The sequence below is a fragment of the Lissotriton helveticus genome, chromosome 7 (genome assembly GCF_964261635.1).
Source record: "Lissotriton helveticus chromosome 7, aLisHel1.1, whole genome shotgun sequence".
Taxonomy (NCBI): Eukaryota; Metazoa; Chordata; class Amphibia; order Caudata; family Salamandridae; genus Lissotriton; species Lissotriton helveticus.
In genome coordinates this window covers 351,983,839-352,481,127 of record NC_136068.1, presented here as the reverse complement: position 1 = coordinate 352,481,127, position 497,289 = coordinate 351,983,839, and the positions used below count along the sequence as shown (strand labels likewise).

The 497,289-nt window shown below is 45.8% G+C and overlaps 1 protein-coding gene across 1 annotated transcript; it reads right to left on the bottom strand.

Annotated features, from left to right (window-relative positions):
- Positions 1 to 15,719: 15,719 nt before the first annotated feature.
- Positions 15,720 to 335,662, bottom strand: GGT7 (gamma-glutamyltransferase 7). Its single transcript, XM_078652164.1, has 15 exons — positions 335,403 to 335,662; positions 229,020 to 229,246; positions 212,025 to 212,176; positions 178,781 to 178,898; positions 177,245 to 177,312; positions 161,820 to 161,893; positions 152,129 to 152,322; positions 147,519 to 147,606; positions 124,413 to 124,540; positions 92,839 to 92,927; positions 90,536 to 90,688; positions 84,150 to 84,267; positions 83,692 to 83,829; positions 52,084 to 52,183; positions 15,720 to 17,141 (listed from the first exon to the last, which is right to left on the bottom strand). The coding sequence occupies exons 1-15, from the start codon at positions 335,572 to 335,574 to the stop codon at positions 16,978 to 16,980; spliced, it is 1,983 nt and encodes a 660-aa protein (XP_078508290.1). The 5' UTR covers positions 335,575 to 335,662; the 3' UTR covers positions 15,720 to 16,977.
- Positions 335,663 to 497,289: the final 161,627 nt, after the last annotated feature.

Below are 497,289 nucleotides of genomic sequence, written 5' to 3'. Positions count from 1 at the left end.
CCCCAGGGACCCGGCGCCTTCCTGCCCGCACCGGACCCTGCTGCCATCTACGACTCTTGTGGTGAGCCCTGGGGCCTGTTGACTGCTGCCACGGGAGTGCCATTTGGACCGCGGAGGTGGCCGCCCTGACGGGCCTTTCCCACCGGCGCTGCATTGCTGACTGAGAGGAGGCTGCGGGTGACGCTGGTAGTGACGACGGGGAGGCCCTGTCTGCCCTGGCGACCCCGTCCTCTGAGTACCCGGCGGAGGGACGGAGGCGGCCTGCGGCGGGGGTGGCCTGGCTTGGGGTCTAATGGCCGGCCCTGTCGTGGCGACGTTCCTCCCACTGCCGGCTGGCAGCCATTGAGCGGCCTGCACACGCCGGTCCGACTGCCGGAGAAGGCCCGGAACTCCTGGGAGTGGAGCTGACCCGTGGACATCTCCGCCCTGCTGAGAGAGGATTGAGGGCCCGGAGGGCGCTCTGGTGAGTGACATTCTGAATCCTGACCCCCCCTCCGCGCTGCATTACCTGTTCTGGGGGACGGCATATCGGAGGGGACTGGTGTGTGGTGTGGCTCCACTTCTCCGGACTGAGGCTGATGGGGCCTGGATTTTGACCCATTTCATGCTTTAGGGGCCCGCCCAGCGTCACTACATCCCTGTGCCCGCTAACTGGGTGTCGCCTGGACCTTCGGTTCGGAGGGTGCCCAGTGCTGTTACTACCTGAGGGGCCCCCCCGAGTGGCTGGCGAGCGCTCTGGGCACTAGCCATGCGTAAAGACAAAATGTCGCGTGCCACACAGCCCAACACCATCACCCAATACACCACGCAGCGGCTGCCCTCCCAACGGATTACGCGCCAATCGGGCCAGGACGAGGGAGCGGGAGACCCTGGGGAGCCAACACGGGCGGAATTGTTGAAGGCCATCCAGGGCTCACATACTGCGCTAGAGAGGCAGATCGAAACGGTCTCCATTGACGTCAACCTGCTGCGTACTGACCTTCGTAAGGTTGCCGATAAGGTCACTGATGCTGAAGGGAATATTGCGGAGCTACGGGGTGAGGTGGCCACTCTCAAAAAGACAGTCACACACCTCACGGCTGCGACGCGGGCTCTGGAGCGGAGGGCTGAGGATGCAGAAGGAAGGACCCGCCGCAGAAACATTCGTGTTCTTGGGGTGCCGGAACGGCTGGAGGCGGGGAACGCTGAACGCTTTCTAGAAACATGGATCCGTGCAAAGCTGTGCCCGGTGGGCCTCTCAGTTGTCTTTGTGATCGAGCGAGCGCACCGCGCTCTGGTCCCGCCACCGCGCCCCGGAGTGCCCCCGCGAGCCTTGATTGCCAAAATCCTGAACTATAAGGACCGCGATTGTATTTTGCGGGCGGCACAGGAAACGGCGGATCTCACCATCGAGAATAGCCGGGTGTCCATCTACCCTGATTACACGCAACAAGTGCAGGAGCAGAGGAAATCCTATTTGGGAGTGAAAAGGAAGCTACGCGAGATGAAGCTGCAATATATGCTATTGTATCCCGCAAAACTCAAGGTGCTCTCGCAGGGGAAGGCGCACTTTTTTGAATCTCCAGCGGAGGTTTGGGAATGGCTGGAAATCCGAGGAGACGACCTACCACCCGGAGAACGGGGGGGACCCCGAGAGACCTGGGGAACACGGCCTTCACGGAGACGCCGTAGCAGACGGAGGCGAGGATCTGGGTCGGCTGACGCAGTAGAACCTAGGATTATGGTGGGCAGGGACGGTGCTATGCTTCTGGAGCCTTGGCCAGGTCCGCCTGACTTGGGGGACCCGCATCAGGTGGATCCCGAGGAGATCCTGGTCCCTGACACCTTGCAAGCCACGATACAGAACACGCTCCACACTGCTCCTGTGATCCCGGAAACTGGAGGGACTGAGTTGCTGCAGGTACCGGTTTCATCCTGAGGTGATATGGCTCCAGGCTGTTCTATGTCTTTGACCTGCTAGCCTGTGTGTGGGCCGCATTCCTGATTGAGGACTGCTGTTGGCAGCGTTTGACATTTGCGGCCTAACTGCCCTGAAAGGCCTCCTTTGTTTCTTTTTCCATATGAGAGGTCTGTGGAGAGTTTTTTTGGGGGGGGGGGGGGGTTACTTACCTGCTGGAACGATACTTGCGTTGTGCTGTTCGCACGGGGAAAGTACGACTATTCTTTGTTGGGTTCGGTAGGGGGCTGGGGGGGATGGTTGTTGTGGTTGAGTGTGTGTGTGGTGGGGGGTGAATGGGGTGGCTGTGTACGTCCTGGCACTGGCAGGGGGAGGGCGGGGTGGCATGTTTTGTTGTTGCGCTACTCCTGCTCGTGGGAGGGGGAGGGGGGGTTTCTTCAAAGTTTGAGTGGTCTGGCAAACTGTGGGGTTGGAAGGGGTTCCGCGGGGAAACTGTTTTAGGCATCGTGTGTACCATTGTTCGTGCCCCTGGAAGGCTGCTTGCGGATGCTGGACTTGGTTGCCCGGATGGGCATGGCCAATGCTTATGGGATACAAATGTTTAACTTGGAACGTGCGTGGCTTGGGCACTTGCACGAAGCGTCACAGGGTACTGTCCTTTCTCCACCGCCATGGAGTCTCTATGGCTTGCTTGCAGGAAACGCATCTGAATGAGGAAGGTGCCCTTAAGTTGGCGAAGAAGTGGAGGGGTCAGATGTTCCATTCCTCCTTCTCTACCTATGCTAGGGTGGTCCTTATCTGGGTGGCACCCGGGGTTCCCCTGGCGGTCCAGTTTATTGAGGCAGATATTGAGGGCAGATATGTCCTGTTACGGGTGAAGCTGGATGGGAGGGACTTCCTGCTGTTGAATTCTTATGCGCCCAATGTAGATGACCCGAATTTCTTTTCCACCTTACAGGAGCTTACAGTGTCAGATTTAGATGCCCCCCTCCTCTGGTTTGGAGATTTTAATTGTGTACTGGATCCACTTCTGGACAGGCATCCTCCCCGCGCGGGCACGAAACCACGGATGACGGCACGTCTCCGGGAGGTGATGGATAACCTGGGTGCGGTCGATGTGTGGCGCCTCGGTAATCCGGGACTGAAACTGTACACTTGTTATACCCCCATGCACAATACTCATAGTAGGCTCGATAGAGTCCTTGCTGCCAATATCGATACATCCTTGGTCTTGTCGGTCACTCATCAGGCTAGGTTTTTGTCCGATCATTCGCCCGTAACGTGCGTTGTGCAATGGGTAGACTGGTCCTCCCGTCCGCGGACCTGGAGGATGCCGGGAGATCTCCTACAGGATCCGGTAGGACGGGACCATGTGGAGACGACCCTACATACTTATTTGGATCTGAATTGGGGAGATAGCACCATGCCTTATGCGACCAAATGGGACGCTCTTAAGGCGGTTGTGCATGTATGGGCCTGACTTATGGAGTCCGGAGACAGCTGCTCCGTGAGCTCGAGTGTGCTGAGGAGCGCCTCTGCCACTGTCAATCCTTGTCGGAACCGGATGGGTCGGACCTAGACTCTGAAAGGACAGCCCGTGAGGGCGTTCACGATATCCTCGCCCGGCTGTATAAGTTTACTCTCGCCCGATATCGACAGCGACTCGACCGTGAAGGAGACAAATCGGGCCGCCTATTGGCCTGGATCCTCCGGAGGGAATCGGCACCTGCACGGATCGTGGCGTTGAGGAACCCCGCTGGGGACCTGGTGCACTCAGAGATGGACCTCCTCGCGGTGCTTCGCACGCACCTAAAGACGGTGTATACCGCGGACCCCTTAGTGACGGTGGCATCATATCAGCCATACCTTCGAGGTTTGACTCTCCAGACCCTCTCTGGGGAGGACGCAGAGGAACTGGACGCTGCGTTGACGCTTCAGGAGGTCAGAATGGCGTTGGCCGCCCTACCGACGGCTAAGACACCCGGTGGAGACGGTTTTCCCCCGGAGTTTTATCAGGCATTCGCGGATACCCTCGCTCCCTGTCTCCTCCAGATTTACCATGAGGCGCTGGAGCGTGGCAAGCTCCCAATCACCATGCAACAGGGTGAGGTTTGCATGATTCTGAAGCCGGGAGGGGATGGCTGTGATCCCGCGGCCAACTGGCCTATCACTCTAATTAACACTGATGCCAAAGTCCTCACTAAGATCTTGGCCACGAGACTGGCGCCGCATATGGTGCACTTAGTCCACCAGGATCAGTGCGGGTTTATCCCGGGCCGCAACACCGTCATGAACCTTCGGCGCTTAAACCACGTTCTCCATGAAGTGCATGATAGGGAGGTTCCTCAGGTACTGATATCGATAGACCTACCTAAAGCCTTTGATACTGTCAGCTGGGGGTACCTTTTGCAGGTGCTTCAAATGGCTGGGGTGGGGCCCCTCTTCTGCGCCTGGATCCGACTCCTCTATTGTGCGCCTACGGCCAGGGTCAGACTCGGAGCGGCCCGATCGGAGGAGTGGCAACTGGGCAGGGGCACCCGCCAGGGGTGCCCCCTGTCGCTGCTTCTATTCGCGCTGGTGATTGAGCCCCTCGCGGTGTCGCTCCGAGCGGAGATGGCCCCCTGGGGGATTCGGGTGGGGGATGCAGTGCACTTGGTCTCGTTGTACGCCGATGACGCGCTGTTCTACCTGACCTCCCCCCGGGAATCGCTCCCGCTCCTGTTGCAGCACTTGGATCGCTTTGGTGCGGCCTCTGGGCCGCGCCTTAATCCTGCGAAGTCCTTGATCTTCCCTCTTGCGGGATGTGGCGAGGACCCAAGAGTGGGTTTCCCGTCCCTGGGACTTAGATGGGAAACAGAGGCCTTCCGATACCTGGGAATTCAAGTGGCCGCATCTGATGAGCAGTTGCTGGCCCGGAACGCCGACCAAGTCCTCAGTTCCTTACAACAGTCCATGTCCTTTTGGAATACGCTCCCACTTTCTCTCATGGGACGGTTGGCCGTCTCGAAGATGGTGATGTTGCCCAGAGTGTTGTATACCTTGCAGAATACCCTGTGCCCTCTCCCTCCTCGTATATTCCGCACACTTAATACGCTGCTCACCTCCTTACTTTGGGCGGGCAGGCGCAGCAGAGTTGCATTGCACACGGTGGTCAGATGCTGGGAGGAAGGAGGCCTAGAGGCCCCGAGGTTTGACCTATACTATTATGCGGCCCAGCTGCTACCTGCCGCGCGCTGGCTTGCGGGTACAGACAACTGGGAGTTGCGACTCCTGACGGGTAGAGCGGATGAGAGGGCCCTACAGGTGGCCCAGATGCGAGGTAGGGGAGCGGATCCTTCCCTGCCATATATTGTTCGACACACTGCCGGGCTTTGGCAGCGAGTAGTGGAGAGAGTGCTGAGGCGGGCCCCATTTCATAGGGAGCTGCCGGTGTGGATATTGGCACCGGTGACGTTGATGGAAGAACACATGTCGTTCCGGGAATGGCGCGACGGCGGCTGTGAAACTTTGGCAGATCTGTACCCCGACGACTCTTTCGTGACCCTGGAAAGGGCTACGGAGGCCTTTGGTCTTACTGGGGGTCAGTATCTCCATTATAGAGCCCTACAGGACATGGCGAGGACGACCTGGCCGCAATATCCGGAGGCGCCCCAGGTGTCCCATACTTTGAATATCCTATTGTCCTGTGGCAGGGGACGGCGTCTGATAATGCTGCTATATACGGCGATGAGATGTGACTCAACCCCCCCCCGATCTCCCCCTCCTGGGCAGCATGGGAGGCGGATTTGGGGGTCGCTTTAGACCCCGGACAACGTCAGCGAATAGGGACACTTACCAGGAAGGTGTCGTGTAACGCACGTTTCAAATTGATCCATTTCAATTTTGTACATCGCACTTACATAACCCCAGTTGCTTTACACCGCATTGCCGCGGATAAATTGGATGCCTGTCCTAGATGTGGTGCAGTCAGAGCCGGATTTCTCCATTTGGCTTGAGAGTGCCCGCTTGTCGGAGACTTCTGGAAGGCAGTGGTAGTCCACATTAGGAAGATCACGGGCCTACATATTGACCTAACCCCACTTCACTGCTTGTTGGCCCTAGTCCCCAAACCTAGGAAGAAGACCCTCTCCTATAAAATGTTGCAGCTGCTCTTGGTGCTGGCTAGGAGACGGGTGGCTATTACTTGGATGGGACAGAGGGCACCAGACATGTCATTGTGGCTCCGAGATGTTGGGGAATGGACTTTGGCTGAGGAGACACACATGCAGCATACGCGTAAGGATGAGCGGCTGCAAGAGGACTTGCTCGCATGGAGAATGATGTGCACTGTGGGGTCAGGTGGCAGCGATTCCGAGGCAACTAGTGCTGAATTGTTATTCTCTGCGGAATCGGAACCGGAGGATGGGGAGGCGGGGGGTGGGGAGGGAGAGTTGGTGTTGGCGTAACGCCCTAATGACCACGCACAAGGTTCCTTAACGACAGTTATATATGATTGCTTTGCATCCCAAGGATTTGAATCTTGTATCTACTGTTATATCTGCACCTGCTGGAGCTGTACTGGGACTATGAAATGTGTACACTTGTATTTTCTTTCTATCGATGCCAATTTTGGGGGGACTATGTTGTTTACTTTCCTGAAAAAATAAAGTTTATAAAAAAAAAAAGATAGAAGTAAACCAGGCCCATGCCTAGCCCTGTACACCAATCTCCTGTAGCCACTGCAGTAGCACTTTGTGGGACACCGTATCAAAGACATAGCTAAAGTCCAGCAGAATAAGTGCTGTGGAACCTCCCTCATCAACGGTTTGTCGCAGATCCACAGTCACACTAAGAGGAGAAGATTCAGTGCCGTAAGCAGGTCTAAACACATTCCGCGAAGGGTCTAGCAGCTGATTCTTCTCTAAGAAGTCCACCAGAAGATTGTTCACGTGTTTCTCCACCAGGTTGGCCAGAAGAGTAAGGAGAATGATGGGCTGATAATTTTCTGGCAAGGTGGGGTCCAGCATGGATTTTATATTGGCAAACAAGGAGTTGGGGTACTAAGTGGCTCCTGTGCAAATCACTTGGTCTGCCAATGACAGAGTACCGTTATTTTGGTAACTGATTAAAAGCTGGTACTATGAGCTGTATTAAAGACTGGACATTTGCATTCAGAAAAAGGTACTATAGAAATAGGCAACGCTTAAACTACTAGTTGAAAAAAATAAGCAATTGGTATTTGGCTGAGAGAACAATGATTTTAAGATAGATTTTGACCTTTACAGAGGTTCAGGAGTACATCAGTTAGAAGAAAAGTCAGCGCATTTTTTCTTAGCCATGGCACCATGCTTTGGGTAGATTTTTGAGGCAGAAAAGAAAAAGCCATTTTAAGAAACACACTAGCATAGTTGTCACCAAGTAATAGCAAAAAATATTTTTTTGTCAACACCAGGATAATTGGCTGGGGTGGGAAAAAAAATTATCTTGATTTTTGGGTTACAGCGCTTGGAAACTGACATGCATCATTAAAAGGTATTGCCACTATCTACTTTGAACGCTGTCAACTTCCAGTATTAAGCACTGCTAACATATAATGCTCTCAAGTGACCCACATTTTTAGTATAACAGACAAATGGTATCCTGCTCTGACCACCTAATATAAAATCCTATGCACAGCAATGGAAAGGTCATATTTGACCAACATTTCAGAGAAAACAAGTTACTTACCTGTACATTGTGGTTCTCCAGTATTGATATATTTTATAGATTCACATGCTTGAATCTTCACCCGTCGTCATGGTGGAAGTCCCACAGTAACAGTAGAAATAGCAGAATTAAAACATTGCCGTAGACCTTCATAGAACAAAAAACTCACTTAAGTAACCTTTCAACCTTATTTCATAACATCCGAAGTTCAGCCAATCACAGCAGAGACTTCAGAGTTCCCTTAACCCTGCAGAGCCACCATACATCAGATTTCGAGCACAAGCGTATAGGTATACAAAACTCTGAGTTAACCAGTGAGCCTATTCAGGGAGGAGGGAGGGTCGCATGTGAATCTATAAAAGATATCAATACTGGAGAACCACAGTGTACAGGTAAGTACCTTTTTTTTCTCCAGTATTGTATCTTTTATAGATTCACATGCTTGAATCAGACTAGTAAGCAGTATAACCACAATAAGAGAAAAAGAAAGGTGGCAGGTAGGCGAACTATCCCACCATGATGTAAAATTGGAATATTAGAAAACTAGAAGAAAAGAAAGAAAAAAAATACGTCAACTGTCAGTATATGCATACAGTTTTACAACCACATGCAAGTATAAAATAACCAACCAGTAAGTTAATAACAAACAAGAAAAGAGGCATCAAAGTGCAGCTTGTCCAACAGCAATATCTGCCATCTTCCAAACATCGAGGCAGTAATGGTTCATGAATGTGTGAGCAATTGCCCATGTTGCCGCCCTGCATATGTCAGGGAGGGATGCTCCTGCAAACAGGGCTGATGAAGTCGCCAATTTCCTAGTTGAGTGAGCTTGCGGCCAGCCTTTTCATGACAGAAGACAATCGTTGAGGTGACCCAATGAGCAATACTGGCCAGTGTTAAAGGCTTGTCCTTTCCTAGGTGCCGCAAAGGAGATCAGTAACTGAGAAGATTTACGGAAGATCTTTGTTCTTTGTAGATAAAACTTTAAACAACGATTAATATCCAGTGAATGCAACGTCCTTTCCGCTGCTGAGGATGGATTAGGAAAGAACGTTGGTAAGAAAATCGTCTCATTGAGGTGGTAAGTTGAAGGCACCGTAGGTATAAAAGAAGGGTTAGTGCGTAGGATAACCCTGTCCGGCAAAAATGTAAGATATGGTTCTTTTATAGTGAAAGCTTGGATTTCACTGATACGTTGGCTGACGTAATGGCCAAGAGAAAAGCCACCTTCCAAGAAAGGAACTTTAATTTGCATTTGTGTACTGGTTCAAATAGAGGATGCATCAGCTGCAACAGGACTGTATTTAATTGCCACAGTACTGGAGGAGGTTTAACAAGCAGAAAAGCTCTAAAGAGTCCCTTCATTAATTCTTTGATGAGTCAAGTAAACCACAGGAAAGCTTCATCTGAGCACCTTCTATATCTAGAAATTGACACAAGATTAATCTTTATGGAAGAGTTAGAAAGTCCTGACCTGGCTAGGTGCAACAGATAAGGCAGCACCTGCTCCTGAGATGAAGAAAAAGGATGCAATGCTTGAGAGATACGCCAAGCCCAGAATCTCTTCCATTTAGCTGTGTAACATTTCAGCGTGGAAGAACACTTCTTGGAAAGCCTCAAATCCCCAAATTCAGCGTGGTGAGGAGCCAAGCTGACAGAGAGAGAATCTGTGGATGAACCACTTGGCCCTGGTTCATGTAGAGCAGATCCTCCATGGGAGGAAAGAGAATCAGAGCACAATCTGATAGGTGATGCAGCTCGGTGTACCAGAATTGTGTTGCACATCCGGCACTGAGAATGAGCCAACATAGCTCTTGCTTCATTTTCTGAAGTACTCAAGGAATGAGTGGAAACGGGGGAAAGGGGTAGGCAAACATCTCCGTCCAAGGAATCAGGAAGTTATCTCCCCACGATTTTGGATGAGGATGCCTGCTTGCGAAAAGAGGACACTATATGTTGAGTAACGTAGCAAACAGATCTAATGTTGGGTAACCCCCGGATTGGAAGACCACCTGCAATTGTTGACTGTTGAGCTCCCATTTATAACATTGTTTGGCCCTGCTGAGAGAGTCGGCCTTCTCGTTGTGGACACCTGGCACATGCTCCACTTGCAAGGAGATGGGGTTGGCAAGGAGCCATCCCCAGATCTGTTGAGCATGAAGGGAAAGCGCTCGAGATCTCGTGCCGCCTTGCTTTCGGAGGTAAAACATTGTTGTAGTATTGTTCGTCCTGATAGGTACTGACAAACCCGTGATCTGAGGCAGGAAGGCTTTCAGACCCAGGAATACTGCCTTGTGTTCCAGAATGTTTATGTGGCACTACGGTCCTGTTTGGACCACTTGCTGTGTAATTCTTGAAGGTGAGCCTCCCATCTGTCCATTGACGCATTTGAGGTCAGCACCAGTTGTGGCACAGTGCGGATGAAAGAGAGCTCCCAAAAGGTTTTCCTTGATCGTCCACCAGGTCATTGCAGCTGAAATGTGAACCTTGTCGTTGAATGAACCATGAGACTGAATCCCCTGTGCATTGAGCTGCTCCTGTAGCAGTCACATGCGGAGATGGCAATCAGGGATTTGCTGGATGCAAGAGGACATCATCCCCAACATGGACTTGTACTGTCTCACAGAAACTAACTTTTTTGTTGAAAGACGTTTTGTCGTACTCTGAATATGTAATATTATCTCTCGAGTGGGAAAGGCTGTGTCGAGATCCGTGTTGAGAAATGCACCCAGAAAAATCATCGTATTGGCAGGAATAATGGATGATTTTTCCAGATTGATGCGAAGACCTAAAGACTGGAAGAGATCCTGACAGGCTCTTGTTGAAATTTCAGCCTTTTGAAAAGTCTGAGCTTCTATGAGCCAATCACCAGGTAGGGAAACTCCTGGTGACCTGAACGTCTTAAAAAGACCGCTTTGAATTGGTAATGGCGCTCTGCCACTTCGAAACCTGAGAAATTTTCGATGCTGAGTGTGGATGGGAATATGAAAATAGGCTTCAAGGAGATTGAGAGAAGCCAGATAATACCCTTTGTCCATGAGAAGAAGAATCTCCTGAAGAGAAAGCATCCTTAAAGATTGTTTTTTGATGAACATGTTCAGCATTCTGGGGTCCATGACCTGTCTCCATTTTCCTGTTTTCTCTTTGATGAGGAAGAAGTGAGAATAAAACCCCCGATTTTGTGGGCTGAAGGGTACTTCCTCTATTGTCTGTTTGAGAAGAAACAATTGTTTCTCCTTTTTAAGATCCGGAAGTTGATGCAGCTGAACTTTCCTCAGTGGAACATTTGGAGAATGAAGAATGAATTCCAGGGTGTGGCTGTGCTGGAAGATGTCTAGAACACATTTGTCTGAAGAAATGGAGCCACATTTCTGAAAGGATGTGGAGAAGACTGCATCATGGCCTGAGACTATGGTGGGAGGGGTCTGATGAATGTTTTTGTCTCCTATTGAAATCATGGGACTATTCAGCAGATTGCTGCCTCTTACGTCCTGCTGGTCTCGAATAAGACAGGTAAGCGTTGGATTGAAAAGACCAGTTGCATGGCTGATTGGTATTCTGAGGATATGGCTGATACTGCTGTTGAAATTGTGGATGGGATAAGAAGTGACCCGCACTTTACCCCGAAAGGACTGAAAACAGCGCTGCTGGAGACTGCCTAAGGCCTTGGCCATGTCCGCATTTATGGATTTTAGTGCATCTATGTGCTTACCAAACAAGCACTCTCCATCAAATGCCATGTCGAGAACTTTGGCTTGAACCTCCGGACAAAAGGTGGTTGCCCTTAGCCATACCAGGCGTTGCAGAACTGCTGCTCCTGCCATTTGGCAAAACGCAGTAGAGGAGACATCTGTGGAAATTTCAATGAGCTCCGAAGATGCTATTTCTCATTCCAACATGTCCTTAGCCTCTTTCTTTTTATCGTCCGGGAGATACTCCAACAGAGCAGAGATGTCTGACCACATCTGTCAGTCATATCTCCCTAGAATGGGTATGGCATTAGATAGCCGCCAATGTAAAGAACCTCATACCGATATTGTCAAGGCAGCACCCCTCCTTGTCCGGTGGAGCTGTACATGGAGATGCTGGATTCTTGGCTCTTATTTGCTTTGCCTGCATAATGACAGAATCGGGCCTCGAATGACCAATGAGTCATGCGGGCGAGTTATCAGGAGCCTTGTATTTTTTATCCAGTTTTGGAATTACAGCTGGAACGGAAGCAGGTGTTTTAGTCCTTCTTGCTATAGAAAATCAACTATAAGGATTGCTCTTACAGACCGTTGTGTGCCTGTCTTAAAATCATATAGGAAACATTTGGTGTGTTTAGCCGGCATTGGCAAGTCAAAACATTTGGAGGCACGCTCCGGAAGATCATGAAATCCTCCAATATCTGCAGGAGGTGAATCCGCAAAAGGAGGGATGAGAAATGGTGGAATGGGGCTATTTAGTCATCCCATTCATCATGGTCATGGTTGTCTGTGTGTATTTCTCCTTCCTCTGTCTGTTGTTGTTCAGCATCTTGGGTATCCTCCGTGATAACTGTAGGAGGAGAGAGAACTTTTTCCCTGGTGGATTTGGGAGTGCTTTGGCCAGCTAGAACACTAGGAACCTATTGAGGAAGTAAAGGCCTCTGAGGAGCATTTGCGTCCAAGAAACGTCTGTAATAATTTTCAATCATATGACGGAGATCCAATACCAGAGAAACTTGAACGTTCACCGACAGCTCCCTAAAATGATGACGCTCCTCCTCCCTATCATCATAAGGGTAACGTTCCTGGAATGAATCCGGCTGCTGCACAGCAGAAGTATCTCTCTCCACAAAAGAATATTCTCCTGCCAGCTAAGAAGATGGATCATTGTCATCAATGTCCTCATCATCAGAATCTTGGCATTTGACCCGTAACTGTGATGCCCTGTAGGCAGGGCCAAACAAACTTTCATCCTCTGACTCTTGGAAGTCCAAAAAGCGAGCAAGGAACAAAGGAGAAATCTTGGAGAAACCATGGATTTGCTTGGCTGAAGGAGGCCCAATTTTCCCCTCCGTTGATGGTCCCGTCGATGGGCTCGACGATGGTGCCGTTCCTGATGTAATTATCAACAGTGCGTGGACGATCTTTTGACTGTAAAATTCTTGTCAACGGAGAAGGCCTCAAGGACAATGCTGTTGTTACCGTCTGAGGTGATCCCACCAATGATACAGCCGTCGATGGTACAGAAACCTGGTCCCTGACAGGAATCAGAGAAGCAGAAGGTGAAGAACACTTTGAAGTCTCTACCTGAGGTTTTTTGTGGTGTTTCATCTCAGATTTGTCCTGGGCTTGGATCTCTTAGAGCCCTCATGATGGGAAGAGGAACTGTCTTCCTTACTTTTCCTTCAGGAAGAATGGGACTTTTCCTCAAGTTCAGACTCCGAGTCTGAAGCAGCCTTCCTCTTCCGGAGCCAGAGTAGTAGCATACTCTCCCTGCTCTTGAGGGTTTTAGCTGAAAAAGTGCGACAATATTTGCATTTGCTGGGTTTGTGGTCAGGGTAGAGGCAATATGAGCACTGTTTGTGGGGGTCTTCAGAGAACAGCCTACACTACCCATGGGCCTTACAGGGCCTAAACAGCCCTTTTTAGACTCCCAACAAGAAGGAAAGGAAAAAATATATATAGTCCAGAAGTACCTTGAAAGTAGCAGAAGCTGGGACTGGGAGTCAAAAGTTGAAGATAGAATATGGTAACTGAACAGAGCTCAGAGAGACTCTCTATCACACGAGGTGCGGTAAGAAATCTGAGGTATAGTGGCTCTGCAGGGGAAGGGAACTCAGAGGTCTCTACTGTGATTGGCTGAATTTTGGATGTTATGAAATAAGGTTAAAGGGTTACTTAGGTGAGTTTTATGTTCTATTGAGGTATATATATGGTGATGTTTTAATACTGCTATTTCTACTGTTACTGTGGGACTCTGACCATGACGACGGGGAAGATTCAAGCATGTGAATCTAAAAAAGATACAATACTGAAGAATCAAGGGACCAGCATTACATCTTAAAAACTATGAACATGAGGACCTACAGAGAATGAAGAAAGCTTTAGTGACAATAATAGTAATGTCAAACCCAAAAAGAAGAATCCGTAATTATATAAAATCTCTAACATAAGATGGAAAAAAGAATAATGACTATAAATCTAAATCAGATTAACCCTAACCATTAACGGTCTTAACCTCTCCCGTAACCAAACATTGAGTCTAATCCTAAACCTTGCTTACTTATATGCTAACTTGAATAGTAACCCTTAACTCACGTCAACTTAAAACTCGTATATTTTTAAATATATGTTGAAGTGCTTCATATATTTGCCATAACAAAGACACATCTAAAGTGTCTTTTTCTCATAAATACATAAGAACAAAAGTTCATGATCACCAATTTCCCTCATACTGCTTTTGAGTTTGTGGGTTTTTGCATTCTAGTTTCTCATACTGACATAATTCTAGACATTACACATCTAACAAGGCAGAGGCAGTGTTTCTGTCAATTTACCCTCCCTTTCTTGATTAGCTTAGAAATGTGGAGTCTTTTAGTAAGTTTCCAAAACGTTATTTCTGTCTTCAGAGAAGTAACACTGTTATGAACCAAGCAAAGTCCTCAGTACATTACATTATGCATCCTTTCTTCATGAAAACACCATGTCACAATGATGGTAGCCCCACCCTAAACAGGGCAAGCCAACCGTCACTGAGTTTCCCAGTGTAGGGAAGGTAGGGAAAACAAACAATGGCCCACTCACAGGAACACCAATTGGTGTCAGGGTATTTTGTTTTTTTATGCAAAAACTTTCAGTTTAGGTGTTTGTAAAAAAACAAAATAAATGTCAGCAGGCTAAAAAATCCACACCTGGCTGTTTTGCGTTCGCTTGAGCCCCTAGTGCACCTACTGCAAAGGCAGGTACATTTAACACTCAGAGATGCCTGCCAGGCAGGTGGGGATCTCCAAGCCTGGAAGGCTGTCACGCTTTAAATGAGTCCAACAGTACTTTTCATTTCTGTGCATCCTGACACATCCTGCACTGTATTTATAATGCAATAGTCAAAACTACAAGTGACAGAATGCATAATAAAAATGTAGACTTAGTGAACTACAGACACCTTCGATCATAGTCAGATGCATTTCACCTGCTGAGAGACAAAGATGTTCAATGTTGTGTATATTACTTGGAGATTGTGGAGCTCAAAAATATTTATTTAAAAGAAAACACTGAAAATCCGATGGTAGAGAGAAAGAACAATAGCTCACGAAAACATCTCAGAAATATTAGTGCTCCAGGACTGTAATAATACACAGTGACATGGCTAATGTTTTCAAAAAATTATAAAGGATAGACTGGCCCGTCCTAAACTAATTATTCCTTGATGGCTGAATGGCCAAGAATAGGCCACACTGGCTAATCTCAATTCCCATCTACCATGTGGTTTCCATTTATACAGCATATCTATCCACAAAAACACTCTGCAAAGGAATTAACAGTGAAGATTGCTACCATGTTAAAAGCTCACATGTAAAATATTAATGCCACACTATGGAGGCACATGTAATACACGGTGGTGCTTATGGGAGTGAATGGGCTACCCTGTAATCTTCTTAAAAGTCATGGTACAATTCACTTTTGTCAGAGTAGCAGTACCTCACTCAAGCAGCAACCCAGCCTGCCTGCTCACAATATATCCAATGATTAGGCTTCCTTCTGAGGAGAGAATTTGATGATTACAACCACTTAATAAAAACCGAAAACCTCGTTGCCTGTAAGGTTTCGTATTTCAGCAGCTGGCTAAGGCAAGCCAATAGTTTAAGTAACGAGTATCAGAGAATATCAAAGTTACAAAATCAATTCACATAAAAAGGCAAGCAGGTCTGTACCATGCACTAGTGGCACAAGTTGTAGTCAATTGAAAGCAAGGATGAAATGGGAACAGCCTGCAGGATGCTACAGAATCATCTGGGTACATAATGGAGGGTCAGAGTGACGTCATAACCAGCAGGAGCGTTCAATCACATCAACCCCAAGCCAATAGAACCATATATATATATATATATATATATATAAATATATATATATATATATAAATATATATATATATATATATATATATATATATATATATATATATATATATATATATATATATATATATATATATATATACACCCACTAATCTTCTGTCATGCAATGTCACCACCAGAAAGCTGGATATTCTAGATACAGAAATGCATCCACCTATATGGCAGGGTGGGGCACTGGCTTGGGTGCCACTGGTCTACCAATGCTATTAGGTCATGTTTTTAAGCTTTGGCACAAGCTGGCTACAATCACCCGCTGTAGTTGGGATTGCACTACCTGTATCACATTGGTTGGTTTACCATCGCTCCGAAGAAGAGCGGTCTCAGAAGATGATTCGTCCACACGCAGATACTGCAGTGATAGTTGGAATTGTGAGTGGGATTGCAGGTCTCCACCAAGATATCACAAAATGGCGAACACTGCTTGCCCTGGAGTGTAGCTTCAACATGCAGGCACCCAGCCCTACCAGCATCAGCAAACACGTCTTCATAACTGGCATACTCTTCATGAAAGTGTACAGCAAACATCTGTAGACCATGCATTTGGCCCCTGTTTGTGTCTTATGTAAACCTGAAATTTATAAGCACTGCGCTCTTGCAATTCAAGAAGTCTAATTTGACTGCTTTTTAAACTTGCAGCTTAAAAATAGATGACTGGAATATAGATCAAATAAAACTGCTGTCTGTTTGGTAAACTTAGGATCCTCACTTCCAGGAGTCTGCTGCCAGCAACAGCTCCAGCGGAACGGCCTCGAGGGAATAACCAGCAGAGTTGAACTCTGAGCCCAACAATATTGTGAAAGGGATCACAGAGTTGTAAACACACCTATATTCTAAAAAAAAGTAAACGAGTGCAGAGTGATGGCAGCATCATTTGCAGTGCTATCATGGAAGCAATGCATCTGAAAGTAGTAACGTTAGAGTTACTAGAGTTTGGCCTGGCTAAGGGACCTGGGTGTCCGCCATGCATTACTATAGACTTGGCAATAAAAATCCAATTTAGAATGAAACTGGCAAGTGCGTGGGACCGCACTTGTGAAAGAGGCACAAGGGACTGCTTGTAAAACATATACCTGCCCCATCTACATCCAGGTGTTCAGACGGAGTGCAGTTATTTACTCTCCAGAAAAAAAACATTTGTGAGGCACAGGCAACAATTCCCAACAACCACGGAACACACTGCGCCTCACATGCCAACATGAAAAGAGCTAGGGTGAGTATTGTGCAAATCATCCAATTCTGGTCTGGAGTGCTGTTGGCATGATGTGGAGTACACACTAACACGTTTCGAGGCCTAAAGTACTGTAGCAGCTCCCGCGTCAGTGCTCCGTGGGTCTTTGACACCAATGATAAGGTCGTTGCTTCTTCTTGCTCCATGGACCAATGATAGGAAATCGACTCTCTTCACAAGGTGACCTCTAGCTTGCAGGAACTCAACATCGTCCTGAAGAAATTCATCTACAAGAAAAAAGCACACACAAAGAAATCTCAGTCGAAAGTAACTCTTATCTGTGGCCCACTACAGATTGTTGGTTAAGCCTGAACGGTTTTAGATAAACACCCTTCTTTTTAAAAAATATTTATTATCTTCTCTTTATTTTTAAACACAGCAGTCAAATTCATAATACATACATCGTTAGCCAAGAGGAAAAAGACAGAACATCATTTCTGCGGAGTAAAGGAGGAGGGGACGGCAACTGGAGAGATAATAACAATATGGATAGATAAAACCCAGAATAGTAATGATTATGATTACAGCAGGACCTAATCATTCCACTGAAATCTAGTCCATATGTTCTTAAATTTCTTAACTGAACGCCAGCCCCTGACTTTAGCAACTGCTCATTCACACTCATATATCTGTCGCAAAGATACCCACTAACAGTGGGTGGATATGGATCAATCCAAGCCCGGGTGATGCATAATCGGGCACAAACAATTATAATTGTAACTAGAGCGCCTAGATGTCTATCCGGTCCCCCTTCATATCCCAAGATCAGGTCTTTTTTCCAGCCAGAGATCACACTCAATCCAAGCTGTCAGAGTTAGAATCACTTCACTCCAGTAAGTTCTGAGTTTAGAGCACTGGACAAACATATGGGGCAAATCGGCAGCTAAAAGATGGCACTTTGGGCAAAATGTCTTCTTTGAGGATTGAGTCCGTGTCCACTGAAAGATACGACTGGGTGTGTAATATATCATATACATGATTTTAAATTGAGGTAACTTAAGAGTGACTGATACCACCGATTGATCTAGTACCTCTGGAGCCTTCTGAATCTCCGTGACAGATACTTCAGTTGCTAAGAGTTGTGTCCACTTTGAAGCTGTTCTCAAACTATCATCCGAGACGTCCGAAAGTAGTTTCTGATAAAAAAAGCTAATAGTTACTGTACTGTATTAGATAAGGAGTTTGCAGGTAGATTCAACAAAGACCCGTTTTGCGAGTCTTTAATAGCGATTCATAAGGAATCGCTATTAAGGACTTGCAAAACAGGATTCATGTAGGAATCGCTAAATAAATTGCGATTCCTACACATTCCTTATTTGCGATTAGCAAATTGCTAATCGTAAATAAGGAATAACTCCCCATTCATTCCTATGGGCCTACAGGCCCATAGGAATGAATGGGGAGTTATTCCTTATTTGCGATTAGCAATTTGCTAATCGCAAATAAGGTTGCGATTTCAAGGGTGCTAGGGGTGTCCAAAGGACACCCTGTAGCACCCCTGAAATGCACATTTACACAGGTGTTGCGCACATACATGTCCAAAGGACATGTGTGTGTGTAACATGCAACTGAAAAAAATGCATTAAAGTGCTTTTTTCTATTTTTTCCGCTATTTACCACGAAGTCTGACTTCGTGGTAAATAGCGACCAAATATTGCGAATTGGCAATTTAAAATTGGTTAATGAATTGCATTTAAGGAATCTCAAATAGAGATTCCTTAAATGCAATTCCTCGCAAATATGCGATTTCGCTATTACCGATTTTTGCATTTGGGATGATGAATCCCAAATGCAAAAAGTGCGCTCGCAAAGGGCCAGATTCTGAGAATCTGGCCCTTTGCGAGCGCAATTTCCTTTCATGAATCTACCTGTTAAACAAGTAAGAATTACAGGGGGATCATGATCAACAATCAAGTTAGAGCCGCGGGCTAAGTAATCCCTTACTTGAAGGTACTTAAAAAAGGAACTATTTGCAAGCCCGTACTCTTCCTGCAATAATGTGAAGGTCCTAAATAAACCCTTTCGAATCATACAGTTGCCTGAGCTTATATAACCCTTTTTGTAGCCACGTCTTTACAACCAAGTTGTGAAAGATATCTGGAAATAGGGGATTAAACCATAAGGGAGAATGCATTTGTAAGGTACGAGCGAGTACCTAAGAATTATCTCCCGCCAAATCCTAACTGCATCTCTAACTACCTTCAACCTAACCCTTTTGTAGCAGTTAGGGTCCGTCATTCATTGGAGTGTATATCTGACATCTGAACCAAGCGCTAGCTGATATCCAAGCATAGTTATACCAGCCTCAATTCCTGTCAAAAGCCTTCGTATCCTACCGGCGAACGCAGCCCAAAAGTATAACTTAAAGTCAGGTAGGTTAAAGCCCTCTTGCCAATACTGAAGTTTAAGAAACATAATGATGCGCCTTGCCCTCTTATAGCCCCAGATAAAGATGCCGATTATACCTTCAAGCCGTTTAAAAAAAGAATCAGGGGTGCAAAGTGGTATTGCATGAAATAAGTATAAAAATGTTGGTAATATATGGATCTTGATGACATTACACTGCCCCAAGATGCTGAGAGGTAATCGAGGCCAAGCCTGTAATTTCACAGCTACAGTTTTCAACAGAGGCTGATAGTTAAGTGGAATAATCTCTTCCACAAGTCCACTTAACCGAACACCCAAATAGGTAGCCATCACCTACGACTGAATATGTGCTTGAAAGTTCAATATAATCTGTGTTTTGGACAAATTAAGCTTATATCCGGAGAAAGAGTCAAATGATTCCGCTTCCCTTGATATACTCTGCTGTGATGCCAGCGGATTGATGGCGAATATTGCAATGTAATCGGCATAAGCCGAGACTTTTAACTCAACTTCGTTCATCTTTATTGACTGTATACTATAATTTACCTAAAAGATGTCTATGGTTCGATATTTAAAGCAAATAATATAGGGTATAATGGGCATCCCTGACGTGTGCCTCTGTATATAAAAAATTGAGAAAAAGGGATTCCCCCAATGATAACCTTAGCAATAGGATTTTTATAAAGCTTCTGAATCATTGTAATGTACTGGGTACCAAATCCAAATGTGGCCAGAGTTTCCCATAGTGTTTCCCACTTAACCCGGTCGTTCGCGGTTTCGGCATCTAGCATTATCATGCCAGTTTAATTTTTCAATTTCCCTGCCACATCGAATGCTGTTATTGCCGTTTAATATGAGAGACTTTACTCTATGAGGACCAAATCTATGTTGTTGTATAGATACCAAATTATGTAAACAAGGAGCCAATCGCATCGCCAAGATTTTAGAGTAAACCTTGGTATCATTATTTATCAGTGATATGGGTCGGTATGAACCTCTATCCTCGGGTGTTTTGTCTTTTTTAAAGAACACTACCAAGTTGGTCGATCCCCAAAAAGCCGGAGCATCCCCACCATTTACCATTAGGCTGCATAAGTCATGGAATTCCAATATTAGAATGTCTTTTAACACTTTATAGAATTCAAGTGGTATTGCATCATCCCCAGCAGCCTTATCAACCACGAGATTATTAATGGCCTCTTCAATCTCATTGGGGGTTATATCTCGTTGGAGTATCTCTTCCTGCAAAGTATCTAGACGGGGTAGATCACTCCCTGTCAGATAATCGGTCAGCATGTCAAAATCGAAGCCAGAGGGCTTACAGTAGAGTTCTTGATAAAAAAAGCCTGAATTGTTCCACTATGTCAGTAGGATCATCAGTACCCCTTATACGTTTGAGGCAGTTCTGTGCCCTTTTATCAGCAATTTGATGAGCTAAGAGACTGCCAACCTGGTCACTGTTTTCATATTGGTATGTTCTATTCTTCTGGCAGCAAATTCCTCATTCAGGCCCCTATTAACCTAGCACTTACCCGAACCTTTTTTTAATTCAAAGGACAATACTACCAACAAGTACATGGCACCTCCATGGGGAGTACCTTCGCTCCCAATCTGGCCTGTCTGTATGTCCATGCCTTTGAAGCAGAATATATCCAAAGTGAACTTAACCCATTTAACGACAATATACGGCTCTGGAGAGCTTTAAATGATGATGTTCTGGTAATATGGAAGGGCACACCAGAAGAAGCCACAAACTTTGCTACCTGGTTGAATGCCCTTGATCTACACCTATGATTCATGATGTCAATAGGGGGAAATGAGCTACCATTTCTAGACCTTTTGATACAAGCAGAGAATGGGAAGCTAATAACTGAGGTATATTACAAACCTAAGGACCGTGGCAATCTGTTACATTTTGACAGCTTCCAGCATCGTACCCTGCGAGAAAACCTACCAGTAGGTCAGTTTCTCCGGCTACGACGTAACTGCATGGAGAAAGAAGAATATAGAACACACTCGAGCAAATTGCGTAAAAAACTCCTTGAGAAGAATTACCCAAAAAGAATAATAAGAGCGGCTGACAAAAGAGCCCTGAACAATAACAGAGATCAGCTTCTGGAAACCTGGAAGAGATAAAAAAATGATTCTTATTTGTGTGCCAACCTATAACACACTATCCAACTCCTTCGAAAAAATAATAAAGAGGAATTGAAGGATACTGCCAGCAGGGGGTCTCATGATTGAGAAGTCCATGTTCTCATTCAGAAAAGGGACAAGTAAAAGATCTTCTGAAACACACACGCCCCAAAAGAATCCCAGAAAAAAGCTCACAGTCCACACTATGGAACATCCCTCCACCATCCGGGCATTAGCCATGAGGCAAGTGTAGAGTATGTCCCCTGACTAAAAAAGTAAAGGAGTTAAATATTGGCTTAAGGACACCGTGGAAGTTAAAAAAAATCGTACAAATTATAATTAAAAAATGTGGTGTACATAATCAAATGTCCATGCAATCTTTTGTATGTGGGTGTGACAAAGAGACAAATCCGTACCAGAATAGCAGAGCACCATAGTACTGTCCAGTGCAAAAAAGAAGCCACCAGACTAACACAAAATAACATAGAAAAAGGCCATAATGACGGAGAGATGGAATGGTACGTGTTAAAAAAACGTACACAAACATGCCTGATATGAGTGAGCCCCTTTTTCTATTTGAACAAAGATGGGTCTATAGACTCCGTACAGAATTACATGGTCTGAATGACAAGATTCTCTGGGGCAGTCTAAAATGATGAAATCAAGTTCTTTTACCAGATTCAAGTGGGGATTTTCCAGGAATAACTGTAAAAACATCATTTATTTTCATTGAATCTACACAGACCGGTAACCCAATATAAAGATTGTCGGGGTAGAAATTGTAAAGTAACTAACAAACCCCCCTCCTCTTTTAACACAACGCTGACTAGGAAACTGCACAGCACAAAGTGAGAATTAACATGGCTGATCAATATATTTTGGATCCATCAGAAAACTTCCGATGTAGAGGCTTTCTTATAGGCTGAAATTGCTCCACTTTTAAACACGTGAGCGGACATAAGCCAGATAGGAGCACTACAACTACCATGAGCACACGGGACCAGGAATAACGTCTGGGTCCCAGCATCATTTCCTCTCTTGATCGGCGCTGCTGAAACAATGTGATTCAGAAAAGGGGGTGGTGATGAACAGGCTGAAATGCCAGAAACCGGTCCCCGGTAGCTTGTCTCCTTTCTGGTGAAGAATTGGCTTGGTAGTTTGGTCTGCCCTGTTCCCATGATGCACTGGGCCAGGGACAGACTAATTTGCATATAGCCAGGTTCTGAGCTGGGATGGGGCAGTGAGCTAAATAACGGTGATGGATCAAGCCCTGATCTTTGGACTGGGTAAGAGTGGTCTGCTTAATTCAGACACTCTGTTCATCACCACCCCCTTTTCTGAATCGCTGAAACAATGTGCGCACGCTGAAGCGCCTATAAAAAAAAAAAACAGTGCATGCTGCTAGTCGTACCATTGTCGAGGTGGGTTCGCTTCATCCACGATATTTTCTTGATATGGAATGGGAATAAAGAAGATCTAGACCGATTCCATGAATGGTTAAACGCTTGCACTCCGGACCTTAAATTCACAATGAACTGCAGCAATGATAAAATTAACTTTCTGGATGTATGGATTCTCGATAATGGTGGTACACTAGAAGTTAGCCTTTTTACTAAGCCCACGGATAGAAACACCTTACTAGACTTCTCCAGTGGACACCCTAGAAGTGTCAAAGAGAATTTAACATATGGGCAATTTTTGCGTATTAGGCGCAATTGCTCAAACAAGAATGACTATTTTAACAATGCGGAAATTCTTGTGAATAAATTATGCTCCAGAGGGTACCCGAGGAAATTAGTGAAAGCCGCCCTTAAAAAGGCGTGGTATACACCTCGGGAGACTTTATTGACCCCGAAAGAAGGAAAAAGTGAGAAAACTGCCATGACCTGTGTCTTAACATTCAATGTTAAGGCGAACAAAATCAAACAAATTATCTCAAGAAACTGGAGAATCATTGACCATCTTAAAATCCCGCCACCACTGTTTTCTTTCCGTAAAGGAAAGAACATTAAACAACATCTTGTCAGACCCAGTAGAGAGCCCAAGATTAAAAAGGATACCAGGAACCTGCTAGGCCTGCCGGCCATAATAGGGCATTTTCGTTGTATGAATTGTGCTATGTGCCCCAATTCTAAAGACTTAAAAAGTATTGATGTGAATGGCCAGAACCACACCATGCGTTCGTTTTCAAACTATAACACAAAGAACGTTGTGTATGTGGTATTCTGTCCTTGTAATTTAGCCTACATAGGACAGACCACACAAGCCATTAAAATGCGAATAGGCCAACACAAATCGAGAATTAGATGTAAGACTAGTGGGGCCCCACTAGTGCAACACTACACAGAATGTGGACACAATGAAGAGGACCTGACTTGGGCCGTACTTGTAGTGGTGACAGCCAAAAGCAGAGGAGAGCTAGAACGGAAGCTAAATTGTACAGAAGCTAGACTAATCGAAAGATACCACACGGCGACCATGGGTCTTAATGACCGTGATGAATTATGGGCATTAATTTAAGGTTGTTCATTGACTCTGACTGGATCAGTGGATGAGTGCCCCTGATGATTCCCCTTTTGTCGGGAGTACTCTCTTAGGGCCCAGTCTGTGAGGAGTAGCTGTAGAAATGGAACAGCAGATGTAACGAGTATTCCCGTATGAAATATAGATTGCTGTTCGACCATGCACATTGTAAATTCAGATTTTGTGCTTTTTATATAATCACGGTGTCATTTGTACCATGTATTATTCTTTTTTATGCATCGTGATTCTAGTTTATATATGGAGATTGTTAACCCAGATGTGTTGATGCAATGCCCCATGTTTAAAACTATGCACATGTTTAGGTGTTGGTATTAATTTCAGTTTTATTACTTTTCCTCCTTGGTTTTTTCTATCCTCGAGTGGATGTGTATGTAATCATGTGGTATAGGAGAGATACAAATAGATATGACGCCCGTCTTCAGTCCCTCGTCCTTTCTAACATGACGGCCCCCAGTCCTGTTTCTGTGTTTGTGATCCCCGTGCGCAGAACAGAACGTACATCTACACGCCCATTTAATGACGCCGTGCGTCATGACCGCGAGACTGTTGTTTGACTCTCGGACGGCGGATCGGCTTAACGAACGCTGAATGTTTTTCTAAATTGCGTGTAATCTGGGGAGCTGTAGCCACAGAGGTAAGCTTTTTTGGTCGTCACCTTGCGTGTGGATTTATTGATAGTCCCGAGTAGTGTACATGTGTACACGTGGGTAGTAATGCGGTAATGCGGAGTGTGTCTTGTTTGTTTCTTCTACCCCTGACTACAGGTAGTTCCTGGTGACCTCATTGAGGGTGTGTGACAAGCCCAGGTGTGCGTTAAAATACACACCTATGAAATAATCTAAACCTTTCACCCAGAATTGATAATTTTGAAGGTAGGCAAGACCTTCGCATGTGGCGTGACTTGCTCTAATTATTGTCGAAGTAGGAGATTATGGTTATGGAGCAGGACACATATGTTCTGAGCTTTGTAGTTTACATGTATGATAGATTTGAATTTTGCTCTCTCTCCACATATCTTCTAGGAGAGATTGAACTGATTGGCCCATAGGAGGAGGTCGTTAGTATCCCTCAGGGTGGTGCCCCCGCATTCCCCCGGGGGGGGGGGGGCACTTGTACTTCATTTCTCAGGTACTTAGACCCGTGGTGGCTGCTTTTTCCTAGTTGGATTGGGTTGACATATGTCTGATTGCATGCCCTCAGATACCTGATTGTAGGCACATGGTGGATAGGAGAATGTGTCCTTGGTGATTGGGTCTTTATAATCTGTGTATTCTTTCATCACCCTTTTGAAGATTTGGTTTTTTTGTTTTCTTGCTTTTTCTTTTATAAATGACAAAAGGCCTTTTTAGGCTTGGGAGTGATCTCATTAGTTTCACGTTTCTAATATTCTGGTGGTTATTGCATCGTCACAAATGGGTGAGATTATTCTTGCGGCATAGTGTGTTTTTAGGAATTGTATAAATTGTATTATGTGTATATATATATTTTTTCAGTGCCCTTGTCCTGACGAAGCCACAAGATACTACTGGTGGAAACGCGACCGCGACTGCGTCGACAGATAATTAATTCTGTTTTCTTTACCCCCCTGTTTTTCTTTTTGTTTAGGGTACATAGTTGTATATTTTGTATATATTGTAATTACAAGTCTTGATTACTGTATATAGTCTGGTCACCTCCCTTTTTGTGATTCAATACTTTGTCCTTCGTAAAAATCATATCATTCATTGTTGATAAAAAGATTGAAGAAAACAGGTTAATAAATTGTTTCCTGTTTTGAAGTAGATTTTGCTTTATTTGTCCCTCAGTACCTTTCGTTCTACTTTTTCATCCATGTGATGTTCCTTGCCCAGGTATGGGAGGGTAACTTGGGCAGAACCCCTGTTCATTACGTAGCTAGTCGTACCATTGGCGCAGAGTGGGGACCGGAGTAGGTAATATCGATGGGCGTTCCTTTTGACAAAGTAAGTGGGGCTGAGATATCGAGTGGAGGAATTTCTCCTATGTTAAACGCTTGACTCGCGAAATGAATGGACAGAGAGAACTTCGGAGCCCAACTAAATACTCAAGAATCATTACATTTACTTTTTGACAAAAACGGTATACCGGTTCACTAATGCACAAGTTACTACTTGTGTAACGATATATCTGTAAGAGACATTAGTTAGTATTAGATTCCTTACCTTAGAATATCCCCAGGCGTCAGACTGGATCCGGAAACTTTTGCGTAGCAGTACCCTTGCGCGTCGGTAGGCGTCGTCTGCGGCTCCGCGTCCGTCGTGATGACGTCGTCGGAGTACTTAGACGCCGCTTCCGCGTGCTGACATCAGTTCTTAGACACAGCTTTTCCACGCCAGAAACGCAGAGCCATGTTAAAAACCAACACTGGTGCCATTGAAACTAGGGCCCTGAAAGGGGGTAACCCTAACCCTAGATATCGGTTCGCAGAACGGGGAGGATGGGTGGGTCGGTAAGGAATCTAATACTAACTAATGTCTCTTACAGATATATCGTTACACAAGTAGTAACTTGTGCATCTGAAAGACACGTTAGTATTAGATTCCTTACCTTAGAATAGATACCCCAGCAATACCAACCCCGGTGGTGGGTCTGCGAACCAATAATCACACCAGAAAGTCCTGGAGGACAGAACGGCCAAAGAAGCCATCCCTCCGGACTTGGCTGTCCAGGCAGTAGTGTCTTGCAAACGTGTGCAGTGATGCCCACGTAGCTTCCTGACAGATGTCTTGTAAGGGCACCCCCCCGGCCCAGGGCAGTTGTAGTCGCCGTGGCTCGGGTGGAATGAGCCCTTAATCCAACAGGGGGCTCCTTTCTAGCCAAGGAGTAGCATGCCTGGATACACAAGATGATCCACCGGGAGATGGTCCTCTTGTGCACCGCTTTCCCCTTCTTAGCGCCCACGTAACCAACAAAGAGTTGGTCTTCCACCCGGAACTGGCGTGTGCGATCCAAGTAAAATGAGAGCGCACGTTTTGGGTCCAGACGGTGGAGCCGCTCTTCCTCTTTAGAGGGATGCGGTGGCGGGAAGAAGGTTGGCAAGGTGATAGACTGCCCGATGTGGAAGGCCGTGACAACCTTGGGCAGGAAAGGTGGCTTAGTACGCAACACCACTTTGTCCGGATGGACAGAAAGGAAAGGTGGAGTACAAGAAAGGGCCTGGAGCTCACTCACTCTCCTGGCAGAGGTGATGGCAACCAGGAAAGCAGTCTTCAGAGTTAGAAGGCGGAGAGGACAGTTGTGAAGTGGCTCAAAAGGAGCGCACATCAGAAACGTAAGAAACAGGTTCAAGTCCCACTGAGGCATCACAAACGGAACAGGAGGGAATGTGTGTGTGATGCCTTTTAGAAATCTATTTACAATAGGGGACTTGAACAAAGAAGGTTGTTCAGGCAGCCTCAGAAAGGCTGAAAGGGCAGAAAGGTAGCCCTTGATAGTGCCCAGAGCAGAGCCCTGCTGGGCAAGAGAAAGAAGGAAGAGAAGAACCTCAGAAAGAGGGGCAGCAAGAGGATCCACAGCCTTTGCTGTGCACCATGCCACAAATCTGTTCCACCTGCAGGCGTATACCGACTTTGTGGAGGGACGCCTGGCTGCCAGAATGACGTTACAGACTTCAGGAGGCAAGCCAAATGGCCTCAACTGTCGCCGCTCAATCTCCAAGCATGGAGGTGGAGACTGGACAGGTTCGGGTGGAGGACCGTCCCCTGCTGCTGCGACAGAAGGTCCTCCTGAAGAGGCAGACGAACCGGGGGATCGACTGACATACTGAGTAGCTCTGGATACCAGTACCTTCGAGCCCAGTCCGGAGCCACAAGGATGACTTGGGCCCGGTCGCGCTTGATCTTCTTCAGCACTCTGGGCAGAAGTGGTATAGGCGGAAAGGCGTACAGTAGACCGCAGCTCCACTCGCGACGAAAAGCGCCTCCGAGCGACTGCCGCCTTGGAAATTCCAACGCGCAGAACTGATGACATTGCGCGTTCTCTTCGGTGGCGAATAGATCTAACCAAGGCTCTCCCCATTGCTGAAAGAGGCCTTGCGCCACGTCCGAGTTCAGACGCCATTCGTGATCCATCATGCACCGACGGCTGAGCTCGTCCGCCCTGGTGTTCAGAGAACCTGCCAGGTGTTGAGCCACCAGGGTCACGCCCTGGCGTTCCAGCCATTGCCAGAGGCGCAGAGCCTCCTGGCAAAGGGTCCACGACCCCACCCCGCCCTGTTTGTTGCAGTACCACATGGCGGTGGTGTTGTCCGTGAACACCTGCACTACACTCCCCCGGACAGAGGGGAGGAATGCTTTCAGTGCTAGACGAATCGCCCCTAACTCCAACAGGTTGATGTGGAGCCGGGCCTCCGCCGGAGACCAGAGGCCTCTGATCTCCGCCTCTCCCATGTGGCCTCCCCAGCCCTGGAGGGACGCATCCGTCACAACTACGTGCTCCGGTTGGGGGATGCTGGGCCCACTGAAACTTCAGGTCCCACTGCAGAGCCCGCACCCGCCACCTGGCGTGATGCACCAGCAGGATGCAGGAGGCCATCAGCCCCAGAAGCCGCAGCGTCAACCTGACCGAGACCCGGGATAATGGCTGAAAGATGGGAATCAGAGTCTGAATATCCCGGACCCGCTGTTCGGGTGGATAAACCCGAAACCGCGCCGAGTCGAGGACCGCTCCAATGAAAAGGAGCTTCTGAGAGGGGCACAGGTGTGACTTCGGCACATTGATGGAGAACCCCAGCCGGTGCAGGAGATCTGCCGTAGTCTGGAGGTGGCTGACGACTGTCTGGGGCGAGCCCGCCTTCAACAAACAGTCGTCGAGGTAGGGGAAGACTGAAACCCCTAACCTGCGCAGATGAGCTGCGACCACCGCCATCACCTTTGTGAACACCCGTGGGCGCTGGTAAGGCCGAAGGGGAGCACGGTATACTGAAAGTGCTCGTGGCCAACCGTGAACCGCAGGTAGCGCCGGTGGGCCGGCAGGACGGGGATGTGGAAATAAGCGTCCTGCAAGTCCAACGCTACCATCCAGTCTCCTGGGTCCAGGGCAGCTAGGACCTGAGCCAGTGTCAGCATCTTGAACTTCTCCTTCCGGAGGAAGCCATTGACGTTCCTTAGGTCCAAGATAGGGCGTAGGCCCCCTTTGCCCTTCTTGGGTACCAGAAAGTAGTGGGAGTAGCAACCACACCCTACTTCTGGCACAGGAACGCGCTCAATGGCCCCCTTGGCCAAGAGGGCCGTAACTTCCTCCTGCAGAAGTCGCAAATGATCCCCGATACATGGTGGTTCTGCGGTGGCATGGCTGGAGGAGTCGCCTCGAAGGGGAGGGAGTAGCCCCTTCGGAGGATCTGCAGCACCCACCTGTCCGAAGTGACGGTGCGCCAGTGGAGGTGGTGATGGCGAACCCTGCCCCCCACTGGCGTCACATGGGCCTGAAAGCACGGACTAGGAGGGTTTTGAGGCGCATGTTGCGGGGGAAGGCGTGGACTGACCTCGTCGTTGTCCCCGACCGCCGGGACGGCGGTTCCCACGGCCGCCACCGCGTTGGGTATTACCCTGCGGAGCGTGGCTGGCAGCACGTGTGGGTACACCCCTTCCGTGGCCACGAAAGGAATGAAAGGCAGCCGATTGCTGGCGCGGGGCGAGAGGCCCAAGGACTTGGCCGTAGCCATGGAGTCCTTAAAGCGCTCGAGCGCATGGTCTGCCTTGTCGCCAAAGAGGCGACGGCCATCAAACGGCATGTCCATCAAGGTGTTCTGGACATCGGCCGAAAAGTTGGCGGACCTCAACCAGGCGTGACGTCTGACCGCCACCGTCGTTGCCATCGCTCTACCCAGTGAGTCGGTGGTATCCAGCCCACACCGTATAGAATATTTGGCTGCATCCCCTCCACAATGGCTTGGACGAGTTTGGCCCGTACCTCCAACGGACACTCTGGCAGCACTTCCGCAACCGTATCCCACAGAGAGTGGGTGTAGCGGCCCAAGAGGCATGCGGTGTTGGAAGACCGCAGTCCCAGACTAAGGGACGAGAAGATCTTTTTGCCGTACTGCTCGTACCTCTTGGATTCCCTGTCCGGCGGTGCCGACGGGAATGCGGTCTGGGAATTGGAGGCCTGGATGACCAGGCTCTCGGGGGTAGGGTGGGTGGACAGGAAACATGGGTCGCCCGGTGCTGGGCGGTGGCGTCTGGCCACGTTCCTATCTACGGGCGAACCCGTAGCGGGCTTGGACCAAGTGCCCAGAAGAACGTCGGTCAAGGCCTCATTAAAGGGCAGCAGAGGCTCAGCCGAGCTTGACTGCGGAATAAGGACCTCAGTGAGGAGATTAGTCCTCACGGCCGCGACGGGGAGCTCAAGGCCCAAGGCCTTGGCAGCCCTCATCAACACCACACTGTAGGTTGCCCCCTCCTCCGAAGCCACGGTAGGAGGGGAGACAAAACCAGTGTCTGGAGAGGTGTCCAGGCCACTGGCCTCCCCAAGGTCTCCTGCCCAGTCCTCATGAGACTGACACTCTCGGGTCAGAGGGTCCTCAGACCCCTCCCAATCCCCTTCATCACCCATCTCCTGAAACTCAGGGTTCTCAACTAATGGGGCCTGCTCATAGAAGTGAAACTCCCCAAACGACATCTGGAGCGGCGCCCATCGGGGCCGTCCCGACGTCGGAACAGGAATGAAGGGGGCATCGGGGACGGCGCCGCACGAGGACGGCGCCGGAGGCGACACCTGATGGTCCGACGCCGGGGAGGTCGTAAGGTCCACCGGCGACGATCCAGATCCCGAAGAAGGTCTAGCGGCGTCCCGCGGCGCCGGACAGGAAGGCACCGGCGGCGCCGGGGCCGCTGTATCCTGCGGCGCCGGGCCCGAAGGCACCGGCGGCGTTGGGATAGGGGGAACCTGCGGCGCCGGGCCCTGAGGCGTCGGCGGCGTCGGGGCCGAAGCACCCGACGGCGTCGGGGCCGAAACCCCCGACCCGCTAGAGGCCCCAGGCGGGTCCGCTGGGCCCGAAGGCGCCGCGGAGCCCGTCGGAGAGAGTTTCCTCATGGCCATGAGGAAGCGCTCGATATCCTCCGGCGTCGCGTTGAGCCCAGGGACCGGAGGGTGTGGAACTGAACGCGGCGCCCGCGACTCCGACGAAGCCGCGTGGGCGGTGTCGCCCGAACCCCCGGCCGCATCGCGCGAGCGTCGGGGGGAGTCCGCAGAGCGATGACGCCTCTTGGACTTCTTGTGCTTCTTACCTGACGACGACTTCGACCCGGAGGAGTGCGGCCTACTCTCGGAGCTGTGGTGGCTCCGAGCCCGCGACCTGTCCCTCGACCTCCCGTGGGACCGAGACCTCTTGCGGCGCGGGACCGACTGCCGGAGTTCGAGTCGCCTGCGGGACCGCTCCCGCCTGGCTTTCGAAGAGAGGGCCCGGCAGTCGGAGCAGGCCTTGTCGTCGTGATCGACACCTAGAAAAGTTAAACACAGGTGGTGAGGATCCGTGACCGACATCCTGCGGTCGCAATCCTCGCAGTGCTTAAAGCCGGGCATCCCTACGGCACCAATCGGAGTCGAAAGACTTCGAGAAATGATCAAAAAAACGATCAAAAAGTTCGTCAAAAATTGACTAGGGTTACTGCTTTTTCCAGATCTGCGCTTGCTGGCGCGGAAAAAAGAAGAACTGACGTCAGCACGCGGAGGCGGCGTCTAAGTACTCCGACGACGTCATCACGGCGCCCACAACGCCGACGACGGACGCGGAGCCGCAGACGACGCCTACCGACGCGCAAGGGTACTGCTACGCAAAAGTTTCCGGATCCAGTCTGACGCCTGGGGATATTCTAAGGTAAGGAATCTAATACTAACGTGTCTCTTTCAGATACACACACCAGTGCTGTTCTGTCATGACCAGAGGGCAGACTAACATCCTTGGTGTGTCTCACTGGCATTTTTTATCAACAGGGTGCACACACTGACTGTCTGTATTGTTATATGTTCAATACTTTTGGAAAAAGGTTTGCTACTTTAACGAGATGTTGTAGAGAAACCTAATTTAGTCAGTAAGTACAACTGGCACAGAGGGCCTATACTGATATACCAAGAGTCTAATATGAATTAATCAGCCAAGCACTATCTTGCAAGCAATCTCCCCGAGAACGAGTGGAAGACTCATGACAACACTGAGATTGTTTTGATAGCTGTTGAACACTATTTGTAATCCATCTACTTATAAGAAACTTTTACAAATGTCTGCGATGTTGACTAGACAAGTCGGAAGCAGAACACAAATTACAATGTAGGAATGAAACAGATGAGAATCTCCTTCATTACCTTTTTGATTTATTTTTATATTTGTCTTTTTGTTGTGGTTCTCTCTTTGTTAGTGTGCAACTACAAAGGACCCTACCTCCTCTGTGTCCATGATGCTAGTTATCCCCTAAAATCTAGGGTAAGGGACATACACGATACATGTCATGTATTGTCCACAACGCTATAAACTACGAAAATAGATTAACACAGTCTATAAGCCATAGCACTTGTAGCACGATCCTAGAATTCTTCAGTAATCTGATGACTTGATTTTTTCCTAATGTACAATCGTGTCACCTTTATCATCCTTGTATCTTGTTTTGTTTCTCTTTTATATTTCTCGAATGTAGGTTTCAAGTTTCCACTAACTTACTAACAGGTAGGATAGTGTGGTAGGGCCTAAAATTAGGAGACCTCCCTGACCAACCTAATTAGTCTGAACAGGAGATTAGTTAGGAATACTTCACCCTGACAAATGCCCCATACCTTACAGGCTATTAATGATGGGCAGAAACATGTTGGCAGGTAGCAGATGGGTGTGAGTCATTGTACTCCATTACCCAACCAATATTGACTTTTTAACCATACCTAGCGTTCCACTGAATAAAGGTATTTCCCCTAGGCACTCTCAGGTATTTTCTAAATATTCATCTGGATCCCCTGTCTTGTGGTGTTGTCATGTAAGATTTATGTAAGAACTCCCTGCTATCTAGTCAGTCTTCGAGGAGGTTGAGTCCGCCTTGATGGTGCTGTCCTACCAGGGTGGGGAGAGGATTCCTATGATGAAGCATGACACTAACAAGTGTGTGACGTTTCCTCTTCCAGTAAGGATCACTCTCCACAGACAGTAATCTAAGCTTTATGTTTTGCTCAGTCTATATAAGTGTCAGAGCCAACAATTTTGGAGCACCACTGAGTAGACGGCACTTTATTTTTGATAATAATTGTCACCGTACACTTATGGTGTGTTAGATGTTATGCGAAGGAACTACGGTGTCATACCCTTCTCTTCTCCCTAATTGTGTTTTGATGTCATACCAATATTCAGAAGTCCACCAACCGGTTATGGTGGAAAACTTTGCAAACCCAAAATAAACAGTTAACAGGGCTCAGGACTACAAAAAAAAACAATATATTAAAATGTGTGTATACACTACCCCGAGAAAAAACTGGACTGAAAATGTTCTGCAAATGTAAAAACATTGAGGTAAGATGTGCAGTATGTATATGAAGATACAGGAATAAATAAACCTAACCAAGAGTGAGGCAAAACCATGTTCAAGTATGCATGCTCCAGGGGATCAAAGACGCACTTCCCCTAAAGCAGATGGGGGCCTATTGTAGTGGTCTATTCTTTCCTAGTGGGGATTCTCGGGCTTGAGGTGCTCCGCGAGTAAAGTGTGGAACTGTGGATATGTAACAATAGAGCTTACCTTTGAATGTGTTAACGGCACCAGAGAGCAGTTGATTGTAGCTGTCGGCTCCCGGAGGCCCGTCTTCCTTGTCTGGTCGAGTAGTTCAATAAATTCGTAGTTTACATCTACGTGTAGTTCGTATAATTTACTGCACAATTATTGGCGACGATCTCGGCCAGACCGGACCCTCGCATTCGTCTATTTCCTGCGTTTTGAATGAGTTTGGCCGCAGCCAATTGAAGATTATTGGCAATTTTTTTGCCTCAATAGCTATTATTGGTGCAGCGATCCCCACCTGTGCATCGACCGTTTGCATTGGTCTGCTGCACAGAAACCGCGCCTTCGGATAAAATGACTTCCTTCTACAACGTCTACAGTGAGGCACCTCCCTCTTTAAGATCGTATAATGTTGAAGCGTCTCCGTCCCCGTGAAATGCATTGTACGTCAGTCTCCTCACTTCACCTATTCATTGAAGAAGTGAGTTTGATGAGCTGCGTTGGTGGTGAGTTCTCGGAGGTGTCATCCTACTATTGTGAGGTGAGAGGTTACTTGAAATTGACTTACTCAGCTACTTTTTCTCTCTTCCACGTTTTTTGGTGCCATATTTGACTGTCCAAATTCATGATTTTCTCGCTGTGGTGTGAACTTGTATCTGCAATCCGTGTTTTCGTTGCGAGTCATTCGCACAGCATTCTACTGTTTGTTTTTGCTTATATTTAACTTTCCTTCTGACAATTCAGTCGCAGATTTGCACAACTTTTCCAAGTATTATTACTTAGTTGATTTTTCTTTGCGAATCCAGTGAAACTCATTTTTGTACGCTGATTCGCACAGCTTTCTACTGTTTTATTTTTGCTTTTTATTAACTTTCCTTCTGCCAATTTATGCGCTGATTCTTCCAATTTTTATTACATGTTTCATTTTTCTTCGCGTATCCAGTGACAATAATTTCCATTGATCTGGTCAGTATCATATTTCATTATTAACTCAGAATTGTACTCCTTCGGTGTTATATTTGGTTGCACTTCGTTTTTCCACTTTTGTACAGTTTACCATGTCTACTCCTACTGCCAACATTACTGTTAACCCACCCAAGGAATTTATGTGTGTTCCAAGAGATCCCCCTATTCCTGGGCTACAGTAGGAAGAATACTTTATTAATTACTTATTTACTATTGACCATGCTAATAAATTATCAGCAGACAGAAAAAAAAACTTTATTAATGCATAGTTTAGGACCTGAATTGCTAAGAATTCACAGCAAACTTAATAAAGATACTGTTGCTGGGGATGAAAATGTTTTTAACCAGGCTATTAGACAATTAGATAATTACTTTTTGCCCAAACAACTTAAAAATGAATTGTTTGATGATTTTATTATAGCTCTTCAGAAACTTGCTATAGATTGTAGGTTTGGCGTTATAGAAGAAGAGTTAATCAGAGACCAAGTAGCGATGCATGCATTTGATATGTCCATACAAGACAGGTTATGGGTAACGGTGATAACTCTCATAAAGATGTTCTTGCTGTGGCTAGAAAAGCAGAGTTATCTGGTAGGTGTGCCAAAGCCCTCAAGAATGAGAAATTGCGTACAACAAGAAACGGTTGCCAGGGTTCTTTCTAATAAAACCAAAAATCACCCTTCTACAAAATCTTCTGTCAAGAGAAATGTATATTCCAGTGGTAAGGAATTCAGATGCTACTGTTGTGATAGTAGACAGCATCAAGCTAAGGATAAGAACTGTCCTGCCTTTAGACAAAGATGTTCAGTTTGCAAGAAAATTGGTCATTTCTGCCATGTTTGCCATACTAAGAAATCTGGAAAAGATAAAGTCAAGTGTATTGAGGAAGGTCATGTTTCTTCTCCAAATGAAGAAAGTGATGATGAAGGTTCTTTTACGTCAAGCCCCATGGGTAATGTTGTCCTCAATATTCTGCATGCTAATGATTCCAACAAACCTATTTGTTTAATATCTATAGGTGTGGCATTGCCATTCACATTGCAGCTGATTCAGGGTCTCCCTTCACCATTATGAATGAAGCTGTATGGTCTGATAAATTTGTTACGAAACTTGGTCCTGATTTACTTCAACCTGATATCGCTCCAGAGAGTTACACAGGTGAACCTAATGATCTTCTTGGCTTTAGGAACCTTATTTTTAGATTCAAGAATAGAAGTGGAGGAGCCTAGCGACGAACGAAGATGGCCGCATAAGCTCTCGGCTCCGCTGACCTCCGCCTGTAGCTTGAAGATCCTGAAATATATCCTGCTTTCGCGCCTCACCCCCGTGCGGGGTAATCTTTGCTGACACTGGCGGTGTGGTCCCGAGACCTTTTCCACCCGGATCGGCGGAGTTGTGTCGTGTGAAAGATCCTGGCCTGGAATCGCCTGTAAGCCGAGACCTCGCTCCGTGACCCGGCCGGGTTGCTGTGCAGCGGCGGCGCTAGTTACCCCAGACGCGGTCCGGACGATTGACCTGGAGGGTTTCCCAGCCTATATTGGTGAGGTGCCCGAGGTCCTCTACTCACGGCGGGGGTGTGCCTATCCTGAAGGTGGCTGAGAGGTCGGGGATTCCCTTCCCGGAGGTTGGCCGCCTCGCCGGGTTGGTGCTGCTGACCGAGAGACCCCGTCCCTGCTCTGAGGTGAGCCTTCGATCCCCGCCTGCCCGACCCGCACTTCGGTTCTCGGGAGAATCGGGTGCTCTGCACTCTTATGTCTGGAGCTGCCTGTGTGGAGGCGGTGCGGGGTACTACAGAGCCGTCTTTGAGGACCTTGATGGCCGCCATTAAGAAGCTACGATCCTTCATGGCCTCTACCCTCCAGAAGACTATCGCGGATGTCATCGAACCTGCCCGTTCGCGCAGGAACCCTGCCCTGCCTGGTGCCCCTAAGCTGGCTGTTTTGACTACACTATTCCCGGTACCTACGAATCGAGACTCCCTTCATGTCGCAACATCGCAATTGTCGTCTGGAACACGACGTGCTAGTGAACCTATTGTCCCGGAGAGATGCCCGCCATTCTCGGCGCATCCGTCCACAAACATGTTTCTGGTTTTCTCTTCTCCTGAGTCTATGGCTAATACGACCCGGCAGATGCTGCGAACGTTACTCGATTGCTTTGACTTTGCCCAGAGTTTGAGATCGATATGGTCGTATTTTGGCTGGCAGACTGCAGGTGTCATGGCGGCTGTGGATCGTGACGGACTGTGGTGCTTGATCGGACTCCTTCTGCAGGTTCACAGACTGGCTGGGACTTTTCCGGGATACGTGCTGCTGCAGTTGGCGGTACTCACTGTGAACATTCGAAGGGGTCAAGGGTGAGACTGCTGTAGATCTCGACTTTAGGGGTACATGAAGATTGGGGGATCCGCCATTTTGCGGTGGTGGGGCGGTGTCGGACGCCTTCCCTGGGTTTTAATTTAAATAACATGCTTATTGAATCGCTAGGCTTAGGACTGGGGCTTTGCGTTGCAGGGGAGGGTAAGGGGACCGAGGGCAATTGTGATTTTTCTCCTCCTCCGTCTTTTTCTTTTTCTTCCTTTTTCCTTTTTCTATCTTTATATATTTCCCTTTTCTTACTATATTTCGGGTTTTTGAAACTGGGCGACAGGCACGCTGCTAGGGGGGTAGGCCATGGCCATCTGCAGAGGTGCAGGGTGGGGGGAGGATGGGGTATTATTGTTTTTTCGTTTCTTGTTTCTATGGCCTCTTTTTCTTCATTAGTTTAATTGGATAGTCGGTCTCTTTTCTTTCCTTTTGGGTGCTGGGATCGGTACAGTAAATTGCCTGATTTTGACTTCTTGACGGTAGACCGTGGGCTTCGCTTATAAGTGATCCTCGTTATTCCCCTCCGTGTACGGGCAATGGCCGGGTGTGCTTAGGGTTTGATTGCATGTGTATACTGACTGCCCGCCTCAAAGATGCTGATCGATATGTTGTGTTTGCTTCCTCCCACGCCCGATTGTTTTCTATGATCTAGATTCTGTGACTGATCCCTCCTTTCTTTCTTTCTTTCTCGTTTTCTGCTCTTTTTGTTATTACATTGAAATTCATTCCTTCTAACGGTCAATATCCTGTTTTAAAACTTTTAAAATTAAACCTCATTCATCCTGTGCGCAGATTCATGAGTACTGAAACAGTCCTGATCTCTAATCCTGCTGCCGTGCCTCCGGGATGTTCGGCTGAATAGCTGTGTGCGCCCGTTTTATAAATAAAGGTTTTCAAAAAAAAAAAAAAAAAGGAATAGAAGTGCGCTTTGGAAAATTTATGTTTCCAAGATAGGTCCATCTGTTCTTGGATGGAAAGATAAGAGGAAACGTAACATTATCCTGGATCCTAATAGTATTGAACAAGTTCTCGTGTTGGATAAAGGTGAATGCTTAGGTAAAATGTTATGTGATCATTTACCTGTTGTTTTCTCTGGCACCTTAGGTAAATTAGAAGGTTTTGAACACCTAATTCGCCTCAAACCTGATGCTTCTTCCAAAGTTCATAAACTACACAATATTCCTTTTTCTGTTAGGGATGAGGAGGAGAAAGAATTAGGTAGGTTGGTCAAAGATGGTGTTATTGAACCTATTGAATCCTCCCAATGGGTTTCTCCGTTGGTCGCCGCTAGGAAAGCCAACGGAAAGCTCAGATTATGCATTGATTTATGTCATTTTAATGATGTGTGGTCTACTTCATGCCAAGAGGAGTTCTCTGATATTAAGAACGCTATTGCTTCTGCTCCTGCCCTTCATGGCTTTGATCTGTGTGGTAAAAAGATACTCACTACTGATGCCAGCGCAACTGGTATTGGTGCTGTTTTAGCACAGATTTACAATAAGGGTTTTGAATCCATTGTTGCTTATACATCCAGGTCTTTATCTCCTGCCAAGTGTAAATATGCTGGCATTGAGCGTGAGGCACTCGCTTATGCTTTGGCTCTAGAACATTTTCGCACATTTGTTTGGGCAGTAAAGTCACTGTTAAATGAAATCACAAGCCTTTAGTTAAAGTCTTATCTAAGGTTGGTATGGTAAATGTTTCTGCCAGATTAGCACGCATTTCTATGAGATTATTAGATTTTCTATACAAAATTGAATACTTGCATGGTGAAAAGAATGCTGTTGTTGATTTCTTGTCTCGCTTACCAGTTTCAAATGGTGGGGAAGTAGGATGATCTTATGGATAATGTTCAAGTTGCAAGGTTATGGGACCATGGTCTTGATTCCTTTCAAAGAGAGGAGTGGAACGAGGCTTTGACTAAAGATGACTGTTTAAAAAAGATTTTGAATTTTTGAGCACTGGTTGGCCTCGCAAAATGGATGTTAAAGATGTAAAACCATATTGGGAAGTCCGAGATGAGTTATCTTCTCTGGATGGAAATCTTATGAGAGGTGATAAAATTGTTCCTCCATCTGATTTAAGAAATAAGATTATTTCATTATGCCATGATGGACATTTAGGTATTTTAAAAACCAAGTGCATTGTCAAAAGCAGGTATTGGTGGCCTGGTGTGGACATTGAAGTAGAGAGAGTTATGGGAGATTGTGGATTTTGTCCCTCTGCTGACAAAACTCTTAAAACTTTAAGGCCTCCTATGAGTGACTTTATGTGCCCGTAATCTCCATGGGAGTGTGTTTCTGTGGACATCATGGGTCCTGTTGGCAGTTCTGGAAAGTATGTTATTTTTATGATAGATGTATGATCTAAATGGCCTGTACTCAAAGTTATCAAGAAATTGGATACTGATACTGTGATAGCGTTTTTTGATAAATTTTTCCTTAGTGAAGGGATTCCTGCTGTTATCATTAGCGATAATGGTGTACAATTTATCTCGGAGGTCATGACCCAATATTTATCCAAATGTGGTATTCAGCACAAAACCACCTCTTTGTATAATCCCAGCGGAAATGGTTTGGTGAGAGGTACAATAGAGTTTTGAAGGGCGCTATTCAATTGGCTTTTAAGAACAACATTCCCTAGGAAACACAAATGTTTAAAACTCTCCGGTCTTATAGAGTTTCAATTGTTGATTCAACAAAATGTTCCCCTTTCGAGCTCATGAGTTGGAGAAAACCCAGAGCTAAGCCGTACCCTGGTTGGATTAAAAGTTGTGGAGAAGTGAATTGGTCTTCTTCTGATGTTAAGAACAATCTTCTTCTTAAACATGACAGGTACAAAAAGTTCTATGACACGAAGCATAACACGCATAGTGTTAAACTTTCTATTGTCCAGTGGGTCAGAGTCAAGAAACTAGGTTTTGTACCAAAAAATGTAAGTCGATTCTTTGAACCACAACACATTGCCTAATTAAGGAAAAATGCTGTTATTCAGGAGGATGGAAAGTGTTGGAATCTCAAGATAGTCGCTTTATGTAAAGCTCCGTTTGTATTCAATTCTGATGTCAATAAGTCGCCAGTTTTGCATGATTTTTCTGATTGCTCACAGGATCATCCTGCTCGGAAAAGTGAATCTATTGTCTCACATGATGTTTCTCTGGATGAAGACACCAACACCCGTGGAAAAAGGATCATCAGATGTCCAGTTGTTTTAAGTGGCTATGTTTGTAATTAATGCTTAATTTGTTTGTAAAGGAGGATATGTGTAGTGTTCTACTCTTTCCTCATGGGGATTCTCGTGCTTGAGGTGCTCCGCGAAGAAAGTGTGGAACTGTGGATATGTAACAATAGAGCTTACAGTTGAATGTGTAAACGGCACCGGAGATTGTAGTTGTCGGCTCCCGGAGGCTCGTCTTCCTTGTCTGGTCGAGTATTTCAATAAATTCGTAGTTTACATCTACGTGTAGTTCATATAATTTACTACACCTATATTCAGCTTTTGCATGGGTAAGATGAACACTAAAAATTAACGCCCCCCCCCCCGCTTGCTATACTTTTTTTCAGGCCAAACAGGCACGTATACCAAAACAAGACCTACAACAAATTCAGACAACTTGTGATAGATTCATATGGCAGAAAGGCAAACCGAGGATGGCCAAAAATGTTTCGCAGAGTTAACGGGAGAGTGGAGGTCTTGGTCTACCAGACTTAGAGGCCGATTATGATGGCGGACGGACCTGACCACCATAGAGGAGGAGGGACCGTCCGCAGGGGCAGTGGCGGTCCTTTCGTGCTAATTAGGATGTGACCGCCACCCTGGCGGTCACATCCTGTATCTTTATCATTGCGGCGGGTGCTGCTTGAAGCAGCACCCGCCGCAATGATAAAAATGTATGTTGTGCATTTGCATGCACAAAGCGGCAGGCACCTCGCGGTGCCTGCCGCTTTGTGCAGGCAAATGCAGGGGGGTACCATAGGTACCCCCCATGTGCACCCCCCACCCCCCCTTCACCCCTGGGGGCCCACAACAGGCCCCCAAACACAAATCCGTATGCCTTTACACGGCGGAAATGCCGCCGTGTAAAGGCATCTTTCTGCAGGAATCCTAATATGGCTGGCGGTGTCTGATAGACACCGCCAGCCATGTTGAAGCTTTTCCGCCGCGGACGGAAGGCGTCCGCAGCGGAAAAGCTGCGGACTGAAAAACGATCCCCCAGCCATCCTAATCTGGCGGGGGTCTTTTTCAGTCCGCAGCGGTTTTCCCGCATCCTCCGGGCCGGCGGTGGCTTCCGCCGGCCCGGAGGATGCGGGAAAACCGCAATCGTAATCAGGCCCATACTGTGGCAGTGACTCACACACAAAATACTTACTATGGAGCCACAAACATGCTTGTTGCATGTCCCGAGGAATTACTTTCAGATCAAATTTGAAGTCATCAGAGGTTATCAGTTGACCAATATACTATAGAGTAAACTGACCAACTGTGAATTGTATTTACCCACTCAAGTACTTACCCTTTTACCAACTGTGAATCTGATCTACCCTCTCACTATGCCGAAGCCCACCTTCACATAGAGTTTGCCTGGTCTCTCAGGGAGACGAAGAAACACTAAGCCATCATTAAAATACATTTGCTGGGGAAGTCCCTGTGGGGTGTGCTGTGGTTACCTAAAAACGTAGGACTGAAAGTAATGTATGTTTAAGATGTTACGAAAACCTCTGATGGTGATGTGTATGGACTGGCTAATCACACTTCCATAACGACATACCGCTTCCCCTTTACACACTTTTGCATAACCCAGACTTCGCGACCATCACGAATGCGACCAAGTTTGAGACATGGCGTAAAGGTGACCTTGCCACGCTCATAGACCCATTCCAGGGCCAGGAGTTCAAATCATTCACAAAATGGACGTCAAAATCCTAGAGAACAACAGGCTTATTTATTGGCAGGCACGCCACTAGCATTTACACCCATTGAACAGACAGGAGGGGACAAGGGAATTGATACGTTTTAAAACATTGCTACCTGTTGTAATGAAAGATGTCACATAGCCAAGTCATGTAGATTATAAGATGTAGATATACTGTAGGAGAATCACTTAAGTTACAAGTTAAGTCTAAATAGTCCCACCAGGAGCAGCATCCTTGCTGCTAAGCCCACTCTCTCCAACATTCCTACCAACCAGGCGCTCATCAACATTCCATTACATCACACTTGCTGAGCATGAGGGAACTGGGGACCATGGAGAAAATGCATAGCAACAACCACAGGTTACAACACATCTCCTCCCTGTTATGTATTAATCCACAAGAATTATTATATTTAAATTGAGTTTATTCGTAAATGAAGAAGCACTCTTCGCATACATCCGGAGGCTCCAGTCGTTGACAGTAACTGAACCCCGGTGACAGTTTATACATCCAATATATTCAATACAAACAGTAATCAGTAGCGAGACATACTTATTTAATTCATAACATATCACGTGAATAATTCAAAGGGAAATACATACACGCGCGGGTCGCGCACAGTGAACAGGCAATAGAATGGTGTAATGTGTGCGCGACACTGGAATGTAGGCACGAGTGTGAGCGCGTGTATGGTTGTATACATAACACACCTTCCTCCCTTATAAAATAATGAAAGAAAAGAAAGAAAGAAAAAAAAATTACAAATTTTTTTTTTTTTTTTTTTTTTTAACTCCTGCCAGATATGTAAGCAACAAAATCTGACAACCATTTGGGTTTTTTAGTTGTTCTTTTGGATATAGATACATCATTTTGGATATCAACTTTTTGATTGTTGATGTCATTGTTTTGACAATAAGTTTCTGTGGTTGTATTTTGTTCAGTGTAATTACTATTTGAACAATAAGGTGTGTTAGTTGTATTATCACCTGTGTTATCTTCATTTAATTCTCCATCTAAAAATGACATATCAGTATGTTCAGGATTTGGTTCTTTATGATAAATATCCTTATCAGCTTTGAGAATGGCAATTCTACTGAGATTCCAAACTTTATTGTCTGATAATCTCACTGAATTCTTTAGTACTTCTATTACCTCAAAAGGACCCATGAATGAACTCTCTCCTTTTTTGACCTTCCATGGTTTTTTTACTTTTACCAACATACCGATTTCTACTGTAGGGTCTATCTTTGAACCAAATTTTCCATCAAAGTATTTCTTATTTGTACAATGAGTGCGAATAAGATTTTCTTTAACTACACTCAGATCAACTTTTGAAGATGTAGAACTAATCAACCATGATGGATTCACAATAGTTATAGGAATCCTTCCTCTCATAATTTCAAAAGGAGAATACCCAGTCATGGTATTTACATTTGTTCTGTACATCCATACTTTTTTAAATATTTCAATTTCCCATCTTTTCTCATCACCATTGGTAAATTGTATGGCACTCTTGAGGACTCTATTGAATCTCTCTATTATACCATTTCCACTGGGATTATATAAGGAAGTGGTGGAATGAGTAATCCCAAGTCTGGCAAAATAATCATTGGCTTTCTTAGAACAAAATTGTACACCATTATCAGAAATAATTCTAATTGGTAATCCTTCTTCAATAAAAACTCTATCTAGGAAACTTAACACAGAGTCAGTGTCTATTTTCTGAACAATCTTGATAATGGGCCATTTTGAGAAAATGTCAATTGCTGCAATGACGTATTTGGATTCATGACCAATGGGACCCATGATATCTATAGCAATAGTTTCCCATGGATTGTCTGGAATGTTGTGTGTACTCATATTTGGTTTAAGAGTCACTAATGATTTATCAGAATTTGCGCATACAACACAATTTCTGATCAATCGTTCGACGAACATGTCCATACCTGGCCACCAAAATAAATTTTTAACTTGTTGTTTGGTTCTGACCATACCACTATGACCTTCATGGCTTTGTAAAACTACATCTTTTCTTATACCCGTGGGTGGGACAATGCGTTCCCCTCTTTTAATGATGTCTTTACAACATGAAAGTTCTGTTCTTACTTCCCAGAAGCTTTTTAAATCTGAATCTAAACACTTCTTATCAGGCCAATCAGTGTTGATGTAAGTAGCTACATCTCTCAAAACTCTATCGTCTTCAAATTTCTTTTTCCACAGAGTTTGATCAATTGAAATGGGACCTTCATCATGAATTAAAGCAATTTGGAAATCATCCCATTCATTATGTAAATCTTCTTGTATGGGTAGTGGCATTCTAGACAAAAAATCTGCAGAAACATTTTCTTTACCAGGTACATATTGTATATTATAAATGAAGTCTTGTAAACGCATGGACATGCGTGCAATGCGAGCTGAGGCTCTCAACATACCTTCTGTAGTGAGAAGTCTTACCAAAGGTTTGTGATCACTCCTTAGAATACATTCTTTACCCCAAACAAAAACTCTGAAATGCTCCAAAGCCCAGATACATGCTAATGTTTCTCTTTCTATTGTGGAATATTTTTCCTCAGCCGGTGTAAGTGCTCTGGAAGCATGTGCAATGACAACCTCTTTTCCTTTATCTGTTTTTTGAGTAAACACAGCACCTAAACCCTTCGAGCTGGCATCAGTAGTAATGATATTTTGTAGAGAAGGATCAAAACAGGAAAGTGCATTCGCGGAACAAATAGCATTTTTCACATCACAAAACTCTTTTTCACATTCATTTGTCCAGTCAAAAGTAACTCTGTTTTTGATTAACTGTCTAATATTATACGTTCTACATGAGAATTCAGGCACATATCTGGCGTAGAATTCAACTAAGCCTAAAAAGGATCTTACATCATCCTTTGACTGAGGGTGAGGAGCGGATTCAATAGCTTCTAGAAGTGAAGATTTTGGTTTGATACCATCTTCACATAGTTCATGGCCCAAGTAATTTACAGAATGAACGCCAAATTTACATTCCTCATGCTTGATGGTAAGACCATGCGTATTGAGTGCACTTAAGACTTCTTCTAAAGTAGCAATGTGTTTATCTTTGTCATCATTGAACACCAAAATGTCATCTTGAAAACAGATGGTATTCTTGCAATCCTTCAAAATGTCTTGCATAACTCTCTGAAATATTGCTGCTGCAGATGCTAAACCAAATGGCATTCTGTTGAATCTGAAGCATCCAAAAGGTGTAATAAATGCAGTCAGGTCTTTACTTTTGTCATTTAACTCAATCTGATGATACGCTGCTGATAAATCAATTGTTGAAAAAAACTTTGATCCTCCCACAACAGACAGCATTTCTGAAATACGGGGAAGTGGAAATTGATCAATAATAATATTATTGTTGAGGTGGCGAAGGTCAATGCAAAGTCTTACCTTGCCATTGGTTCGTCTGGCAACAACTATGGGCGAAACCCATTCAGATGATTCTATCTTCTCTATTATGCCTGCTTTGACTAGAATGTCCAATTCACTTTTAACTTCATTCCTAACGGCAAAAGGAATATTCCTGGCCTTGTGTATTTTTGGACAAGCATTTCCTTTTAAACGGATTTCATGTTTAAAGTTAGTTAATTTTCCAATGTCTTTTGAAAAAACTTTTGGAAACTTATTCAACATCAAGGAAGATATTCCATTCTGTTCATCAATCAACATGACAGGGTTGGAGCTATTAGGATCAAGTACAATGTCAAGTTTACCACAGTCAAACCAGCTAAGTACTGAAGGACCCTTTTTTGAAACATATAACTTTGCAATACATTTCCTATTCTTAAATCTGAATACCAAGGTTCTGAAACCTAAGATGTCTATTCTTCCTCCAGAATATCCTTCAGGATTGATGTCACTTTTCTCTAAGTGATTACTTAATCTCGGTACAAATAGTTTTTTCCAAACAGATTCACATACTATAGAATAGGGTGAACCAGAATCGGCATACATGTTGATTTTTACCCCTCCAATAATCATATCACATAACGTTTTTTTCTTAATAGTTGTGTCACTTACATTCAATATTGTGGACTCCTTTATGTTTAGTACATAAGAACAGTTGTTGGAATCATTTGTAAAATTTTCATCATCACTATTGTCACTCAATTCAATACATTTTACTTTTTGGTTGGCTTTGTTCCTTCTGCATGCAGAGGTAAAGTGCCCCATTAAACCACAGTTTGTACATTTTTGTTTTAAGCCTGGACAATTTTTGCTATTAGCTAAATGTGATTTGCTGTTGCATCTAAAACATTTTAAGTTATTTTTAAAATCTTCAGAATTTCCTTTGGAGGGAAATGTTTGTTTCTTTTTAGAGAAATCCTTATTTTTATTATCATATTTATGATTGATCTTGGAAACAATTTCTCTACTAATGGAAACATCTTTATGTTTAACCTGTTGTGCACTCCTACAAGAAAGTTCAGCTTTCCTAACAATGGATATTATAAAATCTAAATTTTCATCACCGTTTATCCACAGTCTTTCTTGTATTGTGTCATTACTGGAATGCATAACAACTTGATCTCTGATGAGATCTTCTTGTAAGTTACCAAATTTGCAATCTAATGCTAATGTTTTAAGAGAGGAAACAAAATTATCCACAGATTCTTCTTTTAACTGTTTTCTCTGAAAGAATTTATACCTCGAAATTCCTATGCATACTTTAGGGGAGCAGTATTTATCAAAGTCATATATAGCTTTATCAAAAACATTCATATCATCACTTGCTTGTGAGGTAGGTAATTGATTGAAGGCTTTTAATCCTTCTGGTCCCAAGCAGTGTAAGAAAATGCCTTTCTTTTCTGGAGCTTTCATTTTTCCATTGGTATCTAATGTCTCAATATAATTTAAAAAATAAGCTTTCCATTCGATCCAGGGCATACAAGGAGAGCTACCAGCTGTCCAATAACTTTGTGGTGGTGAAAGGGTGTAACCCTGAGCACACATAATGGTGGAAGATAAATTCAAGTTATGTAAAGTATTTATAAAATATCTTTTTTGTAATTAAATGAATTAATATTTGTTTTTAATAAAAACAAAATTAAATAATAAGAGTTACTTGTTAGTAGAGGAGTCAGTCCAACGATCTTAGAAAGAAGCGAGCGTTTTCCTGTTTCAGTTGATGTAGTTTTTCATTCGTGTCATGTTTAAACTGGATTTCAGCCTCTTTGTCTGTAACTGGGGAATCACCGTTGAAACGGGTGCCGATGGTGAAAATGAAGTCACCTCTTTAGTTTTCGTTAATTAGTAGAGGAGTAGCGTCCCAACAGGAAGTGTAGTTTTCGCTTCCGCCTGAGTTTATTCAGACGTAGGGCGGATGAAGACTTTCATCGGTGCAAGGGGAAAGCCGTTACACAGACGCTCTGCTACGCGTGAGAGGAAACGAAAAGGTATTCCAGATCTGGGGTTGAATGTAGTTGCTTCCGTTGCAGATATCAGGAATCGTTTCCGTTGTTATCAAGGAGGTGTTCCAACGATCATGTAAAGTGGAAGTAATTATAAAATCCAAATTCGATCGTAAACTGCTCAGAAATGCTTCTTCTTAAGGGTTTAAAATGCTCCGTCCATCGTCGCCAAATTGTTATGTATTAATCCACAAGAATTATTATATTTAAATTGAGTTTATTCGTAAATGAAGAAGCACTCTTCGCATACATCCGGAGGCTCCAGTCGTTGACAGTAACTGAACCCCGGTGACAGTTTATACATCCAATATATTCAATACAAACAGTAATCAGTAGCGAGACATACTTATTTAATTCATAACATATCACGTGAATAATTCAAAGGGAAATACATACACGCGCGGGTCGCGCACAGTGAACAGGCATTAGAATGGTGTAATGTGTGCGCGACACTGGAATGTAGGCACAAGTGTGAGCGCGTGTATGGTTGTATACATAACACTCCCCTTAGAGAACAAATTGAAAATACCAACAGAAGAATATTGGAAATAAACAATTAACCAGTCTCCTAATTATTCAACCTAATAAATCATCAATTACAAAAGGACAAAAAATGGAAGTAAATGATCAATCAGTCCTATAAACATTTGACTAATAAATAATCTAAAGAGGTAATCCTTAACCCCCTAGGAAGGACACTCGTAGAATCACTATCAACACACACTCACCCTCTACTGCCCCTACTACACACAGTTAATCCTAAACCCCATAGGAAGGACACTCGCATCGTCACAAGGGTGTAACACATACCCTCACCCTATACTGCAACACATGCCCCCCTAAACTTCTCTTTAATCCCTTAGGAATGACACTTCGCAACACTAGGGTGCAACATACACACTCATTCGATACTGCAACCCACAATCTTCACACCTAACCACTTAAAATGTATAGGTTGCCTCATACCTTTTGAAAAAACTCTGACCTTAGTTTTGGCTGATTTTTGGTCTACTCCATTGTTAAGGTCGTTCTGAATAGCAATTAGTGTTGATTCAGCTCCTCTTCCAGGGCAGAAATAGTTTGTTTTAAAGTCAGAGAGAAAGGAGCTATCATCAATAAATGTTGAAACCTAGGTGAAAAGTGCTCTTTCTATACATTTGCCACGGAATAGCTAATTTGCTATTAGTATGCAATTGCTGGGCTCTTGGGGGTCCAAGTTGTTTTTCTTTAGTAGTGGGCATATATATACTGTTTTTTAAGTCTTCTGGGAAAGCTGTTGCTAATGATTTGCTGATCAGTTTTCTAACAGATACAAGGATGTTCTTGAAGAATTGTGGGGAGAAAGAGTTGTTAGGGCAGCCGACTGGTTTTCTAGCTTTCACAAGATCTTGATATTCAGCCATTGACAGTACGTGGAAAAATAGCACAGGTGGTATTACCCTTACACTGGAGCTGTTTATTGCAAGTAGGTTGGGGCATTATTTATAAGTTATTTTCTTGTGTGTTAAAAAGGTTTGGTAGCAGTTTTGACACTCACTAAGACAAACCACAAGAATATTTAAGGAAATGGCTTATTTTATTAATTAAAGTCTTTAAGGAATGGTAGTTCAATGCAAGATGAGAAATTAACAATTGTATTATTTTACTGCTCAAATGAAAATGTCTGCAGAACACATTACTTACATTTAATAACACTTTGTGGTAGAGACTCTATATAACTGCAATTTCCTCACCTAAGAATATTCCTGAGACTTCAGAATGGATTTATAAATTCTGGACCTTCGCGCGCCGATAGGTGGTGTTGATCGGGTCCTCTTTGGAAGGAATTTAACGGTGCACATATAAGCGTCACCCTGGTGCGTTGACATGTGACCATTTACATGTCAAAAATGCAGAGCCATGTAAAAACCAATGTTTTGACCAGTGTGCAGCATCTAATGGGATCTTTACGCTGAAAACTAGTTTGCATAGTGGGGACGAGGGTCGGGTCGGTGAGGAACCTGTGGTTACATACAGTCTCTACCAGAAAAGGCATTATCAAATGTATGTAACTTGTTCTTTTGATAGAGACCTGTGGATTCCTCACCTTAGAATAGATACCCAAGCAGCACCTCCCCAGAGGAGGGTCTGTGAATTGGCTCAAACCCAAAGGTCCTGGAGGACCAAGTGGCCAAAATGCTCATCTCAACGGACCTGACTGTCCAAGCAGTAGTGCTTCGTAAATGTGTGGAATGATTACCAAGGAGCAGCTTGGCAGATGTCCAGGACAGGTACGCCACGTGCTGACAATGTAGTAGGTGCCTAGGCCGCAAGTCTTCAAGAGGCTGCTTCTTAGCTAATGCATAAGACACACAATTGATGGACGGAATGCAGAACAAATCAAAACATTCACCCCCAGTTAAGAGATCTGGGTTAAATCCATCATTCTTTTGCTCACCATGCCACCCCAGTTTAGACCTGGCCATATGCAAATCAGTCTTGACCCGGTGCCTCATAGGAGCAGTCCAGCCGGAACTACCAAGTCACGTCCTCCCTGGACCGGAAACAAGCATCAAGCTATCCTGGCTGAAGTGGGGTGAAACCCCTAAACCAGTCCTAGGATGCTTGTTTCCACTTCAGGGAGGACCTGGCTTGGCAGTTTGGGCTGGACTGTTCCCATGAGGCACAGGGTCAAGCCGGATTTGCATATGGCTGGGTTCAAACTTGAATGGCATGGTGAGCAAAAAAATGATGGATTTCGGCCCAGATCTCTGTACTGGGGTGAATGTACGACATTGTTCTGCGTTCTGTCCATCAACTGTTGTTTTTGCATTTGTTACGCCGAGTGGGACGGGTATGCCCAGACGTGGGTCACGTCCTCCCCATGCCACTGGAATCAAGCTATTCTGGCTGAAGAGGGGTGAAACCCCGAAAACGGTCCTAGGATGCATGTTTCCACTCCAGGGAGGACCTGGCTTGGCAGTTCGGGCTGGACTGTTCCCATGAGGCACAGGGTCAAGACTGATTTTCCTATGGCTGGGTTCAAACAGGAATGGCATGGTGAGCAAAAAAATGATGGAAATAGGTCCCGATCTCTGTACTGGGGTGAATGTATGACATTCTTCTGCATTCTGTCCATCAATTGTTGTTTTTCCTCTTAGCTAATGCATAGCAGATTTTAATGCAGAGTACAATCTATCAAGAGATTGTCCACTGCTGCACAGCCTTGCACTTTTTTAGCTCCAGTGAACCCGATGAAGAGGTGATCGTTGACCTCATAGGCTTTGGGGTGATCAAGGTAGAACAATAGGGCCCTCTTCGGGTCTAAACAACTGAGTGTCTCTTCTTCTTTGGAAGGATGAGGTGGAGAGTATAACATAGGCACAGTGATACTCATGCCGACATGAAACTGCTTGACAACCTTTGGTAGAAAGGAGGTCTGCTTCCGAAGGACCAGTTTGTCATGGATAAAGCTGGTGTACAAAGGGTGAACTGACAGACCATCCTGGCTGATGTAATGGCCACTAGAAACACAGAGGCAAGAGCTGCAGAGAACAGCTGTGTAGGGGCTCAAAAGGAGAACACATGCGAAACAGGAGGACCAGATTGAGGCCCCACTAGTGGCTTTAACAGAGAGGGTTGATGCAGTAACTGCAAGAAAGCTGAAATAGCTGGCAGGCAACCCGAAACAGTGCCCAGGGTAAAGCCTTGCCAGGCTTGTGTGGGTGGGCCTAGGGCCTGCGACAGGGGAGGTCCAAAAACGTGTAGATACGGAGGGGGTTTCACAGAGTACTCATAAGCACAATTTTTAAAATACGATTTTAGGCTGACTCTGCTTTGGGCACCCACACAAGTAAGGCATCATTTTTATCGGGGGGGCTTGAGGTGAACACTAGGTGGTAGGAAATTTGTGCCGGTGCGGTGATGCCAGACAGAAATGTGAGGATAATGTGCTTTTTTTAGACTCCCCCAGGTTTTCAGAAATGTCTAGGTTTGGAAGGTTTCCCTAGATGGTTTCCGAGCCCTGGACCAACGACGCAGGAGACTCACTTGCAAAACCAGGTCGTCTTGTGCTAGATACTTTTGATGTCTCCATAATAAGTTCTGGGACGTTTCCGTTCGCAGGCACACAAGTGAGGTTCCATTTTTATCAAGAGACTTGGGGGAATGGGGGGTGGACGTACATTTGTGGCTCCATGCAGATTGCAGAACTTTCCATCACTGAAATGTGAGGAAAATGTTTTTTTTAGACAAATCTGGAGGTTTGCAAAGGATTATGGGTTACACAACCTGGTGAGAGCCGCACAAGTCAGCACACCCTGGATTCCGCAGGGTGTACAATTAAAAAAAATTACAGGTTTGCTAGGTTTCCCTAGATGATGGGTGAGCTAGGGCCCAAAATCCTGAGCTAGGCACATTCCAAAAAAAGGTTCAGTTTTCAGTGTTAAAATGTGATGTGTCCATAAAGTGTTCTAAAATGAAGAACACTGTGCAGCGAGTGCTGTGGATCCCCTACTGGAACACAGAGGCTAAATTAGATAATACTAATGCTCATTTTGTGGTAGTCTGGGTGAGACATGCTGACAGATTACTTCCGTTGTAGTAAATTGACATGATCACGGCTGTTTAGCATGCAAAAATTAACAAACAAACCTGCACCCGTTTTTTACAGTTTCAGCCCATTTCAGAAGTTTTGCATTAACACTATAAAAGAAAGTTCAAATGATCATGGACACATATGTATACTCACTGTCAACTTGTAAGATGTTGGACTGAAGTTGAGGGTGAAGACGACCCACGGATAGGCTGTCACTAAGATTCTTATTGAACGCTAAAACATTCATTAGAACCTAAAAAAGAAAAAGAAATTAAATGCCTTATAATGAATCACTACTAAAAGGTGAAGTGCACAGTGGTATAGATGGAAAGGAGCTGGAACTTTGACATGATACAAGGAGGCCAAAGGCGAGAGGCAAACGTTCCTATACAACACACTCTTTCAGTAGGGCGGGCAAGGCATCCAATGGACCATTTACTCCACCAGAGTTTCAACAAATGAGTGATGAAGAAGGGTGTCTACTCTGTGTCAGAAACAGTTTAATCATCAGAGTTAACCCTCCCTGTGGCTATCTGTAACTTCCCCATCTACAACTTCAAGCCCAAATCCATTTAACAAGCTTTCACTTTTGGTCAAAGTAGATTTGGTGATAGTGCACTAGCCATTTGCTCGATGTAACCAGTCTCTATGTAAATTCACTTCCGTAGGTCACTGTCTCCTCAGTGTTACTAATATCCATTACACTAAAACATGAAACTAATGTCCTACACATGGATTTCTGTCACCTTCATCATCTGTAGATTCTTGCCTAAAAGAGTGATATATCTTCGCATGTCGCATTTGCTTATCTGGCTGCTTTAGAGTTTGCCAGAGCATGGGAACCTTTATTCAACATAGTTAATTTTTGCCACATATCAATTCCCTGTCACTCCTATCTTTAGAACCGTCCTAAAAATCCCTATATCAGTTTGCAGACTTTTAAAATGATCTCAGTCGAGGATAGTTAGGGGTTTTAGTAATCACTCAAAATCTATCATCTAAGTCACATTGTTAACAATATTTTGATCTTCATTTGTATAACCAACTCCTTAATATTCCAAATTTAGTTGAAAAACAAAGGAAATCATAGTAACATTAAACTGTATCAACCACGTCCACAAATTGCCTATTTTTTCCATTAGCAAACAGAAAATACAGATTACATGATTAGATGTTAATTTTGTTCAACGGCTGGTTGCTTTGCAGATGCTGATAATTGGGGGCACTAGAGAGATGACACACAAGGCGGTCGCACTCCTGTGGGGCTCTGGCAGTCAGAGGCTGCAATCCAATTGACCCCCGGCTTAGAGACTGCGGGTGCATCGCTATTGTTAGGGGCAGAAACCGAGTAAGTATAGACTACATTGGTGCTTCAGGGGGTGATGTAGGCAGCTACAGTGTAAGATCCTGACTACTGCTTGGGATGGCACTGCTGTCATGGTGGCGATGAGGGTCTGTGGACTGGGTCACACCACTTGCAGATGACAAGATCAGAGCCGGCTGGATCAGACTTCTGCCTGAAGCATGCGCTGCCCATTCTACATGGAGAGCAGGGAAGAGCCTCTGTGCTTGAGGCACCCTGGGCAACTTGCAGATGGAGATTGGAAGGCCCATGGAAAATACACTGGAGTAGCCCACCTGAGGTCCAGCGAGAGGGTGGATGACACGGCGCCTGCGGGGCGCAGCCACTCAAGGAAAATGGCAGAATCCTGTTGAGGTAGGTCATGGCCTTCATATGAGGCCTTTATTTAGCTGGAAGCCAGATGCCCTATACTCTTCGTTAAGTAGGGGACCCCACCAAAAGCAGAAGCGCCTTCAGATCAGAGTAACACTGGCTTGCTGAGTGAGCTGTGGAGACCCGCTACTGGGGTGAGAGTGTAGGAGATGAGTCTTCTGCTGCTCCCCCGGGACTACTCCACACTGCATGAACTGCACAGTGGATGAGGCAGGACATGGAAGGATTGTACACCACCCTGGTGTCTTCCTGCTGAGTCCACCCATCCTTTGTAGGAACTGCTGCTGCCAAACTGTTGCCAATACTTTTTGGAGGGTCAGAAGTGGGGGAGACTTATATTGTGAGGGCCACACACACTCTCTAACCTGCGCATCTTGGGAGACTGGAACTAGACGCAAAGGAGTGCTGGGGTAGTCCTCGTCGACCTTACTAACGGTGTACGAATGAGATGGGGAAATCAGATAACAAACAGACCAAACTGCACTTTGAGGCTCGCTCTATGACACCTAGACCGTCCACACCTACGGAAAAGGAAGCCTAGAACCACAGAGCAGAGTGCAGGAGGGGCACCTCAAGTTTCCACCTGTGAAGCAAAAGTTGCAGAACACTAATATTCTGTATGTCATGTTATACCCTGCCAGGCTGAGGATTATATTCTAAGGGAAAAAGCGCATCTTCCAAACACTGCAACAGGCCACTGAAAACCAGAGGAAGCACCCTGGGATATGCCTAGGGGAAAGAGCGACTGCAGGATGACTCAGAACCTTCTCTCCACTGCCTGTTCCAGACTAGTGCATGAAGAATACGGCGGCCCAGGTATGGTGGGAATACAAGGCTGCGCCATTGTCGAACTGTGCAACTACAAGGTGCCCCGCCCATCGCCCCATGGGTAGGCGATAGCAACCTTTCTTGCATGAATGATTCCAATCTTTATCATAATTCTTTATTCGATTTAAATGAAACCGTAAAAGACGATAAAAATACAGTATCATTGGTAAACATATTAAAACATTATAGATAAATCACATATATACCATAGTAAAGGAGATATCCTGGGCAGCAAACACCACATAATGGATCAAAAGAAAATACAATAATTCATAAAATCAATCTATAATCATAGTATTCCTCATTTTGACATCTGTAAATGTAATAAAGTGGGCCCGCTTTGACTAAAATTCTAACAAGAATAGGCTTTAAAAACCTTTTGCGCACACTAGAGTAAAAAGGCATACGATCACATAGACAAGGAATACCATCTGCATCACTGGCCCAAGCTTAGGAACTCGTAACAGATGGTGTATTAAATTGAACCTAAAACGGGGCAATAAAAAATAATGAGCACTGGCATCCCATATCTTAAATAAGATTCTAAAGAAAGTGTAGTTTTCACTACGAAATAGGAGCTTACAGAAGACATAGGCAGGGCACTGCATTCCCTTTCCTCCATTTTTAATAGCAAAAAAAGATTTTTAGGGCCCAGACTACGTCCCCCTTAACAATAGCTCCAGGCTTATGAAATAGATCAGGTCGGTCTAATAAATAGAAACAATCCTTGACTTATTTGAACCACGGAATTTTAAGGGTGTGATCCAGATTTATCTTTAATAATTGATCTGTTCAGAGAGAGCTCAATCTTGCCATACAGATAACCACAAAATGAAGGGTCAGAGTTGAATCAGAGATGTAACCAGTTGCTAACTCTTTGTGAACATTATAAGTAGACACTATGGGCAAAAAAAGCAGTCGCTTAAGAAAGCTGTTCTCAACTGCTTGGAAAAGAGTTACATTTGTGTACCCCAAACCGCGCTGCCATAAGAGGCAAAGACGAGGCACGTGGCCTAATAGAGTTTAAGCAACAGGTCAACACATCTGTGCCCTAACCTTGAGCCAAATTAAAAATCTGAGGCAATACTTCTGGCAAAGGCATGACTTCTAGCATTAACCAAAGGAGACCAGTTGACCAAGGAGTCAAAGAGAATCCCAAGATATGGAAATGTTGTCGCCTTCCTCAGCTTATTGCCCTGGATACGATGGGATCTGCTCTTGGTATTTTTAGAGCCGATTACCATGTTAGTTTTGGTAAAATTGGTGTTAAGGTTGAGGCTGTCCATGAAATTCTCAAAACTGTCCAAGAGTCGTCGTAGGCTCAAGGCAGTACCGGAGATCAGCACAGCATGGTTGGCAAACAGCAAAACGGGCACTGCCCAGCTTAGCGAAAATCTCGCCCTGTCGTGGACAGGTCACTGTCCAAATGATTAAAACAAGGTGAATAAGAAGGCAGCTAATATGCAACCCGTCTGACCACCCTTTTTAGGCGAACTCCGAAGCACTCTCCCTTGGATCCATAGCAGACAGACGCTGTCAGGTGCATGTGTAGATAACACAAGACGGTGTCAACAGACTATTCCCATGCCCAACATAATGTTCAAGTGCTTGTCCCAATTTACCATGTCAAAAGCAGCCCTCAAATACATGATCCCCTGGTGACAAGAGCCCGCCTTAGCCTTAGTATGTATTTTTATAAGATGATAAAGGTTAAGCATTCCCAGATTGGAAGCTATATTGGACATCTGTCAAAACTTGATGATTGTGAACCCAGATCATCAGCCTTTTAATGTGGAAATAGCAGAAATTGCCATTAGCATAAGCTGAAGCCATTTTAGATGTCGCATCCATTTTGTTAAGTCATGTGATTCTGCCGCCTTCACTGTTGCCTGCCTTTCTATTCTGCTTGAGTCATCAGCTTTAGTTTACTCCTTCTACTCTAAGCCAGAGCAATGTATGAGCTCAGAAAGGCCTGTAGCTGCTAGAATGCACCTGTTTTAGAATGTAACTGTCAGGGTATTCCAACTGATGTAAGCAGTTCTGTCTCCCCTCCCACTTTGCTGACCAAGTGAGATCTGTCTGCCCATGTTAGTCGATAGCTATTCCTGTGTATGCCTGTACCTTCTATTTTGAGTCTCCATGCTTACTCAGCAACAAGCTAGGTATAAAAGACCCTTGGTTTCTGTATTCCTTGTACTACCTCCTACAGTGCCCGAGGGTGTTTTATTGATGTAGTCCCACTCATGAGTGATTAATAAACTTGTTATTTGATATTCCAGCTTCAGTGCCAATCTCTATTTTATTGGTTTGAGGACCAGTGGACAGATAAGGGTGAACCCCTGCACCGGTGGGCCCCTAAAAAGGCTAATTTCCACATTAAAACCATTCTCCCCACAGTGGAATCAATTAGAGAGATAGCGAGATAGCAACATGGGTCACCTTTATGACCCTTTTTGAAAACAGGCACAATGATGGAAGTAGACAAGGAAGATGGAAGTTGATGTCCAATGACTGTATTAATATATAGTGTAAGCAACGATGCCCACAAATCGATATTGGATTCAAACAAGTCAAGCGGTACAGCATTAGGTCCAGGGGCTTTGTTCTTTGGCAGCTCTAGAATGGCATCCCTGACCTCCTCCCAACTAAAGGTAAGTGATGGAGCCAAGCAAGAAGAGGATGAGTTAACCAACTAGGTGCTTAAAGAAGAAACAGAGTCAGGGGCATCATAAATAATTAAGTATATTGCACAAGAAACGGGATTAATATGTTGTGAGAGTAAATTACCAGCTGAAAGTGCACAAATGGAACAATTAATGATTTCCAAAATGTTGGAACTAACCCTGGTAGAGAAAGATGGTATCAGATTTTCCAAGGCCTTTTGCTGTTTCACAGATTTTCTTTTCTTGATCGCTAAATTATATTTGCTACAGCAAGAGAGAACTTTAACCCTGCTCCTAGGCTTTTCTTTTAAAGCTTCCAGATGTTCTTTGTCAGTAGTGGAACAGGAATGGTCAAACCATCTACATACAACTGGCGCACTGGAGCTGGTGGTAGTTAAAAAAAGTCTACCCTTATTACAGATGGTCAAAACAAAATCAAGATTTGTTCACCCAGAGGTCCATCTTCTTGGCAGGAATGCCATAGGGCACTCTCTGACCAGTTTGTTATAACATTTCTTAGGGATAACCTTATCCCAGCGAACTCCTCAAACTGATCTTTAATACTTTCCTGCCCGCACAAAGCAGGATTGCCCGCCCAAGAAAAAGTAGCACACAAGGGATTGTGATCACTTCTAGAGTCCCAGGAAAACACATAATTCAAAAGGAGGAAGCTAAGCTAGAGGAAACAAAAATGAAATCAGCTGTAGAACAACAGCCTTGCCCAGTAAATTTGAGCATAGATTGAGAACAGCTTACATCAGCACTATTTGGCTCAATAAGAACCAAATTATAATTACTGAATGTGGAATTTAACACCTCTCCCAAGGCAGAGTGTCTAAAGTGTGGGGCAGCAGGAGGTAAGGGCAACCAATTATCAACTTTCTGCACAATAGAAGTACTACATAGATATGTACTGAAATCTCCAAATAGCACCATTGAAACACTACCCTTTACGAGCTTGGCATATCTATCTAGCAGACCTCTTCGATAGTAAACATTAGTGCCCTGAGAATGACTAGGGTTAGCATTATAAAAATTAATTTGCAGAATACTGTAAAAATTCTGAAAGAAAAGAAAAACTGGCAATAGTTAGGGAGAATCCTGTTTCCTTTTGTTTAAGATTACGATGGATTAAAACTTAAATAAATTAACACCAGTAGGCCCACCGTGGCGCTACCCAAGCTGGAAACTATCGCTGGCACAGAAACCAGCTTGTAGCCCTCCAGTAAAAGCCTGTCGGACATTTCCCATGTTTCTTGTAGAAAAATCATAGTATAGTTTGTCTTTCAGAAACAAAAGCCACCCAGCATCATCTTTGTTTCCCACTATGCCCACTGCATTCCAGCACAAGATAGTCAGAATGTCCTAATTACACAGTGCCCTGCTATTAACTATTAACAACACTTCCAGGGCTATGGTGTTCTCAGTAACCCTGGGCGGTGAACTCCCCTCCGCTCGCGTAGTTTGCTGAGTTTTTTTACTCTGCATTACGCAGAGCTCGCGGAGTTCCGAAATACTCTGCTCCGTGGAGCAGAGCTTTTTTCCTGGCTCGCATCAACATCAAGTTGGCGAGTTCGAGCGAGGAAAATCCACCTCCGGCAAGATTTTTCCTCGCTCGCAATCATTAACGTCAGGAGCGAGCATGGAAAATGAACCTCCTGGCGAGATTTCTCAACGAGGGCAGTCGGATTTCTCACTGCAAGTGCTCGCGTATGCTTGCGACCGCTCGCGTTGAGAAACTGTCTGTTTGCGTTGAGAAAGCTGCCGCTCATGTAAAAAATCTACTCGAGCTGAAGAAAGGAAGCAGCACCCGCTTGCGCTGTGCATGGCACCCGGCACTGAAAATCACCGTAAACAGCATTTATCTAACGCACTCCGCAGCTTGCGGAGCTCCGTGTAGTGTGGCAGAGTTTTTTTTGCACTTCGCGGAGTTCCATATGGCGGAACTCCATCCATGCTTAGTTCAGAGGTCAGTCAATTGTTATCAATTACTGAGCACAACGGACCAAATCTATTGCTGGGGGGAATGTCAGAAATAAGTTCTTCATGGTATGAAGAAAATAACAGTTGAAGAACAGAGGGCTTATAGAAATAACCCAAAGGAAGTTCAAGACATCAGTGAAAGGTGCGTGGGATGTTGACAAGACCAATAACAAACGGCCAGTAGGACATGGATTATTAAAATTTAACAACAACACAATCTCCATCCATGGTTTTAACTGCCTTTCCTATCTAGTTAACACTACACACCATATTGACACAACAATAGAAATTCTAATTGGCACCAAGGCACCTGTCAAGTTAATGTACCAGTCTATTTTTAACTGTGAGTGATGTTCAACCGCTCCGGTTTTTATTGGAGGTGCATTAGCAGAGCTTTTTTCCTGGCTCGCGTCAACATCAAGTTGGCGAGTACGAGCGAGGAAAATCCACCTCCGGCAAGATTTTTCCTTGCTCGCAATCATTAACGTCAGGAGCGAGCATGGAAAATGAACCTCCTGGCGAGATTTCTCAACGCGGGCAGTCGGATTTCTCACTGCAAGTGCTCGCGTATGCTTGCGACCGCTCGCGTTGAGAAACTGTCTGTTTGCGTTGAGAAAGCTGCCGCTCATGTAAAAAATCTACTTGATCAGAAGAAAGGAAGCAGCACCCGCTTGCGCTGTGTATGGCACCCGGCACTGAAAATCACCGTGAACAGCATTTATCTAACGCACTCCGCAGCTTGCGGAGCTCCGTGTAGTGTGGCAGTTTTTTTTGCACTTTGCGGAGTTCCATATAGCGGAACTCCATCCATGCTTAGTTCAGAGGTCAGTCAATTGTTATCAATTACTGAGCACAACGGACCAAATCTATTGCTGGGGGGAATGTCAGAATTAAGTTCTTCATGGTATGAAGATTATAACAGTTGAAGAACAGAGGGCTTATAGAAATAACCCAAAGGAAGTTCAAGACATCAGTGAAAGGTGCGTGGGATGTTGACAAGACCAATAACAAACGGCCAGTAGGACATGGATTATTAAAATTTAACAACAACACAATCTCCATCCATGGTTTTAACTGCCTTTCCTATCTAGTTAACAGGTGGACAATGGGGAGTCAGTGGCACTCATATTACTTGATTTGAGTGCCGCATTTGACACCGTCTCCCACTCCATCTTGTTGTCCACCTTGAAATCTATGGGTGTCGGTGGCTCGGCCCTGGCCTGGATTGCTAATTTTCTCCTTGATCGCACTTTTCAAGTGTTTTCTCCCACTTCTGCTTCATCCATCCTTCCTTCTAAACACGGTGTTCCACAAGGGTCCATTCTCAGTCCCCTTTTTTTTAATTTATACGTGAGACCCCTGGCCTTTTTGGCAGAGCAGGCAGGTCTCACGATTTACTCCTACGCTGATGACACGCAAGTCATCTATTCACTCTCCGCCAACAAAAATTCTTCTTCCTCGTCTCTTCAAAATGGACTCCGACAAATATCTGCATGGATGCATGATCATAAATTAAAATTAAACGGGGACAAGACGGAATTGCTTCTGTTTGGTCAAGATATTTCGTTATGGGGCCCACAGCACTGGCCTCCGGAGATGGGTCCTCTTCCTACTCCAACTACGAATGCTCGTAATCTTGGAGTCCTCCTCGACAACCAACTGTCCTTTAAGCAGCATGTAGTGAAAGTATCCGCCACCTGTACCAACATCATTAGGTGGCTGAGGAAAATTAGGTGGATGCTGCCTGCTGACACCCTGAGGACGGTAGTCCAGGCGCTTGTCATCTCACGCCTGGACTACGGGAACATCTTACTCTTGGGTGCCAGTAAGGAGGTAACTAGGAAATACCAGGTGGTACAAAATATGGCGGTTCGCCTTATTTGTAACCTTCCTGTTAGAACTTCGACCTCGTCTCACATGCGCAACCTGCATTGGCTGCGTATTGAGAACAGGACTAAATTTAAGGCGTTGTGTCTCATGCACAAAATCCTGACTGGAACAGCCCCCAACTATCTATCTGTTTTAGTGCAGCGTTATGTTCCATCTCGCGCACTCAGGTCCTCTACCCAAAATAAAGTGAAAGTACCGCGAATCAGGAGAGCCAAAATGGGTGGTCGGTCTTTTTCTTTGCTAGCCCCCTCTCTTTGGAACTCCTTACCTTTATTTCTTCGATCGGAAAGGTGTTTTCTGACCTTCCATAAGGGTATCAAGACCTGGCTATTTGATATGTAAGCTTCTGCCTTTCTGTCTCCTTACCTTGTGTCTACTTTAGCGCCGGGAAACCTCCGGGTAGCTGCGCGCTTAATCAAGTGTAATTATAAATAAATAAATAAATAACACTACACACCATATTGACACAACAATAGAAATTCTAATTGGCACCAAGGCACCTGTCAAGTTAATGTACCAGTCTATTTTTAACTGTGAGTGATGTTCAACCGCTCCGGTTTTTATTGGAGGTGCATTAGCAGAGCTTTTTTCCTGGCTCGCGTCAACATCAAGTTGGCGAGTACGAGCGAGGAAAATCCACCTCCGGCAAGATTTTTCCTTGCTCGCAATCATTAACGTCAGGAGCGAGCATGGAAAATGAACCTCCTGGCGAGATTTCTCAACGCGGGCAGTCGGATTTCTCACTGCAAGTGCTCGCGTATGCTTGCGACCGCTCGCGTTGAGAAACTGTCTGTTTGCGTTGAGAAAGCTGCCGCTCATGTAAAAAATCTACTTGATCAGAAGAAAGGAAGCAGCACCCGCTTGCGCTGTGTATGGCACCCGGCACTGAAAATCACCGTAAACAGCATTTATCTAACGCACTCCGCAGCTTGCGGAGCTCCGTGTAGTGTGACAGTTTTTTTTGCACTTTGCGGAGTTCCATATAGCGGAACTCCATCCATGCTTAGGTCAGAGGTCAGTCAATTGTTATCAATTACTGAGCACAACGGACCAAATCTATTGCTGGGGGGAATGTCAGAATTAAGTTCTTCATGGTATGAAGATTATAACAGTTGAAGAACAGAGGGCTTATAGAAATAACCCAAAGGAAGTTCAAGACATCAGTGAAAGGTGCGTGGAATGTTGACAAGACCAATAACAAACGGCCAGTAGGACATGGATTATTAGAATTTAACAACAACACAATCTCCATCCATGGTTTTAACTGCCTTTCCTATCTAGTTAACACTACACACCATATTGACACAACAATAGAAATTCTAATTGGCACCAAGGCACCTCTCGAGTTAATGTACCACTCTATTTTTAACTGTGAGTGATGTTCAACCGCTTCAGTTTTTATTGGAGGTGCATTAGCAAGTACAATAATAATAATGTACGGTGTAGCAGACATAGGCAAATCGAGTGTAACATTATTAGTACTAACGACACCGTCACTTTCATAAATATTGGTGGGTTTCCCAATAGCATTACTGCTGTTGAAAGGTAACTGGCGAGTCTGCTGATGATTAGGAGGAACATGCATCTGTCCCTCCAAGTAATCGTGGCCTAGGATTGCAAGAAATGGCGGAATTTGAGCCAGAATTGCTAAGGTTGGGATCAGCTGGTTGAGTAAGATTAGTCCCGAAGTAGAAAGAATAGGTCCCTGAGATGGCAAGGGTCGAATTATGGAGAGCTGCATACCCTCTAGGGAGTACAGATGAACAGGCTGAGACATCAAACTGAGAAGAGCATCGTCTCATTTGTTGAGCCTCTGGCTGCAGGCTGTAAAGCATGAAGTGATTATATTTTGTAATATATTGAAATATTTGGCCAGCAGAGTGTCCCTAAAATCAGATGGCAACGGAATGCGTTTGGAGGTATCTGGGGATACCGCAGCTTTCTTTTTCCGTAAGGGTTTTAAAGAAGCAGCCAGGTGTTCTGCTGGAGGTTGGTGTCTTAAAACTTCCACTGTGGGTGAATTAGCATCCGAAGCTGATGTAAGATCACATTTATTTCTAGGAGCAGCCCCCTCAGATATCGTGCGGTGGGCCAAAATTGCACTGTCCTGCAGCACAGCAGAACAGAGTCCCAGCTCCTCTTCTACCAATATCATTTAATTGGTTATAACCTCAAATAGATTGGTCAGGTATGTTAATATATTAGAGCCACTACACAGGTGTTTTTGAGCACAATGATTCAAGGACTACTTGCTCTTACCCATATCACAATACTAGAAAATGAGGCACAAGCGACCTACTGCAGGTCAAGACTGCAACAAAGAAGAAAACAATGGCAAATTAACAAAAATCCAATAACAATATAGCGACACAAACAGACAGAAAGAGCCTCCAAGCAGCATTGCTGTTTGACAGAAGAAAATGTTCCAAATTACATTACAGGAAGCCTTTTGCAGCAAATGTTGGGGGGTGGCGCAGCCAAGCCTCCTCTGGGCTCAGATGGGCCTGCCCTTGGCCCGGGTGTGTCCCACACTGCGGGACCCCTCAAGCGCTTTAGAGCACATGGAAAGGTGTGTGGTGTGCCTTCTCCAGCCCACTCCACCAAGGGTTTTGGAACTTGCAGTCCCTGCAGAGGTCCAGTTTTTTACCTTACACTCTTTGGACCTTTGATTTGCTGTCCTTGAACAGTATTTAGAGGCGAGCCTACAACGTATAGTGTCACAGGGTGAAACCTGGCAGCCCTGCCCAGTTGGGAGCGGTCTGTGCTCTATTAGCTACACTACTGAGACCTCTCCCACCCTTGTCTGCATGCAAGGATTTTGTCTGGTGCTCTGACACATCCCCAATGGGTCAACCTCAATGAAGACTACCTATGTTGATATAATGTAGGGAAATGTCCTTTTTGTCCTGTTATAGCCCAAATGCATATGATCCAGGCTTTTTTCACCCCCTCGGGGGAAACAGACTCTCCATACATTTACAAACTTTGATATAGGGGAAGATTTTAATTGCGTGCCTTAGGTGCACCCTGACAAGTCACACATACCACCTTGTTATCGTAGTCTTTGCCCATTTTAGAGACACTATTGAGTATCAGAACTTGATGTTATGTTATGTTATATTTAATTTATACAACACACGGCTACTCAAGAGTGTCCCGGCGCTTGCTCCAGAAAGAAAGCTGCACACGGATCAGAAGCTAAAAGAACAACGTTTTAATTTTTTTTCTTAAAAAGCAATGGATCCTGGGTGCCCCAGAGTACCAAGGGCAACATGTTCCAGGCCAGACCGGCTTTCCGAACAAAGAAGCTCTCACCAAGACTTTGGCGATTGAACCTGGGGGTCCGTATCAGTAAGTGATCAAACGAACCCAACTGTCTCCTAGATTTATAAAAAGCAAATATCTTCTGAAGATAAATAGGACCTGAGCCATAGAGGGCCCGATGCTCGATGGACACCATTTTGAATTTTAGCCGAGACTCAATTGGGAGCCAGTGCAAGTTACACAGGTTGGTGCGATCACTATATCTAGATGACAAACCCAATAGCAGTCTGGCTGCCGCGTTTTGGACTACTTGCAATTTCTTTGCAAGATAGCCTGGACTACCAACCAAAAGACCGTTGGCATAGTCCAAATGGGACAAGATCAAAGCACGGACCACAGTTTCCTTGGCACTTACAGGCAGAAGGGGGAAAACTTCCTCAAGATTTTCAAAGTGCCAAAGCAGGTCTCTGCCAATTTCTTCACTTGTGTCAAAAAGTTCAAATTTGCATCGAACCTGACGCAGAGATTTTTTGTGGCACTCTTTCCCGCAGTGGGCCGGGGAAAGCTAGGAGGCCACAGTATTTCTCTGAAGTCCGCCGGGAAAGAGCCATACAGGAGCACCTCAGATTTTCCTTTGTTACACTTCAGCTGTGCATTCGCAAGCCAGTGAAACACAGAAGACAAACAGTGCTGCGCAGCCACAACAGAGTCGCCCCCCTTTCTCCAGGGAAACAAAAGCTGCGTGTCATCCGCGTAGGGCATCACTTTAGCCCCTAATGACTACACGAGATAAACCAGCGGAGTCACATAGATGTTAAAAAGAAGGGGGCTAAGTGATGACCCCTGCAGCACTCCGGTTGTCACCTATATAGGCACGGAGGCACACAGAGGGAGCCAGACCTGCTGTGACCGGCCTTCCAAGATGGACCTGATTCACTACAGAGCCGATCCAGAAATACAAATTTCTAATAGACGATCAAGGAGCAGAGAGTGGGGCACAGTGTCGAATGCCACAGAGAGATCCAGCGTAACCAAAGATGCCCTCCCTCCGGCATACAAACACTCCCGGATTGCCTCTGTCACCTCTAACAATGCTGACTCCGGACTATACGAGGTGCGGAAGCCAGATTGTGCTGGATGAAGCAGGCCTGACACCTCTACATAGTTGGTTAGCTGAGACATGACCACCTTCTCACAAACTTTAGCCAAACTTGGCAGGACCCAGATAGGGCGGTAGTTCTCAGGTAGCAGAGGGTCAAGTGACAGCTTTTTGAGTTGGGAAGAATCAGCGCCTGCTTCCACGACAATGGAACACACACCTCACAAAGCGACTTGTTGACCATTAGATTTACCTCTGGATTGATAGTGTCTGCCACTTCGGACAGAAGCCTAGCCGCACACGGGTCGTTAGGTGATCCCGACTTTAGTGCCTTGAGGATTCTGACAGAGCTAGGCAAATCATCAGGTCTAAATGTGGAAAAGATGGAGGCAGATTCTGCCACCTGCTTCCCTAGCGAGGCGACTATAAAGTTTCTGGAAGCGGTCGAAAAAGTATCTTGTATGCTAATTATTTTGTCCCTAAAGAATTTCGTCAAGATTTTACACCAGGTATCTGAGGCAGGTGCCACAGAGACCTCGGCGCTGGTGGCCAAGAAACTCTGGACAATTGCAAACATTTCTTTGGAATTGTTATTGGCCCGATCAATGCGTGCGGAGTAATGCTGGCCTTTAGCCACACCAATAGCAGCGTAATAGAGTTTTTGTTTGGCTCTAAGAGCAAGTTTGGCAGTGAAACAATAACCGCTGGAACGCCATGCTCTCTCCAATACTTTACAAGCATGTTTCAAAGTCTTCAACTCAGGGGTAAACCAGGGCTTGGAGGGGAACTCTCTCCTAGGCTTTGGCTGACATGGTGCAGAGAGAGCGCAAACCGAGTCAGTAATCCAAGCTGCAAACCTGGACACATTTTCCTCCAGGTGTCCTAGAAGAAAAGGCTCCGAGGCTGCCAAAGAGCTGCTAAGCTGCTCAGAGTCCATTTTCCTTAAGGTAGGAGGCCGATGGCGGCTGGCTAGTTGTGATGGACGCTTAATATCCTATGAGAAAAATATGGTAAAATGGTCCGACCAAGAGACAGGTAGCGGCCTCACAACCGATATAGGGAAATTAGAGCAGATGGTGTCCAAAGTATGCCCTCCTTGAGAGGTAGGATACCTAACCCATTGGGAGAGCTGGGCTAAACGGAGAGAGTCCAGAAAGGCCGCAGAGTCAGTCATCTCCATATGATCAAGATGGAGATTGACATCCCCAAGTAGCACATAGTTCGAGAAACGCAATGCTCTATCTGCCAGAGCGTCCCCACAAGTTTCCAAAAAGACACTAGCTGGTCCTGGTGGTCGATATATCAGGGACCCCCCAAGAGTGAAATGAGCAGAAAGTTGTAGGCTAAAATCCAGGACCTCACAGTCACCCCAAATAGTGGATGTTTCACTATGCAGGGTCCAACATTCCCTATACAAAATGGTCAAACCAGCGCCTCTGCCGACTGGGCGATCAACCCGATGGACTTTATGGCCAAGGCCACGATGGGGTTTGAAAAAACGTCGAGCCAGGTCTCAGTAATGAACAATAGATCTAAAAGATTATCAGAGACCAGATCAGCAACATCTACATCATGCTTCCTCAGAGATCTGGCATTGATAAGGCAGGCAGTGAGGCTCTCGTGCATGAATGAGTCAGCAGACATGTTATTCAAAGAGAGTTCCGGTGTAAATGTGTACCCGCAATCCACACAAAAAGAAACACTGGTAGGACCTACCGAGTTAACGCTATGTGACGGGCATAATAGAGGTCTAAAGGATTTTAAAAACTCACTTGAAAACTGGATGTTGTTTCTGGTCCCTGAATCAGATTGGGGTGAGTGACTCGCCCTGAGCACTGACGGGCGCAGACAGACTTGCCTTAGGTGCGCCCGCTGCGCGTTCGACCAGAGCCCATTTAAATAGGGTATGGCTAATGCAGGTGTGCAGCGTGCAACGATTGGAACGCTATCCGCGATCAGCGCGAGTCACATCCAAGATGGCCGCTAACCGGCAGTAGCTTCAGAAAAGTGCACTACAATGGCGTGGAGTATAACACACTCCAAATGAGGTAAAAGAGGATGCCAAACACAATAAAACAATTTTTTAGTTTCAAAATATCATCTAGGATCTTACAAAAATTGCGAAAGAAACATCCCCCCAATTCCCCAAGCCGTGACGAGCTACAAAACTTTGCCGTGATTAGATTAAAAGGTGATCAAATTGACCTTTCTAAAACGCAGCACAGCCGGACTGAGCCCAATTAAATATAGTTTGCCCGATGCCGGTGTGCAGCGTGCAACGACTGGAACGCTGACCATGATCAGCACGAGTCAAATCCAAGATGGCCGCTAACCAGCAGTAGCTTCAGAAAAGTGCACTATAATGGCGTGGAGTATAACACACTCCAAATGAGGTAAAAGAAGATGCCACACACAATAAAAAAAAATTTTAGTTTAAAAATATCAGCTGGGATCTTACAAAAATTGCGAATGAAACATTCCCCCAATTCCCCAAGCCGTGACGAGCTACAAAACTTTGCCGTGATTAGATTAAAAGGTGAGCAAATTGACCTTTCTAAAGCGTCAGGACACGTACTACTATTGGGTGCATAAAAGGCTGGTCGAGACTTGACTACTGCCTGTTGACACAGGATGTAGGATTCTGGCCACAAGAATTCGAATGTCTGGCACATACCCTAACTGACCACTCACCAGTGCTCCTGCGGCTGGTGTTGCCAGAAGATGCTGCAGGTTGGCGACTCTCGCACCTTTCCCCTAACATTCTACTAGACCCTGTATTTGCGAACGAGATTCAGGGTGAAATAGTCATTTGTTTTTACCAGAATGATGACACCGTAGCCTCTGAGGGATCTCTCTATTGGAGGTATTCAAGGTCACCATGCGGGGACCCTGTATTGCTAAACACAGTGGTGTTTGGCGTACACTCCGGTCAAATCCTATAAGCGCTATGCCCAACTGCCGGATCCTCGCCTACTTACAGTTTATGCAGAAGCTTGACAAACCAGAATCCCCCTGCAGTCCCTGAAGGAGGCGGTTATCATCATGCTGCTAAAACAAGAGAAAGCATCCACCTACGCGACTTGTACTGTCCTCTCTCCCTGATAAATTGCAATGGAAAGATACTCGCCAAATTGATTGCCAATTGCTTAACATTACTGATGCCACAGCTGGTGAGACCGGACCAGTCGGGCTTCATTTCCGGCCACTCCACCTCATATAACTTACGTACTTTATTCACCCTCTTTGCAAGATTTGGATCCGGATCTCAATGCACTAGTGATGTTCCTCCATGCCATTAAAACAATTGACTTCCTAGATTGGGATTATCTATTTCCCATTCTGCACAGAATGGTCTTACTCCTAAATTATATCCGATGGATACAGTTGCTACACAGGCAGCCCAAGGCCAGGGTGAGCCTGAACAGGAGGTATTCTGAGCCATTTGAACTGTCACGGGGTACTAGGAAGGGATGCCCACTTTTGCCCCTTCTCTTTGCGCTAGGCGTGGAGCACCTGGCAGCCAAACTCAGACAATGTTACTCAGAATACTCCTTGAGCTACACTAGCCATCATTTTCTTATCTCACTCCATGCCGATTACACTACCCATTACCTGTGAAACCCCAATCTAAGCATGAATGCCGTGCTGCATAAATTCATTACATTTGAAGCACTTACTGGATTCCATATTAATTGGCAAAATACCTAGATTTTCCCTCAGACTGACAACACACCACATTTTACACCGGATTTCTCCCTGCGTTGGTGTGCGAATGAGCTTCAGTATTTGAGTTTCTAGATCCATTGAGATAGGGAAGCAATATTAAGAACTAACTATGGAACAACGTTGAACACTATTAGTTACCAGCCTACACAATAGATCTCGTTGTCACTGGTGGGGCGTATAAGACTGATTAAGACAGTGCTCCTCCTGAAACGGTTATATTTATTTCTAAATATTCCATTGCTGCTCACAACAGCCTTCTTTTCTTCAAAATCCAGCGGGTTTGCCTGGCATGGTTGGGTAAGCAACCAATAACAGAATGTGAGATGTTTACACTGCCATTTCACCATGGGAGATTTGATGCCCCGGAAATCAAACAATACTATTTATGTGGCCAGTCCCAATATGCCCATCGCTGGAATCACCCTACCCCTTTTCTTCCTCATTTGGTTGTTGAAACGGATGGCAGGTCCCTGGTACCTCCTGCCTTCTTCCTAGGAATACCAACAAATAAAACATTAGAGAACTATCCGTGGTGAGCTGTACAGCATGAGCATAGTGGCGATTGGGTGAGGAGGGGGGTGAGAGCTTTTCTACTCCCCACGTCTCATAATCATATGAAAGATCACTTGTGGTCTCTGGAAAACACCTCAGAATGGTGGTAGGTCATTACTGTTACCTGTTTCCTTATTTAACAGCGAGCACAGAGGCGCATGCACCTGGTTGCACTGTGAGGTCATTTGTGACTAAAGGCATCACGAATTTCGCTTTCCAGGAATTGACATTGCGTTTATTGCGATGACACTTATTGTTTATATTGACTTGACAATTGTAATTTCCTCTCTTTTTACTTTACTTCTGCACTGTACTGTAAGTTTAAGGCAAAATGCAGTAAATAAAGTTTAAAAAACAAAACAAGACTGATAATGCCACACTTTATGTGCTAGATGTCTTTCTTTAAAGTTCGCAGGTTGGGGATTTCTCACTGGTCACAAGAGAAGTCATCTTAAAATAGAAATAAAATATATTTGAATTCATTGTAAAACCCTGAAAGATATGTACCTAGACATGAAACAAGAAAAAAAAAATCACTTTTTGAAGGTTGGGCCAAAGTAAAATCCGGCATTTAACATTACACTGTGCATTGCCACCTAAACTGCATTTGAGAACACCAACGGACAGGACAGTGAGACATATTGCCTGTTTAAGGTCGGTATCAGGAATCATTCAGAAAAAAATATTCCTAAAGTATACACTGTATTTTTTAAAGGTTTGTTGGTTGTCAATGACTGCAGGTCCCTTTGGAATGCAGGCTATTACCCAAATGTTCTTAAGTGAAGTCGTTGATCCCCACCTACAAAAGCAGAGACAAGTCTAGTCTCGTCTGAAAGACTTCTGGGCAATACAGAAGAATATTTGAAAATGACTATACTGATGAGAGAAAATACTAATGTGTGCTATGAAAAGCTATATTGACCCCGCATTGTGCCTTCCCCAGTGCACACAAGCTCTGAATTCCATACCTGGCAAATGACCAAATCTAAGTGAATTGGCGATCTATTCTACCCCCACAGTGACTTCCCAAACCAATTATGGCCTACCCGGTACAAGAAACTGACATTACACTGCAGTTAGACACTGGGTAACCCAACCTTTTATCCACCCTCATGCCTCCAGACCACGGACAAGATTTAAAAAAATGGCTTTTCGCTACATTTGACTATAAAAACCTGCATTCTGACATCTATGACTTTCTGAACATCTCGACAGACACAAGCAAAGCCATAGCACAACAGAGATGGGAATCCGGGTTGGAAATCAACTTCACACCCAAGGAATGGGGCAGTACTGAGGTTCCGTGATTTCCAACCAGACTCCATTTTGTTTGCGTTGTTCAAGACGCCATTTTTTGTTGCCCTCACGTAGGCCCGTGGAGGTAACCGAACGAATAAAGTTGCGTGGGCTTCGTTGTTCATATACATATTAACTAGGCCTTTTCTGACTTGTGAGTGAACTGCAAAGACGCTGACCCCGTCACCTGAAACTGACCCTTCGCGAGGCCAATTTCCCTGGCTGATCGTTGTCTGAGATTGCCAATCAATGTTCAGGATATCGTTAACTTTTAGTTCTCTTGCACATATCTTATCCTACTCAACATCTGAATTACTTCTTTCCTTATGACTTTTCATTACATGGGTAGTGCTTTCAATTATGGGTTTGTCCGGCTCGTGGAAATTGAATTTGGGACATTCCTAATAATTAACTTGTGGGTTGGTACAATGTAAAGTGAGCTTTTTAGGATGTGATAATGTGTGGGAAAATGTATTCTATTTGTCAGTGTTTGTCGCAGTGGGTGTGCATTAATAATGAGCAAAATTGGGATAAAAGGTGATGTCTTGCTCTACGAAAATTGAGCAGTTTCCTGAGTTGTACACCGTGTTGGATTGCTGAGATTACTGTTACTAGCTGCAGCTAATAAATTTGATCTCTGACGTCACCTAGAAGTATTCCGTGTCTCTGTTTGCCAAGACAGGAGAACCCGAAGACTTTGGGCTCGTACATTTACGAGTATATCGATAGTTGATAACCCCTTGAAGTTTGAAGATAGACTAGTGAGCTTTAAGATGCCTGTTTTTAGTAAATTTGGGAAATGGTTTAGTTGTGGTTGCAACAGGGATTCCCGATTGGAGGATTCATGTCCGATACCTCCGGTTGGAACTCCAACTTATGAGCTCTATTCAAAACACAGAGTGGGTCCCATTGCTTATAATGCAGAGTGGGTTCGCTATACAAAGAAAGATGGTGTTTTACGATGGCCCCAATATGGTAGTTTCGAATTAAATATTTTAGATAATCTGGAAGTTGCGCTGTTTAAGAAGAAAGCCCGGCCGGCGATGTTTGACTCGTTCCGCCTTTGGCGTAAGGAAGCCAAACAGCGAGAAATTAAGCAAGCAAAGAGAGATAGGAAAGATAAGAATATGTCAGTACTATAAGCTGCTAGGCAGTTTAAGGAAGATGGAGAAGAGCGTACGAGTGAAGTCTTAGATAGATAGCCTTGCATGGCTATCGATAAATGTTACCCGGCCTTGCCGCCTTCCCTTCCAAAAGTGAATGAAGACCCTGAAAAAAATCCTTTGATCTCTCATTTACTGAGAATACCACCTCCTTATGTGCAGGGTGCTACTGCACCTCCATTACCCCCGGTTGTTGCACCCCTTGTTGTTCAGCCTCTTGCTGTTGTTCAGCCACCCGTTGTTTCACCGATGGTTCTCTCTCCTATGGTGCAGCCTTCTCTAGGGCTGCCAGCTTTGTCATAAGCTTTGCCTCAAACTCCTTTGTCTTCTACTTCTGTATCTCCGACTCCTGCTACTCTTGTCCCTACGCCTCGTTTGCCTCAAAATACTCTTTCTCCTGTTCTTATGGCTACTTCTTCTCCTTCTGCTCGAAAACGAATGACTGAGACTGTTGCTAATCTTTTGTCTCCACTCTTTGGGTCATTGAATATGACCCCTGTTTCGGAGCGTAGGCGGAGTCGTAGTCAGTTTCCTAGTCCCGAAGAGCGGGCAGTGTTGGATCTTTTGGCTCGAAGATGGGTTTTAAATGCTTCGAGGTATAATTTACAAGCAAATATGGATGTTTTCTTTAAGTGGGCACCACCGAAGCAAAGGTATGTGTTTGATGTGATGTGTACCTTTCTTCATCAGGAATGGGAAAATAATGAGTTGGGTCCGATTCCGCAGGAAGTGCTTGATGTCCAGTTAGAATTTGCTCAAGGGACGATAGTGGAGTCCGATGTTACAGATGCCGTAGAGACGATACTTGTTTACAGATCTAGGCTACCGCCTCAGACATTGTACGAACCTGATTCCTACGTTAGGAGGAAAGTGAAGCAGTATCCCATGAGAGAAGTTCCCCTTGTATGGAGAGAGGCAGTTGCTGCTAATGTAAATTTGGGTATTCAAGCTGAGCCAGCTCATTTCCAGCGCGTATGGGCACATGACCCTTGGAAAAGAGCAGAGGTCTTGGCTCTTAAGCAGACCTTACCTAACCCCCGTAAAAATCCTGCTGGTTATTACAAAGAGTTGTCTCAGACAGTTGATGCGTGTATTATGAATTTAGCTGACATAGATATGTTGATGGGTAATGTAGTCCCTCAAACTTTGTGGGCGAAGATTCGTCATGAGAATCATGCGCAAGAATTAGGAGATACGTGGGTTAATATTGTTGCTGCAGATGGTCGGCAGGTAGGAGGTTCCAAACCTGAACCTTTAGTTGCAGAATTACCTGGTAGAATTATTAATTTGATGAAAACTATGATGCCTCCTTTACAAGTGAATTGGGATAAGTTAGCAGCATGCAAACAAAAGAAAGATGAAAGTGTGTCTGATTTCTTCACTAGGTTTGAGGAAATATTTATCGATCATAGTGGTCAGGATATGAGCACTGAAGGTGGTCAAAGGTTGTTCGTGGACAAATTTGTCTTTAATTTGCTTCCCGAACTTTGTAATAAATTAAAGGATTCTGAGAGTTCATGGGCTGTTTCTTCGTCGGCCCAGATATTGGCTACTGCACAATATTATGAGAATAGGGATAAAGATGAGAAGGATAAAGTAGAGAAGAAGACTAAAGAATTAAAAACAAAAGTTCTTTTGCAGCAAGCTTATCCTCCTCATACGAATCAGCCTCAGTTTCAGCAACCACCAAAGTTTCAGAGACTGTTACAGAAGCCGAGTTTTTCGCTCCGCGATTTCTGTCCGGACCTAATCAGTGTGCTTACTGCAGAGAGGAAGGTCATTTCAGGAATAGTTGTCCGATTTTGTTACAGCGTGCGAATGGTGTATCTGGTCAAAGAGGTCGTGGTGGTTTCCAACAAGCTCCTAGGGGTAGGGGACGTGGTGTGTTTCCCCAGAATGAGCGATCCTTTCCCCCTCAGAATTCTGCGAATTATTTTGATAGACAGAATGTTCCGACTGTTCAGTCTGCCCAGTACTACGCTGATGATTATTGTGTCGAGAGTGAGAGTGCTGGTTACAATGATTGCTAGGACAGCCATGGGCAAAGAGAGGGAGTAGTGTCAGTTCCAGTAGACCAGAGTGGACCTTATGTTGAAGTGATTACATTAGGTGTGGCAGAACCTTTTCTTTTGGATACTGGTGCGACGAAGTGTTCTATTATGCACTCTAAACTTCCTGGCGTACCTTTTTCTGGCTTGACCAACGTTTCCGTGGGATTTTCAGGCGCCCCAGTTCGTAATCCGGTTTCTAGTCCTTTGCCTCTTTCTATTGGTCTGGGTGAATTGGAAGCTCCTCTTATTTTAACGACTGGTTGTGGTGAGAATCTGTTGGGTTTGGATTTGCTGAAAAGATTGCATGCGACATTACTTTGCTCTCCTTCGGGAGTACATCTTACGATGGGTAAGAAAGTGATTTCCCCAATATATTTGTCTAAAGATTGTCTTCCACTGGAATTGCGTTCTCTTCCTGATACACTTTGGGCTACAGGTCCCAATGATGTTGGTCTCTTGCAGATTCCACCCTACGTCGTTACTCTCAAGTCGAATGCTAGGCTACCTCGTATTCCGCAATATAGAATCTCGAGTGATGGTGAGAGAGCTCTTTTGGCGATCATCTATGATTTAGTTGAGAAGGGTGTAGTTGAAGAAACGAGAGGTAATGTGTGTAACAGTCCCGTTGTGCCTGTCCTTAAGCGTACTGATGCTTCTCAGCCACCTGTGTATCGGTTTGTGATCGACCTTCGAGAAGTGAATAAGATTGTCGTGCCACAGTTTCCTGTTGTCCCGGATATCACTGCTTTGTTGACTATGATTCCTGCTTCAGCTTCTTGGTTTTCGGTTATCGACTTGAAGAACGCTTTCTTCAGTATTCCGATTGCTGGGGAGAGTAGACATATTTTTGGCTTCTCTTTAGGAGGCCGAAGCTTCCGGTTTAAGCGTGCTCCTCAAGGTTATTGTGAAAGTCCCTCAATCTATAGTCAGGCGTTGAAAACTCAGCTTGATAATTTTGTGTTGCCTTCTGGTGCTACTCTTATCCAGTATGTTGACGATGTGCTGATTGCTGCTGATGACGAAGAGATTTGTAAAGAAGCTACTCTTTCTTTGTTACGAAATTTGTCTGACCTCCATCATAAAGTGTCGCCTTCAAAGTTACAGTATTGCCGCCAAGAAGTGACCTACTTAGGTCATCTCTTGTCGAAGGAGGGACGACGATTGACCCCAGAACGAATTCAAGCAATTGACCAAATGACTGTGCCATCCACGCAGAGAGAAGTGCATGCCTTTTTAGGTATCACTTCGTATTGTAGACAATGGATCCCAAATTTTTCCCTCTTAGCAAAACCTCTGTTGGCACTGACTCTGAAAGATACTCCGCATCCTCTTCCTTGGTCTGATGAATGTCAGAAAAGTTTTTTCTGAATTACGCAATGCATTGTGTTCTGCTCCGGTGTTGGGTACCCCGGACTACAGTAAACCTTTTACATTGTATGTCCACGAGAGAGAAGGTTGTGCGTTGTCAGTGTTGACGCAACAATTTGGAGATAAGCAGCACCCATGTGCGTATTTTTCAGCTATGTTAGATCTGGTAGCTAAAGCGTTGCCGAGTTGTCTGAGAGCTACAGCGGCAGCGGCTGTTTCTATCCGACAGTCTGCTGGTTTGGTATTTGATAATACGTTGATTGTGATGGTCCCACATGCAGTGGATACCTTATTAAATAGGACTAAGACACAGCACCTTACTAGTGCACGTTTGTCAGGTTATGAGTTGACGCTTTTGGCTAGCCATGTGTAAATCAAAAGATGTAATGCGTTGAATCCAGCTACGTTGTTGCCGATTTCTGTAGAGACAGATGTTCAGGAGCAGCATGATTGTTTTCTTCGGACAGAGGAAGAAACAAAGGCTAGAGTTGATTTAAAGGATACTCCTCTTTCGGGTGTTGATGGTACCCTATGGGTAGATGGTTCATGTTTTAAGCTTTCGAATGGAGAAACGATTGCAGCATATGCTGTCACAACTTTACATACAGTTGTTGAAACAGCACATATTGCACAGAACTCAGCGCAAGCAGCCGAGTTAATAGCATTGACGAGAGTGTGTGTGTTGTCAGAGGGAAAGCGAGTGAATGTTTATACTGACAGCCAGTATGCGTTTGGTGTGGCCCATAGTTTCGGACGCTTGTGGCGAGAGAGAGGATTTCTGACTTCTCATGGTACGAAAATTCAGCATGGGCAATTGGTGAATCAACTTCTTGAATCACTTACTTTGCCAAAGCAGATTGCGATTGTGAAGTGTAGTGCGCATAGAAAGGTTGTGGATGATGTGGGTCGAGGAAATGCGTTTGCAGATGAAGTTGCGAAAGAAACGGCGAGAGACATGGCGAGTCGAATGTATGTTGCGGGCCCTGCAAGATGGGTTATGGCAAGTGGAATGTGTGAAGACACAATAGAAAGTGTGAAGTTGATTCAGGCTGAAGCTACTGAGAAAGAAGTGAGTACGTTGAGAGAGAAAGTACGGGTATGTTGGATTCGATAGGTTGTTGGGTTGAGTTGTCGGAGCACCAGCGATGGTTGTTGCCTGATGCGTATGTGCTCCCAGTGGTTACTATTGCTCATGGAATGGCTCACATAAGTTCGAAAGGGATATGTAAGCTGTTGGCTCCAGTATGGCAGAATGCTGGAATTCCTAAATGTGCTGAGAATGTGGTGAAGCATTGTATGATTTGTCTGATGTATAATCCTGGAAAGGGAACTCCAACTCCAGCGGGTCATTTTGCCCCTCCAACGTATCCATTTGAAGTGATACAGCTAGATTACATTCACATGGAGAGATCCAATAGTTTGAAGTATGTCCTTGTGGTTGTTTGCGCCTTTTCCAGATGGATAGAGGCTTATCCCCTAAAGGATAATACTGCCTTGTCTACAGCCAAGGTTTTGCTCAAAGAGTACTTCCCTAGGTACGGTTTGCCGAGAATTGTATGGAGCGACAATGGGAGTGAATTTGTGGGCCAGATCATGAAGAAAGTGTGTGCGGGTTTGGGTATTAATCAGAAATTCCATGCTGCAAATCACCCCCAGTCAGCTGGACTTGTCGAGTGCTACAATGGCACTCTGAAGTTGAAGTTAGCTAAGATACAAGCGAGCTCTGGTCTTACATGGCCAGATGCCTTGCCATTGGCTCTTTTTTCAACGAGGACGACAGTACATTCTCGTGTGGGACTTAGCCCATATGAAATTGTGTTTGGTCGTCCGGCCAATGTTTGGCGAGTCCCAAGGCCCAAGAAATACAGCGACATTGAGTACCCTATGTTGGTGGATTACTTACATGACTTGACTGCTAAATTACGTGTTCTCCACCAACAGGTCTATGACAGTTTGCCGACAGTGACTGCGGATCCAGGCCACACGATTCAATCTGGCGAATACATCTTAACGAAGAATTTTCAACAAACTAAGAACTTGGAGCCAAGGTGGACTGGACCGCATTTAGTTTTGTTGTCGACTCGGACTGCAGTTAGAGTAGCTGGCAAGAAGAATTGGGTGTATGCCACCCATTGTAAAAAGGTTCCGTTGCCCTTACCGTATGATAAGTGGGTAAGGGGAGGTATAGCCGATTCCGAGTGTGAAAGACTTCCTAGATTCGTACCTTTAGTGATGCACATTTGGAATGGACTCAGTCAGAACGTGCAGATGATGAAATCCTACAAGCTGGTGGGCCTCCGCATCTGAGACTTGACACGACGGATCCAGAAGTGCTTTTTCAGGAACAGACCGTGTCTGGTAAAGAACGCTACAATCTGAGACCGAGAAAGGACAAATAAAGTTTGAGAAAGGATGAATAAATGGACAAATAAAACTTGATCAACAGAATATGGGGCCCACGCATCCGCTTTCTAGCCCAAGACTACTGAGAACTTACCTGCCCTCATTATCTAAAGGTGCTTCGATTTAACGGGGGCAAGGCTGGTATTGAACATGCCGGGGAGATCCCCCTCGCTGCCTCTGCTGAAAAAACTGCACTGGCTGCGCATAAGGCAGAGATCTATTTTCAAGGTTTGCTGCTTGACCTTCAATGCTCTCCAGGGTCAGGGCCCTGTCTACCTGCAGAACAAGCTGGTAAAACATATCCCGAACCGCTCTCTGCGATCTAGCTCGCAGCGGCTACTACAGGTCCCTCGAATCAGACTCCACAGGTCAGGGGGCAGGGCTTTTTCTTATTTGGCTCCCAAGTATTGGAATAGCCTTCCTATCTCCTTGCGTGTAATTCCTTCCTACCAAATCTTAAGAAAACATCTAAAGGCCTTTCTTTATTAGTGGCTCTGCCCTCTCTGGTTTCTTTCCCCTCCGGAGTACGTTCTGAGTAAGCGCCGAGATGCCTCACGGTGAGTCGAGCGCTATACAAGAAGGTATAACATAACATAACAAGGGAGGTGAGACCCAACACAACGGTGACTCGACTTTATTCACACCTACTGTTCTGCCTACTAGTGAATCCTGCACTACTCTATGACCCTTGCCAAGGACTATGGGACCCGTCCCCTTTCCATTCTCCCTTCCCCATCACAAGTTTTGCAAACCCCCCACAATGCCCCTGGCTGCCCCAATCCCCCAAACCCCTCTGAATGTTCCCCCTCCCCCTCCAATAACTTGCCTCATCGGCCTTTGGATGTAGGTGTGTAGATATGTTCCATAAAACTCCAATAGAAAGATTTGAACCAAAAAGGCAATGATACAAAAGTGATCACAAAAAAAAGAGTGTGTTGGTAACAACTAAATAAATGGTTTACCATGAACACCCTAATAAACGAGCCAATATATATATATTTTAAGTTTTCAAACTCCACTAAACACAATGTATACATTTACTTTTATGGTAAATTCTAAGAAATTATTAGAAGCAGTTATGTTAACTCCAAAACAGGCTACAGAATTATTTAGATTCATGTAACAGACTGCAAAACAGGAATGAAGGGCAGGGGTTACCTGTAGGACATTGCGGCAACAGGTGCCAGCCACAAGGTGTGTCTTGTTCCGGTCACGCTTGCTGCACGAGATCTGAGAACTATAACTGGAGGTCCAATGATGATAAGACCATCAGAACCAATGCTAGCTTGGTAATCCAATATGCCACATCGCCTTTTGGCAATCAAGACTTTTTTTGAAACCGCAGTGACTAGCATATGCATTTTATATCAATCTGTTCAGTAGGAAATTACATCTAATTTGAAACCCAGTTATTTATTACTTTTATGAAAAAGCAATGCAAAACCAGAGTTGAAGGCGTGCAATGGGCAGGCATTGGTTTGCAGCTTCCCTCACATCTGAAGAAACACGAGCCAGTTTATGGGTTTAAGTGGCTGAGAATTTGCTTGGCGGGTTACTGTGCTGTTCTATACGTAGAGAAGAAGTGGGGATAATAAATATTTTAACAAATCATAGTTATGACTTTGGAGACTTTCTTGTTCACTCTTGTATTCCATAACTTTTCAGCCTCACTCCATCACAATTCAAAACAAGTGATATGAATCCGCCAGTGACGCCCTGTTTGATTAATCCTGATGATTTTCAGATTGAGATGTCAATACAGTTAAACACGTTTAAGGAAGAAAGAAGCGGGATCTCCAGGTTTAGGATTTAGATGGTATTAAACTGGCGAAGCCCAGAGCAAAAAAAAGGCACCCCAACTGAATGAAAGCTATTTTGATGGACTACTAGAATACTAAAAAAACACATCAGAAAAAAGTTGCTTACTTTTCAAAAACACTCATGGTCAAAGAATGCTGAGCATACCTCCAGCAAGTTACCATCAGTCCTGGGGAATCAATAAGCTGAGGAGAATTTGTATGGCCAGTTCACTATGAAAAACCTGATTATTTGTATGCTGACAGCACGGACACCCTCCATAATGCCAAATGTTTATTTAGATGGGTAATTTGTAATTGGGGAGATACTATACGGGGCCTCATACTCGGCAGGGAAATTAATTATTCTCAGTTCAAAGAAGGCCTGTGCCACATCTTAGATTATACTACTACACTCCTAGCGCAAACCTTTGGACTGTGAGACCAGAAATGGAGGGTGGATGGTTAGCACATACTAACGGACCAGAACCGGTGGGTGGGTTGTTAGCACATACGGATGACTTACTTCAGAGTTTATACCGTATTTGGCACAAACCTCCCAACCCACACTTATTGTATTCTTGTACAATTGAGGTGTGTTACCTCAGTCTGTAAATAATAATTGAATAAAATAAATCTTCATGTTTATGTAAAGAATAGCAGCTGCACTCAACCAAACACCTATGATGTTAATGTTCCATACGGTAAATAGCACAAATGGTTGATGCAACAACTGTAGGGTCGGTAGAACCCAAAACAAGGGCTAAACAAATGTATTCACTTCTGTTTCTAAGGTAGCTAAAGAGAGTACGTATTGTACTAAAATGCATCAGTATATAAACAAAAATAGAGAAGTAAATGAGGCCAGATTGAAAAAGAAATTCAATACGAATGAAATAGTTTTAAAAAGAAAACACACAAAAGCCACTGATGATACAATAAACACTGGAAACCTCAGTAGGTACATTATTACCATTTAAATCTTCAACAAAATTTAAAAAACCTACTGCAAGCCAACATTGTGGACAAATTGCCTGAACTAAAACGACATCAGTCTTCAAGCCAGCCCATTGGGTGCGTGTTTGACAGGTCAAGATGTAACCCTTCTGTTCCTCCAGACAATCGAAATTTCCTCTGGTATTTTCTCCCACTTGCAGGGATCATCAGACATTTGTGATCTTATTTTCAATTATATGCAAAGAGCAACAAGAAGGTGGTAAAGATGAAGCAGGGTGCCAACAAAATTGTCTACCACATTAATTTCAGCTTGTAGCAGAATGTCTGAAAAGAATTAGATGTAATGGAAAGTTAAGAGAATCTAGTGTAAGGTTAGGTGATTGGAGGAGTCACCAATAGTCTTCCTGAGACTTTGCGCTTAAGGTGTTTAGTGAATGTATGAAGGATTTAATTTTCACTGGTGAATTGTCATCATTGTAACCAAGGTAAAAAGAAGATGATACATCCACCCTGAGCTGGATAACACCAGGAATAGAATTTGAAATATCTAATTTGACAGTGAGAATGCACCTGTGACTAAGTTTGCCACGCTCCTGAAAGACCTTAACTCACCTTTATAATTTTGGTATTTACTGAAATTGCAAATAGAAAGCTCTGTTTTAAGTAACTACAGAAACAAATGATTCATTGTCGTGTCTGAGCACGAACGCTCTGGTGTTTGCACGTCACTACTTAAGAACGTAATTCTCAAAGGGTGTAAGATATTACAACTGTGGTATTGAGCAGAATCGGCATTTCAGGCTGGGCCAAGAAAAAAGGATGCAGATTTGCTTCTGTTTATCTTTGTGTACAACCTCAACCTAGCTAGGGGAGTGCACTCATAAGAGGCAAAGCATAGGTGGTGGTTTGATGTGTCTTCACTAGGAAAGATAGGACACGTAGACTAACAGAGAACAGACCTTACATGTGCACAATGCACAAAATGAGCACATTCACTAAAGCAAGCATTTGCACAACAATGGGCAAGCGCAGGGGTCTGAGTGGGAATCAGTGTACCAGTTCAACACCAACACTCAGTGTGCATGCACGCTTTTGTAATGCAACACAGCAAAGCGTAAACCTTGTGCTTGATAAGCAATGGGCACGTGTATACACTTAAAAAAACAGACAGCGCCTACCGAGGGTGGAATCACCAGAATCCCTTATACTGCCGGTACCACTCAATGCACTAAATAGAATTATTCAGCTAGACAAATGTGCAAATGGCAGGGTGGGCGGGGGGGGGGGGGGGGGGGTGCTGGACCTGTGCTGGTTTTGTTATGGTTAACTTGGCTGGACCTGTGCTGGTTTTGTTATGGTTAACTTGTTTGTTTTCCTTTTCTCCTTATTTTGATTATATTATTCCTATTTGGTCTAGAACAGCATTTACCATGAAATCTAATCTCATCCATGTATGGTCCATTAGGGCCGCTACCGTACCAAATATAAAAATGTAACACATTTGTTTACAAAAAAAAGCAGACCGTGTATCAAGTACTATTATCAGTGGAAAACTAGAAATTAGGTCACACTCTTCACCATAAAGTCAAGAGACGCAATTTACACAATAGGATTTACAGACGATCACTGTACTTAGACCATAAAAACAAGTGGCAGATGATGTGTGAAGGCATCATAAAAATGAGCAGGAGATGGCGAGGACTGAAGGTAAATACAGAACAATGTTTGAACTGAATATTCTATTTCTGGGTCTGTTTGGGGGAAATGGATTCCTGTGCAGGGTTAATAACTTTTAAGCTGTCTGCAGAAGCAATGAAAACGCACACGCTAAAAAATGGTCGTTTTTCATTTGATATTTGTTGTAGATGAGCTTTCCTGTCTATGCTGGTATGTTTTTTAAGAGATACTTGAAAAACCCATCTGGTGACTATTTTGAGCATTGGAACTCGGATTATTAAATAACATACAATAGCGTATGGAGCCACTCTTGGGTTCATTGAGTTTCTGTGAAGCAAAAACATAATAATAATATGGCCATGTAAAGGCAGAAATCAAAATTAATCTGTGGGCATATATGTCCTCGATATGCCATCTATTAATCTGAATTTCCCTTGATTCGATACTGAAACCAGTCTACAGTCACTTGCAATACTTGACTAAAGAAACTGATGAAAGTATCTGAAATTTAGAAAGCCATCATTCCTTCTTATTATTGACACAAGCAAAGTCCAGCTAAAAGAGTGGTTGAAGGCTGTTTTAGTGAACAGGAAAGACTAGATGCTGTTTGTGGTGACCATGACAAGGTGACAAAGTGCCCTTGTGGGGTGTGTAGTACACGAGGGGCATAAGAACTGAGGAAAAGAGTTGTGTTAAAATAATGAAAATGTAGTAGCCGGAAGCATCTAGTTTAAATGGTGTGGGTAATCCTGACGGTAGGTGCACTTTGCTAGAATCTTTTGACAGAAAAAATATAAAATGGCAACATGAACTGTGTTGATGATGGAGATGGGATTAAATTGGGGCAGAATGCGACTCCACAAGTAAGCAAATTTGATCATCCATGGATGCAAGCAATTTGTCAAAATATCACGTTTTTAGTGGATTTAAATCTGCACAATGTTACCGGTGTGTTAGTAAATATAGAGAAATTGGTAGCATTTTCTTTGTAAATTCATTTGTATGTATATTTGCATGTATGTTGCTTTTGATTTACATTTTAAAGAAAGGTAAAAGGTGAAACATTCCTTCAGTGCACATATCCACTTTCATTCTCCAAGACTGAGCAAAAATGTAATGTTACTATCAGCAGCGTACATAGGTGTTAATGGGTTCTATGAAATTATCCAGCAGAATCAGAAAGAACATATATGCAACAAAAGTCAAACAGAAATAAGTGTTGTTGTAACATCACACTAATAACAAAAAAAACCTGTATATGTGTCAACTTTGAATCATTGCCATTGGAAGAGAATCACAAAAAAATTCACCTGTGTGATGCCGCTCAGAGCTCTGTCACCATTAGAACCCCCAAGGGATAGGTACGTCCCGCACAGACCATGGGCAGGTCGGACAATGGTGGGCAGTAAGAAGGACACTGGCCTCTTTCCTGGTTGAATATTGTTCCTCTGAAAACAAGACATCGTAAGACTAAGCACAAGAGACTGATTTCAGCTTTCCATTCATTGACAATGAACAATGACCAAACATGACATTTACAAGCAGAAGAAGAGTGTGAGGAAATACACACAACACTAATGTAGATGTTTCAGTGGAAATCAAAACAGTCAGTATGATAGTTCGTTACATCTTGATACATGGGGAAGTTGTGTGTTCAGCTGGCAAGCAACAGAAAATGGGTTGTCAAGCCAAGCAGAGGTTGTATTCTCAGAGGAAACGATGCTAAAGGAACATTAAGACTGCTCTTATAGCAGGCGGGCAGACTTACTGTACTGTACGTGGAGTGATTGGCTGTGTTATTCTGCCAGGAAAAGTCCAACATCTGACTGTTCAGGATAATACCAGAGGGTGTCATTATTCCACTTCCAAAAGGACGATTCAAGGAGCTGCCAAGGAAAAAAAGAAAAAAGAAAAACAGCTCATTCTAAAGCAGACCAGGAGCAAATGCTCAAGCATGTGCATGATAATTGAGAGCTTTGGGCTGAGCACCAGGCTCTTAAACATATGAGACCCAAAAAACCACAATGACTATGCTTGTTTTCAGGATCAGATGAGTCTGTGTACAATGACATACTAGGGTTCAAGAGTTTTGGCATGCCATCAAGAGTAGCTTGAAGTCCTTAGATGTGGCTACAGGCAGCCAAGCCAGATAAGGTGGGTTGGATAATGGTAAACTAAACACAAAACATGGCTAAGCAGTGCCACAACTCCAGACCTCTCTTGTGAAACAATATTGCACAGCTGTGAGAAAAGTGTGTAGGAGTGAAGCTGGAGAACTGCGAGTTGAAAAATAAAGCCAACTTGGTCAAAAAAGGAAATGTCACTTGCCATTGAATCAGTTGAAATCATTTTGTGCAAATATTTTTGTCTGAAATGATATTGTCAAGGTCATATTTACAACTGTATATAGCATTTTCGCTTTCAATGCCTCACTTGGAGACCAACTACATGTCCAATCTCATAACTGGTTATAGTAATCTCAGTATTGGAACTGTAATGAAGATATAAAAACAGCTTGAATCTTACAAAAAGGATACTTCCTGCTAGAAAATTAAATGGGGTGTGTGATCAATAAGAACATTACAAGTTCAAGGATCACCATGTTGGAGGATCAAATGAACACTATGCTCCTGAGAGTAAATGAGGCAACAAAAGATAAAATCGTTTTAGAGAATAAACTCGAGGAATTTGAAAATCATCCTCGACGTTCGAACCTACGTATAGATGGGGTACCTGAGGGGAATTGAGTCATTTATTAAGCAGAAGGTCTTGCCCGAATTTACTGGAGACCTTACCATAACAAGGGCACATCGAGTTCCCTCAAACACTCTGCCCAATTCAAAGATCCCACGTACTATCTTGATTACCTTTGTGGACTATCGCATTAAAGAGAAGATTCTGGCTAAGGCAATACAGCAGAGACAGTTTTCCATCAATGAGGTCTCAAAATGTCAGGTAATTGCTGATATGTCTGTGGTAGCCGCACACAGGCGCAAAGCATTTGTGAAACTATTAGATCTTTTTAAAGCTCAAGGGGCTCAGGCTTCAATACCCCAGCAATCAAAGCTTCCAGTCCTCGTGAGGGGAAATTCCATATGTTCTCCAATATAGAGGAAGCCCAGGATTTGCTGAAAGAGATCTCTTCCTCAAAATGAAAATGTACATAGTTTGACGGTAAGGGTCTCCAGGGCCGGGGGACGGGGGGGTTACCTAGGGTGTAGCACCAGGGCACCCCATAACAAAGTAGGGGGGGGGTGAGATGTGGCCAGCAGGGGTTTACACATTTGGGGGGGGGGGGTTGTATGGGGTTGGGAGGTCGGTAGTGGCGGGGTGTATGGCAGTAAAAAAAGCAGTAGCAAAGGGGACAAGGAAGAGGAAAACATGGTTTTGAACTCGAATGATTATTGTCTCAATTTAAATCATAGAAATGGTTAGTAAATGTCGTATTATGTCGGTAAATGTTAATGGTATGCTAAACAAAAAAAATATGGAGGGCTCATAAGATGGCTGGCCTCCTTTATGCCTCAAGTTCTCTTTCTCCAAGAACCTCACCTTAAAACAAATTCACCTAAGCTCTTTCTCTCTAGAGTTTTTTCAAATGCCTTCTTTGCGTCAGCGTGGATGCCTATGAGAGGAGTAGCTATTTACTTCTGTAAAAGTGTGGCATAGGAATTTGTCCAAGTCCTGAGAGATCCTCAGGGAAGATGGTTATGGGTCATGGTTAAATTAAATGGGATTACATTACATTTTGTTAACTATTATGGCCCTATCATGGATGACCACTCAGCTTTGATGAAGGTTAATGATCTGCTCAGGGGAGCTCCCGGACAGATCATTTTTGGAGGGGATTTCAACTACATCCAAGACCTGAGAAAAGGCACTCCCAACAAAAATATGAAACAACTGAATCCAAAGACTAAAAATGTCCTAGATGCCATAATACATGATTATCAGCTGATTGATCCATGGAGTAAAGTAAATCAGGTAGCATGCGATTATACATGCTACTCCCGTCAATTTCAGACAGCATCTCGTATTGATTTTTTTTTTAACATCTCGGGCTCTGAATTACGTACATGCAGAAATTGGGGCTCATTAATTTTCAGACCCCTCCTTTATTAAGCTAGATCTAGATATTGAAGAGGGAAGGAGGAAGAGATCCAGGTGCAGAGGGATCGTCTCCTTCTCCTAGATCACCAACGGGTAGCAGGCTTAACTGAGTGGATACACGATTATTTCAGGATCAATGAGGGGTGGCGGAACCATTAGTAAACCAAAGAAAGGGACGCAGTTCCTAAGTGACAAGGTAGTCACCCGACTCCACCTGACCATGTGTGTCTGGTGGAAGGAATAAAAAAAGAAGAAACAGGGGCTGATATCAGGTGTAAGAAGGAGGGGAATTCCTCCTTGTGGAACTAGGACTCTCACACATCCAGCAAGTTAGGTGTCATGCTTCATCATATGAGCCTGCTCCTCATTGGGCTGGCGCTGCAATGCCCAATGGGCACCCTTAAAGGGGCTCTTTTTCGGAGATCTTTTGTTCCGCCATAAGGGTGCAGTGGGGGTGAGGGGCCTAGCCTAGTGTAGATGTCTGTGTGGTGGATTAAAATTAGGTTAAGGATTCCTCAGTGATGCTTTATTCAACTGGGCACCTTACCTATGTTAAAATGGAATAGGGAGGGTCATCTGTTCTCTGTGTTAGGTACAGGAAACTTTACTCTACTCCCTAGAGGTCAACATGCTTCTCGCCATCTAACTGTCTAGGGGAGATATGGGGCGATTCTTCAGGACCGTGTGAACAAATATTAATGAAGGTGTGTGTGCTATCTACAAATGATAAGTGGAAAGTCCCAAAGTTATACTTGCCACTTGCTAAGTCCACCTAGGGAAATCCTTCTAGGGAAATTAGGCCACCTAAATTGGTGCTAGGTCAGGCCTCATCTGGAAGCAGCGGTATGGAGACACACAACAGTAGTGTCCCTCTACAAAATGCAGGAAATGCCTTCTCGACCTACCCCTACCGCCGCTCATCAAGGTAGAAGGTAGTGGCGGAACCATTTTCAGTTTGGGGGGGGTTCAAGGCGGCTGTGCGTGGGCAAATGATCGCCTTTTCGGCAGCTCAGTCCAAAACACGAAGTATTAAAATAGCTGAACTCCAGCAGGTAGTCAATGGTGCCTTGAATCAGAGAAATGCCCATCAACGGGGAGAATGGGTAGCAGCGAATCAACTCGAAAAGGCTAAAAAGGTGTTAAGGGAATTTTTCTTAATAGAAGAACTCATCAGCTTCCGTACTTTTCAACAACGAGTATATGAAGAATGAAAAATGGTTGGTAATTTGTTAGCCGGGTCAACTAAGACCAGACAGGAAGCAGCCTTAATTACAGAGGTCGTTGATCCTAAGACCAGAGTCGCAGTGGAGATAGGGGCGGGATTGCTCAAGTTTTTATGGAGCATTATTAACAGCTCTACGTGACTAAATATGCGGTCAGGCAAGACTCAATACAGAATTACTTCGAGGGCGTTAATCTACCGAGTTCGTCCAACTCCCTCGAGGAACAGATTCAACTTGACATATCAGGCGCTGACATTTTGGCAGCCCTGAATTCAATCACAGGAGCGAAAGCCTGTGGAAACGATGGAAACGAAGAATGTTATAAGGCCTTCGCTAAGGAATTGATCCCCTACTTGACAAAGCTTTTTAATTATATAAAGACTGGTAGCGCTGCCCCCTCAGTCTTCAAAGAAGCCGTTATCGTTAGCTTTGTGAAAAAGTGTAAGAATCCCAAGGAGGTCAACTCCTATAGACCAATCAGCCTTCTTAATGCTGACTACAAAATGTTAATGAAAATTTGGGCTCAGCGTTTCACTCCCCAAGCACAGGAAGTGATCCACAGAGACCAGTCTGGGTTAGTCGCTGGGATGTTGATGTCTTTGAATACAGTGTTTTTAATACAGGCTCTCAACTTTTTTAATAATAATTGTACTCCAGCACTCATTATGATGGTAGACTGCAGAAAGGTGTTTGAGCTGGTAAATTGGGATGCCCTTTTTTATGGTCTGGGTAGGTTTGGTGTCCCCCTCCAGGTCACAAAAATGCTCTGGAATATCTATCAGGGGGCTAGGTGGTGATGAATGCCAACAGAGCAGCGATAGTAAATATAAACCATGGGACTAGTCAAGGGTGTCCGCTTTCTCCCTTATTATTTACTTTCTTTATCGAACCCCCTGGCTATTAAAATCCGCGATAATGTAGCAATTAGAGCTCCGATTCCAGGTATGGCAAAATTAAAGTTGTTTGCAAATGACATTATTTTATATCTCAGTCCCAAGAGGCAGAATTTAGACCTGGTCTTAACAGAATTTAGTCAATTTGATTTGATTGGGGGCTATAAAATAAGTCAAAACAAAATAGAGATTCTAACTTTAAATACTGATAGCGATTTTCTTCCTGCAAATCTCAAACATCAAGCCCTTAAGTCGGATCCAAAACATTATTTGGGGATATACGTCTTGAATCAATATGGGCAGCTATATAAATTGAACTATGAAGTGATGCGGGGTAAAATAAAAAAATTGCTGGATAACTGGTCGCTTTTACCACTAACTCCGATAGGCCGTGTAGCCCTCATCAAAATGTCCATACTCCCTCTACTTGTCTTTCTTTTTACAAATATACCCATAAAAATGAATACTAGTTATTTCAAAGAGCTAGAAACTATGGTTAGAGAGTTTTTCTTGAGTAAGAAGACACCCAGGGTTAAACTCTCGGCGCTACTACTGGATATCAATCAGGGTGGGCTAGCATTACCGCAAATTCGTACATATTATGAAGCGGCTAATTTAGATTTAACAGCTCGTTTGCTGGACTCAAATGATTTATTAGACAACCTTTGAATGGATAAAATGGTGCAGGAGTCTGGTTCGCAGATCCCGATATTTCTAAAAACATCTAAACTCCCCAAGAGGACTAGATATAAGACTGTGCAGGAATATTCCCTTAGATTGCAGTCTTTTTTTAAGCAAGCGGGTTCTTCTGGGTTTTATTATCTAGAATCAGGGGAATGTCTGCGTTAAGGCGTTCTGCCCTCGATGCGACATGTAAGCGTGAGGAGCCAGTGCTATCAGTTTCTGAGGAGCTAGTGATAACGAGGCCGACCGCAGATTCCCAATGTCCTGCAACTGTATGGTGCCTGATCCTAAAATGGCGGTCGTGTAAGACGAAGTAGATCGCTTTATTTTCCTGATGACGGGCTTGGTGTAATAGGTGTATAAACAATGACAAGGCGGACTGAGTGTACTGTGACTGGACTGTGGAACAGTGCGCTATAAAAAAGTTTGCTGTGGCTAGGAAATACTTAGTGAATCTTGAAACTACGATGGAATAGAAGTCTTATCGATATTCTAAGCAGTATTAACTAATCTTAAGGCTAGGGTTAATATCTTAACAGAAAAAAAAACACATGTAATGGAATTTGGTATATCTCGTGGAGCTATTTCACTTGGTAAAGGATAGATTGCCCTGGGTTTTCCCGTGTACTTTAGCACATTAGAATTGCACACCTGTAAAAAGTTGAGATATTAACTTAAGCATTCTTGAAAAATGGGTATGCTGCCAGATTATTTTTTGCAATACGTCTCTTTGCATTTTTAGTGTACTGGTTTTTATTCATGATTTGTATGTTCTGATCAAATGGTGTTTTTAAACTCCTTGTTATTTATTAGCATTATTATGTCCCTTATGCTCTGCTCAATAAAAAATAAAAAAATAAAATAAAAAACATTACAAGTTCAACTCCTGTCACAGGCTATAGGTTGGATTAAAATCAAGACCACTGGAATTACGAGATTTTGCAGCAGCGGCATTTTCTGCACAATTATGGATTCTACCGCATTTTTCAAATAATCCATCATCTATTGCACAGTCTGCAGAGTTCAACAAAAAAATTGTGTCTAGCTCAAACTGATAGAAAATGACTAAAACGCAGTGGTACGTGTTGGTGTGTAGTGCAATGGTTGACTGGTCAGCTTTCTGTTGCTTATTGCTAATGACTCCAAATGTGAAATGCGGCTTTTTTTCTACTTACAACACGAGTATCCAGTCTTTAAGTGTCCTGCAGATTTTTTCATCCGATTAACACAAGGTCATACGTTACCTTACAACAGCAACAATGAAGTCATCTGGACCAATTACAAGGACTTGACTGGCAGCTGGGCCACTCTCCATGGGTTCAAACGACATGTAGTGATCAGTAGGTAAGGACTGAGAGTCATTGATTAACTGTCGCAGGAAACTCGCCTCGGATTTGCTGCGTGGAACAAAAAGGATAAGAATGGAGTGCCTTATTGAGAACTAAAAGGAAAGGGCAAAGGAAACAGGTATATTGAATGCGCATTGAACACCAAGAAAAAATAGAAGCAAACCCCAATACAATTCAATACAAACAAAGAGTGGCAAAGCCTGAGCACATAAGTGTCCTACCAAAAAGTTCTATCTCAAAACAGGAGCTCCCAAACAACTTATCAACAAGTAACAACTACTGACACAAGCACTGGCTGACTGAATGAAGTCATGGAGAAGGAATTGATTATGAAAAAAGCATAGCTATGAAATAGTAGACGAAATTGACTGATACAAGTTTGCTCCTAAATGACACAGTATAGAAAGCTATATACAATAAAAATCAGAAAAGGTGAGAAAATGAGAACTGGAGGAGCCAACCAAGTCAAAGAATAGAAGCTGAATGAAGACACTGGTAAGTATACTGACCACTGCTGTTGGGCTGAAAGGTGAAATTATCTGCCCCCTCAATCCCAAACAAAGCACACATTTCAGTTCTTAGATCAATAAATGTCATTGACATACTACCAGTGTTTCAACACTAGTGAATTGCAAGCTTTGAAACTGGAGCTGCGAAATACGTTTGTGTAATGTATGTGATAAGATTGATTGTGTTTGGCTTTGCATACGGGCCATGTTGCCATGTTTCATATCAGTTGGGATTTTTAATGTGGTATTGCGTTACTGTGACTAGAACTAGAGTTTTAAAAGAGCATTGACCTCAAATTAACACATTTTGACAGAATGTATGCTAATAGCAATGGGAACTAGTGCTTTCTGGATTATTTACCTTCTGAATGGAAGCCTCCACTCACCACCATCTTCATCCACCTAAAACTCTGTAACTGCTAAGGAAATCTGGAATTTACGTTTCACTTTGCCCTCTGACCATGGGCAGCCAGGAGCCAATATCAGCCCTCAGATCTCTGCACCTCCACAGCACAAAGCCAGAAGGTTTGAGGATGAGAACCGATGCCGTCGAGTGATATTTTGAGACCGCCGCTGCATGTGAAATAGAAATAAATAGTGCTCTTAGAAGTGGTGTTCCGACGAATGAAGCACAAACCACTTACAGTTCAAAATCTGGAATATAAGAATCCTTGTTCCAGAAAAAACCACCGAGGTGATTTACGTACTTCAGTGTTCTTTGGGCCTGACTACTCCTGGCCCTGTGTTAAGGGGCAACCGTTTGCAAATATATTAGTCCTGATGATGGTCTTATAGACGTCTGCACCGAAAGACCGAAACGTCGACCATATCATCATCTCCAATGAAATTCATCTTTCAAAGAATATACCTTTGTTCAGCAATGGACTTGGCTACACTTTAACAAACAAAGGAGTTGATGAACTGTTATGTATTGATTTGTGGATTTAATTGTAAATCTATCTATAACTTTTTTTTGCTTATATTGATTTGTCTATTATATCCCCGTAAATTCATTTCTGTGATTTATTCAATACAATACCTTTTCAAATATAAATTTCTCGTGTGCTCTTTTCCTCTTTTCCTTCCATTTTTTGGTATTTTGAATGTTGTACTGATATAAGAAACTGTCTTCTCTCCAAACAGCTACTCATCATCGTAGGGCATGCCTATGAAGGCAGACAATGATTTCCTCGTACAACGTTGACAGGATTCATGAGAGTCATAGTGCATAGTACATCTCATTGGCCTGTACAGAATAAATTTGGAGGACTAAAATCCAGCTTCAATAACTATGCAGAAGGTCAGGTGCCTGTTATGGATTTACAAGAATAAATTGCAATACCACCCAACACCTTGCTACTCTCTTGTCCAAATTACTTATTTTGTGCAAAACTGTTTGAGACTTGTTGGTCCAGATTTCACAGTCATGAGAAATTAGGGGTCAATTTTTCTTACGCTGTAAATAATCAATTAATTTGCTTCTAGATTCCAATCAGGCTGGGAATGGGTAAAGTTAAAAGAAAATAATGGTACTGTTCTTAATTTAAACAAAGAATTTACATGCCTCTGAGAACTTGCTAACTTGCAGGAGATGTAGATGGCAGTTGCATTACAGTGCAGATCAATCAGAGGTTTACTTTAACACTACTATCAGAAAGAGACGGTTAAGTGTTTATGTGTCACACCTACCTCAGGATCTCCTCAATGTAGCCAGGTAAAGGTGGATCATTTATGGGGTCGCCCAGTCTGCTTGCTGTGGCTAGAGCAATTTTCAAAGTCTAAAGTGAATGAAAGAGAAAATAAGAGTTACTAGAGACATGCTGAGTTGAGTAAAGAGTAGGGAAAGACGGAATATATTTTGGGGACAGTGGTGAAAACAGTTAAAATTAAAAACATTGTGTCCCTAAACCCACTGTCAATTATGTGAAGCTGCCACATAATTTACTCAACACTGACACTTATCTGCAGAGGTATCAGGTGCCGCTCCTCTGGTCAATCACTGCAAACTGCAATGCGTGAATTGGGAAATAATTCTTATGGTGCTTACTGTATTTTGTGCCATTAAAATAATATTAGGATTAATGTTTCACTGTACTTCTGGCTAGGCGTAGTATGAATACAATTTGAGAAGTAGAGGGTTTAGTAGTGGGAAAGTCCAGTGGTTGCCCATTTCTAATGAGTGTATGCCAATACTTTCTCATACCAAAGTGCATATATCGTCCGCTCCCTGTGGGAATTGTTCTCTGCTCAGGAAGAGGGGAAATCTGAAGCACAGCAAGTGATCTGAGCCACACACATCCATACAAAGCTTCTTAAACACCTCCCTGTCCCTTGGTCTACAGGTGAAAAAGTGGCCCGAAGCCATGGATGTGGTCTGCATGGCAGAGGAGGGGATAACAGAAGGACGTTCTCTATATAGACCCATCAATCAACTACATCATCTCTGGCTCCTTGTCACAGTAAGTGGTCTAGCGGGCCTTTAATACATTATTGTGGCAGCAGGGTGGGGCAACTCTTCATCTTTCTGGGCAAGTTGTGCAACACCACAGTTGCTTGGTGGTAGCACATAGAAAGGGCAGGTGTGCAGGGATGCTGGCATAGACAAGAACACTGGTAAATGATAATGAACTGCAAAATAACAGAATAAACAGTTCAATATAAAAAATGAATAATTGAAAGATCAGTATAAAAAATGAATAATCAAAATATAGAAATTTAACAAGAGGCCCTAAAATACTCGATTAAAGCATGTAAAAAGCAATAGAATCTGAATACTAATTTGAGGCATTTTGAACTTTCCAGAAAGTGTAACTGGGAAAAAAGTATGAACACTGAGATCATTACCAACCACAATAAATGCAGCAGCTGATACTCGGAGAAGTATGAAGCCATATAACAGTGAATACAACAGCTTATGAACTTACTGTTTTGATCAAAAAGCTTTAACGAATGTGCAAAAAATTAATTGCATCCTAAAAAATTCCAACCTCTCAAAAAAACAGAAGCAGCTCCCGCAAAATTGACAGCTCTGTTTGAAAGTGATATTGGTTTCATCAACTAACCAATGTAATTTAATTTTAGCAAAAGCAAATTGCCAAAAACACTTTGGAACATGGTTCCTTGTAGCTGTGTAAATATCTTATTTAGCAATCATTTACAGCTCCAACACATGCACTGGTACAGATGAGATTTAAATGCACCATTAGCTACCTAGACTTCCAAAAATAAAAGGAGCGTTCCTGGAGGCTCCATTTCAAAATGCATTCTTTTTAATATGAAATAAGTTGGTCTTGATGCTTGTACGTAAATCCCTCACCCCCACTTTGTTTCCCGCCTAATTTAGAGGATGGCGAAGGCAGTGTTCCTGACACCAGACCACCACCTTCCCCTATATGGACTACCCGTTGGGCAGCTGTAGGAAGGTTGTATATTGCAATGGACCGGGATATCCAAGTGTCCAGTCTAATGTAATTTCCACAAGTGCCTATTCTGTGCAAGACTGCAATGATACATTGCACCGAAAGTGAGAAAATTACATTTAAGATTTATGAGAAATCTCTCAAGGGTGTCAGATAAATTTGAAATATGGGTCCAAGAGACGTACTCCCTCATTGAGGATACATTTCCACGACCACTTGGTCCCAAGAAAGGGAGTGAGACCTGAGGGTAAGCGCACATCTGCATTTGGTGGGGCCGCCTTGAGAATGTGTTAGTGGGGTGGAAGTTAGAAAAGATTTCACGCCTTGAAGTGGCTCCCACCATGAAGAGGCCCAACACACCGTTGGGCTCCACATAACCTGCTTTTTGTGCAATACAACATTACAGAGACATAGAGCATTCCATTGCATTTCTACTTTCTTTAACATGACATTTCGAAATGTAGTTAAATTTAGGTAGCTTGGTCATCAATTTTGATAGTTTTCTAAAGATTTCTCTCCTCGGTGCAAAGCAAGGCCTGCTGCAATGGTTTGGAACTCTGTTAAAGGTTTGAGAGTATACATGAAATAAATATGTCATGAAATTTGAAGCAATGTAGAGCTTGATTTTAGGCACCTGCTTATATTCAGTAGCACAAAAGTGAAAAGCATTGTTATGTGACCACATTAGATCCGGGCGAGTACTTCACCATTTTACATGCTCACGTTTTCAAGTTAACATCTTTCTTGAACGTTGACATTTGACAAACATTTGCTTGCGTGACAGTGAAATGGCTATGCTTACTTTTCTTCATAATGCAAAAACAAAAATTGATGGACAGAATGCAGAACAATGTCATACATTCACCCCAGCACAGAGATCTGGGCCTAAATCCATTGCTTTTTCGCTCACCATTCCATTCCAGTTTGAACCCAGCTATATGCAAATCAGTCTTGACCCTGTGCCCGAACTGCCAGGCCAGGTACTCCCTGGACTGGAAACAAGCATCCTAGAACCAGTTTCAGGGTTTCACCCCTCATCAGCCAGGATAGCTTGACTCTAGTGGCATGGAGAGCACGGGACCTTCTGGACATTTCTTTGTAGGCATATTATCAGAGCCTTGAACATTGTGTGCAAGGGCTAAGTTTACTGCACAAAATGTTATTATTCATCGCTCAGCGACAACCCTGTAACAATAGAGTCAATAATGGCGAATCAATAATGGCTTCGGCATGGTATTTAAATAAACAACATAACTCCTTTGTTTAGACAGAGGAGCATTTAGCTGACACAGTCGATGTCGCACCATGCTGAACTTCCGGCACAGCTGAATCCTGTATACCTCCAGAGAAGGATGGCGTCCAGCTCTGCACCAAGACAGGCTCCCAGATTAAACATACCCACATGTAACTGGGGAGTTAGATCATCCGACAGGCATTCTGGCAGATTCACCCACACTGGGCACACTAGGATAGGGAGCGCTAGGTAGGAGCACAAATATAACTATACTTATATGGAAACATATATTCTATGCAACAGTACAACGGCTGAACAGTTTTTTTTCCTTATCATTTTTGTGATGCTGATTACTCCGTTTTGTTTTATTCTATTGATATTTGTGACGCACGTATTTTACACAAGAATCTTATTGCTTCAATAAATATTTGAAATGCCAAGTCGAGTATTTCTTTTGTTTTCCTTTGGGCATGCATGAGTTATCAAATGAAAGGGTACTAGATCTGTTTTCACGATTTCCTTGGGAAGTCAGGGTTGTCATGTTCTGAGGTTTCACATACCACCGGTTAACTTGCTAGGTTAGAGGTACTGTGCGTGGACTCAGTCTCACATAGTTTTGATGTTTATGTTGTCTAACAAATGCACTGTTTTACTAAGAAAGTATGAACCGTATTACATCAGAAACAAAATACTAACTTACACTTTCTGAAGGTCAATGCTTCTTAATCTAGTTGTCAGAACTACCCCTTCACACCACAAAAACAAGTTACCAATAAACAGCCTGTTCCACAAGTTTAGTGGACACAAACAGATTCCACACATTAGCAAATGCTCCTTATATTCTAATATATTCTGCTTCATTATAGGCCTGGACATCTGAGCTCTTTTACAGGATTTGCTCATTCACGCAACAGACGTTAGTACCCATTTTTTAGAACTGTAAGGAGCGTGGAGTCACAAAAGTGGCTTTAGCGTTTAGTGAGGCGCCTCCCATAACAAATTTCAATGCTGCAAAATTAGCACTTACATAATGTAAATTGGAAGATCCCTCATTTGCATGGAAGCATTGCCCCATACAAATAGAGGAAAGTTTTTGCCTGCGTGAAAGTTCCACATTTTAAAGAATGGTGCTTATGGCCAAAGGCCAAAAAAGGCCAGACAGAGAGTTAAATGTTCCCTATCAGGAATGCACTGAACATTCAGCGCACCCCGGAGCATTGTTTGGCAGGAGTCACAAATGGAACCAGGCTCCTCACTGGAGGGGGAGGATGATACACAGTAGTTTAAATTGTGGAGCTGTGAGCTGCTCTCTTCCAATTGGTTGGCGGGGTTACTCCTCCACAGAAATGAACTGTGGAATATGTCCATGAGTGACCAGCACTCTGCTCCTCAGAGGTATCTTTTAGGTCTGCTCCTCAGAGCTATCTTTTAGGTCCCAGAAGTGTGGACCCTGTCTGTTAAGAATGCATCTACCTTTTTCGGAGTGTTCAGGCCTCCTCATGTTTTGGGTAATGCAGAAATATACCCGGGTTGAGACAGAAAAGTCCTCTACATGGTAATGGATACCTCTGCCCTGAGTATGCAACTGTACCGATGTCTGGATCCCTAATGCTGACTTTTGTTGTCACAGGCAAACACGAACCATGTGTGCACAGCATGATATAGTCCTGTCTCATGGACTGTGGTTTTCTTGGACCTGGAAGGGTGCCTAGACTGCTACCCTCATAGTGGGGGAAGGCTACTGCCTTCGCCAGGAGGTAATCTGTGTTACTAGAGTGAGGCCTACAGACTCACTCACTTTTAAAAGATCTGCTGCTGCATGCGTACCTCACCCTTAGCCTACATCAGGTTGGTGTGAAGTGGTAGAGAGACAAAATATCGAAATTAAAATATCGACATACAATAATATCGATGTTTTAATTTCGATGGTATAGAATATCGATGTGCAAAATACCGATAGACAGAATATCGTTTTTACTAATATCGAAGTTTACTAATATCGACATTTTGTTTAGTGTTATGTATTTTATTATGTTGTTTATATGTTTGTTAAATATGTTTTTTAATGTATGTTTGGAAATTAGTAATTTTGTGTACATTTTGCCTTTTAGTATCAGAGCGGGTTGTGGGTTTATAGGGGAATAGGGTGGGAAGTAATTTAATAATAATTAATATTTTTAATTTTTTTTTATAATTAATAATTAATTGGTAATTCATTATTATTAATTAGTTAATTGAATTAATTAGAGTTAATGTAGTAGTATTTACTATTTTTTGTTATTTTTAATTAATAATTAATTGGTAATTAATTATTATTAATTAGTTAATTAAATTAATTACAGTTAATGTGCTAATATATTTAATTTTTTGTTATTGTTAATTAATAATTAATTGGTAATTAAATATTATTAAGTGATTAAATAATGTGATTTATTTATGTGTAGTGGGTTGTGTGTTTATAGGGGAATAGGGTGTGATAATTAAATTTAATTAAAGAGATTGTATTTATTTATTGGTATTTATTGTTAATTAATTGGTAATTAATATGTGTTAATTAGTTCATTTATAATTACATCAATTTAATAATGTTAATTATTATTAATTGATATTTATATTAATTGTGGTTTTTTTGTATGTGTAGTGTGTTGTGTGTTAAAGGGGGAGTAGTGTGGGAAGTAATTTTTATCCCATGCTATCCAACACTTTCCCTGCTGTTGCACCCTCTGGAGTGGGAATAGTAATTTTTACCCCTATGCTATCCAACGCTTTCACTACTGTTGCACCCTCTGGAGTGGGAATAGTAATTTTTTACCCTACGCTATCCAACGCTTTCCCTACTGTTGCACCCTTTGGAGTGGGAATAGTAATTGTTACCCCTACGCTATCCAACGCTTTCCCTACTGTTGCACTCTCTGGAGTGGGAATAGTAATTATTACCCCTACGCTATCCAACGCTTTCCCTACTGTTGCACCCTCTGGACTGGGAATAGTAATTTTTACCCCTATGCTATTCAACGCTTTCCCTACAGTTGCACCCTCTGGAGTGGGAATAGTAATTTTTACCCCTACGCTATCCAACGCTTTCCCTACTGTTGTACTCTGTGGAGTGGAAATAGTCATTTTTACCCCTACGCTATCCAACGCTTTCCCTATTGTTGCACCCTCTGGAGTGGGAATAGTAATTTTTACCCCTACGCTATCCAACGCTTTCCCTACTGTTGCACCCTTTGGAGTGGGAATAGTAATTTTTACCCCTAAGCTATCCAACGCTTTCCCTACTGTTGCACTCTCTGGAGTGGGAATAGTAATTTTTACCCCTACGCTATCCAACCCTTTCCCTACTGTTGCACCCTCTGGAGTGGGAATAGTAATTTGTACCCCTACGCTATCCAACGCTTTCCCTACTATGGCACCCTCTGGACTGGGAATAGTAATTTTTACCCCTACACTATCCAACGCTTTCCCTACTGTTGCACCCTCTGGAGTTGGAATAGTAATTTTTACCCCTACGCTATCCAACGCTTTCCCTACTGTTGCACTCTCTGGAGTGGGAATAGTCATTTTTACCCCTACGCTATCCAACGCTTTCCCTACTGTTGCACTCTGTGGAGTGGGAATAGTAATTTTTACCCCTACGCTATCCAACGCTTTCCCTATTGTTGCACCCTCTGGAGTGGGAATAGTAATTTTTACCCCTACGCTATCCAACGCTTTCCCTACTGTTGCACCCTCTGGAGTGGGAATAGTAATTTTTACCCCTACGCTATCCAACGCTTTCCCTACTGTTGCACTCTCTGGAGTGGGAATAGTAATTTTTACCCCTACGCTATCCAACGCTTTCCCTACTGTTGCACCCTCTGGAGTGGGAATAGTAATTTTTACCCCTACGATATCCAACGCTTTCCCTACTGTTGCACCCTCTGGAGTGGGAATAGTAATTTTTACCCCTACGCTATCCAACGCTTTCCCTACTGTTGCACCCTCTGGAGTGGGAATAGTAATTTTTACCCCTACGCTACCCAACGCTTTCCCTACAGTTGCACTCTCTGGAGTGGGAATAGTAATTTTTACCCCTACGCTATCCAACGCTTTCCCTACTGTTGCACCCTCTGGACTGGGAATAGTAATTTTTACCCCTACGCTATCCAACGCTTTCCCTACTGTTGCATCCTCTGGAGTGGGAATAGTGATTTTTACCCCTACGCTAATCAACGTTTTCCCTACTGTTGCACCCTCTGGAGTGGGATTAGTAATTTTTACCCCTACGCTATCCAACGCTTTTCCTACTGTTGCAATATGTGGAGTAAGTATATATATTAATTTATATGTAGAGTTTTTAATTGATTTTAAATGTATATGTATTAGTTGTTATTTTTCAAATATGTTTTAATGTTTATATTTAATATTTGTAAAATTATATGTATTTGTAAATTATTTTTACATTATTAATACATTTAAAAAAACGATATATTTAAATTCGATATTTTTGTAGTACGATATTTTTTTTCTCGATATTTTTGTACTTACCTTTATGAAGATATAACTCCGATATTTTTGATGTTGATATTTTTGTGTCGATAATTTTGTATGTAGATATTTTGTCTGTCGATATTATGTCATAGATTCGTGTGAAGTGCTGTGCAGTACAGAAGGTTTATTTACGCTGGGTGTATGTGTACCTTGGGAGGGGTCCACACAGGCACAATGCAGTACTGAACAGGGCGTGCATGGTGTATGCATGTGCCTGAAGTGCACGTGCCCAGGAGTGGAACACTACCTGAAGGATGTAGAGCTGTGCAGTGTGTGCAAGAGAAGTACATGTACTGGGTTTATGTGAACCTGTGTGTGGTACAAGACATAAAGGTTGCAGTATGTGCATAATAGGTGTATGTGCTTGGTTTATGTGTGCCTATGAGCAATACAGGACATAAAGGAAACAGCACTTGGCAGTGGGCACATGTTGAATGCAAATGCTAGACGTATGTGTGCCTCTGAATGATACATAACACAGAGGATACAGTACTGTGAAGTGCGTGTATGATGTATACATGCACTGGGTGTATGTGTGCTTGTGGATGGTGCAAAACATAGAGGGTCCTGTGATCCATTTTATGAGAACCAGGCCTGCATGGTGAAACATGGTGTGGAGATAGAGAGATCCCCATACAGATTAGTAGTTTGCTGCATTCCTGTAAGCTGGGTGGGGCACACACTGGGGAGAGGAGGACCACACTTCCCCTGTACACCTCAAAGGGGGCTAAATCATTCAGTGAGAGGTCACAAGGAAGAAGCCTGGGCACATTTCAGGAAGGAGATGGGGCTGATAAGAAAATCATAAAGAGTGGGCTGGGAGCTCGGGGCTAACCTTTAATGCACATATCACTATGGCTGACATCCAGGTGTGAACTCTAGTCACTCCCATTGCCTGTGCTGTGGGATTATCAGCTTTGGAGACATCTCTTGTGTGACAGACTGCTTTTCAAGAGGAAGAGGGAGCAGAGGACTATGAACTTCAAAAGAAACAGAACCCCAACATATAACTTCAAAAACTCAGACCCTAACTTACATTTGGTGTCTGGAAATGGACTAAAAGAAGGGGAGTTTAAGACTCCAAAAATTATCATCTGCCAAGCAGCCAGACGAGCTGTGTTAGGAGCGGAAGCTCTTCAAGACTTCTGACTGTGACCAGGATTGGTGGCCAAGGCCAGTTAGTCTCCCTGCTGGGTGAAGGGACACCACCCAGGGAATCCAAAGCCATCTGCCTTGAAGCCTGGAGCACCATTGGCTGCCTGCTTGGCAAGACCAGTGTGCCCTGTGAGGAAGAGAAGAGCTTTGTAGGGAGCAAGTTTCAGGAGGGAGCCGGGTCAAGTCACTTCCCTGTGCGAGATGTCAAGTAACGGTTGCTGCACCATTCAGATTGTAGCCCATGTGCAGGACTGAGTTGGCAACCCCCCCATATGCCAGCAGACAGCAGATGGTAAACTGCTGCGCGGTCAGGGCCAAAGCCTTGTGCAGTAGCGGTGCAGGACCCTGTGTGCCAAAAGGGGCTGCCATGGTGAAAGACTGCCGTGTGCCAGGGGTTGCCGCCTTGGATAACTTTGCCACCTTGGCCAGACTAGAGCCCTTGGACAGCGAGCAGTGGTGATCCGTAAGTCACAAGAAGCAACTTTGATTGTGACTGGTTCGAACCTGTAGGATACATGAAGAGGTCGTGGGAGCACCATCACTCAAGCATGGGACCAAGAACAGGAACACCTCCCCACAAAACCACCTCCTTCGGGAGTGCGAGAACACTTACCCCGCAGGAGAAGCCAAACTACACCTACGATCACTGCACATTGCAGCATGGCAAATGTCCAACACATGGATGCCTGAGACAATGCAGTGGAAGCGTCCTTTGTCCTGGTGGAATGGGCTCTCACACCTTCCCGGGATTTCTTCTTGGAAAAAGCATAGCAGAATCTATTGCAGAGAACTATCCAGTGGGAAACTGTCTGCTACTGAATCGCCCCTCCAGGAGCTGGAACAACCCAGGAAAATGTGATAATTTACCTGAAACTTAGTCCTGGCAGCATAAAAACTGACAGTCCTTGGAAGATCCTGACTACATAGCACTTCCTTTTCCTTGGTGGGATGAGGAGGGGGGTAAAGGATAGAAATGGTCATCAACTCACTCACATGAATGGGAGAGACGTCTTTGGAAAGAGGGAAGCCTTTGTCCACAAGATCAGCTTGCCTACAAAAAATTAAGTTGAAGGAGGATGAATTGACAATGCCTGGACAGAGCTGACAAGATGAGCTAAAGTAACAGTGATCAGAAGACTGTTTTCAATGTGAGCAGCCTCAAGGGGCATCCATACAGAGGCTCAAATGTGCCAACATCCGGAAATTGTGCACAAAATTCAGGTTCTACTGTGGAATAACAATAGGGAATTTAGAAACAAATGCATTAACTGTCCGTACTACAAACTTACAAAAAGGGCATTCTGGATGCTAAAACTGAGTTCTACACGAGCAGAGTAATGGCAGCCGAGTCTCACTCTAAAGAAATTTTCTCGACTGTCCATGAACTCGCATCATCCGGCAGAGCCACAGCGTCAATTCCTCCCTCCCAGTCCCTCTGCAACTCACTCAACGAGTTCTTTATCGACAAAGTTGCAAAAATTAAACTTAACATCCCCCTGCATTTACAAACCCCTCCCCTCACGGTTTCCAAACTGTCTTCCTTTCCTCTGTTGACCACTAATACTCTCTCACCGCTGTTGGACCGAGTAAAATCAGGATCTCCCCTGGATTTCGCCCCAGCCCACATTCTTAGGGAAATTTATTTAAACTGCCCTATCCCGCCTTTGACCCTTCTCAATGATTCACTCACTAACGGCACCGTTCCCAGCCTACATAAATCAGCGGTTGTCGTCCCAATCCTAAAAAAACCTGGCGCCGATTCATCTTCCCCTTCCCACTACCGTCCTATTTCCCTTCTGCCCTACCTAGCTAAAGTCCTTGAGACTCACATCACGACCGCCCTGAGTACCCACGTAGAGGCAAACCACTGCCTCTCCTCCTGCCAAGCTGGGTTTAGGCCCCTGCATTCCACGGAGAAGGTGGTAATCTCGGTGATGGACAAGCTGCGGGAGGGTATTGATACCAACGTACCTCAAGCCCTGATACTTTTAGATCTGTCCGCCGCTTTTGACACGGTGGACCATTCCATCCTCCTCAGCCCTGTCAGGGCGGCGGGCACAGAGGGCTTAGCCCTCTCGTGGCTCGAGTCCTTCCTGGTGGGGAGAACTCAAGCGGTCCATCTGGCCGGCTTCGCCGCGGCCTCCCGCAAGGTGGAGTGCGGGGTTCCTCAGGGATCATCACTTTCCCCCCTTTTATTTAATTTATACATCTACCCCCTCATTTTTATGTTACAGCAGCTGGAGGTCACAGTGTTTAATTATGCTGATGACCTCCAGCTAATCTTTAACCTCTCCCACTCCCCTTCATCTGCCCAGAATGTCCAGTCAGTCATGACATTTATCCAAGATTGGATGAACTGCAACCACCTCAAACTCAATCCAGACAAGACCGAGTTGGTCTTGACCGGAGGTGGTTGCAGTCCATGGTCCCCTTCCTTCTGGCCCCCCTCACTCGGTGTCCCTCCACTTCCCGTTTCCAAAGTTAAAACCCTAGGGATTTTCTTAGATTCACAACTTTCTATCCACTCACACATTGGCTCGGTTGTCTCTTCTTGCTTCTTCTCCCTAAGAACAATTAGGAAAGTCTCCCGCTTCTTCTCCCTCCCGGCTTTGAAAATCATTGTCATGGCCATGGTACTGTCCCGCATCGATTATGGCAATGCTATATATAATGGGGCCCCAGCTTACGCGATCCATCGTCTGCAGCTGGTGCAGAATCAGGCTGCCAGCCTGATTCATGGCCTCCCTAAATACCATCGGGCCAGCCCACTACTTAAAGCTTTACACTGGCTGCCGGTGCGAGAGCGTGCCCTTTTTAAGCTTGGCTGCCTCACTTTTCAGGCTAGGTCAGGCACCGCCCCTGAATTTCTTTGCTCTGCCATTGTGCCCTACCTTCCAGGCAGAGAATTACGTTCCTCCCACTCGGCCCTCCTAGTCAACCCCCGTTTTAAAAAACAGAAGGCAGGTGGAGCGAGGTTCGCTGTCCTGGCTCCAGCATTCTGGAACTCTCTTCCTGTTGGCCTTCGCACAACGCCCTCCTACACTCAGTTTCGGAGGGAACTCAAAACCCTCTTGTTTGCGCAAGCCTATCCCGTCTAAACCCCCTCTAACTGCTGCCGTCCATCGCAACCTAAATAGCGCCATGAAACCGCTGGGTAAAAGTGCGCTGTATAAATGCTTTTAAATTCAAATTCAAATTCAAAAAATTAACTCCTTCAGAAATCCCATAAGAGACTGATCCTGTAAACATCAGAAGATCAAAAGGAATGACAAATAAACTTACCAGGACCCAGAGCAAAGCCTTGCTACGCAAGAGGGGATCAACTTCTTTCTCAGTGTACCAAACAATGAAACAGGACCATCACCCAGAATAGAAAGACTCTGTACAAGAACATCAATCTGATATGATGATGACCCCAGATTCTGCAGGCAAGAAAAACAAGCTTGGATTGCTCAGATCACTCTCCAGTAATGAAGATGGAGGCTTGCCCCTCCCATTGTGAGAGGAAGTTTGCTCAGAGCAGAAGGACACTGGGATAAGGACAGCAGATCTCAGCTACACACCTTAAACTCCGGTATGATTAAGACAATCTGTGTGTGCTCTTGATGTAGCATCCTCAGAACCAGAGGAATTAAAAGAACTGGGAGGAAATGAGTAGTGGAGACAGAAGTCCCACCTAAGAAGGAACGTGTGTCCCAACATTCCCTGCAACAGAAACTACAGAGAGCAGAAAAGCAGGCAGTGTGAGTTCTCATCAGTGACAAACCCTTCCACTGGACAGGTTCACCAGACTGCAAAGATAGATAAGATGTCAATGACTGAAACCATCAGCTCAAATGCTCAGGAGCCTACAAGATGTTTCACAATCAGCAAGACATTGTGAGCATGAGACCAAGACTGTGTGTGTGTCTATCTTTCCCTCCCTCCATTCCTCCCTACTCTGTTTTGTCTGTTTGATGCATCTCTGGAGAGCACAAGATTTTGAGGGAGCACACCAGTGGCGTCTCCTCCGCTAAGGCAGAGGAGCATCGCCCCACTGGTTTTAAGCAGTGTGACTAAAGTAAAAATAAAATGATAATAATATTAATATCATTTTATCTGTTCCAGCTGCTTTGCAAGCGGGAGGGGCTGCTCTTCAATCACAGCAGGGCAGGGGAGGAGTGGTGGGCACACTGAAGTGCGCATGATGCTTTGGTCAGCCCTATGGGGCCAGCCAAACAGTAAGGCGGACCTTCCATGTTTTCCATCCAGGTTGCATTACAGCCTGGGTGCAGAACAATGCCAGGCTCCCAGTACCCATCTGAGAGCCAAACCAGGGTGCTCAGACCAATCACAACAATGCATTGCAGTGTTGTGATTGGTCAGGGAAGCCTGGGTGTGCTTCCTAGTTCCTGTTCTCACGATGTGGAGAGCGGGAGCAGAGACGTGGGATGCGGCAATAAGGTAAATGGCTTTTATTTTAGTTTTTTACACTCCCCTTCCTCCTCCACCGCCCCCGATCTGTGCCGGCCACCGCTGGAGCAACTAGTTTTGGTTACATTACAGTTTTTGAGATTCAGTAGGACTACTCTGAAAACATACATTCCATCCCAGAGTGTGACTCTAGTTCTACAATGTTATTCTCAACCCAGGGTAGCTTTCATGAAGGTAAGTGCAATTGTGCAAACCATTCTGATGTGACCCTGGAGGCAGGACCTGGGATGTTTTAAATTTACTCTCAGTTTTGACTGACTGTTTCACAACATGATTATGTTTTGTTTAAGTGCTTTTTACTACTTTTCAATATGGAAATTGAAATGTAAAATGATCGCCAATACTGTCCATTTGGGATTTCTGCCGCCTGAGCATTTCACATACTTCAGTTACTAAGTACGGCTAGGAGCATATCTACATTAGGTGATCATTACTTTTTCTATTATAGCATTTGGTGAGCTGGCATAGGCCAGCAACACGCTTCTTCACTCTTCCCATACTCCCCTTTACTACTCACCTAACCAACTCTGCCCCTAAAAGCCTCAGTTCCCCAAATAAATGCATTATTCCTGTGGCAAAGACAGCACATGCTTGCAGTATGCTACCTAAGAAAAATAAAAGATGGTCATCACTTTGAATTTCCATACTGCAGCAATCAAGATAATAGGATGTAACTCCCCAATTTAGAACTTGGGTGGCCCATAATGCCAGTCTTTATCCTACTTTTAAGCACTACAAGTTTTGACAAATGAGCGAACTGAGGCACAGGGAGAAAAAGTGACGAAAGGGCAGAGCCAGAATTGGAAATGTGCTCCTTTGGCTCCCGTTGTGCTTATCTACATCTCAAGCTGAAGCTGTGCAAGTGTTACATCTCTTTCTTAATGCCCTTAGCCCATTTTACAATAGTGTTCTTCAATACAACCAATCTTAGTAAATAGCTGCAATTTCTTAAACAGGCTAAATATTTTCTTTTAAAATGTAGCATACATGAATATGAAAAAATAAATAAATAAATACATATATATATGTTATACACATATATACACACATATATATAATATATACACACACACACACACACACACAGGTTACAGTGATGTTATAGTTAGGAAATAGATTTTTAAAATCCTTAGAAATTCACTGAAAAAAACACAGGTTACAGGGACGTTATAGTTAGGCTCAGATTTCACTCATACAAAACCAGTGAAATTCAGTATAGTTAACTGAGCTAACTGTAACTCACACCCTCGCAATGCACTGCCTATGACCTCACATATTACATCACTGATGACATGGTCAGTGACATAATTGATGACATCACTGATGACGTCGTCCAGTGAGTGAGTGCTTTCTAAACGTTTATGAGTGTTAAACATACATACTAAGGTACTACAAAAGTTAAAGTAGTATACTTTCTGTACTAATAAAGTGTGATACTATTTCAACATATATTATGCGTGTGTCTGTGTGTATTTGTGTGTGAGTGGCTGTATGGTTCTATAAATAAGTGTGTGAGTCGCTGTGTGGGTGAGCGGCTGTGTGAGGGACTGTATTGGTGTGTGAGTGGCTGTATGAGTGGGTGAGTAGGTGTGCAAGCGACTATGGGTGAGTGAGGGGGTGTCTGAATGGCTGTATGGGTTAGTGCGTGGCTGTTTCAGTGGGGTTTTGGTCAAGTGAGTTGGTGGCTGAATTGTAGAATAAGTATCTGTGTGAATAGATGTATGTCTGAGTGAGCAGATGTATGAGTGCTTGTACCGTTGGTTTTATTAGAGTGAATTCAGAGCTTAATTATAAAGTCGCTCTAATCTTTTTTTTAAGGGGATTTCTAAGTTTAATTTTTTGCTGTTTCCTAACTGTAACCACTAACCTTTGACAGTGAATGTGTGAGTGAGCACATGAGTGTCTCAGTAGGTCTGTGAGTGGGTGCGGGAAAGTCTAAGTGGGTCTGTCAGTAGGTGTATGAGCGTGTCATCGGGTCTGTGAGTGAGTACATGAGTCTCTTAGTGGGTGTGTGCGTGAGTGCATGAGTCTCTGAGTCAATCAATCAATTGTTGGTAAAGAGCGCTACTCATCCATGAGGGTCTCATGGCGCTGGGGGTGCAGCTCCGGTTCAGTCGAAGAGCCAGGTCTCGAGTTTCTTCCTGAAGATGTCCAGGGTCGGAGAGTGTCTGATGTTAACTGGGAGCTTGTTCCAGTTTTGCCTGCACTCCCGCCAGCTCTGTTTCTGCAGATGCGGGGGTCTCTGCCAGGGCGAGGTCGGCGGAGCTCAGGTTCCTTTTGGATATGTGGAAGGAGACACTCTTGTTGAGGTATTTGGGTCAGATGTTGTGGAGGGATTTGTAGGCGTGGGTGAGGAGTTTAAAGGTTATTCTCCTCTCGACGGGGAGCCAGTGGAGGTCTCGTAGGTGTTGGGTCATGTGTTCGGGCTGTGGAGTCCCGAGGACGAGTCTGGCTGCGGCGTTCTCGATGGTTCTGTTGATTCCCGCGTAGAGGGCATTGCTGTAGTCCAGTCTGCTGGTTATGAGAGCGTGGGCGGCGGTTTTTCTGCATTCTGGGAATATCCATTTGAAGGTCTTTCGGAGGATGCGCAGGCAGTTGAAACTGGAGGAAACGACGGAGTTGATCTGGCAGGTCACGGTGAGGGCGGAGTCAAGGATGATCCTAAGGTTTTGTGCGTGGTCTGTGGTGGTGGGTGGATTCCCAAGGGCGAAGGCCACCAGGTGTTGTCCCAGGTGGAGTTGGAGGGTGCTAGGATGAGGACCTCGGTCTTCTCCGAGTTGAGTTTCAGGCAGCTATCTTTCAACCAGGCTTCGACATCCTTCATCCCTTCCTGTAAGCGTAGTCTGGTGTCTTGGGGGTTCTTCGTGAGAGGATGAGCTGGGTGTCATCAGCGTAAGATACTATGCTGAGTCCATGCTGTCTGGCGATGGCAGCGAGGAGGACCATGTAGATGTTGAAGAGTGTGAGGCTGAGCGATGATCCTTGGGGTACTCTGCAGTTGATCTCTGTGGGTTTGGAGAGGAAGGGAGGGAGACTGACCCTCTGGGTTCAGCTGGAGAGAAAGGATCAGATCCAGTTGAGGGCGGTTCCTTGAATCCCTGCGTCGTGAAGTCTGGCTGCGAGTGTGCGATGTGAGATGGTGTCGAAAGTTGCGGAGCGGTCTATCAGGATGAGGGCCGCAGTGTGTCCCTGGTCGAGTAGCATGCGGATGTCATCAGTGGCAGTGGGGAGGGCTGTCTCGGTGCTCTGGTTGCTGCGGAATCCGGACTGGGAGGAATCTAGGATGGAGTTATGTTCGATGAAGGAGGTCAGCTCAGCGTTCATGAGTCTCTCTGTGACTTTGGCTGCGAAGGGAAGGAGAGAGATGGGCGAGTAGTTTTTCAGGTCTGTCGGGTCGGCTGTGGTCTTCTTGAGGAGGGGCTTGACTTCTGCCCACTTCCAGTCATCTAGGAAGATGCCGGTTTTGAAGGTTTTTATTTGAAGGCGGCGTTGATGGTCCGTCCTAGTTCGAGTGCGATGGCGGCGGCGGCCCTGTGGTAGATGTGAGGGCGCAGGGGTCAGTGGGGGCTCCTGAGTGGGCGTTTTTCATGGTTGCGGTGATGTGCTCTACGGTGGCGGAGTTCCAGGTGGTGATGGTCGGCTCGTATTCGGCGGTGGGGAGGGGGGTGGTGTCCGTTGTCTGTTCAATGAAATTGTCGTAAGGCCCTTGATTTTCAGGTGGAAGTAGGAGCTGAGCTTGTTGCATAGTTCCTGGGATGGTGTGACATCCTTGGCTTCGCTGGGGGGTTTGGTGATTTGCTGTATGACGTTGAAAAATTCTTTGGCGTTGGGGTGGATTTTGTTCTTGATGAAAGTCTGCTTGGTGTCTCTAATCCGCTGGTGGTATTTCTTCAGAGCGTTCCTGTGGTTGTTCAGGTTTTCTGGCATCGCCAGGTCTTCTTGAGGCGTCTGCAGGAGCGCCTGACTTCTTTGAGTTCGGTGGTGTACCAGGTGGGCTTTAGGGGGCATTGTTTGGCGGGATGGCGGAGGGATGCGAGCTTGTCCGCGAAGTTGGAGATCCAGCGGTGAAGTTCTTTTGCTGCGGAGATGGCATCTATCGTGTCTCGGGGGGTGGGGGGGGGTCTAGGAGTAGGGTGGTGTTGAGGTGTTCCTCTGTGATCTTGTTCCAGTTCCTTTGTGGCGGGCACAGGAGGGTTTGGGTGCGGTGGTGGTTTTGAAGGTGAAGTGTACGCAGTGGTGGTCCATCCAGAGGGGCTGCATGGTGAGGCTGAAGCGGACGCTGGTCCCTCCTGCGAAGATGGGGTGGATGGTGTGTCATGCCCTGTGCGAGGGGGTGGTGACGAGCTGCTTCAGTCTGAGGTTGGAGAGGTTGTCGAGGACGGAGGTGGAGTCGGGGTCGCTACGGTTGTCAAGGTGGAAGTTCAGGTCTCCAAGTAGGATGTAGTCCGTGGAGGTGATGGCTTGGGATGCAACGAGGCTGGAGATGGTAGTTGCGGACTGGGTACGAGGTCCCGGGGTGGGTGCATGAGTGTCTCATTGAGTCTCTGAATGGGTGTGAGTGTCTGAGTAGGAGTGAGTCACAGAGGTCTCGCCAGACCTGGAGGTCTTCCTCCACTTTCTCATCCTGCCTGTTTATATTTATGTGTGTCTCCTCTGCCAGTGCCCACTCCTGTACGACCCTATGCCTGTGTTTGAGCTTGGGTGTACGTTGGCCCATCCAACTGATGACCAGTGCTAACTGCAGGAATTTGTAGGTATCTTAAGGCCCTTTGGCCACTTAACATAACCCAGTAGGCAATTCAAAGGAGTGTGTTCTATTCTGAGGTGGGTATTCCTCTTTAAGTCTGTCATCACCCGAGTCCAGTTGTCCTGCATTGTCCGGCATTGCCAGACCAGATGCAGAAAGTATGACCCTAACGCAGTGTGGGCAACCTTACCGTTGATTTGAGGATATACAGTGAATATCTATGGGGGTTAATTAGGTTCTATGTAGGAAATTATAGTGTACAGTTTGAAGTAGGAATTACAAGAAACTGTGTGGGTGAGGTCACAACTTTTGGTCCATTCCCCATCTTCCAATGGAGAGTCTTAGTTGGCATCCCACGCTATGCAGCCCAAAGCGGGGGCCCACCGCGTCTGCTCACATTGCCTTGTGTAGTAGTGTGATCATATGCTGCCCTGCACCACTGGACATTAACATGTCCACAGTGTGGGTAGCTAGGGTTGGTTCACGTTGGGCCAGGTCAATTTGGCCACCTCAGCTAGACCAGCATGATGTTAGGAATACCCGGGCCAGAGTGCAAATTCCTTGCAAGCTTGTTCAAAGGATATGAAGAGCTCGCCAGGATATAGGTCTCCCAACAAGTTACAAACAACCTCCTTCCATGCTTGAAAGGAAACATTGTCCGTCATTTGACTAACAGGCATCAAAGTCCAGATTGGGAGTTCTCAGTGGAATGGGGCTCACTTCAAAACTGTCTAAGCAAAGCGTTACCATATATTTGTGGTCTGATGGACTACGTATGGCATATGTCTAGCGATTCCCTCTGTTAGTACTTTGGGTAGGCAATCAGATTCCACCAACCCTTTTAAAAAAGCACTTTCCCTAGTTTTCAACCTCAACCAGTCACTGAGTCGTGTTTTGGAGGTGCGTGGCACAATAGTACAGATCAAGTCTCAGCACCTCCAGTCCTCCTCCTTTGTACCGCCTGGTCAGCGTAGTCTGGGCAACTCGGCTATGTCGACCCACCAACAAAAGTGAAATATGGATGGTGTTTTGGCTATAGATGGTGAAATTTACACATTTATGACATGTTCAATACCTCCACAGAGCTATGGTGCATACGAGCACATGAGTTTTGTAAACATTTAGATCAATTAGCTGGACAAAGGCTGTACAAAATGAGGTGGAGCAGTACTATAGTAGTTACCCTCCACTACATAAAATATATAACAAACTAACACACTCATTGGATGACTTCATTTGAGCTGTCATCAGTGATATCATAAATGATGTCATAGAACATATTAGCGATGTTATATGTGAGATCAAAAGCAATGTATGGCGGGGCGCAAGTTACAGTTAGCACTGCTAAGTATCACTGGTACATTTCTGTGTTTTTTTCTTTTTAATAAATTCTATAATATTACTTTAACCTTTGTTTTTTTCAGTGACTTTCTAAGGTTTAAAAAAAACCAGATCCTTTTATCACACCTACCTATAAGGTTGGTTTAACCTTAGTTTTTTTCAGTGAATTGCTAGGGTTTTTTTTTTTTTTTTTCAAAACAATTTTTATTATTTTATTTTTTGGTGTTGAAGTGTTGCAAAGGGGGCACTGCTCTCTGATTACCAGAGGTGCCGTGTACAAAGAAATAATCATCATCTTCAATCAGTACAGGCAACATTCAATTGGAACACCCATCCCCGAACTCCCATCCCCCCACCTCCCGTCCGGATCCCACCCCTAGCCCCTCACAGTGTCAACGTGGTCCAATAGCAGATACAATCCAGTAACAAAGTCCGTGTGTGTATCAGTTCACCCCAGTTCCACAAGTGAGTGCACTGCATCAACATCTCGACATGCTGGCGGCTCCAGCCACAGCCCCCTATATTCCGCCCACCTTTTCCAAATTTTAAAGTGCTTTTGGGGGCAGCCCCTGGCAAGAAACACCGGGCGCTCCAGCCCCATACAGAAGTCCAATCCCCTTTTCCACACCCCTAGCAAGGGAGCCTTGGGTCTTTCCAGGCTCGGGCGATATCTCGTTTGGCACTGTAAGGCCCAGAAGCAGTAGGTGGCGTTTGTAGATGTTACCTCCCACCTGTTCCATAACATGCAAGAGGCCCAATTTCGGTGAGCGGGGGAGGTCCTACCCCAACACTTCAGACAGGCAATCCCAGACACCAGTCCAGAATCTCAACAGTTTATCACACGCCCACACCGTATGCACAAAGGTTCCCATCGCAAGGCCACACCGCAGGCAATCGGGGGAGGCTATCAGACCCGCCCTCCACAATCTGTCTCTAGTATAATAGGCCCTATGCAAGTATTTAAATTGAATAAAGCGCAGGCGAACCGCTATTGCCGCCCCCCTCGGGGCCTCCAAGGCCTCTCTCCAGTCCTCTTCTGCCAGTTCACCTATGTCCCTCTCCCATGTAGATCGCAGGGCATCCAGAGATGAGGAGCAATGTGTGACTAATGTCTGGTATATACTTGAAATTTTCTTAGTGTCTATCTCACCCATGAAGACCCTAGCCTCCAGTGGGCTGAATTCGGGCAAGGAGTCTAAACCGACCAAGGAGGGAGACAAAGCGTGTCGGAGTTGTAGATAGCGAAAGAACTGTGTTCGGGGCATATCGTATTCTTCTTGCAGGGCTTGGAACGTCTTAAGAGTCGTGCCTTTCATTACATGGCCCAGGGCCGAGATACCTATAGCGTCCCAGCCACTAAAGCCCCTCAGGGATGCCAGCGCCGGCAGCTGCCCATTGTGCCAAAGGGGAGTCTCCCTTGTCAATTTGTTCCACCATCCCATGCGGCGCAGCGCACCGCGCCACACCCGAAAGACTACCTGTGTGACCACCGGAAGCTTCCTCCGCGCCGACGCTGAATACAAAATGGTGTGTAGCATATCTGGGTCCATCAAATACCTCTCAAGGGCATAGGCCGGATCGCTCCGATCTCCATACCACCAGTCATTCAGAATCAATAGATGAGACGCCTGATAGTAGGACAGAATGTCCGACGTGGCTAATCCCCCGCAGTAAGTAGAGAGGAAGCATGTGCGGAGTGCCACTCTCACCACCCCACCCGCCCAAAGGAACTGACTCAGCGCTGAGTTCACGCGACGAAACCACTGCGGCGGAATCGGGTAAGGGTGATTTTGCAGCTGGTACAGTAGGCGCGGGAGAGCCACCATTTTGAATATAGCCGAGCGGCCATAGATGTTCAGGGGCATTCTGGACCATGTCGTCATGTCCGAGCGCACACGGTCCCAAACAGGCAGTACGTTGCATGCCCACGAGATCCCCGGGACGTCCGTCAGGAATATCCCTAGGTAGTTAATGCCCCCTGCAGCCTCCTGCAGAGCATTCGCCCAGGGCCCCAGACCCCCGCGGCCCCCCAGTGTCCACAGCGTAGACTTCCGTACACCTCACCAAAGACACGCATAATTTCCAGGACCCTCGGCCCCGATCTATTTAAGTCTGTAAGAAAGAAGAGGACGTCGTCGGCGTAGAGCGCTATCCTGTCGGACGGACCCGCCTCCCATTCCACGCCACGCAGTTGTGCGTCCATTCGCTCCCATGCCACAAGCGGTTCCATCGCCAGGGCGAAAGGGGACAGCCCTGGCGGGTGCCCCGGCCTATAGGGAAGGGGCTGGACACTGCTCCCGCCACTCTCACAGAGGCTGTCAAGTCGGTGTACACCAGTTGTATATAGGAAAGAAATTGGGGCCCAAGGTTCAGGCGAGACAAGAGGGCACGTAGGTAGACCCAACTCAAAGAGTCAAATGCCCTATCGATGTCCGCCAGGAGAAGCGCCGCCGGAATCCCGGCCGCTCGAGCCGCCTCCACCACCACCTGTGCACGCCTTATATTGTGGCGTGTCGCCCTACGTGGCATGAACCCGGCCTGGTCCGGGTGAACCAGATCTGTTATGTATGGGAGCAGACGATTGGCCAAGGCCTTTGCCAGCAGCTTCGCCTCCACATTCAGGAGCGAAATCGGCCTGTAAGTCTCATGTTGTTTAGGAGACCTCCCAGGCTTACAGAAAACCACAATTTCTGCGTGCCGCCAGTCTGCCGGAAGGCGACCACTATCTATCCCTGGCCGCCTCCAGCGCTCGCCTATAGTAGGCTCCCAATTGAAGATGAAATGTCTTCATGAACTCACAGGGGAAGCCGTTAGGCCCCGGGGCCTTGCCAGTATTCAGTTCTCCTAGCGCCGCGCCCAGCTCTTCGGCTGACAACGGAAGATCAAGTTTGGCACGTCCCTCATCGGACAGCGCCCGCGGCGGGAGATCCGCTAGAAATTTGTCTACATCCTCCGCCGGGAGGGACTCCCGAGGGGAATACTGGGTCGCATAGTAGCGCGCGAAGCTGGCCGCTATAGCAGGTGGGGTCATCACCGCCTCACCCACCTCATCACAGAGGCCCGCTAGGGAGTACGCCTGGAACGTATTTTGACAGAGCCTATATAGCATGGCACTGGATTTGTCCCCCCACTGATAGATCCTACTTTGCGTGGCCAACCAAAGTTGGCGAGCCTCGTCCATCAGCAAGGAGGTATATGATTGCTGCATAAGGAGCAGCTGACCTGCGACATCGGCAGCATCCCCCGTACTACACTCCACCTCCAGGTCCTGGACCCCACGTGCTGCAGTAGTTATAGCTTCCCTACGGGCCACTCGGGCTGCAGCACACCACGCAATATCTACGCCCCGAAGCACGGGTTTCAAGGCTTCCCAGAGGGTCATTGCATCCGTTTCTGGCCTGTCATTATCGTCCCAGTATTGAGCTATTGCGTTCCTCATATGCGACTGATAGCTATCCTGCTGTAGATGCCATGTGGAGAGACGCCACCGAAAAGGCTGCCGTCTCCTGTCCAGGTGCAAGTCCATCGCAACCGGGGAGTGATCAGAGAGACCACGCGGGAGAATGGACGTGGAGGCCACCCGCCCTATCCAGCCATGGGGGATGAACAAGTAGTCATGTCTAGAGAACGACCTATGGACTGCAGAGACATAGGTGAATTTGTGGCTATGTGCATGCTGATACCTCCACGCATCAGTCCAGCCCATCCCCTGCACCATGCCTTTCAATCTAGTTGGGGTATTTGCCAGTTGGCCCCCTCCCGGCCTGTGGCGATCCATGCTCCCATCCATCACGTCAGTCCAGTCACCCCCCACTATCGCCATCACATTCGGGATTTCAGCCCACACATCAAACAATTTATCAACAAGCGCTCCCTGCAGTGGAGGTGGGGCATACACACTCCCAAAGACCATAGATTCATTCCCCACCTTCCCTTTAATGAAAACATATCTGCCATGGCTATCCACCCATTGCGCTTCGTGTGAATAGGACAGTCTGCGGTAGACAAGGATCACAACCCCCCGTGACCCCCGCACAAACCCAGCGTGATACACCTGCTGATAACCATAGCGCTGTAAGCTTAGAGTCTTGGTTCCCAGAAGGTGCGTCTCCTGTAGGAGTAGCACGTCTGCCTTCTCTCTCTTTCCCAGCCGCAAGACCGTGCCCCTCTTGATTTTGTCAAGCATCCCCCGCACATTCCAGCTCAAGACGCGCAAGGACGCCAGCGGGGGCTCCGCCTCAATTGTGTCACCCGCCATCGGGGGGCAAGTAAAGCAAGGCCCTGGATGTCATGGACCACACACACACATAGGACTGTAGGTGGACTCGAATGGACACTGTGTTAGAACAAGTTACCCCAAAATCCCCATCTTCCCCCTTCGCCCCCCACCTCCCCATGCCACCCCAGCAGCATCTCCATCCCTCCAACACCCCAGTTCAAACCCACAACAACCCATCCACCCCCCCACCCCATACCTCACAAACATGGAAGTACCTGTCGCGGAATAGGGCATCAGCAGCCCCCAACGGGAGGCCAGGTACCTACTACCCCAATGGATCCCCACCAACTACCCACTCTAAGTCTACCTAACCCTCACCCAACTGACCTAACAGCCCCGTGGGTACGTCCGCCCTCTTTCAGGCATCCCCCAACCCACGTCCTCCCTGTGCACATGCTACATGGAGCACACAGTTAAGCGGGAAGTCACAAGTAAAAACTGCGCCTCCGATGCAACCATGTTCCATTAGGACAACTCCTGAGCCCCATGTCCAGGATTGACGAAGTGGCGCGGGGTCTCAAGACGCCGACGGTTGATTATCCACCTCCTCAGCTTCCTCCGTCTCTCCATTGCGGGAAGGTTGAGTCTTCCGGGAGCGCGAACGCCAGTTGCTTCTGCTGCGTGACCTCCGGGGAGTTCTCGAAGGACCGCCTGTAGAAGAAGAGTCAGAATCACGACCCGGAGGAGTATGCACCCTGATGCGGACCGTTTCATCTGTCCAAGCAAAGACCTCCTCCGGCGAATTAAAGAACTGTGTCCGGGACTGAAAGACCACCCGGAGGCATGCCGGGTAAAGCAGGGCATACTGAATTTTCAGTTCTCGCAGACGCGCCTTTGCCGCAGTGAAGGATTGTCTTTGTTGCTGCACTAGTTTAGTATAGTCAGGAAAGATGAGGATCTTATGATTGTCATACATAAGGGGCTCCTTCACGGGCGCCTGGCGCAAAATAACGTCCCGGTCGTGGTAGTTAAGCAGTTTGGCGATCACGGGCCGGGGGCGAGCACCCACAGGCGGCTTCGGGAGGAGTGCTCGATGCGCCCTCTCAACCACAAAGCAGCGCGACAGGGATTCCGGGGGGAGCCACCCCTCTAACCATCGGGTCAGGAACTCCGCCATGTCGCCTTTCTCACTATCCTCCGGAAATCCCACGAAGCGTAGATTGTTCCTCCGGGCCCGCCCTTCTGCGTCCTCAACCCTGAGCGCGAGGCCCTTCTGAATCCCCTCCATGGTAGCCACCTTCTTTTTAAGGATCACCACGTCGTCCTCAACCTCAGTGATTCTGGTTTCGGTTTCAGTGATGCGGGCCACCGCATTGCGCAGATCCTGCCGGAGCAAGGTGACATCAGCTCCTACGGCCCCAATTTTTGCATCTAGCATGTCTCTGGACTGCGTGATAGCAGCCATGAGGGCCGCGTTATCCGGGCCTGGACCCTGTGAGCCCCCCCGCGGCCCGGCCCCGCCACTCGGCCCCGTGAACTTGTCAATAGGGCATTGTTTTGCAGTGCTGCCACTATTGCCTCCCCTCGTCATGATGAGCCACTAGTACAGGTATGTAGTCCAATCAGGTTGCGGGGGGCGCCGGAGCAACGTCTCCCTCTCACCGGGTATGGGCCTCCAGAAGCAGCCACTCAGCCCCTGCAGGCGCCACTGAGGTACGAATAAGCTGCCCAGGGGGACCAGTCACAGCGCCCACCATCCCAAGGTATAGCGCCAGTATGCGAGGTGTGGTTCCTAGCATCACGGATACACAGCAAGGGGGCAGCTGCACACCCCGGCTGCCGGCCAATCGTCGCAATATGTCCTTGTGCTGGGGCCTCCGCTGTCAGGTCTCACAGGCCGCGCCCCGGCTCTCGGGCCTCCACCGGGGGGGGGGGGGGGTAGGAGGAAGCTCGGTCAATGGTGGCCAGAGGGGCAAAACACTCGAGCTCCCCCCTGCACCCGGGTCACCAGGCTCCCGCGGTCCGACTAGGCCGCCGAGTGGAAGCAGACCCAGTCGAGGGCAATACCCCTCCCCCCGCAGCGTCTCTTACCCGGCCTCCGGTGGCAGGCTGGCCTCAGGATGTCGCTGGGATCCCCCCGGAACGGCCGTCAGCAGGTCTTCATGCAGCCCCAGGTCTTTCGGCCGCCAGGCTCGGGATCCGGCAAGCCCCGCTCCGCTGCCCGCCGCGCCGGCTCACTTCCGGCCGGGCGCGGGCAAGCGTGAGGTCCCGGCTCTCCTGTGCGGCGCAGGCCCCTCGGCCGCGGGTCTCGGATCTTCGGCGTACACGCCGCAAATGCGCCCAAAACACCACCGGAGCTTCCTCAGCACCTCCGGGAGTCAGGCTCTTCACCAGGGCGGTTGTGGGCTAGGGCGATGTAGGATATCTGCAGGATATTGCGCCGGCGGGACGGAGCTCTCTAGTGTGCGTCCGCCATGTTCGCCGCCTTGGCCACGCCCCCGCTAGTTTTTTTTATGTAAAGTAATACTTAATATACATTCATATATGCAACCCCCACTGTGCACGTCTTTTGGCAGGGGGATGGCAGCAGGGGGATGGCTGCAGGGACTGGCCAGTAGCCAGGCCCTTAAGCCAACACCCCTTTATACAGTCAGCTCAGTGAGTGGTAGCCATAGGGTCTGGCCCTGAGGACCCCATTCTCCAGCCCCCTCCCCGGTCTTAATTTGGCCACAGGGACTAAATCTCCCGGGGCCCGGCAAAATTTTATAGGAGGAGGGGGGCACACGGACCCCCTCCCAGGACTCATTTTGGTCCTGGTGACCCAATAACCCCGGGCTCAGTGATATTTATATGTGGAGGCGGCATGTTGCCTCCCTCCCTGGGCCAATTTTGGCCCTGGGGACCCCATCCCCAGGGGGCCTGGTGCAATTCTGAAGGGCAAGTAGAGCATGCGCCCCAATCCCCAGACTGATTTCGGCCCCAACGACCCCTTCCCCACGTCCCAGCGACAAATTAAAGTAAATGCGTCATAGGGAAACTTCCCCAGGCCGGCCTTGGCCATTGGAACCCCATCACCTGGGCCAGGCGCAATTTTTATGGGGCAGGTGGGCAAGCGACACCCCCTCCCTGGGCCTGGCAACATATTGAAGAGAAGCGTGGCTCAGTGGTTAGAGGCGGCAGACCCGGAAGCTGAGATCGACCGTGGACCAGGGTTCGATTCCCCACCTCGGCGGGTCTCGGGCTCAAAATTCCACGGACTCGACAATTCTCGCTCCGGTGCCTACTCGAATCACGGGGTCACACTCTGCAACTCTGGGCAATAGCTTGCTTAATCTCCACTACGGCCCCTCGCGGCGGGATGCCTGGCTTTCACCTTGTGGACACCCTGCCGGGGTTTCTCACAGGGGAATACCAGGACGGGTTCCCTAAGCAAGCGCCAGGATGCCCTTTGGGTGACAGGTTTGCGCTATATAAGTACACCTACATTTACATTTACATTTACATTGAAGGGGAGTAGGGCACGTAGCACCCCTCCCCAGGTTGATTTCGGATCCAGGGACCCCCAGGAACCAGCTGAAAAAGGGTGGGTGGCCTGGTGCCCACCCAGGGCACCCACCACACTATTATTGGAGTTGCGGCAGGAGCCCTGTGGCACCAGCGGTCTCCTCACTTCCAGCGGGACCCAGCACTTTCCCTCGATTAGGGAATAGCTAATAATGCGGGCATGAGCAATATTTAGATCTGTTTCCCTGCCCGCATCACTGTGGGCATGGAAACAGCTCTAAATTCGGCTCCCAGTGGGCGGAGGCATTTTTGAAGCTCGTGCCAGCTGGGAGACAACTTGGTGTTTGCTCCCGCGTAGGGGAAGATTAACAAATGCTCCTGCCAAGCGAGAGCAAACACAGGTTTCCCTGCCTACGCTACTGCGGCAGGGAAACCTCTATGTCGCAGGGGTGGGCATCCCGGGATGTAGCTGCTGAGCCGCCCATGGGGGTAGGCTCCTCAGGGCCTTTACAGACTTAGGTAAGGGGGCTGCCAAGGAGAAATAGATCACGGGGCCAATCAGAATGCTTTGTTTTTAAACTGGCACTCCTGCGAGACTCTTGCGAGCTCAACTGCGAAAATATACAATTATTTTTTACCCTTAATTTCTCAAAAACTATTGAACGGATTTACACGGGGGGGAGGGAACGGGGAGGCTTTAAGGGAGTTGGGACGTTAGTGAACGCAGAAAAAGGAAAATGTAAATGTTTGCAATGTATACTGAAATATATGTCACAACGTGGAGAACTACTGTACGAATGTCTATACAATATACAGTGACCTAACTTGCAAATAAAGAAATTTTCAACAAAAAAAAAGAACGGATTTACACGAAATCACAATAAGAATACTCTGAGGACCAAGATGTAGTTTTCTGGCCAATTTGGTGTAATTCCTTTTAGCAGTAAACCTGTCTTAAAGAGGTCTATGGAAAATGCATGGGGATTTTACTTTTTGGGGCCCCCTTTTTCCTGCTTGACGGATCACCTCAAAACTTTCCAAGAAGGAGCTGAGGTGGATGAAATTTTTTGGGGAAGTATTGCCAAACCAAAAAAACGCCCCGTCTATGGAAAAGAAGATCCAACTATAGCTACCTAGTGGCGACTGCCACTAGCTGATATATATACATATATATATATATATACATATATATATATATATATATATATATATATATATGAAATAGAATGTGTGCAATGTGTGTATTTGGCAAGGGCAATTTATTTTAAAATCTCGCGGTAGACAACATTTTTTGTTTCATTTGAATCTGGACGGAGAATAAATTGGTTTTGAACATTGCCGGACCTAGAGAGTGCGACATATAACTGTCCATGAGTGAAGCAGTCTTCTCGTAAGTCAATGCCTATGACTTTGTACGTTTGACCTTGAGATTTGTTAATGGTGGATGCAAATGCAATGTTAATAGGGAACTGTAAGCGTTTAAATTGAAATGGCAGATCAGTAGGTATCATGGGTATGCGTGGAATGTGAGCTAACTGTCCAGCAGCTGGGCCTGAGAGAATTGTTGCTGTAATGATATATGGCAAAAGAGTTTTGACCTGGAGGCGCGTACCATTGCATAGTTGGAGTAAATGAGGAGGAAGTCCGGAAGGGTTAAAGGAGTTTAGGAATTCTTGAAGATAATGCACCACGTGTAATTTTATTTAATGAGAGAGCTGAGTGACAGCGCGCAGGAGATGCTGCAGTAATTGTCCCCGCAAACACGCTCAGTCGCGTGTGCCCCCGCTTGAGGCCCAGCGGCGAACGTATAACAATTAGAATTGTGTGAGCCTTGAAAGTTTTTCTCCGCTCTTATTATTTGTTTAGGACCCACACCGACGGTCTTCGGACCGAGTGTTTTTGATACGCACCCAGGGCAAGGCCCACACTGTATTCGGCCCTTTCAGACGCACCCAGTCCAAGGCACACACTACATTTGGCCCTTTGAGACGCACGCAGGCCAAGGCACACACTGCATTCGTCCCCAGTATGTGTGAGACAACGGGCAGTCCCCCAAGGGAGTCGAGCAAACGGTTACTTACCACACCTCCAGGTGAACGCAGACGCCCATTGAAGGCATACGCCCAGGTGCGCGATTGGTATCCTATTTTTAGAATGTGTGGCGGTTGGTGGCTGCCGATTGCAGCGCACATTGTGTACGCCCCTTGCTCCCGTGCAATCCGCAATTGCCTTGCCCACTGTCGTTTGTGACGCCCATTGATGCGGCGCAATTGCGTAATTGGCGCGCCTCCAGCTGAACACAGACGCCCATTGAACGCTCTTGCTCCCGTGCATTTTTTGGTCGCTGTGTGTAAATTAATTTATGCACACAGTTGAGTAACAGCGCGCCGGAGACGCGGCAGTAATTTTCCCCGCAGACACGCTCATTCGCGTGTGGTCTCGCTTGAGACCCGGGCGCAAGCTGCGAATGTGAGCCTTGTATTATTTTTCCGATATGATTATTTTGTATGTACGATACACATGGCATGAATGGCGGAACGTAGCACACGCCCCCAGCGTTTGTCATGCCCCCAGTGTTTGTCACGCCCCCAGCACACGCCCACAGCACAACGCAGACACGCCCACAAGGGACTACTTTGCTGGCACGGTTCTTTTACCTTTTAAATGTATATGGTGGGCGTCTGCATAGCCTATGTCCTTCTGCTGCAACTGCCCTTTCCAATGCTGTATTGGGTGTTGTGATTGGTGATGTAGTTACTGAGATTACCCGCCTCAAAGGTTTGGGCTGTCTCTTTATAATCATATTGTGAACTGGTGCCACGTGTGTTATTAGGTAAACAGAATATTTGAATGTCTTTGTACTTTGTCTACAATGGCAGTGAGATCAATACAGTACAGGGCGTGCATATCGCAGAAAGACAAACTGACAATCACTTGCCAATATGTTTCAGATTCATAGCTTCACATGCTTGCCATTCTGCTGTCAGTATGTGTCAACTGTGAATATTAGCAGCATGCAAGAAGGACATGGCATGCACATGCTCGTTTTTTATTAAATCCAAGTGCCTCTCCACGCCTGTTCCTTGCATTCCACCCAAAAGGTGCTCTGATAAAATTATGGCGCACACATGTACAGATATTGGTAGATGGTACTGCAGAATACACCAGACTAATTTACAGATGTTGGGAAACCATCTCAAAGCAAGGTTGATTTAAGTGACAGTTTGATCCTTGGTTTTCAATGGCTCGATGTACACTTTTTTGGGTGGGGTTTTAACGTGTCTATTTGGTTCTTAATATAGTCCGATTAGCCACTCTAACATAGTGAGTTTTGCCATGGGGTACTTGTTTGTTTTACATGTATAACAGCCATTCAATGGAAGGTAAGCCATCAGAAGTAATGATGTTGTAGAGGGGAGAGTGTCAGAAGGGGCAACACGACCTCATCACAGTTGTGATATAGGGAGAAATCGTGGTTGTAGGATGAGTAACAGGGGTTAAACACAATTTCTAGGTGGTAAAGTGTAATGGTATGTAGAAGTGTTTGATGCAGAAAAATAGCTTGTACTTTGCAAACTGTGTGGCAGCTTGAGGTCAACTTGAAAGGAACTCAAGTATCCTACAGGAAGCTTTCAACTCTGTGTCAGTGATACAAAGGAAAGTATAATAAAATAAATATAATAAAGCTTGACCCAACTGTTAAAGTGAAACAGATCTTCTATATGAGGGGTGTAATGTATATACTGTCAATAAGGGCAAATATACTACTCATTTGGAAGCATTTCCACACAGATTGGTGTGACTAGCACATATGCCTGCTTCAATATGCAGATGACAGTTTTGTTGTCTGACACAACTTCAGGCTTACAGAGAGCTCTAGGGAGTTACAACTGATTACAGAATCTGAAATAAGGTTTAACAAAAAGACCAAAATGTTGATATTTGGGTGATGAAATTGTAAATTTCATTAAATGTTGCTTTAATCTGAGGAAGGCACCTGTGGGATTTTCTAAACAAGTTATTTTTAATTTTATAAACAACCAATTCTATGAAGCAGCCCATATCTGGCATATTTTTCTGTTAGATGATTCAGCTACAGGCTACAGATTTGTGGTCGAATATTCTGCCATACTTAGCCTTCAAGATGGCTCTTACGAAACTAGTAAAGTTGGTTTTCATATGACCCAGATCGAGAAAACTTTACTAGATTAGCTACTAGGAAATATATTGGTTATTCTCAGAAGGGTGTGAGACTTCAATTAGATCGTTAAGGTCCTTATTGAAATCTGTGAGACATAAATTTAATTGGTTTAATATCAGGTAAAACATTTTTTTAAATATGGTATGATTCTCAGAGCTGTGAAATGCAGGTGCTGTTGTTGTTTGTTTTTGTGGTACATTTACGGAAAATGGAAACAAAATGTTACATATTTGTCAGGGATTGATTATAGAGAGACGTAGATGACTACAAATACATATTGTAGGTAACAAATTAGGTTTATTATTTAGATATGTTTATTTTGTAATGCTTTAAGTATTCATGCAACTAAAATGTTATAGTCTGAGCTATACGCAGGGGGCCCTTGCCTGTCCAAGATTTGTTTGGTTTTATGAAAACTATTTATTAATTCTCTACTTCACCTCAGACATCCAGTGCAAAGCGTTTTCCCGGGATGCTTGGCTTGTTAAATTAAACCCCTCGAGGATGTTGAGGGCTGTGATCAGTGCCGGGCCGACATGTGGAGGTGGTGGAGTAAATACAAGGTGACCTGAAAGAGCAGTAGAGAAAGCGAAAAAATACAAGTTAGAACCTTAACCCAACAATGAACATTTTTGATCATCAATCCTTCTTCTTTATACTGGACTAGGTACTCCCAGATGTGCACTGCGTGGAATCAGCATTAGTGTTTGCACTTTTACATGTTTCCTTCTGGGTTGTTAAGAAAAATCACCAAGTGTGATCAATCATATGTATGTTAACTAATGCTTGGTATTTGTATGAGGCCAAATCACCAAATCGTCAAAAGCATCTTCCACTGGAGAAATGGAAATTGAGCCTAGCAAATAATGGCAAGACAGAAAGGAACTATTGGAAGATCCACATAGATTTCTTCAAAAATAAGATCTTCAAAGTTCAGTCAAATGGTTAACAATTGTCTGTTTTTCCTTAACTAGTTTCACATTGATGTAACAATTCATTGATAACCCCAAGCCCCTAGAACATTGAGCTGCCTGCATTTGTTTTTGCAATTAATTGCATCTGAAATATTTTGGACCCTTTCCCACCAGCCAGTCCAGTTAATTATACAATCTGGTCCCTTTTTTAGATTAGTTTAATCCACTATCCATCATGTCCAACTTTGGGCAAACTATGCTTTGCATATACGCAGAAGTGATTAGGCCTTTTAAGTCTGTTGTCTGTGTCTGTCCACTCAAATAAATGTCATGAGACTAGAAAATATGTGATTGAGGAGCATGAAAGGTTTTATGCATGCAAGGTTTTATGCATAGCAACACACACAAATAAATATTTTGTATAGTATTTGAAGGTACGTTCTATGGGGCTCATTAGGATGGCGGATGGACTTTCGTCCGTCCGCCACCCCAGAGGAGGAGGGACCGTCCGCAGGGGCTGCGGCGGTCCCTCCATGCCAATTAGGATGTGACCGCCACCCTGGCGGTCACATCCTGTACATTTAACATTGCGGCGGGTGCTGCGTGAAGCAGCACCCGCCGCAAGGTCAAATATGCATGCCTAGCATTTGCATGCACAAAGCGGCAGGCACTGCGCGGTGCCTGCCGCTTGGTGCACGCAAATGCAGGGGGGTACCATAGGTACCCCCCATGTGAACCCCCCACCCCCCCACTCACCCTGGGGGCCCGCAACGGGCCCCCGAAAAAATCACCGTATGCCTTTCCACGGCGGAGAATCCGCCGCGGAAAGGCATCTGTTTTCCGCCATCCTAATATGGCTGGCGGTGTCTGATAGACACCGCCAGCCATGTTAGAGCTTTTCCGCCGTGGTCGGAAGGCGACCGCGGCGGAAAAGCTGCGGACCGATTTTGAGACCCACCGCCATCCTAATTTGGCGGTGGGTCTTTTGTGCCTCTCCAGCGGTTTTCCTGCATCCTGCATCCTCCGGGCCGGCGGTGGATTCCGCCGGCCCGGAGGATGCGGGAAAACCGCGATCCTAATCGGCCCAAAAGTTCGAACAGTTACCCCACTTTTTAGACCATTTGTAATATGATGCAATAACATCAAATAGGTCAATCAAGCTGTGCAATTCAATGTTATCATAACATTGCACAATTTATTAATAAAATGCATGAAATTGAAGTGAAAAATATGTTCATACAGGTCTGTAACCTAGTAACTGCCTCATCAAAGACATCCGAAGTGGTATTTAGAATGTACTGGGACTTCCTAATCAGAATGCCTTGAAATACAAATACTGCCTCCTGTTTTCGATTGTAATTCCGATTTTTTTTTTATGGAACCTAATATAAGTATTAGAGTATGCTGGTACACATTAGGCACCAATGCACTCAACTAAGACCAAATTACACGCTGCCCTGGAGTTGCTCCAATATGGGAAAGCCCCATGACCTAATGGTTTTCCCATCACGAGGTTGAAGATAACTGCGCTACAAAGTCTGTGTACATACGGAAGATGATTGGGAAGCCGGTTATGTGTAATGGGCATACTTTGGACTTGCCAGTGGCAGTAATCACTGAAGCTCCTTGCCTATTATTAGTCAATCTCTTCAATTAAATACTGAAGCCAACGTTCTCGCAAAGGTGCTGGTGAATCAACTGCACTGGGTTAATGAATCTCCAGACTCACCCGGGTCATAATGGATTTATACTGGCCAAAAAACACAGCAAGACATGGGTGCCTCCAAAATGTACTGGCTCATCGACTAGAAGTTTCTCCTGATTTAGTTCCATTAGAGTACTTTGATACTTAAGCGTGGGACTTTATATTTGTGGTGCAGTAGAAAAAATGTTAAGCTCCTCTGAAAGCAATCGAGAGTCAGGATCAAGTAAACGGATTCCTGACTCACACATTCCCCATCCTGAGTGGTACTAATTGAAGACTTTACTCAATACTAAACAAAAAGCCAAACACTAGAACAGGGATTGATCAACCTACTCACACAGAAAAGATTCAAATGCAAGATTCAACGCGGAAGATCAATTAGAGTATTGGGAGTTGAGCTCAGAAACTCAATGCCCAGATCTGATAAATCAACCAAATCTGACAATGTTCAAGAAACAACTGAAGACAAGGCCTCTTCAAAGAGACCATCCCATCTCAAACCACAGAAACTCCCTGCGTATAAAAAGTGCTCAGTCCTTCCAAGTGCGTTTTAACTCACACTGAACATCAGATCTGAATGTTCATATGAGATCCCTATTTCTCAACAGTTTAGGCCTTTCCATCATAAGTGACTAATATTGGTTGACTCAAGAACTGCCTTCAAGCAGTCATCATTGTTGCTATGTGGGTGTTTGTCAGAAGTAAGCAATTTACGTAAGATTTAAATATATGTGTCAAGAGTTAAAAGGGCAGTGAAGGGATTGAGAGGACTGTGGTGGGGGAGACAAAGGTATGTATACACATATGTTTAGCAAAGCTGTCTGACTGCCCCATAATTGTAACACAGAGGATCAGAGTTGCTTCTATTCTTGGTTGACAAGTCTCCTGGGTAGGTAAAGATCATCAGAAAATATGTTGTGGAGAGGGTGATAAATAAAGTGTGCTTTTCCTAATCAAGCACTTTTCAGCACTATGTCCAAAAATTCTCTTTTTCGCTTACTGAACTTATCTTTTGCAGATTTTTTCGAACCTGTCTTCCATGCTACCTGGTATATGTATAACCCATTTGTCAATAAAAACGATCACTCCATTACGATCCCTCCTGGCTTTTTTCTGAGCCTCTGGTGTTTTGCAACTGGTCTAAAAGGCATCTAGTAAAACGGCACGGGGGTTCAGGCACGGGATGCAGGGACCAGCGCAGCTAGGCCCAGTCCAACCCTTTCTATGGCACGGGGGAGCATGGAAGCATGTAAAACAGCCTCTCCTGGCCCCACATGTCTTCTCATAACCTTGCCTCCGATGCTGTGGTGGAGCTCCCACTTACCACCAAAAAGTAACAGAAATCGAGCCAGTATTTGTCCCGGATAAGAGATAGGCATTCAGTTTTTGACCGAGTAAAACCAGGTCAGTATGTTATTCCTCTCTCAATGAAAAATAACTCTTAAAAGCCAGATGTAGGTGGGGAGTATTGGCCAGAAATGTTAATTCTGGCCAATTAGTACCCTAGCTGGCCAAACACGTGCTCAGGTGCTAAGTGGCCAGCTTGTTCCCAGGGTATTTGATATTCCCATTTTTAACTTCATCTGAAAACATAAGCATCTTGCTGCATTCCCATGTGTGGAAATAATTGCATGAAACAGTATTGCACTTTCAGCAAAAATCTAATGCCCGCTTACTAATCGTCTTTACTCCAAATGGCATTTGAGAGTCCAAGGATTCCATTCATTGTTCACCAATATATGAACCTCAGATATTTCTCCCAGCCTCTACTTTTTTTTTACACATTGTAGACTAATTACTTTGTAGTTATGAATTACTTTTGATATTTATAAAGTGTGAACTGCTTAAGAGTAAGGGTAAGATCATTTTAAAGCTTGGAAGATTTACATTTATCAAAGATCAGTAAGAACAGTGATACACTGCAAACAGATACTAAAGGTTGGCTTGCCAAGACAGTCTTGCAATTTGCCAGTTCCAGAATACAAAGAGTTCTCAGGAAGTTCCCTTAATTATTTTCAGCATCTACTACACTGTGAACCGACACACAAGTGAAAAATAGCAATAAAAGGCTTAGCATACGTTCTGTTTACTCATCCTAAATCAGTTATACTCTTCATACTTCCTCCTCACTCCAATCCAAGTCTCCCCATGAGTCCAAACAATCCACATACCAGCAACAATAGCATATCTTGAATGGAGGAGCAACACATTCAATCAATGGGTGATAGAATCTAATATAAGTCACTCTATCTTGCCAAAAGTGAACCATGGCTCTCCACAGCCGCTAAACAATCATTTTCCCAATAACTCTAAGTCTAAACTATATTAAGTTCCAATATATTGGAAAACAAGTACAGTTGGCATGGCTTGTTGATCCGTGGACAGACACACCGGCCCATACGCACACTCTCAGATCACTGGTAAAGAAATGTTATATATATATATATATATATATATATATATATATAACCTCAGTTTGTCTGATCTCAATCACTACACCACAGTGCTCTTCTGTCTTCCGTCACTACGGATCACGTTAAGATGGTGGTTTGTATGAAATTAGGTACTAACCTTTCTAACGCCAGTATGTTTGAAAACGCTAAAGAATGGGGCTTAAAGCACCCAACTGCAACCCCTGGCTGTACTGAGCTCAATTACGGAATAACCTTGTTGTAGGATTTGATTAAAAACATACACTCCAATTCATTCAGGAGACTATGAGGTATCTTAAACAAAGTCATATTTCTATGAGATACTTCATTATCAAGGGAGGAAAAAGGTGCATTATTGATGCCTGTCCAGTCTTAAGAAACTTCAGGCCAAATTTCTTTAAAATCTTGCAGAAGGCTCTTTCAAAACAGTGGGCTACCACAGAAGGAGGCAGTGAATCATGTAAGGCAGGAAGGGAATCTTTACGCTTTAAAGCCTTATGGCAATTCGGAGTGCTACTAGATGCCGGCTTCTCATGATAATGTGTGTATAAATGGAAGATAACTAGGGATAGCTGGGGAGGACAAGTGCTACCCCTAGCAAAGCTCTTTGCCTTAGAGGTCAGGAAAGCAGGGGGAAAAACACTAGCAACCTGGTTTACCATTGCAATTTCAAATGCTTGCCCTTCTCCCAATCTCTCAGAAGCACAGAGAAGGTCACTGTAGGTATATACGGGGAAAATAGGAGGTGGAATAGCAGTGAAATATTAAATGAGAGGAACGTGCTAAACGTGGCTAAGAAGACGAAAGTCAAATAAATCTACCTGGGCATTTCAGATGCAGTGTGATTTAAAGATATATAATTTGGGAGAATATATAAAACAATTAGGAAATATATAACATACGCACCTCTTTACAGGCAAAATGTGTACGATGTGAGAGATGTAAAATGAAAGCATGCAGTAATTTTTACATCGGGGAGCAGTGAAAAGCAATTATTGGTATTAGCAGAGAGAAGGAAGGGTTTTAAATGCCTAATGCAGGTCTGGTTAGTCCTAGTACATTTCTGGGCAGAGGTCTTTTAACGGCTGTAGAGGGCTATCAAAATCAAATCGAAGACTCTTCACTGAGACTTCTACTAGGACACGTTGACTAAATAGGAGTGTTTGCTGGTAATTAAGAGATGGATAATGCCCAGCAATTTACTTTTATTGGAAATTGGCAGAAGAAAGAGAGGAGTGAACTACAGCTGGACGATACTATCAAGTAAGCGTACCTTAAAAGACTTTGCATTAATTACAGGCACACTCTATTTTTAAGGAATCATTTAAGTAGTGGTAGACAACCACTGACCGTCCACTGTGTTAAAGGCAGTATCCCAGCCAAAGCTGCGGAAGGGAAACCCCAATCCTAAACAAGTCCACCTGGAATGCAGACATTTTTCACCCGGAAGCAGCTCCTGATATTACTTGAGCAACTTCTGGGGCAACACAATCAGTGATGGCAGATCCTCCATTCTATGCCAATCTGTCCTCGCGTAGGTTATCCCTACCAGTGCACCCCCAAGAGTCCCTTAAGTGCCATGAGGTTTTTCACAGTGAATGGGGGAGTGGGGTACTTTTAGAGGTTTTATGTCCTGGACCACATTGTCATGAGTTACACGGAAGTCCCAAACGCAAAGGATGTCAATGACCACGGTACGATATAGGATTCCTTTGTTAGGCAGCTGACCCTTGGACACAATTTCAATTTCCACAGGCATTAGATCTTTGACAGGGTGCTCTCAATGGCCGAGCCAGTGAAGACTCTGCTGTTGGCAACACTACTTGCTATGGCAATGTAAATGAGGTGGGAAAGGGTAAAATGGGCAGTTGAGACATCATCCACAGTTTTGGGGGGATGTTCCATTATCGCTGACCTCTATATAAGGCCCTTTTGCTGCTTTCTGTAGCTGTACTGCTGAATGAAGTAGAGGTTACTGATATGAAAACAAAACTGTTTGGTATTTCTATCTTGACCTTTGGTCCCATTAAATGCTTGTTAAAAGCTTTTGAGTTTTCCCCTGCGCTCCTTCCAGTGCCCAAAGTGCTAGATAAAAAAGAATTGCTATTGTCTAGTTTATTTTATTATCCGATTATGTACAATAAATGTAATAATGAAAAGGCAAATGGCATAGTCTTAAGGGAGGATTTAGCGTTTGTGAACTTAGAATCTCAATTAACACGAAAGGCTACGAAATAAGGAAAGAAATGGGTAGAACATTCAATTCTTAAAACAAAATATAGGAGGTCAATTCAAGACTATGAGCAATCGGGATTTCAAAATGAAGAGCAGGTTGACACATTTGTTCATGCATTTCTGAGTTTGAAGTGAGCTTCGGCTAACGTGTTATGTTCAGCTATGGTGGACCAGTAGATCACAGAAGTGATAAGGTAGTATGAACGAGAATGTGCAACTGAAGAGAGTACAGTGAGCACACAGTGTTAGGTATATAGTGATAAAAGATAGGTAGGGTAACATCTACAAATTGGCTTCTTTAGAAACAAAAGTATGCATATACCCTTTATTAGTGCACCCCGTAGTCTTGCTATCCCACCACAGTTCTTGAGATCAATAGATGCTTAAGGGTTATCAAATAAAAAGTTACATATTTCATTAACTATATTTCTGGTGATACTCCTTCTTTAGATTCCTTCTTTGGTTCCTCACCTAAGGAGTATCACCAGATGTCAGACTGGATCTGGAAAATCTCCCTCAAGCAATAACTCCCCAGCACCATCAGGTGGTGCCATGTGACTCAAGCCCAGCGCCACCCATCAATAAATCGATGACACTACTCTATATATGTTGATGCCTGGCACAGTGCCATCAATTCCATACATTCTTCCCATGCTTTTTTAATGCCCAATTAAGGTGTGTTAAGAGCAACTAAATACAGGTTGGAGAAATTTAAACAATAAAAGAACAAGAATGAACCATTATATTCCTTGCAAACTTATTAAAACCTTTAACATCACAGACGGGGAGGATGACTAGCAATGAAAATCTGCGGAAAGATAGCCTTCGTCTAAAATATCATTACCAAAGGTAAGTCACTTTATTTTCTGATCGACTCAAATTTCTGCAGACTTTTCCCCTTATGAATGAGTCCCAAAGCAGTACCCGTTTAGAGGCATGTCTGACTAGTACTGTTTAATTCAGAAAATTAAGTACCAAGTCCCAAGCAACGTATCCATTAATGCGCATGAGCCACAGTAATCTTTGGCAAAGATATATAAAGAAGACAATGTGGCCTCAGCCTCCCGGCATATACTAGTCACAGGGATATCCTTCGCGAGAAATGTGGAAGCTGCTATGGCCCTTGTACATACTTCATGAATGTCAGCCAGTGGGTCCCTGTTAGGCAAAGCATAAAATATCTTAATGGAAAGAGAATACCAATGCAAAATAGCACACATCATCCCTTCTTTACCTTTCTTGGCTGTAATGGAACCTGACTGTTTGCCTGCTTAGTAGGAAACAGGTTATCAAGGGTCTGCTGTATCGAGGACTTTACACATTTGTAATAATAGCAACTTGTAAGTAATCGAAAACCCACTGCCTTGCAACCACCGTACTTAGACATAAGTCGCATGTTAGTTTATGACAAGAATTCATTGCTGGTCTTAACGAATCGCTACTTTGAGATTTGCAAAAGAAATCACTATTTAGCAAATTCGCCAGCATTTCTATTGTCTTTCACCAGCCTGTGGCTTAAGCTAACTCCTGTGGTGGTAGTTAATGAAACTCAGTAGTGCTTCATGCCTTCAACAGAGATGGGAATGCATTGTACCCCAGTGCCGAACACCAGCTGTGAACGCAAGGACATTGTCAATAAAAATGTGTGGATCATCTGCAATGATATGGGGATATTAGCATATGAGAAAAAGAACGTCAATGGCATTACATAACTGAAGTCATTACCTGCCTACTACAACAGACTACCATGTCAGAACAGCTAATATCAGGTGCTGTAACAGCTACAGCACACGTAAGAGGTACAAGCTGAACTCAATATGCTTTTCCACATACATGTTACACTTATTTTTATGCATGTTCCAGTAATAGACACACATTTGACACCCATAATTAAAAGTTTGAACAGTTATTTTAATTAAAGAAGACACCTTTTAAAATTATTTTATATAAATAAAAGCGAGTTTGTAATTACAGATTTACACTGCTTAAGATTTGCAATGAGCAAGTCATCTTTTTTCCTACAGTTGAAGAGATAAATATTGAATTTTGGTCCTACTTACGAATTATCCTTTTTAAACTCTTAAAACAATCTTTGCTTCAGCTAATACAATCTGAATTATCAAGAGACTTATTAGTTTACTAGAAAATGCAGGAGAGAAGAGAGATAAGAGAACTAAATAAGCCACTGGTATGTGCACATGGTGTACTGAGGACTATACAATTCATAGAGCCATATTTGCCTATGTATCTGATCTAAAGCACAGGTGCTTATTAACTAGATTTAGACTGTACCAGATTCATTGGCTTCTGGGTCATCCAAAGGATTGGAATCGGGTTGAAAATCTGGGGCCATGCAATAGTGATATTTTGTTAATACAGGACACTATGCGCTTTATGTTTTGTGTGCACCATAATGCACTTCATTAAAAAATATGTATAACCTTGATTGAACGAGATGAAATTCACTCAGGTGAAACCTTCTCTGATGTACTTACAAATGTTACCTAATTAATTTGTGTGTTTTTAATGTTGTCTCATTTTTATCTGGTGCCGTTAGACTGAGATCAATGATGGGTAATTAATCAAAAAAGAACATCTGTGGGATTGGAACTCAACGGATGCTTGGTGCTTTTAAAATGTCTCTTGTATTTTCCATAAGACATGCTGTCGTAATTGTTTTTAGTAATGAAGTGCTCTTTTTAGATGCTTATTTATGAAACCCATTGTATGTAATTTTATTAGTTTTCAAATCTTTTATGGTTTTTATTAATCAAATAATGATCTGCTTGACTACTAGAAAAATGCATTGAAAACCAAGTCAATGGTGATTGGGAGTTTTGAGTTGTGGCAGGGTATGTCGCCAATAACAGTTATAGGGACTGTCTTCACAATTTTGATAGAACATTCATAGCATGTTGTCCTTTAGAGAAGTTAGCATGACTAGTATAAAGATAAAACAGAACCAATACATGTTTTATTTATTGAGTTGGACTGGAAAGTTATTGAAAAAAAATATTCTTGTACTTTCCCTTATCGATCACCATTTCTTAGAATAAATGGACTTTGTTAGAATGGATATTAATATATCTTATAGATTGATCATAGGTTGAATGTATATGGGTGAATCAGATCATTTACTGTGAATGGATTGCCACATATTAAGTTGTAAAGGTTTCCCATAGATATAGAATATAGTTTTCAGAGGTTTTACAGGTTCATACCATTTAAGCTAGCAGGATAGTTTGGTGAGGGAACCGTTGTCACTGTAGCATCTAATCTGCAGGGGGTCTACATTCCTGCAAGGTCGACTCAGTCTTTGGCCCTTTGAAGTTAATAAGTTGAGTACCATTATTTGGGTAGAAATAACACCTGCTGATTGCAGTGCTTGGACAAGACAGGAGTATGCCAACACGCTCTATATACATTGGGTCTGATGCTCAAAAGAAGCTGAGCGTAGTGCACTTTTTACCACTGCACTTCAACAATTCCCCCTTCTGTAGTGAGTGAGAGGGATGGTAAAAGCCCCGGCAGTGCAAAAGGACTATATGCAAAAATCACAAACCAACCCTCCCAATTAAGATTAACTGGCAAGGAATTTAGCAATTAGAATACTGGAATGTGGATCTGCTGTGCCATGCAGGCCTCGGTTCCAACGTTTGCAAGTATTCACAATTATATGCAAATCTATTCCTGTTTCATCAATAATAGCCTGGTGGTCACTTCGATTTGTGGAACTTTTTTTAGAAGAACCCATTTTGACTTGGAAGGGAAGCACAAACATTCACTAACTCTGCACTGTGGCTCTGATTCTACTTTTTTCCATTGTGAGATGAGACATTTTTAAAGTAGTCTGTACTGACTGTGAACACAAAGTTTTTGGTACATTAGGGCCGTCGCTCCTCCTCCTCCTTGGACGGATGAAAATTTGAAAAGATTGATGGGAGGGTGGTAGACTGGTCATTATGAAAGGCGAATACCACATCTGGCAAAAATAATGGATTTCCACACCTACTCCCTCACAAATAGCCAACTGGCTCAGAAATGTGTCCCAGATCTGGCTGACACGAAGGTCCATTCAATGGCAATGGTGGTTACCCTCTGCAGGCATGCCTGGACAGGCTGTACTGGATTTTGTGGTGACGTCTAGGCTGCCATAACAGAAATGCCCTTTGACATGGAGAGACTCTTCTGCGGACAAACAGACTACACTTTGAAGTGGAAACACAAGCTAGAGTGAGCTTGCTGTATCTAGCCTCCCCAGCCAAGTAGTTCCACATGCATTATTGTAACTCTCACGTTTTCTCCTGGGAGCATCCTTCCCTTCAGCGTCAACCCTAACTGCTGGTTCAGACATTCAGGTTCTTCCAAAACTTCGAAGGAAAGGTGGATCTAAGAGATGCCAGAAGCAACAGAAACCGCACAAGCCCCCCGCTTCACTAAGTTCTGCATCAAAGTCACCCTGATTTGCCCTTCCTTCACCATAACCTTCTGATCGAAGGAAAGGTCTCTTTTTTTGGGCCAGTTTAGAGTCGATCACAATGGATCACTCACTAGGTGCTCTTGCTGGTCCCCAAAGGCTACACCCTCCCCTTCCTATCCACTTTTCCAGGTAGCCAGCCTTACACCGGGAAGGGCATTCTAGCTCAAGCCTTGATTTTGGAGGCAGACATTCTTTCCTTGCTGTAAAAGGAAAGGGGCACAATATTCTACTCCTTTAACTAATGAATCTTTCGTTTGTGAGTACAAATTCAAAATGATTCCTGTGTATGAAGTATTTCCTGCCCTTAATACTGAGTATTGGATGGTGTACACAGATCTCCAGAGATGCTTATTTCCATCTGCTGATACTCCCTTCTCACGAACTTCTGGATATTACGTCAGAATCCATTAATTCCCCAAAAGGTAAATACATTTTTAAGTATAGATAATTATTACATTTAAAAAAATGCAATTGTAATATATTTAATGTAATTTTATTTTAATATATATTGTTAAATCAATGTATTTAATATACTGTTGTTTTTAATTACCTATGTAATGAATTTTTTATATTGTTAAAAATGAATTTAATATACTGTCATTTTAAATCACCCACTCTGAACCCTTAAACCCCCTTACTACCGCTCAACTATATCCCTAAATACCCCTTAACATCCTTAAACAATGCATTCCCTGGAACCCCAAGAACTCCTCACGACCCCTAAACTCTACCCAACCCTGAAAATCACGAACTAACTTAACATTTCACTTCGCTGAATCCTAAAAAAAACCTGTACTGTGCCTTAACACTTAATCTTAACACCAATACTATGCATTAAAATATACATTTTAAAAACAAAAATTAATTTATATTTAGAAATAATATTCATATTTTGTATTAATATCTATCCTTTGAAAATAAATTACCTTAATTTTTTTTTTTTTTTTTTTTTATTGACAAATTCATAGTTAATACATAAAATTCAAAAAGAAGCAGAAGTAAGTATAACAGTTGATCACATATCTTAATTAACAGAACTATTTATACAATATCAAGTGGGATAATAACACCAGAGAGGACAAAAAGAAAGAGAAAAAAAAATAAAAAAATAAAAATAAAAAATGACAACAGAAAAATATAAGCAGATTAAACGATCAGGAATCTGAGAAACAAAAGGGGTGTCCATTAATCATTGGCAGAACCTAATTGGCGAACCTCCTTTGTGTACCATCTTGTAATCGGGTCCCAAATCTGTGCTCCTATTGCTTTCATTTTTCTCCCCCTAGTAGCATATATTGCAATTTCTTGTTTATAGATTGCAAGAAAGCGACTAAGCCACATATGAAAAGTAGGGGGGTCTACGTCTTTCCAGCGAGCTGCCAAAATGATACGAAGTACGGCATACCCCAGAAAAACTACCGCTTGCTCCTCTTTATTATGACCCAGTGAGTCATCGTGGCCTAGTATACAGAGAGTTAGTGAGTCCCTTATCTGACGTCCAAAGACCTGGGCCCAGAACTCCAAAATCATGGTCTTTAACCGCATCAATTCCGAACATTCTGAGAACATGTGAAGTAGATTGGCCAGTGGCTGTTTGCATCTTGGGCAGTTGTCGTCGGCCCGAAGACCCCAAGCAAATAATTTTGCGGGTGTATAGTATAGGTTGTATACTGTTTTATAATATTGTGCTCTTAAATTTGAGGCTATAAAGTATTTTGCAGATAGCGCTAGTGAAAGATCGATATCAACATTAGGATTTGCCAGTTTTACAGCCCAAGATTGTTCTGTTTGTTCGATATCATCAGGGAGATTACCCATAAGAATCTGATACAAAGCCCCTATTCTTGTCGTTTTCTTACCAATAGCTTCAAGAAGTGGGAGTTTGTCTCGTATTATTATTGGTAAAGCATTGCGGATACATGACAGTATTTGAAAATATTTAAGAAAATCCTGCGTAGGGACACAATATTTTTCTTGAAAATATTCAAAAGATATAGGGATATTATGTCCTAATATGTCGCCAACTGTATTGATACCTAGATGTTCCCACCTCTGCGAGGTAGCATCATTAAGGGATGAGGGGATGATCTTACTATGCCAGAGAGGAGTATATCTTGTAAAATTGGGAATTGATAGGTATTTAGAGATTGCTTTCCAACCCACCCATGCGTCTAAGACTGTCTTCAATTTGATTTTTTTATAATACGAAGGCTCTACCTGTCTTAAAAAAAGCCCTTTACACTTATCACCGAGACTAAGTTCGTAGATCGATGGAATATATAGGTCTGGAGGCGTATAGGTATTAGTTTTTTTATCCGTAAGCAGGGGATCCATAGATTGCATCAGTGTTGCCCAGAGATATAATTTTAGATTGGGGATAGCTAGTCCCCCTCTATCCTGTGGAAGCGACATTAAGCGGAGGGATCTTCTTATCTTTCCGTAGCTCCACATAAATTTAGATATAGCAGACTCAATAGTCTTAATGAAGTTATCTCCCGCTAACAACGGGATCGCTCTAAAAAGGTAGAGGACCCTCGGGAAGATATTCATTTTAATATAGTTGGCCCTCCCAATTATAGATAGATGTAAGTTGTCTATTCTTTTGAGGTCTATTTTGATTTTATCAATGAGGGGAGTGTAGTTCAAGTGGATAATTCTCTCCACTTTGGTAGTAAGGCGTATGCCTAAGTATGTAGCTTCTTCAACTTTGAGAGCACTTTCATAATGGATATTATCAGTAGCTAACACCATGGTTTTGTCCCTATTTAACGAGTATCCTGAATATGTGCCAAAGGCCTGGGTAATTGATTCGATTTCCAGGATTGCCACCGTGGGGTTGTTAGTTACAACGGCAATGTCATCCGCATATGCCATGACTTTGGTGGAATATGGCCCTATTTTAATAGGCTGTATTAAAGGGGTCAAAAGTAGTTTCTGAATAAGGGGATCTATGTATAGTGCGAACAGGATCGGGGAGCATGGGCATCCCTGTCTTGTACCTCTGTGCACCTTGATAAGCTCTGACTCATTGCCACATATAGAGATTTTTGCGCTAGGATCGATATATAAGGCTTTGATGGCTCTGATGAATTTGTTTCCAAAATTCTTTCGTTCTAATATGTTCCAGAGAAACTGCCATGCTACTCGATCAAAAGCCTTTTCGGCATCAAGGAGAATCATCGCCATCTCGCCCCCCATGGTTCCCATGATATCAAAAAGGGTAGTGGCTCTCCGGTCTATGATCTGTAGTGCCCTTTTCGGGTATAAAGCCGTGTTGCCAGGGGGATACGAGATGTTTGATAACCCCGTTCAGTCGGTTGGCTAGTATTTTTGAGTAGAGCTTTGAGTCAGAGTTTATCAGGGATATCGGTCTGTAAGATGAGGGAAGCTGAGATGGTTTACCTTTTTTGTGAAAAATTATAATATTCGTTAGTTTCCAGGAGTCTGGTGGGGCGGAGTGATACTGCACTCCGAGAAAGAGATCTAACAATAGCGGGATTATTTGTTTACCTAGGATTTTATACAGTTCTAGGGGGATTTTGTCGGGGCCTGCCGCCTTACCATTGGAAAGTTCGGATAAGGCAATCTCTACCTCAGTATAGGTAATTTCTCTCTCCAGTATTATTTTAATCCTGTCATCTATCCTAGTATTTATGTCTTGATCTGGGAGCCAGTTGTTCAAAAATGATGTGATGTCCGAATCCGAATTTGTCAGATCGCTGTGATACAATTTCTTATAATATTTTTGAAATATGTTTAGGATATCCTGCTTGGATGTATATTCCTTGGCTTCATATTCAATCATCTTTATATTGCCTTGTGATTGTTTTTGGCGTGTTCGTAATGCTAAGTGTTTGCCTACATTCTCCCCTGATTCATATAGCTTATTTTTGTTAGCTTGATAGGTCTTGGCTGCTTTTTGGATCAAGGTGTTATTAATTTCATTTTTTAATATCAGTATTTTTTTAGGGGTTTCAGATGTTGCAACCCCCTGGCCTATCTGAGTGGCATGGAGTGTCTCAAGATCAGAAAGTTCCTGCATGAGCTGTGTATTAATATTGTCTTCCCGCTTCTTTTTATTGGCGACAAATGAGATAGTTTCTCCCCTTATTGCCGCTTTAAAACAGTCCCAGACCGTTACTCGTGACGCACTAAAGCGGTTACAATCGAAAAAGCCCTGTGCCCAATTTTTCATATGTGTTATGAATTCCTGATTGATCAAGAGTCTTCTGTCAAAGGTCCAATTACACTTTGGTTTAACCAGTTCGGGGAGATCGAAGACAAAGGTGAGCGCATTGTGGTCCGAAATTGTTTTAGGGGACTTAATCATATCGATCATTACCAAGCCCTCTAACGATGACATGATATAGTCGATCCGAGAGTATTTATTGTGGGGGTAAGAAAAGAATGTATAACCGTCTGTCTTTTTGCCTGACTGAACCCACATATCTAGTAAGTTATGGCTTTCCATTAATTGCCTAAGTGCGCTGAATACCTTTGGTTTGCGTCCTTTATAATTCAAAGTAAAACTGTTGTTGATGAGTACGCCTATGTCTATGTTGAAATCCCCACAAAAAATTAAGGAGCCTGTCCAGGAGGCCAGTTCTATCTCTAACTCTTGGAAGATGGTGGGATCATCCATATTTGAGCCATAGATTGCACATATTGTAAGACCGCATTTTAGTTGAGCTATCGCCCATCTGCCATTTTTATCCGCTGATCTGCGAGTCGGGGGGCCTATAATAGGTTTAGCTAAAATAGCTATCCCTCTAGTTTTAGAGGATTGGGTTGTGGCTACCAGCAGATTATATCCAGGTAATTTAAGTAATTCCCTGTCAGCAGTTACAATATGAGTTTCTTGCAGGCAAAGTATGTCTACTGGATTCTGGCGTGTTAGTTGGAATAGTTGAGCCCTTTTACTTTTATCGTTTAAGCCTGCCACATTCCATGAACATAGACTCACTCTCCCCATTTAAAAAAAAATACGTTCAACCTGGTTTTCATATATCGACCAAATGAGTCGTAACTAGCGTCAAAAATTATAATGTCTCTTGTTTCTCTGCCATATTTGTTGTAATCCACAAATAATATTTGCATATACTTTACTTTGCGAATGAATTTGTAAATTTTTTTGCATTTTCCCCCACCCACTTTCCCCCCCCCCTCCCACCCCTTAACTGCCCTCCCCCACCCCCCCGCCTCTCCCCCAATGAGGCATTTAGACTCTAGCTAGAGTCTGTTGTGATGGAGAGACATCCCTACCCAGTGCCACCCATATAAACTTATATCTTATAATGTCCTTTTGGAGGGCATAAGATAGGAGAAAATACATGGTGAGAATAGAATAGAGAGAAGAAAAAAAAAAAAAGAGAGAAAGAAACAAAAAAGAAGCAACAGTGAGTAAAATAGAGCCAGAGAACTAAAAGAGCAAACAGTGTGACCCATTATAGAACTTTATATAAAGAGCTAAAAAATCCTGTCTGGAGAGAGCAATATACATCAGTTCTATGTATATATTGGTTATCTTTTGGTTAGGAGAACTAGATAGCCCAAACGCTAGCACCCTAGGGATATCAAATTGTTAGAGTTTTTTTTTTTTTTTTTTTTCCCCCCCACTTTTTTTCCTTTTTTTTTTAGAATATTTAGTAGTTAATTAGTGGCTATCTCACAAAGACGTTATCTAATTCAAAGCCTTGACTAGGTGTGCTGTTTCCCTCTTGTTCCCTCTAGTTCCCTCTAGTCCCCCCTCTTTTTAAAGCAATAGGGCCTAACGTCATAGTGAAAAAGTACATCTCTAGTTCATGCTGTCAAGAAAGTCTTTTGCTTTGATTTCTGAAGTGAAAAACTTAGCATGGCCCTTATAGATGACTTTCAGGGTTGCCGGGTTATTCAGGTACACCTGGGCCTTTTTCTCCAAGAAAGGCTTAATCAGTTGTCGGAGACGCCACCTCCGCTTCACCGTGGTGTGGCAAAAGTCAGGCCTAACAAAATAGGAAATTTCACCTCTTGTCCGATGAGCATCTGGTCTTGCTTTCTCGGCAATAGCTTGGCGGAGGAGGAAATTTCCAAAGTACACTAAGATAGCCCTTGGATATTTAGACTGTTCCTTTGTGGCCCTTAAAGTAAATGGGGTTCTGTGGGCGCGTTGCACCTCTAGCTCCCAGTTCCAAGTGGAAAGTTCGGGGAGCGTATCCTTGAAGAGCTGGATTACAAACATACGCACATTTTCACCCTCAATTTTTTCCGGAACACCAAGTACTCGGAGGTTGTTGCGTCGCATGCGATTTTCCATTTCCTCCAGTTTCCACCTGACGTCTTTTAGTTCAGCATCATGAGCATCTACTTGTTCTTTTACAGCAGTGGCTTCAGCCTCATTTACCACTATGCGGTCCTCCATGTCGGTCAATCTTGCATTTGATGCAGCCACTGATTTAGAGAGTTTGCGTACAACTCCCTGGACTTTGTGGAGTGCTTGTTGAGCCCTGCGCCCATCTTTTGAAGTCTGTTCCCTATGGGAGGCAATTGCCTGAAGCACTGTGTCCATGACAGATGTCAAGGTGGCATTTTGCTGATCAAAAAAAGGGGAACTATCGTTATGGGGTCTGGAGGGAGGATCCTGCATGCTAGTATGAGGAGATTGGGCCCTAGGGCGACCACTAGAACCAGGGTGGCTTTTTTTCTTTTTTAGCACTGTGTGCCTCCTGTGTCTGCCCATAACTGCGTCCGGATCACTATCTTGTGAGCTTGCATCCGTGTTTGTACAGATTTCTGAGTCAGATTGGGGATCAGAAAGAGAGTAGGAGTCTGAGTCAATGTCTTGGTCCTGAAGCAGTATAGACTCCTCCGCACCTTCAGAGATGGTAAAAAACTCTGATGGTTCCTTGTCTGTATCTGACGCTAAGCCTGTCCCCAATTTGAAATCAGTTGCGCACTGCCCATCGTTTAGATGCTGCCGAGCGATGGTAATCTCCTTACCCAAGCTGGACGTAACTGTCTCAAGGGGGGTTGTGTATGCCTGGAGATGCACTGGAGCTGATTCAAGAGAGTTAGGCTCGACAGAAGAAACAGAAGAAACATCACTATGGAGGGTGTGCGTAGCCTGTGTTGGTTGAGATACTGGTGTGGATGCAGATGCAGGCCTTACCTCCTTATGAATCGGTGCCGACCCTTGCTGTGATGATACCAGCCCCGCTGATGTAGGTGCTATTTGCATTGTAGATTTTGATGGTATTGATGGTATTGCCTCTGTGCCAAGTGGTCCCCCATCCATTTGGGCCTGTGTATCAGATTGTTGCTGTGCGGTGGTATCAGCTGCCTCTCCAGCTGCCTCTCCAGCCTCAGTCGCTTCAGTGGAGGTCGGATCTGCCGATTTTCTGGCCTCTGCTGCCTCCGTCGGTTTCGAGCATTGTGAAGCCTCAGGGACTTCAATGGGAACCACTGTACCGGGCTCCAAAGCAAACACTGCCTGAGGAGAGAGCAGCGAATCAGGGCCGGCGGGAACTGCGGGAACTGCGGGAGCGGCAGCAATCACCGCCCCGCTTGTTGCGTGGTGAACAGGGGAGGAAGAAACAGCTGCTCCGGCGGGTAATTTTCGCAATAGGTCCACCACAGACGGCCCCGGACCGGGCCCCGGTGTAACGGGAGTCTTTACCAGCTTGGACTGACCTCGCTCTCTCTTGTGCGGTTGCTGGTCAGGGCAGGCTCCTTCCTCTGATACAGAACCGCAGGCGCGCCTTGCCGCAAGCTTCTGTTCCCGAATAGCCTGTTTAGCCGCTCGGGCTTTGGAGGCGGCAGTACCCGATGCAGCATTTTTTGGTGCCATCTTTGCAGGGATATAGGCGCCGTCCGTCCCCAGTCCGGATGGAGGGATTCTCTGTACCTCACTGCCTCCGCTCAGAGCGCTCGGAGCATTTGGAAGGCGGTGCCAGGAGAGAAGTCTCAACAACGCATAGCCGAGCACCGAGGCCACCAGGTGCAGAGATGGATGGGGCCGGTCTGTTATAGAAGGAGGATCAGATGCCAGGTAAGCTCCACGCATATTACTTCTTTCCTCCCGCATGTATGAGTTCTTGATTATATCTTTCTACCGCCAACGCGGATACATGTCGTTCTCATGTCATTCTCAAAAAAGGAGATAGCCCTTTGATTTTCCCAGGCACTGGGCAGAGGGTGTCTCACAGCGGTCTAGGGAGCCGCCGCCATCTTGCCTCCCAATAAATTACCTTAAAAGGAATTACTAAATATTTTTAATCTTCAAATTAAGTATATGTTTATTAAATTTAATACACTCTTACACATTGAAGACAACCTATACAACATATGTGATTAAACAATTATCTATATATGTAGTATATATATATATATATATATATATATATATACATATACATAAATATATACACATATAACAATAACAATAATTAGTCCACTTAAATTAGTTAAAAAATAATTTACCTGTGAAGTAAAAGACTGAAACTTTACCTGCAATGTTAAGACACTTGTAACCAGCGATTTAATGACTTACGATGTAAATCCAGCAAAGTAAAAGGTAACATACCCTGACCACAGGTGTTACATCCACTTGACAGAGTGCTCCCAGTACTACCAATATGAAGTACTTCCATTTGGTATCAGAACTGTTCCAAAAGTCTTTACCAAGGTGCTAGGTATGGTGGTGGATTCACGTAGGAGCCACTACCACAGAGGCAAAAATGTGGTTCTCCATGGAATCAAGTCCTTTTGATGGTGTTGGTGTTTAATTTTGCCAAAGATGCTCAAACTACCAAACTCTTTTGAGAAGGATGGGTCAGAAACAATTTAAGATTAGAAGGCGTAGGGGTATGCTGCAAGCAATCTGCCTGTAGACTGCCAGACTCAAAGAGCATTTCTACTTGCCCACTAAAATGTAACGGAGGGCCATTGAGACTTTTTGGTTGATGGAAAATGTGTAACGAATTGAGCATGATTAATAGTCAAAATGTATACATAAAGAGAACAGGAGTACACTAACTGAATGTACCCTGTTATTGTGGACAGTAGACCTATTGTTGTCATAGCAACTTGAAGAGTGTAACTGAGAAATTAGAGAAATTGTCCATCTAAATATAATACTGTGACATTAAAACACAGACGTAAGCGTGTACTGATTGATATCTTTCTAATATACAGAAGGATACCAGTAACAAGAGCATGATGACCCCATGTGAATTCAAATTGTCCTGAAGAAGGTGTGACCACATCTACAGCCTTAAACACCGAAACGCGTCAACGCACTACGTAATATAGAATTCAAGTAAAGCCTAGGGGGCTCCAGATATACCCCAATTTTGGACACTGGAAGTCACATATAATTTGTGTAAAGGCTATTGGATCTTATTAATCTGTAGCAACATCATTTGCTCTCTCTAATATAGTTTTTTTTTTTGTCTTTCTCGTATTTTTTGAAAACGTATTGTGTCATTACATTCGATGATTAGCTTATGGTACATATGGTTTTTTTTTCTGACATATTTGTTGTGTCATTTTGATGTAATATCAGATGTTTTAATATATTTTATTGCATTGTATGAGATGTCTCAATGTCAAATGTTTTCAGAAAAACAATTTTTCTGAAATTTTAACAAAAATGTTGTCTCCTACTGCATAGGAGAATATTGTTCGATTTTTAAATAAAAGAGTGTAAACGTTACATTTTAATCTGTGACCGATACTTCATGAGTACACCAATTTAGTATACTGAGTGAATGTTATATGGTGTAGACAGAATAGAGTGAATATTACTGTCCTTGAGCTAGTCCAGGGATATGCCTTTGACCTTCATTTCTACTTGCAGCCAGTACCAGTTCTAGCAAAGTTTTGTCAAAAAGCAGAAGATAGTATGTAGCCGCCAAAGTCAGATGCAGTGTTTCTCTAAGAATGTTGGATTTTGTTGTGGCAGAAAGAAGTGGGAACTCGAGCAATTACTTGCTCTGTTGTTAATGTGAAAACCTCCACAGAATGAGAGCCCAAAGGATAAGGGATACTACCTTCATTAGACACTTCAAGGACAGTGGATTTTAGAGGTACAGAAAGAGCCCTGAGTCTATGAGATATGGATGAAGAGATCATCAGATTTCGAATTATTCTCCTCCAACCTCTTAAAATTCAGGATGGAGATATCCAGCAAATCTAAATTCGAGCCACAGATTTCCTTCATATGTGCAAATTTCTGGATTCAGGGAAGAGGATCTTCAAAGGGCTGTTCCTCACAGGAGGTTTTCATCTTCTCTTTGACCACCTATAGAATGTTGTCCAATAGAGAAGGTGGAGGTGGTGTTGAATGTGACTACAAAAGCGACAGTGAAGATATATCAGGCCAGCGACCTAGATGGCTCGGCTTCTTTGGAAGTGGCGTTAAGGCCAAGGCCTATGGAGACAGAGTAGGGTTAAATATTAATTGCCAGTCTTGAGATGTCTGGCCCACCCTGGAAGCCAAAAGGGATCCAGAGGGAGGAGTGACAGCCAGTAAAAACGCCTGCAAAAATCCAATGATCTGAGACGGATAGGCAGATGGAGTCAGGAACGTAAATCAAACTTTTTTAATAAACTGTATCGCTTTGAGGAGTATGGGGAAGAGATTGTTATCAGAGATCAGCAACACCATCTCTCTCAATAGTCTCTGTTGTAGGACTGTTTACTCAAGGAGAGGAGAACTTCTCCTTCTGAAAGTGTTTTTACAAGAAAATCCTTTGATGAATCCCTTCCTGTCAGGAAACTTACCTGTGGGAGGGGACCATTTGGGAGTGTCCTAATGGGCCAGATGCAGAAACATTTTGGCTTTCTGCTTCCCGAATGCACTCTAATGGATGCATGAGCAAGTGTCACTTGCCAAACGATTGTGATCAGACCCAGACACCACATGCAGATGTCATAGGGACATTTCTTTGCAACATCAACAGGACTTGAACCTCAAGACCATAGGAGGTGACATATCACTTAATCCACTGAAGAAGCATTCTTTAAAATATTGACGTCTTGATAAAAATCAAATAAAAGCTCTAGACCTGTGTCAGCATGACATGGAAAAACAACAACGGATGCGAAAGCACCCGGCAGGACAGCTATGTAGGCTGGTGTTGTCCCTTCCTGGATGGCCGGCACTGGGAATAGAGTAACATTGCGTCTCCTTGTAGCACTGAAGGACTATTACTTGGGGAAAATTTTCCATCCTGGCAACTAGATACTTAAGGTGAATATTCTACAGGAAGAAATATCAATCAAAGCAATTATTTAGACATCTAATGAGGGCTATTGACCCAACTGCATGCAGGAGGAGACCTCGCTAAGAATGTACTTGTATTTTTGTATGTTACTTGCCCAAATCAGGAATATAAAAAAAGTCCAATGTATGAGAAATCAACAAATTGGAAAAAATATTCTTTTAATGGTGCTGATTGCACTCTGAAGTGGGGATGTTCACATGACATATTACAACCCATCTCTTTGCTTACTAATGCTGTCCTGCAAAAAGTGAAGGGTGCTTAATGTTCAGGTTTGTATGGGAACAGTGACACAGATTTCTACGTTAGTTGGTTGCCTGCAGGCATATGAAGTAAGAATTCTAATCACTGACAGGGTGTAAGACAAATGGGTCAGCAGAGCACCAAATACAGAGTTTCAGCTAGGAAGAAATACAGTTGCACAAGTTACTATTATGCGATGTGTGTCACCTTTATAACACCTTAAAAACATTTTCTAAGTAATCACTTGCTGTCACACAGAGGTGATCACACTGTAGTTACCTTGAAACACTCCTTGGATCGGTTTTTCCACCCGGGCACTGTAATTGCTAAAGTCTTCCTCAGACATGACCCCTCCATTTTCATGAATCTGTTGTAAACAGGGAACACAGTCAACCCATAATAGAGACATTCTGAACCTTATGACATGGGTGCTGGATATAAAACTTTAGGTGAGGTTAAAAAGAGTAACATAGCAGATGCACTTGCTGCATGTTGTAAATGCTATTGTGAGCATCGATGCTAACTGCAGTAAAAGATGGAGACCCAACTTTGCATAGCACTAGGTGACATTTCAAACAAAAACAGATAAACAATGCTATATTCATAGTTGGTGTTCCAGGGAGTAATGCTCAGTTGGCACACAATTCTAGGAGGCATGGAGTTTGTGAAACACTGATCCTAGAGGCCCAGGCTCTAGAATCATTTTTTGTGTTCTTAACATACGCCAATTAGTTCAAAATGCACCTTTGTCATCCTACTGAATCAAGGAAGGGCAGAACTGGCTGTAAAATGTTGTCCCAGCTGCAGAGATGCATAGCTGCAAGGGAACATCTTTTGAATGACTTCACAGCGTCTCATAACCCAACAGACATTAAATAAACCAAATTAGTTGAAAGCTTATTGTTAGAGATTGTTAGTGATATAGATCTGGGTAAAGAAACTTCTTCTTTCAAACTCACAGAATGCCCAATTTCATTGCCTCCTCTCTCACAAAAGAGTACTGCAGTCCACCTGAGACTCTTGGACAACAAAACATTTCATAGAAGTGAAAGATAAGTCCCAATCCTAAGATCATTACTAATTTTAATTAACTCTTTGCATTGGTGGCTTTCTCCCCTCCTATCCTGTCAGGTGTTTCTGTAGTGTTTCTGTAAATTTCCTCTTTCCTCTGTCTATCACTTAGTCTCTGCTGACATGTTCCCATGACTCTGAAAGCTTCTAACAAAAGCTTGGAACATTCACAGTCAAAAGGTCTTGCATATTTTATTACTACTGCTGCCTACCTTGTGTCTGGTCCCACTATGTTTCACCTCTCCAAAATTTAAGACATGACAAATATTGCTGTCTCTTAACTTACTTGAAACAAGAAAGTCCTCATAAATAATTTCATATTTAATACCTAATTTCCACATGAAAAAGGTCAATTTACCGATCACACTAAATATCTTACCCCATGGTAATGGTACTTACACCTGCAATTAGGGACACATACTCTATTGTCAGAGAGCACTTTAGACCCCAAACCCTGACTTCTGGGAAGAACCTCCCACTAACATGCAAGAAGGAAATGACCAACTGGGTAAAGTTGCTCTAAAGACGTGTCTAAAAGAAAACAATACACATGAGCATATCCAGTTCTACAGCAGCAACCAACAGTAATGGTATTGCAGTGGAGAGACACTTATGTATTGGCTCTCTCGTGCTCTTGCTTGCTGAAGTCACAAGAGGACATTTGAAGGGAACCTAAATGTCATTATGCAACTAACAAAAGTCTTTGCCACAGAACTGCCAAATTATGTTGCAACATCAACATGCAAGATAAAACTGCAATCCAATTATACTCTTTAAAATGCTAGATCTGAGCACAGCCAACACCAGCCTGCCATTTATTTTCATGGTAACTACTGGTAGCCTTCAGAAATTATGTATGCCTTGGGTTCTCAAAATAAGTTTATGTAAATCAAATAACCAAATCAACAAGCACCATCAATCAATGGACAATCCTGAAAGGCGTCAAAGGTATTTAGTAAAACAAAAACAACTCCACACTCTTCTTCACAATTTGCAGTGGTTCACACCTGATGAAGGACAGTTATCAAGAAAACTTCTCTGCAATCATAGAAGCCAGATGATTTCTACTGTGCTTGTCATCTGATGAAGATTTGGTTGCAAAATTTTAAAAGTTGTTTTTGCAAACAATGGAACGTGTGATATAATGTTAGGAATATGCTGTTTCACCTAGTACCTTAGAAACTTGAAAAGATTTCAGTTGCTTAGGGAGAGCTTCCAAGTCTGGTCTGACTTACTGTTTATGGAAATCGTGCTTTCATTTGGGACATCCTCAGGTAGAAAACATACTGAATAAAATAAATGTATTCAATAAAAAGAAGTGGCAAATACCAGTGAGAATCTTTGGATTTTGGTAATCTTAGACCCCCGAGAAGTACAATTGTGCCCTTGAGACTCTTTATGGTTTCTGATGATCACAACTGTTTTGCAGATCTCCACTCAACGAATACCCTCTAGCGCTGCCGGAGACGACAGCTTCTTCCTGTTATGTCAGGTTTCATTAAAAAAAAAGGTAACAGAGACCACCTTTTTGTACTTTAAATCAATCAATCAATCAATCAATCAATCAAGGCATTTATATAGCGCGCTTCTCACCCGGGAGGGTCTCTAGGCGCTGGGGGAAGGGGGTGTGCTACTGCTCGAACAGCCAGGTCTTGAGTTGCTTCCTGAAGGAGAGGTGGTCTTGGGTACGTCGAAGGTGAGTGGGGAGGGAGTTCCAGGTCTTGGCTGCCAGGTAGCAGAAGGATCTTCCTCCGGCGGTGGTTCTGCGGATGCGAGGTACGGTGGCAAGTGCGTGGCTGGTAGATCGTAGCTGGCGCGTGGGCGTGTAGAAGGTCATTCGGTCGTTGAGGTACTTGGGTCCCAGATCGTATAGGGCCTTGTGTGCGTGGGTGAGGAGTCTGAACGTGATTCTCTTGCTGACGGGGAGCCAGTGCAGTTCTCTCAGGTGTCCGGTGATGTGGCTGTGTCGAGGGATGTCCAGGATGAGTCGTGCGGAGGCGTTCTGGATTCGTTGGAGTCTTCTCTGGAGTTTGGCTGTAATTCCGGCGTAGAGGGCGTTCCCGTAGTCCAGTCGGCTGGTGACGAGTGCCTGGGTGACGGTCTTCCTGGTTTCAGTGGGGATCCATCTGAAGATCTTACGGAGCATGCGCAGGGTGTTGAAGCACGAGGAAGAAACGGCGTTGACTTGTCTGGTCATAGACAGGGAGGAGTCCAGGATGACTTCGGTGGCCTCGGATCTGAACGGAGGGAGGCGGACTCTCTGGGTTCTTCCGGTGAGGAACGAGATGATCCAATCCAGCGCTTTCTCTCGGATTCCGATGTTGCTGAGGCGCTTCACTAGGGTTCGGTGGCAGACTGTGTTCAACGCCGCGGAGAGGTCCAGGAGGATGAGGGCCGCTGTTTCCCCGTTGTCGATCAGGGTTCTGATGTCGTTAGTGGCTGCGATCAGGGCGGTCTCGGTGCTGTGGTTGGCCCGAAATCCAGACTGCGAGTGGTCGAGGGATCCGTTCGTCTCGAGGAAGGCGGCAAGCTGTATGTTGACGGTCTTCTCGATGACTTTGGCCGGGAAAGGAAGGAGCGAGATGGGACGGTAGTTCTTGAGGTCGGTGGGGTCCGCTGTTGGTTTCTTCAGGAGGGCGGTCAGCTCGGCGTGCTTCCAGCTCTCCGGGAAGGTGGCGGTGTGGAAGGAGGCGTTAAATTTAATCTTTATCCCTCAATTTACAAACGGAATTATCTTAAGTTCCCAAATACCTTTGCTTTTTTCCTGGTTTCTCTTGTTCTTTTTCAATTGGTGAAATAGCATCAACACCAAAACATACAATTCAACCACAAGACCTGTTTCCCGAACAAGTAAAAACACTGACAAATGCTCATTTTCAAGCATCCCATCTTGAAAATACAGATGTTTAATTTTGGCCTTTTTACATTATTAACAAACACAAATCATGGTAAAGGGTCACCAAAGCATGTTGCTGAAAAGCTGCAGTAAATGAACACTAAGGGCCTGATTATGACTTTGGCGGTCCTACAGAGGGTACGGCAACGCACTTTCCGCTGTAGGACCTTCAAAGCCGTGGTGCAACTGCTTGCCAGATTAGGAGTTAAATCCTGGTCGGTGGGCGGTCCTGCGGCAGTCTGACGGCGGCTGCTACTAGGCTTATAGAAGAGCCTAACATGTAGACCACCTCCGTCAGAGTGCCGACTGCATCTTCGTACACAGTGTGGTATGCATGGCACACTGTGCAGGAACTGGGGATACAAATCCAGGGGGGCACTACACATGCTCCCCAGGCCCAGGAGCGTCAGGTGGCCCTGTTAGAGCCCCCTTAGTTGCCTCTCTGCCACCCTTTTCATCGCGCACTCACCGAAATGGGCGGTGGACAGGCAACTTGTAATATGCTTGGCAGAGCGGCATCGGCACCACCTGCATTTTGCTGCCTTTAGCAGCACTGCCTCCGTCACACGGGATACATGATCCCGGCAGAGCTGACAGTCTCATGGAGGTCCGACCGCCACACTCAAAATACTGTGGGTGGACCTGCACTGTAGTGGTGGTCGGACCGCCAACCACGAGTACAGCGGTTTACTGGACCATCATACACTATCTCAGGCCCTAGGAGTCCTGAAGGTTTACTAAAACCATGCTAATCCAAAATCAGACATTGAAAATAGATACAAAAGGGAAAAAATGCAATGAAAGTCATTTTTCCAGTTTCCCTGCAGTGTTCATTTTTCATGTTTTAACAAACTGCTATGCTCTTTAATTTGAAAGCTACAGCACATTCTATCCATAGCAGTGAATCATATAGCAAACTCACCTCTGATATCATATCCTGTGTTAAGTTGCTGTTGTAAAAAGCTGAAACCCCTTTGGAGCCAACAAATTCCAAAATGTCTGCCATCTCTAGCCATCGCATGAACATTCCTGGCAGCAGAGGTTGTCCTTCAGGCAGAAAAGTCTCTCGGAACTGGTGGGAAAGGTTCAAGACTTTGTGTTCACTGAGCGCTCGGGCTGTAAAACAGTAGTAGCAATCAGAAGCTGAGAGTGTGTGGGACTTTAGGTGAGTAGACCACTTGCAGTAAGAGACAACTGCCTCAAGTATAAACCCCCATAATATGCCATTCACACAAAGTATACTCCACTGAACCTTCAAAGTTAAAACAAATAGATTTTTTTAAATTTTCATTTAGATATTAGTTACATTCTGGCTTTTTTTTAAACATGTCAACTAAATGCATCACACTCGTTTGTTTCACACAAGACAAACATCTTTATGGATAGCATTCTTCAGTATCAAATTGTCATTTAAAGTTTAACACTATAACATTCTTGCAGCATTTCTTTAAAGTACCCACAAATATACATTTTGTGATTCCCAAAACCAACCTCTATGGGGGAAGTTCAGGTTAAATACCCCATTTAAGATCAGTAGGAGGAGGTTGTTAGGGTGTATATTGTAACAGGTATAGTATTGTTTCTATGACATGCAACTTAGATTTTAAAATGCATACCGGCCAGCCACGCATTTTAGCTCTTTAAAATGACATCACATACCAGAGTGCACTTGATATTTCTGAGCAATAAAAGAAACATGACCAGCACTCGTGACATACATTTCCTAGTGTATAATAATCTTTAATTCTTCCCCATCACACTGCCGCAGACTAATTTCAGGTAAAATAGTATTAAGGGCAAATCATTGCTTGCGGGCCAGGCGGTTAGCCCAAAGATCTTTAACCATTGAGCTGACTGCCCCAACCAATGTTGGGAACATTGGTCACTACAGTAACCGCTTCTGGTGAAGGACAAATGGGCTTCCCCCAAGTAAAATCGTCCTTCATCAGCCACCAACTCAGGTTTTGAGCAGCTTCTTTGGAAATCCAAATGCGGTCCATATGAATTCCCTAGTGCTTGGCCCACTGAAAATGAACACATCACTTGAGTGTATGCATCATTCACCAAGTACGAGGATCCAGCAAGATGCTAAATAAAGACAAGCAGGCTAAAAACGTGGAGGACTTTCAGGACAGGAAGAGCAACTCCCACCCGAAACATCAAATATAGCCCTGAATATCCCCAAAATGCTGTGGAGGCAGCAGGTCTTGGGTGAGTCAATGAAAAGGAGATACTAGGACCGCCCGACCCTTCTTTGCTCCAACATACCCCATGAAGAGCTGGTCGTCCAACTGGAACTCTTGTGTGCAGTCAAGGTAGAACAACAATGTTGTTTTGAGAGCCAGAAGATGGAGTCGCTTCTCTTCTTTTAAGTGATGTGGAGGAGCGTAGAAAGTGGGCAAGGTGACGGATTGGCCCAGATGAAATAGTGTATCTACTGTTGGTAGGAAAGCGGCCCTAGTGCAAAGCCCCAGCTTTTCTGGAAATACAGAGGGAAATGGAGGCACAACCTGCACCTAACTCATCCTACGGGCAGATGTTATTGCCACAAAATAGGCTGTTTTGATGGTAAGCAGCTTGAAGAGATAATTATGTAAAGGCTTCAACGGAAGCACACATCAGGAATGTGAGAACCAGACTAAGGTTCCACTGAGGCATAACGAGAAGGGAAGGTGGGAACAAATGTACAAGACATTTCAGAAATCTATTTCTGATGGAAGATTTGAATAAAGAGGGCTGGTCCGGCAGCTGCAAGAAGGCAGAAAGATACCCTTTCAGATTGCCCAGAGCAGAGCCCTGCTGGGCAAAGTGTCAAAATAAAAAGTAAAATATCTGAAAGGAAAGCAGAATGAGGGTCAAGAGACCTTTCTGTACAATATAATACAAATTTCTTCCATCGGCAGGCGTTCACCATCTTGGTGGAGGGACGCCCTGCTGCCAAGATAACATTGCAGACTTCTGGAGGAAGGTCAAAAGCTGTCAAAGGTCACAGTTCAATCTTCACACAAGAAGGCATAGAGTTGACAGGTTCAGGTGGAGGACCATCCCCTGCTGCATGACAGTAGATCCTTCTGAAGGGGCAGCCTGTTCGGAGGATCAATGCTCATGCTGAGACACTCGGGATACCAGACTCATCGTGCCTAGTCAAGAGCAACAAGGATGACTTGTGCCCGGTCGTTCCTGATTTTCTTGAGACCTCTGGTCATAAGTGGTATGGTCATAAAGGCGTAAAGTAGGCCTATAGTCCACTCGAGATGAAAAGCGTCTCGGAGCAGTGCCGCTTTGGAAACTCCAGCACACAAAACTGCTGACATTGTGCGTTCTCAGCAGAGGCAAACACATCTAACCAAGGCTCTCCCCACTGCAGAAAGAGACCTTGTGCCACCTCCGGATGGAGATGCAATTCGTGATCCACTAGGCCAGAGGTCTTCAAACTTTTGTAGATTGAATCCCCCCAGCTCAATTATTTTAGCTGTTGGGCCCCCCCCAACAACTGAGAGAAATTTCTGCAATCTGGTATACTACATAATTGACCGCCGCGCGCATATCCTGGGCCATATCAAGCAAATAATGTTCAACATAATAAGAGTATTTAATAAAGTGCAGGTTTGTGAATGGGTGGGCTGAAATGACAGATTATTACATAGCTCAAAACACCATTTTCCTAGATAAAACATGCGCAAATTGTTTTTACTAAGATGCTTTGTTTTACACATGACATTGATTGATAACACCACTAACATAAATATGTCGGGTGTGCCTGTTTTTCGTCACAGACGGTCAATCTGTGGACGGATTTTTGCTCTGCCATCCTCAGGTAGTGTCCACATTCAGGGGCAGATTTACAAGGAAGTGCCGTAGCGTGGCACGGCAAGCCCTTTGGCTGCGCCACGCTGCGGCACTTCCGAAGCACAGGGATGCAACATATTTACAAGAATATGACGCATCTCTGTGCTTCCCCCTGCGCTGGCGCACAAACTGCAGCTATGCCCCCTCCCACATTTCCTCCTTCTCTATGAATTCCCTCACTACCACTCACCAACGATGCACCTCATCTCTCTTTATTTTGTTATAGCGCGACTCATTGTTTACTCACACTCAGTTCTGTGATCTCCATGGTACACATTCTATGGAGCAGGCACATTAACCCTCTGTGCTGTGTGGGTGGCAGGAGTGCTCATGTGTGCACCGTGAGCCATGCAACAGTTTGCGAGTAGGGTAAGAGGTGTGACTGCAGGGTGAGGAGGTGACCATATGAATTTGGTTGCAGATATAAGTGCGGAGTGGGACAAATGAATGTATAGTTAGTGGTGGGCTTATTTGAGTCAGATTGCAGATTGAGCAGTGAGGGGGACAGGTGATTGAAGAGTCACTTGACCGCAGGTTGTGTAGTGTGCTCGTGTGATTGCAGGGTGAGGTACAGGGTGAACAGTGCAAGTGCATTGTGAGTGTAGAGTGATCACTGTGAGTGCAGGGTAAGTGGGTGAATGGTGAGTGCATGGGGATCATTGTGAGTGCAGGGTGAGCATGAAAGTGAAGGGCAAGAACGAGAAGCGAGTTGTCTGAATGCAAGGTGCATTCCCAGACACTTGAAGTAACTCAGAATGTTATTGACGGCAGCGTAGGGTTTCAAATGTGTTAAACTATTGCTAATATGGCAGTAACCAGGGATCAGGGTTGAGGAAGTAAATAATGTGGTGATCCTGCAACAAACTCCCAGTCTTGTGATTAGGAGTGACAGCTTATTATTTTGATGTCCCAGGCGGTACAAAAATAAGCAGTCACCTAAAGCGGTTTTGTCAGTACTTGTCCATGCATACTTTGAACAGCAAATAGAAATAGAAATAATGTTTACTTGTGTTCCAGGGCTGCTTGAATAATCTATGGCTGATAATAAAAGGGTTTTTGTGGAGAGTCTGCGCAAACCGCATTTGAACACAGTAAACAAAGAATAATCAAGTTTCACTTAGTGAATGCGTGCAGCCCAGTTAGAAGGTAGACAGCCTATTGAACTAACACAATTCCTATGGTGGAAAACTACCAGTATACCAGATCCACAGCAAAGAAATACTGTATGTTATCTTCACATTAGTAATCAGCAAAATATCACAATATCTTCTGTCAGTTTAAACATTATTTTTTATAAGGTACTGAAATCGTTTTTCTTGTATTTTTCAAGTCAAAGAACTGGCAACATGAAAATCATTACATGAATTGCGAGTAATGCAATTATTTTACAAATAATGTGTAAACTAACAGAAGATATTGTGATCTTTTGCTGATTACTAATGTGAAGATAACATACAGTATTTTTTAGCTGTGCATCCGGTATACTGGTGATAAGAAAAGGGAACATGCAGTCTGTAAAAGAACACATGGCTGGCTGGCATTTTGCGCACCTGCCTGTGTAGTTTTAAAAGAAACTTTGTCTCCTTTCTGGGAAGCGCTAAACCTTCCAGGAGGGGGTTAATTCATAGAGCTGAAATGCTTCAGCTGCAGTGAGAGGCAGGATGTCTCCACTGCTTAAACTGAAAGCAAAGGAACAGACAGGCATTTCAGCTGCAGTGCGAGGCTAGGAGTCTCCTCTATAATAATATCGAATGTGAAGGCTGTCTTCAGTTCGTGTACCTTCAGTTTTAGCAGAGGAGACTTCCTGTCTCCTCACTGCAGCTGAAGCTGAATGGATTGACCCCCTCGAGGGACGGTACATAATAAAAGCATTGGCACTTCGTGCCCCGTGGAATTCCCCTCCCTCCTACCTTTCCGGAGTCCTCTAAGAAGACTTGCCAGGGAACAAAGGTAAAATTAGAGTGGAGTGCGTGCCCCCCCTAGGAAGGTGTCACACCCCCCCCCAAGGGGGGCGCGCCCCACAGTTTGAAGAACTCTGCACTAGGCACTGACAGTTGAGTTTGTCCGCTCTGGAGTTCAGGGAACCTGCTAGATGTTGAACTACCAGGGATATGTCCTGCTGTTCCAGCCATTTCCAAAGAGTACACGACTCCACCTGACCCTGTGTGTTGCAGAATCACATGGCGGTGGTGTGGTTTGTGAACACTTGTATCAGCCTTCCCTTGATGGAGGGTATAAAAGGCTTTCAATGGCACTCGGATTGCTCGGAGCTCCAGCATGTCTATGTGGAGCCCAGATTTTTTTTCTTTTTCTTTTTTTGCAGAGTTTTATATAGCGCGAACTAGACCCGAACCGAATCAGGTATCAGAGCGCTTTACATAGCACCAGTTACATTACATGAGGACGGACACACATTCATTTTAGGCACGGGGAGATTAAGTGATTTGCCCGGAATCACAGGAGGTTTTTTGGCGTCGTTACCGAGACTCGAACCCAGATCCCCAGGTCTTGGGTTGAGCGCCCTAGCCGTTAGGCCAACTCCTCTCCCCTGATTCCACCAGAGACCAGAGTTCTCTGATCTCTACCTCTCCCAGATGGCCTCCCCATCCCAGAAGTGATGCATCTGTCACTACTGTGAGATAGATCTGGTTGGGAAAGGGACAGGAGTCTACCTCTGACCTAATTGCGGTATATCAGCCACCACTGCATGTCTTTTGCAGTTCCCTCAGATAACTGGACAATGTAGGAGAGATTCCCCTGGTGCTGCGCCTATTGGAACTTCAGGTCCCACTGCAGAGCCTGCATATGCCATCTGTCATGTGTTACCAGTAGGATGCAGGAGGCCATGAGGCCCAGCAGCCTCAGTCATTCTCACCAAAACCCTAGATGGAGGCTGAAACATTGGTATCATACCCTGAATATACTGGACTCGCTGCTCGGTAGAATAAGTTCAAAACTGCACTGTGTCCAGAACAGCTTGGAAAAAAGGGACGACTGATGAGGAGTCAGATGTGACTTTGGGACGTTGATAGTGAACCCCAGTGAATGCAGGTTTGCCGTAGTCTGGAGGTGGGGTACGACATCCTGGGACGAGCCTGCCTTCAGCTGCCAGTAGTCGAGATAGGGGAAGACTGGCACCTCTGATCTGCTCAGATGATCTGCGACCACCTCACCTTGTTGAACACCCAAAGGTTGTTGCTGAGGCCAAATGAGAGCACTATGAACTGAAAGTGCTTGTGGCCTACCGTAGGTAACACCGGTGGGCAGGCAGGACTGAAATATGAAAATAGGCATCCTGCATGTCCAACGCTACCATACAGTCTCCTGTGTCCTGGGAAGACAACATCTGAGCCAATGTGAGCATCTTGAATAACTTCTTGAGCCAAAGGGGCAAATGAGAGGCCCAAGAACTTGGCCGCAGTCTGCAAGTTCTTAAAGCGCTCCAGTGCCGTGTTTGCTTTGGCTCTAAAGAGACGATTGTAGTCAAAGGGCATGTCCATGAGGGAAGCCTGGACATCCCCTGAAAAGCTAGATGTTCTCAGCTAGGTATGGCGTTTCAGCCTCACCATCATCGAAACCGCTCTGTCCAGCGAGTCAGTAGTATCCAACCCACATCTAACAGTGAACTTCGCTGCATCTCTCCAGTCCTTGACCGCTTGGGAGAACGTGATGTGGGCCTCCTCCGGGACCTGTGGCAGCACCTTTGCAACCGTTTTCACAGAGTTTGGGATTAGCGGCCCTATAAACATGCATATTTCGCCTACCCCAATGCAAGGCAGGTGGAAGAAAACATCTTCTTACTCTGTCCAGCCTCTTGGATTCAATATCTGGGTGTGCAGTAGGGAATGTGCCATGGGACGTAGAGGCTTGGACCACCAAGCTCTCAGGTGTGGCGTGTTGAGTGAGGAAGCTCGGGTTCCCAGGTGCAGGGGCAGCTGGCAATTGTCATGTTCACAGGAGCCCCTGTGCTGGGTTTGGACCAGGTTCCCAGTAGGACATCTGTAAGTGCTTCATTAAAAGGGAGCATGGGTTTGGAAGAAGAAGCTTGCAGCTGTAGCACTTCTGTCAAGATGTTAGTCTTGACTGCCACCGAAGGTACCTGGAGATCCAGTACCTCAGCTGCACTCTTCACCAACATGAATAGGATAGTCCCTCCTTCATAGCCACGGTAGGGGGACAAAGCATACCAGTTCAGGGGATATATCCAGACCATTGCCATCCCAGAGTTCCTCACACCAGTCCATATCACCTTCTAAATGGTATTCTAAAGTATCAAGTGACCCCTCCCACTCTTATCCCATGCCTAGCCCTTTAGAAAATGGCTTAGGCTTCAACCTAGGACCTAAGACGTGGGGTTCATATTGGCGCCAGGGAACGGCATCAGGCGATGTGGCTCTAACTCCGTGTCATAGGGTATCAGAATGAAGCTGGCAGCCGCCGGTGGGCTCCAGGAGCATCAGCGTCAGGGCCGGGGAAGGTCTGGGTGGCACGACTGGTGCTGTTCCAGATCCATGGGGTCTGTCGCTACATAACCCGATGAGGCCCCAGCTGACCCTGTGGGGCCAGAAGGCGCACCGGAGTGGGTCGTGCCAATCTCATACTTAGCGCATGGCCTCGTACAATTCTTTGACTTGAGCGGGTTGTTCTGGTGCCTGGAAGATATGGGAGGCTCAGAATCGGCCCAGGCAACAATTCTGAAGAACAATGTCTCGTATGTCGATGCTCCTTCATCATGTCGGACGACAGATGAGGGGAAGTCAAGGAAGCTTCGTCTTCATGTTCTTTTTGGAGCTTTTTTCTTGAGCTTCTTCCCCTAATGGCCCGAGGACCAGGAATGGAAAGAAGATTACTTGGTGCTCCTTCAGCAGTCCAGCAACCTCTCTCTCTTTCGGAACCAGGATCTCTGAGGAGTTGCACGATGGGGTGTCACCTGACGAACCACCAGCAGCTTCAGGTACCGCTCCCTCAAACCCTTCCGTCGCATGGCCCGGCAGTACGAGCATGACTTGGAGCTGTGTTTGTGCTCGAAACTCCACAGACACATGAAGTGTGGGTCTGTAAACAACATGGCGCGATGACAGACATGTCACAGTTTAAAACCTGTCTTCCTAACAGACATCACACTACACAGCAGGAGGAAGCATTTCCTCAAAAAAGGACTTGACAAAACGTTGAAAAAAGTCTGTCAAAAACCGACAGAGTGGTAGCTCTTTCTCTGGATCAGAACTAAGTGGTGCAGAAAGAAAAGAACTGGCATCAGTGCGCTGATGTGGAGCCTATATAGGTGACGCAGACGTCACTTTGGGCGCAGACAACACCACGCAGAGCCGATCGACGCCACCTATAGGCACACAGGGGTACTGTCCGTGACAAAATCTTCAGGATTCAGTCTGACGCCTGGGAATTCAAAGGTAAGGAATCAGCGGCTAGATGTCTCCATCAGATAAGCTGAAATCAAGCAAAAAGTAAACAATTTCAGTTTTAAAAGTGGCAGGTTTTCATCCAGGGCAAAATAACTCTGTAAGGGCTACTTTGCTGCATCCTTTAAAGAGCCTCCTTAGGGTCTGCTACATACCCACAATGTCCGACAGTGCAGAAGAAGAAGGATATAGCAGAACCCCAACAGATGTTTTCACTTGCACAATGTTTGGAACCAACTTAGAGAGTGGGACAGGCTGAGCTGAGGGGCAAGACACCTGGATAACTAAGTGCTAGAGAGAAGCGGGGCAGGTCAGCTACTGCTGAACATTAACCACTCGCTCACAACATCTGAGGAAGCAAGGAAGAGGGAGTGGGAACACATATAACTTAGAGACTAGTAAATCAGATACAGAGAGGATTCTGTAGGATATATCCAAAGACTGCTTATTAAAGGTTTTCAGATTTCTATTTCTTGATCCAACTTAGCAACATAAGGCAAACACCAGGCCTACAATTCTTTTTATATAGCCGCAGGGTTGTTTAATGAGGTATGCAAAAAAGTGATGGATGGATTGCTTGAATTAATCTTAGCCACTCTTAATTACTTGTACCGCATCCCAGTTCCAAGCCAGTGAGGACCTGGCCTAGCAGTTGCAGGCTTCACTGTTCCCATTGGAGCAGGGTCAAGACTGGTATGCATATCACTGGGCCCAAACTGAGGTGGTATGGTGTGCAAAATAACAATGCACTGAGATGCAGCCCGAGTAATTTCCAGTAGCTGAGAATATTTCAAGCATTCCTTCCATCACTTTTTTGAATATTTCAGAGGTTGCTTCGGCATAACATAAAAGCTTGGCCTTTTACATAAAAATACAAGGGACACAGCCAATTTAGGGTCAGCCCTACGGTATAATGAGCTTCTTTATTTAAGGGAAAATCCATCATTTCTTTATAAAAAATATAAGTTGCTCACTTCAGCGACCTCGCAATGGGACTTTCATTTCTTTTCGTGTGCCTCCACAGGAATGAAAATAGAATTTTAAAAGGCAAAGTACAGCTGTGTGCCTATTGAGAGCCACTTCCTCGACAAATATAATGCTGTATGTTGGGCTGTATGTGGTCACAGAGCTTTGATTAACTATACTGTGTGGTAGAGTGGTACACTAATGATGGCAGCATGAACTTCTTTAGATCAAGTGGAATAGTTTAAAAGGAAACCGTAGTAACAAAACGTGTAGCGAAAACTGGCTGGTAGATGCCTCGATCAGGATGACTTAGCTGTTCTGGTTACATCAAAACACATACACTGTCATAGTGAGAAACAAATATTATTTTATGCTCACCCAAATCATGTGTGACGTTGAATCCATCGCGTGCAACGCCTGCAACCAGAGACATCAGTTCAGACCAAGGCAGTCTGGTGAAGAAAACAACTTAGATTGAGTAACTGAACTTCCATTGCAGGAATACACCTCTAGCTCTGGTTAGAACCAACCCTTTCATCCAGAAATCAATCATTGTCTGAAATGACTTGCTAATTTTGGGTAATTGGTGTTAAGAGGAACTGCAGGTCCACAGTGAAGAGCGAAATATTTTGCAATCTTATTTTCTAATATTAGAGGCACCCTCTTTGGTCAATAAATTAGATTTAAATAGCTGGTTACATTTTAGAATGTAAGATTGCAAGTTTATTTCTACCTCTTTACTTGGCATGCTTCTTCCGTGATCAATAACTCTTTTTGATGAAGTATACTTCTTAAGTTATCAAACATATACACAAAGTCAATAAAGCAGATATTGTGTAAAGATGTGTCTGTCACTCTAGTGGGAGCACAAGGTTTACATTTTAGATCAATCACTATAAGGCCATATTTTCAAGATGGGCTGGCAGCTAAAGCTTAAATAGCATTTGTTTTGCAATACTAAGCTTCTGAATAAATGGATTTTTGCATGTTTATGTGAATCAAGCTCGGCCTAGCGCTATTGGAGAGCTTTACATGAGCACCAGTTACATTACACAAGGTCAGAATACTTTTTTGGGAGGGCACAGGGAGATTAAGTTATTTGCCCAGAGTCGCATGATATTGGGCCCATGCTGGGATTGGACATAGTTCCCCAGTTCCAAAGTTGGCAGTTCTGGCCGTAATTTGGTTTAACAGGGGGCCTCTAGTTTTGGTTTACTTAGCTCTGGTCGTAATGCCCCCAAGGTTCCTTAACTTCATTAAAGACCTTTCTGGTGGATGCTATCTATACCTGCAGATTCTTCACCTCTTAAATCTCATTCAGGCACCAGACTAGCTCCAGAAAGTTGAATTAGCTCTCCTGCTCTTGTTTCAGGAACCCCACTCAATATAGCATCAGGGAGCTTTACAAGGTGCCAGCCCTGTGCACTGATGTCAGTTTCCAGTCTTTGTTTCCCACACTGTCACAAGTGGAGACAAGGCTGACAACATTGACAGAAACTGCAATTTATCAAAACTAACTTGGAACTTATTAAAAGTATCATAACCATTCCTTTGAGTGGGGAGGCTGGCAGGACTGATGAGGAATCTGCATGTAGATAAAGTATTCATCTGAAAACTTGTTAGCGAAAGTCAGCAACTTGTTCTTCTTATGGGTACTTCCATTGGAAGATTACTCACCTCTTGAATCAATCAGTACCTCCAAGGTGGTGGGTCCGAGGAGAAGGTCAAGTGAGGATATTCTCTAACACAGATCTGGCAAAATGGCCATCATTGCTGACTTAAGAGACAAAGCAACAATGCCTGATAAAAGTATGAAAAGTCCTGTTGCAGCCTAGCAAATATCCAAGACAGAAACATCCTGGAGGACAAGAACAAGAAGAGTAGATATAAATAAAACACTCTCCGCAGTCAGTCCCTCGCAAAGGAGATCACTTGAGCACTGTGCTGACATAGTTTGTTCAAAACTCGAGGAATCAAAAGGATGGAAGGAAAAGAGTAGAGGAAACTGAAGCCACCCTTAGGCAGAGCACATCTCACAGGTCTCTCTGCTAAGGGAACTGTAGAGTGCAGAAATGTGGACAATGGGAGTTCTTGTGAGGTCCACCGAAGATTTGCCCCAATTAAACCACATGAAGATGCCACTTGTAATCACCACTATGACTACTACCAACAGCCTGCGCCTTCAAGGACCCTGCCACGTGGTTCACAACCGACCAGACATCACCGGCACAATAAATATCTCTACCACTGTTTCAGTTTCGATCAGTGCTTTGAGCAATGTTTTATGTTAGTTTAACTTGACCTGCGTGATCACTCACCTCAGAGAGCACTATAAACCTGTTTTGTAGACCTTATTTATATATTTGACAATTGTACATATCTTGTCAGTTTAATTTGATATTTGTATACATTTAAAAAGACGAGATAAAAATGTATCATTCTTTTTTTTAATAATACTAGTTAGACCTTTGTTGCTTTTCTGTAAAACTGCTGACGGAACGCAAGACTTTTTTTTGCGGGCCAGGTGGTTAGCTCTACGTTCTTCAATCATTGAGCTGACTGCCCCAAACAAAGGAGAAGACACTGATCACTACAGTGACCACTTTTGGTTGAATCAGTGATGGGCTTCCCGAATGTAAAATGGTCCTTCATAGGCCACCAACTCAGGTCTTGAGCAGCTTCTGGGGAAATCCAAATGCTGTCCATCTAAATTCTCCAGTTCTAGGCCCACTTTAAATGAAGACACCACTCAAGTGCACACATCATTCACCAACTGCGAGGAACCAGTGAGATGCTAAATAAAGACATGCAGGCTAAAAAAGTGGAGGGCTTCAGGACAGGAAGAGCATCTCCTTCCTGAAACAACAGATATAGCCCTGAATATCCCAAAAATGCAGTGGAGGCAGCAGGTCTTGGGTGAGACAGTGAACAGGAGATACTGAGAAAACTAGAGAAATGACTTGGGGAGGGGTCACATGTTGAGTGAAAACCCCAGGTTGAAGATTAGACTGATTGTGGCCTGCATGTGTTCCAACACCAGAAGATGTATCTTGATCACAGATAATACCTGTGTGAAGATTTGAGGGGCTGATGTTATTTCAAATGAAAAGGACTGCAAGTTGATCGTTGGAGGAGCCTGCCACAAAATGCAGGTACTTGTACGGCAAGGGGCACCATTTAGATTTTTAGTTCCAGAATTAAAGGGACTTGTACCAGAAAAATTATTTTGAACTCCTATTTGCAGAGGAAGATGTTCAGAATAAGAAAGTTGAGAATGGGGCAAAACCACCATCTTTTTTTACAACAAGATAATAAAAGAAGTAGCATCCCTGCTCGATCTCATTCTCTGAAACAAATTCAATGGCCACTTTGATAAACAGAGGGAGAAACTCCTACTGCAGAATGAGGGTATAGACTGAAAAGACAGAAGGGACAGGGGATAGGAGAAGACAGTCCTGCAGGGTAAGGGCATATCCTTGCCCTACAATCTGGAGGACCCATCAGTCATGGAGGATGGACAGCCAGTGCTGTAAAGTAAAGAACACCCTCCCCCCAACAGGCTTCAATTACTCGATCAAGGGTGACTTAAAGAAGTTTTGTGGGATAGGCCAGGGAGAACAAAGAAGAGGTCTGTCGTTGCTGCCCTTGAAGTGCTTTGTAGCCATCATGACCCGTGTAGCTGTTAAGGAACTTGTCGGTCTGCTATATGGGCTACGCTTGCTGGCACCACTGAAAATGCAGACCCCAAGATTATCCTATGAAATTTCAGTACTGTTAGTGAAACAGGAGAGTAGGGGAAGATGGTCTGAAGGTCCGAGCTGCAGCCTGGACTTTTTTTAAGCAATCCAGTGCAGAGTCAACATTATTTTTACAGGGGCATGCTACATCAAATGGCATGTCTAGAAGGTTGGCCTGGACATCACCTGAAAGCAGGTAGAATTCAAACATGTGTGGCAGAGTATGGCAACAAAAGCACCCATCGATCACCCATGTATCCAGGCCATGTTTTGCTCTACTTATCACACATGATCACAGCAAAAAAGGGAAAAACGTGGTTGGCGAGGTTCGGAATGACCATCTGAGACATTTCCAAAATAGCATGGGAATAATGGGCCAGAAGACACCTAGATTACAGACACAAATCTTTAGAAGTATCTGGCAAACTAGGAGGATTGAGGAGCGAAGAAATGTTTTGAATAGAAACCAAAATGTTCTCACATTACTGGACTGCTAATCTGTCTTTCTCAGGTGCAGTCCCAACCCTCTGGAATTCGTCCTCTTGAGGACATTAGATGTACTAATCACCTACTTTTATTATTGAAAAAACGTGTCATGCACCTTTTACACTTCAACTGAACAAGGTTTGCCCCCTCTTACTCAATCCTGAACCTTTAACTATCTTCTTACATGTTTGGTCTTTAAGTGTAAGTGTCTCAACACATTCACCATTACTATGCACTATACAGCTTCATCTTCCATTGCATATTAACAGGTAATTCTACTAGATTGATTTTATTATTTGGGGTCTAGCCCTGCATCTGGTACGCAAGGCCAGTGACAGGCTGTTGAACTGTTTCTATAGCATCCACCGGGACGCTAGGAGCCCTGTAGCGACTTTAGACACAATAAACCTGAAAATGTCATGGTAGTGTTTTTTTGGATATGAACCGGGAGGACATTTGCACAAACATAGCACTTATCATCTCTTTACGTTTTTTATTACACCAGATCACTATGGCACTACTGGCCACCATGCATTCCTGGCAATGTACTCTGTATTGAAACAGTAAGCAAAAGTTGATATATGTCTTATTTTTTATATGTCTTACTTTTCCCAGTAAAACAGAGAAAACTGCAAACATTTCAAGTTCCCAAAGCTCTACATGGTGCTAAAGGCACACGTTAGTGTGTGTTGGGCTACCCACGAGACAGTCTATGTGTAAAGTGTGGTTTCTGACAGCAGGAAGCACTGGAACAGACTACAAGCTGGAGCACTCCTTACATGGGCATAATGAAGTGTGAGATCTTCCTAAAGCAGCAATTAGGGACAAAAAATAAGCCAACAGAGGACTTTTTCTTGAAAAGAAGAATGTGAAATCCTCACCCCTGCTATCCACCATATGACAGTTGGCAGGAAGATTATTTTTACATCTCCTTAATAATAAAAAGTTCTCTTTGAATTTCCCTTTTTACTTCACTGGCTTGGTCTTTGCCCTCCAGCTACAGAAATGCAGACAATACACTTCCACTGTCTGGGAAGCTATGACCACCCTCATCTTGTGACAGAGGATAGACTGTTTGCCTGTTTGTAGGCCCTATCGAAAAGTACCTAAAATAGTATCTCACATGTAAATAATAATGTTCTTTTTGAAGCTTGTGTGCAGTCTCAAGAGTCTACTCTATATTATTTAAATTCTGCATGAGAATGTAGACCCTGACTTAAAACTTCTGATTGTCCCCTGTCTTTTTTCTTTGAACAACACTCTGGTAACTTTCCATTTTCTGAATGCCTACTGTCTCGGCGTACAACCTCCCCTAAGGCATGTGCATGTTTGCAGTAATCTCTACTATTCTTTTTCAGCAAATTGCCCAGACCCCATCTCAAAGATCATGACATTTTGGCCCTTTGAAAGTCACACCAGGCAAACTAGCAATACCTAATCTCCTCTAACTCATCTACTAATCATATCAGCCATCTACATTAACCTGCATACCTCTACACTAATGATCACACTTAACCCCTACTAATTTGATCCACCATAGACACTGGAGTAAATGCATGGAATGGTCTCCAACACAGCACACGACTAATTCCTGTAATCAATAACAACCAATAAGCACTTGATTATTCACTAACCTTGGAAGTAGCGTTCTGCTTTGCACAGAGTGCTTCAACACCTCATCAGTGGTAGTAATCGCTATATAAATGCAATTACAAATACATTTCATTCTTCCGGAGGCATTTTTAGTTAACATTTTTTCTACCAACATGCTGGCTCACCCGTGCAGCTTTGGAGCCCCTCATTGGAATGAGTACAACGGTGCTCAATGCTGTCACACTGTGAGCAAACGTTCCGTATCTTTGCATGTACACACAATGGCCTGTGTCGATTTAGTAAGTGGTGGCTTTGTGATTGAATTTATATAGTGCTTACTACCCAAAGTAGGTACTGAAGAACTTTAAGAATGTGCTCCAGTGCTGACCTCCAAGCAAAGCTCAAATTCTCTGACTCTGCACAGGGTAGACGTTCTGAGGCCACTGGCGCTTCTCCAGTCTACTGTCTGGTGTGTTTCTCAGACTGTATCAGAGGCTGGACTGAAACATCCAGATCACTGTTACCAGCCAACCTTAGTCAAAATCTCAGTTTTCAGGAGATAACGCCACTCAAACTCAGATTGCCGATCATACCAGTGTGCAAAGTGAGCCCCTCAGACCTTCCTAAATTGTTGTGAGCGTGAAGCCTAATTGCAATGTGGAGACCCGACTGTGTATAGTGAGTGTATAAAGGTAGGACTGTTTATCTTCTTTTCTAAGAATTTGATCATTGTTGTCATGAAATAGAACAACCACTTCAATCTGGGTAGAGTTTAATCTTTAATAAATGAAAACTGCTGGCTTGGGGTGTGCTTAAAGAACAAGTAACTTATCCTCCGTAATGTCTTATCTAATAGCCACAAAATTCTTGCCTTAGAATTATCCAACGGCGTCAGACTGGATCCGTACATTTTTCGTGAGCACTACCTCTGCGTGCCTGTAGGTGGTGTTAACTGGCTCCACATTGTGTCGTCGACGCAGTCTGTGCCGGAAGTGGCAACTATATAGTTGTCACCCAGGTACTCTGATGTCAGTTTCTTTTCACGACTTTCCATGCCTGGATTGCAGAGCCACAAAGAGCACTGCCCACTTTTATGAGAAATTGGGGCCCTGAAAGAGGCAAGCCCTGTCCCTAGAAATCCGTTCTCAGAGTATGGAGAATGAGTGGGTTGGAAAGGAATCTGTGGCTAGATAGAGTCTCTACCCAATAAGGTTTTACCAAAGATAAGTAACTTGTTCATCTGATAGAGACTTCGAGCTGCAGATTCCTTACCAAAGAATAGATACCAAAGCAATTCCTCCCCAGAGGTGGGTCTGCGAAGCAATTTCACACCAAAAAGTCCTGGAGAACCGAATGGGCAAAGTATCCATCCAGAACCGGAACTCCACCTGCTAATGCAGTGGTCATAGCCTTTGCTCTCATGAAATAGGGACTTAAACCCTCAGGTGGTTGCTTCTTGGACAAAGTGCAGCAGATTTTAATACAGAGCACATTCTATCGGGAGCTGGTCCCTTTCTGCACGGCCTTTCCTTCTTGGGCACCGACATACCCCACGATGAGTTGATTGTCTACCCGGAATGGTATTTTGCACTCTTTTTGGGCCCAGCCGGTGGAGTCTCTCCTCTTTCTTAGAGGGATGAGGTGGAGCGTAAAAGGTAGGCAAAGAGATGGACTGGACTACGTGGAACGGGGTGAGTACCTGCGTAAAGAAGGAAGCTCGGGTAAAAACAAAATGTAAGGAGGCTGAGAGGACAGTGCCTATAGCTCGCTGACTCTCTGGCAGATGTAATTGCCGCCAGAAAGGCTGTCTTGATGGTAAGGAGCCTAAGAGGTCAAGAATGAAGTGCCTCAAAGGGAGTGCACATTAAGAAAGTAAGAACCAGGTTAAGGACCTATAGAGGCATAGCAAAGGGAAATGGGGAACGTGCTGCCGGCCTTTAAGTAACCTATTTACAATAGGGGACTTGAAGAGAGAAGGCTGATCTGGCAGCTGCAGCAAAGCAGGGATGGCAGATAAATAACCCCTCAGTGTGCCCAAGAAGAGCCCTGCTGGGCCAGGTTTAGTATAAACAAAAGAACCTGAGAAAGGGGATCAGATGGGGGGGGGGCAACCTGTTTCTCAGCACATGAGGCCACAAATGTATTCCAACGGCCAGTGTATACCGTCTTGGAGGAGGGACACCGATCTGCCAAGATAACATCACAGACTTATGGCGGCAGGTCAAAAGCTGTGAACAGTCCCTGCTCAATCTCCATGCATGAAGGTGGAAGGTTGACAGGTTCGGGTGGAGAGTCGTCCCCTGTAGCTACAACAGAAGATCCTCACTATGCGGGAGCCTGATCAGAGGACCAATGGCCTGCTCAACAGCTTGGGGTACCAAACTCTCCGAGCCCAGTCCGGAGCCACAAGGATAACTTTGGCCCAGTCATTACTGATTTTGTTAAGAACTCTGCACAGAAGTGGTATGGGCGGAAAGGTGTACAGGAGGCCTGACCTTCACTCGTGATGAAAAGTGCCTCTGAGTGAAAGCCGCCTTGAAACCTCCAGCACGGGCACTGCACGTTCTCAGCAGTGGTGAATAGATCTAACCAAGGTTCTCTCTACTTCTGAAAGAGACCTAGCACCACTTCTGGGTGGAGATGCCATTTGTGATCTGCTAGGCATCTTCGGTTGAGTTTGTCTGTGAGGGTGTTCAGAGAGCCCACCAAGTGTTGCACCACCAGGGATAGACCAAGAGTACACAACCCTACCCCATCCTGCCCAGTTTGTTGCAGTATCACATGGTGTCCTCCATGAACACCTGCACTAGCCTTCCTTTGATGGAGGGTAGAAATGCTTTCAATGCAAGTCTGATCGCTTGGACCGCAAGCGGGTTTATGTGGAGTCCAGACTCTGCTGCAGACCAGAGTCCTCTGATTTATACCTCTCCCAGATGGCCGCCCAATCACAGGAGTGATGCATCTGCCACCACTGTCAGGTCTGGTTGAGGAAGTGAGAGGAGTCTGCTGTGTCCCAATCGCAGTTCGTTAGCCACCACTTTAGATCTTTTGCAGTGCCCTCCGAGATCTGGACCTTGTTGGAGAGATTCCCCTGATGCTGCATGAACTGGGCTCAGGTCCTACTGCAGAGCCTGTATATGCCAGCGGGCATGTGTCACAAGCAGGATGCAAGAGGCCATGAGACCTAGCAGCCTCAGGGTCATTCCCACCAAAACCCAGGATAGAGGCTGAAACATTGGTATCATATCCTAAATATACTGGGCTCCCCACTTGGCAGGATAAGCCAGAAACTGCACTGTGTCCAGAAGAGCTCTGGTGAAAGGGGGTGTCTGACAGGGAGACTTTGCCATGTTGATAGTGAACCCTGGCAGTGCAAGACGTTTGCCATAGTCTGAAGGTGGCAGACGACTGCCTGTGGCGAGTCCACCTTCAATAGCCAGTTGTCGAAGTAGGGGAAGACTGGATCCCCTGACCTTACCTTTGTGAACGTGTGAGCCCCTCAGGCGCTGGTAAGGCCGTAAGTGAGCACAGCAAACTAAAAGTTGGCCCACTGTGAACCGCAGGTAACTTTTGTGGGTAGGCAGGTCCGGGATGAGGAAATGTGGGTCCTGCAAGTCCAACCCTACCATCAAGTCTCTTGGGTCCAGGGCCGACAGAACCTGGGTGAGCAGGAGCATTGTGAACCTCTCCTTTTTCAAGAAGAGGTTGAAAAGGTGCAGGTCTAGGATAGGACAAAGTCCTCTGTCCTTCTTTGGCACCAGGAAGTGATGGGAATAACAACCACAACCTAATTCTGATGTAGGTACCCTCTCTATGGCTTCCTCGCTCATGAGAGCATGCACTCAAGTAGCAATGGTCCTTCGTCAGCTGATCGTAAGTCTGTAGTGAGGTGGTCACAAAGGGGAGGGAGTAGCCCCTCTGGACGATATGTAGCCCCCAGCGGTCTGATGTCACTGACTGCCAGTGGGGCAGATGATGATGTATGCTGCCTCTCACTGGGTGCGTATGGTGGTCAGAGGGGAAATTAAAGAGACTTGGAAGCAGCAGCTGCCTGCAGGGTGGTGGACTGACCTGAAAGCTGGCAGCCTGCCTCATGTTATCTAAGGGACTGGCGCCCATGGCCAAAAAAGGCTCAGACGACACTTCAACTTGGTGGCTTGGAGGGAATGGGTGCGGCTGGAGACCACTTCTGTGGCCATGAAATGGGCATATGGCAGATTGGGGTTGGCAAGGGGTCACAGACAAGCCCAAGGACCTGGCTGTATTTATTTATTATTTATTTATGTATTTATATAGCGCACTACTACCCGAGGGAATCTAGGCGATTGAAGAATTGGCGCACAGTGTACATTCAATGCCATATTTCCAGTCCTTACGCAGAGTAAAGAGCCATGTCTTTAGTCCCTTCCTAAAAGACAGCAGCTCAGAAGCAATCCTCAAATAAAATGGTAGCTTATGCCACCATCTTATAGTAATGCTGAAGAAACTTTTACCACCCTATCTCTGAAGACAGAACGTAGGCTCTGTGACTAACTTCAGTGAAGTCGACCGAAGTGTACGTTCAGGGATAAACCTTTTAAAGCGCGTTATCAGGTAGCTAGGACCTGAATTTGGTAATGCTTTAAAGGCAATGCATAAGGCTTTAAAACCTTATGCGTTTCTCCATAGGTAGCCAATGCAGAGTGCGGAGGGCATGTTGAGGTGATATATATGTGGCTAATCCAAAGAGCAGTCTTGCGGTGGACTTCTGAAGTACCTGTAGGTTTGCTACAACCGATTTATTTACTCCAACCAAGAGCCCATTGCAGTAGTCGAGTCTTAATAACACTAAGGCTGACACCACAGTTTTCTGTAGGTTTGTTGGATAAAAGAGGGCACTTTCCTCAGGATTTTCAAGGTGTAATAAATAGATGCAGTAAGCATTTTTAGATGCTGGGAGAAGGAGAGGGAGGAGTCCATAATGACACCAAGATTTTTAGCCTTGGTGACTGGGACGGGGACAGTTCAAATGTTGTATCCTTGCTGAAAAGTAAAACGTCTGTTTTATTTGAGTTTAACTTAAGTCAGTTTTGAGCCATCCATTCGCTATCAGTTCTCATGCACTCCTTAAATTTCAATGCAGTATCCTGTTTTTTGCTTAAGATTGATATAATAATCTGCATGTCGTCTGCGTATACCAATTCAAAACTAGTTTTGATCATACGGGCCAGGGGAGCAACACAAATGTTGAAAAGGGTAGGGCTCAGAGATGAGCCCTGGGGCACCTCACATGGGAGCCTAAAGCATTTTGATTTATAACCTCCTAATTCAACAAATTGTTTCCTATCATGCAGAAATGACTTAAGGAGTGCAAGGGCCGCACCACCAACTCCCTCCTCACAAAGCCGATTAATTAAAATGCTGTGGTCTACCGTGTCAAAGGCAGCTGACAGATCTAGCAGTATCAGAGCTGCCTTGTCAACTGCCAATCTGATTTCCTTGGTAGCGGTAAGCAAGGCCAGTTCAGTATTATGTTGGCCTCTAAAACCATACTGGGTAGGATCTAGGACCTGATTTTTTTCAAAAAAGGCACCTAGTTCCTGATTCATATGTTTTTCAAGAATCTTAGCCGGTAAAGGTAGGCGGGAGATGAGACGAAAGTTTCCTACATCAGTTTTATCTAAATTAGGATTTTTTAATAAAGGTAAAATAGATGTCTTTTTCCACAGCAAGGTGAAAGTCGCAGTTCCAATGTCGGTATTTAGAGCCTCCATGATGGGCAGGCGAGTGTTTCAACTTACATATGGCAAATTTTCTGAGGACAAGGGTCCAACGGAAATCCTGACTTAGTTGCTACCAGAATCTTTGCGGTTTGTTCATGAGACATTAGTGTAAAATTAAAAAAAACAAAGTGGAGTGTGTTCTTAGGCCAAAGTGGAAAAGCCTAAAAGTGGATTTTTGGTATCAGTTAGTGGAGCCTGAACAGTTAGTGTGTTGACATAATGAGCCGTGAAAGTGTTGTAAATAGCAGAGACTTTATCACAGAAATATGAGGCCAAATTGTTACAAAACGCTTGATCTGTTGTGCTTTGACTAGTCTCCTGCATATGGTTAAGTTTCAAAACTGTCGCAAAAAGCTACTTAGAGGTGTTTTGTGTCCCTACTATTCTTTCTGAATAATATCGGATTTTAGTGTTTTTAATTAGTTCTTTATATTGTGCCAATCTTGACTTGTATCTTTCTTTTTTCCCAGGGGTCATAATGTTTGCGCCAGCATCTTTCATGACTGCGGCAGAGTCTTCTTAATGATCTTAGTTCTTCAGAGAACCACGGTTCAGTAGGTGCAGTCCTGCTAGATTTTCCATCTCTCTGGGGGATGGTACTACGCGCTGCTGCTGAAATCCAATCATGGTATTGTAAGGAGGCTACTTCTGAATCTGTAGAAAGGCAGGGTTTGCTCTGATTCAATTGATCCTAAAAAACGTTTCTATAAAACCGTTGCCACAAGTAGCTTTTAACACCTTAGGAGCTTCGTAAACAAACCTCCCCAGTGCTGCGCTGTCCATTATCCAGTGCTGAACTGGACGTCCAGCGGTCGCACGCAGCACTGGGGAGGTAGTGCCCGTGACGACCGTTGGCCGACGGCAGCACTTATGGGGTTAAAGCTACTTGCTTGACCGGGCTTAGAGCCTGTTAAAGGTGGTAAATCAAGGGTTCGCATTACTGCAGAGTGGTCTGACCACGGTGGTTGCAAGTTACTACTGATTTGAGCCGAGGACAATCTGAAAAAACGACGTCCAAGAGATGGCCTGCAGTGTGAGTAGATCCTACTACCATCTGCTCAAGACCTGCACCTGTCACTAAGTCCATCAAGGCCTGTGAATCTTTGTCAGACGCAATGTCTAAATGAAAATTGAAATCTCCTAGAATGGTGAAGTTTTAAGAATTTACTTTGTATTCCAAGAGCTTGCCCATGGTTTTCAAAAAATTATTCCTGGAACCCGGCAGCCTATACACTAGCAGCCCATTGAACTAGAAGACATGACTGGCTGCTATCTTAAAAGAGAGCACCTCGGCATGTGTGTCTGTAGGGATAACATTAAAATATGCTTTTAGATGATCCCTGTAAATTATAGCCAGCCCTCCTCCCTTTATGCCGACCCGGTCCTTCCTAGCTATTGCAAACCCCAGTGGAATAGCTATCACCAGATCTGGGCCTGAGGATTCATCCCCCCAGGTTTCCGTGATGAAAATGAGGTCTAGGTCATTGAAATGAACAAAAAGGACACATTCATACCTATGTTTAATAAGTGATTGAGCATTGAACAGTGCACAAGATAATCCTCAAGGGGTTTTTATAATCTTAGGGTTGCTCTGATCCCTCCTTGTTCCCTCCTGGGGCCCTTTCTGACTATCCCTAAAATCCTTGTCTGAAAGACGCTTGATTTTTATGTCAGTTAGCTTCACTTGCAGTTCGAACATATCTGATCCCCCATGCTCTGAATACCTCCCAGAAGTGGCCCATAGAATGTATCACTCAATTGGGATAGTTCCAGGAGCTCACCTCTGGTATATGAGTGCGTATTTGCCATTCCTAACACGAAACCGGCAGCACGGCTGACGCTGAGCACGGATGAGCGCAGACGGGCAGCCTTAGGCGCGCTGTAGCTCTGCTGTCCTTACAATGCACCAGAGCTGAATCCGCCTTCTCTCCAAAGAGGTGAGAGCCATCAAAGGGCATGTCCATGAGGAAAGTCTGGCCATTCCTAAAAAGTCTGGTCGTTTTCAGCCAGGTGTGGTGCTGCAAGGACAGCAAGTCGGTCGTTTTGAGCCAAAAACGTAGGGTGAACTTTGCTGCATTTCACCAATCAGCAATAGCCTGGGTAAATATGGCTCCGGGCTCTTCCAAGAACACAGGAAGCACTTGTGCAACAGAGTCACATATTGTTTGGGAATAACAGCCCAGTAGGCACATGTTGTTCACTGGCCGCAGTGCCGGGCATGCAGAAGGGAACATTTTCTTACCAAAGTTATCCAGCCTCTTGGATTCCCTATCCAGTGGAGATGTAGGAAACACACAGGATTAATTCTTGACTTGGAGGATCAGACCAACAAGCTCTCCAGGGTGGGGTGCTGGATAGGGAAACTGGCATCACCAGGAGCGGGGCAATGGCAGCGGGTAATCGTTCTATGTACAGGAGCCCTTGTGCAGGATCTGTGCCAGGCCCCAATCAGGATGTCTCTGAGGGCTTCATTGAAGAAGAGTAGGGGCTCAGAAAGGGAGACTACCGCCTGAAGCACTTACGTCAACATGTTCATCTTAACTGCCATTGCAACTGAAGGTCAAAGACCTCTGCTGCCCTTTGCACCACCAATGCAAAAGAGGCTCCCTCCTCCGTAGCCTTGGTAGGAGGAGAGGTCAGGCCAGTGTCAGATGAGGTGTTTAACCCACTGGCCTCCGCCAGTTCCTTGACCAGTTGTCCTCTTCAATATATGGGAGCTGGTGACCATAAGGGTCTATAGACCCCTCCCATTTGTCTATCTCCAAAGGCCTATCAAACAAATATGGCACGGGCTCCGCTCCGGGAACCATGGACCCGGCTGGCACTGGAATTGCGTCGTAAGGCACCCATTTGACTGCATGCTGGAGTCGGGAATAACTGTGGGGGCGGTGCCGCCTAGGTGCGCCCGGGGTGCTGTCACCGGTCTTGCCAGCGGCTCCACTCCAGAGCCAACAGGAGATCAATGGAGACAGACTGGCACCAACGGCGAACCCGCAGGTGTGGGTCTAGTAGGGCCCCTCCCACGCCCGTGGGGCTTGAAGGTGCTCTAGAGGGGTTGGGCCACCCAAATATGAGGCGCATGGCCTCACAGAACTGCTTCAGCTGGGGGAGGGTCAATCCGGTTCTAGGTAAATCAGGGAAGCGAGGAGAGGACCTGGCAGCAGTTTGTGGCGACTTGCTGACCCTGGATTGCCGACGACTTCGACAGCTGTGTCGAAGTCAAAGACCTCTTCAACTTACTGGGCTTCCTATGTTTGTGGGACTTCCGTGAGGATTTCTGAGTGGGACAAAAACTGTTGGAAAGTGCTCCGCAAGCAGTCCTGGGATCTTCCATGCGATCAGGATGTTGAGCGTTGGAGAGTCGACTGACGTTGAGCAGAGAGGAACTTGAGGTAGCGCTGCCACAGCTTGGAATGCATGGCACGGCAGTCCTCGTAGGTCTTGGAATTGTGGTCATGCCTGGGTTTCTGCAGACCTGCTCCAAGCACCATAAACACACCAAAGGGGGCTCTGTCAACGACTTTTGCCTGTGAAAGGCTCCACAAGACTTGAAGCCAGCGGTTTTCTTGGGTGACATATCCTCACATCAGGGGAAAAAAAATTCAAAAACATTTAACAAAATGTTGAAAAAACCCAGTCAAAAAGTGACTGTGGGGTAGCTCAGACCGGACCAGTGCTATTTAGCATGGAAAGGAAAGAACTGACATCAGCGTGCTGGTGTGGTGCCTATAAAAGTACCCCACACAAGTCTCTTCTGGCACAGAAGATACCGAGCAGAACAACGTCACTTACTGGTGTGCAGGGGTACTGCCCGAAAATTTTCCAGATCCAGTCTGGCGCCTGGGGCTAGTCTAAAGTAAGGGATCTGCGGCTAGAAGATAAGTGTGGTCATAATTTAGGAGAGAAAAGTAAAATTACAACACAAGAAGCAAATTACAATCTTTTGATTTCGAACCAGAAATCAGTGCTTCAGGATGAAAAGCAAATGCTGAACCTTGTTAGAGGTAAGTTTAGTACCAATAGGTGGTTAACTTTGCTTTATACGTTACACAAATGGCCTTAGTCAGTCCGGAAGTGAAACCTCCGGACCCTTAGCAAAGCAGGAAGTCAAATGTGCTCATTAGTGCTCAGAACTGTACATCAGATACACAGATGGGGTGAACATTCCACAATTTAACGAGAAAAACTAAATAATAAAACTGTAATTTAGGCCAGCGTGACTTGCCTCCCATACAGCAGATGAGCCTGGTACACTCCTCTCAACATTCCTGGCACCCCCACCAAGAGTCCAGGCTGTTGAAGACAACATAGAAAAAACATCTTTTATATTACAGAAGTACAAACACCACACGTTTTAGAAAAGGCAAAATGTGTGTAGCTAAGTAACAATAAGGACAATTTCAAACAATTCGAGTACATATAATTCACAAAAGATATATGAATGATAAGAATTTGCAATCATACATCAACTGAATTGCAGAAATCACAGGAACCTCAGAAATATTATTTAAAATCCCTCGTTATTGTTGAATATTTACTAGCCACCAAATTAATGGTTTAGGAAATGTATATACAAATATTCTGCAGCGAAGCCCATACATCTAATTGTCCCGCCCAAATTCAAAATAAAGTAGATAGGCAGCAAAAAGCAATCATTAGTAACAGCTCGCCACACAGGAGAAATGCAGAATTTTAAGATGGTTAGTTGTTAAAATGTTGTGTTTGTTAAAACATGGCGTTATGGTTGGCAAATACTAAAAAATGATGCAATAACCACATTTACTATTGAAGCTATTCTCAGTGTAGATCAGTCACAGACTCGCTTAAAATAGGACAGTTAAAGAATTTTAGTGATTAATCAGAAATATATTAATATGATCCAGGAATAGAAATTAAGGTAATCTAGTAAAAATATTTAGTTCATGTTATTGTATTAACATCACAATCTTAGTGAACTCACTAGTTAGGTTTAGCCATTTTTTTGGGCTCGTGATGTTAAAAGTGACGCTGACAAATAATTTGATGAGATAGATTTGAGGTAATGTCTTACCTTGGGTATAACGCACTTGTGTCACGACAAAAGTAGGGAATAACCATACTGATCGTCACCTTCACTATGCCGCAAGATGGCTGCCTCAGGTTTTCTCCTTGGCAATATATATTTGTTATATCATCAGAGCTTTTTTATAATTGAATAAATACCACTAGTGAATCTGCTAAGTTGTGTACTTTAGATAAGGAAAAAATGTTAATGTACAGAAGCTCCCATTAAGAGGCTTATTATGTTAGAGGTCATCATAGCCTACCTTCAGATAACATAACTTTGCAGCTTTCCTAAAAAACAAAAGCCATTCTGTTATGCAGTGTGCACTGGCTCCTGAAGCTATCAATCAGTGTGTCTTGGCATGCACTATAGACAGGTACTCCACGGGAGAAGTGCACAAGTCACCTGGCTCACAGGGAGAATACGAACAAGCAAAGGACTCCAGCTGTTGACATATAACGGATAGGAAATAATACAGGGGCTACCCCTGTGACTTGACTGATGAGGTAGTCACTGCACTGTAGGCCGGCACTTTAGGCGGAGCTATGGGAGAAATGCAAATCATTTAAGCACAATAAAAAATTCTGTTAATCAACAAATGACCAGTTACAAACTTTAAACTGACAACCAATACAAGCAGTGCTGGTGCTCGTCATCCACGGAAGCAAAATGAAAGACAAAGGAGCCCTGGCATGCCCTGTGTCCTTTTTGCCTCACCTTTGTCTCCCAACTGCTTTTTAGGCTCTCTTCTCGGATTGCAGAGGGCGCTGTCTCCCGGAAATCGATGACATTGCTCTCGTTGGTCCTGATGTCATGTACTATCATCACTCCGCCTCTGTAAATGGAAAATCATACAGAGCCAGGTGAGTACAGATCATCTCATCCACCATGGTCATATCACAGGAAAATAGTAAATAAAAATAGCAAGTACCTGGATGATAAATTGTGGTATTACAGTAAAATAGTTTTGTGATGCAGAACACAGACTAAATAAAATAAAAAAATCAAAATGGCTTCACCGATTCAGATGAAAAAGCTTTTGTTCCCCGGCAAGCTGCCAATTTCGGAGTGATCGCTGGAGTTGCAATGATTTTTTGTCTTTGCGTAAAAGTCAGAGGCATAGTATTTGTGTTGAAACCTTTGACTTCAACATTGGCTACCATATTAGCTACCTCAAAAGTTGTGCTGCATTTCAAGGTTATTAAAATAGCCTGCGGTACTCAACACGTGCACCCATTGTTACTTGGTGTCTAGTACTCTGACCAGTTAAATCAAATTTAACATTTCTTGTCGCATTAACTAGTCTATTATCTCGTGAGCAGTGCAGCACACTTCAAGATCTACCGAATTAATAATAGTAAAGCTTCTCTAACCAAAAGACTGCTCAGCCAAGAAAGTGGGATTTTTCCTTATAGAGTGCAGCAGAGTGGGTCACAGCAGACAATGATTACTTGTCGTTACCTCCTGCAGTTCTACAACCATAAAAGAAAGAGTTGTGTTGGCGAAATAACAAGCTATTTCATGACAAAATCTTTGAACCTCGCGGGGAGGCGATAGTTTCGCACAACCCTAGAAGGAAAATTCTTGTGGTTAATAACAGAAGAAGCATGATTCCCTAGATCATTATGTTGCCCAACATCTGAAAACACATTGCTGTTAGATTCTTCTTGTGGGGTTACCACACCTTTAAACAAGGAGACTCTGTTTAGATTCCAGAAACTGCCACCCGCGACTCTGACAGCATTTTTGAAAACCTCAATAACTCGTTTGGGAACTGACCAAACAGGGAAACCCTTGGCAACACCCTCCTTTTTTATGCAAATTAAATCACCAACCGCAAATGCCCTGTTTGCTTACAGAAACCAATTTATTTTCGATGACTTGTTTCATTTTCCCTTTGTACGCTTCAACTTTATGTAGAACTATTTCATAGTCTACATTATTGAAATCCTTGCTTTCACCTAGTTTCTTCTTCAACCAACAAGGAGCTAGTTTTGTACTAGGTTTAAGTCCTCTCAAAAGTTCAAATGTACTAACCAAGGTAACAGAATTGGGTGAGGTTCTGTATGCCAATAACATGGATTGTAAAGCATTACACCAATTCAAACCCCCCTTTACTGAGAGTTGAATAGCTTCCTTCACTACACGGTTGAAACGCTCAACCTGGCCGTTAGCCTCGGGGTGGAAAACAGCGATTTTCCTATGAGCAATTCCACATTTCTTCAGAAAACATTCCATTTCCTTACTAACAAATTGGGGTCCGTTGTCTGTGATGATTTCTTGGGGAATCCCTTCCCTACAAAAAATGTAATCTAGAAACTCAATAACACTTTGTGAAGTAACCTCCTTAACCATCTTGACTTCAGGCCATTTTGAATAGTAATCAATGAGAACAATTCCAAAGGCTTCATACTTGAGTAAAACAAAAAATGGGACGATAATATCCAAACCAAGTTTGCGCCACGGACCAGAGGGAAAGTCTACAGGCTGAGGCTCATGGCCCAAAACAACAGCCGACTTGTCACTATTTGAGCATTTGGCAAAAGTATGCACAAAATGCTCAACACACACATCAATACCAGGCCACCAAAAAAATTCTCTAATGCGTCTCCTAGTGAAGAAGATGCCTAAATGCCCTTCGTGGGCAATTTCAACAATATACACACTTAAAGGGGTGGAGAGGAAATGACCCCAAGGAAGGGGTGAAAGTAAGCAGTGGCACAACTATGTGTTTTGAAAAACTGCCCTCACTCACACACAAATGTGTGTGACATGCTTCATCATCAGGTCTGCTTGCAAAATGCCCAGGCGTAGCCATGCACAGGGCGGAGCATAGGGAGGGGGAACACAAAGACGGAAACAAACTTAGAAGTGACAAACGATGTTCGCAACAAAAAGTGTTAACCCAAGACTGAGTACAGTGATAGAACAAAGTGCAGTCAAGTTTGTGATGTTAAAACTGGCTCATGGATACCTGTCATACCTTTATTCATAGGTTCCACGGTCAGGATTAAAAATTGAATGAAGGATGGTGGTGTTAAGGGAGGAAATCAGGATCCTGTAACACCCCTTCTTAAATTGCTAAAGTCAACATGTTTCGACCTTATGGTGCCCCCATTCAACAGGTCACGTCGGTCTTCTTCAGGACGTCTATCAGTCCCAGTCTCTTCTACCCCCTTACCTTAGTCAGGCGCTAAAAGAGGTAACAGGTGATCAAATCCATCTGGCCATGTGGAGGGAATTCCGCAAACACGGAATCTACATACTGGGGAGAGATTAACATAATTCTAGAAAATTTGATCCAAGCAATTGACATACCCTTATAAGAATGCTGAATCAACGTACCCTCCATCCACGTATAGTTTCCATACACAGAAATAATCTAGTGCCCCCATAGGCATCTAATTAGTTAATCAGTATGCCCCTTATCCACATTGTGGTTCTAAACATTACAATTAGATGTGTGTCCTTTATCTCATTACCGTTGCTAGAGTATGTTCTACGCAACTTTTGATAACATATCTGGCATAAGGCATGCACGATATTCATGGTATAAAATCCATGTTCAAATCCAACTGTAGAAGTAGCGTTCCAGCCCCAAGTCACCCCACACCAGAACTCACAGAGTTTATTGGGAGATTAAATTAGAATTGGCGTCAGACGGGAGGAGTTCCAAGGAACACAACCTGTGTTCAAAAGCAGAAAGTTGGAGGTCGGGAAAGAGTGTATAAAATGCACATACACTAGGATATACTACAACACATTAGCCTCCTCTCCCAAATATCCAATACGTGCATCCTGCATACCCCTCCACAATAATCAAATGGACATGCCCTGTAGCAATGGCCCCCATAGTGAGCCAAATGCCTCGGGAAACCATCGCCGCATCATTTTAAACAACGGAGTCTCTATATCAGCCAAACGAGGCACGCAACTTTCCGAGGGTCTTGATGCTACGGTCTAGCCCCCGGACCATCTCCTGCCCATACCATTAGTGCAAAAATAGTAAGTACGGCATGCCAGCGTCCCCATTCTAGCTATGATTCCAATGCCTGAGTCAAACTGCGGAATATGCCCGTCTGCCAACTTCAACACTCAACACCCCACACAGACGTCTTACTGTCCCGGTGGAGCCTCCAGCACCTCTTGTGCCCGTTCAGTGACGCCGCGAAGATGAAAGCGGAGAGTCAGCATCTCCATTTAAAGCCCTGTTCCCTGCAGTGGCTGGCCTGATTGTCGTCGCAGGCATATCTGCGTCACGGCGCGCCTGTGCTGTCGCGTTGCCACTAGCAGGAAACATGGGAAATGTAGTCCCAAAGACTGCACCACCTTGGCGTTCTCAGATTGGGATAATGCAACCATATCTATACATAAACTATGTAAGGCAGTGTGCCGACCCACAATTATAGACACTTAGCGAGTGGATGACCCAAACATGCCCATGGCTATTGAAACGTGAATCCGTACGAGTGACTATGGCGCGTGACACGACCATGACGTTTATAATTAGAATCATGGGAGAAGTAGTCTGACAGCCCAACCCACACCTCAGTATCAGTGACTATAGCGTTGGACATATATCCTGGAGTCATGGGAGGTGTGATCAAACCAGATCATCCAGCCACTCCATATCCGTTTTGGAAACCAAGGTAGGGCTATAGTACTGTCTGCAAACCAAATATTTTACGCCTCACAATACCCCCAATTGTAAACATACAGTATTTCAATGCACCCCAACCTTAAATTTCAATATCTCGCTTATCCCTCTGTACATAATCCCGAATGACAGGTACTCTGCAGAGGCTAGGCTCTAATGTTGTCTATATGCCCTTCTAGTTTGTTTACATGTATTCTCCGAAGTAGTTGTGGAGATGCCTATGTGATCAAGTCCCTCTAGATCTCAAGGCGAGAGCATTGTAAATATATGTAAATGCAAAGAACTTCAGGTATGACGAGGGTGAGAATATACATATGGTTAGATACAGTCGAGCCTGGGAGTCAACAGGTTGAATAGACGGAGGGCTGCAGAGACAAAGTCTACAGGCCCCTCCACCCAGGTGGACCATGGGGCATAATATTGCCAACAAAAAAATACTGCGGGTACAGCGTTGACCGTATGTATATTTGATAGACACACACATTAGGTGTGTTTTCTACTTTTTCTACCTTAATCTATGTTTATTCACAGGAGTGGCATACATGGGGCTGGCCCTCATTTTGTACTGAAGAAGAGGTGTAGGGGACACCTTGAAACATGTCGACAGGATATTGGGGACTATGATCACATAATAGGTATATTTCCTGTAACTACCACTTTTTAATATACCAACTAGGAGCAGGAATAAAAATTTAGCTTACTAGCTAGGTATTTTTAATTAGCACTAATCACCACTCCACCACACACTGCACTACACATAGTTTCACAAAACCAGTGCTCCGACGTATCTTTCGAAAGTTGCAGCACACCCCAAGCAGTAGATGCTTGGGGTGGCCCCAATGATGAAGCATGTCACCTAAGTGCAACCTTTGGTGAATGAGGGGTCTCAAGAAAATAACTTTTCTTTTCTGATAAGGCGCACCCAAATTAGGAAAACATACAATTTCTCCTTGGCTAGGTTCCCACGATCCATCATATACGGATTTTTGTGTTGTACTTTAAAGTTCAGGAGGCTGAACCTAGCTGTATCCTCGTTCTCCCTCCTTTTTGATAACTAAACATAAAATCAGCCATGGACAGATGCTGGAGAAGAGAATAAACAAGCACAACAAAATGTTAAACCTATGACCTTCTTTGTCAAACAGGTTATGTTCCTATTCTCAGAGGAACATTGTCTTGTGTTCAGGGAAGGACCGGAAGATACTAGAATCCTGAAATAGCGTAAGATTATTCATAATCAGAAATCAGCATTCTTTGTCTCCGTCTATTAGCTCCAGCCCAGCAGAGTAACTGTCTGTGGTAAAAGAAGAGTTACACAAATGTCTTTTTCAAGGTGAGTATTTATTCATATCGACTTCAACCACGGCATGGAGCGTTTCCCTGGTCCGAAGGTCGATCTGCAACTTCCATTGCCTTCAAACCTTCTTACCAGCGTAAACTCCATACAGAGGCCCACATTGTTAAACATTCCACATATTCTAATACAAGCCCAACACTACATCATCTTCCCCCTTATCAAGAAATAAACAAACAAAAATCCCAAGAGAAATCAAAATAAACAAAGTTCCAAATAAGGTAAACAAACAAGTTAAGATTTTACAAAATCAGTGGACCTAACAGGAGCTCTTCTGACCCAATGACTAGACTCTATGCTCAAAGCAGTAGACCTCACTACGGGCCCATCCACTACTGGCCCTGAGGCCCACAGAACCACCTCCAAACCTCCCTTCAACACTTTTCCGCTCCCTGTTTCCGTTTGCAGCAATGAGTCTGACCATGGTCATGCTCCTTCATCGCTTCCTTCCTATGCATAATGATCCCAAAGAAAAGCAAAAACTGAATCAGCACCCATCATTTGGAAAATCTCATTATAGTTCATTGAAACACAACATGTCCATGGTAGATAGTAGAAGAAGCAGGTCCAAACTTCACTTGTAGTCGAAAATAAGTGTTCTTTATTAGTTCAATATAATCAAACATTTAAAATCCAAAGATCACAAAAAGATTATTTTAGCCACGCGTTTTGTCTCTGTCGAGATTTCTTCAGGGCTCAAAATTCAATACTTGTGGTTTGATTGCATCCCACTAACAAAAAGGAAAAGTCCAGCGACACAAGTAAAAATAATACCAATAGTGATCTGAATTCAGTATACAGCAAACAGGTAACAGATATAGGCAGGGTAGCCAGCAGCAGTGGGAAATGTCTATACTCAGAATTTTTTTTTTATCATTTCCGAGTATAGACGTTTCCAACTGCTGTGATCTTTGGTTTTTAAACGTCTGAATATATTGAACTAATAAAGAACACTTATTTTCGACTACAAGTGAAGTTTGGACCTGCTTCTTCTACTATCTACCATGGACATGTTGTGTTTCAATGAACTATAATGACATTTTCCAAATGATGGGTGCTGATTCCGTTTTTGCATTTCATTGTATTTGGGTTTTACCCAAAAGGAAGTAGAGAGGGGTGTACTTCCTGGTTTCTGAGCACCATCGCAATATTATTAGGCCACTACAAGTGACAGGTGCAGGACCTTTGCCTCAACCCTCTGTGTGTTTTATTGTGCATAATGATCTCAGCTTGATCCTGCGTCACCTTCACCAACTGCCTATTAATCCACCAACCTTTACCTTCCATGAAAGCTTCCCCCTTACTGATCTTGCTAGCTTGCACAAGACTCGAAAATACAGAATCTCCTTCCTTACTTTGAGGGGCTTTTTAAATATCACCCAATCACCTACTGCCACATCTTTGCCACCGAATAACTCTTTATATCAAAATTTTCTTTCATCAGCAACTGCTTGGCCCTCACCTTATCTGCCACTCCTATTGCACCTAAATTTTCACCTATCTTCTCCATCCTTTTCCCCCCTAATCATGAAGGAAACAAAGTTGTGTGTGCCTTTCTGCCTCTTAACAGCTGGAACGGAGTAGCCTCTGTGGGGCAGTATGGTGACGTGTTGTAATTCCACACTTTCTCCTCTAGGAACTTTCCTACATCCAAGCCAGAGGCAATTGCTAATTGAATTCCTTCCTTCAACACCATATGACCTCACTCTAGTAATCCATTCGAAGTAGGAGAATATAATGCCACCTTGATGTGTTTTATATCTTGTTGTCTAACACAATATATTTTCTTACCAGGAACTTGCAGAGGAACAGAGACGCTAGTTCCCAACTCCCTCTCAAAGATACCACGGAAGTCCAGAAATATCTAGACTCCAGACTGCCCTCAAGGGGGAACGGGGGATGGATAAAATAATAAACTAAGAAGAGACTGGTCCTGGAACGGTGTCCTCTATGCTTCTTCTGTTTTCTTAGTCCGACCAGCAGACTGTTTTTCTTCTCTGAGAACCTAAATGTAAAACACAAGAATTATCTTCCACTCCTACTCTAATCTAATCCTACTCTTGTTCCTTACACTATGATTACCTACCCTTAGTTCCAAGATCTGTGCTTCTCTTGTTTTCTTATTTAGTATTCTTTTCTTCCTTATGTCTATATTACACAGCTTGATACTTCACCTATAAGACAAGATATTTTCTCTTTTATAAACTCTTAACCTTTCCTATTGGATGTATCTAATCTATGTATGATTCGCTACTTACGTCTCCTACTGTGTTTCTATCCTTACGATGCTTCTCTTCTGTTTTCTTATTTTATTCTCTTTTGTGATTGAAAAAGCTATCTGTACAGTGCTCTATTTGAATAACTCATTTTCGTCTTTTCTTTCTCTACAGATTTACAACTGTCGTTTTTTTCCAGGTTGCAGGTAAGTATATATACAATGTCCTTATTTGTCCATAATTAATAACTACAATTCTTTATTTATCGCCTTTGTCACTTAGCTTAGTCTTCTTTCTTTGTTTCTTCCCTTCGTCCTTCTTTTCCCAGGAAGTATCTGCGTGAGGAAATTCTCTGCCGTTGAAGCATTGCAGCCTTTTCCTGTAGCCAGGTTGTGAGGAGGAGTGACAACGTATTTCTCAGGAACGCTCACTCCTCTGTGGATATAAAGAAATTAAGGTCTAAATCATGAGCCGAATTCCCTACTCCTGACGGAAGCAGCGGAACGAAGAACCGGATGAAAACCCGACGAAAATCCTGAATACTCTCTACTAACACGGAGCTTCATTAACAAGGTGCCTATGCCGAAAATTCCTCAGTGAAGTGCGCATTGGTTTCAGAACGCGCGCTTCAACTAATCTCAATGCACCTGTAGGAAAATAAACTAGACCACTGCCTTGATTTCGAAATCGGCAGCCATTTTAGAATTCCGAGTCGAATTTAGCATTGCCCAATAATTGGTTTCTGGCTTTCCCTTGTCAGGCTATGATTTTACCTAACCATGTGTTTACTATTGCTAGCACACGATCTGGAGGTCTGACAACTGTATAAGCAAGACCTTGCACATTTATTCGGACACGAAGTGCATCCTTTTATCTGTGACCAATGCTCTAGGTGCCCCTTTCAACAAAAATACCCTTTTCAAAAATGCTATTGTATTGTCTGTATCCAGTGACTCTACAAATGTGTAATACATCCACTTTGAATAATAATCCATAGCCAAAATCCGATACTTCATTTAATTTGGTAACACAATATAAGGCCCAGAGAAATCCAACCTAATTGTTTCCCAAGCTGCCCCTGGAAATTGAGTTGGATGCAATGGTGTGTGTACTGTCTTCCAGTCTTTATCTGACAACAAACACGCCTCACTATTATCCACCATTGTCCTAACCAGGGAATCCATGGCATGCCACCAATAGTGTTGTTTTACTTTCATACTAGTTTTAGTAACCCCCATGTGCCCCATATGCGCTACTTTTATGATTGACTCGCGCAAATCAGTGGGAGGAACGAACTTGTCGATTTTCATTACTATGTTATCTTTCACTGATAGCTCATCTGCAATTTGAGCAAAATTTCTCAAGTCCCCAACCAAACCTCTCACTTTAGGACACTTTTGCTTGGCAAACTCCATTACCTAAACCAGAGTAGCACCTTTCGTGCTTGCATCCCTCCATTCACTTTCTGATATAACCAAGCCACACTTTTCAATCGCATCCACCACTGCCATGCACCCCACATCATCCTCAACAAGGGCCTCCTCATTATCCTTCTCCATCGACATTCTGGATAAACAATCCGCACAGAAATGTTTTCCCTCAGAATTGTGCCTCATTTCAAAATTGTACTCTTTGAGCTTTGAGACCAGTCAAGTACGTTTGGCTGACATGTTGCTTCCATTTACCTTGCTAAAGATAAAAGTTAAAGGCTTGTTATCCGTGTAGATTTCAAACTTGCGCCCCATATATACATCTTACATTTTTGAGCTGCCCAGACACAAGCCAGTGCTTCTTGCTCGATAGTACTGTACTGGAACTCGAACTGCTTTAGAGATCTAGAAGCAAATGCTACTCTCTACCCTCTGACTGAGTACTGCCTCCAACCCTCTCATGACCTGACTCTTCGGCTAAACAGATCTGCGGACCCCCGCCCCCCTCAACCCCCCCAGCGCCTTGAGACCCTCACAGGTAAGTAGCCCGCTTACAATGCCCCTGATTGGTTGATTGATTGATAGACTGCATCCACTGTTATAACTGAAGGACAGTCCTCACAAAAAGCATGGAGGACTTGAGCAGAAATAATGAACTCCTTCACCCTCGCAAACACCCCGTCAAGCTCCTCAGACCATACAAATCTTTGACCTTTCTTTAGAAGTCTGCGCAGAGGCTCCACTGTCTGAGCGCAGTTGACTACAAATCTGGCATAATATTTCTCCAGCCCCAAAAATTAGCCGAGAGTATCTCTATCACTGAGAGCCTTTGCATCTTTTATCGCTCTGATCACTGAGAACTTTGGTTTGATGCCTGCTTTTGACACCTTTTGCCCCAAATACTCCAATTCGTTCACCCCCAAATTTGAACTTATCCTCCCTTACCGTCATGCCTCGTTCCCACAGAATGGACAACAACTTCAATAACTTATGTTCTTCGAAACTTCGCAAAAATCAAAATATCATCCAAATATGCCTGCTCTCCCTTTGTGTCTCGAAATAGGGTGTCATTCAGCCTCTGAAAGACGCTGGCTGCTGACGCCAGGCCAAACGGAAGTCTGAGGAACTTGTGTGCCCCAAAAGGGGTCACGAAAGTCGTCAGTTCCTGTGACTCCTTTGTTAATGGCACCTGATGGTAGGCTGACCTTAGGTTGATCAAGGAGAACCACTTGGCTCCTCCCAGATTCGTCAAAATCTCCTGAATTCTAGTCAAGGGGTGGCAGTCCACCACAATAGTCTTGTTGAGGCCTCTATGGTACGCACACAACCTAATCTCCCCTGTCTTCTTCCACGTCACCACTATGGGAGCGACCCATTGTGAAGACTCAGTAGGTTGTATAATGCCCTGTGCACACAATCCTTGTAACATGGATTTTAACTCCTCCCTCACACTCATAGGTACTGGTCGCACCTTGTGTGCTACCGGTTGGGCACAAGACAACAGTTTAATTCTATGTTCCACACCTTTCACCAGACCTACCTGATCACAGAACACTGTTTGATATTCAACTAACAGCTCTTTGATATCCATCCTTACTTCATTCACATTACACACGGTCACATCCCTCACCCTTGTGGGATTGTCATCACCAGGTACCAAATACAGCCCCATTCTTGCCAGATCTTTCCACCCCACTATATTCTTTCCTTTGACGGCCACATACACCTTAGTAATAACCTCGCAACCCATAACTTGCACTTTGGCCAAGTACCCCACCATGTCAAAATCCTTCTTCCCGAAGTTCTTGGGGTTTACATCAGTCTTAGACAAAGTAAAGTCTTCACGCCAGTTGTCGTAAAATGTTGAATCCCTAAGGATCGTTATGGGTGACCCAGAATCAACCCAGGGTGGTGTGGAGTGGAAAAACGATGGATTTGGGCCCAGATCTTTGGACTGGGGTGAATGTGTGACATTGATCCACATTCTGTCCATCATTGTTGTGTTTGCAGTTACCGCTCTAAGTGTACTGGGGATGCTCAGACGTGAGTCCCAGGCACTCCACACCACTGGAATCAAGCTAGCCGGGCTGATGAGAGGTGTTACCTCGAAACCGGGCCGGTCCCCGGATGCTTGTTTCCGTTCTGGGAAGGACATGGCTTTTGTAGTTCGGACTGGACTGTTCCCATGGGGCACAGGGTCAGCGCTGATTTGCATATCGCCATTGTCTAACCCAGGGTGGTGTGGAGTGGAAAAACGATGGATTTGGGCCCAGATCTTTGGACTGGGGTGAATGTGTGACATTGATCCACATTCTGTCCATCATTGTTGTGTTTGCAGTTACCGCTCTAAGTGTACTGGGGATGCTCAGACGTGAGTCCCAGGCACTCCACACCACTGGAATCAAGCTAGCCGGGCTGATGAGAGGTGTTACCTCGAAACCGGGCCGGTCCCCGGATGCTTGTTTCCGTTCTGGGAAGGACATGGCTTTTGTAGTTCGGACTGGACTGTTCCCATAGGGCACAGGGTCAGCGCTGATTTGCATATCGCCATTGTCTAACCCAGGGTGGTGTGGAGTGGAAAAACGATGGATTTGGGCCCAGATCTTTGGACTGGGGTGAATGTGTGACATTGATCCACATTCTGTCCATCATTGTTGTGTTTGCAGTTACCGCTCTAAGTGTACTGGGGATGCTCAGACGTGAGTCCCAGGCACACACCACTGGAATCAAGCTAGCCGGGCTGATGAGAGGTGTTACCTCGAAACCGGGCCGGTCCCCGGATGCTTGTTTCCGTTCTGGGAAGGACATGGCTTTTGTAGTTCGGACTGGACTGTTCCCATGGGGCACAGGGTCAGCGCTGATTTGCATATCGCCATTGTCTAACCCAGGGTGGTGTGGAGTGGAAAAACGATGGATTTGGGCCCAGATCTTTGGACTGGGGTGAATGTGTGACATTGATCCACATTCTGTCCATCATTGTTGTGTTTGCAGTTACCGCTCTAAGTGTACTGGGGATGCTCAGACGTGAGTCCCAGGCACTCCACACCACTGGAATCAAGTTAGCCGGGCTGATGAGAGGTGTTACCTCGAAACCGGGCCGGTCCCCGGATGCTTGTTTCCGTTCTGGGAAGGACATGGCTTTTGTAGTTCGGACTGGACTGTTCCCATGGGGCACAGGGTCAGCGCTGATTTGCATATCGCCATTGTCTAACCCAGGGTGGTGTGGAGTGGAAAAACGATGGATTTGGGCCCAGATCTTTGGACTGGGGTGAATGTGTGACATTGATCCACATTCTGTCCATCATTGTTGTGTTTGCAGTTACCGCTCTAAGTGTACTGGGGATGCTCAGACGTGAGTCCCAGGCACTCCACACCACTGGAATCAAGCTAGCCGGGCTGATGAGAGGTGTTACCTCGAAACCGGGCCGGTCCCCGGATGCTTGTTTCCGTTCTGGGAAGGACATGGCTTTTGTAGTTCGGACTGGACTGTTCCCATGGGGCACAGGGTTAGCGCTGATTTGCATATCGCCATTGTCTAACCCAGGGTGGTGTGGAGTGGAAAAACGATGGATTTGGGCCCAGATCTTTGGACTGGGGTGAATGTGTGACATTGATCCACATTCTGTCCATCATTGTTGTGTTTCCAGAATCCGCCATGACCTGGAGCTGAATTCCATCAATAGTAGCCTCACATAATGGTCCTTTCACTTCCAAGGGTTCCACCTCGTAATCCAACGTTAGCACCACATTGTTACGAGATACTGCACAAAAGTCTGCTTCCACATCCACACTGCTCACCTTCACAGGCTTCTTTTAACTCCTACACACCTTTTGAAACTGGTCGATCTTCTTGCAATTTAAACAGCGTTTGCCTAAGGCAGGGCACTCAGTAGAATTACTAAAATAAAATTTTGAACCACACCTGTAGCAAAAATGTGGATCTTTTCTCTGTACAGGCTTTTGAGATTTATCCTTTTTGCCCATTGCATATAACCCCTCCTCCATGAACTCCTCCTGAGACGAAATCAGAATAACTTTAGGTACTGCTCCCAATTGCATTGCCTTTGTGGAGATTGCTAATCTCTTTATGCTCAGCGCTAAGTCAATGACTTCAGTCAGTGACGGGTTCTTACAACTCAGCAACTTCTCTTTGATCTTATGGGAAGCACAGTTAAATACAAACTGGCCCCTAATGTAGTCATCCAACAATGGTCCAAAACCTCAGGAGGCTGCAATACCCTCAAAACTGATATATTCTCCTCCACCTTCTCATCTTCCAGTTGCCTACGCTTGTAAAAGGTATGTCGCTCTAGCATTATATTCGGAGTGTCAGAAAATTGCTTCTTTAGCCTGGCTATTGCTTCCAAATACACGTTCCACTGCCTGTCCCGAGACTGCCCCTGAGGAGGAGGTATTGGAGACAAACTATCAAAAATAAGTTGCGCTGCTTGACCAAGGCTTCCGCATAATGAGGCAAATTTTGCACAGGCGTATATTCCATAGCATTAATGGCCACCAAATGGTTCTCAAATAATCTGAACCATTCAGGCCACATCATGGCTGATTTCCCTGGTTTACCAAGAAACAGAGGAGGTTGTGTGATTTGTTGTGGAATTGCCATCATATGGAACAGTCTATAAGCAAAACAGCCAATCAAAGAAACAATTAAGATCTACCAGGAGCCACTAGTTAGCTTAAACATCCCAATTTTGAGGCACCAATCCCACCACAGCCACCACACAAGTAGCTCTAGAGACCACACTTCCTTACTTCTACACTGCCTTACTTCCAGCTCCCCACCGGTAACGTGTCCTAATTTAGGATCTTCCGCTCCCTCTCTGCTACCAGATGATAAGGACCCTGCTGCCGGCAGATGACAAAGACACTAATCCTCTAGCTGCCGACGGGTGATGTTCCACAACAGTAGGGTCTGAGCTACTGTTACGTCACCCCAATGCCTGGCCCCAGGGTGGTCAGGCACTCAAGCGCACTCTCCGACGCTCGAGACGCCGGCTGAAGCAATGCGCGAGGACCATTTAATGCACGAGGACCACAGCGGCTAAGCCCCTGACCCCAAACGTGGGAGTTAGAGGAATCACCACCATATCCCCGCCAAACTTGAACCGCGGTGGCACTTGCCCACCTGTGCTTAACCGCTACTTTTCATTAAAATTCCTGCAATGCGTCGGTCACTGTTGGACCACTCCATGCGCCGGCGCTCGAGCGCGCACCTAGCCGCTCGATACACATTTGCAGTAATCTGTGGGCCACGGCGGCTCTGTCCCTCACCCAAAAAAAAGAGAGAGGGATTTCCACCATGTCCCGACAATCACGTACTGCTGTGGCACTTGCCCTGCTGTGCCCGAGCGTTGCTTTCTCTGGAACTTCTTGTGATGAGCTGGCCAGTCAGTGTGAAGTTCCTCGGTGGGTGAAGCAAAGTCCTGAATCATCGCCAAATGTAACTGAAGAGCTACACCGACGTCTACATCAAGGTGAGTATTTATTCATATCAACTTCTCCCACAGAATGGAGCGTCTCCCTGGTCCGAATGTCGATCTGCAACTGTCGTTGCCATCGAACCTTCTTACCATTGTACACTCCATGCAAGGGCCCACATTGTTAAACATTCCACATATTCTAATACAAGCCCAACACTACACTGTCAGTCTGGAACTCACAACAGCACGGCACCATGGTGATGGAATGCATTACTTAAAATTCTAGGCCTAACAACATGAATAAAAGTCTAGCTCATGAGACACCTCCTCTTCTCACAACAAACAACACAGAACTGCAGACACAATTACGAGGGAATAAAAACAAAAGGACGACAACACCAATACAAGACTACAACCTATGCAGACAACAACTACAAAGGAAATGGAGACAGAAAGACAACACCAACAAGAGACTGCAGCCAAAACCCATAATGCCCACAACATGAAATTACATGACCAAACCAACCCCCTGCCATTAACAAACTTTAAAAAATATAAAAATGAATACCTATAAAGCCAAGAAAATTCACAAAGGACAATCTAATCATCCAATAATGTAGGCAACAAAACTCTGCATCTAAAACGCAATTGTTCTCTTGTGAGAATATAATCATTAAAAAATATTTAGGTGCACATACTCTTCTCCCACTTCTACCACCACTGCCTTCATTCTCACTATTTTTTTTGTAAAACAATTTTTATTGCAGAGGTAATGTCAATGATACAGTATACCCACCATCATGAACCCCAGTACAACTGCAGTCACTGTCCGAGTATCGATTGTTTACACAGCCTTTGGGCCCACATCCCGGAGGTTGGGTGGCGATCCATCATGTAGCATGGTGCAGTTGGTTCATGTAGAAATAGCACAGCTTTACAATATTCTCCGCTTTTAGTTTGACAACGCCCATCGTGCTCCCCCGCTCTACAGTTGTGTATAGACTCTCTCCGTCTAAATAAACAGTTCAACTTTTCTCCCTTCCCCCCTCCCTTTCCCCCCCCGGCCCCCTGGTGTCTAAGCCTACCTGTCCAGTGTAAAATCTCGGGCAAATCTGTGTGATTAGGATAGTGGGAACAATACTTAGGTGCTTGTGTCAGGTGTCAGTGCAGGGTTCAATACCTCCTCCCTCGGGGCCTCCTGTGGTGCTACTCCCTCCTCCTCGTCACTCACCTCCACACTATCCCTGAGCGCCTGGACCAGGGTTTCCCATGCCAGTGCCGCTTCCTGAGCCTTTTCATTTGCCGTCCGCCTGGCCAATTGGTATCTGAGTGTACTTTCTGCCGCTGCCCATTTTAAAAATTCGTTCCGCCATTTATGGTGTGCTGGAGCTGTCTTTGATTTCCAACCCCTAGTAAGCTCCCTCTTTGCGATCATAAGGCCCATGTCAATAAATTTACTCGACAGCTTCGTTTTGCGCGTGTGTGGGAACCAATGTAGGAGGACGACCGCGCTATCATAGTGCAGTGTTCTATCCGTGACCTCATTTAGGGCGTCCCCAACTCCCTCCCAGTACTCCTGGATGCGCGGGCAGGTCCTAAGCATGTGTTGCAAGTCAGCGCCAACTAGCGTGCATCTGGGGCATGCTGCGTCAACTACGCCAAAATATTTCGCTATCTTATTCCGAGTGAGGTAGGCCCTGTGTAGGATATACAGGTGTATTAATTGGAAACGGGCGTTTCTGGTGCTTTTCCTTGCTCGCTGAAGCAGTTGGGACCATGTTGTGTCTGGGATTTCTCTCAGCAAGTCCTCTTGCCATTGTGTTTTGAGCCGTGTCAGTGGTGGTGTGTTTTCTGTATGCATTCTGAAGTAAAGACACGTAACCGCTTTCCTCGTTCCTGCTGACATCATCGTATATTGGCATGCCAATGAAGTCACAGGTTCCATCAGTCCCCCTCCCCAATGCGCCTGAAGCGCCCGTACCACCGCTGCATGCACCAAGTAGTCACCCCGCGGAAGATCATAGCGTTCTTGTAGAGTACGGAACTCCATCAGCACTCCGTCAGAATATAAGTCCCCCACCATCTGAAGTCCCGCCTCTTCCCACAGCTGAAGGTTCGACCAGTCCCCCCCATGTGGAAGTGCCGTCAGCATCCCCAATGGTATCTCTGGGGCATATGGGTGACCAAGGCCCGCACGCTTCTGCATGCGATTCCAACATAACCTTAGCGTCTTTTCCTCCTGGGACAGTCCACTCAGTAATAGTTTCTGCTGGAGGGCTACATAGGCTAGCACATGGCGGGGGGTGCCCGCGTCCCTCTCGTGTTCCGGCCCCCGGTACACTCTCGCCACTTCCTGCGTAAAGAATTGAAGCTGTGCCGCCAGATAATAGAGCTCAAAGTCTGGGACCGCTAATCCTCCCTGATCTTTGGGGCGCATGAGGGTCGTCAGTGCTATGCGCCGCCTGCCGCTTCCCCATAGAAAAGCTATTATGCTGGACTTCAGGCGCCTGAACACTTCTCCCGGTATCCATACCGGCAAGGTCCTAAAAAAGTATAAAAGTCGCGGTAGGGCGATCATTTTGAGGAGGGACACTCGCCCCGTCATGGACAGGGGGAGGGTAGCCCTGAAAGTCATATTGCCCTTCAATCCTCTGATACATCGCCCGATGTTCCCATCCAACAAGTTGGTGGGATCGTGATATATGTAGGTCCCAAGATAGTGCAGGCAATCAGGTTCCCAGCGCACTCTGTTGTTGGTCGTCGGGCATGTCTCCCCTTTCCGGAGCGGGAATAAGCATGTTTTCTCCCAGTTCACCTTTAAGCCTGACAGCGCTCCGAATCTCCGCAGAAGATCCTCTGCACCCCTAACTGCCTCATCAGCGTTATCCAAGAACAGCAAAAGGTCGTCTGCATATAACGATATATGGTGGTAGGTCCCTCGCATTTCCAGTCCGAGGTACGCATCACCCCGTCTAGCCAGCATTGCAAATGGTTCCATGGCCAGTGCAAACAACAGTGGAGAGAGCGCGCAACCCTGCCTCGTCCCCCGGTTCACCTCGTAGCGGTCCGATATCGTAGCTCCCACTCTCACCCTCGCACCCGCTCGTGCATAAAGCACTGTGGTCCATTGTATATAACCATCCCCGAGACCGAATCTCCTCATCACCGCATAGAAGTAGTCCCATTCCAGGCTATCGAAGGCTTTTTCAATGTCAACTGACAACACCACCGGGGCTAGCGCCGTTTGTGGGGGGTCCGCCAGCAGCCTGAGCAGCCGTCGAATGTTGTGGGTCGTGTTCCTGGTCGGGATAAAGCCCGACTGGTCCCTATGAATCAGACTTGTCATATGAGCGATCAATCTCCCGGCCAGAATCGTGCTCAAGATTTTGTAGTCTGTCGTCAGCATCGACAACGGTCGGTATGACGCCGGGTTCGCGCTGTCTCTGCGCGGTTTAAGCAATGGGATCATGATCGCCTCGCGCATCGATTGGGGCAGCTCACCCTTCTCCCTGGCCTCATTATACACCGTTCTGAGTCTCGGGGCCAGTAGTTCCATATACTTCACATAGAACTCAATAGGGAGACCATCCATCCCCGGTGTTTTGTTTCGCGCCATTTTCTTGATGGCCCCTCTGATTTCCTCGAGGCCAATCGGATCCCCGAGAGCCTTAGCGTCTTCCGGGTCTAACTGGGGCAGTTGGGTCTCCGCCAGTAGGGCTTCCGTCGCCTCGGGTCGGGTCTCCGACCCCTGTCTGTATAAGGTGCCGTAGTATTCTTGGAAGCACCGCACTATGTCCGGTTGCGTGTGATAGGTTTCCCCGTTCGCTCCCGCCAGGGACAGTATTGGGGTGGATCCTCTGTGAGGGTTGGCCAGCCAGGCCAGGAGTGTCCCCGTCTTATCCCCCTCAGCGAGCGTCCTGGTCACATAAGCTTTGTAGTCGAAGCAGCGTAGGCGCTCCACCTCAACCGCCACTGCTTCCCTTGCTGTACCAACTCTACCCTGCAATTCGGGGTGGCCGGGCCGCGATCGCTCGGCTTCTCGCAGCGTCCGTTCCGCCCTGTCCACGTCCTCTACTAGCGTCCGCCTCGTCCCCGCAAACTTCCCTATACAGTGCCCCCTTACCACCACCTTGAATGCGTTCCATTCAGCGGCCCTGGAGGAGGTGGTCCCCTCGTTTTCAGTAAAATATTGGGTGATTCTGAGTTCCAAGTCCGTTCTAAAGGGCGGGTCATCCAACGTGTCCGGCCTGAGCCGCCACGTTGGAATCGGTGTGGACCCGTTCATCCAGGCCAGTGTGAGCAGCAGGGGATTGTGATCTGATATTGTACGTGTGAGGTATTCTGTGTGAGCTACTGCCGGGAGAACCTGAGGAGAGCATAGAAATGCGTCAATGCGGACATGTAGGTCGTGCAGGCTGGAATAGAAGGAGTAGTCCCGCTCAGCCGGGTGTTGTGCGCGCCACACGTCAGTGAGTTCCCACTGCCCCTGCCAATGCATCCTATGTTTCGCCAGCCTGTGCACCGGGGAAGCGTGGAGCGGTGGGTGTGACCTATCCAGTGTAGTGTCCGCTATAGAGTTAAAGTCCCCCCCTAGTAATATTGGACCTGCGAAGTAGGTTGCCAAGCGCGTGGAAAGTTTAGCGAAGTAAGGCGCCTGTTCAGTGTTGGGTGCATACACGCTGCATAGCGCTATAGGACGGCCCCTGAGTAAACCCTCAACTGCTACAAAACGACCCTCCGGGTCCACAGTATTCCTAGTGATTTGGAATGGGATCCCAGCCCGAATCCATAGTAGCACCCCCCTGGCAAACGCCGAATATGTGGTGTAAAACAGGTGACCCCGCCACCTCCTTTGGAGCGCTACCCCCTCCTGTTTGGTCAGATGTGTTTCTTGTAGGAAGGCGATGTGAACCCCTCTGCGGACTAGGTAAGAATGAACTTTGTGCCGTTTAGTCATTGAGTTCAGACCCCGCACGTTCCATGACACACATTTTAACGATCCCACACTACCCATAATCTTGGCATTGAAGGCTAAGAGCCCTGTTCCACAGTGGCCAGACACCAGTAACGGCCCCCCTGTCCCCCTTCCCCAACCGGTTCGTTCCCCACCCCGTTCGCCCTAACTCCCTCCCCAGCTCTGCTCCCCTTCCCCGACCCCCCTCCCCGTCCTGAGTAACCCCAACATCTCCAGACATCCACCTCCCCTAGAACAGGACCTAACTGCAGATGAGTTACCCCCGTCCAAACAATTGAGCAAGGTGCTCTTAAAACTCACTAGTCCGCAGTCTGTATTGCGGAGGCCTTAGGGGCCTCTGGGTACGTGTACTAGCTACCGTAGCAAAAGTAGCATCCCTTTTCCCAATCACCCCTCTATGTACATCCAAACTCACGATTGAGCAGTCTCACATCAGCCTGCTCCATCAGCCAGGTTCGCCATTCCTCCAGGTCGACGCTGCTAGCCCCCACATCCCCCAGTTCAACACTTAGCTGCCGAAGACCTCCTCCGCCGTTTGCGGCGTTACCTCCGGGCCCTTCACACTGTCCATCTCCGACAGTTCAGTTTCGGACCCTGTCTGCTTGTCCTCCGAGATCGATTTCGAGTCCTCCTCCTGCTGTGGTGCCTCCGCTCCCGAGACCTCTTTCACCGCTTGCAGTGCTGCCTTCCTTTCCACCGTCGTCTGCGATACCGTCAGTCGCCTCTGATGTTGGCCCCTCTTCCGAATCCGTCTTGATCTCCTGACCGAGCCCCGCTGGAATTCCTCCGCGGCCGCCCTTTGGCGGGCCCCATCTGTTCCAGCCTTGTAGGAGTCCCACCAGTCCCAGGCATCCGCTGATGTGTTGAAGAACAGTGCCTTCCCATCCACCGAAATCAGGAGTCTCGCCGGGAACAACAGTGAATATTGCAGCCCCTCCGATCTCAGTTCCTTTTTAATGGAGAGAAATGAAGCCCGTTGCTTTTGGGTTTCAAAGGTGTAGTCCGGGAACAACGTGACTGCGCTATTGTCAACCTGGAACGGGCCCGCTTCTCTTGCTCGTTGCAGAAGCCAGTCTCTGTCCCTATAGTGGAGGATTTTGATCACCACCGGTCTCGGGGGGAGCCCCGGCTTGGGGGGTCGGGCAGGCACCCGGTGGGCCCTCTCCAGCGAGAAGAAGGGGGAAAGGCCCTCCGGCGCCACCACTGTCCGTAGCCAGTTGTCCATATAACCCAGCATGTCCGTCCCCTCGCTTTTCTCCGGAAGGCCTACCAGTCGTACATTGTTCCGCCGCCGGTTTTCCGCATCCTCCGCTCTCCTCTCCAGCGTCTGGATGCGCTCCAGGGCGTCCGTCAGTTTTCCTTCCAAGGCTTTCTGTCCTGGCACCACGTCCTTCAGGATTAATTCTGTGTCTTTGACCCTGTCGGCTAGTTTCCCATGGTCTGCCCGCAGAAGCCCCAGGCCCGTCGACACTTGGGCAATGTCTTGTTGCAAGGCGGTCCTCGTGGCCGCTATTGCTTCCAGGATTCTGTCCTGCATCGTTAGCAAGTCCGACTGGGTATGTGGCGTGGCGTCCGGAGCCTCTGTGGTCGTTCCTGCGTCACCCTTCGGACCCTTCGGCTTCCCCATGTTCCCACCGAGCCAACCGCCGGGCGAACGCGGAGGTGGACCAGACAGACAGGTCACTCAGCCGGTCGGCCGGTCGCTTCGTCGGTGTAGAGCCGTCACCGACCAGACAGTTGCAGTCCGCAGTCCTTGAGGCCAAAGGCGCTCCTCCGATGTAGGCCCGTCGTTATCCACTCCCCACCGCAGGACGGTGCCAGCCCTCGTGCCGCGCACAGGCGCTTACTTCTCCGCACCCCTCCACTACTGCGGGCTGTCAGGGCCTCCGCTGTCGTGTAGGGTGTCCGCGTGCAAGGGTTCCTTACTGCTGCCGGTGCGGGTCTCCCAGTGGCGGGCCTAGTCGTCGGTTCAGAAACAGGGTCACCAGCCACCACCGCCACCCAGCAGGCAAGCCACCCGCCGGTAAAATCCACTGTCGCCAGGTAGTCACCCCAACGCCACTGTCGGGGAGTGTCACAGCTCCCTGCTGGGCCCCAATCCACCCACTGCTCCAAAGTTCATACACACGAGCTCACCCCGCTGTGGCCGGGTGGTCCCCCTGGTCAGTACCACTCTGATTGCCCCCGCAGGTCGTCGCAGGGTGTCGCTTAGTCCGGCAGGCACCTCCCGGGTGGTAGGCAACCAAGCGGGGCAGTTGGGCAGGAGGGGGGAGGGTCACTGCCCCCAGGTTTGGGCGCCCTGCCCGGTGTCACAGTTCAGTGTCGGAGCCCTCCGGGTCTTCACCCTGGTAGTGCAACACGGGGCAGCTGGGTCCTCAGTTCGTGCCTCGTCCCCGCCTCACCGGCGCTGGGCCTCCTCTCACGTGTCTCCGGTCCAAAACTACACAGGCGCCTCTGATTGCCCGTGGAGGAGCTCTGCTTGCGCTCCGGGCTCGGCGGTTACCTCGTTTCTTGCCCCTGGGTTTTCCTCTCGCCAGCGCAGGGTCACCACCTCGGTGCTGAGCAGAGCCGCCATTCTCGCTGCCTCCCGCTCTCCTGATCCGATTCCGCTCGGGCGGTTCTGTGTGCCCGTGGAGTCGCTCCGCCTGCGCTCAGGTCTCGGCGGTGCCTTCGCTCCCTGCCCCTGGGTCTCCCCTCACCAGCGCCGCCGCTACAGCCGCTCAGGCCCAGAAGCCGGGTCCTCAATTTCGGAGCCCCACCGGAGTGCGGATCTCACCCTCCTCTGCAGCGCCGCCTCTGGGTTCGGCAATACCGCCGCTGGGTCCGCCAAGAACTCCGCTCCCAGATAGCTACTCAGGGCTCGCTCATATCCCGCTCGGTCGGCAGAATCCGATATTTGGGTGCTAGGTCCCCCTGGGCGCAGTCCGGTGGCTCTGGGAGTCTCACGCCGCCATTTTAGGCATCGGCCCGTCCGGGACCCGCGGGGGTCGCAGCACTGGATTCGGGCTACTCACACGCTTGGCGCGCTCCCCGGGCAGGCACCGATGTCTGGTGCGGACTCAACCCGGTTTTCACGGGGAGTCTGCGCTGTTTACTGGATTAAATCAGGATTTATTGGGGCTAGGGATGGGAGCCTCGATAGGCTGCGTCTGCTGGCATCGGCCGCTAGCCACGCCCCCGCCTTCATTCTCACTAGACTTTAGAATCAAGTTTACCTGCTCCTATGGCCTACTTAACCTGACTTGCTCTCTGACACAAATATCAAACATCTTCACCTTCTTTAAATCATCATGACTAACTTTGTTCCTCTTTGGAGTCTTCTCAACTCGCCTCTTTTCTTGAAACTCTGGGAATGTTTGGTCCCTTCCAAAACCTAACACGAAGAAAGCTCATTGATGGAATGCCTGCCCAGAGCCACACCTGTGGTGGAGTGGGGGTGTTGTGATAGCAAACTCTGTAAGCAACTGCCTCTTGTAGATCTCTCCCCGCCACGCTCGCCGCTTGGATAGTCTCCTTAAACATTTGGTTAACTCTCTCAACCATATGATCCCCCTGCAGGCTATAGAGAGCCATGGTTAGGTGCTTAACACCCAGCTTCCTCAAAAAACCCTCCATAAGATTGTGAAACAAACTGCATACCGTTGTCAGTAACCAAATATCCAGGAACACCTTCATTGTGAAATATCTCCTTAAAAAAGGCAATGGCATTGTTTGTGTTGGGATCCCTTAAGAACTTGTAGGCGAGCCACTTTGAATGGAAGTCAACCAAGTCCAACCCAAAGCTCTTGCCATTATTCAATCCTGCAATCAGGCCAATAAAGTCAATCCATAGTTTCTCCCATGGATTTTCAGGAAAGTCAACTGATCACAGAAGAATACTGCGCATGCATAAGGTTTTATCTGCCACCAAACATTCTCCACATCTTCTCACATACACGTTAACATCCAAGTCTGGCCACCAATACTATGACCTTAATGTTTTTTTCGTTCCCTTGGCACTTACATGACCAAGATGAGCTAACTTCATCTATCTATTCCTAAGCTCACATGAGGAAACCAGATAACTTCCTCTCACGAACAATCCGCTCTCTCCACTCAGGTCATCCTTAACATTAAAAAATTGTTTCAATTAATCAGCGAACAGTGCCTTCCTGGGCCTGCCCAGACAAATAACTTTCTTGAGCTGATTTTGACAATTGTCTTTTACTATACAACTCTCCCACTCCTGGAGTGTGATCACATCTTCTGCCATGGTTACCCCATCCACCATTCTAATCACATACTTTTCTTCATCCACCACACCGCCCTCCTCATCACGTCCCATCGGACACCTAGACAGAAAATCAGCTCAGAGGTTTTTCCCACCCGCATTATGCTTCATTCTGACATTGAACTCATTCATTTTAGAGAGTAGGCGGACCAACCTTGAATTGGAACTCCCACAACCTAGTATTAAATAAATAAACTAGGGGCTTATAATCTGTGATCAAGGTGAACTCTCTTCCCTATGAGTACATCACAAAATGATGCACACCCCAAACACATGCCAATGCATCCCGTTATAATGCTATAATTCCTCTCAGCTACCGATAAGTTTCTGGAAGCGAACGGCACCGTGCACTCTTTTCCATTCACCAACTAACTTAACACAGCACCCACATCCAGAACACTCGCAGCCACTGTAACTATGGAAGTGATGTCAACACAAAACAGAAGCAAGGCTGTTCCCTTAATGATAAGTCTATAGCATATTAAATGCTTCACTTTGCTCCTCTTCCCAAGCAAACCTCACCCCACATCTAAACAACGTTCTCAAAGGTTTGCAGTGAAAAGTGTTCATCAAATGATGAACAGTATTCACTTAGACCCAAGAAAGACCTCAATTGGTCCTTGTCCACATCATATGGACAATCCCTGATGGCTTTAATGAGGACCTCCTTAGGCCATTGCTGAGACCTTGTGTCCCAAATACTCCAGCTCCTCTAACTTAAAGTTGCACTTCTCTTTCTTCCCTGTGATTCCATGTTCTTCTAATATGCTCAGGACCCAGTTTAATTTGAGCAAATGGCTATGATGTGACTCTGAGCAAATTAAATTGCCATCCTGATAGGCCAAGGCACCCTGCTTTTCTCAGGCAAGAGCTGAAACATCAATTTTGAAAGACTGAAGCTGCAGAGACCAGCCCAAACAGCATGAGTAGAAAACAGAACACACCAAACGGGGTGATGATAACCATCAGGAACGAGAATTTTTGCTGAGCTCCACCTGGCGGTAGGCTGCTCTGATATCTAAAGTTGAAAAACCTCTAGCTACCCCCAACTGCGCCAACATTTCCTGGATCTTTGGTAATGGGAATCAATTAACTTGGATGTGCTTGTTCAACAACCTACCGTCAACAAAGAGCCTGAGATCACCATGTTTCTTCAGTGCTACAACTCCCTTTTTTTTTTAGGTCTCGGCAACGAGAACTATTGTCGCCTAGTAAGCTAGCAAGGGACTACAGAGAGGTGGACGAGCCGACCAGGGTCTGTGGACGCGCACAAAGGCAGGCAGGCAGGCAGGCATGCGCCAGACACACACACAGACAGACAGACACACGCACGCACGCATGCATGCATGCACACACACACACACACACACACACTCTCACACTCTCTCTCTCTGCCGCCCCCCCCCCCCCCCACTCACCGGGCTCTTTCCCTCCGCATCGGGTCAGTCACGGCAGAAGGCAGACTCGTGTCTTCTCCGGTGATCTTCAGCTGATGTGCACGCCCACGCTGCGTCGTGCGCGCCCACCACGCTGTATCGCGCCCGTTGATCCTCAGCTTGTTTACAATAGCGATCGTTTCTTCCGCTAGCACTCCGTGGCATCTCAGACGCACAGCAGGTAGCATTAGCACCTCTTGTTTTAAAATGCGTTTGTTTATCTAGGACGGACACGTTTACTGGTTGCTTGTTTTTAAGTGTTCTCATGACGGAATGGTTCCGTCATGAGCACACTTGCACTTGTGCTCATGAGTGAACCATTCCGTCATTAGCATGGAAGGTGTTAAAGCAGATGTTTGTAAATATTAATTCTGTTGAAAAAATAGAAGTGTGAACTGTCGAGGGAATATGAAAGTCATTGGAACGTCTCAATACCAAAAAAGAAACGGCGAGTGTGCATTAAGGCAAACCGAAGCCTGGACAGGGGATTTAGCAGGAAGGGAGCTACGCAGAGTGCGGGGAATGAGGAGATGTAGTTTGTAGGGGGAGGTGGACCACAGAAAAATAAATATGGAGTGCAGGGACACCCCGTCCACAACTCTCTCTGTCACATGAGGCGTACTGACAGGCCTAGAAAGAAATTAAGTGCACACGCTATTTTAGATGCGACGTGGACTGACTCTGACTCCCGCTGCGCAACTTCCTTTTATTATTCCCTGATGTCACCAAGGGCAAAACTAAACATGCACTGATGGCGGGGGTCTTCCACATGCACTACCTGTGCATTTGGTACCGTCGTCCGGGACGTGCTCCCAAATTTGGCACAAAAGTCGGCACTTGGGTTAACACGCGGGAAAAAAGATTAAACATTTTGAATAATCATATAGGTTTGTTTTTTTAAATAGATGTTTATTCATTTTCAGCAGGTTATACAATTGAGCTTTAACTGACATTTGTAGGTTACTACAGCACAGGTTACAGAAGCGGCTGTGGTGAAGTGTCTCACAGTAACTCAAAATAATATTTTTTAACCAGTATTGACAATTTATAACTTGGACGCAAAGCTTACTGTTTCTATCGGTAGAATTGCAGATAACTGAATATTTTCCTTCATCGACTGCCTTATATTCGGGAATAAGAACTGTTTACGTGCCGTCAGGTGTGGGCGAGCAAGTGTGAGGTCAGGGAGTGTCGGTGGAGGGGAGAGAGAACCCCATAGGCTGTGTGTGTGCCCACACAGCGCCTACACATCCATGTCCAGACAAGGGTTTGTAGAGTGTGAGGATATGCGGTATGTGTGGTGATTTCACTTCTACTTGTGGTGGTGCACAGGGCGAGGGAGCATTCTATGTTAGTTGAGACAATTGTGTGCAGCTTAGTTTCGATGGCAGTCAAATATTCTTGCCCTTGTCGGGGATTGATTTGTGAGGGTAGCCTAGATGCATCTAGTGAGTGTGACTCATGTTCTGCGACAAGTACTCTACGGAGGTCCTGGAGCCATAATTGGGTACTGGGGCCTGCTCCGACTTCCAAGACATAGCTATTCTGCGCTTTGCCTGCACCAGTGCTAGGTCCAAGAATTTATTGAGAGTCTTGCGCGGTGCGTTGGCGTTCGTTATTCCCAGCAGAAAATGTGGTCCCTGGGTTGTTATCGGGGTGCCTGCTGCCTTTGTTAGTGTCCCAGCCACCTCATCCCAAAATGGTCTGCGACATGGACACGTCCACACTATGTGGGGAAATGGTGCCTCTGGAGCCAGACATATGTCGAGGTGGGATAAATGCGTGCAAGCCTGTATGGTGTTAATTATGTATGGTGGCGATAATTGAACTGTGTATACTTCAGCCTAGCATTTGGTGATACAACTCTGGGATGATTTATGCATTGTGTCCATTGTTTATCGGTAATATTAGTGGACAGTGCTGTGTCCCAATACTCGTACAATGGGACCAACAGGGGTGTCGGATCAGGCCTAAAAGAGTTGTAAATCGCTGTGATTGCACACCTACCCTGTCCATGTGTTAATACGGTTTGCAGAGGCTGGGAAGAGGTAGGTTTGTTACAAGTGTTACCCCATAAGTATAAGAAGTGCTTTGACAGGGTGGTGTAGAGCAGGAATATCTCCGGTGGTATCCCATAAACGTCCACCAAACCGTGAAGTCCTGTAATTGCAAATCTGCAAACAGGTCTCCCCATATGTCCGGTCCCGCTGCCCTCTAGGCTTCGATTTCTGGGTGCCCATAGTAGGTGTAGGTTCCAGGAAGGACCTCCAACAGCAGATTGGGAGTGTACAGTGTAGACCACCCCTTGGGTAGCATGTATTTTAGCCAGCAGCATCTTGCTAGCATTAATAAATTGCCCTTTTTAGGTCTCGGCAACGAGAACTATTGTCGCCATGTAAGCTCCCAAGGGAGTACAGAGCGGTGCACGAGCCGACCAGGGTCTGTGGACGCGCACACACAAAGGCAGGCAGGCAAGCACACACCAGACTGACACAGACAGACACATGCACACACACGCACACGCACACACACACACACACACACACACCCTCCCTCCCTCTCTGCCCACTCCCTCTCTGCCGCCCCCCCCCTCTACCCCCACTCACCGGGCTCTTTCCCTCTGCAGCGGGTCAGTCACGGCAGCAAGCAGGCTCGGTGTCTTCTCCAGCGATCTTCAGCTGATGTGCACGCTCACGCTGCGTCTCCTGCGCGCCCACCACGCTGTTTCGCGCCCGTTGATCCTCAGCTTGTGATTACTACTCCTTCTAACCCGGATTCTAAATTACTATTTCTCGGTTCTCTAACTCCACTCTGTTGATTCGTAACAAACTGATATTCAGCACATTTCACAGTCTCGCTTTTGCTTCTCATAAATACAATAAGATTATTTTAAGCAATGTCTACCCTTCTTTTGGTTCTGTGCCTATTATGCTTCGGACTATAGAGTTTTAGAAAGTGTGGTGGAAGATTCCATGATATCAGCAGCGTGCACAGTGCAGAGTGAGTGTGCAGAGTAGTGAGTGCAGAGTAGTGAGTGCAGAGTAGTGAGTGCAGAGTAGTGAGTGCAGAGTAGTGAGTGCAGAGTAGTGAGTGCAGAGTAGTGAGTGCAGAGTGAGTGTGCAGAGTGAGTGTGCAGAGTGAGTGTGCAGAGAGAGTGAGTGTGCAGAGAGAGTGAGTGTGCAGAGAGAGTGAGTGTGCAGAGAGAGTGTGTGTGCAGAGTAGTGAGTGCAGAGTAGTGAGGGCAGAGGAGTGAGTGCGCAGAGGAGTGAGTGCGCAGAGGAGTGAGTGCGCAGAGGAGTGAGTGCGCAGAGGAGTGAGTGCGCAGAGGAGTGAGTGCGCAGAGGAGTGAGTGCGCAGAGGAGTGAGTGCGCAGAGGAGTGAGTGCGCAGAGGAGTGAGTGCGCAGAGGAGTGAGTGCAGAGTAGTGAGTGCAGAGTAGTGAGTGCAGAGTAGTGAGTGCAGAGTAGTGAGTGCGCAGAGTGAGTGTGCAGAGTGAGTGTGCAGAGTGAGTGTGCAGAGTGAGTGTGCAGAGGAGTGAGTGCAGAGGAGTGAGTAGTGAGTGCAGAGTAGTGAGTGCAGAGTAGTGAGTGCAGAGTAGTGAGTGCAGAGTAGTGAGTGCAGAGTAGTGAGTGCGCAGAGTGAGTGTGCAGAGTGAGTGTGCAGAGGAGTGAGTAGTGAGTGCAGAGTAGTGAGTGCAGAGTAGTGAGTAGTGAGTGCAGAGTAGTGAGTGCAGAGTGCAGAGTAGTGAGTGCAGAGTAGTGAGTGCAGAGTAGTGAGTGCAGAGTGCAGAGTAGTGAGTGCAGAGTGCAGTGCAGTGCAGTGCAGTGCAGTGCAGTGCAGTGCAGGTGAGTGCAGTGCAGGTGAGTGCAGTGCAGTACAGGTCAGTGCAGTGCAGGTGAGTGCAGTGCAGGTGAGTGCAGTGCAGGTGAGTGCAGTGGAGTGCAGTGCAGTGCAGGTGAGTGCAGTGCAGGTGAGTGCAGTGCAGTGCAGGTGAGTGCAGTGCAGTGCAGGTGAGTGCAGTGCACGTGAGTGCAGTGCAGTGCAGTGGAGTGCAGTGCAGGTGAGTGCAGTGCAGGTGAGTGCAGTGCAGGTGAGTGCAGTGCAGTGCAGGTGAGTGCAGTGCAGGTGAGTGCAGGGCAGGTGAGTGCAGGGCAGGTGAGTGCAGTGCAGTGCACGTGAGTGCAGTGCAGTGCAGGTGAGTGCAGTGCACGTGAGTGCAGTGCAGTGCAGGTGAGTGCAGTGCAGGTGAGTGCAGTGCAGTGCAGGTGAATGCAGTGCAGGTGAGTGCAGTGTAGTGCAGGTGAGTGCAGTGCAGTGCAGGTGAGTGCAGTGCAGGGGAGTGCAGTGCAGTGCAGGTGAGTGCAGTGCAGTGTAGGTGAGTGCAGTGGAGTGCAGTGCAGTGCAGGTGAGTGCAGGTGAGTGCAGTGCTGGTGAGTGCAGTGCAGTGCAGGTGAGTGCAGTGCAGGTGAGTGCAGTGCAGGTGAGTGCAGTGCAGGTGAGTGCAGTGCAGGTGAGTGCAGTGGAGTGCAGTGCAGTGCAGGTGAGTGCAGTGCAGTGCAGGTGAGTGCAGTGCAGTGCAGGTGAGTGCAGTGCAGTGCAGTGCAGGTGAGTGCAGTGCAGGTGAGTGCAGTGCAGTGCAGTGCAGTGCAGTGCAGGTGAGTGCAGTGCAGGTGAGTGCAGTGCAGGTGAGTGCAGTGCAGTGCAGGTGAGTGCAGTGCAGGTGAGTGCAGTGCAGTACACGTGAGTGCAGTGCAGTGCACGTGAGTGCAGTGCAGTGCAGGTGAGTGCAGTGCACGTGAGTGCAGTGCAGGTGAGTGCAGTGCAGGTGAGTGCAGTGCAGTGCAGGTGAGTGCAGTGCAGGTGAGTGCAGTGCAGTGCAGGTGAGTGCAGTGCAGGTGAGTGCAGTGCAGGTGAGTGCAGTGCAGGTGAGTGCAGTGCAGTGCAGGTGAGTGCAGTGCAGTGTAGGTGAGTGCAGTGGAGTGCAGGTGAGTGCAGGTGAGTGCAGTGCTGGTGAGTGCAGTGCAGGTGAGTGCAGTGCAGTGCAGGTGAGTGCAGTGCAGGTGAGTGCAGTGCAGGTGAGTGCAGTGCGTGCAGTGCAGGTGAGTGCAGTGCAGTGCAGGTGAGTGCAGGTGAGTGGCAGGTGAGTGCAGTGCGAGTGCAGTGCAGTGCAGGTGAGTGCAGTGCAGGTGAGTGCAGTGCAGGTGAGTGCAGTGCAGTGCAGGTGAGTGCAGTGCAGGTGAGTGCAGTGCAGGTGAGTGCAGTGCAGGTGAGTGCAGTGCAGTGCAGTGCAGGTGAGTGCAGGTGAGTGCAGTGCAGGTGAGTGCAGTGCAGTGCAGGTGAGTGCAGTGCAGGTGAGTGCAGTGCAGGTGAGTGCAGTGCGTGCAGTGCAGGTGAGTGCAGTGCAGGTGAGTGCAGTGCAGGTGAGTGCAGAGCAGGTGAGTGCAGTGCAGGTGAGTGCAGTGCAGTGCAGGTGAGTGCAGTGCAGGTGAGTGCAGTGCATGTGAGTGCAGTGCATGTGAGTGCAGTGCAGGTGAGTGCAGTGCAGGTGAGTGCAGTGCAGGTGAGTGCATTGCAGGTGAGTGCAGTGCAGTGCAGGTGAGTGCAGTGCAGGTGAGTGCAGTGCAGGTGAGTGCAGTGCAGGTGAGTGCAGTGCAGTGGAGTGCGGGTGAGTGCAGTGCAGTGCAGGTGAGTGCAGTGCAGTGGCATGCAGGTGAGTGCAGTGCAGGTGAGTGCAGTGGCGTGCAGGTGAGTGCAGTGCAGGTGAGTGCAGTGCAGGTGAGTGCAGTGCAGTGCAGGTGAGTGCAGTGCAGTGCAGGTGAATGCAGTGCAGTGCAGGTGAGTGCAGTGCAGGTGAGTGCAGTGCAGGTGAGTGCAGTGCAGGTGAGTGCAGGTGAGTGCAGTGCATGTGAATGCAGTGCAGGTGAGTGCAGGTGAGTGCAGTGCAGGTGAGTGCAGTGCAGGTGAGTGCAGGTGAGTGCAGTGCAGTGCAGGTGAGTGCAGTGCAGGTGAGTGCAGTGCAGTGCAGGTGAGTGCAGTGCAGGTGAGTGCAGTGCAGGTGAGTGCAGTGCAGTGCAGGTGAGTGCAGTGCAGGTGAGTGCAGTGCAGTGCAGGTGAGTACAGTTGAGTGCAGAGTGGTGTGTATTGACAATGTAAATGACAATGCCATTTATTTATGATTTAAAGGAAAAAAAAGAAATGTCATGAGCAATGCCAATAGCTCTACCTTTAATGATGCCGAGACCATTGCATTGTAAATGCTTGTTTTTACTGGCAAGCCGCCAGAGACCACGCCCCCTTCACTAACTCTCTGCAAACACGCCTCCTGGTGCAGTGGTGGTTGGGGAATGAAATTCCCTTGAATGCTGAGGATCTTTGGGGGCCAACAAGCACGTTGGCAGAGTGTTGGAGAAAAGGGGCGTGGCCACCAAACACCTCTCAGTAAACCCACTGTGTGGGACTTACTGGAGTTAACAGGAAGGCTTGTTGGCCTCCAGGAGGCAAGGGAACTTCACCTGGAAGGCCAACTAGGCAAGGGAGGCAAGGGAACTTCACCCCCTACTGGCGGCAGTGCCCCAGGAGGCACATTTGCATGGTGGTGGAGAAAGGGGCATGGCTTCTGACAACCTCTCAGCAAACCTGCTGTGTGGGACTTACTGGAGGTAACAGAAAGGGTAGTTGGTACTCAGAGACATCCTTGAGGGCCAACTACCCCTCCTGTTACCTCCAGAAAGTCCCACACAGCGGGATTGCTAAGAAGCACTCCTGGTACCTCCTGTGAGTCCTACATAGCGGGATTCCTGAGAGCTGGTTGGAGGCCCAGCCCCCTTTCTCCACCACTCTGCAAATGTGGTTACTTGTTAAAAAAACATGGAAATTCACTGAAAAAAACAAAGGTTGTAAGGACGTTATAGTTAGGGGCAGATTTCACTCGTACAAAAACAGAGAAATTCTGCAGTTATAATTACCTGAGCTAACTATGACTTACGCCCCCGCAATGCACTGTATATGACCTCATATATTACATCACTCATGACGACATCTGAATTGTACATGCTGTGGCAGCCTAACACATCTGTCCCTAGGGCATGCATGCAGTTAGGTAGACTCCAGTAGGAGATAGCAAGTGTGCCAGCAGACCAGAGGGCCAAAGCAGGCATGCACCCCGGTAGGCTTATTGGCATGAACAGGCTTAGAAGCAGTTTTGGCGCCTTATAGCTATTGATTCCCATTTAGCCCGACCGGGTGATGAAATTCACCTCTGATGTGTCCTCCATGGCCGCTAGCAAGTCCTCCCAGGCCCTTGCAAAGTCTGGGGGCCTTATACCACATTTAGCCTCTATGTGCAGCAGGGTGTCTTACGCTGTTGCCCACTTTTTCAACTCCTGAAGCCAAAGGTGGTGCACTGGGCTCACAAACTTATTTCAATTACGAGTATTTTTCAGTTTTGGTAGCACTTAAGCCAAACCAGTGAAGTATGTGGCAACTTTTTTAGCCTGCAGTCCAACAAATATCCCTAATATATACTCTGCTGGAGAGAAGGGTATATTGCTTTACATCACAGTAAGCATTTTGCCCAGTACAGTCTCCCAATACTCTCATATCCTTCCTTAACCGCATGCGGTTTTTTTTAAAACACCGCGTTACATGACAAGCTCAGCTCGTCATGAGCGTACGAGCCTCGTCACTCATGACGAGCTGAGCTCGTCATGAGCGAGGAAGGGGTTAACACAATGACCATTGCTAAATAATATTGTATAGTAGTTACAGCTAAAGTAAGAAAAGGGAAGACTAATCAAAAACTATACTACTGTGTCCACATAAAACACTAAGGAGGCCATCAAGCAATGGTATCCTAAAGATGACAGCTGCACTTATCAAAGAAAGATGTGTGAATGATACAATACAGGAGTTATTCTGATCTCAGTGGAATGACAAAGGGATCATGAAGGCAGTAAAGTCATGGAGAAGTAGTGAAGATGGCCAGGAGGATAGTGGGAAAAAATTAATAAGATCCACTTCACACTTAATTTAATGCTGACGATCCATGGGGGATACACTTTTCACCAGTTCCTTACAAGGATTGAAATATGTTTATTCACACTTTACTAGGAAACTATTACAATTATGACCCACTAACGCGGAGTAGCAGAGAACTAGAGTGTGAACTAATGCTGCACCTTACTCACCCTCCGATGCCAGAAGTGTGAGGGTTCAGGATCCCAGAGCATAAGACAGAAGCGATGGCTGCATCCACAGACGACCCCTGCTTGTTCAGCACTTCGATTCCCAGAGCTGTGCAACGGGCAGCGTCAGAGACTACTGTCCCCTGGTGGAAGACCTACAGGAATACATCAGGGTGCAAAGTTCAAGAAGAGGCAATGTACCAGACACTTCTCAGTAGAATAAACATTGTTTCATGAAACAACACATTTTTTCTGGGCATTTCCTTGTAATTCAGCAAACACGTGAATTGAATTGCAACTGATTTTGTTTAACACAAATTTAGCATTCTTAATATTCACCATGGGATATGTACTAATAAAGAACAGCTGAAGTATCTGTTATATTAATGCTACTGATCCTACAATGGGACCATGTTGAATGAAAATGTATGACTTGCGTGAGGTAAAACACAGTAAAAGCAGCATTTGTTTTCTTTAGCAGACATAATATCTAGGCATTTTGGTATTTGTGCAGTATATAGTATGTGCTTGTGAAACAACTATAAATCAAAGATCATGTAGCAGTGCAAGTGCCCTAGCAAGAGCAGCTAGTACACCTCCAACCTGTTGTAGAAGTTGATTGAATAGTTCAGGCTCAGAGCAATGTCACTTTTGGCATTCCTTTACACTGCTAACTGAGGTGTTAAACACTGAGCAAAATGTTCGGGTGAATTTGGTAGGAACTGAATGTCTGATTTAGTATGGCAGAGGGTTACTCTGTCATCAATGTGAGGGATATCCCGTCAGTCTTATTGCAAGTGCCATAGAATATAATGCACTTGTAATAAGTCAGATGAGATATCTGTCACAAAACCATGTCCAAAGTTAGCAGATGGGTCGAGAAAGAAATCTGAGGAAAAAGGGCTAAATTATAGTTGTGATACAAGGCTCCAAGTGAGCAAGACAATGGGAGGAATGGAGAAAATCCCAGGCTATTTACCAACTAGGGTGTGGGAAACCTATTGGTTGTATGGATAATGGTTATACGGCATGGTTGCCACATCTCAAAAATAATGTGGAAGTTCATTAGGAGACAAAGCTGTGCATTACATACGCCAAGTCTAAATACAACTAAAATGCATGGCATGAAATGCAAAAAAGCAATAGATCCAAAAGTCAGAGCAAGAAGCATTGCTGGAAACTTTGAAGGGGAAAATCAAGCAATAACTTCTGAGAATTGAGTTAGAACTCCAAACGAGGTCAACATTGAGTGGATGTAATCAACAATAGCCAATTAGAGCACTTCCAATCTTGTGCTGTGGCAAGCGGAAGTCTAATTGGAACTGCATTTGTGCACTGCTTGACATTGATAGAGAGTAGCCTGCAGAGCCAGGCAATCAGGCGCCCTCGCCAATTGCTCAGGTTCACTCATTGAGGTGGTTCAGTACTAACCTTTCTCGAAAGCCCACACAAAGGCATTTTTCGTGGCACTACAGCAAGTCATGCTGAATGACACAATCTGACAAAAAATGGAATGAAAGTGAATTGTGCATGAGAGGGAATCAAAGGACCCCAAGTATGGTCGGAAAGGGAAGCAAGAAATGTTCCTCACCAAGAGAAGACCACTACCATTCTCTTTTCCAAGTATATTTGTTATACCTTTTAAGTGTTGCCAAGAGTGATCGCCTGCAAACAGTGGTCTCTGGAATTCACTGTTTACATGCAGGAGTGCATTCACTGGTGGACTCAGTTTAGGATTAAGATGGAACCACATAAAAAAACTCTTCACTGCCTGTACCTGAGCAGGACTAAACCTTAGGACAAGACTAAACCATGCGGCGATAAGGTAGAATTTGAGAAGTCCCCCCGCCCAGCAAAAATGGCTACCATATCTGCCGTTGCTATTACAATTCTTCATCTTCTCTGTGTGCCCAGGAGCAGTGTAGTAGCTGAAAATCTCATTCGTTTGGCAATATGTAACAAGAGAGTCTGGACACCTGGGCTTTTGTCTGCAATTCTAAACAACCCTGGGGACTGTGGTCCTGTTTCTTCATTATGCAAATCTTCAGAGTTAATGGATGTGAAAGTGCTGTGATATTATTTCACATTTACGAGTGGCATTTGTAATCATGTTGTGGTAATCATTCATTTAGGACTACCAGTTGCAAAATGCAATGTAAAGGAAAATGTAAGGTCAAGACAAGATTTGACAAGGATTGGGTAATAGAAGCTATTATTCATTGCCATCATATGTACTTTATTTTTACTCCAATTTGTGACACTTGACTGAAAACATATGCAGATGAGAGTAGTGCTGGAGTCACAACATGGGATTTTTGCCACGTGTGCTGGATTTTTGCCACTTTAGAACACAGATATATGTAAACTGCTCCTCCCTCCCTCTAAATTCATTTTAGAGGGGACAGATGGAAAAGATTTGCTGCTTGAAGGGCTAATCTGTAATCACCTACAAGAGTCCTAGGCAGTCGCCTAGTACCACTGTGACTCCAACTTCTCAAGAGTGCTTTGTTCTATATAATTTCACGGAAGTTGAAAATGCAAATTTAGGAGAATGTGCTAGCGTGCCTCAAATAAAAAATTAGCGGGAATGTGTTGTGGCCGAAGGATGGGATTATTCCTGTTGTATAGAAAATGTCTACAACCTAACGTTAGGACCACTCATTTTGATAGGTAGGGATGTCTGCATTTTAGTCACAATTGATTCCCGAATTTGCTAGTATGATGTGGGAGATGAGGAAAGTTGCTTAAAAATTGAATAGAGGAATGGGGTTTACTTAGGGTGTAGAACGGCTCAGGAGATTAGGACAATTGCAAGATTATCCATTCAATACACAGAAAGTGCCAAATGTCAAAGTACTAGCTATGGTTTGTTAATGAGGATACTGGATAACACTCCAGAAAGATGAGCAGGGGCTGGTGAATGTTTGTGTGGTACAAGAAGATGTAAGGAGTCAGTAGGAACAAAGTTAAGGGCCTAAGAAAATTCAGCATGTGGGTATGCAGCTGGTAGAAAGTATGAGAATTAGAAGCTATCAAATCATTTACATAGTCAGTGAGAAAGGAGTTTTGTGACTAAGGTTCTTGCTGGAGTGGAATCAGTTAGTACTACCAAACTGCTTAAGTTAGCATTCAATGAACATCTTACTTGGACAGTTTTTGATGCCAGATTATTTATAACCAAATCTAGAAAGAAAGGTAGGGAGGACAACCAGGCAGTGTTCAGTGTGCGACAGCAATAAAGTTCAAATCATAAAAACACCTTCTACGGTTTGTTTGAGGTTACTAAACCAATAAGTATAGCCCTGGATATTTTTGATCCACAACATGTTTACTGGAAAAGTTCTTTAACCCTTTGGGAGCGGCTGGAATTCCCCCACCGTGCTGGCGAATTCCTCGCATGCGCTTATCAGACGACCCCTGGCCGTCCGACGCACATGCCCACCATGACATCGGACTGCCGGGGGCCGTCCGACGCATGCAATGGGTTAAAATATTTTGTAGTTAGGTGCGGGTGGAACACTTATGAAAGTGGCCCGAAACATAATTTCTGAAGAGAATTAAAACACAAGTGGTGACTGGACTTATTGACATGGTGCTCGACAGAGACAGTTTCTCTAATGAACAAGTTACTTACCTTCGGGAACAATGTATCTGTAAGAGATATATGTAGTTATTAATTCCTTACCTTTAGAATTACCCCCAGGCGTCAGACTGGATCTGGAGAATTTTTCTTTAGCAGTACCCCTGTGTGTCGATAGGTGGTGTCGGTCGACTCTGCATCTGTCGTTGGCGTCCTGATCGCCGGAATGATGTTGCGGTGTCTACTTAGACGCCGCCCCTGCGTGCTGACGTCGGTTCGGACATGACTTTCCACTGCAGAAGTTCAGAGCCATGCAAGACACTGATCACTGGTGCACATGACTAGGGCCCTGGAAGGGAGTCCCTATCCCTAGAAATCAGGTCGCAGAACGGGGAGGATGGGTGGGGCGGTAAAGAATCTATAACTACATATGTATCTTACAGATACATTGTTACCGAACGTAAGTAACTTGTTCATCTGAAAGAGACAGTAGTTCTAGATTATTTACCTTTAGAATAGATACCCTAGCAATATAAACACCGTAGGTGGGTCTGCGAACCAAGATCAGACCAGAAAGTCCTGGAGAACAGAACAGCCAAAGTAGCCGTCTCTCCGGACCCGACTGTCCAGGCAATAATGTTTGGTGAATGTGTGCAGAGATGCCCATGTGGCCACCTGATTCAGAAAAGGGGGTGGTGATGAACAGAGTGTCTGAATTAAGCAGACCATTCTTACCCAGTCCAAAGATCAGGGCTTGATCCATCACCGTTATTTAGCTCACTGCCCCATCCCAGCTCAGAACCTGGCTATATGCAAATTAGTCTGTCCCTGGCCCAGTGCATCATGGGAACAGGGCAGACCAAACTACCAAGCCAATTCTTCACCAGAAAGGAGACAAGCTTCCGGGGACCGGTTTCTGCCATTTCAGGCGTCGTCGGCCCGGCTTGCTTGAATCCTGATGGAGCAGTGAGCAAGGGACTCATGTCTGAGTATACCCTTCCACGCTTATGGTGGACAAAATGATTCAGAAAAGGGGGTGGTGATGAACAGAGTGTCTGAATTAAGCAGACCATTCTTACCCAGTCCAAAGATCAGGGCTTGATCCATCACCGTTATTTAGCTCACTGCCCCATCCCAGCTCAGAACCTGGCTATATGCAAATTAGTCTGTCCCTGGCCCAGTGCATCATGGGAACAGGGCAGACCAAACTACCAAGCCAATTCTTCACCAGAAAGGAGACAAGCTTCCGGGGACCGGTTTCTGCCATTTCAGGCGTCGTCGGCCCGGCTTGCTTGAATCCTGATGGAGCAGTGAGCAAGGGACTCATGTCTGAGTATACCCTTCCACGCTTATGGTGGACAAAATGATTCAGAAAAGGGGGTGGTGATGAACAGAGTGTCTGAATTAAGCAGACCATTCTTACCCAGTCCAAAGATCAGGGCTTGGTCCATCACCGTTATTTAGCTCACTGCCCCATCCCAGCTCAGAACCTGGCTATATGCAAATTAGTCTGTCCCTGGCCCAGTGCATCGTGGGAACAGGGCAGACCAAACTACCAAGCCAATTCTTCACCAGAAAGGAGACAAGCTTCCGGGGACCGGTTTCTGCCATTTCAGGCGTCGTCGGCCCGGCTTGCTTGAATCCTGATGGAGCAGTGAGCAAGGGACTCATGTCTGAGTATACCCTTCCACGCTTATGTGGCCACCTGGCAGATGTCAAGGAGTGGTATTCCACGCCGTAAGGCAGTAGTGGCTGCCGTCGCCCTGGCAGAGTGGGCACACAGTAACACTGGGGCTTCCTTCTTTGCCAAGGAGTAGCAGATTTTAATGCATAGGACAACCCATCGAGAGATGGTGCGTTTCTGCACAGCCCGACCCTTCGTGGCCCCCACATATCCCACGAAGAGTTGATCATCCACCCAGAAATCTTTTGTGTGGTCAAGATAGAAAGACAGTGCATGTTTTGGGTCCAGACGGTAGTCTCTCTCCTCCTCCTTGGAAGGGTGCGGGAAGAAGGGGGCGCAAAGTCTGTCCTATAAGGAAAGAGGTGACCACTTTGGGAAGAAAAGAGGGCCTTGTGCGAAGGACTACCTTGTCCAGATGAACAGCAAGAAAACGAGGTTTTGAAGACAAAGCCTGAAGTTCCTTCACTCTGCGTGCAGAGGTGATGGCAACAAGGAAAGCTGTCTTCAGAGTGAGGAGCCTGAGAGGACAGTTGTGAGTAGGCTCGAAGGGAGCACACGTAAGATAGGTTAAGACCAGGTTCAAGTCCCACTGGGGCATTATGAACAAGGAGAAAAGAGGTGAGTAATGCCCTTTAAAAATCTATTTACAATAGGGGACTTGAAAAGAGAAGGCTGATCAGGAAAGCGAAGAAAGGCAGGTATGGCCGAAAGGTAGCCTTTAGAAGTGCCCAGGGTAAAGCCCTGCTGGGCCAAAGAAAGATAGTACAGGAAAAGCTCCGAAAGAGGGACAGAAAGAGGATCCACAGCCTTTGCTGTGCACCGTGCCACAAACATGTTCCATCTGCAGGCATATACCGCCTTAGTGGAGGGATGCCTGGCTGCCAAGATGACCCTGCAGACTTCAGGAGGAAGGTCAAAAGCTGCCAACTGTCGCCACTCAATATGCACGCAAGGAGGTGTAGGCTGGACAGGTTCAGATGGAGGTCTCTCCCCTTACTGCTGCGACAGAAGATCCTCCCGAAGAGGCAGTCTGATCGGAGGAACGATGGGCATGCTCAAGAGCTTTGGGTACCAGACTCTTCGTGCCCAGTCCGGAGCCACAAGAATGACTTGGGCCTGGTCGCGCTTGATCTTCTTCAGCACTCTGGGCAGAAATGGTACAGGTGGAAAGGCGTACAGAAGGCCGCAGTTCCACTCGTGACAAAAAGCATCACTGAGCGAGAGCCGTCTTGGAAATTCCAACATGCAGAACTGCTGACATTGCGCGTTCTCTTGGGTGGCGAACAGATCTAACCAAGGATCTCCCCACTGCTGAAAGAGACCTTGCACCACCTCCGAGTGCAGACGCCATTCGTGATCCACCAGGCACCAGCGGCTGAGTTTGTCCGCCCTGGCGTTCAGAGAACCTGCCAGGTATTGAAACACCAGGGACATGCCCTGATGTTCCAGCCATGTCCAGAGACAAAGAGCCTCTTGACATAGGGTCCACGACCCCACCCCGCCTTGCTTGTTGCAGTACCACATGGCTGTGGTGTTGTCTGTGAACACCTGCACCACCTTCCATTTGAGAGAAGGAAGAAATGCCTTCAGTGCCAGACAAATCGTCCGCAGCTCCAGCAGGTTGATATCGCGACCGGACTCCACCGGAGACCAGGTGCCTCTGATCTCTGCCTCTCCCAGATGGCCGCCCCATCCCAGGAGTGACGCATCTGTCACCACTGTGAGGTCTGATTGGGAAAGGGAGAGGGATCTACCTCTGACCCAAGCTTGGTTCATTAGCCACCACTGCAGTTGGTGCGCAGTCCCCTCCGAGATCTAGACATATTCGAAAACATTTCCCTTGCTGACGTGCCCACTGGAACTTCAGGTCCCACTGCAGAGCCCGCATATGCCATCTGGCACGATCCACCAGCAGGATGCAGCAGGCCATGAGGCCCAGCAGCCTCAGGGTCATTCTCGCCACGAAAGGGGTGAAAATCAGACTGCGTGGGGTGAGAGGTTGCCGTGAGGCCAAAGGATTTGGCTGCAGCACTAGAATCCTTGAAGGGCTCGAGCGCCAAGTCTGCCTTGTCACCGAAAAGACAAAGGCCATCAAAAGGCATGTCCAGTAGGGTGGACTGGACATCCCCAGAGAAAACAGACGTCCTCAACAAGGCGTAGCGCCTCAAGGCTACTGACGTGGAAACCTTTCTGCCCAGAGAGTCAGCGGTATCCAGCCCACACCTCATGGTGAAGTTCTCTGCGTCTTTACCCTCTGCCACGGTGCGGGTGATAACGGCCCGGACCTTCTCCGGGCACTGTGGCCGCACTTGCGCAACCATATACCATACCGTACGGGTATAACGGCCCAAGAGGCATGCCGTGTTCACCGCTAAGCTGGCGAAAGAAAACTTCTTCTTCCCAAGGTGGTCCAGCTTCTTGGATTCCCTATCTGGGGGGGCAGTAGGGAATGCGCCCTTAGAAGACGAGGCTTGGACCACCAAGCTCTCGGGGTTGGGGGTTGGAAGAGGAAAAGTGGGTCGGCTGGGTGGTGGTGTCAGGCAATCATCCTGTCCACAGAAGCCCCTGTGCCCGGCTTGGACCAAGTGTCCAGAAGGACGTCAGTGAGGGCCTCATTAAAAGGCAGAAGGGGCTCCGAAGAGGCCTCTGCCAGTTGAAGCACCTCCATCAGAAGATTAGTCCTGACTGCCACCATAGGAATCTAAGACCCAAGGCCTCAGCTGCCATATGCAACACCACTGTGTAGGAAGTTCCCTCCTCCTTAGCCACGGAAGGGGGGGAGAGAATGCCGAGGTCTGGAGGTATCCAAACCACTGGCATCACCCAGTGCATCTCGCCAGTCTGGCTCCTCAAGCTGGTCAGCCAAAAGGTCCACAGACCCCTCCCATTCCTCCTCACCCTACTCTGGTTGCCACTCAGGGCAAAAGGTAGAACACCAGGGATGAACAGTGTATGAAAGTACCCTCTGGCGCCAGTACCGACGTCGAGCTACGTCAGTCCCTGACGTGTCCAAGTCGGGGTGAGGCTGGGGTCGACGCCGGTTGGGGACACAACCAACGTTGGGGGCGGGTGAGGTACCGTGAGGTCGACCGCCGCCGATCCGGATCCATCCCTGGATCCTCGAGGGCCCTCTAGTGCCGGAGCCGCTGGCATCGAAGGCCCAGGGCCCCCATCTGAGACCGCGGAGCCCTAAGGCACGCCGGCGGAGTCGAGCTGCCCAAAGATGCTGTGAAGCGCTTCGTAAAAAGCTCAAAGCTGGGCAGGGGATGCTCCGGCTCTGGGAAAAGGAGGGAAGCGCTGAGCCGCCCCAGAAGCAGGTGCCGAGGGCGGAGCCGGAGAGTGACAATGTCCTGTGTTGCTTCAGCCGACAAACAGGGCGAAGACAAAGAGCGACGGTGCTTCTTCGCCTTCTTCTTGTGCTTCAACTTAGACTAGGAGTGCAAAGACTTCAAAGACGAATGATGATGGCGGCTCCGTGACCAGTCCTGAGACTTTCCTCTCGCCTGGGACCTCGAGCTGCATGGACCCGGGCCTCCAGAAGCTTTCTCGACCGCTCCTGCAAAGACTTCGGGTTCATGGCCCGGCAGTCGAAGCACGACTTCAGGTGGTGGTCGCGCTCCAGGCACCAGAGGCACACGAGGTGCGGATCCATGACGGACATCAGCTTGTGACAGGAGTCACAAGGCTTGAATCCGGTATGGCAGGGGGACATCCCTTGAGCACTAGGAGTCGAAAACTCAAAAAAGGCATTGACAAAAGTCGAAAACGGTTAGTCAAAATGTGACTAAGGCGCAAGCTCTCCCCGGATCGGCGCTAGGCTGGCGCAGAAAAAGAAAGAACTGAAGTCAGCGTGTAGAGGCGGCGTTTAAGTAAACACAGTGACATCATCCCGGCGACCACGACGCCGGCGACCACGACGCCAGCCACGGAGTCGACCCATGCCACCTACCGACTGCTAAATAAAAATTCTCCAGAACCACAAATTAAAAGATAAAGCTGAAAGCCGTAACATGGAAAGCTTTGACAAGACAAGAAGATATTCCAAACAATTGTATTAACTAAAGTATTTGAGAAATGATGGTGTGAAACCAACACTGACCTTAAGACACATGACTTTAAACCAACTGAGTTTGCTAACTGGGCAAGATATGTACTGTGTGACACTGCCCAAAAATAACTAAAGGTAAAAGAGATGTGTCTGCCAAGTTTTTTTTTCAAAGAGATGTGAGAAAATTAACTAATTTCAGTTTACTAAAGTAAGAGCTTATCCCCTGCCCAAAAGTTCATTATGATGACTTAGTTTATTGCTGTACTTCTAAAATATACTGTTTGAACTGCACCTTCGGGGAGCACAAGCTTGTTCATGCACCTGTCATTCACTTTCATGTACTCTCCCATTTGTTTTTCAACTGAAGAAATATATAATTATATTACAAGAGCTACTAGGCTTTAGCCACTGACCGTATTTATTTCAAGGAATGACAAGCTGCAAACAAACGGAGAACACCCCCAAAGTGCAGGATGAATTTATTACATTGCTGTGAATTGCTGTTAGGTGTGAGTCACGTTTCGTTCGCTACAGTTTCTTTACATAGTTGTATTTGTTAAATACTATACAATATGACATATTTAACTTTAGAATTATATCTAATTTTAAGAATGTTTAGTATTCTAGTGTAGATATTACAGAATTGATTCTATTATTTCCGTATTAGGAGAGTACTGATGTCAATGAGAATCTAAAATGGCAGATGGGATATCAGCCACATTTTGGCAGATGTCTGTTCTGCCAACTCTAAAAAAGGCCCATAGTTCTCACCAAAGATAGTAAAATGTAAAACCTAGAGAAGGTGCTGGGACAGAAAAGTACTCTGCATGGCAGTAAAGACGTGTACACCTGCCCTGAGTGACAAACAGTACTGTTGTCTGGATCCCTAATACTGATTTATTTGAGTGTCATAGGCGAACATGGATCATGCAGTTGTGCCATGACATAGGTCTGTCTCATGAATTGCTGTCTTGTTGGACCCTTAAGGGCACCCGAAGTGCTACCCTCATAGTGCTGGAAGGCTACGACCTTCACCAGAATTAAAGCAGCATAATTGCAGTGGTGGCAGCATACCTTGTAGTGATCACTAATAGTGAAAAGGACCCTCTTACCATGTGTCACTGGGGTGAGGCCTTCAGGCTCACTCACCTTTTGAAAAGTTCTACTGCTGTGTGCTTCACTCAATCTTGGCCTACATCAGGTAGATGTGGAGTAATGAATAGCGCTGGGGTTGTGATTCTCCGTTGGTTGTATATGTGCCTGAGAAGGGTACAGTAGAAGGATGGTGCAGTACTGTGCAAAACAAGTGTGGTTAGCACATGTGCAAGGTGTATGTATGCCTGAGATGAATAGATTACATGAGAGATGTAATGCTGTGCAGTACGTGCGCAGGGACCCCATGTGTGTATGTGTTCTTGAGTGAAATACAGTACATGAAAGGTAAAGAGTTGTGCAGCGTGCCTAGTGAGTGTGTGCTCTGGCAGTACATGTGTTTTCAAATAAGCACACCCTGGTTGAATATAAGAAAGCTTCATTAGAGAACTGTGTGAGGAGACGGAGTGTGGGCAGTGGATGCATGTGTACATGTCAGGGTATAAAACATAAAGGGATTAGTGTTGGATAGAAAGTGTGCTATGAATGTACACTGAGTGAGTGTGCCTGCAATGGAAAATGGTTCATGGTATGGAGGACCCAAGGTTCCATTTTTGGAAGCCAAGGCCTGCCTGGTGAAAACTAAAGGAGGAGAGGAATTCCCTCAGACAGATTTGTGTATTGATGCATTTCTATGAGCTGGGTAAGAACACACTGGAGGTAAGAAAGAGACTCCCTTTACATATCAAAAGACTGTTTTTTGATTCATTGAGAGATCACAAGCAAGGGGCCTAGACACACCTGCTTGCCAAGCCCAGTGTGCCCTGTAACGAAGGGGAGAGTGTTGGAAGGAGCAAGGTCCTACCATGAAGACTTCCTGTGCGCGGTGAGAGAATTCTGCTGAGTACCATCACCCATGGGCAGGATTGCTTTCGGTGAGCCCCATATGCCAGGAGAGGGCCTATGTAGAGTGAGCCGTGTGTTGAGCACTGTGCGAGTCTTGCTATATGCATAGCGCCACACTGAGGTGACCTCATATGCCAGAGGGGACAACCGGTAAAGTATCCTTTCCAGGAGTACCAAGAGGTGAGACTGTCCTGGCGGGAGCGCTGCGGCTGAAAGAGCCTGCACCCTTATCACCATGTACCCGGCAACCCCATGTGCTAAGAGGGGCTGCCGGTACCAACATTGCCAAATAACTCAGGCCACAGCCCAAAGGAAAGACTTCAGGCTACAATTTGTGGGTTGGACATGTGCTGCGAGGAAACTGCCCCAGTCTCCCCATGGAGGACTGTTGGTGACGCAGTCACATCCACGCTGGCTCCAGTCTAGAGCTGGAGAAAGGATTCCCTACCTCCATTGCACAAAGTCAACTTGCTGCTTCTTCACAAGCAGGGAGCTGCTCTGACATCTGAGAGACCTCTGGTCCACTGCTCCAGAGAGAGAGCCTGAGCCGTGAGGTGCTGCGGCAAGGACGACAAGCAGCCCGACCTCTCCAAATTGAGAAGGACTTGCGTGTGCATGTTTGTGCATGTTTGAAGGTGCCTGTTGCATTGCTGAACTCTTCTGTGCTGCAAGAGTGGATACATTGAGAACAGGGCCTGTTGGACAACGGGGGAAATCCCTGTAAACTGTGCTGCAGCACTATAGACCCTTTTGACTAAGTTCCTACAAGGTCAGAAGTGAGAACTCTTGAGAACAGCCTATTAGTTTGCATTCCCTGATGCAGCCACCATTGAATGGGAAATAACATTGAGCATGTTACATGAAAAAGGGTGGGACAGGGATTCGCTTGACAACTACTAGAGCCACGAATATAAGGGGATTGTGTTGTGGAATTTGAATGTTGCATTTTAAGTAGAATTAGAAATAAAATACTTTTTAATTCATTTCCTCCGTTCACCCTCACCATCTCCGAAGCTACCTCAGTTGTGCTCCCATGGTTAGGCTGCAGTCAATCCACCCTATCTAGGCAACTGTATCTGTTTTGTGTACGAATAACCAAGGGTGCAAGAGGTTCTCCAAACCTGCCCTTATTTTTCCCACCCCCTGACGAGGGCCCAGCTAGATTCCAGTTTTGTTCAGTATCTGACCTGCGGCACAAGGGGCCAGGGGGATAGAAGTACGACAATGGGAGAGATTGTATGACTGACCCAGAATTGGACCGTGTCCACTCACAGATGTGGGACACAGTCCGTGTGTCCCTAAAGTTTACCAGAACATAATCTCCCATAATATTCTTTACCCTGTGACCCACCCATGACACCCTACGAACAAGCAAAATTTCACTACTTCTATGTGACGGGAGTGGTCTGTTTTTATTGAGCCAGTCTGTGACTTTGTTTTTTAGAGACAAATGGGATTCCTCGCTAACATTAGTCTGTTCTGGTACCCCGGTTAAAACCACTACAAACGGGCTGGATTCAGGGGGTAGATCAATTCTAATGGGACTAGCTTTACCACTTCGCTGTTGATATATAGATGGTTTGTTGTCCTTCCTTGATGTGGTTTGGTTTTGTGGGTGCTGTTCCTGATCATAAATATCAGCATCCCCTATCTGCACTGGTTTGGCCACTGTCGGACACCCCACCCCATGCACACTTTGGTCTACTACAGCAGACTTAGCTACGAACCTGGTGTTTGGATCAGGTGGGGTTGGCGATATATGCTTGTCACTGATATTAGATGGTCTAGTTTGTACCCCAGGATTCCGATCAGGTGCATTACTAAGGGATAATAGATTAGCTTCAATAGCAGATAATCTCTGTGTAAGGGGTAGCAGACATTCAGCAATTATAGACCCCACTCTGTCCCAAAATGCATTGTTCATAGAGGGGACCGGGCCATTTTGTATATCGGGAGCCGTCAGTACTGCTAATGGTGGTTCAGGCTCCGGCTCTTGACGGTGACCCACCATACCATACCATACCATACCCCCCCCCCCCTTTGACCATTCTTTTCCTTGGCCGTACCACTAGCCATCACAGGGAACAGTTTATTCAGCTTCCAGCTTTGGTGTAGAACTTACCAAACAGTAGTGCACGCCAATATCCCAGTCCGGACGTTAGGGAGCTGGCCCAGCCCGTCGAACGGGCTCAAACGGGCCCACCCTTGGCCCGGGCTTCGCCCGGCGCTCGTCCCGCGCGTGTCCCGCGAAGCGGGGGGTGTGACCGATAATATAGGCAGTGGGAGGAGCAGGGGAGAAGCACAGGTGATGGTGGTTGCTCTCCCTCACCCTCGGCGTCCAGGCAGCAGTAAGGGTCCCAGTGAAGCTCAGAAAGAACCGCTACAAGTGGCTCCCGCGAAACGGGGGCCGCGAGCGGTAATGAAGGCTGCAGGAGAGGAGCAGGGGAGGAGCGCAGGTGATGGTGGTTGCTCCCTCTCACCCTCGGCGTCCAGGCAGCAGTAAGGGTCCCAGTGAAGCTCAGAAAGAACCGCTACGAGCGGCACCCCAATTTTTTCTTATAAAAGCAGGTATTTGGATGGAAATTGATTTATTGTTTGCACTTTGAGTTATGAGTCGTGTCCACAGGCCTGCATCTACATCCCCCTCTCCCGGGACCTTGACTGCTTGACCACAGTCACCATTGAGAGTCAAGTGCAGAAAGGGGTATTTAGCCAGTTGAGAAGGGTCCATAGTAGGTAGAGTCCCGGGACATCAGAAGTAAAAGTCCTCAAATACCACTTTTGGGCCCAGCAACCCCTGTGTGCCCTGTGGCCCTCGGAAATGGGTTCTGACAGAGGGTCTTCCTTTATATGGATATGTATAGTGAATCTGCAAGAGAAGTAGGTATGTAGGGCTGCCAAGCCGAAAAAGAGGGAAGCATGACCCCAAGCTTCACTGTTTTAAGAACAAATATAACTGAACAAAAATACTTTGTGCTTTTATGATAACAGATACAAAAATATTGGAAGAAAGATAATAAAACATTTGAGGTCACAGGTACATAGCTTTTTCTCAGTCGCAAACGGGCTGATTTGCAGAATCGGTCCATTTGCGACTGGGAAAAATTCTTTTTCTATGTACCAAACCCTTTTTTTCAATTCCATAACCTATCACCGAATTGCAAAATAGGTTAGCGATTCGGTATTTGTAAAGGGTATATTAGGGGCATCCCTTCCTAATAGAACTAGCAGGGGTATGTATGAATGCTTTGTGACCGAAATGCATTTGCAAAACATTCACTTTTTACCATCAAATTCAATTTGGTGGCAACACAGTCACAAACAGGAAAGGTCCCCACGCAACCCCTTTCCCTTTGTGAAGGTTTTTTAAAAAGGTTTTAAGAGCAGGCACTTGTCCCACTGTCTTCTCTTAAAAAATGAAAAGAAAAATTTTCATCTTTCTTTTTGAAAGCATATCGTTTTCTTTTCAGGAAAATGGGCTGCGTTTACAAAAAAAAAAGTTGCTATATTTAATAGCAGACCCAATCTTGGTGGTCTGTCAACACCAGCAGGCCACCAACCCTGTGTTTTTTACTATTCCCAATGGGTCGCAAAATGCAACCTACCTCATAAATAATAATGAGGTAGGTAAATAGCGCCCCACTGTGAATGTTGTACATAGCGGTTTGTGATTTTCTAATAGTGAATAGCAAAACTTTGCTAATAGGAAATTATAAACGAAAATGTTAGTACATGTGCCCCTTGATTTCTAATGAATTTCTACATTTTCACTGTTAGAGAATGCAACATGGCATACGCCAAAATAAGTACTCCAAGTTATTGACATAGGCATCATTTTCAAACGCAATTTAAGCAGCGGGTCAGGTTTTCTTAAATTCTGGTACACATTGTGGACGTTATTCACTATTCTGATGAAGTTCTTCACATGTATTTCTGACGAAGTAAGACTTTAACTTCTAAGATGGAAATCATTATCTCTGAGGGTCTGATGTCCATCTTATGTAAGTGGTTTATCTGATGAAATTATGATATGCTGCAATATCATGCTGTCAGGACCTGCTTTTATTAATGAAAAAGCAGACAGAAAGGTAGCTAAGGGCTGTGTACAGGTCTGTGTAATATAGAGCCGAACTGACTCCATCCACTCGTTCCTGTTTTAGAGGCACCAACCGGTTGTGAAATCTCTAGCAATCTGTGCCAGCAAGGCTAGCGATTTAACCATCTATTCCCCTTTCAAAAGTATTGAATGTGAAAGTGCCTAATGCACAACTGACAGAGTTCTGAGAGGGTCAACAGAGCATCACACACTGTATAAATGGAAAAAAACTTAACTAATCAAATAGTAGATACGAAGAACCCATTCCTGCCTCTAGGAGGGAATTGAATATTTACAGAAGGCTCGATTTATCATGCTTGTGAGCACCTAAGTGGAACTTGTGTGTGCAAAAATATATCTGTGCGTGAAAATTCCATGACCCTGATGGACAGAAACAGGATTAGCACACATTTCTGCTCACAGATGGGTCCCAGAAATCTTATGTCTCAATCTGAGGAAAGAAACCCTATTAGAGCAAGAGGGTAAATTTCAGCTCAAGCACATTAAAACACCTGCCTTGCCTAGGAGAGACCAAAGTTTGTGAACTCGTATTGAAGGAGTTTTAAGGGCCAAGGAGCCACACTTCCCATTGGTCGTGAGTACTGCTATCTCACTGGGTAATCACTATTATCTAGAGGGTTCCAAAAATAACATAAACAAATAAGCGAGCCTCAAAAACTCGCCAGGTCTGCCCAAGGCAGAGAGAACATCCATCCATCCATCCATCTACCCACCCACCCACCCACCCACCCACACATCCACACACCCTTACCCCACGCTGCTTTCGGGTAAAGGGCGTGGTTGAATATCATGCACTGCACCTAGTGCCCCTTGAAACAGTGGCAGCCATACTCGATTTGACAGGTCAGGCACTTGACACAAAGAAAGGCCATGCAAAGCAAGGGCATTCAAAGGCAGGGTCACCGAGCAAAGTACATGACCTCAGACTATGTGATTTGCCTAAAAGTTTCTGCAGACAGGAGTAATTGGTTGTTCCCTTGCAATAAGCGACTAATTAAAGAACACTCAAGTGACGTCCTCCACCTTGAACACATATGGTTGTGAGCACCTTATTCATTTGTATTTCATTACTTTACTCAAAGAGCCCTGGGAGTGTCTTTCAATTTATCCAGATGGATTCTATAATATTAAAGTCAGGCCTCACATTTATGATCACTGGATATTGAGATTTAATACCTGAAATATTAAGGACAGAGACAGTTGCATTATTACAGCACACCGTGTCAGTAAGAGTGACAGCAAATATAGTGTTAATTGGTTACAAGTGTAGTAATCAACTTCTTAATTCAGTTGCAAACAAAAAAAGCACTTAAAAGTATCAACTTCACCCTGCCTCCAGAAAGAGCTCGTGACCTTGTACAGGAGATGAGACAAGGAGATAAAATTGTAGATTCGCCTTTAAAAAAATCAGTGTATTTCCTAACACGAAAATGGCTGAAATTATGAAACTTTAGGATGCTTTTTATTTTTGGCTCTAGTTCAATATGAGTATTATGATTTCACAACACAGTCACATAGACAAACTGCCCTGAAGAGAGACTTCATTCAGCCCAAATGCATTTGCTCCCTACCTGTGGGTCTCCAAAGTAAATCTGCATAACCAGTGCAATTGTGACCCCTGTTGCAAAGGTCAAACAGGCTGTGATGATAACAGTCAGGCCATCCTGGCGGCAGCTGCAGTCCCCAGAGAATGGATCTTTGGTGGTCTCTCTCAGCGGTGACACGTCTTGGCTGCCCATTTCAGAGGACGAGGAGGGAAGCCGCTGCAGACGAGCCGACTTCAAGAAGGAGTCTGGATCTTTGGTGGAAGAGAAGGAAAGAATATATTTAAAAAAAACTTCACATAGACCTGAATGTAGACATTGCATAATGTACTTTTATGTTATCCCCAATTCATTTTACAAAACATCAATTAAGCCAGTCAGCAGAGCATAAGAGAGGTTTATATCAGTGAAAAGATGTCCTACTTTTAATGCGGTTAGTTTTAAATGTTCTTCTTGCTTTTAGCTATCGCCTTGAAAGCTTTTTGCGTCAGACAGTGCCTACATAAGGTAGAGGTCTGCAACAGGATCCTCTTGTTTGTTTGAAGTTCTGGAAGAAGCCCATTTTTTAACAAAAGATTTACTGGGTATTAGCACTTAATCCCCCATTTCTGGGTTCTCATTTTACAGTGAGTTTTGGAAAACTTGAGCAACGCCTATGACAGAAATGTGCCACCATTGGGCAATATGCAGTCTGGTTAATCTTCACAGCTTGTTCCTAAACCACCAATCCGGGCGAACTTTCTGCTCCATTAATTATCAACAAGTGAGCTTTTGTCTGCAGGCATCCTCGGTCAGATGTGAAGGGACGTGGCCTTCTATAGCATAGTCTGGGTACAAGCATAGAGCAACAACATCAGGAGACCCCAGCACTGCCTTCTACAGGAATGACACGTCACGCTACCAGGTATACTTAAGATTCCCTAATTTAAGACACTATGTATTGAGGAAGTATTTCACAGAATATTGCATGAGCGTGATGATATGGCAATAAAAAATAAAATGAGAACATTTCCAACCAGCCATGAAAGCATGTCCAACACACCCTCTCTTTAGATTTCTAATCGTGTTCTGCTATGCTGCCCTGTATTGCAATTTCTACTTCAATAGCCATCTTGCTTTTAATAATCTGTTCTATTGAGGAAACTTATTTATTTAGAATTTGTTAATGACATTGATATATCTCCTGATAAAATTTATTTAATCAGATCCTAATTGCAATACCAACATCTGATGTTTTTCAGTGAGTTTGACGAAATGAAATCTGATAGGGGTCTACATTTTCTGTTCAATAGTAGGCTACTGACTGTCCACTGAAGCAGAGATAAATATTTACCAGTTGAGTACCAGTGTTTTACCTCTTCATTTTCTAACATTCTAATAACATGCTCCTCTCTAAATGGCGGATGATTGATTGTTTCAGGATTCGTTGGGAGGAGATCATCTATGTATTCATTGTACATCAACCAGAAGGCTCAACACAGAAACAGGCACTGGCAGAAGCACACCTAACAGAAGTGACCAAATGACTATTTAGTTCACTATTCATTTAAAACACAAACGATTCCAATCTTAATAAACCAATCAAGAAGTTTTTCAAAGATTAAATGGGGACAGAAATGTTTATTTAAGACAATTAGCAAGGCAACAAAATCCTGTAGCAGTACCATTCACCTGGTGAGCAGATATTCAGGAAAATTAAATCGAGGAGCTAGCATACTACTTAGGACTGTATTTCGGGGGCCTGGGTTTCTGGTTGAATAGTAAATGGAAAGAAACATGAAACTGCAACTAAAAAGGTACTGTTTACTGTCTGTCAAAGGATAGAACATTTGGGAGTGGGCATTCAATTTGTGACACGGGCTTAATAAACTCCCTTAATACACAACCACAGGCCTGTCACCCAGAACACTCTTAATTTAGTTTAAATGTAGCACTGGTAAGGTGATATGAAAAATTCTTATTTACCACCGGCCAAGTAATCTTTGGCTATTCACAACCATCCGAGTGTCAAAGATTAATATGGTACTCACACAGCAAACAATCAAACTATCGCTCTACCATCACCCATCAGCCAGTGTTTGTGGGAAAAAGTGTGGAAAAGAGAGTGAGCCCCTCACGGAAGAACCGCCAATCGGGTTTACCTGACTAGTAATTGTCAGTAATCCCAATTATCATCATTGGTGACTCACTCTCATAACAGTGGGAAAAGGAAACAAACACCAGAAAAAGACCAACAACATATAACAGTGCTTTTTCTCAACATCAGCCCCACAATCTGCTGACTGTTATTATCATCGCGGGTTGACGTTTTTACCCTTACTATGTTTGTGTGCACAAATAACACAAAAACGCAAAAAACCCCAGTGAGAAAAAAACTTGAATCTCACACAGTTAAAATGGAAGGATTCACTGGCCACTCTGAATTTATTCTGGGCTGTGAATACTCCCAGATTAAAAATGACTCACACCATATGCAGTCTCAGGTGGGTCATGGGTGCCAACATGTTTCGTTGCTATTATTTTCCGCAACTTCTTCAGGGCAAACGGGGGTTACCCACTGTATTTGCCAATTTCTTTCAACACACACCTGGGGTTAGCGACTTTCACGCATACCTGCTACCCCTTTATCTGCCAGTATACTTGTGTCCGGCAGGATCACGTATTGGTTCTGGGAACCCGCTATCGGCGGGTCTTCCGTATTCGGTCACCGGCACTGCTTATCCTCAAGCAGTGCCGGTGACCGAATACGGAAGACCCGACGATAGCGGGTTCCCTGAACCAATACGTGATCCTGCCGGACACAAGTATACTGGCAGATAAAGGAGTAGCAGGTATGCGTGAAAGTCGCTAACCCCAGGTGTGTGTTGAAAGAAATTGGCAAATACAGTGGGTAACCCCCGTTTGCCCTGAAGAAGTTGCGGAAAATAATAGCAACGAAACATGTTGGCACCCATGACCCACCTGAGACTGCATATGGTGTGAGTCATTTTTAATCTGGGAGTATTCACAGCCCAGAATAAATTCAGAGTGGCCAGTGAATCCTTCCATTTTAACTGTGTGAGATTCAAGTTTTTTTCTCACTGGGGTTTTTTGTGTTTTTGTGTTATTTGTGCACACAAACATAGTAAGGGTAAAAACGTCAACCCGCGATGATAATAACAGTCAGCAGATTGTGGGGCTGATGTTGAGAAAAAGCACTGTTATATGTTGTTGGTCGTTTTCTGGTGTTTGTTTCCTTTTCCCACTGTTATGAGAGTGAGTCACCAATGATGATAATTGGGATTACTGACAATTACTAGTCAGGTAAACCCGATTGGCGGTTCTTCCGTGAGGGGCTCACTCTCTTTTCCACACTTTTTCCCACAAACACTGGCTGATGGGTGATGGTAGAGCGATAGTTTGATTGTTTGCTGTGTGAGTACCATATTAATCTTTGACACTCGGATGGTTGTGAATAGCCAAAGATTACTTGGCCGGTGGTAAATAAGAATTTTTCATATCACCTTACCAGTGCTACATTTAAACTAAATTAAGAGTGTTCTGGGTGACAGGCCTGTGGTTGTGTATTATGATTTGAGTGGGGGGCGGCCTGTACCCTTCTCTCCCCCTGAGACTCCAATTAATTAGACATTAATAAACTCCCTTACCTGTTGTCCACAACCTCTAAGGTCCATATACTAGGTGATGTGCATCGCAACCTAGAATCCATCTTCGCTCAGTGGGCATGCATTGTTTTGGACAACATGCTGGTTGGTAACAAACCAGTAGCTCTTTTAGATGGCAGTGCCAAGTGCTGGGTAAACAAGCAGTTCCTCATTGGATGGACACGCAGAGGGAAACTGTGAAGGATGTGAACAAAGATGTAAAACTGTGACACGAATGTCTTGAACACTGAGCTATTAGGAGAAACTGTGCCAGTTCTCAAGGTACTTAACATTCAAAAAGGACTCCGTGACAGTGGAGGTGCCACTGTAGTGTTTAACACAAGCTGGTCTCTGATTTGGATTAGGTGTCAGAGGAGAGTATAACTGGTACCTCATCAGTCACTTGGATTCAAAAGATGGGTAGTGCAGCAAGTTATCCAGTGTCATGCCTGATACCAGAGTGGGTGAAATTTGGAAGACAAATATATAGGAATTTAAGAACGATTTGGTATTTTTCTTAGCACCTTTTATTGCTTCGTGTATTTATTTAAAGCGTTTTACACAGTGCTGCAATTTTGCCTTGTGGCAACATCAAGCCACTAGGAATGCATACAGTCTAGTAGGGAGCTGTGACAAGTCCAAAGCAGAAGAATAGATCTGGATTACAAACGAGAAAATTGAAGGATCTTAATGTTGATTGGGGCTAAGTCCGTATGATGGCATTAGCATTTAAAAGGGGACTTTCTTCAGTCTTTCCTAAACTGCGGCTAGTTCACTCGACTTTCTAAAGCTAGTTCGAATTCCTTCCAGATGTGGTGGCAAACGACTTAAATAGATTTTCTTTTATGCTTAAATTGTCTTGGTTTGCTTCGGTATAGGAGTGCATGACCAGATTCCACAGATAAAATTGGCCTTTTCAATGTAGTGCCTTGTCCGTGAGATACAGTGGTAGAGAAAGACTATGACTGCACTTAAAGGTGAGCTCACACTTTGAGGGTCGGAAACATTCAATTCGCCTGATTTTGCATTCATTTTCATTTTTGGACTCGTGATTCTTGGGAGGCCAGAATAAGCAGATTTGTAGTAGCTAAGTCTTGAAAGGACCACGGGTCTTAATAGTTCAATTATATGGTTGGACTGTAGAAGTGGGCAACATGTTTCAGCATGGATAACCGAAGGGTTGTGTTTTGACCACTGAATGTCTCTGGATGACAAAGGCCCTTCCAGTGGCAAAGATGATTGAAAGACGTTTTTATTTTATTTGTCATGTTTGGGGTTTGTCCCAATATAAAATGCCATGTAGGTAGGTATTTATTAATTTCTGTCATGCTGAAAATGAGCACATCTGTTTTAACCCAACTGAGGCAAAAGAAACATTCGGCATCTACAAAATTCTATGTTTTAGGTATTTAGTGAAGTTACTTTGGGCAGCCAGGCCTCCCTCCACTAGAAAAAGGATCTGAGAAGTGCCTGAGCTGAATCGGCAGCATTGATTAGAGAGTCTACCTGCGTAACTGTCCTCCCTTGCACTAATACTTTATTATAATTGAGCTGGAATGTAACAGAGATCCAATCTAAACTAAGCAACAGTCAGTGGGGACATTTAATTGATGAGCATAAAATGTGCATGTTCAAGGAAACGAGCCAAGTCAAATGTTTTCGGATGTGGGTTCAAGAGCATCTATATCCCAGCAGGTGCATCAGCAGCCAAAAAAGCATCTGGAGGTCTATTAGTGTGGCTTAAAGTTCATTTGATGTGTTCCATTGTCCAGCTTGACACCTGATCGGTGACATTTTGGATTTAATACTCACCTCGGCTACTAGCTGGCCTATGCTTGTGAGTAACATCTATAATAGAAGTGTTAGCTTCCAGAAAGACTCCTCCGCCTTGCACTTATTAAACAAAATACTACCTTGTACCACTAACAACCACTATGCAATCCTTGCAGGTGATCTACATTTTAACATTTGAGCCTTCTGGCATTATCCAGGCGCTAGCTGCTACTGACAACACTTTTTGGGCCATCCCTGAACTAGTTGCTCCACCTGAAAAGCAAGTCAAGTTCGGCTCAGCAAATGGATGACATAACTCTCACCTACAGCATTCATGCCTGCAATGGCGCACCTTATCAGAAAATAATGCTGCTCCGACATTTTGAAGGCGGACTTATACTAGTAACAGAGACTACATCCTCCTTGATGTCCGGATTTGGAGATCAATGAAGGATCTGAAGGTCACTTCTAGAGTGGAGAGTGGCCATGATCCACTAATCCTCACCATCCAGTATTTGTTATCCTTCTCTTAGCTTATCCAAGAGTTCCTTTGTAACAATGCTCTGGCGCGAAGTAATAACCAAAGAAATGTGAAATGGAACACCATCTACTCCTTGTCTAATTCTGTATCAAAAATATGTGGGCTAGTGGCTGTTACCTTGGGTCAATGGTTGAAAACTTAGAACTCCGCAATTAATAATTGAGGCACATAATGCGTTATTCACAAAACAGAAAGATTGGTTTCAATAAGAATTCAAAAGGGCATTCATATCTCACAAATCATAGGAAAGGTTCACCCCAGCTTGCAGAAGTGCTAAGAAAATTCTTCTTTCTACTCTAATGCTAGGATACAGGGTTAAGATGGAGCCCTAGGGAAGCCCTAAGACATGCCAAATCTGATTGGGAAAGCAGGAAGTGAGATGATCTTCTCGATGTGGCCAAGAAAAAAACACCAGAGCCGTCTTGCATGGCATATTAAAACGGCCCCTCGCAAGGCTCTGTCATGCCTCCGCATACATTTTCATTTGCGGACACAGAAGCAGCAGTCATGTCCCAAAGACAGGGAAAGGCACTCGGGCTGGATAAGATTCCTGTTAACATGTTTCACTCCGATCTTACAATTTAGGTCCCCTGTGTCAACCCGGTCTCCAACGCGATAGCCCCTGAAGCTGTGAACCCTGCGACTTGGAAGGGCATTGACATTGTTCTCGTCTTCCAAAAAGGTTGTCTAAAACTTCCCATCAAAAATTGTACCATTAGTCTTTTGTATAAATTACAAAAAATATTTTGCAACAAAGTGTTTGTGAAGCTAACAGCGTGGATCATGGACAATGATAACATACTTGCAATAGGGTTTCAGACCAAAGACAGGCACCATGGATCAATTCTTTCGTTTATTGCTAATTAAGTGGAAGACCGTCAACAATAGTGGTGGGAACCTTTTTGTTACTTATATTGACCTTCTAGTCACATTTAATTTGGTGCTCAGAAACAAGCTCTAGGAATTACTGGCTAGTATAGGTGTTCCTATCAACCTCTTTACTATTGCACTACCTGGAGGATAACAAAGCCCGGACACGGTGGGGTCCCTGTGGCGAACTCACCGAGAAAATCAACATTAAGGAAAGAGTCCACCAGGGTTGTGTGCTTGCGCCAACTCTTTTCCTTATGTTTATTAACAGGTGTATATGCTTTCTTTTGGACTGTGCTTATTCTCCAGTTCTGGCAGGGTAAAAGGTGTTCGCACGATTATTTGTGCACAACACCTTTTTATTTTCCAAAACTGCAGATGGGCTGCAAACTCTTATAAGCAGATGATTCTCACTGTTTTGCAAGCTACATAGGTTGGAATTCAATGCGTCAAAAACTAAAGTTATGTACGGCCAATACACAAACGGAAAAATTATAAGGAGACCATGCGCATAGGAACTAACAATTGGAGGGAGTAAAATAATTTGAATAGTTGGGGAATAGATTATCTGACAGAGATTCATAGTAGTCCCAAATCTCAAAGATCTCCTCGTTAATTAAATAAAAGCCCCCTTTCATCCTATTTTGCCTGAAATTGAGAATTATGCTCAGATCAGGAGTGCCACATTGTATGGTGCAGACTTGTGGGGTAATTTTAACATGTCAACTATGGGGTAGACGAAAGTAACTTTTTTTAGGTCACTCTTAAACTTGGGTGGGAAGGTGCCATATCCTGGTACCAGCAAGGATATTAGGTGGAGGGAGAGAGAGAGGGAACACTTTAAAGTTATGCTGCGGTTCAGTCTACTGGGGCCCATCAGTATCGCAAGCAAATAAGAGAGTTTGATGGATGTGTAATGTGATATGAAAGAGCACAGGTTTGGCGTGGAGTGTTTGAGTGCTTCCTGGTCCAGACATGCATGCTTACATGGATTGATGTTGGTTTCCTTTGTGTAGTAGGTGTGCTGTTGCAGGAATGGTGTTTCAAAGGTTTGGTTGGTGTGGTGACTTAGGTTACAGCATGTCCTCTGAGGAGGAGCAATGTGTCTGTGAAAAGGTAAATGACTAGAGAAGAAATTTGCTATAAACTAACAGGGGAATGTTATGTGAGGCTTTTTTGTATATCTATGCCTGGTGTAGAAGCGGTGTATGAGGTGATTAAATTGACGCTGCTTTGTAAGAGAACATGAGTAATGTATTTTTGTTGTCTTCTGTCTAGGAAAAGATGAGTACAGAAAAGTATTTTATTGCCATTTAATATTTTTGTATATGGTTTTCCATTTGCATGTAATGCTTCCAGAGGGTGTTTGTTAGATATTGTACTCATTTGTTATTCGCTAAAAACAGTGTTCTATCTGTGTGGAATGTTTCTGGTGGGTGGTCTCTTTGTGAGGAATTGTTTTCAGTTTGTGAGTCAATTATTCTAAGAATAGGTCATTCTTGCCAGTCTGATGTTTTGGTAAAGCAGAGAATGATACAGTCTCTTGGCTTTTTTGTATGATGCAGTAGAATTTGACAAAGGATCTGTATTACGTTGCTGTGCCTCTGAGCATGTCACTTAATAAAGTGGTTCTTTTCTAAATTAGAGTGTGTAAAGTATCATTCATGTTAAGACCTCCACAGAACCAGCTTCAACAGAAGACCTATGGCCCACTGTACTAAGAGGAAGGCCACAAATTACGTACTGAATTTTTGCAACCTGTCTTGCAATGCAACTAATCTACTAATAGGTTACATCACAATCTCTTCAGTCGTAATAGGTTGCACAACTACCTGTCTAGTGAATATTAATGAGATAAGTCGCTATTTGCGAATCCCTCTAATTGGCTACAAACGCTGGGATGACAGCCTAGAAAGAACCGTACAACCCCATCTTTAATATTTACATTCCCAAATGGGAAATTCCTCTCGCTTTTTTTTTTTTTTTAACCAACCAATGTTTCCTAAAGAAACCAGTGCTGCTTTAAAAAACATTTAGGTTCCTATTTGGAAAGATATCGGGGAGTCAGCCTGCAGTGGTCCAATGGACCATGCAGGCTCCCATTAAGCCCACTCGACACAATTCCCAAAGGTAAAGCTGTCCAACAGGGACAGCTTCCTCTTTTCAAAAATGTTACCACTTCTTCAAGAATCCGTAGCATTTTAATGGTTTGCGACCTCAACTGGGGTCACAAATCATTGATACATCTCATATCAAATCAAAATTAGGAGGAGACGCCGTTTTCATACCCCTTCCAACCTGCGATTCAGAATGAGTCCCAAGACACCTGCTGCATTTAGATAAGCCTTTTTAGAATCCCAAAAAGTGTTTAGGAATTGTTTACTAATTACTAATTGCTGTTGCAAACCCTGTGTTTCTATGAATCGGGGGGGGGGGGGGTGACAGCAAAATGTTGAAAACTTCCAAGGTTTCTCCAAAGCCCTGCTTCTATTTAACAAGACTTGTGTCCACCCTATAATGGCTATGTGGTAGAATTCCATGATATCTGCACTTCCTATGCTGAAAACATACTAAATATAGGTTTGCCCAACACATTGTTCTATACAAATCTTAGGATATTGTTTCCCCAGTTATTATGTTTATGATGAGGACCAAACATCTAGCTTTAATGCAGTGTGTGTGCTAAAACTACCAGTTTCGCAGACTTCGCACCACAAGTGCCCTTTAGGCAGCATCACAGCATGTACACCTTCAGACCTGCTGTACATAAACATAACTGTGGTCACGGACAACTTTCATGACAGGGAAAGATTAACTTGTGTTAATGCTCTGGTCTCAGTCCCTTGCTGTAGTTGGTATGGTCATAGTCAGATGTTAATACTGTACAGAGTTTCTTCCAAAGTCTGCCCCCTATCTGTGCTAGATTGCGGCTGAACAATTTTCCACCTTTGAGTAAAGGAGCTATTACAAATTGTAAAGCTGAAGCTCGCTCACAGGGTCATGGAGTATATCTGAGGAGAACCATTTTAAGGCAAACGGCGCCTTTCCTCCAGACAACTCAAAAGGCAGTCATCAAGACCTTAAACTTGATGGGCTTCCTCAATGGCATCTATTTCAACCACAGTAGGCGATGGGGGGTGGGGAGGATAGTAGGTGAAATACCTTGGCTTCAGAATGAAGAAGGAGCACACTGATTTCTCCTTAACCTGCTTGAGCCTCCTGATGGAGTAAGCCATGAGACCAGTGTAAAATGTGTTAGACCCAAGAATGAAAGATTCTGTACTGTGTGCAGGGGCGGCTGCCACAAATAAGGGGATGGTGAGATGGAAGGGGGAGCGGGAGGAGGGGAGAGATGGGGGTGTCGAGTGGGGGGGTTGAAATAATATATTTTTTTTTAAACGTACCTTTAGCCGCCGTCTGCTTCCAGCGTTGCGTTGCGTTCAACGCCTCTCCTCTTCTTGGATCCCAGCAGCCCCTGGGACAAACTCCCATCCAATCCCAGTGCTGCAGAGCAGCGCGGTGATTGGCCTGAGCGGGCTGAAAAGACACCCTACCCAGACCAGGGAGTCTGTGGGGATTTCTCTAGCCCGGCTGCTCAAAGCAGCAGGGCTGGAGAAAAACTAAGTGCGCATGTGTGTTTTGGTCGGCCTGAGATGACTGGCCAAACACACATGCGCACTTAGGTAGTGGAGTGCACGTAGCACTCCTCCTCCCATGCCTAGGCCCCGCCCCTCCCTACAGCGTTTATAGCCAAAGAAGGATTTGATCCCTTCCGACATCTGCCTCAGGACTCTTAACTATAGACCAAGGGTCGATGTGTACCCCATATTTCTCCCACCGCAGGCTGAGTATCACCTGCATACATCAAGAGATACACCTGTAAATCCAGACAATGCTGTGAAATTATCTCAACCAAAGTGTATGTATATCTATGTGAAAAAGCGAGTGTGTGAAATTCTCCATCACGTTCTGCCTCTCTCCATCCTGGATAGAAAGTATCTACTGACATGCTATTGTATACATTAATTCCCTCCTTCGAGACACCTGATGGTACACGGCCTCAAAGGCGGTCAACAAAGTCAGTATTGGTCATCAACCATCTCTTACTCTAGGTCTCTTTCACTGACTATGTTCCCATAAAAAATCAGCCCAATTTCAAGTACAGGGTCATTTATTGTCACTTAACGCCCGCATGGCTCAGTGGCACTGAAAGAAAAGATCCTCAAACAACAGTTTCCTGTTTAGGAGAGCTGTAGTAGATGCTATTATTTCCGGCTTTTCAAAATAGGAATCTTAGATATATTCTATCACTAAAACGTAGTGCTTTTCGTAGACAAAAACAATAAAATAGGGACCGGCATACAAAAATCAGATCAGGAGCCTCCTGTGCGGAGAGAGTTCCTTTGTAATGTTTTTGTCTGCTGATGTCCAAGGAGAGAAAGAGCTCAGCAACCTCATCAGAAACTGTGTGTGGCGTCAACCGAAAGAGTGTGGCGTCAACCGAATGCCCATTCACTGGCATATGGCGCCCTCTGCTGGCTACACTAACGATATGCATTTTACAGTATCGTTGAATCTCCAAGAACTCTTATTTTATTATTGTATGTAAAGAGTCTTGCATGGTGGCCTAATGGCCACTTCAGAGCACTATGGTGGAAGGGAAAACATGGTGATCTAAAGTCCTGAGACAGTCTTACTTTGCTCCAAGCCAATATAAAAAGTGTTATAGTTTGCAAAATCTCAAACTGGGGGATGTGCTTTCAAAGGTACCAAACAATAGTATAAACAAGGTCATTGATTAACCAGTTCGATGACTGCATTAATTACGTTGTTTATAAAATTGTTTGGTACCTAAAAATTAACATTATTTTCCTAAAGTAAAAACCGTGCAACTGTTAGCCTGGCGGGCTTTTGAGATAGCTTTAGCTATTATGCATTACTATTGTAGTTCCCTAAAACATACATAATGTTTATATTCTACATCAGTGATACTGACTGAAAGTAAGGCCTAGGCACAGCTTGCGGGCCTCTTGATCTTTACAAGTGGCCCCCTGGTGAAGAGCAGCACTGGACTGCTGTTTACTGGACTGAGCACTAACATTTAGAAACACGTTTAATAAATGGGCAAGCATATATTTACACACTATCTGAAGTAAAATAAGAACATAGGCTGTCCTGCGCAATTCAATCCTAGAAACACCTTCATTTTTGAAGACATCATGTAACAAATGTCTAAAAATATGATAAAGTCTCTTCACAATTCAAAAAATTGTATTTCATTAACATGCGGAGGCACTTTACCTTAGAACACCGATTATATCATTGCATTGAGAAGTATTTTTTTTAAGTGATAGTTTTCAAACATGAACATAGAAATATTCATGCCGCCCCCACTCTGAAAACAATGCTGATAGTGAACCAAGAGGCAAGACAGTTGTCGTGTGCAACGTCTGGGTGGTCTGGGCTGTTATTATACATGGACAACAATTATATTCTATTAAATCAAAAGAAAGAGAAGGTTTTGTACGGCGCATATCCTGAACTCATCTATTTCAAAGTTCCTCTATATGTGATTATGATCAAAAAAAGAGGCAAAGTGAAAAAAAAACAATTGTCTAATATCATAAAATGTTGTCAAGTGAGGAAGCTAGGATTGATCCCAGGTTTTCTGGTTTTACATTGTGCCATTAATCCCCAAGATGGGCATCTCTCATTTGACATCAAAAGTTGAGGTTTTGCCTTTAATTCTTGGCCCCTGAGTTTCGAGCCTGAGGGTTTTGGGTTTGAATGTCCAAGAGAACCTCAAGCTGAACCACAGTCAGGCACTTGGATCGAGCGTTCAGTGGCTCACCCATCTCTATGACATCATTGAAATTAGGGTGACACAGGCATAGGAAGGATATGATTTATCATCAAACAATTTGGCGGAGCAGGAGTACCAACACCAAACAACAGAACTCCCCCTTTTCAGATTCATATGTTTTTCACTACACCATATTTCACTTAGTGAACTATGAGACTGGGTGTTCTCTCCTCGATGGGTAAAATCAATTGATTGTTGAGTTCTAGTCCTGTTTTCTTATCACATACATACTACTAATGTTTAGTTTAATACAAGTGTATCCTATTTCTGTAAAAAGAAAAAAAAGAGGAAATAGGTTGAAATTGATTACTCGAGCATGCACAACTTATCAGAAGGGGCAGCAGAGATCAATTAAAAAAACATGCATTCAGGTTCCATAGTTTCCTTCTTGCTCGTTACACAATACATAGGCTGTGAGTGGCTTTGATTGTGAGACTAAGAGACTACCCTCATCAAAGAAATGCCACTATGCCCTGGAACCTGCCCAGACTTTAAATACAGAGTTAACCAGCATATCTTTGCAAAATAGTAAAGCCAAGATTAAACATCAAGTCTTCTAGTGCAATGGCACTAGCTGTGAAGGTTGGGTGTCTGCCCTCCACAGTGAATTACTCACCTCATTTGGTGGTCTTTGAAAAAGATTTATTTAATTGCACTTGCTACCTTAACTGAGGCTGTTTCTAAGCACTCTTAATGATTACACTAGAGGCATAAGGATATTTTGCAGCCTAAGATTCTATATCATTCAAATTCAATAGTCTAGTTACTTCATTTATACACTTGACTCACCTAAGGTAAGTAGAAAGGGTTTAACCCCAGGGAGCAGTAGGAGATAATCACTCAGATACATCATTAAAACAATATTGTAATATCTTTGAATCTTTTAGAGACTAGGGGCTTCATTTAGAGAGCAATATAGATGAGACGCCCAAAATAACTCCATAACCCACTGTCTATACCCTGTGGATGCTTCGCTTTTCACATGCCCACCTTATACCCTCCCAGACCCACTCTGCTTGCATCAATGCTGCCCTCGATCACACCACAAGCTATACATTTTGGCCCATGGGAACATGTTTGTGGGTCATTACCTTATACATGGTCAGTGTGTTTCATCTATTGACCTATTAAACTGTCACTCACACTTTGCTTCCATCTACCACAATGTGGAGCGGCCTACTTTACCATTAGCTCCCTTCACTTTCAGTGAATGCACAAGCTTGTGCACATTGATCATAACAGCCTGAAAATTGTTCCATTCTCTTCAGTTGCAAAGCTGGTTTAAATGTTTTTTTTATTTAATTTTTTTTTATATTAATTTTAACTACTGGATGTATAGTTTGACTGAACTCCTTTTTAAAGCTTATGTCATAAAGAATTTAGGGGATATTATTATTTTATAGTGGTCTGGGATCTGAGTGCTTGGTTAGGTGGTTACGTATTTTTTTCTCCCTCACAAAAAAAAAAAGTGAGGCACAACTGAAAGGTTTGTGGTTTAAATAATATCACCGGTAAAGCAGCCGCATTGGTGAATGTTTTCTGAAATTGTTATTGCAAGCATATGGTGACTTGGTTTACAATACAGCATATTTTCATTTTTCCCTTTTGATTTTTTGGCATAAGCTTGCAATGAAAAATGACAAATAAATAACCATCACACCAGCTTCCCGCACTTAGTCTATTGGCTTTTCCAATGCTTCTTTTTATGTCTCCAAGACAAGAGTATTACAGTAATCGCAACTTGAAGCAACAATGATTTGGGCAACCTCCACTTTCTCCCAAAAATGGTGTAACTTTGGGAACGGTTTTCTAAAAAAAAACACAGTTCTTGGTCACCCGATTTATGTTCTTAAATACTTCACTAGCGTTAAGTCAGCCAGCAAGCATTTTGAGTTTCTGTGGACCTAGGACCACTGAAACTTCTATCAGGGATGCCTACAAATGTCATAAAAATTGCCAATAGATTACCGGGAACCATCTAAAACTAGCTCTGTTTTTTGGCAGAGTCAGTTAGTTGATATTCGTTCCTGTAAGAAGCCTATATTACCATTTTGATTCTGTGAATGCTGATACATGTTCTTAGAGACCAAATAAATAGTTACTTACCTTTTACAATCATTTTTCTGGTGCACACATAATGTTACTGCGGATTCCTCACCTTTGGTTGACCTTTTTCAGCCTTCTGATTGGTCCAGAAAACGTATTTTCCTACCAATGATACTCCAGCGCACCAGGTGGTAATACACATCTCCGTCCACAACTCTGCTTCCAGTAGTGACAGAACTGCAGTAAGTTAGGACCTGATGTCAGTTCCTAAAATCCTTTCTTCTCCTCGTGAAGGTGTGCGTAGACCGTGAGGGCTTTGACCGACAAATATATCACAAATGTTTGCATGCCTAGTGATCTTATTAAGGACAGCATTTGCTCACTGTGGAAAGGAAGGGTGGTGAGGAGTCTGTGGGAAGATTATATATATATATCCCAGAAATAAAGTTACCAAAGGTAGTTTTTAGGTCGAGCCAGGGCAGAGTATGGACTTGAAGACCCGCCCACTCTCCGCCCATATTTGTCATTGGCTTGTGTCATTGTCCTCCCTAAATGCTGGCTTATGATTCGTTAATAGGCTTGTTAGTCCCTCCTTAGTAACGCCTTGTCTTCATTTGTAACCTCCCATGAGGACTGACTCTTTTACTTCAGTTGTTACATGGTACGTCTTATTTAGTCTGTAAGAATTATTTTCTTTAATGCGTTTCACGTAATGCAGGCATGACATGTTGCTGCAACATTCAGGGTGCCATTCTAACATTCACTTTCCAAGCAGCCGGGACAATGCCTGCTTCTTTGAAATGCAATAGGTCTTGCATTTACAAGAGTTTGAGCTATTGGCTTTGTAAATGACAATGCCTTTTATTTATGTGTTAATTATCAAAACAGATAAATAAAAGGCGTTGTTTAACACAAATGGGACCGCTCACAGTATAGTGACCAAGGTGTTTCACGTATTAAATAGTGAGTGAGGGCATCTCACAAAAAGTGATGGACTGGTCTTACACAGCACCAGGTGTCATGCTTTATCATCGACCAGTCCCCGCCCTCTAGAAACTTGGTTTGGTAGAGGGCAGGAATACACCTGACGACAGGGATGCACTTCTAAACTAAGTGGGGGCCCGTGAAGGAGTGAGTGAATTTAAAAACCATTATAGTTACCAAATAAGTTTTAATGTGACTGGCAGATATATGGTGTTAAAACAAGTGAACGGTTTGATGGGGATTTTATTGTCCTCCCACCGCAGTGAGTATGGTCAACATGTTTCTGCCGTTTGGCCCAGTTGGGTCTGTGGTATTCATCAGGACCTATACAAAATAGGGGGGCTCCATTCTTACCAAATTGCGGTGAGAGGGTACCACTTCGTGGGGTGACCTATGTCACTCTCCACTTCAAAAGGGCTAGCGTTCTTTAAAGCCCTAGGGCAGGAAACGACATGCCCCATAGAAGGAATAGGGAGGAAGACCCCTGTAGTCAAACTTACCTCAAGGTGTGTCTCCCTTGTCTGCACCTAGGTGTGTGCGCTCCTTTCCTCCCCGTCACTTCACTATTTATTGCTGGTCACTTCACTTCACTATTTATTGCTGGGCCTGAGGAAGCGCCAAGGATTGTTATGACCGTCTAGGTGCGAAACATGTCGACTGACCTTTTTAGTTACCAGGGCTACATCATTGCCCATAGGCGTAATGCACAACCTTTTGGATTTTTAGTATGGCAAGGGGACAGCCACAATAAAAGATATCTTCGCTCATGTATCATTTAGCTATTTTCATCGTTCACACACACCTTCACTGTGCACATAGGACCCACTCCACACACCTGCACTCATCTAACGCCTGTTCTCGAAAAAGATCTCTACTACATCGACCCTTCGGGGGACCCGAAGGGCACTGCAGCACCGGCCCGACGAGGAGCAAACGCCAAATGATGAAGCATGAAATCCTTCGGGTGTGTGAGGGCAACATGAGACAAGAATTGTTCTCCCCCTGCAAAGTGGGTCCTAGACCTAGGTCTACCCTTTCACGTTCTCCTCCCTCCTCTTTCCTCTCTCATCGGTGAGAGGGTGACTTTTCAGCACCCACACCGACAGAACAGTGACCCTCTTTTTGGTTTAACTACTTTGGGCCCCAGAGAGCCGGAAGGGACTCCTGCTCGGTTACTGCTGGCGGGTTTGCCCCCGACACCAACTGGACCCTCTGGACCCATTCCCGGACCCAGTCCAACGCTGGTCCTCCAGACACACATCACAGGGAAAACGCTGGAAAACGAACCCATTGTGATTTCCGGCTCTGAAATGGTGTTGCCTCAACACTGCTTGAGGAGGACCCTGATCAAGTAGACAACTGGTATGAGGAGCTATCACTGGACTGCCCAGAAGACATGGAGGTGCTCGCCTGCAGCAACAAGACTCCAGTAGTAAGCCTGCGATGGAGAAAGAGATTGAGAGAGAGAAAGCGAGAGAGAGGGATATCGGGAGAGAGAAAGAGAGGGAGAGAGCAAACAAACAGGTCCTCAAAGGCAGAGGAGGAAAAGCCATTGAATTTCAGTGAAGAGTAGAACACATTTAGAGTCAAGAAAGACATGCCCGATATTTGAGAACAACATTTGGATATAAGGGTAAATGATTAAAAACAATTATTAATAATCATCAATGTGGACAGCCCTTCACACAGAGAACAAAGTAACGTATTGAATAAAAGTACTAGCATGAGGGCATGGCCTGGATGCCAAGGTGGGGGACACAAGTTTGTGAGCTCCAGAACGAACAGCTCAACAAACCTGTTTTGCAGGTGCTGGTCTGGCTGAAGTCCGCGGAAGCAGCCACTAGCCCCTAGGCTAACACTGGTTGCCCATCCTTAGCAGTGTAGGGCCCCCTTCATACACCCCAGCTGCTGACTGTTGCCAGAGTCGCACTGCCTCCGCTGTGGTGAACAGGAGCTGACTGCCGGCTCTCCACCGATAGCGTAGCGAGTTGGACGTTCATGCTTGTGGGAAAGTAACCCTTCCTCTCACTGGGCCTCTCTTGGGTTGGCTACCCTGGTAGCACCCCTTCTCCCATGGGGGCCTGTTGGACTTGTTGAGCCCCGTGGGCCACATGGCCAGACAGGCGTGGACCACGGCCTGCTCTCTGGGCAGGCTGCCTGAACTAGCAGCAGCCTCCACTGCAAGAGTGTATGCCGCGATTCACTCTTCCCTGACCCCGGCACCATCTGGCATCTGCTGGGGGGCCCGCCGGCTCAGGGACTCAATGGCTGTTGCAGATCCACCCCCCATATTACTTTGCCCAGTCCGACTTTGGCTCCGGTTGGGGGGGCCTGGATTTGCCAGTCCCCAGTGGATTCCTGGGAGGGTACCCTCGAGTGGGGAGACATCTTGCGGGCTGGACGCCTCGCATGCCTTTGGTGGACTGGCCTCCCCATCACTCTATATGGCCTCCTGGAGTTGCAGCGTCGATCGGACCCGCTCCCACCTACCCAGATTTTGCACTATGTAAAAGGCAGCTCTCCTGCTCTGTGACTCGGGCAGTCTGTGCAATTTTAGCCACCGATTCTGGGCTGGACCGCCACAACTGGATCCTCTGCCCTCCCTTGCACTTGTGGGTGGGGCTCCGCCTTGGCCTGGGCCCTCTACCTCCCTGGTGCCCTATCTGTGGTGTTTTCAGCACCAGGAGAGAATAGCTGTGGTTGTCCAGGATGCGCCCCAATACTTTTAAGGGGTTTGTCCACGCTGCTGGAGCCACCGTGACTAGGACCGGTCCCTGACTACTCGGCCTGCCCGGTCTCTGTGCCTGGCGCAAGCAGATTGGCTGCTGATCAGGGCTGCCCATTGGTGCTTTCCACGCTCTTGCTGCAATCCCAAGAGTGAACTACCTTCTTATTAACCACCGCACCCTTCCTCAGACACGTGCCGCTTGGATCTACTAATTCAGGATTGGCCAGGACAAGAGCCAAACGGGCAAGGACAAGATGGATAAATACACAGCCCCCCTTGGGAACCTGGGGTACCTCGGGGACCGGATCAGAGCCCCACCGACTGAGGCCAGTACGTCTCTCATCCTACAAGCCATTAATTATTCTAAAAAAACTCCTGGAACTCAAGATTGGGGAGGTGCAGACAGATGTGTCTCTCCTGTGCTAGGACCTCCGTCAAACTAGTGAAAGAGTCTTGGAGGCAGAAACAAGGATTTCCACTTTAGAAGATACTGTGAAGCACCTTTCCTTGGATGTTTGACGACACCCATAGGACACTAAACTTCTCCAAGACCGCACGGAAGACGCCGTAAACAAAGCACACACAACAATTTACGCTATATTGGCTTTCCCAAGGGGTCCGAAGGCTAGTTCCCCTAGGGCTTCCTCAAACAGTGCATCCGCACTTGGTTGAAACTCGAGGAACTCTCCCCCTGCTTTATCCTCAAGCAGGCACATCGTTCCATGGCCACTAAACCCCCTCCGGGGTCCCTTCGCTGACCTCTGATTGACCATTTTCTAAATTATAAGGATGGTGATGTCAGGCAGGGTGAACATTGATTTTTCCAGAATACACTCGTATGGTACAGGCACAGTGCAAATCCTTTGACTAAGTCAAAGCCAAGTTGTGGACTATGCATATTTCCTACATGCTCCTCTACCTCGCAAGGCTCAGGATCATTTATCAGTCAAAAACTCTCTTTTTTGTAGCTCCAAAAGAGGCCTGGACATGGCCTACTGAACAACGTCCACTTGCCTCCAACTATCCTCTACCCTGGGGTGCCTCTCACCTCCCTCAGGCAGATGATCAGCACTGGGAGGAAACCAAAGAACCAACGCCAACGGAAGCAGTCATGCCACCGTCTGACAGACCAACTGAATATGGTGATACCAGGAAGTCTGAGGGGAAGAGGAACCAATGATGAGGGGATGCCATGCTTGAGGACATACAGTTCCGGATATCACCACCAATGAAAACTCTGGCTGACCGGTCTACATCCTGCTAAATTTCTGTTTGCACGCCAGCGCCGCTGTATCCTGCACAAATATTGTCAAATGGCATTTGAAAGCAACGGACGGGGGACTCTTTGTTCCACTCAGAATCATCTCCCTCGAATACTTCATTTTTTTTTCTTGATGGGAATGGGCGACAGATGCTTCTTCTAGGTGGGAAGTATAGGGTGGTGGAAGTTGGGGTGATTGGGGAATGTTCATTATGTTTTGGTTATGTTTGTACTGCGCTTATCTTTTGCCTTGCAAGTACCTTGGATGAGCGCAGATCTCGCAGTCCCCCAGTCGAGATCTCAATCCAGTGGTATTGCCACATGCCTTCCCTCCACTATCTTTGCCACTTCCTTCCCATCCCACACATGCGGTCAGACACTTATCTTTTTACATGGTTTTGACATGAAATGTTAATGGCCTACTACATCGCATTAAGAGAGGGGCCCTGTTCCAGTTCCTTCAGTGTCATTCCTCACATGCAAAAGACACAGCTCCGGGGCACCAACTGTAAACGTTTGGCCAGCCAGGGTTATGATAGGGTATTCCATGCCAGGGGTATTACATGCCACGTATGCCAGTGGCTCGGGGGAGGGGTGGGGGTAAGGGGGGATAGGGGAAGGAACGTCACTATTGTCCTGCAAATGTCCCTCCCGATGGTCGTCACCAGGGTCACAAGCGAGACACTCAAGTTAGGTATATCTTGCTGGAGGGCTCACTGGAAGGTATCCTATACAATATTTTATGCGTATACCTTCCCTCCACCATGCACAAAACCATGCTGAAGACCCTCAGGGACCTAGTGGCCGCCTTCCCCCAAGCAACAACAATATTAAAGGGTGATTTCAATGACATTATGAACCTAAATTACTGGTATGGCCTGATGGCCTCACTTCCAGACATAGCCTGGGTTTGTGGGACTGGACGAAGCAACTTGGCCTCTGTGACACATGGCGGGTGTGGCACCCTGGCAACTTGGACTTTACTCATGCTTTAGCTGCTCAGGACTCTCTCGCCTGCTTAGATTATTTGTTTTTGCCAGCTAATGATGTCCTTCACAGCTCAGGATTAGAGATCCTGCCTCGGGGGATATCAGACCATGCACCTGTTTAGCTCTGTTCGACCTGTCCCCCAGGTGTGCCCGCCCTATCTGGCGTCTTAAGGCTTGCTTCCGACAGTATGAAAAGTTCACTGAACACTTGTCAACCAAATTTCAAGCTTTTCTCAAGACTAATGGGGGCTCAGTTGACTCCGCCACAACCCTAAGGGAGGCTTGTAGGGCCTATATGAAAGGTGCAGCTTGCTCCTTTACCTGGGGAGCTGAGCGCAAAAGGCACCGCCGAATGGTTGAGCTCAAAACCTTGATAACGCATATAGACCACAGGGACAATTAAAGCCCTAGAGAAATTCCAGGTAGAACTGGATAGGACTTCACTGCACCAACCATGGCTGAAAGAAGCATGCAAATGCAGGATGGCTTCCAGGTGCCGGGGACGAATGGGGCGATAAGTGGAGTTACTTGTTACATTGGCTCGCCATGCTCCAAGCAGAGAACAGGGTGACACCCCGTGTTATGGGGAGCTCTAGGGCTTGGGTGGAATATTCAAAGGGGATTCCTGATGTTTTTGCCCAGCCTATAAAGAGTTTAATGCTCTTAAACAACGCCCCATGCCACCATGGCAATCCTTTTGGTGGAGATGCTTCTGTTGCCCTGTGTATCTCCTCCGGATAAAACTACTTTGGACCAAGATATTACTGCAGATCAAACTGGGGATGCGCTGCGGATCTCAACCAGGGGAAACTCTAAGACCAGACCAGTTCCCTGTGGAGGTTTAGGCCAGGCTCAGCTCTGATTTGGTTCCGCTTCTCCTCAAATTATACACCGAGGCAATATCTCATGGCCACTTCTGCCCAGAGATTGACCAAGCGGCTCTTGTGGTCCTACCCAAGCCGGGTCGCACTTGGATAACATGTGCCTATTTTCAGCCCATATCCCTCATTAATAGTGAGGTTAAACTGTATGCTCAGATTCTGGCTAATCGGTTGCTGAAGGTCCTCCAGGCCTTGGTCCATCCGGACCAATGCCGGTTTATTCCCCTGCATAGTACCAGACATTGCATCCACCATGTACATATAGCATTTTTCCATATCAGAACTCTAGGAGGCCCCGCGGCTTGGTGCGATGCCCAGGTGTGGGACTTCGACTGTGTGCTGGCGATGGAGGATCGAATAGCCCTATATGCAGATGATGTCCTCTTATTTATGTCCAAACCGACTGAAACTGGGCCTAGAGTACTTGAAATCCTTAATGTTTTTGAGGAGGCATCAGGGCTTCAGGTCAACTGGGGCAAATCCCTATTAGTTCTCAGAAAAGAGGACCATCGGGATGAAGCCTGGCAATCCATAATCCCAGTGCGTCGAGTTAGCTTTCCTTGCCTTGTGGTGTACATATCATGGGAAGCGGATTAGGCATGAAGCCTGACTCTCACTCCTGTGATGCGCAGAGCTGAGAAGGACTTCTCACGCTGGCTTTGTCTCCTTCTCAACACCATTGGTAGGGTAGCCTTGTACAAAATGATGACCTTGCCCATGACCACAGATTTATTTGGGCTGGATGGGCACCCAAGGTGGCCTTTGGGAAGGGCACTCAGGCAATGTACGACGGCGGCCTGGTCATGGCGGTCATACGACTATATTATAGGGCAGCTCATCTACTCCTCATTAATGACCGGATGGAGCGATCTGGTCTACAGGAGTGATTTGGCCCTGCTGGGTCTACACAATGTACTTCACATCTTTTATGGTGGCTCAATTCCCTCTGTCCCGGATGTCACCCAGGTAGCATTTAAAGAGTGGAAGGCGAGCCTCCGGTGGTTGGGGTGGGCTGGACTTGGCCCTTTTTGCAGGGTCATCCCTGAACTTCTTGCCTTACTCCAGTATTTTTTTCTGACCTGTTGTTGGCTGTTTTAGGGCACTTTACCACTGCCGATCAGTGCTAAAGTGCATATGCTCTCTATTGTAAATTGATTTATGGATTAGTGATTCCATAATTGACTGGTTGGTTTTACCTCTCAGACCCTAGTACAGTGCACCAGTGGTGCCCAGGGCTGGTAAATCCAAATGCTGCTGGTGTGCTTGCAGCACTGGTTGTGCCACCCACAGAAGCAGCCTGTAAATGTGTGTCTAAGGCTTGCCATTGCAGGGCCTGTGTGCAGTCTGTGACTGCCATGCTGACTGGGCAAGTGCACCCACTTGCCAGTCCCTAAACCTTCCCTTTTCTGCATATTAGTCACCCCTATGGGAGGCCCAAGGGCAGGGTGCATTATAGGTAAATGGTAGGACAAGCCCTGATGTGTGTGGCATGTCCTAATAGTGAATTACAGTCATTTTCGTTTTTCACTATTGCAAGGCTACCTGTTCCCCATTGGAATCAGTAGTTTGATTATTACATCTTATAATCCTAACTGACTCAGGGAACTAGGTAGAAATTCGAGTTTAGTATGCCTGAACTCGGAACGATAAAATGCATCTTTTAGGGATGTTGGTTTTAACATTCTGTGTTTGAAAATATCACTTTTAGAAAGTAGGTATTTTCTTGTCTAACTATCCAAGCCTGCCTCTGCTAGATTGTGTATTACTTGTCTGGAGTTCGAGTGACAGGGGCTGGGGGATTCCAGGAGACAGGGTGAGTCAGCACAGGGCTGAATAGAGAGATCTGCATGTAGATGGGTGGGAGGAGTTGCACCTGGGACCTGAATAGAGCTGTGCCTTCCCTCCACAATGCTGGCTCCACCTCCTGTGGTGCGTCTGATGTCCGTGCAAGGGTCCCTATTTATCAAAGGTACCTAACTCTGCCAACTAGAGACCCCCAAATCTAACAGGGTGTGATCGCAAACCTCCACGGACATCCAACTCTGGGTGGGTAGATGGTTCACTCTGGTGTCCTCTCTGGAGGAATGAAAAGGATGGGATTCTATTGGGTTGTCAAGTCTTGGCGATGTTTGGGGAAGACAACATGTGAAAATAATTATCCAAGAGCTCCAAACAGAATTTCCAATGACATCCTCTCAATTCTACCGTTATTTACAACTCGGGTACGCCCTGCAAGGCCATGCTGTTGAGCTTTGGGAGCTCCCCAAATGCAATCCCCATGAAACCAAAATTCTCATGGGCCACTTGGGCAAGGACGGGATATCCCAGATTTACAGATCCCTTGTGATACACTCATCAACTTCATTGCTTTTGCAGAAATAACGGTGGGAGGGCGGGATGGGGTCTTTAGACAAAGCTGACTGGAAGGACGCCTGCATGGCTCCTCACACTCTAGCTAGCTCATCCAGACCTCAGTTTATTCAATTCAAATAGCTCCATCAACCCTACATGACCCCTCTTCACCTGTGGAGGGTGAGGCTGATAGCCTCTCTGGCTTGTCGTTGGTGTGAGAACCCAAAGGAGGATTGTTTTCATGTTGTGTGGCAATGCCCTGTGATACAAAGATTCCGGCCTGCTGTGTTAACTGTGTTATCTGCTGTGGGGGATATGACTATTGATGTTAATCCAAAAATTGCTATGCCTGGGATCCTGGAGGAATTGGGTGGGTAAGGGGGACAGGACTTTGGTGCGCCTGGACACACTACTAACTAAACAGGACATCGCTCATGACCTCCTCTGTGGCCCCTTGGCTACAGGTGTGGACTGCGGGGATGGATCGGTGTTGCAAATTGGAGGAAACGATGTATGAAGCCAAGGGGTGCACCCACAAATATGATACAGTCTAGAAAAAATGGGCGATCTAACTACCATTGATAGCACCTTTTGTTTATGTGTGTGGGGGGGGTTACTTGGTGGGACTCGTTCCATCCCCATGTGATATAAATGCTGCTATTTGTGTCCGTTTTATTACAGTACACGGCAAAAGGTTTGATGTGAACCTGCAAAATGTCAATAAAATGTTTCTATTAAAAAAAAGTACTAGCATGTCTAGAACTGGTCATGGAGTCATACAATCTCAAGACCTTAGAATATTCCATGGACTACACGGCGTCCCAACAAAAAAGACTATCACATTTGGCTGCAGCAAGGTACAGCAGGTCCCGGACATTAAACCCTTCATTATAAATTGGCAGTAAAATGATGAGGTAATACCGCAGACGGTATTACTGATGCCGCAAGGTACTTGTCCCGTGCTGTATTCTCTTATCACTATGAGTTTCTGGTTTTCTGTGGGAAATAAACACGGAAATCTGAATTCTCGCTTTAACAATATTCTGAGCAGTTCTCCCCATACATATTTCCTTAGGTTTTATCGGAAGACATGTGAGATGGTACTGCTGCAACAATCGTAATTCCGATCTCGGCTGAAATGGGAGTTGCCACCAAAATTGGAAGTACCTCAGACCTCATAATGAGAAACTTGGAAAGATCAGCTGTAGAAACACGTGGCAAGCTGCAACCTGAATATTATACTGAATTGGTCCATCGACCAAGCTTGATACAACCTGCCAAGTCTACCTAGAGTGACAAGTCTGGTTGCAAGGAGGACTCTGCATATCCTATTTACTTAAGGGATTTTCATCAGGTTTAGGGTCTAGATTATCCACGTCATCTCACTATTTGCTAGTATAGATTTAATAAGACCTGCAACATGCATAGCTTTTTAACCCCTTCGACGCTGGTGACGGAACCATTCCGTCATCAGTCACGGTTGAGGTGTGCTGATGACGGAATGGTTCCGTCACGACCACACCCGCGATTGGAATGTTCAGCACAGCGCTGAAATTCATGCCGCACGGAAGCGGTTAACCGCTGAGACAACAATAAGTTCGCACACACAAATCAGTCGTGGCTTGCATCACACACAAATAAACCGGAAATGAGGCAACTACAGATCTGCTGTAGCCCATCTAGCCTGACTTGATTGACACTCAGATCGCTAAGTATTGAGGTGCCCAAAGAGCTCTTACAAAGCACCTCTGTCCTCACCTACACTATTAATTTGAAGCCCACTGATGAGATAAATAACTGACTAACATATCCACCACTAAAATTACTCTCATGTTTCACCATACTAATTCAACACTAATCCTGAGGGGTTCCAGCGTAGCGTGCTACTTGCGCTTCAAAACCCCATCAGGGGTAGCAAGCGCTATATAAATACAAACCTCTTTCCCTTTTCTATCCCGCCACCTACCCTTCTCTACCTAAATAACTGAATAACATATGCACTACTCAAATTACTTCATATTTTTACTATACTCATTTTCAACAGTAATCCTTTATGGGTTCCGGAGTGGCGTGCTACTCGCCAAAAAAGAGCTTCTACACCTATCAGCGGTAAAAAGTGCTATATGAATTCAAATCTTTCTTCCCCTTTTATCCCTCCGCTATCCTTCTCACTCCAAGTAACGGACTAATATCCACCACTGAAATTACTTCATATTTCACCATATTAATTCACCACTAATCCTTTATAGGCTTCCTGAATAGTGTGCGTCAACAAGCGCTTTATAAATACAAACCTTTGTCCGCCTCTATCCTTCTGCTATCTTCTAAATCCAAATAACTGACTAACCCCTGTCCACCACTTAAAATGTACTTGCATGTTTCACTATACTAATTCAACACTAATCCTCTATGGGTCCCGGAGTAGCGTGCTACTCGCCAAAAAAACGCTTTGATGCCTCGTCAGGGGTAGTAAGCGCTATATAAATGCAATACAATACAATACATCTGCAGAGCTCTCACGTCACACGGCTTTACTCCGATTAGGATACACTCTTACTTACATTACTGCTTTGTAACATTCAAGAGGGTCTTACAATGCGCGCCTGCTCCGACTTCATCTATGCACTAGCACATCCACAGACCTCCCACAATACAACTCAATCTAGATGTAAAGTATGCACGAATATTTGTACCTTATTCCTGCAACTTTCACAGAATTCTCACAGAACAACTCCGTTAGAACTTGCAGTCGTCAGCTGGCCCAGAAGTTCCGAGACACTCGCAGAACCCTTAACATATATTTCACATAATGAATTCTAGTAGGGGGTTTAAGCAAGACCGTTGTTGCCATGTCTGCAGGAGAATTCCACTTACCTGCAGGCTCAAAGCCCGGATCTAGGAAGGGCCGACAGTGTGTGCTTTCCATACGTCCGAAGCTGATAACAGGAAAGTAAATTACTTTGGGGAAGAGTGTGTGTGCGTGAAAGAGAAAGAGCGAGCCGCAACCTACAAGTTACATATTAAAATCCTTCCGAACACAGAGTACCTGCTACGGTAGCAATGTGCAACTGTCAGGTTCGAGGGAGGGGTAAAAAAGTGAGGAGGTGGAGTGGCAGGGTGTAGAAGAATGCGAGGGGCGGGAGGGGAACAGGTAAGGCCAGAGGGCGTGGGAGCGCTTATCTGTCTTCAGACACCATCATCAACTGCGCATTTTTGGATCAGGTTCGGTGACATTGAGGGCTGGGATTAGCACGGTCTTCTCTTCAGAGGGGGTCAACTAGGGTCAGCGGCAAACCAGGCACAGGTGCACGCCCGCCTGCCCTTGTATGTGTCCGTTTAAACATCTTTTCATTTGGCTTCAGCAGTGCGTGCAAAAACAATACTAATTATTATATACATTAAGACCTTGGTTGATGGCTTAGTACTGAGCCACTGCAGAGAAACACTTGAGATGTTAAAAACTTGTTTACTTCCTGTTATACCAGGGCTTTCAGCACGCTTTTCTGTATTTTGGGGAATTGTGGCATGAGAGCAAATCCCAAACACACAACAACCCTTCTTGTATTGTAAATTCTATCATAGGTGTGGATTGGTGTGGGGATGGATGGACGGACAGAGATAGTGTTCCATGGATCTGCACAAAATTTTCCCCAAAAAAGTTCATCCACTTTGGGTTCTGCATGGCAAGTTCTGTGCTCATTCTTTGCTCCTCTACTCAGAAAAAAAGGCTGAACAAAATTACACTCAACTTAAGATGCAAGTAGAATTCAATGAGGATCACCCAATCAAAAATAAGGGCCTATCACTGGACTAGGGAGGTTTTTCAGCCGTAGTCCATTGCAGATTCACAAGTCTAACTGTGGACTTGCAAACAGGACCGTCTTTAGCGCTGGTGGCACCCTGTGCAACAATGTCTGTTGGAGCCCCCCCAAGCCCCCCCCGACCACCTCTGCCACGGATTACCTCACTAGCACCCTTTAATAGTGCCCCTCAAGTCTCCATAACCACTGTCTCTCAGATTCATTTAGTTTTATAGCGCCACTCCTACCAGTGTAAGGTGTTGCAGCACTTTACATCACACACACATTGCACAGAGACAATCATACATGTGTAAATCGGGGGAGGAGCCAAGATGGCGATCGGAACAGTCGCATGAACGCTTCGCTCTGAGGTCCCTTCCTCCCCGCCCGCCTATCCTGTTGATAATCCTGAACGAGGCTTTTCGATCTACGTTGTTCGAGACAGACGCTCACTTACCATTAAGTTTTGGGGCTCCACCGTGCAGTTAATCCTGAGAACTGCCCTCGCCTGTTTGCCGGCCTTCGTGGCGCTGACGCCGGGACCTCGAGTGCAGAGATTGCCCGGCAGTGTACGTGGTGTCGGCGGCCCTGGTTTGGGTGAGAAATCGGTCAGTGGGAGCCTGAGAGCCACGAGCCGCGAGAGGTGATGCCGACCCTTTCCCAATAGTGTGTCGCCCGGGTGCCCGAGCTGTCGACGAGCCAGAGAGCAGCCGTGTCGCCTGGTTCCCCTTGGGTGTGACGCCCGCCCATGTTAATAGTCCCATCGGGGAACCGGCGGTTGGCTCCCGGAGAGTTGCGGGGAGCGCGCCAGGCCTTTCGGTGACTCTCCTTTCCGCACCAGACGCCAACTGCCGCCGATCAGCCGTTAGACCTGTTGCCTCCAGTGGTCGGGCTGGCCTCGGAGGTGGAGGGGAAGTGGCGGAGAACGGAGTGGTTAAGATGGCGGATGGCGCCTTGGAGTGTACCCCTCCTGGGGACGGAGACACCACTGATTTTGAGACCCCTGGACTTCGGCGGCATGGAGAGCCGCTTACGTACAGTCACGTGGTGGCTGCACTGGTTACCCTGCGGATTGCTCTGCTCCGGGGCTCCCGGGATTTGGTGGTACGGATCGCTGCCATTTCTGATCCGCCATTTTGTGGCGTGGTGGATTCCCCCCGAGTTGGTGTTGCTGAATCTCCTTCGGTTGCTGCGCCAGATTCCCCGGAAGAATCTACAGTTTTGAGGGTGCGAATGAATCTGGCCCCTGTGCTGCGGTGCTTCCCGCATCCTGTACTTTCCTTTCCGTGCTTGGCAGACCTGTTTCTGGACTTGGACTTGTTGGTGGTCGGTGTATTGTTGCATTCTGGCTGCCGCCGCGCATCGTTGGTTGTTCCTTGGTGGCTGGGTCGATTTGGTGCGGCGGCTCTGCCTGCTCCGCCTGGAAGGATTGAACTTTTCGTATTGACCTGTCTCCTGACTGCCAGACTGTTTAGCAGTTCTACTATTCACAGAAGTGGCCAGGGGTGACCTCGCTTGGGTCTTGGAGAGACGTCTTGCTGGTTACTGGGGATTTAAGGACACGTTTTGTGGGATTTTACTGATTGCGTTTTGTGCACTCGCTGCTCTTTTGTACTTCCTATGGCCTCTGTCTCTACGATTTTAGTTGCGGGAGTGGGGGGGACTGAGTGTCTGAATCGCCGGCTCCTCTCCTCGTTCTTTTTCTCTCTTGTCTTTTTCTCTCTTTCCTTATTTCTTCTTTAGGGTGACTCTGGGGCGACAGGCACGCTGTTAGTGGGGTAGGCCATAGCCATTACGGTGATGTAGGGTGGCGGGTGTTGGAGGGTTTTGTTATTTTAGTTTGTTTTGTTCTATGGTCCCTTTTTCCCTTTTTCCTCTTTCTTTCCAGGGGGTTGGCTATATCTTCTTCTTACATCCTTTTTCTGTTCGGCATCTGCACTTGTCTTTTCTTTTTGTCTTGTACGGGTGGGTTTTCCACACGATGTTCTTGCTAATTTGCTTGCCATTGTTTGATCTTTACTCCTGGCCTGCTTTCGGCGGGCGTAGGGTGTTTTTGGCCTTATTGCTTACCATTGAATTTTTGATTGCTTGGGGGGATACACCCCTCCCGTCTCTTCTTGTCTATTGTGTAGTGTAATGCCTCTGTTGATATAGCTGCTGCCTCCTTCTCCATATTATAAAAATGAAACCTCTATTATCCTTGTGTTTCGCTGTGCTACGACCACGTACTATGACTATAGCTTGCTTCCTCCTTTCATCATACACATTTACACTGCTCTTGTTTAGCTCCTGATTTTGCAGCCGGCCCCAGTGGTTGTAGGCCAGTGCCTGTATTGCTCTGCTTGATTTAATAAAGGTTTAAAAAAAAAAAAAAAAAAAAAATACATGTGTAAATCAGTGTATAGGAAATTTTACATCAGATAGGACTACAAGGTGTAGTGTAGGAGTGACATGCCATCTATCATGGCAGGCAATATAGTTTGAGTCCTTATTCTGGAAAAGAACACATTCTGAAGTTAAAAAGTAACATCATTGTTAGGGGTTCTCTTTAATAAGAAGAATTGTTTTCAAACCAAATGAGCCCTTTTCACAAGATTAGGAGGATAAAAGACTGAGCAAAAACATGTAGCTCTAAAATATACCTTGCAGTTTACATGCAGCTCTTTGATGACATTTAAAAACTTAGGGCCATATGTAGGTAAATTGAGAATACCGAATCCTTAATACCGAATTTTACCGAATCGGTATTAAGGATTCGGTATACGCGATGTAGATAAAATTTCGTTAAAGTTTACCGATTCGTTATGAATCGGTATTAAATACCGATTTCGGACAAATCGGTAAAAAATAAGAATGATATACCGATTCGGTTTTAAAGAATCCATTACCGAATCGAAAATACCGAATCGGTAATTCAAAAATTCGTAATTTGTTGAATCAGCCAATCCTGATTCACCCAATTACCTCCCAAACAGGAAGTGGCCACACCCAGCCAGGTGCACAGGACCTGGAGCTCACAGTGAGGCAGGCAGGCAGGCAGGCAGACAGCCTGGTGAGCTGAGGATCCAGCAGCAACACAGCCACACAGCCACAAGCAGGACTGCAAAACAACAACAAGCATTGAAATGGCAAGCCAGGACAGGGAGAAGGAGGGAGGTGACAGAAAGAGAAAACTCAAGTTTAGTGACAAGGAGCTGGAGGTCCTGATCCAGGATGTCAGTCAAGAGCACCACAAGCTCTTTGGAGCCCAGTCCCACCAAGTGCCAGAGTCACAGAAGAGGCAAATCTGGAGTGGCATCAGGGACAAGATCAATGCCATAGGTGTGACCCACCGCACCATAGAGGACATCAGGAAGAGGTGGTACGACCTCAGGAAGACAGCCAAACTGAGGATGGCAGAGAGACTGAGGCAGGCTGGAAAAACAGGAGGAGGGAAAAACAGAGCCCCAGTACCAACACCACTTGAACAGATGGTTGAATCCACCATCCAGCAGGAGAGTGTAATTGGCGTGGGAGACGCCGACAGCTCCGCCAGAGCAGCTAGAAAACAAGGTAAGAAGCATGCCCAGCATGCTGTGCTACCCCCTCCCCAACCCCAATCCCCATAGTGGCAAAGGGGCTCCCACTCCACCCCATGTCTTACTGGATACCTGCAATGCATTATGGGTGATGTAGTCAGAGGGAACACATGAATAGGACAGTCAGGCTAGCAAACACAATAGCATGGTAAAGTAATAGGCAATGTCAGGACAACCACTGTGCTCTGTAGGCATGTTGTTTAATGAAATCACATGGCAGACAGAGCAGTGAGTATATGTACATTTGTGTCATTACAGGCGAGTCATCTCGCAGTGCAGCAGAGAGCAGCCGAGATAAGTCAGCCAGGCCGGAGGGGAGGCAAAATGAAGACGCCAGCAGGCCTGCAGGGACCACAAGCTCTGCGTCATCACGGCCATCTATTCCACCACCACAGCCATCACCACAGCGCCAGGGAAGTCCACAATCCCCTCTCACACAGTCCCCACTGCGAAGATCACCAACACCCCCACCCCCACAGTCAGGCAGGAGGCATGCCGTGGCCACCCTCCAGCAGATGGAGGAGTCAGATGAGGAGGGCAGAGGGGGCGAACAAAGTCCCATAGGGGAAAGATCCAACAGGGAGAGGTGTAGGTCTGCATTCGAGGGTGCCCACATCTCATCCAGACGCCGCAGGGTGTGTTCGCTGGACTGGAAGGCAACATGCTGAAAGTCCAGCGCCTGCAATGGAAAGAACTGAAGTCAATGCACAGGGAGGTGGCACACATGAACAAGCATATGCACAGGATGGAGAAGGGCATCAGTGCTATGGGGGAGAACATGAGTGCAGGAATGGAAAGAGTGGCTACTTCGGTGGACAACCTCTGCAGCCAGCTTGAGCAGGACCGTCTAGCCAGGCGCAGGGAGAGACAGAGGCTCCAGGCCTATACCAAGTCGGTGAACCGGCTCGCCACTTCAACATCACTGATGTGTCGCAGGTCCATCGCCATGCAGGAGGAGATGGCGCATTGCAGCAGGGATGTGGCCAGGGGGATGGTGTCCTTGACCTCAGTGCTAGAGCAAATGCAGAATGCTAAGGCCGCCACAATGGAAGGGGGGGGGACAGTGAGGAGGCCACCAGCGGTGATAGCATCACGCCCTCACCCACCGACTTCAGAAGGCGTAGTGCACGTAACGTGCCTTCACATGAACAGTCCGACACACCGGACAGTGTTGATAGGGAACGGTCACGGGCAGCACGTGGCCGCAAGAAGTAAGGACCTATGGCTGTTGCCAAGCATGAGTTGGGTGATGTAACCCATGTCCAATTGGACATTGCTCACATTACTGGGGGTGTGCCTAATAAACACCTTGAAATGTAACAGAAACTGGCTCTGTGTCGTAACTCACTCAGAAGTAGTTTGCCGTTATCTCTGCCCGTCTCTGTCTCCCATCATGTTCAATAGCAACACCTGCTGCGCTGGGCTCTGGCTGAGGGTTGTCCTCGTCCTCGTCATCTGAGTCAGTCAGTTCCACTGCTGTTCCTTTTTTGATGGCCAGATTGTGTAGCATTGCACATGTAGCAATAATCTTGCAACATTTGATGGGGCTGTAGAGACGTGCACCTCCAGTTTTGTGGAGGCAACGGAATCTGCTTTTGAGCAATCCAAACGTGCGCTCCACCACGTTGCGTGTGCTCCTATGTGCCACATTGTATCTCCTCTCCCTCGGGGTGGTTGGGTTGAGATATGGTGTGAGTAGATACGGCCGGAGGGCATATGCGCTGTCACCTATGTACAGATGTAAGTGGCATTATGTTGTGTGATCAATAGCTTTAGCCAGGGTGTACATCAGAGTGTGTCACATTTACTTACCTAGTATGTATCCGTCTCCAAATTCACCTGCAAGCAGACGGGTATGGATGCCACTGTTCCGGAAGATGTACGCGTCGTGGCTACTCCCGGGGAATTTGGCCATGATGTCAGTAATTACGAACTTGGCATCACATATCACCTGTACATTGATGGAGTGGGTGGATTTGCGGTTCCTGTAAATGTATTCACTAGCTGCAGGTGGGCAGATGGGTATATGGGTCCCATCTATGCAGCCGATGACGTGTGGAAAGTGTGCCATTTGGTAGAACTCCAGCTTGGTCCTCTGCAGCTCCGGCTGTGTACTGGGGAAGGAAATGTAGTGTTCCATTCTGTCCATCATGGCATCTAGGAAAGTGTTGAAAAAACGGGACAGACAGCTCTGTGACACTCCACCCACTGCAGCTATCACACCCTGGAAACTTCCTGATGCAAGGAGGTGCAGGCAGCAGAGTACCTGGACATGGGTGGGGACAGCGTGGGCCCTTGGTGTCTGATGCTCCAGATAGGGTTTTAGGTCCCGTATTAGCTCCAGGATGGTATCAGGGTGCAGTCTGTATCTTTCATGAATTTCTGCTTCTGTCAATTGGAACAATGTGATGCGCAATCTGTACACCTGCTCCTCCCGTCTCCAGATCCTTAGTCCTGCTGCTCTCAAGCGTAGCCGCCTTGCAATGAGGTAGAGTCCCGCCATTGTGTTCCCACTGATGCATTTTGGGCCTGTTTTTATGCACTCCACCCGATTACCACATGCTCCTGAAAAGTGGTAAATACCGATTCGTTATTACCGAATCCGGTCAATTTCGGTAATACCGAGGTTTGCTACATAGCATTTTTGGGGATTGTTCCGATTCGTTATTTCCGATTAGGTAATATTTGTTTCGGTAATTTTTAATCGGAAAATAACGAATCGGTAATTTATTACCGATTCGTTATTAACGATTCAATTCGGTATTACGTACATCTCACATGGCTAATTACCGGTCGGTAACAACGAAAACTGGCCTTTTTCGGTGTTACCGACCGGTATTCGGCCACCTACATATGGCCCACAATGTTTTATATTAGGATCTTGACTTATAAACGACAAGTTACCAAAGGAGCTCTCTTACAGAAGCAGCAACACACAGACCTATTTACATCATATGCGCTTCGTTATCTGCATAATACACGTTCTTAGTAGCAGGCATTTTAACCCTCTGCGCTACCTTAGTATGAGTCAGACTTCCCCAAGGGCTCTTTCCCGACAGAAGATTAATAACCAGTTAGCTTGACATTTAAGTAGATGTCTGAAAATTGCTGGAGGCCAGGAACAGGGCAGCAGGTGCTTCTAAAATTAAAATATACTTTTTAAAAAATTACGCCCCCACCCCAAGTCAACGCCCGGTGCAGTGGCACCAATCGCACCGCCCTAGAGCCGGAACTGCTTGCAAAACCACTGCACAGCGATTGGCTGGCATTCAGAGAAAAGTGTCTGTTGCAGCCACCATTACCCAACAGGGTACAATAAATACTGTGTTGTGAAATATGAAAATAAAAAGGAAAGAGGAGGGGGCGGTGGAGGGATGACGTCCCCTTGCCACCTGAGGGCTTCAGGACTAAAGTGGACTCCTCCCCCCACAAGCAGCAGTGCATCAGGAAGTGCATTTGCAGAGTGGTGGAGAAAGGGGGCGTGGCCTCTGACCACCTCTCAGCAATCCAGCTGTGTGGGCCTTACTGGATGTAACAGAGGGCTAGTTGACCCCCTAGGACCCTCAAGAGCCACGGGGCTTCATCCTCCTACTAGAGGTGCACCAGGAGGCACGGTTGCAGAGTGTAGGAGAAAGGGGGTGTGGCCACCAAAAACCTCTCAGCAAACCCACTGTGTGGGACTTGCTGAAGGTAACCGGAGGAGTATTTGGCCCCCAAGGACCCTCAATAGCCAAGGGGACTTCACCCCTACTAGCAGTTCGCCAGGGTGTGTGTTTGCAGAGCGGTGGAGAAAAGGGACGTGGTCTGCTATCAAGTCTCAGCAATCCTGCTGTATGGGACTTACTGGAGGTAAAAAGAGGGTTAGTTGGCCCCCAAGGACGCCCTTGGGGGCCAACTATCCCTCCTGTTATCTCTAAAAAGTCCCACACAGCCGGATTGCTAAGAGTTCTTCGGAGGCCACGCCCACTTTCTCCACCACTCTGCAAACACAGCTCATGGTGCACTACTGGTTTGGGGCTGTAGTCCACTTTACTTCTGAGGGACCTTAGGGGCCAAGAAGCCCTCCTGGTACCTCCTGTAATTCCTACACAGCGGGATTCCTGAGAGCTCGTCGAAGGCCCAGCACCCTTTCTCCACCCCTCTGCAAACGCAACTACTAGTTAAACAAGCATTTGCAAACAGTAGGTCTCACATTTGCAAGAGTTAGAGCTATTGGCGTTTCTAAATATAATTGTTTTTTCTTTATGTGTTTTGGAGTGGAGTGGATGAATGTGGTGTGTAAGGGAATTATGTGGTGTGTTGTGCAGTTGAATTATGTGGATAGAAATTTTGTGGTATTTAGTGAATAGGAATTATGTGGAGTGGGATAGTGTGTTATGGAAAGTAATTATGTGGTACAGTATTTTGTGTTGTGGAGTGGTATGTATTGGAGTATTATTATGTGGTGTGCTGTTGTAATTTTGTGGTGTTGAATTATGTGGTGTGGATTGTATGTCTGTGGTGTTTTATGCAATTGTGTTGACAATTTGTGTTATGTGGTTTCTTGTTGAATTATGTAGTGTGTAACTGAAACATATTGAGTTTATCTGTGTGATGTAGAACTGAGCAGTTGTGTGTGCAAAAATAGATGTAAAGTTTAAAAATGCACTAACTCCCCCACACACCATTTGTAGGTATACATTTTAAATGTTGTTTGTGTGCCCTGTTTATTTAAACCTTTTACATTTTTTCCAAATAACAAAATATATTAAGTTTAGACACACTAACAGATAAGGAATACGTTCGTTCGTTCAAATAACTTTATTTCGATTTCTCAGAGGAAATCATAAAAGTATGCAAGTAAAAATATAACAACATTAAATCATAATACATTTCCAAAATAGAAAAAGACATCATAATACATTGTTACACAATTCTGATTTACACGATACAAATCAATAACGGTTTCTGATGGCAAGTGCCGCTCTAATGAAGCTTAATACAGCATTACAGATCTTTTCCGTAGATAATGATAACAAATATTCATAGCCTTCTTTATAATAAGGCGTTCCAAGGGATAATAATAGTGGTTTAATAAAGGAATTTCTTGGATCTTTGTACAAGGTACAAAATAAAATTAGATGTAGAGTGTTTTGTGACACTTTATTATTACAGGGACAACAGGGTAAAGTCACCTTCCAACCCCCCTGCTCTGGGAAAGCAAAAAGGAAGTGTAAGGTTCCAAGACGAAACCTAGTTAAATAAAAGCGTCCTTGCATTTTCAAAATATATGTTAAATAAAATGGGCGCACTAATTTTCCCTGAACACGTAGTACCTGTTCATTACCACCGATGGATCCCAATTTTTGGCTGTATGCTTTTTTAATGATAATTTTAGAGTCCTTTTTCAGGATATCACGATTTTTAAACATAATATCTAACCCAATTTTATCAAAGGTATCTCTAACATATCGAAGCCAAGGGATTTCATCAAAATGCTCAAGTTTAAGACAATCTGTGAGAATATCTTTCGTCAATTTCAAATCATCAGATTGCCAAACTTTAGACCATAGTACTAAGGGTGCAATGTGAATAGTATCACAAACAAACTCAATTCCAACCTCACTATGACAAAAAGAATTTGATGTACCCGAAGGAACGCATAATAGGCGTTTTAAAAATTTGTTCTCCACAATCTGTATTTTGTTGCAGTTCTGTGACCTCCAAACACCAGCACCATATGTTATAACAGAAACACATTTAGCCTGGTACAGGGATATCATTTCGGCAATGCGTCGTTGTCCCAGTTTACTGGCAAAACGAAAAAGAGCCTCATTTAGCTGTGAAACCTTCTGAACCCGGTTTAACAACAACGGTTCCCAATTCAGTTTTTTATTAAAAAGGTTGCCCAGATAATTGAAGTTATCAACTTTGTCTATGCCAAACTCCCTCACCTTGAAGTTGCGGATTTTCGCATTCTTCTTTTGACCACACATCATGGTGAAGGATTTGCTAAAATTGACCCCAAGATCTAAGTTTCCCATGAATAAATCAAAGGCATTCAGAATAAGGAATACAAAGTGACCCCCAAATAGGATGTAATGCATGATTTGCAATTGATACAGACCCCTAAGGCAAAAGCATGTGCTTTAGAAAATAAAGTTAAACGAGTGTTAGAGCTAGTGGTGTTGTAAATGTGTTTTACCTATCTGTTATGGAGTAAAGTGGAGTGGATGTAGGTGGTGTGTAGTGGAATAATGTTTGTTGGTTTGGAATGGTTAGGCGTTGCATTGAGAGGCATGGCTTTGGTGAGGAATGGATTTGTGTAGTGGAATTATGTGGTATGATGTTCTGTGGAATTAAGTGGCTAGTAATTATGTGGTATTGATTGTATTGTAATTGTGTGGAGTGGGATTGTGCATCATGCAATGTAAATATGTGGAATAATATTTTGTGTTGTGGAATGTTATGTTGTGAAGCTTAATTATGTGATGTACTGTTGAATTTTGTTGTATGATGTTGAATTATGTGGTGTGGATAGAATGTATGTGATGTATTATGCAATTGTGTTATTGAGTATAATTATGTGGTTTGTTGTTGAATTATGTCTGCACAAAAAACACAAGGTTTGTTTGGGGATGTTATCACTGCTGTCTCGGAAACTGCCTTTGAGTTATTAATGGAACCTGTAGATATGGAATCTGGTAGGAGTTATGTAGGTGCACACCTACAACAGTTAGCTGCAAAGAGTGCAAAAGTGACTTGTCGTGTGCAGTAAACCACACTGGAGCTGGTTTGTGAAAGATCTGCTAATGTGTCTCCGCCTGGTTCTTTTGTTGTGTGCAGCATGCTGTGCCTAAAATGTACGCTTGACCCAATCGCAGAATGTATCCACACACTCACAGAGTGACTAAACCATGTCTAAAATGCAACCATCATGCCCCAAAGTTAGGGGGCTTTATATTATCAAATTTATTATATGCAGACGATCTGATATTAATTAGCCACACCCCAGTAGGCCTGCAACATCTTATTAACACAACTAGCGCATTCTCGGAAAAAAACGGCCTTTCCATAAATACGGAAAAATCGAAGGTGATGGTTTTCAACCAAAAATCCCAAAAAAAGCAAACGTTCCAATGGTCTCTGCGCGATCTCAAAATGGAAACAGTTAAGGACTACAAATACCTGGGGATAAGTTTTGATTCCAACGGCTCATTTCAGCGACATGCAACAACAATAAAAAATAGGGGGATTTCACTAGCCATCGCTTTAAAAAATATCAAGAACAAAATAGCGGGCCCAAATCTAATCCCTTTGCTGGACATATTTCGTGCAAAACTGCTACCATCACTAACTTATGGCAGCGAATGCATGAGAGGGAGAGATGAGGATATTTTAGACAAAACGGTTAGTAAAACACTCCGAATACTCTTCTCACTCCCTCCTTACACTTCCCCAGAACAGCTAAGACTGGAGTTTGGTCTACAGAAGCAGCAAATTGCACGCAAGGGCGCATATGCAAAAAGCTGGTACAAAGTTAAGCACGCTGTAACAGACTCCCTGAACGCCCACCTTTGGAAAGAGCTGAAGACAAACAAGGGATCCTCAGCAAAGGCCTACCTCCAAGCAGCTATAAAATCCCTTGCATTAAAAGACCTTTGGGAGTCGAGCTGTTCACATAAGTGCTTTAAGCGCCTGGTCAACAAATCAGTGAAAACTCTCTCCATGGAGGAAGATAAAGCAGCGTTAACCAGAAGATCACATGGGTGGTTCACAATACAAAGCTACACCAGCGCTTCACCCCAACCATACCTCGGTACCAGCTTTTCAAGGAAGGCGAAGGAAGAATTCCTACGGCTGAGGATGGGAGTAATCCCGTCAAAAGCCCATCTTCCCCCATGGAAACGCCTGGAACCCAACTCCAACTGTAGGCTCTGCGATAATCCAAATGAGGACGTTTTACACTTGTTATGCAGCTGCAAAGCCCTAGACAGTGCCCGAAGGGGCCTACTAACCCAGCTCTGGAATCAATATGGTGTGCGAACTCGTAGACAAGCCTTGCTGTTTAGCTTTAAAGGAGAAAATATTCAACTGGCCTGTCGACTAGTGCGCTTCATGAAAACAGTTAATACGTTCCAAAACCCAGAGACCAGCAACTGAATTAGACTCATAAAGACCCACGCCTGCGTTTCTGTATAGATTATCGTTCATTCTTTGAATTTTCTTTTATCGATTTTAACTGCTTTTTTTGTAAGACTCATGATTGTGAAATTCTTCCTGTATTTTATTTTTATTTTTTATTATAAAGTGTTATTGCAAAGATTTCTATTAATCATGCAATAAATTGAATTGAAAATGTCTAAAACACATCAATAATCTATACTTAGAGTGGTATTGAAGCACACATTGACAAAGCCAATAGCTCTTGAATTGGTGCGTAGCCTTTTGGATTTGTCAGTGCTCGTTGTGTTTTATCAAGGGATTTATTATGTTTATTGATGGAGCAATTACTAGAACCTCAAAATATTTCTTTGGCCTGAAAATGCTCGCATTGCAATAGCAGGCCCATGAACTGGAGGGAAGTACTTTGGTGTGGACATGCTCTTTGTGAACGAGCAAGTTGCCCTATACTGGATGCTGTAATAGGCAGAAGAAAAATGTAAATGATACAACAATAGACCAGTGACTGATGAGGGCCGGCTGGAAATCCCTACAAGTGAGTGATATTTGATATTTATTTATTGTTTAGTTAATTAAAACCATAACAATTTTAAAACAGAACCAAAAAGTGGATAAAAGCAGTGTTGTTCAAAAGGTTAAAAAATCAAGAATTTAAATGTACAGTCATTTCATCTATACATAGGGTGTCTAAAATGTCCATTGTTAATAGTAGCAGAAAATAGGAGAAAAGTCCAAGCCGTGAGTTGGCCCTCGTTTGGCCTTACTTCCGAGCCTTTTAGCACAGCTTTGTAAATGTTTTGAGATATTTAATCAGTCTGCCATTCAATGGGGGGTCAGAAGGGTTTAGGCACGCCATTATTGCAGCTCTGCAAGATCTTATACCCTTTTCGTTAAAGCATTTTTTTAAGAAGATCGCTCGCTCCTCCTGTAGTTTTTTGCATGTGCAGATTACGTGGATAAAGTCTTCTTTGTAGAAGTTGCACAGCCGGCATGCTTTAGGGCCTGTATGCAACCAGGCGGGCTGGTCAGCCAAGGATGGTAAAGTTCCAAAGCGTAGTGTCATAAGTTGCGTTTTTACAAAAATTGAAAATGTGTTGCTTAGGTATACCGCCGGTGCGAGGGACTTATAGTGGTTTAACACCATCCATGCGTGCGACCTTGATCTAAATATATTTTTATCGAATATAGATGAGTGGATTTTTGATGCCTTATTTACAGCTTGCTTAAAGGATTGGTACGGCAAGTTTTTGTTCCATAATTCCATTGTGCATGTGGTGGAGCGAGATTTGCAGAGGTATTGGTTAAAAGGAGAAGTTTTATCCTCATTTAATTCACACCAAAGGGCCTCATTAATTTTTGATGCGGCTGCATTTAGTTTCAGGCGATACCAGGTTTTCACGGTTGCGTACATTCTTCCTGTTTCTTCGTTTGTTAGACCAAATTCAAGACGGACCTGGGCTGGGGAGGCCGACCTTTGTATGTGGAATACTTTTTTATAGATGGAAGCTGTTAGTTTATTTATAAGCTCTCCATCCTCGCCGTGGAAAGCAGCGCTGGCGTATGCTAGAGTTGGCAGGATTGTAGCCTTCATTACAGCGAGCAAGGGTTTATAAGAGGGACCCTTCAGCTTTTTGGCCAGTGGACTGAAGGCAAATGTTAGGGCACTTGTTCTTTGAGACATGTACTTTTTTTGCTCATTGAGGTTTTTAGAGTTGTCAATGTAGAGGCCTAGATATTTTAATTTTTTTACCTCCTCTAGCTGAGTTCCATTAAGCCACATTGTCTGTTTTCTTTGCTTTTTGCTACCAATCACCATGATTTTAGTTTTGCATGTGTTTATTTCAAGTTTATTTTCTGAGATATAAGATGACATTTCGTTAAGGCATCTTTGTAGACCGATCTTTGTTTGGCTCATTAGTACCACGTCGTCCGCATATGAGAGATGCGAGAGCCTCAATTCACCAAGCTTTGGTGGATGGGAGTTAATACTGTCCAGCCTATGGGAGAGGTCTGATAGAAACAGGTTGAAAAGGTGTGGGGCCTGGACGCAGCCTTGTTTTAAGCCTCTGGTGGTCGGCAGTTTCCTCGATAGTCTGGACCCATCACCTATCTTGATCCTTAGCCAAGTGTTTGCATGAAATAGCAATATGCCATTTAGTACCCTGTCAGGGATGTCCCAGGCTCGCAGCTTTTCCCAGAGGAGGTGACGGTCTACACTATCAAAGGCTGCTTTTAGGTCTACAATGCAGAGGTGAAGATGTGATTTCCTCCGCTTGCACTTGTTCGCAATTAGTGATAGACCTAAGATGTTCATCGTTGTCCCTAGGCCTTGCCTGAAACCCGTCTGGTTAGCCCGGATGAGGTTAAGATTGTCAGACCATGTCATAAGGTCTTCTAGCACCCGGGTGGCATAGTATTTCGCCTCTATGTCCAGCAGGGCTATCAACCTGTAGTGAGCAGGATTTGCTCTGTCACCTCCTTTAAATATCGGAGTCAGAATCGAACCTTTCCAGTTTTCTGGTATTATATTTATATTCTCTGTTTCTTGGTAAATGTTAGAGAGGTAGTTGCCCCAAAACGACATGTCATGTTTAGAGACTGCTTGGGGAATGCCGTTGGGGCCTGGCGCACCGTCGTTCCTGCCTTTCTTGATTATGCGTTTGACTCCTTCACTTGAGGGGGACGTGTAATTCGTTGGTGGTGCCAAAGAGGTGTTCCCCTCTATTGGGTTTATTTCGACATCTATCTGGTCTTTTTTTGTGGAGTAAGGGCGTCTTCTGGGCTGATGATTTCTGTGGCCCCTTTGGGTTTGCCATTTCCCACTACTGGATCGTCGGAGTTTCTTTTACTTCTTTCTTGATAGAGCATTTCTGAAAACCTCATGGTTAAAAATTCCGCCCACTCCGATTCTTGTATGTTTGAGGATAAAGCTTTGGCTGGCCGATTCAAACTATTTATAATTGTCCAGAACTGTTTAGAGTTGGTTTTCTTTGAGCTGCAGAGGAGTTCTGCCCAGAATTTATCGTTGCTCCTTCTTTTCTCGTCCCAAAGATCTTTTTTATAGCTTTTTCTTAGCTGCCTTACCCTATCCCATGCAACTGTGTCAGGGGCCGTTCTTTTTAACATCCTTATGGATTTTTTAAGGTTGCGTTTCAGAGTTCGCAGCCGTGCTGTAGAGGTTTTTCCCCGGGCATTTGTTTGGCTGGGATTGTTTATGCTTTTATTTCCAGGTGACATAAGCGTTGTTAGATCCGCAGCTAAATTTTCCCACGCTTGTATTTTATTCCAGGCCCCGGCTTTACTTGTAATTAACTTTTCTTTTATTTTTGACTGTAGGGTTTCAATTGAGTCGTGTGACCGTTTTAGGCGTTTTAGGTCTACTGTGTGTATGTTGCCTACTACAGTTGCGTTTACCTGATGTTTGCTAATTTGTAGCTTAAAATGGATCAGCTGATATGAGTGGTCGCTCTTCGTTGTAAATTCTATCGAGAAGTGGGAAAAGTATGGTAGCAGTGAGACTGAGATTGCTGTGTAGTCCAATCTTGATCTTGTTTTTCCCCCGTGGAATGTAAACTTTGGGGGGAAATCGTCAGGGGTCCGATCGTTCATCACTCTTAGCCCGAGAAACTCTAGGGCATTTACGAACCCTTGACCTGCGTAATCGACATTTGGTCTCGTTGGCTGGTATTGGTGTGGGACAGCCCAAATTATATTGTCAGATTCTAGAAAGTCGTCCTCATCCGGAGTATGGATTAAGTTTGAGTTAAAGTCCCCAGTAAGTATCAAGTCCCACGAGGGGAAGGTATTTCGGATATTTGTGATGATGGTGATTAGTTCTTTGTTGTGGGCTAGTTTTTTTCTGGCCTTGGGGTGTGCGTAAGTGTTCATCAAGAGGACAGTTTTTGTTCTGCTAGCAGGCCCCAATGTCAATTTGATCATTTGGATGTTTGGGCCTACTGTTGCCATTTGTTCGCTCTCGATTTTTAACTCTGCCGAAATGTAAACTGCCAGGCCCCCTTTAGGGCGACCAAAGGTTTTAGTTTTGGTGGCGGGACAGTATAGTGGATGTAGTTTGCCAAAGGGAGAGCTTCTAGTGCCCAGGTTTCTTGCAGAGCTATTATGTCGTAATTTTCCCATTTTTTTGGGTAAGCTCCATTCTCCAACCATTTTTTTGCCCCGGCGATATTCCACGAAAGCATCTGTATGTTGCACGGGTCTTGCGTTGCTAGTATGTTTTCTGTTGGTCAGTGGCATGATTTTGAATTTAGCAAACCAGCTCCAGTTGTCCTTTGCCCCATCTCTTCTATTTGCCTGGACAATCTGTGGTTCCCTTTTCTGTATTGTAGAGAGGGTGCCTCCGATTGCCCCTTTGAGGAATGTTTGGTTGTTCGGCGTGGTGTCTCCTCGCCATTGACCGTTTCCGTTGCCGGATTTAGGAATGTTATTCAGGGGGCCCGGATAGCGTGGAGCCTCTGGTTTTAGCAGTTTAATTCCCCAAGCTTCGAATTGTGCTTTTGAGTCCATAATATGCTGGACGTCTTCTACTGTTAGCCAGGTTGTCAGTGTTATCTCCTTGCTTTTTTGGTGTTCCATTCCTATGAATTCTCCTACCAGTAGGTTCGCTGTGGTCAGATATTTTAACGATGGTATGTTTGCTGTTAATTTCAATATGTTCCCCCTATTCAATATATCGTGGAGGCCCTTGGAATCATATTATGGGATTAGCAGTAGTTGCCTTTCTATTGGAACGTTGAAGGGGCCTAGCCATGGCGTTGGGTCTTCCACCTTGTTTCCAACTATAATTTGCTTTTTGTCATCTGTAATCTCAATTTTCATATTGTCTTGTTGGGGCTGAAAAGCCACCGCAGGATGTTCAACCTGAAGAGTATTCACCCGACGACCTGCTTTGTAGGTGGTTTCTACTTCCTGGACCGTGTGTCTTTGGTTTGTGTCTTCCTCGTGTATCGATTGTAGATTCCTATGATTTTCCACCGTTCTAGTGGTTCCGCCAAGACTGCCCATTTGGGATTTTGGGATGTCATTTTTCTCGGCATCTATCTTGCTATCACCACACTTTTGCTTCCAAGTATTTGAGGTTTCTTGGGTGTCTTTAGTTGAGTTTGGTTCTTGCTGTCCTTCTGCGTGTTCTTTCTTGGTGCCGTGGTCCATATCTGTTTTGGAATCACTTTGTTTTTCTACAAGGCTGTTGAAAGCTGGAGAGCTGGTAGTTGCTGTTCCTAGTTGGTGTTGACTTCTCGTTTCCTCTTCGGTAGTTTGTTTGCATTGCCCTCTTTTGGTCTGAGATGTTTTCCTAGCCTTTTTAGTTGGCCCGTGTTTGATGTCACCTTTTCTTTCCGCTTGTTTATCCTGTTCTACCAATTCTGAGCTGGTAGAGTTAGCAGTAAAGTCATCTGCTGAACTAACCGAAACAGATGTTATATTGCCGGACTTTGGTAGGGAGAACATTGGATAGATCTTTGTTGTAAGCTGCTCTGCGGGCAGGAATATTTTGTTACGCGCTTTCCTGTCACGTTTTTTTTGTTTGCGTGAGAGTTTTTTATGATTGTTGTTTGACCGTACCTGCTTGTCTGTTTTGTCGTCTTCGCGGGGCTCTGGGTTTGAGAGTACTTGCTTGTTTTCTGTATTTACTTTTGTTGGTTTGTTTTCTCTTGCCTTCTTTTTTTCCTTCTCACCTAGAGTTGATTTATTAATTTGGATTATTTGTTCTAGGAGTGTGGGCAACAAACTTAATTTGTCAATTATAGGACTACATGCACACTGGGCTGAATATTTTGCCTGGGCTCTTGAAATAAAGTTGTTCATGTTCTCCAATTTCGAGTTGATCCCTGCAATTTGTGTTGCTATGATGTTCATCAGATCTATTTGGATGTCCATCTTGTCATTTTGCATGTTAAACGCACTTATTGTTGTCTGTAGTGTGTTCAGTAAGGATTTGGATGTCTCCGAGAAGCCACTTTGTTTGCTGGCTGTCTCTCCTTGTTGGTAGTTAGATTTTAATTCTTGAGACTGTTTTAGATGTTGGACTTGGTGAAGCTGGTAGGTGCTATCCTCAGTCTCCAAACGGGGTATTTTGTTGATGTTTAGCGTAGTTTTAGTTCCCTGAGGGGATTCCTTTAAGGTCGTATTGTTTTGAGGTTTGACCTGGTGCTTTCTGCCCTTTTGGGAAATCATTTCGGGGACAGTTATTTGTCTTGGGTCTCTAGTTGTGGATAACATTCTTTCCGTTGGCCAGATTTTATCCATATCTTCTTGGTCTTCTTGGTCCTGCTGGTGGACCTGGACGGCTATCTGAAGCCTTGTTGGCCTTGCGTTGTTTGTTACTGTTATCAGGGTGGAAGATATGTGGTCCCCTTGAGATATTTTGAGGATTGTAGTAGGTGAGTAGGATTTTTCCCTGAAGCTTAATGCCCTCTTGTGGGAGTTTTTTGGGCTTGCTGTCGTGTTCAGTCGGTCCATTTGATTCATTTGTTCTGAGTTGCCTTTGGGGATGGTATATGCAATGCTCTTGCTTGTGGTCCCGTCCGCTTGGGCGGTGTCAGAGCTTAGGCATAATGACTTTTTGTGTACCGGAACTGTATCGGTGGGATTAGTTAGCTCCTCCTTGTCTGCCAAGGACAGACTGAATTTTTCCTCGTTCTAGCTCGGTTTTCGTAAGAGCCACTTTCTGATGGTACAGTCTGGGTTTTGCCCCACTTCATTTTGAGCCTTGTTGTTTCCGTTCCAGGGTAGGGAAGATGTCTGGGGAGCTAGAGGCGTCATAAGGCCTGAGATCTCTGCTGTAGTTGAATAGATTGCTGCTCCGGGATCTTTAAGCAGTTGGAGTCTATCACTCAGCGCTGGCTTTCTTTTGGCGCCTTCCCTTATGTTTTTAAACATTGTTGTTATTGGGGAGATTAGAGGGCTATGTTGCTTGCTGGCACACCCTTCTACTTCTGATTTTGCTCCTTGTTGTTGTTTTTTTTCTTGCTCTTACTCTGTTTGTCTCTCTTGACTTTCTGAGTTGGCGTTTGTCTGACTCTCCCCGATCTCATTTCCCTAGGCTGGCCTCCTTCGTGGGTCTGACAGATGTAGCCTTTTTAACTTCTGCCTAATGTTAGCCTAATGTTAGCTTAATGCTAAAATGCTAGGATTTAGCACGATGTTTCTCTTACCATGCTCTTTTCCCCTCCGGTGCAGCTCCCCCCTTTTTTTTGAGGTTAAGTCAGGTCAGCGGGCCGAATGCACTTGCCACCAGTCTGTGCCCGCTATGATAAAACAATGCCCCTTCAGGGTTCCAACGACTGGGAAAGTGTCGTGGCTTGGTGGCCCGCTCTTTCCCAGTTGCGCAGCCGTGGGACCTTATTAAACCGCAGCAGATTTTTTTTTTTTTTCGCGTGTGCACTCAGTTCACCCCTCGCGCATCGGTAGGGGTAGTAGCTCAATCACCACTGGGCTACCCTCCACAAGCTGCTCCTCAGGTTGCACTGCGGACCTTCCCGACCAACCGGGCCAGGCCGGGCCGGGCACCCCCTGAGCACCACAAGGCCCCTCGGAGTCAGGGCCCCGTGCTCCTCACAGCCCCAAGGCTCTCAAGGCTCACCTGGAGGCTGGAGAAGACTGAAGGATTGTCCTAGCTCCGCTCCGCCACCGCTACCCGCCACTCGGTCACTGTCTCCACTTCTCCGTCCGTCGGCGGCGGCCCTGAATCTGTGAGAGACCGCAGTAGGTGGGGCACTGGCAAGGTCACTGGCTAGCTCTGGCGAGTTTACTAGTCCGTTTGACAGACCGCCACCGCCTCTGGCGAGGGTACACCGCCGCCCGGGGCCGCCTTGTCCGCCCGTCCAGACTGCAGAATTTAATTGCGGGGGGGGGGGGGGTGGGGTCTGGTGAGCCTGGTGCCGGTGATTTGAGATCTTCTTCACGTGTGATTACCGTGTGATTACCGGGACTGCCGGTTCAAGCGGCACCGCCGCCACTCCTGCTACCCGGCTGCCACTAACCCGCCTCTATCTCGCCGCTGCACTTCCTTGTTTGCCTTCCTCGCCTGCCTGGCAATGGCAAAGTAAAAGGGGAAGCGCGGCGCGGCTGTTGAGCCGTGTGGCTGAGTCAAGGCTTCCCGGCTCCCGGTTCCCGGTTTTTTTTTGCGCGGCTCCTCTGCCGCACCCGCTCAGAGGCACACCGGCTGTTCGCTCGCTCGCTCTTCCTCACAGCTTCTCCTCCTCCTCCTCCTCCTCCTCCTCCTCCTCCTCCTACAGGAAACGGATGCAAGTGAGTGGATTGAGGGCCGGCTGGAAATCCCTACAAGTGAGTGGATTACGCATATTATTTTAGTTTTAAAAAAAGATCTTAGCTAATGCTAGACCTAAAAACGTTCATTGCCAGTGACGGTTGGTATTTAACGGTGGTGGGTCAAGGGGGAGGGAATGAAGCAAAATGAAACACTTACCTGTGTGCTACCTCCATTGCCGTCCCCTCTTGGTCCTCTACACCCACTTCCAGGACTCCATGGCAAGAAGCACCTGGCTCCCATAACCAATCACAACACTGCAATGCAGGATTGTGATTGGTCTGAGTGCCTTGGTTCAGCACTCAGCCAGGGAATGGGACATTGGATGTGTTCTCCACCCAGTCTGTAATGCAGCCTGAGTGGAAAATCGGAAAAATGAAACATTTCTTAGGTAGGGCATTTGGACAGGTAAAAATTGGAAGATAGGGTTCTGCAGTCCGAAATAGACGAGGATATGTTCTGGTCATCAATAGTGGATTTATTTCATTAGGTGGTCGGCTCGAAGTAAATTCTACAATATAGAAGCAGTTCAACTGCAATGTCTTTATCTGTGCTCTCAGTAGCATCAGATGCTGTACCTGTCTTGCAGTTGAAGATCTCTCTTTTGACTACGAACTACATGCTGTTTTTCAATTTCAGCAAGATTCTTCGACAAAGATGCATTCTGTTTTAGTTTAAGTCTACGTATTCTCCTAGATAGTAGTGACCCAGATACTATGATCCATGCTTCCTGGTATATTAAAAAGCAAAAACTATGTTACCTCTATTTCTAGATATAACTGATAATCTGAGCTGGTTAGTAGGATCCGCTAAAAAGGTCAAATAACCATCCACAAACGTTTGCCCCGATACAAACCACCTCAGGGCAGCGGTGCATGATCTGTTATTATCACACCCATCTCTGCACTACATTGAGTAACTATCAAACCTACAGTTATGCTGCTGGACAGCATATGAAAAAAGAATACGACCATTTGTGGGTTGTCCGACTCTACACACATCTACAAAGCCATATGCAATCACCAGTGCTAATATCGCCCCTCGAACATTGCCCATTCTGGATTTTTTAGAACTACTGAGTAAACAATTGAGATCCCGAGGTATTCATAGCACAGTACCATTAACAACTATGTATACACCTATCCAGAAAAGAGACAGGTTGTCGTCATTAGCACCATATACAGCACACACTCACAAATGCTTTGGCTATAAAATTCCAAGGCCACCGCTGTCTATTGCTCCAATAATCAGCTTTCAAGAAAATTACTGCTATTGGGGAACTATGAATTATAATCACAACAACATCATTGTACGCAAACACATCCTAGTATGGATTATCCAATCTTTCTTCATAAGTGATACGAGTGACCACCTGCTATGCCACTTCACTGTCGCGGTTTAATAGGTATATGGCCACTGTTTTATTTTGGAAATGTAATCCTTAGAATTCCATGTACTGATTCTAATATTACTATCAACTCCACAGCCGTCTGGTAATAGCATTGCTAGGTCACTGCCTTTTTTTTGTCCCAATACCACTGTCTTGCCCCACTTGCCACCCCTTTCTTCTCACTGTCTGCCTAGCCACTTCTCTTTCCTTCCACCCCCCATCCCAAGGTCCCAAAACCCTGGTTTCACATTCATCCCACAGGTGAGCAAGAGAGGAGCCCCCCATCCTCTGGAATGAATGAGCTCTTGAGCATTAATCTTAAGGAATGTATAGCTTCTACTCAAAGAGAAGTTATGTCTATATTTGCCAAGTCTTCTGTTTGTGTACCCCAATATATGTCCATGAATTGCTAATGCATGGACAGAAATTTAAAATTCAGACTCCACCCTCTCTCTCCAATATCACTGTGAAACCCAATCACACTTAATTCATAAGAACAACACCCAAAGACAGTTGTGAATTATATATATCACCTATTCAAAATGTACATTACAGTAAAATTCCTTCTGGGTAACATATTTACCACGTGTTAATTTTTCTTCTTTGCATTGCTGCAGGTATGCTACTGCTTCTTCAATTTCTTACAGAATATTCAATCCTCAATTCAGCAGCACTTTTAACCTTGTTTGCTGTAGACTCCAGTCCACTTGCTCACTGTGGCACTGGATTCAAGCTAACCTGGCTGATATGGGGTCATACCCCGAAGCCGGTCCCAGGATGCTTGTTTCCGGTCTATGAAGGACCTGGCTTGGCAATTCGAGCTGGACTGTTCCCATGAGGGGCAGGGTCAAGACTGATTTGCATATGGCTGGGTCTAAACTAGGGTGGTGTGGTGAGCAAAAGAACAATGGATTTAACCTAGATCTCTTTACTGGGGGTGAATGTTTGATTTGCTCTGCATTCCGTCCATCATATGTGTGCCTTTTGACTGCATTATTAAGCCACATGTGGTTTTGGAATGAGTGGTAACAGATGCTATTCTTCCGTCATCTTTTGGGCAGACTAGGAGGGTGGGGGAACATTTTAATATCATTGACCTTGAGCTGTCTAATGAAAGAGCCAAAGACAAACTCTTCTTATTTAGGAGCAGTCTTTCTTACCTTCCCTAATTAAACACATCTTTTAATATTAAACATTTAAAGTTCAAATGGCCAATCTCCCATCTCTGACGTTATTGCTACCATGGGTACTATGATTGGAAAACCTAAGACACATTATCTAGAGTCTGGCTCAAGTCCTTTTATCCCAATAGTGGCTTTTGGGTGACTTGTATATTCATCCCCATCATAAAGTTTGCCATATTTTTCAGTACCTCACCTTGGGAGATGAATTTGAGTACTCTGCCCAAGGGGAAAAGGAAAACGTTTTAGTACAATGCCTGAACCTGGTCATACAAATTTCCTCGGGGAAACCTACTTAAGTCAGTAGGGGCTGTGAAAAAATGGTGGATTACAACTTAATTTCTTCATCCCCATCTTATTTTTGAACTGATTATAGCGTTTTATGGTTTTATGGTCTGGATGAAATGACCATACCTCACTGGTATGATCGTTAAAGTATTCACACCAGAATTGTCTTTGCTGGATACTGCCACTAAATAACTAGCCCCCACAGAACAGGGTAAACATTTGAAATGGATCAAAGTGATTCTACAGGAGATTTGTGGAAATCTGTTTTGTCAGAGGAGTAGTGAGATTGAATGCTGTCTTAATCCGGACTACAAACCTAAATATGTCGAATGCTTTTTCGGTTCTTTGTGACAGTGTGAGGGATGCCCTCTTCATTACTAGTAGAGGCCATACTGTTTCACAGAGTGAAATGTTGATCTGACCATGCATGCACCAGGGTCCATTGTGATCTAATTAAGGTCCTCATAATTTCACCCAAGAACAAAGATGGGGTGAAACTTCTATGTGATCTTTATAAAAAGGCCTTTAAGGGAAGAAACATCTTGACCAGGGTCCACTTCTTTACAGAGAAAGAAGCTATCCTCAGGGCAGCGCGTGCTAAACCAGATCTTAGCTACGACAGGCATAGAATCCAGATCTTCCAAGACTTGGCACCCAACACCCTACGACAACGGCGTGCTTCAAGCCTATCTCCTACCAGTGGGGGCACCCATTTGCCCTCATCTTTCAATGGGAATCCAAGCAAAGAATGGTAGAGTCCTACTCGGAGGCAGCACAGTTGCTTTGGCTGCCGTCCTCACCGCCAGCCAGCCCATCCCACCTCCGGCGCCAGGAGCGGGTCCCTGCCAAACCAACTTGGACTACTGTGCCCCGTCGTTGCCGTTCGCCACCCAAGGATGAGCAGTCTGCCTCGCAGGCCAAGCAAGATAATTTTGCGCACATCCGCTCCCTTGAAGGAGATAGAGAGGAATCCGCCTCACGCCCATCAACTCCATGATAGACTTACCATATGCCTGCAATGGATTGTGGAATATGCTCTTATTGAAATGCACCCCTCTCGCTGGATTTGTGTATCACTACGCCATCTTGATTTGCACCCCAGTTCCTGAAAACCTACCCCCAATTGTTCCTGAGGGAGTGACATCCCTGGGCCCATCCCACCCTCGGGTGTAGGATGTCCTTTGAAGGGAACAGAATAATGTGGCTCCGTTGGCCAATGCTGGCTTACTATCTTTCGCAGTTGTGCTTTCCTACTCTTATTCCTCTCTCCTTCCCCTTTCTTTATCTTCCTGAGTGTGGCGGGCCGGAAACTGTGCGGTGTTGGCGAGTGTCCCAGGGCAGGCTGGAAACAACCCTGCGCGCCCCTCCCCTTGAACTGCGCTGCTCCCTTCAGTGGCTTAAAGGACTACCTTGGGATCAGAATAGATCATGACTCTTCCCTGCCCTTTAAAGGTACGCTCCCTTAATGTTAAGGGGCTTAATTCTCCAAACAAGCGGCGACAGGTATGGTGCTGCCTCCTTCAGCACGGGCTCGACATCATATTCCTCCAAGAAACTCACCTTTTAAAAGAGGATGTTCAACGCATGAAGCATCCTAAATACCCGCTCCAATTCTGGGCCACGGCGACCACTAAAACGGCTGGGGTGGCGATTCTGTGCAGGGCCGGTGTCAGGCAGGGGGAACTCAAGGCACTACGAAGCGCCTGGACTCCCACATGCTTGGTTTAGTGGAGCCGGACCAGGTTGGCTTCATCCGCAATCGTCAAGGGGCAGATAATGTACGTAGGCTTGCGCATTTGGTGGGGAAGGCACATGCCTGGAACGTACCAACTTGCCTTCTATCGCCTGATGCAGAGAAGGCGTCTGACCGGGTAGATTGGACCTTCCTTCAGGTGGTACTGCTGAGAGTCGGGGTTGGCCAGAACATGATCTCTAGGATCATGGTGCCATACCTGTCCCCGCAGTCCTGGGTCAGGGTGAATGCACAGCTCACTGAGCCCTTCCACATTCATAGGGGCACCCGGCAGGGGTGTCCACTATCGCCTCTGCTCTTTGCCCTAGTGGTGGAGCCTCTAGCAGAAATGATCAGGCAGAGGACGGACATACATAGCATTTCCATGGGGGGGGTCGGCAAAACAAGGTGCCGTTATTTGCTGATGACCTTATCCTCACACTCTCACGACCACATACATCTTTCCTGGCTATGCACTCCCTTTTGCAGACTTTTGAACAGGCCTCAGGACTCAAAATCAATCATGGCAAATCCTGGGCCTTGAACCTCACAATTCCTAAAGAGGAGATACCTACCTTAGAGAGACTTGCGCCGTATCAGTGGGCTGCCGACCACATCCAATACCTGGGTCTTAAACTAACTCCCTCCTTAGACACATGGACCCAAGTTAACTGGCGGGACTGTAGGAGGGCAGTGCTGGAGGACTTAAGAAGGTGGAAACCTCTGACGATGTCATGGCTAGGTAGGCTCAATGCCATCAAAATGCCCATCCTCCCTAAAATATTGTACTTATTCCAATGCCTACCCACACTGATCCCACGCCATCAGATCCAGGGTTTACAGCGCGAGCTTACCACGTTCATATGGGGCAGGCGCAGACCGTGGTTTTCCCACAAGATCCTCATGCTACCGCGGGATAGGGGAGGGTTAGCCTGTCCTAACCTTTTAGGCTACTACTGGGCATCTCATCTCCGCTTTGCGTCGGAGTAGACAACCACTGAAAGTGAGAAGGTCTGGTACCATATGGACAGGATGGTCACTGGGCGCACAATATGGGACCTTACGTGGCTCCACCGTGCAGCACGCTCCAGGAGTGCCTACATGGCTGTACCTACTAAAATGGTATTAGATATTTGGGACAGATTGGCGATACGCAGGGGTCTCACAACCTTTCCCTCTCCCCACACGCCCATAGAGGGCAACCCCCTGTTCCCCCCGGAACACCGCTCCCAGGCCTTTGATAGATGGGTACAAGGGGGGTGCAGAGTGATCTGTGACCTCTACGAGGGGGGAGTGCTCAAAATCTTTGCGCAATGTAGGGAAGAATTTAACCTTCCATTGGGAATTGAGTTACAGTATGCACAGTTACAACATTGGGTCACCTCAGTGGAAATGCAAGAGGCAGCTACCCGTCCATTCACTCCCTTCGAGCAGCTGGTCTGCTCATTTAACGAGTCGAAGGGCCTAATCTCCTGCACATATCCGATTTTGCAACACTCCCCCTCGACGCCTACCCACCCATACCAGTGCAATTGGCAGCTGAAATCTGATACAGACATCTCACCCGCACAGTGGGGTCGTTTATAGCGTGACATACCTAGGGTCTTCCGCAGTATTCCACAATGGGAAAACGCATATAAAATCATGATGCAATGGTATTACACACCGGATCGTCTGCACAAAATATTCCCTTCCTCTTCCCCCAAGTGCTGGATGTGTTTGACTGCATCTGGTGATTTCATACACATCTGGTGGGCCTGCCCACTCCTGACCCTGTTCTGGGAAGAAGTCCTTAATCACATCAAACGGGTGCTTGGTTCCCCCCTGCCTGAAACTACAAACACAGTCCTGCTGGGCATCAAACCGACCACTCTTAAGGCTGTCACCTGGAGTGATTGGACTATAGCCCTACATATGCTTGGAGCAGCCAAGCAACTTATAGCGCAATATTGGAAGAAGACGGAGGCGCCCCCTATAGCCGCCTGGTACGTGCGCCTATGGCATGTCATAACAATGGAGCTCTTCACAGCGCGACTACAAGCGCGAGATACTCGCTTCACTGCTGTTTGGCAACCCCTAATTACTTATCTTTGTAAGCTTGAACATGCGCGTTATTATCCAGCCAAGCTTAGAGCTCTGCGCCTTTTCGAAGATGCTATCCTCCTGCTTGACCCCATCAGGTTGCTCCCGTAGCCAACCCCACTAAGCGCATGACCTCCCCAAGTAGGATATTGGCCCGCCGCTGGCTTAGAACGTTGACGTCACCTCCACCCCGCCTTACTGCCTGCCCACTCACACACTCTTTTCTTCTACTCCTCTCTGCCTGCTGCCATTCATTCTTCCTCTATATTCCTGCTTACTACTTCTCTCGTTTCCTTTTCTCTTGGGCCTCAGGCCCCTGTTATAATATTGATGTTTTTGAAGGGCCCAATGAAACGCCACACCAAGCCAGTATTACTTTTTATTGTCTGTCACGCGGCCGGCCCGACAGGGGTTGTAGGCGACATGCTGTGTTTAAACTTCCACACAATTGCTGCTTTCCAGTTATATGTTACGCGGCCGGCCCTGAATAGGATTGTGGGCATAGCGCTGTGTGTATCTGACCCGGTGTTCTATTTTTTCTTTTTTTTTTAAGTAAAATAAAAACAGATTAAAAAAAGTTGCGGGGAGACTAAGCCTTCCCGCGGGCCCGGACACCCGGTGGGCTTGATCCAAAGCCGGCGGAGAGGCGTCCTCATCCCCCCAGACCTCATGGAGGAGTGACACCACGTAAGTCATGATGTCCTTCCCTTCCGCGCCTAGAGGGACTCCTCGGATGCGGAGGTTATTCCGGCGGCTCCGGTTCTCCAAATCCTCCTTCTTTACTTGCAGCTCTATGTGTTGCTCTTCTAATGTAGCCAGACGTTGCCACAGCTGTTCCTGGTCCTCCGTGCGGGCATCAACTGTCTTTTCCAGACTGTCCACCCGGTCCCCCAAGCCGGTAACCTCTTTTCTGAGTTCTCGCTCACACGAGTGGACCTCTGTGCGTAGGGAGCCAATCTCCATCTTGAGTTCTGACATAAAGGAGGTCATAAATGCCTGGGTTACCGGCGTTGAGTCCCCCATGGTTTGCGATGTCACCTCAGTGGGAGTCGACGTTCCCGCCTTGCCCCACATTGCCACCACGGAGTTGTCCCTGGGGGCCGCAGCCGGATCTGCCTTGCCCCCCCTAGAGCGCGTCATTGCCAGTCTCCTAGCGTCCCGCTGGCAACCGTGGTCCGTGCGCGTTCGCTGCTACGCACACTAGGAGATCCTCCGCCCAAGCAGAGCCGCTATAGTTCCTGTATGGCAATGTCCAAGACTGCTGCAGGGGGGCCCAATGCGAGGGTCCTCCACCCCGATCTACCAAGTCAGATGTTCTATCCTGCGTAGGCCCACCTCCCCTCCGCCCTCACTACAACATTATCCACCCACTGGGCACTTCAGGCAGCTAAATGTCCCCAGGCTGGGAACCCCTCCTGTAGTAGGCAGATTTGAAGCTAGCTGCACACTCCAACCGGCCAGGAAGTATCCACCATCCCTCCTGTGCCCAGCCCACTGTCTTCCGCACCGCCGTAGACCCCCGCCCCGTGCAACTCCCATCTGGCCGTGCGTTGTCCCTATGCGCCGTGTCTCCTGTTAACTACCAGCCAGCCCAGGGTAAATCACAAGGTCTCAAGGCCTAGAGGCGGGCGACCCAGTGCTTTCAAGCCGCCCCTCTCCAATGCCACCCAGGGTCAAATATGCCAGCCGTGCCCCCGGCCTCTTACTTGCTGTAATGTCAGTGTCTCTGACCCCTCCTCCGCCTCTTAGACCGATGCGGTGTGAAGTTCAGGCCTCCTCAGTGTTATGACGGGCCACTCAGTGCCTCCAAGCCGCTCCTCTCCCCAGACACAAAATGGTGGGACACCCACCTATAGCCGGGCGTCTCCCCCGCAGTTCTCCAGTTGCTATTGAGGAGCAGCCTCTTCCCGTGTCTCTCAGCACCCCCCCCGGCAGTCTCACAGGGGGTAGGGGCTTCACGCGGGACACCAGCTCCCCGGGTGCAGCAGCGCGCTGGACCCCATATCTCAGGGCCGCCCGGTGGGAGAGTGTCAAAATGGTGGGAAGGCGCGTGGCCTGCCGGGTCACTCACCGCGCTGCACCCGTTGCTTTCTCCTCCAGTCCCTTCAGGAACAGCACCGCCGGCGATTTCCAGGCCCGGACCGTAGGGTACGTGCTGCCAGGTCGTTCTGGCACTCTCTCTGCCAGCCTGGATCTGCCAGCCCATGCGCAGGGGTCCGGGGAGTCACCAGTCTATCGGGAGGGCCCCATCAAAGGCTTCACAACACGGCCAGCAGCTCTGTCCGGCCGCCAGCCCCCCGCTGCTCTCACCGACTCCGATGTCCGCTTGTTGGCACAGAATCCCTCAGCTAACTCCGGGGGCACCACCATCGCTACCCTCCACAAGGGCGGCAGCCACAGCTTCAGGTGAGTGCCACAGGGCAGGCCCTGCCAGGCCGCCCGTCGATTACCGCCTCTGCAGTCCCCGACACGGGCCCCGCCGACGCGAGACGCCGGGGTGTCACCAGTCCTATAGCACACAATGGTCCAGCACACTAATAAAGAATATAATCTAATATTTCAACAGTGATAACAATATTTCAAATCGATGAGGACAGTAATTCAGTGGAGTTGTTTGTAGTTCATTCTTTATTTTTCTTCAAATAAAGGACTGTAGCCGTAGCCAACGCGTTTCGTCCTTCACGGACTTCTTCAGGGCAGAAAAAAGTTTAAAGATTTGTAGTCTTTAGTAAGTGTTTGGGGTATTTCCCAATGGCATCCAACTTGATTTCAGATTGCCTTACAAATTCCCTGTCTTTTTTTGTTATATTCAAAGATGTTGTGGCATGGGTGCTCCTGTATCCAATAATCAGTCCCGAATTAACGTTCTTCAAAAGTAGGTTTTGGCTGGCTCCATGGCGTGGCATCCTTCGTGGTCGAGAATTGTGTTTGACCCCATTCCCTGTTCTTCTTTGCAGGTGTCACCAGTCCGTTCAAAGCAGCCCCCACCAGTCAGCCAAAGGTCGCTGTATCGCCAGCCGTCCCCGACGCACAGGGACCCGGAGAGATCGACAGCACGCAGGGTAGGCACTGCCAGAGAGTTCCCAAGATGGCGGGCAATGTCGCCAGGCCTCAGACCCTCCTCTGACTTATGCGCTGCCAGTCGCTGCAGGACAGAAAGCCGCCCCTCTTTAGGTGCCCCAGGTCTCAGTGGTCAGCGTCCACCTCCAGGACGGTAAGTTCAGCACCCCAGCTCCCCTTTAATGGCCTATAATGGTGGTGGACCGCCGGAGCTCCCCAGAGACACGTCTCACTGCATCGCCAGCAAGACCACGCTCCCCTGTTGATTTTTTTTATTAACACTAGACTGACATTTCTGTGATCAACCTAAGGTTCTCAAAATGTGCCATACATTTGTTTATCAGTTCTTTTCTACTGATGGATTCCAGAGATTCAGGCTTCTCAGAGTAATCAGGGTTCCCCAGGCCGCAAAAAAAAGCATTGAATATATGTAAGCCAAGGCATACGCGGAAACAAAGTTGACTTTGGGCAATCCTCAGCGATAGCACGATTTAAGCCAGCGTATTCTAATGACCAGATCTTATGCCATAATAATATGGCCTGCAGCATTATTAAATCTGTCAAGAACAGAACTCCAAATTCCGCGTGGCAAACATTCACAGAGGTACTTTTGGGGGAGGCACAAAGGTACTTTAAGAACTTGTTTTCCACCATCAGCAATGCCATACATTTGGTGTGTCCCCAAACTCCCTTTCCGTATAGGTCCATACTCAGACATTTGGCTTTATAAATCTTCATCATTTCATTAGGGGGGTTCGTGCCCAATCATCTGGCAAATTTTCGTAAGGCTGTACATGCTTTTTTTAAATGTAGCTTTCTAATGGAGATACCATGAATCCATGTGCCTTCCTTATCAAATAATATACCTAAATATGGAAAACTATTTGTAAAACCAATACGAGTACCCTTGATTTTTAGGTCTTGACAAATAGCTGTTCTCCTCCCACATTTCATAATAAATGTTTTAGATTGATTAACTAACAAGCCTAAGTCCTGCATATACTCGAAGTGGGTATGGGCCATGAGAATGGCATTATCAGCATAGTGGAGGGCCGGGACAGGGCGATGTCCCACCTGCAGAAGATCTTTGGATTGTGTAGTCACGTCTCCCAGATCTGGGAGCAGTCATTTGTCAAAGAGGAGGTAATATAGCCTAGCATAGGTCTCATGGTCCGGGATTTATATGAATAGTCCTGGCCTAAAAGGTGGCCGGTCCTCAAAGCGTCCACCAAACCCAACAGTTGTCTAGGAAGATCTTGCCCGCTGGGGAAAGTAATGTCAATGCCCCCCCACTCCAGTGACTGCATGCATCGTCACCCACCTCGAAGACCAGATTGAAATCACAGTCCCACCACTAATGGTGCAGTGAACCATGCTATCGCTGTGAGAAGCATCTCTATCACAAACTGTTCTTGGCCCTGGTTTTTGCTGTATAGTGAGGCCAGAGTGAGTGGGGATCTCTCAGAGTCTCTGTTACGGCCACCCAATGAGCCTCTTAATCCTTACTGGTCTCAGCAACGATCATGGGTAAAATTTGTGGATCAGGATTCCCACTCTGTTGGTTTTCTTCCTGTCAGAGAAGCATTTGCTCGAGAAAAGATCCGATTTCGGACATGCAGCTCATCATCATTGTACCGGATTAGCCTCCCCTTTGGGCCACCTCTTGGACACAACTAGGTCTTCGAAGTGGTGGAAACTGACCAAAATATCAGAGGGGGTATTTCTTTCTCTTGGTATGGTCATTCAGGCTGGCTCTGTGGGCTCAATCTATGCGCAGAGGGTCAGGCCGTGCTCCTTCAGATTCTTCTTGGATAAGCCCTGGATATAATGTCTAATGTTCTCTCCTTCTTTGCCCCGCGATACTCCTAGAATACGGAGGTTACACCTCGGAGACTAATTCTCTATGTCATCTTGCTTTTCTAGCAACATCTCAAGTTGTTTGGTAACAGACACCAATCTAGATCCATACTTCCTCAAGTCCAGTGAGTGCTCATTTTGAGTTCTTTCCTACAAGTTGGTCCTTCTTCCAGGTTGTATCTAGTTTGGCAAGGTTTTGTTTGAGGTCTGTCCTTACCACCCCAATTTCGTTTTTGAGTTCCGCAAACAATTGAAGCATGATGCCTTTATAAATTGGTACATCTTCGAGAGAGGTGGGGGCTGTTGGAGAGTCGATGTCTTTGTCCCCCTGCTGTTTAGTTTGGGTCCCCCATCCCTTTTCTTGGCATGGCGCTTCTGGAGGAGGTCTTTCATCGAAGTATCCTGTCTGGTGGTAGCCATGGTTGTCCGGTCACCTAAGGTGTCTCCCAGGAAAGTGGGTGGTGGCGCCAATTCCGACTGGCTCCAAGTCTGTTTTGGGGCTCCAATCAGAGCCTCAGCTAAATAGCAATGCCCCTCGGTTTTCCTGGTCCCATCCTGGTTGTCTTCACATGTGGCCCACTATCTCTGCCACAATCCAACAGCTTTGAACCACTGCTGTCTTTCTCATGCAGTGCCACGCTGCAACCAGGCTGATGTAAGAGCCACGGGACATTTGAAGGTAGACCCCGGTCTGTTATTCTCAAGCTGGGAGAAGCTGCCCCCCGTCAGGTCCTTCTGAAAGTGATGCTAGGAAAGTCACTAAGCACGGCCAGCCCAGTTCAGTCAGCGCTGCCCTTTTTCCCCGTTATTCTAGCCAGCTAATATTTTCCTCAGTTTAGGCAAAACTGATTTACACTGGGCCTTTCCAATGCTAGTGTGGGGCCAGGTACCAAATTCAGCTGGCCTGGTTTAAAGAGTGCCGCCCTTGCTCTCTACTCATCATTTCCAGGAAGTGGTCTCGGCAGGCACCGCGGTCAGTGCACCACACTGGGGCCGTAGGTGCCCGTTATTTATTTCCTCGTGCTGGAGAGGGTAGGTACAGGTCAGGACTTCCTGATGTTGGTGTTGGGCCAGCCGTCTAGTCTAGTTAGCCCAGCCTGAATCGCACAGATCCTTGCCCATCCCTGGTCGTCACTACAGCATGATCTTGGTGGGGATGATGATCAGGACTCCGCACCAGGACCCCGTGTGTCGGTCTGTTCGAGTCAGTCAGGGCTCACTCTAAGCAGGTCGGGGCTCTGTGTTGCCAGGGGGCCTCCACACCCAGTGCCATGGAGACCCTCTTATTAGGGACCGCTGTCAAGCAGGCTTTGCCATCTTGGGTTCTAGCCGGTCATCTCTGTTGTAGCCTCCAAGGCCTGCCCAGCTCTTGGATGCCCAGGCAGACCCTGGGATTTCTGGCACACTCTTTTAAAACATTTCTTACAGTTCTAACCTGCCATTACAGCCTGTCAAAATGAACCTTTTAGTACTTACGAGTTACCCTTATGTTGGCCCCTAAAAACCCATTCGACAGGGTGCATTGTATTTAAAAATTCAGAAATGTGGGTTTAAGTTTTACATGTCCAGATAGTGAAAAACGTGGGTGGCGTGGTGGGCAAAATAACGATGGATTAAACCCAGATCTGTGACTGGGGGTGAATGTTTTGCCATTGTGCAACATTCCGTCCATCAACTGTTGTTTTTGCATTTGTCACAAGCTATCCTGGCTGGTGACGGCTGATAGCCAGAAACCGATCCTAGGATGCTTGATTCCGGTCCAGGGAAGACATGGCTTGGCAGTTCGGGCTGGACTGTTCCCATGAGGCATAGGGTCAAGACTGATTTGCATATGGCCATGTCTAAACTGGGGTGGCGTGGTGAGCAAAATAACAATGGATTAAACCCAGATCTGTGACCGGGGGTGAATGTTTTGCCAATGTGCAACATTCTGTCCATCATCTTGTGTGTTTTGCATAAATACTTTACACATTGCCTTTATGTTTAGCCTGATTGTTCTGTGCCAAGCTACCAGAAGGTTAACCACAGGTGAATCTAGTGACTTTTGTGGTTCCCCTGATAAGGACTGTGGTTGTTGCCCGAGTGGGACTTCCACTCCCCTCAAGCAATAACTCAATTTCTAACAAATGTCCATTGAAAAAACAGACAATCGTAGCCATGATCTGTTCTTCGACACTAAAGAAGAGACCATACTTCTTTCAATTGATTTCACAGAGTCTAGATATGGAGAAATAGTATGTCTGAGTCCACTCCATTAAACATTATTTGATTCACAGCCTCTGTGTATTCCTCTGACATATGCTCCATTGTTTTTTTCCCAGCAAACTACTATTCTGAATATTCTAATCAGGCCAAATTAGTGATTCTCCCATTAAAAGATGTCAAAATCAACAATATTTCTAAGGTCATTGCATCTATTCTCTTTCACTCCTTACAAAACTATCTAGAAAATACATTGGGCAACATGAGCCACCAGAATTTCTGCCACTGAGTGTTTTGTCACATGAAAAAGAACTACCTACTGGCCTAAGATTGGACTATCTCAAAAAGGTTCTGGACACAGCTAGAGCTGAAGCCAATTTCTCCCAGATACCAATTCTAGGGTTTAACAGTCTCAGCAAAGAGTAAGAGGGAGACTTACTCAGCATTTAAAAAATATATATATTTTTCATTTCATTTTGACAAAAAAAAGAAGAAAACGTATAAAACACAGCATGAATACATGACGTATAGTATCTGTAAATCTATAGTTGTTCCGTCTGGAGTACGTTTACAGTAATTGTTCACTGCAGGGCAGCACATTGAAGGATGCTAAAGAACCAGTTGTGTATGAAGCAAGGCTTAAGGCTACAAATTTTCTGTGCAGCATCATTAGGGTCATAAATTACATTGTTCAAGGTTCCCCTCACAACCTTCCACACCTTACACAGCACTTTTAGGAAAAATGACTGTCACACACATGCATATCAACTTTCAGTGAAGTAGGTGGCTATAATCCTAAAGCACACACCGTAATTAAAAGAGCCATGCAGAAAATATTATCAAATTAAGACACCGGCACAGCCTGATTGACCACAGTGTCTTGGGATTTGTCTAACCAACTTGCATCACGCCAGCAACCTCATCACCTTTAGAAAACAAACACCATCACTAAGGTAAAGTTAAGAATTAAAACAACTGTCACATGTCTTCTAAGACACTCACTTTGCCAAGAACCGACCCCAAGCTGGGCAATTGAGACTAGGTACTTTGAAACGGTGTAGATGGTAATGCAACCAACTGTGAGGGAGCTTCACACAAGTAACTGTAAGTTGGCCCCACTGATGACGCAGCTTTGGTCCAACTCCTTGCTCTGAAGCCAGAGGATTACAAAAACTGTTCGGCTAATCTACTATTAGTCTATGAGTCAGATCTCTCTGACACCAACAGTGCTGTAAACCCAGAAAGCATACTGCAGGCTTAAGACACCACTCTCTCAACTCGACACAATGGTGGTTATCCTCCCCTTAACGGAGTCCAGCTGATTCGCAACCAGCACCGCAGGCAACAGAGCCAGCATCCTTCCAGCACTGTAGACTTTGCTTGAACCTTAGTCAGCTAGTTTCTGAACAACTTCAAAACTAGCTCATCAAGCAGTCCCAAGAAAGGGACCCCCTTATTTGGTTTCTCTGAACAAAGACAATGTCTGGAAGACTTGATGAGGCCGTGAGCCCTCAATTTCTTCTTATGTTTCTTCCATGTAGATTCCACTAAAGGACTCTGATGAGAATACTAATTCTATGAATATTGCAGCTGGCATTTATATATAATGTTCCTGCTGTAGACCACTGCGTGCAACATTATGGTCGCAGATCTGTATTCTATGTGAGACAGCTCAGTGGATTTGAGAATTTGTTGCAGAGAGCGGTGTGTAAGCCATGGGTCAGAAGTGATTATCAAATAAAATAGCTTAGTGTATTATACACTACCTGCAAAGAGCTCCACATAACCCGCAAAGCATAAGTTTGAACACTTGCTAGTTCTAGCTCAAAGATTCTGTATCCCAAGGCAATTAAATGGTACCCGCAGTTAATAATAACCACATATTCCGTGTCAAAGGCAATTCCTTTTGCATTGTGCACAATCTAAATGGTTGTCGTGCCCTCAGTGAGGGGCACTAGGACCCAGTGACATAGTGGGGATGGGGAGACTAGACACGAGTTCCGGTCAGGGGACAGGAAGTGGACACAGAAGGAACGACGAGGAAAGAAGGAGAACGTACCTGACTGTGGCTGCGACTGCATGTAACAATAAAGTATAATTCCCACATCTGCTGGTCTCTGCTCTTGATTTGGGGGTCAAGGGACACGGCATCTGGCGACGAGGGTGGGATCATCCACGCGTGTCCTGACAGAAGAAGAGATCGTGAACAGGAGCCCACCCTGATTCACGAGCAAAAGTTGAAGAAAGCGCGGCAACACGACCGCGAAGACGTCGCACCCGGTGAGGAAATAAGCGTGGAGTGAAGAAAGCAGCTCCGGTAAGGAACATCGGGGAAGCGCGCGCTTGAATCAAAAGAAAGGGGAAACTCTCGCGAGAACGAGAGCGGCCATTTTTAGGCCAGGCGGGTACAAGCCAATAGGAGCGAAGAACACCAGGGCGGACATCGTAAAGTCAGGCAACGCAGAGATTGGCCCCGAAATCGTGCGAGATTTTGGCGGCCATCTTGAAAACAGGCAAGTGGACCAATCAGGGTGTCTGGGACAGCGGCGGCCATCTTAAAGTCAGGAAAAATGTGAGAAAAAGCGAAAAGAGGAAGAAAAGAAGCATTAAAGTGCGGAAAAGAGCACATTACTAAATAAAAGCACATGCAAGTGCAAATCATGGTACATCTTCGAGAGAGGTGGGGGCTGTTGGAGAGTCGATGTCTTTGTCCCCCTGCTGTTTAGTTTGGGTCCCCCATCCCTTTTCTTGGCATGGCGCTTCTGGAGGAGGTCTTTCATCGAAGTATCCTGTCTGGTGGTAGCCATGGTTGTCCGGTCACCTAAGGTGTCTCCCAGGAAAGTGGGTGGTGGCGCCAATTCCGACTGGCTCCAAGTCTGTTTTGGGGCTCCAATCAGAGCCTCAGCTAAATAGCAATGCCCCTCGGTTTTCCTGGTCCCATCCTGGTTGTCTTCACATGTGGCCCACTATCTCTGCCACAATCCAACAGCTTTGAACCACTGCTGTCTTTCTCATGCAGTGCCACGCTGCAACCAGGCTGATGTAGGAGCCACGGGACATTTGAAGGTAGACCCCGGTCTGTTATTCTCAAGCTGGGAGAAGCTGCCCCCCGTCAGGTCCTTCTGAAAGTGATGCTAGGAAAGTCACTAAGCACGGCCAGCCCAGTTCAGTCAGCGCTGCCCTTTTTCCCCGTTATTCTAGCCAGCTAATATTTTCCTCAGTTTAGGCAAAACTGATTTACACTGGGCCTTTCCAATGCTAGTGTGGGGCCAGGTACCAAATTCAGCTGGCCTGGTTTAAAGAGTGCCGCCCTTGCTCTCTACTCATCATTTCCAGGAAGTGGTCTCGGCAGGCACCGCGGTCAGTGCACCACACTGGGGCCGTAGGTGCCCGTTATTTATTTCCTCGTGCTGGAGAGGGTAGGTACAGGTCAGGACTTCCTGATGTTGGTGTTGGGCCAGCCGTCTAGTCTAGTTAGCCCAGCCTGAATCGCACAGATCCTTGCCCATCCCTGGTCGTCACTACAGCATGATCTTGGTGGGGATGATGATCAGGACTCCGCACCAGGACCCCGTGTGTCGGTCTGTTCGAGTCAGTCAGGGCTCACTCTAAGCAGGTCGGGGCTCTGTGTTGCCAGGGGGCCTCCACACCCAGTGCCATGGAGACCCTCTTATTAGGGACCGCTGTCAAGCAGGCTTTGCCATCTTGGGTTCTAGCCGGTCATCTCTGTTGTAGCCTCCAAGGCCTGCCCAGCTCTTGGATGCCCAGGCAGACCCTGGGATTTCTGGCACACTCTTTTAAAACATTTCTTACAGTTCTAACCTGCCATTACAGCCTGTCAAAATGAACCTTTTAGTACTTACGAGTTACCCTTATGTTGGCCCCTAAAAACCCATTCGACAGGGTGCATTGTATTTAAAAATTCAGAAATGTGGGTTTAAGTTTTACATGTCCAGATAGTGAAAAACGTGGGTGGCGTGGTGGGCAAAATAACGATGGATTAAACCCAGATCTGTGACTGGGGGTGAATGTTTTGCCATTGTGCAACATTCCGTCCATCAACTGTTGTTTTTGCATTTGTCACAAGCTATCCTGGCTGGTGACGGCTGATAGCCAGAAACCGATCCTAGGATGCTTGATTCCGGTCCAGGGAAGACATGGCTTGGCAGTTCGGGCTGGACTGTTCCCATGAGGCATAGGGTCAAGACTGATTTGCATATGGCCATGTCTAAACTGGGGTGGCGTGGTGAGCAAAATAACAATGGATTAAACCCAGATCTGTGACCGGGGGTGAATGTTTTGCCAATGTGCAACATTCTGTCCATCATCTTGTGTGTTTTGCATAAATACTTTACACATTGCCTTTATGTTTAGCCTGATTGTTCTGTGCCAAGCTACCAGAAGGTTAACCACAGGTGAATCTAGTGACTTTTGTGGTTCCCCTGATAAGGACTGTGGTTGTTGCCCGAGTGGGACTTCCACTCCCCTCAAGCAATAACTCAATTTCTAACAAATGTCCATTGAAAAAACAGACAATCGTAGCCATGATCTGTTCTTCGACACTAAAGAAGAGACCATACTTCTTTCAATTGATTTCACAGAGTCTAGATATGGAGAAATAGTATGTCTGAGTCCACTCCATTAAACATTATTTGATTCACAGCCTCTGTGTATTCCTCTGACATATGCTCCATTGTTTTTTTCCCAGCAAACTACTATTCTGAATATTCTAATCAGGCCAAATTAGTGATTCTCCCATTAAAAGATGTCAAAATCAACAATATTTCTAAGGTCATTGCATCTATTCTCTTTCACTCCTTACAAAACTATCTAGAAAATACATTGGGCAACATGAGCCACCAGAATTTCTGCCACTGAGTGTTTTGTCACATGAAAAAGAACTACCTACTGGCCTAAGATTGGACTATCTCAAAAAGGTTCTGGACACAGCTAGAGCTGAAGCCAATTTCTCCCAGATACCAATTCTAGGGTTTAACAGTCTCAGCAAAGAGTAAGAGGGAGACTTACTCAGCATTTAAAAAATATATATATTTTTCATTTCATTTTGACAAAAAAAAGAAGAAAACGTATAAAACACAGCATGAATACATGACGTATAGTATCTGTAAATCTATAGTTGTTCCGTCTGGAGTACGTTTACAGTAATTGTTCACTGCAGGGCAGCACATTGAAGGATGCTAAAGAACCAGTTGTGTATGAAGCAAGGCTTAAGGCTACAAATTTTCTGTGCAGCATCATTAGGGTCATAAATTACATTGTTCAAGGTTCCCCTCACAACCTTCCACACCTTACACAGCACTTTTAGGAAAAATGACTGTCACACACATGCATATCAACTTTCAGTGAAGTAGGTGGCTATAATCCTAAAGCACACACCGTAATTAAAAGAGCCATGCAGAAAATATTATCAAATTAAGACACCGGCACAGCCTGATTGACCACAGTGTCTTGGGATTTGTCTAACCAACTTGCATCACGCCAGCAACCTCATCACCTTTAGAAAACAAACACCATCACTAAGGTAAAGTTAAGAATTAAAACAACTGTCACATGTCTTCTAAGACACTCACTTTGCCAAGAACCGACCCCAAGCTGGGCAATTGAGACTAGGTACTTTGAAACGGTGTAGATGGTAATGCAACCAACTGTGAGGGAGCTTCACACAAGTAACTGTAAGTTGGCCCCACTGATGACGCAGCTTTGGTCCAACTCCTTGCTCTGAAGCCAGAGGATTACAAAAACTGTTCGGCTAATCTACTATTAGTCTATGAGTCAGATCTCTCTGACACCAACAGTGCTGTAAACCCAGAAAGCATACTGCAGGCTTAAGACACCACTCTCTCAACTCGACACAATGGTGGTTATCCTCCCCTTAACGGAGTCCAGCTGATTCGCAACCAGCACCGCAGGCAACAGAGCCAGCATCCTTCCAGCACTGTAGACTTTGCTTGAACCTTAGTCAGCTAGTTTCTGAACAACTTCAAAACTAGCTCATCAAGCAGTCCCAAGAAAGGGACCCCCTTATTTGGTTTCTATGAACAAAGACAATGTCTGGAAGACTTGATGAGGCCGTGAGCCCTCAATTTCTTCTTATGTTTCTTCCATGTAGATTCCACTAAAGGACTCTGATGAGAATACTAATTCTATGAATATTGCAGCTGGCATTTATATATAATGTTCCTGCTGTAGACCACTGCGTGCAACATTATGGTCGCAGATCTGTATTCTATGTGAGACAGCTCAGTGGATTTGAGAATTTGTTGCAGAGAGCGGTGTGTAAGCCATGGGTCAGAAGTGATTATCAAATAAAATAGCTTAGTGTATTATACACTACCTGCAAAGAGCTCCACATAACCCGCAAAGCATAAGTTTGAACACTTGCTAGTTCTAGCTCAAAGATTCTGTATCCCAAGGCAATTAAATGGTACCCGCAGTTAATAATAACCACATATTCCGTGTCAAAGGCAATTCCTTTTGCATTGTGCACAATCTAAATGGTTGTCGTGCCCTCAGTGAGGGGCACTAGGACCCAGTGACATAGTGGGGATGGGGAGACTAGACACGAGTTCCGGTCAGGGGACAGGAAGTGGACACAGAAGGAACGACGAGGAAAGAAGGAGAACGTACCTGACTGTGGCTGCGACTGCATGTAACAATAAAGTATAATTCCCACATCTGCTGGTCTCTGCTCTTGATTTGGGGGTCAAGGGACACGGCATCTGGCGACGAGGGTGGGATCATCCACGCGTGTCCTGACAGAAGAAGAGATCGTGAACAGGAGCCCACCCTGATTCACGAGCAAAAGTTGAAGAAAGCGCGGCAACACGACCGCGAAGACGTCGCACCCGGTGAGGAAATAAGCGTGGAGTGAAGAAAGCAGCTCCGGTAAGGAACATCGGGGAAGCGCGCGCTTGAATCAAAAGAAAGGGGAAACTCTCGCGAGAACGAGAGCGGCCATTTTTAGGCCAGGCGGGTACAAGCCAATAGGAGCGAAGAACACCAGGGCGGACATCGTAAAGTCAGGCAACGCAGAGATTGGCCCCGAAATCGTGCGAGATTTTGGCGGCCATCTTGAAAACAGGCAAGTGGACCAATCAGGGTGTCTGGGACAGCGGCGGCCATCTTAAAGTCAGGAAAAATGTGAGAAAAAGCGAAAAGAGGAAGAAAAGAAGCATTAAAGTGCGGAAAAGAGCACATTACTAAATAAAAGCACATGCAAGTGCAAATCATGGTACATCTTCGAGAGAGGTGGGGGCTGTTGGAGAGTCGATGTCTTTGTCCCCCTGCTGTTTAGTTTGGGTCCCCCATCCCTTTTCTTGGCATGGCGCTTCTGGAGGAGGTCTTTCATCGAAGTATCCTGTCTGGTGGTAGCCATGGTTGTCCGGTCACCTAAGGTGTCTCCCAGGAAAGTGGGTGGTGGCGCCAATTCCGACTGGCTCCAAGTCTGTTTTGGGGCTCCAATCAGAGCCTCAGCTAAATAGCAATGCCCCTCGGTTTTCCTGGTCCCATCCTGGTTGTCTTCACATGTGGCCCACTATCTCTGCCACAATCCAACAGCTTTGAACCACTGCTGTCTTTCTCATGCAGTGCCACGCTGCAACCAGGCTGATGTAGGAGCCACGGGACATTTGAAGGTAGACCCCGGTCTGTTATTCTCAAGCTGGGAGAAGCTGCCCCCCGTCAGGTCCTTCTGAAAGTGATGCTAGGAAAGTCACTAAGCACGGCCAGCCCAGTTCAGTCAGCGCTGCCCTTTTTCCCCGTTATTCTAGCCAGCTAATATTTTCCTCAGTTTAGGCAAAACTGATTTACACTGGGCCTTTCCAATGCTAGTGTGGGGCCAGGTACCAAATTCAGCTGGCCTGGTTTAAAGAGTGCCGCCCTTGCTCTCTACTCATCATTTCCAGGAAGTGGTCTCGGCAGGCACCGCGGTCAGTGCACCACACTGGGGCCGTAGGTGCCCGTTATTTATTTCCTCGTGCTGGAGAGGGTAGGTACAGGTCAGGACTTCCTGATGTTGGTGTTGGGCCAGCCGTCTAGTCTAGTTAGCCCAGCCTGAATCGCACAGATCCTTGCCCATCCCTGGTCGTCACTACAGCATGATCTTGGTGGGGATGATGATCAGGACTCCGCACCAGGACCCCGTGTGTCGGTCTGTTCGAGTCAGTCAGGGCTCACTCTAAGCAGGTCGGGGCTCTGTGTTGCCAGGGGGCCTCCACACCCAGTGCCATGGAGACCCTCTTATTAGGGACCGCTGTCAAGCAGGCTTTGCCATCTTGGGTTCTAGCCGGTCATCTCTGTTGTAGCCTCCAAGGCCTGCCCAGCTCTTGGATGCCCAGGCAGACCCTGGGATTTCTGGCACACTCTTTTAAAACATTTCTTACAGTTCTAACCTGCCATTACAGCCTGTCAAAATGAACCTTTTAGTACTTACGAGTTACCCTTATGTTGGCCCCTAAAAACCCATTCGACAGGGTGCATTGTATTTAAAAATTCAGAAATGTGGGTTTAAGTTTTACATGTCCAGATAGTGAAAAACGTGGGTGGCGTGGTGGGCAAAATAACGATGGATTAAACCCAGATCTGTGACTGGGGGTGAATGTTTTGCCATTGTGCAACATTCCGTCCATCAACTGTTGTTTTTGCATTTGTCACAAGCTATCCTGGCTGGTGACGGCTGATAGCCAGAAACCGATCCTAGGATGCTTGATTCCGGTCCAGGGAAGACATGGCTTGGCAGTTCGGGCTGGACTGTTCCCATGAGGCATAGGGTCAAGACTGATTTGCATATGGCCATGTCTAAACTGGGGTGGCGTGGTGAGCAAAATAACAATGGATTAAACCCAGATCTGTGACCGGGGGTGAATGTTTTGCCAATGTGCAACATTCTGTCCATCATCTTGTGTGTTTTGCATAAATACTTTACACATTGCCTTTATGTTTAGCCTGATTGTTCTGTGCCAAGCTACCAGAAGGTTAACCACAGGTGAATCTAGTGACTTTTGTGGTTCCCCTGATAAGGACTGTGGTTGTTGCCCGAGTGGGACTTCCACTCCCCTCAAGCAATAACTCAATTTCTAACAAATGTCCATTGAAAAAACAGACAATCGTAGCCATGATCTGTTCTTCGACACTAAAGAAGAGACCATACTTCTTTCAATTGATTTCACAGAGTCTAGATATGGAGAAATAGTATGTCTGAGTCCACTCCATTAAACATTATTTGATTCACAGCCTCTGTGTATTCCTCTGACATATGCTCCATTGTTTTTTTCCCAGCAAACTACTATTCTGAATATTCTAATCAGGCCAAATTAGTGATTCTCCCATTAAAAGATGTCAAAATCAACAATATTTCTAAGGTCATTGCATCTATTCTCTTTCACTCCTTACAAAACTATCTAGAAAATACATTGGGCAACATGAGCCACCAGAATTTCTGCCACTGAGTGTTTTGTCACATGAAAAAGAACTACCTACTGGCCTAAGATTGGACTATCTCAAAAAGGTTCTGGACACAGCTAGAGCTGAAGCCAATTTCTCCCAGATACCAATTCTAGGGTTTAACAGTCTCAGCAAAGAGTAAGAGGGAGACTTACTCAGCATTTAAAAAATATATATATTTTTCATTTCATTTTGACAAAAAAAAGAAGAAAACGTATAAAACACAGCATGAATACATGACGTATAGTATCTGTAAATCTATAGTTGTTCCGTCTGGAGTACGTTTACAGTAATTGTTCACTGCAGGGCAGCACATTGAAGGATGCTAAAGAACCAGTTGTGTATGAAGCAAGGCTTAAGGCTACAAATTTTCTGTGCAGCATCATTAGGGTCATAAATTACATTGTTCAAGGTTCCCCTCACAACCTTCCACACCTTACACAGCACTTTTAGGAAAAATGACTGTCACACACATGCATATCAACTTTCAGTGAAGTAGGTGGCTATAATCCTAAAGCACACACCGTAATTAAAAGAGCCATGCAGAAAATATTATCAAATTAAGACACCGGCACAACCTGATTGACCACAGTGTCTTGGGATTTGTCTAACCAACTTGCATCACGCCAGCAACCTCATCACCTTTAGAAAACAAACACCATCACTAAGGTAAAGTTAAGAATTAAAACAACTGTCACATGTCTTCTAAGACACTCACTTTGCCAAGAACCGACCCCAAGCTGGGCAATTGAGACTAGGTACTTTGAAACGGTGTAGATGGTAATGCAACCAACTGTGAGGGAGCTTCACACAAGTAACTGTAAGTTGGCCCCACTGATGACGCAGCTTTGGTCCAACTCCTTGCTCTGAAGCCAGAGGATTACAAAAACTGTTCGGCTAATCTACTATTAGTCTATGAGTCAGATCTCTCTGACACCAACAGTGCTGTAAACCCAGAAAGCATACTGCAGGCTTAAGACACCACTCTCTCAACTCGACACAATGGTGGTTATCCTCCCCTTAACGGAGTCCAGCTGATTCGCAACCAGCACCGCAGGCAACAGAGCCAGCATCCTTCCAGCACTGTAGACTTTGCTTGAACCTTAGTCAGCTAGTTTCTGAACAACTTCAAAACTAGCTCATCAAGCAGTCCCAAGAAAGGGACCCCCTTATTTGGTTTCTCTGAACAAAGACAATGTCTGGAAGACTTGATGAGGCCGTGAGCCCTCAATTTCTTCTTATGTTTCTTCCATGTAGATTCCACTAAAGGACTCTGATGAGAATACTAATTCTATGAATATTGCAGCTGGCATTTATATATAATGTTCCTGCTGTAGACCACTGCGTGCAACATTATGGTCGCAGATCTGTATTCTATGTGAGACAGCTCAGTGGATTTGAGAATTTGTTGCAGAGAGCGGTGTGTAAGCCATGGGTCAGAAGTGATTATCAAATAAAATAGCTTAGTGTATTATACACTACCTGCAAAGAGCTCCACATAACCCGCAAAGCATAAGTTTGAACACTTGCTAGTTCTAGCTCAAAGATTCTGTATCCCAAGGCAATTAAATGGTACCCGCAGTTAATAATAACCACATATTCCGTGTCAAAGGCAATTCCTTTTGCATTGTGCACAATCTAAATGGTTGTCGTGCCCTCAGTGAGGGGCACTAGGACCCAGTGACATAGTGGGGATGGGGAGACTAGACACGAGTTCCGGTCAGGGGACAGGAAGTGGACACAGAAGGAACGACGAGGAAAGAAGGAGAACGTACCTGACTGTGGCTGCGACTGCATGTAACAATAAAGTATAATTCCCACATCTGCTGGTCTCTGCTCTTGATTTGGGGGTCAAGGGACACGGCATCTGGCGACGAGGGTGGGATCATCCACGCGTGTCCTGACAGAAGAAGAGATCGTGAACAGGAGCCCACCCTGATTCACGAGCAAAAGTTGAAGAAAGCGCGGCAACACGACCGCGAAGACGTCGCACCCGGTGAGGAAATAAGCGTGGAGTGAAGAAAGCAGCTCCGGTAAGGAACATCGGGGAAGCGCGCGCTTGAATCAAAAGAAAGGGGAAACTCTCGCGAGAACGAGAGCGGCCATTTTTAGGCCAGGCGGGTACAAGCCAATAGGAGCGAAGAACACCAGGGCGGACATCGTAAAGTCAGGCAACGCAGAGATTGGCCCCGAAATCGTGCGAGATTTTGGCGGCCATCTTGAAAACAGGCAAGTGGACCAATCAGGGTGTCTGGGACAGCGGCGGCCATCTTAAAGTCAGGAAAAATGTGAGAAAAAGCGAAAAGAGGAAGAAAAGAAGCATTAAAGTGCGGAAAAGAGCACATTACTAAATAAAAGCACATGCAAGTGCAAATCAAAGAGCACCAACAAGAATAAAGAGTGCAAAGAGTGAAAAAGAAGCATAAAAGGGCAGGAAAGAGCACATAAAAAAGAAAGCACATGCAAGTGCAAATAAAAGGGCAACAAAAATAACAAGTAGAACAAAGGTGCCAGGAAGAGCACCACCTAAGAAATTCCATTAGAAAGAGCACAGAACGGTGAAATAAAAGCACCAGACCAGTATTAAAGGAATAAAGCAAAGAAGCAAGCAAAAAAAAAAAAAGACACGAAAGTAGCAGAGGAAAATGACAGAACAAAAGAGCGATAAACAAAGCGCCCAATATTGCAGACCTCTCCCATTCAATTTGTCAGAACCGCAAGTGGGGATCAGATGGGAAAAATGGATGAGAAAATTTGAGCGGTACATGAGGGCCACGGATGTAATAGAGGCCAAGCAATTGGATCTATTTCTAAATCTGATTGGTGATGACATAGACGACCTACTATTAACACTGCTAGCAGAAGAGACGACAACATACAAAGGGCTAGTGAAGTGTCTGTCAAGCACATTTGACCCCCAGAGAAACATTGACTTTGAAAGATACACGTTCGCAATAGGATTCCAACACACGGACGAATCACTGGATGAGTTCGCGGCGAGATTGCGCAAGCTAGTGACACACTGCGAATTCGACAAGTTTGATAATGAACAGGCGATTCGCCTGCGCATCATCGAGGGATGTCGTGACACAGACTTCAGGACAAGCATCCTAAAGGAACCGACATCGCTGGAAAAAATACTGTCACTGGCGAGAGCTGAGGCGAGGGCAACAGTACAGTCAAAGCAAATGGAGCGGGGAAAGGAACGGCGAGTGGAACAGGCGCACCGCATGATGGAGAACAATCGCACAAATGGATGGAAAAAAGGTCAGAATGAACAAGCGGCAAGGAAGCAACATGAGTCGACCTGCTACAGATGTGGTCTCGAGTTCCCACACAAAGGATCATGCCCGGCAATGGGCCAGACCTGCAGAAAATGCAATAGGAGCAATCACTTTGCCAGTGCCTGCTTGGGACTATAGTTCCGAAGCGAGAGAGGAAGACCGGGAAGACCGAGAGTGACGACGAGCAGGCACGTCAGACACGTGGAAGCGACAAACAGAAGCTCATCGGCTGAATCAGCAGAGGATGAAATATAGGAAAAAGTGGAACGACTATACCTCATGTCGGACAATGTCGACACGTCCACTGATGAGGGCGCAACAAGAGAAAGCATACACCTGGTGAACAAAGACAACATCAAGAAGACAGAGACCGTGACCATCGAGGTAGGGCCACACAAAACAAGGTTCGTGCTGGACAGTGGAGCGACATGCAATATCATGTGTGTGTCGGAATATGAGAAAATGAAAATGAAGCCAGTGCTGAAGCCATCAAAGGTTGAAGTGTTCACGTGGGGATCAAAAAGACCAGTGATGAACATGGGCAAGTTCACAGAAAACTTGAAATACAAAGGTCAAACGCTGAGGGAAGAAATACATGTACTGAAAGGAGACATCCCATCACCGTGCCTGTTAAGCAATATCACAGCGCAAGTAATGGGCCTCCTGGAAATGACATACAACATGTCGGAGAAGAAAACAATCTTACAGGACTATCCCAAGATACTACAAGGACTGGGGAAATTAAAGGGACAGCAGATAACGCTGCACATCAATGAAGCAGTGAAACCAGTAGCGCAACATCACCGGCGAGTGCCAATTCATTTACAACCGCAGAGAGAAGAGGAGATAGAAGCGCTACTGAAGCAAGACATCATAGAGCCAGCAGCGGGACCGACTCCGTGGGTGTCACCAATAGTGGCAGTGCCAAAAAAGTACACCTCCAAGATTTTCATCTGTGTTGACATGAGAATACCAAACACAGCAATCGAACGCGAAAGACACCCCGGACCTCACCTCGACGATATGATCAGCTGCCTAACAGGCACACGGCGTTTCTCCAAATTAGACTTATGCAAGGGATACCACCAGCTAGAACTAGACCCGCAGTCCAGATATATCACGACATTTTCCACTCACTTAGGTCTTTTCCAGCTACAAACGGTTGAGCTTTGGGATATCATCAGTCGCTGAGATATTCCAATAGACAATCAGACAAATAATAAGGCCAATAAAAACAGTCTAAATTACAGCGATGACATTCTGGTGTTTGGAAAATCGGTGAAGAGCATGACAAAGCACTGCGAGAGGTATGCTCACACCTGGAACAAGCAGGTTTGAAGCTAAATGAGGACAAGTGTGAGCTGAGGCAAGATGAGCTAGTGTTTTTCGGACACATCTTCTCAAGAAAAGGAATGAGACCAGACCGCAGCAAAGTGGACACTCTAGAAAAAGCAAAACACCCATGCAATGTTGCAGAAGTGCGGTCATTCCTTGGCCTTGCCAGCTACTGCGCAAGGTACATAAAGGATTTTGCCACGGTGAGCACGCCACTGGGAGAACTAACAAGGCAAGGCCAGACTTTCGTATGGACGGAAGAATGCGGGAGAGCCTTCGAAGCAATCAGGCACGCAGTGACAGCAGTAGATCACCTTGCCTACTTTGATCCGTTGCTGTGCAACGAACTGACAGTGGACGCCAGCCCAGTGGGGCTGGGAGCCATCCTAGCACAACACAAGCCAGGCAAGGAGTCACCAAGATGTGTCGTGGCCTACGGCAGCAAGAGCCTGTCAGACATCGAAAAAGCATGCTCACAACCCGAGAAAGAGAGTTTAGCAGTAGTATGGGCATGTGAACATTTCCACATGTTCATATATGGAAAGCCATTCACGATAATAACAGATCACCAAGCACTGGTAACAATCTACAGGAATCTCAATGCAAAGATACCGCCCTAAATAGAAAGGTGGGGAATAAGACTAATGGATTACAATTTCAAGATCAGACACAAACCAGGAAAAGAGCACAACCCGGCGGACTACATGTCAAGACACCCTCTACCGAGCACACCGGAGGTCACGTCACTGGCGGAAGAATACTTAAACTTCATACTGAAGCACAACACTCCGGCATCGATAAAGATGGAGGATCTTGAACAAGAAACGAAGCAGGATCGCACCATGCAAGCAATCAAAAAGGTGACAAGGCAACAAAGATGGAGGCATGTAAATAACAACAGCATCATGGAAGAAGGAGTAATCAAAGAGGAAATGATGGCGTTCAAGAGGGTCCATGAAGAGCTCTCGGAAACAAAAAATTGCGTCATAATGAGGGTACCGAGATTGGTGATGCCCAGGGCACTGAGAAGGCAGACGGTAGACCTGGCCCATGAATCGCACAGAGGCATGGTAGCGTCAAAAAAGATGCTACGGGAGAAAGTGTGGTTCCCGGGACTTGACAGCATGGTTGAAGCTGCCATCACATACTGCCATGTCTGCCAAGTGACAGGACAGCCATCAAAGCCAGAACCACTGCAGATGTCGGAACTATCGAAGGCGGTGCGGACCTAACTGGCAGCTGACTTCTATGGCCCCCTGGAAACAGGAAGCTACCTGCTAGTAATCATAGATGAGTTCTCCCATTGTGAGGCAAGTGGCGTCAACGTCAGCAAACGCGACACTGCCGATCATGGATGACATGTTTGCAGCATGGAGCTCCCCACAGATTCTAAAGACAGACAACGGCCCACCATTCTCAGGAGAAGACTTCAGAAAGTTCACGGACTACCTAGGAATCCTCCACCGGAAAATAACACCTCTGTGGCCACAGGCGAATGGGATGGCGGATCGATTCATGGGGACCATCAAGAAAGCGGTACAAAGAGCGAAGATAGCGCAAATATCAATTGGGCAAGCTTTGTGCCAAATACTGAGGGACTACAGAAACACCCATCACAGCTCCACAGGGCGGTGTCCTGCCGAACTTGTGCTAGGCTGTCTGAGCAGAACAAGGATAACGCAAATGGAAGAGACACCAAAAAGGGAGCAAAACGACATAGCTGCCAAAGACAAGGAAGCAAAGGCGAAAATGAAGGCGTATGCCGACGCGAGAAGGCATGCCACTCCGACAAAACTACAAGAAGGAGACACAGTTGTGGTACGCCAAAGACAGATGAGGAAGTCAGACAGACCTTTCTCAAAAGACCCGCCGACAGTGACTGGAGTGAAGGGGCCAATGATAACAGCGTCAGCAGGACGTTATCACATCACGAGAAACAGCTCGCATTTCAAGGGGGTGAAGATAGAAGAAGATGAGCCCGCAACCGCAGAAGCGGGACGAGACGAAGACACAAGAATGGAAGAAAGAGAAACAAGGCAGAGAAGAGAATGCAAAAGGCCAAAGAGACTGATCGAAGAGATGTAATGGGAAGGGTCCAGCAAGAAGATATCTATCTCTCTCTCTCTCTCTCTCTCTCTCTCTCGCTCTCTCGCTCTCTCTCGCTACATCTCTCTCTCTCTCTACATCTCTCTCTCTCTCTACATCTCTCTCTCTCTCTCTACATCTCTCTCTCTCTCTACATCTCTCTCTCTCACATATCCTCTATCAGTGACTGGAGGCGATGCCAAGAAATGTGTGTTTACAACAAAGGGGGAGATGTCGTACCCTGAGTGAGCTGGCACTAGGACCCAGTGATATAGTGGGGATGGGAAGACTAGACACGAGTTCCGGTGAGGGGACAGGAAGTGGACACAGAAGGAATGAAGAGGAAAGAAGGAGGACGTACCTGACTGTGGCTGCGATCGCATGTAACAATAAAGTATAATTCCCACATCCGCTGGTTTCCGCTCTTGACTTAGGGTCAAGGGACACGACAATGGTTATGATTAGTTTGATTCAATACACACACATACCTATAAATGCAAACCATTTTTCCTCTTCTATCCCTCCGCTATCCTTCTCAATCCAAATAACCGATTAATATCCACCACTCAAATTACTTTCATATTTCACTATACTAATTCACCACTAATCCTTAGGGGTTCCGGAGTAGCATGCTACTCGCCAAGAAAGTGCTTCAACACCCCATTAGGATTAAAAAGAGCTATATAAATGCATCCTTTTTTCCCTCCACTTTCCTTCTCAATCCAAATAGCTGACTAATATTCACCACTCAAATTACTTTCATATTTCACTATACTAATTCACCACTAATCCTTTATGGGTTCCGGAGTAGCGGGGTAACAAGCGCTAAATAAATGCAAACCTGTTTCCCTCTTCGATCCCTCCGCTATCCTTCTGAATCCAAATAACTGACTAACCTCTCCACCACTCAAATTACTTTCATGTTTTACTGTGCTAATTCAACACTAATCCTTTATGGGTCCCGGAGTAGCATGCTACTCAACCGAAAAAGCGTTCCGACGCCTCGTCAGGGGTAGTAAGCGCTATATAAATGCAGTTACAATAGAATACAGTGGCTGACATTCACAAAGAACATGCATACACACCTGTGTGTCATATGTAGACACCCCGTCAGGGATAATATCAGCTATATAAATGCAATGTAAACATCTAGAAACTGCTAGTTTATACACATAATACAATTTTTAAAACGCCAATAGCGAGCGGGCAATTATAACCAACAACTGAACTGGAGTAGACTGAAAATGTGTTCTGCTTTTGTAGCAAGTCGCCAAAACGTGAATATCCCTAGCAAAAAGGAACATGTGTATAATTATGTATAACTTGCATGTAATTCGGGGGGCGTGGCTTGGACGCCGACCGGGATGGCGGTGTGAGTGAGCTGCTCCGCGCCTGATCCCGATAATAATCCTGAGGAAACTGCCGTTGGTGCTCCCGAAGCACGGTTTTACCGTGCGGGGAGCTGCCGAAGCGGAGGAGAGAGTCTGACCCAACGGGAGCTCGGGCGCGGTGCAGCGGCCCGGCCCCGGAGTTCGGAGGAGCCGTGCAGCGGCCATAGAAAATGGCGGCGTGGGAAAACGAACGACCTGCCCACGGGACGGAATGAGCCCGGACTGAGCCGGATACAAAGACTGCCTCGCAGGGCGAGTGGAGCGGGGTTCTATCGGGAGATAATTCCGTCGCGGCGCTGGAGAAGCGCGACTGCCTCGCCGCCCGTAGGATCGCCGAATGGGGTGCCCATCCCCCCGCTCCCCAACATGGCGGCCGCGTGAGTAGAAGACTGCTCTCGAAAGGCTACGCTTTCATACGGCGGCTGCTGGGTCTACCGAGGAGCCTGCGCGATAGCCGGGGAACACTGGCAACGAGCTCCCGTGTGGCTGCAGGAACGGACCCAACTCCTCGGGAAGTGCGGCGGCTGCTGGGGGCATCTGGGACTGGCAGTGGCCGCGACCTGAACCTCAGTGGAGGTTACGGGGACCCATAATAGGCGGCGAATCCTTTACCGCTGGGAAGCCCAGGGCATGAAGATGGGACGACCTTGGAGCGGGGTTTAGGGCAACGCTGTACGCCTTGCGCGACGAGGCTGACGCAGCCGGCTCTGGAAGACGCCCGCCGGCACTACATCACGTTGCTGGCTCATTGCAGCTGGTTTGCACAATACCCGGGTCCGCAGTGGAGGGGCAGTGAGCCCTCGCAACTGACGGCCGTACCCATACAAGGAGGTCCAGGAGCCGAGAAAGCTCTGGGGGTACAGGGGGCAGGAAGTGAGGACACGAATGCTCTTTTGGCTGCGGGAACTGAACCCTTGCACTGACGAAGACTGGGCCCTGCTGGGAGGCATCAGTGAACTGTGTACCCCTATCACCGTGGTTCCAAAAGTGTGCGCTGCGGCGCCCTGGTGCACCGTGATGAGAAGCCAGGGGCGCCGCGACGCCGTGCAGGATGTGGGTTGTGAAAACTGCAGCCACAAGTCCTTTGTGCTGCCAGGTCAATTGATCCCAGCCCAGCCCTCTGCATATGAATGGCTCCAGGGCTGTGCTCATCAGCCCCAGCGCCTTGCCTGCTCCTGCTGCCTCAGTAACGAGCTGCTAATTACTGGACTCCCATTGACTGTGCAGATAAGGCCGGCCAGGGCGGGGGCTCTGTGATAACAGCTAATGTCAGGTGTGCATTTTACATAGCTGCCAAGGTTTCAGATTGATGTGTGACATTTTCATGATTTCATTGTAATTATGAGTGAAATTTGAACGACTATGAGTGACACTTTCACCCAATCAAAATCAAGCAATGAAGAAAACTAGGCAAACATAAATATCAGAAATTACAGCCGTCTGAGCAATAAGAAACTACAAGATGATCTTTAAACTGCTCCGAAGAACCAGAAATGGAGGTGCACTAAACTAATACCCTTGTAAGATCGTACTGTTATACAAATGTGCAATCATGATATTAAACAAGTCTTTTCGAGGAAGTATTTTATTATAGTCCTGTGCACATTTGCAGACATGCACAGTTAAATAGAAAAGGTAATACTAAATCAATAAAGTCAGCTGACTCGCGATCACTGACAGGCACTGGACATTAATTGGGCAAGCCTCAGCTGAGGCACACAGTCACATAACTCACAGCGGGCACCGAGGGTGCCCTGATGTAGTGTATTATACTCTCACAATTCATTAATTCCCTAAATCAGTCCCGTCTGCCCTGGTTGGCGCACAGCTACCTGCCAGCCCCTCAGCTACTCTATGATGGTGTTGTATGCATTGCGATGTACTTTATAAGATCTTTGTGATTGCAAATAAAGTATTAAATGGTGATAGCTACTCTAAATCCTTCATCACGTCTAGGCTTGATTCTTCATGTAGACCAGTGGTTCCCAAAGTGTGCGCCGCGGTGGCCGGTAAAAAAATGGTGGGGAGCCACGGCCAACTGCCAATTAGGTCAAGGGAGCCACGGGTCAAAAAAGTTTGGGAACCACTGCCCTATCAGGAGGCCCCTGAAGGTGACCCAGGGACGGCACCCGCAGCGATTGCAATGGCAGCTACCGGCGGTGCATCGGGCATGCCGCATGGTCATGACGTTCCGACCTCCTTAGCCCAACATGGCGGAACACGTGCCCTGCCGGATACATCGACACAGGAACAAAGGCTGAACCTGCGTCTCGATAGCATACTAGAAGCGATAACCGCGACGAAGGAATCGCTGCACCAAGATATAGCGCAGGTTGCGACGGGGCTGGGTCTCCTGAAGGCGGACCATGCCAAGCTCTCGGACAGAGTGAAGGAGAATGAACAACTGCTTCAGGAGCTGAAACCGGCGGTGGTGACTGTGGAGCACAAATTGGCGGATGTCCTAGGCCGCCTGGCGACTCTGGAACGACGGGCTGAGGAATAACGTAAGGGTAGTGGGCCTTCCGGAAAAAATTGAAGGGGATGACGCTGTGATCTACATGGAGAACGGACGGTGGTGGCGCCGGAGGGTCTGGCTCCATTCTTCTCCCTGGAGCGAGCACACAGGGTACCAGCCCGCCCACCTCTGCAGGGCCGACCACCTAGGCCGATGGTGGTGAAGCTGTTGCACTATAAAGATCGCGATCTGCTGATTCAAAGGGCACGCTTGCAGGGCCCCTTCCAAGTGGACAATAACAAAGTTACGATCTTTCCTGATTATACACAGGAAGTCCAGAGACACAGAGCATCCTTCTTATCTGTGAAAAAAGAATTAAGGGACGAAGGGGTTCAATACTCCTTGCTTTTCCCGGCCAAATTGAGGGTGATCATGGATGAGAAAACTCACTTCTTTCAGACCCCGGATGAAGCATGGTCATGGCTTGAAATGTACCGTGCGGGAACAGATCGCTCATACAAAAGCGGTAGGGAAAGGCAAAAGCCGGTCCAGGTACGGCAGTCACAGCGCATTCGCACACGAAATAAACTCGAAAAAACCTTGCGAGATGCTAAAATGGCGGCGGACAAGAAAGGGGCTTTGGCTGCTACGGCGATTATGACGGGATCACAGCAAGAGAAGACATCGGGGGGGTCGGACTCTGAAGAGGTGGGTGAGAAATCCGGAGGAGACGAATCGGAAACTGGGAGCGTGAAGGGTCCAGCGGTCACCCCACAGACTTCGGATGGCTTGTTTAATGAGTGACATTTCAGAGACCTGTACAATTCTGTGCTCCCTACTGGGACGGACTCTCCAGATATCTGGTGGACTATCAGGTATGGGGCTGTGACTGCAGCATGGGATTGAGGACGCGGGGTGGGGGCTCTGCCTGTCCTAGGTCGGCGCTCACTCACCCTTTTGTGGCCCTCAAGGCCTTCTGTGGTGACGACCACAGTTTAGTGTAATGTGTGCGGTGTTGATGGTTTGGAACGGGGCTGAAGCTGGGTTATTAGGTCCTGTCCTGGGGAGAGGGGTTTGGGGAGTTTTGCGGGATGTTTTGGAGGGGGGGTACAACTGCTGCGATGTAGGGGCCTACTGTTTATCATTGTTACTGCGCGGAGACAACTGTAATGGGGACGTTACCTAATCTAAAATGCATTACATGGAATGTCCGTGGTCTTCGAACGATGGTGAAACGTCATAAGGTACACGCCTATTTGGTGCGGCGGGGCGTCCAGATAGCAATGTTACAGGAAACTCATATGACTAAGACGGAATGCACTGCACTGCAAAGGAGGTGGCGTGGTCAGGTGTTTGGCACCACGTATTCAGCATTTGCCAGGGGAGTACTGATATGGGTAAGGGCGGGGACACCATTCCAAGTTACGAACCAGAGGGTGGACCCAGAGGGTAGATATGTGGCAGTGGAGGGAAGGCTGTACAGTAGGGAGGTGGTCCTATGTAGTGTATATGCCCCAAACGCAGATCAGGCCCGCTTTTTTGATGGTTTAACGAGCTCGCTGGCCTGTTTCTTGGCAGGCCCCGTTATATTAGGGGGTGACTTTAATTCGATCACCGATGTGGTAATGGATAGATCACACCCACCACTGACTGACTCCCCAGTGCGTCGGCTAGCCGCTCATAGGAAGGATTGGCAAGACAGATGGGGACTGTTGGATGTGTGGAGGGAGCAACACCCTGAGGCGAGGGACTATTCCTTCTTTTCAGCTATACACGCACTGCATGTTAGATTAGACTCGGTGCTATGTAGTGGCCCTTTAGCTGCTATGATCACTCACACAGAGTATCTAGCCAGGACCATCTCAGATCATAATCCCTTGTTGGTGTCAGTGAGGTGGCAGCAGGCGAGGTCAGCAGTCCCTACATGGCGGCTGAGGCCTGATACGCTAGAAGATCCGGTGTTTTGTGACACGGTCCGACAGGGCATTGAACACTATTTTGAGATGAACGAGGGCTCAGCCACCACGAGATCACTAGAATGGGATGCGATGAAAGTGGTGGTGAGAGGCGTGTGCATGGGCAAATTCTCGAATGCAAGGACGACAGTTTTGAATGATTTGCCGAAAGCGGAAGAGGTGTTAAGGGGTTTGGAACAGCGAAGGCCAGACGGCCAGACCTACCGGAGCGCTTGCTGGAGGCTAAGGAGGTGGTGGCGACTGAAACAGAAAGGCTGCGGTGCTATGATTATAAGCTGTACGCCATTAAGGTGCACGCAGAGCGGGATAAAGTGGGTACGCTCCTGGCCAAGCTTGCTAATCCGGAGCCTAGAGGGTGCCCAATCATGAGTATAAGAACGGAAAAGGGGAACATAGTCTACTCACAACTTGAGGTTCTGGCGCGCTTTCACTCCTACTACACGCGATTATATGAATGTCACCTAGAGGCAGAGGTCTCTGAGATCGGTGAATATTTGGATTTGGTCCCACTTCCGGTACTGGATCGCGATGATGCGAAGGACCTTGGGGGACCCATAACAGTCACTGAGATTAGGGTAGCTATCAAACAGATGGCCAGAAATAAGACTCCAGGGGTGGATGGGCTGCCGATTGAGTTCTATGCCAAATTTATTGACATCTTAGCACCCAAACTATTGGTGGCATACTCGGAGGCCGAGAAGTTGGGACGCTTGCCTGAATCGATGAGAGAGGCACTAGTGGTGCCACTGCTGAAACCAGGTAGAGAGGCGTTAGATGTAACATCTTACCGTCCCTTGTCTATGCTTACGGTGGATTATAAGATCTTGAGCCGTATCTTGGCCACCAGATTACTGCCGCACATGACCACACTGGTGCATAGGGATCAAGCGGGATTTATCCCGACCAGGAACACATCAATGAATATACGCCGTCTGGTTCGGATATTGGACGATGCCGGGGCTTCACCTCCTGACCCCGCTGTATTATCAGTTGATATTGAGAAGGCTTTTGACAGCCTAGAGTGGGGGTACCTAGATGAGGTGTTGGTGAAATTTGGGGTCGGAGAAGGCTTTAGGAGGTGGACGAGAGTTCTCTACTCGTCGGCAACGGCTAGGGTACAACTGGGGCCGATTATATCTTCAGCCTACCCTGTATGTAGGGGAACGAGACAGGGCTGCTCACTGTCCCCCTTACTGTTCGCGTTGGCAATGGAGCCGCTGGCAGCGCGGGCAAGATCGGGTGGAATATATAGAGGGATCACGCAAGGAGCAGAGACACATTATATATCGCTATATGCAGATGATCTTTTACTGTACCTGGCGGACACCGGACAAGCCCTGGGGGGAGAAGTGGATATGCTGGATAGATTCGGGCAGTTATCAGGCCTTAGGGTAAACTGGGCTAAAACCTGTGTGTTTCCACTACGGACGAGCGCACCGTGTCCCCCACTCACGATGGAGGTGAGGTGGGAGCCCTCCTGCTTCACCTACCTGGGAGTGCGCATTTACCATGAGGCCGCGGACCTGCTGGACGGCAATATAGGACAATGCGTGCGTGCACTGAAGGGTAGCATGGCTTTTTGGGCCTCCCTCCCTCTGTCGGTGTTGGGACGTGTAGCTTTACTGAAGATGGTGGCGCTCCCGCGGCTGCTCTACTATTTCCGGACTTTACCGATATGGATCCCGCAGCGGGTCTTTAAAGAACTGAGGGTGTTGGTCACTGGCTTCCTTTGGGGTCACGGCCGGCGCAGGGTGGCGTTAGGTACTCTGACTAGGCCCAAGCTAGAGGGGGGGATTGCGGTCCCTGATTTTGAATTGTACTACCTGGCGGCACAACTGCAGATTTTAACTCAACACATTGCCAGGGAATTCAGGGGACCGGAACACGGCCGTGGGCTTGGTATCCAGAGACATGTCTTGTCATACATAGTCATGCAACAGAAACTAGATATGAGGGCCCTTACGATGGAGGAACGGACGCTCAAACTATGTTGGCTCAGGAGTCTGAAGAGAGCGAAAAGAACCCGACCATATGCACCGGAGATACCGCTGGGGATGCTGACTACGCTGCCGCATGGGGGAGATTGGTCCCCGCTGTTAGAATGGGAGGAGTTGGGCGTGCAGATGGTGGGGGACCTGTACCTTGATGGGGAATTGGTCCCTTTTCAGACGTTGCAGGAGCGCTTTGGCCTGCCGGGCGGGTCCTTTCTACTGCACGCAGCAGTGATTGCAGCGATGCAGAGACACTGGAGGGGAGGGCTGGCCGAGCCGGAGGCGACCATGGCATGTCAATATGTGGTGATGGCGGCGGGTACTGTCAAGGCGGTGACTTGCCTCCACACCAGAATGTTAAATGAGGGACTGGAACCACTGCTAGCACTGAAAACAAAATGGGAGGGTAGCATAGGCAAACCCATACCAGACACGGTCTGGAGTCAGGTTCTAAGTCGGACGTGGAAGGGTACGAGGAACGCACGATTCCAGCAGGTACATTTCTTCATCATCCATAGGGCCTACCTGACCCCGGAGAGGATTAATAGATATTTTCGGGTACATGATGCTATGTGCCCGAGATGCTTGGCGCCAGCGGCCGATCTGGATCCTCTGTTGTGGGGATGTCCGAGACTAGGGACGTACTGGCCGGAAGTGGCGGACATCCTGAGTGCGGTTACAGATAGGGAGGTGGACTTTGATATAGCAGCATGTCTACTGCTTTGGTTCCCGCACACTAAGAGAACGAAAGTTACGAGTACGTTTATTGACCTTGGACTCATGTTGGCTCAGAGGGAGATCACCTGGCACTGGAAATCTAAGGAGGGCCCATCAGTGAGGAGATGGATGAATGAGCTGTTGAAATGGTCCAGATGTGAGAGCGCTCTCAGACTGCGACAAGCTGCTAAGGCTGATAACGAGAAAAGCTTGGATCTGGCAAGAGGGTGGGAAATGGTGGTTCAGGCATTGCGTGACTACATGGTGGGGGGTGAAGGTGAGACGACCTGAATGGACGGAACTACATGATGCTTAAACAACCGACAGCAACTCCCGATAGGTAGCGTGCTCCAGGGTTGGTACAGATTACACGGGCCCGCATCAGCAGCAGTTGAGGGGGGTGGAGGGAGGGAGTTAGCATACGAGGGGTAGTTAGGCACAGCGACACAGTCCGGGGGAATCCCACAGGTAGGGTGTGCAGTCAGATTACGGTAAGGGAGGTCCCCAAGGAATGACAGTGAATGTCCGGATAGTGATAACTGCAGGACCCTGGAGAGGGTCCCTGGAGAACTATAGGAAAGACTGCATTGGGGCGGGTGTTCACTGGTGAAGTTGTCCCTGCAAGATGTATGTGTCAGTTTGACGGTGCAAGGGGGGTGGGAGTTTGGGGGGGATAAAAGCAGATACTGAATGGTGATATTAGCCGACCGCCCGAATGGGGTGGACACTGTAGCATCTTCATGCAGAGGAAAAGACAACAGGATCTGGCGCGCCGCCCAGCCTCCGGCATGTGGGCTGAATGGCTGTGTACAACTTTCATGTCAGTTATATGTTGCATGATGCATTCGGTGTAATGGTTGACCTACTTTAAGATCTGGTTTCTGATTCTGCAATAAAAACAAATTAAAAAAAAAAAAACTTGCATGTAATTCGAACCACTGCAGCAGGTGATGCGAATATGGGGTCTCTTCCCCACTCTGTAAATGGCTACGGGATTATTTGTTAATTTATTTAAAAACGTTATAAAAACATGTTTAAAAAAAACTTGAGGCTAGGGAAACAACTACAGACATTTGAGTATTGCCACATTTCACATGCTAAAAAAACATTTTCTTTCACCAAGTGAAGGATATCAGAAGTGTGTAAATTGACTAAATACTGAGCATCGCACAGCTGCACATTTGTAATCATCTCCTCTTTTAAAGTAAACTTAAAACAGGCAGAAAGAATGTCAACCTTCAGATATGATGCATGCACCTGCAGTGAGGAATAAGTGCCAGGGGTTCTGCAGGGCACCTGCGCAAGGATATGAATGGCTAAAGGAAGGGACTTGTAATAGGTTAAGGCCGTTTGTACAGAATGGATAAAGACAGCAGATTGTTATGAACAGTGACGAAGGTACACCTGCACACGCACAGCTGGTAACATCAGTGCATTATAGATCTAAAGAGGTTGACACCCATACAGAGAAAGACAGAAGTTAAGAGAATTGAGAACTGTTTGCGATAGGCTCTGACTAGGCGGGTGCAGAGGCGGAGAGAGCAAGACGCGCCACACCCATTGGGCTGAAAGGGATTTCGCCCCGCCCCTTGTCGTCTTCTGAAGCAGAACAGCACGGGCTACGGCGTTCAGGACAGAACTTGAACTGTCGTGGACTTGGTCTGACACCTCATACACATTCAAAGTAGGCAACAGGTCTTGAAAAGATCACTGATCAATTAAGGAGCCCTTGTGTTTTCACTTCTTCCATGACCCCGGTCGCCCCGACTGCCACAACGGGAAAATGTATTTCAGGGAAAATATACAGGTGAGCAAGCAGAAAATCAATAGGGAGTGCTAAACCAGAGCGAAGCAAATTAAATGATGCGTTTCTAACACAAACCTATCCCTCTGCATGGTATGTAAATTATCATGTGAAAATGTGCCAAAGACTTACGAATCTCAATTCTTTAATGTGAAAGTGTTTTACTTCACAACACTAGAGTTAATTGCTGCATTAAATGACAACTATCAGAAGTTTCAGGGAAAGATTTACTTACATTCTGAGGCAAACCGGCGTAAAATGCTTATTTGAAATTTACTTTGCAGTGTTCCAAAATGGTCTGCTGCTGCTTTGCTTTACTTAGCATCAAGGGGGTGTTCCAGGGTTCCATAGTTTTTGTTATGAAAAGCCTTAACTGCTAACAGGAGTAGTTAGTTTTGCACCAAATAAATGACACCCCTTTGAGGCAGGTGCTAAAAATTGGATTTTAAAAACATCTTCTCAACATATTTCTGTCTTTGCACGTGTGTTCCACTATACAGCACACTTCCAAAGTAGGAAACGTTTTTAAGTATATCTAGGCATAGTATTTGCTACTGGGATAGTACCCTTTCAGTACAAAATCTGTGCTAGACATGACACAAACATATTTGCACTATTGTGCATATGTGTGTGGCACTAGAAATCCTGATTGTGCACTAGTGCTAGAGAAAGAGTAGGATAGCTTCATATCTTGATAGATATGGACCTGTCCTGCTCTCTCTCTCTCTCACTCAACGCAGTACAGCAACTTTTTTTGCTGTGCTGCGTTGCATAAGGTTTTAGTACTTGAACCCCATTGTTTCTAAACATAAGCTTAGAAACATTCATGCTCTCGATGAGGATGCTATTAATAAATTAAGATACAAGTAAGTTATCATATGAACGCTGCTAAGGTTTTAATAACATATGAAGTAACATAGGAGGTTTTGGTAGAGCACACATCCTAAAGTGTGGTTATTTTAGGTTTTCCCAAATGTGATGATGAAAGAAAAGGAAGCACAGTGAAAAGGTAACACAATTTTGTCAAGCAGGTAAACTGATCCTATGTATCTTGTTTTCACGTTACACAATTTAGACTCTAGATAAAGGGACAGAGGGATTGGTGAATGAAAAAATGGGGTGGGCGGCAGAAGCCTTATGACTTGGCGCGAGGTTCCAAGAATACATCGTTCTGAGTGAGAGCTAAGTATCTGACTCTGACCTTCAATGTCTCCCCCACCTCTAGAAAAGTAACTTCAGGTTTGTCCAAAAGGCTCTTATTCTCAAGAGATAGTGAGAGAAGCAGATCAGTTGCAATATCCCAGGTACAATTACATCACAAAAGGCAACTGCTGGTGTCTGTATATCCGTAATGGGTATTCAGGCAGAAAGAAAAGGGGGAACCTATAAAGAAAAACAAGAGAAAGGAAAGTGTAAAGGGTCCCACTGAGGTCGAATATTAAACCTCCAACTATCTTCGGGTGATGGAATATCCAAAGATATTGGAGAAGACGCCTCACTCACTTATCGTGACATGCTTCATCATAGGCGTCTTTCAACACCCAGGTAAGATGGTACCACCTGGGCGGACTCAATCAAAGAATGTTATGGGAGTTCTTATATAAAATATTAACTGGCCATGCAGGGAACTAGATGAGTGTTGTTAAAAATACACGTCAATGCACGTCCACGCATAATATAAAGAAAGTAGGCGATCTCTACCCTGCAGATAATTTTCTCACATTACAACAAATGTGCGATCCTACGCCACCCTCAACACCGGATATGTTAACCTACTATCTGCTTCGTGCATCATGCAAAAAAATTCCCCACATTTCCTGAGCCACCACCAATGTTGCTGGTGTTGGAAAACATATTAGCGGTGGAATCAGGGTGGAAACTCATTTCTCGTATTTATTAAGGCACCCAGAAAACATATCCAATTATAATCCCAACCGCTCGCATGGCCTGGGAGGAGGCCCTTAGGGAGGGAATCACAGAAAAGCAATGGGAACTTATCTGTAAACAGATGGAGAGACTGTCGCCAAATTACCGTCTCTGTCTCATCCACTTTAAGTATATCCATCACCTTTGTCGCACACCCATTCAACTACTTAAGATGGGCTGCTTGGGGACGACACCGCTGTTGGAGGTGCGGGGCACCCCGGGCGACCTTCCTCCATCTGGCATGGCAGTGTAAACCAATCGCGAATTATTGGATCAATATATTTGGTCACATTAAGGCCATCACTGGGCTGAATTACCCCCACACGCCACTGATAGCATTGTTAGAAGTCCTGGAAATAGTGCCACCTAAACTTCGCAAACTGCCTGACATACTCCTATTACTGGCAAAGAGGCCGGTAGCTATACATTGTGGGGGGCACTACCTCCCACGATGAAGAAGCAAATTGCCAGCGCGACATACTGTAAGGCAAAGCTGACGATGTGTAGGGAAATGCTGGTCACACGATCCCGCCCTAGGGATATATAGGAACCCTTTGTGAACTGGTTACAGCCTCAGATGCGGTAGATGTGTGACATAACAAAATTGCACACTAGGTCAATGAAGATGCTGTGTCCAGGAATGTGTTGTATAGGGTAGTCATGTATTGAGTGCTGAGGTGTTACACTCCCTAAGGTAATTGTAAACAGGTACTTATTTCTGTTTCAGACAATGTAAGGGTGGGCCTTGACTGCTGGAAGCATACTAGGATTTCAAACTGAATAATAGATTACATGGAATGTCTTGCACTGCAAGTTATGTTATTGTTGTACAATTTGTGAGAAATGCAAATAAAAACAATTTTTTAAAAATGACACCCCAAACACCACTTACCAACCTTCAATGACATGGTGAGTTACTTTGAATGTCTAGGAATACATTGTCCTGCATTGACACAGCTCACAACTCCTCACCCTACAATGGATTCCACTCTCTCATTACACAGCTCATTCTCGGCTCACATGGACACACTGGTTGTGCAGCTCTTACGGGGCACACCACTCACCCTACACTAGCATGGGCACACCTTTCACTCAACACTTACACCACTAACCCTGCACTCACACCACATACACAGGCACTCCTCTCACACAGCACACATTAATTACAATCATGAATATGCACATATGTCTACAAATGTACCCAAAGAATATCTGCTCTTCTCGTAGTATTAGACGCCTATTCCGTTTCATCTGCAACTAGGCTGGTGCAAGAGGGAAGAGTGTACCGAGAGTGGGAGATGGCAGAGGAAGGAAGTTTAGGCTGAGGCGTTGGGGGTGGTGTGGGAGGCGAGATCAGTTTCAGACTGTGGGGAGGAGCTGGAAATGCGTGGGTATGAGGAACAGGAGGGGAAAGCAGGTGAATGCTGCAGGAGGAGGACCAAGCACAACAGGTGAAGCACTACATTTGACTCTGTGGGCTGGTGTGAGAAATGAGTGGAGACGGCAGCCTGTGGGTGAGTACAGGCTAGTACTTGTTGACCCTGCACCCAATCCACGTTGGCCTTTGTAATGGCTGCTGTGAAGGAATAGGGTAAAGGGAGATCACCTGTGGCCACACCTGTTTTTGATGATCCTGAATGCACAAAGGAGACTAGCATCTGTGCCTCACTGAACTCCATAATAGTAGTGCGCTGCAGGGGCTGCTCCTAGAAAGGAGAGTGAGCTGAGAAGCTTGGGGCTGGTGTGGGAGAGGGGAGCTGGTTGTGTAGGATCCAGTGTGTTAAGGGAGAGTGGACTGAGGCTGTGGTTGGTGCCAGAGGGCGGATTGGTGGGAGGCTTTTGGGACATGCGACCATAGGATATGACAGCAGCAACCACCACTACATCAATTGGAGGGTTAGAAACAGTGGGAGTGTTTTCTGTGTTATAGGAAATGTAAAATTAAGCATACCGTAGAAAATATAAAACACAAAAATAAAGCACAACAACAAACCCACGCAGAAAATACACAGCTGTTTGTTAAAAAACAGATTAGGTCCAAATCCTGCACTGACACGAGTAAGGTGAAAAGTTCACTTGAGAGCATAACAGAATAGGAAACCTGAAAGGGTTTTAAGTTAAAGTTCGACTCGTGTTTAGTAAGCTTGAAAGCATTTATGATTTTGACATACAAGTCGACCGGCATGCACTTCGTGCTTCCAAACAGATTGTGGCCCGATGGGTGCAGAAAAATCAAATGAGCTCAGAGCACACAGAGGTCTGAAGGTGCCTGATTAGACAATGGGTGCAAGGAAGTAAATTAGTTGAAAGCTCATGGAAGTCTTGTTGTATAGCATTTTAGGACCCTAGTGTAATTTTCCCGATTCATGCCCTCATATAGGTATAAATCACCTTGTCCTTATATAGGCATAGAAATCATAACCATATTTGGACATAGCCCATGCAGTCCAAATACGGCATGGCTACTTCCACTAGTTCCGAGAATCCACAACGATTTCTTGGAAAACTCGGTTTCAGCAGTTAGGGACTTCCCCTTGCTTGAATATTGATTTGTCCAAGAACTCATGGAGTTTTCAAAGAACTGAGACTCTTTGATGACGTTATTATGTCCACCTTTACGTCAAACTCGGCACCTTCAAGGTATAAATATGCCCACACTTGCCCAAGCAAAAACACGGTGGTTTGGAGCAGTTCGACTATCTACTTGTACTTGCCCTTTCCAAGCTCCCCTTGCAGGGTGTTGGGAAATCGAGCCCTGAGACTGATTGATACAAGACCTCCTTCATTCTAAACCAAGGTACGGAGCTGATTAGACCCTAAGAGAAATCTTGGATAGATTCTTGGCAAAAAGAATACTAAAACTTATGCTACACCACACTTACTTCTTCCCTCTTACTAGACTTAGGTTAGGTACATCGGGTAGGCGTATTTTAGAAGCACCAGTTGAGTACTTTTAGTCTTTATTTATTTATGAATGTATTTTATGGCTTAGAAACCATACCATGCTTTTACAGTATTATTTTATAATACTCTTCCTGCTGTACGCATTATACTTTACAGCCAGTCTTACGATTGTAGCAGTTCATTTCTTCTGCATGAGAAAGAAGACTGTTCAATAAATACTTTTATTGAAAACACCTGTCTCTCTATTTCTCTGCACCTCTGGTGAAACGAAGCATGCACGAATGACTGAGTAAAATATCTATCTATTGTTTCCACGACTCTGACGATACGTTTTATCTTGGGGTAACAACACTGTCATGTTTGTGCAGTTGTCAGAAACTAATCCCTTCTTGTGAATTCGAGAAAGTTGCTAGTGACCTCTGAGCTAGCTGGCACTCACAAATACGTCTAATATATTCGATAGGGACCTAGTCGACAAAAGTCCTACGTCACATCTATAGGATATATTATTCCAATGCGCAGAGCCTATTGGGAATATGGGAAGTACACTACAGTCTAGGGGCACAATGCTGAAACCACACACTTCACTTGAATTAAATTTACCATGAACTCATATGCATTAATGTGCAGAAGAATGCTTCATTTACCAAACATTGTTGGGAATGCAATAAAGAATTAGATCAGAATCTGGGATTTATGGGGTCACGTGCCTTTGGGTGGTTTGTTTTTAGTCTTAAATCTGTACCTTGAAAGTCACTTATCATTTACTGTTTGCAATAAACCATTGTACGATCATGCAAAAAAAGAGCTGCCTGCGAGGAGCAATTCGAGAAAGACTGAGAGGACGGAGGTGCAGTCTGTGTTGTGTGTGTTGAAGGTCTTTCTTGCTGTCACAGTAGTAAATAGCTGTCTTCGCGTTGCCAAGCTGCGTCCATGTCTTCCTCTATTTTTAAGGTTTTTGTCACACTGCAGCCTCTGCACATCACAAATGCATGCGGGGAAGAAAAACACAAACAGACTCGGACACCCGTGTGTCATCATCCTAGACCCAGCAGCCATTTTGGATGAGGAAAACCCCTTTATTGGCAATCTCTATTCATTATTTCTTCTACCGGTCATACTGCTGCTAGATAATTGAGCAATATCTTAGCCAATACAATCACATTATGATTGAGGGATCTTCCTCATGCACATTGCCAGTTCATTACATTTTAATGTGGAAGTCATGTTAGGTAAGGCACACCCCTCAGGAGCTAACAGGAGTACAGCAAGCAGTATTTCCGGGCAGCAGCACACAACTTCTACCCAATCAAGTGCTGTATTCAAGGTAAAAAACATGAGCAGAACCAACACGCTCTCCCAGTTCTACCTCGATCACCTCCTTTTCTGTTGATCATGCAAGAGATGGCAACAGTTTCCCTGCCAAACCAGACCGAAAAAGTAAGTATCGCAATACTGAAACACACCCAAGAAGGAGCTCGAAAAATCTGCATTAACTCTTTAACAACACACAAACTTACATCGTGTGATCTTGAATAACGGTGATATCCAGAATCAGTGAAGTGGTGCTTAGAACACTGTTTATTCAAAATAATCTTCTGTTCACTGCTTTGCTTTAATGCATTTAGTGCCAAGGATCTTGCACCCATCTATCGGCACCCATTGTGCCCTTGACTCCCAGTGAAAAATGAGTATTAGGTGAATGGCAGTGTGTATATAGAGTTAAGAGGCACCCAATGCATAGTTGTTTGGTTTGAATACAGATCCTTTTTATTATAGGACTTGTCAAATCCAGTTTAGGGGGCCGTAAGGCAAGCATGGCCTACTGGGCTTCAGCCTGGGGGGGCAAGGGACGTTTGCCTGTGATATACAGGAATCCATCCTACTGTACGCCTGAAAATTGGGCCAAACACATCACCTTCAGCACTTGAGTATCAGTGATAGCAATGGCAAGCAGTCATAGCATTCTCAGGGAGGTGGAATGGGGTGTGCAAACTCAGAACTCAGCCAGCCAGCAGAACACTCTGTTTTCCCACTGCAGTGCTTTAGTTGGAAAAGAAGAGGACTTTAATACACACACTTAAAATGAAGTAGGAGGGGAGAGGGAGAGGAGTTGGCCTATCGGCTAGGGCGCTCGACCTCGGACCTGGGGATCTGGGTTCGAGTCTCGGTAATGACGCCAAAACCTCCTGTGATTCTGGGCAAATCACTTAATCTTCCCTTGCCTAAAAAAACGAATGTGTGTCCTCGTATAACGTAACTGGTGATATGTAAAGTGCTCTGATACCTGATTCGGTTCAGGTCTAGTTCGCGCTATATGAAACTCTGCAAAAAAATAAATAAAGTACCAGCATACGTAATGTTAGCAGGTACAATAATCTACAACGGAACTTGGTCTACTGCACCTTGGGATAATACCATCGCTTTTCCCGGATTACCTCCTCTTGTGAAATGAGGCAGGTCTCCGTTAGGTTAGAGAGTTTTGGTCAACATGAATCAAGTCCCAGGTGTAGATACCCCAGTTAAATAAAGTCTCTATGTTCTTTCAACAGCACATGTCTCCAGTCTCCCCCACCTCTGGGATGAGACAGTGATTTCAGAAGCAGCACTCAATCTGGGTAGTCTGCAGCAGAAGGGGATGCCAGGGTGTCAGCCTGAAGTCTTTCGTCAAATGCAGATTCTGGCATTGCTGGGGGCCACAACAGGTATCTAACCCACTTCTGGGTTGCTTGGTGTTGAGTAGTAGATGGGCTACCACATAGACGGGGACACAGCGGCCGGCTGGCAGTAACGGGGTGCACTTTGTAAATGTGGCACTGGTGACTGGCAAAGGTCTTGGCTTCGATGGCGACGATCATCATGGGCACAGATGTTCACTTTGATTACTAGGTCAGCAGCAATTATTATTATTGTTCATATACCCCCAAGGTTTGATGCTGATCCATGATTCCCAATTGGCACCACAATTTGGAAGAGACTGGTTCCATTCTTTCAGTCTTGCCAGTTGCTCTTTGCAGTCTCTCTTCTCCTGGTTGACCCTCAGCGCCAGGGTCTTGCTGATTCTGGCACTCCCTGACAGTAACACCTCCTATAGGGTTGAAAGGATCTTTCACTAGGCAGGCAGGTTGGCTTTCAGGCAATTAAAGTCAGATACAGCTCTTCCAGCAAGGCAAGTCTTCAGGTGATATCCCCTCTTATCTGGGAAGCTTGCTGTCAGACACCAACATTGAGTGCACAGCAGTCAACAGAGTAAACCATAGAGCACCCTCTAAGGTCAGTGACTCTCACTTTTATACAGTCAAAGCAGACAGGGGATTTGAATTTTCAGTCTGCAATCTCAGAACAGGGTTTGGGTAGTTTTTCTTTCAAGTGTCCTCTTTAGGCTGTTCTCTAGACACAGCCATTGTCTAGGGCACAGGTCTTTAATCTGTGGGGCGTGACCCCCAGGGGGGATGTGGAGTCCTGGTGAAGGGGGTCGCACATTTCCAGGCCTCGCTTTTGTCTGGAATCTAAAACATGTAAAAAATGGCAAAAGACAACCATCAGAGACGCTTCAATGCTTCAGCCAAAGTTAATTGAATCTCCTGTGCTGTGAAAGGAAAAGGGCGGGCAGACAGGTAAAACCATCCTTGCTGCCAGGGTGCCTGCTTGCCTGAATGAAATGCAAATGTGCGGGTTAATCTGCAAATGTAAAAGGTGATTGGGAGTGGTTCTGGCTTTAATTGCTCAAATCACTCCAAGCATTGTGATGGTAAATATATATATATTTTTTGGTAGTTATCACCCCATAGGAGGTGTTGAAGGGACAGTTATGCAAAAAAAATGTCATTACTTATGGTCTGGTATTATTAAGATCTACATTTTGGAAGCTCCATTTTATCATAAAACTAGCTTCACAGTTTGTAGCAGTCTATCTTATAATGTGTGTACTGCGAGTATAAAATAATGACTTAAACATTCACAGTGCTTTCTGTCACTGGCTGTGACCTCGTATCACTAAAAATACACAAGTCACTATTCTCCACTGAATCAACCAAATTTAATTTTGTGGCTCTCTGGTTACACACAGACCTCTTCGGTGCATTTATTAATAGAGGTTTCCTAATGCACTTCAGTGCATTTCTCACCAGGTTAATGTCTTTTTCATTTAAGCTACCCATTATTTTATATGTAGCTACCTGATGGTGAAAGACCTACAAAACAACCAAAATATTTTGGGGCTGATTTAGGAGAGGCATGCGCCGCCGGAGCGTCAATTTTTTTAACCACGGACGGCACAAGCGTGTCAATCATATCAATTAGGCAACGCAAAGTCACCCTGCATGGCTTTGCATGGCCTCATGGATAAGGAGTAAGACAAAGCAGGGCATGTCACTGCGTTGGCTTACTCTGTAAAGTAGGCGTTCCATGGGCATTGACTTGGGTGTTCCCATGGAAAAACGATTGATTTTGATGCTGCCCCAGATTTACAAACCTATGTAAACCTAGGGCAACACCAAAGCATTAAGCCTCCCCACTGCTGGCATTACAAGGAGAAATGTTTTTATATCACCTCGTTTTTTACTCTTTCCATGTGTGCTGCATTCCGCAGCTCACATAGAAAGAGGAAACCCCTCTCTGAATTGTTTTTGTGCAGGAAGGTGCCCCTACCTACATAAAAACAAGCCTGCCTACATTGGTGCTAGGCAGCGATTTGTACGCCAACGCAGTGGGAAAAGAGAGGAATGCAGAATATTTCATAAATAAGGTGCATTCCTGCCCTTTCACATTGGTGTAGGACAGCACAGCAAGAAGACATGCAGCGTTGCCCTACACCAATTCCTAATAAATGAGGCCCTTTGTTTTTAGCCACACCTTTTACCATGCCCCCACGCTCACTGACCTTTGGTTTGATAAACACTGTGTAATATTATTTCCCCACTGTAAAAATTATTTGTTATGGGAATTGAGGGTGTTTATGGCTGTCCATTGTTGTCAATGAAGAGTAGTACTAAGTTCTACACACTTTTGTCAGGAGGGTGGTCCTTACGCATAAAAATCTTTGACAGGGGTATCTCGGCATCAAAACATTTGAAGACCTCTGGTCTAGGGTGATGTTCATCATAGCAGGGTAGTCGCCAGCCCGGAGTACCCATAACAGAGGCACAAAGAGGCAAGAGCATTCTACACCTGGCTTATCAACAGCCAAAGTGAAAAGTGACAAGAAAGAATGCAAAAGGCTGGCCTTATCTAAAAGATCCTTTCCACCCTGAGCGACAGAGAATTCTGTCCCACCCTCCAACCCTACTATCGTCCAAATGGCGGGGCCACAGAAAGACTAATCAGCAGCTCCTCTTAGCAAAAGGGCTTACTTGAATTCCTAAAGCAGTATTGTCTCCTCCCTCTCCACTTCATTGTCTAAGTCGTCTCATTTCCATCTTGTGCAAAAGAACAAGCTTGGGACTTCCATATTGGAACACACAGGCCTCCTATACGCTGGAACAGTCATGCACATACTGCACAAGCACATACATAAACATGCATAATATACATTTGGGAAGTTAGCCCAAGGATTATGGTTAGTGCATTGAAGCAGAACGTTACACCAGTGGGGCCGATACTCCAGTGCCTGAGATAAAAAGGTCTGGTGATGACTATGGATTCACAAAACGTGGAATGTTGCACCACTCATCTACATGCTAAATCTGTAACAGGGCTGGTAGTCCACCGTCAGAAAAATGAGGACATGCTTGGAGTGCCTCTCCAGGTCGCAGGACAAGTCCAAAGCCTCAGTCACGCCAAGAGAAATCATGGGCTTCTGCGCAAACACTAGAGTAGCGTGAAGCAAGTGTCAAAATCAAAAACTGGGATACCAGATACTCACAGTCTAGCACTCAGGTCCGTACAACGTAACTATACACCTTAGGGAGAATACTTCTGCTCCAGCAGCATGTTCAGGCAATTGGGTGTTTTTCCTAAATTAATATAGCTTCACACTGTACTTGTTTAGTTGACTCCTGTCAATCTAATTGTTTGTGGATACATTTAATGAACCACAAGAACTGATATCTGCCTAGTTTCAAGGAGACTTGCGCTATCTCCTGGAAAGCTGAGCCGCAGCCTGAATCGCTGACAATGGCCAAGAGCCTGTAGCATGGGGCAGAAAATACTAATAGGGAGAGTAGTTAAGGGCCCTGTAGACCTGGTGAGAGGCCTCAAGATAACAACCAGTCCCTGTAGAAGAAAATAAAGAGGGAAAAGGGTCAGCCAACCATAATACCTGAAATGATAGTACCTTAGGACATCTTGGTTTCTTGGCAACACAGCAAAAGGGTTCATCACCACGGACCCCTCGCTGTTTATAAGGCACAACTAAATGACTTCCCACTGACCAGTTTCAGTTCCAACCTTGCCTTTCTGCTGTTCAACCACAATTTCAGCAGTACAGCTTGGCTCATCAGATAACACAAAAAGAAACAAATGTAGTTATTCTCCTTTAGCCTCTTGACTACAGAAGACCTCGTCAATGCTGCAAACAATTGTAGGCCAGCAGAATCAACAGCAGACCTGTGTCCTCTTTAATAGCTCTGTAGTCAATTGAGCTGAACTATTAACATCACCCTTAAACATACAAAAGGTGACGGGAGGAATGCTTTCAATTTATCTGACCACTGGCGATGGCTCGGGGTAGCATCTCAACCCATCGTTTGTTTGCTCACCATGTCACCTCAGTTTGGGCCCAGCCATACGGAAATCATTCTTGACCATACTCCTCATGGGAACAGTCCAGCTTGAACTGCCAGGCCAGGACCTACCTGAACCGGAAACAAGCCTCCAGGGACCAATTTCGGGGTATCACTGTAGGAAAGTGCCCCTTTTTGCATAGTTGCCCCCACTTTTTGCCTGATGCTGATGCTCTTTTGACTAAGTGTGCCTTGGGTTCCTGCCAACCAGGTACCCAGGGCCTATGTGCTCTCCCTAAAATTGTACTGTTGCATACCCAATTTGCAACTCTCTGGCCACCTTTTACAAGTCCCTCGTAAAAGGTACCATGGGTAACAAGGGCTCTGTGACCAGGGAAGGGCTCTAGGGGCTGCAGCACATATTGTGCCACCCTTAGAGGCCCTTTACCTTGACACACGCACACACACACTGCCATTGAAGGCTAAGTGTTTTGGTACAGAACAAAGTGAGAGTCAACATGGCACACATCCCTTTGTCTCTGTGGAGTGGGGCATCATTATGGTGAGAGAGGGTAGAAGAGACAGCTTTTGGAAAACGATTTATTTGAAATATCGGTTTGTTATGTTAACGGTGGGAGACGTACTAAATAATGACAGAGAAACTTATTGAGGGTAAACACGAATGGGTTGAAATGTAAAATGCATTATGGTACATTGAGTATTAATTCGTAATTGATTAATCCATTAAGATGTTAAAACACGATCAATATTAATCGGTTATCATTTTATTGTTGTTTACAGTGACCCCTGACGAAGGGCACTTCTTTGCCCGAAATGCATTGGGTTTTTTATTGAAGAAACACTGCCTTGGATACATTTCGCATTTGTCATGTTCTTACAAGAGGTCCGGAGGGGCACAGTCTGAACATTAAGAAACTTGGAAAATGGTGCATGATTTTGTGTGAGGACTAAAATTTAAAACAGGAAAAGAGGAGTAACAAGAATGGACAAAATATGAAAAATTTGGTTTACGAGGAATTAATGACCGCCACAGTGGCATCTTTCGCAGTGCGTTTGGTTGGGGCGTAATGACGCCCCACTCCACAGAGACGTTGTTGATTCTAGGTGTCACTTGGGCAAGGCACTTTAACCAAGCTGCACGCATATCGGATTACTATCGGACAGGTAGGGGAATAATTAAATGGTGTGCATCCGATCCCCTTAATAGTAGAATTCAATATGATTGCCCAGCCTTGGGTATGCACCCGATTGGTGGAAACAGAGAAAGAAGTTAAAACAAACGATAATGTATCAACTCACACGGTCAATGTAACATCTAGATTCGTCCTCAAAGTTGGTGTTAATTTATTATGGAAATGAACTTTGGAGACGTCACAGTTCCGGACAATGATAACCATTTCGGCATTATAAAATGTGATTGGGACAGTTAGAATAAGCTTGGCAAAGTCAAACTGCATTATGGGATATGCAGTGCGTCCACCTCACAGAGCAACGTTTTTCTACTGTCTTGATGGCGGGAAAGGTTAATCAGTAGGCCATTCAGAAGGCATTTAAAAGCGGGAGGGATGATGGGAGGAATAATGACTTCCTGAAATGGAGATGAGGACGGTTGGTTTTAAATATTTGCGGCAGGTATGTGCATAGAAATTATTGAAATAATAAAGGGAAAAAGGAATAGACAATTGAAATATGGGAAAGTAGATGAAAAATATACTTGAATGCATGAACTAATAGGAGGTTAGCAAGGATAGTTTATGGAAGGTAGATTAGACTCGAGTTAAACTGTTGCAAATAGGAACATTGTTTTAAAAAAAAATGAAGTGCATGGAGATAGAGGGACTGAGGGGGTTTGAAGAGTGGGATACACAGTCTGACCGCAAGGATAGATAAGTGAGCATTTAATGGTGAGAGAGGGTAGAAGAGACAGCTTTTGGAAAACGATTTAATTGAAATATCGGTTTATTATGTTAATGGTGGGAGACGTACTAAATAATGACAGAGAAGCTTATTGAGGGTAAACACAAATGGGTTGAAATGTAAAATGCATTATGGTAAATTGAGTATTAATTTGTAATTGATTAATCCATCAAGATGTTAAAACACGATCAATATTAATCGGTTATCATTTTATTGTTGTTTACAGTGACCCCTGACGAAGGGCACTTCTTTGCCCGAAATGCATTGGGTTTTTTATTGAATAAACACTGCCTTGGATAAATTTTGCATTTGTCATGTTCTTACAAGAGGTCCGGAGGGGCACAGTCTGAACATTAAGAAACTTGGAAAATGGTGCATGATTTTGTGTGAGGACTAAAATTTAAAACAGGAAAAGAGGAGTAAAAAGAATGGACAAAATATGAAAATTGTGGTTTACGAGGAATTAATGACCGCCACAGTGGCATCTTTTGCAGTGCATTTGGTTGGGGCGTAATGACGCCCCACTCCACAGAGACGTTGTTGATTCTAGGTGTCACTTGAGCAAGGCACTTTAACCAAGCTGCACGCATAACGGATTACTATCGGACAAGTAGGGGAATAATTAAATGGTGTGCATCCCATCCCCTTAATAGTAGAACACATCCCTTTGTGCCATGCCTACAACCCACTGCCTATAGCATAGGTCAGCCACCCCTCTAGCTGGGTGCACTATGCCACTGGTGAGGATACAGGTGCATCAGCCCTGTACCCCTACAGTGTCCGAGTCCATTCTTAGACATTGTAAGTGCCATAAACCATAATGAATATATGGTCTGGGAGTTTGTCATTACGAACTCCACAGCACCATAATGGCTTTACTGAAAACTGGGAAGTTTGATATCAAACGTCTCAGCACATTAAACCCACACTCATGCCAATATAGAATGTAATGCAAAATGCACTCAGACGGCCTCTTAAAGATGCCCCCTGAAAAATGACCTGACTCTAGTATCCTGGCTGAGTGGCTGCTCGCCAGTTGCCACCCCCAGACATGTTTGTGGACCCCTGTGTTGAAAGCCTTTAGCTCTTGGGGTTCTGAAACAAAGAACATCCTGAGCAGAGGTGCCAAGCCTCCTCCCACACGATGGGCAGGGTCCACAAACGGGAAGCTTCAAAGGCTTGCCTTCTTTGGGAGCTGACCCAGCCATTTGCTGCTTCCAGCAACTGCCCCCCATTAGTTCGGACCCCCACTTTGGGCAGGAGAATCGGCGGAAAAAACAAGATAGGAGGAGAGGTGTGCCCACCTTTGGCAACCCCACCCCTAAGGTGGAGGAGGGGAGGCAAAGCACAACTCTCAGTCCCCACCATTTTGAAGATGGGGGGACCCAGCCAACCAGAGTGAGGCTTATGCCGCCTACCACTGGAGGGTGGCATAATAAAGGGTGTACTCACCCCAAGGAAGGTACTCATTGGTCCCAACCTGTACCTACCTGAAATGCCCCTATATTTAGTATTTAGAGGCAACCCGAACCTTGCCTCCTCAGACAAGAAGAAAGAAGAAGGACTGAAGAGCTGCGCTGAAGGAAGAAAAGGAGCACACAAACTGACTTGGCCCCAGCCTTACCGGCCTGTCCCAACCTCGACCTGCTCCAGTGGCATGTCCTGCAGTCAGCAGCCCCCCAAATACAAACGACCTGCCCTGCCTTCCCTAACAAGTTTTTGTATCCCGCGAGCACTGGATTTGCTCACCAACAGACTCTGGCCAAATCCGCGTGTCAGCACCACTCTGCCCCCGACGCCCAAGACCTGAGTTTGAGTGGCCGAACACCACGAGGAGGTCTCTCCGGCAATCCTGACCTGGGCTCTGGTGATCCCTGACCTAACTAAAGCCTCATGACTATGCCTGCAGCCCCTATCTGGAAAATCCCCAGACCGTGACAGAACTAGTAAGGAAAACCAGATGCCAAAAGACACCCCTGCATCAGACGCCCAAGGGCCTTGGGTGGCCCAACCAACAGTGTCCTGGCATCCCATGACTCCCTAACATACCTCTTCAACCAGTGGTCAACTCCAGAAGATATTCATGCCCAAGCTTGCAGTGTTTGTTCTGACCGGAGTTTCCCCACTGAAACCAAAAGGTCTCACGACGTTGATCCATCACTGTGGCACCTGCCCGACACTGTGGCGCTGTGTTTACACCTTGTGTGCTAACTTGGATCGCCCTTGCCGTGAGCGAAACCCTAGGAGCTTTGCTTCCACATCTAAGCGACGTGCCCGTGAGCAGCCACCAACCGGAAGCCACCTATCCCCCATTGGATAACATTGGGACTCAGCATTCTGCACCAGGCCGCCCTAGTGCCGCTGAGGATGCTCTTTGAGTGCATCCTTGACCCTGGGGGAACCCTGGGTCTAACCCCAGATCCCAACTCCCACAACCAAGGACTTACCTTTAAACCAATAACTTAATTTCCTCCCATAGGATTGCATTGACTGCTTTTCTGTGAAAAAAGTTCCTAGCGTGGAGTTGGAAATTGTATGAAAACCTAAGCAAATGTGTTCTAATCAAAACTGACTTACTTACCTTTTATCCAGGAAATGTCCCAGTGTGATATCTAGGTATAGCACACTGAGTTGAAAAAGTAATTTTAAAAGTAATCTAAAAGTAATCACAAAATAACTGTAAAGTAATTGCAACTGTTTCTGAACATTTGACCTACCTGTAACAGAGCCGACTGCATTCAACTGTATTATATCCGAAAAGTACTATTTTACTTACCTGCACCAAGACCTACTTGGTTCTAAAAATAAAATACAACAAAGAAATATTTTTATAAAAAGTAATTGGTCAGAGTTCAGTCTTTGTGCGTGTGAAATAATTTCTTGTCTGAGTGTGTAAAATAGATGCTTAACACCACCCTCTGATAAACTCTTACTGCTCGCCCACATTACTACAAATAGAGAGTAAGGTATTATCTACTTTTACCTCTGTAATCCTTTGGGGATCAACTGGACTCTGTGAACACTATACCTTACTTTGGTATAGTATATACAGAGCTAACTTCCTACAATCACCCCTCCTCAGCCAGGCTAGGTTGAATCCAGTGATACAGTGAGCATGGGACCCACGTCTGGGCATACCGGCGTTACATGAAACACACATAAGGTGATGGGAGGAATGCTTACAATTTATCTAACCACTGGTAGCATCAAAACCCATTGTTCTTTTGCTCACCATGTCACCTCAGTTAGAACCAGTCACATGCTAATCAGTCTTGACCCTGCTCCTCATGGGAACAGTCCAGCCCAAACTGCCAGGCCAGGTCCTCCCAGAACCGGAAACAAGCATCCATGGCTGAGTCCAAACTGGAATGGCGTTGGCGAGCAAAATAGTGATGGGTTAAACCCAGATCTGTGACATGGGGGTGAATGGTTAGCAATATTCAGCATTCCATCTATCGTGTTGTTGTGTCACATTTTCGCCCTTATGGACTGGGTATGTCCAGATGTGGGTCCCGAATTTGCAACACCATTGATTTAAGCAAGTCTGGATGATGAGGGGTAATACCCTGAAACCGGTCCCAGGATGCTTGTTTTCCAGGCCAGGGAGGACCTGGCCTGGCAGTTCAGGCTGGACTGTTCCCATTGGGAGCACGGTCAAGGCTGATTTGTATATGGCTGGATCCAAACTTGAATGGCGTGGCGAGAAAAATCACGATGGATTAAACCTAGATCTGTGACAGGGGGTGAATGTTTGAAAATGTTCAGCATCCTTCCATCATCTTTATGTGTTTCAAAAACACCTTGAATACAGGTATATTCCCAAAAGGAATCTAAATGTCTTATATAAAACCCTTATTAAATTAAATCTGCTTAAATCAAGAGATCCTTCTAAAGTCTGGACAATAACATACTGTTTTAGTAAGAAAGATAGAACGCTTGAAATATCTGTTTTAAGATAAATGTCTACATTGAAGTACAATCATGCATATAATGTTAACACGCCCTTGCCTTTGAAAGTTCTCATCATCCCAAACTTCTACAGAGACTTGAGAATACTAGAGTGCAGGGCTCGAACTGGAGCAGATTGTATGTTTTCTATAAGGTAGATCATCATCTTACTTTATCCTTTCAGGTCGCTACCTTTTGTAATTCTCAACTAATGCACCAACTCCAAAATGTGTCTTGTCTCTCTATCGGACCTAATCTCCTCCAGCAATCTCACCTGTTACTGATATTTAGATAATACACACATCAAATTTAAGTCTGAAAGACCGCCTGACAGTGACTCCTGCTTAAATGGACATTGCCTCAAATGGTCAGATAAAGAATGACTTCTAACCACAGCAAATAGTAATAATAAATAATAATAATAGAGTTACTTAATATAGCGCAAACTGCTACCTCAAACAGAGGAGTCCGGGCGCTTAACATAAATATTCATTTGCAGCAGATGGATCAAACACCACCCATCAACAATATGGCCTCAGCGACCAGGCGCTCCACCAAACGAGTCCAATCTTTCAATCTTAATCCAATTGGGTTTGTCCAATATGCGTCAACACCAAAGTTTATCACGTTTTCCTTCCTGCTGTAACTGGTCATAAAGAAAGCTCTGGCATCATTGCTTGACTCCCAATACTCGCTGAAAGTGCTATCCTCCCCCCATTTGCGATGGTCAGGTCTGGTTGCGCTCCTGGAGGGGGCACAGTACGTATAAATCACATGGGTGCAGTGAATTTACAGGTTAAATAAGGGGTTCGCCTGGCGGAAGCGCTAGCGCTGAATCACGGGCACCTGTACACAAGGTGTTTATGGAGCTGCGTGGGCTCATTCTAAACAGGGGGCACACTTAAAGGGTATACATAAACAATGCCCCTCCTCCTCGGATAGACTAATATATTCTCAACAATATATTCCGTCAGACCCACCGGTGTCCCCCTCCACCAGGAAGGCGTCCTCCTCCTTGCGGCAGCGGAGCCCGCTGTCCCCGCCGCCCGCCTCATCCTCGGGCAGCCGCGGGAAGCTGGTGATGCTCATGTAATCCACCGGAGAGTAGGCGCCCAGGTTGCTCTCTTGGCTAGGGTCCTTCTCAGATGCCATCCCCTTAAGATGCACCTGCCGGGCCTTTCCCGGTGCAGTGCTATTAAGGTGATGGGAGCGCAGCAACCTGACAGAGGAAGCCCAATCCGGGGGAAAGAAAGATACCAAACAAGCCACGCCCACACAAGAAAGAGTTGACACTAACAAAGTGAGACCCATTCATCACCATTCTATAACAAGAACTAGATTTGGCACCTTTCTTGGAGAAAAATACATGTCATATTTTATGTTTTTAGATTGTCGGAGGACCACGAACTGCCCTTTGAAATAAGTATTTGAATATGAATCGATATTATTTGGCTTATATTTACTTTTTATAAACGTGCACGAATAGCTTAGAGAGCTCTAAAACATATTTGAGGTGATAATACGTATTTTTTAAATTTAAGTTTACATATTAAAGGAGAACCAACTTTGTTTATTTTCTGAATATTTTTAGTGGCACTGAATTGAAAATACCAGCCATATTGGTAAATTACTGGCCACTTGCTAGATTTTAATTTGCAACAAATATCATGCTGCTAAAAGAAACAAAAATACACAAATAGATAGTAGCCATATGAAACTCATTAACAGAATACCGAAACTCAGCCAGAAAAAAAGGTAGTGTTATTCATGACTTGGGAAGTGACATCTCAAAAACTCTGCAGATACTATGTTCCTTAGCTGAAGAGATTGGTGTGTTCCTGAAGTATCAGGTGAACCATTTAAAGCACTGCCTCAATAGGAGTGGCACCCTTGCTGATGCTAACGAATGAAAAATTTCCTAGTTCACACAAAGGAAAGTTTCAATTCTATTAAGGACGCGGAGGCGAGGATTTTGCTAGTCCTTTCTTCATTTTATTGGACAGCAAGTTAAAAGATAAAATAAAAAACATAAACCATGAACTACCCTAACCAACATGGCAGCGGTAGTCATGGTGATACAGTAACCAATCAGAGTCCATAACACCAGCATAAAGGAATCCCACGTCGGTAGTCCTTCCTCTTTCGCTGCTGCCGGTGGAAAGAAGTCCTCTACCCTCTAGTCCGTTCTCTGATCGGAGCCTAGGGAAGAGAAACAATAATAATATCTCGTCCAGAACAATGCTGAAGCATCTAACACATTGCAATGGAAGAAGAGCAAACATAATTGCAATAGAAGTAGGAAATATGCAGTAAAACATATCAGTCAAATGTACACATCAATATATATGAAAAGGAAATACTTCCCTCGAATGAAGAACAAAAGCTTGGAGTGCACAGGATCGGGAGGGAAGGCTGGATAAGCCAGGGTGGGAAAATCCTCACCTCCGCGTCCTTAATAGAATTGAAACTTTCCTTTGTGTGAACTAGGAAATTTCTCATTCTATGTCAGGAAGCGGAGGCGAGGATTTTGCTTGTTTAAAGCTTACTCACCACCAAAGACGAAACTTTTTTTATATTCAAATCTATTTTATTTTTAAACACAGCGTTAAGCCTACAACCTCGTATCGAGGCCGGCCGCGTGAAAGGCAGTACTTCGAATGTGGCGCCAGAGCGGCCAGGATATCAAACATTAACACAGCGCCTTGCCTACAACCCTCTCTGGAGGGCCGGCCGCACGGCTGGCAAATGCAGTGTCGAAGCGTTTGCGGCAGGTAGAAGGTTATCCGCTTTGGTATGTAGGATATGCAAAGAGCAGACGGCCCGTCTGACTCTAACTGCCCAACGGGGCGTAACCGTCTTCAAGAGAAACAAGTGCCATAGTGGCAAGTAGGAAAATAGATAGTAGGAAAGACAGAGAGTCCTAAGTGGGGACGGAGAGGGGGGGGCAAAATGTCAGGCATAGGTGGTGTGGTGGAGGGCAGCTGGTGTGGGGGGCGCGCGTGGTCGCGGTCGCAGTGATGTTGTGTGTGGAGATCAAGGGTGCAGCCTGGCCGGGTCGCTAGGGGCAAGCGCATCTTCGAAGAGGCGCAGTGTGCGGAGCCTAGTGGGCATGTGTCGCGCATATTCTATAGAGCAGAGGTGTCGCACTAAAGGTTCCCACACCGCCCTAAAACGCGTAGCCTGCGCCTCCAGCCGCGCTGTTAGGAGCTCCATCGCAAGGACCTGCCAAAGGCGCACAAACCATGAAGCTATAGGTGGCGCCTCCATCCGCTTCCAGTACAAAGCTATGAGCTGCTTGGCGGCACCCAGCATCTGGAGCGCGAGAATCCAATCGCCGCGGGTCAGTGCCTTGAGCGCGGCAGGGCGTATGCCAAGCAGGATCGTGGTCACCTCTTCGGGCAGAGGGAACCCCAGCACCCCCTTGATGTGGCTAAGGACCTCCTTCCAGAAGACAGTAAGGGTCGGACACGCCCACCAGATATGCACAAAATCACCAGTCGCTGATTGACACCTCCAGCACATCGGGGAAGCATTGGGGAACATCTGACTAAGGCGGAGGGGGGTGTAGTACCATTGTGTGAGCAGCTTGTAGGCATTTTCCCTCTGCGAAATGCTGCGGTATACTTTGGGTATATCCCGCCATAATCTGCTCCACTGGGAAGGGCTAATGTCTGTGCCCGATGCCAAATGCCATTTCCTCTGGTAGGGATGCACTGGGTCCAGTGAAGGGTGCTGCAGTATGCTATAGATTTGGGAGATCAGCCTCTTTAGGCCCCCGAGTGAGCGCGCCAGCTTCTCAAAGGGCGTGTGTGCCCGAGTTGCTGCTTGGTACATTTCCTCGCTAGTAGTCCAGTGGTGGAGCTGCAGATGTTGAAGGCTAGCCTGTGGTGGTACTCTGAATTCCTCCCTGCAGTCTTTCCAAGGTTTAGGCATGCCCTCGAGGAATAGATCCCCAGTCACTCTACAGTCCCCTTGAGTCCATTTATCAAACGCCCGAGTCCGGTGAGCCGGGGGGAACTGCGGGTTCCCAACTATCGGAGTGTGCGGGGATGGAAACGAAGTCAAACCTTTCTTCACCGCTATGGTATCCCAGATATCTAGTACCGTTCTCGTGGGGGTTGCAAGGTACGCACTTCTGGATCGCGCCGCCCGCGGAAGCCAGGGCAAATCCCATATGGTGCGGCCCGTGACCGCTCGGTCCATATGAAACCAGTGTTTATCACTTTCGCGTGCACCCCATTCCACCACGAAGCGGAGGTGTGCCGCCCAGTAGTAATGCACCAAGTTGGGGCACGCCAGGCCCCCTCTGTCTCTCGGCTCCATGAGGACCTTTTGCGAGAATCGGGGGCGCTTCCCTCCCCAGATAAAGGATGTGATCTCGCGTTGTAGGCTCCGAATACAGTGTATAGGAATAGGGGTGGGCAGGCATTGGAACACATAGAGGATGCGAGGGAGGATCGACATCTTGACTGCGTTGAGGCGCCCTAGCCAGGATATCATTAGAGGTTTCCATTTCCGAAGATCCTCCATCACCGCCTTGCGGCATTCCGTCCAGTTCATCGAAGACCAGGAGTCCAAGTGTGGAGTAAGGGCGAGGCCCAGATATCTAATGTGACTCTCCGCCCATTGATAGGGCACCGCCTCTTTTAGGTAGAGGACATCCTCAGCAGCCATAGTGAGGTTGAGCGCCCAAGATTTAGTATGATTTATTTTGAGGCCCGACGCCCGTTCGTAGAGGCAGAGGATGTCATGAACTGCCGGCAGAGAGGTCCGAGGGTGTGTGAGAGTGAGGATCAGGTCGTCTGCGAAGAGCGCCACTTTATTGACCCTCCCCCCGAGGGCTATGCCGTGAATTTTGGGATCCCGTCTGATCAGTGCCGCCAGGGGTTCTATTGCTAGGGCAAACAGGAGTGGCGAGAGCGGGCACCCCTGCCTCGTGCCCCGGTGGATCGCCAGGGATGGTGTCAGCTGGCCATTTACCCTGATCCTGGCTTGTGGTCCCAGATACGGGGCCATGGCACGCGCTATCATTTTGGGGCCGAGGCCCATCTTCCGGAGGACCTCCTGCAAGAAGGACCAGTCCACCCGGTCAAAGGCCTTCTCTGCATCAAGTGAGAGAAGGCACGCGGGGATATCCCAGTGTCGCGCTTTGCCCACCAGGTGGGCCAGTCTGCGCACGTTATCGGCCCCCTGTCGGTCTCTGATGAACCCCACTTGGTCCGGGTTCACCAACCCCGGCATGTACGGGTCTAGTCGTCTGGCCAGGATCTTGGTGTAAATCTTCAGGTCAGTGTTCAAGAGGGCAATAGGCCGATAGGAGGCACATAGCGCAGGGTCTTTCCCTGGCTTTGGTATTAGCGCTATCTCCGCCATTCCCATGTCGGAGGACGGTCCCACCTCGTCTGAGAAAGAGCTATATAGTCTCAGTAGCTGAGGGCGAAGCTGGGCTTGGAAGACTCGGTAGAAGGATAACGGCAAGCCGTCAGGTCCCGGGGTTTTCCCCACGGGGAGGTCCTTGAGAGCCAAAGTAATCTCGTCTTCTAGAATGGGCTCTTCCAGTTCCGCCGTTTGGGGCGGCGTCAGGGGGGTCCCCTCGAAGCCAGCGAGGACAGACGCCCGCGCCTCCGCCGAGGTAGGTTCCTCCGCGTACAGGGAAGTGTAGTATGCCACAAAGGCATCTTGTTTGGCTCGCTCGGTGACAGCACACGAGCCATCATGCTGCCGTATAGTAGCTATATGAGCTCTGGCTGTCCGTGCCCTCAGCCGTCCCGCCAGCAGACGCCCCACTTTATCCCCCCCTTCGTAGTACTTTTGTTTCAGCGCAAGAAGGGAATGCTCGGCCTTATTAGTGCGCATGAGGCGAAGCTGTCCCCTGAGATTGGACAGCTTCCTCCTGGATGCCAGCGAGGGTCGCTCTCTGTCCTGGGCCTCCGCCAGCTTGATCTCGCTTGCCAACTCAGTCTCCAATTTGCAAGCCGCTCTTCTTCTCGCGATCGCCAGGGAGGTGATGTGCCCCCGTATGGTGGCCTTAAAGGCATCCCATACCACCGGAAATGGCGTCTCCGGGATGTCATTGAGGGCGAAGTACGAGTCTATGGCTTCACGAATGCTGTCTACGTCCTCCGGGTCCCGAAGGATACTCGGCGGAAGAGTCCAGCGTCGGTCCCGAGGGGCACACGCCATCGGGTCCTGCAGCTGCAGTTCCACATGTGCGTGATCCGATATCGAGATATCAGAGACAGTGACCTTCAGTATGTCTCGCGCCAGGTCAAGAGAAGTGAAAAGGTAGTCAATGCGCGAGTACGTTCGGTGGGAATGCGAGTAGAAAGTATAGTCCCGGGTTCCAGGGTTGTGGTATCTCCACGCATCCACCAGCCCTAAGTCCGTAATCTGGTCTTTCAGTGCAGCTGACATTGCACCCGCCCCGCTAAAGGCCGTGTCCCCACGGTCTACCTCTGGGTCCCACACTAAATTGAAGTCCCCGCCTAAGATCGTGCGTGACGTGTCAGACTGAAACTGTTCCCGTAGAAGCGTCTGGAGATACTTATCTTGCGACTGGTTAGGTGCATATACATTGCCAAGGGTGTACTGCGTTCTTCCCAACTGTACTGTGGCCCGGAGGAAGCGTCCATCCCCACTCTTGTAGGGCTTTGTGGGTCCCCGTCGAATGCCAGCCCTGCATAAGATAGCCACCCCCGCCGTTTTAGTGTCCGCCGATGCCCAAAACTGTGTGGGGTATCTGGGGTGTGTCATGCGTCCAGTGTCTCCCCTCAGGAGGTGCGTCTCCTGAAGAAAGACAATGTCAGGGGAGTGTTGTAGGAGGTAGCGCCACACCTGGTTCCGCTTGTTGGGGGAGTTAAGTCCCTTGACATTAAGGGTCAAGAGTTTGAGGGGTGTGGGGATAGTCATCGCCATGGTATGAAGGGGAAAAAGGCCGCCGCAACATTCAACATTTCCCACCCCATCGGGCAAGGGGGGTGCGCCTCCCCCGCCCACCGCAAACGCGCCAGCACCCCCAGTAGCCCCCAAGTCAACACAACACACAGCTGAAGAGAAGGCCAGAGTAAGGGAAAGGTCAAGCAAGAAGTAGGAAGGAGAGAACAGGTAAGAAAGAAAGGAACACATAAGAAGAACAGAAGCACAACAGGCCAACGTGGCCGCATTACAATGTCCCAGGTTCCGGGCATCCTCTACCCAAGGGTTTGGATGTACTCAGGAATGTCACTTCCTAGGGGACAAAGTGGGGGGTGTTCTTGTTCGAGAAATCAGTCTCAGGCTCCTCGAGGTCCGTCAACCCCGCTGCTCGGGGTTGGTTCGGGGGTAAAGAGCGTGGAGGCAGTGCAGGGGGGGTCAGTCCGTGATGGACGGCTCAGCAGCGCCAAGCCCCAACCCGCAGGACACCCCATCCGGGGCACTCGAATGGCATTAGCGAGCGTCAGTGTCGCCCATCGGGAAACAGCCATGTGTCGCCGCCTTGTAGGATAGCCACTGTCCCGTCGAAGTCCCTGTGCGTACTTCCTTCGTGCTTTAGCAGTTCATCTCAGAAGTATAAAGCAATGATGAGGGCGGGAGCGGTCACGGAGTGCGGGGCTCCAGGGGCTGGGCCTCGCCGTCGCGTTCAAGGGAGCGGATATGCTCAATGATGTCCTGTTTTGCCTGAGACATGGAGCTTGCGTCCACCGGGGGGGATCGGCGGCGTCTAGGCACCGTGGTCCATTCCGGCCGGGCCGGGGCCCTCTCCGGGCGGCTGTCGTGAGCGGGGCTATGTTCCGGGGATTCCGAGAGCTTAAGCAGCTGAGCGGCCTCATTGTAGGAGCGGAGAGTTTTGCGTTTACCTTCCCAACGAAAGATGAGAGCAAAGGGATGTCCCCACTGATAGGGGATTTCGAGGGCCCGTAGCTTCTCCGTCACCGGGCGAAAGACCTTCCGTCTGTGCAGCGTATTAGGGGCCAAGTCCTGGAATATTTGAATCTTGTGGGCGCCATATCGTAGGTCTTGCTTGTCTCTGGCCGCTTTCAATATGGCCTCCTTTACTGTGAAGTAGTGTACTCGGGTGATGATGTCAGGGAGGAGGCCCGTCTTGCCTCCCGCCCCGAAGATTCGGTGAGCCCGGTCCAAAAGCGGCAGGGGGGCCTCCTGGTCGCCCCTCACCTCCTGCAGGAGCCGCGCCACGTAGGCCATGGTGTCCGTCCCTTCTTCTCCAAGTGGCACACCCCGGATGCGAAGGTTGTTGCGGCGTCCCCTATTTTCGAGATCCTCCTGTTTGATCTGGAGTTCAATGTTTTGCCCCTCCAAGGTCGCCACCCTTTGCCACAGTTGTTCTAGGTCTTCGGTGCGTGTGTCCATCAGTTTCTCAAGTCCGTCGACTCGGTCCCCCATCTCCGTCACATCCGTACGTAGTTCTTTGACGCATGACTGCACCTCTGATCGTAAGGACCCAATCTCAGACTTCAGGTCCGCCATGAAAGAGGACATGAAGGCCTGCGTCACCGGTGGGGACTCAGCGGCCGCCGGCGGCGCCTCTTCAGCCGATGTCGACGCCGTTGCTCCTGTCTTTCCCCACATGGCAACCACCGAGGTGCCCTTGGGAGCCGTCGTCTGTTCTGTCTTGCCTCCTCTTCCACGAGTCATGATCTGTCGTGAACGTGGCCCCCAGCCACCCAACACCCCGCTCGCTGTCTGCAGGCCGGCACCTCCCTGGCGCTGTAGAAGCGTGGTCGAGGGGGCAGGACCCCACCAAACCACCTCTCGTGACAGGCGCCTTCTCCCACGCCGGTCTCCGCCTCCAACAGATGGCGCAGGTCGGTCGGGCCGCCACTCGTGAAGCTCCCACCAGCAGGGGGGGGTCAAGGTCCACTCTATACTCCTGTGGGGCCGCCGCCGCCAGGTGCTCTCCGTGAGTCTCCGCAGCCCGCCGGGCTGAGCGCCTCAGCCCCCGGCGCCAGTGAGGAAGGGCAATATGGCCGGCGCGTCACCGCTCAGGAGGGCAAAATGGCGGGCTGCTCTTCTAGCGCGCCAACCCCCAGTGGAACAGCGCAGGACGCCCTTACGGCCGGAAGCGGCGGGGCAGTAAGGGTCCTCCGGGCACAGTGCAGCAGGCAGGCCCCCCAGCGACTCCACAGGCGCTCCCACGGAGAGGCAGCCAGGCGTCAGGACCCTCTAGAAGAGGAAGGGATACTCACTGTTGGTTGGGGGCACTAGTCCCTGCCCCAGGCCTCTCAGAAATCGCCACCAGCAAGGCGCCAGTCCAGTGAGTGTCTCCACGATCAGCCAGCACCCATATGCAGCAACAGCACTCCAAGGTCTGTTCAGAGGTCCAGGGTCAGCGCGGGCGTACCAGCGAGGTCCGCCGCGTCAGGCACTCGTCACAGGCCCCCACCGGCTGCAGGGGCAAGTACACCGGGTGAAGATGTCGGCGAGCGGAGGCAGGACGGAGGGCAATCTCCCGCTCGGGGGCCCAGGGTGGCGGGCAGCTCCTCCGGCGCTCTCAATCACAGCGCGGCAGCTCCAGGCGCCGCCATAGCTCCAGGCAGCCGGTCAGCCCAAAGCTCCCCCCAGGTGCCGTGGGGCAGGAGTGCAGATGAAGGTCCAGCGCGGGCACCGGAGCTTGACCAGTGGGGCCCGACTCTCTCTAATGTCTCCCAGAGGGCCCCCAAGGGTAGCGGAGTCAAGCAGAGGCACTGATGCAGGGGTCCAAAATGGCGGCTCAGCTCCAGGACAGGGAGGCAAGCCGGCAGGGAAGGCAAGCAGCGTGACCGGTCCCGACACCTCAGCCCAGAGCGCCGGCAGAGCAGCAGTCCGCAGGTCAGGAGGGGGGCGCCGAGGACAGTCCAGCAAGGGTCAGAGGGAGCAAGGCGATACCCCACCAGGGGAGCCGGCAGTCGTCCCGCACCCAGAGCGGCCTCACCTCTCCACTGAAGCCGGGTCCCGGAGTAGGACCGGCGGCCGTGCAGTCACTCCGCCTCCGTCCGGGGATCGCGCCGCCACCCGCAGCTCCACCACCCCGCTCCGCCGGCAATCCGAAGGTGGGACAGGGACCCGCTGTGGCTCTCAAGGCAAAGTCCGGTTCTCTCAACCCCAGTGGCAGCGTGATGTGGGGAGGGCCTTCTCCTCAGCGCCCGGCCCCGCTCTAGCAGGCGGGCACCACCCGTCAGGGCCCGCAGTGTCCAGCCAGGTCGCACTACAGCGCGGGAGGGCAGGCACCCGGGCGGCGGGCGGCCGGCAGGGGAGGCAAGATGGCGGACAGTACCTTGGAGGAGCCCGGTCGCGGCTCAAGGGTCCAGGGCACAGCCGTCAGCAGGCAGGCGGCGGGCACAACGGGGACAGCTCTCCAGGATATCTCATCAACCGATCGTGGTCCCGCAGCAGGGCGTCGCAGCAGCAGGTCTGTCGGCTGTCTCCCCGCGCCAGTTGCGGCCTTGCGCCTCCGCAGAAGCCGGGGTCTCGCGTGATGTCCGCAGCCGGGCTCCAGCAACGCCCCCGCCAGGGGGTCGCCTCTAAATCGGCTGCAGCTTCCCCTCCGGTCTCTGGTCTCCCGACGTGCAGTCGGCAGCTGGGGAATCCGCCGCCGGAGACCGCTCGCTCCTCCGGTTACCTCTGTAGCTCCAGGGGACACCTGCTATGAAGACGCGCTCCGGGCGCCAGTCGCCGGGCTCGGTGACAAAATGGCGGGAGCACCCTGGCCGGTAATCGTTCTGGTCACTATCCGGCCCCCGCTGGGTCTCTCTCACCGGGGCGATTTCCCCGGAGGTCACCCCCTGTCCAGGGAGCAGTTAGCAGGCAGGTTTCCCCAGAAAGCCCCCCGAATTCCGCTTATTATGGCTAATTGAGGCAGCGGGGCGACGGAGCTCGCTCGAGATGTGTCTGTTCACATCGCCGCCTTGGCCACGCCCCCAGACGAAACTTTTTAAAAGTTGAATCTGAAGACCAATCCGCTGCATTCATAATATCTTCCAACCTGCCCCCAACCTGGACGGCCTTGGAAGCCATAGCGCCCCTAGTGGAGTGAGCGCCAAAGTTTGAAATGTTAATACCAGCCTCAGCCATAATCCACCGGACCCATCTGGCAATGGTGGGAGAAGAAACCGCTTTGAAAGGCTTCTTAATCGCAATTAGTAATTGCCTTTCGCCCGGGGGGCAAAATTCCAAAGTTACATCCTCATAAGTTTTGAGGCAACGAACAACACAAAGTTTAGGTGAATCCGGAAAGGCTGGATAAGATACTGACCTGGTATTATACTTGGTTCGTCTAGAGACAGTAAAAGTAACACCTTCAGGGGTAAAAACTCTGGCAGAAACATCAAGAGCACGAACATCGGAAGTCCTTTTGCAAGAAATGAGACAGAGGAGAATAGCTAATTTAGCCGAAAGCTCCTTTCGTGAAAGGTATTCGTTATCCTGCCAGGAAAAGAGAAATCGTAAACCCACATTTACATCCCAAAGACCAGAATAACGCGGTTCAGGAGTACGCGACAGGCGAATACCCTTGAGAAGTTTGCAAACCCAAGGATGCTCTCCCACAGGAGAACCATCCACAAGGGCATGACCCGCAGAAATTGCTGATCTGAAGGAATTGATGGTACAGTAAGCAAGTTTGTCCTGAAAAAGCTTAGCAAGGAAGTTAATTACTTCTGTCACAGGAGAGCCCACGGGATCCAAGTGTTTTGCCACACACCAACGAACCCATCTGTTCCAGGCAGATCTGTATCGTTTAGTGGTACTAGGGGCCCAGGCTCGCTGAATGAGGAGTTCAGCGTCTTTCGAAAGTGAGTCGTTAGACCAACGTCTCCTGAAATCCTCCAGGCCATTAGACGTAGATGGCCTTGGAGAACCAGAAGGTGTGGATGACCCAATGGATCCGTCAGAATGAGATCGGATATGGGGAGCCGAATAGGTCTGTCCCAAGATAATTCCAGAAGAGAAGGGAACCAGCATAGAGCTTTCCATATAGGAGTGATCAAGATTAGAGAGGCTCGTTGTCTGCGGACCTGGGCAGCTACCCTTTGAATGAATAGGAACGGGGGAAAAGCGTAAGCTGCAAACCGAGCCCAGTCCTGTAGGAAGGCATCTACTGCTTCCGCACCCGGATCCGGTTTCCAGCTGTAGAAAGTTGGGCGTTCCACCTGGACGCAAACAAGTCCACTTGAGGAAGGCCCCAAAACTCTGAGATCATCTGAAAGGCAGCGGGATCCAGCTTCCAATCGCTGGCATCCCGAAAATTCCTGGATTGCCAGTCCGCCACCGAGTTCATTTCGCCGGGAAGATACTCTGCCATGACTGAAATCTGGCGAAGAAGACAATAGTTCCAAAAGTCCTTCGCTAGGTCCGCCAGGACTTTGGAGTGGGTGCCGCCCAGGCGATTGATGTACCTGACCGCAGTCGTGTTGTCCATCCGAAGGAAAGACTTTGTTCGTTGTGAACGAGCGAATGGCGAACGAACCCGCAAGGAGTTCCAAGCAATTGATGTGGAGATGAAGTTCCTCCACCGTCCATCTGCCTCCCAACGAAAGGGAGCCGCACCGGGCTCCCCATCCTTGGCGGCTGGCATCCGACTCGATCACAAGATCCGTGCGGGAGCCGAAAATCGCCTTCCCGTTCCACGCATCCATGTGATCCAACCACCAAAGGAGCTCCGATCTGACTTCCGTGGACAAAGAAATGAGTTCCGAGTAAGTGAGGCCTTTGCGGAGATGAAACGCTTTGAGTCTTTGGAGAGCTCTGTAGTGAAGCGGGCCTGGAAAAATGGCCTGGATCGACGAGGACAGTAAGCCTACTATCCTGGCCAGGAGACGGAGAGAAATCCGGTCTCGACGGAGGACCTTGCGAATCTTCTTCTTGATCTTGGAGATCTTTTGAGAAGGGAGATGTAACGTCGCATCCGTAGTCCTTATCAGAAATCCCAGAAAAGTCATTTCCTGTTGAGGGATTAACTCTGACTTCTGGGCGTTGATGATGAACCGCAGAGATTGAAGTGTAGTTATGGTCACTTGAAGTTGACGGAGGAGAAGATCCTTGGATTGATTCATCAAAAGAATGTCGTCCAAGTAAATTATCAGACGAAATCCCATGGTACGAAGATGTTCCACCACGGGACGCAGGAGTTTGGTGAAGCACCAAGGTGCTGAGGAAAGACCGAAGGGGAGAGTACGAAACTCGTAGATCTGATCTCTCCAAAGAACTGTAGGAAGCGGCGATGAGGAGGGTAAATCGGAACTGAAAGATATGCATCCTTCAGATCCAAACGTACCAACCAATCGTTCTGCAGAAGGAGATCTCTCAAAAGATGGATGCCCTCCATCTTGAAGTGTCTGTAGATCAGCCATTCGTTGAACGAACGAAGATTTATGACTGGCCTGAACCCTTTGTCTTTTTTCTTGACCAGAAAGATGTTGCTGAGAAAGCCGTTTGGATGAAGAGAAGAAGGGGAGATAGCGCCTTTTTGCAGCATAGCACGAACTTCCACGTCTATAAGTTCCTGGTCTGCGAGAGAAAAAACCAATGGTCGAGGACGTGAGAGTTGAACGGGGGAGCCGTAAAACTCTATGTGAAAGCCTTGGACCGTTTCCAGAACCCAAGGGTCTGACGTGAAATGAAACCAGGCCTGAAGAAATAGAGCAATCCTTCCCCCCAGACGTACTGGAGAATTGATGGAAAACTCACCGTTGAATCCTTTGGTGTTGAACTGGTTGCCACCACGTCCTCTGCCCTGGCCTCTGCCTCCACGGGAAGGATAAAAGGAACCTTGACGTCCGTTGCTCCATCCGTTGTTCCTTTTGAACTGACCTCTATTGGGACCTTGCTGGAACTGGCGGCCGGAAGAGCGACCCCTGCCTCTGCCGGCCCCGACAAAAACCTTCTTAAGAAACATTTTCTTCATTGAAGCTTGGGCCTTGTCTAAGGCAGAAAAGGTAGCCACAAATTTGCCAAGTTCTTTCGCGAAAGGGTCACCAAACAAGGTACCCTGCGCTACAGAACCCGCTTCCGAAGAGGATAATTCACCCAGTTTAGGATCAATTTTAAGTAAAAGAGACCTGCGGCGCTCCGCAGAGAGAGCACAGTTGGCATTGCCAAGGAGACAAATTGCCCTCTGTGCCCAACCTGCCACGTCGTCAACTGGTAGAGGCATACCCGATTCTTTGGAGCGTTGGGCAAGCTCAATAATTTTAGTCAGAGGACCGACAACATCTAACAGCTTGTCTTGACAAGCCTTCCAGGACCTGTCAATTCCCTTCTTAGGGTTTTTAACATATTTTGCGAAAAAAGTGCACAACTTTGGATCTATTTCCGGAGTGGCTGCCACCCTGTTGGGAAGAGAAGGGCGAGGACACTCAGAGCGTAAGCGTAGCCTGACATCCTGAGAGAGGGGCTGTCTAAGTTTAGCGGCCACATAATCAGCCGTAGATTTTTCAGGGACCCCCTCCGAGGAGCGGGGTCTATAAATAGAGTTAGGGTCAAACATATCCGGGGCAAAAAGGTCACCTTCACCACACTCAGAGACATTAGATTTAGGGCGCCAAGACCTACTAATGTCAGACATATCCTCAGAAGATGCATCGTCATCTTCATCATCATATTCATCCTCGTCATATACTCCCTCCAGGGGAAACCCTTCTTCCGGGTCAAGGTCTTGGGTGGAAGTACCACCAATATTCCCGGGTGAGTCGTCCCCCCAGAAGGGTGCGCTTCTTAGCGTGCGCGCACTCTTATGGAAGATTTCAGCAAGTCTACTGAAGCCTTCCAGGTGCCCCGCGTCACGCTTCTTGGCCGTGCGTGAAGGTACAGATAGCACTCCACTAGGCCCAGCCCCACTGTCCCCAAAAACACCTGAGCCAGATTTAAAAACATGGGCAGACAGTTTATTGACACTATCCTGTAGAGGTGCCAGAGCCTGGGCGATAGCCGAAGATAGGAGTCTGTCCACCTCTACAGGAGGGCGCAATAAGGGCTGAGGAGGCTGCTCAGAATCTACAGTCATACCATCTAGTTCTTGACGAGTCTGCATTTGTGCAGATGACTGGGCACCCATACAATGAAAAACGCCCCAGGCTATATAAAAGGGGGGTTCCCCACACAGGTACCCACAAACAACACCAGAATAAATGGCAAGAAGTAAATGCCAATAAAGTGACTGACACGAAAATAACAGAATTTTAATAAATAATAAAGAAATGTCAGTCACTCGATATTCCTCCCACAACAAGCAGCGTCAGTGTGGGGAACGAGGCAAATGTAATGAATAACGAAGCGCTTTGCCTCAGCGCGTGATCTCCACAAGCGCAGGGAAGCGCTGAAGAAAAAAGCCGGTCAGCGTCTGAAGAGACGACGCTACAGACCGCGCACGTGCACCACAGAGACGCTCGGGCCAAAATGCCTACCGTGTCTGACAGACAATAAAACACAACCCACAAAGCGGGACAATAATCGAAAAGAGAGATAAGGCAAAAAATGCTGTCAACGATATCAAATAACACTGCCACGCCACAAGAATAAGTTGAGGATAAATAACAGGACTTATCTTGACGCGGCAGCAATGAAGAAAGAGAAAGGACTACCGACGTGGGATTCCTTTATGCTGGTGTTATGGACTCTGATTGGTTACTGTATCACCATGACTACCGCTGCCATGTTGGTTAGGGTAGTTCATGGTTTATGTTTTTTCTTTTATCTTTTAACTTGCTGTCCAATAAAATGAAGAAAGGACTAGCAAAATCCTCGCCTCCGCTTCCTGACATAGAATTAAACGAGGCAGCAGGGGTCACTTTTTGAGTTCAGTGGTCAGAACCTGCTGGCTGAGCAGTGACTGGCCCCCTGAACATAAATGTCTCCAGACCTACCCCCAGCGCACCCAAATCACTGATTGCTTAGCTGCCTCACGCTGATGATGGTTTTGTTGGTGATTGTCAGCAGGGGTGAGACAGTGAAAGGAGCGCAGGGAAGGGGGCAATGAGGTGTAAAAACATTGACCATTGTATGATAATGAAGGATTAAAACCACTTGAAACTGGCAGTTCAGACAGAAATGTGCAAGCAGGAACACAGACAAGGCTGGAGCAAGATGACAGGGGTGCTGCTGTTGGCACAACCTTAATGCACACACTCTGTGCGCCCTTCAGAATCTTGCAAACACAAGGAGATGATGGACGGAGCACTGAAACTTTTCAGATACTCCCCACCCCACCCCCCAGTCACAGATCTGGATTGAATCCATCATCGTTCTTTAGCTCACTTCGCCACCCCAGTTCGGACACAGCTATATGCAAATTAGTCTTGACCCTGTGCCTTATGGGAACAGTCCAGCCTGAACTGCCAAGCCATGTCTTCCCTGGACCAGAAACAAGCATCCTGGGACCACTTTTGGGCTAACAGCCCTTATCAGCCAGGCTACATTAAATCCATTGGCAAAGTGAGCAAGGGAACCACGTCTTGGCATACCCTGCCAACTTAGGGCGAACACTACAAACACAAGGAAATTATATACAGAGCGCTGAAACTTTTCAGACCCTCACCCCCAGTATCACAGATCTGGGTTGAATCCATCATCGTTCTTTAGCTCACTTCACCACCCCAGTTCGGCCACAGCTATATGCAAATCAGTCTTGACCCTGTGTCTCATGGGAACAGTCCAGCCCGAACTGCCAAGCCATGTCTTCCCTGGACCAGAAACAAGCATCCTGGACAGCTTTCGGGCTAACAGCCCTCATCAGCCAGGCTAGCTTGAATCCAGTGGCAAAGTGAGCAAGGGACCTACGTCTGGGCATACTCTGTCAACTTAGGGCTAACAAAGCAAGCACAAGGATATGATGGACTCAGCACTGAAACTTTTCAGACACTCGCCCCCAGTCACAGATCTCAGTTGAATCCATCATTGTTCTTTAGCTCACTTCGCCACCCTAGTTCGGACACAGCTATATGCAAATCTGTCCTGATCTGTGCCTCATGGGAACAGTCCAGCCCGAACTGCCAAGCCATGTCATCCCTGGACTGGAAACAAGCATCCTGGGACTGGTTTCAGGCTAACAGCCCTCATCAGCCAGGCTAGCTTGAATCCAGTGGCAAAGTGAGCAAGGGACCCCGTCTGGGCATACCATGCCAACTTACAAAAGCAAAGGGGTTGATGGATGGAGTGTTGAACCTTGTAAGCACTCACCCCCAGTCAGCTGATCTGAGTATAATCCATCATCATTCTTTAGCTCACTCTGCCATCCCAGTTCAGACATGGCTATATGCAAATCAGTCTGACCCTGTGTCTCCTGGGAACAGTCCAGCCCGAACTGCCAAGCCATATCTTCCCTGGACCCGAAACAAACATCCTGGGACTGGTTTCGGGCTCACAGCCCTCATCAGCCAGGCTATCCTGAATGCAGTGGCAAAGGGAGCTCACCAAAGCAAATTTAGTCTATGAGGGTGGGGTAGCTGCCCTGTCTGTCTGGCCTATTAACATGGAAAAATACTGACAAAACCCTCATGTAAATGGGATCAGAGTTGAAACACTGAATGATACAGGTGCAAGTGCCACTATGGTGACCGAAAGACTGATATCCCCAGGACAATACTTGACTGGTGAGACAATCACAGTCCTTAATACTGATAATCAGGCTAACGTCCATCCCTTGGTGATGGTGTCCTTAGAATGGGGAGGGGTTATTGGCCAAAAAAAGGTTGCGGTATCCTCTGCAATTCCTGTAGAATGTCTGTTAGGCAATGATTTGAAGTCCTCAGCATAGGCTGAGATTGAAAGAAAAACCCATGCAGCTATGCTGGGTGTACTTGAATGAGTGTGTGTCAAAACCTTGGAGTCTGGAATATTGTTCCAACGCACCAAGAGAAAATGCAAGAGGTCTGGGAAACAAGCTTCTGAACAGACCCATCTCCCTCCCTCCCTTCGCGGCCAAAGTCACAGAGAAGACCGTCAACGCCCAACTTACGAAATTCATTGAGGAGAACTCCATCCTCGACCTCTCCCACTCCAGATTCCGCAGCAACCATAGCACAGAGACCGCCCTACTTGCTGCCACAGATGACATCCGCAGCCTCCTCAACCAAGACTACATCAAGGCCCTGATCCTACTCGACCTCTCCGCAGCCTTCAACACCGTCTCCCACCACACACTCGCTGGCAGACTCCATGACGATGGCATATGAGGAGCCGCCCTCGAATGGCTCCGCTACTTCCTCACCAGCAGGACCCAAAGAATCAGACTGCCCCAAGGATGATCACTCAGCCCAGCGCTCTTCAACATCTTCATGACCCCCTTCGCGATCGTCAGACAGTACAGACTCAACATAGTCTCCACGCTGACGACATCAGCTCATCCTTTCCCTCACCAAAGACTCCATCACCACCAGACTCAGCTTTCAGGAAGGTATGAAGGATGTTGCAGAAGCTGCCTGAAGCTCAACTTGGAGAAGACAGAGGTCCTCATCCTCGGACCCTCCCTCACCGCCTGGGACAGCACCTGGTGGCCCACCACCCTTGGCAGCCCACCCACCCCCACCGCCCATGCCCGGAACCTCAGCATCGTACTTGACTCCTCCCTTTCCATGACCCGACAGGGCAACGCCGTCGCCTCCACCTGCTTCAACACCCTCCGCATCCTTAACAAGACCGTCAAATGGATCCCCCCCCCCCCCCCGGAATCAAGAAAAAGCATCACCCACACACACATAAACAGCAGACTAGACTATGGAAACACTCTCTACGTCGAAATTAACATGTCCCAATTCTGCAAACTGTAGACCGCGCAGAACACCACAGCCAGACTCGTCCTCTGCATCCCTCAGCAAGAGCACATCACCCAACACCTGCAAGACCTCTACTGGCTCCCTGTCGAGAAGAGAATAACCTTCAAGATACTTACCCACGCCTAAAAATGCCTCCACAACACCGGACCACAATACCTCAATGAGAGACTCCCCTTCTAAGCACCCAAGAGAAACCTCTGATCCGCCGACCTGGCGAACCCCGCGCATTAGCAGAGCCAGAACTGGCAGAAGGCCTTCTCCAATATAATGGCCAAGACCTGGAAAGAGCTCCCAGTCGACATCAGATGTGCCCCCTCGCTGAACATCTTCAAGAAGACACTCTAGACCTAGCTATTCAACTGAATTGAGCTGCATACCCTCCCCCCTCCCCCCCCCCCCCCCAGCGCCTTGAGCTCTCACAGGCGAGTAGCATGCTTACAATTCCCTGATTGATTGATTGACCAAAAGTTCAGGTGCCCTCTCCTCAGTGAGAAGACCTGCCAGCTCCAGCGGGAACTGAGCCCATGGAACCTGGGCCCTACACGGCAGAGCTCATGGGCCCACGGAGACTCTTCTGTGTAGATCTGAGCCAGGGAAAGAGGACCTTTCCCACTCTTGAAAGCCTGAGACAACACGCAGCTGATCAGGAAACAGGAGATGACAGTGGCTCCCACAGAACCTATTGGGAGTAGAGACTTTACACTGAGGCCAGAGACCCCAAACCTGGTGCCACATGGAGCGTCCTCAAAAATATGGGGTGGTTGCGCACAGGCTTAGTTTGTTAATCTTTAATATATTTTCCAATTTTGTAATGTGCCTCCAGAGGTTTCACTTTGTCGACCTTAAAGTGTTCCAATGAATATATCTGAAAGCGAACTCTAATTCTGTGAATACCACTGTATCGCGGTTAGATCAGTTTAAACCTTTTTTCAAATAATCCAAAAATAGACATGAATTTGTATTTCTTCTTTCTTCCAACTTTTATTTATAAGTTCATATGTTGTAATTCACATATATTTCTTCAAATTGTATTACAAAACATGATGATTATTTTTCACAATATTCCGTCGTTCCCAATGCATTTCGTGCCATCTTGGCACTTCGTCAGGGGAATCTAACAACAATAATACATTTTATCAATGAGGGTACCAGAGAGTAACCAACTAGAAATCAACATCTCATCTTACAACCTCAACAACATGGAAATCAACACCTTACAAAAAAGGCACCTCCTTCGTACCAACTTTCAACACTAATAAACTAGAATTAGATGTGAGCCTATTCAAACTCATGCGAAATCTGAGACTACGACTGCCTGTAGACTTTATGTCTGACAGATAGGCTGTCCCCAGTGTCCACATCATGTGTACACCAGTTGGTCTGACGAGGGGCCATAGAGAAGAGCTCAGCATACTGGTGCAGGACTTGCCTGCAGTCAGTCTGCTGTTGGGCAGAGAGAGTGTCTCCTTCCACTAACCCATCTTTAAGGTTGTGAGAGATGAGGTGAGGGAGAGATTTGTTCCTTTCTTCCTAGTCCTCATCAGTGACCATTAGCATGGCCACCTCAGCCCTGTCAAGAAAGGGTACAAGGAGGTTCACATAGATGACCCTTTTGGGGTTCCTGTGAGTCCCATGAGGGCCTTTAACCTATGATGCTAAATCTCTATCATTTTTGGATGTGGAAATCAAGGCGACACCTGATGGATTGATGTCTTCCCTCTTTCAGAAGAAAACCGATAAAAACAACGCCTTACACTTCAAGAGCTACCATCCAAGGAGTCTCAAAAGCAACCTCCCCTATGGACAATTCCTTAGGGTGAGACGGAATTGCTCAAGACTTCAAGACTTTGAAACTCATGGACAAGCGTTGGTCAAAAAACTCCAGGAGAGAGGCTATCCACGTAAGCTCCTGAAACAGTCTATGAAAAGAGCTAGATGGACGCCGAGGGAGCACCTACTGCAGAAGAGCCAGAAGACAACGACACAACGGATGGTGTGTGTGTCAACGTTTGGACCTCACACGCATCCTGTGCAGAAAATCATTCGAAACTGTTGCCACTTAGTGGAAGAAGCTATGCCTGATGTGGGTTCCCCCCCGTTTGCACTCAAGAAAAATCGGAGTATAGGGCAGCAAAGCACATCTACACGCCCACTGAGCAAAAGAGACACTCAGAGCACTCTTTTTGGACTTAGCCCTGTCAAAGGACACCACAAATGTGGTACTTGTTCTGTGTGCAGTCTCACAATGGAAGGCTCTTTGTTCACTGATGGAAAGAAGTTTTGGCGTCATGAAGAATTCACCAATTGCAAGACAAAGTATGCAGTATATGCGATTCAATGCCCATGCAAAAAGGTCTATATTGGTAAGACAACACAGGAGGTGCGACAGAGGATTATTCAACATCGCTCATGAATCAACAACAAAGTACTGACAGCCCCATTGGTGTCTCACTTTTTACATCAAAGTCATTCGGTGAATGATTTAAAATGGACTGTGTTGGCTGTGATAAAAACCTCTGGCGGTGGGGACCCGGATATACGCTTGTCACAAAAAGAAGCGTATCTGATACGAAGCCCTCTCTGGGTTGAATGAACTGTCTGAATTGAGTAATCTATGACCGGTTTAGTCTTTATACTGTTCCATGCAAGAATATGTCTGTGACTGACAGCTGTGACGGCCGTGCCAGCTCGAGCTGACTCTGATGGAAAGATGCACTACAAATACCATCCTTCCTCGCCTTGCTCCAGGCACGTCTAACTATGTGCGGCCCCTTTAAAAGATTGAATTATGCTTGCGGCGTCTACATGTCAGACGCCGAGCGAGAATGAATGGAGAGAGCTGCCGAACTAGCAAGTAAGTGGTGAGCCACGCTCGGACAGAGCGCGGAGTATTTGTTTAAATGCGTGTGGAAATAGACATGATAGACGGGGCATACATCTAATTATCGGTATTTCCCGTTTTAGCAGAGAATGAAGTAACCCGATTGAAAAGCACACATGAAAAGAGGTCCCGGTCCCGAAGAGTGGCCGGCGCTCCTCCCCTCATTCCTCCACCTCGCCAATTTTTGAAGGTAGGCTCCATTAACATGACGGCCGTTAGTGATCGTTGAAGCATAGCGTTGCGAGAATCCTGGTGACATATTCTTTCTTATGTCTGTATCTATCTGCAGAATCCTTATACTCGATTGGCAACTTTCTACAGCAGTGGTCTATGATGCTAAACACAGGTATTTAACAGTACCAACAAGAGAGTCTGAGAGTCTAGTAACATTGTTAATAGTTCCTATAATACTGACACCAAATCCCATTATTATTCTTTAAAGTTATGGCCACCTCCAGTCCGTGTCCTGAGGAGAACCCTTAAACTACACAGTGGTTCCAAACGCATTGACCACGATCCTGGGAAAGAAAAGAGGGGTGCCTTTAGGGTTACTAAATATTACCATACTTTCTATCCCTAGTAGTGTGACCCCAGGTAGCAATCTAGTCTCCGGCTCAGTGAGACAGGCAGGCATCGCCAATGAACTGTTTTGTCCGCCTATCTACTTGCATATAATATGAAGGACTGGTGCCATTTAATGGAATAATTGGAGGCATTGTACAAGTGTGTATTTGGTGTATATTGTAATTTACAGTATTGATTTTGTGTATAATGTACATACATGTTTTAATGTCTGTATGTGTTCATTATTGTTTGATTACTGTTCTTTTGGTGACATACGAAATTTAATGTATAAAGTTTTTCTAGAAAAAGATAAAAATCCTAAAATAAAATAGTCGCACCACCTAGAACTTCTTGGCTAGGTGTGATAAAATTCAAAAAAACTAAACCTGTCTGGCCATTTTTTCTGTTTAATATAGAGAACAGCTCAGCATACTGGTGTAGGACTTGCCTGCAGTCATGCTGCTGATCCTCCAAAACCTGGGAGGGCTGCCAGCACTTCTCCGAAGACTGTGGAACTGCTGTGAAGCAGCGGATGTTCCCCTGTATCTTGCAGTTAGGCTTCAAGATCACGAAAGCCCAACACCGGAAGGCACCACTGCCCCCGAGCCACCTAGCCTGAGCTGAAGTGGGTCAATGGTGCCAACGTGGAACCCAGATTCCTGCTGACCTATGAAGAATAAGGACACTGCAGAGACACAAAAGCACAGGCTGTGGCAGAAGCAAATTATCCAGTGCCTGCCCCTCCGATATGGCTGCTGTTCCAGACAGAGTGCACCAAAAGTCGTCTCGTCCTGCAGCTGCTGTGTGTCCAAAGCCTGGAGGCCTGCCTGCCTTCAATAAAGAACCAGGGACTCCCATGGGCAGTGGGGCTGCTTTCCTGCAATCGGCAGGCACATCAAAGAAGGCTGTGAGGCTCAGGAACTGCAAAAACCTGATGCAGCAATGCATCACTGCACATGCGCTTCCTAGCCCAGGCTGAAGTGTGCCAACAGTGCCAGCATGGTCACATCCCTTCAGAGACGAAGTTCACCTTGGACTTACACACTGTGGACTTTCCAACACCACCTGCAGTCTCTGTTTGCAGGCCTCCTCTACCGCAAGTGCTCCATTTGACGAAAATCTGTCTCCTCAAAACACCTGTGCACTCGTGGCCCCTGGCCCCAGGAGAAGAGGACCATAAGTGTCTTGACATCCCTGAGCCTTGCAAGAGTTGACCCCCCATGTTGATTCAACTTGACTGGTCCCCCAGTCCAAGTTTGCAGCCCATTTTCCGACAGACTGATCTCCATTGACTTGAATGGTACATCCAAAGCTGTAAGGCACCTTTGCACTCAACCACCCCTGTGCTGCCTGAATTGAACTCTTGGTGCTGCCTCTGAACTTGCCTTATACTCACCTTAAGTCCAGAAGATTGATCCTGTAAGTTTCTGTTAAGTGCCCGAATGCGGTACAAATTTTGGTATACAACCTTTACAACAAAACTTTTACAACGACCTACCATTACAACGCAACTTTTACAACGCAAACTATTACAACGCATTGCTCTGGGGGGCGCTCTAGGATAGGGAATAGGTTAATTTACTATCCAATAACTTTCCCTACTATCCACGGGGACTGGAGTTGGAATAGTAAATTAAACTATTCACTATCCAGCACCTCAAAGCGCTATGCGTTGTAATGGTATGCGTGGTAAAAACCGCGTTGTAAAGGTAGGCGTTGTAAAAGTATGCGTTGTAACGTCATACATCCACAAATTTTTCCTCCATAAGTTAACATCACCCCAAAGTTCTTCAACTAAGATTTAAAGTCCCAAAATCACCTGACGGTGAAAAACACACCTCTGCACTCGGACGCCCCAGTGCCTCTCTAGGTCACTTGTTGGTGCTGCCTTGGACCTTGCCCCATACTCACTTTAAGTCCTGGGGAAAGATCCTGTAAATTGTTAAGTGACCGTATGCAGTGTATGTTTTTTTACGAAGTTAACACTGCCACAAAGTGCTTCAATTAGGATTTAAAGTATCAAAAACCTGTTTTCTTCAAGCCTTCGATTTAAAAAAGTACTTACCTGATTTTAATGATCTTGATGCCTAAAGTTATATAAAGATAAGTGTTATTTTTTTTTATTGGTATGGATCTCCTTATTGAGTCGTGTGTATCATTTATTGGCTGTGTGTGTGCAGCAGATGTCTAACACTCCTCTCTGATAAACCCAAGGCTGCTTGACTACACTGCCCCCTAGAAGAGCACCTTGGGATTGCTAGAGCAAGCCCCTGTCTACTAGTAAGGGAATACCTGGACTCTTTGAATGGTATACCTCTGTTTGGTATACCATATAAAGAGCCAGCTTCCTACAATGGGCTGTATAATTTAACCGCTTCCGTGCGGCAGGAATTCCAGCCCTGTGCTGGACATTCCAATCGCAGGCATGGTAGTGACGGAACCATTCCGTCATCAGCACAGCCCAGCCGTGACTCATGACGGAATGGTTCCGTCACAAGCATGGAAGGGGTTAATTATGAAGGCGCACATTCTAACTAATTGTACCACAGAGAAATTGAATCAGCATATGGTGGATTCTAAGTTGTCTTCACCAGCAGAGCTGGGGAGGACGGCTGACAAATGGGTCAGAACCAGAGTGTCCAGAAAGACCGATGGTGCGAGTGACCCGATAAAGGTTTCTCAGCAAGGGAAGGAGGTGAACAACAAACAAGATAAAAAGCAGGAGTTCTCTAAAGATCCCCAAAATACTTCTCAGGAAGGGGAGTGCAAGACTTCTCCCAGTTCAGAACCCACGTGACACAGACACAGAGCAGCAGCCAAGTCATAGTTACCGTAGACTAGCTCTGAATCCATCACATGCCATGGCTCCAACTAGGTGCTAACTGGGTCCGGCTGCCCTTGTTACCCCCTTGTGTCGCCCCGGTCCTCCCGCTGGTTGTACTGCTGCAGGTAGCGTTAGTGGCAACGAGCGGGGTTAGCTGCATGGGTTTTGCCCTGATTGCGTACACTATCAGGTATCCCGATATGCAGCCGTAAACAGCTAATAAAACCTATTTGCTCCTTAGTGGAAAGCAGAACAGGCAACGGATGTCGACGCTGACAGGTTGATAGACTGAACTAGCGGATTAGCGGCTGCAACTCTTGCGGTGTCTGTTGGCTGGATCAACGCACTGCTGCACAGCACTCATAGCACCCGCAGTGCCTTTCGCAATTCTGTTTAACAGCCCTCCTGTACGCTGCAACACAGCAGTCCAGGGGGTTGCTATGAAAGAGCGAAGAGACAAGACGTGTCCCAGATAACTGTTACCCTGAGTGGCCCTGAAGCCAAACCCTGACGAGGAGAAGCGAAGCAGCGCAGAAGTGAAGCAGAGGTGATACGGTTGGAAGGCAGGGTAGAAATGATGAATGTGGCAGGAGGTTGCTGGGCTCAGGAGCACAATAGCTTGGTAGTAAGGCAGCAAGCACTAGGCTGCAGCGCAGTCTGCCATACAGAGGTGGCCGGCATTAGGCCGGTGCAGTTTATAAACACTCCTGTGTCTGCTCTGCATTTGCCAGTCGCCTCCCCTACATGCCCCTCTGTGCCTAGCAAACACTAAACAGCAGCAGCAGGAGGCATCACCCCACCTTCACACCTCAATGAGAGGGCTCAGAAAGAAAGCATTTTAGGAGCCCTCGCCCATCCACATCTTCTACCTGCATCCGCCTTTAGACACTTAAGTCCAGCCTCATCTGACCTGATGACCTAAAGTCTCCAGAAACAGCATGACCAGACACCTATGTTGCCGAGATCTCAAGCATCCTATGAGGAGAAGTTGGTGCCAGGTGCACTAATGGAGCATTAAGGGAACAACAAAGGCATCAAGAGGGTGTCAGTGGGTGCAGCTTTTAGGAGTGCTAGGTACTGGTGGGCGACCCCTCCATATTGGAAGTAGCCAGAATTAGGCTGGTGCAGCCTGCTGGAGTCAGTATGAGGTTACGTAGTTTTCGATTTCGCTTCATATTCAGCTGCCATTTTGTGCTTAGCCGCCATTTTGTGTTGCCTCACTCAGGCAGTACGGCTAACGTGGTAAACGTGGTGTTTTTGCCTTTTCAGCTGCTACGTGTCTTTCCTGATTAAAGAATAACTCTTGCCCATGTTTTCGAAACCGATGTCAGGGTCTGGCCGAGTTCGTAAAGCCATGTCTAGACTGATTAATCCATTTCTTACTCCACTGTTTGAGTCCCACCATTCTTCTCGACTTTATCTTGTTTAACTGGCCTTCACTATTCTCTTTGTGTGTTCTCTTGTTACATAGCCTATCCTTTGGAGCATTCTACACATGATTTACCACCTGCAAATTAAATCACGGGCACTAGTGTTGATTAACTTGAGGGGAGGTGAGCACACGGGGTCTGAAAGGAAGGTGTGTTTTAGACATCCGATAGCTTGTTTTCGAACTATTCCTATTCGTCAGATTTGTGTGTTTTGGGAGTTGTCATTGTAAACTTTTTTCTGTATAACAGACTGTGCGCCACGGAATGAAGTGGCAGTCTCTAGAGAACTTACCCGTCTGGTACTTCTTAGACAACTGTGCTTAGCTGCAGCTAATAAACTTGTTAACCTATGCCTAACAGAGTGTCTCGTGTCTCTGTCTGTCAAGGCAGGTGAACCCGGAGATCTTAGGCGTGCCCTGCGCCGCTTGGCCCATAAGGTCAAGTTCTCCAATTGGCGGTCCAACGTGTGGGCAACTTCAGTGGTAGTAGTTTTTGCCCGAAGGTCGTGAGGAGCTTCACAAGAAAATTCCGGAGGATTTCGCGAACCACATGAGCGACCCCTGCATGTCGAAGTGGACCGAAGGTCTTTTGAAGCGCGGCTACTCCTTCCCGACGGCTGCTGACGACTGCTGCCCTGACTGTCGCCCTGCCTTGGCCCTCTGGTGATGATCGGTATTGCGAGACGTTAGACAGACATCTGTTGGCGTGAGATGAACATTTAGTTAAGTATTCGTGGGTAGCGCCCACTCTTTGTTTTTGTTTTTGTTATTCAATTAGCGCGCTAACCAAAGTCAAGGGGTAAGTACGTTTGTGCTGTGACTATATTGTCTAAACCCCCTTGACGTTTGTAAGGAAGTCCAGTTCGTTACGAAATGCCTGGATTTAGTAAGTTTAGGAAATTTTGTTGTTTTGGTTGTTCTAGGGATTCCCGGCTAGAGGATTCTTGTCCGATTCCTCCAGTTGTAACTCCCACTTACGAGCTCTATTCAAAACATTGCCTGGGTCCTATTGTTTTTAACGAAACATGGATCCGATACACAAAGAAGGATGGTGTCCTACAGTGGCCACAAAATGGTTCTTTTGAGCCTGATATACTAGATAATTTGGAAGCAATTCTATTTAAGAGAAAAGCCCGGCCGGCAATGTTTGACTCTTTCCGCCTTTGGCGTAAGGAAGCCAAACAGAAAGAAATTAAGCAGATGAAAAAAGATAAGAAAGAGCAGAGTATGACGATTTTACAGGCTGCCCAACAGTTTAAAAATGATGAAGCTAATCAGGTGATTGAAGTATCGGAAAGACAGCATCGTATGGCACTAGATAGATGTTATCCTGTGTTACCTACTACATCAAAGAGTAAGAATTCTGACGAAGATTCTTTTTGTCCCATTTATTGACGTTACCTCCACCTTAGGTGTTAGGTGCTACTGCACCCCCATTACAACCTGCTGCTAATCCAGCTGTTCTGGTTCCTGCACAATTGCCTATTCCTGTGATTCCTCCTCAGCCCCCTTTGCCAGCGACTTCTGTACCCCAATCTTCTGTGCCTCAGTCTCCTTTACCTGTCGTTTCTTTTGCTACAGATTCTTCTCCTGTTTTACAGAATACTTTGTCTCCTGTTTTTGTGTCGGATTCCCCTACAGCTTGACAACGTTTAGTCGAAACCGTTTCAGGTCTTCTGTCACCTGTTCTTGGGCCTCTGTACTTTTCTCCTACGTCATCTCGAAGACAATCTCATAGTCAGATTCCAGATTTAGAAGAACGGACTAAGTTAGATTCTCTTGCTCGTAATTGGATCGTGAGTAGTGTACAGTATAGTGTGCGTGATATTCTGGATACTTTCCTTCAATGGAATGCGCCCACACAGCGGTACGTTTTCAATGCTATGTGCAATACCCTTATTAAAGGATGGGGAGATGTGGATCTGGATTCACCTCCTCAGGATTTATTCGAAGTACAGGATCAATTTGATAAGGGACTTATTGTGGGTCCTGCAGTGGAGAGCGCTATTCATAAGCTTGTTACTCTTTGATCTTCCTTTTTCTCTCAAAATTCTCTTGAGCCTGATCCTGCAGTTCGTCGTAAAATGGCACAATATCCGATGCGAGAAGTTCCTCCAATATGGAGAGATGAAGTTCCTCAGGCAGGTAATGTTCCAGGTGTCCTAGCTCATTTTCAGCGTATATGGGTACATGATCCTTGGAAAAGATCAGCAGTGTTGGCGCTAAAACAGTCTTTACCGGACCTTCGTAAGAATCCTGCTAGGTATTATAAAGAGTTGTCCCAGACTGTTGATGCATGTATCATGAATCTGACAGATATTGATTTACTTATGGGAAATGTAGTTCCACAAGCGATCTGGACCAGGATTCGTAAACAAGATCATGATCAAGCTTTAGGTGGTAATTGGGCTGCTATTACAGCTGCAGATGCGGGACAAATAGGTTTTGCCAAACCTGATGATTTAATTACGGAATTACCTGGTAGAATAATAGATCTTATGAAAACGATGATGCCTGCTGTACGCGTTAATTGGGATAAGTTAGCAGCGTGCAAACAAACGACTGATGAAAGTGTCTCCGATTTCTTTACTTGTTTCGCAGAGACTTTCATCGACCATAGTGATCAAGATATGAGTACTGAAGGTGGACAGCGATTGTTCGTAGATAAGTTTGTCTTTAATCTACTTCCAGAGTTGTCGCATAAATTGAAACAATCAGAGAGTTCATGGGCCGTTTCTTCAACTGCCCAGATATTAGCTACTGCTCAGTATTACGAAAATAGGGATAAGGAAGATAAGGAAAAAGTGGGGAAAAAGACTAAGGAATTAAAAACAAAGATTCTTCTGCAACAGGCTTATCCCCCCCGTTCTGCTCAGCCCCAATTTCAACAGCCCCCACAGTTTCAGAAGTTGTTGCAGAAACCGGTATCTTCAGCTCCGCGATTTCTGTTGGGTCCTAATCAATGCGCCTATTGCGAGGAGGATGGTCATTTTAAGAATGCTTGTCCGATATTATTACAGCGCTATGGTGGATCATTAGCACCACGGGGTCGTGGTGATTCTCGGTCTGTGTCTATGGGTAGAGGACGTGGTGCATCGTCTCAGGACCGACGTCCCTCTCCCCCTCAGGACTCTACGAATTATTTTGATCAGCGGAATTCTCAGTCTGCACAATATTATAACGATGAATATTGTTTAGATAGTGAGAATGCTGATTTTCATACTAGCTAGGACAGCCATAGACAAAGTAAGGGAGTCGTATCAGTTCCAGTGGATCAGGAGGGACCTTATGTTAATGTTGTAGCATTGGGGTTACAGAACCATTTCTCTTGGATACTGGTGCAATGAGAAGTTTTATAATGCGTTCCAAACTCCCTGGGGTACCTTTGTCTGGCTTAACAAATGTTTCCGTGGGATTCTCTGGCGCCCCAGTTACTAACCCGGTTTCCTGTCCTTTGCCCATTTCTATTGGTCCATATGATTTGGAAGCTCCACTTCTTTTAACAACGGGTTGTGGTGAGAATTTATTGGGTTTGGACTTATTGAAACGCTTGCAAACTACGCTGTATTGTTCACCCTCTGGTGTGCATCTTACTTTGGGTGATAAATTGACTTCTCCGATGTATGTATCTAAAGAACAACTGCCACTTGAACTGCGTTCACTTCCTGCTACACTTTGGGCTACGGGTCCGAATGATGTTGGTTTGTTGCAAATTCCACCTTATGTGATTACTGTTAAGCCTGACGTTAAGTTGCCACGTGTTCCTCAATATAAAATCTCTAATGATGGTGAGAGAGCTTTGTTGGCTATTGTTCATGACTTGGTTCAGAAGGGTGTGGTCGAAGAGACCAGAGGAAATGTTTGCAATAGCCCTGTTTTGCCTATTCTTAAACATACTGATCCTTCCCAGCCACCTGTGTACCGTTTTGTGATTGATCTTCGAGAGGTCAACAAAATTGTTGTCCCTCAGTTTCCTGTTGTGCCGGACATCACTGCTTTGCTCACTATGATTCCTGCTTCGGCAGTTTGGTTTTCGGTTATTGATCTAAAAAATGCTTTCTTTAGCATTCCTATTGCTGAAGAGAGTAGGGATCTCTTTGGCTTCTCTCTCAGAGGCCGAAGTTTCCGATTTAAGAGTGCACCCCAAGGCTATTGTGAAAGTCCTTCAATATATAGTCAAGCTTTGAAATCCCAGCACAACACCTTTTCTTTGCCCTTGGGTGCTACTCTTATCCAATACGTAGATGATTTGTTAATAGCTACTGATTTGGAAGATGTCTGTAGAACTACGACTGTGTCACTTTTGCGTCATTTGTCTGATTTACACCATAAAGTATCACCTTCTAAGTTGCAATATTGCCGCCAAGAGGTTACCTATTTAGGTCATCTCTTGTCGAAGGAGGGAAGGCGATTGACCCCAGAAAGTATTCATGCAATCGCACGAATGCCTTTACCATCCACACAAAGAGAGGTGCGTGCTTTCTTAGGCATTACCTCTTATTGTAGACAGTGGATTCCACATTTTTCTCTACTTGCTAAACCTCTGTTGGCACTCACACTTAAAGATATGCCTCAGCCTCTTCCTTGGACTGATGAATGTCAAAAGAGTTTCTCTGATTTACGTACTCCTTTGTGTTCTGCTCCTGTGTTGGGTACTCCAAATTACAGTAAACCTTTTACACTCTATGTTCATGAAAGGGAAGGTTGTGCATTATCAGTTTTGACACAACAATTCGGGGACAAACAAAGGCCATGTGCCTATTTTTCGGCTACATTAGATCCGGTAGCTAAAGGATTACCCAGTTGCCTCAGAGCAACAGCAGCAGCGGCAATTTCTATTCGTCAATCTGCTGGATTGGTGCCGGAGAAAAATGTGCCACTACTCTCAATTCACTGGACCTCAGAACCCTAAATGGCAGTTTCCCTAGATCAACCTCTGTCTTGCATGCACATAACAAGTTCGAGCTCTTCCTTAATTTACTATATTTGGGTATCTATGCAGAATTATTCTACGGCTAATCATTTTCAAGTCCAGCATAATCTAACTAGTGACCATGCAAAGCCAGCATGCACTATCTCCAGGGCAACCACTAGACTCCTATAAAGTCAAACAATTGGTAATGAAGATGGCGTCTGCAGGCTTTACAGAATAAAATGGTCTACAACTCCATCAATCCCGAAAAAATTAACCAGATTTGGTTCCACCCCCATGGACCTCAGCTCTGCCCAAAGCTTCTCTCTGTTTACCTTATCAAAGGTAGAGCTGAGGTCCATGAAGACTAGATGAAGGAACTCCTTCTTGACCAGGATGTATTTATTAATAACCATGTGGAGATTGAGGTTTTGCTCCACCATATCCCGCCGAGTACGAAACCCATATTGGACATCGGGCAGTATTTTCCCTTCCTCTGCCCAGTCAGTTAACCTTTTTAATAAAACCCTTCCTATGATCATAACCTCAACCACGACCAGGGAGATGGGCCTATAGCAAGTGGGGTCACTCCCATTTCCCTTCTTGAACACAGGTACAGTAACTGAGTGATGCCATGCATCGGGAAGGGAACAGCTAAAGGCGGCATTCACATAAAGAGTAAGAAGAGGTGCCCAGAGATCCACAGAGGTCTAAACTAAGTCCCCAGGAACTTTATTGGCCCCAGATGCTTTTCCCACAGGCAGAGATAAAGTAGCATCTCTAACTTCCCCCCAGTATAATGTCAGCTTCCATCCCTGCACAGGGAAGGAAGATGAAGGAGGAGAATAATCCCCCTGACATAGGGAAGAAAAATGGTCCTCCCAGACCTGAGCAGGTGCTAAAGTGGCTAGATCAGACGTCCTATACACCTTGAACAGAAGGTGGTTCACTACCTTCCAGAATAATACACTATCTTTCAGAGTGCTTGCCTGGAGTCGGTACCCCCACAGCACTTCTTTAAATTCCAATTTCCTAAGTTTTACTGCAGCTTTATACGTAGCTCTACGCTCTCTTACCTGACCTCCATCCCGACGTTATTTTTTCAATGCCAACAAAAAAGCTTTACAGGCGATTGTACAACCTTTATCGAACCTTTATCGAACAAACGACAAGCAATCTGAAAATCAATCCTTGCAGATCTGGAAAGAGTGGTTTAAATGTGAGAGCAGATGTTGTCATATGCCAAAAGGATATTATGTTGGGGGGGGGCATCTATATTTAGACAAGTCTGAAACTCCAGATGGCAGGTTGTTACTAGTTTGTTGATAAAAAGCCCAGGTAAGATATTACACCACTTCAATCTTTGTCCCTGGGCTGTTGATCCAACTTGAGTTTTAAGACATTAGAGAGATTTCACCTGTTTGAATACCCAATAAAAGCTGACAACAAGAGAGTTGTGGTCACTGGCGATATTCCAGTCCACAGAAGATGATTTAAGAGAAGAAAACAAGTTTAGGACTGACTTTGATTTTATAGGTATTTAAAAATGTAAATGTTACACCTTGTCTAGTGCAATTTCTACATTATGTTACATATCACATGTCACATTAATGTGTAATGCATGTGTTTTTATTTTGACAATAGTCACAATGTATTTCAGCACACCTGTATGGCCACTTTTTAATTTTTAGATTGATGTCCTTTTTTGTGTAAGTGTCCATATTGCAGCTTGCACAAAATTTAGAAATACAATGTAATCATGCAGGTGTGTTTCTTGAAATTTCTTAAACGTCAACATTACACACATACGCATTGCACATTGTCATGCTATTGATTGTGAGAGAGATTTAAAAATGCACAAGTCCATGGCTCTTGTAAACAGACAAGTGAAAGGGTAGCAGGTACAAGTGTAGCTTACCTTCGATTCCGACCACAGCAGGAGCATTACCGCCAAGATCTAAATCAGACCCTTAATCATAATTCCTTTAGATTTAGTATTCCATTAAAAGGTTTGTGTTTTTTTAAATTCATTTAAGGGAAGCACTTCTTTATGACTGTCTTGAGATGCTGCTGCAAATTAATTGTCTTTGATTTTGCATAGAAGCATTTCTTGTTTATAATTTTGACTTGTATATTTTTACAAATTAATTTGCCATTGGATAGAAGGAACACGGGAAGTTTCAGGATGTCATAGATTAAGAATGAATATCTGGGTTGAGTAAGAATAATCAAGAGTGAATATGAGGCCGTCCAAAAGGTATGCTGATGTTTTTCGTACATGCGCTGTATAACACTGCTGCTAAATACTGCCTACATCGAGGCAGTGAAGTTAACAGCCCCCCCCCCCCCCCAGTGGTCCGAAAGATCTCAGTTTTACATAAAGTAATTGAATGCTTGATTGTCTTGATATTTATTGAGGGTAATGTAATCCAGGAAGATTGAGTTCTGGCACTGAAACCAAGCTAGAAAGAAGTAAAATTACTGTAAAGCTGGGTCTTGAAAAGTTTTCTAAATTTCAATAAATAATTTTTTATATCAAGCAAAAGGGAGGAATTTTCAAGTCTTAGCAACAATGACAAAATAACACACCAGTCCATTCAAACCAAATGAAACTTGGGTAGAGATAAGGCTGTTTGCGCTTGAGGAGAGAGTTCTTGTAGGAGTAAAGCAGTTAACTGAATATAGCTAGGCGCATTGACAAACAAGGCTTTATGGCACAGGCAGAGGATAAGAACATATATCTCTTCTATATCAGTAGCCAATGTAAAGAAAAAAATTGGCTGGAATGTGTGAACCCAGATTTAGGCCCGGATTTGAATGGCAGTAATGTTCTCGATTTGCTGTACTTTCATTGTATCATATGCAGATGCAAAGAGATAAAGTGAAGTACAGTAATCCAAGCAGGAAAGAATTAGGGTTGCAAACGTAAAGGGAAAACTTTCTGGTGACCCTGATGATAAAGAAGCAAGTAGAGGTAAGCGTGTCAGTTTGTGTTGAAAGACTATTTGCTGCCTAAGATATGGCCCAAGTTGCAAGCAGAAGAGATGGGTACATGGGGATAGTGGTACAACAGTCATGTAGAATGGAGTGGAAGACAATTTCAAAGGATGCTGGGGGATCCATTAAAATGACAGCATCTTCTTATCTAGGGTCCTACTCATATTGCTGGTGATCACAAAATGACTGTTTAATAAGACTGCCAGAAACCTACCTGATTGGGGTCTAATGTAGTTTAATCTTCCACAAGCTCAGAAAGCTGTTGATTTAGAATTCTTTAGAAGACCTTTTCCGGGTATCTAGCAATGAGATAGATCTATAATTTGTAGATGTAGTAGGATCAGGTGGGCATAATCAAGTCTTTCTTCTTGCCCATGGGCATGATAACATTCCAGAGAGAGGCGCTGCACAGCTGGGTTAAGGTGGAAATAATAAAGGTGGGCAGATTTGATTTTCGTAGGGCAAAGATCAAAGGGAGAACCAGCAGAAATGGTATTGATTTTGACCTCTACAGAAATAATGGAAAATACAGATAAGGAATTAAGAGCATGTCAACTAGTAGCTTGGGTAGTGGAAGAAATTGGAGAGAAATTGGAGCCCCTAGAGTTAAGAGTTTTAAACATATTTTCAATTTATAATGAAATAAATCAGATAGATTGGTTCAAAAAGAAAGGGTTGGGGAAATAGAAAGGTTACAAGTGGAAGGGTAGCTAAACTCCTAAAAATAGAGAGAGTTTCTTTATTTATTAAAATGACTTGCATATTCTATGCAAGTCTAGTAGTACTTTGAACAAGCCTGACGAAGGCTCTTTTTGAACTGAAGGAGTTCCATCATAAGATAAGCAGCCAGTCAGCTCTAATTTAGCTTCCCCAAGATCAACAGTAAACCAAGGGATGGAGGCGTTTAAACTGTTAGAGTAATGGGTTTTAAAAGAGCTTTGGAATCAAGAGCTGAATGAATCCGAGTATTAAATAAGTTGAAACAGACATAGATACATTAATCCAGGAATGGAGCAGAGGTTTCTAGAGTGGCCACTGCTGCCTTTGAGATTATCCCAGGGTCTGCTACATTGTACCACATTAGGAAGCCCAACCAGAGGTGCAGAAAAAGGGCATGTTTATAGAAAAAAACACAGCCTTATCATCCATTAAGACTAATTTAATGGTAGAGGCGTTGTGGGCTAGGACAAGGCAAAAGAAATTGCTGCATATTAAGGTTAGCATAGAAATCTACAAACTTCGTCTGAGGGATCATTCACCCACATAGTAAAATCACCAAGGAGTAGGAAATTGTCCAAATGCAGTTTTAAGGCAGAAATTAACCTGAACATGAGTCACAGAAGTATCTTACTTGGCCTGGGGGATGGTATAAGTCAAGAGTATTAATGTTAAAAGTAAAAATCAGTGAAATGTTCAGCAGGGGAATCTCTGCATGGAGTGGAGAAGCCAAAAATGAAGAGTTTCATAGAGAGTCTATACAATTGATTAATACTCCTCCACTAGGGTGGGAGAGGGGATCCCCACATAGGGCAATTATTGAAAATGGGGTGTCAGGGATGTGCTGTGACCTGACGCATTTTCTAAAAGCCCGATAAATTCCCACTAGAAAAGGTAGTATCACCCGGGAGGGTTTCCTGTCAAGTGTGCGTCTAGGCACACCTAGGCCTAGTGTGACTATTCGAAAAGCCTGGCCTTCAGCCTCTTGTGGAATTTAAGGAGTGAGGGGAAGCTTTTATTTGTAGCGGCAAGTCGTTCCACGCTTAAGGAGAAATGTAGGAGGATATAGGAGATGGCGCGACCGCTGTATCTGGTTTTGTACAAGTGGCAGTCCGGACGAGCGGTGGTGTCTGGAAGGTTTGTGAGGGACAGATGTGATTGTTGAGGTATGCTGGGCCAGTGTTATATAGTGCCTTGATTGGAGTTTAAGTTGTGCTCATTTGTGAATGGGGAGCCAGTGGAGATTCTTCAGATGTAGTGTGATGTCAGTGTGGTGTGGGATTTAAGAGGGATTTTGGCTGCTATGGTCTGAATGATTTTCAGCTTTCTGATCAGTTGTATGTTGATCCCTAACTAGAGGGATTCCTGTAGACCAGCTTGCTTGTGACCAGGGCATGCATGACAGCCTTTCGTGTGCTGTTTGGGAGCCATTGGAAAATCTTCCTCAACATCTTCAGGGCATAGAAGCACGAAGCGGTGAAACATTGACTTGGTTGGCAGAAACTGCAGTATGCGCTGTGTTTGCCTCTAAATTGTTTGGGAAGGGATGGTAGACATGAGTAGTCTCTGCTGGCTGTTGTCACCAATCCAATAACAGATCTACAATATAAAATCAACAAATGCAGCCAACAAGACTATAATGAGATCTCCTTCTTGCCCCTTAGCTGGCAGATATCTTCTGATGCTATGCACATAAGAGACAAACTAAACAACGCCCTACTAACAATGAGCATTACCTTTCTTTAGAAATGAGGGTTGAAAACTGAGTGGCGGTGTGTTAGGACAAATGAAAACTTATGCGTAGACTCTTGGGTAGTTTTTATGGTTCAAGGTCTCCATTACAGAGTTCTGTTTGGTTTCTGTATGCCTATATTAACTTCTCTCCCTTCATGTTTCAAAGATGGCCCCATGCCTTATCACATATGAGTCTTTTTATCAAGGGACCTATCAAAATTAGGTTCTTGGTCCATATAATTTCCTTGTAATATTTTTCTGCACCAGCAATATATATGTGGGATTTTAAAACCTCTGACCCATACTGACATTGACAAATGTTTGCTCTTCAAGTACAGTTAATAGGTTTTATTTACATTGGCCTCTCTCTGATAGAGACTCAGCTATGTGTGACCCAACACATCACCCTTCCTCTCTACCATTCCCCATTACTGCTGCTTTATGTTATAGTATAGCATACGCCTGTCAGAATGTTTATATTTTTAAATGCATAGAACACGCCTTCTGTAGATCCAACCAGAGTCTACTTCTTATATGTCAATAATAATGCATAAACCGGATTTATCTAGAATAATCTCATTCCCTTGAGTGAGCAAACAAAGTTTAATCTAAACCACTCCCACTGGGTCTCCCTCACCTGCTGCCTCCAACTCAAGAACATTATCAGTGTGAGATCCAGGAATGCACTAGCCTGTTTTATCTTGCTGGGCAAGAGTGATGTGGATCATCCAACACCTTGTCTCGCATAGCCAATACCACAGAGTGAACAGGAGGGAGCAGCACTACCAATGGGACAGGGGCGATGGAATAGAGAGAAGCACAGTATAGTGTCCATCTTCAGAGTTGTCAGTTTGCAGTCTTCAGTGTTGAATAATCATACAAATTTGTGAAAAACACAGGAGAAAGTTAGGACAGAGTGTGGGCCATCCTTGTCCCCAGGTAATTATAAATTAAACAACTTAGACGGTCTACAGTCAAATGGCTGGTCAACACTGTAGTGTCTTGCACCACAAGGGTTTGTTAAAAGAACCCTCACACACTAACCTAGTTGGTGTCATGCTTCATCATCGGGTTCCCAGCTGAGTAGCCGATTGCTACTCAGCTGTGCTGCGACACCTGACTACAGTGGGGCTGTTTTTTTTAATGTTTTGTGAAAGGGATGAAGTGGTGTGGTTTAAAAATACCTCTGAGAAACTCACTAATAATTACTTTATTCCCAGTGCCCCAGGGTATATTTAAAAATTACGAGTGGATAATATTGTAAGACTTGTAATTTGTGACTTAATTATCCTTGGTCTACATGTTTCAGCTCTTACAAAAAATTAAAGGAGATTTCTTCAGGACCTCTCTACAACAAATATAGGTGAAAGTGAAAAAAGTGAGTGGCAAAAGATTTTTAACCACGTGTTAAAGCATTATTTGCACACTCGCTAAGGTGTGCATTATATGCTTTGTGGACTGACCGGAATTTTGGTCCACTGCTGTGCATGTACCTGTGAAGAGAAATTGGGACAAAACGATACAATACGACACACAACATATAAAATATGCAATTTGTACTTCATTGTACATTTATGCCAAGTTCATTCTGTTATTATCCATGTGGTTACAGAAAAATTCAGTGTCAAACATACGTGTAACGCCATTCTTACGTATGTCATGCGTACAACAATGGCATGCTTGTGTCCGATTTGGTGTGCATGTGTTGGACTTGGCCCATTTTTCCAAAATGTTTCGCTTTTCACCCCCCTGTTTAGGATGTCTCCCCCATGGTAAAGAACACTGTATAGGCCATGTGTGGTGTGAGACGCCATGTTAAATATGATGCAATGGTGTGCGCACCTGTAATACCCCTATTGTAAACATGCACCTTACTGAGATGATGCTTTTTAAAATGGATGCCATGGCTATGTGTTGTGCCACCTGGCTTCAGTGGTTTAGCGGTCTAGTTGTTTGGTACCCAGCCATCCCAGTATTTTGCGGGAAAGCCTGGCACCCAGGGTGTTCTACTCCTCCCTCTGAGCCAGTTTTGAACCAGTTCCCCAGAGGCTTCTAGAAGCTTCTGGCACTGTCTGGGAGGTGGGGCGCATAAATAAGGGGTCTGTGCCACCATGTGCTCAGTCAGAGCAGGGACAGGAGCATGAGGGGACCTGCTGCCAGGGGATACCGCCACTTGGGCCTCTGTGCTGGACCCTGCACCCAACCAAAACCCCTCTGCTGTCCCCCAGGGCTAGTGGAAGCTCCACTGCAGGAGTACAGGCTGCTGTACAGGAGGAGTACCACGCTACAGTGGAGGATGGTGAAAGACTACCGCCCTGTCTTGATGAGTACCCACTGACTGCTGACCTTGCCCAGTAGTGCCTGCTGCTCTGCTGCTTGGCCCCTGAGGAAGGAGCACCATCCTAGCTCCCTGAGGCTGGTGGGACCTTGCATCAAGCGAGCGCTACACCTAAAAGCGCCTGTGGGAGGAGAGCGCTATATTTGGGCTGGACTGGACCCCCCAGGAGATGAGGAGCATTACCCTTGGGCCCCGGAGGCTTGCTGTTGGGCCTGTCCGCCCTCCTAAGTGCTATAGCCCCGAAGCGCTGTGTGCTGGAAGGACTGTGCCTCCTGGGCACTGCATGTATAACCTGCGCCGTGCCTTTTAAGTGCTACATCGCAAGATTCTGCCCCCTGGTGCTAATTTAAATAAAAGCGGGTGCCTACCCCGCGTGAGGACGCTATGCTGTTTTAGACCCGGCGGGAGCCTACCCTGCGTGCGTGCTGGCCGGAGGAGCGAGTGCCGAGAAACAGAAGACAGGAGGCCACCCACCCTTCTAGCATGCCTGAGCATAAGCGCGTGTGAAGCGCTGCTGGAGAAATCACTGCCGCTGCCCGGGGGACGTTAACGAGGCTGCGCGGGCTTTGCCGCGCAGAGACCAGAAGAGGCGCCGCTGAAGATCGCTGCCGCGGCCCCCTGAAGCCTGGGGAGGGCCGCTGCGGTATTCCTACAGTGCTGCAGTAAGCCGCACCAGGCCTGAGAAGCCAAGGAGGGCGGTATCACGTGGCTGGGGCGCCGGCCACGTCACCGGCTGTGCCCCCAGCCTGCCGCACATGGATTGGCTGTTGCTGCCACACCCCCTCGCCGGCCGCGCTGTGATTTGCAGCAGGTGCCACACCCCTCAGGAGCTGTGCACAGATTGGCTGTGGGGCCCTTGGTACTGCCGGAAGCCAGCGGTGACATTTCGGGGCTCCCGTAGCGACGAGGGAGCCCCGGGAGTGTTGAGAGACCGGAGCGGGAGCCCACCCCGCCGGTCAGGGCCTCGCAGTGCCGCAATTGTCTGGGGAGTGCGGAGGGCGGGCCTCGAGGCACATTGTCAGTGCCTGCCCCCTCCACGGTGAAATACCTGCTGCCTGTTCAAGCCCCGGGCCCCGGAGTGGGTCCCGGGTGGGAAGCCCTGCACCTGCCGCCCAGGGGAGACCGGCAAGAAGAGCAGGAGCAGAGTCCCGGAGCCCGGTGAGTGGGGCTCAGCTGCGTGGGAGTTGGGGGGCTGGAATCGGTGCACACTGCCGGTGCCCGCCCCCCTGTGACTGACATGTAGGGGTGGGAGTTGGACAGTGCTCCCATCACCGAGTCCCGGAAGGGAACTCCAACACTGGGGGCCATTGTGTATTTAGCGAGCCCTAGAAGAGGGATTCCCACATTCTTCCTGCTGGCCTGAGCTACCCTACACAGCTGCCCTGCAGGAGAGTGGACAGCTGCAACGACCTTGGGCCATCGTTGGGGGCAGTGTTTATTTGAGGGCCTCCCTATGCAGGATGCCTGCTATGTTTGGGAGTGGTGTTTCTGCCCCATGCTACGCATGATCCTACGCCCTGCCAAGGTGATTGAGGCTGCCGTAGTATACCCCTGTGGAATGTGTTCATACCCGGGAAGGGTGTTAGGCCCCGTGACTGTGGGAGGACATCTACCCCTGCCCTAGGCCTTTCTGCTAAGAGGGAGATGTGTAGACTAATGCCATGCAAAATGCCTGCTGTGTTTAAAAGTGTTGACCATGCTTGTGGTCCCAGGAAGCTACCCTAGGTTCGGGGAACATCCTTTACAACGCAACTTTTACAACGAAGTACCTTTACGACGCAACCATTAGAACGCAACTTTTACAACGTCTTGCGCTGGGGGGCGCTCTAGGATAGAGAATAGTTTCAAACACCTTGCCTACTATCCACGGGGACTGGAGTTGGAATAGTAAATTAAACTATTCACTATACAGCGCCCCCCAACACAAGTCGTTGTAACGACTTGCGCTGTAAAACTTGCTTCGTAAAGGCATACGTTGTAATAGCATGCGTTGTAACGTCATACATCCCCCTAGGTTCACCTGTCATGCCCCCGAGTTAGGTCTAATGTCTGCATGCTTTCATGTTCATCTGCCTTGTACGCCTATTGTCCTTTTTGAAGGAGATGCTAATGCAAGCCATACTGTGCTTTCACGCCTAATGGTTTATTTTATGCTGAATGCCTGCTGTTATTCGCCTACTGCTAAAGTTAGGCCTCTATGTTCTCCTGATTGTGCTGATGAGGTATAGTGAGTTCATATGCCTACGCATAGCTTTTCACCTAATGTGTTCTGCTAAATGTTAATGCTTACAGTTTAATTGCAACATTGACTCTAGTGGACTTACCTTTTTCTTCTTTTTAATTTACCCTGTAAATAATCCCCATGTATATATTGCCCTGGCGCCAGTTGGCGCAGTGTTGTGATTACTGTGATTTCTGTTGCAGATTTGAGACAATACACAAGCTATTCTTTTTCACCAAAACTGGTGTTGTGTCTCTTTTTGTGGTGTGCCTTGTGTGTCGTCTGTGTGTACTGCGTGGATGCTTCACACATGTCCTCAGGAGTTTGGCCTGCCCGCTCTGCACCATGCTACCCCCCGTAGAATTGGCTACCCCATTTCTAAGATTGTTGGCGAGCTGTGGGATAGGACTTGTGTTTGCGCAGTACCACAGCGGCCACGGGTTACACTGCAAATAGAGCTTTGAAGAGTAATCACAGTCTTTTTGTGGGGATTATTGTTTTTTTGATTATTGTTTCCTCCTAAAAGTGATTTTGACTTGTGTCCCCCTGTTGCACTGTGGGTGGTGTGTCCCGGGTGTACCTTGCCAGGATGAGGTTGGTATACGATGAGGATTACCTCATGGAGTACACCGAGCAGGAAGTGTTGCATTTCTGCCGAGAGAGAGGGATACCCCCAGTAGGCAACATTCACAGGAAGCTGTTTCTCTATGAAGCCCTCAAGAGGGGGAAACCCTTAGAGCCCTGTGGGGACCTGTCCGATTACCCCTCCGCGTATTTAAAGGGTGAATTTGGTAGAGACCAGGAGGAGGACTCTGAGAATGAGGGTTCCCGGTCCATAACCCTGGAGGGTGGTGATAGTGATGAGGAGGAAGAAGTTTATAGGGCAGGGACGCCAGTTGCTAATGAGGACACCATAGATAGGAATGTCCCGCGCTGGGCCCAATTCCGGGGGCACTGCCCCATCCCTTTCCCTGTCCCCAGAAGAGTGGATAGATAGGAGGGAAGAAAGGGAACATCAGCTGGCGTTGGAGAAGCTCAGGTTGGAACATGCCAAGGAGTTAGAGCAGCTGAAAGTGGAAGAGAAAAGGCTAGAGAAGGAGAAGGTCCTAGTGCAGGAGAGGATGGTGGAGGCAGAGAGGGCCTTTGCCAGGGAGAGACTAGCACAGGTGGGTAGGTTGCCCCCTGAGAGTGGTTTTAGGAGTCTGGATTCACCAGTGAGGGTGGGATGCAGTGGTGGCTGCGAGAGTGGTTCCAGTGCAGGGAGTCCCACTCCCAGAGCCCGGGAGACGGGGCCTGATTCCCAGGAAGAGCGGGACGGGTTGGAGTTCAGGGGCAGGGGAAAACTGTCCCACCAGTCCTGGGGGGAGTTTGCAGAGGTGTGTTGGACTGCATTGGAGGATTGGGTGGTGAGTAGCGCAGTGGAGGATTGGGAAGGGCTGTGCCAGGTAGTTATCAGGGAACACATGCTGAGGAATTGCTTCCAAAGGTTGCGTCACCACCTGTTACAGTGTGGGTTCTCCGATCCCAGGGACCTTGCACGGGAGGCAGACCTTTGAGTAAGTGCCAGAGAATCTGAGAGGGCATTGGGGAGTAATCCTGAAGGGAGTGGTGCAGGGATCTTCCGACCCAGCGTGGCGGGAGAGGTGCAGAATAGCCCAGCTAGGTCCCAGGGAAGTGAGAGGGTTGTAGGGCCTCACATCCTACCTACTGGAAGGAGTGAGACGGGGAGCGGTCCCGAGGTGCCCCAACCGCAGTCTCAGGGCCTGGAGAGTTTCAGAAGGGAACCCCAGGTTGGGAGCCTAGGCTGTTCTGATGTGCCATCCAGTGAAAGGGATCCCCTCATGTCAGGAGAACCCGGGGCATCTGTAATCGGAGCTCCAGAGGTTCGGGGGTCTGCTCAGTCGCAGGGTTTAGATCCTGGGCTGGGGTTCCAGGTTCAGGGGTTGCTTGACCTGGAGGGAGGGGCACTTGTACTCAAGGTCCCTACTGGTTTGACTTCCAGGGGTACTTCTCCCGGTGGGAGTGTGCGGAACTCTGGGAGGGGGTGCAGGGAGAGGGACGACTCGCCCCTGGCACTGGGTCAGCTTAAGGGTTTAGATTCTGGGCTGGGATGCCAGGTTCAGGGGTTGCCTGACCTGGCGGGTGGAACGTCTGTAAACAGTGTCCCCCTGGAATTGTCTTCCAGGGGTACTACTCCAGGTAGGAGGGTGTAGAACTCTGGGAGGGGGTGCAGGGGGAGGGACGAATGGCCCCTGTCACCAGTTCAACCTAAGGGTTTAGACTCTAGGTTGGGGAATCAGTTGCAGGGTCTAGGCCCTGGACTGGGGAGAGAGTGGTGGTCTGAGGGTGCCCCACGCAGGAGGAGGGGGCGGAACCCCAGAAGGCGAGGTAGCGGGAGGAGAGACTCGTCCCTGGTGGCTGGTCAGCCTGAGGGTGCAGACCCCAGGTGGGAGGACCAGTGGCAGTTTGGTAGGAGGAGAGTGGTCAACGGGTACTACGGGCCTGGGTCTAAAGCCCCCCACTCTGTGAGAGAGCAAGGGCCAGAGACGTATGGATGGCCTAGTGGCCGGTCCTGGCCACATCCCACTAGGGAGCTTCAGTGGGGTGGTTTGGTTGGTGAAGGCAGGGTTGAGAGAGGGAACCATCGGGTTCCAGAATGGTGAAGAACCTGCAGATGCCCCTGCAGTTGTGGGCCTGCATCCATCTTTTCTCACCCCAAGCAGGGAAGCCCATCAAGGCATGATTGGTCTACCCTAGCTTTTGGCTGGGGGGGAGTCGTGTTGGACTTGGCCCATTTTCCCAAAAATGTTCGCTTTTCACCCCCCTGTTTAGGATGTCTCCCCCATGGTAAAGAACACTGTATAGGCCATGTGTGGTGTGAGACGCCATGTTAAATGTGACGCAATGGTGTGCGTACCTGTAATACCCCTATTGTAAACATGCACCTTACTGAGAAGATGCTTTTAAAACGGATGCCATGGCTGTGTTATGTGCCTCCTGGCTGCAGTGGGTTAGCGGTCTAGTTGTTTGGTAGCCAGCCATCCCAGCATTTGGAGAGAAAGCCTGGCACCCAGGGTGCTCTACTCCTCCCCCTGAGCCAGTTTGAACCAGTTCCCCAGAGGCTTCTAGAAGCTTCTTGCACTGTCTGGGAGGTGGGGTGAGGGGCGCATAAATAAGGGGGCTGTGCCACCATGTGCTCAGTCAGAGCAGGGACAGGAACGTGAGGGGACATGCTGCCAGGTGATACCGCCACTTGGGCCTGTGTGCTGGACCCTGCACCCAACCAAAACCCATCTGCTGTCCCCCAGGGCTAGTGGAAGCCCCACTGCAGGAGTACAGGCTGCTGTACAGGAGGAGTGCCAAGCTAGAGTGGAGGATGGTGAAAGCCTACCGCCCTGTCTTCATGAATACCCACTGACTGCTGACCTTGCCCAGTAGTGCCTGCTGCTCTGCTGCTTGGCCCCTGAGGAAGGAGCGCCATCCTAGGTCCCTGAGGCTGGTGGCACCTTGCGCCACGCGAGCACTACACCTAAAAGCGCCTGTGGGAGTAGAGCGCTATATTGGGGCTAGACTGGACCCCCCAGGAGGTGAGGAGCGTTACCCTGGGGCCCCGGAGGCTTGCTGTTGGGACTGTCCGCCTCCCCTAAGTGCTATAACCCCCGAAGCGCTGTGTGCTGGAAGCGCTGTGCCTCCTGAGCTCTGCATGTATAACCTGCGCCGTGCCTTCTAAGCGCTACAGCGCAAGATTCTGCCCCCTGGTACTAATTTAAATAAAAGCGGGTGCCTACCCCGCGTGACGATATGCTGTTTTAGACCCGGCGGGAGACTACCCTGCGTGCCTGCTGGCCGGAGGAGCGAGTGCCGAGAAACAGAAGACGGGAGGCCACCCAGCACTTCTAGCATGCCTGAGCATAAGCGCGTGTGAAGCGCTGCTGGAGAACTCACCGCCGCTGCCCGGGGGACGTTAAGGAGGCTGCGCGGGCTTTGCCGTACTGAGACCAGAAGAGGCACCGCTGAAGATCGCCGCCGCGGCCCCCCGAAGCCTGGAGAGGGCCGCTACGTTATTCCCGCAGTAGGGCGCGCCGGGCAGTGTTAATTTGAGGGCCTCCCTATGCAGGATGCCTGCTATGTTTGCGAGTGGTGTTTCTGCCCCATGCTACGCGTGATGCTACGCCCTGCCAAGGTGATTGAGGCTGCCGTAGTATGCCCCTGTGGAATGTGTTCATACCCGGGAAGGGTTTTAGGCCCCGTGACTGTGGGAGGACATATACCCCTGCCCTAGGCCTGTCATATAGTTACTGCTTATCTATATATTGTGTTAAGTTAGCGTGGGCTTATTAAATGTTTAAACGCTATTTTTTCATTTGCTGCTTCTGCACACGAGACTTAATTGTTGATTTAGCTTTCAACCTACAAGAGCGTTGTGATTTACATGAGAATAATATGTTATTGCTCTGATATCAGCTTTGCTTAGTAAACTATGTCTGTACAGAGAGTGCTGAAGTTTCAAGGATAACTCGACACAGAATTGTTGTGAAGTCTGATCTCCGCACCTTCATAGACATAACATAAGGGCAGCTCCTGCCAAATTCTGGCTTTAGGCGCGTTTTATATTGCTTTGCTTAGAAGCACATACACACACTTGATGCGGTTCGCATGCAGAGAGAGCTGGTGGATGCTGATGTGATCTCTTCATTCTAGGATCTTGAGGTATGGGCCCGCCCTGCTAAAACCCAAAGAGACCTTCTTAGATATTAATATAATATGCTAGTTAGGGAGGGTGAGAAATAGGTGGTGTTAACCCTTATTCATTACAGCATCTTATTATGCTGTCACCTTTTGCTTTCTATGGACTAGTAACTATGCTGATAACTTTGCTTCTGATAATATGTATCCTTGTATTATCTAAGATACTGCGTTTGAGAAAACGGCATTAGTAAATAAATATTTCAAATGTACACGTGTCCTCATTTACTCCACGTTCTGGTTTGAAATGATTGTATAACGAAAGAGTGTTCATGTGTTCCACGTAACCTGAGGCATCGTAAGTTCATGTTCTGGTTTGTCTAAACATTGGGAGTTTGTTATGACCAATGAGACACTGTAGCTAGCCTGGTAAGGGGTTTTGGGTACTGAGGTGAGTTTTGGGTCACCCTAATTCACCGAGGTTCCAAATCTCTATGCACAGTTCTGTGGGAGAACGGTGACCCTGCTACATGGCGCCCAACCGTTGGTGGTCTTATATCATGACACTCGAGTAGTATATCATTCAAACCTTAACCCCTTCACTGTCGTTTCCGGAAAACGGTGGTGTTGGAAAAATCTACCTATTTTTGAAATAGGTCTTTTCAAGCTTGAATCTTTCTAAAACGGTTTCCTCGAATTACTACCCTGTTGTGCTACAAAGTTTCCTTTGTTTTTCTAACTTCCTGTGCAGTCATGGCCCAGCCTGTGGACATTCCGCAGCATAGTCGCATTGCGGTGCGCAATTATCTGCAGACTTACCAAGTCCCATTAGAAGGCTTGGCTGTGGTTTTAGTGGTGAGTGCGGATGCAGCTTACCCTTACGAACTCTTTTATTCGTGGGTAACGTTTCCGGCTGTGGACGCAAACTCTGGTGTGTTCCACACTTACACTCCCTCACCTGTGCCGAATTAATATACTCAGTACAGGGCACTGGAAGTACCTATTGATCATTGGCAGCATCGCGTTTGGTTTGGTTACCCCATTCGTTGACCGCTCCGAGGTTAGGTCCTTTGTCCATTCCAGGCGCTAATTGGCCTGTTTTGGCTGGATTTACCCCTCATCCTCAACACGGCAATTGTACCCTAGCGGAGGTACCTAGGCTACATGTTGTATCCATTGCCGTGATTCGTGCATTAGTGCAATACATAGGTCGTCATCTCCCGGGTGGACCCCCGGGGGGGTCCGGCTCTTCCAGCGGAACATGGCGGATTGAAGCTCAATCCGGTTATGGTCAATGCAGTGTTTGGTAAGCGACCAGACGATAAGGATGACTTTCCTTTTTGGCTTGCCGAGAAATTTGACCAACTGGAAGCAGTATTTCCTAACACGACTCCTGGTGAAAAACATAGAATCTTGACGATTAGTTTACCTAAAGATTTAGCTCCCGAACTCGTTGACTGTGAGAGCTGGGGAAGAACTTTTGCGGCTGTTTATGCGAGGTGTTTCGGCATGCTGATCTGCTCGCTTCAAAATTTTTACTGACTCATGATAACCACACCAACCTGGTGATAAGAATTATTCCTGGGACAGTGGGTTTCACGCACCTCACTTTTAATGAAGGAGACACGTACCTATTGCTTACAAGTCACACTTGTATACTTCGGCTGAACTGCGGTTTTCCACTGTGGAGAAAGTTTTAACAGCTGTGCAGATGGCGATTCTTAAGGAACGTGCTCTGTCACAGGGAAAACACATGTTGGTAGTCACACCCTGTCCTCATTTGGAGGCAGTTACAAAAGCCAATGTACCGAATTCTAAAGCTTTGCACCCTCGGTGGATTCAATGGGCTGCTTCCTTGACGTCCACGGATGTCACGTTTATTTTTGACGCCTCATTACGGTCGCAAGAGTACTTGCAGTATGAGTTCGTTCATCCTGCTCCTCTAGCTATGCGACCTTTGGGGGACTTCCATTGCATCATTTACACTGACGGTTCGGCGCAGGTTGCGCATGGCTCTAAACACGCCTACGTTTCCGCATGCGCCATTGTGGTCGGTGCCATGGTGAACGATGAGTTCAAGTCCAGGGTGGTACACACGCAGACTCTGGGGGACTGCACCGCACAATTGGCAGAGCTTTGTTCTCTCTTACTAGCATTGGAATACGCTGATCCTAGTGTGACTACTCTCATTGTGAGTGATTCTTACTACTGTGTCCAGTCTTACAATGAGAACTTGTTCTTTTGGATTCAGAATGATTTTCGTGATTCCAAGGGTAGCACAATAAAACACAAGATGATCTGGGTTCGAGTGGCTGAGCTTAAGGCAGCGTTGCCACTCGTTTTTGTAATTCATACTCTCGGCCATCAGCGTGTGGGAGTTCACGCTGTCGGTAACTCGCTTGCTGATGAAGCAGCGAAATCAGCGGTGTCTACATACTTAGTTGCAGCAGTTACACGGTCCAAAAGTCAGATTGATGATGACATCTTGGCGGCTGTTGCTGCCACTGAGAAGGGAGGTAAACATCCTACGGGGTTCCTTTCGAAGTACACATACCACTTAAGTCCCGAAAAGGTTCCTTTTGTGAAAATTCCTGAAGTTGGAGAACGTTTGGTTCCCAACTCGGATCGCAGAGCTAGCTTGATTACAGCGGCGCATGAAGGTGTGGCGTCTGCTCATGCGGGCGTCTCGGCCACTGTAGCTCAATTACAACAACTGTTCTGGTGGCGGGGACTGTACAAACAGGCGCGAGATTATGTCCTTCAATGTGACATTTGTCAGCAGATTAAACCTTTGACTGCTGCGCGTCCGCAAACAGACACAGTTGTTCATTTCTAATAAACCACTAGGTTGTGTTTATTTGGATCACTGCGGTCCTTTTTCCTCTGATACTGCGTATAAGTACATCTTAGTAGCAGTTGATTCATGCACACGCTTTGTGTGGGTTTGGCCCCATCGCAGGGCTGATTCGCGGACTGTCATAAGGGATTTGCGTATCTTTGTAGGGATTTTTGTCTGTGGTACCTTCCATTCGGATCAGGGTCCGGATTTCGCCTCTAAGGCGTATAAGGATGCCATGACTTCGATGGGGGTCCAAGTAAAGTTTTCGTCTCCCTACAGACCTGAGGGTAATAGTGTAGTGGAGCGAATGAACCGTGATTTAAAGCAATCTTTGACAGCTCGTGTTATAGGCACTGGCAGAAACTGGCTGGCCCACCTCTATGGCGTGCAGCGTGCTCTAAATAATCTCCCTAGAAGGTCTCTGGGTGGGCGGACCCCATACGAAATGCTCTTTGGCATCAAGATGTACGTCCCTGACCTTGACGGTCTAGACTGCGTGGCTCCCGCCACAACCTTTGACGTAGATGAACTTTGCAATGTTTTACAGGATCTACAAAAGACCAGAGACAGTCTTGCAAAGGAACATTTGCCCTCCACATCGGATGTTGCGTTGCAGATCCCGGTAGTCGGCTGGCTACCCCAAGTTGGAGAACTGGTTCGATAGAAGATCGATAACAAGAAAGAATTTGGTCCTTCCTATCGAGCTCCGGTTCCAGTCCTTGGAGTGAAGGGCACAAGAACAGTCATTTTACCGCCACTTCCTGGTCGTAAGGAAAACAGGTTTATCTCAATTGACAATGTCAAGATACACAGAATGGCCGATTCTTCTTAGCATGACACCGGCAGTCTCCTGTCCTTCCATTGTGAGAAATTCTGTTTTGGCCACTGCTTCTAGTACTGAACCTGAAGTGGCCATCGAATTGCCTGCAATTTCCAGTCCTTTATTAAGTACTTTGCCTGGTACAGACCATGATGAAATAGACTACGCTTACCCCACTGGCTTATCAATACCTGACCTGCAAACACGTTTGGCCACAGAATCCAGATTTTCTATTTACCTTTTTATGTCAATTGGTTTTCTGTTTTCTTTTTTTCGAATAGTCAATGGACACTATGTCGAGGAAAGAACATGCATTCGTCATCTCAATGGAACTTTGGCACCGCTTTCCTCGTCACATTCTGCACACAGACTGAAAAGAGACTTGGCATTTGTTAATATCACTGCTTGGCCTGTCTTAGATGGGATTGTGTGGGATGCAGTTAGATTTCAAATTCATGGCCCTACAGAAGTTGTTAATGTCCCTAATGTGCTTAGAGTGAACATGGGGGATGTAGTGAAACAAAACATACGTTCTGATGATTGAGATGTTCAGGCCGTAGAGGCTTTGTTTTCTGATTTAAAATACTATGCTGCCTTTGATGCTGAAGATTTGTACTTGGAATCAGCTAATTATGGTGATTTGTTTTGCTTTCAGCATTTTGGCAATCACTTCTTGCATAAAACGACTTCCAGAAGGAGTACTGTAAATTATACACAACGGGAGCATTGCCCAGCTCCTAAACAGGGCAGTTCAAATACTTTTTTGAAAAAGTACACATATTTTACTGACTTTAATCAGTCCAATCCCGAATCCTTTTATTTTAAAATGACACAGAAGCCTATGTCCAAGGTTAGACTTACCGATACCAAATTATTGTACTCGAAGTCCTTTCTTGATCAGCTGGCTGTTGGCGGCTATGAATTATGGAAGGAAATAGTGGACCTTAAATCTGTTTGGGGTTCTAAAAGCTGGCAGGTACAAGGCACAGAGGCTTTGCACCGCGCATGCCTCATCCCAAACCAAATGTTGTTTTTGAATTCCTCTATTTCACAGACAACATGCTTTGGATTGGCTACTTCTAAAAAATTAAATGCTCCTACTATCCCTGAGTTAGAAGAATATTCTGGCTGGAATAATTACACTCAGTTTTCAATAAGGGACTTGCAGACCCTTTTGCTTAATTCATCCTTTAACATATCCAGTTTGGATTCTAATGGTTGGCTGGTGTGGCACAGAAGTGCTGATTCATGCCAGCGCCGTTTTCTGGGAATATCTGATGGCTTTAAGCAGGTCAGACCTGATCCACGTTTTGACACTGAACATACTGTCACGACTTACTCTGTGAGCAAATTATGTCAAAATTGGCTGAAACATTCTACTTTGGCTGCTGTTAAATTACATCTTGCAAAGCTAAATGAATATGTAGATTTAAATGATTTCATTAAAGGCCCGGCTAGTGGTAGATCAAAAAGATGGATATATGCTATTTACAATGAAATATGGAAGACATCGCAAATTGAGGCGGCAACACGCCTTAGAGCTATTGATCAGGCAAATCTGGAAAAGGTGTTTGCTGTGGTAGATAATAGTATTAACATGCTTTCTTGCCATGGCCCTACATGAATGTGTCCTCTCTCTTTGCCCCCTTTAATTTAACTGACAAGCAGCGCTTGCTTTCCATGCGAGATGCATCCTTTTCGATGTTGCATATTGAGAGGTTAGAGTCCTTTCCTTATTCCGTGGCAGAGGCCACCGCTGCAACGTGGCTTATCCACGGTTTGATAACATTGCCTTTTGCTTTGTATAAATTTACTAATTGTATGCAATATGTTGCCATAGGTCGATATGAACCGTTAGGTAGTGGGTTTCTCCATGAAGTCTGGTCCCTACCTTTTACTTACAGATGTTTGAAAGACGGACAGGAGGTTTATCTAAATGAAGAGGAGTGTACAGAAACACCGGATCACTCATTGATGTGTAGGCACATACAATTGCACGGTTCTTGTAACCAGGACCGGCCAAATTTGGCCTGTGTTTTAAAGGGAACGCCAGTTCCAGCTATTGTCCCCACTTTTACCTTACTGGCAAATAGGAGTTATTTACTTTTAAATAATGAAGATTGTTGCGGGTTAATTAAAGGTGTTGGTTATGTGGTGACTGTATCTGAACGTGTAGTTTGCTGCAAAAATGTACTGTACCCACCCACGCATGGGAACGAGGATGTTTCCATCTGGCCGCGCATCCCAACCTTGAAAGTGGAGTTCAATGGAATGAGCAGAATAAGAGCTCTATTGTCCCAAAAAGAAGTGGCCTTGAGTTTGGCTCGAGAAACATTCGTGCTTCACATAGCTAACACCCGTACAGAAGTTCAGGCCCTTTTGAATACTGATTTACCGTTGCATTTCAGCGAACTGGTTCATTCAATCTTTAACGCGTCCTCGACAACGGGGCTGGCGCACTTTTTTAAAAATAGTTAGCAGTGGTCTCGTGACTTCATTTGAGAAAATATTTGGAGTCATTCCTGCTTTCTTTATTTTATTTTTTCCAGTCTATTCGGTGGATTCCCGGTTTTACTGGCACTAGCGGCAGGCATGTTGGTGATTTTTTGTTTAATTAAATATGGATGCCCTTCCTGTTCAAGGAGCCGCGCAGCCCCTCCTGGCACTGTTTCGCAACAGGATGCTTGAATATTATGGCACACTGCCGCTTGCGACTTTAAGCACGGCGTTTGGATTATCGTTTCGATTTTCCTATTTCCCCTGTGTCCAGCCTGTATTTCATTGCCTGAGCTGTGATTTTGACTGGGCCATTGATTTGTGTCTCTGCAAGCCGGTTACTCCTGACGTCGATTTTAATCAGCTGATGTGTCCCGTCGTGGCTCACGAGTTGGTTTGTTCTGGCGATAGGATTATGGCCTTGGCATTGATGCATGGACTAATGGGTCCTTGGAACATACTCGCAGCAGCGCAGGATTTCTTGGCACAGAGCTTTCTTGAAAACCCACTGAGTTGTCCTCTGATGGTGATAGAGGCTCCGGTACTAGAAGAGCACGTATGTTCTTTTCCACTTTTGAATTGGATGGCTGGACTGTTTTCGGATGAAGACGGTGATTTCATGTTGGAGGCTGTTGCTGCATATTTTGCATATTCGGTCTTGCCCTAAAAACTTGCTTGGTTTCTGATCATGACACCTTTTTCTTTGCATTTTTTCACCTCCCAGACCTATTGACTTGAGTGCTAGAGAACATAGTATTGACGTTTTGAATTTTTGAATTGGTTCATGGAATTTTTTCCATCGATTTTTTTTAAATTATAACATTGCTCATTGTTCTTGAAATCTGTTTTCATGAGGAGGCCCTTATCTTATCTTATCTTATCGGTGCTCGGATCATGGGGGGTGTCATATAGTTACTGCTTATCTATATATTGTGTTAAGTTAGCGTGGGCTTATTAAATGTTTAAACGCTATTTTTTCTTTTGCTGCTTCTGCACACGACACTTAATTGTTGATTTAGCTTTCAACCTACAAGAGCGTTGTGATTTACATGAGAATAATATGTTATTGCTCTGATATCAGCTTTGCTTAGTAAACTATGTCTGTACAGAGAGTGCTGAAGTTTCAAGGATAACTCGACACAGAATTGTTGTGAAGTCTGATCTCCGCACCTTCATAGACATAACATAAGGGCAGCTCCTGCCAAATTCTGGCTTTAGGCGCGTTTTATATTGCTTTGCTTAGAAGCACATACACACACTTGATGCGGTTCGCATGCAGAGAGAGCTGGTGGATGCTGATGTGATCTCTTCATTCTAGGATCTTGAGGTATGGGCCCGCCCTGCTAAAACCCAAAGAGACCTTCTTAGATATTAATATAATATGCTAGTTAGGGAGGGTGAGAAATAGGTGGTGTTAACCCTTATTCATTACAGCATCTTATTATGCTGTCACCTTTTGCTTTCTATGGACTAGTAACTATGCTGATAACTTTGCTTCTGATAATATGTATCCTTGTATTATCTAAGATACTGCGTTTGAGAAAACGGCATTAGTAAATAAATATTTCAAATGTACACGTGTCCTCATTTACTCCACGTTCTGGTTTGAAATGATTGTATAACGAAAGAATGTTCATGTGTTCCACGCAACCTGAGGTATCGTAAGTTCATGTTCTGGTTTGTCTAAACATTGGGAGTTTGTTATGACCAATGAGACACTGTAGCTAGCCTGGTAAGGGGTTTTGGGTACTGAGGTGAGTTTTGGGTCACCCTAATTCACCGAGGTTCCAAATCTCTATGCACAGTTCTGTGGGAGAACGGAAACCCTGCTACAGGCCTTTCTGCTAAGAGGGTGATGTGTAGCCTAATGCCATGCATAATGCCTGATGTGTTTAAAAGTGTTGACCATGTTTGTGGTCCCAGGAAGCTACCCTAGGTTCACCTGTCATGCCCCCGAGTTAGGTCTAATGTATGCATGCCTTCATATTCATCTGCCTTGTACGCCTATTGTCCTTTTTGCAGGAGATGCTAATGCAAGCCATACTGTGCTTTCACGCCTAGTGATTTATTTTATGCTGAATGCCTGCTGTTATTCGCCTACTGCTAAAGTTAGGCCTCTATGTTCTCATGCTTGTGCTAATGAGGTATAGTGAGTTCATATGCCGACGCATAGCTTTTCACCTAATGTGTTATGCTAAATGTTAATGCTTACGTTTTAATTGCAACATTGACTCTAGTGGACTTACCTTTTTCTTCTTTTTAATTTACCCTGTAAATAATCCCCCGTGTATATATTGCCCTGGCGCCAGTTGGTGCAGTGTTGTGATTACTGTGATTTCTGTTGCAGATTTGAGACAATACACAAGCTATTCTTTTTCACCAAAACTGGTGTTGTGTCTCTTTTTGTGTTGTGCCTTGTGTGTCGTCTGTGTGTACTGCGTGGATGCTTCACACATGTCCTCAAGAGTTTGGCCTGCCCGCTCTGCACCATGCTACCCCCTGTAGAATTGGCTGCCCCATTTCAACAGCATGCCATGATAAGCATGGGCTCTTTGGTTGGATTATGCGCTGCGTTGGGTGTCAACTATCGCTGCACGTACTTGATAGTGACCCTTAACAGCGACAAGACACCACGTGTAGCCAGCTGAAATGCGCCAAGCGTGTGCAGTATTATCAGTAAAAATAGTGATAAACTCAATTTGTGGGCTTGTAAATACCACTGGTGTAATTGCCCGTAAATAAGTCACATTTTGATAATTACGTTATTTACGCTGGATTCATTGCCTATCTGTTCCCGGGAGTGGTGAGCCCCTATCGTCACACACTAAGGGAGAGTCAAAATAATAAAAAGAAGAGGTAAGTTTCAAAATTCTGTGGAGTTACTGGTAGCGTACAGTCACAGAGTGATGCGTTCGAGTCATGTCTGTATATAATAAAAGGAAAGGTCTTACTTCGTCAAGATGCTCGCCCACATTGCCACCTACTCTGGGGTCTTAAGGAACTGGATGTGTTCCGGGGTCAGGGTCGGGGTTGTGATTTTATGTTTCATTCAAACGCGGGAACACTTCCTGGTGTCTACGTCATGCGTCAGGACGTCTTACGCGTGTGTTTCTATGGGAGAACTAGACCGGTTGCCCACAGGACGTAAAGAGTGCGGGGCGGCATTGTTAATAGGGAAGCTCACGAATATGAATTTTCAAAGGTATAGAGGAGCAAGAGCGCTTTAGTGTCCGGCACCTCTGAAGAGGATTAACAATTACCACCAAGCAAGTTGTTTTGAGAGAACAAAATATTATCAGGAAACGTAAACAACATTTTTAAATGTTAACTGAGCAAAGCACTGGGAGATAGTTACCACACTGGTATAGTCTATATTAATATGTTGTGAAGGTAATGGAGCGGTACAGACTGAATTTGTTATTTTTAGGTTAGTACAGTCTGGTGCGTCCATTATAAAAATTAATGAGTGCAAAAAAAGGAGAGAATGTGGCACAAACTACAAAGTGTGCCCATTGCGCAGATCACTGAGCACAGAACACTGTGGCACGTCTCTAAGGGATAGTTCGTTACCCTATTAATATAGTCTGCACTGTTCCGTAATGATTGTCAAGGAAAGGCACAGGCTGGTTAGCACAATCTGGTGTTTGCCAAGTCAGCATGAACTATAACGTGTGCAGCTTGCAAGAAGCTAACGTGAATTGGGAGCTTGGCCATAAAAACAGAACCCCCCTTAAAGCAGAGGAATGTGTTCTGCGAATATATTTCTGAACCAGCTCCCATACAGCATTGTTTTTGTCGATCATTGACTGATCTGGATGTCTTATCTACTCAGACTATTCCAGGGTAACTATGGGCGGAAAATCCGTTCCGCTCGCGGAATTTGTGGATTTTTGGCAATTTCGCGATCCGCAAATCTCGTGAAATTGCTGAAAAATCCGCAAATCCGCTCGTGGGCGGATTTCAGTTAAGGCAGGTGCTCGAGTTGAAGAAAGCTAACTTTGTAACCATTTTAGAATGGCGTCGGCAAGCTGCCAGAGTTGCAACTTGCAAGTAAGCAACTCTGGCAGCTTGCCGGCGCCATTCTAAAATGGTTACAAAGTTAGCTTCAACTCAGGCACCTGCCTTAACTCTGTAAGTGCTTCCGGTGGGCCAAAAATTAAACCTCAACAGGAAGCACTTACAGATATAAATAAAGCAGGTGCCCGAGTTGAAGCTCAAATTCAGTAACGTTTTAATCAGCCCAAAACATTAGTGAGCACGGTCGAGGCTGGACAAGTGTGCTTCAACCCCATATCTGCCGTCGAAAATTAGCTGTAATACTCGAGGGAGGTCTTTGAATCCCTGAGTTTCTCGAGCGCAACCCCTGTGTAGTTCCTGTGACCACGAGGCTCCTTCTCCTCATCTGCTGCCCTGCTCGCTCTCTGACCCTTTACACAAGATGCATGTGAACACGCATAGAAGCCCCGGGTCTTGGCATCCATGAGTTTCTCGAGCGCAACCCCGTGTAGTTCCTGTGACCAGGAGGCTGCTTTCTCCTCACCTGCTGCCCTGCTCGCTCTCTGACCATTTACACAAGAGGCATGTGAACACGCATAGAAGACCTGGGTCTTTGCATCCATAAGTTTCTCGAGCGCAACCCACGTGTAGTTCCTGTGACCAGGAGGCTGCTTTCTCCTCACCTGCTGCCCTGCTCGCTCTCTGACCCTTTACACAAGAGGCATGTGAACACGCATAGAAGACCCGGGTCTTTGCATCCATAAGTTTCTCGAGCGCAACCCACGTGTAGTTCCTGTGACCAGGAGGCTGCTTTCTCCTCACCTGCTGCCCTGCTCGCTCTCTGACCCTTTATACACAAGAGGCATGTTGACAGGCATAGAAGCCCCGCACCATACACTAGCCGTATCAAACGTCTTCCCGCCCTTTCCCAACTATGATGGACAGCTCACTCAAGGGACCTCAGCGCCTTTTGGCGCGGTGGCAAAGTTACAGGGACACATGGTCAGTGGAGATAAATCATCTGGCCCTTTACGCAGCTGCAGTGTAGGAAAAGCACTATACATTTACCCAACGAGGTAGCACTTACTAATTATCCAGTAAAAGTACTCCAGTTGAGTAGAGGTATTGCACAAAATGGTGGAATCTTCGTGGATAACTATGCAGGGTAGGATTCATTCTGGCATGAGGCTCCTGTCACACAAATTAAACCTCAACAGGAAGCACTTACAGATATAAATAAAGCAGGTGCCCGAGTTGAAGCTCAAATTCAGTAATGTTTTAATCATCCCAAAACATTAGTGAGCACGGTCGAGGCTGGGCAAGTGTGCTTTAACCCCATATCTGCCGTAGAAAATTAGCTGTAATACTCGAGGGAGGTCTTTGAATCCATGAGTTTCTCGAGCGCAACCCCCATGTAGTTCCTGTGACCAGGAGGCTGCTTTCTCCTCATCTGCTGCCCTGCTCGCTCTCTGACCCTTTACACAAGAGGCATGTGAACACGCATAGAATCCCCGGGTCTTTGCATCCATGAGTTTCTCAAGCGCAACCCCATTGTAGTTCCTGTGACCAGGAGGCTGCTTTCTCCTCACCTGCTGCCCTGCTCGCTCTCTGACCCTTTATACACAAGAGACATGTTGACACGCATAGAAGCCCGCCCATTTGGCCCGTACCACACACCAGCTGTATCAAACGGGTTCCCACCCTTTCCCAACTATGATGGACAGCTCACTCAAGGGACCTCGGCGCCTTTTGGCGCAGTGGCAAAGTTACAGGCACACATGGTCAGTGGAGACAAATCATCTGGCCTTTTACGCAGCTGCAGTGTAGGAAAAGCACTATACATTTACCCAACGAGGTAGCACTTACTGATTAGCCAGTAGAAAGTACTCCAGTTGAGTAGAGTGCAAATCGCAAAAGTTCGCGGGAAAATCCGTGAATTTGTGGATTTTTTTGTGATTTCGCGCGACTTTGCGGACCGCAGATCCGCAAAATTCACCCATGCTAATTCCAGGGTATGTTGTCGTTCAATCTATGAGTGTGAGTGGACAAGCGGTATATCCATCATTGCTCTTTTTTCCAGGAGTTGTTGTTGCACATTGTTGCTGGTTGCTTCAAGTTGTTCTACCACGAACCATTCCATATCATTGGTTGTATGGCCTTTTTCCCAAAAATAGTTTGTCATGCAAGTTGTGTTGCTTTTACACCGGATGTTGCTTCTCTGTTTGCAGATATGTGTTTTTACTCTCTGGCTTGTCATGCCTATATACCGCACATGTGACATGTGATGAGGTATATGGCATTCGTTGTATTACAGTTTGTGTGCTTGCGAATTTCCCATACCTTTCCTGGTTCGAAATTCAGGGTTTTTGCCATCTTAGTTAGGTGATACACACTGCAATCACAGCATGGATAGTGTCCGGTAACTTTTGGGAGTCCCCATGCATTGTGTATGGTATTGACTTGTTTGGTTTGTTGTTGTGGTCTCGTATGTACCAAGCTGTCCTTAAGACTTTTCCCCTTGCGATAAGAAAACAAGGGTTTCTTCCACTGTTCGTTATCTGTGTTGAGTATCTTCTAGTGCTTATGGATGATTTGGGACACTTGGTTGGATACAGGATTGTAAGTGGTCACGCAAGTGAGATGGATAGTTGGTTCTGTTCTTGGTTTCTGTTCTAGTAGACTCTCTCTATTTTGATTGTGTGCCCTTTTCTTTGCCTTTTCAGTGATCCTGTCTGGATAACCAAGTTGTTTTAGTTTTGAAGATAGCATCTGTGCCTGGTCTTTAAACTCTTGTGGATTGCTGCAATTTCTGTGCAATCTTAAGTATAGCCCATAGGGTAGATTTTCCCTAGGTGTCCGGGGATGGAAGCTTGTGTAATGAAGTAATGAGTTCTTAGCCACTCCTTTGAAATGGGTCTTGGTCTCCAGTTTTCCATTGGCGTGAGTAATGTCCAGGTCTAAGAACGTGATGCTCTTGCTACTCGTGGTATGGGTGAATTCCATGTTCGGGTCACATCCATTTATCCAGGTGAAGAAATTCTCTAGTGACTCTTCAGATCCTTCCCAGATTAGGAAGACGTCATCGATGTATCTTTTATAAAAGCAAATATACGTCGTCAAAGAAGTGTTGGGATTGAACAGATTCATTTTTTCAAAATTGAAAACATACAATCCTGCCTGCTTGGGGTAATGGTGCTGCCCATTGATGTTCCGTATGTTTGGAGGTACAGCTGGCCTTCAAATTCGAAATAATTCTCTTTTAATGCCAACTCAGCACATGTCAGAATGAATGATTTCGGTGTTGTATAGTTCCAGGTGTCAGCATTGAGTGATGATTCCAGTACCTTCAAGGTGTCATCTTGTGGTAGACTAGTATATAGGCTTTCTATATCTAGACTCACCAAAAAGGATGTGTTTGGGTTGAATGCTATGTCTCTGATCTGTCCTAACAGATCTTTTGTATCTCTCAGATAGGTGGTGGCGGTATGTGCTATCGGTTGCAGAAATAAATCATAAAACTTTGAAAGTGGTTCAAGCACTGAACCAATACCTGATAATATGGGGCGTTTGGTGGCGGCACTTTGTTTTTATGAATTTTCGGGATGGAGTAAAATTAAGGTACTTTATCGTGGTGGTTATAAGGAATTGTGCTTCCTTGTTACTGATGCGTCCTCTACTTTCTGCACTGCTCATCAATTCTTGAATAGTTGTTTATAATCTGATTGTGGGGTCCTCCTGTAGAGGTTGGTAGTTGCGCCTGTCACTTAACAGGCGTAGGCATTTGTTTTGATATGCTTTAGTGTAGACGCAAAATAGGCAGAAATCAAGAACTTTGACATCTGCAAATATCAGCTAGCATGTCACCTGCAAGGCTACCTTGCAATACATGCACAACTGTGCACCAGCACTACTTGACCCTTGCACTGTTTGAGGCTGCTTTGTCTAGATCCTGTGAGGAACTTTGCACAGTAAGTAAAGTTGTGTCTATACATATGCCTATGTAGTTGAATACTATGAATACTACCTCTCTCCATTGATCACCTATGATGTTGCATGCCCTTCTGTAGTCAACAGGTCTCTTTGAGATGACCACTAGACCAGTAATGTAATGTAATGTAATTGCCCATTTATACCGCGCAGCAATCGCTCCAAGGAGCATCTCGGCGCCCCTGCAAGGTCACCCTAATAGCAGATGTTATATTAATGCTTGAATTGACCAGGGCCAGCATCACACTAGAGCTCTGGCTGTTATGTCTGGGAGCTTGAAGATCCAGGTTTTTAGTTGTTTACGGAAGTCTTGTTCTTTGTCTAGCGCTCTAAGATGTGGGGGGAGAACATTCCACGCTTTTGCACCTAGTACCGCCAGGGATTTGCCCCCTCAAGTTTTAAGTCTAAACCCTGGAACGGTCAGTAGATTAGCATTAAGGGATCTTAATGCTCGGGTTGGGCAGTATCTTGTGAATTTCTTCCTCAAATATAGAGGGCCTAGGTTGTGGACAGCTCGAAAGGTGATTACAAGCATTTTGTACAGGATCCTTTTAGTTATAGGCAACCAATGTAGTGAGTTAAGGGCTTTGGTTGCTGAGGATTTTCTTGGCCATTTTAGAACCAGCCTTGCTGCTGCATGCTGCACCATCTGGAGTTTGAGTGACCACTTTGTTAGTGCCAGCATACAGACTGTTGCAATAATCAATGCGTGATGTCACCAGTGCAACCGTAACAGTTTTCCTTGCCTCAAAGGGCAGCAGGTCAAAGAACTTCCTGAGCCCCTTTATCACCCCAAAACAGGTGCCTGCTACTTTTACAGCCTGATGTTTAAAAGACAGGTTGGCATCAAAGTGCACCCCAAGGTTACGAGCCAATACGGTGGTATGCGGTGGGATTTCTGCCTTCTCCGGCCACCATAGTCTGGGAATAAATTCATTTTTTTGGGCCTATTGGCATGATCTCAGTTTTGCCTGTGTTGCATTTTAGGTGGTTTCTCCGCATCCAGTCAAATGTGGCCGTTAGGCAACATTTGAGTTTCTCCTCCCATGCCTGGTTGTCTTTATCCATTACCAGGATGAGTTGAGTATCGTCGGCATATGCTATTACATCCATGCCAAATGACGATATTAACTTTATCAGAGGTGCAGTGCATCCTACACCATTGCCCTGTGCTTGGTGTCTCCGGGTGAAGCCACGTAAGGCCTCAGAGTCCAAAAGCAGGCAGAAACCATTCCCATGGTATAAAAGTTGAAAGGCAAATAAGAATAAGTGAACAGAATGTAGCCAAGTAGGACCTCTCTATTCTGTAACTATCAAGTGAATCGTGGAGGATCTCTGAATCAATGAACATCATGTTTTCCTTGATTTGTTGTTTTGTTGTTCTTATTGCTGCCAAATCTTTACTTCTATGCATCATCAATTAAGAGGACTTGCTTGCAGGGGAAGCTTTAGTAGGAACTAGTGTTGTCATAGCTGGAGTACTTTGAAATGTGTTTCTTAATTGCAGGTTCTCTCCCCCTTGCTTCTATGAAAGTATATAATTTTTTGTTCCTTATTAAGTTTGGCAGTTTGCATTATTAAAGGAAATAGACTGCATAACACTTGCTTGTGTGCCTTTTATTGAAATTAACCATTCTGTCATTGAATAGTTAGGAAATGTTTAAGGCCTCACTTGGATGCCAGGGGGTGGCCTGCTAACCAGCCAGGTCAGTGGCAGCCTTGGTCTCAGTTTCACTGTGTAGGACTGCATGACATATTTTGAGATCCCTGCTTACTTGGTAGGGAGGTTACTGCCCACAATGCATCAGCCCTTGCTAAGCATACTTTTTTGTTTTACTCAAACAAACTTCCAAAGCAGGTGTGCATTTGTGTACAAATAAAAACGTAGACAGCCCTGAAATGCAGGGAGTTGTTCATGTGGCATACCTGGGCAAGGAAAATTAATGACATAACTCCGCCCTGAAGACAGAATGGTACTATGCCCTGGGGGATCAGTGGCAGGACGACCATCGGGTCAAGGGTTTTCAATGGCGGCGTCAACTGAGGCACTACTCTGAGAAGCCTCTGATTCCACGACTTTGATTGAGGTGGGGGAGGACGCATGAGTTTGATAGGCTGGTAGCACTGTCAAGATACAGAGGAGCTCTCCTCTTCACAATTTCTAAATGACCCCCTTAATTTTTACCTTTCTCCTTTTCCTCTGAACTTCGTTCTCTTTGCATTTATACTTTATTCATTTTTTAACCATCATCTGTTTTCACTTGCTTCAATAAAAGTTTTCCATTTCTTTTCCCTTGACATTGTTTTATGACCAGATATTGTTTTCCCCTTTTGCTTTTCCCAATTATTTTTCTTTCCTCCTTCATGCAGCACATGAAAAGTAAATCTATCCAACATTGTAATTGCAATTTTGGATTTATTTTGTGCTTACTACTTCTGAGGAGGCACGCTACTCCAGAACCCAAAAGGATTAGTGGTCGATTAGTATGGGGAAATATGAGTTTATTTGAGTGGTGGACATGTCTGTTAGTTGGATTGAATAGGATAATGGAGGGATAGAAGAAAAAAGAGTCTAGAAAGTGTTATTTGGGAGATCATAGTAGAAGATGAGGTTTGCGATGAGTAAAAGGAGAGATGGAGGAGGGAAGAGTCCTTAGGAAGGAATTAGGGAGCTTATAGTAGTAAAATGAGGTCTAGGATGTGTCAAAGGAGGGATATATGAGGGAAGATCACAGTAGTAATATGAGTCTTGGGGTGATCCAGGAGGGATAGAAGAGGGAAGACACTAGAATGAGTATTTTGGCGATTATAGTAGTAGAATTAGGTTTTGGATGAGTCAGAGAGTGGAGGTAGAGTTTATATTGAGAGAGGTATAGTGTGAAACACAGAAGTGCATTGGAGAGAGTGAACGTTTTTTATCCTTTGTTTTTTTCTTCTACAGTAGGAGTAAAGTCATAGATATATAGATACATGACTGCATAGAAAGGGTATTCATGTATAGGGAGATAATAAATTGAGGTTTTATGAGATTTAATGTGAGCACGCATAAAAAGAGGAAAAAGCCTCTTGTGATTGTTTTTGTGCAGGAAGGTTCCACTTCCTACACAAAAAAAATCATCCCTGCAATGCAGGCAACCATTGTGCAAAGGTGCCTGCGTTGGCACACAGCAGCCCAAATTGCGCAGGGGAAAAGGACACGAATGCGCCGTTTTTTAAAGATATGGAGCAATCCTACCCTTTTATTTTGCCGTATGGCAGCGCAGCAGGAAGGCCTGCAATGCTGTCCTACGACAAAATCTCATACATGAGGCCCTCAGACGTTCATGTTTTGCTGTATTGGAAACTAATTTATCTGTGTATTCTTCGTAACTCAATCTTTTTATCTTTTCCTATATATTTCAACAGTGAAGCACTTGTAGATAAAATAGTTATGATAATATTGTGATAGATAAATAAAGCAGAGACTCATATTAATCTAATCAAATAATAATTAATAGACAAACTATGCAGTGACCTATAAACATGTTAAGCATAGAATACACCTTTCTCCACATCAAGAGAAAGCCCGTACTCCACTCCAATACTTAAGGAAATTCCATTTTATTGAAAAGACAGCACTTGCAACTTAGGAACGCGATTCGATTTTTCACACTCACTTTGTCAACCTAAAAAGAGAGCCATTTTATTCTGTATTTAAATCTTCACAACAGGTGATGCCACTTAAATAAACATAAACGAGTTACTTATTTTTTAATGTTTCTTTTAACGTTATGTCATGTTTCAGTTTAACAGTTACTTGTTGAAATTAAGTTAAAATTATCTGCGCAATGAAGCACTCTTGCAGTTTATATTTTAACTGTATGATGATTGTTATCATCAATGTAATCATAATGTGAGCGTTGCACATTTTATTCTTTAAATAGCTTTCATATTGTCACAGTCTGTTCTGCCTTTCACAAATGGCTGCTTCTGAAAGCTGGCGGCATTCTCGTGTTGCCTCTTCTATTCCACATACTTTAAAGGTAACTCCCCACTCTATTTGTTAGTCCGCCTGCCTCCAGCCCCTTTCTATTTCTTAAAGGAACAGTGATGAATGAATCTCTCAAATCAGCGCCCACTGTGCACACTTCTTACATTAATATATCCACTGTGTGAAAATAGTATACAGAAAGAAAAGTAATATTATATCTCTCATCAGCGCTCACCGTTGTTTACTCCCCATAATACTGTTAACGCCTTCACCTTCATAATGCAAGCGCAGCCTGTTAATTCCATGGTCCTTTTGATTTCACTGATGGGTCATAAGCCTTGAACAGTGCCCGACTCCAAGCACCTACATGAAAGCCGAGTCCCAAACAAAAAGATAGAAAAAAAGAAAAGGGGGCAAGTTTGGAATGGAATGGTGTGGCGAGCAAAAAAATGATAGATTTAGCCCCAGACTGGACTGGGGGTGAATGTTCAGCACTGCATCCATCATTATTCATTTGCAATTTTTGCCCTGATTGGAAAGGGTATTCCCAGACATGGGCACCGTGCTCGCTGTGGGGGCGTGGGCAAGCCAGCCAAGAAGGCGGACACACCTTTCTAATGTTACGATCGGCTGCCCGTGCGAGTTAAACATTGCCTCGCTGAAAATGCCTAAAACCTCTGCAAAATCCAACGCAGTAAGTACTGACGTCCGCAGGGATCCCCGCGGCGCTCAAAATTACGGTGCAGTCGGCACAGGTACTACGAAGTGGAACCGGTCCGCCGATCCCAAAACAACCACAAAATGGCAGCGCCCATCAGCCAACAATAGATATCTGAAAAAAGCCCAACGAATCAGTGACCCAGCAAATAAAACGGTGGCTGCGGCACCGCTGTGGAGGGAACACCCGGACAGGAGTCCGAGACAGTCCGGAGACACAGAGTATCTTCGGGAGGGCACCGGGACCCATATACACTCTGCCGCGCCCCAGTTCCAGCCGGATATTAGAACCGAGAACTCCCCGCTGTGGTATGAGCCCTGGGCTGCCTGAGCGCGACCAACGCTTCCCCCCTCGGTCGGTGCCAGGACTTGAGGCGCGAGGGAAAGGAGGCACATAGGGCGCACAACCAGAGATCACCGTGGGGAAGCCGGAGCGAGAGGGGGGCCCCCCTAACACAAGAGAGCGCTGACGATCCCTCAAACCCCTGACGAGCTGAAGCGCCTGAAATGCTACAAGCGTAGAGAGACGGTCCTCGACTGCGGCCAAAATGGGGGGACCTGCACACTGGTAACGGCGGAGAGAGGAGGGGAAACTTGATCTCCCCTGAAACTCTGGGTACACAACTCCTGAAGGCACTGAGGAGGCGAGTCCCCCCTGAGGCATTGCCAAGACAGAGGGGGACAGATACCCAGAGGTCATCACTGCGGGAGCTGAGAAGAGTGGTAAGCCTGAGTCTCCCAACATGATATTGGGACCTCGAAAGTGCAGCGAAACAGCAACAACCAAGGAAGGGCACGGGGGGTCGTGGAAGAGGGACACTCACAGGAGGCCGCCGGCTCCACTAGGTGCCCCCCAGACACGCGGATCCGGACCGGGAGTTACAGGGCGCAGTAAGGAACTGAAGCAACGCACATCTATCGTGGTGGGATCCCTCAGTACATTTGGGAGCAATTCCGAGACAGGAGACAACGGAAGGGACCACGAGAGGGCTTCACCAGCATCACCAGTATAACACCCTCCCTAACGCCACATCTCTGAAGTTTAGCACAATTAAACCCCTGCAGCGCTGTGAGAAACCTTAGCAAGCCAATACTGTTCACTCCCAGATACCACCAGCAGCAGTTATCGCCAACAATCGAGCATACACTAAGGTGACCGTACATCATACAAAGAGAAAGATTCACAGGGCGAGGAAGGAGAGGCGGATCGCGTCGCCACCTGAAAGAGAATCAGAAGGTCACTGCATACAGAACGCAGCAAGGGATTAACATACGGCCGAAATTACATGGGGAGACAACGGATAACAGGCACAACGCTAGGCCCAGCCACAGTGAGACAGCCCTCCCTGGGCCCCTCAGAAGTGAAGCAGATGGGGGAACCCCCCCACTCGGAATCCATGTCCGCTAGGCTGGACAAAGTTCTAGCAGCGATAGAGCAGTCCCGGATGACCATGGAGAGCAAATTTGGCGAATTAGCCACGGACCTCAACCTACTGCGGTATGACCATAGAAAACTGGCGGATAGAGTCAAGCAGGAAGAAAGAACGCTATAGACAGTGGAACCGCAAATCCAGTCACATCAGGAAGCCATCAAAGAACTACAGACCAAAGAGAAATTCCTAGAACACAAGACAGATGACCTGGAAGGTCGCTCCCGCCGGAGCAACATCCGAGTTCTAAATCTGCCGCAGGGGGTGGAGAGGGCTGACCCTATAGGGTACATGGAAGCATGAATCAAAACGTTCACCCAAGCGCAGGACCTAACGCCATTCTTCTCAGTAGAGAGAGCGCATAGGGTTCTGGCCTGGAAGCAACCTCCAGGATCTCCACCCAGACCGTTCCTGCTAAAACTGCTTCATACCAAGATAGAGATACAGTGCTACGAGCAGCCAGGCAAGCGAGAACACTCAGACTCAAGGACAAACAGGTGATGCTGTTTCCGGACTACTCCCAAGCAGTTCAGAGACAAGGAGCCACGTTCCTCGCGGTAAAACGCACCCTACGTCAAAAAAACATACAATATGCACTCCTATTCCTGGCCTGCCGCCAGATCATTCCCGAAGGGTCCACACACTTCTTTACGGATCCGGCAGAGGCAAGGAACTGGGTGGAACAACACATATGAGAGCTGATCGAACTTAGAAACACACAAAATCAACAACCCCCCAACTGGCGGCGACAGCAGCATAAATGGACCACTCTCACGCAACTGAGCCACCGATCGGTCCCCAACACCAAGAGCTCCCCCGACCTGGGACAAATAATAGCAGAGCGCAGGAGAGCAGCGGCAGTGAGATGGCAGACAGAGGAAAGTACGGATGGAGATAGGGGTGAAGCAGGGTCTATTTTTTACCCCAGGCCAATTCTGCCCACCCTTGAGGCATGAGACCCTGATAAGCCCCCACCAGCTAGCATAAAAGGAATCTGTTAAATTGACCAAATTGTTCTGGCTGTTCTTTTTCTATGAATAGGCCTCAATGTGTCTCTCTCATACAAATCTTCTCAGTGAGGCTCAGCTCCCCCGGAGCCCCCACTTCCTCGATCTGCACCTCTTCTCTTACACCCACGTAGATACCGCAAGAATAGCAATACCGCAAGAACAGGGAACTTCCCGAGCTAAAAGAGACATCACGCAATACCTGATGGTCGAGGCCACGTGCCATCTGTCATCTTTCATATTATTGTATCTATTGCTAGCCTTAATGTAACTAAGACATGCAACCAATATCTTCCTAAATGTTCCTCTTTCTTATAAAAGTTTCCCTGAAGTGACGCAAATCCTGGTCAATAGATGTGCACTTTCATTATGATTCATGGTCAAACATCCTGTGACCTTTTGAGAAACCTTTTGTAGCGTGGGTGGCACTTCTGTTTTTTTAAATATTTTCCAGACGTGACCAAAATGTGTCATGTCCTATAGGTTAAAGACACCTGATAATGTCGTCATTTCGTGGTCAATGGATAATCATTGAAAGACTATAAAGATCTGCTCCTCAGTCCATTCAACAGACTACCTCGTGGCAGTGACCCCTTGGGTCACTGACGCCTGTGTGGTCTCCTTCAGCCCTCTATCTAAGCATCTTTGGCTGAAGCTCTAATTGTTTCTGGCACTTTAAAATTGTCTTTTTCTCTCTTCTCTGCGTCGCCCTTATTCTAAAACATTATTGCAATTGCAAAGCAATAACGTTGTTCCTCCTAACTTAAAATGTGCATTACTAGCATTACAGTCAAGTGTAGTTTGCATTTTGAATAGATTTAAAACATTTTTGCATTGCCTGAGTTTCTCCTTCACTCCAGAAATGTGTGTTTCATTCCCTAAGTAATTTCAATTGTGCCTTTTAAATAATCCTGGCCCCTCGCATTCTGGGTCTCTTTAAAATGTTTAACCTGCATGAATTATTCTCTTCAGGAAGGCTTCTTTCAAGTTCTCTACATTTTCTTAGAATGTATTCTGTGTCTTTCTGCATCTCTAGCTGATTTAAATGTGATTTTTAATGGATCCTCACTCCAGCTCGCCTTATAGTTCTCATCAGAAAGGCTTGATTCTAGGCACTATGATTTCATAACAAATGTACTCCATGTCTTTGGATCTCTAGCAGTTTTTCATTATGCATTTTTAAGAGTTGCTCATTTCAGCTTGCCTCGCAGCATTTTAGAAGCGATTGCTATTTAGCATGTACTCCTGGCAGAGTGAAGCCAGGTTTTCTTAAGAGTGTTCACTAGCAATGCGTTTTATCGAAGTACATGTGTTTTGTGTAATAAAAGTGCAACTTCAACATGAAATGTCGTCATCTCACCTCATTGTTCCTCCTTTCTCAGTGCATTATTGAGACGGTACTCCAGATCACAGTGAACGTGACCACAACCTTAATGGGGGCTCGGAAGGGCCTCCAGTTTCCCCTCTGTCAGCTGGCGCCCAACGTGAAATCGTACTACGTACTGTTTGCAGCGGATCCGGTGCACATCCACGACAGGTCCTTGAGAGTCCGGACTCCGCTCCTTTGTGGCAGAGACCACGGGTAAGACAAGGTTCTTGTTTTTCCTTGGATTTCTTGGGTCTCTGCTGCCTGGGGGTGTGACAGACTCTTTTTGGACTGTCTCTGGCTGCCACCTGTCCCCCTGCAGCACTATCTCTGGTCACGATTTGAACTCGCTCTCTCTCTCTCTCACTCTCTCTCTATGTGGTCACGAGTTTGCTCGTTCTTTTTACATACAATGATCCACCTCTTGTGTTACTGTCACTACTCCCATGTGTCTCTTGTGCCTTCAGGGAATGTGGCTTTGTGGTTTATCTGTTTTGCCCTGCCGGCTGTAGCCTGGAGGGAATGTGGCCTTGTCGTTTTTCTGTTTTGCCCTGCCGGCTGTAGCCCGGAGGGAATAGTTGACATTTGAGAAGGGTCCTGGTCCTGTATACCTAGGATCCCGCAGTTTTACACCCTCAGCATCTCTGGTCAGTGCATGGGGTTGGGGCGATTCCCCGACAGAGTCTAGATTCCTCCCCCCCCCCTGCATGCACGGGTTCTGAGTTTCATTCTCAGACAGATTCTAGACTAAATACTCCCTCAGCACTTCAGGGTTTTGCATGGGGTCGGGTTAAATTCCCGACAGATATACGTTTTACTCCTATCTTGGTTGATTTTGCATTCATCCTACATTGTGTCTCATTGTATCTCTTTATTATGGGTATTACCTGCTGCATTTCTCTGCTCTACATTATGTTTTCACATTGACTTCCATGTCATTTACTCTTTTTCTTATCATTTACATTGCGCCTTGAAATTACATTTTGGTTCTCTAAAATATTTCATGGAGCTCCACAGTGTTTAGTGAGATTTAATATATATGTCCTTTTTGCTGTACTTTCAATTTTTATGATGCATCTTTTAATATCTTTGATTAATTTACTTCTGAAAGTGTTTTCATGGTTGATATTTATTTTTGTTTCATGTCATCTGTCCGGTGCCTTGCTCAATGCAATAATTGTGCTTTGAAGTTGCCTCTTTGTGCTTATGATAACATAGCGCTCATTTCTGATTGCCACCCCTTTGCCCTTGTCCGGCACCACCTCCCGCCAATGCCCAGTGTCCTCTCTGCCATTCCATTTCACTGTTGTCTGGGTTGTGCGATTACAGCCGGTTCCCTTTCTTTTTGTGCAGCCCTGCTAGGTAGGTAGCTGGCAGTCTGAAGACATGCACTGACCTTGCACCTCATTGCCACTAAAATAGCAAATGGTTTTTGTCTATCATTTGCCGCAGCAACTGATAGCCAAAAGGGGGGACAAGTATTCAAGTATTCCTCCTGATTCCGAGCGCCGGGAGAGACTAGCTACCGCTTGGGGCCTTCTGGGGTTCATTTTCACTCCCAACACCCAGATTCACATCTCTACAATTTCCATGACTGACGTATTTGCCGTCACACATACATTATTCTGCCCATCATCTCCAGACAACATTTGCACTGCCCTACTTTGGCCTGGCAACTCTGACAACTCGTCTAGCACTGACACCCTATCCACGTCCCACTCCACTCATTCGATCCATTCCGGTCTCTCAGATGGCTCAAACGCCATTGTCGTCACTGATTGGGGAAGACTCATCAGATTCATCAGGTTCTACGCAGTCTGTTGTAAGTCCACCCATTCGTCACCACCAAGACAAAAAAGTCCCATGCAGACGCTTCAGGCAGTGTTTGAGAAACGAACACTAGATACATTCCCCAACTTTCCCAATGTCTAAGGTAGAGATACCTAGGCAGGGCACACCCACCCTCCGTGCAAGCAAATAGCATTTCTCCTAGCTCACAGGGAACAACATACATACTAGTGTCCCTATGAATAGGATACTGAGTTCTACTGTATATAAAATACCTACTAAACTTTCACATATATTTTATCTTAAAAATTGAAAGTTGGGAAAGACTGCTAATTCTATCAAGCTTTTGAATAAAATACCCACTTCAGTCTAAGATTGCCTATGCCAGTTGTGGCGGCCTGTTCCATTACCCTGGTTGCGCCCCTGCACAGGATCAAGAATTACAAGACGGTATATACCTCTGTGTAATTAAGGGTATAGGAGAGGGACCTATACCAGATCTCAACTACAGCCACTAAGAAAGAAGAGCATAGGCAGAGTGTGGTTCACACCAAAGACCCCCATTAAAAAGATTATCTTGAGTTTATACATTAAACTGGGGGGGGGGGTGTTAACACGGAATGCTTCTAAGTAGGTAATAAATAGCAGCTAAAGCTTCAATGCCTCTAGCACCAAGGAAATAATATGAGGAATAAGCCTCCCAATTCTGCATGATTTATTACTCAAAAATAAGCTTTGGCAAATTCAACAATTTCTTTCTTCAAAGATCACCTTACACAAAAAGAAAAAGAAAAACAAAAAAAACACATCTTTGTGTGTGTCTCCAGTGCTTGTGTCTCCTGTTGTGCATAGCAACTGCCTGCTCCTTGGTCCCCTGTAGCAGTCGGTCTTGCCACGAGCACCCTCTCTGTGTCTGTGTGTGGTCACTGCTCTCGCCTTTACTTCAGATAGGTACAGTGTCCCTTTTCGTTAAAGATGTCTTGTGGTTACATGTTGTTGTGGGTTTAAATATTGTAGGTTTCCCAGTTTGAGTCCTGGGGTGATATTCTCGGTTTTGGCTTCGAGCCCAGGTTTGAGGTCCTGGCGTTTGTGACTGCATTTGGTTGTTTTCGATTAGAGTCTGCAAAGATGTTCACAGTTTGAGTCTGTGACTCGGGTTCAAATGCAGTTTTGTGGTTGGTCACAGTTTGAGTCTGTGACCCTGTTTCGAATGCTGTTTGTTGTTGGTCACAGTTTGAGTCTGTGCACTACGTTTCACTCCGGTTTGTGTTTTTTGTGTACGGAGATGTTCACGGTGTGAGTCCATGAACATGGTCCAAGTGTTGTTTGTGGGTCTATTTCTTTTTTAATGGGTTGTAACGTTTTTGGAATACTGATTGATTGACTGTCTAGACTTAAGTCTTGTTTGCAATTGCACAATTTCCCTTATCTCTCTTCTGTTGCATTTTACAGTTTGCCTGTTGCGCATTTACGTTCATTTTGGCTCGTCTGTGTATTTTATTATTAGCCTTTTTTATATTGTGATTGCGGTTTCCTGTTTAGGGTCTCTTTTCAATGCGTGCATTCTTTTCATGCCCTTTTCTCTGCTCTCATTGTTTCACGGCCTTTCCTACTGCATCCCTCTCTTCTCTTTGCAACTTCATTCTGCGTCGATTGGGTGTAGTATTCCTTGCTTCCATGAAAGTTTTTTTATCTGTAAAAGTCATCTCTTTCCCTGTCGAGTCATTTTTTTTTAAACAGTGCAGTGCGCAGTCAAATAAGGGAGGTGTTTCACGTCACTGCCTACTCGCTCTCAGCAACTTCCACCACCTTTCTGTCTATACTTCATTTAACATCTTTTGCCACAAATGCGTGTTTATGGGACTGTGTCCGGCAGCTCACATTTGTGTTGAGTTTTGATTAATTATTTGTTGTAAATTGTGTTTTTTCAACATTTAATTATGCAAGGAATGGAAGGCTTCTTATCGCTTTGAGATTAACAGTGTCTTTCTACTGCGTGCTTTCTACAAGGAGAGCTACTTTCCTTCATTACGTCACTTTGTGGTTTCCTCTCTTGGGCCTGGCAGCGTCCGGCACCTTTCGATTTCTCTCTCCACATTGTAGAAAGTGCCCTCTGCTCTTCTCCTTTTTCAGCAGCTACCCCTCCTTCCCTCGGTTTACATGTAGCGTCTCTCTACCTCTCTTGCCTGGCTTATGGGCCTTTCTCAGCTCTCACTCACAGTGACACCACAGGCTTTCACTCCTGTGTAGCGAGATCTTATATATAGGGTTACATCTCTCTTATGCACTGCAGTGAGAAGTGATCAGCAGGAACATCTGGGTACGTGCCAAGCACACCCACTGTAACTGAGTATATACTGTGTCTGGCTACCAAGTAGCTGCCTTCAAGTCTCTTAATTACGTCTTTTGAGCACGGTTTTAAATAGGCTCCCTTGTTTCAACTCATTACACACTGACTGAAGTTCATTCTGCAAGCAACTGAGCACACACAGTTGATGTTTGCTATTACAAAATGAAGTTTTGAAATTGTGGACGGCGTTTACACAATGTGCATGACATACAGAGAACCCGAGCCTGTGTTTGACTTGATAAGTCGCAGGTTCATATGCAACTACATTTACTGAGCTATGCAAGGTGGATGAAAGGAGTACCATTGAGTTGAAGGAACAATAAGGATCTGTTATCTAGCGCCATATTACCATTCTGAGTGAAAGTGTGCTTTACAAAAAAAAAAAAGCAAAAACAACAAGTGATGGACTGAATGTGGATCAATGTCACACACTCCCCCAGTCAAAAGATCTGGGCCCAAATCCATCGTTTTTTTGCACTCCACACCACCCTGGGTTAGACAATGGCGATATGCAAATCAGCTCTGACCCTGTTGCCCCATGGGAACAGTCCAGTCCGAACTACAAAAGCCATGTCCTTCCCAGAACGGAATCAAGCATCCGAGGACCGGACCGGTTTCGAGGTAACACCTCTCTTCAGCCCGGCTAGCTTGACTCCAAGTGGTGTGAAGTGCCTGGGACCCACGTCTGGGCATCCCCAGCGCACTTAGGGCGGCAATTGCAAAAACAACAAGTGATGGACTGAATGTGGATCAATGTCACACACTCCCCCAGTCAAAAGATCTGGGCCCAAATCCATCGTTTTTTTGCACTCCACACCACCCTGGGTTAGACAATGGCGATATGCAAATCAGCTCTGACCCTGTTGCCCCATGGGAACAGTCCAGTCCGAACTACAAAAGCCATGTCCTTCCCAGAACGGAATCAAGCATCCGAGGACCGGACCGGTTTCGAGGTAACACCTCTCTTCAGCCCGGCTAGCTTGACTCCAAGTGGTGTGGAGTGCCTGGGACCCACGTCTGGGCATCCCCAGCGCACTTAGGGCGGCAATTGCAAAAACAACAAGTGATGGACTGAATGTGGATCAATGTCACACACTCCCCCAGTCAAAAGATCTGGGCCCAAATCCATCGTTTTTTTGCACTCCACACCACCCTGGGTTAGACAATGGCGATATGCAAATCAGCTCTGACCCTGTTGCCCCATGGGAACAGTCCAGTCCGAACTACAAAAGCCATGTCCTTCCCAGAACGGAATCAAGCATCCGAGGACCGGACCGGTTTCGAGGTAACACCTCTCTTCAGCCCGGCTAGCTTGACTCCAAGTGGTGTGGAGTGCCTGGGACCCACGTCTGGGCATCCCCAGCGCACTTAGGGCGGCAATTGCAAAAACAACAAGTGATGGACTGAATGTGGATCAATGTCACACACTCCCCCAGTCAAAAGATCTGGGCCCAAATCCATCGTTTTTTTGCACTCCACACCACCCTGGGTTAGACAATGGCGATATGCAAATCAGCTCTGACCCTGTTGCCCCATGGGAACAGTCCAGTCCGAACTACAAAAGCCATGTCCTTCCCAGAACGGAATCAAGCATCCGAGGACCGGACCGGTTTCGAGGTAACACCTCTCTTCAGCCCGGCTAGCTTGACTCCAAGTGGTGTGGAGTGCCTGGGACCCACGTCTGGGCATCCCCAGCGCACTTAGGGCGGCAATTGCAAAAACAACAAGTGATGGACTGAATGTGGATCAATGTCACACACTCCCCCAGTCAAAAGATCTGGGCCCAAATCCATCGTTTTTTTGCACTCCACACCACCCTGGGTTAGACAATGGCGATATGCAAATCAGCTCTGACCCTGTTGCCCCATGGGAACAGTCCAGTCCGAACTACAAAAGCCATGTCCTTCCCAGAACGGAATCAAGCATCCGAGGACCGTAATTGCCGCCCTAAGTGCGCTGGGGATGCCCAGACGTGGGTCCCAGGCACTCCACACCACTTGGAGTCAAGCTAGCCGGGCTGAAGAGAGGTGTTACCTCGAAACCGGTCCGGTCCTCGGATGCTTGATTCCGTTCTGGGAAGGACATGGCTTTTGTAGTTCGGACTGGACTGTTCCCATGGGGCAACAGGGTCAGAGCTGATTTGCATATCGCCATTGTCTAACCCAGGGTGGTGTGGAGTGCAAAAAAACGATGGATTTGGGCCCAGATCTTTTGACTGGGGGAGTGTGTGACATTGATCCACATTCAGTCCATCACTTGTTGTTTTTGCAATTGCCGCCCTAAGTGCGCTGGGGATGCCCAGACGTGGGTCCCAGGCACTCCACACCACTTGGAGTCAAGCTAGCCGGGCTGAAGAGAGGTGTTACCTCGAAACCGGTCCGGTCCTCGGATGCTTGATTCCGTTCTGGGAAGGACATGGCTTTTGTAGTTCGGACTGGACTGTTCCCATGGGGCAACAGGGTCAGAGCTGATTTGCATATCGCCATTGTCTAACCCAGGGTGGTGTGGAGTGCAAAAAAACGATGGATTTGGGCCCAGATCTTTTGACTGGGGGAGTGTGTGACATTGATCCACATTCAGTCCATCACTTGTTGTTTTTGCAATTGCCGCCCTAAGTGCGCTGGGGATGCCCAGACGTGGGTCCCAGGCACTCCACACCACTTGGAGTCAAGCTAGCCGGGCTGAAGAGAGGTGTTACCTCGAAACCGGTCCGGTCCTCGAATGCTTGATTCCGTTCTGGGAAGGACATGGCTTTTGTAGTTCGGACTGGACTGTTCCCATGGGGCAACAGGGTCAGAGCTGATTTGCATATCGCCATTGTCTAACCCAGGGTGGTGTGGAGTGCAAAAAAACGATGGATTTGGGCCCAGATCTTTTGACTGGGGGAGTGTGTGACATTGATCCACATTCAGTCCATCACTTGTTGTTTTTGCAAGTGCCGCCCTAAGTGCGCTGGGGATGCCCAGACGTGGGTCCCAGGCACTCCACACCACTTGGAGTCAAGCTAGCCGGGCTGAAGAGAGGTGTTACCTCGAAACCGGTCCGGTCCTCGGATGCTTGATTCCGTTCTGGGAAGGACATGGCTTTTGTAGTTCGGACTGGACTGTTCCCATGGGGCAACAGGGTCAGAGCTGATTTGCATATCGCCATTGTCTAACCCAGGGTGGTGTGGAGTGCAAAAAAACGATGGATTTGGGCCCAGATCTTTTGACTGGGGGAGTGTGTGACATTGATCCACATTCAGTCCATCACTTGTTGTTTTTGCAATTGCCGCCCTAAGTGCGCTGGGGATGCCCAGACGTGGGTCCCAGGCACTCCACATCACTTGGAGTCAAGCTAGCCGGGCTGAAGAGAGGTGTTACCTCGAAACCGGTCCGGTCCTCGGATGCTTGATTCCGTTCTGGGAAGGACATGGCTTTTGTAGTTCGGACTGGACTGTTCCCATGGGGCAACAGGATCAGAGCTGATTTGCATATCGCCATTGTCTAACCCAGGGTGGTGTGGAGTGCAAAAAAACGATGGATTTGGGCCCAGATCTTTTGACTGGGGGAGTGTGTGACATTGATCCACATTCAGTCCATCACTTGTTGTTTTTGCAATTGCCGCCCTAAGTGTGCTGGGGATGCCCAGACGTGGGTCCCAGGCACTCCACACCACTTGGAGTCAAGCTAGCCGGGCTGAAGAGAGGTGTTACCTCGAAACCGGTCCGGTCCTCGGATGCTTGATTCCGTTCTGGGAAGGACATGGCTTTTGTAGTTCGGACTGGACTGTTCCCATGGGGCAACAGGGTCAGAGCTGATTTGCATATCGCCATTGTCTAACCCAGGGTGGTGTGGAGTGCAAAAAAACGATGGATTTGGGCCCAGATCTTTTGACTGGGGGAGTGTGTGACATTGATCCACATTCAGTCCATCACTTGTTGTTTTTGCAATTGCCGCCCTAAGTGCGCTGGGGATGCCCAGACGTGGGTCCCAGGCACTCCACACCACTTGGAGTCAAGCTAGCCGGGCTGAAGAGAGGTGTTACCTCGAAACCGGTCCGGTCCTCGGATGCTTGATTCCGTTCTGGGAAGGACATGGCTTTTGTAGTTCGGACTGGACTGTTCCCATGGGGCAACAGGGTCAGAGCTGATTTGCATATCGCCATTGTCTAACCCAGGGTGGTGTGGAGTGCAAAAAAACGATGGATTTGGGCCCAGATCTTTTGACTGGGGGAGTGTGTGACATTGATCCACATTCAGTCCATCACTTGTTGTTTTTGCAATTACAAAAAAAAAGGACATGTGATATTAAATATTCTGGTCAGCATAGCGTACAATTAAAAACAACACATGCTTTTAGAAGCTATGAGGTAAGAAAAGAGTTAATAGGCTGTCTCTGGGGCTGCAGTTGGAAGTAGCCAACCACAGATTCTGGGCGTTGAGCCAGGCAGGAAATACACTTCCTGTGGTTTGTAACGAGAGTTTTAGGCAGTTGGAACACCGATCGCAGGATCACACAAAATGAGAAATATACATATATATATATATAAGTATGTTATACCAAGTGCCCTGAAGCTTAGAAGCTCACTCGAAATCACTCTGCCATCCGGCTCTTTCTTGTGCAGCCTGCGCTCTGTTCCACGTGTTAATACAACATGCCGACGCGTTTCAGGGTTTCCACTACCCCTTCTTCCTAGGCCAAACAAACAACAGCATTTCAATATTTTCATGCTTGCATATCCGGTTTTATTCAATTGCTGGTAACGTGTGCGTTCTTAACATCATTACAATGCATGATGGGACATAGAGTTCCTTGGTTCAGTTCAAATGCGTAGTCTGTAATTATTAAGTTCATCATTACCTTGAGTAGGTTTGTGTCACAGTTTGGCAGGTTTCGTTAAGCACTGAGTGACTTGCGGTTCCAATTTTGATAAGTTCAAAGTTGCCGCCTCACCAGCTGGTTACAAGTATTTTCCAAGCCGGCAATGGTGCTGCTTCCCACGGCCAGGCCGCCGCGTAGAAATGTGTTATACCAAGTGCCCTGAAGCTTAGAAGCTCACTCGAAATCACTCTGCCATCCGGCTCTTTCTTGTGCAGCCTGCGCTCTGTTCCACGTGTTAATACAACATGCCGACGCGTTTCAGGGTTTCCACTACCCCTTCTTCCTAGGCCAAACAAACAACAGCATTTCAATATTTTCATGCTTGCATATCCGGTTTTATTCAATTGCTGGTAACGTGTGCGTTCTTAACATCATTACAATGCATGATGGGACATAGAGTTCCTTGGTTCAGTTCAAATGCGTAGTCTGTAATTATTAAGTTCATCATTACCTTGAGTAGGTTTGTGTCACAGTTTGGCAGGTTTCGTTAAGCACTGAGTGACTTGCGGTTCCAATTTTGATAAGTTCAAAGTTGCCGCCTCACCAGCTGGTTACAAGTATTTTCCAAGCCGGCAATGGTGCTGCTTCCCACGGCCAGGCCGCCGCGTAGAAATGTGTTATACCAAGTGCCCTGAAGCTTAGAAGCTCACTCGAAATCACTCTGCCATCCGGCTCTTTCTTGTGCAGCCTGCGCTCTGTTCCACGTGTTAATACAACATGCCGACGCGTTTCAGGGTTTCCACTACCCCTTCTTCCTAGGCCAAACAAACAACAGCATTTCAATATTTTCATGCTTGCATATCCGGTTTTATTCAATTGCTGGTAACGTGTGCGTTCTTAACATCATTACAATGCATGATGGGACATAGAGTTCCTTGGTTCAGTTGAAATGCGTAGTCTGTAATTATTAAGTTCATCATTACCTTGAGTAGGTTTTTGTCACAGTTTGGCAGGTTTCGTTAAGCACTGAGTGACTTGCGGTTCCAATTTTGATAAGTTCAAAGTTGCCGCCTCACCAGCTGGTTACAAGTATTTTCCAAGCCGGCAATGGTGCTGCTTCCCACGGCCAGGCCGCCACGTTGAAATGTGTTATACCAAGTGCCCTGAAGCTTAGAAGCTCCCTCGAAATCACTCTGCCATCCGGCTCTTTCTTGTGCAGCCTGCGCTCTGTTCCACGTGTTAATACAACATGCCGACGCGTTTCACGGTTTCCACTACCCCTTCTTCCTAGGCCAAACAAACAACAGCATTTCAATATTTTCATGCTTGCATATCCGGTTTTATTCAATTGCTGGTAACGTGTGCGTTCTTAACATCATTACAATATATGATGAACTTAATAATTACAGACTACGCATTTGAACTGAACCAAGGAACTCTATGTCCCATCATGCGTCGGCATGTTGTATTAACACGTGGAACAGAGCGCAGGCTGCACAAGAAAGAGCCGGATGGCAGAGTGATTTCGAGTGAGCTTCTAAGCTTCAGGGCACTTGGTATAACATATATATAAGTATATATATATATATATATATATATATATATATATATATATATATATGTGCATATCAGAAGTAATGTGTAGGTATAGTAATAGTTTTTATTTCTAAGTTCTTCAAAGTTGCAGGAAATATTGTGTACCTATACTGTAAGGTGAATGTGCTAAAATGCTTTTTAAGCAGTACATAAGCCAGGGACTACAATACTGGGTGTGCATTGACAAAGCCAAGAGGGTAACAAATAATTTTGAGACCTACTGAATGTACCAATGCTTGTTTATTTTTATGTTGCAAAGAATTGGTACTTACCATATTCCAGTAGTTTAGTGAAATGTTTGTGCATTTTGTTTTGTGAACATTTTATTTTGAAAGCAAAGAATTATCAGTCTTGCGTTGAAGCTTCTGCAAATATTTGCATCTAATTGGAGAACATCCTGTGAGCAATATGAATAGCGTCACATTGCTAAATATTGAAAATAAGTGTACACATTTTTATACACTAACAAGTATCAAAAGTGCAGTCTGGGCTTAAAAGATTTACTTAGAGCGCTCACCCTAATAATAAAGCCTTTGCATTAGTGAACAAAAAGAATACAAGTTTGAACAGCATTAACACATGGACACGATATTACCTTTATTGCAGACAATGCCTTTCCCTGATACATAATGTGGTACTGTAAAGTAGCAGCCAAAGGTTTTGTACTGTAGGGGCTTGGGCCTACTTGTCTCAAGGACAAAATACACATGAAAAAAAAATGTTGCCCTTGAACTCCAAAAATAAATAAATGGATATATGTATGTATATATATATATATATATATATATATATATATATATATATATACACACACACACACACACACACACACACACACACACACGCCCTGGGCATGGGGCTATAGGGATTCCACATCCCAGGGCACAGTACACCGATCCAAGAACTGAAATGTATAAATTATTGCCAAATTCCTCCTGAAGGAGTTCATTCCACACTTCTGAGTGCCTATGCTTTTGTGTTCTGACAATTGACCACCGTTCATCTCACACGTGATTGAGGGGTTGTACAAGGGGCTAGGTGCTACACAAAGACTATATTGTGCCTGTCATCAGCAAGCAGGGTGCGATGTTGAGAGAAAGAACTGAGTGTTGAAAAATCATATAAGGAAGATTTGTGCATCCACTGAACTGACCTGCATTGATGCACTTCCACTTGCTCTGTTGTCCATGAGTAGCACTGCAAAGACTAACATTGTTAGGTTCTATAAGGCCTTCCTGAAGAAGGGACACCGGAAGCATATGGCCTCTAGCCAGATGACTGGGTCGGGATAAAAGCTCACACCAGACAACACTGCCTCCGGCCAGGTGACATCCTGGATCCACAGCTCCCACACCAAGAAAGGAGCATGGCCAGACAAAGGAGGGCAAGCTCAACCTGCACCAATAGTGTCATCTAAAGTACCCCACAGGTACAATATTCACTCCAGCAGACCAGCAACAACAAAGAAGGATTAGAGGAGAGGCAGATCCCTGCTCGCCGCAGGCCAGGCTTCCTCCAGGAAAGCACAACTCAACTGAGGCAGGTCCCTGCTACCCAGAGCAGGCCAGGCCTCTTGATACTATCATCCAAGGACCCCTACGTTCTCTTCAAGTGCTAGCGACTGACTTTCTTGATCCATGGTTCTCATACAAAGAAAGCAGTGACTCCGCCCCAACAAGAAAACGTCCACTGCCTTCCATGCTTCTCATCCAAGACAGCCTCATTACAACGTGCGTCCCATGAAAAGTACAAAGTGGGAATGGTATCCCAAGCCCATCCTGATGGGTTGCACATGCTACATAGCAGAGAAAGGAAGAGTGTAAGCGGACCCCAACGATACATCACCTAAAGACGTCTGGAACTTCAAATGCCCCAACCCCTCAGTCTACAAGTTGTGACGAGATATCTTTTCCTTCTTCATCACTTTGTTTTCTTCATTTTTTTGAAAGTGCCTAGGTAATAGAAGTGCTTGAAAACCTCTCAAATTACTTGAAGACAGGCACCAACGGTTACTTTTTTCTGTTTACAGAAATGATCACTGAAGATCTGCTTAATTTTCAGCAGAAGATAAGACATTCTTCCAACTAGTCACACTAACCACACGTACCAACGATTGGAACAATGCATCAAGACTTTAAGAACAATGAGGAAAAAAAAAAGAAAAAGAAAATTACACTGTGTGCTAGCAGTATTGAACACTATTACTGCCATTATAATGACTATAAATGTATTATGATCACAGTGCTATACCTAAGATACTGCTTAAATGACACAGAGATATTGTACCAAATTGAATAGATAGCCATTGATAAAGATGGGACAAGGGGACAGTTGACAGGACAGGATGTTATGTTTGCACACACTGGCCTACAGACACAGAAAACAGCATGTGTCATACTTGTTTCTAAACATGTGGGCTGTGTCCTAATGAGCATTATGCTCCTCAGCCAGCACCACATGTCCATAGCACTTCCTGCACCTCCTGCGAATGGCAGAATTAACACGGGGAGAGCAAGGATGGAACAGGGAATGTGAATAACGTAGCACGTATAATTTTTGTTCTTTTGAAATGAACAAAAAGGGGGGAGATGAAGCAGGGTCTATTTTTTACCCCAGGCCAATTCTGCCCACCCTTGAGGCATGAGACCCTGATAAGCCCCCACCAGTTAGCTTAAAAGGAATCTGTAAATTGACCAAATTGTCCTGGCTGTTCTTTTTCTATGAATAGGCCTCAAAGTGTCTCTCTCATACAAATCTTCTCAGTGAGGCTCAGCTCCCCCGGAGCCCCCACTTCCTCGGTCTGCACCTCTTCTCTTACACCCACATAGATACCGCAAGAATAGCAATACCGCAAGAACAGGGAACTTCCCGAGCTAAAAGAGACATCACGCAATACCTGATGGTGGAGGCCACGTGCCATCTGTCATCTTTCATATTATTGTATCTGTTGCTAGCCTTAATGTAACTAAGACATGCAACCAATATCTTCCTAAATGTTCCTCTTTCTTATAAAAGTTTCCCTGAAGTGACGCAAATCCTGGTCAATAGATGTGCAATTTCATTATGATTCATGGTCAAACATCCTGTGACCTTTTGAGAAACCTTTTGTAGCGTGGGTGGCACTTCTGTTTTCTTAAATATTTTCCAGACGTGACCAAAATGTGTCATGTCCTATAGGTTAAAGACACCTGATAATGTCGTCATTTCGTGGTCAATGGTTAATCATTGAAAGACTATAAAGATCTGCTCCTCAGTCCATTCAACAGACTACCTCGTGGCAGTGACCCCTTGGGTCACTGACGCCTGTGTGGTCTCCTTCAGCCCTATAGCTATTCATCTTATGCTGAACATCTAATTGTTTCTGGCACTTTAAAATTGTCTTTTTCTCTCTCCTCTGCGTCGCCCTTATTCTAAAACATTATTGCAATTGCAAAGCAATAACGTTGTTCCTCCTAACTTAAAATGTGCATTACTAGCATTACAGTCAAGTGTAGTTTGCATTTTGAATACATTTAAAACATTTGTGCATTGCCTGAGTTTTTCCTTCACTCCAGAAATGTGTGTTTCATTCCCTAAGTAATTTCAATTGTCCCTTTTTAATAATCCTGGCCCCTCGCATTCTGGGTCTCTTTAAAATGTTTAACCTGCATGAATTATTCTCTTCAGGAAGGCTTCTTTCAAGTTCTCTACATTTTCTTAGAATGTATTCTGTGTCTTTCTGAGTCTCTAGCTGATTTAAATGTGATGTTTAATGGATCCTCACTCCAGCTCGCCTTATAGTTCTCATCAGAAAGGCTTGATTCTAGGCACTATGATTTCATAACAAATGTACTCCATGTCTTTGGATCTCTAGCAGTTTTTCATTATGCATTTTTAAGAGTTGCTCATTTCAGCTTGCCTCGCAGCATTTTAGAAGCGATTGCTATTTAGCATGTACTCCTGGCAGAGTGAAGCCAGGTTTTCTTAAGAGTGTTCACTAGCAATGCGTTTTATCGAAGTACATGTGTTTTGTGTAATAAAAGTGCAACTTCAACATGAAATGTCGTCATCTCACCTCATTGTTCCTCCTTTCTCAGTGCATTATTGAGACGGTACTCCAGATCACAGTGAACGTGACCACAACCTTAATGGGGGCTCGGAAGGGCCTCCAGTTTCCCCTCTGTCAGGGGCCCGCACCTCTTCACGTCAAAAGAGGAAGTCAGCGAAGCACAAACCTCCCGAGATGGCTTGGTCACACCACCACTTGTGACCCCACATACAGCCGATACACTGATATGACAATCACGATGAACTCAGACAGGGCTGGGAGGACGGAAGAAGGGGAGGCCCCAAGACCACACCATCTGGTCTGCAAACATGTGCAAGGCAAAAGAGGACACACCACGACAGTAACCAGAACATCCCCAGCGCCACCTACAACCAAGCGATCTGTATGTTGGAAAATAAGTAAAGACATCAGCAGGCATCTACAATTCTACATCATGGAGCGGGCAGCTATGGCACTGACCCCCAACAACGAAGCCTAGCCCCCCCCCCCCTCATGTAACAAACTAGAGACAGTACGAGATGTACAGTTTGGACTTGTTCTCTCGAGCAATAGGTCCCTTTAGTTGGGAATGCTTCCTGAAGTTTGGTTTAAGGTTCCCCCTTTTAGATCATCTCCCTAGAACCCTTACAGGGTCGAATGGACGGGATGATACAAGGTACGTGGGGGGCGACTACACTACCAGGAGGGGCCTCTACGGCAGGACATAACAGCGCATTAGCAATTTCTATACAAGCAACTTCTGCCATGACCGTGAGAATCCCTAACACTGACATTAAATTCATCACATTAAATGTCCGGGGTATGCATACGGCGAGCAAACGCTACGCAATATACGCGTACATAAAGAGACAGCAAGTGCACATAGCCCTCCTACATGAGACACATCTGACAGCGACAGAGGTAGAACGCCAGCATAAAAAATGGAGGGGTACCATCTGCGCCACAGCGTACTCAGCATTTGCAAGGGGGACTCTGGTCTGGTTTAAACCGGGAACTCCCTTTAAAGAACAGGCATGAGTATTAGATAAGGAAGGACGATACGCAGTGATAGAGGGATTATTAGAAGGGCAACCCCTACTGATAGGGAGTATCTATGCCCCTAATGTAGAGCAGGCCACATTTTGGAGTCGCCTCACTGGAATGTTAAACCCTCAAACGCTCACCCCGTGGATACTCAGCGGTGATTACAACTGCACCTTAGACACTAACCTAGACAGATCCCACCCCCAACCCCCCACCCACACATTCACCAGCGCTCAGGCAAACAGAACTCTTTAATATATGGGTGAAACACTTTTTTTTTTTAAAGGTTTTATATAGCGCTGGCTAGACTCGGAGGTATCAGAGCGCTTTACATGAGCATCAGATCATAGTTACAGGTTACATCGTTACGAAGGTTACACAGTTATTAGAGCATGGCAACATAGTTACTTGTAAGGTCAAGATAAACAATAAGCACAAATATGAAAGGGGAAAAGCAAGCAAGGGGAAAGATTCAGGGGAGGGGGCAGGAGCTGGAGAAGTAGACAGGTAATGAAGGCGGGAAAGAGGAGGGGAGGGTGAAAGACATCGCATGGAAAGAGGAGGGGAAGGGTGACGGGGACACAAACCGGTAGACGAGTCAAAGCAACATCCAAACAGTACTCTCTTCACTCCATCCTGTATAACCTATTAGTGCGCCTCGATAGATTTTTATGTTCTACTACCCTACTCCCAAAAGTACAACACTCTGATTATCTAGGAAGGGTACTATCGGATCTCGACGCGTACACACTGACCCTTAAATGGAGACCACCTCACCCCCCCATACCCACCTGGAAATGAGTACGAGAATGCCTCACAGACCAGGTGTTCAGATAAGAACACAGGGAACACATTCAGGAACACTTCGCATTGAACGCAGGAACGGCAACATCTCGGCTGATCGAATGGGATGCATGCAAAGTGGTAGCGACGGGACATTGCATACAGCAAATAGTAGGGGTGCCCAGAATACTAGAGAAGGCATTACAAGTGGCAGAGCACACCTTAGCAGACCTCTCGAAAAAAGCGGAGAGAGGAGAGGCTACCTCAGAACGAGTGGCCAAGGCCAAGACAAATCTCGCAGAAACGCTGAGGGGCCTCCGTAAATACAATTTTAGGATGTATGCCTCCAGGGTTCATTGGGAGGGCAATAGGGGAGGGACACTCCTAGCTTGGCTCGCCAAACAGGACTCAGAGGTGAAACCAATAACAGAGATAACAGACAAGTTAGGTATACTCCGACACTCACAACCAGACATTTCGCATATCTTCCATAACTATTACTGTAGCATTTATCAAGCCCCAAGGCAGAGCGACCCTCAAGCAACCACTAGATTTCTGCACTCATTACCTCTGCCCCAAGTCCCGCAAGCGGATAAAAAAGCGTTGGAGAAGAGGATTTAACCTACGGATATAACCCAAGCGATCAGGGCGCCAGCACAGAACAAAGCTCCTGGAATGGATGGCTTTCCATTTGAATATTATAGCACTTTCTCAGCCCATTTGATCTTGCAGATGGTCACCATGTATTATGACACACTAGATAAAGGTAAACTACCAGGCTCCCTTAGGAAATTGATCATAGTCCCATTCCTAAAACCACATAGAGATCCAACGCTCCCCTCTTCATACAGACCAATTACCCTCCTCAGCACAGACTGCAAGATATTAGGCAAAATATTAGCAGAAAGATTCGCCCAAATTCTGATACCATTGATCTATCCAGACCAATGCGGTTTCATCCCGCGGCTTAACACGTTGCAAAACTTACGCAGACTATTCCACATACAAGACAGGATGGGTATGCAGTTCTCCAATAAGGCATGTCAAATATTAGATCTCGAAAAGGCATTCCATAAGCTCCTTTACACATGCCTCACCTTTTGAGTCAGCATAGGTAAATATATCTCTCCAGTGTTCGCAGTAGAAAGGGGAACCAGACAGGGCTGCCCGCTAACTCCTCTCCTGTTCGCCCTAGTGGTGGAGCCCCTGGCGATGCGCCTGAGACGGTGGCAGACACGGTACACTGCGTGTCTCTGTACGCAGATGACCTATTAATTTATGTCCGTGACGCTACTCAAGACCTCATTACCAACCACAGGGGCAGTTCCATGAACCTGAACCAGGAACAGTCAGTATATACACCTAACAAATGGTTCAAGAGGCAAATTGCTTTGAGTATACAATATAACACCTAAATCCAAATCTCAAGCCAAACAGTTGTGCAAAAATATAAAGCAAGAGACGAGAAAAGAGAAAGAAACAAAAAGAAGAAGAAGCCCCTAATGCAAAAAAAATTATTATATATAAAAAATGTATTACATATAATAAAAATAGTTTACGACATTTACGCTCAAGACAAGGTGCTGGTATACAAACAATACATATCACAGACCAGACAGGTGGCAAACGAAAAAATACACGTTACAATAAAGGAACAACATATACAAAAATAATGTGTCCTCCAATAATTTTTGGCCACATAAGCGTCAACAGCGTTTCGACCACTGTACATTTACACGGTCATCATTAGGACTCTGATTTCCCTTGAGCGTCACAAGCAATTCTGTTTAAAAACAATCTAACCGTCTTTCATTTAGGTTGGTCCACGAGAAGTTTAAGAATTAAAACGGCGGCGAGTGTTGCTTCAACTCGTCTAAATATGGTGTTTAAAATTGTTACAGGGGAGACCATTACCACGGAGGGCCACATACCACTGCCGGCAATCCATAGGTTGCTGCTACCGGGCACCAAGCCCATGCGTACCCGGCCACTACAGGTGTCCATAGCCCGCACTTGTATGATGAGAATACATTGCATGTCCAAGGGTAGACCCCCCTACTCACCCCTACTCCCGCTGGTAGGTTTCCCCAGAGCAGAGAAATACTACACCGCAGGCACACTCCAAGTATGGACTGACCTGGCAGTCACAGAGGTAGAATCCCTGTTTGAGGAAGGCCAACTCAGAACATATGTCCAGATGACCGAACAATACGATCTCCCGCCTGGGCAATTTTTAACTCACAGACAACTTATAGACAGCAGCCGCCGGTACTGCAACCCAAACGAAGGGGAACCCCCAACACACCCAGTGATACACACCATTTTGCACATGGGAGTGAGCCGACATCTGGTCACGTACTCTACAAAGCTGTACGGGAACTAATTCTCCCCTCCCTACAGCCCTTATGCCAAAGATGGGAAACGGAAATAGAAAAGGTAGTCAACGACAAAGAATGGAATACAGCCTTGGAATACCCCAAAAAGGTCTCCAGGAATGCGCGGTTTCTGAACATACAGTTCAATATCCTCCACAGAGCTTATCTCAAGCCACGCCGTCTTCATCAGTTCTACCCAGACACACACGTTGCATGCCCCCGATGTCAAACCTCCGAAGCGGACTTCAAATACATGTTCTGGGACTGCCCCACCATTCAAAACTACTGGGACAGGGTCCATCGGACGCTTAAGGCAATGACTAGCACTGGGATGGGTCTGTACAGATGTGGGTCCGTGCTCACTACATCACAGGAGTCAAGCTATCCTGGCTGATGGCGGCTGATAGCCAGAAACTGGTCCTAGGATGCTTGATTCCGGTCCAGGGAAGACATGGCTTGGCAGTTCAGGCTGGACTGTTCCCAAGAAGCACAGGGTCAAGACTGATTTGCATATGGCCATGTCTGAACTGGGGTGGCACAGTGAGCAAAATAACAATGGATTAAACCCAGATCTGTGACTGGGGTGTATTTATTGCGAATGTGCAACATTCTCTCTATCATCTTGTGTGTTTTGCTGTTCACCCTATGTGGGAAGGGTATGCCCAGACGTGGGTCCCGTGCTCACTACGCCACTGGAGTCAAGCTATCCTGGCTGATGACGCCTGATAGCCAGAAACCGGTGCTAGGATGCTTGATTCCGGATCAGGAAAGACATGGCTTGGCAGTTTGGGCTGGACTGTTCCCATGAGGCACAGGGTCAAGACTGATTTACATATGGCCATGTCTGAACTGGTGTGGCGTATGAGCAAAATAACGATGGATTAAACCTAGATCTGTGACTGGGGGTGAATGTTTTGCCAATGTGCAACATTCCGTCCATCATCTTGTGTGTTTTCCAATGCTCGCCATGCCACTGGATTCAAATTATCCTGGCTGATGAGGGGTGATTCCCCGAAACTGGTCCTAGGATGCTTGTTTCCGGTCCAGGGAGGACCTGGGCTGGCGGTTCGGGCTGGACTGTTTCTAATGGGGAGCAATGTCAAGACTGATTTGCATATGGCTGGGTCCAAAGTGGAATGGCCTGGTGAGCAAAAACATTATGGATTTAGCCCCAGATTGGACTGGGGGTGAATGTTTGACATTGTTCAGCATTCCATCCATAAATTGTTCTTTTTGCATTTGTTGCCCTAAGTGGGATGGTATGCCCAGACTTGGGTCCCGTGCTTGTCATGCCACTGGATTCAAGTTATCCTGGCTGATGAGGGGTGATACCCTGAAATTGGTCCTAGGATACTTGTTTCCAGTCCAGGGAGGACCTCACTTGGCAGTTCGGGCTTGACTGTTCATATGTGGAGCAGAGTCAAGACTGATTTGCACATGGCTGGGTCCAAACTGTAATGGCATGGTGAGCAAAAAAAACAATGGATTTAGGCCCCAATCTCTGTACTGGGGTGAATGACATTGTTCAGCATTCCCTCAACAATTTTCTTTTAAGCTAAAATAAAATCAAAGTAAAAACCAAATCTTGAGTGCCTCATCTCTTGATGTAAGATTGTCGTATTGGGCCAGGATTCGGCCCCTATGCAGAGCACCAGTAATTGAGCGCGTGGAGTCAAAGGGATCGCATTGTGGAAAAAATAAAAAAATAAAATATATATATATATATATATATATATATATATATATATATATATATATATATATATATATGAATCAAAGATCCTGAAGTGAAGCAAACTGGAAGCAGCACAGCAATCAGGTACAGACCAGTCCAGCGTTAAAGGAATATAGTGCTTTTATTTCTCCATAAGAACAACCATCCTATAGCTTGTAAATAAGCAATTACAAATGATGTACAAAAAAATATATATGCAAACACATCAACTATAATAAATTATAGATACTGCAATATACACCATATATTTAAAAGATTTTTACAATCAAGGGCAAGTGCCCAAAGTCATAAATCTTCAAATGGTCATACACAGGGTCATATGTCACGCTCGAGTCCATATCAGAGCGATTAATGCGAACTCCTGTATCAAAGTGAAAAAATTAATATGTGTAAATTTGTGAAAAGGATCTTTACTTTGTGCATCCACAATTTGAGATGTCATCAGTGATGTCATCAGTAATGTCACTGACCATGGCATGAATGATGTAATATGTGACATGATCAGCAGTGGATTGCGGGTGCGCGATACATAGTTAGTGCAACTAACTATATATGCGAATTTCAATGGTTTTGTGTGAGTGAAATAAGGTTTTGTAAATGCTAATTCCTAACTATATATGGTCTATAACCTATGGTTTTTTCAGTGAATTTTCAAGGTTTTGTAAATGCTAATTCCTAACTATATATGGTCTATAACCTATGGTTTTTTCAGTGAATTTCAATGTTTTTTTAATAGCAAATATCAAAAGCTGTAAAATGTATTCTTCTTTTAAAGGAAAAATATAATATAATTTTTTTATGTATATAAATTTTTTGAGGGAACGAATTTATCAACTATCATGCTGAAGAAGAGTGTGGGGAAAAAAAAACAAAGAGAAGGACTAAGAGGAAAGAACAATCAGTTCAAAAATACAATTGCTTTAAAGCATGAAGTGCTTTTCCACACATTTACATTTAAATAACCCATTTTTTTTTTACATATATGGGCCTCCTCAGCCACCCTCAGAAAACCTAGGGGGTCAGGATATGTCTCCCGTGCCCCCTTATACCCATTCCCAACATTGTTTATCCTCCATCTTGTGACTAAATTAGTCCGAAACACAAGATGGCGGACTCCCGTTACGCTACCGGTGAGCTACCCGGTTCGCGTACCGGGTAGCGCTTCCACCGCGAAAAATCGATTTTTTTATTTTTTATTTTTTGCCCCGCGGGGCCCTTCAACCACTTGGATGCTAAGGCCCTGGAAAGATTTATTAACAATTTCCATTGAAATCAATGGAAACTCCATGACGAGCTGAGCTCGTCATGAGCGTCGAAGGGGTTAATAGCCCCCACATCAATCCTAGGGGGTCAGGAGGGGTCTACCTTGCCCCCTTTCATTCATTTCCCCCTTCGTTTATTTCCACCTCTTGTCTCTCGATCCTACCGAGAGACAAGATGGCGGCCGCTCCGGACTGTTTAGAATGTTGACAGTCACCGGAGAGCCAATCCGCTTCTCCTCGCGAAGTTCCGTTACGCGTCTGGTACGCGAACCGGGGCGCTAACCGGGACGCTGTCACAGATATATATATTTTTTTGAATGTTAATTTCTCAAAATCCACTGGAGCACATATCTTGAGACCTAGCAAAGGCACATCGGGCAAACACTCTCTACAATTTTGCCAAGTTTCATAGAAATCCATTCAGCCGTTCGAGCTAAAAGTGAGTCCAACCGCCCTATGGAAAACTCAATGTTAAAAACACATTTTGGGACCCCCTTTTTTCTCGGCCCCGCTTGACGAAACCCCCCCAAACTTTCAGGGGACGCTCAGAAACAAAATGTGCCATTTTCCTGAAAATTTCAGCCAATTCCGTCCATCAACCCCAAAGTTATTCAACATAGAATTTTCAGAAATCCCTATTCAAAAAAATCCTAACTATATATACCTACCGGCGACCGCCAGTAGGTAATATATATATATATATATATATATATATATAACATTTCTATGGCAAAACGAAACCCCTCATTTTGTTCCTTTTCAAATTAAATGTATTAAGTGTTACCACTTTATTCCAATCAAGATGACTTCAGGTGTGCCATACTTTTGTCATAAGTAAGACTGTTAGCGTTCTAGTTGTTCTTTAGAACACTCTGGGACATTCTGTCATTGGGCTATAGTTGGGCTACATCTGGCTGATATTTGGGCTACATTTGGGCTCTTTTGTCTCTGGTGGCCATCTTGGGAGACTGCATATCAGAATTTTTTTAATGAAATATAAGAGGATTTGAGAAGTCACTCAAAATGTGCCCTATTTTTTCTTTCTTCAGCACTAATCATAATTTCTATGGCAAAATAAACCCCCTCATTTTGTTCCTTTGCAAATTAAATGTTTTAAGTGTTAACACTTTATTCCAATCAAGATGACTTCAGGTGTGCCATACTTTTGTCATAAGTAAGACTGTTAGCGCTCTAGTTGTTCTTTAGAACACTCTGGGACATTCTGTCACTGGGCTATAGTTGGGCTACATCTGGCTGATATTTGGGCTACATTTGTTTTTTTTTGTCTCTGGTGGCCATCTTTGGGCTACATTGGGCTACATTGGGCTACATTTGGGCTCTAACATATATATAGCCCAATGTAGCCCAATATATATTTTTCAAAGTTAATTTTCGTAAAAACCACTGGAGCATATATCTTGAGACATAGCAAAGGCACATCGGGCTACCAGTCCCTACAATTTTGCCAAGTTTTGTGGAAATCCATTCAGCCGTTCGAGCTAAAAGTGAGTCCAACCGCCCTATGGAAAACTCAATGTTAAAAACACATTTTGGGACCCCCCTTTTTTCTCGGCCCCTGCTTGACGAAACCCCCCCAAACTTTCAGGGGACGCTCAGAAACAAAATGTGCCATTTTCCTGAAAATGTAAGCCAATTCCGTCCATCAACGCCAAAGTTATTCAACATAGAATTTTCAGAAATCCCTATTCAAAAAAATCCTAACTATATATACCTACTGGCGACCGCCAGTAGGTAATATATATATATATATATATATATATATATATATATATATATATATATATCGAAATTATGCCAAAACTCCAACTTCCAAGCAGGCGATGAAGAAAGACTCGAACTCCGCTTCAGGTATGGCAAGTTGTTTATTTTTTACATAGAGTAGCCATAACGCGTTTCAACTGTCTTAGCAGTCTTGATCACATAATGCAATGCGTTTGTCCTGTGTTTTTCAATACCACCCCTAGTGTCACGTGATAACCTATAAACATAGAGGAAATACTATGCTTTTAACCATCTATTGTGCAAAATGGTACTAATATCGTTAAAAATGTATTTGATTATACTGATTGCACCAGCCGGTACTAAAGTAAAGCTTTTTAAAACTAATGTTTTAAAAAAAGCAATTTTAAAAACAATATCAATACAAAAAAAATGGAACAGGGAATATAAGGGACACAGTAAATGTTAACATTTATAGAACAACACCGTCCCCACATAAAATTTACTATCTGCATAAATGCACCTCAGTCCTATTATTCAATCTTATTTTGGAAGCATGATATAATTAGTAAGAGGAACAAAATAATAACATCATGTGTGATATTGGTCATGAAAAAACCTACTAAGAGGTCATATTTTATATCTGCTTAAATGCTAGTGCAGCACATGTCAGAGCAATCTAACTATATGCCTATGGTGACTATAGTTCCCATGTTACATATTTAACTATCTATACTTCCTATTATTATTGAGATGCAAAACTAAGCATCATAAATCAAGGTCATAACATGTTTCATCGGTGTTTCATAGATAACTTAGTTTAAATAATTCTCAAATAAAGTGTCCCTACTTTTGTTACCTTAACCATTATTATGTGCAAATTGTGCAAACTAAAGTGCAATGTGCTTAAATATTAAAGTGCAAATAGTGTTTTAAGGTTCAGTACTCACATACTGGCCTAAAAGATACACATCTAAAAATACTTCCTAATAAACTTGTTTATGGGATTTTTATAAAATATTCTCTCTAAAAACAATCACAGTGATCATTGGATGGTATATGTATTAAAATACAACTCATGTGACTGAAGCAAGTAACTAGTCAAAACCTGACCTAGAACTCATACAGTGTAAAACCCAATAAATAAAAAGTTTCATCATATACAGTTTTCTCTGAGAAACACATTTTTTTACCGGTCATACAAATAGTAATGCATGTCTTCAGAGGTATTCAGACCATTAGGGACTTTGCTGTCAAATCCCATTATCATATGTGTTTCCAGTTTTCTAAGCATTAGTTCCCTATTGCCTCCACGAGGGAGTATAGGAATATTAGCCACCACATAATATTTCAGACAGCTGAGGTTGTTGTTATGAAGAACCTTAAAATGACGTGCTACCGGATAATTGCTGTCGTTGTTTACAATAGCACGAAGGTGCTGAAGTATGCGTGCATGGACAGGAAGTTTTGTACTCCCTATATAGTTTAAATTGCATGTACAGGTAAGGACATATGTAGCAAAGTACGCACGGCAGGTAAAATGGCCTCTTATTTCTCTTTTCTGAGGACTAAATGGGACTGTATAATGTGTGGTGTTGCTACCAAATTTACATGTCCTGCATGTAGAACATTTGAAAAAAACAAGTTTTGGTTTTAACCAAATAGTCATAGCAGTAATTCCTGGGCTGTTTTTTACTAATTCAGTCCTCATAGATTTTGCCCTCCTAAAAGTAAAGGTGGGGGGGGCGTGGCTTAGCGGGCGATCATGGCGGACGTGGCTTGCTAGAGCTCCCGCCGGCCCGATAATTATCCTGTGATTTCTCCTGGCCCCCGGACCCGAATTGTGCACCACATCTGGGGCAACGGTGGCGGACGGCGCAGGGAGTCATCCGGTGCTGAATAGGACGCGCTGAGACCTCTCTCGGCGGTGGGGCGGCTCGGAGCAGTGGGCGGCCTGGTGCCGGTTGAGCAAGCCGGGGCCTCAATTTTGGCACACCCGGACTGGAGGTCTCGATCCGGGGCCTGCGGCGCTACCCTTTGGCCACAATCCTGGGCTGCTGGCTGCCGGCGACCTGCTGCGGGACCCCCCTGCCTCTTCTCGCCACATCAGCGGTGGGGGCTGGTGCCTGGGGGGGCCTCGGAAGACCTGCGGCCTACCTGGCCTTGGTGGGGCCGGGACCTCGAGTTTGGTAGTCCCCGCCCGGAGTCGTCGGCCCTGATCCTTCGGCCGGGTGAGAGCCCCCGGGGGCTGGGGTGTCGGTCGGGCACCTGGCCCGGATGCTTGCCCTTCCCTGCTCCTGCGGCCTACCTAGCCTTGGTGGAGCCGGGACCTCGAGTCTGGTGGTCCCCGCCCGGAGTCACCGGCCCAGCTCCATTGACCGGTGCCAAGACGGACGTGCAGTGCCCTTTCTTGAGGTGAGGCAGTTTGGGGCGGTGGACGGCCTGGGGCCGGTTGACCGGGCCGGGGCCTCACTTTAGGCGGGCCCGGACCGGTGGACTTGATCCGGGGCCTGAGGCGCTGCTCTTTGGCCGTGATCCGGGGCTGCCTGCTGCCGGCGACCAGCTGCGGAATCCCCTGCCTTTCCTCGCCATATCTGCGGTGGGGGCCGGTGCCTGGAGGGGCCTCGGAAGACCTGCGGCCTGCCTGGCCTTGGTGGAGCCGGGACCTCGAGTTTGGTGGTCCCCGCCCGGAGTCGCCGGCCCAGATCCTTCGGCCGAGTGGGAGCCCCCGGGGGCTGAGGTGTCAGTCGGGCGCCTGGCCCGGATACTTGCCCTTCCCTGCCCCTGTGGTCGCCGGGGCGGCGGCCGGAAGACTCGTGGACTGGGCTAGAGTGGCCCATATCTGCGCCGTGCCAGTGGGCGCGGGGACGACCTACTACGCCCTGGTGAGGCGGCGTTTCCTGGGGGCCTGCCCGATCTGTGGGCCGGTGGCGTGAGGATCCCGTGTGGCCTGGTGTGCTCTGGACGCCCCGGCCGAGGCCTGGTTGGTGGACTATCGTGAGGTGCGGCCTCGCTACAGGTGCGTGTTACTGATCTGCCATCTCTGCGGCCGCCATGACTCGGGGCTCGGCCGCCACTAAGACTGGACCCATTGATAAGTTCACCGGCCCTGGTGGAGGAGCTGGTGCGGCTGGCGGGGGCCAAACTGCTGGACCAGACAACGCGGCATTGCTGACAGCCATTACACAGTCCCGCGACATGCTGGATGCGAAGATTGGCGCGGTGGGTGCCGACGTGATGCTGCTGCGGCAAGATCTTCGTAATGCGGTCGCCCGCATTACTGAAACCGAGACCAGGGTCACAGCAGTGGAGGGAGATGTTGGTGCCCTTAAGAAGAAGATTGCCGACATGGAACAGACTCAGCGGGGCCTGGTGCTCCGTGTGGAGGATGCCGAGGGGCGGGCGAGGCGGAACAACCTGCGCTTTGTTGGCTTTCCGGAAGACTGCGAGAATGGGCCCATGGACGTTTTTCTGTCCCGGTGGCTGGAGAGCTGGCTACCCCCGGACTCCCTGTCGCGAAGCTTCGTGGTGGAGCGTGCTCACCGCGCCTTGACACAGAAGCCGCCGGCCGGGGAGCGGCCTCGCCCGATCATCGCCAGGCTCCTCAACTTCCACGACAGGGACGTCATTCTCCGGGAGGCTCGGCTTAAGGACACCCTGCTCTATGACAATAATAAAATTATGATATTCCCGGACTATACCAAACTGGTCCACCAGCAGAGGCACTCCTTCCTGGAAGCCAAGGCCAAGCTGCGTGGCTTGAAAATCCAATACTCACTGCTCTACCCGGCCCGCCTCCGTGTGATCTTCAACTCCAAGACCCTCTTCTTCGATACGCCGGAGGCCGTCTTCAACTGGACCGATGAGACGGTCAGAATTCGACCTCATGTCCAACCAGGGCTGCACTCTGGGTCGTCGCGTGGCTCGTCTCAGGACCGGGGCAACCCGTCAGGCAGAGGGAAACGTCACCGCAAGTCCCGCTCCCGGCGGAGGTCCCTGTCCCGGGACCCTCTTTTGGGGGGCACACAGCCCGATACGGATCAATCTGAACAAGGCTCCTGATCACCGTTCACAGAGACTATCTGCTGGTTGCCTTTCCTATGTCAAAATATATGTTGCGGATGCTGAGCTGTGGTCGGTGGGACAGACATTGGCTGGTGCAGTATTGACTTCTTTTTGGCGAATACCGGGGCCATCCTGGTCTGGTACTTTTCTATGGTGCTTTGTTTATGACTCGACTGTATGTTTGTTGGGGTTCGGGGCCTGTACTATGGGCTGCCTCCTCCTGTTGGGACTGGGGGGTGGTTCAGGGAGTGTGTCTGGTTAGTTCGGGGGGGGACTAGTTGGGATCCCTTGGTATGGCTGGCTTTGGGCGCTGTGTTTTGGGCCTGAAGTACCGTATACCGCGACAGATACTTCATCGCTCATTGAGGTATGGGGGTGGGGGTGGGGGGTCTTGGGGTGTTTGGTTGCTTGTGGGTTGGGCCGGGGTTAGTGGGGTAGTGGGGTTTAGGGCTGTGTTCTGGGGGGTGCACGTGTTTCTTATGATGTTGGCAACCGGGGTGTTGTGGGCCGGGGTCGGGTACTGGGGTGGGCGGGAACTGGCTCATCGTGACAATGGCTGAAGCTCCACGGCTCGTGTCTCCTGGCACTTCCATGCGTGTACTGAGCTGGAACGTCCGGGGGCTCCTAGACAAGATCAAACGGGGGGCTGTGCTTCGCTGGGCGAAAAGGGACTTGGCAGATGTGCTCTTTCTTCAGGAAACACACATGTTGGGTACTAAGGCACTGAGTCTGCAGAGGTTTGGCTTCCACCAGGTGTTTCATGCTGGCTTCACTAGGGGGTCGAGGGGCGTGGCCATTCTTGTTCACAGACGGCTGGCTTATACTCATGAGCGTCAATGGCTTGATCCTCAGGGCCGGTTTGTGTTTGTGCAGGGTAGGGTTGGTGTGGAGCCTGTGGTGTTCGGTTGTGTGTATGCCCCTCCCCCGCTGCAGTGGGCCCTTGCGGAGCGACTGTTTGCCTTATGGGCCGAGCTTCCCCGTTCCCTGGCTGTGATTGGAGGCGACTGGAATGATGTAGTGGACATGACCTTAGACAGACAGAGGGGACGAGGGGCCGAGACTGTAGCCTCCCCTACTCGGCTGAGTGCCATGATTGATGGTCTTGGATGGGTGGATGTGTGGAGACATTTGCATGCGGGGAGGCGGGAATACACGTATGTCTCTGCTGTGCATGGCTCTCTCTCGCGCCTCGATTGTGTGTTTGTACCGGGGGCCTTCCTTGACAGGGTGCAGGGGGCGGCGATCCGGCCTCGCGGGCTCTCGGACCACTCCCCTGTGGCGGTGCAGATAGATCTCTGTAAGGCGCGCCAGCCGTTTCGGTGGCGGATGTCTACGTGGCACCTGCAGCGACCAGATTACTCCCAGCATCTGCGCGGTGCAATCGCCCACTACTGGCAGGACAACCTTACGGTGGGGATGGATGCAATCACAGTGTGGGAGGCCATGAAGCCCGCCTTGAGGGGTGTGGATATAGCCTGGTGCGCAACGGCTCGTCGGACTCGCCAAAACAGTATTACTGCTGCCGCGGTGCAGGTGGAGGCGCTGGAGGCGCGGCACAGGGCGGCGGCCGATGATGTGACACTGCGGCTGCTTTTACAGGCGCAACAGTCTTACTCCTCGGTCTTATTAGATGAGGCACGCCAGGCGTGGCTGGCTACGCATAGTAGGGTATATCAGTGGGGTGACAAGTCTTGCACCATGCTCCATAGGCTTTGTCAGCAGACTTTGCAGCCAATCACCTTGCCGGGGCTTGTTGACGACGCAGGAGTGGCGATTACAGACCCCGTGATCCTTGCGGCGAGCTTTGCGCGCCATTATGAACATCAGTATGCCCCCCGGGAGAGCCTTTCCTCTGATGGCATTGAGGAATACCTCGCAGCGGTCCATCCGCGGGCGGTCTCCGATGATGTGCGTGACGCTCTGGAGCTCCCCCTGACGGCGGAGGAATTAGGCGACGCACTGGGTCAACTAAACGCGGGTAAGGCACCGGGGCCGAGCGGGTTCCCCAGCGAATTCTATCGGAAATTCCACCTGCAGCTTGGGCCACATTACAGGCGGGCGTTGGAACTGGCGCGGGAGCGTGGCACCCTCCCCCAGACTGGCGACATGCCGAAATTGTGGTCTTTCAAAAGCCGGGCAGACCCCCCGAGCGCCATGAGTCGTACCGTCCCATCTCCCTTATTAATTTTGAAGCCAAGCTCCTGGCCAAGGCGCTTGCAAACCGCCTCCTCCCGCATATCTCAACCCTTGTCCACCCGGATCAGGCGGGCTTTATGCCACACCGGGCGACGCGGCACAACATTCGGCGGGCTCAGGCCGCGCTGGACGCGATCGGGACCACCGGGGATCAAGCGGCGCTGTTGTTGGCAGACATTGATAGCGCCTTTGACTCGGTCAGCTGGACCTATCTCTTCGCCCTCCTACCACTACTGAACTTGGGACCGGTTTTTGTCTCCTATGTAAAACTGCTCTATACGGATGTCACCGCTTCGGTACGTGTTTCTGGGGCGGTCTCCACGCGGTTTCCTGTGGCCAGGGGCACCCGACAGGGATGTCCCCTCTCCCCGTACCTCTTCGCGCTGGCTATGGAACCTATGGCCGCCCGGGTGCGCCAGGACGCGCTTTATCGGGGCTTTGTATGGGGGGCGGACCACTCGGACCGCGTTGCCTTATATGCGGATGATGTGCTCTTCTTTATGACTGATTTGCATCGTACGGGCCCTCGCGTTCTTGAGATAATGCATGAGTTTGGTCTGGCGTCGGGGCTTTTTCTTAACCCACGCAAGTCGACCCTGTGGGTGCTGGGGAGTGACACGGTGCACTGCCCGTGGGCTGCGTCCCTTCGGGTGGTGGTTGAGGGCATGAAATACTTGGGCGTCTTCCTCTCGGCCTCAGCCGCGGTGGCGTGGGATCGGAACATTCGGCCGGTGTGGGATAGGGTCCAGATGGACGTTAAGGCCTGGACACGTATGCCCCTTAACATCTATGGTCGGTCGGCAATTTTTAAGATGGTCGCCCTGCCTCGGCTCCTCTACCAACTGCAGAATCATCCCTATAGAATCGACCCACAATGGTTCCGGAGTGTCAACTCGGTGCTGGGTAGGTTTTTGTGGGCCGGGGGCGCCTCTCGGGTCGCGCTACGTACCTGCTTTCTCTCTACATACTGTGGCGGCTTGGCGTCCACGGACCTCCTGTCTTATTACCAGGCCTCCCACCTCCTCATGCTCAATGAGTGGTGGTATGGGGACCGTAGTGATCCGGCTTATGCTCTGGAGCACTCGTTGATGGGCGGTGCCACGCTCCACACATTGCTGTACTCGGCCAGACGGAGGAGGGTATTGCCGAGGGTCACTCAGGTGGTCTTTGCGGTCTGGCGGCAAGCTTTGCATCGTGTGGGGTGGTGGGGCAGACTGACGGCTGAGACGCCGTTGTGGCGTAATGGCCTGCTCCCGGCGCTGGCTTCCCTATCCGGGTTTGGCGGTTGGGACGCGATCGGGATTTCGTCCCTTGGTCACGTTCTCTCTGGTACTACGCTTAAGTCCTTTCAGGACCTTAGCTCTGAATTCAATATGCCTAAGTCCCAATTCTTCCGGTACCTCCAGTTCCGCCATGCCCTTGGCCCGAGTCTGGTGGGCTTGGAGCAACTCCCCGATTTCAGTCCCATCGAGGCTAAACTATTTATTGGTGACCTAGGCGACAAAAAGGTCTCTCAGATATATCGCTCCTTGGTTACACACTGTTCCCCCTCCCTCTCGTCGTTGAAGGCCTCCTGGGAGATTGATATTGGCCCCTTGGATGATGATGACTGGCGCGAGGCCCTTGAATCCCCCCGGGGAGCTGCTATAGCTGTCCGTCTTAGATTTATTCAGTTCAAATACCTCCACAGGGCCTACTATACTAGGGAACGGCTGTGGCGGGCGGGCCTTATAGCCGCCCCGGAGTGTCTGAGGTGCGGTGATGAGAGAGGGACGCTTCTCCATACTGTGTGGTCCTGCGGGAGGCTGACCAGATTCTGGGCGGGGGTTTGGGACTGTCTTTCGGAGGTGCTGGGGTGGGACCTGCCCCGTACCCCTAGGCTGGGTCTCCTTCATATCCTGGAAAATGTTGGGGGTAACGCTTACAAACGTCACTTGCTGCTTTTGGGACTGGTGGTGGCCAAGCGGGATCTGGCCCAAGCCTGGAAAAGCGTTCGTGCCCCCCCACTTGGTGCATGGAAAGCGGGACTGGACTTCCTTATGGGCCTGGAATTACCTGTTTTTGAGGCCAGAGGGTGTCCCCGGAAACACTACAAAATTTGGAAAAGATGGGCGGACTACAGGGGTCTGCACTTCGACCCCCCCGCTGATCTTGATGATGTGTTGGCTCTGGATGTGGACCCCGTACCTTAGACTGTTGGCTGACTCCACCTTTGTTTTTCATCTTATGTTGCTACGCTGTGAACACGTGCACTGGGTTCGGGTGGGATAAGGGGTGGGTAGTAGGGGGGGGTGTTGCAGGGCGCTGTTGGGGTTGGGTGGTCTGGGAGGGGATTGGGGTATGTTTTCTATAACTCTGGGTTCACTGCTATGCCTTTTCAGTGTCTGTCGTTGGCAGTCTCCTCCTGACTGTGGAGGGCTGTATTGATTCATGCATGAACTCTTAATAAATACGGTTTTGAAAAAAAAAAAAGTAAAGGTGGGTGCTGCTGGCAATATAGGCGCAATCACCCCATTTGTTAACAAAATAGGCCAATTTTTCTTTATGAGTGCCGTTACTTGCCTTTGTTGGTGACTGAAAGTGGTAATCAACCTAGGTGCAACAACGTCCTCATTATTCTCTTGGCTAAGCTGTTGAATACCCTTCGCTCTATATATATAACCTACTGGCAGTCGCCAGTAGGTAGTTATAGTTACAACCTAGTTTCCATAGGAAAGGCATTTTTGATTTGCTTATAACTTTGGCGTCATTTAACGAATCTTTATGGAATTTTCCAAAGAGTTGCACGTTTCAGGTCAGCTCCTAACTTGACAGTTTGGGGGGGATTCGTCAAGCGGGGGCTGAGAAAAAAAGGGGGGTCCCAAAACACTTTCCCCCATGTTAATTTCCATAGGAAATTTTGCGACGAGCTACAGCCGGAACTGCTGAACGGAATTACCCCAAATTTGGCAGAAAGGCAGAGTATGGGTCAGAAAGTGTAATGTTCTTTAAATGGTGTAAATCCATTCAGTAGTTTTTGAGAAATTCAAAAAATAAGAGTAAAAAAATCAATTTCCCATAGGAAACTTTGTGCATGGCTACAGCTGAAACTACTGAACAGAATTACCCCACATTTGGCAAAAAGGTAGTGCGTGGGTCAGAAAGTGACCCTTTGTTAAATGGTGTAAATCCGTTAAGTAGTTGCTGAGAAATTAGAAAAATAAAAGTCTCGATATCTTGGCGGAGAACAAGTTTCACTGTGATTGGCTGCCAACACTCCAAACAGGAAGTGTTGGCAGCCATCTTGTGGCTCACTAGAAAACAGAGAAACAAAGGTAGAAAACAAGAGAAGGGGGCAGAGTAGAAATACCCTGACCCCCTAGGCCTGGGTGTAATTCGTGCTGGGGTTAGAGGTTCCCGTGTTTTATTTTAATGAGACCCCGGGGTGGGTAGGTCCCGGGGGAATTTCTTACAAAATAATAGCGGGGGCTCGCTGGGGCTGTGGGTGCCCGCTGGGGTCCCCGCAGTCTCGTGGCTTCACTCATGTTGGGAGGGGGGTTGCGCGGCCCCCTTCCTGGAGCTCTCCATCTGCTTATAACTTTGTCGTCGTTTGACGATTCTTTACGGAATTTACCAAAAAGTTTCTCTTTTTTGATCAGCTCTGATCTTGAAAGTATAGGGGTGATAGGTCAAAGGGGGGGCTGAGAAAAAAGGGGCATGTGAAAAGATTTTTCTCAATGGATTTTCTATAGGAAACTTTAGACAAGGCTACAGGTCAAACTGCTGAACAGAATAACACCAAATTTGGCAGGGAGAAAGGTCTTGGTCAAGAAAGCGTGGGTTTGTTGAAATGGTGTAAATCCGTTCAGTAGTTTTTAAGATATTGAAGGGAAAAAATATAAATATATCTGGTCGGTGCCTTACTCCCAAGCACAAGCTTGCCTCTGATTGGCTGCTAACTCTTCAAAGCAGGAAGTGTCCTCTTATTGGGCAATTTAATATAGCTGAGCTCTGTGTAATGATGATTTGGACGCAGTGAAGTTTTAAGATTTATTAATAATAAAGGAGAAACAGGTGAGCGCCAGGCAGCACGACTTCCACTCCAGGACACTTGTAGGAAGAAAACACTTTCACGCTCCCTGTACCCAACATCACCACTTCGGAGGTATGCCTTTAGAAGCCAGTCCGTCGGCTCGCAGCTGTCTACCTTTGCGAGCTAGTACGGTGCTGTACCTGTACCTCTGCGAGCTACTACACAGCTGTTCCTTTGGGAGCGGAGGGCTCATAGTTCTGCCTCTGTGAGTCGAGCGGACGGGCTGCAGTTGTCACTCTGCGAGCCGAAACTGTTCATAAGTCACACTATATGAGCATTGAAAAGCCATTTTGTGATTCAGTCCGTCAGCTGGCATCTGTCCGAGGCAACTCTGAAAACATACTGGAGCTCTGTCTGTGAGAGATATCCCTTTCACACTGCCTCTCCCCTCATCAGCAGGTAATACACCCTCTTCCCACATCACCAGCATACCTTCAACAACCTTCTTGGGCCCACAAATCTCCCTCTGCGAACCACTGGTGGGCTCGCAGCTCTTCCGGTGCAACTTCTCGGGCCCATACTTTTACGAGCCAGCCCGCCGGTTTGCTGGTCTTTGAGAAGAGATGCAATGGAGGCAACGATGATGCAGGTCGGACACCCAAAACTACTCCGACATCCCTCAGCAGCAGCACCTTGTCCGCCATCCCCACTCACCCCCCACAAACAAATGTGACAGGAACGTTTTTAAATGTGGAACCTAACAAATCGGCTGGTGTTGCAGTTTTAATAAAAAAGATGCTTGTGAGGTTGGACAAGTAAGAATCTTAGGTATGTATGGATTTACATATAAAACATTTTATTAATACAAAACAACAACAAATAAAACTATGTGTGTAAAATATTGTATTAAAAGAAAACAATAACAACTACAACTATGTACAGCCATAGCATGTCATCCCTCGTCAATTTGTGAATCACATCCTGCAAGACAAATATAAAAATAAAATGGTGCGTTATGCATCCAGCAAAGGAGAGAGAAAGAGAGGAAGCGTGAGTGCAAGGAAGATAGAAAGAGAGAAACAGTTTGAGAGAGAGGAAGAGAGAGAAAGAATGAGAGAGGGAGGAAGAGAGAGAGCGAAAGAGAAAGAGAGAGTGGAAGACAGAAAGAAAGAGGAAGACAGAGAAAGAGAGAAAGAGTGAGAGAGAGAAAGAGAGATACAAGGAAGAGAGAAAGAGAGAAACAGTATGAAAGAGAAGAGAGAGAGAGAGAGAGGAAGAGAGAGAGAAAGAGAGAAAGAGAGGAGGAGAGAGAGAAAGAGTGAAACAGTGTGATGATAGACCCTGCCCTGGATATGGGCAGACAGGTGAGTAGGACCATCTCCACCTGTTGGGGCCTTATCCATACCCTGCGAAGGATCAGGAAATATCTTTCTGTGCAGTCCAGAAAGCAAATTGCGGTTGCGCTCATCGGTTCACGCCTGGACTACTGCAATGCGCTGTATGCGGGGCTAAATAAGACCCTCCTGCAGCGCTTGCAGGTTGTCCAGAATGCTGTGGCCAGATTTGTTCTGGATGTTCCCAGACGTTCCTCGGCCACTTTAGCCAGAAAAATGTTGCACTGGCTTCCTGTGGAGTACCGAGTACGGTTTAAAGTCCTGTGCATGACATATAGAGCCATCGCAGGGAACAGTGACTCTGGAGTGGGTTCTATCATCTCCCACTACATCCCCGGAAGGAATTTGCGTTCCTCCGGGAAATTGCTTCTCTCAGCCCCTCGTGTGCGAAAGGCTAGATGGGGTGGCAGGGCTTTCTCCACGTTAGCCCCCAAATGGTGGAATGATCTTCCTTTGGATCTTAGGTCCCTGCCTTCCCTGCAGACCTTTCGCGGTGCTTTAAAAACCCGCCTTTTCTTACAGGCCTATGTGTAATGATGATTGACTCAGACTTCTGATGTTATTGTTAGGGGCGCCTTGATACCTTCGGGTTACTGTCTTGCGCAATATAAATTTTTTATCAATCAATCAATCAGAGAGAAGAAGAGAGAGAGAGGAAGAGAGAGGGAGAAAGAGTGAGAGAGAGAAAGAGAATAAGAGAAAGAGTGAGAGAGAGGAAGAGAGAAAGATTAAGATAGAAAGAAAGAAAGAGTGAGATACAAGGAAGAGAGAAAGAAACAGAGTGAGAGAGAGGAAAAGAGAGACAAACAGTGTGAGAGAGAAAGAGAGAGAGAGAGGAAGTGAGAGAAAGAAAGAATGAGGAGAAAGAGAGGAAGAGACAGAGAAAAAGAGAAAGTGTGAGAGAGAAAGGAAGAGATGGAGTGGGAGTATTGACACTGGAGAAAATCTTCGCAGCTCACCTTTCTGCCACCAATGTGTGTCCAACCACATGCCGGGACATACTGCACCTTCAAGCTTAGTTATCTGAAAGATAGTATAGAATTAGTAATTGCAGGACTATATACATCTGCACACGCGTAATTCTCTGTTTTGGCTCTGCGCACCCAGGCTGCTGCATTACATCCACTTTCCCTGCCCAGAGGTGTCTAACAGGTGCTGCGCACACAGGGCCATATTATCAAGATCGGCGATAACATTATCGTCGCTTTAGCGGCAGGGAACTGCAGCAAAAGCGGCAATAAGGGGCTTGATAATATGCCCTTGTGAATTCCCATAGAAGCACAGGTTTGATGTCCTTCACACCAGAACCTGGGCTTCTATGGGAATTCTCAAGGGCATATTATCAAGCCACTTATCGCCGCTTTAGTGGCAGTTTCGCTAAAGTAGTGATAATGTTATCGCCGTTCTTGATATTATGGTCTCCAGTCTGCTGTAGCCCATATACTTGCACGGCCCAGTGGTGTATAACAGTTGCTGCACACCCAGGCTGCTGCACCCCATGCACTCCCACTATCCAGAGCTTACTGCCTGCCGCTGCGCATCCAGGCTGCTGCACCCCATCCACTCCCACTGGCCGGAGGTGAGTGCCCGCTGCTGCGCAAACAAGCTTCTCTGCTCACCTTCTGCCACCGGCGTGTGTCAAAGAGAGTCGACCACGTGCCGAAGCAACCTCCTCAGCCATTTTGTACAGGCGGTCAACAGAGCTCACAATTCAAAGTGGGTGTTGATTGCCAGGACGGCCACGCATCATCACAGGTTCTAAAGTGTTCAGCTCTGGTGGTGTTGGGGGAGGAAGGTCAATTTGTGAATCAGAGCCTGTTAGATAAAAAGCAAGATAAGATTGTGCATCATGCGTCCATCAAAGGAGAGAGGAAGAGATAGAGAGAGAGAGAGAGAGAGAGAGAGAGAGAGAGAGAGAGAGAGAGAGAGAGAGAGAGAAAGAGTGAGAGAGTGACACTGGAGAAAATCTTAGCAGCTCACCGCTGTGTCTCCAGCTTACCGGTGTGTCTCCAACCACGTGCCGGGACATAGTGCCCCTTTAAGCTCCACATCTGAAAGATATTACAGAATTAGTAATTGTAGGAAAGACCGGTATGCAGTAATAAAAAGACAGAGATGCTAATTCTCTTGATGTGGTTTTATCCTCAGAACATGTTTTGTAAGCCGCAAGTATAAAGCAAGAATGACTGAACCCCCGTTAACTTCTACCTCCCAACCTTCTCACATTCAAAACATAACATTCCCAAAGCAACGCGAGGCAGCCACGATATGTGAGAGGAATGTCACACTCGTGTCTGCATGCTTCGATGCTCCCAACACACCTTACCTCCTTAAAAAAACAGAGAAAGGAAAGTTCGTCAAAATGTGATGGTAAATTTAAGGGTACAAAGTGTGAAAAAAGAAATACTCATCTACTTTGCTACAGATATGGGAGTGACGGACATTTGGCCGACTCTAAAAACTGTCCTGCTATTGGAAAACGTGTTTAAAATGCAATAGGAAAGGGTAATGGCAGGGTATATATGCAACTGCGTACGCCTACATCGCTGTGCAGCCTTTCTGCATCCAGGCTGCTGCACCCCATCCACTCCCGCCGCCCAGAGGTATCGGTCACCGCTGCGCACCCATGCCTCACTGCTCACCTTTTTGCAGACAGGGCACCCTCCACATCATACAGCCACGCTCCGCAAGCCAAGAAGTCTCACATTTGGTGCTGAGTCTTGAGATCGCCATGGCAGAGGACATACTAGTGCCCCCATCATCATCACAGGTTGCTCACCCACTCAGTCCTTGCAGTGCCACTAAATCAGTGACCAGTGAGGCCACGCATGTGGTGGTATTCCCCCCTGTTTGATGGCTCAGGCCTACATGAGGTGTCCGGACCACAGGGACGGACCATAACAGTGCATGCGATGGGAGCAACTCTAAAATGGCGTAGAGCATGTGCGCCCTGTTTTTTTTATTGGTAGGTTCACGTGTCCTGTGACGCCTGTGCTGGATGGGTGTGGTGTGTGTATACCAGCCGTGAGAGAGTTGCTGTGGCGTACAGACAACTTGACCTGTGACCAGTAGATCACTACAATGAAAATCTGGGCCATGTAGCATTGTTGTCCTTCCCTGTAAGCGTAAGCGGAGTGGGCTGGCTGGCGTATGCGAGGGGTTGCGTGAGGCTGTGAAGAATGACTCCGGTGCTATGGGCGTGGCTCCGTCTTGAGCTATATGAGGAATCAACTGATGCGGGTGGCCGTGTTGTAGTGCTGCCGTCACCCGGGTCGCAAGCGCAAATGTGTCATTCTGTGAGTGAAGTCCCACAACATGGCAAACATGGAAGGTATGGGAAATCACTGACCTTACATTCATCCATAGTTCCACACATGAAAGATGGTGGACATGATGCATTTGTGTGGAGATTAATGTTTATTGCACATTCACTGTAGTGTTGCAGCTGTAGCAATACAGGGCCATGGAAAGTTCAGGTTGCAGTTTTTGGTACATGGAGGGCAGTCAATTAGAGCAAATCTCGTGTTCAGAGTTAGGCTGCGCCAACATATGTACTTATGTGGTCCGTCGGCTAGACTACCGACCTTGATGCTGGAAACCAGGGTTTGAGCCTCTGGGTCACGTCCACATCATGTGATTGTGGGCAAATCACTTAATCTGCGCGTGCCTGAATGTGTAATGTAAATACGGTGTTCATGTAAAGCGCTCCAATACCTTCGGGTCGAGTACGTGCTATATAAATATGCACACAAAAAAAACTCCGGCAATCACCACACACTTATAAATTCACTATACACTCTCCTTGCAGTACTCTAATGAGCGAGAGAAAGTTACATAATCAAAGTTTTACCCACTGCCCGAGGTAACAGGGTTGCATACGCTGCCTACAGCACAATGTAATGTGGTAGGGCCCAGGGGAAGCATTTTGCATACATAATGAACACACGGACACAGATAGATAGTGGAACTGAGTATGGGCACGTGCGCTCAACACCTTTTTATTACCAGGCTCACATGTCCAGTGACGTCTGTGCTGGATGCGTGTGGGGTGAGTGTAAGCCAGCCCTCCGGGAATGGTTGGTGCTGGTAACAAGTACCACAGTAATCATCAGATCAGCACAGAGATTCAATCATAAAGGGTCTATGACTTGTGCTGCAGTAAGGTAGGGGCAACAGATGTGAAATAATACAGAGAAGATTCTATCGTAAAGGGTCCATTACTTGTGGTGCACTGAGGTAGGGGGAGCAGATCTGAAATCATACAGAAAAGATTCTATAATAAAGGGTGCGTGAGTTGTGGTGCACTGAGGTAGGCGCATCAGAAGCATTCAGGGTGTGCGGAGCCAGCGATGATACGTGGTCCGGGCGGGCCACACTGGGAGCAATGTTTCTTGCTTAGTGGACTGCGTCATCTGTAATCGCGACTCGAACAAAAGATGAAACATGTATGAAATACATTGTCGAAACATGTAGGTTTCAGGCACGATAAAGTTAGAAATTAGCATTTAAAAAACCTTAGAAATCCACTGAAAAAAACATAGGTTTCGGGCATGTTATAGTCAGAAATTTGCATTTAAAAAACCTTATTATTTCACTGACAAAACCATAGGTTTCAGGCACGTTATAGTTAGAAATTAGCATTTAAAAAAACCTTTGAAATTCACTGAAAAAAACATAGGTTTCAGGCACGTTATAGTTAGAAATTAGCATTTAAAAAACCTTAGAAATTCACTGAAAATAACCATATGTTTCAGGAACGTTATAGTTAGAAATTAGCATTTAAAAAACCTTTGAAATTCACTGAAAAAACATAGATTTCAGGCATGTTATAGTTAGAAATGATCATTTAAAAAAAACCTTGAAATTCAATGAAAAAACCATAGGTTTAAGGCATGTTATAGTTAGAAATTAGCATTTAAAAAAACCTTAGAAATTTAATGAAAAAAACATAGGTTTCAGGGACGTTATAGTTAGTTAGACATTTCACTCATACAAAACCATAGAAATTCCCCCATTATAGTTAGTTCAGCTAACTATAACTCACGCCCCGCAATGCACTGCTGATGACGTCACATATGACATCATTCATGACATGCTCAGTGACATCATTGATGACATCACTGATGACACCATCCATGTGAAAATCTGATGCACCTTCTCACACCCTAATATAACCTTTGATACACCGGGCCAGATGTAGGTAGGCAAATACCGGTCGGAAACAGCCGAAAATACCGATTTTCGGCCGTTTCCGACCGGTATTTGGATATTGAGATGTAGGGGCATGTAAAATTACAGAATTGGTAATTTTACAGATTCTGTAATTTTACCGATTCGGTAAAATACCGAATTAGTAAAATTACCGATTCTGTATTTTCAGATGTAGGTAGCACTGTTTTCAGTGCTACAAGGGTTTAAGAATTCATTATTTACCACCAACTAGAAGGTGGTGGTAAATAATGAAAACCCTTCAAAAAGCATTTTTATTGCTTTAAAAATTGTGCCATGTTGCAGACATACATGCCCTAAGGGCATGTATGTCAGCAACATGTGCACCCATGCACAATTGAGGGGTGCAACAGGGTGTCAAAGTGACACCCTGCCACCCTTCAATGTTTCCCCCAATTACCGAATCGGTATTTACCGATTTGGTAATTGACATAGATTCCTATGGGCCTCAAGGCCCATAGGAGTCAATGACAATTACAGACTCGGTAAATACCGATTCATTAATGACCGAATCATACCGATTCGGTAATTAATTCGGTAAACATACCTACATCCCGATTGCCAGTTCTTAAATACCGAATCGGTATGATTCGGTATTTAAGAATCAGTAATCTGGGATTACCTACATCGGGCCCACCGTCTCCAAAATACAGAATACCATTTTTTAAACCATAGAACCACCAATACCAGTTACTACATATCTAGTCACTGATTTTTAGGTCTACACATACATCCACTCATTCACCCATACAATCACTCATATATGCAGTCAATCATCAATACAACACTATCCTATGCACTCATACACCTACACAGACACTCATACAGCAGCACTCCCCCACAGTTACTCACACACCTAGTCAGTCAGGCAAAGAATCAATCACACTTTCATTTATTGACCTATACAGTTATACACACACCACCTCACTTATTCATATAGTAACACATAATTACTCTATTATACAACCACTGATACAAGTACACATTCATCCATATAGCCACTCTTACAATCACTGACTCTCACATATAGTCATTTTATACACTAACTCTCACATACACTGCCTTTTATATCTGTACTCAGTTGGACATGTATCACTGAGACATCCATTCACTGAGACATCCATTCACTCACCAACAGATCCAAACACACACTCACCCACCCATACAACTATTTCCACATGCACTCTTAAACTCATACACCCAGTCAATCAACCACTCACACATCTATGCACAGTCACCCCCCCCAACCACACACAGACTCAGTCTCCCATACAAATACTCAGGCAACAAATCAATAACCCAAATAAACATTCATGTAGCTACTGACGAATAGATGCAGCAGCTTACACAACAACAGACAGATTGATACAGACATTCACACAGTTTAGTCACTAACCCATGTGTTTAGTGAGACACATTTAATCACTCACTTAAACAATTAGTCAGACACTTACTACATCCTCCATCCAGAGACTTATACATCCACTCATTCTTCAATACAACTTGGTGTATATATATAATACATATTTAAATTTTAAACAAAACCACAGTCACTGGATGATGTCATCAGTGATGTTATCAGTGATGTCATTTGAGATGTCACTGACCATGTCATGAATGAGGTAATATGTGACGTCATCAGCAGTGCATTGAGGGGGCGCGAGTTATAGTTAGCTGAACTAACTATAACGGGGGTATTTCTATGGTTTTGTATGAGTGAAATGTCCAACTAACTATACCGTCCCTGAAACCTATGGTTTTTTCAGTGAATTTCTAAGGTTTTTTAAATGCTAATTTGTAACTATAACATGCTTGAAACCTATTTCAGTGAATTTCGAAGGTTTTTTTAAATGATAATTTCGAACTGTAACACCCCTGAAACCAATGGTTTTTTCAGTGAATATATATATTCACTGAAAAAAACATATATATATATATATATATATATATATTCACTGAAAAAACCATAGGTTATAGACCATATATAGTTAGGAATTAGCATTTAAAAAACCTTATTTTACTCACACAAAACCATTGAAATTCCATATATAGTTAGTTGCAGTAACTATATATCGCGCACCCGCAATCCACTGCTGATCATGTCACATATTACATCATTCATGACATGGTCAGTGACATCACTGATGACATCATCTAGTGTCTGTGTGTTTTTGTAAAGTTTAAATATGTTTTACATATTGAAGAATGAGTGGATGTATGGAAGACTGAGTGTGTGTGTGGCTGGCTGGGAGGTGTGTGACTGTGCATATCAATGTGTACTTGTATCAGTGATTGTATAAGAGAGTAAGTATGTGTTAGTTTATGTGTGAAAAGTATGGTGTTCTGTGTTTAACTGTATAGATGAGGAAATCGAAGTGTGATTGATTCTTCACAGGACTGACTAGGTGTATGAGTGCATATGATAGTGTTGTAATAATGAGTGACTGTATTTATGAGTGATTGTATGGGTGAATGAGTGAATGTGTGTGTAGACGTAGGAATCAGTGAGTGCGTATGTAGTAACTGGTATTGGTGTGTCATGATGTCATCACTGATGTCATTTGAGATGTCATCAGTGATGTCATCAGTGATGTCATTTGAGATGTCATCAGTGATGTCATCAGTGATGTCACTGACCATGTCATGAATGATGTAATATGTGACATGATCAGCAGTGGATTGCGGGTGCGCGATATATAGTTACTGCAACTAACTATATATGGAATTTCAATGGTTTTGTGTGAGTAAAATAAGGTTTTTTAAATGCTAATTCCTAACTATATATGGTCTATAACCTATGGTTTTTTCAGTGAATTTTCAAGGTTTTGTAAATGCTAATTCCTAACTATATATGGTCTATAACCTATGGTTTTTTCAGTGAATTTCATAGGTTTTTTAATAGCAAATCTTTATAAAAATAATACATTTTAAATCTAATTTTATATTTTATAATTTTTTTATTTTTTTTTAATATTATTTTTAGTGCGCTCCCGGGGCGCGGACAGGTGAACGCACGGGTAAGCGCAATCTGGCGGCGCGCCCCGAGGCGCGTACTAATGCGCGTCCCGGAAGCGCTATTGTCGAGAACGAAAACAACATCGTGACGTATCGCGTAGCCGCCACGCCTTGCGTCATAAGACACGTATCGCGTAGCCGCGAGATGCGTCTTATGACGCACCGCGTAAGCGCACCCGGAAGCGCATACGATCGCGCAACGTAAGCGCCCCGATGCGCTTACGATACACGCCCGGGACGCGCCCCGGGCGCGTAGCGTAAGCGCGTCAAACCATGTGACTTTAAAATAACACTTTTCATTGGTTCAGAACTTTTTTTTTTCCAAATTGTGTGAAACCCACCCATTTCTCTCACTATTGCTTTGTACTTGGAGAGAGCAAGAGCTGTTGTGTCTACTCTATCTCCTACTTTTCTGATCTCCAGCAATGGCTGCAAGAGAGTCATCCAGCAGTGATTCAGAGGGATTTTTGGATGAGGACCCTCCTCAGCAAAAGAAAAAAACCCATTTCATTTGGAAATTTTACGACATCCCAGAAGGACAGAAAAAAGTGAACGCTCCCAAAGTAACATGCAAAATATGTGGGAGTAGTTTATCCAGAGGCAATCCTCTGAAAAAATATAGTTTTGGCAATGCCAATTTGATCCGGCATGTCAAAAGAAGACACCCTAACAACTTTGCCAGGGAGAGTGTCAGAGAGCTGGCACGGAATGTACCAACAGATGGCGGCAGCACCTCCACTGGTGGAGCAACACCTTCGGGACCACCCCGTGGAAGAATGATCCCTAACATTCAGCCGGTGTTTGCGGGCATCAAATTTTTGTGCGCAGAGTGTGACGAACTGCTCTGCTATGGGGAGCAGAGTGTTGAACTGATTGCCCTAAAGAAACAGCAACACCGCTGCTCTTCCAGTCCCTAAATTTTCAATTTTTTTTGCTCCTGTTGAGCAGTTTTGGAATCCTTGTTTTTGTTTTTCCCTTGAAAAAAATACAAAAAAAATATAAAATTGTTTTAAAAAGTCTAAAAAAATATAAAACAAAAAAAACAAAAAAAAAATATATATAAAACAACAAAATGAAAAAAAAAGTTCTTTTCAGAACTACCTCCAATTTTTAAAAAGAAGCTTTATTTTTTTTAAAGTCTGTCATTTTTAATCTCCATGGTACGCTCCCCCGTACGCTCCCCGGTGCGCGTACCGGGCGCTCACCCCCGCGAAAATCGAATTTTTTTTTATTTTTTTTTTCACCCGCGGGAGCCTTTTATGGCCCCCACATGTAACCTAGGGGGTCAGGGGGTGTGTACCCTGCCCCCTCTTGCTCATTTCCCCCTTTGATTTTTGCCACCTCTTGTGTCTCAATCCTACCGAGACACAAGATGGCGGCCGCTGCGGACTGTTTCGAATGTTTATAGACACCCGAGAACCAATCAGCTTGCCGTGCGCAGATCGCGTGGCGCGCCTGGAGCGCTCCCCTGTACGCGTACGTGGGAGCGCTCCAGGCGCGGCTCTAGATATATATCTTTTTTTGAACGTTAATTTCTCAAAATCCACTGGAGCACATATATTGAGACCTACAAAAGGCACATCGGGCTACCAGTCCCTACAATTTTGCCAAGTTTCGTGCAAATCCATTCAGCCGTTCGGGCTAAAAGTGAGGCCAACCGCCCTATGGAAAACTCAATGTTAAAAACACGTTTTGGGACCCCCCTTTTTTCTCGGCCCCCACTGGACGAACCCCCCCCAAATTTTCAAGGGCTGCTCAGAAACAAAATGTGCCATTTTCCTGAAAATTTCAGCCGATTCCGTCCACAAACGCCAAAGTTATTAGACATAGAATTTTCAAAAAACCCATAGAGAAAAAATCCTAACTATATATACCTACTGGCGACCGCCAGTAGGTAATATATATATATAGGCAATCACAGTTGTGAAATAAAAACGCTGTTGAAAAGTTTCCTGAAGTGGAGTGCTGTCATTTTCGTTCGTCGAAATTGTGTTTATATATATATATATATATATATATATATATTACCTACTGGCGGTCGCCAGTAGGTATATATAGTTAGGATTTTTTTGGTGGGGTGCGCCCGGTTAGCGTAACGGGAAGCGGACTGGGGAGCGTACTACAAGGAATGAAGAATGATTGACTTTTATAGTTAGGATTTTTTCTCTATGGGATTTTTGAAAATTCTATGTCTAATAACTTTGGCGTTTGTGGACGGAATTGGCTGAAATTTTCAGGAAAATGAAACATTTTGTTTCTGAGTAGCCCCTGAAAATTTGGGGGGGTTTCGTCAAGGGGTGGCCGAGAAAAAAGGGGGGTCCCAAAACGTGTTTTTAACATTGAGTTTTCCATAGGGCGGTTGGCCTCACTTTTAGCCCGAACGGCTGAATGGATTTGCACGAAACTTGGCAAAATTGTAGGGACTGGTAGCCCGATGTGCCTTTGCTAGGTCTCAATATATGTGCTCCAGTGGATTTTGAGAAATGAACGTTCAAAAAAAGATATATATCTGTAACAGCGGACCGGGCAGCGCTCCAGTTCGCGTACTTTTCGCGTTATGGAGCTTTGTGAAGCGAAGCTGATTGGTTCTCCGGCGTCTGTAAACATTCCAAACAGTCCGTAGCGGCCGCCATCTTGTCTCTCGGTAGGATCGAGAGACAAGAGGAGGCCAAAGCGAAGGGGAAAATGACCATAAGGGGGCATAGTAGATCCTCCCTGACCCCCTAGGTTTGATGTGGAGTTTTTAAAAGGGCCCCGCGGGGCAAAAAAAAAAATAAAGAATAATAATCGAACGGCTGAATGGATTTGCACGAAACTTGGCAAAATTGTGGGGACTGGTAGCCCGATGTGCCTTTGCTAGGTCTCAATATATGTGCTCCAGTGGATTTTGAGAAATTAACGTTCAAAAAAAGATATATATCTGTAACAGCGGAACGGGCAGCGCTCCAGTTCGCGTACTTTTCGCGTTACGGAGCTTTGTGAAGCGAAGCTGATTGGTTCTCCGGCGTCTGTAAACATTCCAAACAGTCCGTAGCGGCCGCCATCTTGTCTCTCGGTAGGATCGAGAGACAAGAGGAGGCCAAAGTGAAGGGGCAAATGACCATAAGGGGGCATAGTAGATCCTCCCTGACCCCATAGGTTTGATGTGGAGGCTTTAAAAGGGCTCCGCGGGGCAAAAGAAGATATATATCTGTAACAGCGGAACGGGCAGCGCTCCAGTTCGCGTACTTTTCGCTTTAAAAGCCAAGAAAGCGGAGATAAAATTATCTCCGTATTACCTAGCTGTCGCTAACACCAGTTAGCGACCGCTAGTAGGAGATAGCGACCATCTTGGGCCCCACTTTGCATGTCAGTGATATTTATCACTAATGACATGCAAAGTGGGCATGCCAAGATGTTAGCGACTGGAAACAGTCGCTAACATCGCTATCTCCTATTACCAACTTTTGGAGATATTCGCGCTAAGCGCGAATATCTCCAAAAAGTAACACCTGCCCTGAGCAGTTCTTAGCCATGTTATCCAATGGGAGGTGGATAACATGGCTAAGAGCATTAGCTCGGTAATGCATGAATATCGCTGACTTTTCAGCGATATTAATGCATTGCGGCCGTTTTTTATCGCATTTGCGATAAACCTTGATAATAGCAAGGTTTATCTGCGATAATTTCTGACGATGCTTAGCGGTAAAAAATTCGTTGCTAAGCATCGTTAGGGATAAATATCGCTTAACTTTGGTAATATGCCCCAACGTCTGTTAACGTTTGATTCGAAGGAAATCAGGAAGTGTTGAAAAACATTGTCTGCGCCATCTTGTCTTTTTTCAAATGCCACACTTTTGTCGTGCACGGCAGCCATTTTAGATGACTTGACCAGACCCACTCTCTGCACGCTGTCGATCCTTAGCATGGCTCCCCACCCTCGCAAGCATCTCCCCCAGGCACTGGTCACCCCCGCTCTCTGTCTTATGCATGGGCAATAAACCTCCCCCCATCTGCGCTGCTCTTCCCTGAGAATCACACCCTGTGCCCGCCCGACACCTCCCTTTCGCCCTATTCACTACCGCACCCTCTGACACTCCTCTTCCTCTGTGTCCGATTGTCCAGGCCGGTCCCAGGCTATCAGCTAGCCCTGCAGATGTAGTTTATGGCCCCAGCTGTAAAGAATTACCCCTCTTCAAAGGAGTTATAGTAGATCAAGGCCCACACCCGATGAGATCCGTCACACCACACGCGTTCCTACTATCTGAAAACCATCCTGTATTGTGATTGGGGAGGGGACCGAGCCTGAAGCGGAAGATTCCAGGGATGACTCTTTGTACATCAAAGTTTTTACAATTATGTGTCACATTAAAAATATATAGCACTCCAACAAAGTAGTAGGATTATAAAACTTTAATAACTTATAAATATATACAACAAAACAAAAACAGTAAAAACATTTAAACATTTTTAGGGAAAAAGAAGGAAGTAGCGGTCGGTTGTGCGAATAGTCCCAAGGCAGCACAACGTCCAGATTTCTGGACGGCACCCAGGTGATGTTGCCTGGGTGCCGCACTGATTTCGGTATCCGGCGTGGGGCGTCGCGGGGGGTGGGTCATCAGTAGCGGTCTGTTGTGCGAATAGTTCCAAGGCAGCAGAACGATGGCACCAAGGTGATGTCCAGTAAGTTGCCGCCCTCCGAATAACGGCGTGCGGCGCCCGGGGGGGGGGGGGGAGGCGGCGTGAACGGGCCTCCCAGGTGGAGCCTCGTCTGCTGTAGTGGGGCGCCCCTTTACCGTTTCAGTTGCCATTCCGTCCGCTTTTGGTCCACTGTGTCAAAATCCGCAATTCAGCTGAGTTGCCGCCCTCCGAATAACGGCGTGGGGCGCCCCGGGGGGGGGGGGAGGCGGCGTGAACGGGCCTCCCCAGGTGGAGCCTCGTCTGCTGTAGTGGGGCGCCCCTTTACCGTTTCAGTTGCCATTCCGTCTGCTTTTGGTCCACTGTGTCAAAATCCGCAATTCAGCTGAGTTGCGCCCACTCTTGCGGTGCAGCGATAGGCGGCTGTCACAGGACTCTCAAAATGGCGGCAGGCTCTTTCCTTTTTGGGCCTGGTCCACTGAAATGGCCCTGGGACACCTTGGAAATCGGACGCTTGTCTGCTAGGTCTTGGACCCCATTCTCGAAAGCGTCCCCTCCGCCTTGAGGATTCTACAAAAGTCTTGGGGGCCCCCGACTCCTGTAGGCTTCCAGTGGGGAGCGGCTGCCATGATTGCTCGCGGAATGACCACGACGGAGCCACGAGATGGTGGTGCTTTCATGCTGACGCCAGCTTCAGTCTGAAACATCCAGAAACAAGGTGGGGCTTTCATCGTTTGGGAAAAAAAAATAGTTTTCATCCAATGAAAAGTGTTATTTTTAGGTCATATGATCAAGCCTTCCATCATTAGGAAACCAAAAGTAAAATGAACCAATGAAAAGTTTTATAAACAAGTCACATGACCTGTTATGCGGCATAGGGTATAAAAAGCGTAGAAAATCCGTTGGCACGTGAGGCGGCGTCAGTAGCGGACCGATGTGCGAATAGGCCGAAGGCAGCACAACACGCCAAGATCCGGATGGCACCGAGGTGGTGTCCAGCAAGTTGTCGCACTGGTGTGGCCATCCTACAATGCTGAAAGTCGGCGTGGGGCGCCCCGTTGGCCTGTGAGATGGCGGCAGTAGCGGACCGATGTGCGAATGGGGCCAAAGGCAGCGCAACAATATTTTCTGAATAGAAGACACCACAAGGCGCTGAGATGCCAAGATCCGGATGGCACCGAGGTGGTGTCCAGCAAGTTGTCGCACTGGTGTGGCCATCCTACAATGCTGAAAGTCGGCGTGGGGCGCCCCGTTGGCCTGTGAGATGGCGGCAGTAGCGGACCGATGTGCGAATGGGGCCAAAGGCAGCGCAACAATATTTTCTGAATAGAAGACACCACAAGGCTGTGGAAAAGTAAATTTTGCCATGTTCTGTGTCCCTACGTGTTCCCCATCTTATGTTGTATGTGCATGATTAATATGCATATGTATTCCCCATGATCGATTAAAGACGCAATTACAGTTGTGTCCATCTCCAGTATGCCAGTTTCCAGTTCTCGTGAAAGCTACGAGTATTAGGCCTATGTAAAGCTACGTTGCCACGTTTCTCAGTGTGCACGTTATTTAATTGAAAGTCCCCGTTTCTAGGCCTCAAAAGGGCCCGGACTCAGATTCAGCTCCTGTCTCCTGAACCCTCGCTGAGGAGCGATACAGCCCCCACCTGTATCCCTGACCCTTCACTTACTTCCTGCCTCACAGTGCCCGGCTCGGCCTGGCTCTGCCTGCCAGTCTGCCAAGAGTATGTTATGATTCTAGTTATCAGTCCAGCCCTCCTTCCCTGCATTCCTAAGCTACTGAATCGCATCAATAGTTTCCGTCATGGTCTAGCCTTTACGTCTCCATGTAAGAGAAATACTGAATTAATGGTCATTTAATATTCCTCAACACACACTACATGTAGAATAATGCATGCACCAGTCTTAGTGTCTGTTAGCCTTTACCCTGATAACTTTTGGATTCTATCAACATGTTCTCTAAACATCAGATACTAGATAGTGTTTAGGTACATGTCGCTCTGACTCTCCAGACTTTAGTCTCTCCTTCTAGCTCAGAAGTCATAGCCCCCAGCTTCTCCCTGGTAACACGTCATTGCCAGTTTGCGCGCACCACTAGGTTAGAGGTCCCGGCTCCTTAGGTAGCCCCCTCCATGTTTCCGCCCCATTTATGACATATTCCGTTACGTTTACATCACATGTCTATGTATACGCCCTGTTCACGCCTCTTGTTACACCTACTTTCTGCCTTATCTCTCGCGACTGTTACAGGCCCCACCCACTGTTACGCCTACTGTATGTATTGTAATGCAATTGTTTTAACTATATATACTTATGTACTGTTATTAAAAGCCAGCGCGCTCATTCCAGCTCCTGCCCGACAGCTGTCGGGGCCCCCCTGTTGGCTAGCCATCCCAGATCTTGCCCGTGCAGGTTGTCCTGTTCCTGTCCTTTATGCTGTATTAAACCTGCAAACTCCTACTACCTCGAATCTTGACTCTTATTTATTGAGCTATCTGTTATTGTTATATCTAGTCAAAAATAGAGGTATTATTTATTTATTTACCACAAGGCGCTGAGATGCCAAGATCCGGATGGCACCGAGGTGGTGTCTAGTAAGTTGCCGCACTGGTGTGGCCATCCTACAATGCTGAAAGTCGGCGTGGGGCGCCCCGTTGGCCTGTGAGATGGCGTCAGTAGCGGACCGATGTGCGAATGGGGCCAAAGGCAGCGCAACAATATTTTCGGAATAGAAGACACCACAAGGCGCTCAGATTCGGTTAGCACCGAGGTGGTGTCTAGCAAGCTATGCAGCTGAGTTGCGTGCGCACTTGCGGCGAATAGGTCGAAGGCAGCACAACAATGTTTTCTGAATAGAAGACACCACAAGGCGCTGAGATTCGGTAGGCACCGAGGTGGTGTCTAGCAAGTTGCCGTACTGGTGTGGCCATCCTACAATCCTGCTCCGAATAACGGCGTGGGGTGCCCGAAGGGGGGGGGGGGGGGAGGCGGCGTGAACGGGCCTTCCTAGGTGGAGGCTCGTCTGCTGTAGTGGGGCGCCCCTTTACCGTTTCAGTTGCCATTCAGCTGAGTTTTGGCCGCTCTTGATGCTACAGCGACAGGCGGCTGCAAGAGGACTCTCAAAATGGCGGCCTGTTCTTTGGATTTGGGCCTGGTCCACTAAAATGGCCCTGGGACACCTTAGAACTCGGACGCTCGAATTTTTTTTCCTTTCCTCTACATGCAAAAAAAGGTAAATGCCCGGTACGTTACACGCTTCATCTGCCACGATGTACTCTCCAGAGGAACCGAAAAAAAATATAGTTATGGTAACTATACCATGCATCGTCATATGGAGAGGTGGCACCGATTAATTATAGTGCTGCATAAAAGAGAGATTTGGAGGAGAACCCCCGACCTGCCAGTACATTCATCAAAGAAGTGGCACTGACAGCATCAGAGGCAAGGGAAACGGTCCCAAATATTTAGAAGAACTTTGGAAAGATTAAAATGACATGTTTAGATTGTGGCAAATTAATTTCATGTGGACAGATGAGTGTTACTCTAATAAATACAGGATATGAACATCATCATAGTCGATGGTTGGTAGAGACATTTTGACTATATCCTGGACCTGCCCGTCCTCGCCCAAAATGGCGCCGGAATAAATGGGACTCGTAACTCCTTGTTGTGTACTGGTTGCACAACCTTGATATCACGAGATACGTATGCAGTTTTGAAGCACATGGCGGGCGGGGACGAGAATAGATTGAATATTTCGATATCCCTATTGATATTAAGTTCTGATGTGTTATTGATTACTGTACTATTGAAAGTTCGAATTAACGTCACCCATGGTACTTGCCCGCAAATGTATATCTAGATAATTTTATTGTAAGTGGCCCTGTCGTATTTTAATTATAAAATGTACGTCCACCGATTCCGCAACTGTTAGACACTTTAGTTCTTGCAACCTAATGGCCCGCCCGTTACGTTCCTCTACAGTGTAAATGTCTACTCATCATATACGATTACAGTTTGCTCCGTGGCCGGCCCACGTGGTTATAGGCCCGTATTTGTATAATGACATTTTCACAATCAATCAATCAATCACTGACACTTATAGAGCGCGCTACATACCCATAGGGTCTCAAGGCGCTTAGGGGAGGGGGGGGGGGTGCCGCTACTGCTCGAACAGCCAGGTCTTCAGCTTCTTCCTGAAGGAGAGGTGGTCTTGGGTCAGGCGCAGGTCGGTCGGGAGGGAGTTCCAGGTCTTGGCGGCCAGGTAGGAGAAGGACCTTCCTCCTGTGGTTGCTCTTCGGATGCGGGGGACGGCGGCGAGGGCGTGGTTGGCTGAGCGGAGGTGGCGTTTGGGAGCGTAGAAGGTTTTTAAAAGAAAACATGGTAGTAGTATATACATTGGTAAAGTTTTTAATAATAGTCACTGTTTTAGAATCAGTAAAAGGCAAGTGAAATAAAGCAGACCAATTACATGAAGGGTAAAGGGTATAATACGCAGGAACGCAGTAAAGATAAATGGTCAAGGGCTGTTGTGTTTTCTACTCCTGCAACATAAAGTGATCGATAAGAATCTCATATTCAGGCGTATCGGCGACTAAGACAACAGGCCGACCCTCTTTTGCTCAACGGCTCCGTCATGGGACGAAGAAACGCCCTTTTTCTCGAAAAAGGAATATATTTTACTTGCAGGACAGTTGTAAATTTTCCGGGAAAGTACATTAGCCTGGAACATTATAACATATATTTAAGAAAAAATAATGTTCGAAAGCATCATTAGAATAAGAAAAGTAAAATGAACCAATGAAAAGTTTTATTAACAAGTCACATGACCTGTTATGCTTACGTTACGCGCTGCGCGTCGCGCCCCGGATCACTTCCGGATGCGCTAACGCGGCGCGTCATATGACGCATTACGCGACAACGCAGGTCTAGAATATAGTCAAAATGTCTCCACCAACCAGCGGTCGGAACACAACCCCTTTCAGCAGGCTAAATAGTTCTGTTAAATGACAACAGAAGGGACAGGCAACAAGAACCATCAGTGAAAGAGGGGAGGGCTAGTTCTTCTCTACCGGGTCACGTTGGGGCGCTACCGGAACTGATCGAATTGGTAGTCTACAGTGTTTCTGGATGTTTCAGACTGAAGCTGGCGTTAGCATGAGAGCACCACCATTTCGTAGCTCCGTCGTCGCCATTCGACGAGCAATAATGCTAGCCGCTCTCCACCAGAAGCCTGCGGGAGTCGGGGGCCCCCAAGACTTTTGTAGAATCTTCAAGGCTGAGGGGACGCTTTCGAGAATGGAGCCCAATCTCTAGCAGACAAGCGTCCGAGTTCCAAGGTGTCGCAGGGCAATTTTAGTGGACCACGCCCAAATCTGAAGAGCCGGCCGCCATTTTGAGAGTACTGTGGCAGCCGGCTATCGCTGCACCGCAAGAGCGGGAGCAACTCAACTACATGGTGAGCGAGACGCTGTAGTCGAAAGAGCGGGCGGTAAACAGCTGAATAGCGGAAGAGGCACAGTGTAGCAAAAGCGGGCGGAATGGCAACTGAAATGGTAAAGGGTCGCCCCACTACAGCGTGTCTTTAGGTGAAACGGATTGTGGGACAAGGTCAAGAATGGAAGAGTTACCAAAAGGCAAAAAGTTCCGCTTGATCCCGGGAGCCGGCCACCTATGTCGGGTGCGATCTCAGGCTACACCAGGAGAACACGACTTGGGGAGGGAGCCGGAGCCAAGCGCCCCCTCCGAGTCCGCGCCATCACACCGTCCCTCGGGGGCCTCCGTCAAGCGGTTCAGGGTGGCACCGCATTACATTGTTCACAAATGCAGTCACGTCCTCAAACAGTCCCCACTTTACTTTGACAATAGTGAAGCTGAAGCAAGTGCAAATAGGCTTCAGACAGTGTTACAAGCACTCCTCAAAACTTTGAACCATCAGAGTGCATGAGTTTCATGCTCGATCGATTGAGCTAGCCGGATCGGGCAACAAAAAGTATAAAATAGTTATGTAAATAGTTGTTTAATAAAATGTTTTACCCTGTTACTTTGCTGGTGTGTTGTATATATTTGTAATATTTGCATAGAGTTTATCGTTATTTTGGGCGGGGTGGGTGGCGGAGCCGAGCTGTATTGCAGCCATCATGGTGTGGAGTTCAGTTCATCTCAATAGTTTCGTGTTTGTCATGAGGGGTTGTTCCTAATGTTTCTATTTTAGCGAGGTCAAAAAGAGATCCCATTAGTGGCCGACTGATTTTTCTCGATTCCTTTTGTTTTTTTACACGATTTTTCGCTATCTGCAAAGACTAAACAGAGTATTGCGACTCTGTGCTTGTTTGTAAATAGAGAATGAACCAAAGAGAACCAATTCTAAAACAGTAAATGCTTGGATAACAATCAATCAAATGGAGAGAGAAGCAGGCACGACGGATTACAACGGGGGCAAAGGCCTGCGTTAACTACCCTTCACTATCTGCAAAGAGAGAGTACTCCTAATAGAAATGAGGGGGAGGGGGGGGGCAGCATTCAAAGCAGATCAGTGTGCATAAACACGAAAATGTTTTTACTTACCACGTACTTGACATTCGACAGCTTATGATATTTGCTATTAAAAAACCATTGAAATTCACTGAAAAAACCATAGGTTAGAGACCATATATAGTTAGGAATTAGCATTTAAAAAACCTTGAAAATTCACTGAAAAAACCATAGGTTATAGACCATATATAGTTAGGGCTTAGCATTTAAAAAACCTTATTTTACTCACACAAAACCATTGAAATTCCATATATAGTTAGTTGCACTAACTATATATCGCGCACCCGCAATCCACTGCTGATGATGTCACATATTACATCATTCATGACATGGTCAGTGACATCACTGATGACATCTCAAATGACATCACTGATGACATCTCAAATGACATCACTGATGACATCATCTAGTGTCTGTGTGTTTTTGTAAAGTTTAAATATGTTTTACATATTGAAGAATGAGTGGATGTATGGAAGACTGAGTGTGTGTGTGGCTGGCTGGGAGGTGTGTGACTCTGTGCATATCAATGTGTACTTGTATCAGTGATTGTATAAGAGAGTAAGTATGTGTTAGTATATGTGTGAAAAGTATGGTGTTCTGTGTTAAACTGTATAGATGAGGAAATCGAAGTGTGATTGATTCTTCACAGGACTGACTAGGTGTATGAGTGCATATGATAGTGTTGTAATAATGAGTGACTGTATGTATGAGTGATTGTATGGGTGAATGAGTGAATGTGTGTGTAGACGTAGGAATCAGTGAGTGCGTATGTAGTAACTGGTATTGGTGTGTCATGATGTCATCAGTGATGTCATTTGAGATGTCATCAGTGATGTCATCAGTGATGTCACTGACCATGTCATGAATGATGTAATATGTGACATCATCAGCAGTGGATTGCGGGTGCGCGATATATAGTTAGTGCAACTAACTATATATGGAATTTCAATGGTTTTGTGTGAGTAAAATAAGGTTTTTTAAATGCTAAGCCCTAACTATATATGGTCTATAACCTATGGTTTTTTCAGTGAATATATATATATATATATATATATATATATATATATATATATATATATATATATATATATATATATATATATATATATATATTCACTGAAAAAAAACAGGCTTCAGGGACGTTATAGTTAGCTGGTCATTTCACACGTACAAAACAATGGAAATTCCACGTTATAGTTAGTTCAGATAACTATAACTGGTGCCCCCGCAATACATTGCTCATGACATCACATATTACATCATTCATGGCATGGTCAGTGACATCACTGATGACATCACTGATGACATCATTCAGTGACTGTGTGTTTCTGTAAAGTTTAAATATGTTTTATATATGCAAGATGTATTGAAGAATGAATGGGTGTATAAGTGTCTGGATGGACGATTTAGCAGGTATGTGACTGATTGTATAAGTGAGTGATTAAACGTGTCTTACGGAATGCATTGGTTACTGACTAAACTGTGTGAATATCTGAATGTTTGTTGTTGTGTAAACTGCTACATGGGTTGGTTAATAGGTGCATGAGTGTCTATATGGGTTATTGTTTGTTTGCCTGAGTATTTGTATGGGATACTGAGTGTGGGTGTAGGTGGGTGGGAGGTGTGTGACTCTGTGCATAGATGTGTGAATGGTTGATTTAGTGGGTGTATGGGTTCAAGACTGCATATGGAAACAACAGAATGGGTGGGTGAGTCTCTAGATAAGTGTGTTGGTGAGTGAATGGAAGTCTCAGTGGTACATGTCCCAGTACCTACATATGTTAAAGGCAGCATATGTGAATAATGGTGTATATAAACAACTATATGTGAGAGTGAGTGATTTTGACAGTGGCTGTAGGGATGAGTGTGTACTTGTATCAGTGATTATATAACAGAGTAAGTATGCGTTACTATCTGTATGAATAAGTGAGGTGGTGTGTATATAATTGTATAGGTGAGTAAATGGTACTGTGATATATTCTTGGCATGACTAAGTGGGTGTGTGAGTAACTGCATGGATGAGTAGCGGTGTGTGATTGTCTGTATAGGTGTATGAGTGCATATGATAGTATTGTATTTATGAGTAACTGCGTGTATGAGTAATTGTATGGATGAATGCGTAGATGTGTGTTTAGATCTAGCAATCAGTGAGTTATCAGTTATGTCATCAGTCACTGACCATGCCATGAATGATGTAATATGTGACGTCATGAGCAAGGCATTGCAGGGGCGCGAGTTATAGTTACCTGGACTAACTCTAACGGTGGAATTTCTATGGTTTTGTACGTGTGCAATGTCCAGCTAACTATAACGCCCCTGAAACCTATGTTTTTTCAGTGAATTTCAATTATTTTTTTAATGCAAATTTCTAACTATAACCTCTGTAAAACCTATGTTTTTTTCAGTGAATTTCAAAGGTTTTTTAAATGCTAATTTCTAACTATAACGTTTGTAAAACCTAGTGTTTTTTCAGTGAATATATATATCGGCTCGCAGAGGGAGAGCTACGGTCCATCGGCTCACAAAGGAACAGCAGCATACTGGCTCACAGACGGACAGCTGTGGTCTGACTCGCAGAGTCAGAGCAATGGACCAACGGGCCTGCTTGCAGAGACACAGCTACGAGCTAACAGCCTAACTCGCAGAGTTAAAGCTGCGAGCCCGAGCTACAAGCCGGCGGGCTGACTCGCAGAGGAATAGCAACGGGCCGACGGGCCTGCTAGCAGAGACACACCTACGAACTAACCGGCTGGCTCACAGAAGTAGAGCTGCGGGCCCAACAGCTCGCTGGCGCACAGCTGCGAGCCGATGGACTGGTTTCTAAAGGCATAGCCTCGAGCCGCAATTGGTTCTGACCATAATATAACACAGAAACATCATCCTGTACAATATCAACAACAAACAAAGCAATGTTGTGTAATGGCAGTTATTTACTCTTGAATAATGAAGAATGCTGCAGCATCTTAAAAGGTATTTCATATATTGTGACTGTGTCACAACGTGTAGTTTGCTGTAAAAACGTGCTGTTTCCTCCCTCACAGGTGAGTTTCGATACCTCGATTTGGCCTTGCATTCCGACCTTGAAGGCAGAGTTCAACAAGCTGAGCTGAATAAGAGCCTTATTGTCCCAGAAAGAAGTTTCTTTCACTTCTGCCCTTCAGACTTATGTCCTGCAGGTGGCCAACACGACAACAGAAGTTCATAATCTTTTAAACACTGATCTCCCACAACATTTTGGTGAACTAATTCATTCTGTTTTCAATGCTTCGCATACAACAGGGTTGCCGCATTTTTTTTCGCTCATGAGATCTGGCCTTGTAACATGTTTTCAAACTATTTTTGGTGTGAAGAAATGATAACTCTAATTTAAAAAATCAAGGACTACAACATTCCATTTGAACAATGGCAAACTATTTACTCATTGAGAAATGATGACTCAATAATAATAAAGCCACTGATAAGGGTGGAAACATTGTTGTTTTTCCTCGTGAGCATTATGTTGCAGAATCCTTGAGCCAACTTGAAGACAAAGATTGCTAAGTGCCAACAAACAAAACTGTTTACATAAACTGTATTAAGACTTTCCATCAACTTCTAATGGCATGGAGGAAGGAGGGTATGATTGACACAGACAAATATAATTTTTTACACTGTGAATATCCTGTAATCCTCACTTTCTATCACCTCCCCAAAAATCACAAAAATGCCATTAGACCACCATGTAAACATATTATTGCTTCTATCAATAGTCTGTTAGAGAATTGTTCCACCTATATAGACTCCTTTTTGGCACTGTGAGTCAGAGATCTCAGTTCTTATGTCAAGGGCACTGGTGATCTTTTGAGAATCATTGAGGGTGTTAGTTGGGAGGAAGATATGCTTCTCATAACATTAGACATCACCACCCTCTACACCTGCATTATTCATAAGGATGGTGTGGAGGCTATCACATGGTTTCTCAACAGGCGACCCCTGAAGTAAATGAAACATAATGAGATGCTGTTGGCAATGCTCACTTTTTGTCTTGAAAACATCTTCATCTTTTCAGACCAACATTACAAACAACAGCACGGAACAGCGATGGGCACATGTTTCGCCCCCAGCTATGCAAATCTTTTCATTGGCTGATGGGCGAAGCGTGGCCTGGAGGCATGTACCTGAATGATGGATGGATCATATCATATTATGGGCCCGCTACCTTGATGACCTGTTCATCATGTGGAAGGGCACCCGTCTCGCTGCCGAAGAATATGTAGCCTTCCTTAATTGTAACAACCTAAACTTACAATTCAGTGGCCATATCAGCAACACCAGTGTCTACTATCTAGATGTAGAGGTCTACATAGAGAACTCTAGAATTCTGACCCGCTTATACAGAAAACCTACAGCAGGAAATGCTGTGTTTCATGCTAGGAGTCCCTATCCGAGGAGTATGATTAACAACATCCCTTATGGGGAACTCCACCAGAGAGTACGAAAAGGCAAGAGAAGAGGACTTTCAGATGTTTGAGAACAGAGGATATTCCCCTAATATTTTACATCAGGCATCTCTTAAAACGGAAAAAATAGATAGACTTCAATTACTGATTCCGAAGACCCATGAGTCTGAAATTGCACCCACGGTCACTCCAGCCAGAATGATCACGGGTTACAATGTCAAATCTCCAGAAGTGATCCAAATATACCCAAAAACCATCTGGCATATCCTTCAAACTGACACTATTCTCAAAAGAGTGATTCCAGTGTATCCATTGATAACATATAGGTGCAGTAAATCTGTAGGCGATCACCTAGTGCATAGCCATCTTAGGTCACCTGCACAACAAACAACAAAGGTGAGAGGATTTTTTCCATCCCTGAATTGCAAGGCGTGTAAACATAGCCATAAAGTACTAGATTACAACAATCTGGAAAGTGGTACAATGATAAGAAAAACAAGAAACATCAATCAACTTTTGAATTGCAATTCTGAATTTAATGTATATGTTTTGGAATGTCCCTGTCCAAAGAAGTATGTGGGCAGCACTATCCATCCAGCCACAAAATGTATACTGGTACATATGCGAGCCATCACTAAGAAAGATCAGACTTATTCGATGGCTGGTCATTTCGAACAAATGCACAAAATTGACTGCAATTTATTACAGTTTTTCTGTATTGGTCAGGTCCCTAAGAACGAAAGAGTGGGTAACAGGACTAGAGCATTAAGGGCTCTAGAATCCAAACACATAATTGATTTACAAACTAGAGCCCCTCTAGGCCTCAACATCGATGAGGAATTATGAGCTCATTTGGAATAAGTTTGCAGTACTACATTGATCCTGTCTGCCCCTGTTTTCCTCCTACTGTTCCTCTATCAGCAATAGGATACTCTTCAGAGTAGTCCATTTCCTAACTACAACTATGTTAATTAATTACTTCCAGGCCCCATTCCTCTTTACTCATTCCGTCATACACATTTGCCCATTCATGGCGCAATTGTGGTAACTTGTTAGTACTCTCAGTGGTGTACAAAGCGGCAATTAATTCATGATATCAAAAAGTGAGAGGCAACAACCTCTTTTATAAGTTGCTTTCTCAATATTAAACTTTTCATAGGATAAATGTTCGCATCAAAAGCTTAAATAATTATCAGATATCTTAACTATGAAATGTGTTTTAACCACTTATCTATTGTATATATTAGTATATAATAATGGAGTACCGATCATGCATTGACGTGCTTATGTCTGGAACAGGTTCAAAGAAGGCCCCCATGTATTCTACATCGAGTAGTAACTTTATTAAACCATCTTCTATCTTTATGTTTTTAAATCAAGTACCACACAATTTTTGCACTTTAAAATGGTGTCTTACACTTGGTTACACTGACATTGAGAAAGGCAGATTGCCAAAACGCGTCTGTCAGTGCGCAGGGGGGTGGGAGGGGTGGGGGGGGGTTGCATGAATAAATGACATCTGAAGCAAGGACCTGTGGGTGCTCTCCTATTTACGCTGACCGGATCGTTGGACGAGTAGAGAAATATATAGATATATAGCTATAGATATATAGATATAAAATTATCCATAAGTAATAACTTCAGTTGTTAAGCAGAACTAAAGAATTTCTATATATTTTAGGAATAGATACTAAGTCTAACTGTGTGCCAATAGCCTTGTACTGAATAACCTCCCTGCTCACAAATATTCACACAACTTCAACAGGTATGCACAGTGTTTCGAAAAAAGGAGGTATGGGATCTCTCAAGAAAGGCCTGAGACCAGGGTAAAGGGAGGGTCCAAATAAAGAAAACGGAGCTATGCATCTCATGATTCAAATCGCAGCTCACACCTAATGTTGCACCATAAATGTTTTAAAAAATATGCAATCTAGCTCTGTTTCCTCTATTTACTTCACTCCTCTTACCTCTTCAGAACCTTCAACCAGAAGTATTCATGACAACGCATGGCAGCACCAGGATACCCTGGCGGGTGCTAGTGCGCTTTACAAATACATATCATATAACGATGACACGCCTGATCCCCCATGGCTTTTGCTCATTGATTTCTAATAAAGGAGGTTGAGGGGTACAGAAGGTGCGCATAAGCACATCATTTGTAACAGAACTGTTAATATCACTCACCCGTTCAGCATTGTATCAACAATGTCCTCACAATTCAGAGATTTATTTGTACCCACTATATCTAGTGAGATCAGAGAGACCATTCAGTGCAGTTTCTACTCACACCTAATAGATGCGTGTCCTATCAGCTCTTATCTTTAGAAGCTCTTGTTAATCCTAGGAGATAGGATGTTTCCTTAACTAAATTTACCAGTCCAAATGTATTGCAAAAATAATGTGAACATAACTCGAAACATAGGCCCTTTCTGGTTTCATATCGAGGAGTAGCTTCTCCTTATTCAGTTCGTAAAACTGCCATTGATAGAGAAACTCTTGGTTTGTATATACTCAGTTATGCCTAAAACTATACAATAAGCCTATTTCATATATGATACACATACTGAATCAATTCCTTGGAATCAGACTCAAAAATATTTTGCATTTTTGATGTACTCACAAGTAAAGCAAATCTCCTCCTGTCTTTCATATGGTTGTAACAAAACAGCCTCCTCCTGTTTTTTTGGTACTAAATTCGACACAATAAGGACTTAATTGAAAGTTCCCTGATGTTCTGGCTGGGATTATCCTGTGAGATAATGAGGATTACATGTGTGTGGAATAGCAGCTGAACTCGGGAATGTGAGGTACATTTCTGTGTGTTTTCCCACTTCTGGGGGAAATAAATGCCCCAAGTCTGCAAACATTTAGGACCTTATTTATAAGTACTTGCGTCAGTTTTGCGCTGCTATTGCGTCACTTTTTGTGACGCAACGGCAGCGTAAAAAATGCTCCATGTTGCGTCATATTTACAAAGTGACGCATCTAGGTAGATGCGTCACTTTCTAAACCCCTGCGCCACATTATACCTGCGCCAGGCATAATGGATGCAGGGTGGGCGTTCTGACGCAAGTAAGCCTTGTAGAAGTGAAATCTATGAGATTTCACTGCACCACTTTTAGGATGCAAATGCGTCAATATCTTACACCTGCCTCACAGACTTACGCAGGCACATTGAAATGGGACTTGCCTAAGTTAAATGACTCATTGCTGAAGTGGCAACACTTTTGTGACACACTCTGGCAATGCGTCATTTTTGCGCCTACAGATATGTCAGAAATAGTGACGCATCTGTAACTCCTTGCGACATGATGCGTCATATTATAAATATGACGCATCCAGCTTGTCGCAAGGAGGGCGCAATGAAATGTGACGCATCGCTGTTTTCATGCAGCAATACGTCACTTTTCATAAGTGAGGCCCTTAGCTTGTAGCAAGTGGTACATTTTGTAGGAGCTTTTCTGGGCTATGGTGGGGGATCAGAGGGGATTTTCATTTCAGTTGGGGAGAGCTTTTTCCACTCCCCTTATGCTGTAATAATCAGGGGATGGGGGGACAACGCGGCTGAGCTGCCAGCAAATCCCCCCCCCCCCGAGTTCCAGAGGGAAGACTGTGCCTGATGCCTCCATGCCTGGAATTATCGGGACAAGACACCCCGAGAATGATGTAGCTGCGTGAATGGCGAACATCTCCAAAGCTCCTGCTCCTACTAAGATACTGCTCCAGAAAACTCATAAAGGAAACCTAAATATTCAAATATTTTTTTTTCTAATTTCAGCATAAATTACTTCTGGGTGGAACCTGGAATTAGGACAAAGAAGAAACATAAGAAGGAGTAATGAACTGATGTGAATTGCATCTACTAATATGTACCGTCTCAAGGACCGGGGAAAGTTCATGTTGTGTTTGACTTTGGGTTAAAGTCAACCATGGAGGAACTGCAGATTTAGGGGCCAATTACAAGTCGGTGGACAGGTACCCCCTACAACCAGGAGGGATACTGCTGTGCCTTATCGCAACTTGTCCACTTTTCCTGTGCCAGGGAACACCAAGTCCACTTTTATCATTCAGATTTGAACTTGAGAAAATCAACAGTGGGGCTGGGTAATATCACATGTGAGAATGCAGAGGCACAGCTCGGTCCCCACCCGAGCCCCATAAACAACAAGGAAGAGCATGAAATATTCCCACAGCTGGTCCTGAGCCTGCCCTGGCCCCATACACTGTCAACATCATACTACAGTGATTCCCCCTCCCAATTACTACTTACCTAAGGCAAATTGTAAATGTCAATGCAAAAGAGCCCGCAACTCAGGCCAGGTTTCAACTCCTCATTCACAGCACCAGTTGAGGGAGGGACTGTAAACCCCCAGAATGGAGCGTTGCCTTGGATTCATTGTATTTGAACCTTTAAAATTAGTGAAATCATATGATAGGTTTGTGCTGTGGGGTGTACATAAACGCTATTAAAAGAAGAATAAGAAGAGATTGTACAAATTAGGGACGAGGCTGGGCTCGTATTAGTGCAGGGGGTCAGAATACAGAGTTAGGCATTATTTTCTTTGATGGAGCGAGGTGGCAAACACACAATTTTGTTTACCCCTCTCAAAGTTAATGTCCCATAACGTTAATATTTACTAATTGTATGTTTTGTGAAATTAACCAACCATAGAGTAAGATGCACACATTATTTTATTATTATACACGGGAATACTAACTTTGCTTGCATGTTGCAATAAAGACTAGCTAATATGTATTGTTATTGTGTTGTGAATTAATGAACAGCTTAAATATAAACAAAATGCAATTAAAATGTGCTCATTGTCTTCGTTTGTGTTGTGGAGAGATCGAAATTGTAAGTATAAAACGCATTTATGTGGCTTATTTGCTAGGTAACAATTAATGGGGAAACATTAGTAAGGTGGGAGGTAAACAGAACGGGTTTAAATTCAATAATTAACATGAATTTGTGTTTGTTTCTATGATAGTTCCAAAAGTGGCTTCTGAGGCCTAGTTAAAATGGACGCTCGGGTAAACAATGAGCAAGAGCTGAACAGCGCAGGCGCGCCAAAACCTGCAAGTCAGAGTGAACTGCCTGTGCTCGATGAGGTTCAAGGCTGCCTTAGCCCGGAACCTAGGATGAGTGCCAATCATGGAAGCTTGGACGTTGTGATCATGGGTAAGGGTGCCGATGTATCTACTAGAAGAAATAGTAACGCTATGGACTGTCTTAAAACAAAGACCCTTTATTTTTCTGCTGAACCATCGAGAAAATGATGTTGTAATGTTGAGATGATGCTCACCCACCCCGAAATTGTCCAATGAGAGTTTGAATAAGAAATGACAGTTGCTTTTTAGATAGATTAAGTTATTAAATTAGGGTATAAAACCCCTTGGATTTGACTAGAAGGGGTCGCTTTTCTGATTTCTACTGGAGATGCTGCCCGATTGCTGACCGATTCCTGGATGTAAGACTTTAATGCTTTTTACCTGTTTGCTTTACAGGACTGGAGGATAAGAAGAGGGTGTTAGTTAGGGATGTTAGGAGAGAATGAATTTGGAACTATCTGTTCTTTGCTAAACTTTAACTGTTTTCTAAAATAAAGCGATTTTCTTGAGTTCTAAATAAAATGATCATTTTGAAATAAAGTTTAAGATTTTACTGAATAAAGAATTTACTAATGCATAAATGGCAGACATAATAAAGTTTTGCTAATAATAAAATTGGGAAAATGGAATTTTAAAAGCTGGTCTTGTGATTTTCCTACGCCTAATTTTCATTCTAGCAGATCCATTGCCACTATGGTGGTGTGTCTGAATAATTAAAAGTTTGAATAAAACCATGGTAAAGTGTAATAATCTGCAGGTGTAAATAATAAATAGTTAAATAGGTTTAGACGCTCCACCAAATGTTACAGCATTTCTCCATTGCGATTCACCAAAGCCTTGAAGCCAAGTGTAAGTGAACGGGGTAAATGCGCAGTGTTATGGGCCCCACTGATGCATGATTTGTGAGTTTTAAGGTTTCAGGGAAATGGTGAGTATTGATTAGAAATGATTTCTGGAGCCGCGCTGTAGCAGTTATATCTTGATAGCAGAGTAGTGGTAGCTAAGGAAATTAGCTAGGGTTATGTATAAATTACTATATACAATTTGATGTACAGAATTATGACGAACATCTGTTGAGTTTGTATTACGTTATATGTAGTTTTGGAAAGGCTTCCAAGTGTTGGGTGAAGCCAGTGCCTCTGTCTGCAGGTGGGGGAAGTGTGGCTAGGTAAAGTCGCACAGTGAATTAGTCTGTTTCAAAAAAAAGAGTGTTGCCGAATACTGCGGTGGTATCGTCGTATATCACTGTTTAGGGACCTTAGGTGTGAAAGGATAAATGTATAGTGAGGACAGTCTATGAAATCTCAGCCTTCAAGCATAGGGATCATTTTGTGCATCCTGATTAAAACGTACTGCTGGGAGAGTAGTAGGACTCAACCCGAGCTTGAAAGAAGGGTAAAGGAGTGGTGTCTACTTTACCAGCGATAGAGGAATTTTGTGGTATGTTAGATGGATGCGCTGCCTACTGGTAACACAGAGTTCATGTGTATATGACTAGGGTTTTTCGTATGAACGTGTGTAAATGAAATTGCAATACGCGTTCAAGTGAAACTCTGGGATTGTCTCTAAGGAGGTGAAAAAGATCTCTGTATGTGCTTTCCTGGAGAAACAAGTTCGTTATTGCCTGATAGAAGGGTAAGGCCAGTAGTGTTGCTTTATCGACGAGTCTAAAAATTCTGAGGAGATAAGCGTCGTCTACTCCGGTTACAGAATACTTGTGTGAATGAAGATTCTATCACTTTATTAGTGAAACAGATTAGTGGAATTGTTTTGTGTAAGTTACTAACTGATTTTGTAAAATATCTTGTAAATACGGCTTCTTGAAAAAAACCCTGTAAAGGAGGGGTCAGTATATGCTGCAGAAGCCGGTGCGCTGGTGACGTCAAAAGTGTCGCGCTGGGATCGGTCCGTGTGACCAAGACAGAGTAGGAGCTGATTGGTTCATCACAGAAAGCAGCAAAGGCTATTGGTTAAGCACTAAAGTGACGTATCGTGTTCTAACTGGTGCATTAGTGCGAACCGCGCTGTGATAGGTTGGTGTTACGGAATCAGCAACAGAAGAGTACGCAATCTTTGGAAAACAGGAAAGTTTACAGAACATGTCATACTACTATTATGATGATAAGACGAAACCTTCATGGTTTAAAAGGCTGAAAAACATGTTTGTAAAAGACAAAGAGGTAGTTACGAGAGAGGGAAAAATACTTCCTTCACCGAAAACGCCTGCTTCCAATATGATGACGAAATATGGTTACCATACGTGTGTTTGGTTGGAAAATTGGGTACACTATACCAAGGATGATGGTGTGTTAGCTTCTCCGGAAGGAGGATCATTTGATTTGGCTATTCTGAGGAATTTGAGAGACAAAATGATGAAACTTGAACCGAGACCCATACCAACTCAATTTGAAGCATTAGTTGAGTGGGAAGATGAGATGCATCAAATGGAGAGTGAGAGGTTGAGTAGGCATCTTAGACCAAGAGGTAGAGGTAGAGATTTGTGGGGGGAAACACATGAGACTAGAATGCGAAGATGGAGGGATGGAAGTATGTGCGAGGGCATGTATCCCGTCAGATTGGTAGAAGAATATGAGGGACGAAAAAGTACAGAGAAGAAAAAGAATACAGAATTAGGAAATCAAAGCTATGGTGAAAGTGAATCCGAGGATGCTGTTTTAGAAGAAATATTAAATAGGAGACCAACCCCATATCAACCAAGTTCTTTATGGACTACCCCAAATGCCCTGATGGTAGAAGAAAGAGTTAATGAAACGCCAAGACAACCATCAAAATTTAGAGATTTTCCTGAAAGAGTAGAAACAAGATATGTCCCGAGTACACCGATAGGAGAAGCTAGAATTACAGGAACCCCTGTACAAAGTAATGATTCACACAGAATTGTGCTAAGCGCGGAAAGACGAAGTAATGAACAGCCAAATATGTTGGATTATGAGCGTTCTACACATGAATTGATTCAAAACCTTACTAAAAATATGGAAGCTGTAACTGTACCAGTAACAATAGGACCTGTGATACCAGTATTTGAAGATCAGAAAATAAAAGAGCCAAGATTAACCATTCCATTACAACAAAGTCTACAGAGAGCAAAAGAAAGTACTTGTCCTGATTTATCAGAAATAAGGCAGAATTTAAGTGTAAATCCACCAGAGTTAACTTTTAATCAAAATTTGTCATGCAGATACCCGACAGGAGCAGAATCTGACTCTGCTACTCCAGAGAGAAGTGCATATAAAGTAGATTTAACGCAGACACCCATGGGACCATCAGAAAAAGAGTTGAGTGAATGGATAAAAACGTTAAAATTAAAAGAGCAGGAATCAAAAGTGTTGGATGTGGCTAAATTAAAAGTAGACATGGAAGAATTAATAATTGGGACAGACAGATTAAAAACTTACCAGGATGATGAGCTCATGTTTTTATGTAAAAGCATAACATGGAGAGCTAAGACAATGTACGATCAATTAGAAGAAGTGGCAAGTGAATGTGGAATAGAATTTTCCAAAATAAAATCATTGCAGAAAACTTATCGAGAACATTTTGCAGAAAGAGACATTGAAAATATGAATACTGCAGGAAGACAAGTTCAGATAAAAGATTTGATTGTGTTGTTGCGCAAATGGGGTGATGTAGGTAAATGGAGAGTCAAGTGGGCAAAGAAGAAAATAGTGATAAGTCTACCTTAGCTTTCCCCATTAGAGAAAAGGGAAAAGTGGCAACTGAATTCCCTATGAGAGAAATTCCTGGAGGAGGATATGTGCATGTGCCTTGGAGTAGACAAGATATATTGTCATTTACAAATGATTTCCCCAGACTAAGAGAAAAACCAGTAGAGTGGTATAGACAAGTTGACAGATTTGTAAAAGTGTCAAAGGTATTGTGGATTGATTTAGATGGATTATTTGACATAGTGGTGCCAACAGATGTATGGACAGAATGTAAAATATCTGTGGATTGGCCAAGGGAGGAGTATCCCAGAGGTGAGAAAACGGGAGCTCCATCACCAGATGTGATGAGGAAGTACGAACAAGTGATAGTATGGTTGAAAAACAAAATACCTCCAAAAGAAACTGATTGGGTAAAGATAGACAGAACTACCCAGGAGCCAAAGGAAACTGTGCATTCATTTTATGAAAGGTTGTTGTTGGTTTTCAAACAGTATAGTGGTTATGAGGAATTAAATGAAAAAGACATGAACCATTTTGTATATAGATTTGTGTATGGATTAAGACCAGAAATTTCAGGCATGATTAGACATAGCATGATGGATTGGCAGTCGAGTTCAGTAGATAAGGTATTGAGACAAGCAAAATATTGTAGTAAGGAGATTGATGCAAAACAAAAGAAGCTAAAAGAGAAAGCCATGTGGGCACAAGTAAAAGTAGCAGAGCAACAAGTAGCACAGATGGAGAATAAGAATGTAGGGGATCAAGGTGGGTTTAAAGGCAAACCTAAATTGGTAGGGAATATTGATAAATTAAAAAAGAAAATGCCATGTTTCTACTGCGGCAAGATAGGGCATTGGAAACGAGAGTGTAAATGTCTGCCTAGAGTTAATGGTGAACATACATCATTGAATCCGCAGGTGCAGTTTGCGGTAAATCAGCAGCAACCGCAACAAAAGCAGATAGCAAATCAGCAAAGTTTGGTCCCGCAGCCGCCACTGCCATACAGTGGGAATCAGCAGAGATACAGTGCCGAGACAGGATTCAGCGGAGGTGAGCAGGTAAAAAGACCGCAAAGAGTAACTGCGTGTCCTCAATATTGGTTGCAAGAAGAGAATGGCAGTGAGCCGGATGAAAGTTTCTGACGGTGCCTGAGGGAGGAAGAAGAGTGTGTGTGCTTGGAGCCACTCTTGAGGTAGATCAGTCAGGTCCAATTGTGAGCGGAAAGGTGAATGATGTGGAAATAACTTTCCTAGTGGACACTGGTGCTACCCGTTCTACTGTAAGATCAGTGGAAATTCAAAATCTTCCTCTCTCGGATGAGACAATCCAGGTTGTAGGTGTAGCTAACAGACAAATAAATACTCCTTTGACAAAACCAGTTGAAATAGAGATTGGGACATACAAAGATATGCATCGGTTTGTGGTGTGCGATAGCAGTCCTGTTAATTTGCTAGGCAGGGATATATTGTGCAAAATGAACTGTGCCATATATTGTTCACCAGATGGCATAGAGTTGCAGACTCAAGACGAAGATAGTTTGTATAAATTGACAATGCTCATGATTGAGGACGACCAGATAAACTGTTTCCTGTTTTTGATAAAGAGAAAATTCTTGTTGAATTAAAAGAGACAGTAAAAGAAAGCGTGTGGGATTTCACTGGAAAGGATATAGGTTTGATGAAAGGAGTTGATCCTGTGAAAGTGTCTATAAAAGAAGGTGCAAGCTACCCGAATATACCTCAATATAAAATGCCTGCAGAAGTAATTGAAGGAATTACTCCAGTAATTGACAAAATGATTGAGCAGGGAATTCTAAGAGAAATTGAGAGTAGTCCTTGTAATTCACCAATGATGGGATTGAAAAAGCCAAATGGAACATTTAGAATTGTTCAGGACCTGAGAAAGGTTAATAAAATTGTTGTCCCGTGTTGTCCAATTGTTCCGAATCCAGCAGTGATTTTGTACCAAATACCTCATGATGCAGAATGGTACACAGTGATTGATTTGTGCAATGCGTTCTTTACTGTTCCATTGCATCCAGAAAGCCAACCGATTTTTGCGTTTCGTTTCCAAAATCGTATCCTAGCATGGTGTAGAATTCAGAATTCCACAAGGGTACACTGAGAGTCCATCGATTTTTAATCAGCTGCTAAAGAAATCATTAGAAAATGTGAGTATGCCTGGAGAATCTGTGTTAGTACAGTATATTGATGATCTTTTGGTTGCATCAAAAACAAAGGATGCCTGTATAACTGATACAGTGGCATTGTTGAATCATTTGGCTGAGGAGGGACATAAGGTGTCTCCATCAAAATTACAGTTTTGCCAGAAAGAAGTACAGTACTTAGGTCACAGGATTGCTAAAGGAATCAGACAGGTCACAGTTGAGAGAATTAAAATGATACAAGGAATGCAGCCACCTAAGACTCAAAGACAGGTAAGAATGTTCTTAGGAATGGTAGGTTACTGTAGACAGTGGATAAGTGGATTTTCATTGATTGCAAAACCATTGCAGAGACTGACAAAGGCAGACATCAGAGACCCTATTGTTCTGACCAAAACAGAGATGGAAGCATTTGAACAGCTAAAAACTAAGTTGTGTGAAGCACCAGCTTTTGGAATGCCTGATTACGAAAAAAAGAATTTGAACTGTACTGCAGTGAGCGAGAAGGATGTGCTCTGTCAGTATTTATTCAGAGGCATGGAAGAATGAGAAAACCAATTGCGTATTTCTCAGCTGTTTTGGACCATGTTGCAAAGGCTTTGCCACGTTGTCTGAAAGCAGTAGCAGCAACCAGTGTAAGTTTGGAGCAAAGTGAAGGAATTGTGATGAGATTTCCTGTGAGAGTGTATGTACCTCATTCAGTGGAGATTCATATCACAAGAGCAAAGACTCAGTACATGACTAACAGTAGAATGACACGTTATGAGAAAATAATTTTGGGAGCTGAGAATGTGACAATTGCAAGATATGTGAATGTCAACCCATCGACATTGTTACCGGATACAGTTGAAGCAGAAGTGAAAGGTGAGCTTGATCACAAGTGTTTGGATGTTCTGGAGTATTGCACAAAACCTCATCCAGACATTAAAGATGAACCTTTGCTCGAATCAGATTTTGTAATGTTTGTGGATGGATCATGCTTGAGAACAGAGAGTGATGTTCTAAGTGCTGCATATGCTGTTTGTACAGTGGCAGAAGTGTTGGAAGCATCTTGTCTGAAAGGAATTCATTCTGCTCAAATAGCGGAGTTGATTGCTTTGATACAAGCATGTGAGTTGGGAAAAGAGGTGAAAGTAACTATAGTGACTGATAGTCAATATGGTTATGGAGTTGTTCATGATTATGGACAGCTTTGGTCCCAAAGAGGTTATTTGACCTCTGGAGGAACACCCATTCGAATCCAGAGTTTGTGAAGACACTGATAGACGTGATACAGTTACCTGAAAAATTGGCTGTGGTAAAATGTTCCGCTCATAAAAAAGGTGAGGATTATATCCCCAGATGATACAGTTGCGCTGATGCAATTGCAAAACATTGCGCAAAGAATCTAATTTCAATCAATCGAGAAAATACTGAAGAACATGTTCCAAGTCCTTTAATGCTAACCACTGTAGTTGAGACTTGGCAGGAAGTGAAGCAGATGCAGGAAGAGGCAGGAACAGAGGAAAAAGATATTTGGTTAAAATCAGGTTGCAGACAAAGGGAGGAAGATGAAATTTGGGTTTACAAAGATGAAAGACCAGTAATGCCCGACAGCATGATTTCAGATATGGCCCGAATGTACCATGGTCAAGCACACATTGGCAGAGACGCTATGATTCGTCTCTTCAGACAGACGTGGTATAATCCTAAATTCAGAATGATTGCTGAAAGCTTTTGTCAAAGATGCTTAGTCTGTCAACAATTTAATCCAAACAGAAAAACTGTTGTAAGTTTGGGAACCATAGGACGGGAGGGTGGCCCATTCACAAGAGTTCAGATGGATTTTGTTGAGTTACCTCCATGCAACAGACTCAGATATGTTCTTGGGATAATCTGTTTGTTCTCTCGATGGGTAGAAGCTTTCCCCACGCGAAGGAATGATGGATTAACTGTTGCTAAACTGTTCTTCCGTGAGATAAAACCATGTTTTGGGTTTCCAGTGACGATTGAATCGGACAGAGGCCCGCACTTCCAAAATGAGTTAATGCAGATGATCTGCGAAGCTCTGGACATTCGCCAGAAGCTACATTGTGCATATAGACCTGAGGCTTCAGGAGTAGTTGAACAGGTGAATGGAACGATTAAAAACAGAATTGCAAAAATGTGTTTGGCAACAGGAGTGAAGTGGCCTGATGCTTTGCCACTTGTTTTAATGACACTGATAAGCATACCTGACAGAAAAACTAGATTAAGTCCACAAGAAATCTTGATGGGCAGGGTAATGAGACAGACCTATGTACCAGTTAATAAGTTGTTAACAATTAATGGTGACATCATACTGGATTACTGCAAGAATCTATCTGATGTGCTAACTTCTGTGCTCCACCCGGTGGGAACTGAATCAAATTCCAAAGAGAAAATTCCAGCCCATGATCTAGTCCCTGGGGACTGGGTACGAGTGCAAGTTCATCGCAGAAGGAATTGTTTGGTACCAAGGTGGCAAAGACCACGTCAAGTTATCTTGGTTAGTACTACTGCAGTTAAGTGTGCTGGACTGAAAAGGTGGGTTCATGCTAGTCACACCATCTGTGTGCCTGAACCTGAATACCCATACAGCGGGGAAAGTACAACTGACTCTGATTCTGAAGGTGAACCAGAGCAGGATCCAGATATTGAAGATCTACAGGAACGTCGACATCTGGAAGTATCAGAAGCCAGTTCTGCGTCTGAAGGTGAAGGTGAAAGGGAGATTGTTGAAACACCAGATTCAGAAGATCAATCTGAAGATCGAGAATCGGTAAAGATAAGCACCAGTAAAGACGCAAAAGAAAGTGAAGAGAAAGTTGATAAAAGGAAGAAAACTGAAAAACAATCTGAAGACTCTGAAAGCAGGAACGGAAATCCTGAAACTGGGGAAGAGGAAGTAACTCACGATAAGGATGAGATTCCAAGTACCAGTTATGAAGGTGTTCCTAACAGAGTAACAGTAGAGAAAACTGAAACTGATGAAGACAAAGACATTGTGAAGATCATAATCAATGATACAGTAGAAGACACTGAAAGTGAAACTGATGACAGTGCAGACGAAACTCCATTAAGAAAAAGCACAAGAAAAAGAGCTTGGAGAGTGGAGCATAATACAATAGAGCCGAAGACTAAGAAAGTCTGCAAGGAGACAATTGGCCTAAAGGAGCTGGAGGATTAAGATTCAAAATAGTGAACAAAACAAAAGAGCAGGAAGACCAAGTAAATGAGATCTCCAGCCAGAAAGAAACATTGGGAAAGAAAATAGAGACTATTCAGAGGCCTAAAAGAGTAAGACGTCCAAATCAGAGGTACAAATCACCTGAGTGGACATATATTGTCCTGCCACCAATTGTTGAAGTTAATAGCAGTCAAGAAAACCTGTACAACCCAAAACCAATTGGGAAAAGTGAGTAAAGAAGTCAACTAAGAAATGAAAAGTTAGGTGTTCAAAATAGATTATATTAAAATAAAAAAGTCTGAAGTCCTGTGAGACGGTTTTTGTAAATATAGAAGAGGTCGGAGTTGACATAAGGTCGAAGAAAATTTGTTAGAAAAATCTAATTATAGTAAAATTTAGAATAGTAATTGACACAAGGTCGAAGAAAACTTGTTAGAGTGCTGAGAGGTGTGAAATTATAGGTGACATAAGGTCGAAGAAACTGTGTTAGGGAAGATGGCAATGAATAATCATAAAACGAAATGTTCTATTTTTAGAAAATGGTGTAGATGCTTTACAATATGTATGGGGTTATTGATGATATTGTGTGTAATTTTAGCTATTGTGATTCCTTTCCAAAGTAATTTAACAAAATTAAAACCGAATGTGAGTTCAAGTAAACAAAGTGAGAAAGAAAAGGTACATGAGACTCATGTGTATAGGCAAGAATTGCATCAAGATAGGTCCATCAGTGATTATACCAAGAACACTTTTTCAAAGTTACTGCTTGAGTACATCAAAACAATGAATGTTGATGACTGTTATGTTTGTGCAAAATTGCCAGCATCAGTGTCAGAAGGGGTGACCTATCACCACCTTCCTCTTACATATGGAGTAACTTGTAGTGTAAGTGCAAGTTTGTTTTACAAGACTGGGAAACTGAAATATCATTATTCTAATGTGGATGAAATATTTGCGAAATTAAAGATCGATAATACATTGAATAAAAGAAAACATGCAGAGGTAATGGGAGAATATTTTCTAGAAGTAGATGAGTTAACGCACGAGTATGCGTTTAATCATAATTTGACATGTAAAATGAGAGTTGAGGAGAAAGCCTTCTTAAACATGGTTGAGGAAAGAAGAATTGCTTACAAACGAAATGAGAAAATGAAACATGCAAAGTCTAAATATTACACATTTGATGATGAGAACATTGAGGAAAAGAATGTAAATGTAGCAATCAATATAGATGCACCAATGTTGGGAATATTTTGTATTAGAAGAGACACCTCAATGTATGACAATTATTTTGTGGGTGCAAGTCAATGTGAAGATACCTAGAGAATTATAGGGGGTTGGGGATTTAAAGGAGGAAATGATCCTGTTTTTGCTGGAATTTATTTCATTTGTGGGAATAGAGCCTAGTATAGACTGCCAGACCACTGGTATGGGACATGTTATGTGGGTTTGGTCTTTCCTAAAATTTTCCATGTAGATAGAGGTACTAATGGAAAGCATGAGATAGGTAAGGTTCTAAGTCGAAAAAGAAGAGAGAGTGTGTTAGAAATAATAGGTGATGTATTTGGAGCACTGATACCAGCAGTGGGAATTTCGTTTAATGCAAATAGAATCAGAAAATTGTCTACAATAGTTGATAAATTATCAACAGATACAGCAGGAGGATTCTTAATGGTAAATACTGAAATGGTTGCTATGAGAGCTACGGTTATGCAAAACCGACTTGCCCTTGATATAATTTTAGCAAAAGAGGGAGGAGTCTGTGGACTTTTGAAAGTTCAACATTGTTGTACTTATATTCCAGATAAAAGTCAGAATATTGAAAAGTATATTATAAATATTACAGATTTGCATAAAGAAATTGAACCACTGGAGGTTGAAGGTGTCCTTGAAAGGCTGGGTAAAAGTTTCTCAGCAATTAAGAATTGGTTTCAAGAAATAGGTAGTTCAATTATAGGAAAATACTAATACCGATAACAATCTTAGTGATAGTAATTTTTATGATAAGGTTATGGTGTATATACAAAGGTAGAAGAGATTTTAGAAAGTCGATAAAGAAAAGGAATGAGGAACATCAGGCAAGAATGAGAGAAAATAATGAAATAGAAATGAAAGAAATAAAAGAAAAGTTTTTCAAAGATCCAAAAGAGAAAGAAACAAAAGTATAGATGATACTAAACAAAAGAATTTGAAACATGTTCTGCTAAATTGTCCAAAATATTGAGAGTTATTTGGTGATAGAATCACCAGATGAGGGAATTGATGGAGCGAGGTGGCAAACACAAAATTTTGTGTACCCCTCTCAAAGTTAATGTCCCATAACGTTAATATTTACTAATTGTGTGTTTTGTGAAATTAACCAACCATAGAGTAAGATGCACACATTATTTTATTATTATAGACGGGAATACTAACTTTGCTTGCATGTTGCAATAAAAACTAGCTAATATGTATTGTTATTGTGTTGTGAATTAATGCACAGCTTAAATATAAACAAAATGCAATTCAAATGTGCTTATTGTCTTCGTTTGTGTTGTGGAGAGGTCGAAATTGTAAGTATAAAACGCATTTATGTGGCTTATTTGCTAGGTAACAATTAATGGGGAAACATTAGTAAGGTGGGAGGTAAACAGAACGGGTTTAAATTCAATAATTAACATGAATTTGTGTTTGTTTCTATGATAGTTCCAAAAAGTGGCTTCTGAGGCCTAGTTAAAATGGATGCTCGGGTAAACAGTGAGCAAGAGCTGTACAGCGCTGGCGCGCCAAAACCTGTAAGTCAGAGTGAACTGCCTGTGCTCGATGAGGTTCAAGGCTGCCTTAGCCCGGAACCTAGGATGAGTGCCAATCATGGACGCTTGGACGTTGTGATCATGGGAAAGGGTGCCAATGTATCTACTAGAAGAAATAGTAATGCTATGGACTGTCTTAAAACAAAGACCCTCTATTTTTCTGATGAACCATCGAGAAAATGATGTTGTAATGGTGAGATGATGCTCACCCACCCCGAAATTGTCCAATGAGAGTTTGAATAGGAAATGACAGTTACTTTTTAGATAGATTAAGTTAGGAAATTAGAGTATAAAAACCCCTGGATTTGACTAGAAGGGGTCGCTTTTCTGATTTCTACTGGAGATGCTGCCCGATTGCTGACCGATTCCTGGTTGTAAGACTTTAATGCTTTTTACTTGTTTGCTTTACAGGGCTCGAGGATAAGATGAGGGTGTTAGTTAGGGATGTTAGGAGAGAATGAATTTGGAACTATCTGTTCTTTGCTAACCTTTAACTGTTTTCTAAAATAAAGCGATTTTCTTGAGCTCTAAATAAAATGATCATTTTGAAATAAAGTTTGAGATTTTACTGAATAAAGAATTTACTAATGCATTAATGTCAGACATAATAAAGTTTTGCTATTAATAAAATTGGGAAAATGGAATTTTAAAAGCTGGTCTTGTGGTTTTCCTACGCCTAATTTTCATTCTAGCAGATCCGTTGCCACTATGGTGGTCTGTCTGAATAATTAAAAGTTTGAATAAAACCATGGTAAAGTGTTATAATCTGCAGGTGTAAATAATAAATAGTTAAATAGGTTTAGACGCTCCACCAAATGTTACAGCATTTCTCCATTGCGATTCACCAAAGCCTTGAAGCCAAGTGTAAGTGAACAGGGTAAATGCGCAGTGTTATGGGCCCCACTGATGCATGATTTGTGAGTTTTAAGGTTTCAGGGAAATGGTGAGTATTGATTAGAAATGATTTCTGGAGCCGCGCTGTAGCACCTTCACGCAGTAATTACCGGATGTTACAGCTATGCTGCAAAACCGGTCCCCCAGGGGTCCAAAACCAACCCCCACCCTGGCGGCTCACTGGGGAACCGCCCGGTGCCCGCTAGGGCCAGTCCGGTCCTGCCCTTTGTTCAATTTCACAATTTAACAGGGGAAAAGAGTATAGTATTTACTGTGACATGAGGAGTTTGATGCAATAGGCACCAAAATCTGTATGTTATTCCTCAAGAACTCAATATAGGTACTATTTATCTGGGTAAATAACATACCCACAATATCAGTACTTATGAGGTACAATAAGTATTGCACCTAACAACAGTCCACTTGTAATGATAGCCTAAACCAACTACTTCAGACAGGTGACACTGCATACCTTGCCTGCCTGTATCGATTTATGCCCTTAAGATGACAACATTCGCACATCGAGACAGCAAAACGTGTTTATGAATTGCATTAAAAAAACGATCTAAATGATAAAGCCTATTCATATAAGCAAAGTAATCCATACATAATGGCCTCATTTACAGTTGGGAGCAGGTTAAACATTATAAATGTTAGTGCACCAATTTCGAAATTTGGGGATTTCCTGTCCCATTTAAAGGTGGAGAACAACAGAGTTTTTCCTGGTGGAGGCTCAGCTGCCTCTGCCATTGGAAACGCTTGATTAGGTTCTATGTCTTCCAGTGAGCCACCAAGTCATAATGAAGAGCTGGGTGTCTGTCACTAGATTCTATGGTCAGGGCTGCTATCATGGGACTAGGCTTTGAAATACCTCAATTGAACCCAAGCACAGGGTGAACACTTACTGTGCATCAGGGCTGTTGATTTTTACCAAAACCAAACTTCTGCTTTGGGAGTTTATTCTTGAAAAACAAGAGTGTTTGTTGAAGAGATGTAAAAATAATTATGCCTTTCCTGGCAAACTCTCCAGGTTACCTGTCAGCCCTTAATATGTCAAAGTAAACATTAGTGGTTGGGAGACAGCTGACCTCACCCTGGCAGAGGTCCCCAGCATCCGCGGAAGCAGAACGAGCGGGAGAGCCTTCTCCTACATTGCAGCCAAAACCTGGAACGAGCTCCTGGTTAACATCAGACGCACCCCGACCCGTCACACGTTCAGGAAGGACCTCAAAACCTGGCTCTTCGACTAACCTGGAGCTGTCCTCCCCCCCCCCCCCCCAGCTCCTTGGGACCCTCACGGGTGAGTAGCAGGGTCTATAAACCACTGATTGATTAATTGGAGACTCAGTACTCAAGTGCAGTGGCAGCCCTTTCATTAGGGCGGAGGAGAGCCGGCTCCCACCACCACTCTTAAATAAAATGGGTTTTAAACCCGTTTCAATACCGTTTTATTTTATTCCCCTGGACCCGCCCACAGGATTCTGATGAGTCCTCAGGACGGGTCCAGGCAATGACTGCTGGTTGGGGAGTGTTAGTGCACTCCCTTCAATGCACCTGAGGATTTAGCCGGCTGTCTCAGGCCGGCCAAAACCACATGCACACTAAAGCTCTCTCCAGCCTCACCTGTGTTGCTGGGGCTGGAGAGAGAGGGCACAGGCTCCAAGTCTGCCTTGGAGCACATGTTGCCTGCGCTCAGGCCAATCCCTACGCTGCTTCATGCAACATCAGGATTGGCCACAGTGCAGTCTGGGAGCCTGTGCCCACAAGCAGGAAGAGCGCAATGCGTTGGGGGCGGCATTCGGTATGTTTCCTTTTTTTTAAATTTCCGAATCACTCCTCCCCTCTTCACCTCCCTCCCTCCTCTGGACCACCCAGCCACTTTGGCAGGGGATGGGGGTGCTACTGCTCAAGTGCAAGTTTCTAGACGCCTGGAGTTCTCTATCTTCTCTGAATCAATAGCTAAAGCCTGAAACTGGTCAACCTCAGTCAATCAAAACCAGCCAAAGACCACATAAAGTTCTGGGCAAAAAGCCTACTGGTATGACTAATCAAGGAGAGAAATCAAGGGAGAAGCCTTGTGAACAGTAAGTGCTGCACCAATCATGAGAGAGTAGGTGCGCTATAGCAAGCCAACTTTAGATATCTGGCTACTGGAGAAGAAGGTAGGACCTTAAGAGATAAGTTGGGGCACTGATAGTAAGAGTGTAGACTCTCCCTTCCTCTCCCCTTCCCAACACTTATGCTTTACAATCAGGCCCACGCTCCATACTGCCTTGCAAACTTTTTTGTGGAGTGGTTCTGCCGCTGGGACGCCCCTAGACACAGCTAGGACCCCTAAGGACAAGTAAACTTTTCTCTCACAGGGGCTCAGCTATCAATGTGCAGCAGGTGCAGTTGCCCAATGGCTAGAGGTGCCCAATGAAGGCTAATTATTGCTCTATTTTACTAACCAACGTGGGGTCAGGGGACCCATTTACTTTGCTTGCACTAGGGACCTAGCCGCGTTTGCTACCCACTCCCTTTCCACAGCTCTAAGACAAGTTGTAAGACTTGTAGTGAGTGACCCCCCCCCTCCCCCCTGAACTCCCATTAATGATTATATCCTAGTCTTCAGTGGACAGTGGTAAACTTCTGGCTCAATGCCAGAAAACTGTGCCTCAATGCTTGTGTCTGTAGAGCAGGACATGGGGAACTGTGCTGAAGGCTAATGATTTGAAAGCCATTAGACTGGGCCTAAGGGACATAATTGAAAAACAACACAGGGCAGTGATAGTACGATAAGTAGACATGGACCCAAAGCTGAACTATTCTTACATTTTGGGGGAAGTTCCCTTCCTTCTCTGTCCTGTGTTTGGCTAGTTGTTTAATTGTAGACAAAAGAATAAGAATGTATTAAGGGGACCTCCCAAAAAGCGTATTACTTAACCTAGAGTATCCCTGCTAGGTTAGTGTGATGAGCAGTTGTCAGTATTCTTCATCTTGCCTCGCTTTTGACCAACTCCACTGGTAATCCACCCCAGCATTCTTTCTCAGTAGAAACAGGTGATCGACTTTGAGTGAGTATCTTCATTGGATTTTATCAAGAGTTAAAAAAGCACAGCCTAAAACTACTAAACTCAAGTGAGCATTCTATGGCTTCTGGCACAGCAGCCACAAGACCGGCACCTGCAAGTGTAGAGCTCCATAACTCTACAGTAAAAATATGCAAGAAGGGGATTCATGGGAGCAGGGCAGTGCATTTTCAAACACTGGCTGCCTCCTTCCGTATAGACAGTTCCTCAAATCAAGAGAGGGTTAAAGAAAGAACCACCTGCCTGTACTGAGAACCAGTACCTCGACATGCATGAGGTTCATGGATGTAAAGCAGCCCCTATCGGTGCAGGGGACCTCAACCCTTCAGAGGCCCCTATTCAGAGCACGGTCAATGAATCTCTAAGAGCTATGTTAGACTCAAAGGCCCTCCATTACATTTTACATGGGGACCCCATTGTTTGCGTTATGGCAGTGATGACTGACTATCACACAATATCAAAGAAACAGACGTCTATAAGTAGGAATCACCTCACACCTTCTCAAGAGACTGCAAACAATATAGAGATCACCGGCCAGACTCATCCTGGACCTCCCTAAATGGACCCTTAGGACCCCCACCTCATAAAGCTCCACATGCTCCACATTCAGAAGAGATGCCAAATCAAGATGTTGATTCTTACCTTCAAAGTCATCCACAACCAGTGCAGGGGCCTGTTTACAACAACCACCAACTGTAATCCCCTCCAGACACGTGTGCCCTGGCTCCCTCCGCCTTGCCCATACACCCCGCATCCGCCACAGCAACAGTGGAGGACGCTCCTTCTCCTACCTCGCTGAGAAGCACTAGAACGACCTCTCACTTCACCTTTGGACCTCATCCTCTGTGCTGAAACCCAGAAAAGGACTCAGGATCTGGCTGTTCAACTGAGCCCCTTCAGCAGCACTCTCAGCACTCAGATACCCTCACAGGTTGTGGTGTTGGGTTCAAATCAGGCCTACATACTCTGCTAAGCTCTCGAACACCTTAGTATAGAAGTTGGCACGGACACTGGAAAAGGTAAAAGACAAGTTTATTAAGACCCCATGGGGTGGTGATACATTCCTACAGCACCCTTCGGCAGTGTAAGAAGTAGCACACCGAACATCTTTTATACAGTTTAATAGCAATAAAAAGATAGGCGGTCACAAGTTACACATTTTAGGTACATATAAGGTCATTTTTGGAACACAGCCAGCATGTGGGAGGAGTTAAATAGCACTGGTCAGTTAGTACCAACATTCCTAAAGAGTGACCAGTAAATGCATGATGCGCATGTGCGCTTGACCAGTACTAAAAATAGCCTGTTGCTGAGCAGAATAAGGGACCATGGATATCGAGAAAGGACGAAAGGGCACACTGACCACGAGGCAGCGTGTTCATAAGAAACGGAAGTCAGAGGGATTCAAAATGGCCCCCGTTCGTTTTGGTCAAGTTAACAGAAAAGACCGTGTAGCTGTGCTAAACGCTAACTCAGGAGCTGCCAAAACACGACAGACGGCCCTTTTAGCGTTTAGCAAAAGCTACCTCATACTGAACATAATCAGAATGTTCATCATCAATGTTAATAGCCATTAGTTTCAATACTTCGTCGTTGGTCAGTTTCTCTTGCTTAACAATAGCTCGCTTGGACGGAATACAGGCTGTGATACATACAGAACATAACGTAGGGCCGCATTGAATACATAGACAAAGGGTAAATAGTACTCCAAGAAAGACACAGAGAATCGTTAATAATTTCCAACCCCAAGTAGTAAGCAGAGTCCAGAACCACCCAGAAAAAGTCCATGCTCCATTTTCTGGATGGATCTCAGCAGCTATCTTATGTAATTTCGTAATTGAATCATACACAGAAGGTGAGTTATCTGGCACGTACACACAACAACTACTCCCGATGACGCGGCATGCTCCACCCCTATCAGCTAGTATCACATCTAAAACCATTCTATTCTGGAGCGCTACAATTCTGGTAATTTGCAATTCCTCAGTAATATTCCCTAAAGCAGAGGCAGTTTCATTGGCGACAGCTTCCACCACACGTGTAAGCCGCCTTATCTTCCTGCTATTCAGTGCAGCTCCTACAAATGAAAATAACCCCAAGTTGAAATCTACATATTGTTGTAAAGTGGTATCAGTCTGATCAATTTCATCAAGATCTAACGTTCGTTTAACTCTGTTCAGCACGAAATCATGGTACAGAACGTAATCATTGTGATACATGGGAGGAGCAATAAACACAGGTGGTAATACAAAAGCTATATAACATGTTCCTAACCATCCCAATGGTAGACGATGGTATCCCTTATTTCCACAAATGAAATATGTGTTACGTGAAGCTACAAATGCAATTCCAATCGGTGTATCGAAGGTAAGTGTAATATTACATTCACTGCGACCTACAGGGATTGTACCTTTATTTCTAATACACAAATCTGCTTTTGTATCAATGACTGTTATCATATGCAAATTCGTCACATTTATAAATCTTTGATTCGTATATACACGAGGTGTAGAAACATTGTCCGGACGATACTCTTCCCATTCAAATTTAGTTCCTTCAGCGTGTGGATAGCCATCTTTATCGTTATAGCATATTTTATTCAGCCGAAAAAGTAGTCCACCTTTCGTTGGCCATCTCAAGGTGAAGAGAAGAGTGTACCAAGCATGACAAGAACCATTATGAGAAAACGGGAGAGGAATAAGTGGTGTTCCTCCCTTCTTCTGATGTCCGGGCAACATTCCACATACCCAACAATTGGACATGTTGGTCATGTTATGAGTATGATGCAAAATCTGAATAAAGCTGTTATTCAAATAAGTCTGCCTATGTCTTTCTTCGTGAAAAGGCAAAGTAAAATGAAAATGTTCAGATGGACTCGGAGTGGTGGGCAGCAAATGTTCTCGTACAGGAAACAATAGTTCTATAGTCCAAGCTAATACTGCGATCACCACTACGGTCAAGACAAAAAAAACAGCACCAAGAATTCTCCCTTTTCGTGTCGAAGGAGATGCCATAGTTCACAAAACAATATTCTTCAAAAGCAACACTAAGCGGAAAAATAAAAACGATGGTTCTGGACCGAGGCTGCCGTTGATTTGTTCTCCGGGATTCAAGATGGGTGTCGCTACACTGGGTAGAACTGATCCCCCCCCCTTGATATTCCCGGCTTCCGTTTCACAAACCTCAGAGCGGTTACCAACCAGTTTCAAAAACACAAAAGGGAATCTTATTTCCTGTGACGTAGATTGTACTTCACTTTATCAGAAACAACGTGGTCCGGGAAGGCTCCCTCCAATTCATCAGGCGTGACAGCTGGGCTCTTTTCTGTATCCAAAATCTTTCTGTAGTCTGATAGCACCACAGGGCTCACCAGATCCGGAGAGACACGTCGGCAGTGCGTTGAATGTATCCACCGCTTCTTGTTGGTGACTCTCACAGCAGTTCGCGTAGCCAGCAGCACTTGTTCAGGGCCATGCCATCTCGGTTCCAAACTGCTGGATCGCTCAAATACTTTGACCATCACGTGGTCCCCAGGGTGGAGATCGTGAGCCTCACCAGTGGAGTTATCAGGGAGCGCCTCTCGAACCTGTTGATGAATAGAAAGCAAATCATTTGTTAATCGTGCCAAATAATCGTTCATCATTATACAAGGCACATCATGTATTAAACGAGGTTTTGGAATTCCCCAAATATTCATCGGCCTTCCAAACACCACTTCATAGGGTGTGAGGCCAGATCGGGAATGTGGGACTGATCGAATGGACAGCAATGCCAAAGGCAAAGCATCCGGCCATTTCAGAGATGTGGATGCCACTATCTTCGCTAGCTTCAGTTTCAGAGTTGCATTGTATCTCTCGACCAAACCTGCTGATTGTGGGTGAAAGACTGCGTGGAATCGTTGTTTGATTCCCAATCCTTTCAGGATGTACTCAATTACTTTCCCAATGAAATGAGGACCATTATCACTCCACATAAGTTTACAAACACCATAGCGCGGGAAGTACTCTTTGAGTAACACCTTAGCTGTTGTCAATGCTGTATTGTCTTTCGTAGGGTAAGCCTCAATCCATTTGCTGAAGGCACACACCACCACTAGGACATACCTGAGATTATTACAGCGCTCCAGCTGGATGTAATCCATTTGCAGTACTTCGAATGGTGCAGTAGGTGGAACAAACCCTCCTTTGGGAGTATGAGTCCCTTGTCCAGGATTGTGCTGTAAACATATCAGACAAGTCTGTACTACTCTCTTAGCCGTGCTTGCAATATCAGCATTTTCCCAAACTCGTGTAAGCAATTTAGTAATTGCGAGAGCTCCAATGTGTGCCAGCCCGTGTGTCATTTGCACCATTGTTTGTAAATAGGCCATGGGTAGTTTCCATCTCTCCATATCTTTACTACGCCAGCAACCCTCATCATCCAATACTCCTTCAGTGGCCCATTTCGTAAGTTCTGCCTCAGATGCAGACTTCTGTATATCTAATATTTCTTCTCTAGCATCATGCCACCGCTCAGCTTGTGACTTCACCACATACATGGGGAAATTATTTTGCAGCATAGCGGTCTCTCTCGCAATGCGATCTGCGAAAGCATTGCCTTGCCCTATTTTGTCCGTCACCTTTTTGTGTGCACTGCACTTGACTATTGCAACTTTCTTTGGGCACAACAGTGCATTCAGGAGATCGCGTACCAATTCTCCATGCATGATGTGTACTCCGTGTGAAGTCAAAAATCCTCGTTCCTTCCAGAGTAAGCCAAAATCATGCACTACTCCAAAAGCATAACGACTATCCGTGTAAATGTTCACACATAGTCCAGTACTTAACTCACATGCTTTCATTAAGGCTATCAGTTCAGCTGCTTGAGCCGATTTCTGGGGTATTCGTGCTGCCTCTACAACTGTCTTAAGTGTCGTGATCGCGTAGGCTGCAGAAGTCGTACCATCTGGTAACCTCACGCACGATCCATCAACCCACAGTTCCCCATCTACATCTGGAAACGGTGTATCCTGTAAATCGATACGACCCTTTGTCTGTTCCTCAGTCAGAAAAACACAATCATGTTGTTCTTCCTTCTGAGTCTCAGCAACAGGATCCGGCAGTAAAGTAGCAGGATTCAGTGTCGTACATCGTTTTAGTGTGATGTGCGGCGCCAACAATGTTAGCTCATATCCTGTCAAACGGGCGCTGGTTAGATGCTGTGTTTTCGTTTGATTCAGTAACGCATCTACCGCATGGGGAACTAACACCAACAATTTGTGTGACAAAACTATTCCCTCACTTTGTCGTATCGCAACTGCTGTTGCTGCAACTGCTCGAAAACATCCAGGCAATCCTCGAGCCACAGGGTCGAGTACCGCCGAGAAGTATGCACAAGGCCGCTGTTTGTCTCCGTGTGTCTGCACTAGCACTGACAATGCGCACCCATCCTTCTCGTGTACATACAATGTGAAAATCTTCGTGTAATCAGGTGTACCTAACACTGGTGCAGAACACAGAACTTGTCTTAATTGTTCAAAAGCATTCTGACATTCATCCGTCCATTCAATGGGGATCGGTGTATCTTTAGACAACAATGCCAACAATGGTTTAACGATGTGTGAAAAACCTAATATCCATTGCCTACAAAAAGACGTCAAACCTATAAAGGCACGAACATCCTTCTGGGTGCAAGGAACTGGAGTGTCTAGGATTGCCTGAATTCGATCTGGTGTCAATGCACGGCCCTCCTTAGACAAAAGATGACCGAGGTAGGTCACCTTTGGTCTACAATATTGCAGCTTTTTCTTCGAAACTTTATGATTATGTTTGGCCAGGAAGGAAAGCAAGGAAAAGGTACTCTTCTCACATTGTTCTGGCGTGTCTGCAGCAAGTAAGATATCATCTACATATTGAATAAGAGCCACTCCATCTTGTAATTCAAAGGAATCAAGCTGTCTTTTTAATGCCTGACTATAAATGCTAGGACTTTCAGTATAGCCTTGAGGAACTCGACAAAATCTGTACGATTTGTTATTTAATGTAAAGCCGAATAGATATCGACTGTCAGGATGTACAGGGATCGAAAAGAAGGCATTCTTCAAATCGATGACTGTAAAAGTAGTTGCCGTCGAAGGAACCAACGTAAGCAACGTGGTGATGTCGGACACCACCGGGTATTGAGGTACTACTATCTTGTTTATTTCCCTCAAATCAATAATGAAACGGTAAACCTTAGCATCTGTATCTCTTTTAAGGATCGGTAAAATGGGGCTATTGCAAACATTGTAGGGGACTTCCTCAACTACTTCTGCCGAAATCAAATCATTTACAATGTGTATCAAAGCAAGTTCACCCTCTCGGGAAATCTTATATTGTGGGACACGTGGTAGAGATACTCCCTCCTTTACAGTAATACGTACTGGAGGAATTATCATCCGCCCCACATCCGTATCGGAAGTGGCCCACAGCGTTTTCGGTAAAGAGGCCAGTACTTCAGATTCATGGAGAAAACACACTCGTTCTAATTCTGGGTAATTCTCATTCAACACAACTCGCACTCCTTCTGGGGCACAGCGAATAGTGGCGCGAAAGTGTTTTAACATATCGAGTCCCATAATATTATCTGGTGTATTTGGAGACAACAAAAAAGGACAAGGGGCAGCAAATTTATCAACATGAAATGCAACTGGTTGAGACAGTGGGCTAGAAGTAGGTGTTCCATCGAACCCTATAGCTGTAATTACCTCGCCAGACAGGGGAGCCCTTGGAACCAAGTATTTGGACAAGGCGCTACGAGTAGCTCCTGTATCGACCAGAAATTGATCAGTAGAACCCAGAACATGTGCTTCTATATATGGACCCCTTTGATCAACCGGTACCTCAACCGATTCCACACCCCATCCTACGCAATCCTATGCATAGTGCTCATCCCGTGGTTCAGCAGAACCACCCTCATTTATCTGATATTGATTACGATTGTCAAACGTATTATAGTCTGTCTGACCACGACCCCTTGCTCCATATCCTCCGCGATCATTCGTGCCATAACTTCCTCGATCAGTCGTTCCATAGCCTCCTCTTGACCCCCCATAATTACTTCTAGACCTCCCACTTCCTCGTCCCCTCAAATTACGCTGCTCTCGAAACACCGGACAGTCTGCAATCCAATGCCCAAACTGTTTGCAGTATGCACATTGATTCACAGAAATGTCAGAACGAGGGGGAGGAGCATTACTGTACGATCCTCGCCCTCCTCTATTGTTTCCTCTCGTAGCCTGAACCTGAGCTAACATTACCTTCGTCTTCAAATCCTTCGCCTTCTTTTCACTACTTTCTTTTGCCTCCAATTCCTGTCGTTCATAATATTGAGCCATAGTCAATAAAGAAGCAGGGGTTGCTGTGGTCCATGAACTTTCACTCGCTTTTAATCGTTTCGCAATCTCCGGTAGGAGATTAGCCACATACTTATCAACGAATAAATGCCTGCCTGGATCTTCTGTCAATGATTGGCCACTGTAATCATGGAACGCTTCCTCGAAGCGAGAGAAAAAATCAGAAACCGATTCATCCATTTTTTGTGTACAAGAAGCTAACATAGTCCAATCAATCTTTTTAGCGGGAGCAAGAGTCTTTAATTTTGTTAGTATGGCCTGTGGAAGGTCTAATATTAATTGACACGGCTTACATGCTGGTTCTCTATCTAAATCAGCCTGAACAAGATCTTTCCAAGTGGCCCCGAGAGTCGTGAGGTCATCAAACTTACGAATCGCTCTCCACATATCAGGAGGCAATATCAACCCGAAAAACAGGCCAATATCAACTAACGTCATAATACACGAAGAAATCGCGCTTTCAACATTTTCATAAAAAGCCGCAGGATTTTTACGGGGATCAGGTAAAGCATTCTTGAGCGCCATAACATCTGCTCTATTCCAAGGCGTATAAACCCAGTTATATACAAAATACCCTTTCGCATCTTTGGATCTTTTATCATCATCTGTGCCATCCCCTTTATGAGGGACATATAAAGGCGCAGCTTCTCGCATAGGTCTAACATTAATCGCAGCAATCTTATCTGTTTCAAAGATAGGGCATTCTTTGGATATCCCCGTCGCTCCGGACGCAGACGAGTTCTTCGACTTTGCCAACTCCCGTAGTCGTGTCGCCTCATTTCGCAGTTGAATCAAACGCTTGAAGAAGTCGTCCGCATCTGAAAGAACAAAAAGACCTTTACGAAAATTCTCACGACCCTCGGATATCTCCTTTGGCTCTAACTCGAGAGAATATTTTCTGTACCGCTCAACAACTTCATCTCCAAAATGATCTAAAAAATACAGTCGCTCCTGATCAGACCACTGTTCCATTTTCGCAGTAATGTCAGAAACAGTAACAGTATTAATATTTAGCTTTCGTGCAAACGAACGTAATTCCGCAGTTCGTTCCGCATGTAACCTGGTACGCTGTGTTCGATCACTATCCTCGTCTGATTCCTCGTTCGGAGCCGTAGGTGCGACGTACGGAGGCGGACAACGATCTAGTAATGAAAAATCATCTGTTTCATTAGTAAGGACTGGATAAAGAGGACGCCTGATAGGGAATTGACCATTAACCTGTAAATTGCGTTCTCGTCTCTCCCTCTCTTTCTTTTCCTGTAATTCCTTCTCCTGTAGCTGTAAAGCTTTGTCATGTGCAGCCTTCCGCTGCACTTTCTCCGCCAAGGCTTCCTCACGCTTCGCTCGCTCACGCACCTCTTTCTCCCACATACGCACACAATCAAACATATCTTGTCTAGACCTTCGCTGAAACAAACACTGCTCTACATATTGTACCTTTCGAATGTCAAACGATCCATATAGTGGCCACTGTAATTCGCGATCAGTCTTAGTATACTTATGCCATAATGTACTATACATTATTGGTGGAATACCGAATTTGACATACATTTCACGATTTGGAGTCCCCTCTGGGGGAGCCGGCTGTTTTTTACTTAATCGATAATTGGTACCATTTTCCGGACAGCACATCCTGCGGAGTGTGCTAAAAACAGGCATGTTTCAAAAAGTACCACGAGAACGCGATACTACAAAAATGACACCTAACGCGGTGTACCGTTCAAATCACATAATATCAGAGAAATATCCCTACATGCCTGCCTATGTGAGGTGCACTTCACATATTCAAATTCAAAGATTCAAACGTTAGCTAACTTCAAACAAATTCAAATTCAAATTCAAAATTCAAAAAGCCACAGTAAGTGTCAGTAGACTACCTCACCAATCAAAAGCTTACCAAATATTTTCAAACGTCCAAAGTCCAACTGCCAAGTTCTGTGGTCAAATCAGCCAAAACGGCACATCACGACAATCCAAGATCAGAATCTCAGTCGGAGACCGGCGCCACCTGGAAGGTCAGATCGGAAGGAAGGAAAAACACACCGTGGGTGCCAAGACTCGGGTCACTCAGTGGCAGCGTACGCGTCCATGGCGAGTTTCCTAACCTTCGTCACGACCTCTCCTTCGGGCATCCGAGTCGCCGATGAGTCCCTTCGTGGTCGCCAATTGTGGTGTTGGGTTCAAATCAGGCCTACATACTCTGCTAAGCTCTCGAACACCTTAGTATAGAAGTTGGCACGGACACTGGAAAAGGTAAAAGACAAGTTTATTAAGACCCCATGGGGTGGTGATACATTCCTACAGCACCCTTCGGCAGTGTAAGAAGTAGCACACCGAACATTGGTGCGCGACCTCTTTTATACAGTTTAATAGCAATAAAAAGATAGGCGGTCACAAGTTACACATTTTAGGTACATATAAGGTCATTTTTGGAACACAGCCAGCATGTGGGAGGAGTTAAATAGCACTGGTCAGTTAGTACCAACATTCCTAAAGAGTGACCAGTAAATGCATGATGCACATGTGCGCTTGACCAGTACTAAAAATAGCCTGTTGCTGAGCAGAATAAGGGACCATGGATATCGAGAAAGGACGAAAGGGCACACTGACCACGAGGCAGCGTGTTCATAAGAAACGGAAGTCAGAGGGATTCAAAATGGCCCCCGTTCGTTTTGGTCAAGTTAACAGAAAAGACCGTGTAGCTGTGCTAAACGCTAACTCAGGAGCTGCCAAAACACGACAAGGTGATTAGCCAAGCTATACAAATCCTGATTGACTGATTGATTGATTGATTGACAGGTAGCAGAGAGAGAAACACATTGGTATAAGCACCCCTTTAACCCTTTGGACGCGGCTGGAATTTCCCCGCTGTACGGGCGAATTCCACGCATGTGCAAATCGGACAGCCCCTGGCCATCCGACGCACACGCCCACCGTGACGTCGGACGGCCCGGCCGATGCATGCAAGGATTTAAGTAATCCCGTAGTCCACCAACTCACGCCCTTTGTGGTCTCTTTCCTACCTGATGAAACTGAACTGTGCCATTTTCGACCTGATTCACAAAGGAAATCGCACCCCTGCATTCGTAGAGGTGCTGTTCCTTACAGGTACAGATTTACGATTGCCGCACGTGCACAAACTCAGCAGTGACATGTCCAGAAAGCTGCACCAGCTTTCATCTTTCCAGGCATGCTATCGAATGAGTCGTGATTTTTTATAGGCTGCTATTTCCCCAGTGCGTAGGTGTACATGCAGTACAATTCCACACCATGGTATGGTAATCTTTATTGCTTAATTAATTAAAATGTTAGCAATCTGTACAAAAAAAACACATATTTGGAACGAATTCATATTTCATTTAAAAACTAAAACTCTATATTCTTAGTCTTGGGATTTCCTATTTAAAATATATACACAATGCAAACAATGAAAATAATAATAAGGTAACGGGTACTACTTGGAAGTGTCCACCCGTTAAAAGTCAGTTACAGGCTTGGTTGATTTGGCCATTAAAGCTGTTCGAGCATGGTAGATGAATTTTGCGAAGTTGTGTATTTTATTATGTTGGGATCCCAGTTTTCTATTGCTAGTTCCAGATGCTCTTTAGCTAAAGTCAGGCAGTCCGACTAGGGGTTACCAGATTTTGTGAATATTTTATTTGTTACTTGCTTCATCGAATTCTCTGGAGCTGCTGTCGTTAAATAAAAATATTTTGCCATGCCTGCCAATTCTTCCAGGAATTGTCGGGTAAGGTTAAATTCAAGGCGAATTAGAGTATTTCTTGTACATGCTGGTAGGCAAAATAGCTTTTTATATGCTGCGCAATTAAGTTTATCGAGGTCTTGCGACAGTTTTCCTGGAAACGCCTGTATACCGTAATTGACGGAGGGTAGTAGTTTTGCTTTCAAGACCCGTTGGATTGCCGTGGTGGTCGGGCTTTCCAAGGTTGCATTTAATTTGCAAATTGCATAGGTTACCATTTTGGCTTTCTGCATGAGCTTGAGTCGATGAACGTGAGGCCTGCCGGTTTCACTAAGCCATACTCCAAGGTAATTATATGCTTGAGTGGTGGATAACGTGAGCGATCCCAGTCTCCATTTTGTTAATTTCTTGTTTGGGTATCTGCCAAAGATCAGTATTTTGGATTTTGATTGGTTTGACACCAGTTTATTTTTGGCGTTATAGTTTGCTAGGGCAGTTAGCCCTTTTTGAAGGCCGACTTTGGTATGATCCAATATGACCAGATCGTCGGCGTACTGCATCAATATCGTCGGCGTACTGCATCAATTCCACACCATGAAAGGCTACCCAATATGCAAATTAACATTTTTTGTTGTTGTTTTTAATTCTCAAGTAGAAGAGTCCCTAAAAGGGGAGTTACTGCAGATCTTTGCTGTAACAGAACTCTGACCGTTACAGAGGGGGGATTGGTTGGAGGGGAATTCAGAAATGCCAGCAAAAATCACAGGTTTGTGGACGTTCAGATTCGTACAAGGTAAACCACGCCCCGCGCTTTAAATGGAAAAATAGAAGTGCAGGCATTCATTATTCAGAGAAGCTGTTTGCTCCTGAGAAGTGCTGGTACTCTCCCATTAAATGTACTGCAGCAGTCCAGAGAAGTGCAGGTCCTCCCCTTTCAAATGAAAGAAGTGCGGGTACTCAGTACCGGAGGGTACCTGCCCAATTAAAACACTGACCACGCCTTTTGTAACACCCACTGTGCACCATTTGCACAGGAGTTACCACAGCGAATTCTATGCCTTTTTGTCAGAGAATTTTGGAATACTAGATGGATTTACAGCTGCGAGGTCACCGTTGTGAATGCCTCGCAGCCATAAATCATTGGGCTCGTAAACCCGATTTATGAGTGCCAATTTGTGAATCAGGCCCTTTATTTCCATCATCCTTAAATGAGTCTATCTTACTGCTTGTCGGTGAAAGACTAGCTTATTTCACAACATTGTGAAAAAAATCTTAAAGTCATTTTCTTTTTGTACAAAGGTTTCGGTGCATTCCTGCCTGGTAGATGTATCTGTAGGAACAACACATCCAGGCAGTCAGGCGTTAGCAGTTTTCCCACACCGCTCCAACCTATCCTCCAACCCAGTGATGGAGAAATTGCCCAACCCTGGAAGTTGAAGACAGAGTCGTTGGTCTCTTGTATTGACTTGAAACTTGACTATACTTATTATCTTTGACTTTCTTTATATGGCCAAATCCACGGCAGCAATCTCAAAGACATAGCCTGAAGGTTGCCATCAAGCTACTTCCTTCGTATACCATCTCATTTTTGTAAAGACTCTTAAGATAGGCCATTAAAGCCCTGCCCCCTTTAAGAGGCATGTCTCTTCTTCCTTGGTTGCAGCGTCAGAGTGGGTAGCTGGTACAAGAGTGCATTGAGCATGCCATGTCTGAAGGGGAAGCACTCTGCCAAGGTCACAGGCCCTGGTAGCTTCTTGTGTTGTCCCTACTGGTTTGCTGCATGAAGGCCGCTGAAGAAAGCAGAGGAACACTGGAACTCCGTCTCTGATGAGCTCCTCACTGGCTGGCGACTTGGTGTTGGCCACACAGATGTGCTACCTTTGAATGATCGTCTGAATCAATCTTACTCCTTCCTCACCTCATTGTAACCACACCTCTCCTCAGACTTACCTTAGAACCCCTTCTAAAACCCATCTACATGTCATCATTCTCAATCAAAAATCATCTTAACTTCACTACGGCCTCACAACACCTCACCACAACTTCACTTCAAACTGAATCTTACCTCGGACTCAGCCTCACACCACATCACTTCATCTACAATCTAATTTTAACACCACCTCAATATAATAATAACCACATTTCAACCTCTCCCGAGCCACACACCCTCATTCCAACCTTTTTCTTACCTTAGTAAAAATGTGAACTTGCATCAACCACACCTCATCAAATACCTGACTCACCTCTGATCTCTACTATCCCGGTTCCTTCTTCTCCCCACCAATCCCATACTCAATTTAGCTTTCTCCCTCTTTACCTCATCTCCTCATGTGTGCAGTGCTCAATTTGGAAAAAATAAGTTCAGGAGCCCAAATTACCTCATTTCACCTCTTGCCTCCTTCATCCGCCAATATTCTCTTCCTATATTTTAAATCCATATATAGGATATATAATATGATTCTGCTATGTTTAGTGCCATTATGTATTCATGGATGTTTTCATATGGTTTAATAATGAGATTTGAAGGTGATTCTGTTCGGTGATATTTAAATTTCTTTCTCTGGATCAGAAGAGGAAACAAGCCTAATGTAATTGTTGTGTGACCCTAAGAGAGGATGAGGAGTGTTGGATTTGTTTGTGTTGCAAAGAAAGAGGATGACGGGAGAATGACAGAAGCCTTGGTGGATTATTTTGTGGCCCTTTTGTTATTGATATCACGGTTGTAGTTTTTTACTGAAAATGAATGTAATGTGTTACTTGGTTTTGTTTGTGTAATGTTTGTTTTGCAGTAAATGAGAAACACGTGATCTAAGTATGGAAAGTAGAATTGCACCTTCCCTTATCCACAGCTAGGAAGCTTTACATTATTTAAATCTCTTTCCAACACTCTAGAACCTCAGAACCTCCAATCAAGTGTTGTCTTTGTTTTAAAAAGCAATCCCAAAATGATTTTCAGTCATTCTGCTTTATTCGCCTTCTGTTTTTGCCGAAACATAAATTGGACTTTTTTATAACCTATCTCTAATTTCCGTTTTAAGCAAACTGGAACATTCGCATCTATTAGGGGATCCCAAAAGACAAAATTGGCCCGGCAAGTTATGCACGTAAATAACTCTGTGTCTGCTTTGGCGTAGCATGACGCAGGTGGCGGAAGTGGAGAGCAGGCACCACAGTGCCAAGCTTGTGTGCCAGGCATGCTGC

Coding starts and splice junctions, on each gene's coding strand:
- GGT7 (XM_078652164.1), bottom strand. CDS start 335,574: ATGGCATCTGAGAAGGACCCTAGCCAAGAGAGCAACCTGGGCGCCTAC. Junction 84,268..90,535: donor TTCATTGTTGCTGTTGTAAG/GTAACGTATGAC, acceptor TTTCCTTGGCAG/CTCCTTGAATCGTCCTTTTG. Junction 17,142..52,083: donor CAACATCTTACAAGTTGACA/GTGAGTATACAT, acceptor TTTTTCTTGTAG/ATGAATTTCTTCAGGACGAT.